The sequence below is a fragment of the Schistocerca americana genome, chromosome X (genome assembly GCF_021461395.2).
Source record: "Schistocerca americana isolate TAMUIC-IGC-003095 chromosome X, iqSchAmer2.1, whole genome shotgun sequence".
Classification (NCBI taxonomy): Eukaryota; Metazoa; Arthropoda; class Insecta; order Orthoptera; family Acrididae; genus Schistocerca; species Schistocerca americana.
Genome location: NC_060130.1, coordinates 153,407,827 through 153,984,542, shown reverse-complemented (window position 1 = coordinate 153,984,542; position 576,716 = coordinate 153,407,827). Strand labels below are relative to the sequence as shown.

The 576,716-nt window shown below is 40.7% G+C and overlaps 1 protein-coding gene and 1 pseudogene across 1 annotated transcript; both read left to right on the top strand.

Annotated features, from left to right (window-relative positions):
• The first annotated feature begins 99,214 nt into the window (after nucleotides 1–99,214).
• On the top strand, nucleotides 99,215–99,393 carry LOC124557460 (annotated as a pseudogene).
• An 89,402-nt stretch (nucleotides 99,394–188,795) lies between these two features.
• LOC124555875 (Down syndrome cell adhesion molecule-like protein Dscam2) lies at nucleotides 188,796–426,802 on the top strand. Its single transcript, XM_047129937.1, has 15 exons — nucleotides 188,796–188,935; nucleotides 199,833–199,957; nucleotides 216,679–217,107; nucleotides 217,217–217,455; nucleotides 245,600–245,837; nucleotides 265,482–265,628; nucleotides 276,309–276,464; nucleotides 302,961–303,100; nucleotides 304,222–304,490; nucleotides 310,359–310,510; nucleotides 343,381–343,479; nucleotides 361,614–361,799; nucleotides 404,486–404,662; nucleotides 415,498–415,778; nucleotides 426,605–426,802. Exons 1-15 carry the CDS (start codon nucleotides 188,796–188,798, stop codon nucleotides 426,716–426,718), a joined length of 2,892 nt encoding a protein of 963 aa, XP_046985893.1. The 3' UTR covers nucleotides 426,719–426,802.
• The last annotated feature ends 149,914 nt before the right edge of the window (nucleotides 426,803–576,716 follow it).

The window sequence follows — 576,716 nt, the reverse complement described above, 5'->3', positions numbered from 1 at the left end:
GGAAACGTGATGGTACGGATTTCTCCTCCTTACACGAGGCATCACAACAACGTTTCCTCGACAACGCCGGTCAACTACTGTTTGTGTATGAGAAATCGGTTGGAAACGTTCCTCATGTCAGCACGCTGTATGTGTCCCCACCGGCGCCAACTTTGTGTGAATGCTCTGAAAAGCTAATCATTTGCATATCACAGCATCTTCTTCCTGTCGGTTAAATTTCGCGTCTGTAGCACGTCATCTTCGTGGTGTAGCAATTTTAATGGCCAGTAGTGTAATATACATGAGTCGTGAAATAAGTGAATGTCGAGCCCAGGATTGGGTCATCACTTTCATTGTATTCTCCATCTGGAGGACAAATAAGGAATTTAATTACAGAATATGGATACAAAAGACCGATAAGTCGTACAGTGAACTATCACTGTATGAAGAAATACCTGTACTGATGTCACTACCGCAGTTTTTTTACTTTTCTCCATTTGGTTGTTGGTGGCCGAGGCAATGTTTCTTGGGCACTAGAAGGTCCAGCTAAAGGGCCTCGCTAACGGAAGGTCCAGGCAAAGCATCAGAGGCTGCTAAAGGTGCAGGCTGAACAGTATGTTGTTGCTGTTCTTCAACTGAAAAGGTTGTAATTGAATGATTAACGTTATTGTAGAGAAATAGTAAATAGTAAAGTTGCACAATGCTGCAAAATATTATACGAATTAATACGCTCTATCGCCTCAGCTGCTTCAGACGGAGGTACTGCAAGGGACTCGGCCAGATTGTCTTCGTAATCCATATGAAAATTGACGCCGATGTTGGAAAACAACCCTTCACATTGCTGGCACAGTTTCGTGCAGAGCAGTCCTGCCCGCCTACGCAAACACAGACCTTGTCAACCTGTCTCGCGGTTGCAAGATATAAACTGAAGAATCGTCTCTGGAGCCGTGGGTTTCAGTGTGGTAACGGAAACCAAGCCATTGTTTTGTAAAATTCCACCCCCACTTCTTGGGTACAAGTTCTTTCCGATCCACTGCTGCACTTGATGGAAAACTCTGATGGTATGTTTTTGAGCTGCAGCTTCAGTGGGAGGCATAGAACCCGTGTTTGCTGACCCCTTGTAGGGTGATTTCACTGTGCATACGTTAGCTTGTTGAGTGCTGTAGTTGGGTGGTTACCACCGTAGTGGGCAATCATAAATACCCCTCGAGCAGTAGGTATTTCCTTTGAAAGGGCTGAAGAATCAATGACTTTAGTTATGTATGATTTGAGATACAGATTTTTGGAGATGATTTTCGGTAATTTAACCTTGCTTTGGTTTAATAACACGGCCGTAGAGTCACTACATCATAATGTGAGGAGAAAGAGTATGTGGTTGGCAACACTGTTCTCTCCTACACTTTTCGGATGGCAAAGGTTCTGAAGCACTGTACCTCTCCTTAGCTTGAGGAACTACACATTAGGAGAAGTTTGGAGACCAACCATTATGACCAGGAGGTCAACATCTTCCCACGCAAGTGTGACACTCTTCTGAGTCAAATCTAGAGATTCTGCCGCCTACACTATCAGTGTGTGCATGTCATCAGCTGCCTACTTGGAGGCGATTCCACTTTCATTGCGTTTTATCATCAGCATGGTCATTAGTCTATCCTTGCTTTTCGCATTCGATAAATAATTTGCTTGCGAAACTGTTGGTATCGTGGTGCTGCTAAATTTTATCTCCACGGACTGCTTTTTGGGCGACTTCCTCAAGCGCTCTGTGGATTTGGCAGTCTTCTGTCTGTCCAAGTACCCATTGAACACTGTGACTGCACTTTGATTGTACCTACTTTGTGCATAATGGATATATGAGTCGCAGATTTGTTCGTAGGTGCGTCCGTTCGACCCTGCGAATCTGTGCAACGAACCATCCCCACCCCCCATCAATCACATACTTGGAACCAGTGAAATGGGGGTGGAAGCTGAGTAAAACTTGTTCGCCTCCATTACCACATTCACACCCTCGGCTTCTGAGACACTTCTTCTGGTTACATTTTGCAACTGCAAGGCAGAGTGCCACTGTCTGTGTGGGTGTAGGCGAGCAGGACTGTTCTGCACAAAACTGTGTCAACAAAGGGCGAGTCGACGACAATTTTGATATGGAAGACGGAAACGACCTGGACAGGCCCATTACAGTACCACTGACTGAAGCAGCTCAGATGACGGAAGGTATTAATTCATGTAAAATTTTGCTGCGTTGTGCATCTTTACTAATTACTATTTTTCTCTCGTATCATTAACCATTCAATTACAACTTGGAGGATTTGGTGTTAGATTAATGTTGTACAACTTCACTCATGTTGGAACCTTCCAGTACATTACATCTAACGAAGTGGATTTGACATCTGATGATTAGGATTTTTGACTAACATTTCGCCAAACCCTGCACTAGTCTATCGTTGGGTAACCCCAATAAGGTGGACGTAACAAAGAGTGCTGAAATACTTGTTGTTACAAAAAGTCTGTGGAACGGTGGAGGCATTCCTTTCCCAATGCTAATTTGCCATAGTGAAATACAACTTCACATAACGTGGCTGGTGTTCTGTTTCAGACTCCAATATTGGCGGAGACATATCGACTGACCTAGAGGCGTTGAACAAGGTTTTAGGTCCAGAATTTCTAGTTGTTGACAAGAAACTGGAAATAGATATTGCGTAAATAATACTGAAATGGATTAGAGGATTGCACAGACCCAAACCTCTTTCAGAAATGGGTGTGGTGTCGTTAGGAAGGGTTACTTGAAAATGTCAGACGACCAGATTGCCCAAGCAGCGCTGCTGGAATTTGTTTCGTCATGATGACCGGGGTGGGGTAATCTGATGCGACGTGGTGGAGTGTAGGTAAAGCATTGGTGTTAATGAAATGGGTCATTTGGTAATCAAAATATTTCAGTAAGTGTTAATACATGATTATGAAAAGGATTGCATTTTCTTTATCCAGTTCTTGCGTAACTTATCCTTAGGGTCAGCTGAGTTATACGAGGGTCATTCGGAAAGTAAAGAACGTTTTGTTTTGACACGTGACCCCGTCCCTCTCTACCACCACCGACCACTGATCTTGGTATTCATCCGCTTCAGTTTAGCGGCAGCTATGACCCAATACGGTTGCTTACTGCTTAGCTGTGCGACTTTAAAATGTGTGACAAAATCGACGATCCCGACGAGTGTTAGATGCGCAGTTATATCCACTTTTTAAACACGCAAAAAGTCCGACTCATCGAAATTTGTAGACAGATAAACGGGGTTTACGTTAATGTGATGAACGAAGCGTCAGCTCGGAAGTGATGTGTCATGTTTAACGGCGGGCGGAAGAATGACCACGACAAAGATCGCCCGGACCGGTCCTCAGTGGTGACTGACGGACACAAAGTAAGAACTGAAACAAAAGTCCAGGAAGATAGGCGTTTCACAATTAGTAAACTGCACCCGTTCTTTTCATACGTTTCAAGAACTATGTTGTACGAGACTGGTTGTACATATCTGGAGTGTAAAAAAGTATGTGCTAAATGGGTTCCTCGAATTTTGTCAGAGGAATACGAAACGAAACGAATGGCACCTGAATTGTCATTTACAGGCACTATGAAAGGGATGGTGATGAAAGTTTCAATCGCACTGTCACTGGTGATGGGACTTGGATATCACATTTCACACCAGAAACAAAGCGCCAATCAGAGGAATGGCATCATTCTCAATCCCCAACGAAACCGAAAAAAAAAGCAAAAGGAATTTTGAACGCTGGGATTCTTATGACTACGGAGTTTTGGGATCGTAGGAGTGCCATGCTTATCGACTACATGCCTAGAGGTGAGACCATAAATGCAGTGGCCTATTTTGAGACGCTTTAAGGATTTGTTTGCGCCCTTAAAAACAAGCTGTGCTGAACGCTAACCAGTGGAGTCGTCCTCTTCACGCTAATGCACGTCTGCATGTATCGGGAGTGACACAGGACTCGCTTCAGCGGTTTCAGTGGGACATGTTTCAGCATCCGCCATACAGTCTGGACTTAGCCCCAAGTGATTATCACTTCTTCCCCAAACTGAAAGATTTTTTGAGTGGACGACACTACGGAACTGATGATGAACTTAAGGAAGCTGTTAATTACTACTTCAACAACATGACGGCAACTGAGTATGCAGAGGGTATACAAAAGCTGGTAAAACGATACGACAAGTGCCTACATTCGAACGGTGACTACATAGAAAACTAGCTGAGGTATCAGATTGTATGAAAAATACAGTTTCGTTGAATTATATCAAATAAAAATTTCTGTAGAAAAAAACGTTCTTTACTTTCCGAATGTCCCTCGTACATCCCCAACTGCTTACGGAGCGAGAAGTTTGGGAGCGGGTACAACTGGTGCATGTCTTCATCATGTCCTACCTGTGGCAAGCTGATTTTTGTCTGTTAAGGATCCCCTTCATATTCCTGCATCAGTTGTTGCGTGAGACAAGACATACTTCGCCATTGAAGATGACGCTGATGTCGTCTGCATATTCCAGAATTCCTTGTTTATGTCCGAGTAACGTTATGTCGTCGATGTTAAATTGGAGGCTTCGCAGAAGTGGCTTAGTGGCCAACGCATATAACGTCGCCGATAGAAGGCATCCTTGTCTTAGAATTCGATGGGAGGATATGAGAGATGTGTGAAACTGACTGAATCTGAGTCTTGACTGAGAATGTAACATGCATCCCATTACAGTCTGAACGAATTTGAGCTCAAAGTCGTGGATCAGTAAGCACTGTCTCAGAGAAGAATACACAATGCGATAATACCCATTTTTAAACTAAAAATACGAAGAGCAATGAAGCGTTCGAATGGTGCGCTATAGATAACACGTCTCTGTATAGTGGAAAAATCTCCCAGTTATCTACCCTGTAACGCACTAGCTTGGTACTCACCCAGTATTTGGAGGGTGACTATAAGCATTCGTGCATTATGTTCACGGTATGCAGCTTGGAGTCAGCGTTAATGCACAGGATGGGTCGATAATTCTGTAACACTCTCGGTTTCACTTGCTTGGCTGTAAGAACGGTTACTCCCTAGGTGGAAATCTCCGGTAATGGTATATCATTTAAAGCATCATTAAAGATCAACAGGAGGTGTGGTACAGTAAGTGCTAAAACCTGTTATAATGGCTCATGGGCTGTAAACAGGCAGCCCTGTACGATGCTACAGAAAGTGACAGGCGGAGTGATCTGGGAAACGAAGTGGAGTACTTCACAATGTACTACATCTGGCTGCATCTGCGTGTGAGCGTATACCATATCGAGATGGCTAACCGTGGTAGCTGTGAGTCACAGCCTATGACATAGGAAGAAGCCAACTGTAAGAGGTTCCATTGGCGCCACAGAACCTCAACTGTCTGCTCGTAATTTCGGCGCAGTAATTAAAGTTAGTATTTTGACCCCGTTGTTCGACCACGCAATTCAAATCGCCCACTATAATCGTATGTGTTCCAAAATTTGTAACAAGTTAGGTTGACTGTACTTTAAAGGATTTATTTTTCTCGCCCGAGATTGGCAGTACAACTTGTACATCTAAGAGTTATGCCTGTACCGGATGGGAGGAAACCTGTATGTGTGCATGCCATACCTCGCCTGAGCAGGACGGCTGTACCGGCTTCCGGTCCATTGTTAATAACTGAGTCTCGTCCCTGATGCTTGTAACATCTGGAGAGCACATTTCCTGCGGAAAGGTGACATCGATGTCCATATTTCAAATTTTTTGGTGGTACTACTCGATCATGATATTATGGCACTTGGCCTCCCATGGCCTTTATCGGAAACATGCGGCGACGTTACAGTAATCAAGTACAATGGTGATGAAGTGCCCTCGTGAAGTGTCACGATGAAAACTCACCATAAGCTGACCAACGCCCTCGCTTCCAGGTGTGATAATACTGTGGTCGACTAATGGAAGATATCTTGTATACGTTTATAGCAGATGAACGGTATGACTGCGTATTCCTAATTGCCTACTAAGAAGGCATGTCTTCTGACCAGAGAACATTTGGGACATACTGCAAGTCCAGGTGACAAATTTTTTTTCCGTTTGTGGTTTACCTAGCGAATGAATTTTCACAGCTGCATTTGCCTTTGTATCGGTTTTAACTGACATCGGAAGGTATTCAGTTTGTTGTTTACTTGATTCCCTACTTTTTGTGGTATTCTTTCCCGTTGTTTAGAAGCAACCTCTTTTCGTGAAGCGGGGGCTCGTTTAGCTCTCTACTGTCTCTGATGTCAATGCGGTTGAGAGAAAGACGTACCTTTGTACCGATTGTCTTCGTTTTTCAGCTTCCGTGGTTGTCGGAAATTTATTATCAATCGGTGATCCAGTGGCGTAATGTCTTCCTCGCGAAAGGAGTTTTCTTCCGTTCTTTGCTGAGATCCTCTAAGCTGTGATTGTGGTTGCATTTGGGACGAAGGTTGTGGTGTCAGTGGTTCTTTCGTCTCTGCATTAAGTGGTTCGACTGTGGGCATCACGATTTGTCCCAAAATTTTCTTCGTTGGGGTTTCTATGTGTTTGGTCTGTGGTCTGCTCTTCTAATGTGTTGTCAGCCGAGTGTACTAGCTGGACTGAACTGCCAGTCGCGGCAGTATTTTTTGGTTCCGTTGTCGTTTTTTGGGCGTATTCCATGCTTCTGCCTGTTGGTAATTGAAAGGATCTCCGAATGCAAGAACACTGCGATCGTAAGTGACCAGCCTGTCCACATACTTCACACGTTTGAGGCTGCTGACCTTCGCATATGGTCAGGGTCCGAAAACCTTTCATATGAATGCAAGACGAGGCCCTTTCTTTTCTAAATCAATGCGCACCGCTGGAACACCGTTACAAACATTTAAGTGGGTATTCTTGTCCATTTCTCTTCTTTTATTTGGAGAACTCTGTCATACGCTGGCAATACGGACTGAATGTGTTCGTATCGAGTTTCATAAAGAACATTATGAACCCTATCGATGCATAATCCCATTCCAACAAGTGATATTAATACCTTGATGATTTTGACTGAGCGGTCACAAATTCATCCTCTTATTTACTCTTGTCCTTGAGTCGTTGGCATGTAAGTTTTGAGTTGACTTTAACAAAAACTGCGTTCTGAAGTAAATGTAATATAAATCCATTTATATCTTCTGAAGGTAAACATAGTTTCACAATAAGCCAGTCATTAATTTCGGCTATCCGTAGTTTGGCGCAATTATATGGTAAGATAAATCAGACCGTATTGTTCCAAAGTTCTCACATGTTCTCTAGACAGCATGCTTCGCAGTCGCTTACAGTTGCTGCCATCGAACGATTTAGCTGCAATACTCTCCTGCGGTGTGTTCACCACGACCGACCGACACGGTGCAGCTAGCACACAAAGACAGTACGTCCTTGCTTGACGACCGCTACAGACAGATTGGCGTCCTGATGGCGTTTCATGGAGACGCTATCGAACCTAGTTATAGTGAGAAAAGTATCACACAATCATGACTGTGAATAAACTGGCCATGCAAACTGTCTTTTTATTTTTTTAATGACCTTGCGATAGGATTTTACTTCTTTACATATTGAATGACTCTTGAATTGGCCTTACATGTGAAACATGTCTTTGTTAACATCTCTCTCTCACTCTCGGTGGTTTCATATTTCGCTTTGTGCATACTGTGATGCGACCTCAGTAGTCATTTGACATCGTGAGAGAAGCAGAATGCGGCGCTCCGCGGAACTTACGGGCTTCGAAAGTGGTCAGGTGATTGGGTGTCACTTGTGTCATGCGTCTGTACGCGAGACTTCCATACTCCTAAACAGCCCTAGGTCCACTATTTCCGATGTAATAGTGAAATAGAAACGTGAAGGGACGCGTACAGCACAATATCGTACAGGCCGACCTCGTCTGTTGACGGACAGAGACCGCCGACGGTTGAAGAGGGTCATAATGTGTAACAAGCAGACATCTATCCAGACCATCTCACAGGAATTCCAAATTGCATCAGGATCTAATGCAAGTGTTATGACACTTAGGCGGGAGGTAAGAAAACTTGGATTTCACAGTAGAGCAGTTTGTTTCATGCATGACAGCATCGACGAATATAAGGCGCTAATGGCGTCCTATGGTATGGCCATCCATGCTGGATTCACCGTGACTGGTATTGGGTCACAGTGCTGCTCCTGTCATTTCACCATATGCTACACATTTTCGACTGGCAACTGGTCTGGTGATCTGGCAGGCCAGGGAAAAAGGCTGACATCCTGCGACACCAGGAAGGCACTTGTTCGTGCAGCAACATGTGGTCATGCATTGTCTTTCTGAAAATTCCGTCTGGGGTGTTATGCAGAAAGTATACGGCTACAGGTCGTAGGATATCATTCACGTAGGTTACACTAAACACAATGTCCTGGACACGCACCAACTGCAATTTGTATTGTACCCAGTAGCATCCCACACCATAATGTCTTAAGTTGGCTCTTTATGTTTTGTGCAAATGCAGTCAATGTGATGCCGCTCCCCCTGTCTGCGGCGAACCAAAATATGGCCATCATTTTCAAACAAACAGAAACTGAATTCGTCCGAAAACACTATCTGATGCCAGTCGTGTCCTCAGTGATGTCGTTCCATAAACCACTGCCGTCTAGCATGTTTCTGCACATGCGTCAAAGTTACGTGGAGAAGTAGACGAACGCTCACGTAATACATGCTATAATAAATGGCGATGGACTGTTACCCCTGATAGTGTACGATGTGTTCCACTGTTGTGTCAGAGCCGAAGAGGAGGCAGATCTGTCCTGCTACGCCATTCGGGTGAGGTGTCGATCTTCTCGGAGGGTGGTCTGGGTGGTGCAGCCTGACCCATCTCCTATGTCATAGGCTGTGACTCACAGCTACCACGGTTAGCCATCTCGATATGGTATACGCTCACACGCAGATGCAGCCGGATGTAGTGCATTGTGAAGTACTCCACTTCGTTTCCCAGATCACTCCGCCTGTCACTTTCTGTAGCATCATACAGGGCTGCCTGTTTACAGCTCATGAGCCATTATAACAGGTTTTAGCACTTACTGTACCACACCTCCTGTTGATCTCTAATGATGCTTTAAATGATATACCATTACCGGAGATTTCCACCTAGGGAGTAACCGTTCTTACAGCCAAGCAAGTGAAACCGAGAGTGTTACAGAATTATCGACCCATCCTGTGCATTAGCGCTTTCATGAACCATTCTGCACATACTCGTTGCACTACCGGAACAATTCCCCCTACACGAGCATCAGTTTCCCGGATGGATGCATAACATTCTCCCAGCCAATAATGCGCACACTAACTTGACGGTACGGTTCGCGCATACGTCTGCGAGACAACCTGCACGTCTGCTCAAGTCATACTGATCCATTACCTTCAGTTTATAGCCCCAACGAGAGCCGCAGACACATTTTACCGGCAGGTGGTACTGCGCCGCGATAGTGACGTTGACCTTGAACCCGCGGGCCGACATCGTTGAAATGCTAATCATTTCTGCAGAACATACTAATGTACACGTCCTGTGAATATGAGCGTCCTATCTCCAGTCGTTCAAGGTGTTCTGTTTTTTATGAACATGAGTGTATTTCTAATTGCGAATACCGTAGCAATGTCTGGTCGTTCATACATACATGCATGTCTCAGGGAAATGACACAGTACGCAGTAAAATACAGACACTGAAGAATAGGGTGTGGGTACATTTGCTACTAGTCGATATTCATTACATCTTCTCGATTTGTTGAAATTGATGGCGAACTGATACGTCTGTCTGGCGAAGCAAGATGTGAAGTCGATTAGCGAAAGGATGGAGGTGGGGATGGAGGGCGGCAGCTGCCTTCACCTGCACCTTGATTTTAGCTCATGCCTGAGAAATGAGGCAATCTCCAGATGGTTGTCGTTACTGAACGTAAAGATGCTGGATTCATGCGTCATGAATGGCTGGTTGACTGATCGGGGGTTAAGGGAATAAACACCGATATCAGCAGTATTCTATCATGGAGTGCTTGTTGCTGTAATTGCATCGTGATCACGGTGAACATGTGAACCATCTCAGAGTGGTTGGGTCTGTTGATCGTCAAGAAATCCAGTAAGATTGCATTAACAGTACTGGCTGGCTGTTCGGGAGTTAAGGGACTACACATCGAGGTTATCAGTATTCTATCATAGAGTTATTGTTTCTTTAATGGCATCGTGGTCACAGCGAACATGTGAACGTCCTCAAAGTGGTTGCGTCTGTTTATCGTCAGAAATCCAGTAAGATTTCACTAACAGTACTATTGCAGAATATTTCCTCTAAATGGCTGTCAGGTAATCCTGCGAGTGGGGAAAATACATTATATTGAATTGAAGTTTTTTCTAAGGGGGTTATAAACTTCTATGGGCAAGTTTTATGATCTGCAGAAGTAATGTAACCTTGAATAACTGCGAAGCGACGTAGCAGCACTTTCTAATACGTGATTGGGCTAATAACATTTAGGGACAAATCTTCTTCATTGGAGTTCCGATGAGAAAACGCTACACTCTCGACTGAAAGAAATCAAATGTCAAGAAAAAACCGCCCACTTTCGCTATGATTCCACTCAATTAATACCAATCGAAGGCTAAAAATTATTATAAAACAAGGAGAAAATATTAGGGTTGAACATGTGGTTGGTCAAGAATGGGTGAGGAATTAGGCCATTCTCTTTCTCAAGGAACCATCCGAGCATTGCCTTGAGGGATTTAAGGAAACCACGGAAAAAATTACATATGGATGCGTGTACGGGGATTTTAGGCACCGTTTCTGCCTAAAGCAGATCCAGTACCGTAACGTCTGCGGTGCCAACTCGATAAAACGATTATAGATGCTACAAAGTGATGTTTAAAGTCTACATTGTACAATACATGGTGGCGGTATCAGGCCTGACTGTGCTAGTAGAGACTTGTGAGGCCCGTCTTACGTTTGGTTAGTACAGTAACGGAATTCGGAAACGTTTTGCACAATGGCATCACCTGACGAGGATTCGCAAGAGCAGTAGCGCCACCTGATTGCACGAGCAAGAGACAAGCACACGATGGTATCCCTGCCGAGCCCTAGTGCCCTGTACTCTTCGAGCACCCTCGTGATACGGTGGTGCGATATTTTGACCGAATCACTGCCAGAAGAGGTCTACAGGCGTAGTCGAAACACCAGTCGTCCCAACCAACGTAGGATCTCCTCATTATGCATTGTACAACCGGCAGCGCCATCATTCGTGCGCTTGTATTGGGAGACATGTGCTGTATCCTTACAGAAGCTCACGCCATTCTGCACCAGTGGACAATGACGAAACGAGCCAAGATATGCTATTAACTGACAATTTATGGGGCATTTCTCTTATTGCTTGACCTCTGAGTACTGATGTCACGTAATTTTCACCACGGATAGTAACTGTCAAGGACCCAATGGCATACAGGTACGTCAGTCATGCCCTATGTCATCACATCTCAACAAACCAATGCCCCAAGACAAAGCTTATCATATACATACTTTTTATGGACTGCACTGCCGTAACATCCGTTTGAGTGATTGCATGCATAAGGAGCAGCCACATGAAACCCGAATGGACAGTGGAATGGTTCCATTCAAAAGTAACCGCAGAATTAAGAACTTGTATATTCTATGAAACAACTGCCCAGTAACTCTGAGTTATCTGACATGGGAGGAACATATAAGCTACGCAGAGTATTTTATGTGGACTTTTGCCTTACACTTTACAAATGTTCATCGAGCAGCTGAGTGCGGTGTCGTCCCTGCTGGTAAGCGAGATATCTATCCTCACTCAAGTGGTGGCAGGCAGACTGGGTAGTTCACCTAGTTGGGGTTTGCCGTTCTAATCCTATAACACAATGGCCCACCGGCCATATGAGGTCTTGGTGAGGTGGGTAACGTTGTCGAATGGTTTTCACTTGATGAAGATAAATTCAAACATCGCGAATGACTTGACGACGGAAAATTTTGAAGATCAGTAATATGTCGCATCAAAGCAATCGTAAAAATGACTCTAAACACAATGGGACTTAACATCTGAGGTCCTCGGTCCCCTAGACTTAGAACCAGCCGGCCGGAGTGGCGGTTCTAGCCGCTACACTCTGGAACCGAGCGACCGCTCTGGTCGCAGGTTCGAATCCTGCCACGGGCATGGATGTGTGTGATGTCCTTAGGTTAGTTAGGTTTAATTAGTTCTAAGTTCTACGCGACTGATGACCTCAGAAGTTAAGTCGCATAGTGCTCAGAGCCATTTGAACCATTTGAACTTAGAACTACTTAAACCTAACTAACCTAAGGACATCACACACCTCCATGCCCTAGGCAGGATTCGAACCTGCGACCGTAGAAGCAGCGCGGTTCCGGACTGAAGCGCTACAACCGCTAGGCCACAGCGGCCAAAGCAATCGTAAACTTCCTTCTTGTGTGGAGCATCTTTAAAAGCTTCAGTTTGTCCTCTTCTGTACATACAGAAACACCTGTTTTCCTATCTCTCTCTCTCTCTCTCTCTCTCTCTCTCTCTCTCTCTCTGTCTGTCTCTCTCTCTGCCGGGCGGAGTGGCTGTGCGGCTCTAAGCGCTACAGTCTGGAGCCGCGAGACCGCTACGGTCGCAGGTTCGAATCCTGCCTCAGGCATGGATGTGTGTGATGTCCTTAGGTTAGTTAGGTTTAAGTAGTTCTAAGTTCTAGGGGACTGATGACCTCAGAAGTTGAGTCCCATAGTGCTCAGAGCCATTTGAACCATTTTCTCTCTCTCTCTCTCCCTTTTTCTCTCTCTCTCTCTCTGTCTCTTCCCCCCCCCCCTCTCTATTTTCTTTTTTCAAAAGTAATGCGAGGTCTGTTCAAAAAATTCCTGAACTTTTTCCACAAAATTTTCCTACTCTTCCCTTTTACTCATTGTGCATAGTCTCCGTAGAAATACTCTCGCAGGGGCCAGGTACGGAGAGTACGCAGCATGAGGCAGCACAGTGATTTCAGTTATTGTGCAATGGTCACGCACCGAAAGGGCTGACTCTGCGGATGCGTTATCGTGATGCAAGAGTCATGAATTGTGTCGTCATATTTCAGGCCGTTTCCTTCTCATATTTTCCCGCAGGCGTCGCAACACGTCCCGATAGTACCACTGATTAATAGTTTGTCTTTGTGGCACGAATTCAGGATGAACTACTCCTTCAAAGTCAAAGAAAACTGTCAGCATGGCCTTGACGCTTGACCTGACCTGACGAGCTATTTTTGGTCTTGGAGAACCTTTCCCTACCCACTGTGAGGACTTAACCTTGGTCTCAATATCATAACCGTAGACCCAAGTTTCATCACCAGTTATGATTCTCCTAAGGATCATCTCAATCTCGTTTGCGCGATCCAAAACCTCTTCAGAGATTGCGAGGCGAAGGTCTTACTGGTCTCGACTCATGAGCCGTGGGACGAACTTGGCGCGAACTTGATGCGTCCCAAGATGCTGTGTCAGGATCTCATGACATGATCCAGCTGAAATGTTACATTATTCTGCAATTTTTCTGACAGCCAGTCTTCAATTGCACAGTTTCATTAACGTTTCTGACATGAGCGTCGTCCGTAGACGTCGAAGCTCGTCCTGAACCAGGGATATACTTAACTTCCGTCCTTCTATTTTCAAGCCGTGGAAAGCATTCGTAACACCGAGTACGGTTTAAGCACTCATCACCATAGGTGCATCAAATGGTTCAAATGGCTCTGAGCACTACGGGACTTAACTTCTGAGGTCATCAGTCCCCTAGAACATAGAACTACTTAAACCTAACTAACCTAAGGACATCACACACATCCGTGCCCGAGGCAGGATTCGAACCTGCGACCGTAGCGGTCGCGCGGTACCAGACTGTAGCGCCTAGAACCGCTCGGCCACTCCGGCCAGCTAGGTGCATCATTTGGTGTGTCTCTGTAAAGGGTTTCTTGAGTTTCACGCAAAATTTAACGCAGGCGCGTTGCGCCTTTAAATCTTCCATCTAGAAATTCGCAAACTTTGCGACACAACGTTCTACTCAATACAGCACTGAACGATAGCTAACAGGCATATAACAATGGAACTTCCGGCACTTACACATTAAAAACCGGCGTGTGCAGGGATGCCAACCACATTTCGCTCCAACACACCATTGGCACGAAATTACATATGTTCCAGAATTTTTTGAACAGACCTCGTGTGTATTTCACTGATGATCAAAGAGTTAAAACTTTATACCTTCTCATACAGCGAATCTCTTCCGCCATCGTACTCCCCTCTCCACCAGTTCATTAGATTTCATCCAGACACGTAAAACCGACGGCAGATGGTTTCTATCAATCCACAGGAATCATATACCTTTTCTTAGAGAAACTATGGCCTGCATCGAAGACTGCGATTTAATTGCAGTCCATAGTTCTCAATCCCTGATACCTGATCACACAGAAAACTGCTGTAAGGGGACGAAGAATACAAGAGGTATTGTCACCAGTCCTCGACTCCAAGAAATCGTTAGTATTGGCTGGTATCGAGAAAGGCACTCTGGTGGATGATGATCCGATGGCTGCCTGCTTGAAAAATTTGTAGGGAGGGCCATATGGCTGGCTTACTAAAAGCAGGCCTCACACGAAAAAGCAGTCATCACAGTATCCCCCATACTTTGGTGTTCTTCTTGTGAAAGAAATACTTTGAAATGCTCCAAACTGCTGGAAAGTTGCATCATTTCAGAAGTCAGTATGGAATCAGCGTTGATCTCGACGATACACACGGCAGACACATTAGCGCAGTGGTTACGATGGTGACTAATATTCCTTTTGGGTGGACTACAAATCCTTTTTCCCTTTAGCCATGTTGATTTCAGTTCCTCCGTCAGGCACCAGGTGAGGCAGTGCAGCGGTAATCCACTGGACTTGCATTCGGTTGGGTGACGGTCGAAATTGCTGTCCAGCAAACGACGTTGACGTCTCCAGTGATTTCACTAAATCCCTTAATGCAAATACCGGGATGATTCCTTTGGAAGGACACGTCCCATTTCGTCCCCCATCATTTCCCAACGAGAGCTCTAGTAACGTCATCATCAATGAGGCATTAAACCCTAATCTTTCTTCCTACCTTCCTTAATCAAGCCGAAACTGTCTCTCTGCCACATCTTTCACCAAATGAGCTAATATCTCGACGCAAATGAGCACATCGTTGATAAGGTGATAAACCTTCTCTACAGTATCTGGCGACAGCTATTCAAACAACAGTGAACAATTATTCTTCAAATGGAAAAATGTAACGCCCCAACACGTCAGTTATTCATAATTTTTTTTTTTTTTTTTTTTTTGTCAAATGTGAAGTAACGTGATTTATCGTTTCCTGTGCGGTTTTGAATGAAGTGTGCTTTGATCAAAACAATATATAATTCTTTTAACTATCATGATCACTGCAATGCGATAGAGCAAAGACAGTTGTAAAGTTTAGGACACGTACGTCTTCCTATCACTGACCTTGAAGCTCGGAGTGTGTGTGCTGCCTGCAGACTGGGGTCTCAGTTAGTGGACGCTTCGTTAGCAGCAGGTTCGGATTTGAGCCACGGGGCGGATTGCTCTCACGTGCTTAAACAGGGTGCGAGATTCTCGAAAGCGTGACACTCGTGCATTGCAGTTAACAGAGAACAAAACTCTGAAAGCAGTTTATACCACAGCACAATATTAATGACTTGACGCAACCTTCGGATATGAGGCACTTCTCAAGTGTATTAAACTACTCCTGTTTCGTTATCATTATTACCTGGGATAGGTTCCTGACTCAAAGTTTCCTGTTTCCATGACTGAGTATTATAATACGCAGCAGAACATAAAATATATTTTTTTTCAAATACAGTTTCTTTCAAAAAGTGACGAATTCATCTAAATTAAAGGGGACTCAGTTTGCATAGGTCTCAAGCCTACTATTCTGTTATCCGAAAGTTATTAATTTAATTTGAATACTGGCATTAAACAACTTAAATATTCAAAGAAATTTGCTTTTGCTTCTACAGCTTGCTTCCGTAAGAGCGTGCAGAAATGTAATAGGGCATAGAGAATGCTCCACTGAACAATCTGAGGAAGGGGAACCTGGGGTCGTAAAAGCCAGCTTAAGGAGATATGGAAGCAAACTTGCCTACCGCTTTTTCTAGCACTACTGTTTTCCAGCTTATTTACAACTAAAAAGCGTCGTACTGTGCTGTTTATTTAAATGTACATTCTTCATTTCCTGCAATGAAACAAGGAAGACGAGCCTAATTACTCGGAGGTCATGATTCAGGTTTTGTTTAATTTACTTGTCCATAATGTGGCTCTGTTGTATATGAATCAACGACAGACCTATTCATTACGCAGTGATACCCACAGACATACAGTACGACACGATGGAGCAGTACCGGTACAGTTTCGGAGAACTCATTGGCCTGCACCTTATACAGGGTGTTACAAAAAGGTACGGCCAAACTTTCAGGAAACATTCCTCACACACAAAGAAAGAAAATATGTTATGTGGACATGTGTCCGGAAACGCTTACTTTCCATGTTAGAGCTCATTTTGTTATTTCTCTTCAAATCACGTTAATCATGGAATGGAAACACACAGCAACAGAACGTACCAACGTGACTTCAAACACTTTGTTACAGGAAATGTTCAAAATGTCCTCCATTAGCGAGGATACATGCATCCACTCTCCGTCCCATGGAATCCCTGATGCGCTGATGCAGCCCTGGAGAATGGCGTATTGTATCACAGCCGTCCACAATACGAGCACGAAGAGTCTCTACATTTGGTACCGGGGTTGCGTAGACAAGAGCTTTCAAATGGCCCCATAAACGAAAGTCAAGAGGGTTGAGGTCAGGAGAGCGTGGAGGCCATAGAATTGGTCCACCTCTACCAATCCATCGGTCACCGAATCTGTTGTTGAGAAGCGTACGAACACTTCGACTGAAATGTGCAGGAGCTCCATCGTGCATGAACCACACGTTGTGTCGTACTTGTAACGGCACATGTTGTAGCAGCACAGGTAGAGTATCCCGTATGAAATCATGATAACGTGCTCCATTGAGCGTAGGTGGAAGAACATGGGGACCAATCAAGACATCACCAACAATGCCTGCCCAAACGTTCACAGAAAATCTGTGTTGATGACGTGATTGCACAATTGCGTGCGGATTCTCGTCGGCCCACACATGTTGATTGTGAAAATTTACAATTTGATCACGTTGGAATGAAGCCTCATCCGTAAAGAGAACATTTGCACTGAAATGAGGATTGACACATTGTTGAATGAACCATTCGCAGAAGTGTACCCGTGGAGGCCAATCAGCTGCTGATAGTGCCTGCACACGCTGTACATGGTACGGAAACAACTGGTTCTCCCGTAGCACTCTCCATACAGTGACGTGGCCAACGTTACCTTGTACAGCAGCAACTTCTCTGACGCTGACATTAGGGTTATCGTTAACTGCACGAAGAATTGCCTCGGCCATTGCAGGTGTCCTCGTCGTTCTAGGTCTTCCCCAGTCGCGAGTCATAGGCTGGAATGTTCCGTGCTCCCTAAGACGCCGATCAATTGCTTCGAACGTCTTCCTGTCGGGACACCTTCGTTCTGGAAATCTGTCTCGATACAAACGTACTGCGCCATGGCTATTGCCCCGTGCTAATCCATACATCAAATGGGCATCTGCCAACTCCGCATTTGTAAACATTGCAATGACTGCAAAACCACGTTCGTAATGAACACTAACCTGTTGATGCTACGTACTGTTGTGCTTGATGCTAGTACTGTAGAGCAATGAGTCGCATGTCAACACAAGCACCGAAGTCAACATTACCTTCCTTCAATTGGGCCAACTGGCAGTGAATCGAGGAAGTACAGTACATATTGACGAAACTAAAATGAGCTCTAACATGGAAATTAAGCGCTTCCGGACACATGTCCACATAACATCTTTTATTTATTTGTGTGTGAGGAATGTTTCCTGAAAGTTTGGCTGTACCTTTTTGTGACACCCTGTATATGGGGAAGTACGTTGCAATGCTCCCGCTGCTGAAAGGCTGTACAGAGATCGATTCCAAGAGGCGTCATCCGTCACGACGAGTGTTTTGTTTCTCTCGATCGACGAATGCAATAGACTGGTTCATTGGGAAGAAGAAACGAGGGACCTGGGCACATGAGGACCACTCGCACACCCGATTCTGTAGAGGAGGTGCTGGAAAGTGTTGCAGCGAACCTCACCACAAGAACTCGTCGTATTGCACGTGAAATGGGCACTGCACATACGAGCATATGGCGAGTACTCCACGAAAAACAATTACACCCATATCACTCGCAACGAGTCCATGCCTGATTGACTTTGCGCCAAGAGTCGCGTTGTGCCAGTGGTTGCTCCTAAAATGGCTTGATCGGCCAGAGTTCCTTCAAATCGTGGTGTTTACTGACGAGGCCTCATTTGTTCGTGATGATATGTCGAACAGCAGGAACAGCCATGTGTGGAATGAGGAAAATCCCCACGCTGTAATAGAATCACACCATCAACTACGTTTTGTTGTGACTATCTGGGCCGACACTGTAGACGACAATATCGCTGGACTATATCTTCTACTTGATCTTCTGAATGGTCACCTGTATTTGACGCTCGTGCAAAGTGTTCTACCTGAGTTGTAGGAGAACGTACCCTTGGCTGTTCGTTAGAGGGTGTGGATACAACGTGACGATGCACCGCCTCACTTTAGTATTGATGTCCGCAACCATCTCAGTGCTGTATTTCCTGCTCGCGGATTGGAACGGGAGGTCCTGTTCCTTGGCCTGCAAGGTCAGATGACCTGAATCCCCTTGACTATTTCCTATGGGAATATCTAGAGTCTTTCGTGTATGAGAGCCCAGTCGATACGGAGATGGAATTAGTTGTCAGAATGGTTCAAATGCCTCTGAGCACTATGGGACTTAACATCTGTGGTCATCAGTCCCCTAGAACTTAGAACTACTTAAACCTAACTAACCTAAGGACATCACACACACCCATACCCGAGGCAGGATTCGAACCTGCGACCGCAGAAGTCGCGCGGTTCCGGACTGAGCGCCTAGAACCGCGAGACCACCGCGGCCGGCAGTTGTCAGAATTGTAGCCGCCTGTACTTTGATTCGAAACACAACAGGTGTATTTGTCAGGGTGCGTCAGAATCTTGTGCGCCAATGTTATGTTTGCACTGAGGTTGATGGCACTCTATTTCAGCACATTTTGTACGATACAGAAAAAATGGTACGTTCATTGTCTCAGTGATGGTATTTACAGTTAACTGTAACTAATGTAAATAAAAAAGTGCACAGCAATGTGATTTTATTCCTATTATCTCCTTAAGCTTGCTTCTCCTACTCCAGGTTCCCTACCTCGAATGGTTCAGTGGAGCGTACTCTATATCCTGTTAAACTTTTGCACGCTCTTACGGAAGCACTCTGTATATCATTGTGTGTTAATCACTTGGTGTGCAATATTTCAGCGTCAGTTCATCAGTTGAGTTTCAGTGATGTTAAGGTTTTATTTCTCTTTTCTCCTTAACTCATCTAAAAACAAACTTGTGATTGTGTTGGTGTACTGTATTGTAGTGAATTGTATTAGTGTATTGCAACGTCTATGTACTGTGGTATTGTCCGCAGCTCGTGGTGGTGCGGTAGCGTTCTCGCTTCCCGCGCCCGGGTTCCCGGGTTCGATTCCCGGCGGGGTCAGGGATTTTCTCTGCCTCGTGATGACTGGGTGTTGTGTGATGTCCTTAGGTTAGTTAGGTTTAAGTAGTTCTAAGTTCTAGGGGACTGATGACCATAGATGTTAAGTCCCATAGTGCTCAGAGCAATTTGAACCATTTGTACTGTGGTATTCAAGGTAATTTCAGTGTTAGTACAATCACAGATAGTTTTCTCGTATTGAAATTGTTCTGTCAAAATTATCGAGTAGAGTTATTCAGTGAACTCAGTAAATGCAAGGAACATTTGCATCAGCATGCGTAATACAAAATTATGTACTGTAATTGTACTTGCAATTGTAGATAACGTACGCCGCTGATGTACTGAACTGGTTTTACGTGAAGTTTGCCCAACTGTACTGGCGATCGTATTATTCCAAAATTACTCAAGTTCATTACAAGCATCTGCGTAATATTTATTTCTGTGAAAGGTCAGTACCGAATTCTTTTTTCATTTATAATTTCTTGTAAAAAATACTCTTGTAGTTCAGTGAATTGTCATTGCCATCATCGGCAGTCAGAGATAGACATTTCCCCATTGCTGTTCGGCAGTGTTCTCAACCGATATCCTTGCTGTCCGAGAGTTTAAGGTACGTGATTACACACTCAAAAGGTTCCTCTGTTATGCCAGTCCTGCCTGGATATCTGCCCCCCCCCGAAATTCTATCAGTCCCTCCAGATCCTTGAGCGTCATGCACTCCGCCTCGCCTTCCGTATCCGCCTCCCGTCCCCCACACGGATCCTCTATGATCTCATTCCTTTCCCCATCTGCTCCTATTCCTCGAACATATCCGCATCCTCTACACCTCCCGCCGTCTTGAACCCCCTCACCCCCTGGTTGCTCCTCTCCTCTCCCGTCGCCGCCCCCTGCCACGTCTTCACCGTTGTGTCCCCCCTACCCTCCATCTCTACACCCTCCATCTCCTTTCCCAAGGTGGCTTCCGTCACCTCCCCCTCCCGGATGATGCCCTCTCTCCCTCCATTTATCCTTCCTATCAACTCTGATCCTCCATCCCCCTCCTTTCCTCTGTCCTTTCCCTGGGCTCCCTCTCCCCCCCCCCCCTTCTGTCCTGTTTTTCTCCCCACTAAACCTCTCCCTACCTCTCTTCTCCCCCCCAGTCCTTTTGTATTCCCCTCCTCTGCCTACCCCACTCCCTGTCGCGTCTGCCCCCCACCCCTCTTATGGGTCCTCATCCTCCTTCAGCTCCTTTCCCGGCTCCCCCCTTCGCTTTTACTCTCCTTTCCCCCCCTTTTTCGTTTTCCCATCTTCTGTCCAGTTTCCCCCCACCTGCTCTCGACTGTGGTGTCACATTTGCCAACTTTTTAGTGCAGTGTTCCAGTGACTATTCAGTGTTGTTTGTCTTTCTCGTGTTGCGAACAGAAACCATGCTGTCGCTCGGTGTGAATTTTATTTCCTTTGCGAACAGAATCCAGACTGTCGCCGTGTTTTTTAATTGTCTATTGTTTTCCCTGTCTACTTTGTATGTATTTTTATTAGCGTCATCATCCCTGTGTTTTTGTTTTAAGTTCCAAGATTTCTTTTCGCCTTGTTACTCTCTAAGTCTCCGATTTTATCGCCTGTTTTTTTTATTATTTGTTCTCTTGCTCTTTGTCACAAAATCTGTCGGCTGAAGAGCGGCGTACTAAGCTCCTGCCAGCCCGCCCCCTTCGGGGGGAATTGAAATTCAATAAATGAAAAAAAAAAAAAAAAAAAAAAAAAAACCTCAAAAGGTTTAACGGATCGTAGTACAGGGACTAGAATAGACCTTAGCTCCATGTAATTTTCTGAAAGTTAAAATTTTGCTTCCCCACACCCCGTTTAGTTCCATCTGATAAGCAAAAGAGGCTGAGAAAAATTCCACCTCAGTCTAACAAATTATAGGTGACAGCAAACGCCTTGAAGTTGAAACATAGCATCCACAACACGTATTTTTACAGTCTGCAGCAACAATCTTTAAAACAAATTCTTTTCCAGTTCCGTCTTTTGTGAGAATGTTATTGTAGTACTGAATGAGTTTGACACCTCTTTCTTCAACATCATGCACAACAACCATCTCCTCAAGTTTTTGAATTGCGCCTTTGTAACGGGAGTCATCTTTCTGTGTTATAAGGTCGTTGTGGAGAAAACCGGTACTGACAGAAAACCTCGAGGAGAGAGTTTTCGTAACAGGTGTTACGAAAGACGAAAAGTTGAAGAAGAAAGATCATTTTTGTGTATTATGCACTTTTCAACCTCACTTTTTTCTTCTTCCTCTTCTTCACCTTTTCCTAATTGCAAGATAGATTGAACTATATTTGCCTTTACCTCTGTTGGGACATTGTCAACGAACAAAGCTAAAGCGACAGTTTCAGGAGCTAAGTATCAGAATTTTTTTTTGTAGCCTTACTGATTACTGAATCAGTATCCTCATAATTTGTCAGTTGACTCATGAATAGAAAATGTTGACAGAAACCGGTCTCGAACATACATGCATAAAAAAACTACATATTCTTGTTTAATGAGTTCTTCTCTATATCAGATAAGTGAAACTGATCTTGAAATAAGTATAACTTTAATACATATTATGGTCTTCGCCATCCACTTAGAATGTGTTACAGGTCCTGGGACGCCCCTTTGGCGATAAAGTGTTGAAAATTTCTTATTATCTTCATTTTTCATCTGTCCCAAAGCAAAACGAGCTATGTCAAAGAGATCATCCAAGTTTTCCACAAAAACATTTCTTTTTTTCTTTTCCTACGCTTCACTTCATCTTGCAGACTGAGTAACTTTTCAATGCAGCGGTCCGTTGTTCTAAAAAAATTAGTGCTTTTTGCCAAAGATATGGAGCCTTCCTGAAACGCTAGTACTGCACTTTACTGCGTTCTGAGATTTACAACTCTTATATTGAAGAAGAAAACACTTAAAACTTGCTTCACTGAAGGTAGATTAGCTTCAATAATTTGATTGGAAATAGAACCACCGAGAGACACATTGAGGTCTCTTCTTACTATCCGAAATGAAGAACACGAAGAACTTCATGCCAAGTTCGTCTTGGAAGAAGTCAATTTTCAGCACCAGTGCAAACAGTTCTGAAACAATAATTTAAAAATCAATGTTGTTGTCTTCTCCATTATATTGCTCAAAAAGCTTCTTCTTGCACTTCAGATTTTGTGAAACAAGATAAATATATTACAAAAATATGGTGACTTTTCCATGCAAAGCAACTGACCAGAGTGACCACAATCCCCGAATGGATGCTATTTCGCCAGATATTGTGTGAATGGGAAATCACATGATCTAAACAACTCATAAAACCTTAGTTACGAAGAACTGAAGATAAATTTTGCTAATACTGTAGCAGTTAACTCTGACAATATTTGATACGAAATACTTCTCTCTTACCTTACATCACCCATGAAGCATACACCAATAATAACGCACCCATGCAACTATCACCACAAAACTCATTGACAATGCCGCAGTGGTCTCTATGGTTTAAGTGTTTGCCCCTAGGGTGCACCACACTCCAAATCAATAAAAGGAAGAGGCCACTTTTACCCCAAACTGGCTATCAAAGCCGTCTGTACTTAAATGGTTAATGTTTAACTTTTACTAAAATTATTATATGCGATTTCAGTCTTTCTCGGCGTATTCCACTGATAAATTCTTCTCGGGTTATCAGCCGAGTGGTGGCGTCGTCTTGTCGCAACGTTTCAATGAGTTTCGTACCCATCATCTTCTGGCCACCACTCGGCTGATAACCCGAGAAGAATTCATCAGCAAAATTATTATATTTATTATCTATTACAATATAACGGTGAAAGTCTTAAAACAGGGTTATTAAAAGTAAGTACTTTTAACAGTGAGACTTTATGTAATAATAATGAGAAATTGCTTAACAATATTCACACAGCAAAATTTAGAAAGTTCATGGTCAATGATGGTCGTCTTTTAGTTGTCCGATTGAGCAAAAATTTTGCATATATCGGTTTTTTTATTGATTAGAACAAAACAGGGCAGTGGGAGCTAAATTTTTAGGCAGCTGAAAAGGAAACATTTGTGCTGGTCCATTCGTAATACGGTGCATAAGTAACATGTCAATCTGACACGCGGCAGCAACCTGAAAGAGCACGCTATGAAAACGTTAATAATTCACTGTGGTACGTAGGAACACAAAAGTCCTCCAGTATCTGGAAATAGGAGGGACGATAGAGGCCATAATCAGTTTGAGATTCAATTGGCTGAGTATCGCTTGTGATGTCTGCAGCAGTGTGTGTGGAGAACCGAGCCTCTTCCAATCTTTCCTTCAATGCCCTGCGGGTTTGCCCCTTGGGAATTTCCACTATTTCGCTTGTTAGGAGAGCGACGTGCCGCATTTGTATACACAGGGGCAATAACTTCCTGCAGCAGGTGGGAGACATGGACGGACATCACGAATACAAGATGAGTGAGTGTGCAGGCCATTGTCGCTTGAATAACTCTTCAGGTGCTCACCCAAGGGGACGTAGCCTGAAGTCTGCTCCCTCTTTGCAAACTTAGCTTGTTTCTCAGATGAAGAGCGCAATTAATTCGTTGTAGATATTTTGTCATAACTGAGTTTTACACTTACTTCGACTTACGCCCTCGATCAATTGTACAACAAAATGCAACAAGCACAGCATCTTGTTCCTCCTTCACTCCTTTGTCACACACGGCGGAGTCCTTACTAGAAGGTGGGTATCAGCTTTCGTCGGCAAAGCATGGTTTCAAATCTTCTCGTTGACCTGTCGTGGATTCACGTCCCACATCTATCTCTTACGGGTACGGCAAGGGGGGCGGAAGGGGCAAGGCGCGGGGGGGTGGGGGTGGGGGCGGCGGGACTCAGGAGATTGGAGATTCGGAAACAGCCGATTATCTAGAAGTGTCTCAATGCAAGCAGGCCTAAATGCTATGGTACAAAGGCTCTACTCTACCTTGTAAATCCACCATAAGAGTAATCATCCCTGTGTCAGCTTGGTGTGCGGACATTTGCCACGCCGGACATTTGCCACGATTTTACCTGCTCCGCAGGGTTGGGTCCCTTGTCTCCCCTTCCTCCTGCTCCTCCTCCTCACTCGCCGCCCGACCCGCAGTAAAGGTACTTACTGAGCTTTTCCACTGGTATTCTTAACATAGGACCAGAATCTCTATGGATTTTTCGCCACATTTCTAGAGAGAGTTTCGTTGTGGAAACAATTATATGCATCTCGCATTGAAATCCGCACCAAATTTCGAGCCACAGTAAAACTTTGCCAATTTTGGAGATTTTGCGCTCGTCTAAATTATACGTGCCTTTTTCGGTGCTCCTGCGGCAGCTTTCTTGGTTCAAATGGCTCTGAGCACTATGGGACTTAACATCTGAGGTCATCAGTCCTCTAGAACTTAGAACTACTTAAACCTAACTAACCTAAGGACATCACACATATCCATGCCCGAGGCAGAATTCGAACCTGCGACCGTAGCGGTCGCGCCGTTCCAGACTGAAGCGCCTAGAGCCGCTCGGCCACACCGGCCGGCTTACAGCTTTCTGTCGTGTTTTGTGTACCATGGGGGATCAGTTCCGTCTGATATTAATTAATTTGGTATGAATCTCGCGAGTGCTGTTGATACTATTTCTTTGAACTTAAGCCACATATGGTCTTCACTTACATAGTTTGGAAGGATTGGAGACTGTCTCTTAGAAAGACGTCAACCGAACTTTTAGTTACTTTTATAAATATATATGTTTCGCGTTCAGCTTTGGTGAATTTGTTTGTTACGGAATTGAGCCTCGCTACGACTGTGTGTTCACTAATTCCTGTACCCGTCGTGATGCTCAGGATTATTTGTGGCTAACAGGTCAAGTGCGTTTTCGTAAGCATTTACAATTTGAATGGCCTCGTGAACTAATTGTTCAAAATAATTTTATAAAAAGCATTTAGAACAATTATGGAAGTTGTTTTATATCTACAGTAGGGTCTGAAAATGTATTTTTGTCAACATAAGGAAGGTAGATTGAAGTCATTACCAACTATAATTGTATGAGTAGGGTACCTATTTGCGATGAGACTCGAGTTTTCTTTGAAATATTCAGCAACTGTTTCATCTGAGACCGGGGATCGGTAAAAGGAGCCAGTTATTAATTTATTCCGGTTGTCGAACATAACCTCTGTCAATGTCGCTTGTGAGCTGGAACACACACTACATTATTTTTCCTTCAGTTGTGCTTCTTGTTTCTGTTGTAGGGGAGATCATTACAATTACGGCTTTTCCCTCCAAAACTTAGGATGCTTTCTCTGTGACCCTGTAAATATCTGAGCTAAACAATGTAGAACAACAACGTACGTTACAAGCATAGCATTCTGTATTACTTCATTTCCTTATTTCTAACATTTTAAAATTGTACGTCGACTTTAGATGACATGTCAAACATAGACGTTCTTATCTCTGTTTATGAACGTACTTTCAATCATGTTTTTAACACTGTCCCGCTACACTTTATTAACTAATGTTTCACCGGAAGGGTATCGTATTTTAGAGAGTAAATTAATATGGAATATGTCGTTCTTCTTTTCATTCATTCACATGCCCATTTCTTCTTTCCTCATTGTCTTTTGGGCATGCAGTTGTAGTAATTAAAGTAGGCACAAATGCAGCGATCAAAAAGAAATTATTAGCGTACATTCGCATTCTCTTTACGGTGTTCCTTTATTGTTGCTCCCATGGCGATGGTCTGTTTCTATCGCAATCAGTAAGCGTGAAAGGAAGCTACCGTACAGACAGAGGGATCTATATTTATACTTGGCAGAACTAATAACATACTGACATAATCGTCGGAATTGCTTTCGTTTCCCAAAAGATATAAATATTTCGATTTCGGAAAAGAAGCTCTGTATTTCGTCAAGATGTCGAAGAAGAAGGTCCCTTACGTACTGGTTGTATCGAGCAAGATGTGGAGACGGCGGTTTGAAAGCGGACAGAAGAAGTACGAGGAAGGACGTCCCTTACCTGAGGTATCGCTACTCAAGCTACCTGGCGAAGGGGCAAGTGTGGCAAATGTCCGGCGTGGCAAATGTCCAGCATTCGTCAGCTTGAGCGAAACAACAGATCTCTCTTCTAGTCCAGACACACATTTACACTTACAGAAACCTGTCTCAGACTCAGAGGAATAAGTATTGTATTTACAAATATAATTGCAGTATTTCAAGCAACTTGTGACGGTGGATTGATAAATTTTATAAGAAGTGCGATAAACAAAATGTTTACTAAAGTTTTATTGCTTAACATAATCACCAACGTGTTGATCCCGTTAGGCGGAGTGCGATGGTACTGCCTTCTTTTCCTGAAAATGAAATTTGTTCCCACCTCAAGACAGATAACCTCTTCACCTTATAACAGTTTATTCTCTCCAAATCATATTCTTATGTCAGGAAGACAGAAAAGTCACTTCGGGATAATCTGAAGAACTGGGTCTGCAAGGAACTTTTTTGGGGCGTTTCTTAAGTATTTTTGCATCGTATTAGCTGATATGTGATTGTCGGAAGCGTCATGGTGATGATCGCTATTTTTTACCATAATCTTCGTCACATCTGCTTAAGTTATGTAATCAGTCGCACTGCCTAATAATAACCATTTACTGTTTTATACATGGTTTTTTGGTTCAATTTCACTGTATCGATAAGACTTTTGTCAGTAGAAAGTACCGGTATATTCACATTCCGTTGGAAATCATATAATAGCATCGGAAACTTCAACGTCATATAACGGTGTCGGAAACAGCAACGTTTACAAACATGTTTTTGAAATATATTTCCTTGAGCGCTTTGGGCATTCTGTCAACAAACATAGTGTCCCTCGCATACCAATAAATATCATCATCATCATCATTATCATTATAAACATGTAGCGATCACAGGTCTTGAGGCCCACGCACAGCCGTAACAAGTTGTCTCGTTGCGGTCTAGACTTCCTTTCCTCCTTGAGTAAGATGATATGCCCACCTTAATTAGGTACATTCTATTCTCAATCACCTTGCCACGGGCTCTTGGTCAATCAACAAGACGTGTTCTGCCTGGGATTCCCACCAGCACAGCTCTGGGAATCATATCTTGAGACATCCACGACGCACGACCAGCTCACTGGATCCTGTTGCCTTTCTCGATGCTCATAATCCCTGTCCGCCCATCATATCATACACTTCATTGTTCTTCCGTTGTCACCATTTGGGTGCGTCCTTAAAAGGCCTCAGCATCGTACTCATCACTCTTCTTTCGAAGATGTCAAGTTCATTTCTGTGCGCCTTATTTGCGCTCCATGGTACCGAACCATAGTTTACAACTGCATGAATGATGGTATTCCTTATCATTGCGGTGTACGGCCAAGCTTTGGGTTGCTGAAGATACAGTCTTATTCACGCTTGAATTTTCTCAAGACAATGAATCTGTCTCCAAAAGACTGCCACAATTATCTTAAAAACGGCTAAAGTATATACATATTATACTGACATCATCCCGTTCGCTGGTCACTGTGTAAGCTGCTTCGTTAATTTCGGGAAATTTCCTAGTCACTTACGAACTCAAACAGCTTGTAATACCAACATTTTGGTGTGCAGACTTCATCCGCATATGGGCCTTCTTCAGTTGACACCTTAGCCTTCTGTAGCTGCTCTTAAAGTTATTGCTTTTCCTTACGAGTGTCGATTTCGTGAAACCCTGTTCCTTTCCATATCTTCCACGAATATGGTACATGTAGCGTCCCACCTCACTCGATTCTGGTACTCACAAGGGAACCTCCCAATCGCACCCCCCTCAGATTTAATTATAATTTGGCACAGTGGATAGGCCTTGAAGAACTGAACACAGATCAATCGAGAAAACAGGAAGAAGTTGTGTGAAACTATGAAAAAATAAGCAAAATATACAAAGTGAGTAGTCCATGGGCATCATAGGCATCATCAAGGATATTGCGGGCACACCAGCGCCCTGGTCCCGTGGTTAGCGTGAGCAGCTGCGGAATAAGAGGTCCTTGGTTCAAGTCTTCCCTCCAGTAAAAAGTTTAAATTTTTATTATCCGGCAATTATCAGAGTTCAGGCACTCACACATAATTAATTTCGCTCTCCAAAATTCCAGGACATGTTCAGATTTGCTTGGACATACGCAGGATTTGACGGTCTACACACGGAAAAATTTGAAAACGTTAAAAACATATGTTTTGACAGAGCACAGAGAAAACTGTGTGACTGTGAAACTGTTGCATTCATTTGTTGCAGTTTATGTGACACACTCTTATGTTTTCATCACTTTTTTGGGAGTGATTATCACATCCACAAGATGGCAAGGTAGAAGAATCTTTTTACCCATTCGCCAAGTGTGCAAGTTAGGTGGGTCGACAACATATTCCTGTCATGTGACGCACATGCCGTCACCAGTGTCGTATAGAATATATCAGACCTGTTTTCCTGGATCAAATGTTTTCGGTTCCCATTGGAGAGGCACGTCCTTTCGTCTACTAATCGCACGGTTTTGCGGTGCGGTCGCAAAACACAGATACTAAACTTATTACAGTGAACAGAGACGTCAATGAACGAACGGACAGATCATAACTTGCAAAAATAAAGTAAGTAAACTGTTCGCTCGAGGGTAGACTTGAACCAAGGACCTCTCGCTCCGTAGCTGCTCACGCTAACCACGGGACCACGGCGCCCCTGTGCCCGCATCATCCTTAATGTTGCTTATGTTGCCCATGGACTACTCAGTTTGTATATTTTGCTCATTTTTTCATAGTTCCACACAACTTCTTCCTGTTTTCTCGACTGACCTGTGTTCAGTTTTTCAAGGCCTATCCACTGTGCCAAATTATAACTAAACCTGAGAGGGGTGCGATGAGGAGGTTCCCTTGTCAGGGAACATCACATTCCAGTGGCAGTTTTCGCTTTGACAGCGGCTGATAAACTCTTCGAAACAGTGATTTTCCTTGTCCGTGACTATTGCTACATGAAATACACGGATTCAGTACCAGACTCGTAGTGAGAGTCGTCAGCCGGCCGCTGAGTCAGTCACCCCATCCCACACACAGCTCGGCGTGCCTGCACACTCCTCACTTAAGCCGGGAGGACGACAGATATCCTTTGGCTCTCCAGCCGCCAGATCAGCCGGACTGCACAGGCCAGCCGGAACCTCAGATGCGGCCGCCGGGCTTCCGGCGGACTGTTGAGGCCTGCCGGAACGTGTTGGGTACCTTAACCCGCAGAAAATGGCAACAGTTATGTATGTACAGTGCTACATTTGTTGTTGGTGGCCACGTTCAATGTGGTGTCGCCTGCCCGGCAGGTGGTACCGCAGCGTGGAGGGCCGAAGCCAGCCGGTTTCCTTGGAGGGCGGCAGCCGCATCCGGCAGGTGGGCGGCAGCCTGTACGTGGGCGGCGCGCTGCTGCGAGACTCGGGCCGCTACGTCTGCGTAGTCAACAACTCGGTGGGTGCCGAGCGCGCCTCCACCTCGCTGCTCGTCACCAGTGAGTACCGCCAGTCGGCCATTTAACACTTTCGGGTTCACTCCCAGCATGGTCGCCAATTCAAGGGTAACTGTGGTCTGTTTTCAATTAGCTGCTCAACCAAAAGAATCCGGATTACATGTGATTAAGAGGGGTAGGACGTCAAACGGGCCGACTTGAAGCAGGAGAGGCACCACACGACATTTTAATTCCCACTGTCTATAATTTTACAAATAAATTCATAAAACTTTGAAAGCATGATCAGGAAGGATTCAGGATTCATACTCATAGTAGTGGAAGCTCAAAATCGTAACAAAATACATTGTTTTACATGTGAAATTTCATCTTTTTTCACTTACTACTGGCTGCATTTGTTGCTAAAGGTACACTTTTCTTCCTAAGTAAGAGAGATTCTTCGATTACTTTTGCACAGCATAAAAACTATAGTTACAAGTGTATGAAACTCTAGAGCTTATTTGATTTATGAAAAAATGAATGAACTGTTACATTTTAAACTACTTGTTTAGAAAAAACTCAAATATTATAGTTAATTATCTCAATTTTTACCACAGTTTTTAACAGATTTGGAAAATCCTAGAGTTTCATACACCTGTAAGCACTGCTTGTATGCTGTGCAAAATTCATCGAAGAATTTCTCTTACTTATGAAAAAAAGTGTACCTACAGAAACAAATGCACCCAGTAGTAATTGAAAAAATGATGAAATTTCACATAAAAAAAAGGTATTTTGCTACTTTTTTGAACTTCCACTGCTATGAGTGTCAGTCCTCAATCCTTCCTGGTCATGCTGACAAAGTTTCATGAATTTAGTGTGTACCTACAGAAACAAATGCACCCAGTAGTAATTGAAAAAATGATGAAATTTCACATGTAAAAAAAGGTATTTTGCTACTTTTTTGAACTTCCACTCCTATGAGTGTCAGTCCTCAATCCTTCCTGGTCATGCTGACAAAGTATTATGAATTTATTTGTAAAAGTATAGACAGTAGAAATTAAAATGTCCTGTGGTGCCTCTCCTGCTCCAAGTCTGTCCGTTTGACGTTCTACCCCCCTTAATATGTCTGTTCATCCAGCAAGCCCTAGAAAAAACGTGTCTGATTATAAGTTACATGTCGACAATAACTAACCCTCATAAACGCAACGCAAAACAGATCCATTTTTGTCAGACAGCATTATTTATTCTGTACTGCAATGGGAATAAATGGAAATACGGAGGTGCAAAGGTTATGAAACTGTGAGTGTAACTGAATCGTCTAATAGACGATACTCTGTACAACTAATATGTTTATGCAGTTTCTGTAAGCTGAAACAACTCTGAAAGTCACTCTCAACACAAAAGAGAGAAGTTTCTTCTGAGCTTTCGGTGAAACATGATTTGCACTGTGTGTTGTCAGTGAAGCTGCATTACCTGGCTGTCTGTTGTACGAATACTTGCCCAGAAATGCATAAAAATCACGTAATATAATACTCGTAGTGTAGTAATATGTGCCAGATATTTATGATGGCTGATGCTGTTACACAGGTGATTCAATAATTATGTGGTTTGCTGCAGATCGTTAGTTTACATAATCGCGCGGTTGGAAAAAAAAAACAAGGAAGATTTGAAAAGCAACTGGCACGTCGACATCACATATTAATAAATTACTGTAACAGAAAACTACTGCTTTTATACACTTTGCAGACCTGTAAACCTTCTCAACGACATCAAAATTCAAATATTATACAGTAGAGATAGGGAATATAAGAAAAATAATTATATCAAAAAACTTCAATGACTTGCTACTGAGTCAGAGAGTGTTTTAGAATGCAGTATGATCATGGATGACAATACCATGTATGTACACTGATGTGGAGAACTTGTGAAACGTCCCCTTAGAAAAATTTATGAATTACTGTGCTGATAAACCTCTTACGTTATTTGATTTTCAAACAGCTGAGCAAAACTGAACGTACTCAGACATTTCTCTCTTTACTTATTCTGATCATCACTAAACTGACACACAACATTTTCAGCGCAACGCAATCTGACTTTCAAAAATCCCTAAAAAAGAATGGCCCTGACTAACAATAACCTATACTTTTCATAAATCACTTACCTCACAAAAATATTCATAACTCGAACTACTGCAATACAGACTGCGCCAATACTGCCAGCTAAATAAAAGATTCTAACTACTCAAGTCACTAACTACTGATAGGCATAGTTAGCAAATGAAAGATTTTGATAAAGAACAAACGACGTATTTACCTTTTTATATATATATATATATATATATATATATATATATATATATATATATATATATATATATATACTGATAGACACACGTCCAGATCATCCGCTCTCAAAACTCTGCCATCTCTCTCCCCGCATCCACCACTGCTGGCGGCTCACCTCCAAATGGTTCAAATGGCTGTGAGCACTATGGGACTCAACATCTTAGGTCATAGGTCCCCTAGAACTTAGAACTACTTAAACCTAACTAACCTAAGGACATCACACACACCCATGCCCGAGGCAGGATTCGAACCAGCGACCGTAGCAGTCCCGCGATTCCGGACTGCAGCGCCAGAACCGCTAGACCACCGCGGCCGGCGGCTCACCTCCAACTGCGCAACGCTACGCGCTGTTAACAGACAACTGCCCAACACTACAATATCAAATTCCAACAATGCAAACCAGCCACAGACTGCACACAGCACCGTCAGTGATTTTCATATAGAGCGCTACGTGGCGTTACCAACATAAAAACCTAAACAGCCTACTTACAAACTTAAGGACGACAGTAACTTTCGCATGATGTGTTACTGCCATGTGATATAGCTCGAAGAAGCGTGGACCCTACATAGAAACAACTGCTACAGTAAAGTACGGAAGGTAACTGAAAGGAATACACAATGAGACGAACAAAACTGACACTTTTATTCAAAGACAATACTACACTAAAGTCACCTCGATTTATGAACGTTCCCTGGGAATTACAAAAGGTGCGACATAGCTCTTAATAGCATTCTCTGCAACGTACTCCCACCCTGGCCACAAGGCTGGTAAGGAGTTTTTGTAGTGCGTTCCATACCTCCGCCAGCGCGGCTGACATTTCTGGACGGTCGATGCTGCATGTGAACGTGCTTCAGTGGTTCTTCCTACTGCATCCTACACGCCCTCGCTGTGATTTAAGCTGGGGGGAAGGGTGGGCCAGTTCATTCGCCGAATACCCTCTCGTTCCAAAGCTCCTCCACTGTGCTGTTTGATGCGGTCGCCCACTGTCATGAAGTCAGGACCGAACGCACTCCCGAATAGACGCACAGAGGGAAGGAGTACAGTGTCACATAACGTTGACCAGTGAGTGAACCGTGTTCAAAGATTTTGAGATCAGTACACTCGTGCAACATTTTGCCTGCCCATACTGTAACACCTAGACCACCACAACGATCATGCTTAACAATGTTGGACGTACCCTCATATGACGAAGAGGAGAAAACGTAACGCACCCACGAACACTGTCGAAAATTATCGTTTTGATGGTCCATATATTATGATACGGGAAGGTATAATGTTGCATGGGTGTGATAACCTCAGAATCTTTGAAAACGCTACACACACCAGTCATTGTTATTGTCACACTGTCCTATTTTCCAATGTGCATCTTTTAACGGGTGCAATCGTCCAGTGACTTCATTTTTATGGATGACAATTCGTTACCGCATCAAACAGTCCAGAAGGAGGAGCTCCTGGAATGAGAGGATTTTCGGTGAAAGTGCTGGCCTGGCCGTTCCTCGACTTAAATCCATTGAACGTGTACGAATGCGTGGCGGACACGTACCGCAGTACATCCACACTCACCAACGATCATCCAGCAGCTGCCAATCTCACTGGTGGAGAAATGGAACGCCCTGTCACAAGAAATCCTTTTTTTTTTTTCTTTTCTTATCAGTCTTCTGACTGGTTTGATGCGGACCGCCACCAATCCTTCTCCTACGACAACCTCTTCATCTCAGAGTAGCACTTGTAACCTACATTCTCAGTTATTTGTTATATGTATCCCAGTCTCTGTCTTCTTCTACTTTTTTACTCTCTACAGTTCCCTCCAGTGCCTTGGAAGTTATTCCATGATGTCTTAATATATGTCATGTCATCCTGTACCTTCTTCTTGTCAGTGTTTTCCAAATACTCCGTTCCTCGCCTATTCTGCGGAGAACCTCCACATTGCATACCTTTTCAGCCCACCTACTTTTCAACTTTCTTTCGTACCACCACATCTCAAATACTTCGATTCTTTTTTGTTGTGGTTTTCCCACAGTCTTTGTTTCACTACCGTACAATGCTGTGCTTCAACCGTACATGCTCAGAAATTTCTTCTTCGGATTAAGACCTATGCTTAATACTAGTAGGTTCCTCTTGGCCATTTTTGCCAGTGCTAGTCTGCTTTTCATGTTCTGCCCGCTCCGTCTGTCATAGGTTATTTTGTTGCCTAGGTAGCATAATTCCTTAAATGTATCTTCTTCGTGGTCACCAATCCTGCTGTTACGTTTCTCTCTGTTCTCATTTCTGCTACTTCTCATTAATTTCGTCTTTCTGCGGTTTACTCCTAATCAGTGTTATGTACTCATTAGATTGTTCATTCCATTCTACAGGTCCAGTAATTCTTCACTTTCAATGAGGATAGCAATGCCATCATTCCGCAGAATCGGTAAGGAAAGGAGTATTTGGGATCTGACAAGAAGGGACAGGATGACAGGACATCTGTTAAGACATCACGGAATAACTTTAGTAGTACCAGAGGAAGCTGTAGAGGACAGAAAATGTAGGACAAGTCCTCCTCTCATAGGGGCCTTCAATGTACTCTTCTCACCTATCCGCTCTGTCTTCTGAACTTAACAGTGGAATTCCCACTGGACTTTTAATGTTACCACCCTTGCTTTTCATTTCAGTAAATGCTGTTTTGATTTTCTATATGCTGAGTGAGTCCTTCCAACAATATTTGTTTTTCGAGTTCTTCACAGTTTTCGTGCAATCATTTCGCCTTAGCTTTCCTACTCTTCCAATTTATTTCATTCCTAAGTGACTCGTATTACTGTATTCCTGAGTTTCCCTGAACATTTTTGTACTTCCTTCTTTCATCGTTCAACTGAAGTATTTCTTCTGTCATCCATGGTTTCTTTTCAGTTACCTTCTTTGTACCTATGTTTTTCTTTCCAACATCTGTGATTGCTCTTTTCAGACATGTCGATTCCGCTTCAACTGAACTACCTATTGAACTATTAATTATCGCAGTATCTGTAGCCTCAGAGAACTTCAAGCGTATCTCTTCATTCCTTACTACTTCAGTATCCCACTTCTTTATGCACTGATTCTTCCTTATTAGTCTCTTAAATTTCAGGCTAGCGTCGTCATAAGTATTGTCATCTGAGTCTATAATTGCTCCTGGGTACGCCTTACAATCCAGTATCTGATTTCGGAGTCTCTGCGTGACCATGATGTAATCCAAGTGAAATCTTCCCGTATATCACGGCCTTCGCCAAGTATACCTCGTCCTCTTGTGATTCTTGGAAAGAGTATTCGCTGTTACTAGCTGAAATTTATTGCAGATCCCAATTATTCTTTCTCCTTTCTCATTCTTAGTGCCAAGCCTATATTCTACAGTAATACTTTCGTCCCTTCCTTCCCCCATAACCACATTCCAATTATCCACGACTATTAGATTGTCATCTACCTTTAGGAACTGAATTACCCGTTCAATATCCTTATACACTTTCTCGATCTCTTCATCTTCTGATTGCGACGTCGGCATGTATATCTGGACTAACGTTATCAGTGTTGGTTGCTGTCGATTCTGACGAGAATAAGTCTATCACTGTACGGCGCACAGCAACTCACTCTCTGCCCTACTTCCCTATTCATAACGAATCCTACTCCCGTTATATCATTTTCTACTGCTGTTGATATTACCATACTCATCTGACCAGAAATCCTTGTCTTCTCTCCATTTCACTTCAATGAACCCCACTAAATCTAGACGGGGCCTTAGTATTACCCTTTTCAGACTTTCTAGCTTCCTTAGAACGTTCAGACTTCTGACGCTCCACCGCCCGGCTCGTAGAATGTTATTCTTACGTTGATTATTCAGTTTTATTATATCATGATCACCTTGCCCTTGGCTCTCCCCTCCCGAAGATTCGAATGAGGGACTAGTTCGGAATCATTTGCCAATGGAGAGCTTATCATGATACTTTTTCAAGTAGGGACCACTTGTCCTTTGGACATGAATGCAGTGGTTTCCATTGCCTTCTGCATTCTAATTCCGTCGATCACATCTGGCTCTTCCGCCTTTTAGGGGCAGTTCCTCACCCCAAGAGCAAGAACCTCTTTCCGCTCCTCCGCCCTCTTTGACAAGGCCGTTGGCAGAACGAGAGTGACTTCTTGGGCCGGAAGTCTTCGGCATCGATGCGGTAAGCATGGGAGCACGTTGAAGGGCATGCATTGCCGCCCCCGGTGATCACACACCTTATGAAGGACCCGCCCTTTGTAATATCGAGGGCCATTATGACTTCAGTGTGATTATTATCTTTGTATAAAAGTATCAATTATTTTCGTATTTCTTTGAAATTTGTGGTAACAGTGATAACGGCCAGTGTGCAATGCAGTTGTTGACGTGACGCATTCTATCTGTGCCTCCGGTTTAATTTTATCTGATAATGTTTTTTGTCAAAACGCGGCATAAGAAATACATTGCGAGCTAGACAAATTCCGTGTGTAAGTGATGATAATAATCTGCGAGCCCTATAAGGATCTCCTGCCTGACGTAGTGAACTAATAAACACTTCCTTTGTGATTATTTCTGCGTATCAGTCTCTTCCTTTGAAGTACTGCAACACATACTAGATGGACACTGTAAGATGGAATTTCATTATGAGCCCCGTGTTGACAGATAATATATTCAGTTCAACATTTTGTTAAGCTCAGTCTGGAAGTTAATTAAGTGGTGATGAATGTGTCACAATCCTCTTGCAGATACGTCACAAAACTGGGAAGACCTCAGTCGTTATACTATTTCGCTTGAATTTATGGCTTAACTTCAAGACACCGACAACAGCTTAATGAAATTTTCGGTCTGCTCAGTGCCATTCTTCTGAGAAAACAGGACATGTAATACTCTCACGGATCCCTCGATTTTTTCTCTCCCCGCTTGATACTTGTTGCAGGTGAATAATAGATGACTTGTACTCCTACCGCCTCTTTACTCCAGTCGCGGAACAAAGTTTCCAGATAAAAGTATCAGTGGGATGGACTACTCCTATAAACAAATCTCGACATGGTTTACAGTGTAACACTGTGCTTGGATCAGTCATCAGTCACCTTCTCAGTTCGCTAAAGCATTGGTGCACTGGAGGAGAGGCCAATTGCATTCCGAAGCAAATAGACTACTGGCCAGATGACTTTCAATTTTTACAGACAGAGGATAAGACGAAACACCTGCAGGGGGAAAGCAGGCATAAAGGTAGACATGATATTTTATGTAATTGTACTCTTGTACTCCCAACCACAAATTGTATTACAGGTTCGTCTCTTATGACGAGACGATCGTAACACTCCTGAAGAGAGCACTGGAGCTAGAGAGACAGACGTGAGCGAAAACTATGTTACGTGTGCCCACAGCGGGATTGTATGCCGCCTGGTGATGTTAGCCATACCAATCAACTTTTCAAAATCAAACAGTCATTGTGCACTCAGTGCCATCTTATATACGTTCAGTTTGTTCAGTAAATAAGTCTTGAATTTTTCTTAACGAAGGTATCGTATCACCATGTTCAACATCCACAGTATACGATAACGCACGAGTAAAAGCGACGACAGTTTGTGCCACGTAGATGCCAGCGATCCTGATTTATCATTTTCTGAGCAGACGGTGTTTCGTGGAAGTACTAACACCACTGATCTCTTGTTAGTGGATATTAATGCCACTCAGTCTCTTAAAATATCGTAAGTTATACTTAATAATGAATTAAATTCACACACACCCTGTTCTCAAGGACGCAGATTATCTATTTACACTCGAAGACAAATAAAAACGACGAACCATGAAGGAGTAATTCGAATGGGATAGAAATCGGTAGATGTGATGTATATGTATAGACAAAAAAATGATTACAGTTCCACAACAATTTGATGATTTATTCAACAGGAGGAATTTCAGAAATTGAGCAACTCAGTAACGCGTTAGTCCATGTCTGGCCCTTGTACACGCAGTTATTCGGCTTAACATTGATTGATGCAATTGTTGAATGTCCTCCTGAGGGATATCGTGCCAAATTCTGTACAATTGATGACTTAGACCGTCAAACTCCCGAGATGGTTGAAGGGCCCTGTCTATAATGCTTCCAAGGTTCTCAATTGGGAATAGATCCTGCGACTTTGCTGACCAAGGTAGAGTCTGCCAAGCAGCAAGACAAGCAATAGATTCTCTCGCCATATTCGGACTACCGCTGTTCTGTAAGGGTGCCGCGGATGACACTCAAAGGGGTTCTGCTGTGAAAAGAAGTGGCACCCCGGAACCAACACTGCAGACTGTAGGGTCATATGGTGGGCGAGCGTCACGCTGGTACGCCACCACAGGCTGGGGCTCTCCAGACATATCATCGGGGCTCAGTTCCATGCGGTACTCATCACTGAAGACAATTGCACTACAATCTATGGGATTCCAGGCTGGAGACGTGTCTGGAGATGCCCCGGACGGCGTTGTGATGCCAACCTGACTGTCGCTTCCCGTAAGGCCCGAGAACCAGGAGTGACGATCTGGTGTCCCATTTACTTGAATAGCAGGACCCTTTCGGTTGTCATCCACAACATCCTTACAACACATCGGTACCCCGACGGTATTCTACACCTCATTGTGTTGCCCCGGCCATCCTGGGCTTACATTTGAGCAAGATAATGCCCGCCCACATACGGCGAGAGCTTCTACTGCTTGTCTTCGTGCTTGTCAAAATCTGCTTTGGTTAGCAAGGATCTCTCCCCAAGTAAGAACTTTTGGAGCATTATGGACAGCACCCTCCAATCAGCTTGGGACTCTGACGGTCCAACGCTCTAATTGGACAGAATTTGGCAAAATATCTCTCTGGAGGACATGAAACAACACTATTAACCAATACCAAGCCGAATAACTGGGTCCATAAGATTCAGAGGTGGAGTGACGCGCTATGGAGTTGCTAATTTTCTGAAACTCTTTCTCTTGAGTAAACTATCCAATTTTTCTGAAATTGTAGCCATATGGTTGTCTGTATATATACATCACCTCTACCAATTTCCGTCCCATCGGATAATTCCCTCGTGGTGCGTCATTTTTTTTTCTTTTTTTTTTTTGTTATCTTAGAGTGTATTTATTCCGTGATAATTACAAGAGATACAACAAAAATGGTTCAAAAGGCTCTGAGCACTATGAGGCTTAACTTCTGAGGTCATCAGTCCCCTAGAACTTAGAACTACTTAAACCTAACTAACCTAAGGACATCACACACACCCGTGCCCGAGGCAGGACTCGAACCTGCGACCGCAGCGGTCGCGTGGTTCCAGACTGTAGCGCCTAGAATCGCTCGACCACCCCGGCCAGCAGAGATACCACAAATTAAAAAAAAAAAAAAAAGACATCGATGTTCCTAACATGCAGGTGATCATCGCCTCATTCATTGACTGACGGCTAACCCTAAACATCCATACATGTAGTATAATTCGCGCGGTCAAATGGAAAGGTCTGACATAAATCATAGGAATCAGTCAGACCTCTAGGTCCCTAAGAGTTTCTGTCCGGTATGATTCGTCCGTTCACATACAAACTCAGATTTATTAGAAGATGCCTAAAGCCATGCTCACACAGGAAATAAAAGCGCTGGTGGGCGAGGGAACAGTCGAGTTTTGTGACCTCTCAACGTGGGATTTCACGTTTCACAGCATTCGGAAGCGTGAAAGACTGAATAAGACAAATAGGATTTTTACCTCTTGGAGAGAAACATAGCCAATGAGAGGCAAGATTGCGTTCTAGTCGTATATCACTAGCAGTAGCTTGGAGTCCACATAGTGGATTTGGTCGTTTGCAGTTGAAGCCTATGTTTGGTGGATTTTATATCATAACTTAATTCTTATGAGTATATTCTGTTTCCAAGCACAGAGAGCATCTCTCGAAAACGTGACGTTTTTGGTACGATTTGTTGCAATAAAATAACAGGAAAAGTTATACTGGCGATTAAAAATGCATCGTATTTGGTCTTCTTTCGTATTATAACTTTCTCCTTACGGAAGTATGCCAATTCAAAGCACCAGAGCATTCAGTATTTTTGGGAAACAGTTCGTCCTTATTACAATATGTTATAATAAATAACTAGTTAATAATATATCAGCAGTTAAAGCCTTCAGGATGTCGTCACATTGAAGACAAATACATTCGACGCCCAAGTACACTGTTGTGTAAAGGATGGAGGTGCACTTTTGTAAAGTCGATTGTATCTGGTTTGTGTCCTACTATCCCCGATCTTTTTTTTAAGTCACCTTCACATTTTCGAAAAGATTATGACTTTTCTTACTAATTTGATAGAAATATGTAATGTAATGTAATGTTCGATGTTATGTATATATATAAGGGCTCCCTCCAACATCTCTCACGCTCTCGTAGGAGGGAGTCTGTTCGTTTTTGTGAACGTGCGAGGAAAAGTTGACTAAATTGCAAGATTGCTTTCTACGTCAGTGCTTGATTCAATAGCAGTTCAGTAATTTAACGCCAATATTGCAGCATATGAATGATTTTTTAGGCTTCAACTACAAGAGAGTTTCCACTCGTTGTAATAGGAGATTCTACACTGTCTTATTCGAACTACCTTGCATTTCACAGGTTCTAAAAATTCGGAAGCAGCAGCCTGGAGTGAGGGACCTTAGGATTATCCTAAAAGTGAGAATAAGAAAAATTATTCCATTTTCTGTATAAGAATATTGTAAATTTGTATCGCACTATTTGTAATATAAGTTTTAAAAGATCATGTCGTACCAAACTGGACATGGAACTTCCGTTATTGCCTCGTATCATGTTCACGGATATTGAACTTTTCATTTGTGCATACTACACACAGAACAATATAACTAGCATTTGCGCAATGGAGAAAATGTGCTTTTTAATAGCGCTGACGTAGAAATTTTACACGTGTCAATGTTCGTAAAGACGCTGTGTGAGTTGCGAGACAGGTACAACCGAAAACTGCCGCTGGGAAACGTAGCAGTCGCAAGATCATGGTGAGAAGCATGATGCATGCGCGCATCACGACAGAAACCATGTCTGGTGTGTTTCTCGTTGGAAAAAGCGTCCCAAATGAGGATGGCTTAAGGAGGTACGTTTCGCGCACGAGAGAGGGCGCTTTAAAAAAAACTACTGTTCGACCGATTCTTTAGTCCTGCTAGTTGGTGTGGGACGCTTACCACACTCAATTAACGGAAAAGGCAGGAAATATTTAAAAACGGGCTGCAATATTCCTCTCGATTTTCTTTAATCAGTGTGAGAGTGTAACAGAAATACTTAACAAAATGCAGTGTGCGGCGTCATAAGAAAAAGATTGTTCACCGTGGCTGGATTTACTCCATCAGTTCCGAGAGTGTACGCTCCTTTTAACCATGACACATATTATTTGTTCCAACACACATCTCGCGAGGCAACAACGACGATAAAATTATGAAAATTCACGTTCATGCAGAAGGCTAAGGATACGATTTCTTCACACAAGGACCTTGGGATGTTGAACCCCAATCATTCTTACTTTTGAGTGCGTTCTTTGACCTTCTGCAGAGGAATGGATCACTTTGAGATGAGACGGACGCCTGTATATGTTTCAGCGCCGTTGTCGGCGTACATGGTTCCACAGCAGCAGACTGTGGACGTGGGGCGGTCTGCACAGCTAAACTGCTCCACCGAGGGCTACCCCCAGCTGGCCGTCTCCTGGCTCAAGGATGGACAGCCACTGCACACCTCCAGCAGGGTCAAGCTCGTCTCGGCGCAGGTAAGTGCTCACGTGTCACCGCACCGCGCCACTTCAAACTGTTAAAGGCTTGACAAATGCACCACTTGTTGTCAAGAGGTTAGGCACGCGTCATTGGTCCACAGCTACTAATGCTGCCTTCATCTAATGGGGTGACTGCGTTTCGTTGTCAACTTCAAATTAATTTAGCAAAAAATTTCTGGATGAATCAAACTGGCACCATACTCTGGGTGTGTTGGGCGTCCAAATATATTTCGTCATAACTCCAATGCTGGGTATGACATAAAAAAAATAAAAAGAAACAATACTTTTGAGATGGAAGGTATATTGTGGTGGAAGGAGTTGGAGGCTTTATTGGTCTGGTTTCTGGAGCTGGAAGTAGTGCAGAACTGCTGTTGTCTATTGCTTTTCCCCATTCTGTATGCATCACAGCTGGCATATGTCAACACTGTTTTGCTCAGGCAGCAATTGTAGTTGCTCAAGGATCCCACATGCATGCAATGCTGGTAGTGCGAGCTGCTGCGCTCTGATGGCTTGTTGCCATCCTCTAACCATCTGGCATGGGTGTTATAATATGTAGTGACTTCCTTCATATTGCACTTAACCACACCTCACCTCTTTGCAATTACACAAGTCTCGCTGGATTTTATCTCCTTGCTCCCCACTTTCTGGTATTTGGCCAATGACGATTTTTTCTGCTAACTGACTCGAATGTATCGCCTGTGTTCCCAGATGTACATTGCTACTGGCCTCTCGGTTTCGGCAATGTATAGGTCTCCACACTTACATTCGCTTTGTACCCGAGCCTGTGTGTGGATCATGTTTCTTGTCTCTCACTCTCTCTCACTCTCTCTCTCTCTCTCTCTCTCTCTCTCTCTCTCTCTCTCTATTCAGTTAGTCTATTCCGACTCTAGATGACCCCATTATGAACCAAACCACACCAGTAGTAGGTAGTGGGCGTAGCGGTCGCAGGTTCGAGTCCTGTCTCGGGCATGGATGTGTGTGATGTCCTTAGGTTAGTTAGGTTTAATTAGTTCTAAGTTCTAGGCGACTGATGACCTCAGAAGTTAAGTCGCATAGTGCTCAGAGCCATTTGAACCCTCCCCCCCCCCCCCCCCCCCACACACACACACCTAACCTACTATCGGAAATTTCCTATTCTGGCGGAAATTTTGTATTTCGAATTTCGGGAAGAATTTCGATTCTTTGTGTGGATTTCTTTGTCCCAGGGCTGTCCTGACGTTCCACCCGCCCCCCCCACCCCCCCCTCAACCCAGGAATTTAGTGGGGTGTGGTCAAAATGGAGGTATCCTTTCCAGCACTCAAACCCCGGTCCTCCTGGATGGAAAGCCCAAGTGCACCCTCCTAAAAAGTTATACTACCAGAGGCACTTCGAACTGGGTGGAAATTAAAAGTAGGGGTGCACTTTCTTGGACTCAAACCCTGGGCCTTCTGGACTGAAAGCCCTCCCAAAACATGGAAACTGGCCAGATGCAGGAGAGGTAGGTTGGGTTATTGTACTTATTTTCGTTGGCAAGCTGAAGATCGGTCCTAATTACGTAATTAATCATAAAGATCGGTCCTAATGACGCAAGTATATGCATAGCGCCATACAAAGACTACCTAAAATCGCAATACAGCTGAAAAATTGACCATTCCATACAATTGATGGTCCTGTTGCGAAAAAGTATCACAATACCACTTGCAACTAGTAACAGACACATTCAAACTCTACCATTCACCTACAAGCTGGCGAGAAAACGGCTGGAGTGTAAGGATTATTTTTATTCTTTTTGGCAGGAAGTATGTTCAATTGATGAGATGCCGATGTTGGATAGAGAGGAGCTCAATAAGAGTATTACCTGTAAGCATACAGCTGCGGACAGTATCTATCCTTGTTTGACATCAGAGTTTGCTACAGACGCCTGCTCGACGGTCACCCTGTAGCACAGGTAATTGAGGCCAATACACACTACCACAACTGATGGAAAATGCTTCACTGTTCTAATTACACATTCACATTGTCATGAAGAAAAAACCAGCACTCATGATGAATGGGTCACAGTGCACCTCATGTACTGGGGAAAATCGTTGTCCCAAAAGGCTGCAGAAGCAATAGTAGTTGAACGTGCATTCTCCTCGAAGTACACTCACAAACTGGCCAAATTCGAGGCCGTCTTACCTCCCCTCATCCCTCGCCTCCCTCCTCGTTATTTAGAAACCGTCTTCAGAGTAAAGTAAAAGCAAGAATTTAAACTCTGAAGAAAAAAAAGTCTATGTTAAGGAATTTCTTTCAGCTTGACGGACAAATTACATGACCTGAGAGCGTCTGTTGTGTTCAAATCAGTGTGTGTAAATAATCTGTCATGCACGTGTGTATTACAACCATTCCAGACACATAACATTACAGAGTACAATCTTTCATGCCATAGGCTCACATGTTGGAAAAAACACGATCATTTTACGTTGAACAACAACATTCTACAATTCAAGAAGATGTTGCTTTTTTGTACACTATGGAAAGTCCTGTTTTACCAATGTGAACCTACACTGAAAAGCCAAAGAAACTGTACACCTGTCTTATATTGTGTAGGGGCCCCACGAGCATGCAGAAGTGCTGCAACACAACGTGGCATGGACTTGATCAATGTCTGAAATAGTGCTGGAGGGATCTCACACCATGAATTCTGCAGGATTGTCCAGAAATCCGTAAGAGTACGAGGGGGTGAAGATCTCTTCTGAACAGCACGTTGCAAGGCATGCCAGATATGCTCAATAATGTTCACGTCTGGTGACTTTGGTGGCCAGCAGATGTGTTTACACTCAAAAGAGTGTTTCTGGAGCCACTCTGTAGCTATTCTGGACATGTGGGGTGTCGCATTGTCCTGCTGGAATTGCCCAAGTCCGTCGGAATGAATAGTATATATGAATGGATGCAGCTGATCAGACAGGATGTTTACGTACGTGTTACGTGTCAGAGTCGTATCTACACGTATCAGGGGTCCTTTATCACTCCAACTCTACATGCCTCACACCATAACAGAGCCTCCACCAGCTTGAACAGTCCATGGATTCATGAGGTTATTTCCATCCACTCGATACAACTTGAAACGAGATTCGTCCAACCAGGCAACATGTTTCCAGTCATCAACAGTCCAGTATTGGTGTGGACAGGCCCGGGTGAGGTGTAAAGCTTTGTATCATACAGTCATCAAGGGTATACAAGTAGGCCTTCAGCTCCGAAAACCCATATTGATGATGTCTCATTTAATGATTTGCACACTGACACTTGTTGATGGCCCAGCACTGAAATCTGCAGCAAGTTGTGAAGGGTTGCACGTCCGTCACATTGAATGGTTCTCTTCAGTCGTCGTTGGTCCCATTCTTGTAGGATCTTTTTCTGGCCGCAGTGATGTCAGAGATATGGTGTCTTACCAGATTCCTGATTTCATGGTAGACTCATTAAATGGTCGTATGGGAAAATCCCCACTTCATCACTACTTCAGAGATGCTGATTCCCATCGCTCGTGTGCCGACTATAACACCAAGTTCAGACTCACTTAAATCTTGATAACCTGCCGTTGTACCAGCAGTAAACGATCTAACAACTGCGCAGGCACTTGTTGTCTTATATAGGCTTTCCCACCACAGTTCCACATTCTGCCTGTTTACTTATCTTTGTATTTGAATTCATATGCCTATACCAGTTTCTTTGGCGCTTCAGTGTATATGACATCTGAGTTTATGAAACGAATCTTGAGAGCCTGTCTTGTAATAGAACTTCCATTAAGATTTGATCACATCTCTCTGTCTTCTGTTACATCGAAACCAGTTACCACCTATGTCCTTATGTTTGACGTTTTTGCTCCATAACTCCCCTTTAGCAACATGTCTGTAAAGTTTCTAATCATACAGCAGATTCTTGGGTTCTAGTTTTGTAAGCAATTTGATTATCACAAGCTTTTTCACAAAATCTAGTCACACCTCAGGAAAAAAAAGACTCTCATTTCCAGCTCCCACAACGAGCAATAATTCGAGTGGTGTCTAGTTTATAATTAGAGACTATGAAGTATGAAATAACGCAGGTAACATCTGTTTTTTAAACGCGCAATCGTGACATTAATAATAAAAACAGTCATGATTCCACAAGAATAGGTAAAGCCAGATTCTATTAGTTTTATGAACAAAATCGGTGTAGTTTTGAGAGAACTGTCTGCATCCATACTTTAACCAGTTATACCACTCATTGTAATAGAACCTCCTATAAGATTTTACCGCATCCCTCTCTTCCAAATACAGAAAAAACACATCGTGTCTGCATGCTGACATCGAGCATATTACATGTATCACGTATTAGTCAAGGAAAATGCAACACCTCTGTATTTTATTTCTACGACCTGTGTGTTGTGGGAGCTGCATAGTTTACACCATGCAGCGTTCAGTTTTCTGTGAGAGCCAAATGATCGAAACGTTAATATCGGTCTAGCACCTGACACAGACCTTGAAGCCATGCTAGAAAAAAAATTGTGTCAAAACTGTAGTCGTACACTGCTTGGCTGTGTTACAGCCAAAGAAAACAATGTATTAAATTGCTTATGAAGGAACAATACAGGAAATCTCTTTTTTTGATTGATAGTCTGTTGGATATGGTGTTCCTGCAGTATAGTCGATAAGAGTTCACACAGATCATTGCAAGTGACTTCAAGCGCTGGCCACGTGTTCCCGTGAAGTTATACATTATGTATGCAATATGCTCAATGTCAACACGCAGATGTTATTTCTTTTTTGATATATCATATGGGAGAGATGCGGTAAAATCTTACAGGAAGTTCTATTACAAGGAGTGGTATAACTAGTTAAAGTTTCGATGCAGATAGTTCTCTCAAACCGATACCTATTCTGCTCGTAAAACTAATAGAAATCGATTGTATCTGTTCTCATGGAGTCATGCCTTTTTTTCATTATTATCATCACACTTATATTTTTAAAAAACAGGTGTTACCTGCTTTATTTCATACTTCATAACCTCTAGTTACAGACACCACTTGAATTATAGCTCGTTGTGGAACCTAGAAATGCCAGTGGTTTTTTTTTACGCATGGTGTGACTAGACTATGTGAAACAGGCTGTGATGACCAAATTGCTTACAAAAGTAGGACGTGAGAATCTGGTGAATGATCAGAAACTTCACAGGCGTTTCAGTGGATGGGACAAAAATGTCAAATATAAGGACACATACGGTAATTGATTTAAATTCTCGCTTTTTCTTTACTCCAATGATGGTTTCAAAATGACGAGGATATTCTGAAGTGATCAGTAGTTTTCGCAGCAAAATAGTAGAAGTTTTTTCCCCCAATTTTACACAGGCTGGACGCGTACAGGTCGAATTGTATCTTGCAGTCAAACTTAAAAACTATACCGATTTTTCTCATAAAACTAAAAGAAAATGGGCTGTGTCTGTTTTCGTGGAAAGAGAACATTTGTTACTGTCGCGATTCTGTTCTCCTTTCTAATAGGTGCTCGATTGTAAGAGGTGCATTGACGTTAAATGCAGTTGTTCTCCATTGCAGAGTGGCAGTGTGGTCGACAGTCCAATGTGTGTGTGGCCTCCCGAAACAGTTGCAGTTGTGGAGCAGTGCTACTAAATTTCCCTTTCGTGTTGGTGATGGACTGTGACTCAATTTCGAGGTGTAAATAGAAAAGTGATGCATTTTCCATCAAATAAAAATGGCTCTGAGCACTATGGGACTCAACATCTGAGCTCATCAGTCCCCTAGAACTTAGAACTACTTAAACCTAACTAAGCTAAGGACATCACACACATCCATCCCGAGGCAGGATTCGAGCCTGCGACCGTAGAGGTCGCGCGGTTCCAGACTGAAGCGCCTAGAACCGCTCGGCCACACCGGCCGGCCGCATTTTCCATCAGTTGTGGTAGTGTGTATTGGTCTCCATTGTCTGGGCTGACGTCAAACAGAGATGGATACTGCCCTTTGCTGTATGCTTACATGTAATGCACTTATTAAACTCCACTCTGTCTAACACCAGCATCTTGTCAGTTGAACATACTTACTGCCAAAAAGAATAAAAAAGAATAAATTTAGTACCTTTCATCCCAGCCTTTCCTTGCCAGCTTGTAGGTGACGGATTGAGTTTGAGTGTGTCTGTCATTAATTTTGAGTGGTATTGCGAAATTTTTTCCCAGCGGGATAACACCAGTTGTATGGCACCCTCAATTTTTTAGCTGTATTGCGATTTTAGGCGTTCCTTATGTGGTGCCTTGAATATAGTTGCGCTACTAGGACAGATCTTTGTGATTAATAAGGTAATTAGAACCGATTTCCAGCTTCCCAACGAAAATAAAGTACACTAACCATCCTCCCTCTCCTGCATCTGGCCAGTTTCCAAGTGTTGGGACAGCACTTGGGTTTTCTCTCCAGAAGGACCAGGGTTCAAGCTCCAGAAAGGGCACCACCATTTTTAATTTTTCGCCAGTTCCATGTATCTCTGGTGGTATAATTTTGTTATGGGGTGCACTGGGGCTTTCCATCCAGGAGGACCAGGGTTTGAGTGCTGGAAAGGCTACCTCCATTTTGACCACCCCTACCAAATTCCCAGGTTGGGGGTGGGGTGGGACGTCAACACAGCCCTGGACCAAAGAAATTCCCACCAAAATTCGAAATTCCCACAAAATTCGAAATTCCAGCCAAAATTAAAAATTCCCACTAAAATTCGAAATTCCTGCCAAAATTCGAAATTCCCACCAATAGGGTAGGTGGGAGGAGGGAGCGAAGGTTGGGGAGGGGCTGGGACATACGTGCAGGCTGAGAAAACACATGATGTCATCTTGGGGTGGGAGTAATTATTTGATCAATTTAATTAATTTGTGTATCAATTTGATATCAAAACTTCGCCAGCACCATCATTACCCTACTACTCTAGCCAGTTTCTTCTGTCCTGCACTTTGTCCCGCATACTTTCCAGGTTGGACCTCATTACTTGTTTGAAACCATCGATCCATGTCATCCTTTGTTGTCTTCGTCTCCTTGTGCATTCGATCTTCCCCAGTATTAAGGTATTCTTCAGTGGATCATGATTTCTCATTATGTGCCCACAGTAGTTCAGTTTTCTGAAAGTACCAGACCTTCCAAGCAGCAATCTGGTTTTGTCTGCTCTAATACTGACCTAGTCATTTTCTCTGCGGTCCATGGACTGTAAGAAATTTTGGTTCAACATCAGAATTGAATTATGTTTATTCTATGCCGTTCAGTATTTCCTATTTCTTATGGTTCAGGTCTCACATCTGTACTTTACAAATGGAAAGACCATAGCAGTTGCTGTAAGGATCTGTGTTGTTAATGTCTCTACTCCTTAAAACTGGCTGCTGTTTGTGCATGTCGCGCCTAAATGTGGCCATGGCTCTCCTTATCAGTTTGGCATTATAGCCATTGGCCAGCCTTTTTTTAAGCTGAAGTGTTATGTCGTGAGTCTCTCTTAAGTATACCGTCATGCCCATTTGAAAAGTCATAACGGAATCTAAGTGGACCCTCAACGAATCAGTGTACCTTGCGGTGTGTGGCGGAGGTTACTTTGTGTACCACTATCACTTCCCCTCTTTCCTGTTCCAGTCTTGGGTAGTTCGCGGGAAGCTCGGTTGCCGGTAAACCTCCGTGTAATTTTATCTTCATAATCTTTTCGCGAGATATACGAAGGAGAAAGCAATATAGTTGTTGATTCTTATTTGAACGTACGCCCTTGGAACTGTAACGTGAAAGCACACCGTGTTACAGAACACGTCTCTTACAACTTCTGCTACTAGAGATCACTGAACATCTGTGACTCTTTCGTGATTACGAAATGAACCAGTAACGAAATGCGCAGGTCTTCTTTGGATCTTCTCTATTTTCTCTATCAGTCCTACCTGGTATGGATCCCACACTGACGAGAAATATGCAAGTACTGGCCGAACGAGTGTTTTGTATGCTACTTTCTACGTTGTTGGACTAGATTTCCTGAGGATTCTTCCAATGAGTCTCAGTTAATTTTATGTGGTTGTTCCATTTCAAACAGCTGTACACGCGTACTCCTAGATATTTTACGGAAGTAACAGCCACCAGTGATTGTACCGCAATTGTGTTATAGTGTAAGGGAAAGTCTTTCTATCTGTGTATATGCAATACGTTACATTTGTTTATGTTGATAGTCAATTGCCACGCCCTGCACCTAGCATCGATCCTCTGCAGGTGTTCCTGCATTTGGCTACAATTTTGTACATTCACGATTTCTCTGTATACGAGAGCATCATCGGCTGCAAGCCTCGTGGAACTTGCAACATTATTTTTTTTTAATCTCATTTTGTTCGTTTATCTGCTCGGACATTGCAAGACACCCGCTTCAGTTCGTCGTTGACCCATTAACTCAGTTTTTTTATTACAGAGCGCAGCTAACCCCCTCACCGAACACGTTGAGTTACCGTGCCGGTATCAACTGAGCTACCCAAGCACGACTCACGCCCCGTCCTCACAGCTTTAATTCCGCCAGTACCTCGTCTCCTACCTTCCAAACTTCACAGAAGCTCTCCTGCGATACTTGCAGAACTAGCACACCTGGAAGAAAGGATATTGCGGAGACATGGCTTAGCCACAGCCTGGGGGAGCCATGTCTCCGCAATATCCTTTCTTCCAGGTGTGCTAGTTCTGCAAGTATCGCAGGAGAGCTTCTGTGAAGTTTGGAAGGTAGGAGACGATGTACTGGCGGAATTAAAGCTGTGAGGATGGGGCGCGAGTCGTGCTTGGGTAGCTCAGTTGGTAGACCACTAGCCCGCGAAAGGCAAATGTCCCGAGTTCGAGTCTCGATCCGGCACACAGTTTTACTCTGCCAGGAAGTTTCATATCAGCGCATACTCCGCTGTAGAGTGAAAATTTCATTCCATGTTGTACTCTGTTTGCTACAAACTCTTCAATCCAGTCACACAGTTGGGTTGACATTCCGTACGCTCATATTTTGTTACAAAGCGGATGTGCGGAACTGTATCGAATGTCTTTCAGAAGTCAAGGAACACGGCATTTACTCGGGCGCCTGTACCTACTGCTTTGTGGGTCTAGGGGACGAACAGAACGAACTGGGATTCACATGAACGTTGCTGTCGGAGCCCATGTTGGTTCCAACAGAGGAGATTTTCGGCCTCCTGAAATTTCATAATACGCAAGCATGTTCCAAAGTTCTACAACTTACCGACGTCACAGATACAGGACTCTGGTTTTGTGCGTCTGTTCGGCGATCCTTCTGGAAAACGGGAATGACCTGTGATTTTTTTTCTAATCTTCAGGAAGAATTAAATCCTCCAAAGGCCTGGGTAAACTGCTGCTGGGACAGGGGCAAGTTCTTTAGCATGCTCTGTATAGTATCGTATAGTATCATATCCAGTGGCCTTCCGTCCATTCCGTGGTCACTTCCTTCGATACGAACCATTTTGTCGTTCATGCAGCGATTTAAGAGAGGCAATACGGTGTGATCTTCTTCTGTGAAACAGTTTCGACCTTTGCTGTATCGTCCTCCGTTTCACTGTCACAGAGTATCTGAACAGTTGGCTTCGATCCGTATACTGATTTGACATAACACCAAAACTTCTTAGGATTTTCTGTCACGTAAGTAGATAGAGTTTGGCTTCTTGATAAAGGAGGGCCAGATTGAAGATGCGGGCTAAGTAGAGAGTAGCCATTCGCTAACAGATTGGAAATTTAAAGCTCTCAGAGCGCGAGCGGAAGGACGCCACGTGTTCCTGGATCTACACTGGTGCAGACGACCAGGAGAAAGTTTGAGGAGCACGTCTGGATCGTGAAGAACAACGCGCATCTAATGCCTCGCATTCCATACCGTAGGAAGTCCTGCACAAACGTTCGTGAGAATCTATATTCCAACGCTGAGCTTTTCACATGGCGTTTTTGTAGATGTACGTGTGGCTGAGTCGCTTTTTTCTGATTTACCCCTAGTTCAACTGTTTCTACAAATTTCAATGTATCTAACGTTAAGAAGTAAATAGTTTGCTTTAAGTTCTTTTTCGCGTTGTAGAAAACTTAGTTAGGTACTCACAGAATATAAAAGGAGCCGTTTACTGAAGAAGATGCAAGACAGATAAGAACGTCTGAATAGTGTTAGCCACAAAAATATTACGGGAAGCTCCTGACGTGATCCGTTAGGGTAGGAGGAAGACAATCTCGCTATCTGTAGCAACACTGGAACGTTATTTCTGACACAAATGAAGCACATTTGCTTATAAACAGTAGCAGATGAATTCCAGTGCAGTACGTTTCTCGCCCTCGGAACACTGCACAACGAGCCTACAGGTTTCAGGTGTGCACTGGTATGCAGACGAACTTCCAACATCCTCTGTGGGGGATCCTGACGCCGGTGAGTCGTGGACATGTGGTTATGACCCTAAAAGAAAGCAGCAGTTGTCGCAGTGAAGGACAGCGCCCTGTAAATGCCTGAGCGTCTTGTGTGTAAGTAGTAACAGTATCAGTGCCAACAAAATAGTGCTTAAGCTATTTGACTACATTTCTAGAGTTGTCCATGGTGGTCCTGTTCTACCTGCCCAGACTGGCATGGAAAAGCTGTACTGAGGCTCTGTCAGGAAAGTGAGGGAGAACTGGAGCGCAAACTGCTCGAGAGCCGGAAAAACAGCTCGCTTCATCACGACAACGCGCCAGCGTACGCCTTGCCCACTGTTAAGGAATTTCCTGTTAAGGAATAGAACAGCCGCTGGCCTTTCTACACCTAGTCCCTCGCAATATCTCTCTCTTCCCTGCAATGAAATCTCAGTTCACAAGGCTAGTCGAATAGATTCTAACACACTGCACCGAGAGTACTTCAAAATACTTTCAAGAATTTAAAAATCGGTGAAATCAAATAATGTTCGGTAATATTGCTTTGAAAACAGATATTACCACCTTTTAGCTCTGTCCATAATTATACGATACAAATACATTTATTTTGTGTGTAGCTTCGATGACCTTTCCCGCGTTTACATTAATTACTTTATTTCAGTTTATATAACATTTGCCCTGCATGCTCAGTTTCTGCTGAAGCACTTTTAGTGAACCGTTGCCGAAGATAACAAATTTAATTTCTTTTCGTGAGCGAAAATCGATATAGTATTATCTTCCCTTGTGACATGGATCCGTACAGCTGTACACGGTAAAACAAGGGAAAGCCTAGAATTAGCTTTGATCTAGCAGTGGATGTCGAATCGCTAATTATGGTGGAGATGTCCTGTGATTCTCTGGCATAGTTTCTTACAGATACGCAAACCGCAGAGGAAAATTGCGGCGTAATTGTTTAGTGAGATATCTTTTGCTCGCTGCGCCAATGCTATCGATTCATTCCAACCAGAGAGACCGGCGTCTGGCACGCGAAGCTATTTATCTTGGTAAGTAGTCGGTGTATAACGTGTGTTTATTTACCCTATAATTTTTGGCGTTCATCACCTTACACAGGAAGTGATATATGAGCACAGGTTTCAAATTTCAGCTCGTTATTTCTTCTTGGAAATGAGGACAAACAGTCTTCTAATCGTATTCTGAACGTGAAACGCCGCTGACAAATCAAAAGCACGGCTGTATCAACAGCTATACATCGTATCCTATCTATATCTTCCGAAGGGTGATCCATGTCCTCAGACAGCTCAGCTGAGTCGAAAGACAGGGACTAAATTCTAGCGCCCGTCTGCTGCAAAGTTACCGCAAGCATTTCCAGCGATAGTTAACTGTTTGCAAGCAAACTAACTGAGACAAGGAACGTAGTTCGGAAACAGCTAATTTTTAACATTATTTTTGAAGGTACCGGAACTTCAAAAGATCTAGAAGAAAGTGAAATCATAACCCTAGACGACATTTTGAGTACTTTTTATGACTGGAGCATTGTTTCAACAGCAAAGGCTTAACAGTCGCTAGTTAAGCACTGGAGCAGAACACTCATCTTTTCAGGAGGGACCGTATGACCTGGTCAAAGTCTCCTCGTATCTGTCTGAAAATGTCTGAAGCCACTGAAATGGAAGGCACGAGATTTTCCAAAGCCTCCAGAGGCTTGCGGTACACCCACTTCTTTACGTGGCCCCTCAGAAAGTAGTCCACTGGTACCGAGTCAACAAGTCTACCTCTGGTCGTGCGGTAGCGTTGTCGCATCCCACGCCCGGGTTCCCGGGTTCAATTCCCGGCGGGGTCAGGGATTTTCTCTGCCTCGTGATGACTGGGTGTTGTGTGACGTCCTTCGGTTAGTTAGGTTTAAGTAGTTCTAAGTTCTAGGGGACTGATGACCATAGATGTTAAGTCCCATAGTGCTCAGAGCCATCTGAACCAAGTCTACCTCTCACGATCCATCTCGCACTATATTTTGTATCCTAGTACTCTTGTATCTGAAGCAAAGCAATGTTGAGCAAAACACTATTGTTCTTACTGGGTTATGCAGCTGCTCAACGTTATGTAAATACTAGAAACATAGTTACACCGCAACTGTGCGGTACCACAACCCATTATTTTTTTGTCAAGACCGTTTCAACCTTATGCCATTCTCCAGTGCTACATGGAAAATCACAATGTGTCATAATAAAACATTGCAACGCTGCTATGAATACGTAACAGTCAATTGTACCTTGCATCTCTGAGCTCGAATGCTCAGAAAAAAAAAAAATGGTTCAAATGGCTCTGAGCACTATGGGACTTAACTGCTGAGGTCATCAGTCCCCTAGAACTTAGAACTACTTAAACCTAGCTAACCTAAGGACATCACACACATCCATGCCCGAGGCAGGATTCGAACCTGCGACGGTAGCGGTCGCGCGGTTCCAGACTGTAGCGCCTAGAACCGCTCGGCCACCCCGGCCGGCGAGCTCGAATGCTGCTACATGGTCAACAGCTTCACGCCTTAAGCTACAATACAGGATCTTTTTCTATATGTGCTGGTATTTCATGATGAAATCATGTTGCTAAAATTTATGTGAGATATTAACAATGTACATATCTAATGTGAAAGGGGTGAGGCCAAAACAAGTCATGGTGCTATGGTGAAACCATGGTTTAATCGTTTACGGAGTAACTAACGATAGCAGGAGCAACGTCATGCTGGAATTATAGGCTTACATGTGTATGAAATATGACATTCTCTGTCAATTGTGGACACACATTACGGAAAATAATGAACAATTTGTCTACGATCAGTCTCTCTGGAGGTGAGCACAAACTAATTGAACTGTTCTGTAGAATTCCTGTCGTAATGTTCACACCAAACTCTTGCTAGCAGACTGTTCGGTGAACGAATCCCTACCCATCCTAACGTTTGCGCAACAGTAAATTAAACAAATTTATGTTTGAAAAAAAAATTGTGGTTGCAGATGATGTAGTTGTTCTACGTGCTAGTTGTGTAATTAGTTCTCATGTAGCACGTTCTGAACCATCTTTCACGCTCAGAAGACGTTCGCGTATTCTGTACAGAGCCTCCTTCAACCCACTAGAGAACTTCCTGATCTAAATGTGAAGCACTTCCTGTTCGTCTCCGGGTAATCGATGGATTGACAAGGGAAGATTTCCTCGTAATCGCCTGTCGGTTACGCCGATGTTGGATGACACAGACCAATCCCATCCAGAACATCTCTTCATAAATACCACTGGACTCACGTGAACAGCTTAGTGCGATACCACAGACAAGTGCACACTTCTGCCATTTTATGACGAGTAAACCGCTTGGAAATGACCACAGAATAGTTTTACCAGGTCCTAAGGTGATCTGTTTAGTACTTGAAATGTAAACAGGAAACGGCCATTGCAGTCGGTATAGAGTCCTGGGAATTAACTGCATTTCTGTGACCCACATGTTGACATGTCATCTTTCAGATGTTGCTAACTTCGAAGATGTACGTGCCATAGAAAAGTAGTTAAAATATTTCCGTACCTAACACTATTTATTTGTAGGCACTGCCTTAATGGAGTTTCGAAGAGCCGGAGCAAGGCTAAGTGAGAAGTCGAATTTTTGGTCCGATCTCCACGGAGTGCCGAGAAAACCAAAACGGCACTTGATTTCCTTCATCAGGTTCCGCGTAGCAACCAAAATCTTTAATGTACACTGCCGCGTAGAACTAGAAATCCGACTGAAAATGTTACCTCTGTCCATACTCAGTCATGCAGCCATCACAGTGCAAAGCTGATGTGAAATTACAGCCTAGAAGAGCCACATAAGTAAAACCGAATTTGAACAGGGAGTACAATGTTTCTTAACAGAGTCACTGCTTGACCTTAAATATTTACTGTACGTGTTCTCTGTTTGAAGATTTTTTTACACAGGCTGTAGTAGGATCTTATCGTATGCCTGCGAACTGCTAGCACCAATGTATTACCTACCGGAAATTCTACTAAAAGAACACTACAAAGACGTAAATTTGACAGTGAACAATAATTGTGTAGTAAATAATCTCGTGAGTTTTGAAAGTGAATTGCAACACTTGAAAACCGTACTAATTCGTTTTCTGCTGCTTTCTGTATAGTTTCACAGTGTCCAGACATATCTTAACTTAAACCCTTTTGTCCAGAGTGGCGAGTTACCAGTATTTCAGTACATTGTACTAAGCCAGAATCATTTTCCCTCTTTTCTATTCATTTAGCAGATGGTCGGCAGTAAGACAGGCTGGCGGTATCCCTCTGTATGAGTCTGAAGGTCTCTAATTTTGTCATTGAAGTCATTAGACGATATGTATGTTTCACGAAGTAGCACGTTCCTTGCCTCATTCGGGAACGTGAGCTCCCAGAACTTTTAAGTATCTCAGATATGCACAACGTCTTCCTTGTAAGATTCCCAATTGTAATTTGTGGAAAATTTCTGTGACATTCTCACGCTATGAAACAAACCCATGACGAATAGTGTACCTCTTGTTGGAGTCTAATCGGTTTTTGCTGTTAACTCTATTTGGTAAAGGTTCCAAACTGATGAACGGTGCTAAGCAGTTTGCTCGAAAGACGTTTTTGTAAGTGATCTAACTCATGGCCCAGAAATTATAACCGTGTGCTAAACATCCTGTTGGCTCACCTTTGGTAAGAAATACAGATGCAGATTCCAGGAGTCCTTGGCGGACATAATAAATTTTCACTGTACAGTCACTCTACAGTCACTGCCTAGGGGATTGTTTGCAAGTGAATTTTCACTCTGCAGCAGAGTGTGCGCTGATTTAAAACTTTCTGGCACATCAAGACTTGTATGTTGGACCGGCACTCAAACCTAGCACCTTTCCCGTTCGTGGGCAAGTGCTATGCAGACTGAGCTATCCAACAACTACTGATGATTCACCTTCACAGCCCAATTTCCGTAAAAACTTTCTCGCCCATCTAACAAGCCTCTCAGATTCGAATCCCAGTCCACCAGGCAGTTACAATCTGCCAGAAAATTTCCGGCCTTGGTAGGTTTCCATTGGTATGTGGCACCAGCTGTCTCGTCCGCCTCCTTAGCTGTGTGGTCTGTAGGTCTGACTGCCATGCAGTGAACCTGGGTTCGATTTCTCGCCGGGTCGTAGATTTTCTCCGGACAGGGATTGGGTGTTGTGTTGTCCTCATCATCATCGACACGCAGCTAGCACAATGCGGCATCAACTGAAAAGACTTGCAACGTCCGAACTTCCCCATGTGGTGAATCACTGCCTCTGTGCCATACGATCATTTCAAAAAAATGGTTCAAATGGCTCTGAGCACTATGCGACTTAACTTCTGAGCTCATCAGTCGCCTAGAACTTAGAACTAATTAAACCTAACTAACCTAAGGACATCACACACATCCAAGCCCGAGGCAAGATTCGAACCTGCGACCGGAGCGGTCGCTCCGCTCCAGACTGTAGCGCCTAGAACCGCACGGCCACTCCGGCCAGCTACGATCATTTCCTTTCACCAGATATATCTATCTGCACACGTCATGTAGTTACCATAAATCATGGGTCGATGGTTTGTGGGTGCAGAGCTGTCTCCCAATAGGTTAGAGATGTTTTCCATTGGCTTCAGATCAGATGATATGAACTTGAGTTCACTACCATGCTGCTCAAACCACTGTAGTGCGGTTCTGGGTTTGTGCTGGAAGATACCATTGCCATCAGGGAGCCACCATACTTGAAGGGGTGCAGACAGTCTGCAGTGGTATTTAAGTAACCCACAGCTGTGATGATGCCTTCGATTACTACCACATGGAAGCCGAGGTGATATTTCCTCATAACGCAATAGTTCCTCAGCCAGAATGTGTCCGTGGTCGAGTGAATGTTTCGAGAAGCCGTTTGCCTGTATAATTGCGTATATGGACACGACCGTCCACATGGTGTACTAAGATATGTGATTCACCCGGCAAGATGACATTTTTCAATTGATCCACACACCAATCTCGATCATATCGTTCCTAATAATCCTATAATTTACGATGTAGTTGGGTCAACGTGGGAACATGACACACAGGGGACGTCGTCCACCAAGATCCATGTTAAGCAATGTCCGCTGAGTGGTGTGCTCCGAAACACTTTTTCCTGCACCATCATTTTACTCTGTCATCAAATTTGCCACAGACTACAGCCTATCTTCCTTTACGGAGGGGATGTACCTCGGACCCCCACGTTACGTCATTAGACGTGAACGTCAAATATCTTCTCACCTACTCATGGTTTCACCACGCTTCATTCACTTTCCATAGACGCTTACGACAGTAGAATACGAACTACTGACCAATTTTGCTGTTTCCGTGATGCTCGTTCCCAGGTACCACACCAAAACAAGCCTCCTTTGCCAGAGCCACTTATGTCGATGGGCTTATCCCATTTGTGACCCACATCGTCTCTCGAATGACTCCTGATTTGTTACTACTCTGCTTGAATACCTTCTTTAATGCATCACATAGCCGCAGTGCCACGAAGCGGCATTAAATCTCCCAGTGCGCAGTGGTGATGATTGTATGTATTGTATTGTATGTTAACCGGGGACGGAGAGGCTCCGTCCCCGCCGCAGCCGCAATGGTCTACAACCCCACGACGACTACCGCAGTCCACTTCACCCCTCCGCCGGCCCCACACCGAACACAGGGCTATTGTGCGGTTCGGCCCCCGGTGGACCCCCCAGGGAACGTCTCACACCAGACGAGTGTAACCCCTATGTTTGCGTGGTAGAGTAATGGTGGTGTACGCGTACGTGGAGAACTTGTTTGCGCAGCAATCGCCGACATAGTGTAATTGAGGCGGAATAAGGGAAACCAGCCCGCATTCGCCGAGGCAGATGGAAAACCGCCTAAAAACCATCCACAGACTGGCCGGTGCACCGGACCTCGACACAGATCCGCCGGGCGGATTCGTGCCGGGGAAGTGATCGTGATACTTTGGCTGATCAGAATTAGTCTCCATTAAGATTCCTTCAATAAGTCTGATTTTGATATTTGCCTTCCATTCAGGTAGATTCATGGGATCGTTGCACCTTACATAATTCTGTACTGAAACTGATAGCCGATCATCTAATGATATCGGGTACTTTTTTTTTTTTTTTTTTTTTTTTTTTGTAGTTGCGCATATTTCATTAAATTTACTTATGTTCAGGGCAGCTGACAATTTTCACATCCGGCTCTGATAATTTTTTTCGGTTTACACGCCTTTACGGACATGATGAGTTCTAGAAAATTCAAATCTTTCAATATATAAAACTGTGTCTGTCTATGTAAAATTTTGATACTTCTTTTGAAGATGGTACATTGCTATACCTATACTACTGTAAATGTGTCCTGTTGTTTTCAGACTCTCCGAATAGAACACGTGGAGAGGTCAGACCGAGGGATGTACCAGTGCGTGGTGTCCAACAACGAGGAGACGGCGCAGGGCACTGCGGAGATCAGGCTGGGAGGTGAGCCCTTCCAGGCAGCACCGACTGCTCTGTACTACCCCTGCGAGCTCTTGTCTCACTGGTATCCTTGCAAACACCGCCAGTCTATAACCGGTATTCTGTAATATGGCAATGTCTTTTATTATAAAAACTGGTTCAAAGCTGCAGTATCCTACTGAATTAAATTTTTCATATGGGCCGGTTTGGTGTAGCAGACATGAAAGAGTGACGTTTGGAAAAGCAGAGGAGAGGTACTGGAACATTAAAGCTTTGATCGAAGGAAAGAAGGACGGCAGAGTGTCAATGTCCCTTCCACAGTACAGTCCTTGGAAGTGGAAGAGTACCTCGGATTCAACAATGAGGAAGGAAATTCGCCGTAGCTCTGTGTAAGGATCCATCACAGCATACGCCACGTTTTACTGAAAGACACTACCGGAAATCTAATTTACGACTGCCAAAATCGTTTTTATTCTATTTTAGGCATTCGAGTCACAAACTTGGCAACTTTTCAACTTAATTTTATCCATATTTGTCGTGTTTCTTCCGTGACTGTATTACTTTCGTAAAATAAATAAACCGACCCCCACAAACTGATTAGCAGTGATAGCCAATTTACAACCACCAAACATCAGACGCAAAGCTGTAATAGAAAAGGAATGGAAGAAAATATCAAAGCAATGCAGTCTCCCAACTCATAATCATTTACAGATTATGAAGTCGAGGACGCCTCATTGGAAAGCTATCCGAAGGTTAGATGTTCTCGAGGAAGAAAGAGGTTGGCACTGCCGAAAAAAACACCACGCAAAATGGATCCCTTATTGCTGACGTGACCAAACAAGTTCATCTGGAAGAGGTTAAACAGAATAAAAACTGGAACGGGTCGCTATAAAAGCTTAATGATAAAGTGGTATCTTGCAAATGATCCTTTCTGTGAGTGCAGGTTTAGGGCTTTTTCAGTTCAGATGTTCGGTTTGCAGCGGGTATACTGTAATTTCCTTTTCTCATTCAATATCTGGTTTATTACGACTCGTGTCTTTTTTGTGGTGTGTTATTCTGATGTATTTTTACTTCCTGATGTATTATTGTCTTTGCCATGTTGAACGAATATACAAGGTGAGTCACCTAACGTTACCGCTGGATATATTTCATAAACCACATGAAATACTGACGAACCGATTCCACAGACCGAACGTGAGGAAAGGGGCTAGTGTAATTGTTTAATACAAACCATACAAAAATGCACGGAAGTATGTTTTTAAAACAAACCTACGTTTTTTTAAATGGAACCACGTTAGTTTTGTTAGCACATCTGAACATATAAACAAATACGTAATCAGTGCCGTTTGTTGCATTGTAAAATGTTAATTACATCCGGAGATATTGTAACCTATAGTTGACGCTTGAAACCTCCGACGTTCAGTTGCGTGTTGTAGCAAACACGGGCCACGGTCGGCGAGCACCATCTGCAGGGACATGTTTACGATGACGACCGTGTTTACGAGTGTGGCTGTAGTGTACTGTTGTGGTTTGGTCTAGCTGTCGCAGTGTCCACATGTAGCGCTTGCTGCTATTGTTATTCTGCATTCGTCTCCGCACGCAGACCAACTATAGTACACCGTGTTACCAGACGTCTGTGATAGCGTAGTGTTGTAGGAACTGTGACCGTGGTGTATTCGAACTCTGAAAAGGCGGAGATGATACTCGTCTATGGCGAGTGTCCACGAAATGCAGCTGAAGCCTGCAGGGTGTATGCAGAACGGTACCCGGATAGAGAGCATCCAACGTGCCGCACATTGCAAAACATCTACCGCCAACTGTATGCAACAGGTATGGTCGTAGCACGCAAACGGGTCCGTAACAGGCCCGTCACACGAGAAGCGGGTGCAGTTGGTGTGTTAGCTGCTGTTGCCATGAACCCACACATGAGTACACGGGACATTGCGAGAGCCGGTGGACTGAGTCAAAGTAGCGTCATGCGCATACTGCATCGTCACCGCTTTCACCCGTTTCATGTGTCGCTACATCAGCAATTACATGGTGATGACTTTAATCATCGAGTGCAATTCTGTCAATGGGCATTAACAGAGAATGCGTTGCAGTTCTACCTGTTTACCGATGAAGCGGGTTTCACAAACCACGGGGCAGTGAATCTACGGAACATGCATTACTGGTCCGTGGACAATCCTTGCTGGCTCAGACAGGTAGAGCGACAGCGACCGTGGACTGCAAATGTATGGTGCGGAATCATTGGCGACCACCTCATTGGTCCTCACTTCATTGCAGGGGCCCAAACAGCTGCAACATACATCGCGTTTCTACAGAATGATCTGCCAACTTTGCTCGAAAATGTCCCACTGGAAACGCGTCGACGTATGTGGTATCAGCATGATGGTGCACCTGCAGATTCCGCAATTAACACTAGGCTGACCCTTGACAGGATGTTCGACGGGCGTTTCATAGGACGTGGAGGATGCATAAATTGGCCAGCGTTCTCCTGATCTTACACCTCTGGACTTCTTTCTGTGGGGTACGTGAAAGGAGAATGTGTACCGTGATGTGCCTACAACCCCAGAGGATATGAAACAACGTATTGTGGCAGCCTGCGGCGACATTACACCAGATGTACTGCGGCGTGTACGACATTCATTACGCCAGAGATTGCAATTGTGTGCAGCAAATGATGGCCACCACATTGAACATCTATTGGCCTGACATGTCGGGACACACTCTATTCCACTCCGTAATTGAAAACGGAAACCACGTGTGTATGTGTACCTCACCCCTCATGGGCCGGCCGCGGTGGCCGTGCGGTTCTGGCGCTGCAGTCCGGAACCGCGAGGCTGCTACGGTCGCAGGTTCGAATCCTGCCTCGGGCATGGGTGTGTGTGATGTCCTTAGGTTAGTTAGGTTTAAGAAGTTCTAAGTTCTAGGGGACTTATGACCTAAGATGTTGAGTCCCATAGTGCTCAGAGCCATTTGAACCATTTCACCCCTCATGGTAATGTACATGTGCGTCAGTGAAAAAGACCAATAAAAAGGTGTTAGCATGTGGACGTAATGTGCTGTTCCAGTCTCTTCTGTACCTAAGGTCTATCACCATTCCCTTTGGAACCCTACGTAATTCGGTGCTCTCCGATACACACGATCGAACAGCGGAGGAGTGGTACTCAAGCGTCAACTTTAGGTTACAATATCTCCGGATGTAATTAACATTTTACAATGCAACAAACGGCACTGATTACGTATTTGTTTATATGTTCAGATGTGCTAACAAAACCAACGGGGTTCCGTTTAAAAAAACGTAGATTTGTGTTAAAAAACATACTTCCGTGCATTTTTTTATGATTCGTATTAACCAATTACACTAGCCCCTCTCCTCACGTTCGGTCTGTGGAATCGATTCGTCAGTATTTGATGTGGTTTACGAAATATATCCAGCGGTAATGTTAGGTGACTCACCCTGTATATAGGGTGATAGGGGTGTTAGTGCAAATATCTCTATTAATGACTAAGGACAGTGTACTGAACAACAATACATCAATATTTACTTCATTTTCAGACTAATAACTATAGCTATTACGAAGTAGTATGTTTTAAGGTCGGTTAGTGATATGACCAGACGAAACTACAATCGTCCGTTGTAACTGCAGTTTCTTTGATTGGTGTGGTAGATGGTGGAGTATGACTACAACATATGTCATATTAGTTCACTTTACTACAAGAATGATAGAGATTTGCTTAACTTTGTACAATCCATTGCCACACGAATGTGCCAAATATTTACGACTATCTGTCAATATTAAATCATCACTTCATGGAATCTTTTACTAACTATTCTCTTGAATTATAAAGATAACAAAATTCTGAAAAATGGTTGTTCATTCTAAGATACAAGTAACACATGTGGCTAAATAGGCAATGTAGTGTGCTAGACCAGAGGTCATGAACTGGGCTGATATTTCCTTTCCCGGGAGAACTGCGGAGCTGGGAGAAAGGTATGGCTTCTCCAGTACCTCGCATTCGTCGTTACAGTATGCAGCGAGACATCGCTATCTTCCGTGGTATCAATGCGGAGTGTCGACTTTGTTACGGTACGACGACCATTGGACGATACCACAGTCAGGCCTCCAAACATGGGTGGCACAAAAAAGCCATTAGCGCTTATCTTTCCCTGGGTAGCAAGTCAGTCTTGAAGTGTAGACGCAAGCAGAAAGTCTATACTGACAGGCGTAGTCCGTGGTGCACTTACAATCATGAAGAAAACATCAGGCAGTAAATCATGTGATGTGTTTGTAGAAAAACCGTCACACACAGAGAGAAAACAACTGATATACTTATGTGTGTACATATTAAGGTACCAATTTCAGCACTGTCTCTACGTATACCCCTAAGACCATGTATATACACTGAAGAGCCAAAGAAACTGATACACCTGCCTAATACCGCGTAGGGCCCCTGCGAGCAAGCAGAAGTGCCGCAACACGGAGTGGTATGGACTCGACTAATGCCTGAAGTAGTGCTGCAGGGAATTGACACGATGAATCTTGCAGGGCTATCCATAAATCCGCAAGAGTACGACGGGGTGGAGATCTCCTCTGAACAGCACGTTGCAAGGCATCCCAAATATCCTCAATAATTTTAATGTCTGGGGATTTTGGACGTGTGGGTTGTTGCATTGTCCTGCAGGAATTGCCCTAGTCCGTTGGAATGCACAATGGACATGAATGGATGCAGGTGATCAGACAGGATGCTTACGTACGTGTCACCTGTCAGAGTCGTACCCAGACGTATCAGGGGTCCCATATCACTCCAACTGCACGCGCCCCACACCATTACAGAGCCTCCACTATCTTGAACAGTCCCCTGCTGACATGCTGACATGCAGGGTCTATAGATTCATGAGGTTGTCTCCGTACCCGTACACGTCCATCCGCTCGATACAGTTTGAAACGAGACTCGTCCGACCAGACAACATGTTTGCAGTCGGCAACAGTCCAATGTCGGTGTTGACGGGCCCAGGCGAGGAGTAAAGCTTTGTGTCGAGCTGTCATCAAGGGCACACGAGTGGGCCTTGGTCTCCGAAAGCCCATATCGACGATGTTTCGTTGAATGGTTCATACGCTTGTTAATGGCCCAGCATTTAAATGTGCAGAAATTTGCGGAAGGGTTGCACTTCTGTCACGTTGCACGATTCTCTCCAGTTGTCATTGGTCCCGTTCTTGCAGGATCTTTTTCCGGCAGCAGCGATGTCGGAGATTTGCTGTTTTACCGGATTCCTAATATTCACGGTACACCTATGGAATGGTAGTACGGGAAAATTCCCACTTCATCGCAACCTCGGAGATGCTGTGGCCCATCGCTATAACACCACGATCAACCTCACTTAAATCTTGATAACCTGCCATTTTAGCAGCAGTGGCCGATTTAACAACTGCGTCAGACACTTGTCTTCTATAGGCGTTGCTGACCGCAGCGCCGTATTCTGCCTGTTTACACATCTCTGTATTTGAATACGCATGCCTATACCAGTTCTTTGGCGCTTCAGTGTATATTGGAACTGTGCTACTTCCCTCGTTATGTAAAAGCTTGGAGAACATGACTCATAATTACTTACTTGTCTGTTTATGACTGAGTGGTTAATACAAGTGCCTTACCTACTGATTCACTTTCTATCCTGTACGACGGGAACCAATTTGTAACTTTTGCTGTAAACAATAATAACTTAGTTCACTTGGAAGGAGTTTGGTAGATATGAGTACGCGCCCCGACGGAGGCCGCAGAGCGCGAGCAGTGAGTATAGCGTTTGCCCGCAGACTCGTCGCCGGTGCTGGTGTCTGCGTTCAGCAGTGCGACGCTGCAGCCGGGAGACACTTGGTCAGCCCAGTGCGAGGCCGCCGGCTCCCCGCTGCCGTCCGTGTCGTGGCTGCTGGACGGACAGTCGCTGCATTCCTCCGCCGTGCCAGGGGAGCGCAGGGTGGAGGTGGGCCGCTAGTAGTAACAGTATACTGACTACTTCCAGTGGTCCGGAATGGTGTCGCCAGCCTCTACACAACATGCCACGTGCTCATGCAATCGATAGTTCGATGTGCACAATAAAGGTAGTCACTGACGTAAATCACTTCCGGCCCTTGCCAATCAACTCACCGAAACAGCAATCACAGTTTTAATCAAATATGGTTGTAGTACTTTTATTCATCCGTGGAACATGTTTGTAATGGTACTGGGCATGTCATCTGCCTCACTAAATGGCTCCCATTTTTCAGGCTGTTTGTCTGAAGGATTCCAGGGGCAACAAAAAAATTTTTCGGTATTTCATACAATTATTGACTGACGCAATATACCTATGAAGATTCCAGCACGCTTCCTTTACATTTGTGACGTCACACGACCGAGTCATTGATGTAGAGGCATCATCACTCTGATCTGTTTCATCTTCATCAGTGACAAGCGACATCCCTTCCCCTCCCTCCTGTTTCCAACCAGTCATAGCGGAGTATTAAAAATAAAACAGCCAATAGAAAGTTCAAGATGGCGGGAATAGCCCAATTGTGCTAGTGGGAAATTTAAAACACCCTCGCCAGCCGGGGTGACCGAGCGGTTATAGGCGCTGCAGTCTGGAACTGCGTGACCGCTACGGTCGCAGGTTCGAATCCTGCCTCGGGCGTGGATGTGTGTGATGCCCTCAGGTTAGTTAGGTTTAAGTAGTTCTAAGTTCTAGGGGACTGATGACCTCAGAAGTTAAGTCCCATTGTGCTCAGAGCAATTTGAACCATTTAAAACACCCTCCCCTTCCCTCCCCCAATAATCAGCTAAAAACAAATCCAAGAGACAACTAGCTCTATCGTGCTTTATGCTCCACCACTTCCTGCTCTTCTTCTGTCAGTTACAGCCAAGGATTAAAATGATGTGTTAAAATGGTGTCAAGTTACATCATTTCCTTAAGATTTACACAAAATTGCTTACACATATGTCTCTCTGGTAACCATTATGTACGTAAAATTGTATACACATGCATCCAGGGTGGTTACAACTAAAGTGCAGCTAATCGCGGACGTCCAGTGTGCGCTGTAATTGTTGTCCCGCAGCAAAACTTGGTAGATATGCTAATATGTTAATGCTGAACAGATTTACACTGAATTCTGCACGTGCTAGTGCTCGCGCAGTGTCACGAGAATTGTCCATCCCATGGTTACGTGTACGGGAAGTTTTAGTGGTACCAGCACAAGATCCAGACGGTACAGCTACTGAAAGCTCTGATCCACCACAAAGTTCCGAATCTGCGCTTCAGTACCTGGCACGGATCGAAGATTATGACATGTAACTGGACAATATTCAGTGGAGTGAAGAGGCACATTTTACTCTACAGGGTGCAGTGAATGCACGGAACTGCCGAATCTGGGGTTCTGTGCAAACGCGTGTTGTGCACGAAGAACCATTGCTCTCGCCATATGTGACGGTGTGGTGTGCATTCACAGGCACCTTTATTCTCGGTCTGTTCTTCTTTCAAGAGAATATACCCACAGGGCCCGGTCGGGTGACATAACCTCTGCACGTTACCAATACCTCCCTGTCCACCACCATGTAATTCGTGCTTTGTAAGTGCGCAACTGTGTGGAAACCACTGTTTTCTTTGCAAGGTGCGGCCACACCTCATCAGATTAAGATCAGATTAATGCAACCTTTCACAAACATGTCACCTCCAGAGGCTTTCCAGATGCATTACCTGCACGAATACATGATTTGAATCCATGTGATTTTAGACTCTGGGGATATCAAAAGAACACGTTTACCAGGAACCAGGGACACATTCGGTCTCCACCTAATCTGAAGGCCACTATAAGAGTACAAGGACATGTTGCTCAGATTCCACCGCAAGTGCTGCGAGTAACTGTGATCATGTAGTTTTACAGATACAGCATCTCATCGACGTCTCCGGTGCTCAAATTGAGCAAACTGTTTACGCGGTGGTTACTAATAAAATCGATATTATGCCTTTCTCACTTTTTTGACCTTTTCTGTCCACATCTCGTTCCCAATCCATTACGTATGGAAATATTTCTACACGCTCTTCTTCCACTCACGGCACCAGATTTGCACCTGGAGCCAAAATTGGAACTTTTTTCCAGTTCAAATCGGTTACATATTAAGGCACAGAATGCCTACAAGTTTCGCTACACTTTCATTTTAACCAGCCGGTACCTCTAACGTTATATTAAAATGGTTTGTATAAAAAGACGTAAGTTCAAAATGTGCACTTTTACAGAAAGCTGCGTAAGGTTTTTGCCTTTGAATTGATCTATATTCCATAGATCAAATCCTGTACTCGTTACACACGTCACCTCTCTCATACGAAGTGATCATTTCCTCTCTTTCTCTCTCTCTCTCTCTCTCTCTCTCTCTCACACACACACACACACACACACACACACACACACACACACACACACACATCTGCGTCAATATACACACATTAAAAATAGATTTGCATCACCCCGGTTCCCAGAACTTCTGAAGAGAGACGTTGCTGTGAATACTGTATCACAGACACTGTCCCTTTGACTGTACAGATGTGTCATTAAACCCGCCCAAAGATGTAAACAACCATGCATGAGCAGCGCCTATTAGACGCAGGGGGTCCGACAGCCGATCAGATTCGGTCATTCCACCAGGAAGGAGGTACACGGTTCGTTTTGTCTGTAGTTCAACCATACCCTGACGGTCAATACCGCGGTTCGATAGCATCCGCATTGTTACTTTGTACCAGGAAGTGCTCTCAAGAAGGGAGGTGTCCAGGTGTCTCGGAGTGAATCAAAGCGACGTTGTTCGGACATGGAGGAGATACAGAGAGACAGGAGCTGTCGATGACATGCCTTGCTCAGGCCGCCCAAGGGTGACAGTTACCTACGGATTATGGCTCGGAGAAACTCTGGCAGCAACGCCACCATGTAGAATAATGCTTTTCGTGCAGCCACAGGACGTCGCATTACGACTCAAACTGTGCGCAATTGGCTGCATGATGCACAACTTCAATTCCGACGTTCATGGCGAGGTCCTCTTTGCAACCAGGACACCGTGCAGCATGGTACAGATGGGCCCAACAACATGCCGAATGGACCGCTCAGGATTGGCATTATGTTCTCTTCGCCGATGAGTATCGCATATGTCTTCAACCGGACAATCGTCGGAGACGTGTTTGGATGCAACCTGATCTGGCTGAACGCCTTAGACACACTGTCCAGTGAGTGCAGCAAGGTGGAGGTTTCCTGCTGTTTTGGGGTGGCATTATGTGCGCCCGACGTACACTGCTGGTGGTCATGGAAGGCGCCGTAACGGCTGTACGATACGTGAATGCCATCCTCTGACCGATAGTGCAACCATGTCGGCAGAGTATTGGCGAGTCATTCGTCTTCATGGACGACAATTCGCGCCCCCATCGTACACATCTTGTGAATGACTTCCTTCAGGATAACGACATCGCTCGACTAGAGTGGCCAGCATGTTCTCCAGACATGAACCCTATCGACACGCCTGGGATAGGTTGAAAATCGAACACGCCTGGGATAGGTTTAAAAGGGCTGTTTATGGACGACGTGACCCACAACCACTCTGAGGGATCTACGCCGAATCGCAGTTGATGAGTGGGACAATCTGGACCAACAGTGCCTTGATGAACTTGTGAATAGTATGCCACGACGAATACAGGCATGCATCAATGCAGAGGACGTGCTGCTGGGTATTAGAGTTACCGGTGTGTATAGCAATCTGGACCACCACCTCTGAAGGTCTCGCTTTATGGTGGTACAACATGCAATGTGTGGTCTTCATGAGCAATAAAAAGGGAGGAAATCATACTTATGTTGATCTCTTTTCCAATTTTCTGTACAGGCCCAGGAACTCTCGGAACCGAGGTGATCCAAAACTTTTTGATGTGTGTACTACAGATGGAATGAAAAGAAAAACTGTATACCAATTTTGATTTGGACTTTTTCATTAGTCAATACGTGAATAATCCTAATAGTAAATGCAACATAATTAGCGTTTTCCATCTCCAACCATAAATGTTTCAAATGTTTAACGTCAAACCCATTAACGCATATGTAAAGTAATCAGACGTTTGAAGCTGTTATATACATGGGAGCTCGATTCTTTCAGGAAGTGGGTTGGTAGAGGGTGGGTTGGTGGGTTGGGGCAGAGAGGGGGGGGTGTGGTGTCACTGGTGGTATTAAAAATTTAAAAAAAGCAACAGAAGTAACATGATTCATATATTAGGCATATACATACTTACAGGTATAATGCGACAACGATGAGGTAGATGTTAAGCTGTGGCCTTATAATAAGAACCGTGGTGGCATTCACCTGAAGTAATTTAGTGAGAGCACGGAAACTATAAACCAGATGTCAAGATGACGACAGAAACATCTATCCTCCTGAATATATACCCAGTCTGTTCAAAACTACGCTACCTCATTCACTTTACCCCTAGTGCACAGTGCTGTTACACAAAGATGTTTTTTAATGAAAAAGATTATTGCTACGCTGTTCATTCATTTTCACTCCCAGTCACTGTGCCACTCAAACAACGCACCTTTCGGTCGTACCTCTGACTCACACAGGCTGAACCAGCCGAGTAACGGATCGCCCCCCCCCCCCCCCCCCCCACTGCGTTCCGGAAATTATCGCTCAACAGAACACACATTTGTAGAAGCAAAGCTCCAACTTCTCACCTAGTAGATATTTTTCAGTTATCCAGTGTGGTGTTTTCCCACATAGTGTGAGTAGAATTTTGTTGTTTTCCATGTTTTCGTGTCTGACTGACGTCATTCCGCCCACAAAGAAAACGGAGAAAAACTTTGGCTGAAGCCGCCGCATAATGCTCCCACATGAACACCTGAGAATGTTGTCTTTTTTACGGATGCAATTTATTATTTCCCGCCTGAGATTCTTGGGATTGTTGCCGGTGCGGACCGACCAAGCAACCTGCCTACGCCGAGGCTCACACAAATCTTCTGCAGAATGTCCAGTACACTAATTAGCGGAAGCATGCGTCTAAGTATGTAGACATGAAACTACATAAGATGTGTGTCAGCGGCTCGATTCACGCAAAACATTAACATTCACATGATATTGGGTTACGGATGTCGATTAACAAAACGGCCTAATTACTGCACAGATTTCCGTCAATCGAGGTAAAAGAAACACAACACGGAAAGTGTCAGTGCAGCCACAGGGTGACACCTTTCAATTGCACACACTACACTATTCTACACTACACTACAAACACACACACATACACACACACACACACACACACACACAGTGTAACGCTAGACACACTACCAGGTGACACCAGGACTGACGATTTTGTGTACTGCTACTTCCAAATTCCTAGCTTGAAAATTGAGTCAGCATTCCTCTTTGGGCTTAGAAAAAGGATAAAAATACACCTAAGGTAACAGGTATTTTATAACTGTGCTGTTAAATAAGTTCGTTTTATAAATCTCTTTAATATTCTCGGTCAGTTTAATGTACGGGTTTATTCTTTTCAGAAAATCGTATTTTGAATTTCATGTTTATTCTTCAATTTGTTCCATGGCAGTCAAATGAAAATGAGACAGATGGAAAAAAGTAAGTAAACTGTTTATTATTTGTAAACTCATCGCCGTAGCTGTTAATACATTTGTTCCACTCTGAGACAAGATGGTGAATGCTTTATGGAGAAATGTTTGCAACTGCCTACGGAACCACGATTGCACCCAGATATGTACCTCTTCATCCAAAGCAAATCGGCGGCCACGAATGTCTTTTCTTCAGGACTTCAAACCGCATGGGGAGAGATCGGGGCTGCATCTAGGATGTGTAACCCGAAGGAAACTACTGCAACATAGTCGAAACAACCTTGGCAACATGTGGTCGGGCGTTATCCTGCAACAGAATGATGCTGTCCGTCAATATTCCTGAGCTTTTAGACTTGATGGCGCAATTCAAATTTTACAAAGTGTCTACGTACTTCTGTGCTTTAATTGCGACGCTGTGTTCCAGAAAGTGAATGTGCAGCGGGTCCTTACAGTCAAAGAAAACGGTCATCATGAGTTTTCTGCTGCTGGTGTGCACGGGTTTGGAATATTTCAGTGGGGGTCATCCATGTACTTCCACGGTTGGCTCTGACGAAACTCTCCGGCTTAAAATGATGACACAATGTTTCATCACCCGCAACAATATGGGGCAGGATCAACGTGATACCGTTCCAGGTGCTTCACTTATGTCAACATTGTTTTCATCTTCTTTTCCTCCCTCAGGCTGTGCGGAACCCACCTCGTGTATATTTTCAGGAACTTAAGAAACACTTTAATGGTGGCGTGAGCTGTACCGTGACTGACGCACAACATGAACCGAATGCCTTCCACCGTTTGCCATCGTTCACTTCTTATGGCAGCATCAACCGCAGGCGGCAATGACCGAAGGGGTAATGACACGATGAGCCTCTCGTGGCAGACTTCTGTCTTTCAGTGACACTCGAAATTCCACGTAAACACTCGCGCACGTGACATCATGTTCGCCATACACGGCGGACATTCTGGCACGAATTTCATTTCCTGGCACTCCTTCCGCAGTCAAAAACCGCACTGCTACTCGCTGTTTCTCTTTCCTGGCCTCCATAGAGAAGACGGACGCACACACGACTCACTGATCTCAAGCGTCGAGCACTGACAGTCAAATGGCACATCGATAAACGTTCGCGCTGTTCCTTTCTGACTGCCAATAGAGGGCACTTCTACGGTTACACTTACTTGCCTCACCAACGTCTGTGCCATGTTTCGTTATATAGTCTGTATATGTGTAACTTAAAATACACTGCCTGTTAAACAGTGGCTGGATTCTTAGGCATAACATACTGACGACATTCCACTTCCGTGTAATCTGTTTGTGTTCATATTACTTCAATTAAGAATCAAAACACATTCCAAACACTTTTCTGTTAGTTACGCAGATGCGGCCTGTAATCCTGTCGAGAATCTTATCCCTCTGTTAGCTAACCACGAAAAATGTTTACTATAATTTCACATGACAAAGTTCGCACGTGTTTAAAACGAAGTGCCGTGATGCAAAGTTTTGTGACGGGGCTCGAACCCACCACGTAATCAGATTGTTAACTAAGTAAAATTAAATGTTATAATTATATCGAATTTTCTCACCAACAGCGAAATGTTTGATCTGAAATGAGGATACACATACCGAATTTCTTGCTCAACAGTAGTGAGATGTGTGCGCCCTTGACTAGAAATAACGGCACCTGTCGTTATTGTTGACAGCACATGAAGAGACATTAAAAATGAAAATTAGTTGTAACTAGTAGTTCGATGTGCTTATGGTAGGGCTACAAGTGTATCAATGGAATTTTTGTTCTAGATTAGGATTCGAGCCCACATACGTGCCTTTCATGGAGACCTAGAGGTGCTTGCAATCTTGAGGAAAACAACGAAATGATCGAACTAAATCGTTCTGTGTCGGTCAGATACGACAAAAGAGGAGATCCGAATTCGAATCCCAGTCCAGCACCAAATTTTTCACGTCTCAAGATTAAATAACATAAGAGCTCTGTGACCTTCGTGTTCTGTAAACGTAAAGTCGCAAGCTTGAGTTCACTCAATTCCCTAGTTTCTTTAAATCACATATCGGATATCGGCTAAAGTTATCAGTCTGATGTGCCTTAAACATAATTCGTTTCATTTTCGAATCCACCTGCAATAGCAAGAAGTTCCAGAAATATTTCCAGCAAACAGATCGTGGTTGCGTCAAGATCAGAACAGTTTACGCTCTAAGATTCCTCGCCCCACAGCACCTCTCGGCTACCCGCCATAACCGCCGCCTGCCGCCAACGTCAGACTCCTCCGACCAGGTAAATGTGGCGCGGCGCTATGAGCGTATTTATCAACGGTCGTTTACTTACTTGAAGTTCTTTTATTTATCTCGCAGTTACGATCTGGATTTTTCATGCCTGAAACTTATGAACGTTATTCAAGTGTGATGAAATATAGTCGCAAGAGGAAAATGGTCTAACAATTCTGACATATTATTCGCTTCGGGTTTAGTAAAGGGGTGAAAGAAACAGAGGCAGATGTGAACAATTGCGTTGTGTGTGGGACGAGTGCTTTTGGGCAAAACATGCCAGAAAAAATATTTTTTGCATCAGGAATCATTGTTATGGCATGAATGATTTCGCACATTCGCGAGGCCTCGATTACGGTCATATGTGATGGGGTGCGAACATTTAAGTGTCATACATTTTCATTCAATAGGCAAGGTTCAGGGGTCGAGAGCTGTAGTACTGCTTGCTCTAATTCAAAACAACAAAAATCAAATGGGTAACAATTAATGCGTTTTTGTTTGATCATTAACAGTCGGCTCGTTGAGAATTCAAACAGAATATTCCTACTGGTGACTAGTTATGATGTCTTCATACAGGGTGTCCAGAAAAGGACTCTCTGACTCCCTGATTTCAAAATTAAATATCTCGAAAACGAAGATCGATAGAGGAATGCAGTAAAAGGTATGTTTATTGTGCAATCTGTAAGAAGTTTATACAGCGGTTTGAAATAATAGTTACAAAAGCTGCTAACAGATGGCGCTGTAATCGCCATACGTAATGCCTAGTATAAATAGTGATCCGAAGCCCAGAGCGATCAGTTGCACTATTGAAACGTGAAAGGAGGTTAGCGTACCGAAGGAAGAGATTAAAACCATGTACTCCATTGAACAACGCGTTTTTCTGGTGCTAGAGTACCACAGGTTAGAAGAGAGTCCTGCGGCAACAAGGCGAAGTTTTCAAGCACGATTTAATGTTCCAAAAGGACCCGATGCGAAAACCATTCGTACGCTCTTCGCAAAATTTCAACGAACAGGCAGCGTAACTGATGATATAGTGGCGCATGTTGGCCGCAATCAAACCGCAGTTACGCCTGAAAATATCGCCATAGTTTCTGGGATTATTCAGCGAAATCCAATGTCATCCGTCCGTAGAATTGCATCTGAGACTGGTTTGAAGCGTTCCAGCACGCAGAAAATACTGAGAAAGGGCCTACACATGTTTCCATTCAAAATTCAAACGCACCAGGCCATACCTGTACGAGCTGTGCAACAAAGGGTTGCCTTTGCTAATCAGATGCTCACAATGATTGATAGTGAAGGATTTGATGTTGGCTGCATCTGGTTTACAGATGAAGCACACTTCCACCTGAATGGATACGTGAATAAGCAGAACTGGCGATTTTGGGGTTCCGAAAAGGCATATTGGTGTGAAGCGAAACCCCTGTATTCTCCTAAAGTTACTATGTGGGCTGCAGTATGCAGCAGAGGCATTATTGGCCCTTTTTTCATTCGAGAAACGGTCACTAGTGCACGTTACGTTGCAATTTTGGAACAATTTGTCGCCACACAGCAAGCGTTAGAGGATCGACCAGGTACTGAATGGTTTATGCAAGATGGTGCCCGACCACATCGGACCGAACGAGTGTTTCGCTTTCTTGATGAATACTTCGGGAATCGAGTAATTGCTTTGGAATATCCCAAATTTACTGGTGCAGGCATGGATTGGCCTCCATATTCGCCGGATGTGACTCCCTGTGACCTTTTTTTTGTGGGGCACAGTGAAAGACATGGTCTACCCGAAGCATTCCGCCACGCTGGACGAGCTTGAATCGGCGATCTCTGTGGCATGTGAATCCATTTCGGTTGAGACACTACGAAATGTGATGGCGAATTTCATTCTTCGTTTGCGCCACCTCTGTAGTGCCAATGGTGAACATTTTGGAAACATTGTGATGTGTTTGTTTGCAAAGATTGTTTTCATACGATTATTTAACTTATGTATGCTGATATGAGCTGTACAGCGTACAGCACCATCTATTAGCAGCTTTTGTAACTATTATTTCAAACTGCTGTATAAACTACTTACAGCTTTCACAATAAACATACCATTTACTGCATTCCTCTATCGATCTTTGTTTTCGAGATATTTACTTTTGAAATCACGGAGTCCTTTTCTGGACACCCTGTATCAACTTCATAAGAAGAATTATTGGCTGAGCTCTAATAAAAAGACATACACTCGGGTACAGGGCTGTGTGAACATAATATTTTGCCTGTGGTGGCTCAGAAAGAGTGTAGTACATTACGAAAATCTCCTCCGTGGAGAGCATACCGCAGCTGGTATTTTTTTGCCAACAACTAAGAAACGTACCGGTCGCAGTGTAAGAATAACTATCTACAAAACTTCATCAAGTGTCGACACTACACGATAACACATTCTGCCAATTTCACTACCAAACTACCAAGGAATTTGAAAAGTCATCCATCACACATTTATTCTTCAGATCGTATTTCCTAAAATGCTTACATTTGAAGCCCCTCATCAAAAAACAGTCCAGGAAATTCCTCTCTACACGAAAATGCACTTCTAACCTCTTCTGACGACATCTTTTACTGAGATCCAGTATGTTTCTACAGGCGTGAAGTCGGCACCTACCATTGTCCGACTGTTTTGGATAACGCGAGATAACATACGGTCGATTAATTTCTCTCTGACGTTTACTGTTGAGTTCAATAAAACAAGAACAAAGCTATTTAAACATGCACTGTCCTAATTCAAATTAAGTTCAGATTACCATGATATCCTTCCGACGAAAGTCTATTTTAATAAAATATAAAGAATCTGAATCAGGAGCGTGCTTAAATCAGCACCAAATAGTATTATATTACTCATTCTTGACTTCGAAATGGTCTGCGTTTACTTGCTGTCCTGTGTCACAAGGAAGTAGTGTGGAAATGCGGCATTTCGTAAGTGAATTAAGTAAAATTTCCTTATTGATCTCCGATCCGACTACTTGTCGCTCTGCCACGAAATGGCTAAAAATGTATCATTCAGCGACGCTGGACTCAGGGACCAAAGGTGCCCGCATTTCACAAGCGACGACGTTACCTCACTGCTAACGAAATACTGCAACGTGGCGCTGTCCATTATTGCTGCTGTCCTGGCAAGGATAGATAAGCTCGCAACGTAAAAGACGAAATTAATTGCAATTTCCACATCGAACGACTTCCCTGGACTCAAATCCACCTTAAGTTCAAAAATGGTTCAAATGGCTCTGAGCACTATGGGACTTAACTTCTGAGGTCATCAGTGCCCTAGAACTTAGAACTACTTAAACCTAACTAACCTAAGAACATCACACACATCAATGCCCGAGTCAGGATTCGAACCTGCGACCGTAGCGGTCCCGTGGCTCCATACTGTAGCGCCTAGAACCGCACGGTCACTCCGGCCATCCCACTTTAAGTGAAAATCACTCAGATTATTTAATGGAAATCATAAGAATATATCAAGTATAGCTAATTCTATGACATCCGGGAAGTAACTAGTCGGTCACAGGGTTGCCAAAGATATCCTACGTTTTTGTCAAGATTAAGTTGTACTTATAGCACAAAATACCAATCTTCATCCTTCACGCAAATGTATACATAGGTACTGGAGTACCTCAAAAAAACCTGTCACTAATTTAAAATCATTGCAGTTATGATACTGAAGAGTCGATTTACGTTCAAATGGTTCAAATGGCTCTGAGCACTATGGGACTTAACTTCTGAGGTCACCAGTCCCCTAGAACTTAGAACTACTGGAACCTAACCAACCTAAGGACACCACACACATCCATGCCCAAGGCAGGATTCGAACCTACGACCTTAGCGGTCGCGCGGTTCCAGTCTGTAGCGCCTAGAACCGCTCTTCCACTCCGGCCGGCCTCGACTTACGTCCAAGAGGCGGTAGGCAGATGGAGCACTTGGTATATATCTTCGTTCGTCTACAGAAGGGTGCCAAAATAGGTTTTCCATCGGATTGGTGGACATGATTCATCACATATGCGTTGGAAGCCCTCTGCAGACTGCGGTATGGAGAGGTTTTCTGTTAATAATCGCAGGTAGATAGCTCTCTAAGTCACACACAGAACGCGCTATTATATACGAGTCGAATGCAGGTTATACTACACCACTGATACACCGTGACAGAACAATGGAAAAAATGGTTAAATGTATGATAAATGATCTGCCACAACATCTCCCTCTCTCTAGAATGCATCATCTTTCTACCATTAAATCACACCTCGTTACAACCCCGCTCAACTAATTGCTTCATCTACTTTCTATCTTCGTTTAAGGCAGATCCACGTCAATTTAGAGGCAGATGGTTCTTTTTTTCCAGGAAAGCATCAAAGACAGCAGTCAAATTTTATGAATCCCTATTGGCTCAATAGATATACAGCAGAATGTTGTTAAAAACTGTGCAGCAACTGTTCTTTGATTTATTTGTTAGCTGACACCACATTGTTGTGACTGGTAGGTGTACAGAGAAGTACATTGTAAATACTGTTTGTTAGAGTTTCAAACATGTAAACAGTCTTGCACAGGGTCAACCACGCAAGCCAATCTGTAGTTGTATATTGCAGGCCCCAAGCTGGTAATACAATGCTCTTAGGCTAAGGACACTTTATAAAAATCTATACGGCAGCCGGTGATAACTTTGGGGTCACACTTTGGCTTGCGATCCAGCATATTTATAAATTTATTACTCTACATATGGTGGGCATCCACGTTCAACAATTTACTCCATTCGTCTTATCGCTCTCCACGAAAAAGTTACTGTTTGCCTGGTTCCTAGTACTTCCATGCCAACTCTTTCATGTGTTCCTCATACCGTTACAGCCGGCCGGAGTGGCCGAGCGCTTCTAGGCGCTTCAGTCTGGAACCGCGCGACCGCTACGGTCGCAGGTTCCAATCCTGCCTCAGGCATGGATGTGTGTGATGTCCTTATGTTAGTTAGGTTTAAGTAGTTTTAAGTTCTAGGGGACTGATGACCTCAGATGTTAAGTCCCATAGTGCTCAGAGCCATTTGAACCATTTTCAGCCATACCGTCACATCCTCATCGCTATGTACAAGAATTTTCCTGCTCCAAGCACACACTTTATTCAACATGTAAACGCCACAACAGACATTCGGATTTAGGTTATGACATGTTCGGTATGCCTGTCATCATTGGCGATGGTGTGGCGCGACGAATGGCGAAATTCTGTATGACCGTTTGAAGTGTCGGAACATCGATGCTGTCGATGACATCCTGAGAGGCTGTTTTCAGCTGAGGAATGGTTTTGGGGTTATTGCTGTACACGTTGTCTTTAATATAGCCCTACACAAAGGAGTCGCATATGTTCAGAACAGAAGAATATGGCAGCCAACTGAGGTCCATGCCAGTGGTCTCTGGGTAACACAGAGCCAGAATGTGGTTCCCAAAGTGCTCCTCCAGGACATCAAACACTCTACTGCTTCGATGGGGTCGAGCACCGTCTTGTGTGAAACACATCTTGTCGAAATCAGGGTCACTTAGCCTAATGGGGATGAAATCATCTTCCAAAATCTTCACATTCCATTCGGTAGTCACTGTGCTATCAAGGAATATTCCACCAATTATTCCGTAACTGGACATTGCACACCACACATACGCCCACTGAGGAATTCTCAGTCCCCCAAATGCGCCAGTTTTGCTTATTGACGAACCTATCCAAATGAAAGTGGGCTTCACCGCTAAACCAAACCACACAGCGCATACCAGTTCCCATCATTACCCCGTGGCCATCCATGCAATTTGAACATCTTAACGCAAACCGTTGAGAAAGTACGACGATTTTATTTCATATAGTTCAATAATTGTCACTGTGTAAATAGGACAATGCACCTTGTTCAGATGGTTCAAATGGCTCTGAGCACTATGGGACTTAACAGCTCAGGTCATCAGTCCCCTAGAACTTAGAACTACTTAAACCTAACTCACCTAAGGACATCACACACATCGAAGCCCGAGGCAGGATTCGAACCTGCCATCGTAGCGGCCACGCGGTTCCAGTCTGAAGCGCCTAGAACCGCTCGGCCACAGCGGCCGGCAATGCACCTTGTATTTGTCGCTAAATCACACTATATTAATCAAAGAAGAACCGCTGACTCTATAACACTTAAACATGCTGGCAAAAGTTTTGCAATTCTGACTTCCACTAGGACATAACCCCTGACCTACTGTCAATCGGAATAACATTCATTGAAGCATCGTGACAGAGTCCCCGTTAACTAATGAGGAGGTGCTGGTTTGGTGTGACCTAACGCACCACTTAGCGCACAAGGTTCAAATGGCTCTGAGCACTATGGGACTTAACGACTGTGGTCATCAGTCCCCTAGAACTTAGAACTACTGGAACCTAACCAACCTAAGGACACCACACACATCCATGCCCGAGGCAGGATTCAAACCTGCGACCGTAGCAGTCGCGCGGTTCCGGACTGCGCGCCTAGAACCGCGAGACCACCGCGGCCGGCTAGCGCACAAGGAATGCTCTGCAAAGGAAAATTAAATCCTAAGCCAGTTAACCCAGGGCCTGCCATGTGCGGAGATCCCGGCCACGCCGGGTGTTAGACATCAGAAGATTATCAGCTGTCGATGTACCTTAAATATGTCAGTGCGTAAAGGGAGAAAATTCTACTTTTGGACAAACAACAGTCTATTCCGTGTACAAAGTAATTTGTTACACGAATTACCATACACATTTGGGTTCAAGATGCGGAAATTGTAACCTTAGGAAAATCCTATACAAATTAGAAAGATCTTGTAGAAAAATGAACATAAAGAAAATTTTGATTAAGGTCCCTAGCAACTTAGTACCAAAAACCTACTAACAGTAATCCAGCTGTGATAATACAAACAAAACTATTGTAGGTGGGGAATAATTTCCATCTGCCGTATCACCTCCTTAAATTTAAATCTCAAGATCACATGTGAAGTAAGTTGCTGAGATGGGCGCGATAGAATGCGAATAATTACTCCAGTGTAATGCAGACCTGAAGTGAAAGCACGCTAGTGACTTCGACATTTAACGCTGAGCAATGCGACATTTATCTTTCGAAGAATGCAGCAATAATCTCGGCAGCGTTTGGCTGTTTCGTGTGTCACCTCTTGTACCTGTTGACCTGGAAAAGATATGCTGGCCTCTGACTGAATTTAACAGTCTAAAGTACTCCCATGTTTCCACGAAGCAGAAAACTGCATGTGTCCCCACCTAAGAGATTCGCCAAGGTTGGACGACGTGCGCAATGTTGCCCCTAAAAATTCTCGCAAGAACGTTGACTATAGCAGCTCTTCTCGTGTCCTCCACTACAGAGATATACAAGAAATCTCGCACAGATTCGGCTGACACAGAGCGTTGTGGATCAACAAAGTGTTCACAGAAAAAATCTCACTCGGCATCACCAGAAAGCATTAAGTGCTCTGTGCAACACACGACACCTCCAGGGAGGGAGTGGCCTGAATTACAGCCAATAATTGACTATGTTGTTGCTGATTTCCCTCACTGTACCGCAGCTTCGCTTCTTTCCACGACTGGTATTTGCCAATAGGTGTGCTTGTTACTGTCCATCGTCGCTTACTCGACCAATACGAACCTCCAAAACAAACACCTGCGTATGCTTCTTCCTGACCAACCAGCGTTCGAGTTCCCTATATGATGGTATCACGTGATTTTACTGTTTACGGAAGATCAGTGAAGCTGCATTTTGTGCTTTGGTGTCGAGCAAATCCAAAGGCCGCGTCAATTGTCCACCGATTGGCCTCCCTGCTGCGAGGGTCGCTCTGTTATGACTCACTAAGTGTATTTCCCCGTCGCACTCCTGCATTGCCAACTGGCAAACCTCCTTCACTTCAGTTCCACTTTACTACCAAAATATTACGTATCTATCTGCATGGTAATGAGGTAGGAATGGTTAGTACCGTGTACATGCAAGCCACGTATGTTCTTATTACACTTCGTACTACGCAGATTACCTAATTGCGTTAAAAGTATGTCTTGTGACGTATCAAACGAATTGGCTTAAGGAGTAGAATCGATATAATGACGAAATTAACATGTTATGTGGTAAATATTACCGTGAGACTTCACAATTTGAAACCATGCCATCAGTAACATAGGCATGAGAGAGCGCTCACCCAGTAGCAGCTGTTCATGTGAGTGAATCAGATCACACTTCTTTGCAATTTTCAGTTTCGAGGTTTTCCAAAAAACTATTCGAAATGAAGGGCTGATATTCAGTTTTCTTCTAGTTCTGTAGCCAGTTCAAAATGAGGGCCTATAAAAAGTTCCCTGATCTGTGAACTGATAAACATAAGGGTTTTCCCTTTTTAGAAATTGCGCGTGGAGAACTGTTGACGTGATTGAACGCAGAGCTATTTCTACACAAAAGTTTTACGAAATACCATACTTCGGAGCCCTCAGGTTTATATATAATGCCGGAAGCAATATTAATGATTCATGAACAACGTTAACCATTCCAGGAGTTAATTACTGTCACTTTGGCTGACGTTTTTTGGGTGGGCATGTCTGAGGTCCTCTGATGAACTCTCGCCAGATAATACGCAGTGAGTGAAATCGGATCACGTATAACGTAAAGACGCTTCGACTGTCAAAATTTTACCAGTGAATTATCGAAGTTCTGGATTTACTGCACTCAAGGATGGTTATCACGTTCAAATTAATTTCAGAATCGAGAGCTGGATGAAACCCGAAGTAGGAAATTCCGAAATATTTAACGAGCCACGGAACGTATACCGAAATGACGAGTTACGCAACATAAGAGGCGGGAGTTTTCGTTGCAGTCGACAAAAACATTGTGTCTTTAGAGGTCGAAATATGAATCTGACTGCGAAGTTATCTGGGCGCGAGTAACCGATCGAGGTGTATTTCAATTAATCATCGGGTGTTTTTCCCGGCCATCCGGTTCCCCTATAGCAGTTGTAAAATCAGTCAAATAATGTCTATGCCCAGTAGCGTGGAAGTTCTCCAATCACACAATATTAGTTTCACGCAGCTTTAATGTACCAAGTATAACCGGAACGGCTATGGTTTATTTGTAGCTGGTACGGACAGACAGTATTCGAAAATACTTCTGAACGCTTTCTCCGAAAACTGTCTTAAGCAACTAGTTTGACAACGCACATCCAGTGGAAGTATTTTAGACCTCGTAGCTACACACAGGGCTGACCAAATCGACAATGACATACTGTCACGATAGTTACTAAAGTTAATAAATTCATCAAGAAGCCGAGGAGAGTTTTGTACTGGAAATAGCAGATAACCAGTTGCTAGCATCCTACACAGACAGTGCATGGACATGATTTAGTTTCAGTATGAAACACATAGAGGAATTATGAGAGAAATTTAAATTGATTGTAAATCGCGTTCTGAAGAAGTGAATGTCGATTAAGCGGTTTAAGACCTGAAAATAGTCATTGTCGTTTAATAACAAAATTTAGAAAATGCATAGAAAACAGACGTTGTTGCAATCTCGCTTCAAACAAGAATCCAAAAGCCTCTAAAGGCAGAAGTTACTAGAAGTTCGTGCGTCCACAAACAGATCTACGCGCAAAGCATACAACTTCCACCGTCATACGTTATCGAAATTTAGCGAAAGGTCTTGCCGAGAATCCTAAAAAAAACTTGGTGCCACGTAAAATGGCTAAGCTGGTCTCAAGGTTCTATTCAGTCACTCCTATACCAGTCTAAAGTGGCAGCTGAGGACAGCAAAAGGAAAGCTGAAGTCTTAAACTTCGAGTACAGACAGAGCACCGTTTGACCGCCGCACTAACACCCATATGGGGGCGTTCCTGGAGTTGAACAGCAGGTGAAAGAGATGAATACCATTAGGTCACCTGATCCAAGATGAAATCCCATTTCAGTTTTACAGAAAGTGCTCCTTGACATAGACTTCTTAGTTAGCTTCCATTTATTGCGAGTCTCTCGCCCAGCGCAAGGTCCCAACCGACTGAAAAAAGCGCTTTTGACCCCCCCATATAATTACGCAAAATTTCTGGTTCGAATATATTAGATTTCCTTTAGTAAGAAAAGCTTCTGTCTACAAATCAGCACGGATTGAGAAAGCATTGCTCGTGAAAAGACAGCTTCCAGTTTTCTCGCACGATACCTCGAGAACCCTGGCGAATAGATTTCTGGAAAGCATTTCACACGGTGCCCCACTGCAGACTGTTAACGAAGATACGAATGTCTGGAATGGATTCCAGTTGGGATCCACACCAGGACAGATGTGAGGAAGCCATTGAAGTAAGACGTTTTAAACAATAGAACCCAGTATCGTAGACTTCTTAAGTAATAGAACCCAGTATCCAAGACTTCTTAAGTAATAGAAACCAGTACTTTGTCCTCGAGGGCGACGTTCATCCGAAACAAGGATATAGTGAGGAGTGCCCCAGAGAAGTGTGATAGGACCGGTGTTATTCTTTGTGTACATAAATGATCTGTAAGACATAGTGAGCAACAGCCTGCGATTGTTTGCTGATGATGCTGTGGTGTACGGGAAGGTTTCGTCGTTGAGTGACTGTAGGAGGACGAAAGCTGACTTACACAAAATTCAAATTCCTTTCATGAATGGCGGCTTGCTCCAAGTGCAGAAAAACGTAAGTTAATGTAGATAAATAGTAAAACCAATCCCATAATGTTCGAACACAGCATCATTAGTGTACAGCCTGACACGGTCACGTGGTTAAATATATAGGCGTAATGTTGCAAAGCGACATGAAATGGAACGAACATGTATGGACGGTAATGAGGAAGGCGAATAATCGACTTCAGTTAATTCTGGAGAAGTGTAGATCATCTATGATGGAGATCGCGTACAGAACATTTGTGCGACACATTCTAGAGTGCTAGACGAGTGCTTGGGATCCCCATCAGGACAGATGTGAGGAAGCCATTGAAGCAATTTAGAGATGTGCTGCTATATACAGTGTGTTACCGTTATGTTCGATCAACACAGGAGATTATAGAGGTGCTTTGGGAACGCAAATGGGAATCCATGGATGTAAGAAGACGTTCTTTTTGTCAAAAACAGTTGAGAAACTTGAGGGAACTGGCATTTGTGACAGACTGCACAATGATTCTACTGCAACCTACGTATGTTTTGTTAAGTATTGAGGTCAGCAGATTCGCAATGCTTTTCAACCAGCAAGCATAAGAAGTCAAGAGTAGTCAGAAGAAACGGCCAACTATACTAGGATGGCATTCCTGCCGTATGTTGTTGCTGTGTCCTTCAACACTGACAGGCTCTGTAAGAAACACCCAACAAAATGTGTCCTTTGTCCTTCAGCGCGAGTGCAAAGATGCTGGCTTCCGTAGAAGACAACTTAGGTCTAAGAAGACCAGGAATATACGAGATCCCGTGTCAGTGTGAAACATCATATATTGGCCAGATGTGTTGCACTGTCAAAGACAGATGCGATGGACACGTGTGACTTACAGTAGTAGGTCAGCCAGAAAAATCTGCTGTTGCTGGACACTGTTTTGATGAAGGACAAGGCATGAACCAAAGGGAGATCAAAATCCTCTCGTGCTCCTGTACGCACTGGGACGCCACCTTTAAAGAAGTAGTGGAAGTTCTCACATTTAACGACTTAATTAACAAAGGGACGTCCTTTCATCTCAGCAAAATATGGAAATCAACAACGGCGGCACTAAGAAATCGTCGGGCGCAGACGAAAAAATTCAGCGAAATAACGTCAATAGAGAACCAAAACCAGAACACCTAAGTACGGCCCACCACTTCGCCCGCACGCATTCGCTGGGGCCCGTGGCTTGGGGAATTGGAAATTTGTGTTAAGTTCCCATGGGACCAAACTGGTAAGGTCATCGGTCCCTAGGCTTAGACACTACGTAATCTAATTTAAACTAACTTAAGCTAAGGATAACAGACACCAGACACACCCATGCCCGAGGGAAGACTGGAACCTCCGACGGGGGTAGCTGCGCGAACCGTGGCAAGGCGCGTAACACCGCACGGCTACCCCGCGCGGCCCGTGGTTTGGGACCGAACTTCACTGCGCCGCACATGCGTTCGTTGCTTCCTTCTCTGACTGGGGTCTTGGATGTCAGCGTCCTCTGTGATGACGTATAGATCCACATCTTGACGCCAGTGATTTCCTAGTAAATTGGTGTCTAAATTGGCAAGCTGCAAATCCTAGCTACAGTCGCACATGAAGATAACGAGCAACTGCCTCGTGGAAATACTGTGCGGTTTGAACAATATGATCCGACGCTACACCTGACAACCTATCAAGCAATTACTGTGTTGTTCTAGTTTAAAATGTTCAAATGTGTGTGAATTCCTAAGGGAACAAACTGCTGAGGTCATCAGTCCATAGACTTACACTCTACCTTAAACTAAGTTACGCTAAACTAAAGAAAACACACACACACCCATGCCCGAGGGAGGACTCGAAGCTCCGGCGGGAGGGGACGCGCAATTCGTGACATTGCGCCTCTAACCGCGCGGCCATTCCGCGCGGCCATTCCGCGCGGCTGTTCTAGTTACAGGGGATTCTCGTCCTTCATAATTATTTAGTAAATAATGTAAAAAAAATGGTTATGAATTACTGCATAACACAGTCTACAGTCAGAGTCTACAAAGCAAGTACAGAACTCAGACAGTGATATAATTCCCAGCTCTTAAAGATGTGATGTAACGTGAATGTGACATAGGAAAGGAATGTCTGTCATGAGGTAAACTCCGGCTTATATGCTTTGCCAGGCGACAGCCACTGCCCAACAAATGGAACAGATGGATGGTAAATGATCATACAATGTAGGTTTTCACGCCCGGTATTGTCTTCACTTTAAACTTTCGGGCTGATAGGCCGTGGTCGATGTATAAAATTCTCCCCTGACGTTTCGTCTCCTACTGCGGGAGACATCCTCCCAGGTAAAGTGGCTAACTGCAAAGAGAACTCGATTAAGCGCTGATTATATGGGCTGTGCAGAAGGCGCACTGTCCATCACGTGGCGTGGCCTATGAGACTGTCTCTGGTGATGCCAACATTCTCGACTCAAAGTAATCGATCGTCACGTTTCCGGTGCAACGCTGACATCCAAATTTTATCCAGTTTAACACCTTCCTCTTTCCTGTTAAAATTATTACGGAGTTTATCAATCTCGATAGCCTCTCTATACATGTGTGCATAATAATGCAAGCTTTCAGATATGGTACTCGTCTCGCTGAATTTTATTTAATGATTACCTTCCTCGTAAACAAGTTCTGCTACGTCCGATTTATCCGTGTGACCCAGGCGGCAATTCCTCCTGTATTCAGCCAGAGGGGTGTTCACACTTCTCTTTGTGATACCGATATAAACCTGTCCACAACTACAAGGAATTTTATATACCCCTGGTGTAGCCAAAGGATGTCGTGCATCTTTTGCCGATCTTTAATGCTCTTTTATTTTCCTGGTGGGTCTAGAATGGTTTCCACCCTATACTTGCTTAACACTTTCCCAATGCGATCTGTGACCTTACTAATGAACGGAAGGAAAATCTTGCCGTTTGGCGGCTGTTGTTCGTCGTTGCTCCTGATTCTCCGCCTAGAGCGAAGTGCTCAGTCTATCTCCTTACCAGAATACTCATTCTTCACGAACATAGGCCGTAGATATCCAATCTCATCTTTTAAATAAACAGGTTCACAAATTTGGTACGCCCTGTCTGCCAAGGTTTTATTACACCTCTTTTTGGTCTAGGGCGGTGGTTTGAATCTTTATGCAGATAACGATCAGTATGTGTGGCCTTTCTATACACCTTACGGCCCAACGTTCCGTTCTGTCATTTAATCACAGACACATCCAGAAAATCCGTCTCCATAGTAAATTGTATTTTCGTGTTAATGCTGTTTAGACGCATCAGGAAGACGTCCAGCTCCTCTGTGTGCGTACGACGAAAGTGTCATCGACATAGCGATACCACATGGCTGGTCTCTTACTGGTAGTCTCCAACGGCCGTTGTTCAAACGTCTCCAGAAACAAGTTACCCACTGCAGGACTAAGAGGAATGCCCGTAGCCACCCCGTCAATCTGTTCATAAAAGTCACTATTGTATTGAAAGTAGGTTGTGGTGAGGCAGTGTCGGAATAATGCCACAATATCGGTAGGAAAAATATCCGCTATGCATGAGATAACTTCGTTTACCGGAATCGTGGTAAATAACGACATAGTATCAAAACTGACGAGGATATCATCCGGGGCCACGCTCATTTCCTTTAACTTGTCAATGAAAGGAGCCGAATTTTTAATACGACTGTCAGTCCTACCAACATAAGGTTGCAGTAATGAGGCCTTACATATACGTAAGATACTAGCTGTTTCCATCCTAATTACAGGCACAAAGAAAGGCACTGAGGGATATAAACGCAGATAAAAACATTATTGTTCTTACTGCAGATAAGAGTAATGTCACCGTCACACTGAAGAGTGAGGACTATCATGGGAAGATCAATAATATTTGGGTCCCTTCCGATTACAAAAAACTTCAGAAGGATTGACTGGTGAAAGCGTCTTCATTCTCCTATAGAAAGACCACACACACTGATCGTTATCTGCATAAAGATCCAAACCACCGCCCTAGACCAAAAGGAGGTGTAATAAAAACGTTGGCAGACAGGGCGTACCAAATTTGTGAACCTGTTTATTTAAAAGATGAGATTGAACATCTACGGCCGACGTTCGTAAAGAATGACTATTCTAGAAAGGAGATAGATGAAGCACTTCGGTCTAGGCAGAGAATCAGGGGCAACGACGAACAACAGCCGCCCAACGGCAAGATTTTCCTTCCGTTCATTTGTAAGGTCACAGACTGCATTGGGAAAGTGTTAAGCAAGTATAGGGTGGAAACCATTTTAGACCCACCAGGAAAATAAAAGAACATTTAACATCGGCAAAAGATGCACGACATCCTTTGGCTACACCAGGGGTATATAAAATTCCTTGTAGTTGTGGACAGGTTTATACCGATACCACAAAGAGAAGTGTGAACACAACTCTGGTTGAAAACAGGAGGAATTGTCGCCTGGGTCACACGGATAAATCGGCCGTAGCAGAACTTGTTTCGAGGAACCTAATCATGAAATAAAATTCGGCGAGACGAGCACCATATCTGAAAGCTTGCATTATTATGCGTGCATGTATAGAGAGGCTATCGAGACTGATAAACACCGTAATAATTTGAATAAAATTTGGATGTCAGCGTTGGACCAGAAACGTGACGATCGATTACTTTCAGTCGAGAATGTTGGCATTACCAGAGACAGTCTAATAGTCGACGCCACGTGATGGACAGTGGTGCCCTCTGCACGGCCTATACGAATCAGCGCGCTTCCTCGAGTTCTCTTTACAGTTCGCAACTTTATCTGATAGGACGTCTCCCGTAGTCGGAGTCGAAACGTCAGGGGAGAATTTTATACATCGATACGACCTATCAACTGGGAAGTTGTAAGTGAAGATGAATGGTAAACGTTTCCAATATCAAAGGAGTCAGATCAGGTCATGAAAATCTCCAGAGTCCGACTGCGACGCTATACTTCCCCAGGCCCTGCCTCATTAGAACAGTGAACTGTATTTACTAATACCGACTTTCTTTTTTTCAGATATTCCAAAACGGATTTCACTGATAAATAACTACCATTCGTAGGTGATGCGTCGTGTTGCACTACTGAAACTCGAAGCCTGGCCACTCTGTGAACGCAGGTGACGGTGCAGGCTGGCGGCGTTTCGGTGACGGGGCGGCTGTCGCTGTCAGGACTGCGGACGACGGACGCGGGGGTGTACGAGTGCGTGGCCAGCAACGCGGTGGGGGAGGCGCGCCACGCAGCCCCTCTGCACGTGCTGGGCCCGCCCCACGTGCGGCCCATGCACGACGCGAGGCTGGTCGCCAGGGAGGACGCCACCTTCCACTGCCGCGTCACCGGCTACCCCATCAGCGAGGTCCACTGGGAGAGGGAAGGTAAGCTGTCTGCTAGTCACAGCTGACCCTATGGAGCGAGCGAAGAATGACTGCTTATATGCCTCTGTGCACTCTTTAATTACACGTCTGAGCTTGACCCTTAACATAGACAAATGTAATGTATTGTGAATACATAGAAAGAAGGATCCTTTATTGTATGATTATATGATAGATGAACAAACACTGGCAGCAGTTACTTCTGTAAAATATCTGGGAGTATGCGTGTGGAACGATTTGAAGTGGAATGATCATATAAAATTAATTGTTGGTTAGGCGGGTACCAGGTTGAGATTCATTGGGAGAGTCCTTAGAAAATGTAGTCCATCAACAAAGGAGGTGGCTTACAAAACACTCGTTCGATCTATACTTGAGTATTGCTCGTCAGTGTGGGATCCGTACCAGGTCGGGTTGACAGAGGAGATAGAGAAGATCCAAAGAAGAGCGGCGCGTTTCGTCATATGGTTATTTGGTAAGCGTGATAGCGTTGCGGAGATGTTTAGCAAACTCAAGTGGCAGACTCTGCATGAGAGGCACTCTGCACCGCGGTGTGGGTTGCTGTCCAGGTTTCGAGAGGCTGCGTTTCTGGATGAGGTATCGAATATATTGCTTCCCCCTACTTATACCTCCCGAGGAGATCACGAATGTAAAATTAGAGAGGAGGCTTTCCCGCAGTCGTTCATCCCGCGAACCATATGCGACTGGAACATTAAAGGAAGGTAATGACAGTGGCACATAAAGTGCCCTCCGCCACACACCGTTGGGTGGCTTGCAGAGTATAAATGTAGATGTAGATGTCTCTGCAGTCCCTACATGACGGATGCATAGGGGTCGATAGTGTATTACTGACTCATTTAACACTAGTTTTCGAAACTTTGTAAGAAGCCCTCGGTGCAATAGTCCAAGTATATCTTCAAGCGCGTGACAGTTTAGATATTTAAAGCAATTCCGTGATCCTCTCCTGTGCGTCATACAAACTTGTGATCATTCGCGCTGCCCTTCTTTATGTTGTTCTTGTTGTGGTGGTGGTGGTCTTCAGTCTGAAGACTGGTTGGAAGCAGCTCTCCACGTGAATCTGTACTGTGCTAGCCTCTTCGTCTCTGCATTACTAGCACGTCCAACGTCCATTTCAACTTACTTATTGTACCTGAGCCTTCGTCTTCCTCTTCAATTTTCACCCCCACACTCCCATTACCAAACTGACAATTCATTCAGGCTTCAAGACCCGACCTATTAACCGACCCCTTCATTTTTCAAGTTGTGCCACAAATTTCTCTTTCCCTAGTACCACCTCATTACCAGTACAACTTCATTAGCTATTTGAGCTATTCATCTAATCTTCAGTATTCTTCTGTAGGACCACGATTCGAAAGCTTCTATTCTCTTCTTATCTGAAATGCTTATCGCCTCCATTCAAGGTCCGTGCAAGGCAGTACTCAATCCAGATCCCTTCAGAAAAGAATCCCTAACACTTAAATCCATACATAAAAGTGGAAGAAACTGGTACACCTGCCTAATATGGTATAGGGCCCCGCGAGTACCCAGTAGTGCCGGAACATGACGTGGCATGGACTCGACTGATGTCTGAAGTAGTGCTGGAGAGAACTGACACCATGAATCCTGCAGGGCTGGCCATAAATCCGTAACAGTGCGAGGGGGTGGAGCACACCACGTGGCAAGGCATCCCAGATATGCTAAATAATGTTAATGTCTGGGGAGACTGGTGACCAGCGGAAGTGTTTGTACTCAGAAGAGTGTTTCTCGAGTCACTCTATAGCAATTCTGGACGTGTGGCCTGTCGCAGTGTCCTGCTGGAATGCCCAAGTCCGTCGGAATGCACAACGGACATGAATGGATGCAGGTGATCAGACAGGATGCTCACATACGTATGTGTCACCTGTCAGAGTCGTATCTAGACGTATCAGGAGTCCCATATCACTCCAATTGCAAGCGCCCCACACCATTACAGAGCCTTCACCAGCTTGAACAGTCCCTTCTGACATGCAGGGTCCATGGATTCATGAGGTTGTCTCGATACCTGTACATGTCCATCCGATCGACACAATTTGAAACGAGACTCATCTGACCAGGCAACATGTTTCTGGTCATCAACAGTCCATTGTCGGTGTTGACGGGCCCAGAGGAGACGTAAAGCATTGTCTCATGCTGTCATCAAGGGTACATGAGTGGGCCTTCGGCTCCGAATGCGTTATCGATGATGTTTCGTTGAATGTTTCGCACCCTGACACTTGTTGGTGGCCCAGCACTGAAATCTGCAGCATTTTGCGGAATGTTGCCACTTCTGCATGTTGAACGATTCTCTTCAGTCGTTGGTCCTGTTCTTTCAGGGTCTTACTCCGGCCGCAGCGATGTCGGAAATTTGGTATTTTACCAGATTCCCGATATTCACGGCACACTCGTGACGTGGTCATACGGGAGAATCCCCACTTCATCTCTACCTCGACGATGCTGTGTTCCATCGTTCGTGCACAAACTATGATACCACGTTCAAATTCACTTAAATCTTTATAACCTGCGATTTTTGCAGCAGTAACCGATCTAACTGTTCTCTGCTGTATTGGAAATGGCTATGTCAAAGCTGAGCTGGGAAGGTAAGGGAATTAGAATTAATGGAAGAAGGCTTACCAACTTGAGATTTGCTGATGATATTGCCTTACTGGCCAAAGACTTCGCAGAGCTCCAAAACCTAGTTACAGATCTGGCATCGGAATGTCAGCTGGTTGGCTTGAACATGAACCTTTCCAAACCAAAAGTAATATCCAACAAATGGGTCCCAGCTGGAGATGTGAAAGTCAAGGACAGTCTACTAGAAGAGGTCAGTGAATATGTCTACCTTGGCCAGATTACAAATATGATGGGAGACATAAGGCCAGAAATCTATCGACGCATCAAGCTTGGCTGCCAAGCATTTGGGAAGAATTCAAAAGTATTCAGATCAAAAATGCCAGTAAATCTGAAGAAAGCAGTATTTGATCAATGCATTCTTCCTGTGATGACGTATGGCTGCGAGACATGGACACTGAACTCATTCACAAAAGGGAAACTTAGGACAGCACAGAGAGCCATGGAGAGATCAATGCTGGGCTATACAAGAAAGGACAGGAAAAGGGCAGATGACATTCGGTCTGTGACGAAGGTTAATGACATCTTAGAGAGAGTAGGTTCCTTGAAATGGCAGTGGGCTGGCCACGTTGCAAGAAGAAAAGACAACAGATGGACGAAGCTAGTACTGGAGTGGAGTCCGAGAGAGCACCGGAGGCCTAGAGGAAGACCACCAGACAGATGGGACAAAGACATCAAGAAGATCGCTGGTAACACCTGGCAGAGAACTGCCCAAGACCGTCCCACTTGGAGAAGACTTCTGAAAGCCTACCCGAATCCACGACTCGAAGAGGCCACATCATCTAATGATTGAATTGGCTGATTATGATGATGATGAAAGTGATGAACCGATCTAACAACTGCACCAGACACTTGTTGTCTTACACAGGCGTTGCCGACAGCAGCGCGGTATTCTGCCTGTTTACGTATCTCTTTATCTGAATACGCATGCATATACCAGTTTTCTTTGGCGCTTGAGCGTATATTCGCTGTTAACAAATTTCTCTTCTTCAGAAACGCTTTTCTTGCCAGTGGAAGTTTACAATTTGTATGCTCTCTCCTTCGGCCATTTTCAGTTATTTTACTGCCCAAACAGCGAAACTTATCTAGTACTTTTAGTGTCTCCTTTTCTATATTAGTATTAATTCATTTAGTGTTGCCTGGTTTAATTCGACTACATTCCATTATCCTCGTTTTCCTTTTGTTGATGTACATCTTATATCCTTCTTTCAAGACACTGTCCATTCCGTTAAATTGCATTTCGAAGTCCTTTGCTTAGTCTAACAGAATGACAGTGTCATTGGCAAGTAGCAAAGTTTTTATTGCTTCTCCCTGAATTTTAACTGTCTTTCCAAATTTCTCCTTAGTTTGCTCAATGTACTGACTGAAGAACGTTGGGAACAGGCTACAACACTTTCTCAACCACTGCTTCCTTTTCATTACCTTCGACTCTTATAACTACAGTTTCTTTCTATGCAATTTGTAGACCACTTTCACTCCCTGTATCGTATCTCTGCTACCTTCAGAATTTCAGGCAGTGTATTCCGGATAACACTCTCGAACGCTTTCTCTAAATCAACAAACGCTACACACATAGATTTGCCTTTCTTCAGCATATCTTCTAAGATATTTTCTCGTCAGTATAGCCTTGCGTTTCCCTACATTTCTTTAAAATCTAAACTGATCTCCCCCATGAATGGCTTCTACCAATTTTTCCATTCTTCTGTAAATAGTTTGTCGCTATTTTGTAGCAATAGCTTACTAAAATTGATGATTCGGTAATATTCACACCTGGCATCAACTGCCTTCCTCGAAACTGGAATTATTAAAGTCTTCTTGAAGTCTGTAGGAATATCTCCTGTCTCATACATATTGCATACGAGGTGGAATAGTCTGGTCGTCGGTGGCTCTGCCAAGGATCTCAATAATTCTGAGAGAATTTCGCCTACTCAAGGGGACTTGTTTCAACATAGTCTTTCAGCGTTCTGTCGAATGCTTCTCACATTATCATATCTACTATCTCATCTTCATCAATTTCCTCTTCTCGTCCTATAATATTGCATTCAAGTTCGTCTCCTCTGTATAGACTTCTATATATCTATATCTATATATATATATATATATATATATATATATATATATATATATATATATATATATATGGCTGCACGTTCAGAGAGCGTGAATAGTTACAATTGAAAGAAAACAGCCCTCGGTCACTATTTTTAACTAATTAATCGGGTTTCAACACTGCTAAGAGTGTCTTACTCAGAATTTAAATCAAAGCATGGTCTATAGCATGGTCACAGAATTATGACTAAAAACGTATGATACAGAGTTAAGTACGGAATCATTGTGAAGGACTGGCAGTACTTATATGTCATTTATAAAATAATAAATATGCCAAAAGGGCATTCGTCATAAAGATATTTAAGATAAAGAAAGCTGTGATGGCGAGCCCCTAAGGGCTGCTCGTTACTTGCGTGGTGCAGGCTGCTGTTTTCTTTCAATTGTAATTTCTATGTATTCCTTCCATTTTTCAGCCTTCCCTTGCTCGTGTAGAACTTGCTTGCCACGTGGGCTCTTAATATCCATACAGATCCTTTTCTTTGCTCCAAAGGTATCTCTAATTTTCCTTTTGGCGGCATCTATCTTCATCCATATCTACATCTGCATGACTACTTTGCAATTCGTACTTAAGGGTCTGGCAGAGGGTTCATCGAATCCCATTCACACTGTTTCTCTACCGTTCCAATCTCAAATAACGTGCGGGGAAAACGAACACTCAAATCCCTCCTAGCGACTCTTATTTCTCTCATTTTTCTACGGTGATCATTTCTCCCTATGTAGGTAGGACGTCAACAAAATATTTTCGCATTCCGAGAAGAAAGCTGGTCATTGAAATATCACGAGAGAGTCCTGCTGCAACAAAAACGCCTTTGTTTTAATGGTTGCCACCCCAATTCACGTATCATGATCCTGGCACTCTTTCCTCCATTTTGGGATAATGCAAAACGAGCTTCCCTACTCTGAACTTTTTCGATGCCCTCCGTCAATCCTGTCTGGCAAGGGTCCAATAGTGCACACCGATACTGTTATAGAGTATGCTCAAGCTGACGGTAGGCAGTCTCTTTAGTGGATTTGTAGCATCTGCTAAGTGTTCCACCAATAAAATGAAGACTTTGATTCGCCTTCCCCACAACATTATCTATGTGATCGTTCCTCTTTAAGTTGTTCAAAAAGTTATCCCTAGGAATTTAGTTGAATTGACAGCAGTTAGATTTTATTTATTTATCGTGTAACCAAAATTTAACGGATTCCTTTTAGCACTCATGTGGATAACCTCACAATTTTAATTATAGAGGGTCAACTGTCACTTTTCGCACCATACAAATGTCGTATCTAAGTCATTTTGCAATTTGTTTTGGTCTTCTGATGATTTTACTATACGATAAATGACAGAATCATTTGCAAAAAGTCTAAGATGGGTACTCACTTTATCTATTAAATCATTTAAATAGATTAGGAACAGCAGACAGCCGATAACACTTGTTTAAGTCGATGAGTTTCAGTCAGTTACAACGAACTTTGACTGTTGTGACAGGAAATCACGCTTGTCATCGCACACCTGAGACGATACCCCACAGGCACTCAATTTGATCAGAAGCAATTTCTGATTAACGGTACCAAAAGGATCCTGGAAATGTATAAGTATAGAATCAATCCGAGATCCCCTATCGATTACTTTATGAGAATAAAGAGCTAGCTGTGTTGCACAAGAACGATATTTTCTGAATCTTTGTTGACTATGTGTCAACAGATGATTACCTCCGAGGTAATTCATAATGTCTGAACACGGCGCATGTTCCAACTATGGTCAGTGATGAGGGTCTGTAATTCAGCGAATTACTCATCTTCCCTTTCTTGTGTATTGCTGTGGGATTTCTGTCTTAATGAATGAATCTTACACTGAGTAAGTGGTTGTGTATGATTGTTAAATATGAAGCTAATATATTGGCATACTCTGAAAGGAAGCTAATAGGTACACAATAGTAGTAGCGCAAACTTCATATCAGCCCACCCAGCATTGTTGCCTTATCTATTCAATATGGAATGGTGATATCACACCACTCTGTATGGTTGCAAAATTTATAATCCCCCCTAAACGTATTGATCCACTAAGTGGTTTATGATCCCTTGGGGTTAATCCATCCTTTTGAGAAACCCCACACCCTTCCACCTCCCCATCTACATCCCTCCACCACCCACCCCTCTTCACTCCCACTCACCAATACAAGTACAGCTTTGATACCAAAATGTTGACTAATTAATTAGATCGCTAAATTAATTACCCCCCCTCTGGGAAATCCACCACCCTCATCTCACATCCCCCAGTCCTCCTCCCGTCCTCCAACTGGAAACTGGTTGGAAAAGGACTCAGTCTGTGCCAGAGAGGAAGAATCTCATGATACGAAATTGAAGTCAGTGTCAATTATGTGGCAAAGGAATTACTCTTTATTTATAAAATTCAGTTTTCAGGGGTTCTTTATTTGGTTGGAAAAGCTCACATTCAGCAACTAAATGTCATAATTACATAATTACACCGCTTCAGGCTGGAGATGTTGTCTTGTTACAAAATATTTTCGTATGGGTGCTAACTTGACATGCAGGGATCGACTGAGCTAGTGCACAATGCCACCACCAGAGGATGTCCTGCCCCCAACCCACCCCTGGGCCAGCCGGAGTGGCCGTGCGGTTCTAGGCGCTACAGTCTGGAACCCAGCGACCACTATGGTTGCACGTTCGAATTCTGCCTCGGAGATGGATATGTGTGATGTCCTTAGGTTAGTTAGGTTTAATTAGTTCTACGTTCTAGGTGACTGATGACCTCAGAAGTTAAGTCGCATAGTACTCAGAGCCATTTGATAGCCCCACCCCTGGCTCCCTCTCTCCCCACCCCTCCCAGAAAAATTTGTAGGAAAGAGACACTCTGTGGTGGAAAGAAGGATCTCACGACATAAAATTCAAACCAATGTCCATAATATACGTGTTGATGCATATTCTTTACTTATTCAGTTTGCAGGAGTCATAGCTCCCCTACTTGGGGACAGATCAGGTTTGCAAATTCCCCCCCCCCCCCTACTCCATCCGCACTTCCCATGATGTGATAACTGTAAGTACTTAAGAATGGGATGAAGTGTTGTATACAAGCCCTATTGGGGGATCTCCTACAAATGTGTCTGTCGTCTGGACAATACAACGTAGGTCAAAAATTGCCCAAGGTCCTAATTACAGATCACAATATTGAATACCGCCGACCACGGACTGCATGTTGGCATCCTTTGATCCAGTGGCCCCAAACAAAGCATCAAGTCTCGGCATTCCCTTGATCGGGAAATTCCAGGCTCATTTCCTGTCTCTTCCTGTCTCTTTCTCTTTCAAGAGCCTCCTTCCTGTGTGTGTGTGACCCATAATCTACATACACGAAGAAGGATGTTTCCAGCTTTCTTCAGATTACCGTACTCCCATTGGCTAATTCTGAAGACAAAGGGAGAGCTGATGCAATTTCGATATCGAAAAGAGAGCTAAATGATCCTTCGTTATAATAAAACGTATTTTCAACATTTGATTACTACACGCAAAAATTATGCAAATCAGTTAATGAATTTTCGGCCACAACTACAACATAGCGTTAAATATATCTGAGATCTTCTATGCACTAATATTTGAGAACGCAAGCTCCCTCCTCCACAGCAAAGTTCGCACTAAACATATCAGGCGAAAAAAACCCTACCGATCCCATAAAGTCTTGAAAGCGAAGAACGAGTTGTCCGCCGATGGCCGGGAGCAAGGGTTGCACCATCCGCCACCGGCAGGACACCGCATTGACTCGCGAGCGCCGGTAAGGAGATACCCGTACACGTATCAAATGTGCCAATAGGTGCGCGCCCATCACCCCGCATCCTCATACCCGCCATACCAAACGCTCAGAGGTCAGGGAGAGACTGTCACCTAGCAGTCAACCGATCAATTTACATCGGTGGAATAATCGTCCAGCGCAAACACCTAGCATTTTGAATCTTCTCACACAACAGACACCTCCGCTTCTGTCACCACTCACGTAGCACACTGGTAACTTCCCCAGACCCTGGTGCCACGGGCAAGAGCAAACAGGTCGACGCATCCTTTGTACCTAAACTCCTAACATAGGCTGAGCAAATCCCTGACTTCTGATTGCTGACTCCACGTGACTACTCCTGAGGCGGTACACTGTGAGTCAAACAGCAGCGGCTCGGATGTATCCAGTAGTTCTAACCAGTTCCACCCTGACATAGACCCCACCCCCCACCCCAGAATAAAAAATCCACATTACCCAATCCGAGACAGCGATTTTGTTGATTATTCGTCTCGAATTTCTCATGCAAAACGTAGATTTCTCCATTTTATACAAGTTATTTACGAAGACAAAAGAAATCGGGGCATACACGCGTTTTCACGCCGCTAAAGTATTGTTAATTGTTATGAGAATCCTGTAACAGTATGGCATAGGATATATTTCCTTTAAGTATTCTCTCATCAAGTGAAAAAAATCTGTTCTAATCAGCTTAATATCTGATACATCAAGCATCACAGAACTAGAATATTAAACTCATTTTTGGCTCCTGACGGAGTGCCGAGGTCTACCTCTGTCACAGGATACCTCCTCACTTTCAAACTCCCTTATACTAACCAAATGCTTCATCACATACGAAGTCTCTTTAAGACAACAGCACAGAGAAGTTGTAAATATCAGGTTTGTGTGATGTATTACTTCATAAATTCGGTAACACATCTGATTTTATTTCCATGGTTGTCTCTACCTGTGTAGGTGGGAGATCTAAATTCCGTTAAAAGATATCGCTGCAACAAAAACACTCTAACCCACTAGTCATATCTGTGGTACCCTAGCCGTCACTTCCAGGTGGCACACTGATACCAAATTGATAGGCTAATTAATTAAATTGATCATGAGAGTCAATTTGCATGGCGAATAATTTTTTTCAGCAGTCGGATTACACTCGCCGAGTAGCTCAAATGGGAATCCCTGGAGGGAAGACGATGTCCATTTCGAGGAACACTATTTAGAACCTACATTTGAAGATGACTGCAGTAGGATTCTACCGCCTGCAACGTACGTTTCTCATAAGAACCGCACTATTAAAAACATGATCATGATAACTATATTACTGATGATAACCATGTTGAAAACTATACCTGCTTTACCTATCGAGATATGGTATTCCTTCCCAATGAAGTGGTCTTTCACATAAATATCGCACCATTGAATATGTGTAATAACAGACCGAAAGTGCCGGTGCACGATGCCAGCTCTCTAAGTTCGTAATAAAATCACCCTTCTCACCGAATTTAGAAAGTGATTCAGCTAAGGAAGGTGGTATTAAGTTGATATCCGTAACTTCCTCATACTGCTGCTCGATATTTCTCATGCTAACAAACAGTATTGGCAATGCATTCTATCTCGATGCCATGTAGACAGTGTAACAGATGTTCTGCGATATGTACACGAGGCTATAGGCAAGGGACGATGATGGTTGATTGAGAATGATCACATACAGTAGATGGTTCGCTATGTGCGAAATCACTTAAAAAAATGCAACACTACATTGAAATCATAAGAAATGTACAAAATCCTATGAACAATACACCGGCACTTCAGATCTATTAGTGTTACGCTTTCTAGTAGACATTCAGTCAGCGATTAGGAATGAAGTCTCACCATTCTACCACACACCAACATTGGATCTTACAGAGACATCTTTTAATAATTACAGCCACTGGTGAATAATATTCATGGCACTCTTCCATCTCAAAACGAGTCACCTATCTGCTAAGGACCCCATACAGCAAAAGTCCAGCATGGTTTTAGACAGTCTCTGTTCTTTAGTCTCCCCCTTTCCCTGCAGCTTTGTCCATGTGACTGTTCAATTTAAATCGGGACTGGAAGTCAGAGAGTGCTATATTACCACCTTCTGCATCCCTTGGAGAAACAGGTTAGCTGAGTTAATGCGACAGGACTGTGTATTGACCACTCAGTGGACATGGGAACATGTTTTTGTAGCTCCGCCAACCGTGTACAATGTGTATGGGCAGCGCCAAACGAAGCTTTCTCCTGCAACCTGAGGTAGTAGAAAAGACAGTACAAGCAGTTACAGTAGTGTCCCTTATTTGGGAAATTAGGAAGACTTCACATCATACAGGAAATGGGAGAGGACAAGGATTTTGGTACTGCACTGCAGCTCAGAACACTGAGACACCTGCTACCCCATTGCTGTGGAGGATGACATTAAAAGCAGAGGTCATCACCTTCAGACAGCTGTTTGGAAACCCTCCACAATGCTGCAAACTCTTCCAGTTTTTCTATGTGGCGATGTTCTCCACACTTTTGTCAGCAAGAAACATCATCTCTGTCTTTCATTCCAACCATCATGTGTTTTGTGTGACCAGCAAAGTTTACACCATGCGATACCCAGCATTCTGTGAGAACCAATGGATCGATACATGTTAATGGCAGTTTAGCTCATGTCACAGGCCTCGAACTCATGGTGGAAAAAAAAGTATGGTGGTGTACTAAGCTGCAATCATACATTGCTTGGATGTATTACAGCGGAAAAACAATGCATCAAAAAATGGTTCAAATGGCTCTGAGCACTATGGGACTTAACTTCTGAGGTCATCAGTCCCCTAGAACTTATAACTACTTAAACCGAACTAACCTAAGGACATCACATACATCCATGCCCGAGGCAGGATTCGAACCTGCGACCGTAGCGGTCGCTGGGTTCCAGACTGTAGCGCCTAGAACCGCTCGGCCACCCCGGCCAGCACAATGCTTCAAACTGCTTATGAAAGAACAGCACAGGAACCCTTTCTTGTGCTTGATAGACTTTGCGATACGATCCTCCAACAGTATGGGTAACAAAACTTTGCACTGGTCTGTGCAATCAACTTCTACTACTGGCCACCTGCTCCAATGGACCAATCCCTGTAACTGTAATAGGATCGCCACATATGCTCGATGTCAGCATGCAGGCGGTATTTGTTTTCGATGTACTGGAAGACAAGGATGCAGTAATATCTTTTCGAGATCTCTATTGGGTGACGTTAGTGAAGTTTTACACTTCATAGTTTTTGTCTGTTGGATGGTACAGAATAAGGAGGAGAGAGAGAATGTTTGGGTGTCAGACATGAATGGACCCTGAGTGACACAGATCTCCTTTGGATTGCAGTACCTGAATGCAGTTTGGAAATGCGCCACAATGGAGTAGCAAAACCCTTGTCCTTCTTCCGCTTCCTGTATGATGTGAAGTCTTCCTTATTTGTCCGGTAAGAAACAACATCTTAACTACTTGTACTGTCTTTTCTATTACCTTGTGTTGCAGGAGAAAGCTTCGTTTGAGGTTGGCTGTACACATTGTACACAGATGGCGGAGCTATGACAATATGTTCCCATTTCCACCTAGTGGTCAATACATGGTCCTGCTGCATTACCTCAGCTCACCGTGGAGGGATGCAGAAGAGGGCTATTAGTGCTCTCTGACTTCTCCTCTGTCCCAATTTAAATTGAACAATCACATGGAGGAAGCGGCACGGAGGATGGGACAGAGACTTAGGAACAGTTACAAGATGCACAGGAACTGTCTAAACTCACGCTGGAGTTCTGCTGTATGGGGTGTTTAGCAGATAGGTTCAGAAAGGGTGACCCACTTTAAGATATGAGACTACCACAAATATGATTCACCCATGGCTGCAACTACTAAAAGACATATCTATAGGATCCAACGTAAATGTGTGGTAGAATGAAGAGAATTGATTCCAAATTGCTGATAGAATGTCAGAACGTATGTTGCCGATGCTAGACTCCTTCTGCAGTCAGCTTCAAATATTGGTTCTCAATATTGTTCCATGAAAAGAACATCATCTTCCTTCCAAGGATTCCCATTTGAGCTACCTGGTGAATGTAATCCGATCGCTGAAAAAAAATTAATAGCCATGGAAAGGGACTTTCATGATCAATTTAATTAATTAGCCTATCAATTTGATACCAATGACATGCCATCTGGCTGATGGAAGCGATGGCTAGGGTACCACAGATATGATTAGTAAGTTAGAGCGGCTGCGGCGAAATCTGTTAACGAGATTTCGGTCACCCACCTACATAGGAAGAGACGAATATGGTAATAAAATCAGATGTATTACCGAAATTATTAAGTGATGCATACTATAAACCTGATGTTTACATCTTCTCTGTGCTGTTACATTAAGAGACTTCGTATGTGGTGAAGCATTTGGTTACTTTAAGGGAGTCTGCAAGTGAGGAGGCATCCTGTTACAGAGGTAGATCCCAGCACTCCATCACAAGCCAAAAGTGAGTTCAGTATTCTAATCCCGTGATGCTAGTCATAACAGATATTAAGCTGATTAGAACAGACTTTTTTACCTGATGAGAAAATAGTTAGAGGAAATATAGCGTATGCCATACTGTTATAGGATTTTCACAATGAGTAACAACACTTTAGTGATGTGAAAACGCGTGTGGGCCCGATTTGTTCTGTCCTCGAAAATAACTTGCATAAAAGGGAGGAATCTACGAACATTTTTCGTAAGAAATTTGAGGTGTATGGTGAACAACATTGTTGTCTCGGATAGGGTAAATCGGATTCTTTAGTTTGGGGTGGGGGTTTATGTCGAGGTGGAATTAGCTAGAACTGCTGAAAACATCCACGTTGCTGCTGCTGTTTGACTGTCAATGTGACGTGGCAGGAGTGGTCACCAGGAGTCGGCAACTGGAAGTCACGGATTAGCTCTGCCTGTGAGAGGCGGTTAGGTGCAAAGAATGTGCCGACCTGAGTGCTCTTGCCCGCAGCTGTGGGGCTATGAAACTGACCAGTGTGCTGGATGAGCGGCAAAAGAGGCCAACATGTGTGTTGCGTGAGAAGATTCAAAATGATAGACGTTTGCACTGGACGATTATTCCACCTATGTAAATTAATCGGTTGACTGCTTGGTGACAGCCTCTCTCAGACCTCTGACCGTTTTGTACAGTGGGCATGTTGATCCTGGGACATAGCCCCAGGAAATTATATGGCTCTCTCCTCACTGGCACTCACAAGACAGTGCGATGTCGCTGCCAGTGGCAGATGTCGCGATTATAGCTCCCAGCAATTGGCGGAAGGTGCACTCTTCGCAGTCGCGACTTAATGTGATCAGTTGGATTCGCTTCACCTGATAAGTAACGTTGCGGTGGAGGAGGGTGCTTGTGCTCTCAAACGGTAGGGCATACAATACCTCGGACATATTTAACGCTACGATCTATTTGTGGCGGAAATTTAAATACTTGATTTTCATAATTTTTGTGCGTGATACTCAGATGCTTAAAACATGTCTTATTACGAAGAACGGTCATCAGAAGGTGGAGGTGAGTGTTTTAAGTGATCTATTTGACTCCTGTAAATTGTTAAACAATTAATTTGATAAGGTTATGCAAATAGACAATTTCACTTTATTTTTGATATCGAAATTGTATCAGCCCTCCCTTTGTCTCCATCTTTAGCCAATAGGAACACAGTATTCTTAGGAGAGATGAAAATCTACATCTGCCTGTTAGGAAACTATGGTTCACGCACACACAAAGAGGAAGTAGGCTCTTAAGAGAGACAGAGACAGGAAGCGAGTCTGGAATTTCCTGATCAACAGAATGCCGCCACTTCATGCTTTGTTTGGGAATTTTTTTGAAAATTTGTGGTAATGTCATATGGGACCAATCTGCTGAGATCATTGGTCCCCAATTTTACACGCTACTTAATCTAACTTAAACTAACTTACGCTAAGGACGACACACGCATCCATGCCCGAGGGAGGACTCGAACCTCCGACGTGGGGAGCCGCTCGGATCGTGACAAGACGCCTGAGACTGCACGGCTACCTCGCGCGGCCTTTGTTTGGGGCCACGAGATCAAAGGATGTCGACATCCGGTCCGTGGTCGGCGGTGTTTAGTACTGTGATATGTAATTAGGACCTTGGGCGGTTTTTGACCTACATAGCATTGTCTGGACGGCAGACATGTGTGGGAGATCCCCCAACGGCGGCTACTATGCCACACTTTATTCCATTCTTCAGTGCTTATGGTTATTACGGCCAGCGAAGTGGGGATGGGGGGTGTAGACGTCAGCTCTGCCCGAACAGGGGGAACTATGTCTCCTGCAAACTGATTAAATAAAGAATATGCATCGCCGGCCGAAGTGGCCGTGCGGTTAAAGGCGCTGCAGTCTGGAACCGCAAACCGCTACGGTCGCAGGTTCGAATCCTGCCTCGGGCATGGATGTTTGTGATGTCCTTAGGTTAGTTAGGTTTAACTAGTTCTAAGTTCTAGGGGACTAATGACCTCAGCAGTTGAGTCCCATAGTGCTTAGAGCCATTTGAACCATTTGAAAAGAATATGCATCAATATATACACTCCTGGAAATTGAAATAAGAACACCGTGAATTCATTGTCCCAGGAAGGGGAAACTTTATTGACACATTCCTGGGGTCAGATACATCACATGATCACACTGACAGAACCACAGGCACATAGACACAGGCAACAGAGCACAGTGTCGGCACTAGTACAGTGTATATCCACCTTTTGCAGCAATGCAGGCTGCTATTCTCCCATGGAGACGATCGTAGAGATGCTGGATGTAGTCCTGTGGAACGGCTTGCCATGCCATTTCCACCTGGCGCCTCAGTTGGACCAGCGTTCGTGCTGGACGTGCAGACCGCGTGAGACGACGCTTCATCCAGTCCCAAACATGCTCAATGGGGGACAGATCCGGAGATCTTGCTGGCCAGGGTAGTTGACTTACACCTTCTAGAGCACGTTGGGTGGCACGGGATACATGCGGACGTGCATTGTCCTGTTGGAACAGCAAGTTCCCTTGCCGGTCTAGGAATGGTAGAACGATGGGTTCGATGACGGTTTGGATGTACCGTGCACTATTCAGTGTCCCCTCGACGATCACCAGTGGTGTACGGCCAGTGTAGGAGATCGCTCCCCACACCATGATGCCGGGTGTTGGCCCTGTGTGCCTCGGTCGTATGCAGTCCTGATTGTGGCGCTCACCTGCACGGCGCCAAACACGCATACGACCATCATTGGCACCAAGGCAGAAGCGACTCTCATCGCTGAAGACGACACGTCTCCATTCGTCCCTCCATTCACGCCTGTCGCGACACCACCGGATGCGGGCTGCACGATGTTGGGGCGTGAGCGGAAGACGGCCTAACGGTTTGCGGGACCGTAGCCCAACTTCATGGAGACGGTTGCGAATGGCCCTCGCCGATACCCCAGGAGCAACAGTGTCCCTAATTTGCTGGGAAGTGGCGGTGCGGTCCCCTACGGCACTGCGTAGGATCCTACGGTCTTGGCGTGCATCCATGCGTCGCTGCGGTCCGGTCCCAGGTCGACGGGCACGTGCACCTTCCGCCGACCACTGGCGACAACATCGATGTACTGTGGAGACCTCACGCCCCACGTGTTGAGCAATTCGGCGGTACGGCCACCCGGCTTCCCGCATGCCCACTATACGCCCTCGCTCAAAGTCCGTCAGCTGCACATACGGTTCACGTCCACGCTGTCGCGGCATGCTACCAGTGTTAAAGACTGCGATGGAGCTCCGTATGCCACGGCAAACTGGCTGACACTGACGGCGGCGGTGCACAAATGCTGCGCAGCTAGCGCCATTCGACGGCCAACACCGCGGTTCCTGGTATGTCCGCTGTGCCGTGCGTGTGATCATTGCTTGTACAGCCCTCTCGCAGTGTCCGGAGCAAGTATGGTGGGTCTGACACACCGGTGTCAATGTGTTCTTTTTTCCATTTTCAGGAGTGTATATTACTGACATTGATTTGAATGTAGTGTCTGTTGTGACTTGGCAAGACAGCCAAGTCACAATGAGAGGAAGCCGAAAGGCACGCGTGAAGCTCACGCAGATTGGCGTGAGGTCTGGAACAGTTAAAGGAATTAATAGTAGCAAATAATGTACGTAGTTGATGTAATACTTAACTTTAATCCACAACTGTAGAACATCTCTCTTGACGGTACATGTTATAACCACAATATAAAATAATATCAAATGCTATGGCGCCTTGCTAGGTCGTAGCAAATGACGTAGCTGAATGCTATGCTAACTATCGTCTCGGCAAATGAGAGGGTAGTTGTCAGTGATCCATCTCTGGCTAAGTCGGCTGTACAACTGGGGCGAGTGCCAGGACGTCTCTCTAGACCTGCCGTGTGGTGGCGCTCGGTCTGCAATCACTGACAGTGGCGACACGCGGGTCCGACGTATACTAACGGACCGCGGCCGATTTAAAGGCCACCACTTAGCAAGTGTGGTGTCTGGCGGTGACACCACATTCCTCCCCCGCAAATCGGCGTACGGTTGTGTTATAAGGCTTCCGCCCGCCGTGGGGAGGACTCCATGTTGACGTATGCGACGAGGTGGGGAGCCTAACAACAGGCGAGGCTGTGCCACCCGCACCCGGCCATTCGGTCCGAGGGGAGCTAGAAAACGCCTGAAAACCTAGTCCAGGGTGCACGCCAACATGCGGTGTACGCGCCCTTAAAGAGACAGGAGGGGCCGACGATTCGACCTCCATCGGGGCGGGGCAGCCGACGGGCGAAGACGACATCTGGTCTGGAGCCGGCAAGAGGTCCATGTCGGAGGACAGCTGGTCACGGGAAGCGATCGGCGGCGCGTGACTCAGGGAGGCGCCCGGCGGTTGCAGCGACGCGTCCACTGCGGGCGTCGCCGGCGGGAGAACAGGCGACGGCGGCGGCGCGTCGCCATGGGGCAAAGTGGAAGGCAGCGTCGGTAACACCTGGGGATGAGGCGAGCCAGTAGATGGGTCCCCAGGGCGCTGACCGGACGGCACCGTCGCTGAAAGCAGACGGGGAGCGGCAGAACCCGTGCGACGACAGAGGCGCAGCTGATTGAGATGCCGACGCACCTCACCAGAGGCCCCCAAAACCAGATACATAGCGCGGCCGAGGCAGCGAAGAATGCGCCCTGAGAGCCAACGCTGTGAACCTCGATAGTTGCGATAGTATACAACGTCGCCTGGAGCAAAAGCAAGCGTCTGCCGCTGCACAGGAACCTCATGCGGCGGATGCAGCAAAGACATCAAGGTTCGATAAGGACGACCGTGGAGCAATTCAGCCGGTGAGCGACCATCTCGGGGCTGAGAGCGATACGAGGACAAGAAGAGCAATAACGCGTCCTCCCGAGAATGCGACTCTTTGAACTTCAACATCTGTGACTTGAAAGTCCGGACCAATCGTTCAGCAGCACCGTTTGACTGAGGCGAAAACGGCGCGGATGTCAGATGTTGAATACCATTGGCCTTGCAGAATGACTGAAATTCTGCGGACATGAATTGTGGGCCATTATCGGAAACAATAGTCTGTGGAAGACCTTCTATGCAAAAGATAGCAGATAACTCCTGGATGGTGGCAGATGACGTCGTGGAAGACATCCGGACAACAAAAGGAAAATTACTGAGTGAATCTACCACAACCAACCATCGAGCATTCCAGAATGGACCAGCAAAATCGATGTGCAAGCGTTGCCAAGGGGAAGTGGCTTTCGGCCATGCAAAGAATTTCCGCGGTGGTGCGGATTGTTGTTCGGCACACGCCATGCAAGAAGAGCACATATTCGTAATCGCAGCATCGATTCCGAACCAAGTACAGTGCTGACGAGCAAGTTGTTTCGTTCGCACTATACCCCAATGTCCTTGGTGGAGAAGCCGTAAGACAGAAGACTGTAATGAACGTGGGATCACGACCCTGGACTGATCATTATCAGAACGCAACAGCAAAACACCACGTCGAACAAAAAGTCTCTCCTTGTGAGCAAAATATCGGCGAACCAACGGATCCTCGATCCGTGGCTTTGACAAGGGCCATTGAGTAGTAACAAAACGCAAAACGGTAGCAAGGACAGGGTCAGCAGCTGTGGCTGTAGCTACACGACGAAAATCAATCGGAAACGATTCGACTACATCATCGGTTTCCGAATCAATGAACAGGCAAGCAAGTTCGGAGGAATCGAATGCTCTATCCTCAGCAACAGGCAAACAGGACAACGCATCAGCGTTTCCGTGCTTAGCAGTGGATCGATACAAGATATCGTAGCGGTACTGCGAGAGGAAAATAGACCAGCGAATGAATTTCTGCGCTGTACGTTTAGGTACAGGCTTGTTCGGATGAAAAAGCGATGTCAGAGGTATGTGGTCTGTGATGATGGTAAAGTGACGATCATACAAGAAATCATGAAACTTAGTAACACCAAATACGAGAGCCAAAGCTTCTTTCTCGATCAGTGAAGAATTTCTTTGCGCAGACGAGAGCAATTTGGACGCAAAGGCAATAGGGCGATCATGCGATCCATCTTTGTGCGCAAGCACAGCACCGATCCCGAAATCCGATGCATCTACCATCAACAAAAGGGGTTTCTGGGGATCGAATGGCGTAAGGCAAGTATTTGAAAGCAACGCCGATTTCAACTGGCGAAAGGCGTGTTCGCATTCCGTCGTCCAGACGAACGGAACACCTTTACGGCGTACGCGATGAAGCGGAGCTGAAATGGAAGAGGCGCTGCGGACATATTTGTTGTAATAATTAATTTTTCCCAACACACTCTGTAGCTGCTTCAAATTCTGCGGCGATGGCAAGTCTTGTATGGCACGGAGGTGCTCTGGACTGGGAGGTATGCCTTGTGCATTGATTACATGTCCCAAATATGGTAAGTCACGAGCAAAAAACACACAGTTGTCCTTCCGCAAGCGAAGACCATTTTGTCGCAAGACCTGAAATAATGTTCTGAGATTGTCTAAATGTTCTTCTTCCGTCTTTCCGGAGATCACAATATCGTCCAGATAGTTTGCTGCAGTAGGGACCGAGGCACAAACAGTTTGCAGATATTGCTGAAACACTGCAGGGGCGGATGCACACCCGAATGGCAGTCTTTTGAATCGATACAAACCAAGATGCGTGTTAACCACCAAGACGCGCTGGGATTCTTCGTCCACTGGTATTTGCAAGTACGCATCTGCTAGGTCCAACTTCGAAAAAAATTTACCCGAGCACAGTTTGTCAAAAAGATCTTCCGGGCGGGGTAAAGGAAAAGTTGCAATCACTAGTTGTGGATTCACTGTTGTCTTGATGTCCATACAAAGTCTCAATTTTCCGGAAGGTTTTGGTAAAATTACTAAGGGTGATGCCCAGAGAGAAGCCTGCACACGTTCAATCACACTTCGTGATTCCAAATCGTTTAATGTTCTTGCGACCTCATCACGCAATGTGTGGGGAACATTGCGCGCTCTGAAAAATTTCGGTTGCGCGTTTACTTTCAGTTCCAAATGTGCTTTATAGTTCTTAGCGCAACCTAGGCCCGATGCAAAAATGTCTGCAAATTCTTCACATAGACAAGAAACACTGGCTGAAGGCACAGTCTGGTTCACTGATGGGACCTGATTTACTATAGACAAGTTAAACAACTGAAATAAATCTAAACCAAACAAGTTCACTGCAGAAGAAGAACGAAGTACATAAAATGACACAAGTTTTGTTTGTCCCTTGTATGTTGCAAGAAGGCTGCACTGTCCTAACACAGGGATATTCTGACCGGAATAACTATTTAACTTAACATTTGCGGCACGCAACGGAGGTGTGCCCAGTTGTTTGTACGTGTCGTTATTGATCAATGAAACTGCAGCTCTGGTATCGAGCTGGAATGGTATCACTTTGCCTTGAATATCCAAGTCCTCAAAAAGTTTATTGTCCCACTGACGACAAGAGCGACTGTCTCGCGCAACGTGAACTGACACTGGTACAGAAGCACCTGCGACTTGACGGGATTTCTGTCGATGTCTACGCACACTTTTTGTGGGACGAACACAGTCACTGGTAGAGAGAGTGGCACTGGGCGGAGTGGAATGAACTACATGATTGTCCATGGGCGAAGGTTCACGAGCCCGAGTATTCTCGGTTCGATTCTGGCGCGAAGCAAAGGGCCTGGAATGGTTGTGAGTGTCCGATTGGAGCTTTTTCTGGCAAACACTTTGAACATGTCCTTTTCTATTACAGAAAAAGCAAATAGCTTGGCGTGACGGGCAATTCTCACGCGAATGTCTCGTTGCACACCGCGGGCATGACTTTAGCACTGCATTTGCCTGCTTACGCGGCACACGTGGCTGCGCGGACGGGCGCGAGGGCTGTTTACTGTTCCATGCAGCTCGCCCGACGGGCCGGTGAATGTGACACACAGCTGGCGAAGTTTCAAATGATTCCTGAGCAGAGTCAAGTGTGTCCTGCCTATCCAATATGTCCATCACTTGTTGAAACGAGGGATTCACTAGTTTCAAAATCTGTTCCCTTATACGAACATCAGAAACGTTCTGTGCAATTGCATCACGTACCATGGTATCGGAATAAGGAAGTCCACATTCACACTCAAAAGCACAATCCCTAGTAGGCCTTGCAATGTTGCAACCCACTCCCTATTAGTTTGACCGGCCGTACATTTTGTACGAAAGAACGTATACCTTTTTGCAACTACATTGACTGATTCTTTGAAATATGCATCTAATGCAGACAAAATTTCGTCATAGGACAGAGTTTCTACATCACGTCGGGGAAATAATTTCACTATCACTCGGTATGTCTGGACGCCTACGCACGCCAATAAGTGAGGCTGCCGCTCGTTTCCTTGAATTCTGTAGGCGGCGAGATGGAACCCAAATTGGCGTGACCACTCCGTTCAGCTTTCCAGTGCCGCATCAAACGGATGAAAAGGTGGTGCAACAGCATGTTGTGGCTGCGGTAGCGGTGAAGCGGCGGCTGCCGCGTCGTTTTGCATGGCACGTTGACCCTGGACGAGCTGTCCAAGGGCATCCAATAAGGCCTGCGTCTGCTGATTCTGCAAGCGATAAAATTCGGACTGTACATCTGGAGAAAGTGGCGAAGCCATGACACAAGTAAATTAGGGCAATACGAACGCTAAATCCTCTTTTGAGACTCGTCGCCAAAAATGTTGTGACTTGGCAAGACAGCCAAGTCACAATGAGAGGAAGCCGAAAGGCACGCGTGAAGCTCACGCAGATTGGCGTGAGGTCTGGAACAGTTAAAGGAATTAATAGTAGCAAATAAAGTACGTAGTTGATGTAATACTTAACTTTAATCCACAATTGTAGAACATCTCTCTTGACGGTACATGTTATAACCACAATATAAAATAATATCAAATGCTATGGCGCCTTGCTAGGTCGTAGCAAATGACGTAGCTGAAGGCTATGCTAACTATCGTCTCGGCAAATGAGAGCGTAGTTGTCAGTGATCCATCTCTGGCTAAGTCGGCTGTACAACTGGGGCGAGTGCCAGGACGTCTCTCTAGACCTGCCGTGTGGTAGCGCTCGGTCTGCAATCACTGACAGTGGCGACACGCGGGTCCGACGTATACTAACGGACCGCGGCCGATTTAAAGGCTACCACCTAGCAAATGTGGTGTCTGGTGGTGACACCACAGTGTCATGCGATGCTTCCTCTCCAGCACGGAGTGTCTTTTTCCCACCAATTTTTTCTACGGGGTGGGGAGGGAGAGTGCATTGGGTGGGGAGGAGGTGGGACATCCTATGGTGGCAGCACTGTACACTAGCTCAGTCGATCCATGCATATCAAGGTCCCACACACATGAAAATATTTTGCTGAAAGACAACACCTCCAGTCTGAAGCGGTGTAAATACGTAATTAGGACATTTAGTTGCAGAATGTGAGCTTTTCCCGCTATATAAAGAGATTCAACCCCTGAAAATTGAGTTTTATAAATAAAGAGTAAATCCTTTGCCACATAATTGACGCTGACTTTAATTTTGTATCATGAGATTCTTCCTCTCTGGCACAGACTAAGTCCTTTTCCCAACAGTTTCCAGTTGCGGGAGAGGAGTTGGACTGGAGGATGTGAGATGAGGGCTGGTGGATTTCCGAGAGGGGTATAGTTAATTTACCGATTTAATTAAGTAGTCAGTCAATTTGGTATCAAAAGTGTGCTTGTATTGGCGAGTGGGAGTGAAGAGGGGTGGGTGGTGGATGGGGGTAGAGGGAGAGTTGGAAGGGTGTTGTGTTTCTCAGAAGGATGGATTATCCCCAGGGGATCTTAAACCACTTATCAGAACAATAGGTTTAGGATGGATTATAAATTTGGTAACCATGCCGACTGGGGTGATACCACCATTCCATCTCGAATAAATTTGGCAACAATGCAGAGTGGGGTGACACCGCCATTCAATCTTGAATAAATTTGGCAACTATCCAGAGTGGGGTGATATGATGTTTCCCCTACTACTTACAGTCTGGATCGTCGGGCTTGTCTTAATTTATTTTGGTTCCTTTGCTACATGTGGACATTTATTTCTAAGTTATATTGGCAAAACCGTAGTTAGTAACTCGGCTTTAGTGCCACTGTCATTGACAACACTACCATTGCGATCGAGCAGTGAAGGAGCTGGTGTACTTTACGCAAGACCAGAACTTCTTTCGATTTTCTAAGAAATCTGAGTCAGAGTTTCATTGTAGGAACTATTAAAACCATTTTTATTTCAGTCATTCATATTGCTAGAGCCTTGCATTTCTCGTCTAGCCACTCCTGCTTTGCTAGATTATACCTCCTGTCAATCTCGTTTATTACACATCTATATTCTGTTTACCTGCTTCACTCGCGCATTTTTCTATTTCTTCCTTTTGTCATATACATTCAATGTCTGTGTGTTATGCAAGGATTTATACTGGTCCATGTCTTTCTCCGTACTTGATCATCTGTTGCCATCACCATTTTATCTCTTAAGCTTCCCATTCATTTCTGTTGAGTTCCAAAACTCAATTTCAGTCAATCACTGTGTATTGCTCCATTTGAAACTCTCACAAATTCTCGTTCTTTTAGTTCCAACCATTCATTTTTTTAGTTTTAATCTGCAATTCACAGCCAGTAAATTGTATTCTGCCCTGTAAAAGTTGTGCAATCTAAAATAAAATCTTACTTCGAAGTCACTGTCTTGCTAGTATGGAATCGCTGCCATCTTCCGGTATTTCAGAGTCTCTGCCACTTATACAACTTTCTTTCAGGATTTTTAAACCACACATTAGTAATGATTGAATTGTGCTTGGTGCAAAATTCTACCAGGTAGCTTCCCTTTTCGTCTTCTTCCCTATTCCATGTTCTCTTATTTCTCCTTCTCTACCTTTTCCTACTACCTGATTCCAGTTCCCTCGTCACAATTAAATTTTCATCTCACGTGACTATTTGAATAATTTCATGTATGTATATGTACTGATTTGACAAAAGTCATGAGATATCTCCTCATATAGCGTCGGTCCTATCTACCTTTGTCTGGCATAATGCAGCAACTTGACATGGGATGGACTCGAAAAGTTGATGGATGTCTTCTGCAGAAATATTGAGCCACGCTGCCTCTATAGCTGTCTATAATAATTGTGTTGCTGGTGCAAGATTTTGTGCACAAACTGACCTCTCGATTATGTCCCGTGCATGTTAAATGGGATTCATGTTGGGAGATCTGAATGGCCAAACCATTCACTCGAACTATCCAGAATGTTTTTCAAACCACTCACGAACAACTGTGGCCCTGGGCGGACAAATTGTTCACTCGAATTGTCCAGAATGTTCTTCAAACCAATCATGAACAACTGTGGCCCACTGGCATGGCGCATTGTCATCCATAAAAATTCCATCGTTGCTTGGGGACATGAAGTCCATGAATGACTGCAAATGATCTTCAAATAGCCGAACATCCAGAGAACCCAGTCCATTTCATGCAAGCACAGACTTCACCATTATGGTGCCACCACTAACTTACACAGTGCCTTGTTGACAACTTGGGCTCATGCCTTCATAGGGTCTGCGCCACACTCGAACCCTACGTCAGCTCTTACCAACTGAAATCGTGTCTCATTTTACCATTCCACGGTTTTCCAGTCGTCCAGTGTCCAGTCGATATGGTCACGAGCCCAGGCGAGGCGCTGCAGGCGATATGCTGTTACCAAAATCACTTGCATCTGTAGTCTGCCGCCACAGCCCATTAACGTCAAATTTCATCTCACTGTCTTAACAGATATGTTCGTCATAAATCCCACATTCATTTCTGCGTTTATTTCACGCCGTGTTGCTTGTCTGTTAGCACTGACAACTCTACACAAACGCCGCTGCTATCGCTTGTTAAATAAGGACTGGGGGCACTGCATTTTTTTTCCTATAGCTAGATATCATACACTACTAGCCGCATATACAGCAAGAACACTTACAAATGTTTCCTTAATTTTTTATGAATTTTTGAAATTTGAAAATTTCCGTTTTTTTTAAGTTTGGAGTTACTTATCTCAGGTGGATCTGAATATAAAAATATGATTTTTGCAAAGTTTGTACACCTATATGATAGCAACGTACTGTAAAAATTCCAACATTGATATCTCACTGTGAACAAAGATATGAGTTATTGAAAATGAGGAAATAATTCACATTACTCTACAACTAAATTATGGCTGTTGCCTATTTAAATGGTTCATTGTTTCATTGAAATAAAATATAATTGTGACATATTTAGTTAACACTATCACCCAATATTCATTTAGTTTATTTATTTTTAATAATGCAATATTAAACAATAAGAGATTTCGCTTTTGTTCTATGGCAATAAAAATGCCCATTTACGTTTAGGTTTATTGTCAATAAAGAAGTACATTATTGCTGGGTGTGACATTGTAGAAGTACATTATTGCTGGGTGTGACATTGTTGTAATCAGCCTGTTCTGAAACCGCTATTAGAGTGGATGTACATACTTCATCAAGAGTGTAGAATGTGTTATGTGCTTTGTTCTGTGTGTAATTTGTAATTAATTTTGAGAGATTAATAGGAATGCAGTATCATGGATGAGCAGGCAGTATCATGGATGAACAGTGCTCTGTTGGACAGATAGCAAGTGAAGTGTTTCACAAAACAGTTTATGGTTCAGGTTCAAAAAACTTGAAATATGTCACTGACTTTGATGAAGTTAGACAAACTTTGTTTAAATTCGAGTAAGTTCTTCTGTAACATTAGTGTGTGAGTATCATGAGAATAAATATGTTCTGAAGAACAGCCACATTTTTGGAAGAAAGTGCTGTGATGCACTTAAAGTTCATAAAAAGCCAATTACTAAAGGTTTGAGGGAAATAAAACTTGAACATTTGTCTTTGTTATGTGAGAGCGAAACAGCTTCCCAAGTGAAACGTAATGTGGTTCCTGGAAATTCCCTGTGCCCAAATAGTTACTCAAAAATATTTTATGTGTGATCCAGAACCACAGTAATGTAACCTTGTTAATGACATTTATATTCCTAATGAGGAAGCTGTTAGCATATTGGATTTTGCTTGTTCTAAGTTAGACACATCTCCTGCTTTGAAAATAATAAAATTATGTAGCAGAAAAAGAAAAACAGCTACTGAAAATAAGATACAATATATTTCAGACAAAATTAGAAAAGACTTGGAATCATTCTTTAATAATACAGGTACCAACATTATTTCTAAAGAAGAAGAAATTAAAAATTAAATGTTCAGTGACATCTAAAGAGGAAAGAGTTATAATTTTAAGTTTGCTCCCAGACTCATGGTCAAGAGAAAAAGTAGTTCATGAATTCAACGTTTCTCCTCGTTTGGTTTAACTAACCCGAAAATTAGTGAAAGAGCAAGGTATTCTTCCAGTTTTATGAAAGAAGAAAGGAGTAGGTATAAATGAAGAAACAATTAAAAAGATCCAGCAGTTTTTTGAAGATGGTGAAAACAGTAGAATGTGCCCAGGTTCCAAAGATAGCAAAAGAGTTGATATAACTGGAGTTAAAGTAACAAAGCAGAAAAAACTAGTGCTGTCAAATTTAAATGAATTTTTATGTTGTTGTTGTTGTTGTGGTCCTCAGTCCTGAGACTGGTTTGATGCAGCTTTCCATGCTACTCTATCCTGTGCAGGCTTCTTCATCTCCCCATACCTACTGCAACCTACATCCTTCTGAATATGTTTAGTGTATTCACCTCTTGGTATCCCTCTACGATTTTTACCCTCCACGCTGTCCTCCAATACCAAATTGGTGATCCCTTCATGTCTCAGAATATGTCCTACCAACCGATCCCTTCTTCTAGTCAAGTTGTGCCACAAATTTCTCTTCTCCCCAATTACATTCAATACTTTCTCAATAGTTATGTGATCTACCTATCTAATCTCCAGCATTCTTCTGTAGCACCACATTTCGAAAGCTTCTATCCTCTTTTTGTGTAAACTATTTATCGTCCACGTTTCACTTCCATACATGGCTACACTCTATACAAATATTTTCAGAAAAGACTTCCTGACATTTAAATCTATACTCGATGCTAACAAATTTCTCAACTTTTTATGTAGCTTTCAAAAATTCTCATCTTGAACGCAAAATTGGAAGGTCAAAATTTTATGACCTCAGCCCTAACTGGTGTATTTTGGCTGGATCCTCAGGGACACACTCTGTATGTGTTTGTTTATATCATCAAAATGTCAAACTGATGATTACAGGTGCAAAACTCAGTGATCTTAACTACAAAGATTTAATGGTCTGTGAGACTAACAGTTATGACTAAATGATGAGTTAGTGTAATAAATACCCTGGTAAGGAAACCGTTATTAAATTGTTTCACGAATATGATGAGGAAATGCCGGACAGTATTACCTTCAAACAGTGGGTCACAACTCACAGGGCAGAAATGATAACAGTGGTTAAATCTCAGGAAGAGTACTTGGATCTGTAATTGATAACTTACAAACACTCAAAAGTCTCCACTATGTTTCTAAAATCCAAAGTTTCTGATGGCAAAAAAACACAACTTCATGAAACTGAATGAATAGTGCTAGTTGATTTTGCAGAAAATTTTACATTTGTGATTCAGGATACAACACAAGGGTGCCACTGGGTCAATGACCAGACAACAGTGCATCCATTTATTCTCCACTTTAAAAATGAAAAAGATGAAGTATGCAGTTCTTCAATTTGCATTCTAAGAGACTACTTGCAGCACAACACTTTGGCTGTACAACAAAACGTGAAGTAAGTAAATCCAGCCTACAAAGACCAACCATAGAACAAATTCTCACAGTACAGGACATGTATGTCTTTTGCAAGGATAATATTGCAGGCATTGTCTGTTTTCTGATCAAGAAAGAAGGAGTGGTCCTGCGTATGAAAACAACACTTCAGACTAGATTTGAAAACTGTATAGCAATAAAAGGAACAAGGCATTTCAAATGGTTCAAATGGCTCTGAGTACTATGGGACTTAACAGTGGAGGTCATCAGTCCCCTAGAACTTAGAACTACTTAAACCTAACTAACCTAAGGACATCATACACATCCATGCCCGAGGCTGGATTCGAACCTGAGACCGTGGCGGTCGCGCCGTTCCAGACTGAAACTCCTAAAACCGCTCGGCCACTCCGTCCAGCCAAGTCATTTCCACAAATTCCTTGGCATTGCAGAAAACTTAGTTCGATGCTATGTAACAAAACCGAAATTTGTGAGGATCATTGTGTCAGTAAAATTACGTCTCTGTCCATAACGTTTAATGACATAGTGGCATGTTAGTATGATGGATAGTGGGGGCTTGCAGAGGTTGAAAGAATAAATTTGGAAAACAGTGATGTTTTTGTGCATTTTTACCACCCAGCTGGCCCAAGAACATCATTCAACTAATATACTAGTGACAAAGTTTGGATACCAATGAAAAATGTTTTAAGGAAACATTCAGTGCTTGAACTTACCACAGCAACTGAGAGGTCTTATTCTACATCACGGAAGCTGTCTGAAGAAATAAGTGTTCTTAACATTCACCACCAAGTTTAGGAACAGCCGTATCTCGAATGATGTCAATTGGAAATATTTATTTTAAGTAGGTCAAAACAATATAAATGTTAATTTGAGCAATGTTTCCACTTTTTGTGTATATTTCAGTACCTTACTTCAATAATAATTGATTATATCCCGTCAATACCACACATGAATAGGCAAGGGCCATAAGATCAGTTGTAGAGTAATGTGAATTATCTCCTCATTTTCAGAAGTTCATATCTTTGTTCACAGTTAGATATCAATGTTGAAATTTTTACAGTACGTTGCTATCATATAGGTGTACGAACTCTGCAACAATCATATTTTTATATTGAGCCCGGCCTGAGATAATTAACCCCAATCTTAACAAAAACTGAAAACTTTCAAATTTCAAAAATTCTTAAAAAATTAAGGAAAAATTGCAAGTGTTCTTCCTCTATATGAAGCTAGTAGTGTATGCTATCTAACTATAGGAAAAAATAGATTCTCATAAATCCCTCCTTGTTTGTTATTTTTATGCCTAAAATGTGGATTTTTGAAAATTTGGATACCAAACTTTGGAGGTCATTTTGACTGGTTATTTTTTAATTTAGGGTATTTTGTGTAATAGACAATGTTGTAGAGGACACTTTTCTAAAAACAATCATGTCAATTGCGATGTTGTAACTTAACCCAGTGCAGAGATATTCATATTTTTGCTAACGTCTCTAAACTGAAACATCGTCGCGCGCTTACAAACGAAAATGGCCGCCATTCAGTAAAGATGAAAGGTAATTTTTTTAAAAAAAACTGTTTTGAACGTATGAATTACACGGTAATCACATATAAAAAATTATAATATTTAAAAATGGTTCAGCAACCAACTTAACTTGTATTGGACCACTTCATTTGGATAGACCCATTTAGAAATGCAATTTGCAGTACCTAAATGCATTTTGTTGTTATTATGCGGTAGGTATTTATTTATAACTGGAAATATCTGACAGCTGATCCTCAGTATTTGCTAAGTTAAGGTCATGTATTTTAACCGCACTGTGACCGTTAGGTACTGAAACAATCAGTTAAGTGGTATCACAATACTCAATTCCATCTCTAAACTACCATTAATTTTATCATAGTCAAGAGAAACATAAATCCAACACTCACCCACCACAGTGGTACAAGTTAACATAACTGAAAACCACAGATAATGAACAGATAGAAATAATATACGACAAGATAAAATAATTTATTTAGGTAATTAAAAGAGACAAAAATTTAAAATGTAATGAGAAACTGGAATTCGGTAGCAGGGATAGCAAGAGGATATAGGAGAACATGGGCTCAGGGGAAAGAATGAAAGGCGCTGGCAGGATTTTGCGCAGACCATAAATTTAATTATCGCCTACACTTTGCTTAAGAATCATAAAGGAGGAATCCATGTGTAGAATAGAATTTTCGAAACCCGATTTTAAATTGTAAGACATTCCAGGTACAGATGCTGACTGATGATAATTTATTGGTTATGAACTGCAGTTTACAGCTAAAGAGATTGCAAAAGGTAGCAAATTAAGGATGTGGAACTTGAATAACTTAAGACCCAAAGTTTGGCAATAATCCTAAAGGGATCATTAGATAATGACTGACTGAAACAGAAGAGGGGATGGGTATCTTTGAGAGAAGAAGTAGTGAAGACAGCAGGGAATGTGAATGGTAAAAAGGTACAGTAGAAATCCGTTGATAACCCATGAAATACTGAAGCAAATTGACAACAGGGCAAACATATAAATGTGCAGCAAATCAAGTAGGCCTTAGCGTTTACAAATGTCTAAAAAATGATATTGCCAGAAGGTTCAAAATCGCAAATCAGAAATGCCTTGGAGGAAAATTCGAGGCTGTTTCAAGAGCTGAGGGGTGGGGGGAGGGGCTATACAAACTAACATGAGCAAAATGTTAGATTCCTGTGAAATGACTGAATACCTATGGTAATACTAATCCTACCACTTAGTTTAGTAGATAGACTGAAGAAAGGCAAATCTGTGTATAGTATTTGTAGATTTAGAGAAAACTTTTGACAGTCTTGACTCAACTACACCCCTTTGATGCTCTGGAGGAATCAGGGATAAAACACGGTGACTCAAGATTATTTACAACTTGTACGGAACCTACTTCAAAGACTTGGAAGGGATGCAGTAGTTGAGAACGCAGAAGTAGAGATGATATAAATTGCAGACTAGCAACAGCAAGAAAGCGTTTCTGAAAAGGAAAAAATTGTTGACATCGAATATAAATTTAACTGCTGGAAAGCATGTTAGGAAGGTATTTGGGTGGAGTTCTGCTTTGTATATAAGTGAAACGTGGATGATAAACAGTTCTGTCCAGAAGACAATGCATACTTTCGATATGCGGTGCTAAAGAAGAATGCTTAAGCTCAGAAATGTAGATCGTATAACTAATGCAGAGGTACTGAATAAATCTGAGGAGAAAAGCAAACAATGGCATAACTTGCCTAATGGAACGTATTTGTTGACAGGACACATTCCGAGGCATCATGGAATCGAGTAAGCGGATTCGAATGGATGTAGGATGGAGTAGTTATGTAGAGATGAAAAGCCTTACACAGGATAGACTAGTGTGGAGAGCTGCATCGACACAGTCTTCAGGTTGAAGACCGCTACAAACAAGCAGTGAGACGAATTGTATTTCTTCTTAATGCAACCCAGCGGAAACTAGCAATACCTTTGACTAGCTAGGTCAGCTGCGTATTTATTTCCAGAATATTTGTTTAATATAGCCTCTAGCACATACCACTTGTGATGTATTTGTGTATACATCTCTATTACTCAGAGCAAACAGCCTTTTATCAGAAAAAATTGCAACTTGAATGCAGTGTTCTTACGGCGACTGTTAGCAAATGATAAGGTTGAATTACTGTTTGGCCACCCTGAAATTTGTGGTATTTTCCGCAAGACATGTATTTCTTCATGACTCAGCAACCAATGACTGGTCATGTATTACGAATAACTTTCGAATGCACTTGCAGTTCTCAAACTTAATAGAAGTCATCGATAGCAAATATATCGTAAAGCAGTTCTGCATATGCTGCCACATGTTTTTTGTGCAGGGGGCACTTTTACACTGACTTCCGGTATCATATGATCATTCTCAGGTCTATCAAAGGATGTAGTTACGTAATATGAAACTATTTCGAATTACAGTTTGTGTCGGGGGAAACATGTTGACTAAAAAAATGAATACGACAGTTTGGCAACCAAATATCGAGTCGACCACTGTATCATAACACCTAAAGTGGTAACTCTGCAGCTGATTATTATGAATAGTTCTTCATAAGTATTTGCACGGCGGGGATCAGTGAGAATGCTCCTCTTGTATGATATACTGTCATCCAGAGCTTATGGATACTAAAGACGATACACAGAACATTATACTTGGTAGCCTACTTTATACCAATGTGTTTTTCACAAAGATGCGATCAGGAATGTACAATTTTTTACTGCAGGAAATTGCCCTATCAGAGGCTATATATCCTGCATGTAAAGACTATTTCAGCGATGCCGGAAAGAGCAAATGGCAAGCTGGCGTTATTACATGTAATTACAAAGTATTCTAAACGTTGCAAGCAAACAAAATGTCTTAAAGCAAAACGAAATAATTAACACCAAGTTTCCAAGTTTGTTTACGTGGCTCTTATCCACAACCAACCCAGAAATATCCGTTTTGTAAACCACAAATACCTTTTTCTTGCTGTAATGTATTTATTTGCTCCAGATGCGTTTCGCCTTTTATTTTCAAGCCCCTTCAGTAGAATGTAGAATGATACGGTTTTGTTTTGATATGCGGTATTTTTAGATTACATAAAAATCCACGTGTTATTTTTTACGTGAATAAGTGATTACTTACAGTTATTCAACGTTTTTGCCGACATCTGCGTTTCCTCTCTTCTGGTCATATGCTGGAGATCGCACTGTAACTTTACTCTACGAAACATAAGCACATTTTCACTTCGCGAACATTTTTCTTCACAATTTTCTTGGCCTTCGCACTAATTGCTGTGGAGCACTATTATTCTTCTGCCATTATCTCTAGATATTTTACCGAAAACTGTGATTTAAAGTCGTAGCTACGGTGTTTTAACTTTCTGTCTCTTCCTCTTTGGTTTGTTTATGAAGTACAATGAAGCGCCAAAGAAGCTGGTATAGGCTTGCGTATTCAAATACAGAGATATGTAAACAGGCAGAATACACTGCGGTCGGCAACGCCTAGACAGGGTGATTCACGAAGGTATGCAAATATTTTAATATGTTGTTCTACAAGTGAAACCAAGGAAAATAGTTCATATAAAAATAGGTCCGCAAATGTTTAGTTAATAAACGATTTTGCCTGAAATTTAGCAACTTCGCTATTATGAAGCCATCGCAAAACTATACGAGGTTAAAGTAAAGCACAATTTCCATTTATTTTGTTGTTACTGGTCTGTTGAAGCTAATAAAACATGTCCCAGGCGTGTATCTGCAGTAGTTTTCCAAGACATCCAGAGAAGCAAAAATTATTATACAAGTAAATTTGTTTACTTTCTATTTAGAATGTGAAAACGTTTATGTCATTGTTGGCAACTGTCAGTGAATTGTTTCAGTCGTTTCCTTACCTTGAAACGAGTTACTTTTCTTTATTGTTCAGTGTCATAACATAATAACAACAGTGTATTTAAGTAAAACCACATATTAACTGTTGTAGTCTGTAGAGTATATATGAAACAGGGGTGCCTTTCAAATTTACGACAGAGGAATACGCCGATATGGTGTTTATTTATGGCAAATGTGATGGTAATGCAACGGCTGCAGTTAACCGCATATCGTGTACATTATCCAACTCGGACAATTACGAATGCACGAACCATTAGCGGAGTATTTCGAATGTTACGGGAGACAGGTTCTCTGCCTAGCATTCATAATCAGTACGAGCACTCGATACGTGAAGACGATGATGATGATATTATGGATGCTCTTCTACGTAGCCCTGGTACCAGTACACGACGCATCTCTCAACGATTAGGCATTTCACAATCTAAGGTATGGCGTACACTGAAGTACAATAATCTGTATCCTTACCATAAACAGAAAGTGCATCATTTACATCCGGGAGATTCTGCCCTTCGCTTGGAGTTGTGGAACTGGTTAAATACTGTGATTCTTGAGTTTCTCCCGGCGTATTTGATAATCAAAATATCCACGGGTGTGCTGCCGGTCTATAGTGTCCAACGGGCACAATATTTCGGCGATCATACATGTCACCATCATCAGGTGAACTGACGCACTGAGCTCCTGTGAACGTGCCGGCACGGAGATCCGTACGCTATGGCTGCTCAGAGGGAACTGGGTTCGGTCGCGGCGGCTGCCGATTTAAATACCCTCCGCCCGCGGCGCGCTCCCTCCGCCGTCCGCGCCTCGCGCCACGGTCACAGCTCGACTTCCGCCAGAATCAGCCGAGGAAATACGTCGTGAAACTTGTCGTGCGTTGACGAATCCAAGCCGATGAAGTCAAATATCAGCAGTAAAGAGAGGACGGCCATTCGTGATCTGAGGGAGCGCTCTGAAATTGTTGTCTTACCAGCTGACAAAGGAAATGCTACAGTTGTTGTCTCCCATAAGGACTACACTGATAAGATGCAGAGCCTGCTAAATGACGATTCCTACCGGAAGATCAGCGTTGACCCTACAAAGAAGGTGGAGAACAAGACGAGGGCGCTTCTCAAGGACGCAGATTTACCGGAGGGTGACGCTAAGAAATTGTTACCCCAAGGTCCGGTACCGCCTAGACTATATGGACTCCCGAAGGTTCACAAAGAGGGGGTACCATTACGCCCCATTGTCAGCAACATCAGGGCACCTACATATTTGTTGGCCAAATACCTGACGGGAATATTAAGTCCTTATGTGGGTAAGTGCCCTCATCACATCCGTAATTCCGTGGATTTTGTTAAACGCCTTGATAGCTTCAGGTTGGATGAATCAGATATCATGGTGAGTTTTGACGTCGTTTCCTTGTTTACGAGGGTACACCTGCGAGAGTCACTAGAATTGATTAGTCAGAAGTTTGACGAGAAGACCACTGAACATTTTAGGCATGTCTTGACTTCCACGTATTTTCTTTTTAATGGAGAATACTACGAACAAACGGAGGGAGTCGCCATGGGTAGCCCACTCTCACCGGTGGTAGCGAATTTGTACATGGAGAACTTCGAGGAGGAAGCCCTGTCGTCATCCGTATGGAAACCTACTTGCTTTTTCCGTTACGTGGACGACACGTTCGTCATCTGGCCACATGGTATGGATAAACTCCTTGACTTCCTTACACATCTAAACTCCATACACCCCAACATCAAATTCACTATGGAGACTGAAACGGGGGGTAAATTAACTTTCCTTGACGTCTTGGTCAAGAGAAGGGCTGACGGCACCCTAGGTCATGGGGTGTATCGGAAGACAACGCACACTGATCTGTATTTGCACACAGACAGCTGCCACCACCCTTCACAGAGGAATGGGGTACTTAAAACTCTAGTACATAGGGCGCGCACTATCTCTGACGCAGAGAGTCTACCCCAGGAATTGGAACATCTGAGAACTGTATTTCGAAAAAATGGGTACTCAGAGTGGCAGATTCAACGTGCTCTCCGCCCAACCACTGCAGCACAACCTGTTGAGATGGATGAAGTCACGAGGGAGGAGGTAGGCACTGCATTTATTCCATACACAGGCGCACTCTCGGGGAAAATCGCCCGCATTCTGAAGAAACACCGGGTCGGAACTGTGTTTTGTCCTCCAAATAAAACTCGTGCACTGGTGGGGAGTGCCAAAGATGACCTCGGTTTGAGGAAGGCCGGCGTGTACCAGATTCCGTGTCAATGTGGCAAGTCGTATATTGGTCAGACGATGCGTACCGTCGAGGATCGATGCCGTGAACACCAGAGGCACACTCGACTGATGTATCCGAGCAAGTCGGCGGTCGCTGAACATTGTTTGTCGGAAAATCACGCCATGCAGTATGACCGCACGAGGATTCTGGTACAGACGTCGAGATACTGGGACAGCGTTGTTAGAGAGGCCATCGAAATTCGCACCAATGACGACCTCATAAACCGTGACTGTGGCTATAATCTCAGCAAGGCTTGGGAACCAGCGATTGGGTTAATCAAGAGTAAATCGAGCAAACGTATAGTTGTGACGACCACGGCGGACAGAGCCATCACACCGACGTCATCTCAGACGCCGTCGCAATCTGTTCCACCGCGCGACCGTGGCGCGAGGCGCGGACGGCGGAGGCAGCGCGCCGCGGGCGGAGGGTATTTAAACCGGCAGCCGCCGCGACCGAACCCAGTTCCCTCTGAGCAGCCATAGCGTACGGATCTCCGTGCCGGCACGTTCACAGGAGCTCAGTCCGTCAGTTCACCTGATGATGGCGACATGTATGATCGCCGAAATATTGTGCCCGTTGGGCACTATAGACCGGCAGCACACCCGTGGATATTTTGGTTAAATACTAATCGTCAGTTTCACAAACACATTTTATTTACTGATGAGGCACAGTTTACTCGAGATGGTATAAACAATTTACATAACGAGCACATATGGTCTGAAACAAATCCACATGCAACAGTGTAACGCAATTTCCAGCAGAGATTTAGCATAACTGTGTGATGAGGTAAATCAACAAACACTTTATTGGACCATTTATGTTCCCAGTACGTATAACTGGCGAGATGTACGTACAATTCCTTCAAGAAGAAATGCCCCCCTTGCTCGAAGATGTTCCACTTGTTACGCGATTGCAAATGTATTTTCAGCATGACGGCACGCCTCAACATTTCACCAACGCCGTTGCTACACATTTAAATGAACATTTTCCCCAGAAATGGATTGGTCGTGGTGCTACAGGTCTGTGGCCAACCAGATCGCTCGCTTTAACACCAATGAATTTTTGTGTATGGGGATGGATGAAAGACATAGTTTATGAGTACAATGCAATGCAATAGACGAAATTAAGAACAACCCTATGAAACTGAAACGAGCAACAAAATCTGTTCACACTCATGCTGCTAAATGCCCTGAACTCGGTGGAGACGTTTTTGATCTTTTATTGTGAATGTATTGTGTACCTGTATGTACACTGTACAACTTCCTTGACACTGGGCTTGGTTTTTTCCGGTTTAATGTGAATTCACGTGTGCTATGCTATTAATAAAAGTAGATTATCTGACAGAGTCATACAGTTAATGTCATACAGGTAACGTCATTACCAACATATACCAAAATTAAATTCTCTGTAACTTCTGTTGAAAACTTTTTCCAATTTTCTGGAATTTAAAAGACAAACAGGGCCAAGTAGTTAATAAATTAAAAATTTTGCGAAATTACGTCTTTGCTTCTCTGGATGTTCTGGAAAACTACTGCACTCACACGTCTGGGACATGTTTTATTAGATTCACCAGATCAATAACAACAAAATATGAAATTCGTGCTTTACTTTAACCTCATATTAGCGAAGTTGCTAAATTTCAGGCAAAATCTTTTATTAGTCGTAAGTCCGTAACTAAACATTTGCAAACCTATGTTTATATGAACTGTTTTCTTTAGTTTTACATGTAGAATAACATATTAAAATGTTTGAATATCCTCGTGAATCACCCTGTATAAGATGACAAGTGTCTGGCGCAGTTGTTAGATCCGTTACTGCTGCTTGTATTCTACCCCCTTCTCCCGACTTCCATCTATTGTCCACATTAAAGTCTTTTATGAAGATTTGAGAGGAGAGACGATTACAATAAACTTTGTGATTTACTTACCTTGTCATGTTGAGTTGGCTCCAGTTCTTCTTGTCTAGGGGTCTAATTCTCGAAGCTGAAAAATGTCGTGTCAGGTCCTCACGGTTGATTCGAACTAAATAAATCTGAATATTGTTGTTGCAGCAATTTTTTACGTAAATATATTTTCTTACATTTTAGTATATCATACAGTATTTTGATTTTTCACATTAACAAAGCCGAAATTACATTGTTCGCACAAAAATACAAAAATACGTCCGATCACATCAGAGGCATAATCACGACTTTCACACACTGCGAAAGTAACAATATTCCAAAGCATTTACAATTTTTCTTAACAAATCAATTCCTACGTTACACTATTAATTTCGATTATTAATTCATAAATATAATAAACAGCACAGGACTGCGAAATTAGTGATAGAAATTTTAAGTGTGCCAATAATTCGTAATTTCAGATGTTTCTAAAAATGATTTTAGCTGTACATTCGGAACTAATACTTATCGATTATAACATCAAGACTAAAATGTTTTATAAAGTAACTCCTTTTCATAAATTTTAGCTTGAAATATAACATACCGTCTATGTAAAAGTTTTCAGAAAAGCAACTGAGATAATATTGACTTGTCCAAAATTCGAAAAATTATACTTGTATCGACAACTATTGTCGAGGAAAAGTAATGCTACAGGAGGATGTTCCGTTAGATGCTACAATGGCGCGTTACCAAGATTGAAGTTTGTTTGAGCGTAATGTCACCGTACTGACTGTACCGTCAATATCAGGAATCGGGTAAAACATCAAATCTCCGACATCGCTGCGGCCGGATCAAGATTGTGCAAGAACGGGACTAACGACGACTGTAGCGAATCATTGAACGTGACAGAAGTGCAACCCTTCCGCAGATTGCTGCAGATTTCAATGCTGGGCCGTCAACAAGTATCATCGTGTGAACCATTCAACGAAACATCATCGATATTGGCTTTCGGAACCGAAGGCCCACTCGTATGCCCTTGATGACTGCACGACACAAAGTTTTACGCCTCGCCTAGGCCTGTCAACACAGACATTGGTCTGTTGATGACTGGAAACATGTTGCCTGGTCGAATGAGTCTCGTTTCAAATTGTATCGAGCGGATGTACGTGTGCGAGTATGGAGACAACTCATGAATCCAAGGGCCCTGCATGTCAGCTTGAGACTGTTAGAGCTGGTGGAGGCTCTGTAATGGTATGGGGCATGTGCAGTTGGAGTGATATGGGACCCCTGATACGCCTAGATACGACTCTGACAGTTGACAAATATGTAAGCATCCTGTCTGATCACCTGCATCCATTCATATCCACTGTGTATTCCGACTGACTTGGGAAATTCCAGCAGAGCAATGCGATACCCCACACGTTCACAATTGCTACAGAGTGGCTCCAGGAACACTCTTCTGAGTTTAAACACTTCCGCTGGCCACCAAACTCCCCAGACATGAACATTATTGAGCATATCTTGAGTGTATTGCAACGTGCTGTTCAGAAGAGATCTTCACTCCTCGTACTGTTACGGCTTTATGGAGAGCGCTGCAGGATTCATGGTGACACTTCCCTCCAGCACTATTTTAGACATTTATCGAATCCATGCCATGTCATACTGCAGCACTTCTGCGTGCTCCCGGGGGCCCTACACGACATTAGGCAGATGCACCAGTTTCTTTGGCTCTTCAGTGTATATGTAAGAATTAGGAGAAAGGTGTTGAATGGTATCATTATGATAGTAATGATCTGTTGGAGCTTTATTCTATTATTTTATCTATTAATATCAACAGTGAGTTTACTCTTACATCGACCCATCCACAAAACATTTAAACCCAAACTCAGATCATCTGAACAGTAAGACTTTCATGAATGTGTGATAGTTGTTACATTCCACTCACTAGAACTGACTAATTAGAAAGACAAACACACACTCACACACACACACACACACACACACACACACACACACACACACACATATATATATATATATATATATATATATATATATATATATATATATATATATATATACAGGGTCGTCCATTGATCGTGACCGGGCCAAATATCTCACGAATTAAGCGTCAAACAAAAAACTGCAAGGAACGAAACTTGTCTAGCTTGAAGGGGGAAACCAGATGGCGCTATGGTTGGCCCGCTAGATGGCGCTGCCATAGGTCAAACGGATATCAACTGCGTTTTTTTTTAAAATAGGAACCCCCATTTTTTATTACATATTCGTGTGTTACGTGAAGAAATATGAATATTTTAGTTGGTCAAATTTTTCGCTTTGTGGTAGATGGCCCTGTAATACTCACAAACGTATGGCTCACAATTTTAGACGAACAGTTGGTAACAGGTAGGTTTTTTAAATTGACATACAGAACGTAGGTACGCTTCAACGTTTTATTTCGGTTGTTCCAATGTCATACATGTACCTTTGTGAAATCATCATTTCCGAGAACGCATGCTGTTACAGCGTGATTACCTGTAAGTACCACATTAATGCAATAAATGCTCAAAATGATGTCTGTCAGCCTCAATGCATTTGGCAATACGTGTAACGACATTCCTCTCAACAGCGAGTAGTTCGCCTTCCGTAATGTCCGCACATGCATTGACAATGCGCTGACGCATGTTTCAGGCGTTGTCGGTGGATCACGATAGGAAATATCCTTCAACTTTCCCCACAGAAAGAAACCCCGGGACGTCAGATCCGGTGAACGTGCGGGCCATGGTGTGGTGCTTCGACAACCAATCCACCTGTCATGAAATATGCTATTCAATATCGCTTCAACCGCACGCAAGCTATGTGCCGGACATCCATCATGTTCGAAGTACATCGCCATTCTGTCATGCAGTGAAACATCTTGTAGTAACATTGGTAGAACATTACATAGGAAATCAGCATACATTGCACCATTTAGATTGCCATCGATAAAATGGGGGCCAATTATCCTTCCTCCCATAATACCGCACCATACATTAACCCGCCAAGGTCGCTGATCTTCCACTTGTCACAGCCATCTTGGATTTTCCGTTGCCCAATAGTGCATATTATGCTGGTTTACGTTACCGCGGTTGGTGACTGACGCATCGACGCTTAATAGAACGCGTGCAAAAAATATGTCATCGTCCCGTAATTTCTCTTGTGCCCAGTGGAAAAACTGTACACGACGTTCAAAGTCGTCGCCACGCAATTCCTGGTGCATAGATATATGGTACGGGTGCAATCGATGTTGATGTAGCATTCTCAACACCGACGTTTTTGAGATTCCCGATTCTCGCGCAATTTTGTCTGCTACTGATGTGCGGACTAACCGCGACAGCAGCTAAAACACCTATTAGGGCATCATCATTTGTTGCAGGTCGTGGTTGACGTTTCACATGTGGCTGAACACTCCCTGTTTGCTTAAATAACGTAACTATCCGGCGAACGGTCCGGACACTTGGATGATGTCGTCCAGGATACCGAGGAGCATACATAGCACACGCCCGTTGGGCATTTTGATCACAATAGCCATACATCAACACGATATCGACCTTTTCCGCATTTGGTAAACGGTCCATTTTAACACGGGTAATGTATTACGAAGCAAATACCGTCCGCACTGGCGGAATGTTACGTGATACCACGTACTTATACGTTTGTGATTATTACTGCACCATCTATCACAAAGCGAAAAAAGTGGTCCAACTAAAACATTCATATTTCTTTACGTACTACACGAATATGTAATAAAAATGGGGGTCACTATTTTAAAAAACGCAGTTGATATCCGTTTGACCTATGGCAGCGCCATCTAGGGTCCAACCGTAGCGCCGTCTGGTTTCCCCATTCAAGCTAGACGAGCTTCGTTCTTTGTAGTTTTTTCGTTTGATATTTATTTCCTGAGATATTTGGCCCGGTCACTATCAATGGAACAAACGTTAGTTTTCAGCATATACTTCGTTAGGTTGACAACATGTAGATAAAAAAACAGATAGGAAGAGACAATGATAACACACTGTAGTTACGACTTCAGATCACAGTTTTCAATAAAATATCTACAGATTCTGACAGAAGAGAAATAGTGCAACACAGCAATTAGCGCAAAGAATATGAAACTTTTGAATAAAAAAGCTAGTAAGGTGAAAATGTGCTCAGGTTTCGTAAGTGAAGTTATAGTGCGACCAGAGGAGAGGAAATGTGGGTATCAGCCAAAAATTCTAATAACTGTAAGTAATCACTTATTTATGTAAAAAATAAGACGTCAACTGTGTTAAAATTAACAAATGTGGCATATAAAAACAGAACTGTTTTATAATCTACGTATATTGCATACAAAAACAAAACTTTATCATTCCAGGTTTGACTGAAGATGCCTTATAGTAAGAGGCGAAACGCTTCTGGAACAAATAAAATACGTTAAAACAAGAAAAATGGGTTTGTTATTCACAAAATGAAATGATTAGTACTAGTAGATACTTAGCAGTCACATCTTATGAAATACCGGTACCAACAAATTAATTTCTGTTTAAGCTCGATTGGTGGTCTGTATACAGTATTTTAAATATTAATGTTTTCCATACCACTATACTTCTCATTTCACACGTTATTAAATGCTATTTAAAAAAGCACATCCATCCACTGTTAAAAAAAAAAAAAAAAAAAAAACTATAGTTACTTCCACATTTCGACAGATAAAAAGGCATAGCATATTTATCATGTATCGAAATACGCGACTCTTTACGAGTTACCATTTGCAAGAACCGTTTACGAAATTTGGGACTGATACAACCACATGGTTTACCACGAACAGGGTATAGTGTTGGTCCCGCTGATGTCATTCAATACCTCGCGAACGATGATAATTGTCGTTCTGCTTTCAGCTTTAAAAACAATTTCGATAGCTTGGCTGCATTTCATATCCAATGATGTATTACATAAAATGAACTATGAACAAAGCCTACACAATGCGATTTTACCTCTGCACACCCAATAAAATTTCGTCTAGTGGTTTATTTAAAAGAGATGCAGCAATTAAACACAACGAATAACGGAAAGAAATCCAGCCCTTTATCGAGAAAATGTATCAGGCTGTAAAATGCGAAACGATCACATTTTTTAACCAAATAATTTCCTTGATATTAGGTGATAAGTGTTTCATTGCTGCTGTCGCTTCGGCACAAATTCGTGTGGCTGGGGGGTTCTGTACCTGACGTCACGCTGAGCGTGCTCTGTGATTGGCGGCAAGGACCTGTAGCGCGGCTTGCGGCAGCGGTCGCGATTCGACATGGGCAAACCGCGACGCAGAGCTGACCATGCCACGTCGCTGAGAGCATTTTATGGCAACCGCGCCAGTGGGGGGCGTACTGCCATGCGGCAGCCCTAGTGGGAACCGGGCCTCACACTCCAGCCGACAGGGAAATAACGGGCAGGATCGAAGTCTTGCCGCAGGAACGAAGGCGAACGGCGGCGGCTGCACGTCCCACCATCTGAGCATAAACTTCAATAGGCTGCACACAAAAGTAAATTGACTATTCAAAAATGAGAAAAAATAAACATTAATAAACTTCTGTAACAACCTTAACAAAGACTTACAACCCGTTCGTCTGGCAACCAATTTAACATGAAAATTATCAATGAAATCGCTCCACACTGGGAGCCAATACTTAAGTGAAATCAATTATTAAATGAAATCAAACACAAAAGTTTATGACATTAAGGTGTTGATAGGCGAATGGAACGGATTGCTCGATGATTGAAACATGAAAGAAATGTATTTATTTCAGTACTGTTTATACGGCGCAAAACAAAATTGCAAATCTCAGACCGAGCGAGGTGGCGCAGTGGCTAGCACACTGGACTCGCATTCGGGAGGACGACGGTTCAATCCCGCGTCCGGCCATCCTGATTTAGAATTTCCGTGATTTCTCTAAATCGCTCCAGGCAACTGCCGGGATGGTTCCTTTGAAAGGGCACGGCCGACTTCCTTCCCTTATCCGATGAGACCGATGACCTCGCTGTTTGTTCTCCTCCCTCAAACAACCGAACCGAACCGAACCGAACAAATCTCAGGGCCGATTTGACCGGGCATGGACACGACTCAGTTATTAAAGGGGAGGAATGGGGATGAGACGTCTCACCATTGTTCGTGATCATTCGTCGTGTAGTGCTATAGGTGGCAGGCGCTGCGTCGGTACGGTGCGTCGCCTCGGAGCTGTGCGGCGGGAGTCGGCTGCCCTTACCAGCAACGGCAGCTTTGTGGTGAGGTCCAGGTACGATCTCCGCGTTGTCTGCCCGTTTTCGGTTGCGTGTCCGAAGCTGTGATATCACGGTGTCGGCAGACGGACGTTGGCAATGGCTGGAAGACCACCCACGCTGCCGGCCGAAGTGGCCGAGCGGTTCTAGGCGCTACAGTCTGGAGCCGCGGGACCACTACGGTCGCAGGTTCGAATCTACCTCGGGCAGGGATGTGTGTGATGTCCTTAGGTTAGTTAGGTTTAAGTAGTTCTAAGTTCTAGGGGACTGATGACCTCAGAAGTTAAGTCCCATAGTGCTCAGAGCCATTTGAATCACCCATGCCCACTTCCTTCTGTGCTGGCTCACCGACTCACTAATCCATTTCCCAGCTCAACTTTTCCTTTAAATTGTCTCCTCTCCCAGCGTTGTCATTCGCGGACTCAATTTGCAATGCATCTCAAGGGCAGATCGTCATTTCATGGCCACTCCTCTCCCAGTGCAGGTTGGAAATGCTTTATCTCGCGTGGGCTAGTGTGTGTCTCGGGAACTGGAATCTTTCTCACGATTCACATTCTTATGATGTTTTTCTGCATTCCGAAGCTGATGTGAGAGTAGCTACACAACACTTCTTTGTAACCGCTATCTCTGCGTGAGGCCTGGAGAGACTCATGTTTGGGTTTCGTCTACGAGTTTGCTGCCGTGCGTAGTTGACAAGGAATGTTTTGTATCCCGCCTGGAAGGCGGCGCATGGGTCTGCTCCTGTAAACTGAAGGGTAGGCGGAACGTAGGAAGCGAGTAGAAGCAGGTGAAGTAAAATTCTCGGTAGCGCTTTCAACGTAAAAGTACCGGGTAATCAAAAAGTCAGTATAAATTTGAAAACTGAATAAATCGCGGAATAATGTAGATAGAGAGGTACAAATTGACACACATGCTTGAAATGACATGGGGTTTTATTAGAACCAAAAAAACACAAAAGTGCAAAAAATGTCTGACAGATGGCGCTTCATCTGAGCAAAATAGCAATAATTAGCATAACAAAGTAAGACAAAGTAAAGATGATGTTCTTTACAGGAGATGCTCAATTTGTCCACCATCACTCCTCAACAATAGTCGTAGTCGAGGAATAATGTTGTGAACAGCACTGTAAAGCATGGCCGGAGTTATGGTGAGGCATTGGCGTTGGATGTTGTCTTTCAGCATCCCTAGAGACGTCGGTTGATCACGATACACTTGCGACTTCAGGTAACCCCAAAGCCAATAATCGCACGGACTGCGGTCTGGGGACCTGGGAGGCCAACCATGACGAAAGTGGCGGCTGAGCACACGACCATCGCCAAACGACGCGTTTAGCAATACTTTGTTTTTTTCTTTTGGTTCTAATAAAACCCCATGTCATTCCAAGCATGTGTGTCAATTTTTACCTCTCTATCTACATTATGCTGTGATTTATTAAGTTTTCAAATTTATACTCACTTTTTAATCACCTGGTACATTTAATAGGGAATATTAGTCAATGACATACAGGTAACTTTAGGTAAAGATAAGCAAGTAGGTGCGAAGCCGGATGTATCAAGGCTAACACAGGCAAAATATGTAGCGGCTCGCCCACTATGAAGATGAAACAATGTTGGTTGGTCGTCCGCTCCTGAACAAATGGGCTGAATCCTGAGCGGCGCTCGTAGAGCTCCACAGGACCGGCTAAAGGGCGCTGTCGTCGGTGTCGGTGTCGTAGTGCCACCCTAAGAACCTGTACCTACGCCGTGGTTCAAAATGGTTCAAATGGCTCTGACCACTATGGGACTTAACACCTGAGGTCATCAGTCCCCTAGAACATAGAACTACTTAAACCCAATTAACCTAAGGACATCACACACATCCATGCCCGAGACAGGATTCGAACCTGCGACCGTAGCGGTCGCACGGTTCCAGACTGAAGCGCCTATATCCGCTCGGCCACACCCTACGCCGTGGCATCGTAGCTATCGATACCACAGAATGTTCTTACTGTTGAGAAAAGCATCTTCTTAAGACTGACTTCTTTCACACGCCTCCCTGCACGAATTCTCCGAGCTTTGTGTACGCTCCTCCCTGTGCCCATGGGGTGCTGGAACTGTCGGCACGTTCCTACTTACCGAGCGAGGTGGCGCAGTGGTTAAACACTGGACTCGCATTCGGGAGGACGACGGTTCAATCCCGCGTCCGGCCATCCTGATTTAGGTTTCCCGTGATTTCCCTAAATCGCTCCTGACAAATGCCGGGATGGTTCCTTTCAAAGGGCACGGCCGACTTCCTTCCCCGTCCTTCCCTACTCCGATGAGAACGATGACCTCGCTGTCTGGTCTCCTTCCCCAAAACAACCCAAGCCAACCATTCCTACTTTCTAAGGCAGGTAAAACGACTGCTGTTAGACCACAAGAACTCACATGCTTTCGCCTAGCGAGGTGGCGCAGTGGTTAGACACTGGATTCGCATTCGGGAGGCCATCGCTCCAGGTAAATGTCGGGATGGTTCCTTTGAAAGGGCACGGCCGACTTCCTTCCCCGTCCTTCCCCAATCCGATGAGACCGATGACCTCGCTGTCTGGTCTCCTTCCCCAAAGAACCCAACCCAACCCTCACATGCTTTCATGGGTACATTCTTGACGTTCCGTGCTAATGGCTGCAGGAGTCCACCAGTTCTTGGTGTTTCTCATTGTCATCCAGGCTCTTCTGAACGTGTCCCTCCCTAAGTGAGGCAAGGGCGTCTGCCCAATTACCCGCTGTGTGTATGCAAAATGGCTGCGCTGTTCTCGAGCGCTCGCCGCGGAGGATCCAGCTCCATCCTCTCCCTCAGACCCTGACGCTGCGAGTGGGCGAAAGTGGCTGCGGATGGAGGTATCACAATACATGGCCTGGAACAACAACTGTATAACGGCGATTCCGAACAAATTACTGAATGACTTTGTGAAACTTTGGCACCAGACTCAATGAAGAAGAAGACCATTTCCTGAACAAATGCTTTACTGTTGCGGAACTCCACAGAGCCCTGTTATTTAGGAAAAGTAGTGCCCCAGGGACTGACAATATACATTACCTCACGCTTTCATGCTTTATTCGTGAACGCAGAAAGGGAGAAACCATGTTTGTAGTTTTTTTTTTTTTTTGGGACAAAAGATCTGATATCACTGAATGAAAGACATCACGAATAGCGTCGGTAGGAAAACTTGGTATTCCACCCAATGAAGCAACCTCGTAAAGGCCAATACAGCTCTTATGCTGAGTACAGGGAACGCTGGAAAGGATGTTGAAACGAAGACTTGAGTGGCGGCATGAGCACCAGAACCTCTTCCCCAAAACAAATTTCCGTTTTTGGAGAGGGCAAGAGAAGAAGGGAATGCTAATAAAATTTGTAACCGGTATCGAGATCAGACTCAGCCACAATGGATGCATCATTTCTGGTTTTACTCACATAAACAACGCATGTAATAATGTTACCTTATCGATGCTGGTTGCCACAACGTGCAGGCAGAATATTCCCCGTAGCTTTGTGATCAAACATGCCCACTTACTTTCCTCACACTGGTGCAAAGTCGTTGGTGCATGTGAATGTGCCGCAGTAGGCCTCCCCAATGTATTCCACACGTGCTCGATGGGATTCTAGCCAGAGAAATGAGCAGGCAAGTCCATTTGCTCAATTCCTCCTCATTCCAAGAGCTGCTCCACCTGCTCTGTTCGATGCAGTGGCACATTCGCATGCAAAAAGATGAAGCTGGAGCCATATGCGCCCCTGAAAGCACGCACGTGGGGAAGGAGTACAGCGCAACAATTACTTTGAAAGGTGAGAGTACCACACCGTTCCCTCCTACAGAACACCCAACGTTTAATCTTCCCACAACTTTGTACCCAGCTCAGTTTCTTCAGCTTTTTAGTGAAACTGCAGCACTCTGTTTTAATGAATGTCGCCGTCGTTTTTATCATGTTTTGAATGCCTATTTTTCCTTTTTATTTTGACCTGTTAGACTTTTTACTTCTGTTTCAAATTTAAAACTAAGAAAACAACATTGTATTTTTGTAAATATCATCATGCCATCATCCCTCCATATACTTTAAATTATTTTTCAGATTTGCATCCATGAAACTTGTTGCAATGTCTTTATTTACATTTTGTGAAAGAATGTGGCTGGAGAGCAGGATATTGTACCGCCGGCAGTCCACCCACCGCCCACATGGTTCGAGGGAGATGAAATGACAACAAAGAAAAATAATGGGATTAGTCGCTAGTATGGTTTATATTTGTGCTAAGGTGTTGACACTTTGGTTCAGTGAAACAAACCACGCCCAACCTCCCCCCCCCCCCCCCCCCACAATGACAGAGTGCATCTACAAGGAGGAAGATTAAGGTTTAACGTCACTTCGGCAACGAGGTCATTAGAGGCGGAACGCAAGTTCGGATTGGGGGAACTATGGAGAAGGAAATGGGCCGCGTCCTTTTCGAGTGCACCAGCCTGGCATTTGCCACAAGCGATTTAGGCAAACCACGAATTATCGAACAGGGGACTGATGACCTCAGAAGTTAAGTCCCATAGTGCTCAGAGCCATTTTTTTGGGTATCTGTCACGGGCAGCAATTTTAGGGGGCGCCAAATTCATATCCTTGAAGAAATAAAACCTTGTTTCACAAAGCGCCTAGCATCCGGCGCATGTTTATCTATTGATTATTTATACGATTTTCATACGCATCCCTGTTGGTTTTTGAACATATGAAACACATTTTAAGTTGATTTCTGAACGAATCATAAGTTGATTTTTGAATGCGTGCATAATGCACATAATTTCTCTGCCAGGGGAATCCCAGTCGCATCTAGAAATAAAACACCTTTCCGTAGACAAAAGGAGACGGTCCTATACAATTAGAGCCGAATAAACCCCAACGAGTGAATGCCAATCGCTGTTTGTTTATATGGTTGATTGAGTGTGCGAATGATCAGCGTTGTTATAATTACTATCGAAATCAGTAGATTCAGACTACCAGAATGGAAATAAACGGCTAACAGGTAAGAAACACTACATATTATCTTTTCTGTGTAGCCAACAAAATGAAATTTTGGCAGAAAATTTTTGCCACATTGTTACACTACTAAGGGCCAGTTGTACAGTCCCCGGTTAGCAGCCGCTTAAGTTCAATTCTGAGAATAGCGCGGAAAACGAGTTGCACGAAAGCGTAATAACGACTAACTGGAGAATAAACGTGCGATAAATAATCCGGTGATTCTGGCAGATTTAGTGAAGTTAACCGGATAATAAGTTTTGACAATGGTAGGAATAGTTACAAAATTAATTATGGACAAGATTGTCTGTTAGAACGAGGAAGGAGAAGAAACGGGGACATCACACAAATTATATGGAAGAATATGACGATTCCAAATTTATATAAAAATTTCGTAATAATACTTTTCTTTCTCACGTTTGAGTAACTGGAGCGTATGAACGAGATGTGAAACTATTTCCTAACATAAAACTTTTTAGAATGAGATTTTCACTCTACAGCGGAGTGTGCGCTGATATGAAACTTCCTGACAGATTAAAACTGTGTGCCGGACAAAGACTCGAACTCGGGACCTTCGCCTTTCGCGGGAAAGTGCTCGACAAAGCGGTAATGGGGGAACTATGGGGAAGGAAATGGGCCGCGTGATAGAGTACTTGCCCCCGAGAGGCAAAGGTCCCGACTTCGAATCTCGGTCCGGCACACTGTTTTACTCTGCCAGGACTTTTCATAAAATTTTTTACTTGTAGTAGACCTAATAGCCATTTGATATTGGTACTTCGTGCATTATATTCTGTCATGTTTTTACGTAAATGAAGTAGATAAAAATGACCATTTGTACCAAAACATTGTCGCTTATTTGGCGTGTGTTACAATTGCTGCAATATTAGAAAGGCCTATTTCGTTTCATCTAGCAGACAGTGACAAAATTGAAGCCATCAAATAGAGAAACCACAGCTTTTTCAGTGTTAGACATCGACATTTTGATTTTTCACGTAGTAAAACGTTTGACGAACTTTGATGAGGTAATAGATTCTTCCGCAGAAAGGAAAGCACACCGTGTAAAGTTGTAGCAAGATGAGACAGAAAAAAAAAAAAATGTTGGTACCTAAGGATTGGAGAAATGTGTAGTGTCTTGCTTGTCTCTTGTCTTTAGTGGATTTATGTTTCCTATATCTACTTCTATGTCACACAAAAGAGAAAGTTATTAGCTAATAGGCAACAAAGAGTGCAAATTTTATGAAGAGTTCTTACTCTCCCCGTTACAAGTGATACGGTGAGTTTTTAAAGGGGGGGGGGGGGGGGGGGGGTAGGATGTCAGAACGACCGACTAGGAGCGGGAGAGGCACCACAGGATATTTTAATTTCCACAGCCCTGAATATAGGTTTTATGAAGTCCATTACAAAGTATACGAGTTTGAATTCCACAGAGCGAAGTGGCGTGCGATAGAAGAATGCTGTGTGCAGAGGCGTGGCACTGCACTTTGGCACACTTAGGACCAAATAACACTTATTACATTTCCTCGAACAAACATGTTTTACATGTCGAACTCTTCAGTAAAATGTGTTCTACAAAGTAAACATCTTTTTGAAAAATCGATTTTTTGAAAAAATTTTTGACGTCATATCTCAAACACTCGAGGGGGGAGCCACTACCAATACTGGTACGCATGCAACATCATGCGCTACGTAATATGTTCCAAAATCTAGCGTATAAAAACGGGATTCTTCTGGGCTCATACCTCGGATTCTATTGCTGATATAAAGGTAGGGTTAAGTGTTTTGGGTAGTCCTTGTGATAGGGACCACTTGTGCACCCAACAGAAGGATCGTCTTAGTGTCGCCATCCTGCAGTGGAGGTTCAAAGTATGAATATTACACAGGTCTTCCTGCTTAGGCAAATGGGGCAAATCGCTTGCTTCTTTTTGAGTTTGATGTGATCTACGGTGCACCTTAAGGGGCTTATGGAGGCACCTTTACTTCATAGGCAGTTTCTTAGAAAACCCTGCAAAAATATTTTTTTTACCATTTTCGTATAAAAACGGAGCCGTGGATTTCAAGACGTCTACGCACTCTAAATAACTGAAACTGTGGAGACGTATTGCTAAGATCCCGATCTTGGACAACCGTGAAAATTTTCAATGTAACTGTTTCCGAAGCACACAGGTTAAAAGTTACCCTATCTGTGCACGTAAAATCTGGCGTGGGGCGAAAACATAGTTCATAAAGTGACGTAGCACAGAGAAATATGCTGTAAAGTATCGCCGTCATCAACAGAAGTGCTCTGGGAACGCTGTGTTGTAATACTGAAGCACGCGCAAAATTTTTTACGCATAAAATTCGGTATGAAGTGAAAAATTCGTTTTGCGTTAGTTCATTTTCACGTAAGTAAACGATTAAATTTTTCCCGTCAGTAACGTTCTTTTCATATGAGTGACATGCTCTGCTATGGCAGAGAAACAAATGTAACCACCGAAAAAATGCTCCTATTGGAGCAAAAAAGAAAAAAAAGGAGAGGCTAGTATGCTTCTGTTTAAAAGACTGTGGCTGAAAAGTGGAGTACCACCTGCCTCATTCTACCTTCCTTAGCGCCTTAAAAAAAGAAAAAAAAAAAAAAATGGTTCAAATGGCTCTGAGCACTATGGGACTTAACTGCTCAGGTCATCAGTCCCATAGAACTTAGAACTACTTAAACCTAACTAACCTAAGAACATCACACACATCCATGCCCGAGGCATCGTAGCGGTCGCGCGGTTCCAGACTGTAGCGCCTAGAACCGCTCGAACACACCGGCCGGCCGCCTTTAAAAACTTTCCCAAAAGATTTGACGTGTGAACATATTCACCCTGTTTATGCTGAGAGAGAAGGAGATGGTAGCAGTTGGAAACAGACGTGAAAGTAATGAATACCAGAAGACAGTAAACAGTGGTTGTGGTATAGAAGGACGAATGGCAGTCTGAGAGAAAGAGGGGGACGCAATGACAGTGGAATATACTTGACAGTCATAGAACAGTGCTAGGAAAAGTCAGAAGGAGATAGTGCCAGTGGAAGAGAAATAAAGAGATAGAGAATGTAGAAGTGGGTGAGAACCAGTGAAAATGAGAGACAGAGTCTATGACGATGAGAAAGAGAAAAGAGAGGTAGTGACAGTGACTCGAGACAGCAGCAGTGGGAAGGGATGAATGAGATAGTTGAAGTAAGAGAGAAGCAAGAGGGAGGCACTGACAGTGAGAGAAGACAGTAGTAGTAAGACAGAATGAAAGAGATTGTTGCTGTGAGACAGGAAACTGTGACAGTTAGAGAGACATAAAGAGATTATGGCAACGAATTGGGCTGAATGAGTGAGTGGGGATGGGCAAGTGACAATGGAAGAGTATGAGCGGCTTTCAGTGATGGAGTAGTGGGCGTGAAGGAATTACAGTTAAGTAAGCTTGTGGGATTGAAAAGTGAATTGCATGTTAAAAAACGCAAATATCTCATGCCTAAATTTTTTGAATAATTTTTAAAGGAGCTGAGGAAGGTAGAATGAGAAAGCTGGTATCTCATTTTGCAGTCAGTCTTTTAAACAGGAGCTTATTAGCAGGAGCATATTCTCTTTTATGTGCTCTGATAGGTGCATTTTTCCGCTGGTTGTGAAACATGGTCGTTTTGGTGGTCCAAGTGTCATGGTGCGGAGACCAATAACCATGCTAGGACGTACTGACCTCCAAATCTTTGAATGCGGTGCGCTCTACTAACCAAAATTATTTTGACTCTGTACTCCTTCCCCATGTGCGTCTTTCGGCACTGACATCATTTTTATGGATGAGAATGCGTGACCGTACCGAACAGTGCAGGTAGAGAAGCTCTCGGAACGAGAGGACATTTGGCGAATGGACTGACCTGCCCAGTCCCAAAACGTAAATCACATCGAGCGGTATGGAATGCGCTGGAGAGACGTATTGCAGCGCGTCCACGTTCAACAACGACCATTCACCTGTCAACGGCGCCGGTACAGGAATGGAACTCCCTCCACAACTCCTTACCAGCCTTGTGGGCGGCATGGGCTCACGTTGAGGAGCATGCATTGCTGTCTGTGGTGATCACACAGCCGATTCAGAACCATGTGCGCCATTTTGTAATGCCCAGGGGTTCGTCATAAATCCTAGTGACTTCATCATAATTATTATTGTCTTTGAATAAAATTGTCATTTCTTTTCGTTTCATTGTGTATTTCTCTCAACTACCTTCCGTACTATATTGTATCAGTTCTTTCTATCTCTGGTCCAAGTTTCATCGAGATATGTTGCTTGGCAGAGACAATGCACGCGAAAGCAACTTTCGTCCTTACCTTTTTCACACCATTGTGCATAACTGTATCGAATTATGCAATTCATAGCGAAGTGTCTTTGTTTTTTTTCAACTAAAGATAACCATTCCGCCCCTGTAATTAATGATTTTCTTTTTCCTGTTACTTCTGTATCAGGTATTAGTAAATGCAGTAAAACGAGATAATACGTACAATACTTGTCTTTTTTTTTCAGGTAAGGTTCTGCCGGAAAATCATCGTCAGCAAGTATTTCCAAATGGAACTCTCGTTATCAAGGATGTACGGAAACATGCGGATGAAGGAGGCTACGTGTGTGTCGCTACTAACCCGCAAGGCCAGACTTCGAGGAGCAAAATGAATGTTCAGATAATGGGTAAGAGAATTTAGTTTATAAGTATGTGTAAGGCATATGCGATGGATTGTCATATTTTCATTATAAATATAAATGCTGGATTTCTTTAAAACATGACGCAGCATTATAGTCTACTTCTTCAAGAATATGCTCGGGCTACAAATATAAAAATCGTCAAAGAATTGGCGAATAATACTTTTTCGTCACAGATTATCTCGTTATTTACGCAACATGCTAAATAAGTACTGGTTGAGACATTTGACCCACAGAACAAAAAGCTGTATGCAGAGCTGGATTCACTCGTAAGCCAGGTAGGCCCTTGCCTAGGACGCTGAGAGGAAAGGGGCCGCTAATATTTTTGGTAGAAGGTAAAAAGAAAGTATGTAATTTGAAAACATGAAAGACAAGCCAGCAGTCAACAGCGTTTGGTTCACTGTTGAGTCCTGTTGGATGACGCTTATTGATGTCACTGGCCGTTAAGTGCTGTAGGCCTCTAGTTGAGTTGCGCATCATTTAGTGTACAGAGTGATTGCAGACTCCCATTACCCCCTATTGCGTGTACACATATTCATAGGTGGTCGTATTGCATTAACGTGTGGGTTCATGGCACAGGACAACTTAGAGGTAGTGTCCGTGTGTACACCATCATTTTCGTAGCAGAGTATGATTCTCCTTCATGCACGATGTAAAATTCCCCTCAACATTGTTGGCTCCGTGGCAGTAAATGTACGAAGAACAGCATCCATAGCCGGCCGCGGTGGACGAGCGGTTCTAGGCGCTTCAGTCCGGAACCGTGCGACTGCTAGGGTCGCAGGTTCTAATCTTGCCTTGGGCATGGATGTGTGTGATGTCCTTAGGTTAGTTAGGTTTAAGTAGTTCTAAGTTCAAGGGACTAATGACCTCAGATGTTAAGTCCCATAGTGCTCAGAGCCATCTGAACCATTTGAACAGCATCCATAAGTTTGTTAAATGTCTAGTAACGTGAGGTGGCTGCCTTGTGTTTGATGAAGTCCCATAGTTCATTGTCGCAAGATGACAGCTCAATAATTCGTAGTGGCCACCCCATAGGTGCAGGCAAATGAACAGAACCACGTCCAGTCCATTTATTAGGAAATACCTCATTGAGATATTCTCTTAACAGCAATAGTATAACGGGCTGGTGCTCTATCCTGCTGGAACTATACACGACACACCAGTCTCACATCTTTCTGACGTGGAATAAACCAATCACAACATCGTGAGATACGCAATGTGATTCACAGTACTGTCAAAGACATATTGACCTACCAAGTGGATGGGAGATATTGCAGCCTAGATCATGACATGTGGTGGGTTGTGTCAAGCTCTTATAAAAACTTTTTTTTTAAATCCAGAAATAAATACTTCTCGCTTTTGCACTCGACATGTTTCACACTCGTCTGATGACGTTTTTGCATGCTTTAACATCAAATCATTCTTGATATTATAAGGTGACAACGGTCTTTCACCTTACATGAGTCCATTTAACGTGACTTTAATCACTTTTGCGAGCACTTTAGGTCAATAAAAACGACTGACAGCGGCGCAATCGCATTGTAGAGAAGTTGTTGTTGTTTTTTTGGAGTAATACTCTAAATTAAGGTGTAGGAAATCTATGTGGAAACGCATCGACACGCTGGCTAGCTAATACAGCGAGAATCACGCGATTTTGTAATTATAAGATTTTGCGGAGATGCAGTATGCGAGACAGAGCTCGGTTACCTCCCTAGCTGGCCGGCGAAGGCCACGGCCTAACGTCATAAATGGTGAACTGGGGAAGTTCTGTAATCCGTTTAGAGAGGCCACAGTGGCCTCCAGCCTCTGAGCGAAGTGCGGCTGCAGGTGTTCAAGTGTTTACCAAAACAGAGTAGTGGATAGCTGGACGGGCTTTCCTGTGCGTGCTCTCGCCCATGGGGCAGGCCAGGAGTTCCGAATAACAAAAACTCTCAGTGCAGGACTCTGTGTTCACTACGACTGGGAATCTTGCCGGGAAAATCTCGCGTGGTCTCTTAGGAGAAAAATTCCAGTAAACGTGTTACTGCCCACAGCTGTGGTTCTTCCCAGCCGGCGTGGGCGGAGTTTAGTTGTGAAATTTTGTAGAAAGGGAAGATTTGTGGAAAAGAGTTCTATTCCCAGGCCGGAGATTGCTCGGCACTGGCAAACTGGATATTTTGAGAGCTTCTAGTGATGTGATTCGCTCGGTAAAAGTTGAGGTGGGAAAACAGAGATGAAGAGCGATCTTGCTCGACTCTCTGTAGAGGTCTTCCGTTCTGGACTCTCGTACTGAGAGGACGTTAGCCAAGTCGTCTCCCGTCTTGGTCTTTCGCTCTGAGAGGACGTTAGCCGCGCCAGCTCTTTGCTGCCGGGAAGATTGTTGCAAATAGAGAAGTTTACGGACAGCGGGCTGTTGTCCGAGTATTGTAGGAGTGTTCTTTCCGAGACGCCACACGTTAACCGCACAGCCGCGCCGTCGCCGTCGGAGACCGCCGCTGCAGCAGGAACATTACGGTGAGATCGCTCCCGCTTCGGCCTGTGTTAGGAGTGACGTTGAATAGTTGGATGACATGCAATTGCTGTTTCCACAGAGGTTTCACGATACTTTGGGGTGTAGTGGTTCTTCGCATTTTACATTTTGTGTCGGTCAGTCGGTCAGCCAAGTTATAAGAGATCGCGTTTTGGACCGATTTCAACACAGTTCACTGCCAATGCCAGTTAGGAGGATAATTTGTAAATTGTTCATTGTGTTTTATTCGTCATTAATCTGAAGGTTATAATAAAATTATTGTGATTCAGTAGAGCCTTTACTTTCAGTAGTTGATCCTGAATTCACCCATTTGCTTAAATTTATTTTTGTGTATGTGCTTGATGTCATTGAACACCCTAAGTGTTCGTGATCGTTCATGTTTGGAAATAAAAATAAGTGTGATTTATCGTCAACACTACCACTGTAGATTAACTAGGGATGACAGGGCCACATTTAAATACTGGCGTTATCCATTTTAGCGTACAGTTCCACTCCCAATTTCTCTGTAAGTTGTTTGTCAGGGGCGAACACAAGCAAAAATCGGACAAGCAACGGGTGGGGAGTTACAATATGTTTATGGACTTCTCTAGCAAACATTCGACAGACGCTGTAGCCTCCAGGTTTCCAGTCGTATTAGTGGTCGTCCTGAACGGGGCTTATCTTTTATGTAAACAGCTGCAAAGAGCTTTTCCTACCACCGTAAAATTGTTGGTCTTGCTGGGGAAAGTTTCTGGCTCAAATGGTTCAAATGGCTCTGAGCACTATGGGACTCAACTGCTGAGGTCATTAGTCCCCTAGAACTTAGAACTAGTTAAACCTAACTAACCTAAGGACTTCACAAACATCCATGCCCGAGGCAGGATTCGAACCTGCGACCGTAGCGGTCTTGCGGTTCCAGACTGCAGCGCCTTTAACCGCACGGCCACTTCGGCCGGCAAAGTTTCTGAAACTTTACAGTGAAATCATGCTGAACATATCTCATTGATTTTCCATGATGGTGTAGTTCGTGAGATTGCGTGCTATTACGAACCCCGCTACGGTCGCAGGATCGAATCCTGCCTCGGGCATGGATGTGTGTGATATCCTTAGGTTAGTTAGGTTTAAGTAGTTCTACGTTCTAGGGGACTGATGACCATAGTGCTCAGAGCCATTTGAACCATATTACGATCCGTTCCTTCATGGTCCAAGTGGAATCATCAATCATGATTTAGATGTATATCACCAGCTGGAACAATAAGAAACGGCAATTCTTTAACATCTTTGTAATACATAGGGTGTATTGGGACTCTGTGATTGCTCTGTGCAAGTAGACATTGCTTAAAAAATAAATAAATAAACAAAAGTGCGTCCAGCACGATGAGGGGCGTGAAGTAACTAAATGCTGTACAAAATAGAAAACGAACTATAGAATAAGAAAGAAAAATGTCGGTCAAGCAAAGAAAATTGGTGAATATTTTTCTGAGCGTGAAAATGCGAATTTGAACCGCTGGATGGGTAATGGTAATATTAACAGCCAAAGTGCAGTGCCAGTGAAATACGTGGCGACAGTCGCTGTTGTGATGCAAACACACGCGCATGGCGGCTGTTGTAAGCGGTAGGCAGGGCTTTAGCTGGAATAAAATATTTATGGAAACTCACGTTTATCGTAATGGTTTCCATATAGTTTCATAATCAGGAAACTAGTGCTGCTCTGGTAGAGTTGTAGACTGTAGTTATGGGAAAACAGATGTTTTCTTACTCTTGGCGAATTTCATGATCGTTGATTGCAAGAAAATTTATATAGACACGGCTTGGGGTAGATATTTCTGGGAACCCACTTGTTCCCAATCAACTGAAGCACTGGCAGTAGGCACAAGGCACACGGATATAAACGGACTTTTGGGAGTAGACGCCTTCCTTTATCAGCAACACACACACACACACACACTTTCTAGTGCGTGTATAGCCATTGTTTCACAACAAGGAACCATAAGCAATATAGGTCTTTGAGAGCTACTAAATTACTCTCATTGTTTCCAAAAGAAAATATCCCGCTGTGCTTAACATGAAAACTGCAAATAGATTGCTTGATTATTATTACGCATTGATTCTTAGAAACGAAACTGAGCTCGTATTGATACATTACCGAGTACAATAGGTGAAATATTAACTATAGTAACAAACAATAAAAATTTGAGTTACAATTGTTTACATTTCAGATTTTGTTCCTATATATCGGATAGATTATGTTTGACGCTTTCCGCTTATGTAAAGACTACAAACCATTTTTCAACATGCGAAGAGAAACGTTCTCTTTACTTTCGACACATCATTTACACTGTTCAGATGGGGCACAATGCCGATACTATATTTCTTTGGTTAACATCTTTCTTTCAGTTCAATTCCGATTTCAGTTATTTTGGAAAATTTCTAAAATTGAGGACATTTGCTGTCCTCAATTAGTTTTAAGATATTGAGGACGAAGCATGAAAACTGAAGATTGTCACCAGACAATGAGGACGGCTGGTCGCCTTAGTTTAATGATCAAAAGTATAACTGGAAATTTGCATTGTTGTGCCGTTGGATGTCGGTGTTAGTGGTAGGGGGTGGGGGGAATCGGGGGGTCCGATGGAAGTAAAAAAGAGTGGGCGTCATTCTTTCCATTCTCGCCTAGTGCGACAAAACAACTAGCAACGGCCTTGGGTGTTGTACCGTACTAAAAGAATATCAGTGATGCATACGGTGATGACAATAATAATTATACAACAATAAGTTATAATAATATGTAAACTCAATATTCTGTGCCCTTTGTGACGTAGGCCTACATACTGTAGGGACAGGGGCATCGCGCTTTCTGTCAAAGATTATAAAACTTGATTGTAGTACTATCATTTACTGCTTAACCTCGTTTTGGCAATGATGTTTCTGGGCCATGTTGTCTGAATGATACGTTTGTTAGAGTACTTCCCGGTTTTCATTATTAGGCTTTCCGCATACGAAGGCAACTCGTTGCGGACGTAAGTTGGTGATGTGTCCGCAGCGAATCACTTCATGTGTAGTTAAATAGGGCTCCGCAGACGTTGTGACTGCATAGTGACTGACCAGTACTGCAGTTAGACTGTGCCAGTAAATATTTGTCATGTATTGTTGTTTTACTGACATGTTCTACATCCTGAAGGACCTCCTCACCACGGATCAATTGGAATGAAAGTAAATCCAATCTAATCTAATCTAACATCGCATGCAGCGCGTTGCCAACCAGTTACCAGTGACTCAGTGCCCACGTTGCTAAGCGACCTGATTTGCGTAATGTCCTCTAACACAACTCAGTATTGGTTTACTCTGAACACGAATGAGCAGGTAGCGAACATTAGGTTTGTATAGGAAGCGAAGTTACATCGCATTTATGCAACTAAAATCTCCCAGGCAGAATTTGGCAGAAAAAGAATGGTATGAAGTGGGAAAAGAATTTCGTATGAAGTGTACTGTGCATCTGGTGTTTAAAATAAAACTACGGGTACGTAGATGGAAGAAAATGTACAGGAAATTGTAATTCATACCCATGGTACTCTCTTGTGTGCCTAGCAGCCTTTTGTCATTCCTTAAAATTACATTGTCATGTGGAAACGAACAGTGGAAAGCCAAAAATCTCCGATATATGTAAATAGAGAGGTGATCATATATGAATAATTTAACGAGCACAAAGCATATTTCCGTGTGTATAAATTTCAAGATACTCGAGTTTTCAAAATAAAAGTAACGAGGTGTTATGGCGGAAGAAGTAAACTGCGCCAAATCACTGTAGCACTGTTTGGTCATTTTATAAAAAGCTATGAATTTACGAATGTGTTTGTTCGGCCCCTTGGCTGCTAGATAAGTTACTGCCTGCAGTTTATACTTCTTTGGATATACGGATAAGTCCAGAATTTTCCTCGATTTCTTATTTGTGTGTGACAATAACAGAGTACCGCATCTGTCTCTGAGCTTCAATATGTGTTCGGCATGCCGAGTGTAATCAGAGGATGCTCGGGTGCGACAAAGGATACTACCTCTCCTTCACGCAGTTTCTCATTTCTGAGCTTCCCCGTGTGCGAATCTACTTGTCAGCTAGACGGCAAGCAGACCTGCATCACCTACCCGTTGCGTTCCTTTTCAGTATCTCCGTGTGAGGACAGAATATGTTACGAATGATTCAAGTTATTTTTGTATGATGATGTATTTAGAACAAGTAGGACAAGAATAACGCCTGACACAACAATAACAGAATAAACTTATGCGACACAGGTGCGGTATCGAATTTCTAACAAACCAAGTGTAGTCGGTAAAAACACTCTTAACATACCGGTTTCATGTTTCCGTTTAATAGTGTAATATCACTATTCCACAGCAAAAATCACGTAACATGTATTAATTGCTAGAAAAATACTGAAAATTTACGATGTAATTCCTAATCAGTTAATTAGCCTAATTCAGTCATCGCGTTGTTTAGTTGCCACAGAGGAGAAGAACCTACAGGGACGTGGAACAAGTGCAGTTTACAAACTGCTATAATGATACAAGTGTCCTGCTAATCCCAGAGATGTTCATGTAATCTGCTGCTGGCCCACGTATTGTTATGCAGTGAAAGCAACAACAATATGGATCCGTTTTGGACGAAAGTAATTTCCGTCGCTTTGTAAGCAGAACAAAGTATTGGTATCATATATACTGGTACCGTAAATCTTAAGTAGAGTGTTAAATAAATTTATAAGTAAATTACAATAAACAGTCCATTTCAGCAGAATGTACACGCGCCTCAACACCACTTTGGACTATTCTTTCTCTGTCAGAGCCACTTCAGTAATTTATTCACATAGCATTTTCCATAAATCCCATAGAAACAGCTACAGCACGTAACGTTTAGTAACAACAAATTGTGACTAGTGGTGTAACGTCACTGTATTTCCACTTAGACTGCTTAGCTGCTGTTTTTATGAACTACCTCATGCTAAGTGTGCCATTTATGTAACTTTATAGAGGACTGAATCAGTTGTCGATGTACTGAAAAAGTTAAAGCTGCTGAATATGAAACTGAAATTTACACAGAGTTCAAATTTTGTGATCAATTGAAGAAACGGCCAATAGAATTGCTACTACTGCGACTTAGTTTTGGAGATCTGGGGACTCTCAATATCCTCCCTGATGTCTGTCATTAGGCTGTGAAAACACCTTTTGTTCATGTGACAGAAGAAAGACAGAAATATTCGTATTTCATTTTTATTAGTGTCATACATCAAGTAGATACAGTCTCCTATGCAGTCAATACGGAATATTATCAGTGTGACATACATATCTATTCAAATGCAGCACAGAGCAAATTGCTGGTATGTAGAAGTTTACATTAATGGAAGTGAGGCATGACCATTTACCCACACTGCTGAACACAGAAATGTTTCAGATTTCAGTCATACATGAAAATATGTAATCAAATTGAAACCTATCGATTCTTAATCTGTCAAACTTTACTGTTCGGTTCTCTTTATTTATTTATTTTTTAATATAGATGTAAATCACTAATTCCTGCCATCCTCTTTCACTTATTACAAAAATAGAAATCCTTTTATAGAATAAAAGAATTCTGTACACGTTGATTCCTAGGCAGTTTATTCCCACAACATATATTATACTGATCATGCCAGATCGAATTAACAAATAGTCTCATAATACATAAATAGTAATAAATATGGAGCAAGTTTTGAAGTCAGGGCAGCCACAACCTGAATATTTCATTTTTCAAAATAATGATAATGTTCTGTGCTTGGTTACATATGCACAATGATGATGGTTCAGTCCCTAATTGCTTTCTCACTGTTGTCTTAACATAACACAGTCTTTGATAACTTGTTTAGCATCCCTGTGTGACACGCTATACAATGTTCGCATGGTATTTCACCATTGTGATTAATACAGTCAGTGCTCTCGTGGGTACACTGCTCAGCTAATTCGTCCACTCTCCATTCTGACTATTCATAGCTCACCCTTTCGTCACAACTGGTAAATTGTGCATTTTTATCAGCTACAGTAAAATGATTGGTAAAGTTAAAAATACCAAAGAGAAACATTACAAATGTAAACAGGCAAGATTTTATAACAGATCATTTGATTTAGCAAACCAATTATATCCTTGTTTTTTGCAAATATGCAGAGCACTAATTTTTGATATTGCAACTCCATGTTCTAAAAGCTTCTCCCGATTCCAAGAGGCCTGTCATTTATAAAATATTTAACTAAAGTAAAAAAGGATTGAATTATTCCCTTAAATTCCAGAATATTGGAAATCAAAGAAACTTGTGACCTTCAATACTATTATAGCAGATTTCAGAAGCATGAAAGAGTATGAAAATGGATTTTGCTGTGTACATATGTAATTAACAACTCTTCAACCATGGAAACTTAAGCTAAAGTAATTACTTTCTTCAAATCAGGAACAATGGCCTGCAACACTTGCTAGGTACTTGGCTCTTCTTCAGTTCTGATACACGTATTTTTGCATAGTAATGAATTTCTGTCAAATTATGATATTATTAACTTTCAGTGAAAACAATGGCTCCATAATGTTCAGAGTTGTAGAAATCATATCTTTAATAATAATAATAATAATAACATGAAATCCTTTAGTGAATGGAACATTTGACAAATATGTATACACTCTTGGTGAAGTCATAATTCTATAATTATGATAACAAGATAATGCAGGGTGACTGTCAGCTAAAATGGTACACAGATGAGCTAGCTCTCACTAGGGAGGAGATGCTCAGACTGTTCAGAATATATAAAAAATCTTGTAAATAAGGACCTGAGAATGATAATACTTCTTATAGAGCTTATCTAAAATGTAAAAAAAACTACAAAGACAAAACTGTCCTTGGCCAAAAAACATGCATGTGAACATTACATTGAAAGTGCTACCAACAAATGTAAAGCAGCATGGGACATCATCAACCAATATAATTAACAAACCAACACACAAGATGCAATGCTGGTCCCAGAAGAAGTAAATAATTACTTCCTAACTTCAGTGAGTGGGCTGAAAAACAAAATCAAGCAAACTGGCAGTTGTGCACTAGATCAACGTGGTGCTGTGCCCCATAGGAGGTACACTTTCCACTGGAATGTTGTCACCCCAGAGGATATTGTAAAAGCTGTGGCAAGGTTCACCAACTCCAAAAGTAACGACTGTCATTGGTTCTCTATGTAATGAAAAAAATAATACACTTCATCTGTCAATCTCTTTCTTTTATTTTTAATATGTGTTTAGAATCTGGAGTTTTCCCAGATAAACTCAAAACTGCTAAAGTGATACCAGTCTTTAAAAAGGGAGATAAGCATCAGCCCCAAAACTATCGATCAGTTTCTATTGTCCCAATTTTCTCTAAATGTTTTGAATATCTAATGTACAACCAACTAAATAACTATTTTGAAAAGCATGATCTCCTTTCCGACAGACAGTTTACGTATCAACATGGTAAAAATACCACTACTGCTGTCACTGAAGCTGTTAACCAGGTGTTAACTGCATTTGAAAAAAGGATCTAGTATCAGTTGTACTTTGTGATCTTAGAAAAGCCTTTGACTGCATACCATTTAACACCCTACTTGCAAAACTGGAATTTTATGGCATACACAAAACATCTTTAGATGTAATTGAATCATACTTAAGTAACAGGAGACAGTTTGTATCAATTAAAAATAGATGCTCCTCACTGAAGGAAGTTCGGACTGGAGTGCCTCACTGCTCGGTCCTAGGTCCTTTTCTGTTCATCATTGCAATTAATGACTTACCTTATCATGTAGGAGCAAATTCAATTGTGTGTTATGCAGATGACACAACACTGCTCAATACACACCATGACACAACAGAACTGCATCAGGCAACACAGGAAAAACTAGAACTAATAATGAATTGGTTTTCTTCTGATGAACTCCTATGTAATCCTGATAAAACACAAGAACTAATTCTGGGTTTAACTGCAGCTGTTGAAAGCAAATCAGTAAAATTGTTAGGATTCCACATTGATTCAAAATTAACGTGGGAGGAACATATTAGCCATATCTGCAACAGAATAGGAAGAGTGTGTTATCTCATCTGGAGACTGACAGATGTAGTCACTGATGATGATTTAAAGGTGGTATATTTTGGCCTTTTTCAATCACACATTTCCTTTGGCATATTGTTATGGGGACATTCTTGCTTTGTCAGTTAAATTCTGAAAATTCAAAAAAAAAGTAATCAGAACAATGAGCAAAGTTAAGCCTAAGGAACACTGCCGCCCCCTCTTTATCAAGCACATGATATTAACTGTTGTGAATTTATACATTTACACAGCACTGCCCTATGTCAAAAGCAATGTAAATGAGTTCAAGACCAGAGAGAACATACATCTCCACAACACCAGAGGCAAACAGGACTTCAACATACCAAGACACAGACTCACAAAGACTACAAACTCACACAAAATAATGAGTTTAAAACTCTTCAATAAACTTCCAGTATCTGCTCAGTCACTGACCAGTAATATTTTCAAACATAAGATTTATGACTAGTTACTCAAACACCCATTTTATAAGATAACAATATTTTGAAATAATCATTGACATTAATATATAAGAATATTCCTAAAAGAAGTGGAATTAAATTGTAAAAACTTTACTGTAAAGTTATTGTTAATTGTATATTTAATGTTCAGACCTATCCCGCTGTAAGTGGTCAATGGTGAATAAACTGAGTATTGAATACTGAATTAAATAGTTACATTAAACATACTACACTACTGGCCATTAAAATTGCTACACCAAGAAGAAATGCAGATTATGAACAGGTATTCACTGGACGAATATATCATACTAGAACTGACATGTGATTACATTTTCACACAATTTGAGTGCATAGATCCTGAGAAATCAGTACCCAGAACAACCACCTCTGGGCGTAATAACGGCCTTGATATGCCTGGGCATTGAGTCAAACAGAGCTTGGATGGCGTGTACATGTACAGCTGCCCATGCAGCTTCAACACGATACCACAGTTCATCAAGTGTAGTGACTGGCGTATTGTGACGAGCCAGTTTCTTGGCCACCATTGACCAGACATTTTCAATTGGTGAGAGATCTGAAGAATGTGCTGGCCAGGGCAGCAGTTGAACATTATCTGTATCCAGAAAGGCCTGTACAGGACCTGCAACATTTGGTCATGCATTATCCTGCAGAAATGTAGGGTTTCGCAGGGATCGAACGAAGGGTAGAGCCACGGGTCGTAACACATCTGAAATGTAACGTCCACTGTTCAAAGTGCCGTCAGTGTCAACAAGAGGTGACTGAGATGTGTAATCAGTGGCACCCCATACCATCATGCTGGGTGATACAACAGTATGGCGACGATGTATACACGCTTCCAATGTGCGTTCACCGTGATGTCACCAAACACGGATGCAACCATCATGATCCTCTACACAGAACCTGGATTCATCTGAAAAAATGATGTTTTGCCATTCGTGCACCCAGGTTTGTCATTGAGTACACCATTGCAGACGCTCCTGTCTGTGATGCAGCGTCAAGGGTAATCGCAGCCACGGTCTCCGAGCTGATAGTCCATATTGTTGCAAACGTTGTCGAACTGTTCGTACAGATGGTTGTTGTCTTGCAAATGTCTCTATCTGTTGACTCAGGGATCGAGACATGGCTGCACTATCCGTTACAGCCATGTGGATAAGATGCCTGTCATCTCGACTGCTAGTGATACGAGGCCATTGGAATCTAGCACGGCGTTCCGTATTACCCTCCTGAACCCACCGATTCCATATTCTGCTAACAGTCATTGGATCTCAACCAACACGAGCAGCAATGTCACGATATGATAAACCGCAATCGTGATAGGCTGCAATCCAACCTTTATCAAAGTCGGAAACATGATGGTACGCATTTCCCCTTCTTACACGGGGCATCACTACAACATTTCACCAGGCAACACCAATCAGCTGATGTTTGTGTATGAGAAATCAGGTGGAAACTTTCCTCATGTCAGTACGTTGTAGGTGTCACCACCAGCGGCAACCTTGTGTATATGCTCTGAAAAGCTAATCATTTGCATATCACAGCATCTTATACCTGTCGGTTAAATTTCGTGTCTGTAGCACATCATCTTCGTGGTGTAGCAGTTTTAATGGCCAGTAGTGTACATTTTCATCTAACATGTCAACTTTCCTAAAGAAGCAAGTACTTTACTGTATTTGTGCTCCTAGGTTGATATTCTACAATGTGGTGGCCAACAAGGTTTGCTCAGGTAGCAATTTACATTGGCTGATACTGCCATCATAGCGACATTTAGAATATGTGAACCTCTAGGCTGAACCTGACCCAGAGAATATCATTTTATAGCAATTTTCTAATTTGTGTGTATAATGCAGCATTTAAGGTTTATTACCATACTTAATTGCATAAAATTTTACTATATAACTTAAGACTTAATGAACTGACAAGAGTAAATCAACTGAAAAGAATTAAAACCGTTAAGGTACCAGTACTCAAAGCCTTTATTAAAATTGCAATGAAATAAAGTGGAGGAGGTTCATGTTGATGTTAAATTCAATATTTTAATAATTATCATTTGGCTTTAACGAAAGTACGTGATGATGATGGCATGAAGGTGCTAAGACATGTTTGGGTACTGAAAAGAACAGTTGCTTTCATAATAGGCATTCCTGAGTTTCCATAATACAGTATTTCAATTTCAAAAAGTAACATATTGAAACTGTAAACACACAAATTTGTTACACAAATTCAAGGTAAAAAAAATGTATAAACAGGCTCAATTAAAATACAGTTTGTTCCCAAGTAATCAGTCTGAAAATGAAAGTTTTTAATAAACATATTGTCTAAATGGTTGGCACCAACACTTCATAGTAATGAAGCAGCTTACATCATCTTCATACGTTCATTGTCCTAAAATATCATTTACAGTGCTGAGGGAAATGAAAACATTGAGCGTGTCTTCGAACATGGAAGCTTCAAGCCATTTTTTTTATTTAGTTCATTTTTGAAAATGATCTTCTCCCAATGTTGTTTGTCATCACAAGTAACAGGTACATTCTTAGAGCAACCTCTATGTTAGGAAAATAATCTTTGACATTTTATACGTTCAGGCTTGAAAGAAATGAGGTATAGGAGAAATTGGTTTCCTGTGGTATTGAGCCCATGTCAAACTGCCAAAATACCATTAACTATTCTGTTAAAAATGACAGTGGCTTTGCAAACTGAAGGGCCATGCCTTGGTCTGGATGTCATGGGGAATTTGACACTAAGTAGTGTGACATTTGAGAGGTAAATGTTGACTTGATTAATATGGTGCATCCACTCAAAAATTCTGCTGAATAAGTCCATATTATGTCTGTGTCTTTTAGATTTATGAAAGGGCCAGCACCACAGTATTAAAACAGAGATATTTTTGCAGTTTGACTTTTTGTTGTGTGAGCCCCTCTGGGATGCTGTAGGCTGCAACCTAACCTAGATAGCCTGTGCATAACAGTGGCCGTTACTGCTGTACTTAGCCAACTGGCAACATATTGTTTCATGCATATAAAGTGTCAACAGTGTGGTTTTAAACATGGTTACTGCAAATGTCTTAGCAATTATTGACTTCTCATGTCACTTCTGCTTTTGTAGACATAGGAATGCTAAACACAGTCTTGTCTACTAGCTAAGGTGTGCAGCAACCAGAAAAACTGTTAATTCTTTTTGACATCATGCAACTACCCTCACCCACCTTTCTAAGTGTCAGCTTAAGAGAATTCCTGTAATTAAAAGATTACAGGTTCATCATGAGGAACACAACTTTTGCTGTGTATTTGGAAAGTGATGCATATACTTAAGGAAAAAATATAATTTTGTTTCTAGATTCAGTTCCGGATTAGAAATACCAGTAGTAATTTGACAAATATTTTTTCTCTGTATGTCTCATTCCTCTTGGACATTTGGCTGACTAAAAGTCAGCTGGATATTATCATGAATTTTTATCATCATGTATTTAACTCTACTTGCATTTAGTTCTGTGTTGTGTGATATTACTCATAATTGATTTAAAAGCAAATAGTAAAGACAGTGCATGAAATAGGTGCATGTTTGATAATAGTGGAGGTGGTAGTAATAGATCACCTGTAAAGTATCTAGGTACCAGTGCAGTGTTTGCATAAATGAAGTAAACATGTAGCATATATGTATAAAGAAAAATGCTTCTTCGACAGTACTATTTAATTATGAGTTTATCACTCTTGTGTGCTACCTTGGTGTGAGTGGAACTATTATCTTACTTTATAGGCAAATCAAAATTGGCCAATATTTTAACTTGGTTTCAAAAGCTGAAAGCATTTCATTGCTATTTATATTGTGTGGGGGCTTGTTGTAGAAAATGCTACCTGCAGTTATTTGGTCCTTATCCATCTGAGTCAGGTATTCACATCTTAAGTGATTACCATTTCACTTTGGGACAGCTGATTTCTTGAGATCTGATTTTCTCTCTGTATGATTGACGTAAGGATTTTTCCATTGAAACTAATTGATTTTATCATTTCAAATTCTAATTGTTATTGTATATGTTCACAAAGACACTGCCCCAGATGCTAAGATTGTATACAGGGTGTTCCCATAAGAGTGTGTAAATATGTAAGAGGACATAGAGAATGCTCCACTGAACAATTTGCGGTAGGGAACGTAGGGTCGGAGAAGCCAGCTTAAGTAGGTATGGAAGTAAACTTGTCTACCACTTTGTCTACAATTACTGTCTTCCAGCTTATTTAAAACTAACATTCATAAAGTATTGTATTTACACTGTCCCATGACAGAATGTGCTATGAGTCAATGACAGAACTATTCATTACTCAGTGCTATTCAGAGATGTACAGTACAATGTGATGGAGCAGTACTGGTACGGCATTTCCTGGTTGCTGGTTTGAAAGGGACATCCTATTCCATGGCCTGCGAGTTCACCTGACCCGAATCCCCGTGATTATTTCCTGTGGAGATATCTAAAGGAATTTGTGTATGAGACCCCAATTTATATGGTGACAGAATTAGTTGCTAGAATTGTACCTGCCTATGATGTGGTTCAAAACACACCAGGATATTTGTCAGGGCATGTCAGAATCTTGTTTGCTGATGCCATTCTTGCACTGAGCTTGATGGCCATCAGTTCCAGCAAATTTTGTAAGAAACAGTACAAATGGTATGTTCATTATGTCAGTGATAGTATTTGCAGTTAACTAATGTAAATAAAAAAGTAAACAGTAATGTGATTTTATTCCTATTATTTCCTTAAGCTGACTTCTCCAACCTCATGTTCCCTACCTCAAATTGCTCAATGGAGTGTCTCTATGTCCTGTTAAATTTTTGCATGCTCTTATGGAAACACTCTGTAGGCCTATATGTGTCCACAGTACATTTTGAATAATGTGTCTTCATGTGTGTGAATTTTAGCTCATTACAAAAGCTGTGTTTTACTTATGACTACTGTACACAGTAAACCACACATTAATTGTGAAAAATGATACTGTGGTTGTTTGTAGGTGTAGCAAATCCTTATTGCCTCCTTGTTAAGAGAAACTGCATTTCATAAAAGAGCCATAATAGATAAGTAAATATTTTTGATTATCAAATTTTTGTAGATTGAGTCTTATACCACTAGTAACAAAATAAACACTAATACTTGTGCTTCCAGAGGCACCAGAGATTGATCCAATTGTAATCAAACGTGACTTGCAACTGGGCATGCGGATGCGTCTCGTCTGTGTAGTAAGTAAAGGGGACTTCCCAATACGGATTCAGTGGCTGAAAGATGGAAGTCCCATACCAGAGGATCAAGACATTGCTGAGAAGATCCTAGATGAGTACTCGAGTACACTGAGTTTCAGCAGTCTGGCTGTTAAACACAATGGAAATTATACCTGCCATGCTTCAAATGCTGCTGCATCCAGGAACTACTCTGTGGAAATAATTGTAAATGGTATGTTTTTACTTGCAGCAATTTAAGGAAGTGTTCACCAGTATTTCACATAATCTAATGATACTTGATGCTGATTCTTATTCAGTACAAAGAACTACCACTCTGTATGTGCATTCAGTATAATACCTGTGGTGTTAAGTTCTTACTACTGCATGTTACTTCAACCCCATATTTACATCAACCGGATCTGGTGCAATGGCGTCTTTCCACCACAATGGCGGGAAAGCAGCATCATTCTGGTGCTCAAACCTGATAAAAACCTGCTTGATTTGGATAGCTATTGGCCCATCAGCCTCACCAGCATTCTTTGTAAGCTGCTGTAATGTATAGTGTGTCGGCGATTGGGTTGGGTCATAGAGTCACGTGGCCTACTCGCTCCATTTCAGGGAGGCTTCTACCAGGGTCGCTTTACCACTGATAATCTTGTGTCCCTCAAGTCTGCCATCCGAATAACCTTTTCCAGATGCCAACACCAGGTTGCCGTCTTTGTTGATTTACGAAAAGCGTATGACATGACCTGGCAACATCATATCCTGGCCACATTATATGAGTGGGGTCTCAGAGGCCCACTCCCGATTTTTATCCAAAATTTCCTGTCACTTCATACTTTCCATGCCCAAGTTGGTGCCCCCCCATAGTTCCCTCCATATCCAGGAGAATGGGGTCCTGCAGGGCTCTGCATTGAGCAGCATCTGTAGGACCATCTGTCTTACCTTCTCTGTATGCTGATGACTTCTGCATTTCGTACTGGTGTTGCTGAGTGGCACCTACAGGGAGCCATCCACAAGGTGCAGTCATAGGCTCTAGCCCATGGTTTCCAGTTTTTGGCCGCAAAGTCATGTGTCGGCATTGTACCGTTCATCCAGAAGCAGAACTTTACCATAATGATGATCCACTCACTGTAGTGGAGACATATCGATTCTTAGGACTGGTTTTCGATGCCCGATTGACTTGGCTTCCTCACCTTTGTCAGCTTAAGTGGAAGTACTGGCAGCACCTCAATGCCCTCCGCTGCCTGAGCAACACCAACTGGGGTGCAGATCGCTCTACTCTGCTGCAGCTCTACAGAGCCCTTGTTCAATCCCGCCTTGACTATGGGAGTCCGGTTTATGGTTCGATGGCACCCTCAGCATTGTGTTTACTCGACCCAGTACACCACTGTGGTGTTTGCCTAGCAGAAGGAGCTTTTAGGACAAGTCCTGTGACCAGTGTCTAGGTGCAGGCCGTAATACCTCTATTGCAGGTTAGGTGTTCTCAACTGCTGGCCAGTTCGTAGTTCTCTTGTGCATCCGTATTACCATCTCGTTTTCCCACCCACAGTGGTTCATCTGCTACATCAGTTGCCCAGGTCAGGGTTTCCAATTGCAGTTTGTGTCCAATCCTTTCTTTCCAAACTGGAGTACTTCCCCTTTACCACCTATACTTGAGGTCCATTCTCGTACACCTCCATGGTGTGCACCTAAGCCGCGGCATCACCTGGACCATTCACATGGCCCTAAGGATTCAGTTAACACTGTGGCTCTCCATTGCCACTTCCTCTCGATTCTTGACATTTACCGAGGCCATGAAGTGGTTTACACTGACAGCTCGTTGGCTGATGATCATGTCGGCTTTGCGAATGTCCATTGAGGACATGTTGAACAGCATTCCTTGTCCAATGGCTGCAGTGTTTTCACTGCTGAGCTGGTGGCTATATCTCGTACTCTCAAGCACACCCATTCATGCCCTGGGGAGTCGTTTCTTCTGTGTACTGACTCCTTGAGCAGCCTAAAAGCTATTGACCAGTGCTAACCTCGTCATCCTTTGGTAGCGACCATCCAGGAGTCCATCTATGCCCTGGAACGGTCCAGTTGTTCAGTGGTGTTTGTCTTGACCCCAGGTCACGTTGGAATCCCAGGCAACGAACTTGCTGACAGGCTGGCCAAACAGGCTACACGGAAACTGCTTACGGAGATTGACTTCTCTGCAACAGACCTGTATTCAGTACTACACTGCAAGGTTTTGCAGCTTTGAGAGACGGAATGGCATAACCTCAATACGCACAACAAACTGTGTGCCATTAAGGAGACTATGAATGTGTGGAAGACCTCCATGCGGGCTTCTCGCAGGGACTCTGTGGTTCTCTGTCAGCTCTGCATTGGCCATGCTCGAGTGACACATGACTACCTCCTGTGCCGTGATGTCCCACCTCAGTGTCGGTGTGGCACCTGGGTGACAATGGCCCATATCTTGGTGAGCTGTCCTCCTTTGGCTGCCCTGCAATGGACTCTTCAGTTACCGGACTCATTGCCATTAATTTAGCTGACAATGCCTCATTGGATAATTTATTTTTACATTTTATGCATGATGGTAGGTTTTATCATTCTATATAGGGTGTTACAAAAAGGTACGGCCAAACTTTCAGGAAACATTCCTCACACACAAAGAAAGAAAATATGTTATGTGGACATGTGTCCGGAAACGCTTACTTTCCATGTTAGAGCTCATTTTATTACTTCTCTTCAAATAACATTAATCATAGAATGGAAACTCACAGCAACAGAAAGTACCAGCGTGACTTCAAACACTTTGTTACAGGAAATGTTCAAAATGTCCTCCGTTAGCGAGGATACATGCATCCACCCTCCGTCGCATGGAATTCCTGATGAGCTGATGCAGCCCTGGAGAATGGCGTATTGTATCACAGCCATCCACAATACGAGCACCAAGAGTCTCTACATTTGGTACCGGGGTTGCATAGACAAGAGCTTTCAAATGCCCCCATAAATGAAAGTCAAGAGGGTTGAGGTCAAGAGAGTGTGGAGGCCAGGGAATTGGTCCGCCTCTACCAATCCATCGGTCACCGAATCTGTTGTTGAGAAGCGTACGAACACTTCAACTGAAATGTGCAGGAGCTCCATCGTGCACGAATCACATGTTGTGTCGTACTTGTAAGGGCACATGTTCTAGCAGTACAGGTAGAGTATCCCGTATGAAATCGTGATAACATGCTCCATTGAGCGTAGGTGGACGAAACTAAAATGAGCTCTAACATGGAAATTAAGCGTTTCCAGGCACGTGTCCTCATAACATCTTTTCATTATTTGTGTGTGAGGAATGTTTCCTGAAAGTTTGGCCATACCGTTTTGTAACACCCTGTATAAGTTTTCGCGCATGTCCTTTTTCCCTTTGTGTTCTCCACTCTAATGTTTTTAGGCTGGATATTTTAATGTGTTGCAGAGTGGCTGGCTTTTCCTTCTTATTCTCATGGTTGGTCATCCACAGTCATCTGCTCTCTTGTTTTTATCCCTTCTACCTGTTTCTTGCTTCTCTCTGTGGTTTTCTTTTCCTGTTTTGTCCATACTAGTGTTGGTTGCCCTTCTGTCATTCTTCTGTTTCTTCCATTCTCCTGTTATTGTGCTGTATGTCTTCTTTCTTTCCCTTGTGTAATTATTTTACTGGGAACAAGGGGTAGATGCCCATCCCCCTCAGGCATCAGGACTCCTGGCAATGGCCATCCTGCCAGGTGGCCTTTGCTGCAGCTGGGTGGCGCCCGTGGGGAGGGGCCCTGGTTGGAGTGGGTGGCATCAGGGCAGATGACATGCAATGAAGTGTAGTCCATCATCTCTTGCTTGTGGTGAAACACCAGCAGTCTCTAAGCGTTCATGAGCTCAATTCAACGCACAGAAGTATGACCCCAAATCGTTCCCCACCCTGGCCACACCATGGGAGGAATGTCAGGATAAGGATGGCAGTGGACCCTGTTCATCCTGGTTCCTTGTGTGTTTAAGAGCTGATGGGGAATCTTTCATGATGATGAAGCCACAGTTTTTTGTTGAGCGTTTAGAGGACAAGTTTGGGGAGGTGGAGGGATTGTCCAAAATGAGATGTGGGTCAGTCTTCATCAAAACAGCATTGTCTGCCCAGTCACTGACGTTACTCCCTCGTGACAAGCTGGGGGACGTTTCTGTAACCATGACACCCCATAAGAGCTTAAATATGGTGCAGGGTATCATATTTCACAGGGACCTTCTTTTGCAGTCTGACGATGAGCTGCATGCCAATTTAGAGCGGTGAGGTGTACATTTTGTTCAACATGTCCACTGAGGTCTGAGGGATAATCAGGTTGCCACCGGTGCCTTCACCTTGCCCTTCAAGGGTGATACATTGCCTGAGAAGTTCAAGGTGATAGCCTACCGCTGTGATGTAAAGCCCTATATCCCTCCCCTGATGCGGTGCTGTAAGTGCTGGAAGTTCAGCCATATGTCTTCCCACTGTACTTCCAGCGTCACATGTCGAGATTGCAGATGCCCATCACATCCCAATACTCCATGTGCCCTGCCTCCCATCATGTGTCAACTGCAGAGAGCACCATTTGCCTTGCTAGCCAGGCTGCAGGATTCTCCAGAAAGAAAGGAAAATCATGGAGTACAGGACCCTGGACTGACTTATCTACATCTACATCTACGTGATTACTCTGCTATTCATAATAAAGTGCCTGGCAGAGGGTTCAATGAACCACTTTCAAGCTGTCTCTTTACCATTCCACTCTCAAACGGCACACAGGAAAAACGAGCACTTAAATTTTTCTGTGTGAGCCCTGATTTCTCATATTTTGTTGTGATGATCATTTCTCTTATGTAGGTTTTGCAATTGTAGGAGAAAACTAGTGATTGAAATTTCATGAGAAGATCCCATTGCAATGAAAAATGCCTTTGTGTTAATGATCGCCACTCTAATGAGGCTAAGAGAAAATTTGAACGCCTGCATCCTGTACATATGACATCGCCTTATGCCGCTATGACAGTTCTGGCACCATCAGCTCCACCAACCCCAGTCACCTCTCAAAGCTGGAAGACTTCACCTGCCCCCTTTATGCTGGGGGGAGCAACACCCCCCCCCCCTCCCCACCAACCATTGGGGACATCTGTCCCCACTTCTAAGCCGGAGAAGAATAAATCTTCTTTTGCCTCTCTCACTAAGAAGGGGTCCCTTGGGTCACTCCCTTCCCAAGTTTCTGCTAGTGCGAAAGTTGACACCCGCCAGTGGCTGAAGAGCTCAAAAGCAGCTGGTCGTAGGACTTCATGCTAGTCATCAGTCCTGAAGACTGAGCCGGTGAAGTCCTCCCAGCCGGGGAAACCCAAAGAGCAGCGAGAGAAATCCAAAAAGAAGACCTTTAAGACCAAGGAAATTGCGGTGGCACCCACACCACCGCTAACTACAAGCTCCACGTCTGAGGATGAGGTGGAGATTCTGGCGTCTACTGAGGACCTAGATCTCACCAGAACCTCAGACACAATGGATATAAACTGCTCAGGCAATAAGTCAGAGGCAGCAGGTAACTCTGTGGCGTAAACTGCCTCATTGAATGTTCCATGCTTTCCCAGACTCACGATGACGTTATCCTCCAGTGGAATTGCGGCGGTTTTTTCTACCATCTGGCTGAACTACGGCAACTCTTAAGCTTTGCACCTGCTATCTGCATTGCCCTTCAGGAAAGCTGGCTCCCAGCAATGCAGACCCCTGCCCTCCATGGCTATAGGGGATATTACAAGAACAATAGCGACATTAATCAAGTGTCAGGTGGAGTTTGCGTTTATGTCCTCAGCTCAGTCTGTAGTGACACTGTGTCCCTTCAAAACCCTCTTGAAGCTGTGGCTGTCAGAATAAGGACGACACAGGAAATAACTGTCTGCAGTGTATATCTTCCTCCAGATGGTGCAGTACCCCTGAATGTATTAGCTGCACTGATTGATCAACTCCCTAAACCTTTCCTACTTTTTGGAGATTTTAACGCCCATAAGCACTTGTGGGGTGCCACTGTGCTTACTGGTCGAGGCAGAGATGTCAAAACTTTACTGCCTCAGTTTAACCTCTGCCTCTTAAATACCGGGGCCACCACACGTTTCAGTGTGGCTCATGGTAGTTACTCAGCCACTGATTTATCAATTTGCATCCCAGGACTTCTCCCATCTATCCACTGGAGAACACATGACGATCTGTGTGGTAGTGACCTCTTCCCCATCTTCCTGTCACTGCCCCGGCATCAGGTCCATGGACGCCTGCACAGATGGGCTTTGAACAAGGCAAGCTGGGAAACTTTTACCTCTGCTGTCACCGTTGAATCTCCCCCACATGGTAACATCGATGTTATAGTTGAGCAGGTGACTACAACAATTGTTTCTGTGGCAGAAACAGCAATCCCTCGCTCTTTAGGGTGCCCCCCGGTGTAAGGCAGTCCATTGGAGGTCGCCACAAGTTGCTGAAGCAATTAAGGAGCGTCGCCGAGCTCTACAGCGGCATAAGTGGCACCCTTCCCTGGAGCACCTCATAGCATTTAAATGTCTCCATGCCCACGTTCGCCACCTTATCAAACGACGGAAGTAGGAGTGTTGAGAGGAATACGTCTCGACCATTGGGTTCCATACGTACCTTCCCAAGTCTGGGCAAAGATCAAACGTCTTTTCGGGTACCAGACCTCAACAGCTGTTCCCTGTGTTACCATAAATGGCGTGTTATCTACCGACACAAACGCGATTGCTGAGCCTTTTGCTGAGCACTTTACTCGAGCCTCTGCATTGGAGAATTACCCCCCAGCCTTTTGCACTCTGAAACGGCGGCTGGAAGGGAAAGTCCTCTGATTCACTACACGCCACAGTGAATCCTATAATGCCCCATTTACAGAGTGGGAGCACCTCAGTGCCCTTGCACATTGCCCCGACACAGCTCCTGGGCCTGATCGGATCCACAGCCAGATGATTAAACATCTCTCATCTGACTACAAGTGACATATCCTCGTGATCTTCAACCAGATCTGGTGCGATGGCGTCTTTCCATTGTAATGGCAGGAGAGCACCATCAATCTGGTGCTCATACCTGGTAAAAATCCGCTTAATGTGGATAGCTATTGACCCATCAGCCTCGCCAACGTTGTTTGTAAGCTGCTGTAATGTATGGTGTGTCGGCAGTTGGAATGGGTCCTGGAGTCACGTGGCTTGCCGGTTCCATCTCAGGGTGGCTTCCGCCAAGGTCGCTCTACCACTGATAATCTTGTGTCCATCGAGTCTGCCATCCTAACAGCCTTCTCCAGACGGCAACATCTGATTGCCGTCTTTTTTTACTTACGTAAAGCATACGACACGACTTGGCAACATCATATCCTTGCCACATTGTATGAGTGGGGTCTCCGGGGCCTGCTCTCGAATTTTATCCAAAACTTCCTGTCGCTCCATACTTTCCATGTCCAAGTTGGTGCCTCCCATACTTCCCTCCACATCCAGGAGAATGGGGTCCCACAGGGCCCTGTATTGAATGTATTAGTATTTTTAGTGGCCATTAAAGGTCTAGCAGCAACTGTAGGGCCGTCGGTCTCACCCTCTCTGTATGCAGATGACTTCTGCATTTCGTACTGCTGCTCTAGTACTGGTGTTGCTGAGCGCCGCCTACAAGGCACAGTCATGGGCTCTAGCCCATGGCTTTCAGTTTTCCGCCATGAAGACGTATGTCATGCATTTCTGTCGGCGTCGGACTGTTCACCTGGAACCAGAACTTTACCTTTATGACGATCCACTCATTGCAGTGGAGACATATCGATTCTTAGGTCTGCTTTTTGACGCTCATTTGACTTGGCTTCCTCATCTTCGTCAGCTTAAACGGAGGTGTTGGCAGCACCTCAGTGCCCTCTACTGCCTGAGTAACACCAACTGGTGTGCAGATCATTCCACGCTTCTGCAGCTCTACAGAGCCCTTGTTCAATCCCGAATTGACTATGAGAGTGTGATTTAAGGTTCGGCGGCACCCTCATCATTGCAGTTGCTCGACCCATTGCACCATTGCGGAGTTCGACTAGCGACAGGAGCTTTTAAGATGAGTCCGGTGACAAACATACTGGTGGAGGCTGGAGTCCCTCCATTGATGATCAGACGTGCACAACTGCTCGCCAGCTACATAGCACACAGTCATATCTCTCTTGAACATCCCAGTTACCTTCTTCTTTTCCCGACCACTGTGGTTCAGCTCCTGCATAGGCAGCCCAGGTCAGGGCTAATGATTTCTGTTTATGTGCGATCGCTTCTGTGAGAATTGGAGTCCTTCCCTTCACCACCTCTCCATGAAGTCCATTCACGTACACTTCCGCGGTGTAGCTGTAGGTAGAAGCTTCGCCTGGACCTTTTGCATGGCCCTAAGGACTCCGTTAACCCTGCGGCTCTCTGCTGTCACTTCCTCTCGATTCTTGAAGTGTTCCAGGGCTCTGAAGTGGTTTACACGATGGCTCGATGGCTGATGGTACTGTTGGCTTCGCCTTTGTCCACAGAGACCATATCGAACAGCATTCCTTGCCTGATGGCTGCAGTGTATTCACTGTAGAGCTCGTGGCTGTATCTCGTGCACTTCAGTATATCAGTTCATGCCCCGAGGAATCGTTTCTTCTGTGTACTGACACCTTGAGCAGTCTACAAGCTATCAACCAGTGCTACCCTCGCCATCCTTTGGTGGCGCCCGTCCAGGAGTCCATCTATGCCCTCGACCTGTCCCGTCGTTCGGCGGTGTTTATGTGGACCCCAGGACAAGTCGGCATTCCAGGCAACGAACTTGCCAACAGGCTGGCCAAACAGGCTACACGGAAACTGTTTCTGGAGATGGGCATCTCTGAACCTGACCTGTGCTCTGTGTCCTGCTGCAGGGTTTTTCGTCTTTGGGAGATGGAATGACATAACAGTTTGCACAACAAACTGCATGTCACTAAGGAGACTACGAATGTGTGGAAGTCTTCCATGCAGGCCTCTCACAGGGAATCAGTTGTCCTCTGCTGGCTCTGCATGGGCCACACGTGGCTGACCCACGATTACCTCTTGCACCATGAAGATCTGCCTCAGTGTCGGTGCAGTGCTCGATTGACAATGGCCCATATTCTAGTACACTGTCCCACTTTGACTGCCCAACGACAAAATCTTGGGTTACCAGTCTCGTTGCCACTCATTTTATCTGATAATGCCTCATTGGCTGATTTAGTTTTATGTTTTATTTGTGAGAGTGGGTTTTATCCTTGGATCTAAGTTTTAGCACATGTCCTTTGTCCCTCTGCGTCCTGCACCCTAGTGCATTTACGATGGAGGTTTTAATGTGTTCCAAAGTGGCTGGCTTTTCCTTTTTATTCTTGGGTCTGCCAGCCACTATAACCTGCTTTCTTGTTTTACTCTCTTCTGTTTCTAGCGTCTGTTGTTTTCATGTCCTATTTTGTCCCTTTTAGTGTTTGTTGCCTTTCCTTCATTCTTGTGGTTTTTCCTTTCTTTCTATTTTGTGTTATATGTCTCATCTGGTTTATTCTCACACTTGTGGCATTGTTTTATTAGGAACAAGGGACCAATGACTTCATAGTTTGGTCCCTTCCCCCCCCCCCCCCCTCCACTCTTTTAAACCAACCAACCAACACAATCCATATTCTCCTACTGTTTTTCCTTCTCTTCGATTTCCTACTATCATATTTCAGTCCCTCATCAGAATTAAATTGTTGTTTTTCTTAAACATAAGAATAATATTGTTTATATCATCATTAGAGGCACATATTTGTGGGGAAAATTTTTGCCTAATTTCGTTATTTTTTGTAGCTATTTTGGTACATTTTTTCTGTTTATATATCTTTTATCAATAGTTTTGCAAAATTTTATTTCCACTTTTCAGCAATAAAACCTAAAAAAAGTCATTGATAGTATATTTTCAGTGAAACATCTTTTATTTTTATGTAAATCCAAAAAATGTAACATTATATAGCTGATGAAAACATATATCTAAGCATGAATGTCTGGAAAATATTTGTCCTACCACTTAAATAAGTAGGGCCTAGTCTATATAAATAATCTGCAATTCAATCTGAGAAGGATAGGAATCGCATGACTTCCATAGTACTGGGAGCCAGAGCTGTTCTCCTGTCAGATATTTTACTACAATTTGTTGAAAATTACTTCTCACTATCAACATTACTGACTGTGATCCACAAAGCCTTCACTGCAGCTCCCACAAAATGCCCCATACTCTAATTTCAGGGCAAGAATGGAAGTCATATCAACAACTTTACCTTCTCTACAAGAACTAGCAACTAAATCCCTACCGAGCGAGGTGGCGCAGTGGTTAGACACTGCACTCGCATTCGGGAGGACGACGGTTCAATCCCGCGTCCGGCCATCCTGATTTAGGTTTTCCGTGATTTCCCTAAATCACTCCAGGCCAATGCCGGGATGGTTCCTCTGAAAGGGCACGGCCGACTTCCTTCCCCATCCTTCCCTAATCCGATGAGACCGATGACCACGCTGTCTGGTCTCCTTCCCCAAACCAACCAACCAGCCAACTAAATCCCTAAACACTGTGTATGGTTCAAGATATTATAATGTTCAAAGTTCTTGTAGAATGGGAATTTGCTTCATTACCTGAGAGATTTCAACACTGTGTAAATAATCTTTCATTATATTACTTGGATCAACAAATTTACTTCTGGAAGAAACTACAATCATTCATGTGAAACATCCCATCAAGTGGTTCAGTTTTATCGTGCTTGCTGTACACAGAGAATGGAACAGTGATGTTAAATGTACTTGCATTTGCTTCAGCAATTTATGAAGTTTATCTGAGGTTGTCATAGAAAATAATAATAATAATAATAATAATGCACCCTCTAGTAATTTGAAGCTCTTTGAAAAGTCACTAAGTTTAGATTGTAGAACATGAACTGATAGTATCCAGGAGCTCTCTAATGTCAGCAGAAAATTGCAACATTTCGAGCAATGCTCGACAAGAAAAATGGTTAGGCACTGAATTTCTTTTACAGCATTACAAGCAAGTCAAGGCTTTAAAATAGTTCACAGCAACACTCTCATCTTTAAGTTCTATGAACTCAACAACTGCACTGAGACATTCTCCAAGGTACTCAAGACTTTCAAACCACAAGTTTTACCTAGTGATGACAGGAATTAGCTTTTGTGAGTTCACCTTCATATTTCTGATATAAGAATTGTATGTAAGTATATATGTATGCATGCTTTGTCTTTTGGGCATTAAGGAAAATGTGATTTACCTGCATACCACAAAAGTTCAAATCACCGTGTCCAACAACCCACACACTACCCATCAAATTTAATTTATGAGACCGGCTCTGCTTGTGTACTAACACTTCTGAAACTAAAACCCTAATTTCATTTATACTGTTTCCCATATAATGGGGTGGATCTGAAGTTATAGAAACTACAGTTAAACTACACTCACAATATTTGCAATAACTTTCAGTCCCTCAACAAACAACTTCTGAACTATACCATTGCTACAGTTAAGAACTTGTGGCGCCGATAAACTCGTCACCAGAAATATCGATATATAAACAAACCATCTTTGCATTGTATTTCATCTCTGACTTCTTTGCTTCTCACCATGTTAAAGATGAGTTTCGTATGTGTTGTTCTGCCATGATGTGCAATAAAATATAGTTCTCAACATGTTGGTGTATTCTCTGGAAAAACCACCCTGAATCCACCACAGTGGTGACCCTGAGTTTCTTCGTTATTCGTTTTTGCTTTCTGACAGTGCCCGCGATGAATGCGCCGGTTATTTTCGTGTGTTTTACCACAACAGTGATCAAACAATGACTTTGGCTCCACACCTAACACCTGATTTTGTGACAAATATGCACCATGTCGCTGGCGATGTACACTCGCCAGGATTGGAACACGATGTTTCTCCTTCGACGGCTCCCCTGGAGTCGCTCGATATTTTCAAGCCTGTAACAACAAGTGATGTTAGGAACATGCATGACTCTGGTTACCAAATGCTTTTGTTCCCACCACCTCATGTGCCTACCTCGACCAACCATGCCAATTAATTAAGTGTTTCCCTCTGCCGCCTGATATCGACCTCGAAACGCTCCGGGCATTCGCAACACCTTTGGCCGACATCATCGTGATTGCTCTGTACAGGTCTGTCTCCTCCCAACACACATGGCCTGTACGACGACCGGCTCACTTCCACGATTTCCACGCCAACTGGCCAACCCTCACAGCTCGACGACTTCCAACACCACTACCGGAGGACTCCGTCGAGATTACTATCATTCGTTTACCTTGCACAACTCCACCTGATGCCATAGTTACTCCTCCTCCAGTCTCTCAACAGCTCAACAGTACTCCGTATGGGGGGGGGGGGCTGGCTATGTGGCGCTGATAAACTCATCACCAGAAATATCAATACATAAACAAACCATCTTTGCATTGTATTTTACCTCTGACTTCTTTGCTTGCCATCATGTTAAAGATGAGTTCCGTATGTATTGTTCTGCCATGATGCGCAATAAAATACAGTTCTCAACATGTTGGTGTATTGTCTGGAGAAAACCACCCTGAATCCAAACCAAACTTTTATCAGAACCATGAACATACACTCCCCTTTTCTGTCAGTCATTTCATCATGAAGAATTAAAACTCTCTCATCTTTCACAGCTTCTTTTAACTGCTCCTCTTTGATTATTCAAGATACAGTACCTTCTCACAGTCTTACAGCTGAGGGCAAGTTGCCAGCACCTTAAAAATGTCAGTAGACCTGGTATTAGAGTACTATTTAATACAATTTAAGGAATTACATTATTAATTTATTTACCTTTGAAATGAGTGAGGGATCCATCACGCATTACCTAAGCCTAAATATCACTGAAAGAGAAAAATAGTGTAACCAAACAGTTATTACTTCTCAATCGGGTACTGAAATTGATTTGGAAATGCTCCTGCAGTTGTTTGATAGTCATTTGTGCCTCATGTATTGTGCTGGCAATTGCATTTGTGTTTAATGGTTTTAGTTCACTAGTCTTCATATTTTGTGCTGCTTCATATCATAACACACTACTGGCCATTAAAATTGCTACACCACGAAGAAATGCAGATGATAAACAGGTATTCATTGGACAAATATATTATACTAGCACTGACATGTGATTACATTTTCACACAATTTGGGTGCATAGATCCTGAGAAATCAGTACCCAGAACAGCCACCTCTGGCCGTAATAACGGCCTTGATACGCCTGGGCATTGAGTCAAACAGAGCTTGGATGACATATACAGGTACAGCTGCCCATGCAACTTCAACAAGATACCACAGTTCATCAAGAGTAGTGACTGGCGTATTGTGACGAGCCAGTTGCTCGGCCACCATTGACCACATGTTTTCAGTTGGTGAGAGATCTGGAGAATGTGCTGGCCAGGACAGCAGTCAAACATTTTCTGTATCCAGAAAGGCTCGTACAGTACCTGCAACATGCAGTCGTGCATTATCCTGCTGAAATGTAGGGTTTCGCAGGGATCGAAGGGTAGAACCGCGGGTCGTAACACATCTGAAACTTAACATCCACTGTTCAAAGTGCCATCAATGTGAACAAGAGGTGACCGAGACGTGTAACCAATGGCACCCCATACTATCACACCGGGTGATATGCCGGTATGGGGTGACAAATACATGGTTCCAATGTGCGTTCACCGCGATGCCACTAAACATGGATGCGACCATCATGATGCTGTAAACGGAACCTGGATTCATCCAAAAAAATGGCGTTTTACCATTCGTGCACCCAGGTTCATCGTTGAGGACACCATCGCAGGCGCTCCTTTCTGTGATGCAGCATCAAGGGTAACCACAACCATGGTCTCCGAGCTGATAGTCCATGCTGCTGCAAGCGTCATCGAACTGTTCATGCAGATGGTTGTTGTCTTGCAAATGTCCCCATCTGTTGACTCAGGGATTGAGACGCAGCTGCAAGATTCATTACAGCCATGTGGATAAGATGCCTGTCATCTTGACTGCTAGTGATACGAGGCCGTTGGGATCCAGCACGGCATTCCGTATTACCCTCCTGATCCCACCGATTCCATATTCTGCTAACAGTCATTGGATCTTGACCAACGCGAGCAGCACTGTCGCGATACGTTAAACCGCAATCACGATAGGCTACAATCCGACCTTTATCAAAGTCGGAAATGTGATGGTATGCATATCTCCTCCTTACACGAGGCATCACAATAACGTTTCTGCAGGCAACGCCAGTCAACTGCTGTTTGTGTATGAGAATTTGATTGCAAACTTTCCTCATGTCAGCTCATTGTAGGAGTCGCCACCGTCGCCAGCCTTGTGTGAATGCTCTGAAAAGCTAGTCATTTGCATATCACAGCATCTTCTTCCTGTCCGTTAAATTTTGCAGCTGTAGCACATCATCTTCATGGTGTAGCAATTTTAATGGCCAGTAGTGTAATAATTAATGTACTGTGTATGTATGTGAAGCATATTCAATTCGATTCCAGTTCCCATGTAAATGTAGTAAGTGATACTATGAGAAAATATGGGTATTGGTCGACTGCAGGGCTTCTGATTGCTGACATACCAACTGTACAGTGATCACACGTCAGCACAACTGATTTGCAATCATGTAAATAGAGGGTTGCCAACTTTGATAGATGATCCCAAGACTGTAAACATAAAATCCTGTAAATGCTGTAAACATAAAATCCTGACACGTGAAAGTTTGATTGGGATGAGTAGGTCACTCTATTTATATTACTCTACATTTAAAATTCTTGCTACGTAACAGTTGGCAGGAGAGAAAACTTCAAATTTTGCTGATTCACAAGGTTTTAGTCTTATTCCTGCTAAGCAAGTAAGAATAGTATTTTGGGGCGGAATGGTGGGTTCTAAGTAAGCATGAAGAAATTATCTTCCCTCCCAACTACATTTTGTTACATACAGCCACATGTGTATATTTTCAGTACCACTATGGAAATTGCTGCTCCAAAGTCCTGCAATCAAACCAGCACTAGTGTAAGTTAGACTCATATTTCTTCTGGTCCAAAAGTGTGTAACATTACACACACCTGGTACATATTTGTTCATCCATTCTCTCAGATTTGGATGATCAGCTTTTTCCAGTGGAATATTAGCCTCCATGAAAGCTTGAGTTCTTGATATAATGAATTCTTCTTCAATGGTTTTTGCTCATTTTGCCACTGCACAGACATCTATGAGAGTAACTTGTTTTTGACACCTGTCGTTGTTAGCACTTTCTCCTTGTTCTTCTTATGGGAAGAACTGTTATTAATATGTTTTAGGACTTTGCCCTATCTCTGTTACTCAATTTCCACATTGAATTATTTGCCCGTAAATATCTTTATAGTTTCGTCAAACACCTAAAATCCTTCTGATGAAAGTTCTTTTTCTCAAGCAAAAACCCTCTCTACCATATTAATAAATGGCAGCATAAAGACAAATCACAAAATATGACAATTTCCAACATGCAATACACAGCCATTTCAAATAATGCACCAGAAATGGTAGAATGTCCTACTTCCCAGTGCAGGAAATGAATACTCAATATGATATATCACTATACAGCGTACCAAAGTGGTGTAAAATAGTCATCAATATAAAGATTTCATCGCCATAACTCAAATTGAATTTCTGCATTAACTTCAAATGGTGTGATTCCACACTATTTCATTGATTATTTCAAAATTTTGCTGAAAGATAAATAGCTTTGCATTTTGAGCAAAATTTTGTAAATATTCACAATTTCATATTTTGTGAAAAACAGTTGCCTCTAATCATCAAAAATTCTTCATCATTTCTTATTCATTATGAGACCTACCCCGTTAGTATCCCTGTCTCATTTGCGTTGATAACACTGTACTGACATGATCAGAAGCCCTCTTCTTCTTCCCACCCATTTTATTATTCCCGTTATATCTAACCCCAACCTATCCATTTCTGTTTTTAAATGCTCTGCCCTACCAGACTGGGTGAGGGATCTAACATTCCTTTGTCTGACATGTTGAATACCAGTTTCATTTCTCCTAAAGACAACATCCAACATCTTCCTGTGTAGTCCACGTCCAGAAATGTGACTGGGAGACTATTTTCCTTCTCTAATATTTTCTCAAATGGAATGCCATCGTCATTGAGCTATGCAGTGCCACTTCATGTTCTCAGCAACTATGATCACTCTAGTCTTCCATACTTTCAGCCCTTACGAGTCTAGATCAGTCAATCATACAGACTGGTCCCCTGCAACTACTGAATAGGCTGCTTCTCCTGTTCAGGAACCATATGTTTGTCTGGCCCCTGCACAGGTACCCCCCTAATGTGATTGCACTTACTGTACAGCAATCTGTATAATAGAGGCATGAAAGCAGCCTTACCTTGATTTGTACATGGAATGAAAGTATAAGCTTTATGAAACCCAAAAAAATAGCTCTGCTCTGAGAAAAAACAAAACAATAACCAAAATAAAGACAGCTTGTATGAAAGTGTATATCCTTCCACATCTGTGAAATCAATATTTGCTGCTGGGTAACTTCAATACCATTTTGATACACCATGTGCACTGCACTATGCATGACTGGTCGAGATGCTGCTGAGACCTGTCCCACTGATTAATAGCAGCCCTCTTCTAGTCATACAGTGGAGCTCTGTAAACCAGGATAGGCAGTAATCTGTGGCATATTTGTTGACAGAGCACAATCTGGTGCAGGCCCAAGTGTTTTGGAGCACACAGTTCAGTACACATTGTTGGATGTTATTTATAAAGATCTGTTGTACAACTTATGTGATCAAGATCGGCCTTTATAAATATAGTATCATAATATAATCAGACTGATTTATGGACTTAATATCTTCAGTTGACATTGCTGGGCTTCGGGCTCTGCAGCACATGATCCCTATTGTGCTCCCATGTTGACATAGTACCAGTGTCAATCCTCATTTGCACTGGGCTTAATAGACAAGTTATTTCAAAGAGTATTTCCTAAACACACGCGCAGAGTACAAATAGCCTTATAAAAAAGCAGATCAAAAGCCCAAACACAATAAAAACATCATAAGGTCCATCCCTCAGACATTTGCTTTTGCCACCTGCAAGAAGTTTCAGTATTAAAAACAGGACATGTACAACAGGTAAAAAAAGACAAGCTGTGTGGGAAAAAAGTACCAGTTGGGCAAAGTTAAAATCTGTAAGCAATTAAAAACTTGAGTACTTTCTGTGAAATACTTTTCCAGGTCAGTAACTCCAAAATTGAGAAGTTAGAGACAAAATGCCTAAATAACTACATCATGATAGTTCTGCACGGCCCAAGAATGCTGTATTATGAAATTTTTTTATTCCAGAGGTCATTTCACATATCTCAGTGTTTGGATGCTACTATTTTGACTGGACATCACTTTGGCAACTTATGTACTCCTAATACATACCCAGTATCCAACTGGGAAAAGAGGACTTACAGTTTGATGTGGAATCTGAACCATGTATCATTCCTGATGTTCCTTCACAGCATCGAGAGGTGAAAGCTAGATTTAAGCAAACTGAAAATTTCCATGGTTTGAATGAGATCTAATCCCACAACCTCTCAGTTTCGAGGCACATGCTTTACCACTAAACCACCAGGACTGACAAAGGCTGTTCAGTGCAGCAGCATGATGGATACTACAGTTACAAGAAGAGATCAACCAAATTTATGTTAAAGTTATCTTCCCACAGCTACACCAGGTGATAATGTGCAGTGTTTGTTAAACACATGTGATCTGTTATCAATATTTGTAGAATACTTGAAGTCAGATGTATGTAAGCACTATTTGCCTAAAGAAGAGGATGAGTATAACAGAGCAATTGATAACTTTTGGGTGGTGAGTTCATGGTACCGAGAAACTACCATCAATGGTGGTGAGGGAATATGGTATAGTTGTAGGTAAACAACCAGAATTCTCTCATATACAGATTTATTCACACTTAGCGTCTACACAGATACAAGTCCGGAGGCTAACTGCCGTTAGCATCCAACATGCTCTCCATAGCCCTCTCCTCAAAGATAGCACACTTACGCACAGAACAAATATCGATTTTTATGGTGCTCTACGCCACATAGCCCCCCCCCCCCCCCCCCCCCCCCGCACAGTATGGAGTACGTCCCTGTGAATGGGGGGCAGTGAGAAGTTAGGAAGGTAACGCACAGTTCTTCTGCGTCAGGCGGAAGTGGTCGACTGGTAGGAGACCAGGGGGTGAAGCCCGGTACGTCGACGGTGAAGTTAGCAAGCGACGACACCGGCTGAAGACGACGTCCCGTCCTGGAGTGAAGGTGTAGCACTTCGTCAGCCGGCAGGCGGAGAATCACCTTGCCAGAAGGCCTAACAAAGGCACACAAATTGCCACACACAACACTTCTGCTCAATTTAAAGCGGTGCACCACACGAGATTCTGCACTTCCTCCCTCAATATTGTCACACGCGAGTACCACACACACTGTATCGCCATCTACGACAACAGATAATTTACGTATGTCATCAGGGTGCACATGTGTTGTGAATTCTTGGATGACACCTGTACAAGCAATGGTAGGGAGGCAGGGAGGTGTGGGAAAGCCATGGCAGGGGGAAGCATCTGCTAAGAGGGGGGTGGCAGGTGCACTAGACTGCGCAGGAGACAACCTCAGGCGATCAGCTGACAGACGAGGGAGCATGACCGAAGGCAATGAGGAGCCAGCGTGGGTTGAACGGCGTGACAAAGAGCTGTCACACGAAGATGGTAACACAATGGTAGAAGCCGAGTGGTTGGCAGTTCGACTGCGAGGGCTGTGAGGAGTGAAGCCCCGAAAAGATTGGCCACTTGAATTAGATGAACACGGAGAAGGAGCAGTGCTCGGCAGAGAAACACGCTGTGGAAAATCAATACCCAAGTGCATGGTGTGGGAAGATGGATGGCCGCTCGAAGCAGGAGTGGCAGAAATAGGGGCAGAATCAGGGAGGTTCACCTGAGGCTGAGTCTTTTATGAGGAGATCCATGTTATTCTCAGAGCATTTGACGACCTTGTAAGGACCTGTGTAGGGCGACTGAAGCGGGGCTTTGACTGAGGCATCTCTGAGAAACACGTACTCACAAGAGTCTAGCGTGCGCGGTACGTACACGCGCGGAGGTGTATGAGCAGCCGGAGGTGGCGGCTGAATTTTGCTGCAGTGCAAGTGCACCCACTCGAGAAGTGAAGGGAGTTCAGAGGGCCATGGAAGTGGGGTCGGAGTGACTAATTCTCCAGGCAAAACCAGAGGTTGGCCATATACAAACTCGGCTACGGACCCCTTGAGGTCTTCCTTGAAAGTCGCACAAAGGCCAAGAAGCACGAAGGGCAGTGCCTCTGTCCATAGTGAGTCATGGCAACGCAGGGCAGACTTCAGGGTGCGATGCCATCGCTCGACAAGCCCATTGCTTTGGGGGTGGTATGCAGAAGTATGAATTTTGACAATACCACACATTTTACATAAGTCAGAGAAAACTGAAGACTTGAATTGTCGCCCTGGTCAGTGGTGAAGTAAACAGGTGAGCCAAATCTAGAGACCCACGAATCTAAGAATGCTCGACTTACTGTCTCAGAGGTAATGTTCGGAATAGGCACAGCCTCAGCCCACCGAGTCATCCTGTCAGTAGCTGTAAACAAGTAACGGAAACCCTCGGAGGGGGACAAAGGGCCTAAGAGGTCGACATGAACATGGCGAAACCGGCCTGGAGGTTGGGCAAAACAGCCAAGGGGTGGAGAAGTGTGCCTGGAAACTTTGTTCTGTTGACACACCATTCATGCCCTTGCCCAAGACTGACAGTCACGGCGCATGTTTCGCCAGACAAACCGTTCAGCTACCAGACGGGTGGAGGCTTTGACACCGGGGTGTGCTAATGTGTGTAGTTTGTCAAAGACCTGGCGTTGAAGGGGCTTAGGAATGAATGGCCGCAACGTACCAGTCGATTCATCACACCACACTAAGTCAGATATGCCAGGGAAAGTAGAGCGTACCGGTTGGGGAGAGGAGCTGTGGTCTGAAATTAACTGCATGGCATCGGGGTCTGCCGATTGCAACCGAGGTAGGTCCATTAAGTCAATTAAGGTTGTGACAGCACCAACACGTGAGAGAAAATCAGCAACCACATTCTCCGCTCCTCGGATGTAGCGAATGTCATTTGTAAATTGCAAGATGTAATCGATGTGACGAAAGCGTCGTGGGGGCGGATCAGCCGCAGGATTTTTTATGGCAGGAACCAACGGCTTGTGATCAGTGAGCACATAGAAATCTCGTCCCTCAACAGCAGTTCTGAAGTGTCTTATGGCCTCGTAAACTGCAAGTAGTTCTCTGTCGAATGCTGAGTATGTCTTCTGCGCGTTGTTTAGCTTTTTTGAGAAAGACTGCAGGGGGGTCATAACATCATTGTATGTCTGACTCAGTACTGCGCCGATAGCGTTGTCACTAGTGTCAGTAGTGATAAACATTGTGGCGTCCGCCCGTGGGTAAGCAATAGTGACAGCGGAGGCCAACAGCTGTTTGAGTTCATTAAATGCCTTGTCCATGTCTGGTGTCCATGGTACGTGGCGGGTGCCAGAAGTTTGTGGGCCAGCGAGAGCATCTGTGAGAGGAGCCTGCACCACAGAAGCGGCTGACAAGTTTTTCCGGTAATAATTAACTGTTCCGATGAACCTGCATAATTCCCTGTAGGTCTGAGGGCGTAGCATCTCGAGAACAGGCTTGATCTTGTCCTGTGGTGGTGTTAGACCGTCCAATGACACAACATAACTTAGGAATGTGACGGATGACTGGTGCAATTGAGTCTTTTTATTGTTCAGTTCAATACCAGTGGCTGCTAAAATATCTGTCATGACTTGAACACGCTCCTCACTCTGTTCTAAAGTAGAAGCAAAAACCAATATGTCGTCCATATATACGAAACAAAAGTCTAGATGGGATAAAGTTTGATTGATGAAACGCTGCCACGTTTGGGGTGCATTTTTCAACCCAAACGGCATAAATTTGTATTGGAACAGCCCAAAGGGAGTGGTTATGGCAGTCTTTTCAATGTCCTCTGGAGCTATAGGAATCTGATGAAATGCGTGCTTACAGTCCAAAACAGAGAAGTACTTTGCACCTGCGAGCGCATGATTGAAGTCTGCGATGTGTGGGACCGGATATTTATCAATGATGGTGCGGGCATTTAAACGCCTATAGTCTCCGACCATACGCCAAGTACCATCTTTCTTTTGGTCAAACAGGACAGGACTAGCCCAGCAACCGGAAGAAGGTTCAATTATTCCCTTTTGTAACAGATCGTCCAATTGTTCTTTTGCAATTTTCATAAATTCCGGCTTGAGGTGGCGTGGACGTTGCGATATGGGCGGCCCATTGGTTAGATGTAACCGATGAACTGTGCCGTTAGTGACTACTGCAATACGTGGTGCGGCACGATAGTCAGATGTCCGTGAAGTGGAGCAGTCAGAGGCGGACGGGCCAAGCTGTGGCGTTGAGGGCACGGAAGTACATGTGTGCCACCCGCTCGTAGGCTGCGTAAAGGCCGCACACGTGTTAACATGGGCGAGGTTGGTACACTGGTTCTTGGTAGCGGGCCGTGCCGCTATGAGCGCTGTAGGCACGAGTGGGCGTGGCCGGACTACAGATGGCCGTAGTTCATTGCCACAAGCTTGGCAAGTTAATTTTCCATTCGGAACGCAAGGAGCATGAGCACTCGGGCATACCCTATCATTACAAAAGGGGGTTCTGACACAGTTTACAGAGTTCCTGAGTGCCGTGAGGCGTTGTTGTGTGGAGGCCAACTCGTGGTGTATGTCGCGGAGATGCAGCAGCATTTCCATACGTTCCATCAGCAACTTAGAAGACTTGGCGCACTCCACTAGCCACTTGTTTGTCCAAGATTGCAGCTCCAAGGATAGGTTTACACACTTCTTAGCACAGCACACATGTTTGGTGTTAGCCGAACTGTCACTCGGCGAAGCGAAAGGAATATGTTTGTTAAGGGAGGGGTAAAACACAGTATTTTGCACAAAATCTAGTGACAACTGATAATGCTTGAGGAAATCAATTCCGAGAATTGGTTCTTCAATTGTTGACACTAGAAACGTCCACTCCAGCTTGCACTCGGGCGAACGTTTCACTGTATACAAAGTGGAACCCGAACACTGTAGGGTAGACAAGTTCACTGCACGAAGTACTGTTTTGTGTGGTTGCTTTTTATTGGTTGCTAGGCGAACCGGCAGCAAAGAGACGTCTGCGCCAGTGTCTACCAGAAAACATACACCTGATCGTAAATCGTGAACATAGACTCGACCACACTTACTGTTATTGTCCAAAACGGAGTGCAACGTGGGATGGTGCCTGTTATTTACATCGCAGGAGGTGGCACCGTAGCCTACCTGCGGTTGGAGTTTGGGTAAGAACACGGTGATGGCATTTGCGAGCTTGCTCCCCGAATCTCGCGTGGAAGAAACAGTAAGGTTGGGCGGGCCTGTGCCCTTGTGGATCGTTGCTAGGTGACAGAGTATGTGCCCCAGAGTCTTCCACAGAGGCCGATGCACTGTTGTTGCGAGGAGTTGAAGGTGCAGGCAGGGCGGCTAGTTTAAAAAACTTGTTATCAGCAGCACCAGACAAGGGCGTGGCGTCAGAAAACGTCTTAGTGCAGTCACGTCCAGAATGCAGTGCACGGAGCTCACGTTGCCTGGCGGAGTATGCTCTGTCGGCGGCGCGAAAACGTTCATTTACTGGCCTATTTTCATACGCAGAGATTGCAGTCTGGACAGGCAAAAGCAGCAGCTTTCCAGTCCAGATTTCTGCGAGTGTGTCATCAGGCATAACTTGCTCATCGACGAGAAGATGGATGCACCACCACAGCTGGGGACGGAGACCTGTCGCCGAGACGCTCTTCGTAGATGAGCTGTCGCACATTTTCTCTCCTGGTTTTAGAGACGCGCTCCAGTATCGTTTGTTTCGCCACAGCATACTTCCCTGCTAGGGGGGGTGCTTTGACCAGATCATAAATTAAATCAACGCGGTCGTGAAGATGGTTCATGAGGCAGGCGAAGCGTGCGTTGTCGTCCAAAGCACAGACATTGAATGTTTGCTCAACCAGGTTAAACCAGAACTCCGGGTGACCGGGTTTGAAGTCTGGTAATTTCGGCAGATTCGGCACTGCAGTCACTGCAGAGGTGCGCCTATTACTTTGGACGGAAGTAGAGCATGCAGAAGATTGCGAGTCCGGATTATTGGCGTCCCATAATGAGGGAATCGCGAAATTCACTTGACGCCGGGGGGGGGGGGGGGGGGCTGAGAAGCGACAGACGCTCGCACGGTGTGAGGATCGTAGTCAAAATGTGCATTCTCATTGACGTGGTAGCTCGGAGAGAAGCCACAAGTGCTTAAGTACGCCGGTGAATGTCCGTTATGCACACAGTATTCACTCGACCGTGAGTGGTGGGGCTGGTTTTAGATGTCAGAGTAATTACTATCCAGCACAGAATTATTGACCTGATTAGAAGCAACACAAGGATCCCACACACGTCCACTAGGATGCACACTCGGTGTGATATTTGCTGTTTGGCGAGCATTGAACACCTGTTGACTAGCCAGCGCAGAAGGATACACACGTGGCGGGAACTGATTCGAGTTTGAATTTACTACTGGATTTTCCAAAGTAGCAAAACCTCGCTCGACGCCACAAACTGTATTGAATTGTGTGTTCGACACAGGAGTAGAAATGTTCCGACCAACACTTTGTGGAGAACACGTGGGAAGGTCCAGGCTAACAAACCCAGAGTCCACGACTGTTGGCGGTTGGAAGAAACTGGCAGCACTCGATGAATTCCACTGCATGTTCTGGCTGAAGGATTCTGAAGATTCTTGCGGCATGTCCACTACGACGGCAGGAGTGCTGGAGAGATGTTGCTGGAATCTGGGCGGCGGTGAATGCTGAAAGGCCATTGTCTGGAGCTGAACAAAGGCCCTCGCGATCGCGGAGAAACCCGACGCGGTAGGCGCATAAATAACTTTCAGGCGGTAACTCGGACGCGTATTGCACAAAAACGGGGTCACCAGTGAGGGAATATGGTGTAGTTGTAGGTAAACAACTAGAATTCTCTCATATACAGATTTATTCACACTTAGCGTCTACACAGATACAAGTCCGGAGGCTAACTGCCGTTAGCGTCCAACATGCTCTCCAAAGCCCTCTCCTCAAAGATAGCACACTTACGCACAGAACAAATATCGATTTTTATGGCGCTCTACGCCACAGTGGTGTGTCTGTGCACGTCAAAACAAATCTCAATGTGAGGAAAGTAGACCTAAGGAATTACACAAATGGAATATTGGTTATGTCAGCTGACATGTCTTAAGTTAACGGAACTGTTGTGGAGTGCCTTTGATACATGCAACAACTGCTTATTCACAGGAGTGTCCCCAAACATTTTGAATCTGGCACAGACAGCATTAGTTTACAAAAACAGAGACCTCTGTTAAGTATTTACATCTACAAGTTGTAGGCCAATCTCAACTATTACAGTCCTAGCCAAGGTAATGAAATGTGGTATGAAAAATCAGATTTTGTATTACTTTGAGGAAAACCATGCTTTTCAAAAAAGCTACTGCTGCTTTGGATTTATTAAGAAAAATAAAGCTGTTATTTGAGAAGAGAGTCTGTGGCATCCACACGGTGTAACCTCAGTAAAGTGTTTGATTGCACCACCCCACAAAACATTATTTAAACAGTAAATATACAGAGGTGTGGGAGGCACTTACTAGCTACCTATCAGTGTTACTTATAAAACTGACAGAAGATGGCATCAGCTGAACGAATAACATCCCAGAAGCAGAAGCTATAACACAGCATGCTAAGAGTTTCTGTGATAGGCCCTCTCCTTTTCATATATTTGTAAATGATCTAATACAAGATGGTCATGCAGTATAATTTGCTAGTGATACTACTCTTATTTCAAAGGGAAATAATTCTACCCAGATAGTCCTCCAATCAGATGTGCTATTTTTAATGGTGGAATCAGATGTGCTATTTGGAATGGGCAAGGAGTAGTTCATCTCAAATCAAATGAAAATATACAAATAAAAAACTCAGTATATTGTTTGCAACCTCAGAAAACATGTGCCTGGGCCATGTAAAAACTGAAAATACTGGATTTTGTGATAGACTAGAAACTTTCGTGGAACAGATACAGTATGTATGTAAGAAACTGTCATGTGCAATATACCTCTTGAGGAGATAGAAAAGAGTAATTACAGTCGAGTATCTAGTAATTATATATTATTCTCTATTCCAGAGACATATTAGCAATGGAATGTAGCTGTTGAGGTCATTCATCAACCTACAAGGACATTCTCTAACTGCAAAAGAAAGTGGTAAGAATTATACACCAAGTAGTAAGCAGGAGCACCACATGCCATTATTCATTAAATTGGGAATAATGACTGTTTACAGCGACTGTGTATTATTGTTCCTCATCCATGTTAAGGAAAATGTAGGTACAGTCAGCAATAGGAGTGAGATATACACTCAAAACAAAGAGACCTAGCTGTTAACTGTTGGAAAAAAAAAGATATCTTCTCTAAGATTACTATGAGAATGTTCAGTTCACTACCTTTGGAAATGCAGATCTTACCACTGGATAAGTTAAAGAAAAAATTGCAGAAGACTAAAGCAATGGCTGCCATACTCAACACAGGAATTTTTGACTCTAATGACAATGAATGGATCTACCGAACTTTCTCTAAACTCAATAAATTTGTAAATGAAATGCATGTTGATCAAAAATGTATGCTATACTAAAATGTTTCATATGTTACATTAGTTGTAACACCATATATTATTTGTATTTACATAAATCAATATTGTAAATTTGATGCAACCTGTCCAGGATGGCTGGTGAATGACACAGACATTGTAATAAATGGATCATTGAGACTGGTCCATGGATCAATGGAAATGTCATGTTGTCTGATGAACCACATTCCTTGTTGCACCAGATTAATGCTCATGTCTGAATACATCATCATCCAGGTGAATGGCTGCTCAAAGAAAGCACTATGCCATGGATTCATTCTGGTGGGGCTGGAATAACTCTGCAGGACATTCACCTGGGCTTCTGTGAAACCAGTGGTAGTAACCAAAGGCACCACAGCAAATGTAGACGACATAAACATTACTGCAGATAACCAGCATCTCTTAGTGCTAGATGTCTCCCCCCAGTGGCAATGACAAGTACCAATGGGATAACTGTCTGTGTCACAACACCGGAGTCATGATACAGTGTTTTGAGGAGCATAATAATGTTGATGTCTTAGCTGCCAAATTCTCCTGTTCTGAACTTAATGCACTGAAGAGCCAAAGAAACTGGTACTCATGCCTAATATCATGTAGAGCCCCCAAAAGCATGCAGAAGTGCCACAACTCAACTTGGCATGGACTCAACTAATATCTGAAGTAGTGCTGGAGGAAATTGACATAATGAATCCTACAGGGTTATCCATAAAACTCTGAGAGTACGAGCATGTTGCAAGGCATCCCAGACATACTCAATAGTGTTTATGTCTAGGGACTTTGTTGGCCAGTGGAAGTGTTTAAATCTCAGAGGAGTGTTCCTGGAGCCACTCTGTAGCAATTCTAGATGTGTGGCGTGTCACATTGTCCTGCTGGAATTGCCCAAGTCTGTTGGAATGCACAATGGGCATGAATGGATGCAGGTGATCAGACAGGATGCTTAATATGAGTCACCTGTCAGAGTCATAAGAGTCATATCCAGATGCACACACCCCACACCATTACAGAGCCTCCACCAGCTTGAACAGTCCCTGCTGACATGCGGGGTCTTTAGATTCATGAGATTGTCTCAGTACTCATACACATCCATGCACTCAATACAATTTGAAATGAGACTCGTCTGACCAGGCAACATGTTCCCAGTCATCAACAGTCCAATGTCTGCATTGATGGGCGCAGGTGAGGCATAAAGCTTTGTGTCATGCAGTCATCAAGGGTGTATGAGTGAGCCCTTGGCTCTGAAAGCCCATATCAATGATGTTTCATTGAATGATTCACATGCTAACACTTGTTGATGGCCAAGCATTGGAAATTGCAGCAGTTTACAGAAGGGTTGCACCTCTGTCACATTGCACGCTTCTCTTCAGTCATCATTGGTCCTGTTCTTGTAGGATCTTTTTCTGGCTGCAGCAATGTCAGAGATTTGAAGTTTTACCAGATTCCTGATATTCATGGCACACTTGTGAAAGAGTCATACAGGAAAATCCCCACTTCATCACTGCCTCAGAGATGCTGTGTCCCATTGCTCATGCACCAACTATAACACCACATTCAAACTCACTTAAATCTTGATAATCTGCCATTGTAGCAGCAGTAACCAATCTAACAACTGTGCCAGACACTTGTTGTCTTATTTAGGCATTGCCGACCACAGTGTTGTATTCTGCCTGTTTACATATCTCTGTATTGGAATACACATGCCTAAACCAGTTTCTTTGGGACTTCAGTGTAGAACAGGTCAGAGATACTTGTGGTTGCTGTCTCTGCAGTATCAAACCACAAGCCCGAAGTTCATGGGAAATGCATGACCCTTGTGTAGACATCTGTTGCCAAATACCTCCAGAAACCTACCAAAGACTTCTCAGATCGTACTGTGCAGAATTGCTGCTGTATTGAATTCCAGTTTTGGACCAACACAATATTTAGCCGGTCTTCATAATGTTTTGTCTCATCAGTGTGTCATAACTAATAACAAACATTCAAGACAGGCATACTTGTTGACATTTTACCTATTGCATGGACTACTGAAAGCAGTGATAGTCTTTTTATTGAGTGCAAGTTATTCTATATGCTTTGTTTGACAGAAAACTCTCTCATGGTGCTTAAGTTTGATTGAAAACTACATGGAAGATCTACCAATGGTTAGATGAATAAACAGGAAATGAACCGAGAACCATATCCACAATATGCAGTGAGACCATGAATACTGTACACATTGGAGCCTTCTGCAGATTGAACGAGAAAATGTAGCACTTGTCAGGGCTACTTTGTATCATTTCAGATCATAGATCATAATTTACCAACATTCCAGTGTGCAGATCATGTTATGTTTTTAGCTTCCCTTTCTTTGCCTTCCCCATTAGGTATAGCTGTATTCACTTTTTTGTTAGTAGAACATTTCACACAAGAATGTAAGCAGTTGGGTGAATGTGTAAGTGTTGATGTATGAAAATGTTTCTATATGAGTGTTTCTTCACATAAGACATGTTCTTACATGGTATTTGTTGAAATACATTTTTGTTTCCTTGATGTTTAAAATCAGATAAGTATATTTATATTGAGGATTATAATCTTACATTTATTGACTCTGCTGCACCAAAAAGAAAAATACATAATCCAGGCCAGATTTCTACTGTTCAGTGGAAATTTTGTGATATGCTGGTGTTTTGCTTTTCAGACTTCATCCTAAGAAGCAATGTAGAAATGCAACCACATATGTACAGGTGATAGATAGGTGGCACTTAGTAACATGTAACAGGGCATATATTAACATCTATTTTCAAGTTTTCAAACTGTGGTACCACAGTGCAAGTAGTGCGCACACACACACACACACACACACACACGCACACGCACACGCACACGCACACACACACACATACATACACACACACACACACACGCACACGCACGCACACACGCACTCACGCACTCTCTCTCTCTCTGTGTCTCCCTCTCTCTCTCTCTCTCTCTCTCTCTCTACTGTTTTGGACTGATAAGTGTGGATTACTGAATATTTAGAAAATGAAGTTTCTTCATATAATGATAGCTAGGTAAAATAAAAATTTAAGACTTAAGGTTATCCATCAAACTAATAATTGGAAAATTGAATGATTCATAACATCTTATTTATTGTGCTGTACAAAATGTTATCACATATCAAATTCTTCTGCAGTACCACCTACATGGAGAGTGGAACCCCACGATATGGAGGTAATAGCTGGACAACGTGTCACGCTGGCCTGTGCTGCGGAGGGGTCTCCAGCACCACATATTCACTGGATGAAGGACACGGGTTCCCTGCCTCCTCAGTATCAGGAACTGGATAACACAAGGATGAACTACAAGTGTGTAAGGCACTCCACAGTGTCCCAAAATTAACAGACAAAGCTTATGGCAATAATCTTGCTTGTTGTTACAGCATCTGTGCTTAAATCAAACAATGGAAAATCCAGGATGGAATGTAACAATATTAGAGAAGGAAAGTTGCTACTCACCATATATCGGAGATGCTGAGTCACGATAGGCACAACAAAAAGATTCACACAATTATAGCTTTTGGCCATTAATGCCTTTGTCAACAATTGACACACATACACACACGAACACACACATTCATACAAATGCAACATGCACACACATCTGCAGTCTCAGAAGACTGAAACTACACTGCAAGCAGCAGCACCAGTGCATGATTGGAGCAGCAACTGGGTGGGGGTAAGGAGGAGACTGGGGCGGGGAGAGGGAGGAATAGTATAGTGGGAATGGCGGACAGTGAAGTGCTGCAGTTTAGACAGAGGGCAGGAGAGAAGATTGGGGGGGAGGGGGGGGGGGAGGAAGTAGCGGAAAGGAGAGACCTAAAAAGAAATTGAAAGACTGGGTATGGCGGTGAAATGACAGCTGTGTAGTACTGGAATTGGAACAGAGAGGGGGCTGGATGGGTGAGGACAGTGACTAATGTAGGTTGAGGCCAGGAGGGTTACGGGAAAGTAGGATGTATAAAGTTCCCACCTGTGCAATCCAGAAAAGCTGGTGTTGGTGGGAAGGATTCATATGGCACAGGCTATGAAGCAGTCATTGAAATGAGGGATGTCATGTTTGGCAGCGTGTTCAGCAACAGGGTGGTCCACTTGTTTCTTGGCCACAGTTTGTCATTGGCCATTCATGTGGACAGACAGCTTGTTGGTTGTCATGCCTACATGGAATGCAGCACAGTAGTTGCAGCTTAGCTTGTAAATCACATGACTGATTTCACAGGTAGCCCTACCTTTGATGGGATAGGTGATGTTAGTGACTGGACTGGAGTAGTTGGTGGTAGGAGGATGTATGGGACAGGTCTTGCATCTAGGTCTATTACAGGGATATGAGTCATGAGGTAGGGGGTTGGGAGCAGGGGTTGTGTAAGGATTGATGAGTATATTGTGTAGATTGGTGGATGGCAGAATACCCCTCAATCAGTAATATCAAAGCTGTGAAGTCATTTTTGGTCAACTTCGTCTCCTGGCTGACAGTTAAATGTTAATGTGTCAAAAATACAGATAATTAAGAAAGATGCTTGTCAGTACTGATAATGTATATTATATCTATTTTGCCATCTGTGTTTGCACTCAGATGGGTGGTTTAGCTAACAGGTAATGTCATGATGCATTTATTGTGCTGTAAGAAATTCTAACAATGTGAGATGAGATCTCCTTAGATATAAAATTACCCAACAGAACAGTGCTTAGTATAAATTTTGAAATTCCATGTCAGTTCATGAAGAGTCTGTAAACTCAACCATTGACTACTAACTGAATATAGTTTCCTGAAATCTATCACCATATGATCTTGTTCAAATGTATCTGCATGTATAAGACAGACAAGCAGAACACTTTTCTTTTTTGTATTCTTGAAACCAGCCATGATAAAACTATTCCCCATAGTATGCAGAAGGTATGTGACAAACGGATTACCTTCAGACTTTTTTCAAAAAGAATGCAATAATCTTGATCCAAAATAAGGCAAGTATTGGCAGGTGTGAATATTACTGAACTATTTGTTTCATAATTCATGGTTGTAAAACAGTAACATTCATTGTTTACAGGAGAGCAGAAAGACTGCTAGGTGTCAACATTGGGCATGATCAGTTTGGGTCCCAGAAAAATGCACAATATCAAACTGACCCTATAATTTATGGTAGAAGGAAGAATGAAGCAGGGCAAACCTGTGTTTACAAAATTTGTAGGAAAGATTTTTACAATGTCTAGTAGGCTACATACTTTGAAATGCTCAAGGTAGCAGGGATAAAATACAGAAAGTGAAATGTTATTTACCCCTGTTAAGATCAAGTCTCAGACGATCTGGGACTCGATCTTTAAAGAGGCAGTGGAGATATGTGTGCAGAACAATTTAGTAAACACGGATAGCGGTTTTCAGCTCAGTGCAGCATGGAATCCCACAATTGGCAAAATACGTCAGGAACGCTCCGATCTGAAGGCAGCGGCATCCGCAGACAGATTGGATAGCCACCGGGTCTCAACGCCGGGCCACGCTGTAGCCCCCCCACCACCACCGATGTGGTACCCCCTTCCGGAGGAACATTATTGGCCGGCCTAAAGAAGCAAATGACGGCCAAACAGCTATATAGATATGTAGAATACAGCATCCCAACACTTTGCCAGAAGATGATGGGTACAAAACTCATCGTAACGTTGTGACAAGATGATGCCTCCACTCAGCTGATAACCGAAAAAGAATTCATCAGTGGAATATGCCTTCTTGCTAAGGTGTTGGGATAAGGAAGTGATGCCGCAGTTTGTGAACTTGTGGCATCCTGTCAACACGGTGAGGACAAAACTCATATTACAACGGGCTGGTCCAGCCTTGGTATGGGAACACATATGTGTTACCAGAATGGAACTCAACAAGAACGCCAAGATTTTGCTCACTCACCACCTGTACCTAGCTTCCACTCTCCCAGCACACACCTGTGGGTGGCTGGCCAGCAACACATATGCCAGCAGTGAGCTCTACAAGGAGAAAGCCACCAACAAACAGTGTGAGAAGTTCCTCAGACTGCCAGGCGGATATCAACAGGAGGAGAAACCCAGCAATATTAAGACCGTCATCAACCTGACAAAGAGAGCACTGGATGAGCCAACAATCTGTGTGCTGTCAAAAGGCCTGAAGTTTGCTCCAATTCCAAGAACATTACCAAAACGTGACATCATCAGCAATGTCAAGCAAGCCATACGTGGACTCTCTCTGAGAGCAGCCAAGGAAATGAGGAGGGAGACCAGCAGGGTACTTGAGAAAGCAAGAATGCCGAAGAACAACATTATGGCAGAAGAGCACAAGGCACTGTTGAACCTTCACGATGACAAGGATATAGTGCTCTCAGCAGCAGACAAATGGAATGTGACAGTCCTCCTGAAGTCAGAAGATTACTGGTAGAAGATCGACACCTCACTACAAGATCCAACATTCAAAGAAGTGGGGAAAGACACGAATACTTCTGTTATGTGCAAGACCATCAATCTTCTCAACAGCTCAGGACTTGACAGAAACACCATCAGGAAGCTTTATCCTCAGGCACCGGCTCCATCGCAACTATATGGCCTCCCGAAGATCCATAAGGAGAATATCCCACTACGTCCTATGTTGAACACCATAGATTCTCCAATGTATGGTGTAGCCAGGCACCTAGCATGGTTGTTAAAACCACTCATGGGTTGCTGCCCTCACCATGTCAAGAACTCGACCGAATTTGTTAAGACACTCCAAGGGTTATGCCAGGATGAGTATGATCTACTAGTCAGCTTTGATGTCACTTCACTTTTCACCTGAGTGCCACTGGATGATTCTTTAGCTCTACTTGAAGATCACTTTGATGAGGACACACTCAGACTTTTTTGTCTTGTGTTAACCACAACATACTTCAAATGTGGTGCGAAATTCTATGAGCAAACAGATGGTGTTGCCATGGGTTCCCCCCTGGCCCCAGGTATTGCCAACTTGTACATGGAGCACTTTGAAGATGTGACACTGAACACTGCCCACCATAAACCAAAGGTGTTCTACAGATACGTAGACGACACTTTTGTAGTGTGGCCCCATGGCAAGGAAAAACTCCAGGAGTTCCTACGCCATCTCAGTGGCATACATGGCAGCATCAAATTCACCATGGAGGTAGAAGAGAATGGCTGGTTTCCCTTCTTGGATATTTTGATAAAGTAAAATCCAGACGGTATGTTGGAACACTTGGTCTACAGGTAGAAGATGCACATGGACTTATATCTCAATGCTCGGAGCTGCCACCACCCAGCACAATGTAACTCGGTACAAAACACCTTAGTACAAAGAGCCAGGTCAATCTGTGACAGTGAGAGTTTCCCACGTGAGTTAGCACATCTGTGGGAAACCTTCCAAAAGAACAGGTACACTGAGACACAAATAAGATGCGCCTTGCGGGCAAACAGGAGGCGGGAGGAGAAACCAGAAGAAGACGAAGCAAAACATGTGGCCTTTCTGCCATTTGCTGGATCACCAACAGCCAAGCTGGCAAGAATATTAAAGAAGCATGAAATAACGACCATCTTTCGTGCACCACAGAAAGTAAAAGATACACTTGGCTCAACCAATGACCAGCTGGGGTTGCAGACACTGGGCATTTACGGTATTGATTGCAAATGTGGGATGGAATATATCGGGCAGACACAACGATGTATCTCCTAGTGCTGTACTGAACACATCAGGAACATATGACTAGGACAGACAAACAAGTCCACAGTAGCAGAAAATAGCATTATTGAGGGACACACCTTCAAATTCGAAAAAAATGTTGAAGCTGTGCAGCTGGGACAGGATCTTCAAAGAGGCAGTGGAGATATGTCTGCACAACAATTTAGTAAACAGGGATAGTGCTTTTCAGCTCAGTGCAGTGTGGAATCCCACAATTGACAAAATACATCAGGAACGTTCCAATCTGAAGGCAGCGGTGTCTGCACACAGGTTGGATAGCCACCCAGTCTTGACGCCAGGCAATGCCGCGGCCCCCCACCACCACCGACGTGGTACTCCCCTTCCAGAAGAATGTGACTGGCTGGCCTACAGAAGTGGACAATGGCAGAACACAGCATCCCGACACTTTGCCAGAAGATGATGGGTACACAACTCCTCGAAATGTTGTGACAAGACGATGCCACCACTCGGCTGTTAACCCGAGAAGAACTCATCAAGTGCAAATTGCGTTTCACATGATCAATGTTTTTGGAATCCATGCTGGTTTGCATGGAGTTGGTCATTCTATTCAAGAGACCTCATTATGGTTGAGCTTAGAATATGTTCCATGATTCTACAACAAATGGGTGTCAAGTATATTGGACAGCTTGCGTGTGGGTCACTTCTGCTACCCTTCTTTTAGATGTATATAACCTGTGTTTTATTCCACCTACTGGGCATGGTTTTTTGTTAGAGGGCTCTGTGATAGATTATGGCTGAAAGAGAGGATAACTCAGATGCTAATTTGCAATAGAATCTGATAATGATTCCATTGGGCCCTGGAGCTTTTTTGTTTCAACAGCTCCAGCTGTTGATGAACACCACTAATGCTAAAATCTATTTCAATCATCTTTGCAGTGCCATGAGAATCACACTGTGGCAATACTCCAGCATTTTATTTTATATAGGAGCATCTGAACACAGAGTTCACCATTTCTGCGTCTCATTTACTACCCTTAGTTTTATTTCCCATCTTGCCCATAAGCATATGGACATTAACTGTTGCTCCAGTAACAGCTTTTACATAAGACCAGAATTTCTTTTCGGTTTTATGAGAAATCTCTCAGTAATATTTTGCTACAGTAGTAGTTGAAGGCTTCACACAGAGCCCTCTTGACAGCCAAGCACATTTCATTCATCATCTGTCTCTATTTAGCCCTATACTTTGTTTTACACATGTTATGCACTAGACTCTGTTTCTTTAGAAATTTATTTATGGTGACTGTATACTGTGGAGTATGCTTCCCATCATGAACTGTTTGGCCAGGTACATATGTGTCAACTGATTGCTCAAATATTCTTTTAAATGTGAGCTGCATTTCTTCTACATATGTAGATGTTTTGTGTGTGTGTGTGTGTGTGTGTGTGTGTGTGTGTGTGTGTGTGTGTGTCTGTGTGGCCAAAAGCATATTTGTTTAGCAATCTTTTTGTTGTGACTGTCTGCAAATCAACATTTCCACTATATGGTGAGTGGTAACCTAACCTTTCTACACTACTGGCCATTAAAATTGCTACAACACGAAGATGACGTGCTACGTACGTGGAATTTAACTGACAGGAAGAAGATGCTGTGATATCAAAATGATTAGCTTTTCAGAGCATTCACACAAGGTTGACGCCGGTGGCGACAACTACAATGTGCTGACATGAGGAAAGTTTACAACCGATTTGTCATACACAAACAGCAGTTGACCGGTGTTGCCTGGTGAAACATTGTTGTGATGCCTCATGTAAGGAGGAGAAATGTGTGCCATCATGTTTCCAACGTTTATAAAGGTCGGCTTGTAGCCTATCGCAATTGCGGTTTATCGTATCATGACATTGCTGCTCGCATTGGTCGAGATACAATGACTGTTAGCAGAGTATGGAATCGGTGGGTTCAAGAGGGTAATATGGAATGCTGTGCTGGATCCCAATGGCCTCGAATCACTAGCAGTCAAGATGACAGGCATCTTATCCACATGGCTGTAATGGATTGTGCGGCCACGTCTCGATCCCTGAGTCAACAGACGGGGACGGTTGCAAGACAATGACCATCTGCATGAACAGTTCTACAATGTTTGCAGCATCATGGACTATCAGCTCAGAGACCATAGCTGCGGTTACCGTTGATGCTGCATCACAGACAGGAGTGCCTGCGATGGCGTACTCATCGACGAACCTGGGTGCACGAATGGCAAAACATCATTTTTTCAGATGAATCGAGGTTCTGTTTACAGCATCATGATGGTCGCATCTGTGTTTGGCAACATCGTGGTGAAAGAACATTGGAAGCGTGTATTCGTCATCGCCATACTGGCGTATCACCCAGTGTGATGGTATGGCGTGCCATTGGTTACAAGTCTCAGTCACCTATTGTTCGCATTGACGGCACTTTGAACAGTGGACGTTATATATCAGATGTGTTATGACCCATAGCTCTACCCTTCATTTGATCCCTTGCGAAACCCTACATTTCAGCAGGATAATGCACGACCATATGTTGCAGGTCCTGTACGGGCCTTTCTGGATATAGAAAATGTTTGACTGCTGCCCTGGCCAGCACATTCTCCAGATCTCTCACCAACTGAAAACATCTGGTCAATGGTGGCCGAGCAACTGGCTCATCACAATACGCCAGTCACTACTCTTGATGAACTGTGGTATCATGTTGAAGCTGCATGGGCAGCTGTACGTGTACACGCCATATAAGCTCTGTTTGACTCAATGCCCAGGTGTATCAAGGCCATTATTATGGCCAGAAGTGGTTGTTCTGGGTACTGATTTCTCAGAATCTATGCACCCAAATTGCTTGAAAATGTAATCACATGTCAGTTCTAGTATGATATATTTGTCCAATGAATACCCATTTATCATTTGTATTTCTTCTTAGTGTAGCAATTTTAATGGCCAGTAGTGTATAATACTGTCATTAGTCCATCCTGGATTTTCCATTGTCACATTTAGCTTTAATTTCTATCTCTGTTGGTATACGTTTCTTGCCTACTGTGACAAATACACCACCACTATTTCCTATTAGCCTATTATTTCAATACAAACTTAGATTTTCCCCAGAAAATTCACTGCTATCATTTTGGGTTTTAACCAGCTTTCTGTACCTTATATTATGTGAGATCCACTGCTTTTTAGGAGTACTTCAAATTCAGGGAATTCATTGCGAGTGCTTTGTCTTGGATCACAAACTGACATTTCTTGACCTCCCACAGCTGTCATTGTGTACAGGAAGGACAGTTGCCTAATCTTTTCTTTTTTTTTTTTTTTTTAAAAAAAAACAATTTGCCTGCAACCCATACACAGGGTAACAGCATATGGTGTGTAGTGCACACATGACCCAAGTATGGGGCCCTACAGTTCTCAAACCTATGTCATAATATATCACAGCCTAGCTTGTCACACAACAGTCTTTGGTTCAAGCCTTCCACTCCATGGAGAACCAGACAGCCAAGATAAGTTCTGGTGACACTGCTGCCAAGTATGAGCTTCATTAAAACTCAGTGACTGAGGTTGGTCTTCTCAGCCTTCTTCCAGGTCTCACACTGCCATTTCATTATTTGCCATAAGTTTGAATTGCTGGTGATTAATAGACTCTTACCATGTTGTATTTTCCTCCTCTTGACATGGGACATAGTAGGTTCTTCAACAAGTGAACTGAGTCTCACTGGTTGAGTTTTGGTTGCAGTGGAAGGCAATACTTTTAACTATTTGGTTATGGTGATTGGAGTAACACCATGAGTTCTTCCTGGTCCCAGTCTCCTCTGTACAGCAAAATGGAGGAATAGTGATTGATCTAGTACTTTCTGTAGAGAAGAGAAGATCTACAGCAGAGGAGAGTGACTGAGGTACCTTTGGTATCATTGGTACAAGATTCTCAGTAGCCTTCCCAACACACTCATTTGCAGCAGCTTCCAAATGCTTGACAGTAGTTGGGGAAATTTCCAGATTCTTACAAGCTTCAACTAACTCATCTAGTGCAGCTGCATTGTGGCTGGTGCACTGTTTTGCAGAACATTAAACAAATAACTTTAAAGATAAAAGTTACTTATTTTCTGAAACATTTTTAGTTATAATTGCTGACAAAATTCAAAATAATGTTAATTTATGATAAATGCAGACAATATATACTCATGTTGGAAAGGGAAAAACAAATGTAACATGAAATGTTAGTTATAATATGTGCTACAGTAACCATAAATCATCATCATTCATTTCCCATGAAAGATGTTATGTACAACACACATAACTTCAGAAAATTCTGAAAAGTATATGTTTATTCACATAGATATACACTGAAACTTTGGGTAAACATTGTTTTAAACAGGGATTGTTGTGCAAAAATTGTATAAGCACAGGCAACTGATGCTAGCAAGGAATACATTTTTCGCAAATTCAACGCAATGAAAATACACAACATAGCACAGTTTGTCCATGAGTTTTGATACAATCAGTATAAAAAACATTTTTAAAATTTACATGTAGTTTTTGTACTTTGGTTTTGAAAGCTGATTTATCTGACAGTCATGATTTTAGTTGGATATAAGGAAAGTGCTGGAAGTCAGATTATTTACATAAATATAAGTGAATAAATGTGCAAATTGCATAAAATTTTCATGTAGCTGGTGTTCTGACACCTTTTAAATTAGCATGCCAAAGATGAACACTGCAGCATTAGCCTATGTCACAGAACAATATAAAATATGGAGTACAATTTCGTGCTTGGGATAACGAACAATGATTACCATGCTACTAAGCACAACATAGTCAATGAGTACTTCACAAGTTTCTCCATCTGAATTTCTCCTCAGTGTCCTCCCACTCCATTATCAGCTTTTCTGCATTGCATAAGTGGGAATTATCCATACAACATATTCTTCAGTCCCACTATCCCTGTGACCGTAAGTTTTACAATTCTGCATTTTGTGGCTTACACTTTTCACTGCCTCTTTTCCCACTCACTTTATTCATACCCCCCACCCACCTATCCTTTCCTCTCATCAGCTTATCAGCTTATAGTTTATTAGCTCTTAGTACTTTCACCCTGATCTCCTTGTCTCCTTATTTTACTTTAGTTAGTTGGTCTATGAAACTATGATCCATCATTCACATTGTTCTTTCACTCTTCTTGTTGAGCCAGATGTAACTACTTTCTCCAGCCATGACTGTGGGTTCTTTGATTACTCTGGGCTCATCAGACTAGAACATTTGAAATATTAGGTCACTTTATTACATAAATTACTTAACTTTGACACAATTCTTTACCACAGGATTGCTTGATAATTTACAACTGTCACTGACTAGGAAAGCACTTTATGCACCAATTAACAAAATGTTCTCTTCCAGTACAAAATGCAAGATTTAAAAAAGTACATTTCATCAGAACCTTCAATTATCATTGTCTTAAATGATGATGTTGAATGCTGTAGCTGTGATTTCGAACTGGGGCAAAGTCCTTCTAAGCTCAGCTCTATACTGACCTCAGTGTGAGGGTACTGATATGCTGAGAGGGAGGCATGGTCTTCTAGAATGCCTGCCATTGGTTGTGGCAGATTGCAGTGAGCCCTCTCTAATGCCTGTGATATTGATTCGTGATGCCAACTGTGGTGTGGCACCATGATATCTGGACAAACCACAGTTGTCTCGTTTCCAATTCCATACACAATATGCTACTACCATGCCTATATGGTGGTGACCTCTTCTTGGTGTCATATTCCTGTGACCTCTTTCTGGCATCATATTCCCATAGCCTTTCCTGGCTCTCCCTCGATCTCCTCCCCCCTGACTCAGTCTGACACAAACATTCAGATTGTGCAAGGACCATGTGTGTGTGTGTGTGAGAGAGAGAGAGAGAGAGAGAGAGAGAAGAGAGAGAGAGAGAGAGAGAGAGAGAGAGAGAGAGATATGAGAGGAGGGGGGGGGGAGATAGGCGAAGGGATGTGTGTGTGCACAGGCACTAGCATGTGCACTTCCCTCCTTTATGCATTCCATTGCTTTCATTCCAAATAGAATTTTTCATTATTGTATTTTATTTGATATATAGTTTTCTACTGAAGTGAGAGATACAATCTCAGATGTTTGATATTACTTTAAAGACTCTATAATCATGATTATGACTTCATACCCCGACGTGGACTAACAAGAGCTTGATTTATCCTGATCTGACAGCTACTACATATAGTCTCTAAAGAAAGTTAGGAAATGAGGCCCTTAATTTATCAACTATAGTGTAATAGTAAAATATTATCTCATATTGTTCAAACTCATTTTATCATACATTTGTGTCAAAGACCTCAAGCTCATTTTGGTTACAGTTAAAATCTGTTTCACTCACTTGGTGAAACCCAAATGCCTACTATTATTCTGGCTCCATAGAATACAGGCTAAATATACTGACATAAAATTTCATGTTATGTCTTACATGTTGGATTCGTGAGACGTTTTCATTCCCAAAACTTTGTTACAATGAAAATAAACATATTTGATGTTTTACAGGATTCTTCAGAATGGAAGCCTTCTGATCCATAGTGTTCAACCAGATGACAGAGGATATTACTTGTGCCAGGCATCAAATGGAATTGACTCAGGTCTCAGTAAAGTGGCACATCTTTCTGTTCATGGTAAGGGTGTTCCATTGGTCTTCAAGTAGATAACAAATGACCATTCTTTTATTCAGTCATTATGAAGTTAGCATAGGGTATTCTTATGGTTTTGAAGTGGGGGATAGTATTAAGTTGTATCTTGCTTATGACTTAAAAAGTTCTGTCCATGAAAGGGTGGTAAAAGTAAGTTTGGTCTGTCTTAGAATAAAAATTTTCTCTAAAGCAGTTTGTAGTCCACCAAAGCTGGTGGCTGTATTGCAGGACTAGGACATTTTGATGGAGCTCTACCATGTGCCCCCGCCCCATCTCTACCACTCCCACTCTCACTCTCATGGTTGGGAAGCGAAGCAATCTTACATGTAATATAGCTGTGTGTAATCTTTTTCACAGTTTACAAGTGGTTCATTGCATTCTTGCCACTTCTAAAGATAGCTTGTTTCTTTTCCTGATTAAAATTCATTTTTCTTTCTGCACAGTCAGTAATAATAATAAATGTCAGTTATGAAGAGGAAACATATCTCATCTTTCATGTTTATTGTGAAGTAGAGTAACTGCAATATTGTTCCAGCTTTTTGGGATTGTCTTCCTCCACAAACAATAGGTAAAAAGTTTTGAAAATTCCATTTGTTTTACTTTACCCCTAGCTTTGGGCACTTCTCAGGAACCATTAATGTTCCCAAGCCTGTTTCCTTTTTTATTCTTCGAATGATGTTATACACTACACCTTGCATTGCTACTGGTAAGTTATTGTATTCATTAATAGCTACCAGTGTTTTTTTACTTATCTCTTCATCAGTAGAAACAGTTAAATGAATCCTGGTAAGACTGTACAATGAATGTTGTCTCTGCTCTTAGTTAGTAAGATTTAGTGTTTGCTTTATATTGGGTTATGTTTTATTTTTCTTCATCCTCTTTTTTTTATTTTCAGTTGTTTCTCTTACTAAATGTTCAATTTGGAAACATTTATAAATAGTTTTGTTTAATTATGTATCATTTGGTTAAAACTCTCTCCTTCTCTTTAATACATGCATTGTTTTTAAGCTTTTCTTTTCTTCTGCTTTATTATTTACATAAGTACCTCTGTTATATAAATTATATATGTCTGTAAGGTCTTCACCTCAGTATACCTTCATCTTCAGGTGGACCTCTCTCATCTTGAGGTTTTAGTGACCTGCCTTTCCATTTTAACATTCCCTGAAATATCACTCTCTCCATCCCGATGAAGAACCTGTTAGCTCCGAAAGCTACATGGTGTGTCCCTTTTACTTTTACCTGTGTCTTTCGGCAGAACTATAAGTCTTGACTCCTGAAGATAAGTTCTGGTTAGAGATTCTGTATCACAATTTATTAGTTTTCTCAATTGCACATGCCATTGATTCAGTCAACCTTCATTTTCTAGGATTCTAGACTTTTTTTGTGATTAAATTTGGTGAACCATCGACAAATAAACTCTCATGATTTACATTTTTGAATTCCTGTTTGAGGAGTATGTTTGTGAAGAACTTGTGCAAGAATGGCCACAACAAGGAAAAAGGATAGAACTGTACTAAACATGGGAGTGGTTGGGGAACAGCTGAAAACAATTGATGTTTCAAGTACCGGGGCAATATAATATAGGATAATGGAACCATTGACCAAGAGATATGTGCACAGGCAAGGTAATCTGGTAGCATTATAAGTAGTCTGAGAGGAATGAAATGGAGTAAAGTATCTCATGAAATTAAGGTGGTGTTTTACCAAACATAATACTATGTACCAGTTTTATTGTACATTGCACAGAAGGAAAGGGAAAAATTAAGGTGTGAAAAAGTGAGATAATGTATTTGAGAAGCTCTATAAGTTTAACAAAGCTAGAGAAGTTAAGGAATGAAAGGACCGGGGGGACAAAATCATTTTACAAACTTATCAAACCACAAACTGATTCCATTAGAACTAATGTGAGCACTACACTTACCCAGAACTGTTAATATGGTTTACAGTAACAACCCTAACAGATGTTTATTGCCTACTATATACACAGACAGTAACAGAGGATTCAAACCCAGTTTTCTCACTTATCGCAGTTGCCTTACCATTTGACTATGAAGTCTCTCACGATGGAGTCCTTGCATAAAAAGTTCTCGGTTTACTTGCCACATCAAATTTAGATAAAATCCCAAGCTTTCAATGACTACTTCCATCATCTTCGTTGGGGGTAAAACAGACTCTCGTGGACTGGTGAGGCTTCCACTTTTATAAGCAGTGGAAGGCTTCTCATTGGCTGGATGATGTCATGGTGAAAACGGGAAGTACGGAGGTGGCAGCCTCTATGTCCATAGATTTTGTTTGCCTTACAATTTGGCTATCGACACACAGCTCACAGCCAGACCCAAACTTCCACATGTCACCAACCATGCGTCTATGGCCTGTACTTGTACATCCATTATGTATATTCCCATCCAGGTCAGAAATTTTCCTGAAAGTCACTTGTCTGGTTTAGACACATAAATACGATAGTGCAGTGCCTGTGTTATTCTGATTATGATGCAAAGTTCCTTTGGACATGCATAAAAATAAAACAAAGTAAAATAAAATTAAAAAGTAATAAAAAAAAGGCTGTAGCATTTTTGACTGGTAATCAAAATGTCCTCATTTCCAAGTTTTGAACCTCACCAATGCTTAAATTTTGAATAAAAAGCAGCAATAATGGCAGCCAATGGTTTTTGGCATAAGAAGTCACCCTTGTTCTGACAATGGTCTTGTCAAAGAGAGCGGAGGAGTGGACAGGGATTCAGGGTATTCTTTTGCCCTTGGGATGGGAAATTGCCCTGAAAAGGTGGAAGAATTAGCAATCATCAATGGCAGGAGGATGCAAAAAGGCAACAGACACCACTGCATTAAAGACACATAATGTATATCCACAGAACATGTGGCCAGAAACTCAAAAAAGTTTCATGATGATCTCTCCCCTGGCTCCCATTAGCCACCATTTGGATCTCTGGGAAGGGACTATCAAGGAGGAGGTGATAATGAGAAAAAGATTGAATAACCAATGAAAGGACAACATTCTACAAGTCGCGGAGTGGAATGTAAGGAGTTTGAACATGGTGGGGAAGATAGAAAATCTGAAAAGGGAAATGCAGAGGCTCACTCTAGACATAGTGGGAATCAATGAAGTGAAGTGGAAAGAAGACAAGGATTTCTGATCAGACGAGAACAGGGTAATATCAACAGCAGCAGCAAATGCTGTAACAAAATTAGGATTCATTATGAATAGGAAGGTAGGGCAGAGAGTGAGTTACTATTAACAGTTCAGTGATGGGTTGTTCTCATCAGAACTGACAGCAAGCCAACACTGAGAACAATAGTTTAGGTATGTCAGACAGGTCCATATTGCAAGAGTCATCAGTTGTCTCAGTATGAGAAGAGGACAGATCTGCAGAGTCAAGGCAGCACTTCTTGGGATACTTAGGGGCACACTGTTCACATGCCCTGATCTTGACCTCTGGTACTGTTGAAGCCGGCAGCTCCAGTTGCATCACCATTGCTACACCATCTGTGGACTCCTCCACTTCAATTACCATGACCTTTGTTGTATGGTCATTTTCATGATCTATCACCTGCAACATGTGAGGAGTGAGGGGAGTTGGAGCCATCTCAGCGTCATTATAGCCCGATGGCTCCTCCTGCAGTGTTGGTCAGAATAAATGCTACGACCTTGGTGTCACCTCCTCATGGAGCACCAACATGTATGTCAGTAGTAGTGATGTGGGGTGACCTGTGGCAATAGGTCTTCAGTGGGTAGTTGCACAAGTCTTCTCCTCATGCACTCGGATCAAAGATGTCATTCACCACAGCATCCAGAGCATGTCTGTAGTTGGCCATCATAGATGACAATAGCTTTAAAACCTGTAGGTATACAGGTATCATTACAACACTAAACAATATCTTTATTAACATAATTACAAAATTTCTATAAGGTAAATTGTCCGTCTTAATACATCATAATTGTGAGAAGTAACAATTGGCACTACTGCACCAGTGGTCCATCGTCATTGTGAGAGGCGCTGTATGAGACACACCTAATGTAGATGCTCATGCCATCTAGCAGTTGCAATGATGCAACCTGATTCTAAAAGTGGGTGGGTTACAAATCTCAGTAACATACTGCCACCTTATGGCAGAAATGGCAAACAACCTAAGTTACACATTTAGTGAACTATATTAAGAAATAATTAAATGTACTGTGTTATGTTTATTTTGTTAAAAAGCTTATAATGTTAAAACAATTGTAAAATTATTTATTGTGTATTATAAACAGTCATAGCTTTAGAAATAAGTAATAATGGTTAAAGGAACACCCGCATATTAATCTGAGTGACAGTATCCCACCCTTTTTGAGGAGCAATAGCTCTTGAACAGAGATTGTCTAAGTAGTCAGTAGTAGTGTGAGTACAGTGCATGTGAATGGTGTTTGTGTGGTGAAAATCAAGCACTGGAAAAATAAGCCTTGGATGACTGGTGAATGATGCTTCTATTTTATAGAAAGTACAGCTAACACTGTGTTATGGAAGAAGAGGTTTGCTGTGACTTATTGTGGGGTAAAAATCCAGTTGTATTGTGGATCAAGTTGTTCTGTGAGCTGAAGGAGGCATATTGCTGGCTATACATACAGCTGAAGATCCTGTAGCCCTCAGACCCACAAATAGTAAGCTGCCACTTCACATTTCAGTAGTATTTGTTAAAGGTATTAGGACATAACTCATCATCCAGTGAAAAGGAACAGTTTTATTTGGTCTGTGTTACAATATGTAACAGTGCTTGTTTGTCTGTGCTACAACATAAAGTTGACTTTGAGTAGGGAAGCCATATTAGCAAAAGTGTAAAAGCCATGACATAATTGGAACTGCAAGTTGAGTAATAATATACTGGCTTTTCATAAAACAGGTGCTTATCTCATGTGTTTATTTATCCATTTAAAAATAATGTTCTTATACTTTCAAAGTTTTAAACCAAAGAATTTTACAGTGATAAAACCTGGTATTTATTTGAATAGAAAATCATTTGCCAACTTACAATGAGATTTTATATGTAAATTATAAACCAGCCAAATTCCATAATGGATGTTGTGTGTCACTGTCACTATTGAGCAGGTAAAGTGAAACTTGTACTTCTTTTCTTCAGAAAACTGTGGTGACTTGTGTATTTTGCAAATGACCCGATTATTGATGAGACATTAAACCCTAATACTTATTTTGTAACAGAAAGTAAATTCACTTGAAAAACTACTAAACTTACAGCTGAGTGGCCAATACCACCTTCAGAAAATGAAATCTCATTACTGCCAAAAGATGCAATAAATATGTATGTGTCCAGCCTTTTAAATTCTCTAATTTGTTTGTTGACCAGCTTTTGAAAAATAAAATCATAAAAATTTTGAAAACTTCAGGGAAAACCAAACAATAGAAAATACAGGATGAACTGTAACATTATTATGAAAAAAATAGTTGCTACTCACCATATAGCAGAGATGCTGAGCCACAGGCACAACAAAAAGACTGTCACAAAGAAAGCTTACAGCCAACAAGGCCTTTGTCAAAAACAGCCAACAGACAGGCACCCCTGTGAATGCGACTCCCCCCCCCCCCCCCGCCCCCCCCCTTCGCCACCCACCCACCACAAGAACCACAGACTCTGACAGCTGAAGCCAGACCAGGTTCAGGTGCCAGAGACTGTAGTCATGTGTATGTGTGTGTGTGTGTGTGTGTGTGTGTGTGTGTGTGTGTGTGTGTGTGTGTGTGTGTGTTGTCTATTTTTGACAAAGGCCTTGGCCAAAAGCTTACTTTATGACAGTCTTTCTGTTGTACATATCTGCAACTCAGCAAAACTTCTGGGATTACATGATGTCAACATAATCCCAGCAACTAGCTGCACTTGGAACAAAATATGATGTGCCTGTAAATACCCACAATATGAAGATCCTGAGGTGATTCAAAAGCTGGCTAGGGTGTAAATTTTAGGTAAAAATATTATAAAGCGATTAGTTACGGTTTCCTTACAAAGGGGTTCTGTGCCTCAAGACAGCACTGACTGAATGCTTTTTGTGTAATTATGTCTTGCTATCTTAAAAGTGACAGTGATGTTTGTGATATCTGCATAAAAATGCTGAAAATAGGTACCCTGTGCATTGACTACAAGTGCTGGTACCACAGTAAACATGGAGAAATAAACCTGAAATATACTAAAAATGAACATCAATGGACAAGCTGTCAGTGCTTGGTAAGTGCAGAGAAAAACAAAATCTAACTGAGTAGATAAAAAAGCTACTCACCAAGCAGTGGCAGGGGAAAATATATATATAGGATATGGAAATTTGCAAGCTTTTGGAGCCAGTGGCTCCTTCTTCTGGCAGAAGGGTTGAAGGGGAAAGAAGAGGGATGAAGGAAAAAGACTGGTGAGGTTTAGGGATTGGGAAGAGTTATGAAAGTCACACAGAACTCTGGGTAAGGCAAGACTTATTGGATATGATGAGAAAGAAAGACTGATTTTTGGTGCCCACACTGGACAAGGTTTGAAATCTAGAAGGTAGCTAAACATTCCCAACATAGAAATAATCCTAGACTGAAACTCCCACCAAGTCTGATCAGGTGCAGGCAGAGTATACGTGATCCAAACCTGCTTTATAAAGTTATTACTCTACCTGTTTTTAAGGAAAAATACAATCAGAAGAAGAAAACTTTTAAAACTTAAATTGATTATATAAGGAAGCAGATTAACAATAAATCAAAAGAGCAGTCTGGTAATATAAGTAAGGCATCCTGGGAGTTAATTGACATATACTATAAAGGTCCCAAAATGAACATGAACCATTCAGCACAAGACTTGATGCTAACATTGTGAAAAACCGAGATAATATATGTAACATTTTCAATAACTATTTCACTGCTTCTACTGACCAGTCAGCTCATATTATAGATATTATAGATGCACAGATTGAGATGCTCACTGAAAGTACAGAGTATGAATACACATAGGTGAATGAGCAAGAAGTATGCAATGTAATGCACCTGCTAAATAAAAAGTTCATGTGGATGGGATAGCATATCAAGTGAAATTACTAAGGTGTACTTAAAAGAATCTCAGAGCCACTTAATAGCCCAGCCAACAAAGAAAATAAAGGTCAAATATGGGAAATAATTGGATAGCTACAAATTTTTATGAAGTGGTAGGAGGGAGTGTCATTAACAACATTCTACAAATCCCCACTAGTAGGATGTGAGCGTGGTGATGGGGAGGTGTTTAAAGGTCATGTTTTGACATTTTTTTCTGAAATAATTTTAAAGCTGCTGCTTCTCATTCTCGATACATTACATTTCCTACAGAAAATGTCGTGTTCATTTTTTTCTCTAGAATAAATAGTTAACACATTGCAGTGGATAAAAAAAATGATTATTAAAAATAGTGTTTCAATGGTATAAAACTAATTATTACTGTTAAATCAAGTATGCTAAGAACAAATATTAAAGGTGTATACCACATCTGAGCATAGTAGAGCCATTTAGGGATAAATTGTGTTCTGTGGGGATGACTGGGTGGATGGAGTGGGGGTGAGGGGTAGAAGTGTGAGGGAAGGTAGGTCACCAGATTGTAGTCATGATTATTCGTAGGTCTGCATACTAAAGAGCATCTGTCTATCACACTACGTCACAAGTAGCAATTACAGGGTGTTTCACAAAGTTATACTGACACTCTGCCTTATGAACCACTGCCAGTGCTGTGCACAGACATGGCCAGGGGATGCATATTTTCCACAAAGTGTGTTAACACTACATGGAATGCAGATATCAGTTACTAATAATACTAACACGAGAAACTCATATGGACAGAATCTACTTAAATCTCTGCACACTGTTCTACACTGCTGGAGGGGAAATTGTCATTCTGTATAGCATCTGTAGCATTCTTTTGGGAAAGGCAACTTCCATCACCACAAGCATTGCTCACTTTTCATTTTGCATACAGATTATACCTTCCAAGCATGTCCTGTCCAGTTACTTTTTGTGAGGAGAAAAAATAACTCCACTCAGCTTGTGTCTATATAGTAGAGTTATTTTCAATTTGTTAAGTGAGTGGCCTACTTATTTGCAGTTATGTGAGCGATTATGAAAAATTTTCAACAGCTGGAGCAGTCAACTGTTTGCCACTTAGAACAGCCTGCCAGAGTGTATCATGCTGTTAAAATCTATTTGACAATGCTCATTTCATTGATTCCACTGTCAAAGGCTGAATACTTTACATAGCATGAGGGGTATCAAATGCATAAATCAGCCTCAGCTCTCCCAGTGCCTGAAGAGTTCCAGAGGCTAAAATAGGATCCCTTTACAACAGATGTAGGTCACCTAAGTGTTACGAAACTTTGTATTTCAACATAGATCATGCAATGTATTACAGCAGATTACCATTCTAGACTTGTACATGATCAGTCCCATTCCATTAGACATATTCATTCTCACCTCCGAATATATACTGTGGATGTATGGTAAGAGGCTTCACTCTGCCCCTTATGACTTCCAGCAATTTCTGAATGGAATGCAGCCTGCCACTAATACAATTAATGGTGAGAGAAGTGCAGTAACTTTCTGATCATTCATTAATTCACCAACAAGTGGCTATAACACAATTACACAGCTTTATAACATTCTGTCAATGATAGACAGCAGCAAGAATCTACATTTTTCAATCAAATCCCTTTCCCACCAACACTACAAAGGTCACAACAATGCCCTTAACAATGTTACACTTTTCAGACATTCTTTAGAGAAACATGTTTTACATAAGAGCTCACATAAAAACTACAAGTAAGTCCCCATACAAGAGAGAAGTACAGAAAATTATGGGGAGGTATGGTTTGTCTGCAAAATGAAAAACACTACTTTCAATAATCTCTGATTTTTCAGTCCCCTGCAATGCAGAAACTATTAGTCATAGAGAAAAAATAATAGAACCTGTTTTTGTAGGAAATTTAATGCAGTTTAATTTTGTACCATGTAAAATTTTTGTCAGAAGCTGCAGTTTTTGAGTTAGTCAAGAAAATATAAAAAAAAACATCAACCGCCCCCCCCCCCCCCCCCCCAGCCCTGAATTCACATCCCACCAGTGCAGATTTTTAGTACATTGTTCATGATCCTCTCTCCTATCACTATACAGAAATTTGTGGCTACAAGATTTTTCCCCCTGTTTTTTCCTTTGTTGACTGGACTCTACCAACCTGATTAATTACAGCATTAGAGAAAACATGTACTAGTGTACGAAAAGGAAAGTAAGGAAAATGACTCTAACTTTAGACCAATATTGCTACTTCCCATATATAGTAAAGTATTTGAAAGTAGTGGCTTTTTCACAAAACACAAACTGCTATAGATTCTCATTGTGAGTTCAGAAAAGGGCTAAGCACAGTGACAGCAGTTACACAATTCTTTCCTGAAGTGTACTCTCTATTGGATCAGAGGATACAGACTGCAGATACATTTTATACCTGACAAAAGCATTTGACACAGTAAACCATAGGTTTTCTTTCTCTCTCTCTCTCTCTCTCTCTCTCTCTCTCTCTCTCTCTCTCTCTCTCTCTTTCTTTCTCTCTCTCCCTCTCTCTCTCTCTCTCTTTCTCTATCTATCTCTCTCTCTCTCTCTCACTCTCTTTTTTTTTTTTTTAAAAGCTTGAGTCATTTTGTAGAGGAGATCCACACATGCTTCTTATAGTAACATATATGTTATGTGAATCATAAACAATACATCAATACATTAAACTGACATACAAATTAGATGGAAGATCATAAACTTCCAATCCACCAGTGAAACAGTAGTACAGTGTTTACCTCTGGGCTGAGTTCTTGGTCCCTTTCTCTTCCTGTTGTATATGAATGACTTGACTCATACCCTTAACTCTCATTTAAAAACTGTGTAGATGATACCTCAGTCTTATTCTATGGTAGAACATATTAGGAGCTAGATTCTTTTGCTACTAGTGGGGTAACAGAATTAACAAAATATTTCAACTATCTGGGCCTCCATGTGATGCCAGCAAATCTCATGTACTAGCATTCAAAAAATGTAGGTCTCACCACACAAATGTAAATAATCTACATAACATCTTGGTGACGCAGATTGGCAGCTGTAAATTTCTAGGTGTATACTTTGATGAAAATCTGTGGTGGACAGATCATGTTAGCTTCATATCAGGGAAAAGTCAGCAGTGGCATATATATACTTAGCCAGCTTGCAAATATAGTTTCTGGTCAAACATTAAAAGTAGTTTACTGTTGTTCTTGTTGTGGTCTTCAGTCCAGAGACTGGTTTGATGCAGCTCTCCATGCTACACTATCCTGTGCAAGCTTCTTCATCTCCCAGTACCTACTGCAACCTACATCCTTCTGAATCTGTTTAGTGTATTCATCTCGTGGTCTCCCTCTACGATTTTTACCCTCCGCACTGCCCTCCAATACTAAATTGGTGATATCTTGATGCCTCAGAATATGTCCTACCAACCGATTCCTTCTTCTAGTCAAGTTGTGCCACAAATTTCTCTCCTCTCCAATTCTATTCAATACCTCCTCATTAGTTATGTTATCTACCCATCTAACCTTCAGCATTCTTCTGTAGCACCACATTTCAAAAGCTTCTAGTCTCTTTTTGTCTAAACTATTTATCGTCAACGTTTCACTTCCATACACTCCATACAAATACTTTCAGAAATGACTCTTATAACTGCCATCTGGTTTCTGTACAAATTGAAAATAGCCTTTCGTTCCCTGTATTTTACCCCTGCCACCTTCAGAATTTGAAACAGAGTAGTTTACTATGGAACAGTTTACTCCCATATTAAGTATGGAGTTGAATTATGGGGTTTTGCAGCTTATGTCCACTTAAAAATAATAATTCAGTTACAAAAACAAGCAGTAAGACTTACTCAAGGGATAGGCTGTTGAAAATCCTGTCATAAAATGTTTGTACAGCACAGATACTTAACAATATATTCTTTATGACTATATCATTTACATTTACTTGTTTATGTGTCAGCCAAGAGAATTTACCAACTGCAGTACTGTAAATGAGTGCAACACCAGAACTGAATATAACCACTTTTAGAAAAGAACAAAATTTTAAAACAGAGGATTGATTTTAACACAAAATTAAAATCTTTTCTGAAGAAAAATGTGAATGTTTATTCAGTGAATTCCAAGACACTACTTGTGATATGAACCAGCAGCATATCAGCTGTAAAGTAATAAACGTATAAAACAGATTTATGATCCAATAATAAGTATTGTGGTGTACAACATATTTTGTAAATATAATTATTGTTAATATTATTATTTGTGATGCTTACAAAAACCATCTTTGAGTTGACTCCAGGCAAAGAAAATGGAAATGAATGAATGAATGAATAAATAAATAAATGAATCATTCTAACCACAGTCTCAGTGTTCAGCATCTAGAAATGGATAAGATAAATTTACATTATTAAGTAGAAACAAATTATTACCTAGCTTTGGGAACTATTAGTTCCTTCCGCAGAGAGAAATGAGGGGTAAGTTCTAAAACGTTCTGAAGAAGCAGTAGTAGATCACATGGGCCCCAGGTTGATTAAGGGCCACCTGTCCTTTGAGGATGAGAGGAGAGTGTAATGTATGAGGTGTGAGCAAAAAGTAATAGAAATTTTTTAGTTACATGGGCTTTATACATCTGAGTTTAAAAACAATCTTGTTGTTACACATGCTCTTGATGTATGCTTGCATTTTCAGATGTTTTGAATATCTAGTGTAATGTTGACAGTTGCAAAGGTTATATGTGGTTTCAGTGCTCGGTGAATCTTTACCTTCAAAAAAGACATATCAAAGGAAATCCATTATATTTTGCTTGATAAATTGAAAAATAGTGCAGCACTGCATTCAAAATATCGACTGTGGTTTTTGGAAAACCTGCTATGAGTATGACAAAAGTTTACAAGTGGTATAAATGTATCAAAGAGGGCCAAAAAGAGGTTGAAGATGTTGACTGCCCAAGACACCCTAGCACATCAATTACTGATGACAGTGTGGAACAAGTAAAGAAAATGAATCTGGAAAATTGCCAGATCATCATCAGAGAGGTTTCTGATGATGTCAGTGTATCATTTGGCTCATGCCACACATTCTTTTCAGACTTTTGAGCATGAAATATGTATCAGCAAAGATTGTTCCATAATTGCTGAGTTTTGACCAAAAGTGACTTCACTTGGTCATTGCACAGAAATTGTTGAATGAAACTGACAAAGCTCCAAAAACTGTAAAAAGGTTATAACAGCTGAAAAAACATGGGTATACAGGCATGATGTTGAAACCAAAGCCAAATTGTTCCAATGGAAACTGCTTGAAGAACCAACACCAAAAAAAATCACAAAGTTTAATCATATGTGACAGTTCTTCTCATTGTTTTCTTCAATTACAATGAGATAGTGCATCATGAGTTCCTGCCTTATGATAATAGAGTCAATAAGGAATATTACTTGGAAGTTATGTTCCATTTGCGTGAAGCAATTTGAAGAAAACAACCAGAATTGTGGCAAAACCACTCATAGAAATTATATCACAATAATCCCACTCACCTGTATGCTTATTCATGATTGTTTGGTGAAAAACAAAACTGCCATGTTGCCTCATCCACTATACTCACCATACATGGCCCTTTGCAACTTCATTCTGGTGCCAAGGCTGAAGAGGTCCATGAAAGACATCTTATTACCAATACTGAAGAGATAAAAGCAGAATTGCTGAAGGAGCTGAGCATCATAATGAGAAGTGAATTCCAGAAGTGCTTCCAAAATTGGAAAAAGTGCTGGTACAAGTCAAGTATATTATATCTGAGGCCATTACTTAGAAAGGGACAAAATTGATGTTGATGAATAAATAAAGATTCTTTAAGAAAAATAAAAATTCCCATTGCTTTGTGTTCACACCTCATATCTTTCCTTGTCCTACTGCAGCTTTCAGCCTGTGGACATGCTGTTGGGGGCATCAGAGACAGTTTCTGGTAATTTGTGGGAGGTGACTTTGCCTAGCCCAGAGATGAGGGGTCAGCCTTTCTGTAATCCACCTAAGTGCTTAGTTGTTGGAGCCTACTGTGATGACTTTTAGTTTAGTGAGTTTCCTAAGAAGGCAGGAAATAAACTTGCAAAAAGTCCTGACAGGAAGCAGCATTTTCCAGAGGAGGGCTATTGCAGTAACAGGCACTATTCAATGGAAATGCCTCCAAAGCTGAAGATGACTGGCTGAGGTGTTTGAATTGCAGAAGCAATTTTGTGAAGCTTTTGGGAGCTCATGAAATTGACAAGGCTCATGACATCCCTTTAGGTTGCAGCAGGGAAGTGGTGTGCCTTCTGGAATGTAGGTGGTGTGTTATGGGGTTTAACATTTTTGAACTCTTTAGTTAGTGATAACAAATTCCAATATGAAAACCCACAGGAAATCAAAAGTGTCTTCTTATGTGTGGGTGTGGAGTTCTGATCTGTCAGTTTTTTGTTTTTTATGGAAGTGTTTTCATGTTTTCTGTATGCAGAGCCCCCCTATCTGGTCTTAGGTAGTAGGAGATTGTTTCTAATTGCAGATATGGACTTGACTGGCACTAATTGAAACCATCACTTGCTTCTGTGGAAACTCAAAGTGTGGTGCTTGTATGTAACACTCTACCTGTTGGCTTTGGACTCTTTTCCTACTTTTTGTGTGGAGATTATCCATGTAATTATTTGAAACCAGCTGGAGGCAGTGTATTGAGGGCGATGTATGTTTCCAGTCCTGTGGTTGTATACTGGAAACTTTCTGAATGCAGCTACATAGCTACAGGGCATTAATTACTGGATTTAGAGTAATGACAAGGTGAACCCTGTCTCAAGGGTCAAAAAAGGGCTGGCAACCCTTATTTAGACTGATATTTATAGTGTAGAAATGCATAAAATTAAGCCAGGTCTGTTGATTAATATTCCCTAGTAAGTTTTCAGAGCAATCACATAGTTTATATTGAGCATCGCACATCACTTAAGAGTGTGACTTGATCTGTCCACAACCATGTGGAGGACATTGTGTGATGCCATGACCTCTCCGAGGAGGAGATGAAGGAATGTTCCAAGAAAAAGATTCATATCCAAATACTGAACATGGCTGTTAGCTGCATGACAAGTAGCAATGTGCTTTGCAGATAGGCCTCTAATCTCATGGAATGACACATAGATTACTGTTGTCCTATTATAAATATATGTGTGGTCATGTCAATACTAAACTAGCAATATGGGATAAACAATAGCTAGGTAATAGAATTGAATAAGCAGCAGCTTTGCAAAATTAATGACCTTCCACAAATAGGTTGGGTAGAAAGTAAGAACCCATTTGAAAATATTAATATTTCCCAAAATAAATGCTCTATTTTATTGAAACAAGATTTATTACAATCCTTAGAATTACAAAAATAGTTTTTATGTTTCAAATTTTACTTACACAACAGCATCTTCTACCACCTCCAGTTGTTTGGGAGTGCTTTCAACTGACTTCAAAAGGAACTCTAATGGTACACTGGTGAGAACACACCAGATGCAAGTTCCAAAATCATCCTGCAGACATTATTTTGTCCAATTAACTTCCTCTTTGCCCATCCCTACAAGGAGAAGTCACATAGTATAATATCTGGGCTCAGTGCTGGCCACTCATGAGGACTGCATTGACCCAACCAACATCATAGGAAATGATAGTCAAACCATAATTACACGCATTGTCAATTAAATATGGTGGGGTACCATCCTGGATGAACAAGAGCCCATTGATATTTTCATACATGGACACATTTGGCCCAGCCATGATTTACCAGAATAGCAAGGTACCAAAATGAGATTGTCGAAGGAACAGACCAGTAAGTTGCTTTGGAGTCATATCACTCAAGACTGTTACATTGAGGTGTGTCGCATTGTAACAGTGGTGGCATATGGAGAATCCCTAGCCCAGTAATGGGAATTAAAGTGGTTTACAAATCCTTCACATGCAATAAAATTTCATCACTTCAAATCATATCTGAAAATCATTTGGAAGAAGCCTCTGGACTAGAATTCTCCTTACTCTGGCAATGGCAACAGTCTTCTGCAGAGAGTCCCTTGCCTGCCACCATCTCTGTACCAATATCACAGAATGTTGCAATTCATGAAGTTCCTACATATTTAGAGTAGGAAATTATCCCCCCCCCCTTCTGTCTCCCTTTCCCCCATAGTATTGCTATGTTAAATTTAGCCTGAGTAAACAGAAATAGTTTATAGTAGCTAAATAATAGGTAACCATTATTAAAGCAGCTTTGAACAGCTACAGCTTTTTGTGAATGTATGCAGTCATTTGCAAGATTACCAACAGCCATTCTTCTTGCACATCATACATGAATGGAACAAGACTTTATGTTGATTTCACTCTTCCTAAAAATTTACATATTCTCAGATGATTCACACAATGCTGAGTGAACTTTTTTCCTTGGTAAATTTAATGCAAGCATAGAAGCAATCTCAACGGAAATTATTATTTGCAGTACAAATCTCTATGGCTACTAACAATGAATTGTGACCAATGTATTGTTCTACATACATGACAACTATTTTAGCAAAAAGTAATAAACAATTTTACTGTATGTGTCAAGTTACTATGAGTTACATTTTACATACAGATTGTTACGGAAAATCTAGGATCATTTTTCATTGGTGTCAGTGTTTCTCCCACTTCCACTGAAGTGAAGTGAGATGTGATAAATAGTAAATAGTGGATTTTCTTTATGTGATTTACAGGACTTTGATCAAAGTGGTGGAAGAGGAGAGGAAAAATCTCAATACAAAGAGACTGGCAATGCTTCAGGTTATAGGTGAGATCACCAAGGCAAAGGGAAACTTGACCAGAGTCAGTATAATTGCTCTTGTGAATCTTTCTGTATTCTTGAGCCTTACTACTCCATTTTCTTCCAACCATTTCCTCTCTCCTGATTTTAGTTCTGAGAGAGAGCAGTTCCATGACTTCTGACACTTCATGAATATATTTTTCTTTGCCCATATTGTTAATGATTACAAGAGTTTTATTAGAGTTGTCACAGTAAAACAAATACTTTATAGAAAAACTTGATTGTTTCTGAAAGTTTCAAAACATCAGTTATAACAAGGGATATTTTATCATCATTTCTGGCTTTTTGAAGATGATGTTTCAGTTGCTTCTGTAAAGCACAATTGTGTAATAATAATAAAAAGTTTTCCAGGGAGGGAATAGAGAAATAAACCAATGTTCAATCTGCTTGTGGCTACTTCTCAATAATGTGACAATATTAAATGCAAATTTTTGTAAATACTGTATGGGCACTGACCACCACTCACAGCACAGAAGAAGAGAAACATAAAAATATGATACTTATTATGCAGCTATTGACTTGTTTATGTATACACATACAACTCAAAAACTATGTACTCCAGACAGAAACTGATTAATGACTTTCAACATAGCACTGGTGTCATCATGTTCTTTTACCCTTTCTGAGGAGTATTACAATTTTTACATGAGCAATTTTAACCTTCATCATATTGCTTGTTTCTTGCCACTGATATGTCAGGTTGAATAAGTATTGCCTGTAGTGAGATTTATCCATGAAAAATATTACCTAAAGAGAGAGGATACAACACCTCCAAACATTTGACAGTCTAATGTTTTCTTAACTTTCAGTTCCTCCGAGATTCTCCACACACACTACAAATGTTACAGTACCAAAGGGAAGCACTGCTATACTTAACTGCACAGTGGCTGCTGACAAACCAATATCCGTTACCTGGTACCAAAATAATCATGAACTTAAGCCTAAGCAACACCCAAAAATAAATATTAAAAAAGAGAATACAAGCAAAGGAGTAACATCAACACTCATGTTTAAACATGTTCGCAGAGAAGATACTTCATCCTTTATTTGTGTTGCCTCAAACAAATATGGAAAGGACCAATTAGAAATGAAACTTATTGTCCAGGAAACTCCAGAACCACCTACTAATGTTCGTGTAAATAACTTCACAAGCCGATCAGTCTCTCTCAGTTGGGAGCAGCCATATAATGGAAACAGTGCCATTGGAGCTTACATAGTGCAGTATAAGAACACAACAGGTAAGCATTGATACTGTTTCCTAATGAAATGTTTCACTTATTTGTACTTGTTTAAAAACATTAACTTATAACACTGCGTAATTCTAGCAGTGTGTACATCTGTTAGCAGTTCCTTGGCACCAGAATGTTGTCCAGGTTGTAGTTAGAGGAGATCAGCTGAATGTTACCCTCAAAGATCTGAAACCTGCAAATGGTTACCAGTTCCAAATTAGAGCAGAAAATTCTGTTGGTGTATCCAACGCAAGTGAAACAGTAACTTTGACTACGCTGGAAGAAATACCAGAAGCACCACCGAGGGACATCGAGATTAAAGTGAAAGATTCCAAAACACTTCTAGTGACCTGGAAGGTAAGTACTAAATTTAAAAAGTCTTTATTCATTTAAAATGAGAGCCAAAAATTAACAACAGTATTTTTAACAGAAGAAAATCTTACTTATGAATTAGCAAAACAGGAAAAACTGGAGTGAGCTCACAGTCACACTGTTATAACTTCAAGTTGAACAAATATATTTCAAGAAAGATGCAATACATGAAAGTCACAGATCAGGTAAACAGAGTAAGACATGTGTACACTTTAATAGTCAAATCATAACTGAGTCCAAGTCTAGCGGCCGCTGGCTGGCTGGCCGCTTAGGTGGTGCTGCTGCTGCATGGCTGGCAGACAGCGCCGCATATAGAGGACGCACGTAACTGCACGGCGGCACTTTGAAAGATCAGCGAGTCACAACACTTTTCCTTCCTTTGAAGTTTTTGCACAGGTCTTGATGGAGGTGGCCTGTAGATTGCTAACGTCCATAGGTGTTGTTTGATTGGCTGTAAAGTCTCGAGGACGAGGCTTTCCATACGGATGGAAGTGTCCCTGATGATAACGGGTTGAGATGACAGGAGACATTTGGGGTCAAATCTGCTGGGTCCCCGTGCACCAATCTGCCCGTTGTGGCAAGTCTGGTTGTTATAGCAGGAGACATGGGCGGTGTGTCCGCGTCTGTAGGAGAAGGAGGCGAGTTGAGTTGCTCCGACAGATGATGGTCATCTGGTTCCTGCATGGGCACGTCTCCTGGTGGCGTCAGTTCTTGTGCTGGCACCGATATGATGGTGAGAGGACTGTGTTGTGAGTAATGAGAGATTCCAGTACCCTGAGCGTCAGGTAGAGCTTAAGGTGGTGTAGCGGCATACGGAACAGGCGTTGCCGGCAAACGAGGCCAAAGCTGGTCCAAATGACCCACTGCAATACCCGTGTCCATCTGGATTTCATACAGGCGTTGGCCACGGTGTCGTAAGATGCAGCCAGGACTCCATTTTGGTTGCCTGCCATATCCCCGTACCCATACAAGGTCGTCGGCGGTGAACCGGCCAAGTGAAGGCACCAGAGGCCGTGAGGTGGAAGGACGCAGAAGATGAAGTAGCGTGCGGGTCTGTCGGCCATGTGAGAGCTCAGCCGGGCTGTGGTCGCCCATGGGCGTGAAACGGTAAGAAGCCAGAAATTGGAGAAGCACATCATCAGCAGCAGAAGAAGTCAGGAGTTTCCTCATCTGAGCCTTAAACTTGCAGACCAGTCCGTTCAGCCTCACCGTTTGACTGTGGATGGAACGGAGGGGCTGTGATATGCATGACACAGTGACGGGCACAAAAATCCGCAAAATCGGAAGAGGCAAATTGCGGACCATTATCAGTTACAAGAGTAGAGGGGAGGCCTTCCAAAGAGAAAATACAAGCTAGAGCAATGGTGGTTGCCGCGGTGGTAGGCGACGTGCAATGGACAATGAAAGGAACGTTAGAGTAGGTGTCAATAACGAGAAGCCAATAAGTACCTAGAAAAGGTCCCATGAAATCAGCATGAATACTCTCCCATGGCTTCTCAGGCAAAGGCCACAGTGACAAAGATGGCTTCAGGGCAGCAGCCTGTGATGCACAAGGGCTGTAGGCAGCTATCATGTGTGCGATTTCAGAGTCAATGCCGGGCCAGTACACATGGCGGCGCACCAGAGATTTTGTGCAAGAGACACCCCAGTGCCCTTGGTGAAGGAGGCACAAGACTGAAGCACACAAAGATGCAGGTACCACAACACACGGCAAAGCATTTTCAGTGGAAAGGAGGATAACACTATTCCTAGCCGTGAGGCAGTAACGCAAAGCGTAGTAGTTCCACAACGGATCAGAAGTCTTAGCGGACGGATGACCTGGCAAACCCTTCTGAATACAGCGTAAAACCCGGGAGAGGGTAGGATCAGAACGCGTAGCAGCCGCCAACTGGTTACCGGTGATAGGGAACCCGTCCACAACCCGCTGCTCGGCAACATCCAGGTGGAAACACAAACGTTTGTCCCTATTGAATGCCAGATCAGGACCCATGGGAAGGAAAGACAGTGCATCAGCATTCACATGTTGAGCCGTCAGCCGGAAATGAATCTCATATTGAAATGAAACAAGTAAAGAGCCCAGTGCTGGAGGCAGTGTTCAGCCTTGTCGGGAAGTGACGTTGATGGATGAAACAAGGAAACAAGTGGTTTGTGATCCATAACAAAATGAAATTTGGATCCATAGAGAAAAACACCAAACTTGTGAAGAGCATAAATAATGGCCAAAGCTTCTTTTTCAATTTGAGAATACTTCTGTTGGGCATCCTTGAGCGTTTTGGAGGCATAAGCAATGGGTTATTCAGAACTGTCAGAAAAATGGTGCGCAAGGACTGCACTGGTCCCATATTGAGAGGCGTCCATGGCAAGAACAAGATGTTGGCCATGTCAATAAGTAGCCAGGCACGGGGCCTGTTTCAGCATAATCTTCAATTTCTGGAAAGCCGCTTCGCATGACACGGACCAGTGAAAAGGCACGTTTTTATGCAACAGGCGATACAATGGCTGAGCCACCAAAGCAACAGACAGTAAAAACTTGATAGTATGCTATTTTCCCCAAGAATGGCTGCAGTTCCTTAACAGATGTAGGGTGAGGAAGGGCATCAATCGCAGCGACAGTTTGCTGAAGCGGACGAATACCATCCCAAGAGAGTTGAAACCCCAAATAGTGATAGATGCCTGAAAAAAATTTGATTTCTGAAGATTACACTTAAGACCGGCAGTCTGTAAGACATGAAAAAGTGTGCAGAGTTTGAAGATGTTCGTCAGTGGTGGAGCCAGTGACAACAATGTCATCCTGGTAATTTATACACCCAGGGACAGTGAGCAATAATTGCTCCAAGAATTGTTGAAAGAGAGCAGGGGCGCTGGCAACCGCGAATGGCAATCGTTGGTATTGATAGAGTCCGAAAGGCGTGTTAAGGACCAGAAACTGCCGGGAAGCAGCATCGAGAGGAAGTTGATTATAAGCTTCTGACAGGTCAATTTTAGAAAAGTACTGGCCCTCAGCAAGTTTAGTGAACAATTCTTCAGGTCAAGGCATAGGGTAAGTGTTGATAAGGCATTGAGCATTTACAGTTGCTTTGAAATCGCCACAGAGACAAATATCGCCATTTGGCTTAGCAACGACAACGACAGGAGAGGATCACTCACTGGAAGTGACAGGAAGCAAGACCCCTGAAGCAGTGAGATGATCCAGCTCCCATTTGACCTGGTCATGAAGGGCCACAGTAATGGGCCGAGCCCGAAAAAACTTAGGCCAAGCAGTGGGTGTGAGCATGATATGAGCTTCAAAGTCGTTTGCAGGGCCGAACCCAAGAGAAAAAAAGGGACTAAAATGTCGTCGACAAGGAATCCAATTGAGCATAAGGAATAGCATCAGACAGGATATTGACAGAGTCATCTATGGAGAACCCAAAAATGCAAAAGGCATCGAAACCAAAAAGATTCTCCACGTTACTATGGTCAACCACAAATATGGGAACAGTGTGAACTACAGATTTGTAAGATACCTCAGCATCAAATTGTCCCAAGAGAGAAATCTTCTGTTTATTGTAAGTCCGTAATTGCCTAGGGACAGGTGAGAGGATTGGAGAACCCAACTGAAGATACGTCTGAGAATTGATGATAGTGGCAGCAGAACCAGTATCCACCTGCATGCAAACATCTCGACCAAGTATTTGGACAGTGAGGAATAACTTCCCTGAAAGGGAAGAAGTACAATTGACAGACAACACAGAATCAGAATCAGCATCATGTTCATGAACATCACGTATGCGGTCGGATTTGCAAACGGATGACACATGACCCTTTTTTTTTTTGCATTTGTGGCACACGGCCCAACGTTGTGGACAGTCTTCTCGAGAATGTTTCACAAAACACAGCAGACATGAAGGAAGTTACCGTGGGTTTTGCTGCAGTTTCTTAGATGTTTGTTTACAGGTATGCCAAGGCTGTGCTTGGGAGTGTGCTGTTGCCACGTCGGCCGGCGGGGACACGCCACACACTTCATCAACATCGCACAGAGGTTGTATTTCCCCGACGTTGCCCCATGCCTGTATTTGCGCTCCAGCAGCGCAAGAAACTTCAAAAGACTGAGCGATGGATAGGACTTCATCTAGAGTCAGATTTGCCAACTGAAGGGCATGTTGCCTAACTTCTTTGTCGGGAGCCAATTGGATAATAGCATCCCGTACCATGGAATCGGCGTAGGATTCTTTGTGAACTTCAGTAACAAATTGACACTTTCTACTGAGGCTGTGAAGTTCAGCAGCCCAAGTGCAATAGGATTGGTTTGGTTGTTTTTGACAATGATAAAAGGCAACACGAGAGGCTACCACATGCGTTTGCTTTTGAAAATAGATGGACAGAAATGAGCACATTTCAGCAAAGGACAAAGACGCAGGATCTTTCAAAGGAGCCAATTGCAACAACAACCAATACATTTCCATGAAAGAAACAGAGACTTACATGTTTGTTTGCCTGTGACATGAAATGCCAAGAAGTGCTGTCGAAGACATTTTTCGTAACCAGACCAGTCTTCCGCCGTCTCATCATAAGGAGGAAAAGGAGGCATTTGATGCCATGACGAAATCACGAATCGCATTTGTGAGAAGCCTTTGCTGTTCTGTGAGACCTTGCAATAGTTGCTCTAAAGTAGCCATGGAAACATGTGGGTCAACGATGGAAAAGAAAAATCACTACCTTGTCGCCAATTGTTGTAACTTTAAGTTGAACAAATATATTTCAAGGAAGACGAATTACATAAAAGTCACAGATCAGGTAAACAGAGTAAGATGCGTGTACACTTTAACAGTCAAATCATAACTGAGTCTGAGTCTAGCGGCTGCTGGCTGGCTGGCCGCTTAGGTGGCGCTGCTGCTGCATGGCTGGCAGACAGCACCGCATATAGAGGACGCTTGTAACTGCGCGGCGGCACTTTGAAAGATCAGTGAGTCACAACACACACAGATTCAAAATGCAGTGAAATCTCAAACAAAAGAAATTAATTTCTTCATCTGTAGGAAAGGAGAAATTAAATAGATAGTAAATAATTTAGGAGTGAAGTTAGCATATCACCAAATAGTAGTGTCATTGAGTCACCAACAGGCACATAAACAGACCTGAAAACTTTGCTAGCTTTTTGATGAATCCTTTTTCAAGCTAGAGTCCACCAGGACTTTTCATCACCATATTTGAATAGGTAATAAAATGTACATGTGCTGAATAAATGAATGAATCACAACAAATTCTCTACAGGAGATAGTCTAGATACAGGAAATGGTATACGCTGTGGTGACTAGTCATGGTATAGCAATATGCACATATGCAGTTGATGATAGTATCATGTATACAAGGTAGAAAAGGACAGTGCATTGACAAAGTTGCCATTCATAAGAAAAGGTTTCTGATGTGATTATGGCTGCATGACTGGAATTAATAGACACTGAACATGGAATGGTAGTTGGAGCCAGATGCATGGGGCATCCCATTTCAGAAATCCTTATGGAATTCAATATTCCAATGTTTACAGGGTCAAGAGTGTGCTGAGAATCACCATGGACATGCATAGAGTTGTCAGTGCTAACAGACAAGAAATCCTGGGGGGGGGGGGGGGAAGGGGGGGGGGGAAGAAAATGAAAAAGGCCCCACAGTGTGGGACACATGACGAGCATTAGGACAGCACAGCAAAATTTTGTGTTAATGGGCTATGGCAGCAGATGCCTTTTCTAACAGAATCACATCACTTGGAACACCTTTCCTGGGCCCATGACCTTGTTGGTAGGACCCTAGATGACTGGAAAACCATGATCTGGTTGAATGAGTCCCAGTTTCAATTGGTAAGAGATGGTGGTAAGATTTGAGTGTGACACAGATCCCACAAAGCCACACACAAAGTTGTCAACAAGGTACTGTGCAAGTTAGTGGTGGCTCCATAACGGTGTGGGCTGTGCTTACATGGAATGGACTGAACAACCAGTCACTGGAAAAGGTTACGTTCAACTACTTGGAGACCATTTGTAGCCATTTATGGCCTTCATGTTCCCATACAGTGACTGGTTTGAAGAACATTCTGGACAAATTGACGGAATGATTTGGCCACCCTGATTGCCCAACATTAATCTCATGGAACAGTTACGGGACGTAATCGAAAGGTCATTTCATGCACTAAATCCTGCACCAGCAACACGTACATAATTATGAATGTCTTTAGGGGCAGCATCTCAATATTTCTGCAGGGGATTTCCAATTACTTGTTGAGACCATGCCACATCAAGTTGTTGCATTATGCCAGGCAAAAGGAGGTCAAACATGGTGTTATGAGGTATCCCATGACTTTTTTCACTTTAGTGTAGTTTAACAGCAGACTCACAGTTAGATTTAAATCAAGGGTTATTCCTATTCTGAATTTTTAGTAATTATTAGATTAAAGATGAGAGTTGAACTTTAAAGTAGAAACAAAAATGGAAACTAAATATGAAAAAAAGTGGAGTGAAATGGAACAAATTAATGAAAATCATAAGAAATGAGACACATACTAACAGAGATGTTGAAAGATAAAAATAAAATAAAAAGAAGATATAGTGAAAATTGTGGAAGAGAGTGCAGCAAAGTTGGGACAAGAGGATGATGTGATGCTAACTGTGCAGGAAAACCATATAGAGATCCCTTTATGCCATATCTGGAGTGTAGATCATTTTTGTGTAGGGATGGTATTCAGATGCCTTGGGTCATGAAACAAGTACCCAGCTCCCTACCATAATTTTCAGTAAACAGATATAAGTCTTTCCATAAATAGTTTAAATCCTTCCCAACATTCAGTATCAGTTAGTGTGTGCTGATGCACAGGTCTGGAATAAAACAGCTGCAGCCATTAAATATAACCCCAATAACACCCCAGTAACACTAAAAAATTCAAAAAATACGTGGAACAATATTCTGTTACACAGCCCTTTGATAAATTTTTTGATTATGTGCACTCCTGGTACTGGTAATTCTTTTTAGCTAATAACCTTTCTAAAATGAGTCTCCAGTTCCACAGAACATTGTGTGTGTATGTGTGTGTGTGTGTGTGTGTGTGTGTGTGTGTGTGTGTGTATGTGTGTGTTGTTAGTATTTTTTGTTGCCATTTTGAATCAAACAATTCTTTTTCTGAATGAACTTCCAACGTACTGGAATAATTGTAAGTCAGCAATTTCTGTTAATAAGTACAACAAAAACCCAACTGAAGTTGCAAATTTCACTTTTTTATTCAAATTTCACTTTTTTATTCAAATTTCACTTTTTTTATTCACAGGATGACTAGTTTTGCACTGGGATACATTTTGAAATCATCATAGCAGACAGTCAAAATGGTATTTCCAAAAATGCAGAAACCCTGTCAAAAATGTGTACATGTTATTAGGTGCAAACGAGCAGTTACAGCACATACAGGTAACCTGTCCCTGGCCATTTGCACTTAATAATATGTATACATTTTTGACATGGTTTCTGCATTTTTGAAATATCATTTTGACTGTCTGTTATGATAATTTGAGGACAAGTCTCAGCACAAAACTAGTCATCGAGTGAATAATAATATGAGATTTGCAACTTAAGCTGGTTTTTTGTCCTACTGTGTTCTTTTTCCTTTTTCCCCAAACACTTTTTTCCAAGCAGCTCACATTCACTTTTACATTATCTTTCATTGATCCCTCAATAATTTAATGTGAAGGAATGTTGAATTACTGAAGAGGAACAGTGAGGCAGTTATTACAAACGATATTAAGTTGAAACACAAAGTAACTAAGTAACTGCAGAACAGACGTAATAATAACTACTGTAAAGAGAAATTGAAATGGGTTGAAGCTACAGGAAATCCAAGCAAAAGTCGTTGCAACATAATAATATTTCATAAGAATGTAATAAGGCTGTCGGATGAAAGTAATTGCTGATTTCTATCTAATAATTGCACAAAATACATCCTGATATGCATTGTACATGACAGCTTCATTAGGATACTAGATAATTTTAATGGAAATACATATAACACTAATAACATAGCTCTTGTGTTGTAATGGCACATTGATGTAGTTGTTATAATTTAAATGAGAATCAGCCTTTACATAATTGTCCATGAATCCAGCAATGAACGACTTTATATTCACTGTCTAATCAAATTAAGACCAAAGTACAAATTTTCTTTATCAGAATAATTTACTGGATGTCAGTGAAGTATAAGCAGAAGCTCTAATCACAAAGACTTTGCAATAGATTTGTTGTATTAAATGTTCTCAGTGCACACAGAGTAATACCTTTGTTTCCATGATGATATATAATACGAGATACACTCCTATGTAGTCTCTCAGTATCATGTGCCCACTTTAGCAGAATACTTGATATTCATTTTTGGCCACTCTAAAACACCATGTTATGAACTTCTAGATGTTTATTGGCATCATCAAACAAATATGGATAACTGCAATTGTATCTTCATTTATGAAAATAGGTCTTGATGATATCATGAGTTTGGTTGCCAGCTACTTCTACCTGAAAATTAAACAATGAAAAATCCGGCATGTAACAACAACAATATTGTGAAAAGGATAGCTTGCTACTCACCATAGAGAGGATACATTGAGTTGCAGACGGGCAGAACAAAAAGACTGCTATAGATTTGAGATTTTGCCCAAAAGACCTTCTTCTGAAGTAGAAGATACTTGCACATGTGCACCTGCACACACACACACACACACACACACACACACACACACACACACACACACACACATACAAGCACCTTTGGCCCCTGAAGCTAGACTTCACACAGCAACGGCACCTGCTGGGAGAAGCAGTCTGTGGGTGGTGAGGGTAAGGAGTAGGCTGCAGCAAGATTGGTGGGGGGGGGGGGGGGGGAGGGAGGGGTGGAAAATGAGAGAAGTAGAGGAGGGGAAAAAGACTAGTGGCTGCATTGGTGTGAAAGAAGGCTGTATAGAGCTGGAATGGGAGCAGGGAAGGAGATAAGTTGGTGAAGGAGAGGAACAAGTGAAATTTAGACCAGGGGGGTTATGGGAACATAGAAAATATTGCAGGGAGAATTCCCATCTGAGCAATTCAGGAAAGCTGGTGTTGGTAGGAAGGATCCAAATGGAGTAGGCTGTGAAGCAGTCATTAAAGCAAATCACACTGTGTTGGGCAACATGGGGAGGGGAGGGGGGAGGGCTAGTTGAGGAATTCCACTCCTTCTCCTGGTCCATAGAATGGAAACATTTTCTCACCATCATCCCTACCGATCAGACTCAAGCCAAAGTCAATGTTGAATCCTGCCTGACTCAGTTTACTCCTCCATCCAACCGTGATCCACCCCACTGCTCCCAAATCACCACCTGTTAACATTCCAGAATTTGCTAACCTCAAATTTTGCCTCACCATCATTCCCCATATCCCTCAATATAGAAACTAACTTTTCATCCACAGAAATAATCATAATCCACCACCTAAAAACTGTTCCCAGCCTTATAATTCTACTTGCCAAGAAAGTCTCCACCGCTGTGGTTTAGAGCCACAGTGATTACCCACTGGAGGCACTCTGCCAGCTGTCAGATTCATTCAGCTACAAATCCTGCCACAGGGTCCCATTCCAGAAACCCAACAAGATCTCCAGTCTCTCCTCAAGACATTAGGCCCACTGGAGAACCTCTCTTGTGAGTCTTTCTCTCTTATCACCCATACCACTCCCCACACGCCTACCTTCTACATGCTTCTTAAAGTCCATAAACCCAAACCCCCAGGATGCCTCATTGTGACTGGATACTCCACTCAATATAACAGACACCAACCATTTCCTCCATCAACTGTCCACAGTTCATGTTCCTTTACCACATGGTGCCCTGCTTGTCATTATCGATGCCACCTCCCTCTACACCAAGGTTTCCCGAACTGTGTTCCACAAAACGTTGGTGTTCCACAGGAAGTAAGTGCTTTATGAAAAACTATGAACAACACGGTATAATGACAATATTATCAAAAGGCTAGATTGCTACTCACCATATAGTCGAGATGTTGAGTCGTGTATTTCCATTGTTTTATTAAAAACATGGTTTTCTCTCATTTTTAAAAATTTTATTAATCTTCAAAGTAAAAACAAAAAGGTGTTCCATAAAAGTGCCAGGATTCTCAAAGTTTTCCTTCAGAGGAAGAGTATGGGAACCCCTGCTCTACACTAACATCCCTGATACCCATGACCTTACTGCTATTGAACACTACCTTTCCCAACATGCAAACCTAAAACCTCCTTTCTGGTCACCATGAACTACTATATCCTCACCAACAATTATTTTGCCTTCAAACTTATCAGCTACAAACAAAACAATGGTACAGCAAAGAGCACCTGTGTAGCACCATCATATACCAACCTATTCATGGGCCATTAAAGGAATTCTTCCTAACCACCTGGAATCCCAAACCCATCACCTGTTCAGATTCATTGATGACATCTTCATGACTGAGCGAGGTGGCACAGTGGTTAGCACATGAGACTTACATTTGGGGGGGGATGTGTGTTTCAACCCACATCTGGCCATCCTGATGCAGGTTTTCTATGATTTCCCTAAATTGATTCAGGCAAATGTCAGGATGGTTCCTTTGAAAGGGCACAGCTGACTTCCTTCCCCATCCTTCCCTAAACTGATTGAACTGATGATCTCATTGTTTGGTTCCCTTCCCCAAATCAACCAAACAACTAACATGTTCATGGTCTAGACTGAGGGCGAGGACATGCTATTCACATTCCTCCAGAACCTCTACATCTTCTCCCCCATTTGCTTCATATGGTCTTCGTCAACCCAACAACTCACCTTCCTCTATTTTGACCCCCTCAAAGATGACTGCATCGGTACCTCTGTTCACACCAGCAACACCTCCACTTTGAAAGCTGCCACCCATTTCATGCCAAGAAGTCCCCACCATACAGCCTAGCCACTTGTGGCTGTCTCATCTCTAGTGGTGATCAGTCCCTCTCCGAATATACCAAGGGTCTCGCTGTGGTTTTCACAGATCGAAATTACCTTCCCAACCTTCTACAGAAACAGATATGCCATGCCTTGTCTCTCCGGACACCAACCACCTCCCACATTTCCACCATCTGGCTACAAAAGGGCACTCCCTTCATGACTCGTACCACTCAGGACTGGAGCAACTGAATTGCATTCTCCTCCATGGTTTCAACTACCTTCTGTCATGCCCTGAAATGACGATCATCTTACTCACTACCCTTCCCATCCCTGCCACAAGAGTATTCCACCGCCCACTGAACCTACACAACATCTTTGTCCATTTCTACTCCACCCCTGCTCCCTTGCCTCGTGGTTCACACCCCTGCAATAGATGTAGATTCAATTACCTGTCTCATGTATCCTCCCATCACCAACACCTACTCCCATCTGATCACAGGTACTTTCTATCCCATCAGAGGCAGGGCTGGAAGTAGTCAAGCTGCAACAACTGTGCTGCTTTCTATGTGGAAAAGACAACCAACAAGCTGTCTGTCTGCATGAATGGCCACAGATAAACTGTAGCCAAGAGATAGCTGGACCACCCAACTGCTAAACATGCCACCCAACACAACATGCTTCACTTCAGTGACTGCTTTAGAGCCTGCTTCCCTGGATCCATCCTGCTGACACCAGCTTTTCTCAATTTTGCTGGTGGAAACTCTTCCTGCAGTATATCCTACATTTCCAAAACATCCCTGGCCACAACTTTTACTATCCCATACCCTTCACCCAAGTATCACCTTTCCTGCTCCCACTCCGGCACTACACACCCTTCTGTTCCGTCAATGTACCCACTAATCTTTTTCCCTCTTCTACTTCTCTCGCCTGCCCCTAACCTCCACACTACAACTAACAGCCCTATTCTGTCCTCACAATTTATTTTTTTATTTATTTATGCATTTATTTTACCTGGCAAGATTAGGGCATACTCAGATTGAACATTAAGTTTCTACAGAACATTAAGGACATATAACGTGTTATACAGTATTAATGTTAAAGAAAAGTAAATAGAGATTACAACGGTAGTACAATGATAATTATAACAATCAAAAAATAATTATAACAATCAAGAATAATAATAATAATAATAATAATAACAATTACTATGTATATGAAAGTAAACATATTTTTCTTTCATGAATGTCAGTCCTATTGGTAGTTGGGAATTTTCTCATTATGTTCTTGCAGCTTGTGAGTTATTCTCATCGAGCAGAGACATAAGATGATAGAATTGGGTGAAAGAGATATAGAAGAGGTAGATAGGTTAGAGGAAGAGAAATAGAATGGTAAAGTTCGAAGCTATGATGGAGAGGAGAAAGAAAGAGATGAGAGGGGCACAACAATGGTGGCTATACCGTCCCTAATACGTAAGTTTTGAGTTCCCTCTTGATTTTTGAGTGGTTCTGGATAAGACGCAGATCACAGGAGAGCGCGTTCCATGGTCATATGGCTGAGATGGAGAATGACACGGAGAAAGATTTTGTGTTATATAAAGGTACAGCCAAGATGCTAGACGTATCCGATCTGGTATTGCGGTTGTGGAATGATGATAGGTGGTTAATGTGAGAAGATAAGTATTGGGGGCACCAGTGGCTAAGAAATCGACAAAGTAAGCACATCGTGTGGAGATCGCGTGCCTTATGTGGGCATATCCAACCTAGCTGGAAGTATGAAGGACTGATATGATCATACAACCGTATATTGCACACATATCTAATGCAAGCATTCATCACTAGCTCGAGGCATCTCGAATTTTCACTATTTGTGCTGTGTTTAACTACATCACAGTAGCAAAGATTAGGCAAGACTAGTGTTTGGATTAATTTTTGTTTAACATGGGTTGGAAATATTTTTCTAAATTTTTGAATTGCATGTAGGGAGGAGAGCGATTTCTGGCAAGCTGTGACCGTTTGTTCTTCCCAGTTTAGGTGCTCATTCAAGATTATTCCAAGGTCTTTTACTGGTTTTTGGTATGGTAGTTGGGTACCATTGAGGAGCATTTGAGGGACTGTTTCATGAAAGTACCAGCTGATTGACTTTGGATGAGACATAAGTATGACCTGGGATTTCTTGGGGTTTAGTTTCAGACCTAGGTTCTGCACCCATCGAGAAACAGAGCAAAGATATGCGTTCATACTTGCTACTGCATCAGCAATGTTCTTGGGGCTTGCACTTATGTACAGTTGGATGCCGTCGGCATATAGATGGTAGTTGCAGGAGTGAATCACTGAAGAAATATCATTAATGTACAGTGAGAAGAGTAATGGACCAAGGACGGAGCCTTGGGGAACTCCAGAGTGCACGTTTTTCCATGATGACTTTTCCGACCCTCAAATGACATTTGTTTTTGAGGTAGCTGTCGAACCAGTGTATTGTGCTGTTTGTGAAATTCAGCTGTTTCATTTTAATTAGTAATATATCAAAGTCAACTGTATCAAAAGCCTTGCTAAAGTCAAGCAGTGTTAGGATGGTAGCTTCACGTCTGTCCATAGCATGTTTAATGTCATCAGTTACTTTGATTAATGCAGTTGATGTACTATGGTGCTTTCGAAAGCCTGACTGATATTTGTCATGGATGTTATGAGTTTTGAGATAATCTGTCAGCTGTTCATGGACGATGTATTCTAGGGCTTTAGATATTGCAGGTAGTATGCTGATTGGCCTGTAGTCACCTGGCGACTTAAGGTTGTCATTCTTGGGTATAAGTTGAATTAAACTTTGCTTCCACTCAGTAGGATATGTACTACTGACAAGAGACAGGTTGAAGATGTCTGTGATAACTGGAATAATAGTGTCTACAACATTCTTAATCATGCCAATACTCACTCCATCATTTCCTACTGCCTCGGAAGAGATTCTCATAATTGCCTTGTGTACTGTGCCGGTAGTGACATGTTTTAGGAAAAACTTGTCTCTCGAGAGATTGATATCTTGGGGCTGGTAATTTGTCGCTGCGTGGCAGTTTACAGCTGTTGAGAAGAAATCGTTTAATTCTTCTGCAGATGCTTGATAAACAGCTTCAGATCTTCACTTCCCTATACCGAAACTGCGCAGCTTTTTCCACAGTGCAGCAGGTTTTGATGTGCCGCATACGACAGAGCGGGCATGTCTGATTTTGGCATTCCTCACACTTTGCTTGGTTCTGTTTTGGAGTTTCCTATAAGCTTCGTACGCCTCGGGAGTTGGGTTACGCTTGAAGGCCCTATGTGCAGCATCATGTTTATTCATTAACTGGCATAATGGAGTGGTGAGCCACAGAGCGGGAGCTCTCTTTACCTTGACAGTACGTTGAGGAGCATGTTTATCATACAGTGCAATAATTTTGTGACATAATGTCCCTGCATGCACCCACAATCAACACTACACCTTTCCCCACCCTTATCCTGCTATCCCTGCCACTCCCTGCTCCAGATTACTCCTTACCCCCACACGCAAAGATTGCTTCTCTCATCAGGTGCAGTTACTGTACACAGTCCAGCCTCAGCAGCCAGAGACAGTGGTCATGTGTGCATGAGTTGTGCTTATATAAGTATGTCTGTGTTCCCTACTTTAGAAAGCTCAAGTACATAGCAGTCTTTTTGTTATGCTGTCTGAGACTCAGTGTCTTCTCGAAATGGGGTGCAGCAGTATATTCTTTTCATAATATTCCCCCTAGAAATTATCAGATTATTCTGATTCACATTTACTACCACATAATTTTTATAATGGCAGATATTATGAAATGACTTGTTGTGACCATTGACCACTCAGACAGCATATTTGAGCTTTGACTGACTGAACTCTTTGGTTTAACTTCACTTTCATTTCTGTGCACTGGCTAGTTCACATATTGTGTCTTGTGTATTCGATATTTGTGGATAAAATTGAGTTCAATAAGTTAATTTGTGTTGGTGCTACTATTCCCTCATCTGATGCAAGGGAACAGAAGTTACCACATACTCATAGAGAGGCTATAGGTCAACTTTTGTCATTGTCTGTGTCCAATCTTTTTTATGGAGAATTTTGAAGAATATGCTTTAAACACTGCTCCTCAACACACATCCCATTTTTATCAGTGTATTAATGGCCATGTGGCAAAAAACAGTGCAGCAATTTGTTGATCATATGGAAAGCATGCATATTAACTTATAGTTTTCTACAGAAATGGAGAAAAAAGGCAGCTACCTTTTTAAACATTCTAGTTGAGTGAGAATTAATTGGTCAGTGTATCCTAAATCAGCCCTTTCAGAGCGGTATCCCAATGAGCACAGTCCTCATCACTCTATACAAAGAGCTAAAATCATATTGAAGAAGAATTGTATAAGTGCTGAAATAAATCATCTGACTTCTGTAATCAGACAAAATGTTGATCAAGACATAAAATCAAGTCAGCTGTCTCCAGAAAACAAAAATCCAAATCCAGTCGATCAACAAAACGAGATCAGCACACTATATTCCTTATGATCTGTAGAACAATATCAGATAAAATTAGAAATGGGAATAAAATGGTATTTCACCTGCCTAAGAAAATCAGAGAACACATGTCTCCTGTGAAAGATACCCATGGCCTCAGTACAAGGTGTTTACAATGTCCCATGCAAATGTGGCAATAGCTATGTGAGACTGTCCATATTGTCCATCAGAAGTACATACAGTACAGAAATCTAGAAACATCTGCTATATCTGATCGCAGCATCATGAATAAGCACAAGATCTTATTTAAGGACAGACATTTTCTAGCCTGCATTTCAAGCTACCCTGCTCAAAGAGGCTTTGGAAATTGTGTGTGTCAAAAACTGGTTATGCACTCAGCACAGGGTGGAAGTGAGAACTTCCTTCCAACACACTGCATAGGAATGCATCCCTGCTGAAATGGAAAATTTTTCTCCCAATCATAACAAAATAGTCACAGATTACATCAGCAGGATGCTAAGAAGAGACAGCATTGATACAGTGTATAAACAAATAAGAAAGTTGTGTGAGTATTTGAACACCACAAATTACCTGCACCAGCTACTTGCCACAGCAGGAGTATAGAAAAGTCCTTGCACATGTGATTATGTGTGCATAGGAGCTACTATAAGAAGCTATAACACTCAGCTTAAAGAATTGTTGTCTGGGCAATACTGATAAATTGTCAATAGCAGATCATGCACTGGTAGGAGGCAACCACCAATTTTATTTCTCTGATAGTGTAGTTTTGTCAAGATCCAATCCTTATTATGCTAAGCTAACTATGCTAGGATGTACAGAAGCAAGGCCATAGAAACAACTTAAAACAACTTAAACAAGTGCCTTAGCGCTAAATAAAATAAATGCACCAACTTTTCTGCACTACAAGCTCCATAATACATGTCAGTGCAACTCTACAATCTTACGCAGCAGTCTAAAGATGTTATCACATGACCTTTATGTGGATACGTGTAAACATTTTGGCTTGGTGTGCTTATTTATGTTTGATACTACTATCTGAATCTTTATAGCTTCTGATGATGTCTTCAGCATTAGGAGAGTAAACATTTGGCACAGAAAAATGACCTAGATGATGGCATAGTGCCCATAAACAAAAATCATCAAGAATGTATGAGAGTTGATTGAAAAGTAATGCCTCCAATAACTCTTCAACAGTTGGCAGCATTAGCATGTGGCAGGTACTGGCTTGTTCCGTAGCCTCTTCTATACAGCTCCAGTTGGCGGGAGGCCTTAGCATTGAACGGTTCTGTTGTTACAGCGTAAAGTAGGGAACCCTGCACAGATGGTCAGTCAGTGCAATCTAAGCAACGTGCAGTCATTGAATTCTTGACAGCAGAAGTTGTCACCCCAAAGGATATTCATCAGAGAATGAAAGCAGTTTCTGGTGATTGTGTTGATGTGAGAACTGTGCATCATTGGGTGAGTAAGTTTCAAGATGTTGAGGTGGGAATATCTGACCTGCGTGACAAACAAAGAGTTGGACGTCCTGTGACAGGAACCACCAATAAAAGTTTCACAAGGAAAATGTTGACAGATTGACTCAGGATGATTGTTGTATCACTCAAAGAGAAATAGCAAGCACAATCAGCATTTCACAAGAATGTGTGGGTCACATTATTGCTTTACTCGGCTATCAGAAGATCTGTGCATGATGGGTACCCCAGATGGTGACTCCTGAAATAAAAGTGCACAGACTTGAAATTTGTGAGGAACTCCTCTCATATTACAAGAATGAAGGTGATGCCTTTCTCCATTCAATTGTGAAAAGAGACAAAAAAAAGGTACACCATTATGACCAGGAGAGGAGACATCAGTCAATGGAATATCGACGCAAAGACTCACCCCAGAAAAATAAATTCAAGACGCAGCCCTCAGCTGGAAAAATCATGGCCACAGTGTTCTGGGACACAGATGGTGTTATCCATGTTGATCTCCTTGATCATGGAACAACAATAAATTCAGAGCATTACATCACAATGCTGTAAGCTCTGAAATGATGGCTAACAAGGGTCCAAAAGGAAAAGGGAAATGTTTTCCTGCAGCATGACAATGCCAAACCACACACTTCATGTGCCACCACAGCACAACTTCATAGATTGAATCTCACCAAGCTCCATACAGTCCAGATTTAGCACCATCTGACATCCATCTGTTCCTGATAATAAAAGATGATCTGCGAGGCCATCATTATGCTTCTGATGAAGACTTTGAGAGAACTGTGAGACTGTGGTTGTGGAAACAGTGTGTTGACTTCTTCTTTGATGGCTTCAGAAAACTTGTTCATCGTTGGTAGGAATGTATCCAATTGGCTGGTGATTATGTGGAAAAGTGAATACTGGTAATTAAAGATCACATTCTAAGGATTATTTCTGCATCTGATTTATTAAAATATTCCCATCCAAACCCAATTAATGAAGGTGGAGACATTACTTTTCATTCAACCCTTGCAAATACAAACATTGATAGCCTGTATTGTAGTGTCAATTGCATTCCTGATGCACACAATGATCAATATTGTTGAAAGCACAGATATTATTGGGTAATTTATGTAACAAGTGCACTGAGAACATTTGGTAGCACATGTACACAAGTTCCTCACACACACCTAGAAACAGTCCTAATTAAATACTGTAAGAATAGCATTAATTTTTATTTTGTGTTTGATAGTAACAGCCATCATTTCTAATTATTTATACATACTTTTTATATGGTGTCTCCATAAAATTTCCACCAAGAGGGTATGGTTGGAGGAGATAATAGCCGACAATCTGTTTCTTGATTCTACATACTACCATGAAGTAAAAACAAAATCTACACTGTGACAAATTTTCTGTCTGGTGGTGCTAATCAACCAAAAAAGTATGTAGAGTAGGTCTGCACAACGAGCAGTAGGAAACAGTTTACCATACATACATGGTGGATTAGAACTATCAGTCACTTTTAAATTCACTTTCTCAACACTCAAGTTGTCCTTCCTCAGAGAGGCATCACAACAGATTAACCACGAATAAAATAAAATAATGACTGTATTTTGAAATTACACAAGGTTTATCTGGAAAGTAATGTCACTAATTGTATTCTGAAGCTCCTGCTGACTGGAACATGTTCTTGTCCTTTGGAGCTGTTAGGTTCCCACAGTTACCAATATAGTTTCTTCTGAGCTCCTGGAGAGTCAGGAAGTGTCATTACATGAACCTCTGTTTGGTGAGGGTGTTCGAGCTGCTTTGCAGCATCCACTTGAACAACAGAATGCAATCAAATTATGCATCAAACTTAGTAAGTATGCTATCAGAATGTTTCAAATGATTCAGCAACATTTTGGAATGAACGTTTGTTAAAATGGCAGATATTTTTGTGGAATAAGATATTTTTGAATAAAGACTGGGATGATGATGAGGTCAAATCTCACTGTGGATAACCTTCAGCATTGAAAGACAAAGACAGTGTGGCTTGTGCATATAAACTTTTGAATACCGACAGTAGAATGGCTGATAGTTCAGTCTCTTCATGTATCCAAAACCATTGTCCATGAGACAGTAATTGAACAATTGCAGATGAAGAAAACATGTTCAAAACAGGTCCCAATAATTTTGAGTGCATTGGCTTCTTGATGAGGAATTATCTGGTCAAATATGATGTGGCAGTCCTGTCCCAGCCTCCTCCATTCCCCCTCTCCCTGTACAGTCTCTATCTCACTTCAGCAGATTTTATTTTGTTTCCCCAGTTCAAGACACATACTCTGTTTTGAGACCATGGACAATGTGAGAGCTGCTGTTACACATGCACTAAAAGACATTCCATCCCAGGCCTGCCAGGAATGCCTTCAATGGTTGGGTACCTTGCTGGTAAAAACATGATGCAGGATGGGTTCTATATTGAAGAAATTTTATGAATTCTACTAATCTGATCAATAAATTAGTTTTTATTGACTTAGGAAATTACCTTCCAGACAAACCTTCTAGTATCATGCACTAAAAAGAAAGAAATCTATGTACATCAGAGAATAAGTCAAAATCAAGCTTTCAAGTTATGGTTAAGTGATATGTTAGATTGTAAACTGTGTGATTAGAAAGGGCAAAGGCAGGGATTGTGCACAGAAAATTGGCAGATGACACAGAGTAATGAGAACCATTTTTCTTCTTCTGTTAGTAGAAAAGACCAGAGATAAAAGTAACATTATGGTAACATTTTTGAAGTGTATTTGTGTAAGTTTCTACTGTGCCTACTTAACAAATTCAGCTGGTATACAACACAGCTTCAGTGTGATGTAGTTATCATCAGTAACCTGAAGAAGTGTCCACTATGTAGAATCTGGCCGGTGAATCTGGAATTATTCCTCTTTTTCATATTAATTTTGCATGTAATATTTGTAAATCAGCAACCATAAAAACGTGGATCTCCCACAGTATTCACATATTCAGTTAAGCAGTTTTCATTGTACGAGGCCATCAGAAAACAATAACTATCATCATCAAAGAGGATACAGTCTTAGTAAACAACTTTGATAAAGATTTTAGACATGAAGAGTGAGACTCAAAAGTTGAGTAAATATCATCTTTGACAGTGGAGTTGCAACATATTGCAAATATTTAAGCTAAACAGTAAACAAATGTTAATAGAACATATCTAAAACATTAAGACTAAATACTAGAGGGGAAAAAATAATAGTCTGTGCATAAGACTAAACACTAGAGGGGAAAAAAGAAAATAATAGTATGTGCACAAGGATGGGGTGCAAAGGAAGATGGCAGTATGATTAAAAAGGAAATAATGCTACACCTGCATTGAAATTTATAACAGTTATAAGGACTATATTTATGTTAATATGAAGAATTGCACTCAACATAAGAATAGATGTACGTGTGTTAAAACAACAGAATATACAGCAGTTTAAATTAAATTGACAATTGTGATAAAATAATACAAAATACGTGCTCTAGTGTATGGGATAATAACTTGAAAATTGTGCAGAAACAGAGTAAAAGACATATTTGATAATTGTAACATAGTTGGAAGTACACAAACTAACCTGTAATTCAGTAAGTATGAAATACCACACCTAGACTGAACTACTAGTCAGTAACTTTGAAGAAACAGATAATATCCAAAGATTTAATTTCCTTTATTTCTGGACTACCTTTATTCACTGTGTGTCAGAGATGGATTCTATATTCCTTTATACACAAACATAAGTATTTTCTCCCATGACCTAACCTCCACAGTTAATGCCACTGAAGTACATTTGTGCAGTGTCACTCATCTCTGAGATATCCGGTTTAAATCCTGGTAGTGGAAGAAATTTTATCTGCCAGTATTCAGCCACAAAGGTGACTGGGGAGAGGAGGAGGGGGGGGGGGGATGAGATGGTAGCACAAAGTTTCTGATCACCATGCCTTTTGCCAATGCTGTGCATTAAATTCCAAATTTGTATGCACTGCCTCAGTGATTCTGACCATGTGACAGTATTGATGATGATCTGTCTATTTGATGAGAATGTTCAACTTGACTGTCACCTTGGTGCTAGAGTAGACTATGCCCCAACACTTGGTATCATCTTCTCCTTTCTATTTTCTAAGCACAGTCAACCACATAAACATGGCACTACACTCCACACATATTTATCACAGTCACTTACATAAGCATGAATAGCATTGAGCAGTTTAGCAATACATTTTTGTTAATAGAGTGCGCAGATTAAGTTCTTACGATTTGCTTATGTTTTGTTGTTGTTTTTGTTAAAGTATACGTTGGCTCATTTCATGTCCTGGAAAGTTCTCTGTTTTGATGTGGTCTGTGGAATTAATTAATTAATTAAAACACTTATGACACAACAGTCACACTTTACAAAAGAAATGTACCACAGGGGTGTGAATAAAGAAACCCTTTATGATTTACTATTCTGCAGTCCTAGGGGATATCTCAACCAACGACACTATATGTCATTTACATTTTTCCTAACTGGCACACTAAGAGAGAATTTCATTTATGTATTTATTTTACAAGGGTTGGAGTTTTAACAGTGGCAACTATTTATGTACAGCTCGTACAAAATAAATATGTGTTTCAAGGTTTTATTGACCTTCAGAGAAGTCACCAGTATTGTGTATAACTCATTTCCAGCGATGTGGAAGTCATAGGATAGCAGTGTGGCCTATTGCCTGGCGAATTTGTAGCAGTTCTGAAGAAAATGCTGTGAAGTGTTTCCTTCACTTTAGAAATCAAGTTGAACTTACAAGTGCTTAAATCAGGGCAGTGCAGTTGGTGGTATAGCACTTAGCAGCACCATCAGTCAGACAAATCAGTAAGAGCTTGCACTGTATGTGCTTGAGCATTGTCCTGCAAGATGATGGTCAGGTCCTGCAGAAAGTGTCATCACTTCTGTCTCTATGCTGTTCATTTTTGGAACACAACCTATGACCAGCTTAGGGACAGAAGTGATGACACTTTCTGCAGAACCTGACCATCATTTTGCAGGACAGTGCTCAAGCACATATTTTGCAAGCTGTTGCTGATTTGTTTGACTGATGGGGCTGCTAATTGCTATACCACCTACTGCACTACCCTGACTTAAGCCCTTAAAGTTCATGTGATTTCTAAACTGAAGGAAACACTTCATGGCATTCGCTTCAGAACTGCTAAAAAATCTTTGGGCAATAGACCGTGATGCTCGAACTGTCAACACAAGGTGGTGGTGGTTAGTGTTTAACGTCCCGTCGTCAACGAGGTCATTAGAGACGGAGCTCATCCTCGGGTTAGGGAAGGATTGGGAAGGAAATTGGCCGTGCCCTTTCAAAGGAACCATCTCGGCATTTGCCTGAAGTGATTTAGGGAAATCACGGAAAACCTAAATCAGGATGGCTGGAGACGGGATTGAACCGTCATCCTCCCGAATGCGAGTCCAGTGTGCTAACCACTGCGCCACCTCACTCAGTGTCAACACAACTGACACTGCTAAGAGTATCCTACAACTTCCACATCACTAGCAACGGGTTATACACAGTGCTGGTGACTACTTTGAAGGTCAGTAAAACTTTGAAGCATGTATCCATTTTGTATGAGCTGTAAATAAATAGTTGTCACTATTAAAGTTCCAACCCTCGTATTTATTTACATGTCAAGTTCCATAGGACCAAATTGAGGATCAAATCTCCAAGGTCATGGAATGTGTCAGTACATTAAATTACAACATAAAAGTAATAACAGATAAAAATAAAATGTTTGAGCCTGAAAAAAGTCAATCCATAAGTTTAAGTAAACGCAATCAACAAGACAACAGGAATCAGCTTAATATTTCAAGGAACTCCTCGACAGAATAGAGTGAGCGACACAGGAGGAAACTATTCAGTTTTGATGTAAAAGCACATGGATTACTGATAAGATTTTTCAATTTGAGTGGTAGCTCATTGAAAATGGATGCAGAAGTATATTGCACACCTTTCTGCACAAGAGTTAAGAGGGTCCAATCCAAATGCAGGTTTGATTTCTGACGAGTATTAACTGAGTGAAAAGCTGCTTATTCTTGGGAATCAGCTAATACTGTTAACAAGAAATTACAGTAAGGAATATATATATTGAGAGGCCAATGTCAAAATACCCAGACTCGTGAACAGGGGTCGACAAGAGGTTCGTGAACTTACACCACTTATCGCCCGAGCCACCCGTTTATGAGCCAAAAATGTCCTTTTAGAGTGGGAAGAGTTACCCCAAAATATAATACCCTACAACATAAGCAAATGAAATAAACAAAGTAGACTAATTTTCATGTCAAATGATCACTCACTTCAGATACCATTCAAATAGTAAAAATGGCAGCATTAAGTCTTTGAACAAGATCCTGAACATGGACTTTCCACGACAGTTTACTATCTTATCTGAACACCTAGAAATTTGAACTGTTCAGTTTCGTTAATCATATGCCCATTTTGTGAAATTAAAACATTGGGTTTTGTTGAATTGTGTGTTAGAAACTGTAAAAACTGAGTCTTACTGTGATTTAGCATTAGTTTATTTTCTACGAGCCATAAACTTAGATCATCAACTACACTATTTGAAATTGAGCCAATGTTGCGTACAACATCCTTTACTACCAAGCTAGTGTCATCAGCAAACAGAAATATTTTAGTGTTACCCATAATACTAGAGGGCAACACTGATGGGCACCCCCCCCCCCCCCCCCCCCCCCGCCACTTGACTTTACCCCACTCACATCCCACATTACAGCGACTCTCAACACTGTGAATAATGACCTTTTGCTGTCTGTTACTAAAGTAAGAGGTGAACCAATACTTCAGACAATTGTGCACTATACAGCATAATGTACGAAGAATATGTGGTCACATATAGATGACAGCATGTTGCTGAAAAGAATCATGCTAAACAATTTAGTTTAATAAAAGTGACTGAATCAAAAGGCACATGTGATTTTGAAGATATTGTCAGATTTTCTTGAGGGGAAGTTTAACTTATTATGACACTGTTGCTATTTATTAGGTCCAGTTCTATCACTTTCACATTTTTCAACTGGTTCGTCTTTCTTGGCCATCTCCTTTATTTTTCTGTTTCATATGTTCCCTGTTTTCACTCACTTCTGGGAGCTATAATTTTGGTATTTTACCCTCTGCCCACTACCTTCCCCCCCCTTCCTCATCCTTGTTTTCCCTCTTGCCTTACTACCTCCCTCACATCCTGCATTCTCAGTTTCCACAGGCTGGGCCACAGCTCCCACCTTCATGTTGGAGAATCAAAGGTTTATGTCTCTGTAAAGCTTTCTCACCATACTGATGATCTACATCTACATCTATATGATTACTCTGCAATTCACATTTAAGTGCTTGGCAGAGGGTTCATCGAACCACAATCATACTATCTCTCTACCATTCTACTCCCGAATAGCGCGCGGGAAAAATGAACACTTAAGCCTTTCTGTTCGAGCTCTGATTTCTCTTATTTTATTTTGATGATCATTCCTACCTATGTAGGTTGGGCTCAACAAAATATTTTCGCATTTGGAACAGAAAGTTGGTGACTGAAATTTCCTAAATAGATCTCGCCGTGACGAAAAACGTCTTTGCTTTAATGACTTCCATTCCAACTCGCATATCAAAATGGTTCAAATGGCTCTGAGCACTATGGGACTTAACAGCTGTGGTCATCAGTCCCCTAGAACTTAGAACTACTTAAACCTAACTAACCTAAGGACATCACACACATCCATGCCCGAGGCAGGATTCGAACCTGCGACCGTAGCAGTCGTCGCATATCATATCTGCCACACTCTCTCCCCTCTTACGTGATAATACAAAACGAGCTGCCCTTTTTTGCACCCTTTCGATGTCCTCCGTTAATGCCACCTGGTAAGTATCCCACAATGCGCAGCAATATTCTAACAGAGGACGAACGAGTGTAGTGTAAGCTGTCTCTTTAGTGGACTTGTTGCATCTTCTAAGTGTCCTGCCAACGGACTTGCCTTCCCCACAATATTATCTATGTGGTCTTTCCAACTGAAGTTGTTCGTAATTTTAACACCCAGGTACTTAGTTGAATTGACAGCCTTAAGAATTGTCTATTTATCAAGTAATTGAATTCCAGCGGATTTCTTTTGTAACTCATGTGGATCACCTCACACTTTTCGTTATTTAGCGTCAACTGCCACCTGCCACACCATACAGCAATCTTTTCTAAATCGCTTTGCAACTGATACTGGTCTTTGGATGACCTTACTAGACGGTAAATTACAGCATCATCTGTGAACAACCTAAGAGAACTGCTCAGATTGTCACCCAGGTCATTTATATAGATCAGGAACAGCAGAGGTCCCAGGACGCTTCCCTGGGGAACACCTGATATCACCTCAGTTTTACTCGATGATTTGCTGTCTATTACTATGAAATACGACCTTCCTGACAGGAAATCACAAATCCAGTCACACAACTGAGACGATACCCCATAGGCCCGCAGCTTGATTAGAAGTCGCTTGTGAGGAACGGTGTCGAAAGCTTTCTGGAAATCTAGAAATATGGAATCAACTTGAGATCCCCTGTCGATAGCAGCCATCACTTCATGCGAATAAAGAGCTAGCTGCGTTGCACAAGAATGATGTTTTCTGAAACCATGCTGATTACATATCAATAGATCGTTCCCTTCAATGTGATTCGTAATGTTTGAATGCAGTATATGCTCCAAAACCCTACTGCAAACCAACGTCAATGATATAGGTCTATAGTTCGATGGATTACTCCTACTACCCTTCTTAAACACTGGTGCTACCTGCGCAATTTTCCAATCTGTAGGTACAGATCTATCGGTGAGCGAGCAGTTGTATATGATTGCCAAGTAGGGAGCCATTGTATCAGCGTAATCCGAAAGGAACCCAATCGGTATACAGTCTGGACCTGAAGACTTGCCCGTATCAAGCGATTTGAGTTGCTCCACAACCCCTAAGGTATCTACTTCTAAGAAACTCATGCTAGCAGCTGTTTGTGTTTCAAATTCTGGAATATTCCATTCGTCTTCCCTGGTGAAGGAATTTGGGAAAACTGCATTCGATAACTCCGCTTTAGCAGCACAGTCGTCAGTAACAGTACCATCAGCACTGCGCAGCAAAGGTATTGACTGTGTCTTGCTGCTTGTGTACTTTACATATGACCAGAATTTCTTTGGATTTTCTACAAAATTTTGAGACAATGTTTTGTTGTGGAACCTATTAAGGGCATCTTGCATTGATGGGCATGCCAAATTTCGCGCGTCTGTAAATTTTAGCCAATCTTCGGGATTTCGCGTTCTTCTGAATTTCGCATGCTTTTTCCGTTGCCTCTGAAGCAGCGTTCGGACCTATTTTGTGTACCATGGAGGATCAGTTCCATCTCTTACCAATTTATGAGGTATGAATCTCTCAATTGCTGTTGCTACTATGTCTTTGAATTTGAGCCACATCTCGTCTACATTGGCATAGTCAGTTCGGAAAGAATGGAGATTGTCTCTTAGGAAGACTTCTAGTGACACTTTATCTGCTTTTTTAAATAAAATTATTTTCCGTTTGTTTCTGGTGGATTTGGAAGAAACGGCATTGAGCCTAGCTACAACGACCTTGTGATCACTAATCCCTGTATCAGTCATGATGCTCTCTATTAGGTCTGGATTGTTTGTGGCTAAGAGGTCAAGTGTGTTTTTGCAACCATTTACAATTTGCGTGGGTTCGTGGACTAACTGCTCGAAATAATTTTCGGGGAAAGCATTTAGGACAATCTCGGGAGATGTTTCCTGCCTACCACCAGTTTTGAACAAGTTATTTTTGCCAACATATCGAGGGAAGGCTGAAGTCCCCACCAACTATAACCGTATGAGTGGGGTATTTGTTTGTTACGAGACTCAAATTTTCTCTGAACTCTTTCAGCAAGTATATCATCAGAGTCTGGGGGTCTGTAGAAGGAGCCAATTATTAACTTAGTTCAGCTGTTAAGTATAACCTCCACCTATACCAATTCACATGGAGTATCTACTTCGACTTCACTACAAGATAAACCACTACTGACAGACACAAACACTCCACCACCAATTCTTCCTAATCTATCTTTCCTGAACACCGTCTGAGACTTCATAAAAATTTCTGCAGAACTTATTTCAGGCATTAGCCAGCTTTCTGTACCTATAACGATTTCAGCTTCTGTGCTTTCTATTAGCACTTGAAGCTCAGGGACTTTCCCAGCACAACTACTACAATTTACAACTACAATTCCAACTGTTCCTTGATCCAAGAATGTCCTGTATTTGCCATGCACCCTTTGAGACTGCAGCCCACCCCATACTTTCCCGAGGCCTTCTAACCTAAAAAACCACCCAGTCCATGCCACACAGCCTCCGCTACCCGTGTAGCCGCCAGCTGAGTGTAGTGAAGTCCTGACCTATTCAGCGGAACCCGAAACCCCACCACCCTATGGCCCAAGTCAAGGAATCTGCAGCCAACATGGTCGCAAAACTGTCTGAGCCGTTGATTCAGTTGTATTGTAATGCATTCTATATTTTGTGTGTGTCCCCTATTTCACATTTTAATCAAAATGGGTTGCTGATGTATTAGCACAACTGTTAAGTTGTATTTATTTTGTGGTTTGTTAAGTGTTTACATCAGTCTGGTATATGTACAAATATTTTTGAAATTTTTGAATTATACCAAACATTGTTTTCTGTAATGTTATTTTATACATGAATATGTTCACAGTCTGATAAATTACATTTATCATTTTAAATAAACAAACAAACCAACAAATCACCTAGTTTATTACATGATTTTAAAGGACGATTATTTAATTTTTCCATGATCCATTACTACTCACAATAAGACAACATATCACATTCAATAGACATAGAACAGAGATAAAAAAACATGCCATAGCAGCATTGTCTAGAAGCTATTCAATCAACAGTTCTTGAAACAGACTGTCATAGATGATGATCTCAATTATATCAGTATTCTTTGTTTAAGTTCTGTTCACTGAATGTAACACTGCAAAAAATATAGTTTGTTTGCACTTGAATTTTTTGTTTACAAATGTAATACCATACATGAATTTAGGCATTACTTATATTTGAAACATATATAAAGATGCTGTGTGAAAATGTATAGAGAAACTGAGTAACTGTTTTTTTAATTACAGCCACCTGATGAAAGCCTACAAAATGGAGAAATATTGGGATATTATATTGGGTATAAGATCAGCAATTCATCAGAGCCATTCCATTACAAAACTTTTGAAGTAACCCCTGGAATGGAACTGCAAAATACATTGAATGAATTGCAGAAATTTACAGAGTACAGTGTCTTAGTTCAAGCATACAACAGAGCTGGTGCTGGCCCACACAGTAAAGAAGTCACTGCTACAACAGAGGAAGATGGTAATATAATGCTAGGTGTTATTTTCATACAATAAGTGACCATACTTAGAGGTTTTGATAACAGAATGAAGAACTTGCCATGTATCTTCAAAAAAGTGAAATGCGTTTGTTCTTTTGAAAAAGAAATAAGCTATTCAGATCATTAACTAAACCACAGGAACTATTTGTTTTTTTAAATAATGAACTTCTACTTTGTCTTTTTTTCATTTCTTTCATCTCTCTAGACATTTACGCATTATTAACAAAAAGTATTTGTAAGATATTTCATTCTAATCAGTACAACACAAAGCATAACCCTTGTGAGTGGCTAAGCTGAGTCTGTGGTTGTAACTTTCCAAAGTTTTGTATATGGAGAAGACATTATAACCAGTCACACTTGGTTAAATATAACATATGTAAGATAACAGTAACTGTCTTCAAGAATTGCTTAATCAGTATTGTTCTTGTCAGATTAAAGTACATCTACTGCTTGGTTTCATAGTAACAGCACCATCAGCTGAAAAACAATGCATGACAACACCACTGTGTGTGTGTTTGTGTGTGTTTCAAATACTGAGAATGTCAACACGAAACCAAATTGCAGACCTTATATCACCCACACATGACAACGTCATCAGATTTCTGTTGTGTTAGCAGGTTCTTTGCATCTACATTGCCAGTGATCCATTGCTTTCCAGCCTTTTATAACAACGTAAACAGTTTTCTGTTTTGTTAGCAGATCCTTTGCATCTACAGTTCTCACAGTCCATCATTTCCTTAACATTGCTGTATTTTCTATTGTCTAGCACACTAAGGCTGCTTTTATGAGCCACTCCTTCATTCTTAGCATATGTCTATCCAGTTTCTTTTCCTTATTATTGTTACATTCAGTAACTATCTCTGCTCTCCCACTCTTCTCAGTACCACCTCATTTGTTATGCTGTTCCTCTAACTTATTCTTTCTATCCTCTGCCACATCCATATCTCAAAAGCCCGCAGCTTTGCTCTGTCTTTCTTTCTTGTTCGCATTTCAGCACCATACAGGGGATGCTCTGTACAAAATGCTTTATCAGTCATTTCCTCAAATGTTCATTAGTGGTACTACAAAAAAGTCTCTTATTACAGAAAACCTATTTTGCCATTACTTTATGTTTTTAATTTCCGTGCTACACTTCCAGTCACTTTCCATTCTGTTTGCTAGGTATTTAAAACTTTGCAAAAGTGCTAATAATTCTCCTTTCAGCTCTACATATATCCTTTTCTTCCTCCTAGTGCCATCACTTTCATTTTCTTCATATTGATTTTGATTTTGTAGGTATTTACTTTAGCTTCAATGACATCCACTGTTTCTTGCAGCTATTTCTCAGTTGTTTGGTAAAAGGCCCATGTCACCTGTGTAAGACAGGCACCATATTTTTCTTCCTGTAGTTGATATCCCTGTGTCATCTGGTGGGCAGTGTTCAGTCATACACTCTAAATACAGACTGAAAAAAGTAGGAGACAGATAGTGGCCTTGTTAGACCTTTTCCTAGTTCAGTGCAGTTTGCACTTCCTTCTGTCACTTTGATGTTTACAGTTTGTATATAATGAATTTATGTATTGTCTCATTCTCCAGTTCTCATTATAGTTGCAAGCTTATTCCAAGCCACATTGTCAAATGACTTTTCTAGCTCTATAAAATACATATGTAAATCTCTTTCATTCCTGATAAACCTTTTAGCCAAAGAGTCCTATTGCATACCTTGTGTCTGTATTCCTTCTCAAACCACACTACTTCTCAGCCAAATTTTCGTCCTTTTATCTTCTCCAATGTTTTATTTGTGATTATTAACATAAATTTGAGTATGTTTGAAGTCAGACTATTTGTCCAGTGTTCACATTACTTTTCTTCATTCCTTTTTTATTTGATACTGGAATCATTACCACTGTCAAAAATCCTCCTGTCATATATTTGTTACATAATCTGAGTATTTTTCGTATTCCTTCTTGGTGCTTATACTTCAGCGAAACTTATTTTTCATTGCAGTTATTCCACATGTGTCTTTTCGTATGGTTTGTCCTTTTTTTCTCATTAATTTTATCTGTTTATTTATTATTTATTTAACTTGATCTCATTAGACCCATCAGACAATCTCCTATATCAGACCACGGTTTATCACATACAGTATGTCATATTTACCTAATATATAACAATTTTAATATGACAAATACTGCTGAAATGATTTGAGTGTCTGTAGTGACAATGTGAATAAATAATACTGACTTTTAACTAATAAAGTTAAAACTGGCAGTGCTTCTTCTAGTGCTGCTGCTGCCATGAATGATGGTGATGATGATGATGATGATAGATGATAGATGATGATGATAATAATAATAATAATAATGACGATGATGATGACTATAACAACAATAATGATAGTGGCATATATAAAAAGAATTTATTGGGGTGTAAAATAGATGTTTTCTGATATAGCAGGTTTTGAGGGAAGGAAATTTAATCCTTTCCAGTCCAGTTTTTCTGATCACTGCATTCTCCTCAACTGTTACTTATTTTATGCAGGTAAGGATGTAAGGCATTATAGGTTATAATGCTGCAGTTTAAAAAATAAAGTGCAATACAAGGTCACTTGACAACTTTATTTTCTCTTAGACTAGTTTAGAAACTATGTTGGTGTTTGTTTATAATTTTTTGTGTATGGTGCTTCTTAAAGCATTCTTCAGGTTGTAGTCAAGGCTTCCTCTTGCATGTTTCACAGTAGAAAATTGTTTCTCTGTTCCCTCATTTCTCCTTGCATTTGCTGCAAAACATGCAAACCTCTGCTGATTTGGTTTTCATTTTGCATTATAACATGAATCTTCTCATTTAGTCTTTCCTTGGTGTCAGATGATGTTGGTCTTCTTCTTTCCTTTGAATTTGTATCTCTCACCTGACTGACTAGCTATCTGGTTAGATTTCTTCCATGGGAAAGGTGAGTCTGCAGTTGTTCTGCACATTCATTGTTGTCTATTGACTAAAGAATACAGCAGTTCACTGCGGCAACTTCAATCAGCCAGAAGGAGAATTTTTACCATCCCTTATATGATGACCTTTGTATTCCAAAATGACAGTTGGTTTTAGGAACTGCACAGGCTCTTTCTTCCTGTAACCAGTTGGGTAGTAAGGACCAAAGAATGCACTCAACATGGTCACTAACCTCTTGTCATGGAATGGAAGACACAATTTCCATCTCACTTTTATAGGCATGTAACTCATGTTAAGCAAGTTTCATCTTCCTCAAACAGAATCCTTCTGACAGATGAAATTTCATTTGTGCAGTTCCTGAGCAAGTTGGGGGCTTGTGCAGATACTGTCAGTAAAGATGTGATATGAACGACTACTTGGGTTGCTAAATGTAAATGAGAACAAATTAGACTTTTTGTAGTGGTCTTTACACACTATTGAATGTGAGAGAAGCATAACCATTTTCTGGAGCACACAGACAGAAAATTCATAAATCACACTTCATAGGCCTCTTTGGATTGTAGCACTTGAATTGAATTCTTCCTTTGAATCCTACTTTGCTCTCATCTATTGCTGCCTTTTTTTTTGGTATGTAAAGTTCTTTGGGTTTACCATCAGTGTACTCATTAACATTCTTCACTGTGCTCCCTCTTATACATTAACACAATTGAGCTGTGACAGGAGGAACTAAATGCAGCATTCAAAATATTTAGGGGAAAAGAAGACAAGAAATGGAGACAAGAAGAAAACAACATCATTAAAATTGTGTTCATTTTATTCAGTATTCTATAAAATATTCAACTAATTCTGTCTTTACATTCAAGGCCATGTTGAATATTACAGCAAGGTAAATGGTTTGTCATATTTACCTAATATATAACAATTTTAATATGACAAATACTGCTGAAATGATTTGAGTGTCTGTAGTGACAATGTGAATAAATAATACTGACTTTTAACTAATAAAGTTAAAACTGGCAGTGCTTCTTCTAGTGCTGCTGCTGCCATGAATGATTCATTTCTTCTAATGAAATATCTCTCCATGAATACCGCAATGAGTGTTTCGTAAGTGGAGTGACTCCTTGTATCTTTTCTGTAATATAAATATTTGTAACACTCACAATTTCACTGATATCATCAGTGAAGAGGAGTTGGAAATATTCAAGTTCAGATTTTGGTTGAAAACCATGAGAAATGGTGAAACCTCACTGCATGAAAGAAAAGGAAACTTCATGAGATCACTCACCACTGCCATCATGATAAAACTTCCAAGCTACTTGCCAAACTGACAATAGCATTATCACTTACATGTTTTCTACCACCCATTATCATTCTAGAAATGTGTGAATACAATATTCTTTGGGTAGTCAGATCATACCAAGTGCTGCCATGTGCCTACTGAATTCCAACAATGGAAGATATAGAAATCACAATAATGGAAAGGCATCACATATCAGTCAACATCAGAGCCATAGCAGAAAATCGTAGTGTCAGACATAGTCTGATAGTGGATCAGAAAGGGCTAAGGAGACTGCACCAGCCAAGAATACTGGGAAATAAGGAAGGTCAGTGTGGAAATCCAGATGTACAGGGATAATGACTGCATAAATGGTAATCATCATTGTTGCTTTAGTAGATATTCCATTCACTGTCTTCTGAAGCTGAAGATGACATTCAGTCCTCTAAGAAATGTGGGAGGTCATTCAAGAGATGGATACTTACTGAAAAGGACTTTGAGAAAGCAGCTGAATGATGGAGTGCAACAGAAAGGATTTTACTCTGAAGGAGAGATATGAGGGGCAGTGTACATTTATAAGACAGTAGAGAAGACAGAGGGTATGGAAATCTCTGCTCTTGACTGCATACAGCCATGGTATCTGTGCATATGGCAGTAAAACGTGATCAAAGAGTCAAACATCACAAATGTAATGAAAAGAGGCAACCATCATCCCCATAATTCAAAGATTCAAGTTCCAGAGTTCTCAGTTTGTGACCTTTGTCATATAGCACTTTCCAATAGTCTTCTCATCCTTGAAGGCCTTTCTTTTGATCTTTGTATACTATGTTTTCTGTTTTACTGGGAATTTCCTTACTAGAACTTCTTGGTCTATTTTGATAGTGTTGGAAGGTGTCATTTATAATCAATCACCCTACTAGAAAATTCATCTTTGGTGTTGCTGCAATGGGCACTTTGTATGTATGTTTGTTTGCTTAATTTGGGTTTGTCATTGATCATGTACATTCATTCTAAGTAAAAATAAAGTTTATTCTTCAGTTCCAAACCATAACTACATTTTAATTTAGTGCTCAAATAACAACAGGTTGTGGGTCCAGCTACCCACTCTGCCAGTATAACATAAAAACAACAGCTTATTTGAAACAAACAAAAATGTGTGTGTCTCCATAATAACAAGAAAGTTCATTTCAACACATAAATATAGAATGCTGACATAATAAATTCTGGCACTGCTAACATGTTTCCATTAATCAAAAAACTAAAAAGAAGATAAAACTACAACAAATGGCAATTTGCAATGAAAACTTATTTGCAACAGGAACAATTGTGGCAGTGTGTAGTGGGAGAGATCAAAGATGAGATAAGATATGTACCTCAAAGGCTAAAATGAAATTATCAGTTCACTCCACTGTTTATGTGCATCTACAAAACACCCCCAACTACAAAAGAAGTATGGGAAAGACTAAAACAAATTTATGAGGACTCAGGACTTTACTGAAGAATGGGACTGTTGAGAAAATTTTTAACAACAAGGCTGGAGAACTGTTTGACTGTGGAAGAATAAATGTCAATAATAATTTCACTATCAAACAAATTAAATGATCTTAACTTCTAAGTGCAAGATGAGTGGGTAGTATGTATTTAGTTATATGGGCTGCCTAAAGAGTAAAATCCAGTGATAATGATTTTAGAGAACTCCAAAATGTTGATAATGGAAATTCCAATAAAAACAGATTTGTACTGGAAGTAAAGGATGGTGAAACTGGCAGTTCATGTTTTGATGATGCAGCCCTTCAAGAAAATAAAAAGGGCAACTGCAATAAACCCACATTACAGCACCAGAGGTCAGAGGTGTTGCAACTGCAACAAATATGGACACACAGTGAAGAACTGTCACAGTAAAAACAAAGCAAGTGAAAAATCTGCCATGAGAGAAACAAGTTATGAGACATTCTTAAAAACATCAGCATCAGCTAAAGCTATATGCAAAGAATGGTGATATGTGGATTCTGGTGCTTCTGGTGATTTCAGTTTCACAGTGTCAGAGCCCAATTCACAAATGGTTGTGACTAATAATGAAAACTTATCCATTAAAGGGACAGGCTGAACACACACACTGAAGCACTAGCAGGCAGAGAGACAACAGATGTTAGAGTGATAGATGATCTCTATGTGCCTCAGTTTAGTACAAATTTTCTTTCTGTAAGCACAACAGGGCTACCCTATCGTTTTTGATTATAGGGTCTGTTGCATTTATGATGCAGAGAAGAAATTAATAGCTACAGCATCATCAATCAATGAAATGTATAGACTGGAGCAACCAAGTGATCACAGTTTTGAAACAAAGTGTGTATCCTTGTCTAATGATGCAAAATTATAGTATAACATATTAGGACACCTGCACTCACATGCAACAGAATAATTACAAAAAGGTTTGGCTAATGGCATTAGATACAAAGGAGGCATTGACATCCTCTGAACTGCATGCCTAGAAGGTAAGCAAACCAGATTTTCCTTCCCACATTACACTTCTAGAGATAAAGGATTCTAGAGTTGGTTCATTCAGATTTGGGTGGTCCAATGCAATCCACATCAACTTGTAGAGCTAAATATTTCCTAACTCTAATTGATAATCTTTTGAGAATTTTTTTGTATAAGTACCAAGTATTGAGATTATTCACAATTAAAAAGACTTTAGAGAATCATACAGGTGAAAGACTTTGTGTCTTGTGAACTGATAATGCAAATGAATATGTAAGTGAAAGGGTGACAAAATTCTTAAGGGATGAAGGAGTTAGACATCCAACCGTGGTTCCCTACACTCCAGAACAAAATAGTGTAGCAGAGAGATATAATGGAGTGATCATGGAGGAGGCAAGATGTGTGCTGTTCGATGTAAAATTATCTATGAAATTTGGGGAAGTAGCAACCTCCACCACAGTTTGTCTTATTAACAGATTCCTGATAAATGCTTTTAACAACATAATTCCAGAGAAAGTTTTCTTGGGGAAGAAACCTGACCTTCAACATCTGAGATTATTTGTCAGTAAGGCGTATGTTCATTTACCAAGAGTCAGTAGGCACAAATGGTACAAGAAATGTGTTCAGTGTGTACTTGTCAGATACTGCAAAGACAGCAAGGCATACTGATTGTTCCATCCTGTTCATCAAAGAATTATAAAAGCAAGATGTGTAATCTTTAAAGAAAAAACAATTCATAAGATTAATGACAAGCCACGAACATCTGATCTTTTCTGGAACCAAACCAGGTATTCATTCCATCGACAAGGGTAAGGAGGAAAGCACTGAGGTGCAAGACGATTTGAGGGATGCCACACTGGATAACAGAATTTCAGAAGAATTAGCCTCAGTCAAAATAAAAGAACATTCTGAAACATCTCAACAAGTGTTCAGAAGATATTCCAAATACCAGGGTCAAAGAAAATGGATGATTGCATGTCCTATCATACAAAGATTCAGAAGAGTCAGAACCATCAACACTGGAAGAAGGACTGCAATCTAGTGAGTTGCAGAAATGGCTTCAAGCAAATCATGAGGAATTAAAGTCTCACCCAGAAAATCAAACTTGGGAATCAGCAGTCTTGACTCGAGGCAAAAAACAATTGACACCAAGTGTTTCTTTAACCCTTTGTTTCCTGACATAAGAAAAAATTTACTTTTTAACATTTTCTTTGCAGAATTTATGCTATTGTGGCCTCAAATGACGGTAGGATTTTTTGTAAAATTTTATTTTATTTTTCACAACTTTTTTCTCTCCTGGTACTTAGAAGTACCGTCAGACTCCATGTACAGAATCACAACATGCGCAGAAAAATTCTCCAATTTTTATAACTTGTACGTTATTCCACATAAATATTAAATATTTTTACATTAGAAAATTAATTAACCAAAATATGATATTTCTGAATTTTTTTTTAAATTTCGCATAAATTTACTCTAGAGCAACTTCACAATACATAGTAACTTAGCTACACATTTTTGACAGTATATCCATATCACATATTTGGTGTTAGTGATACCTCATGAAATTGTAGGAAACAGTTCTTTTTCTCATTGCAGCACAAATACACTTTACATGTACTACATTGTGAATGTGGTCTCGACTGAATTTTATTTTTTGCACACATTTCGCATCGTCCTCTTTTACAACTGAACACTAAAAAATGGTTTCCTCAGTTGCCAAGACGTACATCCTTCAGAACAGAAAAGTTATCCTTCCTTCTCTTTGGGAGAGTTATTTCATCTTTACCAGAGTTTCTCTTTTTGAGATTTGCCACTTGCTGTTCATTCATTAGCCCTAGTGCCACAGCACACCTGAATTCCAGCAGTGGCAGTGCCCCATGTAGATAACTGAAAATGATGTAAGGATTGACAAAAGCAATTTCTATTGCTCCCCAGAAGAAACAGTGCCACCATTTCTTTGATCGCTTGTCAAGACCATAAGTTGCATGTAATCTGTCTGCATGATCCACACCACCCATGTTTTTATTGTAATCACATACAATAACTGGACATGGTATAGTCATACTAGTTCCATCTTTCTGTTTTCTTGTCACTACGCTCTGTTCAATGCCATGGAAGTTTGACGCAAAATATACTACTTTATTTTCCTTCCACTGAAATACTGTTAGGTCTAAAGATGACTCTGTGATTTGATTTAGACATTTTTCTTTAGCTAAATTCCCTGGCAAACCTTTCCTGTTTGTTCTAATTGTTCCACAGGCAAATGTATTTACCGATTTCTGTGTGAGAAAAAGTGGACAGAACAACTAGTGAGAGGTAACGCATTGTTGCTACAATAGAGTGTTCGCACAACCTGACGGTACTAATAAGTCCGCTTTATATTTTCCACTTTATCTCATTCACTTGTAACATAATGCTTCAAACTATTATAAAAAAAACAAAGAAGATAAGTACATACAATGGAAAACTCAACGGAAGTTTCAATAAATTGCGCACAAATTCATGCAACACCATGGAAACAAGCACATACAATCTTCTGTTTTCACAGCAGTGCGCGAAAAACAATTTCAAGCTCTGACCGCCAGAGAGTTCTATGTATTGCACAATAACATCTATGAAACAGTAGAGCAGAGTTACTGTTACATACCGACAGGCTCTCAGATCACGAAACTGCACCACGAGAAAATAATTAGAGTCAAAACTTACTGATACTTTTAAGAACCGCCAGGCAACAAAGGGTTAAGTTAAAAAGAGGCTTAAAAGGGCTAATAATTCACCATAAAGCTCATCTGTTAATTAACAGCTATGCACAAGTCAGAGGTTTCGACTATGAAGAAACATACACACCAATAATATGAGACAATTAACTCAGATATTTATTTAGTCTAGTTCCTAAATATCCCTTGCACATTGATCATTGTGATATAGTGAAAGCTTCTTTAGAAGGCAAGTTGAAAGAAGAAATTTATGTGAAAATTCCCATGGTTGGCTACATGACAAAAACATTCAAAAGTGAAAGCATTAAAAGACTTAAGAAAACAGTCTACAGATTGATATAGGGAAGTTGCTGTTGGAACATCAAAATGGATTAAGCTGTCCTATGTTTAAATTTCAGCTGGCCTCTGTGTTTAATACAGTAATTAAGGAAGTGATATATTCATTGTAGCAGTTTACATAGATCATGATTTTATGCAACAATCTGCAACAAAAAATTGCATTTGAAGAGAAGCTGAAGGGACAATTCAAACTAATGGACCTTGGAGATTTATCCAACTGTGTAGGAATCTGACTAACAAGAGACCACAAGTGTGGACTTCTATCACTGGACCACACTCGTTATATAAATAAGATTTTACAAATATATAACCTGGAGGACTGACAACTGGTTTACACACTGTTAGATAGTAACCAAGTACTAGCTCATGAAATGAGTGCAAAGAAAGAATAAGAAACAAATTCCATGAAGAATATCCTACACAGAGAAGCCATAGGTATCCTAATGTATGCACAACTAGGTGCTAGATCAGATCTAGCACATACAACTGGAGCGGTAAGTCTGCTTAATAATAAACTAGGATTAACCCCACTAGAAAACTGTAAAAAGAATCCTGTGAAATCTAAAGGGAACTAAAGATTTTAAACCACAATTTTCAATAGATTCTTCTTCTTCATGTGCCGTCTCCTCTAAGAAGGTTGGCTGTCATCATGGCAATTTCTGATCTTGATTTGGCTGATCTAAGGAGTTCTGACGTTGAACAGTTGTACCAATTTTTTAAATTGTCAATCCAGGATGTCCGTCTTCTACCCCTCGTTCTCTTCCCACAAATTTTCCCTTCTAGTATTATTTGCAATATTTTGTAATTTACTCCCCTAATAACATGGCCTAAATATTGTAGCTTCCTTACTTTAATAATTTTAATTAATTCTTTTTCCTTTCCCATTCTTCTTAGGACATCTTGATTAGTAATCCTCGACACCCAACTAATTCTAAGTATTCTTCTATATGCCCACATTTCAAAAGCTTCTAAACTGTTCATGTCCTTCTTTTTCAATGTCCACACTTCCATTCCGTATAATAATTTTGAGAATACATAGCATCTTAGCAACCTCATTTTTGTGTTTAAACAAACGTCTCTCGAACAGAATGCATTTTTCATCTTATTAAAGATACTTCTGGCCTGTCCTATTCTCGATTTAATTTCTTCTGAGCTTTCAATCTCCTCATTTACAATTGTTCCGAGATATTTAAATTTACGTACTTGATCGACTCTTTCCCTATTGATTGTAAGATTTTCTTGTTGGTGTGTTTTAGATATCACCATGAACTTAGTCTTGCTTACGTTAAGAGTCAAGCCAAATTCTTCACTTTTTTCTGTGACTTTATCAAGAAGTAATTGTAGATCTTTGAGGTTTCCAGCTAGTAGTGCAGTGTCATCAGCAAACCTAACATTGTTAATGTTTAGCCCATTCACTTTAATGCCAGCTATTTCATCTGATAGAGCTGCCTGGATTATGTCTTCTGAATACATATTAAACAATAAGGGTGAGAGAATGCAACCTTGTCTCACACCCCTCTTTATTTCTATATCATTCGATAACTCATAGATGAGGACCATGAAATAACAGGATACACTGATGCAGACAGGCCTGGGGCACTGGGAATAGAAAATTGAGCTTCTGTTTTTTTTATTTATGTCACAGGGTGCAGCAAATTCATAAAACAGCAAAGAACAACCAACAGTAGCCCTCTCAATGACAAAAGCAGAGCACCTCTGACTGTCAGGAAGTACATTGGCCGCAACAGCTACAATGAGAAATATCCCCTCCCCTCTCCTAGAAGAGGGTCTGATAAATTTTTTGCAGCAACATAGGTGATCTGTTGAAGACAAGTGGAAACAAAGATCACATTAAACACACTGTCAGCAGGCATCATTTGATCAGGGAAGTAACTGACTCAGGAGAAATCACAGTGGGACAAATTTCAATAAATGGAATTCTTTCAGACATGATGACAAAGTCACTATCAAGAACCAGATGTCATCAATTAACCCAATTAAATATTACATTACATATTCATTTGTCTGGGTTGATAGGAGAATCCTCAAGGGGGCCACTGAAACTCCTTTCTCTTTTGGAGGCTAGGATCAGTGTCCAGTGATACAACATTGAAAGGATACAAGCACAATGAGAAGCTCAGACAGGCAGGTACTAAGGATGTTAAAATATCACAAGATTCTTAGAAAAGTACAGTAAAAAGTAATGTTAGTATACTGCATCAGAATATCAGGTGATTACTATGTAGTAATATCACTTGTACTATGAAGATGAAGTTCTGAGAGATCACTTCTAGTGTGTGTTTTGGAAGTTGTCACTTAGAATTAATGCCTCTTCTAGAAAACATCTTCAGTGTTGTTGGCATGGACGCATTTTTTATATATGTTCTTTTGCTTAATTCGTGTTTTGTCACTGATTGTGTTACATTCATCCTGTGTAAGAGCAAAATTTATTATTCAGTATAAACCAAAGCACATTTTCATTTAGAGCTCAAATAACAACAAATGCCATGTTGTCAGTTTTCTCTGTTGTTGGTACAGAAAATCATATCTTCCCTTCCTCTCCAAGTCTTCAGTTGTGTCAGACTCTTCTTTTAGCCATTTTTCATAGCTTCTTCTGTTTTTGATACAATTCATGTTCAACCTCTTGTACATCTTTCATTCAGTTTCATTGTTCTTGTTTTTGAATTCTCTTTTCTCTTCCATCTGCCAAATCATTTCCCCTTTTTTTCCATATCACATATCCCATACTTTCCTGCCCAGATTTTGTGATTCAATCTTTAATATACTTCAGCCTCATGGACATTATTAGGTGGTTCTTTATCTCACAATGTGTTAACAAGCTCAATTGATAGCATTTACCTGTACACATTATCTCATTTTCTTTGGATCTTACTTCTTCACTATTGCAGCCTTCTCCAATTTTTACATTTTTATTTATATTCCTTCCATAAGGAAATTGCACTTGCTATTAATATCTGCATCTAGTAGTGTGTGACACTTCTTGAGTCCATTCTTATACGTTTCTTCCATCAGTATAACATCAATTTGGTTTCTATATTTATCCCCTGGTGACTTCAAACTGTTGATCCTCATCTTGTGTTTGCAACTATTAGCTGTCTTTCCATGCAGAAATCAATAGGCTGCCAGTTAATGCCATTCCTCCTTCCAAGACTCTGACTGCCTACTGTTGTTCCCTCCTATCATTCCCCCACAACAGCATTCCAATTGCCCATTACTATTTTGCAGCATGTTTCATTGTTATTCATGATTTTCTCTATTGTGTTTTATGTCTCCTCGACAAGCTGGTCTTCATGTTCTGAAGTTAGCATATACAACTCGATAATCAATATAGATTTTTGTAGTCCTTCCAGTCTTACACCGATAACACTCACTTGCATAGTGTACATTTACCATGCACTTAACCATTTACTTCATCATGAACACTCTTGTTCCCTTCCTTAAAATTGTCAGATTTTGCAGCAACAAAGGTGATCTGCCGAAGACAAGTGAATACAAAGATCATGTTAAACACATTGACAGCAGGCATCATTTCATCAGGGAAGTAACTGACTCAGGAGAAATCACAGTGGAGGATATTTCAACAAATTGAATTATTTCAGACATGATAACAAAGTCACTATCAAGCACCAGATGTCATCAATTATCCCAATTAAATATTACATTACATATTCATTTGTCTGGGTTGATAGGAGAATCCTCAAGGGGGCCACTGAAACTCCTTTCTCTTTTGGAGGCTAGGATCAGTGTCCAGTGATACAACATTGAAAGGATACAAACACAATGAGAAGCTCAGACAGGATGTTAAAATATCACAAGATTCTTAGAAAAGTACAGTAAAAAGTAATGTTAGTATACTGCATCAGAATATCAGGTGGTTAAAAAACAAAGTAGATGAACTACTTGTTTGTTTGGAAGATTTAGAAACAGAGAATGTAATAGATGTACTATACTTGTCTGAACATCATATACTCACAGATATGGAAGAGGTAAACGTAGGTGTATATAAGCTGAGACAATGTGGAAAAAGAAGTAGTTGCCAACTGTGTTAAAAGCTACCACAGTGTGAAACATGTAGGAACTAAAAAATTTTGAGTAGAGCAACATATAGAAGAATGGGCATGTGAGCTGAAACTATATAAATACAATTTTATAATTGTAACTGTATACGGGGAGGGGGGAGGGGTGTCCATTGATCGTGACTGGGCCAAATATCTCATGAAATAAGCATCAAACGAAAAAACTACAAAGAACGAAACTAGTCTAGCTTGCAGGGGGAAACCAGATGGTGCTATGGTTGGCACTGCCATAGGTCAAATGGATATCAACTGTGTTTTTATAAAATAGGAACCCCCATTTTTTATTACATATTTGTGCAGTATGTAAAGAAATATGAATGTTATAGTTGGATCACTTTTTTTGTTTTGTGACAGATGGCGCTGTGATAGTCACAAACATATGGCTCACAATTTTAGATGAACAGTTGGTAACAGGTAGGTTTTTTAAATTAAAATACAGAACGTAGGTACATTTGAACGTTTCATTTTGGTTGTTCCAATGTGATACATGTACCTTTGTGAACTTACCATTTCTGAGAACACATGCTGTTACAGCGTAAATTACTTGTAAATATCACATTAATGCAATAAATGCTCAAAACGATGTCCGTCAACCTCAATGCATTTAGCAATATGTGTAACGACATTCCTCTCAACAGCGAGTAGTTCACCTTCTGTAATGTTCACACACGCATTGACAGTGTGCTGACACATATTGTCAGGCATTTTTGGTGGATCACGATAGCAAATATACTTCAACTTTACCCACAGAAAGAAATCCGGGGACGTGAAATCCGGTGAACGTGCGGGCCATGGTATGGTGCTTCGATGACCAATCCACCTGTCATGAAATATGCTATTGAATACCACTTCAACTGCACATGAGCTATGTGCCAGACATCCATCATGTTGGAAATACTTCGTCATTCTGTCATGCAGTGAAACATCTTGTAGTAACATTAGTAGAACATTACATAGGAAATCAGCATACATTGCACCATCTAGATTGCCATCAGTAAAATGGGGGCCAATTATCCTTCCTCCCATAATGCCGCACTATACATTAACCCACCAAGGAAACTGATGTTCCACTTGTCACAGCCATTGTGGATTTTCCGTTACCGAATACTGCATATTATGCCGGTTTACATTACCGCTGTTGGTGAGTGACACTTTGTCACTAAATAGAAAGAATGCAAAACATCTGTCATCGTCCTGTAATCCCTCTGTGCCCAGTAGCAGAACTGTACATGATGTTCAAAGTCGCCGCCATATAATTCCTGGTCCATAGAAATATGGTACGGGTGCAATCGATGTTGATGTAGCAACCTCAACACCAACGTTTTTGAGATTCCCAATTCTCACGCAATTTGTCTGCTATTGATGGGCAGATTAGCCACAACAGCAGCTAAAACATCTACTTGGCATCACCATTTGTTGCAGGTCATGGTCGATGTTTCACATGTGACTGAACACTTCCTTAAATAGCGTAACTATCTGGCGAAGGGTCCGGACACTTGGATGATGTCATCGAGGATACCGAGAAGCATACATAGCACACCCCCATTGGGCATTTTGATCCCAACAGCCATACATCAACACAATGTTGACCTTTTCTGTAATTGGTAAATGGTCCATTTTAACATAGGTAATGTATCACGAAGCAAATACCGTCCGCTCAGGCCAAATGCTATGTGATACCATGTACTTATACGTTTGTGACTTACATAATTGGTAAATGGTCCATTTTAACACAGGTAATGTATCACGAAGCAAATACCGTCCACACTGGTGGAATGCTATGTGATACCACGTACTTATACCTTGTGACTATTACAGCGCCATCTATCACAAAGCGTAAAAAGTGGTCCAAGTAAAACATTCATATTTATTTACATACTACACGAATATGTAACAAAAAATGGGGGTTCCTATTTAAAAAAACGCAGTTGATATCCGTTTGATCTATGGAAGCCCATCTAGCGGGCCAACCATAATGCCATCTGGTTTCCCCGTTTGAGCTAGACGAGTTTCGTTTTTTGTAGTTTTTTCATTTGATGCTTATTTTGTGAGATATTTGGCCCAGTCACTATCAATGGACCACCCTGTATAGCTCCCCATTGGGAAATTTTCAACACTTTCTGAAAAACTTGGTTTTATTGTTGTGCTATCTGTCAGACAGAGAGAAGCAAATTAATATTTATGGGGCTTTCAATGTCGATTTCCTGAAAGAGTATGATAGGAAGAATGGTCTTGAAGTACTACTTGGTTCTTTCAATTTGACATCAGTTATTGAATTTCCTACTTGGGTTGTACAGGAAAGCAGCACACTAATACATAATATTTTCATAGACTAAGATAAATTTAATCAAATAAACATTTATCCTGTTAAGAATGGCCTTTCTAATCAGGATGCACAGCTAGTTACATTATATGACAAACCTCCATACAGTAATGCAAAACAGTCCTCCAAAATGATATGTCCAATTAACAATTTAATGACTACAAATTTTAGGGAAAGCTGGCAGCAGTTAGACTGGGATGAGGTGCACCGGGAAACTGATGCTAATTAAAAATATAACATGTTCCATGATATGTTTGTGAGTATTTTTGAAAACAGGTTATCCTAAGAAAAATTGAAATACACCCATAAGAAATCATGTAAAATACCATGTGTTACTAAAGGAATAAAAATATCTTGTAACTAGAAAAGGGAAATGTATCTAATAGCAAGAAAGAGTAATGACCCAAAATAAAAACTGTTGTACTACATTAAGCAAAGTTATTGCAAAGTCCTGAAGTAAGTGTATCATGTCTGAGGTTAGCAACTCTGATAACAAAATTAAAACAATTTGAATATTGTTGAAAGGGAAACAGGGCAACTAACAGCACAGGAAGACTAGATTACCATCAAACTGAATGAAAAGTTTATTAACAATAAGTCAGAGGTTGAAAATATTTTTAATAATCATTTTTTAAATGTTGTGGAGAAAATAGGATCCAGATGTTCATTAGAAAAGGCAAAGCTATGTATGGAAGAGACAATATCTAGGCAGTTTGATAAAATTGAAATTCTACCCACCTCTCTTTCTGATGTTTGGAAAATAATAAACTCCCTGAAAAGTAGTTGCTAACATGGAATTGATGGCATCTCCTGCAAAGTACTGAAAGCTTGTTCCCAACTGGTAACTAAGATTCTCAGCCACATATGTAATAGCCCACTGAAACTGGACATTTTTCTGATACACTGAAATATGCTATTGTTAAACCATTGCATAAAAAGGGGATAGGTCTGATGTCAACAACTACTGCCCAATCTCACCTTTGACAGCTTTGTCCAAAATTCTTGAAAGAGGAATGTATTCAAGAGTAGCTTTACATATTTGTAAAAGTAAAGTACTAACAAAATGCAAGTTTAGTTTTCAGAAAAGCTTTTCAGTAGAAAATACTATATATGATTTCTCTAATCAAATATTATATGCACTGAATAACTGAACATCACCAACTGGGATTTTCTGTCATCTCTCAAAGGCTTTTGATTGTGTAAAGATGGAGTTCTTCTAGATGAGCTTAAGTATTGTGGTATGAGTAGGACACTGTGCAAATAGTTTAATTCGTATTTAACTGGAAGAGGACAGAAGGTTGAAATGAACAGTTCACATAACATGCAAAAATCGGCAGATTCCTCAAACTGAGGAAATGCAAAGAATAGGGTCTCTTAATGTTCAGTTTTGGGTCTTTTATTGGTTTTAATATATATTAATGACTTACCAGTCTATATTCACAAAGATGCAAAGCTAGTTCTTTTTCCTGATGATACAAGCATGGGACTCACACCCAACAAACAAGCTGGGGAAATTGTAAATAATACCTTTAAGAAAATTATTAAGTGGTTCTCTGCAAATGGACTCTCTTTAATATCAGATAATTGGAATGCCATGTAAGAATATCAGCAATGTAGGAAAAGACAGAGTGCTACTTACCATTAAGAAGACACATTAAGTTGCAAACAGGCACCATTAAAAGACACTTACATAAAGCTTTCAGCCTCAGTCAGAGAGATACACGCACTGTTTGTACACATAAGCAAGCACACCTCACACACACATGACCACCAACTCCGGCAGCTCAGGCCAGAAAGCAATCCATCTTTTCCTACATTGTGGGACTCTCCTTAAATTTTGATTAAACACTGCATATACAGTTTTGTACAATAAATGGCACAACACCATTGATAAATATAGAGTTTGAACGGACATCTGCAGCTAAGGAAAAATATTTCAAATATTTGGACTTGTGCATTGATGAGAGATTGAATTGGAAGAAAGACATAACATTTGAGTTCAGCTACTTATGCTGTTAGGGTTATTGCAAATTTTGGCAATGTAGTAAATTAGCTTACTATGACTATTTTCATTCCTGACTTTTGTATGAAATCATATTTTGGGGTAATTCATCATTAAGGGTAAAATTATTCACTGCCCAAAAGCATGTAATCAGAATAATAGCTGGAGCCCAGCGAATGAGGCTGATCTTCACCACTTTGAGTTAAATCTAACTTTGGCACAGAAGGGGTTGAATTATACTGCCACGAAAGTCTTTGATCACCTACAAAATAGCATCAAAAGTCTAAAAGCCAGCCAGCTAAAACTTAAAAACAAATCATAATCATGTCTGAATGACAACTCCTTGTACTTGGTAGATGAATGTTTAGCTATAAAATAGCAATCTTAAAAAAACCTCTTAAATTACAGCATGTAAAGAAACCTTTTGTTAAACTGACATGTTACACATCATTATGAAAAGTCATATTCATGAACTATGGAAAAATGATTAATATAATCTGCCTGCAATTCTCCACAGCCATACTATCTTATTTCAAAAACTCCTGCAAAGTTAGTGTTACTCCTTTCCATCTCCATTTTAAGGTTTCCTACACTTCCTGAATTTTAGCTGTGTTGTCACATTCGAGGTTCCGATATTCTGATATTTGGACCATGCCTGCAGTGAAGGTAACAACACTTCGACATATTTTATGATGTCCTCTGCTAGCATGTACTGGGGTGTCATTGAATAATTTAAATTCTTGCATTGTCAGTGATCTGCAGTGATGGATTCGCCACTATCCAAGATGTATCCTGTTTGGGCAGAGCTTTTCCTTTCTCTGGAGTGAGTGTGATAAACTGCTTCATTTGGTGGTTTTATACTGATTGTTTCACATGCAGGCTTGTCTATGTGTTGGTCCAAGTAAATTGCCAATAACTCGGATGCTAGCTATAGATATTTCCCTATTCGTGTGCTGTTGAAAAAATCTATTGTACCACATAGGTGCTGGATTCTTTCCCTAAGTAATAGATGTATTGGAAGTTTGTAGAAGTTATTTGCTTTTCTTGTTCTAAAGTGTGATGGCAGCAAAAGAAATTTTAGTATGATGTCATCTCATCAGAAAGATGAGATCCTCAAACAGTTTCTCCTTTGTATTCCTCTGCTACTTCTACGTACACATATGAATATAAACTTCCTGCCCCTACAGATCACTAATATATGAGTGTGTGCATAGGTTTTGACATTCAGTGTACATTCAAATAAAATCCTGTTGGGTATTAAACCAAATCATAATGTTAAAAACAACAATGAGACAAAATTGAAATTTTGACTATCTTTACAGTGTTCCTCTTCAGGATGACAAAGCTGCTGAATTTATTGATACTGATACTGGAGTACGCACTTTTAAGTGCATGAGACTATGTTTTGTACAGCTAATTTATTATTTTTTTAAAAATCTGAATTTTGTCTGGGCTTCTGTTTCAGTGCCAGGAGCACCACCTAGTGATTTTCAGTGCACAGCATTGTCCTCACAGAGAATTTTAGTGCTGTGGTCTAGTCCTCCAGAATCTGCTATCAATGGAATACTGAAGGGTTACAAAGTACTCTACCGCTCACTGGCAGACTTTGAAGGTAAAAAAAAAAGTTGTTTTATAAACTAGAGCTATTCTTTCTATAATTTTTACCCTCCTTTCAATGTGTATGCTAATTCCAACAGTATTGTGTAGTAATTAAACAACATAAAATATAATGCTTCTAAAGAACAAGATTCTTGGATTTCGTTCTGCTCATGAGTATATGAGTACTATTCTGAGGATTTTCTTTTTCTCTTATTTCTTCATTTTCCAATTTAGGTTGATAAAGAAATTTCCCCATGTGCTCTTTTACCCCCAATTACCCTATCCTTCTGCAAATCTGTTACCATCTCTAGTTTGTACCAGTTCTGTAGACCTGTCCATTTGTGACATAATAAACTGTGAAATTCTTGTAATTGTGTTTTTCGATGTGTTCCAAGTCACAACAAGTGCAAATGAGCAAATGCAGGAATATTTTCTTCTAGGAACTGTAGATAATGATGACCAAAGTTAAAGGAAAAGAATGATGGCAGACATGAGCAACTGTAACAGAGGTTAGGATATGATGGCAGTGTGTACGGTAAAAGCAGACTCCCTCATGCATGATTGATAACTGAATATTTTTGTTACTTGTCTTCTCAAAAATTTTCAGAAAGGCAGTGAATGATAAAGTGGTTGCTTATTTCTTGTAGCACAGGTTCTCGACTGATTCACAGTTTAGTTTTAGAAGTTTGTCTTCAGTCATTCTAGAATGAAGTAATGGATTGTAGCTTTGTCACATCTCTCTCTTGTTCTCTGTTTTGCCAGAGGGAGGAAATAAAGTTTTCTAGAGCTACTGAATGTGTTGCTTTCTTTTTGATATTTTTCCATGTATCAAGCCAAGTAGTAAGTAAATGTTTCACTCCAAAGAGGATCTCAGCTATTGCATCAGTTGATATTGCTAAAACATGGTAATTTCATCAGTGGTGGAAGGCTCAGTCAGACATTGTCCCAGAAAAACATGATTACATATTTTTTAACTAGTGGTCATTTTCTTCAATATCCTAATAATGATGTAATGTGGGGGGGAAAAAAAAGAATAGAGTGCAGATCTAAGACTTACAGTGTTGGATCATCATTTCATGTAGTCCTGACATAACTTCTTCCAATTAGTCTCTTCCTAGTCTACTGAATAATAGTACAGAGTTATTAGCTCTTTGTGGACCAAAAGTTAAAAGGGAATAATGCATTCATAAATTTGGAATGAATTGATCAAACTTTTATTTGTTGCTACAAATTTATTTTTGTTTCATATTGACCAACTGTGGCCACGTTCAAGCTTCAATTAATTTTCTTTTTTTGTTGTTACAAGTTCTTCCAGTATTCCCCCCCCCCCCACCCCCCCTCCCTGCATATAACTTTCTTTCTTCAATCCATAACGATCTTGTGTTCTCTGCCTTAGAATATGGCTGTTTCATATCTTTTCCTAGTGAAATTTATTAATTTTATTTATGATTCTTGAATATTATTTCCTTTGGGAATTTTCTTGGCCAATTTAATCCAGATGATACATGTAGTGAAGCAGTAACTGGAGTAAGTTATCTTGTGGTCAAATGTATACTTATCACTAAGTAATCAAATTTGCATTAGGCAACCTTTTAGCAGTGGCCATTCATATGTACTGAAAATAGCTGGTTGATCATCAGGCCCACATAAAAGCCATAAAATAATTGAAAACATATTGATATTTGACTAAAATCATTTTTGGTATTAAGCCACATCATTATGAAACACTACAAAAAATGGCAATTTATGAAAAGGATAGGTAGTGGAAATGAGTAGCAATTTATCTTTTTCACAATGTTGTCATTATTCCATCTTGGATTTTCCATTGTTTAAAATACTGATGTTTTGATCATACTTGCAATGGTCCTCTTCAGGATGAAATATTGATATTTCAGCTGTTTTTAGTGTTTCATAATGGTTTGGCCTTCCTCTCCTCTTCTGGGTCACTGCAAAGATGTTCAAAATGTTGGTATTTTCTTTGTTTTTAGTTTTTCGTAACAAGGTGGCCTAATACACAAAACGATTTTTTTTTTTTTTTTTTTTTTTTTTTCCAAATTGAAACTGACCATGGAAGTCTATTGACTTATATAGTTGATAATGGTAATTAATTAGGCACCTTTCCGTTGTAGCACTGCATTTAATAAGATGAAATATACTAGAGCAGGACATGTTGGGTGTATGCATGTGACAAGTATTTCATATCAAAGGGCTCAAAGAAGGAGCTGAACATGAATTGTCCAGAGTATTTCATAGGTTGAGTGGACAGGAGGCTGCTACTTTGGGAGAGGTAGGAAGGGTTTTGGGAGGATATTGTTCATTTCAACACATGTTGAGAGACAGTTAAGGCCTTAGTGGATGGACTTTTTGGTGTAGAAGGTATGGTAGTTGTTGTTAGCACTAACTAATTTAATGTTCTGCCTTGTTTTCATTTTATTTTAATAGACTTTACAACTTGCATCAGACTATGGAAAAATGTGGTCAAGACAGAACATTATTTTAATTAGTGATACTGTGATTGTGGATTTGTGTAATGATTTTATGTTGTTTATTGAAAAAGCTATAGCCAGATATACTTTTGGTTATTATTTCTTGAGTCATAGTATGGAATAAGATGTTAATTCTAAGTAAGTTCCATTGGTGTTTTTCTGGAGGGCCCATTATCAGAACATAGCCCAAGTTCATAAGTATACAGTATCCCTTTTCCTGTGCCATTCTTTCTTTCATTGAGCTCTTTTATGATGAATTTGGTTTGAAGGTATTTAAAAGAAAAGAGGTCAATAAATTTGTCATTTGCTGTGTTTTGTGGTGAACTTCTCCCCATTGTCCCTTTTGTGGACTGCCCCTAAGTGTTTTTATGTATCTGATCTTTCTAACTGGTTTGTGGCCAGCTAGCAACTTCCGTTCGCTAGTTTTGAATTCGTCATTTGCATATTTTTGTAAGGCTGGAAAACTCGTATTGCCGAGAGTGTTATTTAACCTGAGCTCTGTATCTGTGTGTGTTCTGTATCTGTTTTCTGTAGTGCTTTAATGATTCTAAGAAAATATGTATTTTCTTTTTCTGTATTGCTGCCCAAAGAATTTGTTGTATAAATTATTATATAATTATGTACTCAAATTTCTGTATATGCTATAAGATTATCAGATTGTATTTGGAAAAAACTGACACGTTCTATGTCCTTGTGAATCCAACACAGTTGGACCTATGGAACACAAAATAAATCAGAGCAAATCAATCTCATATTGCTAACTTAGCTACCTTACGTGGAACCTAGAAAGAAACTGTCAAAGACTGTTTCATTGGAAGCATCTTCATTTTCTTAAAGTGTCACTGTCAGAAGTAAGTTAAAGTCAAACATTAATGACACCAGTTCTTTGTGGATGTTGTTTTATGATAGAAAATTGATGCTGAAATCTCCATGAATAGTGGTACTGCTGTTCTTCATAGAGAATTTTATTGGGCAGATTCTTCTTTTGCAGAGATATTTAAAAAGTATGATATCAGATCCAGGATGCATGGTATGTCTGTGGTGCTACACATCCTCCATTTAAATTTGCCATATAATGTTCCTTGCAGAAGTGTCCATTGTGTTGCATTGATTCTTGAAGACAAAGAGAGAGCTGTTTTTTATTTTGATTACCATTAAATCCCCCCCAATGAACCATGGACCTTGCCGTTGGTGGGGATGCTTCCGTGCCTCAGTGATACAGATAGCCGTACCGTAGGTGCAACCACAACGGAGGGGTATCTGTTGAGAGGCCAGACAAACGTGTGGTTCCTGAAGAGGGGCAGCAGCCTTTTCAGTAGTTGCAGGGGCAACAGTCTGGATGATTGACTGATCTGGCCTTGTAACACTAACCAAAACAGCCTTGCTCTGCTGGTACTGCGAATGGTTGAAAGCAAGGGGAAACTACAGCCATAATTTTTCCCAAGGGCATGCAGCTTTACTGTATGGTTAATGATGATGGCGTCCGCTTGGGTAAAATATTCTGGAGGTAAAATAGTCCCCCATTCAGATCTCCGGGCGGGGACTACTCAGGAGGACGTCGTTATCAGGAGAAAGAAAACTGGCGTTCTATGGATCACAGCGTGGAATGTCAGATCCCTTAATCGGGCAGGTAAGTTAGAAAATTTAAAAAGGGAAATGGACAGGTTAAAGTTAGATATAGTGGGAATTAGTGAAGCTACTACAAACAGCATAGTGAACGCATTATTGTGGCCAAGATAGACACAAAGCCCACGCCTACTACAGTAGCACAAGTTTATATGCCAACTAGCTCTGCAGATGACGAAGAAATTAAAGAAATCTATGACGAAATAAAAGAAATTATTCAGATAGTGAAGGGAGATGAAAATTTAATAGTCATGGCTGACTGGAATTCGGTAGTAGGAAAAGGGAGAGAAGGAAACGTAGTAGGTGAATATGGATTGGGAGTAAGAAATGAAAGAGGAAGCCGCCTGGTAGAATTTTGCACAGAGCACAACTTAATCATAGCTAACACTTGGATCAAGAATCATAAAAGAAGGTTTTATACATGGAAGAATCCTGGAGATACTGACAGATTTCAGATAGATTATATAATGGTAAGACAGAGATTTAGGAACCAGGTTTTAAATTGTAAGACATTTCCAGGGGCAGATGTGGAGTCTGACCACAATCTATTGGTTATGAACTGTAGATTAAAACTGAAGAAACTGCAAAAAGGTGGGATTTAAGGAGGTGGGATCTGGATATACTGACTAAACCAGAGGTTGTACAGAGTTTCAGGGAGAGCGTAAGGGAACAAATGGCAGGAATGGGGGAAAGAAATACAGTAGAAGAAGAATGGGTGGCTTTGAGGGATGAAGTAGTGAAGGCAGCAAAGGATCAAGTAGTTAAAAATTGAGGGCTAGTAGAAATCCTTGGGTAACAGAAGAAATAATGAATTTAATTTATGAATGGAGAAAATATAAAAATGCAGTAAATGAAGCAGGCAAAAAGGAATACAAACGTCTCAAAAATGAGATCGACAGGAAGTGCAAAATGGCTTAGCAGGGATGGCTAGAGGATAAATGTAAGGATGTAGAGGCTTATCTCACTAGGGGTAAGATAGATACTGCCTACAGGAAAATTAAAGAGACCTTTGGAGAAAAGAGAACCACTTGTATGAATATTAAGAGCTCAGATGGAAACCCAGTTCTAAGCAAAGAAGGGAAAGCAGAAAGGTGGAAGGAATATATAGAGGGTCTATACAAGGGCGATGTACTTGAGGACAATATTATGGAAATGGAAGAGGATGTAGGTGAAGATGAAATGGGAGATATGATACTGCGTGAAGACAGAGCACTGAAAGACCTGAGTCGAAACAAGGCCCCGGGAGTAGACAACATTCCATTAGAACTACTGACGGCCATGGGAGAGCCAGTCCTGACAAAACTCTACCATCTGGTGAGCAAGATGTATGAGACAGGTGAAATACCCTCAGACTTCAAGAAGAATATAATAATTCCAATCCCAAAGAAAGCAGGTGTTGACAGATGGGAAAATTACCGAACTATCAATTTAATAAGTCACGGCTGCAAAATACTAATGCGAATTCTTTACAGACAAATGGAAAAACTAGTAGAAGCTGACCTAGGGGAAGATCAGTTTGGATTCCGTAGAAATATTGGAACACGTGAGGCAATACTGACCCTACGACTTATCTTAGAAGCTAGATTAAGGAAAGGCAAACCTACGTTTCTAGCATTTGTAGACTTAGAGAAAGCTTTTGACAATGTTGACTGGAATGCTCTCTTTCAAATTCTGAAGGTGGCATGGTAAAATATAGGGAGCGAAAGGCTACTTACAATTTGTATAGAAACCAAATGGCAGTTATAAGAGTTGAGGGGCATGAAAGGGAAGCAGTGGTTGGGAAGGGAGTGAGACAGGGTTGTAGCCTCTCCCTGATGTTATTCAATATGTATATTGAGCAAGCAGTGAAGGAAACAAAAGAAAAATTTGGAGTAGGTATTAAAATCCATGGAGAAGAAATAAAAACTTTGAGGTTCGCCAATGACATTGTAATTCTGTCAGAGACAGCAAAGGACTTGGAAGAGCAGTTGAATGGAATGGATAATGTCTTGAGAGGAGGATATAAGATGAACATCAACAAAAGCAAAACGAGGATAATGGAATGTAGTCAAATTAAGTCAGGTGATGCTGAGGCTATTAGAGTAGGAAATGAAACACTTAAAGTAGTAAAAGAGTTTTGCTATTTGGGGAACAAAATAACTAATGATGGTTGAAGTAGAGAGGATATAAAATGGACTGGCAATGGCAAGGAAAGCATTTCTGAAGAAGAGAAATTTGTTAACATCGAGTATAGATTTAAGTGTCAGGAAGTCGTTTCTGAAAGTATTTGTATGGAGTGTAGCCATGTATGGAAGTGAAACGTGGATGATAAATAGTTTAGACAAGAAGAGAATAGAAGCTTCGAAAATGTGGTGCTACAGAAGAATGCTGAAGATTGGATGGGTAGATCACGTAACTAATGAGGAGGTGTTGAAGAGGATTGGGGAGAAGAGAAGTTTGTGGCACAGCTTGACTAGAAGAAGGGATTGGTTGGTAGAACATGTTCTGAGGCATCAAGGGATCACCAATTTAGTACTGGAGGGCAGCATGGAGGGTAAAAATCGTAGAGGGAGACCAAGAGATGAATACACCAAGCGGATTCAAATGGATGTAGGTTGTAGTAGGTACTGGGAGATGAAGAAGCTCGCACAGGATAGAGTAGCATGGAGAGCTGCATCAAACCAGTCTCAGGACTGAAGACCACAACAACAACAACAACAACAACATACCATTAAATTATGGTGACATAATAATTACAGGCCATAGTCTCAATATTTGATGTCATGTGAAAGATACATTGAGAATTTTTTGAACTGTATGAAATATTTGATGGCTCAGTTGGTTGTAATAATTATTTTGGGTGGATCTGTGCAAATTGTTTGTCCCTGCAACACTGGAATGCATTTGTCAATCTTCTCTAGAAAAATGGTAGGGTTTACACTCATATGCACAACACATCACAAATGAAACAGCACATTTATTTTAACATACATGCAGAACACCTTTTACAATACATCATTACAAGAAGACAACAATGGGGTCTCAACAATCTACACACTGATACCACTGCTAGTCCTTAACCCCATTAACCTCTAATGAGTTTTCCTTATCAGGTAGTCAATTGGCTTTGTCAGACAGTCAGCATATTCTTCTCACTTGCAGTATATTCCAAACCTACATTGTTGGGTTCCATCTCCTCTTGTATGAAGAAAATGTTTGAATTGATATGCTTGGTTCTTTCTGAAGCATCACAATTTTTGGCAAGATTTCTTTGCATCTGTATTATCAATGAAAATCTTTGTACGATGGGACATAAAACAATCTTGACCAATCTCAGTGAGAAAATTGTTCATACACTTTGTTTCTCTTACGGATTCACCCAGTGCAAAGAAACTCTTCTTCAGTGATGCAACACTTTGTTGTTTTCTGCTACTCCAGCTTATAGCCACACTTCCAAAATCTTTCAAGCAACCACTGAAGGATTTTTAGTGATCTGGATCAACTCTCCAGTCTGCATTGGTATACAATCTTGTGGTAAGCAAGTGCATCATTTTCTGTACCTTGCAAATAATGTAGTGGGCATTTGATGTCACGCCAGTGCTCCTCACTTGGATTGCTGCTGAACTTGCTCAAATAAGTCACTGGATATGTTACAAATAAGCCACAGGATATGCTACATCTGGTCTTGCACTAGTTGCCAAGTATAGAAGACTTCCAGTTGTGATTCTGTATATTGATCCATCCTGTTCCTCAGGCTTATCTTCATCTGTCACATTTAGTAGCTTTACATTCATGATGAGAGGTGTTTTCACAGGTTTGCAGTTTTCCATTTGGAATTCTTTTAAGCTTTCTTTTGTATACTCTGTTTGGTCTAAAATCAATGTTCCATCTTCTCTCATGTCTCAAACTTACTGGACATCATGGTACCTTAAGAGCTCTTACCTCAGATTCAGTGCTTTCCTTTATTTCACTTTTCTTGCTGTACATCATTTCATCATCCACATATGTAGTTACTATGAGTACATACTCAAGGTCATAGTAAATACGTGAGTCAGTTACGTACTGCAGCATCCCTTGTTGGCACAGGAACTTGTTGAGTATATCATTCCATCTGCTGAAAGACTGATTCAATCCATAGATGTACTTTTCAGACCTGCAGATCCATTTTTCATTGTTCAGTTTCTTGTGATCTGATATTCCACTGAATTTTCTTGATAGTTTGCCAGTGACATCAGTGAAACCTATAGGTAATCTCACATAAACTTCATGTGTGGTGAAAATGTCCAGGTTTGGTTTTGCAGTTTTGCATTAGGTTTTCCAGGTCTTCTGACACTAATTTGTTTTTATCATCAACTGACATGGCTTCCTCTACACTTCATGGATCTTTTTCCTCTTGTTGTCTCCTTTTCAACTGCTCACACCTTCTTCTTTTCGTTATGACTTGTGTATCAGCTGTTTCATTGGTTTGACTTGTCACTCAGAATGTGTTCTGTAGATTTCATTTATTGTAGGTGCACTTAGTTTACTATTATTATCATGTGTTATAGAGTAATCATTCTCAGCTCTCTCATCCTCCCATTCAGTCACCTTTTCTACATCAATATGTTTGGAGCTCACACATGTTCCTAAATCTTCATTTTGTTTAATGTCAGATGCTTTTCCTGTTTCCACAACATCTACATTATGTGATGCTCCTTCATCATTTGCAGTGGTTATGGTCCTTGGATCAATTACTTTTGCAACACCTTTGTTCAATTTTATGGGAAAGACATTTTCATGAAATACAACATCTCTGGTAATTGTTATACTTCCTGTTTCTGGATTTTCCACAGCCTGTAGGCTTTCATGAGTTCTTAATATCCAGCTATTACAAGAATTTGCCCTTTTGGTTCAAATTTGCCGTAGTAGGTTTTTCATTTTTGCCCATGCACAACATCTGAATAATTTCAGATGATTGATATTTGGTGCTTGTCCATATCATTCTTTGAAGGGACATCCTTTGACATTTTCTGTTGTCAGACATCTATTTTATAAGAATTGGTCGTTGCTATTGCTTTTCTCCAGCAATTTTGTGACATTTCACTCTCAAAAAGCGTGCATCACACAGTATATGAAAAGTTCTGATTAAACAATGCTGCTTCACCATAGTGTTGAGGTGTGCCAAGAATGGTCAGCTGCCTCCGAATTCATTCATTTTGCAGATTTGCTTCTAATTCTTGACTCATACCTTTGCCTCTGTTGTCCATTGTATGAATGTAGAATTCCTGTTTTTTTCTGTTGGAAATTTTCTGCATACACTATGTATTCTTTGAATGACTGAAATACTTCACTTTTGACTTTTAGCAAACATGTTACTGCATATCATGAACAATCATCAACTAATATGAAAACATATTTCACTCTACTGTGAGATTGTGGGCCAGAGACACTCGTTATGTTGCTGTGTATCAAACATAGAGGTTCCTGTTGCTGAGGATCAGTGATCATGGGCCCATAACCTGGAACCTGCACATAAAAACAGCAAACCATTGTGAAGTTAATGGCAGAGCATATCCCCCACTGTACCATTTATTAAGGCTCTTTCACGTTCCATTCACATACTCAGTCTTGGAACAATGATCGTTTACATGCCTCGGTGTTTGCTGTAATTAATCTAATCTTACCCTCATGATCCCAATGTGAGCAATACATAGGGGGCTGTACTACATTCCTAGAGTCATCAATGAAACCCAGTTTTTGAAACTTTGCAAGTTGGCTTTCCCAGTATAGATTATGTCTACCCTGAAGAGTCTGCCAGTTCTGTTTCTTCAGCATCTCTGTGACACTCTCCCATTGATCACACAAACCTGTCAGCTTTTGTGCTCCCCTTCTCTGTGTATGTTCAGTGTCACCTGTTAGTACTATGTGGTATGGGTCCCACACACTTGAACAATATTTTAGAATGGGTCACATGAGTGATTTGTAAGTAAACTCCTTTTTACACTTATTGAATTTCCGGAGTATTCTATGAATAAACCAAAGTCTGTCACCTACTTTACCCACGACTGAGCCTATGGTATCATTCCATTTCATGTCCCTACAAATAGTTACACCAGGTATTTGTATGAGGTGTCTGATTCTAATTGTAGTTCATTGCTGTTATGGGCATAAGATACTATTTATTTTTATTTTGTGAAGTGCATAATTTTTTGTGCTAAACATCAGCTTTCATAGGCAAAGCATGTACCTTCAGCTCATATTGACCTATGCAGAGTCATTAATCGATGTGCATCGTTGTAAGCAGGAACCACAAGCTTCATTCTGTTTTGTGTGCTTATGCAAACTGATGTATCAGGCTTGTGCATAACCTCATTTGTCAGTGTATACTTTTGGTAAATTAAAGACCAGTAACATAAGTTTCACATTGAAGGACTGTCAGCTATCACTTTAAAATTCTTAAATCTTAATAAGTAACAGCATATGAAAATACCCATTCTTCTTTTAAAGTATGGCCTGATAGAGCATAATATCTGTAACTAGTTTTTTTACAAATCTGGACTTATTAACCTTAACTGTGAAATATTCCAGTAATTTTTAACATTTTGTTGAAATTTTATTTCCAGACTTCTCACATCCTGTGGAACAAATAACAAGAGACAATAAATTGGAATTAACTAATCTTGATCGATTCTGTAACTACAGTATAGAAGTTTGTGCGTTTACCAGCAAAGGTGATGGTGTTAAAAGCCGGCCAATATTTTGTAGGACGTTGGAGGATGGTATGGCATATGTTAGTTTTCACCACAGTTATACATTCACCAAGATATTTCTTTTTAATTTTTATAAACAATTCCTGATGCAAGTAAAACAATTTCCTGTATCAGTCATTTTTTATAACACGAAGCATTTCAGTGGTTCACACCATCATCATCATCATTATCATCATCAGTGGAATATTACGCAGTTATATTCCTGATAGTACTCACTGATGAAACCTCATGTTCAGTGAAGGATGCATTCAGCACCTAGCAATGTGCAACATCTGTTTTAAATTTTCATTTAGCTAAAAAGAAGAAACATAACCTGTTGTCCACTTCATCTGCTGCTGCAAAAACATGTCTATGCTTCTCACTAATACTAGGGATATAACTGCATAATCTTATAGTTATGGTGTTGACCATTCAGTGCTTAATGATATAATAAATAAATGATTGACATAAAAAACTGTTTTATTTGTGTTCAAATATTAGCTATGGACCTCATGATGCTATGCTATTATTAGACAGCAGTTCTTGCTGTAAATGGTAGATAACAAAGTGAAGCTTTCAAACCTGGTAGAGACTGAGCAAATGTCTGTCTGTTGTATGACAAGTGATCAGAATATTGTCAAGTTCACTTACATAATATAGAATTTCAGTAATATTCTGTTCAACAAGCTACTGTAATATGATGGGGGCACTAGCCACATCAGAAGGCAACCTATTATTTTTGATGAAGATAGAATGGTGTTTGCAAGACTAATACCTTCAGCAAATCTTCATCAAGAGCCAACTGTAAATATGCCTCTGCAACATTGATTTTGGAGAACAGTTTACCTCCTTAATGTTTGGAAAAGATTTAATCTGTAACAAGGCAAAGGTTATGAATCAATGTCCACTTGAGCACTCATGGTTTCCTTAGAGTCTCCACACAACTGTTGAGAGCTCCCAGGTTTCCTGACCACTACTAACAGTGAAGCCCACTGACTGTTGAAGTGGGTGGCAAGAACTTGTTGGTGTTCTAGTTCATTTAGTTCCATCTTAATCCCATCCTTAACAGTCAACAGACTTGAATGGGTGTTATAAAGTCTAGGATTTGCTTCCCACTTTAAGACAATGTATATATGATAGTTAACTACTTTGTCCAATCCAGGCCCAGGCAGTGGTCCAAATGAAGTGTATCAATGGCAGCACAGGGTAATGACAAGCTGAAGGAAAGCACTGCATGGAGTAATGAAAATTCAAAAGTGGGGTATGCATTGAGGCCAAATATGCTCTCACCTGAAGGATCTGCCACAACCAATGATGTCATTGTCTGTGATACATGATCATATGTTACCATCAGTTACACACAATGTAAAAGTGGCACCTGATGTTGATAATGTGTCCAAAACTTTGAGTGTGCTTCATTGAGTGCTCACACACACACACACACACACACACACACACACACACACTCACACACACACACACACACACACACACACACACACACACACACACAAGTATTAAGACTGGTTCATAACTGAGACCAGTGTCTTGGTATCAGAAAGAAAGATCACTAGACTGTCTTACACTGTTGCCAGTAATTATGAAATTTTAGGCGTTGGCTGGGGTGGTCTAGTGCCTGCTGTCCTACAGCATACTTTTGCATTGTGGCCTCTACATAAACATTTATAGCACTTGTCCTCAAAATGCAGACATTCCAGAGAAAACCAGTTTGAGAAAATTGGAAACAAAGAGAATTGCTGCAAACAATACCTGGTACGAGCCTGGAATTGCAGAGAAAATGAAGAGATGGCTACTGGTGAAGAGAACTTGTTTACCACTTCAGAATATGTGACTGAAATCTGCTGCACTGTATCACATAGCTCTTGGCCACCTGTGAAATATCAAGACTACCTGAAGTTGGTGACAAGTCTGTTTGCTGAAATATCATGTAGTAATTAAAACATGAGGCAACCAGTCATCTAAGAATTCCACAAGTTATAAATATGCTGGGAAACCAGATCACATATCTGCCAAAATGTTTGTTGTAACACTTGTATTATTTGAAATGCATGCTCAACTCGCAACACTTCAGCCCGGGAGAAGACAGTCCTCCTTATCTGGGGCTAAACAAATCACTATATCATGATGTAAGCTTATTCCTGTATGGTTCACCACACTCACATGTGAATTTACAATTCTGACACAACATCTGCACATCCACAGTCCAAGATGCATAACTTACAGCAGCTGACTTGTGATGATGTAAGAATCCTAGCTTTTCTGCTACCACCTGTAATTTATTGGAAAGTGCTCAGATAATAAAGTGAATATATCAGATAACAGTAACACCAAAGAATCAGACAGTGAAACTAACTTTGGAACCAGTTATTGTAGCTGAGGGTTCCTAGAAAGCAAAAAGTTCCCTCAGCAATCTGATATAGAGCAGTACCTCAGAGAGAACCACCATGATGGATCCTCAACAAAGAAAACTACATGCTGTACACCCAACTGGCTGTTTTGAACACAAAGACATTGTCCTGAAGTGGGTGGATCACATTACATGTACGATCAGCAATGCTGTTGATGCATCTGTCACAAAGTCCTCAGGCTAGCTTTAGAGGCAGCATGTATTGTGATGAAACAATGAGTGTCACTCCACAATTAGGCTCAGGTATGTGGCTTTGAAACAGTTCAATTGCAAACCATCTGCTGATGAGAGAATAATCAGACAAGCAATGTCAAATGCTGTTTTAATTTATTTCTCATTGTCAGTCAGCTTTTAAAAAAAATTTAAAATATTTATTCTAACAGTCTCAGTTGCAATTTGTCACACATGATAACTAGTTTCAATCACCTAAACATCATCTTCAGATCTGATTAATCACCAGTTGTGAAAAGTTAGATTTTTTTAAAATAAATGAACAGTCAACAAACAACTGGGAGAATATCAGGGTGGTTTTTGGAAAGGAAAGATACTGTGCAGAACAGACTTTTAGCTTAAAGTCAATAATTCACCATAGAATGTTAACCAGCAAACCAATAATAGTGTCATTTATTGATTTCAAGAATGCATTTGATTGTATAGACAGAGAAACACTAGAGAATTTGGCATTAAATCAAAATTAGAAAATATAATTTGTGAAACACTAACATGTACAATATCTGAAGTCAAATTTATGGTAAAAGTATCTCAGCCATTTGAAATAAAAACTGGTGTTAGACTAGGTGATGGTTTATCACCTTTACTGTTTAATTGTGTTCTAGAAAAAATTGTAAGGATCTGGAATTCGAAGCCAAAAAATCACAAAATTGAAGCAATCACTCTGGGAAGGAAAACAAATGCTTGACTTTTGCAGATGATTTTGCAATACTTTCAGAAAACCTGACAGAAGCAATTATTCAAATAAACCTTCTGGAAAAAATAGCGAACAGAACTGGTCTCAAAATTTCAGCTGAAAACGCAAAATTCATGACAAATATAAAATAATGCACCAAAATTCATGGAAACACAAATAGGTAAAATAGAGTGAGTAAATAAATTTAAATATCTTCGAGAAACTATACAAAATAATGGACTAGAAAAATCTGCAATAGATGTAAGAATCAACAAAATGGAAAGAGCATATGGTCTTGACCAAAAATATTTACAACAAGAAATGTATATCTAGAAAAACAAAACTAAAACACTACACCACAGTGGTACAACGAGAATGTTTATATTGATCTGAATGCCTAATAATGAACTATAAGATGGACAAACTCAAGGTACTGGAAAGATGGATTATTAGAAAAACAATGGGCACAATAAAAAATGCAGATGGTTGGAAAATAAGAAGTAATGAGGAGATCTACAAAAATATAGAGAAAATATCTAAAGTAGTGGCCAAATGAAGATTAACCTTTTATGGGCACTTCTACTGAATGGATGGAAATAGACTAACAAAACAAATACTCCTATTATCTGGAAAAAGAAATCGACAGTAGTATGGATTACAGAAGTACGGAAAGATGTAGAAAGAAACGACATCAAAGAATCAGAAATAGCAGAAAGAAACCATTTTAAAAATAAAATACTAAATTTGGAAGGCTTTAAAAGCAGAAGAAATAAAAAATTTGGAACAAAATGGACAGAAGAAAGGAAGAGACTTCATGGGGAGAAAATGAGGGAATACTGGAAAAATAGGAAACAATAACAAAGGAAGAAGAGGAACTGAAGTTGTCGACATGATCCTAGATGGTCAATATGATTGTTGTTAAAAAAATAGCAGATTTGTAACATGAGTCAGTGGGTCCATCATTTTATTTTACAGCTAATGACTGTGTTGTTTTATAAAAAAATTGGCTTTTGACAACTCATGATTAATCACATCTAAAGATGATCATTATGTTATTAAAACTAGATATCTTGCATGACAGACTGCAACAGAGACTGTTAGAATAAATATTTTAAAAACTGTAGAGTGGTAATATCTGTCATAACACATTACCAGAACTTTTAAAAATTCCTTATACTAAATTTTAGTTGCTAACATGAACTGAATTTTACTCAAAAAAATTTGAATTTTCACATTTTTGGCACTATTTCAGTGCTTGAAACTGTCTGGAGTACAGCCTTGATTTTTTGCATTTTATGAGCAGTGCTCTGTCACTGTTTCCATATATTTTTGAGACAAGGACTGAATCACAGATCATAGGTGAGTGAAACATGACTTAACCCTTTAACTGCTCTGGACATGTTAATTCACATTCCTTTGTACCCGTCCCTGTGTGCTCTGAACGTGTTTACACACACCACCAGTCCTTCTACCTGGTATTCTGAATGTGTTTACATGTAGACACGTTCAGAGTACCAGGTAGAGGGACTGGTGGCACAGGTAAACACATCCAGAGCACACAGGGACAGGTACAAAGGCACGTGCTGCACACATTAATATGTCCAGAGCATTTAAAGGGTTAATATTTGAAGACTAACACAACTTACATTTTATTCATAACATTCTTTCCAAAGACATAAAGACTAAATGCAAATAAATACAAGATTTTCAAGGTACAAGTAACCATTGTGATACTGCAAAATACTGATAAATTGCCCCAAACATAAATTATTTGTGCACCATGAACATAAATTAAGGATGACATTTAGAGTGCTGTGAGTCACAGCAGACTTTTATCTTTCTTTTTTTGTCTTTTTTTAAGTAAAACTGAGCTGAAAATAGGAATGAGTGTGACCTAATATTGGTATATTTTGATGAGTGCCATATTTAATTAATTTTTGAAATGGAGGAGAGGAAAACTGATAGTGAACTGGCAGTTGCAATTGTGACTTTAGAATGTTCTCGTACTGGTAGACTGAAAACTGCACTAACAAAAAATTTTTGGTCTAATGGTTGAAGTGGAATCTTTATTGCTTTGTCAGTGTGATTTCTAAATGCAACCAACAGTGGTTCAGAATTCTCATGTAGAAAGAGAAGGGATATAACTATGCGGAATGGAAGATAAGAGTGACACATAATAACTGCAACATTTTGCTTTCCCTCATTTTTATTCTTCAGTGAGACTAATGCAAGATTTTCCTTGAGTAGCATTCATCTTTCCACAAGTGGTGTATTCTTGAAGAGAACCATATAACAGAGATAACACTGAACAATACAGACTGATCATTGGAATTGTTGTGTTTAACCCTCCTTCAGGCATGCCAAAAAAGAGAAGAGATTAGGTACATGGACTATGGGAGTAGTCTAATTTCAGAAATAAATTTAAATTTTTGTTTTAGTTTTTTTTCCTACCTCCCCGACAGGAATCTAGTATGTCTGAGACATACCTTATCCTGTCTGGAGCGGGATGAAATTTTATGTGATTTCTTGTAGCAAGTAATCCAAGTTAGGGAAACTGTAAATTCTTTTACTCCTATATCATTAGCTACCAGTATATCTAAGGCATTGTAATGAAATGTGCTATTACTGACACTAAACAACTTTTGTCTGGCTTCAGAAAAAAGCTCAAAAATAGATGCCTTTAAGATTGATGTTATTTCTGCTCAACTCTTATGTCTTACTGCAGTTCCATTTTTCCACCTATATTTCACATTCACAATGGACAAATTGAATTTTTTTAACAATCGTAATGTGTGGATATTTTACCATCTATGTTCATCCAGTACGGTACTGCTTTTCCCTTGTCTGACAAGGTGCTTTTAGGTTTGACTTACATTTCAAAGACTGTTACTAATCAAATGTGACACTGTCTCTCACACATTCTTCATAAGAATAAGGACCTTGAGGTTCTTCAGCAGTGGTGGATTCAAGTCAGCAATATGGAGTGCTTTAGTCTTTTATAACCACATATCTGCAGTATTTAAACATTTGGCTAAAAGTTAAACCACAATTTCATACCTCACATAATATGCACTCATGAATACTGTAGATATCTTCAGTTGGTGCTCTGTATAGCAAGTAGCAAAACATTCAAACAATTCCCCATCATCTTTGTGGCAAAATTAAATATGTAAGCGGTGGTCAAAATGTTCCTATTTGAGGACGTTGCTGCAGCATATACACTGATCAGACAGAACATTATGACCACCTGTCTAATAGTCAGTATGTCCACCTTTGACACAGCTAACATTGGTGACACATCATGGTGTGAAAACAATGAGGCCTTGGTAGGTCACTGGAGGGAGTTGGGACCACATCTGCTCACACATCACCTATTTCCCATAAATTACTGGAAGGTGGGCGATGAGCTCTGGCATCACATCCCAGATGTGTTTGATGGTGTTCAGATCTGGTGAGCTGGGGGGAAGGGGGGGGCACACATCAATTGGATCTCGCTTCTGTGTTCCTCGAACTACTCCATCACATTCCTGGCCTTGTGACATGGTGCATTACCTTGCTGAAAAATGCAGTTGCTGTCGGGAAACATGAGCATCGTGAATGGGTTTACATGGTCTACAACCAGTGTATCATACACCTTGGTCATCAAATTGCCTTGCATGAGCTCCACTGGACCAATGGATGCCCACATGACTGTTCCACAGAGCGTAATGGAGCCACCGCCAGCTTGTCTCCATCCTGCAGTTCAGGTGTCAAAGAGTTGTTCCCCTGGAAGGTGATGGATTCACATCCTCCAATCAACATGATGAAGCAGGTATCAAAATTCATCAGACCATGCAATGCTCTGACATTGCACCAGTGACCTGTGCCAATGGTCATGTGCCCATTTCAGTTGTAGTTGCTGGTGTTGTGGTGTAGTTGCTCAAGTTGTGGTGGTACATGCATGGCTCATTGTCTGCAGAGGCCCATTGTTAGGAGTTTTCAGTGCATGGTGTGTCCAGAAACACTTGTACTCTAGCCAGCATTGAAGTCTGATGTTACTTCCACCACAGTTCTCTGGATGACCTGTTTTGTCAGTCTACCCAGTCTAGGACGCCCAACATCTCTAATAAGAGGTGGTTGCCCAACCCCACGATGTCTGGATGTGGTTTCACCTTGGTTTTGCTACATGTTGAAGACACTCACCACAGCACTCATCAAACACTCAACAAGTCTTGCATTTTCCAAAATGTCATCTGGAGCATCTGTGTTAACACAATCTGCCCTTGGTCAAACTCAGACAGATTGCACACCTTCCCTTTTCTACACATGGACAGCATGCTAACTGATATTACATGCACTGTGCTTATGTCTGAGTAGCAGTCATTCTTCACCAGGTGACATTGTTATCTCCTGGACATGTTTATACTGATACTAGGTCAGTGGTCATAATGTTCTGGCTGATGAGAGTCTGTAACATAGTTCTCCACTGCAAGTGTATAAGCATCAACATGTAGGCAAGGGATTAGTGTGGCACTCATGTCTTTCCATCATGTGTGCGTGGTAAATATGAAAATGTAAACTATGATGACATTGTTACCAAATGCGTCTGAACAGGTCTGCAGTGCTGTTATTCTTTTCTCGGCTGCTGAAGGAGAAACACTGTTAGACATTCATTGAGGAATGAAGAATGTGTATATGACAGCATACCTGTCAGAAACCACCATTGTGAAATGATGTGCAAAGTTCCATGCTGGTCACAGTTTGACACAAGATGCTGGTCGATGTGGGAGGCCACCCTCATCCATTACGCACTACAACAATGATTATATTGTTGTTGATGCAATTAGGGTAGCTGGCACACTTACCTCTACATCTCTGTACATACTTTGCAAGCCACTCTATGGTGTGTGGTGGAAGTTACCCTATACCACTACTAGTCATTTCCTTTTATATTCCACTCACAAAAAGAATATGGGAAAAACAGCTGTCTGTATACCTCCATATGAGCCCTAATATCTCTAATTTTATCTTCATCATCCTTATGTGAAATGTACATTGGCATCAATAGAATTGTAATCATACATGCTGTAGCAAAAGGTCTCAACATCAGTCTCAATAGTGTGCAACACACTTACCAGCAGGAGATAGGCTGCTGTAAGGTCTGCACCCAGTGGATACCTCAGGCATTGAATGCCTAACAAAAAGCAAACCAGGTGGCTGTTTGCCTGACACGCCTGATGCATTTCAATGTTGAAGGCAACACATTCCTTCAGCATGTTGTTGCAGGTAATGAAAATTGGTCCCACCACTGGTAACTGCAATCGAAAGGCTTGACAGTGCAGTGGTTTCATCCATCATCCCCTTGTCCCAAGAAGTTCAAGAGCCAGCCATCTGCTGGAAAGGTGGTGCTCACTCTGGTCATTGATTGCCAGGTCGCACTGCTTATTGATTTCAAGGAACCTGGTTTCTCCATCACTGGAGAATGGTACTGCACAATGCTGGAGAAATTATGGTGTGCAAGTAAGGTGAAATGTCCAGGAAAACTGTGTCAGTGTGGTGCTGCTTTATGATGATGCTTGTCCCAAACCACAGCCAACTCAAATGTGAGAGCACCCACTCTATAGTCTTGAACTCTCACCATGTGATTATTGTGCATTTCATACCTTAAAAAGGCCTTGAGCTGTTGACAATTCATGCTGGACAAGAATGTGCAGCAGGCAGTTACAGTCTTCTCCACATAGTAGGACATGGTGTTTTACAACCTGGTGCTTTGGTGGGAAGATTGCCTCAGTGATCATGGCAATTTTGCCTGATTTGCATGCTGACTCTGAACTGTACAGCTGTTGAATGGAAACTTTTTGATCACCTCGTATACTGACTGATTTTTGGGCCATGAATTTTACTCATAATGATGTGTTTCTAAACATTTACCAGGCTGACATGGCAGCTAGTTGCAGCATTAGAGCTGCGCTGAATGGGGCAAGCAGAGAAAGGGAAAAGACTGTGCAGGTGAGTTGGGGAGACAGAAGGTGTTCATGATACTGGAATGGGAAGAGGGAAGAGGATGGAGGCATGTGGGTGAGCAAGGGGCTAGCAAAGGTTGAGGTCAGGAGGTTTACTCGAATGAATGATATTTTGCAGGAAAAGTTCCAAACAGGGCAATTCTGAAAAGCTAAATGGTGATTGTAAGACGTCAGGTGATACAGGCTGTGAGTCACTGAAATCAAGTGCTCCACATCGATTGGCATGCTCAGTACCTGTGTGGTTCAGACAGGTGTTGGTCAGTTTTTCCATGGCTATTCAAGCAGGTAGAGAGCTTTTTAGTGGGCAAGCCCCAAAGAAGTGTGATAAGACCACTATTATTTGCCATATACCTAAATGATTTGGTGGGTGGGTGGGTGGTTTGGAAGGTAGGAGATGAAGTACTGGCAGAATTAAAGCTGTGAGGACAGGACGTGAGTCGTGATTGGGTAGCTCAGTTGGTAGAGCACTTGCCCGTGAAAGGCAAAGTTCCCAAGTTCAAGTCTCGGTCCGGCACACAGTTTTAATCTGCCAGGAAGTTTCAATCTGTGGTTGTTTGCTGAGAATGCTGAAGTGTACGGGAAGGTGTCAAAGGTGAGCAACTGTAGGATGATACAAGATGACTTTGACAAAATTTCTAGTTTATGCAGTGAATAGCAGCTAGCTTTAAATGTAGAAAAATCCAAGTTATTGTGGCTGCTTAACAAAGACACATCACTAAAATATTTTGGCATACTGTTGCATTGTGATATGAAATGTAATGAACATGTGAGAATTGTTGTAGGGAAGGCGAATGGTCGACTTCGGTTTATTGAGATAATTTTAGGAAAATGTTACTCATCTGTAAAGGAGACCACATATAGGATGCTAGTGTGACCTATCTGTTCTTGAGTACTGTTTGGGTGTTTAGAATCCACACTAGGTCAGATTAAAGGAAGAGATTGCGGGCTGCTAGATTTGTTACTGGTAGGTTTAAGCAACACACAAGTGTTATGGAACTCAAATGGAAATCGCTGGAGGAAAGGCAATGTTCTTTCAGAAGAACACTATTGAGAAAATTTAGACAAGTGCCATTTGAAGCTGTCTGCAGAACAATACTACTGCTGCCAACATACATTTCATGTAAGGGCCATGAAGATAAGATATGAGAATTTAGGGCTCATATGGGGGCACATAGACAGTTGTTTTTCCCTTGCTCTATCTGCAATTGGAACAGAAAAAGAAATGACTAGTAATGGTACTGGGTAACCTCTGCCACATGCCATAAGGTGGCTCTTGGAATATGTATGTAGATGTAGACATGGAATACCATACAGTGTTTGCAGCTAAGTTGGCAGAATACATGACTGCTTTTACAGGTGGTCCTATCCTGCTATCCTTTTCCATCCCTGTGCCATGTCCCTTCCTTAACCTCACTACCCACCCCAATTGAAAGTGCTACTCACTGTATTGAGGCCTCAGTGCCAGGAGACAATGGTAACTATGAATGTGTTTGTGTTTTCTTGAACCGAAGAAGGACTTTGTCCAGTAGCTTAGTCTACTTTTAAATATGCCTGATGTTGCCATCCAGGTGAACAGCTGTTTGAAACATGCACGGCATTGAGCATGTATGCTTGTGTGGGCTGTATTATGCTATTGGGGAAATCACCTGGCCTTACATGGGACTTCTGGTAGTAATCAAAGACAACATGACAGGCATGGACTATGTGAATGTTATTCTGGATCACCTACATTCTTTTGTGTTTAACAGAGGAGGCCTATTATAGAAGGATAATTCTCCATGTTACAACACTAGAATCATCAATGGTCTGTGGATCATGATAATGAACTGGCATTGATGTCTAGGCCACCAAATTTGCCCAATATGATCCCAATTGAACACATCTGGGACACAACTGGGTACCATCTCCATACACAAACTACACAGGAATTGCTGCTGCTGTCATTGTCATCTTTGTTTCTCTTTCATCCAATATCTACATTCATACTCTGCAAACCACCATGAAGTGCACAGCAGAGGGTTCATCACATTATACCAGTTACTAGAGTTTCTTCCCATTCCATTCAAGTATTTAGTGCAGGAAGAATGATTGCCTGAATGCCTCTGTGCTCATTCTCATGATCCCTCTATGTGGCAAGCAACAATCTATCATAATTAATATTACAGTTTCGTATTAAATACTTTTGGGTCAGAGGAGACCCTGTACCAAAAATAGAAACGTTGACTTGTAGACAGGTACACACAAAACAAAGAAACTTGCTGCCTATCGATGACTCAGCACTCCTGATTTTCGGTGAGTGATCTCCTTTAATCCAAAAGTATTTTCATTGTATGTGAACTTTTCCACAACAAGTTTCATATTAAATATGTTTTAGTGTATGCAGCAAATAGGTGATAGTATTCTGTGCTAAGTTACATAAATCTTTTATATGAAGTATTAGATAAAAACAGTAACTGAGTAATGTGAGAGGAAGAGCAGTGTCTTTTGCAGAGTAGCTGTAGTTTTGCTGGTGTATATTTAAAAAAAATAACCTAGAATTGGTTTTCTACTTCTTCTGTCATTGATTAGACCTTGCTTGACCTGTTGCAGCTACATTTGGCTCTTCCCTCTCGTTGCTGGTCATCCAGTGCATCTTTTACTTTGCAGAATGTATTGCAAAAATGTTGCGGTAATCTTGACTTCTGCACTCACAACAGATGGGATATCCATTTTTGTCTGTTTCCTAAAACCCTTTCTACATACCTCATTAGCCTGATAATAAGACACCACTGCATATAAGTTGCACACATAAATTTTTAAGAAAAATTAAAAAGTATTTTGTACAAAAATAAGCAGCACACTGAGAAGAGGAACATTACTAGAAATTTACATAGGTACGCACTGTAAATTTTTCACTGTATGAGGATCAAAGAAATGTAACTCCATTTTAGCTCCTTTACAGGAGAGATGAAAAAAGGTATTTTAAGATGTAAATTTCATGTTTCAGTGACGTAATACAAACATCATTGAAAAATTTCTACACTACTCAAAAATACGGTTAAAAACCTACTAGATGGTAATATACCTATAAAAATAATCCTTACTGATTTACTGTTAGTAATTGCTTAATATAGTGCTAAGGAGATACGTCATTATGATTCTAAGTGAATCAATCTACATAGAGATTTCACACTCTGGAGATACCCACTCAGTTTGCCAAAATATAATATAAAATGTTAATTTACTCATTAAAAATGGATCAGTTGCAGTTCAAATAACAGCGTATTAGTGGATTTTTGTACTAGCAACACCAGTAAATGTTCACTTTCTAGCTAACTTCATCACATCTGTTGCCACCACAGTCTGAATATCCAGCTTTCTCTTTTTGTAGACTCTTGTAAAATGTGTGATACTGTTCCTTGATAATGCCAGTGCAGCACAGATCCAGAAGGTCTTTTACCTTCTATTCCTGAAGTTTTAGTGCTCCACAGTATTTTGGTCCCAACTGGATGATTGTATATTAATTTCAGGATTTTCTGGAAACTGTTAAACTTTTCAATTGTTGTTGATGGAAATGTGTGAAAAAGATATTAAAGTTGTGTCACTTTAAGCCATTGTACTTGATTTTCTTCACTCTCAATTTTAGTATTTTTCAACATTTCCTTCTGCATAGCACTAGAATCCAGGAGGTCCTCCTGCTCCATTTGAGTGTCTTCATATAGTCTTCATTTTGCAGCAGTCTGAAAATGATATATAGGGTCATAGTTATTAACATTTCCTGCAGCTCTTTCTATACATTCATGGACTGAATCATACTCCATTAAAGAATGGCCAAGCTCAAAGAAGCATTGCTGTATCATAGCAATGTTCAGTGTTTGTACAGCATGAAGGATCATGGTGCTCATGTTGACATTTCAATTCTGTCCTCTGCAGGTGTTGGAGAACAAAACAACTGGACAACCACCTTGCACTCTCCTTGAAACATATATGATGCTTCTTCAATTAGTCCTCATTTAGTCATACCTTCATACCCCATGTCATTTTTAGCTTTTCTGGTAACAGTATTGCACACTATGAGTTTGTATACAGCCAGTCTTCTTTCATAAAGAGAACAGTGAAAAATGCCAACAGAGAGCTGCCTCTGAACCACACAAAATATGAAAGGCAAAATGAAACAATGGAAAATCCAGGATGGCATAAAGACAATATTATGAAAGGAATAGATTGCTAATCACCATATAATGGAGATGTTGACTCACAGATAGGCACGACAAAAAGAGTGTCAAACAAGTAAGCTTTCAGCCAAAAATGCCTTCTTCCAAATTAGATATCTCTCTCTCTCTCTCTCACTTTCTCTCTCTCTCTCTCTCTCTCTCTCTCTCTCTCTCACACACACACACACACACACACACACACACACACACACACACACAAACAAACAAACAAACATAACTTACACACACACAAACGTAACTTCCACACACACTCATGACCACTGTCTCTGGTTGGCATCTCCACACGATGGAGGTATACTTCCTCCTGATTGGCTGCATGTTACATTGGTGGATGCAGCAAAAGGTTCATGGCAGGAGTGACTTCTCTTGGTGATTTACACACCCGCTGTACTTTGGTCTGGTGTACACAAAGCCCCTCTGCATGTCATGCTGTGGATGGTTGATCCAGAAAGTTGTGTATTCACAGGGGCTCAGCTGGCAACCAACCTGATGGCAGTGTGTTGCCATGTGGGGTCGATGCTTTGTCACATGCCAGTGAACAACAGAACAGGAGTGTTTTGAGTACAAAAGTTAATATAGAATTACTTACTTTATAAGTTATTAAACATAAATCTCAAAAACACTTCACTGATACAAAAGATGTCTAATGCAGGGGATATTTACAGTCAGATGGTGGTGCTTGATTCTGAAATCTTGGCATTAAAAAGAAATAAATCATAAATTAAACAATGGAAAGCCCAAGACAGAATAACAACAATATGGAAAGAATAGATTGCTGTTTACCACAAATAGCTGGTGTTGAGTCTCAGATATGTGGGCACAATGAAAAATAATGTTAGAAATATTTTCAGCTTTCAGAGAAGGTCTTTCTTCAGAGCTAGAACTCCCACACATTCACACAACAACAGCCTTCAAACACACATGACCATTGTCCCAAGGCACTAGGAGGACCACAAGTTGCTCATTTTCAGTCATCCACTATCCAGTGATGCTGCTTTTTACACTAACTTGAGTGAGACTCACCACTGGCTACAGAGATGCGTAGCTCCTGAGTAACTTACTAGTATCTCAATATTCATTGCTCAACCTTTGCAACCCATTCCTTTAAACTACCTATGTACAGTCATCGGTAGACCGATTCCTCCTTCTGATTTCATGCAATTTTTTATAACAACACTCTGCTATGCTCGATGACTCATGTCCATCAGCAGCTGTGATTATTCCTTCGCATTTTCAAGTCACAATCACATCACCAACAGCCAACTTGCAGAGCTTTAGAAGACTTGAAACATCCCTGATGGTTTTGTTAGGTGACATACAATGACTAGTCCTTGTCTGAACTCACTGAGCTGACTTGATCAACCCATTCTGCTATTACTGCTTCTCTACTGACAACAGAATATTCCCCACCTCCTTTCATACTGGCAGGTCTGCATCTTGTGACATAGTGGGCAGTTCTGCATTATATAAGGTGTCCACATACTTTTGATAGGTAATGAACACTGAGAATTTTTTTTTCTGCATCTCTGCAAACTACTGTCTGGTGCATGGCAGAGGTTATTCAGCATTGTACCACATATTAGGGTTTCTTTCCATTATAGTTGGGTATGGAGTATGTGAGCAGTTAGTGCTTAAATGCCTCTGTAAGTTCTTTAATTAGTCTACTCTTATATCTGCAGTGCCTACAGAAGTGATATGTAAGGGTCTGATGCACATTTCTCACATATTAGTGATACTTGAAACTCTGTGAGTAGGTCTTTGAGGGATAATTGGCATCTATATTCAAGCATCTGACAGTTCAGGTCTTTCATCATTTCTGTGATGCTCTCCTAAGAGACAGACAAACTTGTGACCATTAGTGCTGCTTGTCTTTAAATACATTAAAAATTCTGAGATAATACTGTTTGATATTAGCCTTACACACCTGAGCACTATTCTAAAGTGAGATGCACATGTGTAATATAAGCAATCTCCACTGTAGAGTGACTGTATTTTCTCGGTATCTACCAATGAACCAATGACAATGAAATTAAATTGTACTTTGCAACAAAAACTGCACACATGTAGTTTATTGTAAGCAGTCAAAGAAGATATAAAAGAAGCTATAGGGAGTGGTATAATATGTGCTGGAAAACAGAACCTAAAATTATGAAGCAAATATAAACGACTGTAAAAAATCAAAAAACAGTTACTTTATAAACTATATTACGAAAAGGATAGAGTGCTAATCACCATAAAGATTATTTGTTGTGTTGCAGACAGCCAGAACTAAAATACTGTTATCCATTGAGCTTTTGCCAAAGCCTTCTTCAGAAAGGAAACACACACACTTTCACAAAAGCAAGTGCTCCTCAAGCACACATGGCCACTGTCTCTGGCTACTCTGACCAGAATGCAACTGCATTGAATGGAAGCAGCATTCTGGAGTGGGGTGGGAAATGAGGTGGATACACCAGGGCATTGGTGGAGGGCGGGGGGAAAGAAATCAGCACTGCATGGTGGAGTGAGCAGGGACTAGATGGTGGAAAGACAAGGCTGCTCTGTGTGACATGAGGAGGCAGTGAGGGATGGAGAGGGTGGGGAAATAGAGAGCAGAAAATAGGAGGAGCAGAGAAGGGGAAAAGACTGGTGGGTGCTTTGACAGAGAGTGACACACAATGAGAGTGAGGGGACATGACTTGGAAGGAGGTAATAGGACATTGTGGGCAGAAATTATTGGGTGGATTGTGTGGGGAGAGCAGGCTACCTTAGGTTGAGGCCCAGATTATTTCAGGAGCAGGAAATATGATGTAAGGATAACTCTCATCTGTACAGTTCAGAAAAGGTTCTGGTGGAGGGGAGGATCTAGATAGCCTGGGCTGTGATTCAGCCATCATAATCAAGCATGCTGTGTTCAGCTGATGTTGTACCACAGGGTGGTCCACTTTGCTCTTGAGAACAGTTTGGCAGTGACTATTCATCCTGATAGACAGCTGGTTGGTATTCATATCAACATAAAAAATATGCATTGACTGCAGCAGAGACTGTATGTGATATGACTGCTTTCACCAGAGTCCTGGCCTCTGATGGGGTCAGAATTCATGGGGCTTGGAGCGACAGAGTCACAGAGGACCCATGCCAGTTTGAGCCTGTGCAAGGAGGCCACCGTTGTTTTCCCATTGAGCAAGATGTCGAAGGAATGAGCCTGCACTTCCTCTATCCACAGTGTGTGATGGCACATGAGCATAGTGTTCAAAGTGTGATGCCACTGCACTACAAACCCATTACTCTGTGGGTGGTATGCCATTGTACAATTGCAGGAAATTCCACAGAGGTGGCAGAGTGCATCAAATAGAGAGGATTTGAATTGTCTCCCTTGGTCTATGGTAATTGTTTCCAGGCAACCAAAGTGAGATATCCATGCACTGATGAAAGCTCAAGCAGTGGGTTCCACTGTGATGTCTTTCAGAGGCATAGTTTCAAACCAGCATGAGATACAATCAGTTATTGACAGTAGGTATTTGTAGCCTACCGAATTTGGGAGGGGGCCAATGAGATTGAGTTGCACAAGCAGAAATCGTGCACATGGTATGTCAAAGCAATTGAGAGGAAGCTGTGTTGGTGACAGACCTTGCTAAGTTGGCACACCAAACAAGCCCGTGACCATTCACATTTGATGTTCAACCAAGCAAATCATTCAGTTACAAGCTGTACCATTGGTTGATCCCCCATTTGTCAAACACTAGGTTGTAAAGATGGCTGAAGATTGGGTGACACATGTGGACATGGGGATGAGAGGTCAGATTCTGTTTTGTAAGACTTCACAGAGGATGCAGGCGTGAGTGTCAGGAATCACTTGCCAGTTGATTCAAACATTAGAGGCACCACTATGGAATAAGGCAGGTTTAGGCTATATTTTTCAATGAAAATAAACATGAAGGGGCCAAAACATGTGTTACTAGCAGTCTTAGAAACATTGTTCCAATGCGTAGGTATTTGAAGGTAGGCCTTTCTACAGTCAAAAACACTGAAGCCAATTGCACCTACAAGGGAATGTGTAAGGTCTTGAATGTTAGGGAGAGTTAACTGTCATGTATAGTTTGAGCATTGAGAGCTTGTGATTACCACCAAGTCTAATAGAGCAGTCCTTTTTTGGTCCTAGTTTGATAGGGGAGACCAAGGAGTTGTCAGAGGGGCAAACTATACTTGATTGCAGCAGTTCCCTGACTGCCACTTTCACTGCCCATAGAAGAGCCAGGGCAACATGGCATACTTTGTGGCAGATGGGTGAGCCAGAGGTCATGAGAATGCAGTGCATTATACTGTTGTGGGTGTCTCATTACTGAGCATTTACTTGCAAGGTAGAGAGGGTGGGACACTCAGGCAATGCACTGGTTACCATGCAGAAAGTGTCATACTAATCTGAGTGTGATTGTGGTGTGGCCAAAAGCACCAGTGGTATCATTGCCTGAGATCGAGGCAATGTTGCAGGGCCATGGTTGGAGTCATAGACATAGAGGTCATGTCAGCTATAAATGGGAGCCTCTCATACAGCTCATGCAAGTGCAGCAGATACGCCATGAATATGTTGGAACAGGCTTGCATTTTCAGTGTGGAGCATGAACATCTCAGAAGCCTTATGTGCTTCCAGGTACTGCTGGTATGTTGATATGATAGCATACACAGTCACCATGAACTCTTAACATGACTGAGTATGTGTCATTATTGTGGCTAGGAAATAAGGAGGAATGTCAGTGGTGTGTGCACTATGAGGTGGCATCAGACCAGAAAGCCACAAGATGAGACAATGGGTTTTGTGGTGAAAAGTGCAGTGTGCTCCAATGTCAGTGAATGACGAAAATATTGGAGGAAGTGAATCCCCACCACAGGTTTGCTGATGTCCATAGCCACTGCAAATCCATGCTGCACTGTAAAACACGATGTGCTGTTCTGTACATGGAGATCTGAAAATTGTTGGTGCCGTGGAGCTGTGACTCTGTTGTGTCAGGGAGCACTGGAAAGATGTCCTTCAGTACTGTGCTGACATTGCATCCTGTATCAACATGACTTGACATACAGCACGAGCAGAATGGCAGTTATACGTGGCAGCACCAAACTGAGCAGGATACCAGCAAAACTTAAGGTGACGGTGGCAGGCAGTGTGGTGTTATTAACTGAGAGAGTAGTGCTGCATGCAGGTCATAGGATGGCACCTGGGTTGGAGATGGCAACATCACCATCGTGGCTCAGGTTGGGGCTGTTCGGTAAGAGAGAGCTAACATTGTGCAGGGATATTGTGTCCTTGCAATTAATGTGCTGCCTGTGTTGCAGTACAGCGAACATCCTATCGATGATGCACAGCTTCTTGGCAGGCAGTTCTGCTTCACATACAATCATAGCAAATTGCAGCTGAGGTAGAAGTTTAACAGTCCAAAGTGTCCATAATGCAGTGTCAGGGAACTGCAGCAATCAAGTATAGTTTGCCCAGTAATGTTCACAGCTGGCACTACAGCTGAGACAGTGTTTTATTGGTGAGTTGTTCATCATAGACTGCTTGTGGAAATTGTTATTCAGGGATGCAAGATAAGTGCTGAAGCAAGGCAGATTTGACCATTGCATATTTGATGTCAGTATGCTTAGCGTGTGGCTAATCAACACCACAAACTTAGAGTTGTTGCCCAAAATTCCTAGTGATCAAAATACACATTCAACTTTTGCAGACCAAAGGGCCAATTGTACTGGTTGAAACAGTGGTAGCTTGGGATGGGGAACAGTCTCTCAAAGTGACATACAGGTCAAATGTGGGCAAAACAAGCTGCAAAGCAATACAACAGAGGAGGTGTTATGAAGTACTCACAGCATGGTTACAGGCCCCATAATGGCATCTGAGTAGTGCACAGACTGCTGCTTTACATTATTCATGGTGGTTGCATTGTCAAATAGCAGTTACAGTACAGATGGCGTGGATGTCGCAGTTGTCATGGGATTAGTCGTAATGAGTGCGAACCAAGCACCAGAATCTGAAACTAAACTACATGGATCTGAATCTTGCACAAATTCCAGTAATAGCTCAATCAGTGGTGGCCATTGTTGTAGCATGCCAGGGTAATTAACATTGTGTAAGTATGATACATGGTTTAGATTTCAGCACTGTTTGTCAGTTAAGGCATTGGAAACACTGGAGATACACGTCACTTGATGGAATCCTTGAGGCACAGTCATGTGAGACAGTTGGTATAATAAATAGGCACAGTGCAAGATGTCTGCACTTTTAGTGCATAGCAACTTGGAACAGAATGAAAAGTTTTCTTGCTGAGGTTGTCATGCTAATTGTGGGTCACAATGTGGTGGATTTCCCTAACTGGTATACTGGGATGTACCATTAATGTAGCTGACATGACGTAGTGTGACACACGTCTACACCTACATCCACATTGATACTCTGCAAATCACATTTAAGTAACTGGGTTTATCAAACCACACTCACAATAGTTCACTATTATTCCAGTCTCGAACAGCATGCAGAAAAAAAAAAGTCTACCATGCAAGCTCTGATTTCCCTTATTTTACTGCGATAATCATTTCTCCCTTTGTAGGTCAGTGTCTACAAAATATTGCACACACAACCACATTATACAAGGATTATACCAGATTATAAACCAAACTATCTTGCTAACACTGCTCAAAAATACTTCACACCACCATGGAAACCGTCTGGTGAGTGGTGTTGCTAATGTTAATGACCCTACACATGCAGGCAGATGTGTAATTTGATTTTCAAGACAATCAGTATAATCTGCTGTCAGAGTAATAATACACACTAAAGCTAGAGACTTCCAGTTCTCAGAAAATAGCTTCTTAGTTAAAGTAGTGTGAGAGCACACAATAAAGGAAAAACGTGGATTTATGATTCATAGTAGGGTTTTGTGGATATTGTCACATATAATAACATTAATAGCTTTCAGGAGCTGTTCCAGGATTGCAAATATTTATAAACTGAAGGTTCTATCATTAGATAATAATTGCAAAATTGAAGAAAACTTCAGATGATTAGCTGTTGGTGCAGACTAGCAGCTGACCAGTCATGTGGATTTAATTCTACTGAATAGGTGAGCAGACCTAACATTGTTTATTAAAGTTTCACTGGACCAACACAATTAAATCAGCTGCAAGCTTCAAATATCTGTTTGTCATACTATGGAATATTAACAATGAGGAAAAGATAGATTGCTTATTACTGTAAAGATGACACATTAAGTTGCTGACAGGCAGAATCAAAAGACACTTACACATAATCTGTTGGCCACAGCCTTTATCAAAAAAAGAAAGAGAAACACATACCAGTTGGTGGTCATGTGTGCATGAGATGTACTCGCTTTTGTGAATGAGTGGTGTGTGTTTCTCTTCCTTTTTTTGATGAGGGCTGTGGCCGAAAGCTTATGTGTAAGCATCTTTTAATTGTGCCTGTCTGCATCTTAATTTGGCATCTTTGCTGTAAGTAGCAGTCTGTCTTTTCCTACATTGTAAGTATCTATGCATATTATTTCAGAATGAGTTAGGGTGAAACATGGGTATTGCTCATTAGTGTAGAAGCATAACCAGGAGGACTTACTAGAGGAGATAGGAATGGGTTGAAAAACTGCTATGCAGTTCATCAGAAGTTTATTTTCCTACAGTGATAGCACCACCAAAATGTTAAATAACATAATGTGGCAAACACTACAGGAAAAATGTTGTATCTGACATAAAAGTTTTTTTCTAACATTTTCCAAAATAAACCAAGAATCAAATAATTGATTGCCATACATATCTGGAAAAATTAGAACTTGTGCTGAGACATACCAATCATTTTTCCTTTTCACATACCACCTAAGGAGGGAACACTTCATAAACAGCTTGATACTGGTACACTATCACCCCTCTGCAACACACTGTATGATAGCATGTGGGTTTGCCTGTGGATCTAGATGTAGATTGATGGTCAGACGCTGAGACTAAATTCAGTGGGTAATAATAAGGAGCAAATGGAGATGAAATAAATGCAAATCTAGAAAGAAGGTAAGGAGAAAGAATAAGGGGTTGAGGTAAACAATATACACTATGTGATCAAAAGTATCCGGACCCCCCAAAAACATACGTTTTTAATATTAGGTGAATTGTGCTGCCACCTACCACCAGGTAATCCTCAGTAGTCATTTGCCATTGTGAGACAGCAGAATGGGGCGCTCCGCGGAACTCACGGACTTCGAATGTGGTCAGGTGATTGGGTGTCACTTGTGTCATACACCTGTATGCAAGATTTCCACGCTTCTAAACATCCCTAGGTCCACTGTTCCTCATGTGATAGTGATGTGGAAATGTGAAGGGACACATAAAACACATAAGTGTACAGGCTGACCTCATCTGTTGGCTGACAGAGACCGCCAACAGCTGAAGAGGGTCGTAAAGTGTAATAGGCAGACATCTATCCAGAACATCACACAGGAATTCCAAACTGCATCAGGAGCCACTGCAAGTCCTATGACAGTTAGGTGGGAGGTGAGAAAACTTGGATTTCATGGTCAAGCAGTTGCTCATAAGTCACACATTGTGCCAGTAAATGTCAAACAATGCCTTGCTGGTGTAAGCAGCATAAACATTGGATGATTGAACAATGGAAAAACATTGTGTGGAGTGACAGATCATGGTACACAATGTGGTGATCTGATGGCAGAGTGTGGTATGGCGAATGCCCAGTGAACATCATCTGCCAGTGTGTGTAGTGCCAACAGTAAAATTTGGAGGCAGTGGTGTTATGGTGTGGTTGTGTTTTTCATAGAGGGGGCTTGCACCACTTGTTGTTTTGCATGGGACTATCACAACACAGGCCTGCAATGATGTTTTAAGCACCTTCTTGCTTCCCACTGTTGAAGAGCAATTCGGGGATGGCGATTGCATCTTTCAACATAATCAAGCACCTGTTCATAATGCATGGCCTGTGGGAGAGGTATTAGATGACAATAACATCCCTGTAATGGACTGGCCTGCACAGAGTTCTGACCTGAATCCTATAGAACACCTTTGGGTTGTTTTGGAATGCCGACTTTGTACCAGACCTCACCAACAGAGATCAATACCTCTCCTTAGTGCAGTGGGCTGCCATTCCCCAAGAAACCTTCCAGCACATGATTGAATGTATGCCTGCAAGAATGGAAGAATGAAACTGTGTCATTTTCAGCCATGTGTTCGGATACTTTTGATCACATAGTGTAAATAGGGAATAATGGAAATTGAGTTAGACTTTCTAGAAATACAGTTAGAGACACTGAAAACAATAATGGCAGAAACATGTAGTGAAATGAAAGACTCAGGAATGTGAAAGAGGCAGGAGAAACCTTGTTGGACCATTAAGACTAGGTGGATGCTCCATTGGAACACCTGTGTTTTCCACATCTTGAGATGGGAAATAAAATTATCAAAAATGCAAATAGCATTTGCAAAAAAAGGTTTAAATGCTTTCCTCTCTCATTGAGTGTTATAAATAGTGAATTAGCTAAATATTATAAATGGATCACTGCTTCTTAAACATAGCAAGAAGTTGGAATTTACTATGGAAGTCATTGTCAGAGTCAGATGTAGAAGTAACTTCAGCAGTCTCCTGGGGGGACCCTTGCTGTTTATGTTGTGTATCAATGACCTTGCAAACAATATTAAAAGTAACCTCAAACGTTTTGTAGATGAGACAGTTATTTGTGATGAAGAAATGTCTGACAGAAGCTGCTTAAATATTCTATCAGATCTTGATAAGATTTGAAAGTGGTGGAAAGATTGGCATCTTGCTTTAAATTTTCAGAAATGTAAAATTGTGCACTTCACAAAATGAAAAAAAAAAAAAAAAAAAAACATAGTATCCTGTCACTGTTGGAATTGGCTAACTCATACAAATACCTGGGTGTAACACTTTGTACAGATAAGTTCAGTTGTAGTTAAAGGTGGTGGTAGACTTCGGTTTGTTGGTAGAACACCCTGGAAGTGCAGTTAGTCTACATAGGAGATTGTTTACAAATCACTCATGTGACCAGTTCTAGAATATTGCTCAAGTGTGTGGGACCCATGCCAAATAGGACTAAAAGGGATATTGAACATATACAGAGAAGGGCAGCACAGATGGTCACAGGTTTGTTTGATCTGTGGGAGAGTGTCACAGAGATACTGAAGGAACTGAACTGGAAGACTCTTGAAGATAGAACAAATTATCCTAAGAAAGTCTTTTAACAAGGTTTCAAGAACCAGCATTAAACAATGACTGTAGGAATATACTGCAAGCCCCTACATATCGCTGACATAGGAACCATGAGGATAAGATCAGAATAATTACTGCTCAGTCAGAGGCATTCAAACAATCATTCTTCCCATACTCTACATCCGAATGGAAAGGGAAGAAATCCAATAACTTGTACAATGAAATTAAGTTGTGTGTTGTTGACAACAAGTTTGTGTGTGTGTGTGTGTGTGTGTGTGTGTGTGTGTGTGTGTGTGTGTGTGTGTGTGTGTTTCTGTTTCTGTGTGTAAGAGAAATCACACACATTGACCTCATCCTCTTTTTTCCTTAGGGATACACCATAAATGTTTACATGAATCTTTGAAAACCAGTGGATTTAGATAAGTTTGAAATGGTGAAAATGCCAACAGTTGCTTCAAAAAGATTTATTAATCACAACTAGTATCATGACATTATAGTCACATCTTCAAGTAACAAACTGTTGACCCAGAGAAATAACAAAAATTATAATTATCTTAGAACAGGAACTACCAAATTAATGTAATGTCAGTTAGGTCCACCCAGTTAGCCATGCGGTCTAACGCACTGCTTTCCGGGCAGGAAGGAATGCCGGTCCCCGGCACGAATCTGCCTGGCAGATTAGTGTCAAAGTCCGGTGTGCCAGCCAGTCTGTGGATGGTTTTTAAGGTAGGCTTCCATCTGCCTCAGTGAATGTGTGCTGGTTCCCTGAATTCCGCTTCAGTTACACTATGTTGACGATTGCTGTGCAAACAATTTCTCCATGTACATGTACACTATATGTACACTATAATTACTCTACCACACAAACATTGGGGCTACACTCGACTGGTGTGAGACATTTTGGAGGGGGGGGGGGGGGGTGTCTACTGGGGGCCGATCCACACAATAACCCTGGGTTCAGTGTGGGGTGGCAGTGGGGTGAGTGGACTGCTGTAGCCTGTTGTGGGATTGTAAACCACTGAGGGCTACAGTGGGGATGAAGCCTCTCCCCCATTTCTACGTGCCCAGTTCCATACAATACAATGTCAGTTAGCAAGTGAGGTATATGGATCTTTCAATACGTAATGCCCTTAAAATCTCCATAAGGGTAAATGAGGGAAGTTCACTAACTTCCTTCACTACCAGGTGATTTGTAAGTTTGAAATCATTCTCCTTATACTTATTTTGTGTAAATAATTTGTCAGGATCCTTTCACTGTCATGTTGATGATCTCTGTAGATGTATTTGTATTGTTATGAAACAATACAGAAAATAAATAAACAAAAATAATCTGTCTTTGAAAATATAAAATAGAATGGATAATTTTAAAAATACACTTTCCATGTGGTGGTAGGAAAAAACACTTATAAAAGATATTGAAATGCACAAGTTTTCAGGGCTAGCGGCTCCTTCTGGCCAGAGGGTTGAAGGAAAAGGAAGAGGGATGAAAGAAGTAGTTAGCAACATTTAGGAAATCGAGAGAGTTACAGTTGGGCTCACAATGTCATGTCAAGGGAGACTTACTGGAAGGGATGAGAAGGAAATAGTGATTGTTGGTGCCTGCACCAGATAAGATTTGAAAACTTGGGAATTTAGAGGTGGAAGGTAGGATCATAAGCAAGGCACAGATTACTGAAAAATCATTGGGCAAGAGTCAATAAGAGTGGAAAGCTAAGTACATTGTATATGGTAGACAGGTGAGGGAGATGAGGAAAATTAGATTGGTTGGAAAATAAGAGATATAGAAAAATAAAAAGGATTGAAGGAAAGGAATAGTTACTGAAAAAATGCTGAGTCCATAGAAATTAATCTAAATTTATGCCAGGTTAGTGATGAAGAACAAATACATGTTGTAATGCCAGTTCCCACCTATGGAGTTCTGAGAAACTGCTGTCAGGAGAGAGAATCCAGATAGTATGTGAGGTAAAACAGGTATCAAGGTCATGACTGTTATGTTTTAAAGTGTGTTCCACAACAGAGTTTTGTACCATTATACACCCTCTGTCCGTACCCATTCATCTTACCTGACAACTTCATGGTAGTCGTACCAGTATGTAAGGACAGTGTTTACATAATAGCTGGTACGCAACATGTGTCAATTCACAGGTGACTCTCCCTTTGATAGTATTCATTTGCCAGTTATAGGGCTGCTACAGATGGTGGTAGGAGGTTGTATTTGGCAAGTCTTGTATCAGGGATATCACATGGGTAGGGGCCAGTCAGCCTAGTTGAAAATCAAGTTTCCCAGGTCATCACATCCAATACTGGTACCACTGATCCCTCTTAGAAAACAATATAGGATTTCACTTCTTGTCAGTCAGTACTATCCTGATCTTGAATGTGTTCATCAGCTGCCTTGACAAGGCTATGACTGCCTAAAACCATGCCCTGAAATGAGATCCATTCTGTTGACATTTTGCCCACCACACCTAGAATAGGTTACACAATGTTTTGCAGTAACCTGTGTCTTGCTTATTACCCTACATCCCACGTTGAAGTACTCAAGTTTTCAAATCTTGTCTGGTGCAACCACCAACAATCAATCTTTCCTTCTGATCCTGTCCAGTAAGTCCTCCCAGCAGTTCTGAGCAACTTTTCTGTGACTCTCTCCATTTTCTAAACCTTGCCAGTCTTTCCCTTCATCTCTCCTCCTTTCCCTTCAACCTTTCAACCAATATGTAAAATACATTTTACAAATGTGGCAGTACTGACCATCCTTGTCAAATATGTTACAGTACCCAGCGAACCTGCAGACATAAAGGCTCTTATAATGGATTCAAGAACAATTCTAGTCTCTTGGAGACCTCCAAACTACCCAAATGGTAGAATCCAGAAGTACAAAGTGTATGTGAGATCACTGGATGGAATAGGTTTGGTTAGTATGGTGCAATTTGATTTCACTAAAGTCTAAACATTTTTGCTGACGTAGCTTATACTATGAAGACAAGAAATTGACTATCAAACCTGCTCACATCAATAACATAATGAAGTCAGTTTTGTGGCTTTCTGAGTGATGCTCAAAATTTTTCATATTTAAATTCTGTATTTCTATTTGCTGCTACATTTGTAATTGCATTGTTATTTAATGCAAAGTTGAATTCTCTCTATGATTACTTACAGATTTCGTTCTAGAACAACTTTTTTAACCAGTGGAAATTTTGCATCAGCATTTAACACTTGTAACACATTTTGTATTTGTTTTACAAGAGTCAGTCAGAAGGTAATGCCTCCTACTTTTCTGTTTTTATTTTACAAGAAAAGTATATACCATATACATAGGATGACAGCTACAACATTCGGGTTTCATTTTTCACTTTTGAATATAATCACCATTTTTGCCAGTTTTTATCCAACTTGAAACAAGAGAATGTATATCTGAGTGGTCAAAATTGTGGCACTGGTTCCTGACCTAAAAGGTCATCATATTTCTCATAAAAATTTGCAATGTCCCCATTACTCTAAATAGCTCATGCTCAATTATTCCTTGTTGCATGAAAGGAATGTAGTAAATGGGCATGAAACTGAAATAACCACCATTCATTAAATCTGTATCCATAATAACAAATATCACCCACTTATTCTTGAAATGTCAAGGCAAAAGCAACATCTTAATTACAAATATTTCCTTCTTATCATTTACATCCTTTGACTTTAAGGTCATTAACTGTACAGCAAGAATTGAAATAAATTGATATATTATGAAAAAAAGAAAAGAGAGGCAAAAAGCTGCTGTAGGATTTAGAAAGAATCATTGTGATTTTAATTTGGAAATGTGGGAGCTGAAATTCTGCGGCAGGATTTGAACAGTATCCCCCTTATTACAATTTTATTGTTGTGTGCATCACTCATTACAAAGCACTTTAATTGTATTGCTATATTTATGGTATCAAGAGGAAACTTAGTTTCTCTCCTTTCTATCTAGTTCTCTGAGTACCATTTGTCTTATGAATATGATATCTATCTGTTTATTGATTAATATGTAATCTTACACTCTAGGACAAGGACAGCTTTGACATCCCTGCTGAGCAGACCTTTTACACTATCACTCATTTAGAGTTGCATCATCGTTATGAATTCTGGGTGTCAGCATTTACAGCAGTTGGAGAAAGTGCTGGGTCCAGACATATCGTGCAGGCTCCAGCAAGTCATGTACCTGCACAAATAGCATCTTTCACACAACAGGTGATAGCTGTACTTCATGAAGACTTGCACCTCTCTTGTAACTATGTTGGAGAACCGGCACCACTTCGCCACTGGAGAAAGAAGTAAGTATTTGTTTTTGTGAGTAACATATGTTTCAGAATGTATTGAATCATTTGACAAACAAAAGAAATGAGAATACTTGTAATAATGGATGTCTGCAGACACTTATCCAAGAGAGGGCAAGATTCTAAAACTATCAGTTTAGATATAACTCATTTGGTAAGTTTCATACATTTTGTGCCTCACAAACTAAATATAAATGGAAGTACACAATACTCACAGTATCTCAAATATTTGACAGTTACCCATTCAGTACTTGTTCAAAGATTGATTACTCTGATACAAAAAAATAAGCATCTCTCATTGGTCTGTGCAAAGTACACATTGTTATATTATTGGTGGGAATATAAAAGTCTAATTTAACCATCTGAAATTGCATTCTCATGTAATTAAATCAAGGGCATCCAACGAGTTTACTGAGAAAAGTGGTGCAGTGGTAATCCATTTCATGGTTGTTCAAACCCCAACCACCTATCCAGAGTTGGGTTTTCTGTAGGTTCTTTAAATCGACTGATGTGAATGATGGGACATTTCCTTTGAAAAGACATGGCCAATTTAACTCCCCATGCTTCCGCAACTGGAATTCGTACTCTATCTCTAATGAAATTGTCACTGACAAGATGATAAGCCCTGATATTTCTCCCAGCAAGTTAGGAAATAAAGCTAGAAAATATTTATAAGTATTATTCATATACCAATATGTTTGACTGATACTGAACATTAAACATCTGAAATAGACATAAAAATCAGATTCATTCAGAAAAACCTTTTGGAAATAAAAAAAAATAGATAAAAAATTAGTAACAAACGCCACAGATTAATAGTCATTAAAGTGAAGAAAGAGAATAAATGTTAAAAAAAATGTTTGTTTAACTATGATGTCAAGAAAAACACTTTTATTGGTTATGAAATTTAATATCTGATGTTGATTAATTAAATGAATCATTTTAATGGCTTTTAATTTTTAATGCTGGAGCATATCACAAAAATTTGGACAAAATATGTTTTGGCAGCTATTTGCAAGGGTAACCCAAGGTGTAAATTTGACAACATGCACGTGCAACTCCTTCCAAACCAGCCATGAAATTATCTTTTAAAGCAGACTCTTAACAGCTGTGACTGAACCAGTACTGTCAAATCTTACCAGCTTGGCAAAGTATTGTGCATCCTTGGAAACTGGACTGCAGAAATCATAGCTCAGTAGCTGCATGTTGCTTTATGTTGATAGATGAAGCATAAATGAATGTACCAAAAATAAATAAACTGACCATTTTCTTCAGAATCTTATACAAAGTTATCTGGGCAAGCTTTGGTTGTTGTCTTTGTCCTCAGACAAAAGTTAAGATACTTGATGACAGTGTTGTACACCATATGAAGGGGCTGCCCTTGTGGGAATTTGGGAAAGATGTCAGGCAGGTATACTGTAACCATATTTTACTTTGTGCTGGCTGACACAATGATAATGGCTTTGTAAGGAAGGGACAGAGGACAGGTGGGGACTTAACCTTTCATTAACATGGTGCAGTCTATTTGACCTCGTGCTTTTGTCAATAATTGCAATTTACCCAGTTCCCTACCCATTATTACGTCCGTCAGTTGGTTAGCTTTGAGTTTAGTTGTGAGTGGACCGGCAATGCATGTGGTGTTATTCCAGAGCTTCTATAATGTGAGTGACATCCTTTTGAAAAATCGCTCACCATCATTTTGACTGTACTACGTTGTTTGTGTAATTTTTTCTGCAATTTCTTTCCTTACATATTCTCGATATTTTCCATTTCACAGCTTTTGAAATATGGCAGAACCTAGTATTTCTACAGGTAAAGGATCTGATGCAAGTAGCAGACAATGTGTGAACACTTCAGACTGAAACATTGAGGAAGCTGTGAGCAGATGGTTGGACAAATCAGACAATAGTGACTGTGACGATAATCCTGAAGAACCTGAACCCATTGTGAGTGAGCATGACACTCTGTCAGAACAAAGTACAACAGAAAATTACTCTGATGAAAGTAGTGATCGATGTTCTGAGCAACAGAGAAGCAATTACTTCTATGGCAAGAATCAGTACAAATGGGCTAAAGTGCCTCTGATCCGAGCTGTTAGAACCCCTCGCCATAACATCATCATGAAATTTCCATCCACCATGTTGACTACAGGAGATCCAAAAGACCCATTTTCATTATGACATCTCTATTTTGATGACAAAGTTCTCAATCACATCCTACTATGGACAAATGCTAAAATAGATTGCATCAGGCGGAAGTAATATGACAAAAGCGAAGCTGAACTTCAGTACCTGGATTTTGATGAACTTTTGACTTTGTTAGGACTTCTGATATGTTCTGTCTTTAAATACAATGACGAAAATGTAAATTATATATTTTCAACTGATGGTTCATGTCGGGAAATTTTCAGATGTGTCATGTCTAGGAACCATTTCCTAATGCTGCTGAACTGCTTATGGTTTGATGAATTTTGAACTAGAAAAGAGTGTCTCAAAGTTGACAAAATGGCAGCAGCCTCTTTTCTCTGTAGAAAAATTGTAAAAAATTCCCAAAAATATTTCAATATAGGCACATGCGCTACTGTAAATGAGCAACTAGTTTCCTTCCATGGTAAATGCTCATTTATGGACTACATGCCAAAGAAGTCTAGTAAATATTGTTTAAAAATAATGTTCTTGTGCGAAGCAAGAACCAGTTACTTTTATAATGCATATATGTACACTGAAAAAGGCTCTGATGGTGATACTTTCCCAAACAATGATAAGAAACTGATGGTACCAATGCAGTCTCTGTTGCGATTTTGTAAACCAGTCTATGGCAGTAATCCCAACATTACTGCTGACAATTTTTTCAGCTCAATACAGGCTATAGTCAGTTAAGGAAAAGACAATTGACTTTTTTTACAACTCTGAAAAAGAATAAGACAGAGATTCCACAAGCCTTACAACCAAATAAGCATAGACTAGTTGGTTTGTCTTTGTACGGTTTTACGCAAGGTACCACTCTGTTGTCGCATATGCCAAAGACAAACAAAGCAGTTCTTCTTGTCTCTTCCATGCATCATAGCCCCACTGAGGATTTGACTTCTCAGAAACCAGAAATGATATCATACTAAAATGCCACTAAAGGAGGTGTCCATGAACTGGACAAAAAGTGCCCCATAAACTCCTGCTCCTGCTGTCGAAGAACTCATCGTTGACCGATGTATTTGTTCTACTGTTTATTGGACATCAGCACAGTAATTGCATTTGTTCTTCAGAAGAGTGGATCAGATGAAGCTCCTGTCAACAGAGGTATCTTCTTGAAATAGCTGGCCTGTAGTCTTGTGATGAAATACATGCAAAAACAAGCTCAGAACCCACAACTTCCACAGGAGTTACAACTAATGACCCACCGGATTTTAGGCCCAATGCTCCAACAGAAGAAGTAGTGGAAGCAGAATTATGTTCTAGGAATAGGAAAATGTACAGAATCTGCCCAACAGTAAGAAAAGGAAGATTTTGATGTTTGCTACATCTGCAAGAGACCAATATGCATGCAGTACTGTTCCCAGGCCTGAAAGCAGTGTTGTGAAAAATTGTGATTTGGAGGGCTCTGATTTTTCATGAGGTATTTTTTCAGCTTAAAAATGTTACATTTTTTGTTCCCTTAGTTCTTCGAGAAGAAATACAAAATCTATTGAAGCATTAATTTCGTTATTAGCTAATGAAAAACATATAAATGTATCATTTACAAGATGTGCAGTAAACATACCTGAATGCCAGTTTACCAATAATTATTTAATGTTAATGTTTTGTATTTTCATGTTTATTTGCATTGTATTAAAGGCTCTGTCATATGCAATACAGAGAATTTGAAAGGGATTCAAATTGTTAGCATTACATCCACCTATAATTAAGAGGTCAGATTGACTGCACCATGTTTGCCACTACATTAGTTAAAGGTTAATCTTGACAATGTTACCAACTGTGATGACTGCAAAACAGTGCCAAAATCTCTGCCACATGTAGGGAATGGCATGATCACCCATGGAAAGACCGGCAATCAAGCAAAGTCAAGTTTTTTAATATTTACTAAACTCACAATGTTTTATGTTGCATTCACCAATGATGAATTTGCATATTTGACAGCTATTTTTGGAAAGTAATAAGAATTTTGTAATGAATAAAAGGTTGAGTTGAGTTGATTTGGGGGAGGAGACCAAACTGCGAGGTCATTGGTCTTATCGGATTAGGGATGGATGGGGAAGGAAGCCGGCCGTGCCCTTTCAAAGGAACCATCCCACCATTTGCCTGAAGCGATTTAGGGAAATCACGGAAAACCTAAATCAGGATGGTCAGATGCAGGATTGAACCATCGTCCTCCCGAGAATAAAAGGTCTGTATCCCAGAAACCGGAGGGGAAAGTACACCCTCTTTTTCCCTTGCAGATGCTCATGGTTGTATTATAGTTTATTAACTGACTTTTAGAATAAAACTTTTGTTCTCAAGAATGCCCTGATGTATTTCTGGACTTTCTGAATGATTATACTAATTATATTCTGCTAGTATGAAGAAATTCTTCACTGAGTGTGTATGTTATTAGTTTTAAATTCTTTGCAATTGTCCATAGTCAACACCACATATTGATTTCTTTAGTAGAAGAATTAATAAATTAATGCATAAAAGATCCAAGTGGTAGAGTGTGAGAGCAAAACTTGACTACCTAATTTGTCAGTTGTTTCAATGTTTGACTGTTTAACATAAGATTTATTATTTTGGTGGAGTACTGAAATCCCTTTATTTTACAGATCACATTTCTAGTTTTAAGTTATCATGTATACTTGTTCCTCAAGTACCTTTTTGCGGTTTTCACTGTTAATAGGTATGTGTAGAGTTCTTCTTCCATGTTTTTGTTCACATTTATACTTGTAGGGATCCAGATCATGTCAAATCCATCTATTCTTTGGAAAGAGCTACGTCAACTACAGAAATAAATGTGAACTCTTGTAGAAACAAAGAGTGATTAATTTATAAAACAACGGAAAATCCAGGATGGAATGTAACAATATTCCCATTCCAGCAATATATATCCCTCTATTCCAATAACACAGCCAGTCTTTTTACTTTTCTCCTTTCCCCCTACCCCCGCCCCCATCCTACCACTCCCCCACATACCGTCTAACCTCTCGACTGCACCTAACTGCCCTACCCTCTCTCCACCTTGTCCCTGCATGCTCCCCAGCAGCACGTCATCATCTCCCACTTCTACCCTGCTATCCCTCCCCCTCCCTGCCCCAGCCTCCTCCTAACCCCCACCCAGTTGCCTCTCCCATCATGCATTGCTGTTGCTGCTTATGGTGTGACTTCTACTGCCAGAGGCTATGGTCGTGTGTGGGTGAGTTGCATTTGTGTGAGAGTGTGTGTATGTGTGTCTATTGTCTATTTGTGACAAAGGCTTTGTTGGCTGAAATCGTATTTTGTGACAGTCTTTTTGTTGTGCCTATCTGTGACTTTCATAATGATTAATTTATAATAGTCAGCTACGTATTGGACCTCTCTTGCATGTGTTTTACCTGTTTCACTGCAATTTTTGTTAGTTTCTGTTACTGTAAGTTGTTCTTATGTCTCAATAAGTTTTTGACAAAATGAGCTTGTAATGAGGTGCTTCACAGACCATGAACTTCAAACAGAAAGAAGAACTTCAGGAACATGATGTGGCTATAGAATTACCATTCCAAACCTATTACAATCACCCAGTGTTATATTTTTTTAACTGCAAATTTGACACAATAGTTTATATTACCATGTAAGACAAAGTATATGACTTTGCATCAGTTGTAAGAACATTACCACTAACAATAAAATGTAACTCTCTGCCAATCAGTGAAAAACCAGTGCAAGGCAGCAATGTGAAAATTAATGATGAATGGCAGCTTTACATCAGCCCAGTAAGAGCTTCACATGCTGGAAACTACACATGCTCTGTGGAAAACAAATTTGGGAAAGATGAGATAACATATTATGTGAAAGTTCAAGGTAAATTAAAAAACCATATTTTTATGTGTGTAGAAACTTAACACATTATTTTAAAATATCTTGGAGAATAGTAATTTCTTTTCTGTTTGCTTGAATAATGGTGTATCTTGGTCTCTTTTTTCACGCACATCAGGAAACAGAAATAAAGGAAGTAAGTATTTTTCTTTTCCCATGAACCTGCAGTTTTTAATACTTTTGCTATTGACTATCAATTGTACAGCTTATCTGGCATCATTACTTATAAGTAATATCTCGTCTAAAATCTTCAGGGCTCACCGGTACTATTAACTTAAGTGTAAAATGATCATTTGTTAGGCATTTGCACTGGCAACACAGTGGTTCTTAAGTTTCTCTTGGCATATTAGTTGGTACAGTCCACAGGAGTACTGTTAGTTTATAGTGTCAATTGAACCTCAGTTTCTGGTTTTCAAATGACTAGGGCACGCCAGATTCTGTGCCATTGGGGCAAGACATATGTTGAACAAACAGTGTGCATCATTGTTGCTGGTATTCTTGACAGTGATTTTCACACTTGGCTGATGTATCTTGACAAGTCTGTAGTCACAAAACACTGTTTGTCTGGGACTCACATAACTACAGCACCAGAATTTTAGCACAAATGTTGAAATACTAATACAGCATCGTTACAGACACACACCAGGGGAGTTTCGCCAACTGGAACTGCAGCTGTAGTTCCACCAAGGCTCGATATCCAGCAGTGGGTCTAATTAAGAAGTCATCCAGCAAACATAACTAGCTGGTAGCCAGGGAAGATGAAGTGCCTACATCCATGTTTCTATAGCCACACTGGGTGTCAGTAACAACAGCTGCCAACACAGTCACCTTGTTGGCCTCCAATGTGAGCCTTTGGATGTTGATTGCATAGGGAGTGGCCAGTGAGGGCTGAGTATGTAATGTAAGATGGCCATGCACACCCAAGTCAGTCTGTCAGCTTACCTAATTATAGCAGCATGTCTTTTCATCAAAATAGTGTGCAGCACAATGGATCAGCAGTAAATCTGTGGACTTTTCGATCAGATAGCAATGTTAGTTCCAACACATGATGTTCGCCTTTTTTGGGCACTCTAAATGAAATTTACGGACATTGCACAGCAGATGAGAACTAATGCAACTGGATAAAGTTATTTGTGAGGTTGTCAGGGTGATGTGAATGTCCAAAAACTCACTAGTGACCTTTTCTCCCAGCAAGATCAACTCCTAAACAGTTATGCATACTGTTTTCTGGATAATGAACATTCAGTAATCTTTTTTTTTTAATGATCTTCATAAGACACTGAATACAGTAAAGAACATTTACAGTCTCACAGTTTTGATTGCAAGAATGATGGAGAAAAAGGTATTATGTAGCACAGCTTTATCATAGAGAAAGACAAGGCACACATTTAGGAGGAAAGAACTCCACAGTTGGTTAAATTTTGTTACTGGAAAGTGAAGTTACCCTAGGAAGAAGTGATTTACAAATCCACATCTACAGATTAAGGTTTAGGTCTCTTAGATTCCTTAAATTGAAGGCTGAAATTCCTATTGAGAAAAGACTGAGAGAAAATTCATGTCCTGAGTTTGTGTCCCACCCCTAATAACATCTTTATCGGTGGATCATTGTACCCTAATCTTTCTTCCTACCACCATTTTGAAACAGAAATAGTTATTGGATATTATAGATATAAGCAATTGCTCACTACAATTATAATATACCACAAATAGTTCAACTTTTTACCTATTCCTTAAACCTATGCTATTTGACTGTGTCAATGTCCATACAAAAACTTGAATGTAAACTGTTAATGTTTTAGGATGTTTGCTTGCTAGAAGATGGTCATTTGGCTGAAATCAGTCTGAGAATAGAAAGATTACCCTAACTGGTTTTAGGGGCAAAATGTCATTCATTGTGTGTATCAAGACTTCATAAAGACTGAAAATGGTCATTTGGCTGACATCAGAATGAGAATAGAAAGATTATCCTAATTGGCTTTTGGGGCAAAATGTCATTCATTATGTGTATCAAGGACTGTTGGCCTAATAAGCCAGCTACTGCTGACCTTTTGTGTTGGCAGACTGCTTCACAGTTTCAATCACCTCTCATGTTTTGCTCTTGATAGGAAATGGCTTTCTAGTTAGTATGCTAATTTCTCAGAAACGTATATTTTTCCTGCACTCATTATGATGTTTTTTCACTATTAACTTGCTGTTTTATCTGCCCACACTTGAAGCTGTCTTTGTAGACTCCAGGTGTGTGCAGCGTGCCAATAGCATCCTTTGTGTAGCTTGTCACATTTCTGATTTTGTTGCTGTTTCTGTTGGTTATATAACCCTTTGAACACACATTCCAGGTGCTAAATGGCAACCTGAAAAAATATGTCATTCTTAGCAGACGCCCTTGATATGGAATTATTTGTATATTCAGCTTCATGAACAGAGAAATGATTGTTAGCTAATATGAGAATACAGGCTTTCTGATTGAATTTTAACTGCTGTCATTTTTCTGGTTTATCAACTGAATACAAAACATAAAGGTACAAGAAGCATAAGATATGCAGTGATAGCCCTGGGACTTGAAGGTCGACTATTACCATTTCTGCTGTCACCATCTACATCTATGTATATACACTACAAACCACAGTGAAATGCATGCCAGAGGGTACTTAACATTGTACCACGTGTTAGAATAGCATCCCAATCCAACTGTATATGGATCATGGAAAGAATCACTGCTTAAATGCCACTGTGTGCTAAGTAATTGCTCTAATTTCATCTTTGTAGTCCTTAAGAGAATTATATGTAGGGAACTATAAAATTCTCTCAGTTCTTCATTAATAACAGCTATAATTTGCATAATTGCACTGTGAAATGGTGTGACCATTGAGTGCACTAAAACAATATTATGTGTCTCAGCCACAGTATTTTTTGCTTTCACGTTGTGGCTTTCACCATTTTCAAAAGCTACAAAAATACATAAATGGCTATCAGTGAAGGAACATTATGATAAAACCAAAGGATGAACATTACACAGTGAAATAAAGCAGTCATCAGAAATACATAATATCATTCATGTGTAATAAACCAAATAGATCTGTCCAGTTTGAATACAACCTTAAGCAAGCAAGTTCAAAGTGATTTTTATACTACAATGATAGTGTGAAGTGAAGAAAGCTGCAAGGTTGCATTGCAGTCACAGCAATTTTGAAACTCCATAATTTTTTATGTAGAAAAATAATGTACAATTAATGAAAATACTAACCTTTAACAGACAATAATTTTCTTTGGTTCAGCTATTACATAATAGAGCTAATTTTACGTTACATAAAACAATGTAGGAATTCAGTGCATATGATCAGAACTATGTGATGCTATTTTATAATTACATGTGACATAATGGACAATTATTACAAAACTATGAACTGTGAATGATATACAAACCAGTATCTAAAAGGAAGGTATCTGAGACTAAAAATATTGCTAAGAATATATGAGTAAATGTAAAACAAATTATGGTGTTATATGCAAGTCAGAAAGCATACATTTATTTGAAAAATGTGTAAAAATATAATAGGAACACGTGCAGTAAAACCTAATCAGCAACGTAAGGTAAAACAATGACGAAACAACAGAAAGTTCAAGTACAGAGACACAAAACTCTAGTAAATGTAAATATGTATTTCTGCTCACAATTTCTAATGAAACTAAGCTTGTATACCAAAATACTGAATTTTATAAAATTTCATTTCTTACATAATTAAAAAATCCTTGAACGTTTATTCATGATTAAAGACCAGAAAGATTATGTTTATTAAAAATTAAAAATATATTCAATAAAAATAAGCAATAAAAAACAAAGGAATGGTGGCCAGAATTTGCATGGATTTCTTGCAACAGACATTTCCCGGTAGAGTAATTTCCCATTTTGGTGATATTGTCTAGCCACCTTGCTCACCTGAACTTTCATGTGCAGACTTTTTCCTTTGGGGCTACCTGAAGCAAGAAGTGTTCCAAAAACATTGTGCCACCATTCTTGAGTTGAAGGATCACATCAGAACTACCGTTGGCAATGTCCCAAAGAATATGTTATGCTGAGTTATGGAAAGCTTCCAACACTGATGAATGTGTTGTGCAGAGGGGGCATCATTTGACAGGAGTCATATTCAGAAAGTAACCCACACAATGGACAATGACTTACACATTAGTAAATGGCATACCTTTAACTATTAATGGACATTAGAGGTAATAAATTAATTACAGTTACTGCCTATTGGTATGTTTTTAATATCCTACTATGAACACCACCACACCCTGTATATTGAGAACAATAAGGGACCAAAGACTGAACCCTGTGGGACACTGTTCTTGATACCTCCCCAGTTAGAGGACTCCACTGGTTTTTGCAGACAACCTGTACTGTTAATTTCAACCTTCTGCATTCCTCCAGTTAAGTATGAATTAAACCATTTGTGCACTGTCCCGCTCATACCCCAATACAGGTACTTAAGCTTATCTAGAAGAATTTCATGATTCACACAGTCAAAAGCCTATGAGAGATCACAAAATATCCCAATGGTTGATGTTTGGTTATTCAGTGCATTTAATATTTGATCAGTGAAAGCATATATAGCATTTTCTGTTGAAAAGCCTTTCTGAAAACAAAATTGACATTTTGTTAGTACTTCATTTTTACAAATATGTGATGCTACTCTTGAATACATTACTTTTTCAAGAATTTTGAATAAAGCTGTCAGAAGTGAGATTGGGCAGTAGTTGTTAGTATCAGATCTATCCCCTTTTAACAAAAACATATTTCAGTCTCTCTGGAAAATTGCCCTTTCAGTGAGCTTCTGAATATATGGCTGAGAATCCTACTTATTTGTTGGGAACAAGCTTTTAGTACTCTGTTGGAAATGCCATCAATTCCATGTTTGCTTTTACTTTTGAGTGAATTTATTATTTTCCTAATTTCAGTAGGAGAGGTGGGTTGAATTTCGATTTTATCAAATACTGCCTTGTATTATCTAATGAATAGCTGGATCCTATTTTCTCTACAACACTTAAAAATGATTATTAAAAATGTTTTCTACTTCTGACTTCTTGTTAACAGACTTTTCATTGTGTTTGATAGAAATGCAGTCTTCCTGTGCTCTCCGTTGCCCTGTTTCCCTTTTAACAATATTCCAAATTGTTTTAATTGTACTATCAGATGTGCTAATCTCAGACATAATGCACATACTTCTGGACTTTTTAATAACTTTTCTTAATACAGTGCAGTAGTTTTTATAGTGTTTCACTGTTTCAGGATCATTACTCCTCCTAGCTATAAGATACATTTCCATTTTCTGTTTACAAGATATTTTTATCCCTTTAGTAAGCCATGGCTTTTTACAATTATATTTCACTGTTTTCTTGGGGAAACTGTTTTCAAATATACTCACAAAGGTATCATGAAATAGGTTAAGTCTTAAATTAGCATCATGTTCCCTACACACCTCATCCCAGTCTACCTGTTGCAAGCTTTCCCTAAAATTTTGAATTATTAAATCATTAATTGAATGCATTACTGTATGGAGCTATATCATATACCAGAACTAGCTTTGCATCATGATCAGTTAGACCATTCTTAACAGGAAAAGTTTTTATCTGGTTAAATTTATCTTGGTCTATGAAAACATTATCTATCAGTGTGCTGCTTTCCTGTACCACCCGAGTAGGAAAATCAATAACTGATGTCAAATTGAAAGAACAAGGTAATACTTCAAGGTCAAGCTTCCTATCGGACACTTTCAGAAAATCTTCATTGAAATCCCCACAAACAATAATTTACCTTCCTCTGTCTGACAGATAGCACAACAAAAACTCCAAGTTTTTCAAAAATAGTTGAAAATTTCTCAGTGGGGTCTGTACACGGCTACAGTTATAAAAGCGTCATTATTTAGTTTAAGCTCACATGCACATACTTCTGTATGTTGCTCAATGCAAATTTTTTTAATTTCCAAATTTTTCACACTATGACAGATTTTAACATACAACTCCTCCTCTCTCCATAGTGTCTCTTGTTACATGTGCTGAAAGCTTATATCCACCTACATTTACCATTTTCATACCTCTTACTATATGATGTTCATACAGGAATAGTATATCGATTCCTCCCTCAGTTTCTAAATCTTCTACACAAACAAGAAGCTCATCTACTTTGTTTTTCAATCACCTGATATTCTGATGCAATATCCTAACATTATTTTTCACTGTGCTTTTATGTGAATCTTGTGACATACTAACATTATTTTTCACTGTAATGTTATGAGAATCTTGTGATATTTTCACATCTCTAGTCCCTGCTGTCTGAATTTCTCATTAAGCTTAATTTCAATCAATGTATGATGGTTGGTCACTGATCTTAACCTAAAAAAGTACGCCCTGAGCCGCTATCATCCCAGCCAGTTTACACTTCCCTTTCCTATTGAGATGCAGGCCATGTCTTGTGAAGTCCCAGCTACCAATACCATCAACAGCTACCAAACCTATGCCTGACAAAGTAGCTGCCCAAATTGGCTGATCTATACAATGAAGGCTTTCACAACCGGATGGTACTGTTGTTGATAATTCTTCTGGGTTATATGGCCATGGTGCATGGAATTCTTCTATTCCTTACATGAAACTTCCAGAAGTCTAACTGATTTCGAGACATTCTATTCTCCCCCTAGAGTCTTCTAATCATACAATGAAGGCTTTCACGACCGGATGGTACTGTTGTTGATAATTCTTCTGGGTTATAAGGCCGTGGTCCATGGAATTCTTCTATTCCTTACGTGAAACTTCCAGAAGTCTAACTGATTTTGATACATTCTCCCCACAGAGTCTTCTAATATAAGAATGAAGGCTTTCACGACCAGATGGTACTGTTGTTGATAATTCTTCTGGATTAGACTTCTGAAAGTTTCACGTAAGGAATAGAAGAATTCCATGGACTACGGCCATACAACCTGGAAGAATTATCAACAACAGTACCATCCGGTTGTGAAAGCCTTCATTGTATGATTAGAAGACTCTACGGGGATAATGTCTCGAAATCAGTTAGACTTCTGGAAGTTTAATGTAAGGAATAGGAGAATTCCATGGACCACGGCCATATAACCCGGAAGAATTATCAACATCAGCTGATATAGCTCCACATTGATCCTCCTGATAGAGCTCTTCAATTGGGGCCGATCATACTGCATGAAAGCAGGGAACCAAGCCAACATTTGTATGGTTTGTTGCAGATGCCATTTTTACCAGGTCGCAATATTGTAGCACTGATCCCTATCAATACTGTTTCCCACTCCACCCACAACCACAACATGATTCTGCTTTGTAAAACCCTTGCACAATGATCCTACATCCTCTATCACTTGGCTAAGACATGCATTGGGCTTGAAAATACTTATGACCTGGTACCTGTCATGTAATTTTTCCTGCAAGATGTGGCCCACATCTCTTCCATGGCTACTAACTAACAAAAGAACTTTCCTCCCACTTTCTAATTTTTTGCAACAGTTAGTTTCCTAGTGAAAGTCTGTTGAGTGCTAACTACACTTACATCTACTTGAGTCTCTTCCTTAGTTGACTGAGGTATCAAGGTAAATCTCTTGTTTGTGCCAATGATGAAACTGTCAAATACTGTTCTCTTTCTGTGGCCCCTGTTCCTTGCTACCACTTCCCCCCTTAACCTCATCAGTTCCTCCCTAGCACTATGCAGTTCAGCCTGAAGAGCTCTAATCTTCTGCTATTTTCCTTTCCCTTGAACATAATCTGCAATACCATGGAAGAGACCCCTTTACTTCCCCCAATTCCCATGCCACTACATTCACCCCAATGTAACCATCTGCCACAACAACTGCACAGAACCTCAGAACTGACTTTCCTACAGTAGCTCAAACACTTCTTGCTCATGGTTGTTTACAATATTTTTACAAAATTTATCTGGGCAATAACAGTAATATTCTATTAACTACAGGTCACAAGAGTCACTAAAGTTATACGGAAGACTAATATATGTGTATATTATTAATATAGTAATGTAATGCAGTTAAACTAACGTCAAAAATCAAAACTTGTATACCCGAAAAATTAGGTCTAAGATCGTGTATGCATGATATATACTTTATGCATTTTGAAGGGAAATAAAAGATAGAACTTAAAACCTTCAATTCCTTGAGTAGCTACAGCACTACTAAACATATGTGTAATGGAAACAACCTAAATTCTTCATTTAATACTTAAAGAAATGTCTTAAATTTGTATGTAAACCAACGTCTAAAGTACGCGGGTAATGGCCCTTAGGTTATGTTTATGTTTTTTTCGAGAAATACTTTGAAACAAGTCATACCTTCAATAGATAATATAAAACAGACTCTAATTAACTTCTTTGTGGTGTAATGTTAATGTAATTGACAGATGAACAAATGGAAAATGTCTGTTAATGCTTAGTATTTCATTAATTATGCATTACTTTTCTATTTCAAAAATTATGTTGTATCACAATTGCCATGACTGCAATGGAACCTAGCAGCTTTCTTCCCTTTACACCATCACTGTACTGTAAAATCAATTTGATTGTCTAACATAATTTCCTTGATGTGGGCATAGGAGATGGGAGGATGATGAGAAGAATAAGCACTCAAAACAAATAATTAATATTGAATCTTTGTACAGACTGACTTTCCTAGCTGAGGTGCTTCCCTGAAAAGTCCTGTCACTTTTCCATCTAGTAACTGAAACCCTTGTCTCTATATAGGATCAACAGAGCCTTGCAGCTATCTAATTCTAGCCCAGCAACATCAGCCTAACACTCTGGCTGCCTCTGTCCCCACCTGTCTTCACTGAAGCTGTTTGTTTCTCTCTGTTACTGCCTGCTATGAATCTCCACTGGACCCTCAGTCCTAGAATTTTGTTCACATTTCCCTATAGACCCCACCAGTCCCTGACATGACTTTGCATCTGAGGCATCATTGGCTATATCACTTTTAGTGGGAGAGTTAGGATGCTTTTTGCTATAAGTCCACCAAGTCCATCCTAGGCCTTCCATTGAGTTCATATGGTGTATTGTTGCCTCCACCACAAAATTCGCTCTCTTTTTCTCTCACAGCTTAGTTCACACTCTTGCAATTATTGCCTTTGGTTCATTAATTTTATCATCTAATTTACTTTAACTGTCTAAGATTGTTGCCTCATTAATTCTGCCCTTATCTCTAAATGCCTCTTGTGTCACTCTCCTGACCTCTATAGCCAGCCCAGGTGCATGTCTTTTTCACAGTAGGCTGCACAAGCCAGCGCCAGTTGCCCAACACGTGCAGTCCTTGTGGCTTTTCATGCCGCACTCAAAGTTCCATCCATATTCTTACTAATTCTTAAGATTGTTCACAAGACATGTCTTTTTGGCTATGGACGTGACAATGTGCACAGTTATGCATTTTTCAACATTTAAAATTGGTTTCCAATCTCTACATACTTTCAAATCTTAACAAGATCTGATTGGATAACTCTGCAAATTTTTCCACACTGCACTTTATTACAGATAACTGCAGCAATTTCAAACTGTTAGGGTTACTATTAAAACTGTTTGCCAGATCATTACTATACAACATGAACAACAAGGGTACAATATAGTAAGAAATGCTTGAAATTACTACTGTTTATTATGATGACACGTTGTATCTCCTACCAAGAAATCATCAGTCCATTCACAAATTTTTTTCAGTAGCTCATATAATCTCACTTTTCTAAGTCATTAAATACCACATCCACATGAGTGTCTTGACCCATGGCTTTCAGGATGTCATGTGAGAAAAGTGAGACTTGAGTATCACTTGTAATTCATGCTGGCTGGCATGGATGTCATTCTGTTCAAGACACTTCATTTGTCTGATGTCACAATGTATTCTGGGATTTATCAACACATGGGATTAGAAGGCAGTCTTGTGGATCACTTCTGCTATTCTTGTTGTTGACTGATGTGACCTATGTTTGCTTTCTATCACTGGGCACAGATTTTTGTTCAAAGAAAATATTGTATATTATAGTTAAAATGAAAGCTAACTGACCTGAAAATTCTGTACAGGATTGGTTTCAGTCATAAACTGGGGCTTGTTTAATTTCAGAATTTTTTTAGCTAATTTGAAGCCACTAATATTAATATCTACATCATTCATATTTTCAATGGCATGAGAAGTAAACTGGGCCAGTAATACATAACTTATTTAATAAAGGAACACTGGAAAATGGAGTTCAGCATTTATACTTTTGCTTTGCTACTCTCAACTGTAGTTCCCATGTCAATCTGTGAGTGTCTGGACACCAACTGTGGCGCGACAGACAAGCTGGAGAGATGACCAGAGATTCTTTAGATTTCATGAGATATCTTTTGATAAGATTCTGCTAGTATAGTTATAAAAGCTTCACATATTTCCTTTTGAAGAACCAAAAGTGTTTCATCTAGCACTTCTCTTCCTGTAACTCTATTCTTTTTTTTATGCTTACTGTGCTGTAATCCCTGTTTCTTTACAGTGACTGTATACCACAGTATGTCTCCCATGTCATGAACTGTTCTGCTACATCCATATCGGTGCAGTGCGTCATCAGCTACTCTTATAAATTTGAGATTAATTCCTTTACATGCCCCTACCCTGAGGAAAATATTTTGACTTCTTCTTTAAGTTATGACTTGTATCTGGCCTACGGAACAAGTAATTCTTCCTACTTTTTTTGCTGCCCTTTGTACTTTATAAATCATTGTTGCTACAGCTGCCTCTTGGTCACTGATGCCAGTTTCAATATAGACATTTTGGAGAGATCAGATTTATTTTTGTTGCCTTTAGGCGTAAAATATTTTGGACATGAATGGGTTTCTGCCCGTCAATCTAGATAGTTTTCGCAGAATGCATTTAGTGGCATTCTGGAGGATATCTAGCCACAACCACCACTTACAGTACTGAAATTACACCAATCAATTATTGGATGATTAAAATTATCAATGATGACAGTATCATTGGGGAACACAAATACTAGCAAACTGAATTTTATTTCTAAAATTTACAGTAACATATTGGGTGAGTCTGCTGGTTTATAGAAAGATCCAGTTACAAATTTTTACTCACCCTTGATACTAAGTCTTGCCCATACAATATCACATGCAGCACCTGTTTCTACCCTTGTGAATCTCAGGTTTTTCTCTAATGCAACAAATACACCACCTCCATTTCCCATTAGAATGCCCTTTCCGTATACACTTAGATTTACCCCAGATATCTAACTGCTGTCATTTTAGCCAGCTTTCTGTATCTCCTATTATAAGCGCTGCTGCTTTCTAGAGCACTTCAAACCTGCGCACTTCATTGAGAATGCTTCAGCAGTTAAATACTAAGATTTTCGTACTATTGCCTGTTGTGAGCATTACATTGGATCTTACACAGAAATCTCTGGGCCTTTTACAGCTATCTTTACCTGGAGTGATGAAAGAGTCAACTAACCTAAAAAGCCCTTGTGTGCACCCCACACACAATCAGCTACATGGGTAGCAACCACTCATGTGTAGCTCACCCCTGAACATTCACTGACACTACAGTTTTCAACCCTACAGTTTTCAGAGCAGCATCACAAGTCTAGGAAGTGGCAGAGTAGTTTGTCATAGAACTTCTAAAGTCTCTGCTTCAAACTTTCCACTCTGCTCAGATCCAGGGACCCCTAATAAATTCTGGGGAAAATGCTGTGGATAATGAGCTGCTTTGAAATTCTCTGAGCGAGGCTTGTCTTCTCAATCTTCTCTGTCAGTTGCAGGAATGTTTAAAGTATTACTTCAAACAGTGGAAAATCCAGCTTGGAATACAAACAATATAAGGAAAAGATAGATTACTGCTCACTATGAAGATGACATATTGAGTTGCAGACAGGAACAACAAAAAGACACTTACACATTAGCTTTTGGCGGAAGCCTTCATCAGAAAAGGTAAAACACACACACACGCACACACATATTCATTCATTCACATGAGGAAGCACAACTCATCCATTCCTGATCACCATCTTCGTCAGCTCAGAACAAAATGCAGCTGTCATGTAGAATGGAAGCAGCAGTCTGGAGAGGGTGGGGAAGGGGAAGGAATAGCAGGGTTTGGGGGGGGGGGGGGGAGGGGGGAGAAGAGCACTACGTGGTGGAGTGTGGAGGGACTAGACCACCAACAAGAGCAGCATCTTGAGGCTGCGGGACAGGGACTGGGGGAGGGGAAAACAGGGAGCAAAAAAGGAGAGGAGCAGGGAAGGGGAAAGACAGATGGGTGCACTGGCAGAGGGTAGCACACATAGAAGGTGAGAGGCAAGAATAGAGAGGAGGTGATGAGACAGGAGGTGAAAACTGTTGGGTGGTAGGTGTGGGGACAGTAGGTTACTGTAGGTTGAGGCTGGGATAATTTTGAGAGCAGAGAATTTGCTGTAAGTATAACTCCCATCCGTGTTTTCAGAAAAGCTGATGGTGGAGCAGAAGATGCAGATGGCTCAGGTAGCGAAGTAGCCACTGAAATCAAACATGTTGTGTTCACACCTTCTTTGTGTGCCACCCTCTGGAAACTGTTGGGCAGAGGAAATGGGGACAGCAGGTTACCATAGGTTGATGCTTGGATAATTTCAGGAGTGTAGAATGTGTTGTAAGGATGACTCCCACCTGTGCAGTTCAGAAAAGCTGATGATGGAGGAGAGGCTCTAGATGGCTCGGGCAGTGAAGCAGCAATTGAAATTAAACATTTATGTTCACATCCTCTTTATGTGTCACCCTTGCCAATGAAACACCCCCCCCCCCCAAATCCCCCCTCCGCCCTCATTCATATTCCCTCGTGCTCTTCAGTTTTGCTATCCATTCCTCCTCCCCCCTCCCCATGGCCTCCTGACACTGTGCCTGTTGGCAGTCTAGTCCCTTCACACTTCACCAGACAGTGCTCTTCTTTCCCCCCACCTGTACCCTGTTATCACTTCCCCTTCCACATTGTTGCTTCCATTCTACATGTCAGTTGCATTCCTGTCCAAGCTGCTAGAGATGGTGGTCATGTCTGTGTGAGGTGTCCTTGCTTATGTGAATGAATGTGTGTGTCTTTCATTTCTAAAATAGGCTTTGGCTGAAAGCTAATGCATAAGTGTCTTCTTGTTGTGCCTCTCTGCAACTCAGTATGTCATCTTTATGGTGATTAGCAATCTAACTTTTCCTTATAGTGTTGAAGCATTACTTCAGAACCCAGATGATGGGCATCATTTATTCCAATGGAGAGTACAGACTGCAGTTGGTTGCATCCTGGTCCCTCAATGATGCTGGAACAGTCACTCCAACATATTCAATTTGGCTTCCATTCATACACAGCTAGTGCAAAAGGTGATCCTTCTGATCCCTTGCTTCAGTTTCCATAGGGCATATCATTAGTCACTGTAAATTCTGATAGTTAACAGTCCTGTACACTTTTGTGATTTCCTTTCTGCAGTACATGACACAGCAGGCTTCCCAATAGGTGAAGTGTGTTTCATTGGCTCATTTTAAGTTTCTGTGGCAGGCAGTACCTTGAACTTGTTGGTTAGAGAGATGAATGTAACATCCTGGTCCCTGCCTCCTCTGTACAGTCCCCTAGACCTGTCACCAATGCATCACTCACAGTCAAATGGAAAAGCACTGATAGATGTTCCACATGCTGCAGAGGAAACAGCATCCATTGAAGAGGGAAGTATTTGAAGTACCTTTGGTATCTCTGATGCATGATCCTGGGCAACTCGCCCAACACCTCTATTTGAAGCAGCAGCCACTTCATCGAGAGTAGTTGGAGGAATTTCGAGCTGCTTATGAAAAGGAACCAGCTCATCCGATGCCCAACAACAGCACTCAGAGTGAGGCTGCATTTTTACTAGTGCAGTTTGTATCTGAACACTAAATAAATAACTTTAAATTAGCCTCACTGGCATTATTTCAATTTCAGGATCTGTTGCACTAAAAGGATAGCAAATTCCTTTCAAGACCTGAGGCAAAGAACACCCAATGATATGGTTTGTGTAAATAACAAGAGAAAAATGAGGCATCAAATTTACGCATATCTTAAAGATAACTGTATGCTGTACTTTTGTTGAGGTTACATTCAGTAACAGAGTTGTGTAACAATTGGTAACAATGTCGATAACAGTGCAAATGTATGACAAATATTTTCAGTATGCACTACTGTTGAAGGGGAAACTAAATGTGACATTTCATGGCTACAATAAGCACAAAACACTGCAGCAGCTGAATTCGTACTGTAATCATAAAACTTCAAGCACTGACTGAGAGGAATCAGGAAACGAGCAGAAAAAGTGGAAATATTGTAGTAATCATGTAATTAAATAGACTGGTATAAGGTGAACTGATGTTTTGAAAATGCATTACTGACAAATTTTCTGAGTGCAAAACTATAGTTTTCAATATGCTATGAAATATGTTACACACAACACTCATAAATGTCTGAAAATTCTCAAAAATGTATCTTTTTGCAACAAGGATACTGTTGCCAAATGTTTATAAGAATAGTTTACAATTGACAATGTAATATGGATATATAGACACACACAACACACATGCCTTGACACAGTCCGTGAAAGATTATCGGAAAAGACACAAACAATAACAATAACAATTGTTTCCAGATTTGAGAAATTCCAGAATCTATCTGGCACATGTGATCTCACATAAAGGAAAATCTAGAAACTGCTTTGTATATGGAAAGCCAAAGATTGGTTCATATACGTAAAAAAAGTGTGTGGAGTCCACAGATTTTTACAAAAATGAATTTGTGACACCTTCTACACTAGCATGCCAAAGATGAAAACCATGGTGTCTTTTTACAACCCTCAAAATAGTGAAAATCTTGGAGCACCAACAAAGCACAACCCCTACTTGGAGTGGCTAATAATGAAATTCCACTGCTTGAGACAAAGGTACACAATTTACTTGCCAGATGCTCTGATGCTCTGTTAGGAGAGAAGGGCACAGTCCAGAAATTTTAAAATATGGCTTCCTGCAGGATCTCGACTCTTTGCCAGAAAAAGTTTCTTACTAAACTTCTGAAATGTAACTTCAATGTGATACTATCATGCCCATGATAACAAAAGATGATTTTACCAGTCCATTTCACCTTCGATGTCCCTGCAGAATGTTAGCACTCATGACTTGAGGGCCATCATGTACTTTACGCAGAAGTCCCATTTCAGTCATACAGTGATAGCCACCTATGGCGTGATGCTGCTATGCTGAACACAACATGACAGCCTGATTTATTGGGTGACAAAATCTGGCAAATGCCTGTTGAGGTGATTTGTGGAAACATTATATGCAACATTTGTTTCAACCCTTATTTTCTGACAAACAATATGATTAGGAACCATTACATCTAGGACGCTACATAACACAAGATATTGCAGCCACTGTGGCCAAGTGGTTCTAGGCACTTCATCTAGAACTGTGCTGCTGTTACGGTCGCAGGTTCGAACCCTGCCTTGGGCATGGATGTGTGTGATGTCCTTAGGTTAGTTAGGTTTAAGTAGTTCTAAGTCTAGGGGACTGGTGACCTCAGATGTTAAGTCCTATAGTGCTTAGAGCCCTTTGAATCAGTTTTGAACATAACCCCAGATACTGCCACTCCTTCAAGCAAACCCACCTATCTCATGTCGAAACAGCAATTCCTGGACAAATGTGGGGAGAAATGTGTAAGTAAAATTGTAGAAAGGACCCACCTGCGTGTGTAAGTCCATTTTTTTCCTACATACAGTGGAGATGTTGCTCCTTAGATATGTGGGATATGATCGATCATCAACCTGTTTCCTTACAGTCCTCAAGCAAACATTGTTGATGATTTGTGGACTTGTATACAAATCATGTAGAGTGTTTGTCCCAGGTTTTTCTATTTTAACATCACTACATTGACAGGCTCTGATTGCAGTGCCTAAACTTGCAGTCAGATATCATGTACAGTGCTGTGTGCTATTCTGTATGTTATGTGGTACGAAGTTCAGTTCAGTTGTAGGAATCTTTCTCAGTTTACCAATTAGTTTCTTTTCCAGACATAATGTAAGCTTAGTTTTTCAAACTCTGTTTGGTTTATCAAATGTTAGTGGTATATTAATTTATTTTACTGACCATCCCATCATGGTTTCCAATTACCCCAAGTACAAAAAACAAAAAAATCAACTCTTTCTACAATTTCATTGTTAATCTTGAAAAGGCACTCAGAAATCTCAACTGAAGTCAGCAAGAGCTCTCATGCTGTGTATGAGGTCAGCACAACAGACTTCAAATTTGAGGGAAGAACCAAGTTTTATGGCTGCCCAGGCATGACAACCATAATTTGGATATGGAGTAGGACGTGACCAAGTTGTGACTAAAATCTGGTGGCAGGAAAACTTTTAGTTACACATAAGTGTCAGGTAGTATAAAACAGTTACTTAGCTTTATTGACAGTGAAGAGTGTACTATAGATACAGTTCCAGTTAGTGTCCAAAGAATATTCCTCATTTGTGGCCTAAGTCATTATACAATACTGGATCACACAGCGAGCTAGCTAACCAGACAACTAACGACAGCACTGACGACTGCAACGAGCTGTCTGCAAGACTGCTGACTTGGGGCCAGTGCTTCTGTGTATCGTGTAGCCAGAGGCTGCTGTAGGCCCCAGCTCAGCAGTGGCGCGATGTCTTCGGTCGGCGGCAATGCCATGCGCCGCTGGATGTTGCGATGGGAAACTGTGGCAAGCAATGCAATGGCAGGGCACGCACGCTATTCAGTTGGGTCCACGGATACAACATTCCTCCCCCCTTGAAAGGCTACCAAGACGTCAGATGCTGCCAGAGCCTGATGACAGAGGGGGGAATGTGGCTACTGTGAGGCGATGGGGAGCCAACGGAGCAAGGCTGGGTGGAGTCGACTCCCACGTCCCGGCATTCGCCCTGCACTGAAGCCGGAACCAGCCGAAATGAACCCAAGGATGCAACGCACAGCAGCCACGATGGACCCAACACTTAACGGCCCCAGACGCTTGAGGATGACGACGAAGCCTCGGGCGGTGGGAAGATGACCCAGGAGAAGAGGCAGAGATAGAGTCCTGGCTAGGAAGAGCCAGAGGGCGGGCTGGACCAGCCTGGACAACCGCGTTGACTTCCATCGGGGAAGGCTCCTGCGGCGTCAATGGCTGCGAGGTGGGGTCGGTGAGGGATGCCCATCATTCAGGAACCGGGGCGAGTCCACCTGTGGGTCTGCAACTGGGAAGCCTGCGGCAGTGTCACTAGCACGGCAAAGCCGCAGCTGATTGTGGTGGCAGTGCTGCAAGCTGATGGGGATGGTAACAAGAAACATGTGGGAAACCAACTGCCGGATGAAGGTACGCTGCCCCCACTAGCGGCAGCCATCAAACAACCTGCAATACACAGGAGTGTTAGGCGCAAAGCAATTATGCGGCCACAGTGGCGTTGGCGCATGCAGTGGCAGGTGCAGCAGGGTGAGCAAAGTTCTGTGGCAACGGCCATGAAACAACTCTGCCGGCGACAGGCCGTCGCGAGGCTGTGAACGATAAGGTGAAAGGAATGCGAGCAAAGCTTGGTCTCTCGTGTGGGTGGCGTGAAGTTTGCTTACCTGTTGTTTAAAAGTACGGACAAACTACTCAGCCTCGCCATTGGACTGAGGGTGGAAAGGATCACTTGTGAGATGAGCAATCCCATTGGCAATGCAAAACTGTTCAAAGTCGAATGAAACAAAAGAGGGACCATTGTCTGTTACAATCAGTTCAGGTAAACCTTCAAGGCAAAAGATGGACAAAAGGGCGTGGGTGGTGCTCGGAGTAGTGATATTGTTTATTGCAATGACAAAAGAAAACTAAAAGCCAGAGAGTACCCCAGAATGGACCCGCAAAGTTGAGGTGTACAAGCTGCCAAGGTGCAGAAGGTGTGGGCCATGGAGCAAACGTCTGGGGCGGGGCCGACTGGTGTTCGATGCACGAACTGCACTGAGCGGTTAAATGTTCAATATCTTTGTCTATGCATGCAAGTTGCTTAGTGCGTACCATTCCCCAGTGGCCCTGATGTAGCGCCGTCAAAACTTCATGCCGCAAAGACTGTGGAGTAACTACTCGAGTCTGTCCAGACTGAGAACGAAGCAGCAAAACACCATGTTGCACTGAGAGGTCGTGGCGTTGAGCAAAATAATGGCACATGATTGGATTTGCAATGTCCTTTGGCAAACGGGGCCTGGCGGTGCGCACCAAATGCAAATGTTCTCCCAAGTCCAAGTCCAAAGCTGTGGCCTGTGCAATCTTCCGGAAATCTACATCTACATCTACATCTACATTGATACTCCGCAAGCCACCCAACGGTGTGTGGCGGAGGGCACCTTACGTGCCACTGTCATTACCTCCCTTTCCTGTTCCAGTCGCGTATGGTTCGCGGGAAGAACGACTGTCTGAAAGCCTCCGTGCGCGCTCTAATATCTCTAATTTTACATTCGTGATCTCCTCGGGAAGTATAAGTAGGGGGAAGCAATATATTCGATACCTCATCCAGAAACGCATCCTCTCGAAACCTGGCGAGCAGGCTACACCGCGATGCAGAGCGCCTCTCTTGCAGAGTCTGCCACTTGAGTTTATTAAACATCTCTGTAACGCTATCACGGTTACCAAATAACCCAGTGACGAAACGCGCCGCTCTTCTTTGGATCTTCTCTATCTCCTCCGTCAACCCGACCTGGTACGGATCCCACACTGATGAGCAATACTCAAGTATAGGTCGAACGAGTGTTTTGTAAGCCACCTCCTTTGTTGATGGACTACATTTTCTAAGCACTCTCCCAATGAATCTCAACCTGGTACCCGCCTTACCAACAATTAGTTTTATATGATCATTCCACTTCAAATCGTTCCGTACGCATACTCCCAGATATTTTACTGAAGTAACTGCTACCAGTGTTTGTTCCGCTATCATATAATCATACAATAAAGGATCCTTCTTTCTATGTATTCGCAATACATTACATTTGTCTATGTTAAGGGTCAGTTGCCACTCCCTGCACCAAGTGCCTATCCGCTGCAGATCTTCCTGTATTTCGCTACAATTTTCTAATGCAGCAACTTCTCTGTATACTACAGCATCATCCGCGAAAAGCCGCATGGAACTTCCGACACTATCTACTAAGTCATTTATATATATTGTGAAAAGCAATGGTCCCATAACACTCCCCTGTGGCACGCCAGAGGTTACTTTAACGTCTGTAGACGTCTCTCCATTGATAACAACATGCTGTGTTCTGTTTGCCAAAAACTCCTCAATCCAGCCACACAGCTGGTCTGATATTCCGTAGGCTCTTACTTTGCTTATCAGGCGACAGTGCGGAACTGTATCGAACGCCTTCCGGAAGTCAAGAAAAATAGCATCTACCTGGGAGCCTGTATCTAATATTTTCTGGGTCTCATGAACAAATAAGGCGAGTTGGGTCTCACACGATCGCTGTTTCCGGAATCCATGTTGATTCCTACATAGTAGATTCTGGGTTTCCAGAAATGACATGATACGCGAGCAAAAAACATGTTCTAAAATTCTACAAGAGATCGACGTAAGAGATATAGGTCTATAGTTTTGCGCATCTGCTCGACGACCCTTCTTGAAGACTGGGACTATCTGTGCTCTTTTCCAATCATTTGGAACCCTCCGTTCCTCTAGAGACTTGCGGTACACGGCTGTTAGAAGGGGGGCAAGTTCTTTCGCGTACTCTGTGTAGAATCGAATTGGTATCCCGTCAGGTCCAGTGGACTTTCCTCTATTGAGTGATTCCAGTTGCTTTTCTATTCCTTGGACACTTATTTCGATGTCAGCCATTTTTTCGTTTGTGCGAGGATTTAGAGAAGGAACTGCAGTGCGGTCTTCCTCTGTGAAACAGCTTTGGAAAAAGGTGTTTAGTATTTCAGCTTTACGCGTGTCATCCTCTGTTTCAATGCCATCATCATCCCGTAGTGTCTGGATATGCTGTTTCGAGCCACTTACTGATTTAACGTAAGACCAGAACTTCCTAGGATTTTCTGTCAAGTCGGTACATAGAATTTTACTTTCGAATTCAATGAACGCTTCACGCATAGCCCTCCTTACGCTAACTTTGACATCGTTTAGCTTCTGTTTGTCTGAGAGGTTTTGGCTGCGTTTAAACTTGGAGTGAAGCTCTCTTTGCTTTCGCAGTAGTTTCCTAACTTTGTTGTTGTACCACGGTGGGTTTTTCCCGTCCCTCACAGTTTTACTCGGCACGTACCTGTCTAAAACGCATTTTACGATTGCCTTGAACTTTTTCCATAAACACTCAACATTGTCAGCGTCGGAACAGAAATTTTCGTTTTGATCTGTTAGGTAGTCTGAAATCTGCCTTCTATTACTCTTGCTAAACAGATAAACCTTCCTCCCTTTTTTTATATTCCTATTAACTTCCATATTCAGGGATGCTGCAACGGCCTTATGATCACTGATTCCCTGTTCTGTACATACAGATTCGAAAAGTTCGGGTCTGTTTGTTATCAGTAGGTCCAATATGTTATCTCCACGAGTCGGTTCTCTGTTTAATTGCTCGAGGTAATTTTCGGATAGTGCACTCAGTATAATGTCACTCGATGCTCTGTCCCTACCACCCGTGCTAAACATCTGAGTGTCCCAGTCTATATCTGGTAAATTGAAATCTCCACCTAAGACTATAACATGCTGAGAAAATTTATGTGAAATGTATTCCAAATTTTCTCTCAGTTGTTCTGCCACTAATGCTGCTGAGTCGGGAGGTCGGTAAAAGGAGCCAATTATTAACCTAGTTCGGTTGTTTAGTGTAACCTCCACCCATAATAATTCACAGGAACTATCCACTTCTACTTCACTACAGGATAAACTACTACTAACAGCGATGAACACTCCACCACCGGTTGCATGCAATCTATCCTTTCTAAACACCGTCTGTACCTTTGTAAAAATTTCGGCAGAATCTATCTCTGGCTTAAGCCAGCTTTCTGTACCTATAACGATTTCAGCTTCGGTGCCTTCTATCAGCGCTTGAAGTTCCGGTACTTTACCAACGCAGCTTCGACAGTTGACAATTACGATACCGATTGCTGCTCGGTCCCCGCATGTCCTGACTTTGCCCCGCACCCGTTGAGGCTGTTGCCCTTTCTGTACTTGCCCAAGGCCATCTAACCTAAAAAACCGCCCAGCCCACGCCACACAACCCCTGCTACCCGTGTAGCCGCTTGTTGCGTGTAGTGGACTCCTGACCTATCCAGCGGAACCCGAAACCCCACCACCCTATGGCGCAAGTCAAGGAATCTGCAGCCCACACGGTCGCAGAACCGTCTCAGCCTCTGATTCAGACCCTCCACTCGGCTCTGTACCAAAGGTCCGCAGTCAGTCCTGTCGACGATGCTGCAGATGGTGAGCTCTGCTTTCATCCCGCTAGCGAGACTGGCAGTCTTCACCAAATCAGATAGCCGCCGGAAGCCAGAGAGGATTTCCTCCGATCCATAGCGACACACATCATTGGTGCCGACATGAGCGACCACCCGCAGATGGGTGCACCCTGTACCCTTCATGGCATCCGGAAGGACCCTTTCCACATCTGGAATGACTCCCCCCGGTATGCACACGGAGTGCACATTGGTTTTCTTCCCCTCTCTTGCTGCCATTTCCCTAAGGGGCCCCATTACGCGCCTGACGTTGGAGCTCCCAACTACCAGTAAGCCCACCCTCTGCGACTGCCCGGATCTTGCAGACTGAGGGGCAACCTCTGGAACAGGACAAGCAGCCATGTCAGGCCGAAGATCAGTATCAGCCTGAGACAGAGCCTGAAACCGGTTCGTCAGACAAACTGGAGAGGCTTTCCGTTCAGCCCTCTGGAATGTCTTTCGCCCCCTGCCACACCTTGAAACGACCTCCCACTCTACCACAGGTGAGGGATCAGCCTCAATGCGGGCAGTATCCCGGGCAACCACAGTCGTAGTCCGATCAGGGGATGCGTGGGACGAGCTGGCCGTCCCCGACAAACCCCCATCCCGACCCCCACAGTGATGCCCATTGGCAACAGCCTCAAGCTGTGTGACCGAAGCCAACACTGCCTGAAGCTGGGAGCGAAGGGATGCCAACTCAGCCTGCATCCGAACACAGCAGTTGCAGTTCCTATCCATGCTAAAAACTGTTTTGCTAAGAACGTCTGAACTAATCTACAGAGAGCGCAAACAAATCGACAAAATTTAAACGGTTATTAAAATACAAGATTGCCTAGTAAATGCAGTAATGCTGCTACTTGCGCACTGCTGACACTGCTCGGCGGCGGAAGGAGACTAAGCGAAATTACACTATTCAGATACTAAAACACGATGCTACACTCTCAAATACTATAATACGCCCGAAATTTATGAACTAAACAATGCAAGTACCAAAAACACGCAAAGAAATTAAGAATTAAACTATGTAACAAATGAGTGAGCTAGGAGTATACGACTTGCTGCTCAGCTGCTTATCCAACGGCGGCAGGGAGGACACTGACTGCGACCAACCGACACTGGCCGTTCAAAACAAAACAGTAGACAAACGACTACGCGACTTTACACTATTCAGGTACTAAAACGCGATGCTACAACTCTCAAATACTATAATACGCTCGAAATTTATGAATTAAACAATGCAAGTACCAAAAACACGCAAAGAAATTAAGAATTAAACTATGTAACAAATGAGTGAGCTAGGAGTATACGACTTGCTGCTCAGCTGCTTATCCAACGGCGGCAGGGAGGACACTGACTGCGACCAACCGACACTGGCCGTTCAAAACAAAACAGTAGACAAACGACTACGCGAATTTACACTATTCAGGTACTAAAACGCGATGCTACAACTCTCAAATACTATAACACGCTCGAAATTTATGAATTAAACAATGCAAGTACCAAAAACACGCAAAGAAATTAAGAATTAAACTATGTAACAAATGAGTGAGCTAGGAGTATACGACTTGCTGCTCAGCTGCTTATCCAACGGCGGCAGGGCGGAGGAAAATGAGTGATCATGTCACTGTCATGGGAATCGATGTGTCAACATGCAATATTTGACTCATCAAAAGCATTGTCATGGGCTATTGGCAAACAAGACAACAGATCCGCATTGTAATGGCGAAAAGTAGGGCGATAGACAATTTCATATTGATAATTTGGCAATAACAAAGCCGCTGGAGCTTCTGAGTCGTTCAGGGAGGGGGGGGGGGGACTGGCTTGGCTGGATGGAACAATGACTGTAGACTGTATGGTCCGTCACCAGTAAAATTTTTCGGCCATAGAAAAAGTCGTGGAACTTTGTGACCCCATATATGATTGCGAAGGCTTCTTTTTCAATTTTCGAATAGTTTTGTTGTGCAATAGTAAGCAATTTAGAAGCAAAAGCTATTGGTCGATCAGCAGATCCAACACGATGCAACAACACAGCACCTATACCTTAGGATGAAGCGTCCACAGCAAACACAACTGGTTGAGTGGGATCAAAATGGACTAGGCAACGAGCACTCAAGAGGGCATTTTTCAGTTTCTGAAATGTCGCTTGGCATTCGCTCGACTACACAAACGGAACATTGTGCCGGTGTAATTGGTGCAACGGCACAGCTATTTGTGTAGCATTGGGGATGAACTGATGATAATAGGTAATCTTGCCTAACACAGATTGCAATTCGGACAAGTTTTTAGGTGAAGGAAGGTTGGCAATGGCACAAAGGTGTGACTGCAATGGATGGACACCTTGTGCGTTGATTACATGTCCCAAATATTCTATTCCTGTACAAAATACACACATTTGTCTTTGTTCACTTTGAGGCCTGCCTCTGACAACACTGAAAATAGGCGACGCAAATTCTGCAAGTGTTCATCTTTAGTACAACCGGCAACTATGATGTCGTCCAGATAATTGGAGCAAAGAGGGACCTTGGCAATCAGTTGTGACAAGTAATGCTGAAAAATAGCAGGAGCTGATGAGCTGCCAAAGGGGAGGTGTAAATACTTAAAAAGACCCAAGTGCGTGTTGATCACAAAGATGTCTTGGGATGCTTCATCTAAAGGAATTTGCAAATACGCGTCCCGCAAGACAATCTTGAAATGCCTAATTTGTCCATCAAGTCCTCCGGGTGAGGGAGAGGATAGCTACCCACAATTGTTTGTTGATTCACTGTACTCTTGAAGTCCACACACAGATGCAAGGAACCATTGGGCTTCGTCAGCACAACTAATGGGGAGGCCCACTGACTAGCACTAACGGGCGCAATCACCCCCTCATTTTGCAAGGAACAGAGTTCGGCTGCAACTTGATCACGCAATGCGTGAGGCACTAATCGTGCTTTGCAAAAATGTGGCTGGGTGCTTGCCTTGAGCATGACATGTGCAACATAGTCACGGATGCAGCCCAAGCCACTGCTAAACAATTCTTGGAACTCGTCACGGAGGGGGACAACAGCATCAGTAGTAGGACAATCACTAATTGCTAACACATTGTTTTGGATGCTGAGTCCGAACAAATCGAAGCAGTCCAGTCCAAAAATGTTTTTGCATGAGTGTGCGGCTGCAACACGCAACTGAATTGTCTTGGTCACATTATGGTATTGTGCTGGAAAACTACATGTGCCAAGAACTGAAATACGCTCACCGCTATATGCTGTAAGCGGAGAAGAGGGCTTTCCTAGCAGTTCATACACATGGCTATTAATCAGTGAAATTTCACATGATGCGAAGCCAGGAGCAAGTCAAAGTACAATTTGTGAGCCCGTCGGTGCACAGAGGGTGGCAATGCACTACCACTATTAACGACATTGACACTACGGAACAAGTCACTAGCTAAAACACTCTTTTCAACACTGTCGACGATAGACCCAATAACATGGACTGAATGTGCATGTCCAGAAGCACAAGGAGAAAATGTATTCAGTTTATGCTGTTGGCACACGGATTGTACATGTCCAGTCTTCCCACACACGTAGCAAGAATAGTTACGCAATGGACAATTTTCGCATTTGTGACGCATATTACACTGCGGGCATGATTTCAAAGGCACCCGCGAGGAAGCAAATTGTTTGTTTTGATGCAAAGGCTGTTGGTGGGAATGCAAGCTACTGCCACCATGCCATTTGTGTACCCACGTTGTGCACGGCAACTTTTCCCTACGACGGTCGGAATGTCGTACACTAGTGTTGTTCGACACACGACAAATGGATGGCAAGTCAAAACTGTTTTGAGCATTTTCACATGCATCTCTACTTTCCAAGATAGTGACAACTTGGATGAGAGAGGGATCAGGGATCCGCTATATCTACTCCCTAGCATGTACGTCCTGCACATTCTGAGTGATGGTGTCGTGAATCATAGTGTCTGCAAAAAGTTTACCACAGTCACACATAAATCGACAATCACAAGTTAATCCTTTAAAGTCAGTAATACACTCTTTGTAGGTTTTACCCGGCTGTCTAGGATAGCGAAAGAAAGTATTGTGACAAAGCCTGTATGCACTGTCCGTATTGCAAAAGTTCTGGGCGGGAGGCCGGAAACAACTTTTCTAGGAGTCGGTATACTTTAACACCCGCGGAGGCCAATAGAAAAGCAAGTTTTAGCTGACCGGGGTGCTGGTGAGCCGTCATGTGTGCCTCGAATAGAGCTAGATATTCATTCCCTGTTTCTTCATCCTGATTGAGGGCTCTGAATGGCGGCGTGCAGGTTGGTCAGTCTGTGGGGCCGACTGCTGCAGGCGTCGCTGATTGCTGCTGCGCTGTTATTAGTTGCTGCACGCCGGACAAAAGTTGAGTCATCTGCTGCATCTGCAAAAGCAAAATCTGTTCAAGAGTGACTGTGGAGGTAGTAGATGCTTGCGCCGGATTGGGAGGAGCCTGGTGTGGATACGTGGGAGTAGCCATGTTAGTACAATGCAACTGTTCACAGCAAGATACCAATAAACAAAACAAAGGTGCGAAGTGCTCCACACTGAAATCCGGAAATGTGCACAAGAAATTCAGTTAGTTTTGGTTAGGCGCAAGCAAGAAGCAATTAGCAAACGGTTCACAAACGATAGCAAACGTTGAGGCAAGCGGGATTGACAACAGCGGCGGGAGGCAGAGTCCACCCGCTGCTCAGCAAAATCAAAATCCTCGTCACCACTTTTATGGCTGCCCGGGAATGGCAACCATAATTTGGATATGGAATAGGTTGTGACTAAAATCTGGTTGCGGGAAAACGATTAGTGACAAATAAGTGCCAGTTAGTATAAAACAGTTACTTAGCTTTATTGACAGTGAAGAGTGTACCGTAGATACAGTTCCAATTAATGTCCAGAGAATATTCCTTATTCATGGCCTAAGTCATTATACAATACTGGATCACACAGCGAGCTAGCTAACCAGACAACGAATGATGGCACTGATGACTGCAACGATCTGTCTGCAAAACTGCTGACTTGAGGCCAGCACTCCTGTTATATCGTGTAGCCAGAGGGCGCTGTAGGCCCCAGCTCAGCAATGATGCAACGTCTTTGGTTGGCGGCAACGCCATGCACTGCCGGCGGTCGCAATGGGAAACTGTGGTAAGCGATGCGACGGCAGGGCGCGCATGCTATTCGGTAGGGTTCGCAGATACAACACCAAGTGATTGCAAAACAATTTACATATCTTGAGTAACAGCACTCTCTATTGATCAAGTAGGAGATGCTTGAGCAACCACCTTATAGACCTGATCTCTCCCCATGTGATTTCACCCCTTCAGTTCCTTAAGAACAGCCTCAAAGGGTTGATTCCTGCCTGACAAGGATGTGCAGCAGGCAGGTATGGAATTCTTCATGTGGCATTCCACTTTGTTTTACCAAGCGGGTAGATTCAACCAGGTGTATCTGTGTGATGATTTTCGTAGTGCTGATGGAAATTTTGCCTGATTGGCATATCAATTATGGACTGTACAGACTTCAGACAGAAACCTTTTGATCACCCCTTACATGTCAAATTTATGCTGTAAGTTTGTTTTTGTCTGAAAAGTGTTGGAGTTATAATAATAGTGTAAAAAATCCAACCAGAATTCTGATATCAACAATTTTATAAATTCTGAATTATGACACAATTTAAATATTTCATATTTCAGAAACAAAATAATCCAGCAAGTTTAATAAGATATAAAATGCATTCAGCATACACCATCACCTAAACTTTCTGATGAGCTATAAATTCAAAGAAGGTAGTTGCTTTTTGTAAATAAGCGAATTTTTAAGTTATTTATTTCATTAAATTACATTTCATTAATATACTGGAACTGCTAATGTGGCTTTTTAGATTTCATTTTGAAGTTCTGGTCATTATCAAAGTATATTGAATACTGTTCATATTTAAATTGCTTTGCAGTACACTGTATTAGTTTTGAACATTTGGATATGGCAAATGTGGTCGTAACCATGGTTTGCTAAAACCACTTCTTTTCTTTGCTAACAATAAAAATATAAACAAATATTATAATATTGTGGAAGTATAGATATCAATGAGGATATTAAAATTAAAAATTATATATGCTGTCATCTGAGTATAAAAAATGCTAGTAAACAACCCAATCCACAGTAACGGGCAGTGCATAGTGTGATACCTGACCAGTTTCCTCATTGAAACGATCAGTGCCCAGCCTAAAGTATTATAATCTATAAAATTTTGTTTTGATATGTTGGTATTTATTTGTTTGTGTCAAAATCATCCAACTTCAGCATGTAAGGTACATAAAAATACATATACAACACTTGGTAAAGATAAATGATCACATTGGTTTATTGGCACAATGCTAGGTAAATGCAAACAGTCTACTAAGGAAATGGCTTACAAATCACTCATGGGAATGGTAGAAAATAGGACTAAAGGGGATAAAGGACATATATAGAGAACGGAAATACAAATGGTCACAGGTTTCATAAACCAATGGGAGAGTGCCACAGAGATTCTGAAAAAACTAAACTTGCCGACACTTGAAGATAGATGAAATACTATCGAGAGAAAGCCTACTTCCAAAGTTTCAAGAAAGCCTACTTCCAAAGTTTCAAGAAGAAGCTTAAATGATTACTCTATGGATATGATATAATTCCCTATGTATCACTCTTGTAGCGGTCATGTGCACAACATTAGATTCATTAAAGTTCTCAAAGGGGCATTTAAACAGTCATTGAGTCATTGGTCCCATGCTCCATACATGAATGGAACAAGAAGACCTAATAACTGGTGCAATGGGACATACCCTCTGCTATGCTCCTCACAGTGTTTGCAGAATGTGGGTGTAGATGTAGAAATAGCGCCTATAGAGTAAGTGCTAATTTAAAATTTGAAGACAGTAATTCGTTTTGCAGGATGTAGTCTTCACTGGTATAGTTTGTTGAACTCCAGTCACAGTCACTTATAAAGTAATACTACTATGGACTTTGAAGAATACATTAAATGAATGTTGACACAAAAGATGAAGGTGTTTGTGTAAGCAACTTTAGCTCATTGTTTGGCAATCACTATGTCTTAAGAGCTTGCAGACATCAAGTCAACAATGGAAATTCTTGCAGGACATAGTCTACATTGGCATAAGTGCTCCATAGTTTATTGAACTCCACAGTCACAAAGTGTGATTATGTGGAATAACCTCATTTCTGTAAATTTTTTTTGACCTTGCAACCCCTGTTCTTAGCTTGTTCAGTTTTCCACAAGGGCCATTATTCATAAAAACCAGCAGATAAATTTTCCAAAGGTGTAATCCAATGTTGTTCAGACTTCATATTCCTCATAGATAATTGATAACACATCTTTTGGCAAGGATTGTCTGTTGACCTTATGAAACTTTCCCTGGATGTCAGTTTTGAAGGAGTAGGATGGTGACTGTATAATGGGTGTTTATCAGAGGTGGATACTGTATACCTTTGTCTGCCTGCAGCTACTTCACATTAATGTCTGCAGTGAGTTCTAACTAAATGGCAGAGTTTATCTGATGGTGTAGGTTCAGACATCTGATAACGAGCCTAAATGACTCATTAAGAATGATATCCTCTTGTTTAGCATATTCAGGATTGTACCTTTAGTACCCCACCAGTGGACATCACAATGGAGTCAAATGAGTTGGTCTGAGTGGTGCTGTGGAATAGTGCAGAAGCCTACCATGGGGTTGCACATAGTGCCTAGTATGGGCAGACCCACTGGTAGAGGTAGGTGACAGTAAGCCAAGCTGGCTAGAGCTGACACCGAGTTCAGCTACTGCAGATCCTACCTTGTGTATCATGTTGAGTGTTGTTACTGAGAGCTCAGTCAACAGCTGCCCACACTTGGTGTGTGCTGAGCTATTCCTGTGCCCATCTCTATGAGGGTTAAGACTTTCTGCTTCCCATAGACTGACTCACATGGTGAGTTGTTGTTTCCTGTCATGAGGTTTTGTTCCAAGCTGTCATTGGCCCGTGAAGTACCCATGATGAAAGTGTAGTGCAGCAGTGTTGCCACACCAGTACAGACCCTAAAATACCCAATAGGACTAACATATTTACCTGCTGTGGGACGAAACGTACAGCTTTAATCTTAACTGCTTTTGCTGCTGCACCCCATGATGTTCCCATAATTTTGTGCAGTTTATTGTTTCTTGCAGATACTTTTTGTTTTACATTCAAACACTGCTGCCTGAAAGTCAATGTACAGTCAATAGCGATGCCACTATATGTGTGTGAGAAACTGTGTTCCAGCTGCAGTGCTCTCTAAGCACTCAGAGATTTCAGAGGACATGTCTGTTACTCAGATGGAATGTTCACACTTATGCCTTGGTTGGATTTGGCTTTCATAGGTTCTTACATTGGCATTTATCTAACTTCTCCAACACAGTGTTTAGATTTGTTTCCGCCTGTTTAAAGGTGTCACAGTGAGAAGAGAGGATGAGATTATCAACATAGATGAAAGTTCATTTGTTCTTATGCTGGGATTGATCATTGATATAAATATTAAAATAACAGATAAGCCAAAACATTGCCCTATGGTAATCCATTGACTGTGCAGACCTTTAAATTGTATGGTAAAACTTCTATTTTGAAACAGATCTTGAATCATTCATGTAAGGTGGTAATCTTTAGCTATTTCATGCACATTTTGCAGGAGCATTTGATGGTTGTTTGTGTTATAAGGTACTGTCAGATCAATAAATGCTACCCCAGTGACCTTTCCTGTCTCAAAGTCATTTTCAATATGCTGGATTAGATTTGATACCTGTGGTTTACAGTCATTACCCAGACTAAATCCAGCATGCTGTGGGATTAAGAAGGGTTCAGTTGCATCTAGGAGTCCATTATGGGTCATTATTTCAAAAATCTTGCAGATATGATGTAGAAGAGACATTAATCTGTAACTACTTGTTTCTTCAACATGCTTGCCAAGTTTCAGAATGGCAACTACACAAAACTTCCGTAACTGAGACAAATGTTGAAGACACATAGGAGCTATAATATGTTTTTTAACCAACATGTTTTATTTGTTTGACTCTTGTGTCATCTAAGCCAGCAGCTTTACCACTTTTATCACCTGATATTGACCTCTTCAGTTCTTCTTGGGCAAATGATTGAGAAAGATCACTCAGTTCCTCTTCCAGAGATCTACATATATTAGTTGAAGACTTATGCATATGACTGTCTCATTTACCATTTTTAAGCAATGTAATAGCTATCTGATCCGCAGAAATGTTAGTGTGTACAGATTTCTTAGCCGGACCATTATTTAATCTCTTCAGCAGTCCCTATGTTTTTTTACTGCTTCTGGGTATCTCCAGTTCTTCCATTAGTTCTATTCACTTCTCTAACTTGACCTTAGTGATTAAGTTTGTTAAGGTGTTAGTCACCTATAATTGTTTCCTTGAAAGGTTTAAGATACTCCAAGCACAAGGCAACAGCTTAAGAAATCCCTATATATAACGGATTTTGCAAACTGAAGAATACTCATGTATGAGTATCTCTGTATTATTTCAACAAGTTAATCATGGGACTCAGGTGTAGGGTCTAGTTCAATTATCTTCTGATCCAATATGACTTTCAGTTTCTCCTAATTAGTCATTCTGAAGTTAAACCTTAGGTGGAATGGTGCTACCTGTGGTCTGTTTCCAATATACATGGACATATTATTGCCTGATGTTGGGTATTTGGGATGGGAGTGCATATGAACTTATCATATTGTTCAGCAATGTTATCATCAACAAATTAAAGGTCAGGATTGTAGTCGCACCTCTGTCCGCTTGCAAATTTAACAATGCAGGCCGTTTGTTGCCACGAATTAATGTTAATTAATAGGTGTCTGCCCAATGGCGAACATGTTCATTGTTTTCATTGTCATCATTATAATCCCATACAGTACTATGACTGTTGAAATTTTCATTTAAGGACCTATCTTTTCCTGTACGAAAATGCTCGGGCTCATCAAAACCGAATATGTTACCTGGAGATTTTTATAAAGAGGAAATATCACAAAGTTCAACAGTGGTGATCTGTAAGTTGTTTCCTTCTCTGACATCAGTGAGTATAATCTTAACATCCAGTTGTGCAGATACTGAACTCCTGTATTGTCAATGGGAGCTCTCAGCAATCAGAGACAAACCAATGATCCCGGGGCATAGTTAACAGTTTCCTCTGTGTGTTTCTTGGATACACGTGACATCACATTTCTGATCAAGGCATAGCTGCTTCAACAAACCTGCTTTGCTTGGAGGTGAGCCTTCTGTTGTGATTTTGACCCTGACAAAGGCTGAAGTTTAACTGGAAGATTATCTTTCATTACAGTGGATGTTTTTGTATTGAAAGAGTCAGTTGGTAATTTTACAGAATTTTGACCATTGCACAGAGGATGCCCAGTTGCAAGTAAATATTGCAACCTTCTGGGAAATTCTATTTGTGCCCTCATCTATGGTGGTTATAAACTGTTGTAGTATTGTTGTAATTGATTTTCAGGCCTGCATTCAATCTTGATCCGTCAAACCCTTACATTCAGTTTTCACATTTATCTGCAATAGGAGCAGTCTTCAGCAAGATGAAGGTTCAGGAATATTCCATAACAACAGTTTGTCTTTTCAATTCCTCACTTCAGGGATCCAAAAACTACTTCTGGGGTTGCTGAGAATTTTTTTGGTGACATAGACTCTCTCTGACCAATTCCTTTTTCAATTCTGAATTTTGTACTATTTTATCCACATCCTCAACTGAGGATGACACGGCACTCGGATGGTCCCGATGGGCCACTTGTGGCCCGAAGGTGGTGTGCTCTTGATAAAGTGTGTTGGAAGTGACAGTGATCATATCTGCATTTTTTAGCATGCTAATGTAGGTTGAATCAGTATCCTTTTTCTTGAACGGTGTTGGTACAGATTTTGTTGAACTTGAGTTTAAGGCTTTCTCATACTCTCTGCATCTCCAGAAAAACTGTTAATACTTGGTCTTTGTGCTAAATCTGACAAAAAAAAGTGACCGTAACATACAGGAAAGCCCAGGAAAGGACCACTCTCTGAAAGGCTGTGAATGCAATCAAGATGTCAAGAGGTGGATTGCACACTGTGTGCAATAATGGAAATAATCAATTACCCGCTATCAAGCTATTAGCTTACAGGAAATGCATGTGTAATATGAAAAAATCTCAATTGTGAGACATTCACAAGCTACATGAATAATGAATAAACTATTTTTAATGAAATTAAAGATACAGTTGCCATAATACACTCATGCTGCATAATTACAATCTCTAATTTTTGTTGTAAGGATCTTTACATGCGAAGCTGTCAGTAAGCATGACATGTTTTTCTCAGTTCCACCCACACCAAGTGATGTACGAGTTACTTCCAGAAGCATTTCAAGCATTCTGCTTCATTGGAACATTTCTTTGGAAATTAATGACATTATTCAAGGTAAGTAAAATCACACAGTTTTATTAAAATGTATCTAAACTAGAAGTACTTATAACTAGTTTTTGCAGTAAAGATTTCTCTCTGACACACAACTAAGAAACTTAAATCAGACTAAAAAAATGTTACATATTGCATTAGTTATGATAAGCATTACGATGCTCTTTACTTATGAAAACTAAGACTATTAATTATCTATAGTATTTATTAATCTTGTTCACTGGGGTTGTGGTATATTGATAGCATACATTAGAAGATGTGTTGTAACTACTTGCAGAATAAACAACACTTATTACAGTGCTGAGGACCTATAGCAAAAAATGTCTAAACAAAGTGGTAAATGAATACAAAGGGAGAGTGGTGGTGTGAGGTGTCAGAAGTTGCACCAAACTGGACCATACTTACAAATGTTGCTGCAGTTAAATTCAAATATCTGATGAAAGAAGTATTTATTCCTATAATTTACAAATAATGAGACAGGTTTTTACATGGTGACCTACAGGAAGCAGACTTTTTTTGACTAGTACACTATTGTCAGTGGTGGGATAGAGATGGCATGTATGTCATTCATGTTGAGACTGTACACCATTCCATTAGCAATAGAACAGTGAACTGTAGAATGTTGCATGTTCACATACAATTCCTTTGTCATAAATGCTTGTGCTCTTGAGCCAACATGGCAGATATTTCATCTTCACTTTAATTACACAGCTCACAACCACAATATGATACCATGATGGGCTACAGCTTTCAGACCAATAGGCAACATTCTTAAACAGAAGCTGGAATGTCCTGGTAAAGAAGTAGGGACTTAAAAGCATTGCCATTGTGACAGAGGCAATCATCAGATGGCTTAGGTGATCCACCATCAACATGCACACTGTGTACAGATGAACCATGAGTCTGTGAGAAACATGTCACATTAGGATATATACACTGAGATGACAGAAGTTGTGGGATACCTCCTAATGTTGTGTCAGACTCCTTTTGCCCAGTGTAGTGCAGCAACTCAATGTGCCATGGACTCAGTAAGTTGTTGGAAGCCTCCTGCAGAAATATTGAGCCATGCTGCCTCTATAGCTGACCATTATTGTAAAAGTGTTGCCCGTGCAGGATTTTGTACAGAAACTGACCTCTTTATTATGTTTACAAAATGATGGAGCACAGCAATCAGTCATCCTTTTCTTTCAGCCCCCCCCCCCCCCCTCCCGCCTTTGCAAGTTCGGAGATAAGAATAGGCCCGCAGTATTCCTGCCTCTTGTAAGGTGCGACTAAAAGGTGTCTCACACATTTTGGCTTTTATGTGATGGTCCCCTCTCGAGTTTGACCTCCATCTTTCAAAATTCTTCCGAAGAGTGAGCCCACTGGGGAAGGGTGCCTTACATGGTGCATTGTGTTCATCATGCATTGAGACCTTTAGCCAGCTTTCTCATTATCGCATTGCAGTCCCGCTCGTTCTCCATCCCTTGGGTGAGGATACATTCCTGTGTGTGATATCCACCATGCACTGTGCAGTGTTGCTTTCTGCGGAGACGACGACCATGGACTTCCTTGCACCTAATATCCAGCACGGTAGCCAGTCCATTGTGGTGGGGCCACCATGTACACTGGTGGCTGTAGCCCCCTGACAACACAGGGATCGCCCTGCTGATGCCTGTGCGATTAACTCCCCACATATGCCAAAAAGTAGATGCCTATCACCGTGGGGCATCAGGACTCCTGGCAGTGGCCATCCTGCCAGGTGGCTCTTGCTGAGACTGGGTGGCACCCGTGGGAAGGGCACTTGGTTGGAGTGGGTGGCATCAGGGCGGATGACCTACAATGAAGCGTGGTACATCATTTCTTGCTGGTGGCCAGCCACCAGCAGTCTCTAAACATTCTCAGGCTCAATTCAACGCTCAGAAATATGATCCCAAATCATTCCCTTCCCTGGCCACACCGTGGGAGGAGTGAAAGGCTCAGGATGGCATCGACACTTATTCACCCTGTCTCCTAGTTTGTATGAGAGCTGATGGGGAGTCTTGCATGTCAACGAAGCCTCAGTTCTTTGTAGAGCATTTAGAGGACAAGTTTGGGGAGGTGGAGGGCTTGTCCAAAATGCGCTCTAGGTCAGTATTGATAAAAATGACGTCCTCTGCCCAGTCACAAAGGTTACTTGCTTGTGACAATTGGGAGATGTTTCAGTCACCATCACACCCCATAAGAGTTTAAATATGGTCCAGGGTGTTATTTTCCATAAGGACCTTCATTTGCAGTCTGATGAAGAGCTGCGCCCCAATTTAGAGTGTCGAGGTGTTCATTTTGTCTGGCACATTAATCGGGGTCCGAAGGATACTCACATTGCTACCAGTGCCTTCATCTTGGACTTCGAGGGTGATACATACCGGAGAAGGTCAAGGTGATGGTCTGCCACTGTGATGTCAATCCCTATATCCCTCCCCCGACATGGTGCTTTAAGTGTAAGTTTGGCCATATGTCTTCCCACTGTACTTCCAGCCTCACATGTTGAGATTGCAGACACCCATCACATCCCAATACTCCACGTGCCCCGCCTGCCATCTGTGTCAGCTGCGGAGAGCATCATTCACCTCGCTCGCCAGACTGCGGGATCTTACAGAAAGAGCAGAAAATCATGGAATATAAGACCCTGGACTGACTGACCTATACTGCGGCTATGAGGAAATACAAATGACTCAACACTGTGTGAATGACTTCCTCATATGCCGCCGCTACGACAACCATGGAAGCCCCATCAGTTCAGCGAATTCCAGTCAGCTCCCTGAGCTGTGTGACTCCACATGCCCCCTCAACCATGGGGGACACTACCCACCCCATTGCTCCTGCGCCACCTACCTTGGGAGCAAACCCCCCCCCCCCTCCCCTCCACCCACGTCCCATCGGGGATGTCTGTCCCCGCTTCTAAGCTGGAGAAGCATCCAACTTCTTCAGCTGCTCTTGCTCACAAGGGGTCCTTTGGGCCACTCCCTTCCCAGGATTCCACAAGTGGGAAGAATGACACCCAACAGTGGCATAAGTGCCCACAAGCAGTTGGTCGTAGGGCTTCGCAATCCTCCTCCTTCCTGGAGACTGAATCAGTGAAGCCCTCCTGGCCAGTGAAACCTGAGAAGCAGTGAGAAAAGTCCAAGAAGAAGACCTCTAAGACCAAGGAACTTGTGATGGCACCCACCCCACCACAACCTACAAGCTCTGCATCTGAGGACAAGGTAGCGATTCTGGCGTCCGTTGAGGACCTAGATTGTGGCAGACCCTCAGACACGATGGATGTCACTTGCACAGGTACTCAATCAGTGGCAGCAGGTGACCCAGCAGCGTAATCTGCGTCCTTGGTCCCTTCACACCTTTCTTGGCCATGAACAATGTCATCCTCCAGTGGAGCTGCAGCGGTTTTTTCCACCATCTTGCTGACCTCCGACTACTTCACTCTTTCCTCTGCATTGCTCTTCAGGAAACTTTGTTTCCGGCGATGCAAACCCCTGCCCTCCATGGCTATCGGGGTTACTATAAAAACTGGGCAGCATATGATAGAGTGTCTGGTGGCGTCTGCATCTATGTCCTTCACTCTCTTTACGGTGAGTGTGTCCCTCTACAAACACCCTTAGAGGCTGTCGCTGTTTGGGTGTGGACGCCTCAGGCTGTTACTGTCTGCAGTCTTTATCCTCCACTGGATGGTGATGCCCCACAGCATGTCTTGGCTGCACTGATAGCGCAACTGCCGCCACCTTTTCTGTTACTGGGTGACTTCAACACCCATAACCCTCTGTGGGGTAGATCAGTGGCAACAGGCCAAGGCAGCATCATTGAACAAGTGTTGGCACAGCTCAATTCTCTTTTAAATAATGGTGCCTTCACATATTTCAGTGTGGCGCATGACACAAACTCAGCCATCGACCTTTCGATCTGCAGCCCTAGCCTATTACCATCTGTCCAATGGAGTATGCATGCCAACTTGTGCGGTAGTGACCACTTTCTGATCTTTCTGTCACTGCCACAGCATCGCACTTCTGGGTGCCCCTGTCAATGGGCCATGAATAAGGCTGACTGGGACTTGTTCACCTCCATTGCCACTATTGGACCTCTTTGCACTGACACCATTGATGTGGTGGTTCACTCGGTCACCACAGGCATCGTTACTGCCGCAGAATCTTCCATTCCCTGTTCTTCTGTGTCCCCTCAGTGGCAGACTGTGCCTTGGTGGTCACCTGAGATTGCTGAGGCAATTAAAGACCGCAGGCGGGACCTCCAGCGTCACAAACAGCATCCCTCATTGGAACACCTCATTGCCTTTAAACGGCTCCGTGTGCGAGCCCACCGCTTCATTCGCCAATGCAAGCAGGAGTGCTGGAAATGGTACGTCTCCACCATTGGCCTCTGTACCTCTCCATTGCAGGTTTGGGCAAAGATTAAGCGTCTCTATTGCTTTTGGACCCCATCAGTGTACCTGCGCTTTCACTGAATGGAGCGATCTGTACTGACTCTGACACAATTGCAAACCACTTAACAGAGCATTTTGCTCAGAGTTCTGCTTCTGCAAATTACCCGCTGGCCTTCCGCTCCCTGAAAGAGCAGTTGAAATGTCGGAGCTTCTCATTTCACATGCGCCACCCTGAATCGTACAATGCTCGATTCAGTGAGTGGGAATTCCAAAGTGCCCTAGCTGCTTGCCCTGATATGGATCCCTGGCCAGATCGCATCCACTGTCAGATGCTCAAACACCTTTCGGTGGACCACCAGCGATGCCTCCTAGACCTTTTCAACCATATCTGGGTTGAGGGTGAGTTCCCGTCACAGTGGTGGGAAAGCATTATAATCCCTGTGTTGAAACATGGCAAGAACCTCCTGGAGGTAGACAGCTACTATCCCATTAGCCTCAACAACGTTCTTTGCAAGTTGCTCGAACACACAGTGAGCTGGAGGTTGAGTTGGATACTTGAGTCTCGGGGCCTTCTGGCTCCCTCTCAGGGTGGGTTCTGTAAGGGCTGCTGTGCTGTTGATAATCTGCTGTGCCTGGAGTCTGCCATCCATATGGCCTTTGCCCACCGTCAGCATCTGGTCGCCGTCTTTTTGACATGCGGAAGGCGTACGATATGACATGGCGACATCACATCCTCTCCACGCTTCATGGTTGGGGCTGGAGTCTGCCATCCATATGGCCTTTGCCCACCGTCAGCATCTGGTCACCGTCTTTTTGACATGTGGAATGCGTACGATATGACATGGTGACATCACATCCTCTCCACGCTTCATGGTTGGGGGTCTTCACGGTCCACTCCCGATTTTCATACAAAATTTTCTGTCACTTCGTTCCTTCTGCATGCAAGTTGTGGCCTCCCATAGTTCCTCCCAAGTCCAGGAGAATGTTGTCCCACTAGGCTCTGTCTTGAGTGTCTGCCTCTTTTTAGTTGCTGTCAATGGGCTCGCTGCAGCTGTGGGAACGTCTGTATCAGCTTCTTTGTATGCTGATGCCTTTTGCCTGTACTATGGCTCCACTGGCATTGCAGTTGCTGAACAGTAGCTACAGGGCACTATCCGCAAGGCCCAGTCTTGGGCCGTATCATGCGGCTTCCAGTTTATGGCCGCCAAGACTTGCGTCATGCATTTTTGCCAGCGTCGCACAGTTCTCCCTGAGCCATGGCTTTATCTTGATGGCATACCTCTTGCTGTGGAGGAGATGCTTCGGTTTTTGGGTTTGCATTTCGATGCCTGGTTGATTTGGCTCCTTCATATTCAGAAGCTTAAACAAACACGCTGGTGGCATCGTAACGCTCTATGTTGCTTGAGTCACACCAGCTGGGGTGCCACTCGGTCTACCCTTCTATGGCAGTACCAGGTGTTAATTCAGTCCTGTCTTGATTGTGGTAGCCTGGCTTACAGTTTGGCATCACCTTCTATGTTGCGGTTGCTCTTTCACAGCAGGATTCGATTCTCCACTCTAGCTTTCCGGACAGCCCTGTCAGCAGCATCCTTGAGGAGGCTGGAGTCCCTCCATTGCGGATGCGGCACCATCAAATGCTTGCCACTCATGCTGCACAAGTTTGCAGCTTGCCTGGACATCCCAATTAGTGTCTGCAGTTCCCCAACTCGGTCGTCCATCTTCCGGAATGGCGGTCCCGGCCAGGGTGTACGATCACGGTTTGCATCAGGGCACTTCTCTCTGGGCTTGAGGTTTCCCCTCTTCCGCCTCTTTTCTGGGCTCCACTACATCTACCCCTGTGGTGTGTGCCCCACCCATGCCTTCGGCTCGATCTGGCACAGGGCCCGAAGGACTCAGCCCCTCCTGTGGCCCTCCGCCATGACCTTCTTTCAATAATTGTCGTGTTTCAAGGATCTGACGCGGTCTATACCAACGGTTCAGTCGTTGCTGGTCGCATCGGTTATGCTCTTACTCTGGGGGATCACTATGAACAATGCTCATTGCCGGCTGACTGCAGTGTTTTCACTACAGAGCTGGTCGCTATCTCTCCCGCCAGAGAGCATATCTGCTCCTGCTCAGATGAGTCCTTCGTTATCTGTAGTGACTCCCTGAGCAGTTTATGAGCTATCGACCAGTCTTTTCCTCACTCTCATCTGGTGATGGCTATCCACGAGTCCATCCATACTCTTGCGGCCTCTTTGTGGTCTTTGTGTGGACCCTAGGTCATGTCGGCATCCTGGGAAATGAACATGTTGACATGCTGTCCAAACAGGCTGTCGGTGCACCAGCCTTGGAGATTGTCCTTTTGGAGATTGACCTCAGGTCAGTTTTGTGGCAGAAGGTACTTGGCACCTGGGGTGAAGAATGGCGCACCCTGCCTTCATCCAACAAACTTCGGGCCACCAAGGAGACTACCTGTGCATGGCACTCCTCCTTGCGGGTCTCTCGCAAGGACTCTGTTGTCATCTGCCAGCTGCTTATTGGCCACACCTGGATGATGCACCATTATTTATTGTGCCGTGAGGATCCACCTTTTTGTTGCTGCGGGTCAGCTTTGGCGGTCTTCCACATCTTGTTGGACTGCCTGCTTTTAACTCCACTCAGGCAGACATTTGCGCTTCCTGATACGCTTCCTGCACTTTTATCAGATGACGTTGCAATGGTAGACTTAGTTTTGAGTTTTATTCATGCAGGGGGTTTTTATCACTTGATTTAAGTGTTTGTCCTTTTTTGTGTCGAGTCTGACCTTTGACCTACGATTTTCAACTGGGCCTTGTAGCGCATTTCTTGGTAGTTGCCTTTACCTTTTTTGTTTCTGTGGTCAGCCAACCGCTGTCACACTCTGTGTGATTTTAATTCCTTGTGGCTGGTTTCTGTCTGTGTCTTTCTTGTCCTGTGTCATCTCTTCTCATCTCCATTGTTTGTTCTCATTCTTTGTGCGTGTTTAAAGTTCATGAAGAAAGGGGGAGTGGCCCTAGTAGTCTGGTCCCTTCAATCTCACAAATCAACCAATCAACCAACCTGCCAGGCCTTATTAAAGAAAATCTAGATTCTGGCTAGTGCCTAGGCATTGGCATTGCACTATTTCATATTTTCAACACATGTTCTAGGACATCAGTCCCCTGTTTTCAGGCTTCTGTCACAGTTCATTCAGTCTTGAATGAACTGTGACAGAAGGCCAAACAACAGGGGACTGATGTACTAGGAGACATATTGGAATTATGAAATAGAGCATTGATAATGCCTAGCCACTAGCCAAAATCTAGATTTCCTTTAATAAAGCCTGAAAGGAAAGGACAACTGATTGCTGTGCTCCATCATTTTGAAAGTCAAATCACATTCATTGAGTGCATTCCACAATCCTAATGGAAAGTAACTTAAACTTGATTATATCCCATAAATGTTCAGTGGGATTCATGTTGGGCAGTCTAGGTGGCCAAGAAATGTGCATGAACTGTCCAAAATGTTTTTCAAACCAAACATGAACAATCGTGACCCAGTGACATAGCACATTGTCAACCAAAAGATTTTGTTATTGTTTGGGAACATGAAGTCCATGAATGGCTGAAGATGGTCTCCAAGTAACTGAACATAACCACTTCCAGTCAATGATCAGTTCAGTTGGACCGGAGGATCCAGTCCATTCCATGTAAATACAGCCCACACCATTATGAAGACACCACCAGCTTGCACCGTGCCTTGTTGACAGCTTGGGTCCATGGCTTCACCCCACTTGAACCCTACCATCAGCTCTTACCAGTTGAAATTGCTGAAATTGGGACTCATCTGACCAGGCCACAGTTTTCCAATTGTCTAGGGTACAACCAATATGGAGACGATCTCAAGATAGGCACTGCAGGGGATGTCATGCTGTTAGCAAAGGTATTCGCATCAATTGTCTGCTGTCATAGCCTCTTAACACCAAATTTCACTGCGCTGTCCTAGAAGATACATTCATCACACTTCCCTCATCAATTTCTGTGCTTATTTCATGCAGATTTGCTTGTCTGTTAGCATATGCATCTTTACATAAACACATTGGCCCCTATGTTGTCTGTGGTGAGAGGTAATGCCTGAAATTTGGTGTCCACAGCACACTCTTGACACTGTGGATCATGGAAAACTGAATTTCATAATGATTTTAAAGATAGAATGTCCCATGTATCTAACACCAACTACCACTTCACGTTCAAAGTCTGTTAATTTCTGTCATGCAGCCATAATCATGTCAGATACCTGTTCACATAAATCACCTGAGTACGAATGACAGCTTTTTCAATGCAATGGCCTTTTACACTTCATGTGTGCGATACTAGTCAAAGAGGATTTTACAACTTTGGAATGAAATAGAAATTTTTTGAGATAGCTTACAGAATTGGTAGATCTGCCATTCTGCAGCAAACAACTTCAAGTTTGATTCACATGGTGCATCAGTATCCCATTTTGCAACTAGGAGTGCCAGCTTAGTGCACAGTTAAAAGGTTGCTTTCACTGGAGCAGGGCATGCTTGCTCTGTGTCTTAATTTCATAAAATGAACTCTTCAACAACTGTTGTAAATTTTGCACTGAATATGCTAAATAATCTCCAGGTAGGTGTATAATTTTTTCTTGGCACAAGAACTTTATTGACATGGGTTGTTCACTGTGACATGTAGGGTCAGAGCTGTGAAGGGCCAATTGTGTGGCCAACTCAGTCACAGCCACTTCACATCACTGGATTTCTTTCTAGGGGGTTTCATTGAAGACTGTGTGTATGTACCTCCAAAACCAAATAGTTTAGCTAACCTAAAAAATCGAATCTACAGTGCTGTTGCACAAGTTACACCCAGTTTGCTGCAATGGGTATGGGAAGAAATTGACTACTGGTGGGATGTTTGGTGCATCACAAGTGGTGTAGTCACATCAGACCAAAATGACATTTGACATTTTTATGTGAAATTTGAGATTTTTTGCTCCAAAGTGACACACCTACCAATTCTGTAAGTTATCTCAATGACACATGTAGGTGTTGGAAACATGCAGCAGTCCTCAGCAGTAAGGCCGAAGTCTTTTCAAAGTGTAACAGAAAGAAAAAGGTTCTGCTGCTAGGTAGTTCACATGGTAGAGGTGTGGACCAGCAGTTGCAGGAAGTGTTGGGGAGTGAATACCAGGTCGCCAGCATTGTGAAGCCTAGTGCAGGATTGGCTCAGGTGACTGACAGCATAGCAGCATAGGGGAGTTACGTAGGAATTTTATGGAGGAGGATCAGGTAGTTATAGTGGGTGAATCAGGGAATAGTCTTGATATGGATGGGGAATATGATGTAGGTGGTGACCTGGTAAGGATAGTTACCCAAGTTGGTGACACTAATGTGCATTTCATGCAACTATTTCAGCATCATGATTGGTCTCATCTTAATGTGACTGTTAGGCATGTTAACATGGGGCTGGAGAAGGCACTGATGGTAGAGGACACGGGTCACATTGCAGTGGTGCCAGTTGAGTCTATCAGTAGATCAGATTTCACTTGGAATGGCCTGCACCTCAGTAGGTATGGGAAGGGGAGGATGGCAAAGCTTATAGGAGAAAATGTTGTGCGTGGTGGTGGGATCACTCACGGAAAAATTCCTGTAGTAGTTGGTGTCAGAGCTGCACCGTTTTTTAGATTGGAGTCAGTTGATAGGTTTACCTGCTTAAAGGCAGTCCCTCTAACTAAGGAATCACCTTCAGAGGATTAGAAATAAAGTTAGTGAACTGCTTATAGATGTTGACTCTGAAATTATTGGTATATTGGAGCACCACTTAAATAATTTGACAATTCAGAGGCTTTCTTTACCAGAATACTGATTAGTTGTCTATTTTTCAAGGAGGTCCTTGTGGAGTGGGGGAATGGTCATGTATGTAAAGGACAGTATTCTGTTTGAGTCCATAGATGTATCATGGCACTGCACTGAACAGATATTTGAATGTTGGCAGTTGAATTTAGTGAACCTAAACTTCTAATTGTTGTTGTTTATAGGTCCCCTAACTCTGACTTCAGAGCATGTCTGCTCAGGCTAGAGAGGGTTCTTGATTCACTTTATAGGAAGTACCAGAAATTAGTTACATTTTGTATATGACTGTGCAAGAAAAAGGATGATGGTAGATCTCATAAATTCATATGATCTGATGCAGACTATGTCCTTTCCAACTAGGGTGCAGTGGGGAACAGTAGCACAGCCATAGACAATATTTTTATTCATTCTTCATTAGTAGATTGGCATTCTGTTAGTAAAAGGGTGAATGGCCTTTCAGACCATGATGCACAAATTTTAACACTAAAAGGCATTTGTACTCAAACAAATGCCACATATAATTACAAACTATGTAGGAAAGCTAATCCATTGGCAATAGAGAGTTTTTAAAACTCGTCAAGGAACAAGAGTGGCAGGATGTTTATAGTGCCGATAACATAGGTGTCAAATATAATGATTTCCTTAACACATTTATCATGCTCTTTGAGAGATTCTTTCCATTAGAAAGTTCTAAATAGGATACTAGCAGTAAAATGCAGCATGGGTGGCTGACTAGTGGGTAAGGATATCATGTAGAACAAAGAAGGAATTACATCAGAATGTTAAAAGTAGTCACAACCAAGCTATAGTAGCACTTTACAAACAGTATTATGAGGTGCTTAAAATGTTATTAGGAAGGCAAAGAGTATGTGGTACACAAATATAATAGTTAATTCACAGGATAAAATTAAAACCATATGGTCAGTGGTGAAGGAAGTGTCTGGTCAGCAGCACAACCCCGACAATATAAAGTCAGTGCGTAGCAAAAATATTTCTGTTACTGATAAATCAGATATATGTACAGTATTTAACAATCATTTTCTGAGCATAGCTGGTGAATTAAACAAAAATTTAGTTTCTGCAGGGAATCATATAACTCTCTTGGCAAATGCCTTTCCGAGATTGATGTCTCAAATCCTCCTCTGTGATACGGATAACGGGGGATTGAGTCAATAATTAAGTCACTGAAGACTAAGGACTCTCATGGATATGATGGAGTGCCGAGCAGAATGTTAAAGTACTGTGCTGCACATGTTAGCTCTGTATTTAGCCATATTTGTAATTTTTCTTTCAGGAACTGTCAGTTTCCTGAAAGATTAAAGTACTCAGCAGTAAAACTGCTTTACAAAAAGGGAGAAAGCGATAATGTAGACTATTTTAGAACTATTTCTATGCCATCAGTGTTTGCTCAAGTTATAGAAAAGGCTGTGTATGTCGGGTTAATTGATCATTTTATATCACATGATTTGCTATCAAATGTGCAGTTTGGCTTTAGAAGTCATTTAACAACTGGAAACGCTATATTTTCTTTTCTCTGTGAGGTACTGGATGGGTTAAAGAAAACGTTTTGAATGCTAGGCATATTTTTTGATTGTGTCAATCACAAAATATTGGTCCAGAAGTTGGATCGCTATAGAATGCGGGGAGTAGCTCACAATTGGTGCATTTTCTTACTTTAACAACAGACAGCAAATGGTCATTATTTATAGTGTTGAGAATGGCTGTGATGTGGGGTCTGAGTGGGGTATGGTCAAATGGGGGGTGCCCCAGGGATCAGTGTTCCTGTTCCTTATTTATGTAAATTATATGCCGTCTAGTATTACAGGTAACTCCAAAATATTTATGTTTGCTGATGAGACTAGCTTGGTAGTAAAGGATGTTGTGTGCAGCATTAGCTCAGTGTAAAATAGTGCAGTTAATGACATAGGTTCATGGCTTGTAGAAAATAAACTATTGCTAAATCAGAGTAAGACTCATTTTTTACAGTTTCTAACACACAATTCAACAAAACCCGATGTTTGAATTTCACAGAATGGGTTTATGATTAGTGAAACTGAAGAGTTCAGATTTCTAGGTGTTCAGATAGACAGTAAACTGTCATGGAAAATCCATGTTTAGGATCTTGTTCAAAGACTTAATGTTGCCGTTTTTACTATTCGAATGGTATCTGAAGTAAGTGATTGTTAACACAAAAATTAGTATACTTTGCTTATTTTCATTTGCTTATGTCATATCAAATTATAGTTTGGGGTAACTCTTCCCATTCTAAAAGGATACTTTTGGCTCATAAATGGGTGGTTCAGGCAATAAGTGGTGTAAATTCGTGAACTTCTTATCGACCCCTGTTCACTACTCTGGGTATTTTGACATTTGCCCCTCAATACATATATTCTTTATTGTTATTTCTTGTTAACAATATTAGCTTATTCCAAACAATAAGCAGCTTTCACTCGGTTAATACTCGGCAGAAATCCAACCTGCATTTTGATCGGACTTCCTTAACTCTTGTGCAGAAAGGTGTGCAGTATACTGCTGTATCCATTTTCAATAAGCTACCACAAGAATTCAAAAATATTGGCAGTAATCCATGCACTTTCAAATCTAAACTGAAGAGTTTTCTCGTGGGTCACTCCTTCTATTCTGTCTAGGAGTTCCTGGAAAAATTAAGATGATGTTATATTGTTGATTGCGCTTATTTAAACTTATGGCTTGACTTTTTTTGGGTTAATAAAAATTTTATTTTTGTCTGTTATTACTTTTATGTTGTAATTTGATGTTCTGACACATTTCATAACCTTGGAGATTTGCTCTTCAATTTGGTCCTACAGAACTTGATGTGTGAATAAATAAATAAATTTGTAAAGTCCTTTTTGATTCACACTGTATGTGCATATCACTATCCCATGGCTTTTGTCACATCACTTTGATTCTATACATATAAAATACTGGTGGTTCGGTAAATTAAAGATAGAGATGTTGTAAGCTGCATGTCATATATACTGATAGTCCAATGTAAGCATTGCATTTGGTTTTCTAGTGCACTAGTGGTGGCAGTTGCTGTGCAAAGGCAGAAGGTTAATTATGTGGTAAAAGACAATTCTTGCTAGTGTGTGAACTTGTGTGCTGTGTAATAGTGCAGACAACATATTCAGTGCAAACATTAAGCTGATTGGTCCATGTTATAAATTGGTATTTGTATACATCTGTTGTGACACGTTCACTGAACTGAGAACATTCTGATTATGCACAAAAATGAGCATTCAGTAGACTAGTGTGGTTTGACTGTGAAAGTGATTAATATTTATCTATGAGAACAGCTTTGAACAGTGTTGCTCAGCAAAGAACAAATTCCAGAAAAGATTGATCTTTACCAGGACTGTGTTACGTTAGTTGGTATAATAGCACCCATTCATTCCCTCCATGTCAAACTTTCTATTGTACTAAAACATTTCATTATATCTACAAATACCAGTGCCCTATACTGTTATTCCACCTGGGCTGTTCACAGTGTGTATTTATTTATATAGAGTAGCCTAGGGAAACAGAGTTCCGCATTACTGAACAGAAGATACACACATGAAGACTGCAAATGTGAAATGTTCCAAGGGCCAAATCCCACATTAGTCAAGATAGTGAGAAAACAATCCATCCCTTTTCCTAAATAACTTATTTGTTTCCCAAAAATTGAGATGATATTCTGATACCACAGAATTATGCTGCTCACCTCATCACTGCAAAAAGTAAAGAGGCAAATTAGAAAACAAATAATTTATTAAGAGCAATCTAGATGCCATACCATGGAACTGTCTGGTTCTAAGTGCCAATAAGAAACTTTTTATTCCAAGTGCCATTAACACTAAGGCACTACATTTTATTTGTGGTAATACAAGTACAGGAATATAGCAGTTATGTCTTAACAAGTAGAACTGTAGTCAGTAAAAGCCATTATCATATCTGTTAATTCTTTTACAAGAGGAAAACAAAATTAAATTCAAGAAGAAAAATTTTTCAGTATTGTCTTTTACTTCTTACACATCTCCAGTCTCAGGATCAAATGTTGCAAAGTTTTTATGTAGAACTGTCCGTACTGTTGAGGAAGAAATTACTTTGTCTCTTTACTTCTCTACTTTTTTACTGTTTCTGAAAATCACATTCTCTCTTTCCACTACAAATATGTTTTATTGATACAAAAAAAAGATTACATGTACTCTGATTAGCACAAAAACTGCACATCAACTAAGTGGATAAGAACTTGATACATGATGCTTGGAAGTCCAAACATAAGCACCGTTTGGCAAAAAGACCATGCACCATCTAGTAACAAATGTTTTACGTGTTCTCTCCCTGAGTTGACACTTGGAATAAGTCTAGGAATATGCAACAGAGAACCAAGAACACAACAACACTGAAAACACATTTTATGAAAAAATAGCACTGGAACATGTGACACTTCCGCTCTTCATATGGCAAAAGAGCAGACTGTTCAGAAATTTGAAATATATGAAAAATTGAAAATTGTAAGGAAGTGGATTAATACAATGGAGCAGCGAGAGAAGCTTGAAGAAATAAGGAAATTTTGTGCAATGATGATAACAGTATCAGCTATGTGTATTAGTTTTTATTTATTTGTGACGTGTTTTGGTGGTACACTCCACCATATTCAAGTCCTTAGATACAGCAAATATATCATTTATCATTATTGCTCATAAATATAACATATATTGTCCCAATGTCCACCAGAAGATGGATATTTAGTAATAAGAAGATTAGATGAAATTTAGATGAGGAGAAGTACTAAGTGAAGTTCAATTGTTTAAAATAAAATGAATAATGTGTATCTAGTGTTTATTGATCTCAAGGGCTTTCAAAAGTACTTTTATCCTTTATTTGTTCAGTGGAGAATATATAACTATATCTGGCAGCTACAGCCTTCACTCAATAGTTGCTCGTCAAATGTGGAGTCATATTTTTGGAATCTGCAGCCATACCCAAGTTCAATCAATATACCTATGCTTCATAAACTATAAAACAGCAAAGATCAGACATCATTACTAGATAACAGTGGGGTCTATGCAGTTTCTCATTTCTGCGGTGATAATTATTGTATTAGCTTCCCATGCATAGCTGTAACTGATGGTTTGGCTAAACTGGAGCATAGCTGAGATGACAAATTATACAATAAAGGTAATGAGAAAAACTATCTGCTCTTTAAATCTGGTAATATACTGACATGCAGCGTCTAAATCTTATAAATATTCTGTATTTGTATCTAATGTTGAAGTGTTTTACATGTAAGAGGCAGTAAAATGAAACCGAGAAAGATGGAAATAAGTATGTAAACAGTCTATTATTTCAAAAGTAATCATCATAACTGTTAATGCATTTATGCCACTGTGAGACAAATTATCAGTGCCTTCATGGAAAAATGTTTGTGGTTGCTGACATAAACAAGATTGTACTCGGATGTGCATCTTTTTGTCTGAAGCAAATTGATAACCATGAATGTCTTTCTTCATGCCTCCAAAAATATGGAAATCACATGGGAAGCGATTGGGACAGTGTGGAGGATGTGTAACTGCTTCCTAGTGAAATTTCACAGCATAGTGAAAACAATCTTAGCAACAGATGGGCAGGCACTATCCCACAACAGAATGATTCTGTCCATCAATGTCCTGAGCATTTGAAATAGATGGTATGCTTTAAGGTTTGCAAAGTGTCCATGTACTGCTGTGTATTAATTGTGGCACTATGTTTCAGAAACTCAACAAGCAGTGGGCTCTTGCAGTCAAAGAAAAAGGTTATCATGACTTTCTTGAAACTGGCATTCTTGTTGTTTCAACTACACTGCGTCAGTTCACTTCCTCTAGGAAACCCTTGCATATCCTTCATACTGTCCCAATCTCACCCATGTGATACCCATATTTTTCAGCCCTGAAGAAAGACATTTGTAGGCATCCATTTGCTTTGAGTGAAGAGGTGGATGCCTATGTACAGTCAAGGTTCCTTGGCAACTGTAAAAATTTTTCCATGAAGGCATTTACCATCTTTTATTTATTTATTATCTGCTGGTAACATATAATTTTAAATGCATTACATTGTTAAAAATGTATAAACTTCTTACAATTGCAAATTACAAATATTTTACAATATTCTACAGTTACTAAACTTGTTTCTAATACAGTATTGTTTCTTATATTATTATTCATGTTAAATCCAAATCATATGGGCAATTTTTGTTAAGCCACTGCTATAGTCACTTTATGAAAGCATCCCTGTCAACATATTAGCTTCATTTGGTAATGAATTATGAAAGACAACTCCTTCATCATAGGGGCTTTTTGCTGTGAAAGTTAATCTTCTTTTAACCATATGAAAGTCTTTCTTGTGCCTTGTATCATGGTAGTGAATTTCATAATCATGGTAATGAATTTCATTTTCCTCTTGGTGACCATAGTATCATCTTTCACTAGTGTAATGGTGTCCAGCATATACATGGCATTGTTGTTGTTGTGGTCTTTAATCCAAAGACTGGTTTGATGCAGCTCTTCATGCTACTTACTCTATCCTGCGCTAGCTTCATCATCTCCGAATAACTACTACAACTTAAAGTCTTCTAAATCTGTTTATTGTATTCATCTATTGGTCTCCCTCTATGATTTGAAGCCTCCCCCCCTCGCCCCCTTCATTCCATGTACATTTCCCTCCAGTACTAAATCAGTGATTCTTGATGTCTCAGAATGTATCCTATCAACTGATTCCTTCTTGTAGTCAAGTTGTGACACCAATTTCTTTTCTCCCCATTCAGTGTCTCCTCATCAGTTACATGGCGTAAGCTGTTCAAATATTGAATCTACTCAATAAAACCAGGAAAACTCATGCAAAAGCCTACTTTTGCTGTGATCTTCAAGGCCCTCTTCTGCAATATGAAAACCCTTTTTGTATTGGTGTGGCAAGTGCCACCCCACAGTACTATTCCATAAGACAAGAAATGGTATACTATTCTGAAATATTCAGTGCTTAGGTTTTCAGAGTTAAGGTATGGTAATAGTCTCTTAAACACCTATAGATTGGATTTTTTTTTCAGACTGGTCAACCTGCTGCTTTTGTGAAAATTAGTCATCTATGTATAAACCCAAAAATTTGCATTCCAAACAGATTTTTGACCGATCTTCATCAATCAACATATTTTACCTATTGGGACCACTCGTTTTAAAGTAAATAATGTTTATTTTTTCTGTGTCTACTTTTAAGTAGTCTCTTTCAAAGTGGGCTCCGGCTCTTTCAGTGAAGTTTTGAACCTCTTCTATTGGGCTCAGCTCACTGGTTGCACAACAGCCACCAGGTGTGTCATCAGCATACGTACTGATCAAGTGCTTGTTATCTATAGAACTTGGAGAAATCTTTTGCATAACACATAAGTAGGAATGGACCTAAAGTAGAGCCCTGAGGAACACCAAAATGTTTATCTCATATTCTTGACTATCTCCTTTCCAATATTTAACCATTATCCTATATAATTTCTGTACACTATTGTCTACCTTTTAAAAATGTTTCCGGTAATTGTGTGAGTTCTCCAGTGACACCACCATCGCTATTTTTGATAAGAGCATGTCTTGATTTACTCTATCAAAAGCTTTTGAGAGCTACAAGACCATGTCCCACAGTGGATTAAATATATTAATTACTTATGGCAATTACTTTTGAAATAATAAACAGTTTAATTACTTTTTTCCATTTGATTCATTTCATCTGATTGCTCCTTCTTTTATGAATGCTCTTAACATTTTGAAATGCTATATATTCATTTAAACATGTGTAGACAGTCTTAAAAATGTATTTACCTACATGCCTAAAAGTACCATTACCAAATGTATGTGAATTTTTCCTCTGTAGGGTTTTCCTTACATTTCAAAAGGGAATTTGGAGAATGGGAAAAAATAGTATTAACAGCAGACGATCTGAGTTATTTATTGAGTAATCTCCAATGTGGAACCAGATATTATTTGTATCTGCAGACCTTCAACCAACTGGGGCAAAGTTCACCTACACCCACAATCATGACACGCACTCAAGGCTCAGGTAAACTGTCATGCTGTGCTATTTATGTTTATTCTTTTAAAGTCATCATTTGAAACATTTCTCATTTTCTAAGGAGTGGAATATATAAATACATTGACAATACTTCCCTTGTGTTTATATCCTTGAGTATGATACTAAAAGCAGTGGCTGCTGCTGAGGCATTCCGCTGACAGTGCAAATAATAATAATAATAATAATAATAATAATAATAGTATGGTAGCATTGAAAATATTACAGAATTTTGGTAGTGATTCATATAATTCATAAGATATTGTATCAAACAAAATGTATAGGGAAACAGGAATAAACACTTATTACAATAGCATCCTTCTTACGCACAGTAAGAGTTTGATATGTTCCTGGAGAACATGATAGCAAAGCTTTGTATAACAGAGAGATAGATAGATAGAGAGAGAGAGAGAGAGAGAGAGGGGGGGGGGGGGGGCTGCTTTAGCCATCTTTTTTGCATGTCTGCATGAGATATAAAACATAACACTTATGCTGAAAATCTCTCTAGCACACACAAATGGATGCGTGTGCACAGCACACTTTTTTACTGCTCACAGAGTATGTGCAGTCTCTTTTATGTGGCAGTCGTAAGTGGGAGGTGTTTTGATGTATGGTTGCTTATGGATACCACTGGAGATTGGGCCTGAACCACCGCATTAATGACACTGCCAACCTCAGCTAATTATTGTGCTTTAGCCATTACCGAATGATTTATATGCTCCACTTTGCTCTGAGTTGTGCTTGCTGGTTGTTCCCATTTCTTATTTTGAAATGAGTGCAGAGGGCAATCTTGCTCTGTCAGAGAGTTTGAATATGACTCTCACAACACAAGACAGAATCAATTATCAATATGTCCATTATTACATTGGTTCTGCCTTGCCAGGAGCACAGAACATGGATGTAGGCTGCCAACTCTGTGAGAGGGAGACGAGGCTTGTGACCCCACTTTGCTCTTCTCCCCTTTACATCCATCACTCCTTGTTTGTTTTGTGTTCACGGCCGACTGCCAGAAAAGTGTCTGCTACAACTTATAGTCTGAATTTTGGATATGAAATTTAATAAAATTACGAACATTTTAAACTAAAAGCATTGTCCTCACCAAAAGCAGCAACTCCATGACTTTGGGAAGATGGTTTCAAAATAATTAGCAAGAATGGTATTGGAAACCCATTCATCACTTCTTCATGTTAGCAAATAAATCTGTCACTCTAAAACTGAAATCTTCAATTTTACACATGAATGACTTTTCACAGGATACCATCCCTAATGCACTCAGTTGTTCTTCTTTCATGGTGTTTCATAGGAATGTTTTAATTGTCTTGAGCATTGAAAAGCACCGCTCAGCTTCTGATGTCAAGATAGGCATTGTGATTAGCAGTTTCAAAACTAGTCTCATCAAGTGTGGCGCAAAGTTTGTTCTCTAGAATCAGTGTAAGAAATGGAACTGCACCAGAAACTGCTCACAACTCAGGCCTAGCATAAAAGACTTGAAGCTCACCCTTCAACTTTCTTTTTTCCAGGTATGTATCTGTGTCTGTAATTTCAGGGTATTTGCCTGCAAAATTTGTGTTGTATTTTTCAAACTGATTTACATCAAATGAGTTGGCTGCATTGAGGTATCCAGTGAACTTAAAATGAAAATGTAATTTTATTTCAGAAAGGATGGCATCGCACACTTCCAAAGTATCTCTTTTTTTATGCCCATCAAGAATCTGTGGCTTCTTGGCAGGCATCGTTTTGTCATTTTCAAAACTAATGTCGTTAAGGATGGAGTCAATGTCATCTCTGATGTTTTGCATTATTGCTTGAAAGTTCTGGATGTCTTGTTTTGCTTTGGTCAGTTCGGTTATCTTCTTCTGAAGCTCATTAAAAAGTATGTCTGCATGAGCGTTATCTTATAGAAAAATGATAGCCAGAAAATGAATTCATTATCTTGCAGTCTTCATTTGTATGAACCAGCTTTTTCAGTAGCAGAAGATAGTTTTATGCTCTCACTTGCTTCAGTGCCTTCCATAACAGTAATAAGATTTTCCCTGTTTTACTACTTGCAAATGGTAATTCCATCTCGTGACACACACACGGGGCAAGCTTATTTGAATAATGTATGCAACACTTTTGGATGCCTGTGGTGGGTTAGAAATGAAAGAAGAAATACCTGAAAGATGTGCAAAAAAGATGTGGGCTTTGCGATTAACAGAAGCTGACATAGACATAATAAGGTTGAACTGATGTGCATTTGGGTATTTGTCTTAAATTAATTTCTGAATTCCATTTGACTTTCCACTCATAATGTTTGCACTGAGCTATTAGTTTTCATTGATCATCACCTATTAATGGTTCCCTTTCTTTCAGACTACTCTCAGTTATAGTATGAGCATTCTGACTTTCTGGATTAACAATGTTCAAAAACCTTTCAACGGCTATTCCCTCAAAAACATAACGCAAAACAATAACCATTTCAAATTCACAAGACACATCTGCAGTTTCATCCACAATTATTGCAAACTAGTTGGCATGTTTTATTTCCTTACAAACCTCATCATGGTACACTTGTAAAATGCACTGCAGTAGTTAATTCAGAACAGTCTTGGAAATGCCTTTGAACACTGATGCGTGACTGAGACAAACTGGAGGTCTTTATCCAATTCTGTGCTGAACTGAATTAGCTCACAAAAACCCCCATTATTTTAAGAGGCATCAGATTCGTCGTGGGCCCTAGAGAGCTAGTTCCAAAGCACCACAGAACCACCCTCCTTGTGGATCCGGGGGGTACAATAGGTCCGAGGTATTCCTGCCTGTCATATGAGGTGATTAAAAGGAGTTTCACACATTTTGGCCTTTATGCGATAGTCCCCTGTAGGGTTTGACCTCCATTCTTCAAGAATTGGGGAAGGGCACTGCAGAAGGTGCATCATGTCCATCGTGCATTGAGATCTTTAGTCCACTTTCTCGTTGTCGCATTGCAGTCCTGCCCATTCTCCATCTCTTGGGCAAGGACACCTTCCTAGGTGTGTTTTCCACCATGCACTATGCAGTGTTGATTTCTGCATCAAACATGACCATGGACATCTTTGCACCTGATATCCAGCATGGTAGCCAGTCCGTTGTAGTGGGGCCACCATGAACCCTTTTGGTTGTAGCTCCCTGACCACACATGGATCGCTGTGCTGATGCCTGTGCCATTAACTCCCTACATATGCCAAGGAGTAGGTGCCTATCCCCCAGGGGCATCGGGACTCCTGGCAATGGTCATCCTGCCAGGTGGCCTTTGCTGCGGCTGGGTGGCGCCTGTGGGGAGGACCTCTGGTCGGAGTGGGTGGCATCAGGGTGGATGACACACGATAAAGTGTAGTCCATCATCTCTTGCTGGTGGTAAAACACCAGCGGTCTCTAAGCAATCATGAGCTCAATTCAATGCACAAAAGTATGACCCCAAATTGTTCCCCTTCCTGGCCACACCATGGGAGGAACGTCAGGCTAAGGATGGCAGCGGATCTTATTTGCCCCGGTACCTTGTATGTTGCTGAGCACTTCGCTCGAGCCTCTGTGTCGGAGAATTACCCCCCAGCCTTTCACACACTCAAACAGCTGCTGGAAGGAAACGTCCTCTCCTTCACTACACGCTGCAGTGAATCCTATAATGCCTCATTTACAGTGTGGGAGCTCCTCAGTGCCCTTGCATCCACAGCCAGATGATGTTGCCGTCTGGAGAAGGCTGTTCGGATGGCAGACTCGATGGACACAAGATTATCAGTGGTAGAGCAACCCTGGCGGAAGCTGCCCTGAGATGGAACCGGCAAGCCACGTGACTCCAGGACCCGACCCAACTGCCGACATACTATACGTTCCAGCACCATCATTCAGGTGCTCAAACCCGGTAAAAACCCGCTTGAAGTGGATAGCTATCGGCCCATCAGCCTCACCAATGTTCTTTGTAAGCTGCTGGAACGTATAGTATGTCGGCAGTTCACGTGGCTTGCCGGTTCCATCTCAGGGCAGCTTCCGCCAGGGTTGCTCTACCACTGATAATCTTGTGTCCATCGAGTCTGCCATCCGAACAGCCTTCTCCAGACGGCAACATCTGATTGCCGTCTTTTTCGACTTACGTACAGCATACGACATGACTTGGCAACAGCATATGCTTGCCACATTGTATGAGTGGCGTCTCCGGGGACCACTCCCAATTTTTATCCAAAACTTCCTGTTGCTACGTACTTTCCGAGTCCAAGTTGGTGACTCCCATAGTTCCATCCATATCCAGGAGAATGGAGTCCCGCAGGTCTCTGTATTTAGTGTATCTCTATTTTTAGTGGCCATTAACGATCTAGCAGCAGCTGTTGGGCCCTCCGCCTCAGCTTCTCTGTATGCAGATGACTCCTGCATTTCATACTGCTGCTCCAGTACTGTTGTTGCTGAGCGGCATCTCCAGCGAGCCATCCACAAGGCGCAGTCACGGGCTCTAGCCCACGGCTTCCAGTTTTCAGCCACAAAGTCGTGTGTCATGCACTTCTGTCAGCATCATACCATTCATCCAGAACCCACACTTTACCTTAATGGCGATCCACTCACTGTAGTGGAGACATATCAATTCCTAGGACTGGTTTTCGACACTCAATTGACTTGTCTCCCTCATCTTCGTCAGCTTAATCAGAATTGCTGGCAGCACCTCAATGCCCCCTGTTGCTTGAGCAACACCAATTGGGGTGCAGATCGTTGCACGCTGCTGCAGCTCTACAGATCCCTTGTCCAATCCTGAATTGACTGTGGGAGTGTGGTTTATGGTTCAGCAGCGCCTTCAGCATTGCATTTACTCGACCATGTGCACCACTGTGAGGTTCGATTAGCGACAGGAGCTTTTAGGATGAGTCCAGTGATGAGCGTACTGGTGGATGCTGGTGGCCCTCCACTACAGATCAGACATACGCAACTTCTCACCAGTTATGCAGCACACATTCATAGTTCCCCTGAGCATCCGAATAATTGTCTCCTTTTCCTACCCACAGCTGTCTACCTTCCGCATCAGTGGCCTGGATCAGTGCTCACAATTGTGGTTCGCGTGCAGTCCCTTCTCTCTGAACTGGAGTCATTCCCTTGACCACCTCTAGTTGCAGTCCGTTCACGTATGCCCCCATGGTGTACACCTCTGGCGCAGCTATATCTGGACCTTATGCATGGCTCTAAGGACTCCGTTAACCCCACCACTCTCCACTGTCACTTTCTCTCGATTCTTGACGTGTTCTGGGGGCTCTGAATTGGTTTACACTGACGGCTCAATGGTTGATGATCACTTAGGATTCGCATATGTTCATGGAGGGCATATTATGCAGCACTCCTTGCCAAATGGCTGCAGTGTTTTCACTGCAGAGCTGGCAGCCATATCTCGTGCTCTTGAGTACAATTGCTCATGCTCTGGCGAGTCACTTCTCCTCTGTACTGACTCACTGAGAAACCTACAAGCTATCGACCAGTGTTACCCTTGCCACCCTGGTAGCGTCCATTAAGGAGTCCATCTATGCCCTTGGTGTTTTTGTGGACCCCAGGACATGTCAGAATCCCTGGCAACGAACTTGCCGACATGCTGGCCAAACAGGAGACACGGAAACCATGCAGGCCTCTCGCAGGGAATCAGTTGTCCTCTGCCGGTGCCGCATTGGCCATATGTGGCTAATGCATGGTTACCTACTCCGTCGTGAGGACCCACCTCAGTGTCACTGTGGCTCCCAAATGACAGTCGTCTACCTCTTGCTGGACTGCCCACTTTTAGCCACTCTGTGGCAGACTTTTAACTTTCCCAGCACCCTGCCTTCAGTGTTGGGTGAAAATGCCTCCACAGCAGCTTTAGTTGTACGTTTTATCTGTGAGAGTGGGTTTTATACTTCTATGTAGGTTTTAGTGCATGTCCTTTGCCCCTCTGTTTCCTCCATCCTAGTGCTTTTAGGGTGGAGGTTTTAATGTGTTGCAGAGTTGCTGTCTTTCCCTTTTTGTTCTCATGGTTGGCCAGTCACTGTAATCTGCTTTCATTTTTATTCTCTTCTATTTTCAGTGTCTCTCTGTTGTTTTCTTGTCCTATTTTGTTCCTTTTAGTGTTTGTTGCCTTCCCTTCATTCTTGTGGCTTTTCCTTTCTTTCTGTTTTGTGTTATATGTTTCATCTGTTTTATTCTCACACTTGTGGCATTATTTTATTAGGAACAAGGGACCAATGACCTCGTAGTTTGGTCCCTTCTCCCACCTTTAAACCAACCAACCACCACAGAACCATATACCATTTACAATTAAATTCAATGTATATCTCTTCTTTTCTACTCATTTGTCACAGCTGTCAATTGTTTGTCGATATTGCAAATCTAATTTCTGCTGAATGTTGGTTTTGCCTAGAAATGAAAGACTAAGCACAATATTCATGTAAGGCCTTGGCATTTCATATACTTTCATTTTAGACCATATATGCCCAATATCAGTTATACCGGTCTTATGCCAATGAACATCTCCCCCAAATAACACACAAGGAAAACAAAGTGTTGCTTTCTTCACAGCCACAAACCCACTTGTTCTTTTGTAAAATTTCTGGATTGAATTTATGGCATTGATTTTTTTGTTTGCTGCTGCAGATTCAGATACGAGAGTGGCCTACATAGTGTTTTTATCTGAATTTTTTCATTGTGAGTCCTGTCATTAAATGGCATTTTCAATAATTCATTTATTTCGTCCATGTTTGTTAATTTCACAGTCAGCTGAATTTTCTCTTACAGATAACACCATGCACATAGCTATATATGGTCAATTACCTGACCTCACAATAACTACAATGTATTTGTACAGAACTGCATTACACAAATGAGTATAAACGTAAATACGACAGTGTTATTTGGAAAACAGATGCTCAACAGGTTGTGAATATGTTAGTTTTTTTGTTCTGTAGAAATACAACCATTATTGTGAAATATACCAATACTGAAATAATGCCTGTTAGTTTCAAAATCTAAAGGCATAATTATATTCAAATTATATATAGCTATTTATATGATATTTAAGTGTATTATTTCTGTATTCAATTTAATTAAGCATTAATTTGTGTTTAGGAATGCATTAGCATTAACTTGCAGAATGATTGTGTACTGGCTTACAAGAAATTTGTGCCCTGATGTATTCTAATGTGACTGCTAGATGGCAGATTGTGCTTCTATAGATTCTGCACTTAACTGATTTCTGACAGAAGGAACATAAAGCTCTGAGTCAGACCAGCTGTGGTTCCATCTCCACCATAAGAAGTGTGTAGAAACCGATGGCCAAGCCTTTCACACAGTGTTTATGAGGGCATATGGTGCCAATCTGCTGTATGCTCCAAGCTTCAGAAGACTACCTCGAGAGCACACGTGGCAAAACACACCTATTCAAATCAGAAAATAAAAACTCCGAAACAATGTTTTATGCACAATTCATATAGATTTCTCTGTTTTTCATGCAAATGGTGCCACAGCACAGTGGCACCACCTCAAAATCTGGCCCAACTAAAAGTTACAGAAGCAGTGTAATAAAGTGGAAGGGCTGAGTTATAATTTAATCAGTGTGCTGTAATGGCCACACTTTGTTACATTGAAATCAGTTGTATCACATCCACATCACTGTGAGCATTACTGATTGTAAGTTTTGGCATTTGCAATTTATTCAAGTCCATCCTAAAGTCATGTCTATTTGCTCTAAAAATGATTTTTAAAGTGAAAATTTATGTAATATAGACAAAGAAAATCTGCTCACCAAGCTTGACTAAAATTTGATGAATTGGTACAACAAAAAATTTATGCTGGCAAAATGCATTACTCTAATGCAAAGCATCCAGTGCAAGACACTAGTCATGCCTTGGTGCTTATTTTGCCACAATGGTTGCCATGATTCTCCCTCTTAATATAACTTCCTCAAAATCTTGGCAATGAGAAATCATTCCATGGCATGCACTTGGTTCCCACTGTGCTCATAGCCTTGATGTATTCCAATTTTTTCGGTGTTCATATTAATTCTTTTATCATCTATTTCCATTTTTCTTTCTATTTATTTGGTTATTTTGTCTTCCTTCCCCATCTGCATTTTACCATGTGCTTACTCCTCTCTTTCAGGCTTGTGTATGACATGTTTCTATTGATCTCTGACTGGTATTCTACCCTCTGAGCCACTTTCAAGTTCTTTGGTTTTTTAAATTGTATCTAATATGAGTAATGAATTTACTATTTTTCCTATCCAGTTCTTGTATGGATGGAAGTATTTTACACATGATTACTGTAATTATCATGAGAAATTGGTGATGATATGTGTGAGCCTTACTTCAGTCTCTAACTTTATATCAAAATTAGGCACAAAGTTCACTTCGCTTTTATCAGTACCTGTGTAAACAGTGTGTCAGTTTTCAGCACCTTTCACGTTTTGGCATTTAAACTTTTACCTCATGAATAAGAAATACCTGGGATCAGTTAATTTAATAACAGAATGCATACCGTGACTGTGATACAGACTGATATGACTGCCTGCAGCAAGAATGCCTACATGAAGATTCTGCCCCATGATGTGAATGAGAGCTTACTGTAGCATATAACTTTTGAGGTACATGTTTATTTAAATAAAGGAGGCAAAAATTTACTTGAGAGATGAAGTTATAATGGGAGAAGCAAATCCAGATTAAAGACTGTGCACTATTTTTGATTCCTTTGTTTGTAAAATGGGAATAAGAGCATAAAATTACTCAGGGTTAACATATTGGTGAAAATGTCTCTGTGACACTATATGAGGAAGAATGAAGACTGATGCTGTGACTGGTTATGACAAAAACTTTTACTCTGCGTGTGATCAGTCACAGACATCATATTTCTTACACTTTAAAGCAAGCATACACAAAAACATAAGCTTGGACTATATTAATTGTTACATCATTGCAGTCCAAATTTATTGAACTCAATAAATGCACAGTGACAATAGCATAGGACTAGTCTCTGCTAGGAGAATAAACAAAATTAGACCATCCACTTGGGAGCACACAATAACTAGCAAACAAGTCAGCTGCTTGAAAACTAAGTCCAAATCGCAATCCAAAGCAGAAGTCCAAAATAACAGCATGTAAAAGTCCAAGATCGATGAATAAAGGCAGGCAAGATTGAAGGCATATAAGCATGACTGGGGCAGCCTGTTGTAGATTGCAGCATCATTAAGACTGGTAGTGACTCAATTGTGTCTGCACTTGCATTTTTCACAGAAGAGATATAGCAGACAACAGATCTAGTGGTATCCACACAGCAGACAGAATTGGGCAATTTTTTTCTGAATAACAAATACAGATAAAAATTAATATTCATTTTTCATAAATAACAAATAAAAATATTTATTCAGGTGAGTCTTAATTTGCTTGACTGAAAGTACTTGTTTGTTATTTGTGAATAAAAGGTAATTTTCAAATCCATGAATATTAATTGCTCTAGTTCTCTGTCATTTATAACACAGATGAACTTGATGCTTCTTTTATGTTACTTTTCAGAACAATTTGTTTTTCAAATATTTCATCAGACAGTTTATTTGGCTTTGGATGATTTCCCATTGTGCCACATCAAGAAACATATTATACAGATGTTGAAGAAGGCAATGGCATGTTATATTTTCTAAAAAATCTCCTTCATTTCAGGATAACAATTTAAGACGTTAAGATCACTATCTTCTCTTGAAAACTCATCAACACTGCTCTAGTTTTTGTAAAGAACTTTGTTATGGTTTCTTGTCAGTTTCACCTACAAAATCTAATTCAGAATAAAAAATGTACATTTTGTTTTCCTGTCACAACTTCATTTTCAGACTCGACACACAATTTCTGCGACATTTTTGTGACTACTGTATACCTGTGATTTGTTGTTAAGTCTCCCTTGATCATAGAAAGCAATGCAGATGGACCATGCACATGCTGGTAAGGCAGTACTGCATTAGCTGCATGTTCTTCCCTTAGTGCATAAAGGCAAAACAATCTTCAAATTGTCTCTCAACACTTTCTCAGTAGGAAGTTGCCAATGTGCTGCAATATTCAAGGGACTATCTTCCAATTTTTGCATCATTTTTAGCACAGCTGTCAAGCATGGAACTAAAAGTCCATAATACTTTTCTCTCACCTTTTTGTATATCCAGTACTTCAGCAATAGCTGTCAAACAAGTTACAAACTCTTTCATGTATTTGAACTCAGTGTCTCTTATGAAATTTTTCAAACCTATGTAACTGGATCGCTTATTTTATATCAAATAATTTTGTTTCACTGCATTCTAAAAAGTATTCTGCCATTCAACACCAGGCCTAATCAGAGTTAGTCCTACTTTCAGTTATTTTAAATAACTTTGGAGATCCAGCAGCATTCTATAAAGCATTATATTTGTGTATAGTTTTGTGACACACTCCAGATAATGCTATGTATTCTCCATTTTCATCAGGGTTCTGATAAAAGTGATTAGCTTTCGCTTGAGGTGCACAAATTTAGTGTATGTTCAGTGCTTCAAAAGTGTGCTGGGTATTGGATATTGTGACCTGTGATAATTACAGTGTCACTGAAGGGACATTTCTCTAACACTTACAATGAATGTCAGTTGAGTATTTCTGAAACAGAAAGCTCACTGTTCCTCAGGAACAAACACTGGTTATATATGAATCAGTGTTGATTGAGAAATAAACATAGAAAATATGTTTGCAATCTCTTGTTATTCATTATTAAGCAATTATTAATGAATAACAAGTAATTAGTCATATGCAAAGAGATCACAATGCCCCTTTATCTGTAAATAATTTATTTACAAATAAAAGTTTTTTAATTATTTATGTATTCAAATAATGTCTGTATACAGGCAGTGTGATGTCGACCTTCACAAGTGCCCAAGAGTGATGATGCTTCTGGTGAGATGTGAGACAGCAGTGGCTGTGTAGAGGCTGTGAGTGGTCTTGGCCAGGACTTGTAACAGGCTAGCAGAGGTGGCTGCAGGACTGCTGATGATAAAGGTGACAGCTGCTGAAGCCCAAGAGTCAGCAGTGGATTCAGCATGCAAGTCCTGGTCATTTGGGGCCTGAGCTAATTTTGATCGTGTCTCCAAGTCCTATTCTGACTCAGCAGTGAAGAGGTGCTCCTCATGAATTTGTGAGATAATCTTTTCCTGCTAACCTGGGTCTTTTTAACCAAAGGTTTGGGTCAAGACTGGAGCTTCTCTACATATCCACCTGCTGTGTTGCTCAGCAGGCAGGTGGGATGCTGTTCTGAAGACATGCAGCAAGGTGTGTGGCTGTCAACCCTGAGTGTAGGCGTGTTGGCAGGCTAATGGCATCATTCTGGCAACTCCCTAATGGCTTTGGTGAAGAAACTGAGGAATGTAGGGGTAGAGCAGTGGCAGCATGACCATTCCATGACCTTTTTCTGCAAGTGGTGGCAGACAGTGAAGAATGCCAGCAACGTTGGATCAGTCATAATGCGCAGTTGTTCTGACCCCCGTTTAACATACAGCATTGTGGAGACTGAAGTGGATAATTCGCTGTAAAAGTGGGGACCCATGATGCAATGACCAAGAAATCTTGCACCAATTGAATGAATTTTTTGTCAAATTGAAAGCAAGTGGCTCCTTGATAGTCAAAATCGGGATTAACTCCAATGGCACCCTAGATAACATTTTAGCATTAACATGTTGGCTGGTACATGATTTGGTAATGGTACTGATTTAACAGTAATGTACATCACTGCAGTCTTTGAACTGTTATCTCAGGGAGCATGGCTTTTAGGCCAAAAGTGGAATTCAAGGTTAATGGTTGTGTAAGTAAGATGAATTTTGCACCATAAAGATAAACATGGAACTTTTCATTGCTAAAAAGGATGCTAGGGCTTCTATTTCAATGTAAGATTACATTTTAAACCTGTCTGCTGAACAATGGTGAAAAAAGTTCACAGGTTCTGAATGTGTTATTGAATGTTTGCTCCTAAAGCTCTGTCACCAGTGTAGATGGTGCAAAAAAGGATCCAGAAGAACTACCTGCTCAAGAAATGATGAAATATTGCCTGAACCCAGGTAATTCCTAATGGCAATTGACTGTATTTGTATAAATGAAAAGGCATGTTAATCACAAATAAACTTGTGACTCATCATCAAGGGCAATTGCTGATAAGCATCTGATAAGTCTAAGTGAGAAAAGCAGGTATAAGCTTTCAGTCTGGCAAACAAGTCCTCTGACTGTTGCAATGGATAGGAGTCCACAACTAACTGTAAGTTCACTGAATGAAATCATCTAAGAGGCCTAGTCTGCCATTACTTTTGTGAATTATGACTAGTGGTGTGGCCCGTGGACTAGCAGCTACTTGTTCAATAACATCTAACTCCTTCAGTCGGTCTAGTTCACCCTTTGCTTCCTCCTTAAACAAGTGTGGCACTGGGCAAACTACCATAAAATAAATAAAGCATGGCCAAGCTGAGGGGAACAATTGTATATGCGCTTCAAATGAATGTACACTATGTGATCAAAAGTATCCGAACACTCGTCAGAAACATACGTTTGTCATATTAAGTGCATTGTGCTGCCACCTACTGCCATATATTCCATATCAGCGACCTCAGTAGTCATTAAACATTGTGAGGGAGCAGAATGGGACACTCTGCGGAACTCACGGACTTTGAACATGGTCAGGTGATTGGGTGTCACTTGTGTCATATGTCTGTATGCAAGATTTCCACACTCCTAAAGATCCCTAGGTCCATTGTTTTTGAAGTGGTAGTGAAGTGGAAACGTGAAGGGACACATACAACACAAAAGCCTACAGGGAGACCTCGTCTGTTGACTGATAGAGACCGCCAACAGTTCGTAATGTGTAATAGGCAGACTTCTATCCAGACTATCACACAGGAATTCCAAACTGCATCAGGATCCACTGCAAGTGCTATGACAGTTAGGCAGGAGGTGAGAAAACTTGGATTTCATGGTCAAGCAGTTGCTCATAAGTCACACATTGTGCCAGTAAATGTCAAACAATGCCTTGCTGGTGTAAGCAGCATAAACATTGGATGATTGAACAATGGAAAAACATTGTGTGGAGTGACAGATCATGGTACACAATGTGGTGATCTGATGGCAGAGTGTGGTATGGCGAATGCCCAGTGAACATCATCTGCCAGTGTGTGTAGTGCCAACAGTAAAATTTGGAGGCAGTGGTGTTATGGTGTGGTTGTGTTTCTCATGGAGGGGGCTTGCACCCCTTGTTGTTTTGCATGGGACAATCACAGCACAGACCTACATTGATGTTTCAAGCACCTTCTTGCTTCCCACCATTGAAGAGCAATTTGGGGATAGAGATTGCATTTTTCAACACGATCGAGAACCTGTTCATAATGCACGGCCTTTACTGGCATGGTTACATCGATACCTCTCCTCAGTGCAACATTCCGTGAAGAATGGGCTACCATTCCCCAAGCAACCTTCCAGCACCAGATTGAACATACGCCTGTGAGAGTGGAAGCTGTCATCAAGGCTAAGGGTGGGCCAACACCGTATTGAATTCCAGCATTACCGATGGAGGGCGCCATGAACTTGTAAGTCATTTTCAGCCAGATGTCCAGATCCTTTTGATCACATAGTGTACCTTGCCTAAGCCAGATGCAAATAACCCAAAAAATTCTCTGATTAAGTCATCCTGAGCTTTGAAAGTGTCTGATATCAGACTAACATTATCCTGCATTGAAAAACCAACTATGGTAAAGATATCCAGGCCAGAAATATTTTGTGCACTGGGAGATGCTATTATCAGCAACGTTTTGTGCTACATAACTTTCCTGTGCTGACTGCACATGGAGAATAAATCTTTGAGGAAGACCTGGTTCATTGGTATGTTCAGTGAGTTGGGTCACATTTGTGCTTACCTGGATCGTCACAGGCATTGAACCTACCAAGAGTTCAGCCAAAAATGCATAAAAAGTTCTCAGTTTACTTGCCACATCAAATTTGGATAAAATCCTGAGGTTTCGATGACTACCTCCATCATTTTCGTCAGGGGTAAAACTGACTTTCGTGGACCAGTGAGGCTTCAGCTTTTATAAGCAGTGGACGGCTTCTCATTGGCTGTTGATCATTTGAATGGTACACACCAGAACATAAGGTTTACAGTGGAGGTGGAGAAAGATTGGAAGCTACCCTTCTTAGATGTGCTAGTCGAGTGAAAATCAGATGGATGTCTCAGACATTCTGTGTATAGAAAACCGATGCATACAGAGTTATATCTAAATGCATGTAGTTTTCACCACCCAGCTCAGAAGAGAGCTATGCTAAATATGCTGTTCAAACAGATCAAGAGGACCAACACATTGCGTGGCTACCACTCTATGGGGAGGATGTAGCACGCAGCTTTCGTCAGCTGGAGAAGCTGCACTTGAAACAGTCACAGCTGCTGAGTAATTTGGCTTTTCTACAACATTGTCGTGACAAGGAGGTTGTACCAAATTTTGCAGTTGTCAAACATCACATCTGAGCTGCTGCAGTGAATAGAATTTTGTAGACAACAAGTCATACGATCGTCAGGGAGAGGATACACCATACGAGGTATAAACTGGATGCCTACGCTTGCTTCTTATATAGTTGCCATCTGTTTTTGTCTGCAGTTTTGTCACCTTGTGACTGAGAATGGGTAGATATGACCTTGGCAGCACATCATCGAGCTAATTTAAGCAAGACTACAGCAAAACAGGCTGATAAATTTGTGTGCCTTAACTGGGGAAAAGGAATTTCTGGGTCCAGCGACACACATCGCACTGTTATCAACTTCTCTGACAAAGAAATTGGTGACACCACCATGTCAGTTCTCAGTAAGGGACTGAACTTTTCTCCAGCTCCACAAAAGCTACCAGTGGCCGAGATTACCAGTGGAGTAGAACAAGCGGTTCGGCACCTTTCTGAAGAGGCAGCAGATGAGGCAAGGCTTGCCACTAGTCGGATTTTAGAAACAGCCAAGCCTCCTAAGTCCAATGTAAGCAGAGTGGAGAAACTGGCATTGAAATTGTTGGGGAAGGATGAAGAGTTAGTTGTGCTACCATCCGACATAGGGAATGCCACAGTTATCCTCAATGCTACCGATTATCATAAGAAAGTGGCCCTATTATTGGAAGATACTATGTACCAGATTCTTAAACGGGATCCCACAGCAGCACTTAGCATGAAGACAGGGGAGGTACTGAAGAACTCTGACCTCCCAGAAGAACTAGTCAAGAATCTATGACCAAGAGCACCAAGGCCACCCAGGTTATACGGTCTACCCAACGTCCATAAGGATGGGGTCCCATTGAGACCTATTGTTAGTGCTATTGGGTCTCCTACATATCCATTGACAAAATACTTAACCAAATTATTAGCACTTATATTCGGCCACTGTAGCCATCATAACTCAAAAATGTTTGTTGACATCATAAAGCAGATGAGAATAGGTCCAAATGACATCATGATCAGCCTAGATGTGGTCTCTTTGTTTACAGAGGTACCAGTGGAAGATACATTAAAACTGTTGGCTGCTCATTTCTATCCTGAAACACTGAAGTTATTTCGACACACTTTGATGACCATCTATATTTTGTACAGTGGAAAATATTGTGAAATGACTGATGGAACAGCCATTGGTTCACCACTGTCACCAGCCATAGTTAACATTTTCATGGAGGATTTCAAAGAACGAGGATTGAACAGTGCTCCCTTACGTTCATCCTTCTTCTTCAGGTATGCTAAAGATACATTTTTAATCTGGCCATGTGGCAATGAGGCACTGCAGAAGTTTGTTGATCATTTGAATGGTATACACCAGAACATAATATTTACAGTGGAGGCGGAGAAGGATGGGAAGTTACCCTTCTTAGATGTGCTGGTGGAGAAAAAATCAGATGGATGTCTCGGACATTCTGTGTACAGAAAACTGACACATACAGATTTATATCTAAATGCGCATAGTTTTCACCACCTAGCTTAGAAGAGAGCTATGCTGAATACCTTGGTACACAGAGCAAGGACTATTTCAGACAAGGATCATCTTGGCTCTGAGATTAACCATCTGACGATGGTATTCAGAAAAAAATGGATATTCTGAACGTGATATCAGATCTACTCTGGTGAAGAAACCTAGGATGGATGCTGTTCAAACAGATCAAGAGGGCCAACACATTGTGCAGCTACCATTTTGCGGTGCAACGACCAGCAAGATCGGTAGAGTCTTGAGCCGGCAGTTAATCAGACCAGTCGTCTGGCCATCCAGGAAGATTAAGGAACTGTTGTCAACTGTGAAAGATAATCTCGGCCTGAGAGTGCCAGGAATTTACAACATTCCTTGCGAGTGTGGCAAAAATTACGTGGGCCAGTCTATAAGAACTGTTGCCGATCACTGTGTGGAACATCAGCGTCAGCTGAAATACAGGTATCTACAAAAATCAGTGGTGAATGAGCATAGTTTGTTAATGAAACAAGAATACTTGCTCACGTTTCAAACTATTGGGACTCTGTCATCAGGGAAGCAGTTGAAATTATACTATGTGAAAATAATTTCAACAGAGACTCCGGATATGCACTCAGCAATGCATACAAGCGCACAGTTGATACAGAAAGAGTGCAGAGGTAGACTTCTTACATTCCTTGCAGTTCTTCACCTGTTGCAATGGATGGTACTGCAATCAACACTGGATAAAGGGCGCAAACAAAATCTATGGACATAGAGATTGCCACCTCCGTACGCGCTGTTTTCACCGTGACGTCATCCAGCCAATGAGAAGCCGTCCACTGCTTATAAAAGTGGAAGCCTCACCGGTCCACAACAGTCAGTTTTACCCCTGATGAAGATGATGGAGGTAGTCATTGAAAGCTCGAGATTTTATCCACATTTGACGCAGCAAGTAAACCGAGAACTTTTTATGAAAGGACTCCATCGTGAAAGTCTTCATAGCCATATCAGCCACAAATGTTTGTGATGCCCTTGTTAGTTTCAATGAATGAACTTTATCCATTGACCTCTTTCTAGCTCCACATTTTCACATGGTGTGCAGATATAATTTCCTATGGCTTCTTTGCCCTTTCAGAGGGTGCACGTGACTGTCATTTGGAGCACTGTTTGAAATACATGGCACTGCACGTAGCAGGTGTGTGCTGGGTGCAGAGATCACTGAATGAGAATCATCACACGCAATGAATGTTTTTCAACTAACCTGATGAGTGTCCATGCTGGTGTCTCCTGATGAAGGTAGATCAGATGAAGGAACTGTGGATTGCAGTGGCAGCAGCGAGGTACGAGCCACGATGAGCTCGTCGAAAGTGTGATCAATGCATTGTTTCAACTCATTGTTTTGCCAATGGAGTTGCACCGCTGTGTCATACTCTGACAGTAGATTATTGACCCAGGTCACAATTTTGTCTGCGAGGGTGAAGCACTTGCAAGCCAAATCACATGTTGCGATGAACACGGAACAACGAGCACAAGTGCCTGAGCACGGTATCTGAGTGTCAGAAGGGTGGAGTAGCACTGAACCTTGGACTATGTTCGGGGAGAGTTTGTAATCCATACCAAGAATTGGTTCATCAACGTTGGTGATGTAAAAAGTCCGTGGGAAACATAGAGAAGGAGATAGATGCACCATAACTGACAGTTTGTAATGTTGATTCGTTGACAGCACGTAGAAGTGGCTTTGTTGGTGAAAAAATGGGAGGAGCCAATGATGTAGGTATGATGGACATGTCAGTACCTGTGTCGACTAGGAAAACAACCTGCAACGAAATATTGGTCACGTATAAACGACCACCAGAGGACAAGTGGACAGAGTGCAATGTGTGAGGACGCCTGTGAAGTTCCCCGCAGTACTCGGCGTCTTTTAGATCCTGCAGTCGGCATTTGGGTGCTGGCAGTGTAATCTGCACTTCTTGGCCTCATCCCCAAAAATCTTGTGGTACCTACATTATGGATGAGCTGGATGTGGCGGTGGTGGTGGTTGTGACAGCGGAGGAGGTTTGTCCTCGTTGATCTGTTCCAGAATGTAAACTGGGGCATATGGTGCGGAAAGAGGAGTAATCGAATGAGTACTACTTGGTGGTTTAGATGGCATGGAGGCAGAATGAGCCCTACCTCTGCCCGCAGACGGCCAGTAAACAGGTGGCGTAGTGCCTACCAGCGATGAGAGGTGTGCTGGTTTTTTTTGTTGCAGTAGTGCATACAGCTGATCTGCGATGTGAAGGCGAGAGCTGATAGACTCAAAGGAGTGCAGTAGCAGGTATATCTGGAGGTTGGTAGGTAACTTGGCAGACCATACCACCCACAGGGTAATGTCTGTCATCGTCTGTTCACTCACAAGTAGACGAAGGTGGTGCCAGAGGTGTGATGGAGTGGGGTCCTCCAGGTGTTCCTCGTACAGGATCTTGATTATTAATTCCTGTGGCGAGCAGGTGAGTCAGTCCAATATTGTCTTCTTGGTGAACTCGTATTTTGGCAGCTTCAGTGGCGAAAGGAGGAGGTCACAAATTAAATCTTGAGTGGTCGTGGAGGTGCGTGACGAGACATAGAAATTTAGAGTTGTCGTCGGTCACCTGATGTGACTCAAAAAGGTGCTTCACAAGCATGAACCATGAAATGGGGTTGTCCTTGTATAAAGGAGGTTGCTTCGGCAGATGACCAGGGGGTGGGGACAAGGGTGGCTTTGGTGTATCTTGGAAGGCCTGCTGTCCAATGGTAGGATAGGCTGTCCTGTAACCCGGCACTACTGGTGTGGGCATGTTACTAGCAAACATGTCCTGAACAACAGCTGGTTGCCATGTCCCTGACGAGTCATGGAAGCACGATGCAGCAGAGTCTAAGGCGCTGCTGTCATGGACTGAGCGGCTGGTCCCGGCGGAGGTTCGAGTCCTCCCTCAGGCATGGGTGTGTGTGTTTGTCCTTAGGATAATTTAGGTTAAGTAGTATGTAAGCTTAGGGACTGATGACCTTAGCAGTTAAGTCCCATAAGATATCAGGCACATATTTTTGATGCAGCATACATGGTCCGTACCGTGGCAATGAACGGGTGAACGGCGCATGAGGTAGGGCTGTATACTGGACCAGAGGTGAAAGGCATAATACTAAAATTGTTCACTTCGGGAATGAAAAGGAAGGCTGGCATGGCAGGTGCAGACAGTACTGTGGAAGGAGCGAGCGGCTGTATGGTGGGAATCGGGGCCCCCCATGAGTGAGGGGCGGGTAGGGGGGGGGGGGGGGGTAGTTTGGTACTTGGTGTAGCAACAGCAAGAGTTTTCTGTGCACATCAGAGACGCACCCCATGTGGTAGGACAATAAATCACTGGTGAAACCTGCTGGTGGTCACATTATCGTGGTAGAACGTTCCTGGATGGCGAAGTGCCGTCGGGTGTGCTTGAACCCACGTGGTCAAGAAACTGGGCGACAGATCTGGTGGTTGAGCCTGGCGAATTTGATGTATAAAAATGTCTGTTATTAAATTGTGAGGAAGGCAAAACTGGCATAGCTTGATAGAAGTTGACCATGTGTGCATTTTGCAAGAATGGCGGCATTGCACATGGAACTATTATAACCAAAATTGCGGAGCATAGAGTGCAAATTTGGGTCCCTTTGAACACTACACAATCAATCATTACACAATTCTGGAAATCGTCCACTTTACCTTTCACATGTTGACGTGCAAAGTCCGGCGACACAGAACCTGAGACAATTGTTTGAGGTAACCGCATAACACTCGGCCATTGTAGAGCTGCAAAGTTTGAGGTTAACTTCACTGGAGATCACGAATCACTGTCCGTTAATGGTGAAACAACCATCGGCAGCAGATTGGAGTGGCCTTGTAGTAGTAACTGAGCCTTCAAATCCTCGTATAAAACATTGAGTAAGGCAGCCTGTTGATTCCACACAGCTGGCACGGAAGTCACGGAAGACATAGAAAATTCGGGGCCAACAGTATGGGAAACGGCAATATGAATAACTGTATACGCAACAAACTGTTCCCATAAATGTCTATACATACATATATTTCAGCACAAAGAAAGATACACGTGTACACTGTACAAGGTACAAAGGCTGACTGGAACATTAATATGGTGGCTTGTCAGAGCAGTTAGAGTTCAAAGATCATGCTTTACATGGTCGATGTGACTTATTGACACCACAAGTGTATCTACCAACTCTGCGCCTGTTGCTGAATCTACATCTACATCTACATACATACTCCGCAATCCTCCATACGGTGTGTGGCGGAGGGTACCTCAAACCACAACTAGCATCTTCTCTCCCTGTTCCACTCCCAAACAGAACGAGGAAAAAATGACTGCCTATATGCCTCTGTATGAGCCCTAATCTCTCTTATCTTATCTTTGTGGTCTTTCCACGAAATGTAAGTTGGCAGCAGTAAAATTGTACTGCAGTCAGCCTCAAATGCTGGTTCTCTAAATTTCCTCAGTAGCGATTCATGAAAAGAACGCCTCCTTTCCTCTAGAGACTCCCACCCGAGTTCCTGAAACATTTCTGTAACACTCACGTGATGATCAAACCCACCAGTAACAAATCTAGCAGCCCGCCTCTGAATTGCTTCTATGTCCTCTCTCAATCTGACCTGATAGGGATCCCAAACGCTCGAACAGTACTCAATAATAGGTCGTATTAGTGTTTTATAAGCAGTCTCCTTTACAGATGAACCACATCTTCCCAAAATTCTACCAATGAACTGAAGACGACTATCCACCTTCCCCACAACTGCCATTACATGCTTGTCCAGCTTCATATCGCTCTGCAATGTTACGACCAAATATTTAATCGACATGACTGTGTCAAGCGCTACACTACTAATGGAGTATTCAAACATTACAGGATTCTTTTTCCTATTCATCTGCATTAATTTACATTTATCTGTATTTAGAGTTAGCTGCCATTCTTTACACCAATCACAAATCCTGTCCAAGTCATCTTGTATCCTCCTACAGTCACTCAACAACGACACCTTCCTGAACACCACAGCATCATCAGCAAACAGTCGCACATTGCTATCCACCCTATCCAAAAGATCGTTTATGTAGATAGAAAACAACAGCAGACCTACCACACTTCCCTGGGGCACTCCAGATGATACCCTCACCTCCGATGAACATTCACCATCAAGGACAACATACTGGATTCTATTACTTAAGAAGTAATCTGCTGCAACTGAGGTTGCAAGCTATGGAATAGTTTTGCAACCATGAGCTCACTGCATGTCCAGAAGTTCTCTTCACCAATATTATATTGGGACAGGCATAAATTATTGAACTCAATAAATGCACAAATACAGAGCACTCGAATATTCCCACTTGGAGAGTGAATGAAATTACATTTTTTGCTCAAGCACAAACAATAATAAGCAAGTGCATCAACACCTGCCAAAAGTAGTCTAAATCACAGTATAAAGCAAAGTCTAAAATCACAAGGTGTGGTGACATCTGGGATTGATGGCTGAAGGTAGATGGAGTTGGTGGCTTATAGGTTGACTGGAACTACCTGTCAAAGGCTGCCAAAGCACAAATATTGGTGGCAGATTGTTGATATCTGGTTTGCAGTGGGAGGCATGGAACCACTTGCAGCACCACACTCTTGGCATTGATAGTGCATGCAGCACCACTGTGCTGAGTTGACTATGGGCATTCCAGAGTAATCAGTGGATGTGCTGGATACAGCATTAATAACAAGTAAAAAGTCATACAATTAAAAAGACACCGAAAATGTGATAATGGGGAGACAGTCTCAGGTCCATTAGAGCCAGAGAGGTTTAATGCTTGCAACTGGCTGCTTTTCAAAATCTGGGACTATTCAGTTATTAAAAATAGATGAGAAGTTAAAAACATATATATAAGTAGTCTGATATATGTACATCCTAGATTGATTTTTCCACCCATCTTTCATGCCATGAAAGAAGATTTCTGAAACCATCCTCATGAAATTCTTCTGCTTCTCCCATTTTTGTCCAAAAGGCTCAAAATGTTTAAATGTGATTGTGTTGGTTGTGATGGTAGCAGTGCACAGACAGCAGACCAAGACAGAAAATATCTGCTTCAGTGCTCTACATTCATTATTATTTTTTCTTTTCTTTTCTTTCTCCTTTCTTCCTATTTTAAAATGATGTCTCTTTGTCTCAAAGACAAAAATCATGATAGCTACAGGTAAAATTTTTATATAAATGCTGTTAACCACTGTATTGACTGTCTTAATGTGAGAGAAGACCAGTAGTTACATCTTCAGCACCTGTCTGACATAGTTTATTACTCTCCTTCACCTCAGTTACTACCTCGAACAATTTTATGTCCCTATCTTTAAAAGTTTTTAATATTCCACAAAAGATGAATCATGGTAGAGTAAAATTTGTCTCCTACTTTTGCATTCACATGCTTAGGAATATCGTCAATCAAGATGCTAGGCATGAAACTCTCCTTCTTATCTTGGACGCAATACATATTTAAACTGAAGTTTTGCAGCATTATGTACTCTACAAATTTTGGCATTGACATGACCATACAACTAAATATTTTTTTATATCATCAAAACCTATCAATTTTTGAAAAATATATGTAACTGGATAGATAAAAAAATCTACTCACCAAGTGACGGTTGGTGTACACGCATGTAAAAGATATTAGAGCTTGCTATCTTTTGGAGCCAGTGGCTCCTTCTTCTGCCAGAAGGATTGAAGTAGAAGGAAGAATGGGAAGGAAATGGACTGGTGAGGTTTAGGACAAGGGGTAGAGTTCAGAAAAGTCGTCCAGAACCCTGGGTCAGGGGAGACTTACTGGATAGGATGGAAGGAAAGACTGATAGTTGGGGACTGAATTGGATGTGATTTTAACACCTGAGAGTTTAAAGGTGGAACATGTGGCATATATTTATATTTTGTTAGTTTATTGAAGTCCTGATGTTACTAGAGGACAGATAGAGGGCATCTTGTGCTCCATTCACTGTATACATATGAGGATAATGGAACCTTGCCTATCCACGGGGTGTTTATGTCTCATGTAATTTCTGTTTGAAAATCTTAGAACTGTCTCAGTGTTTCTCTACTTACACAATTTCCTTATGAAGAAAATTAGTAAAACACATCTATTTAAAATGGCAGTTAAAACATACTTTATAAGTGATGCATACTACAAAATTAAAGATTTATTTTTGTTTGGCCATATGAGTAGCACTGACACCTTCCCGCAGTGCAGGCTCCATTACCCATGTTTCATGCTTATATGAAAGGAGACATGAAACATGCAGACATACTGGCAGCATTCAGAGACAAACGAATATCTTCCAACTAGTGACAATTATTTTTTGAGCTCAAAAACAACTTTGGTTGTACATGCCCATCTCAGAACCATAGAAGACAAAAAAGGAGTTAAGAGTGACTGCAGGTTAAGCCCAATTGATGGATGGAAGACAGCTAAAAACAATTTTTTTCTCTTGGAGAAAGTGCCATAAATAACGCCATAAAGACAATTGAAGTCCTGAACAAAAGATTAAATGTCCTTCACCATATTTCTATGATGGATATAAAGTAAAAGGCTGTTGACAGCCTGGGTGTTGTTAGCTAAAATGGCTGATAACTTAGATGGCACACATAAATTAGAACAAAAGTGGTTAAAAAAAGGGGCATTCAGTCAGGAAATGGTGAACCATCAAAGGTTGAGGACAGTGAGCACAAAGTGGTGGGGGATCACCACTTAACAGGTGGCGATGGCTGAAAAGACAGTGCCCAATACACAACCTAGCTGAAATGATCTCCTTGTGGCAAGGGCCGAAGGAGGTCGGCCAAGCTGCTGGGAAAGTTTTAATTCCTTGGAGCTTGTTCCCATCAAGGAAAGACCAGTGGTGGTGTTAAAAGTGACACCACCTGCTGACAGGCAGCAAAACAGAGATCATCAGAGGGAATGGAAGAACTAGTGGGTTGAGGTAGGAGGATTGCAGCCTTGGCAGCAGCGTCAGTGACATCGTTTCCTGTCAGGCCAATGTGACCAGGGATCCACATAAACATCACAGTGCCTCTATCAAGAATGAGCAAGTGAAAGCTTTTCTGGATCTGTTGCACTAAGGGATGGTTGGTGTATAGCACACACAGGCTCTGAAGGGCACTGAGAGAGTCAGTGCAAATGACACAGCTCAAAAGTCTGTGTCGCCAGATGTACTGCATGGCCTGATAGGGGGGAAAGCTCAACTGTAAATGTCCCGGAAGCCAGTACTGAAAATCATCGATGCCATTGATGAAGGCACACCCGACACCAAGGTCAGTCCAAGAGCCATCAGCATACACAATTGTACTATCGTGAAGTTCCATGGAAAGGTCAAGAAACTTACATCAATATAGTAAGTCAGGAGTAGTGTGCTTAGGAAGCGAATGAAGTCCAAGGTGAAAACAGGCCACTGCATGAAGCCAAGGTGGTGAAGGATTCACACCCATTGGGAAAATGGCAGGTAGCATGAAGTTAAGCTGCCAGAGTAGTAGCTGAAAGTGAACTCGAGGAAGTAACAGAGAAGAGGGATGTGCCCCATCCTGGCAGTCAAATGAGTCATCGAAGAAGGAGACATAGGATGAATGACCAGGCACAGAAGGCAAATGGAATGTACATCTGCTGAGGAGAACATCATGTTGGTATCACAGCGGTAGTTCAGCAGCTCCTGCATACAGACTCTCAACCAGGCTAGTGTAAAAGGCACCAGTGCTCAACAGATACCACAATAATGGATTGTAGTGTGAATGCATAAGATGGATGGATGTGGAGGTGCATAAATGAAGTAGCCGTAGTCTAGTTTTGAATGGACAAGGGACTGGTACAGACAGAGGAGGATGATCTGATCAACTCCCCAGGATGTACCACTGAGGACGTGTATGACATCGAGGGAACACGTACGGTGAGTGACCAGGGAAGACAAGTGGGAGGACCAAGAAAGTTTCCTATTGAGCATGAGCCCCAGGAATTTCATAGTTTCAATGAACAGAAGAGCAACAGTGGAAATGTGAAAGCCATTGTCGATGCTCCACGAATAAAGATGATTGAGACATCACTGAAGATGCCCTTCAGGGTGACAAGCCTATGGAGAACTGTAATAGATCACAAAATCATCAACAAAAAGGGAGCCAGTGATGCCCGATGGGAGACAGGGCGGAATAAGGTTAATGGTGATAGCAAAGAAGATGACCCTCAGGATGGAGCCCTGAGGCACACCGTTTTCCTGGATAAAGGTGTCTGATAAGACAAAACCCACATGTACCTTGAAAACTCTGTCTTTTAAAAATTCTTGAAGGAAATGGAGCATGCAGCCTCGTAAGTACTACATGTAAAGAGTATGGAGGATACCAGTCCTCCAGCAGGTGTCGTAGACTTTCTCCAAATAGAAAACCACAACCACAGTCTGGAATTTCTGCAGAAAACTATAAATAAGTTTGTTCTTACCGGGCTTAGGATTGGGTATGACCATGGCTTCACACCAACGTCTGGGAAATATGCCATTTGTTGGGATGCCTTTGTACATATGAAGGAAAAAGTGCTTGCCCACAAGAGAAAGGTTCTGAAACATCTGAATTTGTACATCGTTCAGCCCTGGGGCAGAGGATCAGGATGAAGTAAGAACATTATCTTGTTCCCTCACTGTAAGAACGGCATTGTAGCGCAAACAATTCTGAGAAGAGAAGAGTATCACTCGAGTGTCCTTCACTCATTTTCCATGGACAAAGACGGGGAGACAGTGGGTGGAGCTCAAAATCTCCACAAAATAGCAGCCCTAGGTGCTGGAGATAGCAATAAGGTCCACTATGACATCATCTGCTACAGTCAGGCCGAAAATGGGAGAATGGACATTGGACCCAGAGAATTGTCGATGGTTGGTCCACACAATGGAAGAGGGAGTAGAACTGTTAAAAGAACTAGTAAATGAAATCCAGCTAGCTTTTTGCTATCCTGAAGAATGTGACTATGCTAGGTGCACAACTGTTTATAATAAATGCAGTTTGCCATCTTTGGATGACAGTTAAAAATGCAGGGAGCACTTTTCCATGCATGAACCGCATTGCAGCATGCCTCAGTCCACCAAGGGACTAGAACACGGCGCGGTATGAAGAAGTGCAGGGAATGGAATGTCCTGTGATGGTAAGGATAATGTTGGTAAGGTATTCCATCTGGTCATCACAATTGGGGAAAGGTCATTCATTAAAGGTCACAATGGAGAAGTAAAGGCACTAGTTGACCTTAGAAAGCAGCCATTTGAGTTTGCACATAGGTGGAGTAGGAGTCAGCAAATGGATAGCTCACAGGAAATGGTCAAGTACGTGACAGAGAGAATGGACCACTCAAGGTGATGGGCAATCTGGGCAGTGCAGAATGAGTGGTCCAAATGTGAATCAGTGTGCATGGAGTCTGAAAGGAACGTGGGTGCTCCAGTGTTAAGGTAGATGAGTTTGAATTGATTGCGAAGGTCAGCCAAGAAGGCACCTCTCGGACAAATTCTGGAAGAGCCCCAAAAGGGATGGTGTGCATTAAAGTCACCGAGCAAATGATTCCAAGAGCAGCCATAATTCCTCCGTGTTGAATCTAAGGCTGCAAATGTTCCATTGGAGGAGAGTCATGATGAGGAAAGGGGAGGCGGGAATAACTGAAGGGGTGTCACCTTGATGTGTGCTGAGTGCCAGTCTTCAAAGACTCTCTGCTACAGGATGCAGAGGCTGGAGGATCTTGCTCCTTGAGATGTACAGAGGCATCAGCATTATCCTTTGGTTAGTCTTCAGAGTACAGGGCATAAAAATGGTTGACAGTGCACACTGGCAACACGGAGGTCAGCCAGGTGAGGGTATGATGCAGTGATACTGTTGAAGAGGATTTCCAAGTCGGTGAATAAGTGCCTTTGTTTGATTTCTTGGAGCCTTTGTGGTTGTCAGATGATGATTCAGATGTTTGTTGGCTGGAGGGACGCAAAAGTCTTCATGGGGGTATTCCTTCTGCCCTTTCTAGCCTGCTGATTGTGTAGCAGGTTGTTTCACCATGTGGGGTGAAAATTTAGTTGCTTTTTGCGCAGCCAGAGGAGGAGGAGATGGACATGCTACAATGACAATGACCAATTTTACAACTGCAGTGCTGAATTTGAGACCACATTTCTGCGTGGCCATGTCCTTCACAGAGCAAGGCCTAGCAAGAATGGTACTGCAAGCGGCAGATGCTAAAAAGCAGGCTTTCTGATTACCCAACAACTTGAAAGCAACAGGGTAAGGAACTTTCTCCTTCATCTGAGTCTCCTGGATGGCCAGCTCATCAAAATATATGGGACAATCTTGGGAGGAGGCTGCACAGCCGCTACTGCAATTCATACAGCAGGGAGGAGGAGGTGGACAATCGCCCTAGTGAGCATTCCTACCACAAGCTACACATTTGATAGGGTGTTGACAGGACATTCAAGTATGGTTGTAACAATGACACTGGTAGCAGCACATCAAGTTTGAATGGTATGGTTGGACTGTAATAACTTCATAGACTGCTTTCATCTTGGATGGAAGCACTACTCTATCAAACGTGAAAAAAAGAGAACGTGTGGGCACAATGATATACTACCTTTCTCATCACCTTATGGATTGCAGTGAGAGAAGTAAGTTTGGATTTCTGACTCAATCAGACCATCAAGCAGCCTAGTGTAAATAATGCCATGCAAGGAATACAGTGTTCGATGGGCCTCGGCAAGAACATGATAGCCATGAAGGAGCAAAGTAGCAAGCAGTTGTTGTGCTTGAGAATCACAAATAGTCTCCAAAGGCAAAGTGCCATTGTGTAAACAAGAATGGGATTTCACAGGGCCGGCAATGACATCAACACCTTTCTACATAATAAATGGATTAACCATAGCAAAGATCTGACCATCTTCAGTACACGAAACTACGAGGAACCAAGGTGCAGCTGGGAGGGTCTTTAATTTGTTAGCCTCATTCCGCTTATATTTACTAGACCTAGAATGAGAAGATGATGTTTTGCTCATTGTGAGAGAATCCACCATGATTGCCAGCATCTCTGATGGCATGTTCCATCCAAGAGGGGGCCCACTCAGAGCGGGTCTCACCTGTCTTAGGTGACTGTTCATACCTCAGGTCTCACCTCCCAAACACCTGACAGAGGGACCAATTGGCAATTTGGGAAGGCAATCGCTCCTCCCTGGGCCTGGCCTGTACCAGGGGAACATGCGAACCTAACCTGTTGACCTGTGGCTGGTAATCACTCATTACCCAGTCACCTGTTACATGTAAGACACTTGGTCCAGCCTTCAGGAGTTCATGGGGAGGAAGGAGAAAAAAAGAAACCTCAAACACCAGATCGGAGGATGAGAAACAAAGAAAGAAAAGAAGAAAAAAAAACAGTCAAGGGACTGTTCTATTGTCATTCTACTGAAAATGCAGAACGCATTCCCAAAAACATCCCAGCTATGTTCCCAAAGGGAGGAGGAAAGCAGTAGCAAGAGGATAGACATGCAGCATAGAAAGGAGAAGATTCTGCAAAGGCTAGGGCCTTGTGTCAGGCATGCATGAACTCACCAAAGATGGTGAGCCCCCTCGGTGTAGTGTCAATTTTGTCCACTACAGGCAGCACCAGCAAAAAGGCTCTTCCTATTGTGACCCAGCAGTAGATAACACTTAGAGTATGGGTTAACTGTGGAAGGGGCAGATACAACGCCCTGTCACATTAAAATTCTTGATCATATTGTAATTATTTTTACAAGAAAATCATGAATTCAAGATCCTTAGTGCATAATATTAATGCCTTTTCATTCTCCTGATCTCAGCATCTGTATAGTAGCAAATTTATGGTCTTGGAGTCAGTTTTCTGGGCATACAGAAGAGAGTGCAAGAGGCATAACAGTATGTTTATGTTCCTGGAGTCATCAGTGCGTATTCCTAGTGTGTGCAGTGGTAGTGTAGAGAGATGTGAAGAAACAGTGCAAAACTTATATTGTAAGTTACTTTGTGCAAACCATATAGGAACAAAAGAACATTGTACAATATGGATCGACCACATGAGTCAGTGCAGTTGCTAAGACACTGACTTCATATTTGGGAGGACTGAAATTGCTCTGTCTGGCCACCCTGATTATGTTTTTATAAATCATTTCAAGCAAATGCTGGTATAGATCATAGTTCTCACAGGAAGGCCACAGCAGACTGCCCATCCTAGCCTCATAAAAGTAGCCTTATACAGGGTGAGTCACTAAATATTGCCACCAAAAATAACTCTGAAAGTATGATAGGAGCTGAAGAAAAGTTTGTGGCACAAAAATTGCATGGCACAACAAGGTCCATAATATGACGTCGGTTTTTTGTTGCTAGGTGGGGTTGCTTCAGAGATATGAAGGTCAACTTTGCTTTTTCAAATGCCCTGCTATGGTTGGGTATTTATTTTCTGATAGTGGCTATCAAAATGTATCCAGTGATGTGTAACAGTAAGGTCTTTGAAGGTCTATGAAGGTCACAAAGGTGGCACAAATGTCCATTTACAGAAGTTGTTCAAAGTGTTGACCATTGGTATCAATGCAGTGCTTCAATCTTCTTATCATGGATTGAGTGGTATTCCTTATCACATCAGCACTTATTGAAGCATGTGCTCTGACAATTCTCTCTCGCATATCTTCAGGTGTAGTTGGAACGTCTTTATAAACAATGTCTTTTACAAATCCCAACAAGAAAAAATCCAGATGTGGCCATGACACATCTCCTCTGTGTCCAATCCAATGTTTTCGGAATTGTCTCTGCAACTCATTTCTATCCATCAATGAAAAATGTGCCAGACACCCATTGTGCTGATACCACATTCTGTCCCTTGTTCCTGAAGGTATTTCATCCAATAACAGACCTAATGTTTCTTGCAGGATGTGGTGTACTTCCTACTATTAAGATTTCCTTCGATGAAATAGGGGCCTATAATTCTGTCCTCCAGAATCCCACACCATACATTCACCAACCACTGTTTCTGGTGTGCAACTTGCTGCAGCCAACATGGATTTTCAGTTGCCCGATAGTGCATGTTATGCAAATTAACCAGTTCCACAGTTCGTGAATGTAGCCTCATCAGTAAATAAAATCAAGTTAATAAATGTGTCATCCCTCTGAAACTGAAGTTGAGCCCATTGGCAGAATTCAGTGTGATGCATACAATCCATACCCGTTAATTCTTGGTGGAGACTGATATGGTAAGGATGATATTTATGGTGATGCAGAACACGAACAACACTACTCTGGCTCATGCCAGATTCCCTTGCAATTTGACGTGAACTAACACAAGGATCTCGAACCACAGTGGTAAGAGTACCAATTTCCATTTCTTCGTTAGTAACTTTCCTTTGCCAGATATGTTTCTGATGCGTTAAACATCCAGTTGTCCTCAATTTATCATACACACATTTAAATGTGTGACATGTAGGGTGAGTATGTTGAGGATATCTTTCAATGTATATGTCTCTAGCTCTCACTGAATTTCGTTGGCATTTTCCATAAATGAGAAGCATATCAACATATTCTTTGAAGAAATACATCATTCACATTCACTTGATTCGACAATACTAGTCTTACCGTTCCAATTAGTGTTGTATTGTGAAACTGTCGAATGATGATTACGTGTCAATGGCACATTAGATGGATACGCTGTATTTGGCAAATATTTACTATTTACATGTAATATGAGAGAGAATTGTCAGAGTATGTGCTTTGATAAGTGCCAAAGTGATAAGAAATGTCTCTCAATCCATGATAAGAAGATTGCAGCACTGCATTAATGCCAATGGTCATCACTTCGAACGCCTTCTGTAAATGGACGTTCATGGCACCTTCTTGACCTTTGTGACCTTCAAAGACTTTACTGTTACACATCATTGGATTCATTTCAATGGCCGCTAATAGAAAATAAGTACCAATCTATAGCATGGCATTTAAAAAAACAAAGTTGACCTTCATATCTCTGACACGACTCCACACAGCAACAAAAACCCAATGTCATAATATTCCCCCCCCCCCCCCCCCCCACTCCCACCCCCCCCCCACCCCCCACCGTTGTCTCATGTAACATTTGTCCCACAAACTTTTCAGATACTATCATACTTTCAGAGTTATTCTAGGTGGCAATAGGTAGTGACTCAGCCTGTATATTCAATGTGTTTGTGTGTCTCAACTATCTATTTTCATTGTTTTGTGTTGATAAATCCTGTATCATTATCAGATGATCTCTGGATTAGTAAATGAATAAATAAATTTCAGCTCCAGTGGCTCCAAGCAGTGCAGACTTGATAAAAGTGAACTCTACTTCGATATCTCTGAACTTGACTTCTTGGAATGATGGTGGATGTCCAATAACATCACTTGTTGTAGAGTATAAACAAAAGAAAGCAATAGCATGGACACTTGTTTCGAATAATATCAAAGTAGAAAAAGCGGAATTCTTAGTACTTGATCTGGATCCAGAAACCTGGTATACATTACGCATTACAGCTCATAATAGTGCTGGATCAACTGCAGAGGAATACAACTTCGTAACACTTACATATGGAGGAGGTATGTAGACATTAAGCTCTTGCATACATGTTAGCTATATAGTAAGTGATCACATGAATTATAAATGGATGTGGCAGCAGTGTGTATTTAGATGTAATCAGCAGCATTAAAACATGCATTATTTGTTGAAAAACAAAGACTAAATTTACATTATGCTACTGCTACATTCACTTGTCACAAATTTTGCGTGAGAGTCATAAAATTTAGCAGTCAAGACCAAACCTGCAGGAGGAAACACACACACGTGTTATATGTGAACATAGCATGAAAATATAGATATTGAATGCAAAGTTTTCCAACATAGAAATTCCATCTTTAATAGCCAAAATAAATTTTACTAAATTTGAAGTTCTTTCCCACTGGACTGTTCATGCTGAACATAAAGAAATTGACCAATTTACTTCAGATTTTTATGTGGTACTTTAATAAATGTTTGGATATAAAAGGCAATGTCCTGAGTGACTGACTCACTCATCATCACCCAGCCCAAACCACTAAGGAAACAAACCTGAAATTTGGAGAGGGTGTTAATCTTATACTGTAGGCATAATTTAAGAAGAGATTTTTCAAAATTCCTTCCCTAAGTAGGCAAGTAGGAGATGAATATATGTTACCATTAAGGCAATTTTGAAGCAAGACCTACAAAAACTGGTATTTGGTTTCTTGGTCAGAAATAAGGAAATGCATGTTCATTTTGGGAGCTTTTACCTGTATGGGGGTGAAACAGTTGGTGAAAGTTTTATTTTATTTTTTAAAATAAATCATTATTAAAGAACAACTAAAGTATTTTAAAGCTACATTTATGAAAACTGGTGTTATAAATAAAAAAATACATATTTCAGGGTTTTTGAAAATTAATCCATAAGGGGGTGGAATAGGGCCTGACTGATCCACTGACTCATCATCATCCAATTCAAAACACTAAGAACAGAAACTTGAAATTTGGAGAAGTTGATCTTATACTGTAAGCATTGTTTACAAAGGGTCTCTCTCTAGACCTGCCATGTGGCAGTGCTCGGTCTGCAATGACTGATAGTGGCGACACGCAGGTTCAACGTATACTAACGGACCGTGGCCGATTTAAAGGCTACCACCTAGCAAGTGTGGTGTCTGGCGGTGATACCACAGAATTTTTTTGAAAATAAATCATTATTAAATAACTACTAAAACATTTTAAAGCTACATCTATGAAAATAGGTATTTTTTCAGTGTTTTTGGAAATTGAGCCCCATAGGGGAGTGAAATAGGGAATGAAAAGTTGTATGAAATTATTTCATTATGGAAGAATTTTCAGAGCTAAATAAATAAAAATTTGGTTAGAAATAAAAAAAATATGTGTTTCAATGTTTCTGGAAAGTTAACCCCTATGGAAGTGGGATAGGGGATTAAAGTTTTTAAGAAAATATTTCTTTACGTTAAAAAAAATTTTAAGCTAAATCTATAAAAATTGGTATTTCAATTCTCAGTTAGATACAAAGAAATATGTGTCAACAGATAAGAGTTTCTATGGAAGTATCACCACAAGAATGCAAAAGGCATGCTTAACAAAAACCTTGGACTCCAGCCACGAGAATCACTTTTTGGTCAGAAATATATTCAGGATAGATCATGCTTATATGGCCTTAATTACTGAGAAAAGCTTAGAAGGAGCTGCGATTTGCGAACAACATAGAAATATGAATGAAGAAAAACAAAACACTCTGTGGAGACCATACAATCTACACAAGTGAAGCAGTGGGCACTAAGCTAGTAATATACAATGGGAAAACTTTGTTAGCAAAAATTTCAGCAAGCTTGTGACTAATTTACTTCAAATTTTTAAACAATATTCTAATAAACATCCAGACAGACAGAGACTGTATATTTTTTAAATGAAAATGTATGGGTTTTCTGTTAAAACTGGCTGTAGTTTCAATGATAGTATTTCGCACAGTTTCACTCTTGATGGATGATTCATATACCATAGCAGTATACTAATCATGAGCTGATAATCCATAAATACAACTTTTGTGCTTTCTATTAAAGCTGGCTGCAAGGATGAAAACAAAACAGCACATTCTTGTGTATACAATTTTTGCATAGAATGATATGTAAGGAGAAAATATTTGCAGAAACAGTTGGTCTAATAATTTAAATGCCCTGCAGTCATAAGTAAAACTGAATGAGAGAAAGAAAATGAACCCACATGTTTTCACAGCACAGCACAGGACAGCACAGCACAGCACAATATTTTTTCTTTAACAGTGTGGCTCAAAAGAACTAAGTTCCTACAAGGACCTACACTCTTTCTTTCTGGCAGGAGAAGGAAGAACAGTATAAAAAAGCAAACAAAATTACAAGAACTGAAAGGTGAGAGGCAAGCCATCACCATATCAATGGCAGACAAGTCATAGTCTGTGCATCCATTTCCTACAGCTTGGTGACTATAATGCTTGGCAGCACTACTCTGCGCTACTATAGTGAGCATCCAAAATATCAAATAGAAGCCACCAAAATAACCTATTTTAAATGTAACATATTTTAAAAGTCAACAAGCAATATAAGAATGAATTAATAACATCATGCAGAATTAACTGGAAAGCCATAGTTTTCAGAAATATTGATATTGCCTTTCTGTCAGTATTGATCAAGTATACCTAATGTTGCTTATTTCCTACACTTAAGTCTGTAGCTATGGCAATGGTCATGAGCATATTTTTTTGCCTTCAGCAATGTATATATAAAGGTGATGTGATAATGAGTGGTCAAACATTTGTATCAATTGTTTTTGGAATATAGAAAACTATATTGTCTTATTGGCTTTTCCACAAACATTTCAAGGTTTTGATTTTTGTGGAGACAATTCTGCTAGGGAAACTAAAATATTATGTCATTAAGTCAACTATTTGTGTGTATGCAGCCTCCCCTAAAAACAGGATGCAATAGTCTCATAAAAAATCTGCACTATAGATCTGAAAAGGAACTCAGGTGTCTTGATACAAATGCTAACTCATGTTACATTATTTAATTTCCTGAAAAATCACAATGTGTGGTAAATATAGCTAAAGGTGGCATAGAATTTGTTATAGAAAAATGTATAACATTGTATAAAAAGTAGACAACTGAGGTCTTTAAGGATAAAGACCTCTTTGTATCATTATATGTGCCTCACAATAAAAATCTAGTACAATGAATAGCTAATTACAGTAAAAAATGACAATATATTCCATGTGGATATTACTTTCTTAAATATCAAAGAATGTAAAGTTCAAGGTGGAATAACAACAATATGGAAAGTATAGATTGTTACTCACCATACAGGGGAGATGTTGAGTCATGGATAGGCACTCTGAAAATAACACTAGAAACATTTAAGCTTTCAGATGAATTCGTTCCTCAGAAGTTGAATTCTCACGCATATACACAACAATATCTCATGTACATGGCCCCAGGTACCAAGGACAGACTGTAGTACCTAGAGCCATGAGGGGTGTGTGTGTGTGTGTGTGTGTGTGTGTGTGTGTGTGTGTGTGTGTGTGTGTGTCTGCACGCTTCTGAGAATAACTTAAATATTTCTAGTAGTATTTTCACTGTATAATTATAACAATTCAGAAAGGACAGATTGCTATTCACTAATATAAGAGACGTTGATTTGCAGACAGGTACAAAGATCCATATTTAAGAATAAGGAATCCCTTTCAACAGTTTGATAAGTAACTCTGATGTCCCGTATGGATGCATGAAACTCTGAGGGTTCTTCTTGCTTGGATGTTAGCACTACTTTTACTGATCTGCTTGTTACTGTTCTTGCCAGTGAGTGTGCACGTGCTATCTGTTACTGTGTAATGTGTTTGAGTGTACATAAACCTACTTCATTGGTGCAATCCTGTTTGTTTGCCAAGAATTTACCCTCTCTTCTCCTCTAGGTTTGGGTTGTGCAACAAATTATGAGGCACTAGTCTCATCAACCAATGGGTCATCCCACTTGTTGTCATCAAAGAAACCAATGAGGAATTTATGCCTCTGTGGCAATTTCAAAGTCATACAGCTTATTTGGTCTCCCCCCTAGTGTGTCATGTATGCCACTAGGTCTATAGCATAGGAATATCTGGTTAATCTCCATACACTGTTCCACAAACTGCAGGAATGCAACCTTCAGTCTAAGCTTTTCCAATACAAGGTGTTGGAAATCTTGGGCTTATTCTAAGCAAGAAGCTACGCATATGACCCATCAGTATTTAGTATGCTTTGACAAATTGAGTGTGCCTAAGACACTGAAATAACTTCAGTTGTTTTTCAGGAAATAATAATTCTCAGTTACGAATGATGTGGAAATTTTTCATCCCTCTCGCCCTCCTTCAAACAACTACAGAAGTAAAGCACCCTGTCTAAATTGGACTGTATATATAAAATTAAAGCAGCAGCTTTTCCAGCATCATAGTTAGTGGAGATTATGTCTGACAGGCCACTGATATGGTAGTCCATTCGTCCTAGCATGGAGTCTTTCCAACAGGTTGCTGTCCCAATTACATAGTCAGTTATGTTTGAAGTGGGCACAAGATCATTGTGACTGGCTGCTGAATCAATGGAAAGGTATTGCCTGGTTTGATGAATCAGGTTTTGTCTTGTACAGCATGCCATCATTAACATGAACAGTTACTTGAAGCATGCATCATACAGCAGATGCAAGCTGATAATTACAGTATTATATCTTGGGAGACATTCAACTGGGCTTAAATGGGGCCTGTCATTGTAATCAAAGGCACCATGGCAATTGTGAACCACATGAACATTACTGTAGACCACCTGTGTCCCTTCATATTTGATGTCCTCCATGATGACAGTTCCTTCTTCCAGCAGAATAGCTGTCCATGTCACAAGGTGAAATTGTGCTACAGTGGTTTGAGGAGCATCATAGTGAACTCACAGTGCTGTCTTGGCCAGAAAATTCACCTGATCGAAACTCAATGGCACACATCTTGGATGCTATTGGGTGCCAGCTTCAAGCCTACAAACAAATGGCCCATAATTTACAGGGATTACATGTCCCATGTGCAGACATCTCGTGACACATAGTTCTGGAAACATACCAATGTCTTTTTGAATCCATGCCACACGGAATTGCAGCTCTATTACATTACAAAGGTGGACAAATGTGGTATTAAACAGGAGTCATAATGTTTTGGCATATCAGTGTAGATAGGGACATCAAAAGTGCGGCCCTTGGCTGAGGATGATATGCAAAAAATCAAGTAGTAACTCTTAATAATATTTTGGAAACCTGCCTACACCATGAAACCATGGTACAGGTTCCACAGTGAATTTACAGATCTATTCCACATAATCATTGTTGGTGGATGTGATGTCCATCTGTCCCTTATGTTGTAAAAATGCGTTTACTGCACCAGAGACCACTATCCAGGCACTGACAAAAATTTTGGACATTGAAGGTCTACCTCAAACTATTTTTGCAGACATTGGTGCTCAGTTCTCATCACCACTGTTCAAACAGTTCTATAAACATAGTGATATTCAGTATTTTTACACAGTCACCATTTCATCTTTAGTCAAATGGAGAGTTGTACAGGTGTTTTAGACCTATAAACATCGAGGGTGGGACAGAAAGTTGTACTTGTTATGTCTGTACAACAGAAATGGGCATGCTGTTTTATAATGAAGCAGAAAGAAATTGCCAGTGTGGCTGATGACAGGAGGTGATAGTGCAGCACAGTAGCTGCCATCACAAATTATAATGTCTAAACCTGTAGACTTGTAAATACTTAATGTATTTGAAATCTTTAAATACATCAAGCTCAAAATAGCTCTTACATTCAATATGCTGTTCTCCAAATTGATTGATCAGTTACTCTACTGCATATTACATGCATTAGTATTTGCAACAATCAATTTAATAAATCCATTTGTAATACATGGTGTTAACTACCATGAAAATTTCCGGTTATTGACTTACATTATTTTAATTTTTTATGTCCAGAGATGAAAATTTTTCAACCCAAAATAGGAACTGTGGCCAATGCTTCTTCACTTCTCTTCCTTAATTCATCAACTGGAACAGTTACAACAAATCCATATCCAGATATTCACCACAATCACATCTGTCATCATATTCATTTGTTAGGCCCCACTTGCTCAGGTTTGCCTTCACAGGTGCTACACCCGTCCTGACATGATTGAGGCTCCTCTTAATCTTCCATCTCAAGTTCTCACCAGTTGGTATCCTCTGTAGTGGAGGATAGTCATTTGGGGGCTCAGTGAGTTCTCTGCTCAAGAATCTCTTGTGGAATTTCAGCCTTCCAGGCCCACAGGAAGCTCCAGACAAGGCATGGTGTAGTATTCATTGAAGATATGCTTAGACATTGGAGCAGGGGGGTCCTAATTTGGAATAATATGAGGGTTGGAACTTTAATAGCTTGTACAAAATAGATACATGTTTCATAGTTTTACTGACCTTCAAAGAAGTCACCAGCATTGTGTATAACCCATTGCTAGCGATGTGGAAATTGTGGGATACTCGTAGCAGTGCTAGTTGTGTTGACAGTTTGAGTGGCGTGATCCATTGCCCAATGAACCTGTAGCCGTTCTGAATCAAATGCCGTGAAGTGTTTCCTTCAGTTTAGTAACTGAGTTGAACTTACGAGGGCTTAAGTCAGGGGAGAGCAGTAGATGGTATAGCACTTAGCAGCCCCATCAGTCAAACAAATCAGTAACAGTTTGCACTGTATGTGCTTGAGCATTGTCCTGCAAACTGATGGTCAGGTCCTGCAGAAAGTGTCATCACTTCTGTCTCTAAGCTGGTCGTAGGTTGTGTTCTAATAATGAAACTCACAAATAAAGTTATTACACTAACTTTTTATCGCCCTGTTATCTCCTAATGGTGAACATTTTACAGCTGTTTTTTTTTCCCTAACAATTTGGTCAATTAACATAGGGTCATATCCATTATTAATAGCTATGGATTTTACTACAGATATTTCTTTTCCTAAACAGTCCTGTTCTAAAGGTCTGTTTACAGCATGATGGACTGCAGATTGAAATAAGACAATTTTCGTAAAAATACTTTTTCTGATAGTATTATCCGAGCAGATTCTTGTTATCCACAAACTCGCAAAATTGCCTTTGTTCACTCTGCAGTCCATTGTGCCATGAACACACCTGTAGAACAGGATTGTTTAGAAAAAGAAATATATTTAGTAAAATCCATAGCTATTAACAATGGATAAGACCCTATGTTGATTGACCACATTGTTAGGAAAGAAACAGCTGTAAAATGTTCACCCTTAGGAGATAACAGGGCAATAAAGAGTGAGGGTAATAACTTTATTTCTATTCCATTTTTGGGGAATGTATCATACAAGATAAGGAGACTTCTACAGAAGCAATATGGTTACAGAGTTGCCTTTCCATAAACAATAGCTTAAAACAAATAGTGCTCCATACTATTGGGGCACGGGAAGAACTTGGCAGTAAATCCAGAGTTTACAAAATTACTTGTAACGACTGCCCCAACTATTATGTTGAACAGATGGGTGGAACCATTAAAGTAAGATATAAATAACACATGCTAGGTAAAAATGGGGAAAACATGTACAATTTCACTTTTGCTGGACATCTAATGCTTGTACAGCATACACCCCATAAACTGGATGATGTAGAATTGCTTCATGAAGTGAGTAAGGGTTAAACCTGGACTTGTTCAAGGAATTAGAAATTTTCAAACATCTATCTCAAAAAGATGGATTTATTCTTAACAAACAGGTGCAGCTTGGAAACAAAAATTTTCTGGATTGTTTCAAACCCCTTCTTGCGCTAAAGAAATATAGTCTGGCTGACTAGAAGCTAGTTTTCTTGTCTGTTGATGCTGGTGAAATGCTCCTTTCCTAGCTTGTTGGGATTTGATGTATTTTTTATGATTGCTGTTCACAGTTTTCCACATGTATGTGTGGTTTAATTGATCTGTTAGGTTTTTATTCATGACAACCAATGGTTTCAATTTACTACAATATTATATTTGTTTCTGCTAATATGTATCCTAGTCTTTAATTTACATGAGATTCTCGCACATAACACTAGTGCCCTCTCTCGTTGGATATGTTCCTTAGTGCAAGCTTCACCTGCTTGACATTAGGACATAGCAAATTGGTGTTCGTATTTTTTATTGTACATAGGTGTTTTAATTGGTTATGATATGTTTTATTTATTAAAACAGAGGGTTTGAATTACCACAACTTTTAAAATTTTTATGTGCGTGTGTATGTATCCCGGGTTTTAATGTACGTGAATATCTCACACATACCACAAGTGCCCTCTCTTGGTGAACCTGTCTGCCCTAGTGCTTCCACACCCTCTTCACAGGCTAAGTACTGATAGTATGCCATGTTCGCATTGACCGTCTCTTCATAATTATGCTGCACAAATGAAGGTGATATTTTAATTTTAACTACTGATGATACCTTTTGCATGATTGTTTTATGCATCTCCATTGCTGGATGTGATTTTAGTAAGTGACTAAAAGTTTTTGTGCTCATAATACTTTGGTAATTTTCATGGACACTTAAAGCTATAAGTGTTTGTTTTTGTTCTATCTCAGTTATGTTGCTAAGTTTTTTGCTAATGAAGGAGTCTTCCTGTTCAGGTGTATTTTTGATTCTGATGAAGGTATACTTAGATATACCGAAACTGTGGTCAAGGATTTCAACAAATCTTTATTCTGCAACTGTTTTGCTGTTATCATTTACTGTGAAACTAAGTATATTTTAATTTATTATTTAAGTTTTCCATCTTGTATGCCAAGTGAAGTGATTTTGCCAAGGTGGGCTCTCACTAATTTTGAGGGTATGTTATCTAGTCCAGGGGCCCTGTTTTGACTTTAGTCTTTCATAGCTCTACCAGATTCTTCCTGCAGCATTGCTGTGTCCCCCTTCTCATCAAGTCAAATTCCTCTTCCCTTCCAATATTGTGTTACAGTTCATTTCCCCTTTGAATATTCTTTCCACCCCTAGATTCCTCATCCTTACTCAGTACTAACTTGCCATCTGAGCTGATGATATTCTTACAGACACTTCTGTTTTCTACATACGACTATGTTATTTTACTATAAGGGGCATTCAAATTAAACTAGGTCACTAGTGTAAAGAAACATTAACAATTTTATTAACTTAAAAATGTAGTTATACACAGTACACATACTCAAAAAGAGTCACCAAAACTGTTGGCACATTTATCCCATTGTGACACTAAACAGTCAATTCCATCCTCGAATAAGCTAGTAGGCTGCTGTCAGATCCAGGCCTGGGCCCAGTCACACACTTCATCGTCCATTGTGAATCAATATCTGTGAATAGCTTGTTTTAGAGGTCCATGGTGATTCTGCAGTTGTCCAAGACTAAATCATTCACTTCCGCAACCATTTCCGGTGTGGTGACATGATGAACCCGTCCAGGATCAGCATCGTCTTCCAGTGACTCGCACCCCTCAAGGAATCATTTGTGCCATTCCACTACAGTTGAATGACTCAGACTGTACTCACCATACACAGCCTTCATCCGTCAATACATTTGATGGCCTCCAACTCCCTCCGCCACCAAAAATCGAATCACTCCTCATTGTTCCTGCTTATTTGCCTGCATGTTCGGTAGCAGACTATAACTTGTGTGACCACCTTCTCGTCAGTGTGAAACCACACTGGCGCCATGTAAAATCAAATGGTGGGCACACATCAGTCTCTGTACCAATAGATGGCACCACCATACCCGCAGTTATATGGTGCCACATTACGTGTAAGGCAAAGGTAGATACACTGACCAGGTTTCATTTGAATGAACCTCATATATATGGCATATATCTTTTCCACAGTTATTCATGGCTCTGCAGCCTTGCATTTTTCCCCTAGCCATGCCTGCTTTGCCATTTTGCATTTCCTGTCAGTCTCATTTTCTACATGTCCTTATTGCCTCTTGACTGCTTAGCTTGTTACGTTTTGTATTTTCTCTTTTTGTCAATTGCATTCAATGATGAGATAAAAAAATTATTCGCATAGTTAAGGAACAGACATATATTGGTTTTAGTACAGTATACCTATTAGAAATAGCCTGCAGTGATTGTTTCTGGCTATTTATGTATAATATGGATTGTTCCACATTTCTGAAGGCTCTCTTTCAGGATGGATTTTGCTGAACACAATGTGTGACAAAATAAATGAATGTATGAATGGAGAAGACAATTTTATTGTGATGGGGACTGTAATTTGATAGTAAGAAAAGGGAGAGAAAGAAAAAAATTGTAGGAATGCAAGAACTAGGGGAAAGGAATGAAGAAAAAGCAATATGGTTGAATTTTGTACATAGAATAATTTAATCATTGCTATCACTTGGATTAAGAATTATGAGTGAATATCATATATGCAGAAGAGTAATGGAGACATCAAAAGTTTTCAGAGAGATTATGTAATGGTAAGAGAGAGAGAGATACTGAGAGAGAGAGAGAGAGAGAGAGAGAGAGAGAGAGAGAGAGAGAGAGAGAGAGAGAGAGAGATTTCAAAACCAAATTTTAAACTGCAGAATATATCCAGGGGCAGATGTAGACTCTGATTTTACTTATGATTTGCTGGTTAAAACTGAAAAATTGTAGTCCGGCCGCTGTGGCTGAGTGGTTCTAGGTGCTTCAGCCCAGAACCACATTGCTGTTATGGTTGTAGGTTCAAATCCTGCCTCGGGCATGGTTGTGTGTGATGTCCTTAGGTTGGTTAGGTTTAAGTAGTTCTAAGTCTAGGGTCTGATGACCTCAGATCTCAAGTCCCATAGTGCTTAGAGCCATTTGAACCATTTTGTGAAAAACTGTAGAAAGGCAAGAAATTAAGGAGATGGATAAACTGAAAGAAACAGGGATTGTTAAGAGTTTCAAATGGTGTATTAGGAAATCATTGACTGAAACAGTGGAAATGAACCATTATGATGGCAGGTTAACATTAATGGCTACTTCTGTATTAGAGCTAATATTTCTGTTTACACAGTTTTAGTTTAGCCATGTTTCTAACTTGTGCAGAGTCTCCAGAAATAAGGTATTTTTACAGATCCAGTTTATATATTTTCTTAATTGTTGTCAAATTTACTTTCAGCCACAATTTCACCCGATACAGCAGAGCATTCAGTATCTGAGGACAAAACGTTTTATAGTGATCTTTTGATAATAGGACCAACAGCATCAGCAGTTATTGTTCTTATAGCAGCTGCCACTGGTCTTTTCATGTATCTCAGGAAAAATCAAGAGATGTTCTCATCAAACCCATTTGGAGGTACTGTTACCAAACAGCTACATATAAATGTCAATTAATAATACCTGAGATGAAACTAATCATGCCAACAGCACTTCAGAATGTTTGGTATTTTGACTCCATGCCTGTGTACATTTATGATATTATATTCCTTCTACTATGGAACAAAGACAGCTCATTAACATTAAACAGTCTTTTCTTAATTATAAAATCAAGCATCATGTGGACCTACAAATCATTGATTGCAGAACAACTTTTTACAAGAAAAATGTTCTAAATGTTGGAATATGAGTGTAAAATAATTCATCAAATTAAATTTAAAAAAGCGAAAATGTCAAGTATTGTATGTGTAAATTGAAAATATTTCTATTGATGCAAAATTTTTACATAGCGAATAACATTCTTGGATTATTATATTCTTATCTTATAAATAAAAAGAAACTTACATATTTATAGTTATATCTTGTCTTTCATGTGTTTAAATAGATGAAATCTGAAATGCTGTTGTCTTTATTCATGTTTCTGAACAAAATAATATCCTATTGTGTTCATCATATCAGACATTATTTTCATCTTAATGATATGGAAGGAAAAATTCTTTGATAAATCTAATAAATTATAAGACAGACTTGCTGGCTGTTGGTTACCTTCATGCACTAAAAGGTTATGTACTGATGGTGGAAACCTAAACATCTAAAAGTGATGACATTATCATAGCTTTCGGAACTATTAGTACCTCCATCGAGGAGGAGAGAGGCATAGGTACAGGGTACCCTCTGCCACACACCATACAGTGGCTTGCAGATTATCTATGTAAATTTAGATTGGGAAGGCTAAAAAGGAAACACAAGTCACTGAGATCCTAGGTTGTGAAGGGCCCACCCATCAGAGGTAGGTATTTCTCATTCTTCGACAGTGTTGTCACTTTGACTGTTACATGTGTATGTCGCTAACACTAAGCATTTTGCCTTCTGAAGATAATAACTGGCTAGCAATTCTCTCTTGTAATCATTATTTTCTTCTAATATTTATTTTTAAAGTAATTTTGTATTCTTAATTTCATTTAACGATCTAATGCCTGCTACATTATTTGTGTTGTTGCTGGGATTTCCATGTAAGTGCTTGTCAGGAGTAAATACAGAAACAACAATATTGCCTAAGTAATTTGTACAAACTAGTATCTGGGCTGTTAACTGTTAAAAGTATCATTGAAAGATAGCAGGTGTAGAAGCACTGCAAAATGGCGAATGCAAAAATTTGAATAACCCTTGATGGTTCCTGATAGCAAGAATGCACTGGGACTGTTCATCAAGAGGTAACTGCACAAGTAAGCATCTCGCAGATCAGTCTTTGAATAAAAGTGACCATCACCCATTTTGTCCATTAATTCTTCAGGACATGGCAAAGAAAAGGATTCACTCACAGTTTGTGGGTTCACTGTTGACTTAAAGTCCGTAGTTTTCCTGATGGCTTCCTTATGATGACCAATGGCGATGCTCATTGGCTGGCTGCAATGGATGCAACCGCTACACTTTCATGCCAAGCTGATAGTTCTTGAGCAACTTGGTTCCAAATGGTGTGGAGAACATGGTGAGTGGGAACAAAGCAAGGCTGAGCATTGTCTTTCATATGGATATGGGCCTCAGAATTGTTAGCCCTCCCTAAAGCATCTTGAAATAAGACATTAAATTTCTCACAAAGTTCAGTTACTGGAGTGGCAGTCACAAAAAAGTTAACAAATGAAACATGTCTTGTACTTTAAAGCCAAACAAGTCAAATGAATCCATTCCAAAAGTATATTCACAGTCATATGGACACAAAACTATAAATGAAACTGTTTTTGTGACATTGTGAAAAGTAGTGGGGAGGCTGCACACACCTAATACCAGAATGTCATTTTCATTGTTGGCAAACAACATAGACTGAGACTGACATAATTTTGGCTTGCCTAGCAGTTCATATGCCTTTTTATTGAGGAAAGTAACTGTAGCACCAGTGTACAATTGCAAGCAAATTTTGTGTTTGGCAATTTGCAATGTGACAAAAAGTTTGAGGTGATTTTGAATGGAAGAAGCATTTGAATTTTTCTGTGGTTCACTAGAATCTGACTGGGCTACTGGAGAATCACAACAAGGCTTTGAAGAAACTGTATTGACTGAATACAGTGAGTGTTTTTGCACTTCATTTCTTTGCAAGAAAACTACCTGTATGAGTACATGTTTTCCACAGTGGAAGCACTTAGTGTCATGGAATTGGCATGTATGTGCTTGTTGCACTGACTGAGACTTAGTGTGCTGCGGCTGGCTGTTAATGGGCGCACACTGTTTACAAGTGTTCTGCACACCAAAAATTGGTGTGGAATCAAAACTAGCCACTGCAATGTAACATGAGTCCTGATGTTCAATCAAATCAAGCAGTTGTTTGGGGGTGGGGGTGGGGTAGTTTAAAATCTGAACGTAAATGTGAGAGTCAGACACATTTTGTGTGACAGCATCTCTAATCATTTCATTTCTAAAGTACTGACCACACTCACACTTAAACTTACAGTGGGAGGTTAAGCCTTGCAGTTCTGCTACCCACTGCTTATAGGTCTGATATGGTTGTCAACAGAGGTGCAAAAATTTATACCTCACCACAGCCACATCAACCTGAGAATTATCGTAGTTGTGTAGCACAGTTATTAGATCTTTATAGGCTACACTTTAAATGTGCATGGTGGGGAATAGTAAGACCATAAGTGAACACACCAACCATAGCCAGAAAGTAAGAAGGTTTCAATGTACCTTCCACCAGATGCGCTGCAAAATGCACATTGAGCTCAGTGTGACACTCAGTCCAGTCCTCCATGTTTCTGTAAAATGCTCAAGCACAAATTTTAGCTCTTGGAGTTGTTGTGGATGAGCTGTAGTTGGGGAGGTTGGTGCTGCTGCTGCTTGATTTGACAGGATCAGGGTCATTATTTATATTAATTGTTGCCTTTTCTGGGCCTGAAACTGGAAAACTTGAGTTAAAGGGGGTTCTTGGATTGTGTTTTGTAAATTGCTAGCCATCATTGCACAATAACAAGAACAAAGAATGTGAAAGAAATTAGCTAAAAGAACAAGGTTAGCAGTGCGAGTGTGTGCAACCTGTAGAACAAGATAGTTGCAATAAGTGCAGCAGCAAAAGCAAGCACAAATACACACAAAAACAAATAGTAAATCAATGTAAGCAGTGAGAGCAAGCAAAAAGCAAAAGTGACACCTAAACGAGCAAAAATTTTGAATCCTGTTGTGTTGACAATCCACTCAGTTGGAGGTCACAGAAGTTCAAGTAATGACAACTGATTAGCAGGCCTCATTAACTGAAAGTAGGTGACCCCAAGACTGAACAAAGACTGCCCACTATCTGGCCTGTCTACATCTTTTCAACTCTTCTGATGGGGTACTGCAGTCTCTACCTGCAAAGGCCCTCCCTGCCATAGGATGTAGATTGGCAGCAGATCACATGGTTTAAGCTGGCAACCTCTGCAAGTGACCTGGCCAGTGGTGGAGTTGATAGTGAAGTACTTCACAGTGTTTGTAGACCAATAATAACTCAGACTTTTTTTGTTCTTTCATTTGCTGAACTCAGTGATTTAAGGATAACATTGCAATTGCAATTGATTTTTGGCAATGAAGTACGACTGTGTAAACCACCTAATATGTTCAGTTGTAAACTATTTTCCTATAACATCCCGAACTTTACTGACTGCCATGAGTGGCACTAAATTAGAATAATGCAGCTATAATGAATGACATAATTATTCGGCAAAACTGGATTGCAGAAGTCTCATGCAATGTTAGTAAATCTGCGTTGTGCAAAGGCCTCTACAAATAATCTTACATTCTTACATCCCCTTCCCATTTATATTATCACAATAATGTTTTCTGCTAATTATACAGTACTAGAGACTAAAGTGAGACTTACTCCACATCCTTGATGATTTTTTCCCACCGTGAGAACAAAGAAAGAGTGAATGTAAATAAGATAGAAAATGAGTGGGAGCTAAATGTCTACATCCATTCTATCTGTCTATTTTGTAAACTCTCCATGCTCATGAGACGAGTAACATAATGACAAGTCACTATGCTAATCTGTAATATTTGTTTGTGTGGGTACCTAAGTTATTAGTAGTACATTAATGATTTTTATGTTATATTGGTCTCTGCACTACTGATAAATGTAATTTTGTGCTACCAGGCTCATTTTGCCTTACTTTAGCAAGGTGTCTTCAGTCATGTGAGATAATTTATATGTGTTCACTTAAATACAGTACTTCAACTTTATGTATTGTGCTATATTGTTTATAAGCTACAAACACTATATAAATCAATATGTATGCTTATTACTTACAGTATGAGTTGTTGTCTTTCACATGTGTCTTGCTGTTCTTCTGGTGAAGCTATTCTTACACTTTCAACGCTAAGAAATCTTATCAGCACAGACAAATCAGTAAAATGCCAGGACCAAAACTGTGTGTACAGCTTATCCACAATAACTGGATGATTTTTCTGGTGCTGCCAGAAACAGAGGACATTTGCACTAGTTGAAAGATATCCATTTGTCTCTGAGTGCTGCCAAATTTAAGCTGCCCCTAGACACGAAGAATTACTATACACACTGAAAGGCAATAAACACATGTAATAATGTCAGCACTGCTGCAAACAGCTGACACTGGCTTCTTCTCACTGTTCCTCTGCCCGCGGCACTTGTAGTCTGGGAGCAAGGTACACTTCCTGCCATTCCTGACAGCCACCACATGAACTGTCAACTTAACATGGACAAGTTGTGGCTTATAAACACAATAGCATGATATGTAAATCAAAAGTGCTGGATTTAAGTGAGAATCTATATCTGTTTCCACCCTGCGGGTTTGGGGGTAAGAATAGGCCCAAGGTATTCCTGCCTGTCGTAAGAGGTGACTAAAAGAAGTCTCACATGTTTCGGCCTTTCTGTGTTGACCACTGTAGGGTTTGACCTCCATTCTTCTAAATTTTTCTGAAGAGCAAGCCAATTGGGGAAGGGTGCCTTACATGGTGCACCATGTCCATAGTACGTTAAGATCTTTAGCCCCCTTTCTCATTGTGACATTGCAGTCCCGTTCATTCTCCATCTCTTGTGTGAGGATACCTTCCTGGGTGTGGCTTCCTCCCATGCGCTATGCCATCTTGCTTTCTGCGCTGACGACGACCATGGACTTCTCTGCACCTGATATCCAGCATGGTAGCCAGCCCATTTTGGTGGGGCTGCCATGTACCCTGTTGGTTGTAGCCCCCTAACACAGGGATCGCTCTGCTGATGCCTGCGTTGTTAACTCCCCACATATGCCAAGGAGTAGATGCCTGTCTACCTGGGGCATCGAGACTCCCAGCAATGGCCATCCTGCCAAGTGGCTCTTGCTGCGGCTGGGTGGCGCCCGTAGGGAGGGCCCTTGTTTGGAGTGGATGGCATCAGGGCGGATGACACACAGTGCTGCATGACACATCTTCTCTTGCTGGTGGCCAGCTGCCGGCAGTCTCTAAGCAATTGAGATCTAACCTCAATGCAAGAAAATATGACATAAGATCATTCCCCTCTCTGGCCACACCATGGGAGGAACACAGGGCTAAGGATGACAGTGAAGCTTATTCCCCCCAGTACCTCATCTGCACGTGAGTTGATGGGGAATCATTCACGTCCACAAAGCCTAAGTTTTTTGTGGAGCATTTAGAGGACAAGTTTGGGTGATGGAGGGCTTGTCCAAAATGCACTTTGGGTCAGTCTTCATCAAAACAGCATCCTCTGCCCAGTAATGGGTGCTCATCACCTGTGACAAGCTGGGGGATGTTTCTGTTTCCATCACACCCCATAAGAGCTTGAATACGGTTCAGGGTCTTATATTCCACAGGGACCTTCTTTTGGAGTCTGACGTTGAACTGTGCACCAACCTAGAATGACGAGGTATTCACTTCATCTGGCGCGTCAGTCGGGGTTCAAGGGATAATCAGGTTGCCATCAGTGCCTTCATCTTCGCCTTCGATGGTGACGCATTACCGGAAAAGGTTAAGGTGATGGTTTACTGCTGTGATGTGAAGCCATGAATCCCCCCCCCCCCCCCCCCGATGCGGTGTTTTAAATACTGGAAGTTTGGCCATATGCCCTCCCGGTGTACTTCCAACATCACGTGTGGAGATTATGGACATCCTTTGCATCCCAATACTCCATGTTCCCCGCCTCTCATCTGTGTTAACTGCGGAGAGCACCATTCCCCTTGCTCACCAGACTGTAGGATTCTACAGGAAGAACAGAAGATAATGGAATATAAGACCTTGGACTGCCTGACCTACACTGAGACTAAGCAAAAATATGAGAGGCTCCATCCTGTGCATATGACATCTACCTATGCCACTGCTGTGACAACGGTTCTACCATCTCCCATTTCATTGTGTACAGTTGGCTCTCTGAGCCGTCAGACTCCACCTGCCGCCTTGATGTAGGAGGGCACTTCCCTCCCTGTTGCTTGTGCACTACTTACTTCAGGAGCAACACCTCCCCCCCCATTCCCCCCGCCCCCCCCCCCCAACCATCAGGGACACCAGTCCCCAATTCTCAGCCAGAGAAGCGTACGTCTTCTTCGGCTCCTCTCACCAGGAAGGGGTCCCTTGGGTCACTCCCTTCCCAGGTTCTGACTAGTGGAAAAGTGGACGCCTGCCGGTGGCTGAAGCAACAACAGGTAGCCGGTCGTAGGGCTTCACGGTCCTCCTCAGTCCCTGAGACTGACCCAGTGAAGCCCTCCCAGCCGGAACCACTGAAAGAACAGTGGGAGAAACCAAAAATGAAGAAAGCACCGAAGAATCCCGACCTTGTGGTGGTGCCCATACCACCACTCCTTACAAGCTCTGCATCTGAGGATAAGGTGGAGATTCTGGCGTCCGCTGAGGATCTAGATCTCACCAGACCCTTAGACACAAGGATGTCACTCACACAGTTCCTCAATCGGTGGCAGCAGGTGACCCTGAGGTGTAACCTGCCTCATTGAGCACTTCATGGCTTTAGAGCCTAATAATAGTATCATCCTCCAGTGGAATTGCGGCAGTTTTTTCCACCACCTTGCTGAGCTCTGCCAACTTATCAGCCTTCACCCTTTCTTCTGCATTGCTCTCTAGAAAACTTGGTTTCGGCAATGTGATCCCCCACCCTCTGTGGCTATCGGGGTTATTATAAGAAAGAGGCAGCTTATGAGAGGGTATCTGGTGGAGTCTGCGTCTACGTCCTTAACTCTCGTTACAGCCTGTGTGTCCCTCTTCAAACACCTTTAGAGGCTGTCACTGTTTGGGTGAGGATGCCTCGGGCTGTTACTGTCTGCAGCCTCTATCTCCCACTGGATGGTGTTGTCCCACAGCACGTATTGGTTGCACTGATAGCCCAACTGCCACCATCTTTTCTGTTACTGGGCGACTTCAATGCCCATAACCCTTTTTGGGGTGGATTGGTGGTAACTAGCCGAGGCACTGTCATTGAGCAAGTGTTGGCACAGCTTGACCTTTCTCTCTTAAATAATGGCGCCTCCACACGTTACAGTGTGGCACATGGCACATACTCAGCCATCAACCTTTTGGTCTGCAGCCCTGGACTTCTACCATTCGTCCACTGGCATGTGCATGACGACTTGTGCGGTAGTGACCACTTTATGATCTTTCTGTCACTGCCGCAACATCACTCTTCTAGGTACCTCCCCAGAAGGGCTTTGAATGAGCCTGATAGGGACTTGTTCACCTCCATTGCCACTATTGAGCCTCTTTGTCATAATGCCACTGATGTGGTGGTTCACACAGTCACCACCGGCATCATTTTTGCAGCAGAATCTGCAATTACCTGTTCTTATGGGTTCTCATGGCAGAGGATTGTGCCTTGGTGGTCACCAGAGATCGCTGAGGTGATTCGCGATCGCAGGCAAGCCCTCCAACGTCACAAGCGGCACCCGTCAGTGGAACACATCATTGCCTTTAAGCAACTCCGTGCCTGAGCTCGGTGCCTTATTCGCCGGCAGAAGCAGAAGTCCTGGGAAAGGTATGTCTCCACCATTGGCATCCATACCTCTCCATTGCAGGTTTGGGCCAAGATTAGGTGTCTGTATGGCTATAGGACCCCCGTCAGTGTACCTGGTCTTTCCCTGAATCGAGCAGTCTGTACTGACTCTGACACGATTGACACTGATGTTCTCTTAGCAGAGAATTATGCTCAGAGTTCCACTTTCAGAAATTACCCACTGGCGTCTCACTCCCTGCAAGGGCAGTTGGAACATTGGAGCCTTTTATTCCATGTGAGCCACCCCAAATCATACAATGCTTCATTCAGTGAATGGGAATTCCAAAGTGCCCTAGCCGCTTGTCCTGATACGCCTCCCGGGCCGGATTGCATCCACTATCAGATGCTGAAACACCTCTCGGTGAACTGCCAGCGACCCCTCCTCGACCTTTTCAACCGTATCTGGGTTTGAGGGTGAGTTCCTATCGCAATGGCGGGAGAGCATCATCATCCCCATGTTGAAATCTGGCAAGAACCCACTGGAGGTGGACAGCTACCACCCCATTAGCCTCGCCAACATTCTGTGCAAGTTGCTTAAATGCATGGTGAGCCGGAGGTTGAGTTGGCTACTTGAGTCTCGGGGCCATCTGGCTCCGTCCAACGGTGGGTTCCGTAAGGGCCGCTCTGCCACCGATAATCTGGACTGCCTGGAGTCTGCCATCTGTATGGCATTTGCCTTCCATCGGCATCTGGTTGCCATCTTTTTTGACATGCGGAACGCATATGATACAACATGGGGACATCATATCCTCACCTCGCTTCATGGGTGGGGTCTTAGGGGCCTGCTCCCGGTTGACTTGGCTCCTTCATATTCAGCAGCTTAAACAAACATGCTGGTGGCATCTTAACGCTCTATGTTCCTTGAGTCACACCAGCTGGGGTGCCGATCGGTCTACCCTTTTACGACTCTCCCACCTCTTTCATAGGCCCATCTGCATCTACCCCCATGGTGTGTGCCCCGTCCATGCCTTCAGCTGGATTTGGCACATGGCCTGAAAGACTCAGTCCTTCCTGAGGCTCTCTGCTGACGCTCTCTTTCCATCCTTGCCATGTTTCCTGGCTCTCCAGTAGTCTATACCAACGGTTCAATGGTTCCTGGTTGAGTTAAGTATGCTTTTATTCTTAGGGAACAATCTGAACAATGCACATTGCTGGATGACTGCAGTGTTTTCAGTGCAGTGCTCATCACCATCTCTCACGCCCTAGAGTATATCCGCTCCTGCTCAGGTGATTCCTTTGTTATCTGTAGTGACTCCCTGAGCGGTTTATGAGCTATCAACCAGTGTTTTCCTCACTCTCATCTGGTGATGGCTATCCAGGAGTCCCTCAATACTCTTGCCTATTGTGGCCGCTCCATGGTCTTTGTGTGGACCCTGGGTCATGGTGGTATCCCGGGTAATGAATGGGTTGACACGCTGCCCAAACAGGCTGTCGATGCACTGGCCCTGGCGATTGGCCTTTGGGAGTGTAATCTCCAGTTAGTTTTGTGGCAGAAGTTCATTGGTACCTGGAGTGATGAATGGTGCACCCCGCCTTCACACAACAAACTTTGGGACATCAAGGAGACTACCAGTGTGCTGTGCTCCTCCTTGCAGGCCTCTCACAAGAACTCTGTTGTACTCTGCCAGCTAAGTATTGGGCACGCGTGGCTGACCCAAAGCTATTTATTGCACCGCAAGGACCCACCTCTCTGTTGTTGTGGTTCAATGTTGACAGTGGTCCACATTTTGTTGGACTGTCCGCTTTTAACTGCGCTCAGGCAGACGTTTGCACTGACTGATATGCTCCCTGCACTTGATAAGGATTACACTGCAATGGCAGGCTGAGTTTTGAGTTTTATTCGAGCAGGGGGCTTTTTTCAACAATCTGAGGGCTTGTCTCTTTTGTGCATTGTGTCTTGCCTTTGGCCTGCTGTTTTACATTGGGATTTTTAGTGTGTCTCTTGGTGGTTGGCTTTTCCGTTTTTTGTTTCCTTGGTCGGCCAACCACTGTAACACTCTGTGTGCTTTTAATTCCTTTTTTCTGGTCTTTTTCTGTGTCTTTCATGTTCTGTGTCATCCCTTGTCATCTCTGTTGCTTGTTTTCCTTCCTTGTGGGTGTTTCATGATCATGGAAAAAAGGACTGATGGCCTTTGTAGTCTGGTCACTTCAACCCCCCACAAACTAACCAACCTTCAGTTTCAGGCCACTGGAGATGCCTCAATAAAGCAAACTGGATCACATGTATCTAATTGAAAACTACATTTATCAACTGTGCACTGACAAACATAACCTAAAAATGATTAATATAATATAATAAACAACAGAAAATCTGGAGGTGAATAACAACAATACGAATCTGATAGATTGCTACTCACCCTCATAGAGGCATTGAATGGCAGACAGACACATTTTAAATGTGCCTCTCAGCCCCTCGATGCCTCCTATATGTGCTGGGAAGCAGTCTATCCTAATTCATTTTGTTGTATATAAATATGGCGATATTTTCTCATTGGCAGTCTATAAATGTACAGTCCAACCTGTCATAAGGTCTTGTATGAAATTTTATGATGGTTAACCATAAAACATAAATCATAGCAATATGTCAAAATTAAAGAAAAATGGAAACTGGAAAACAAACATATTAACAACAATTAATATTATTTTTATTGTAATCATCATAATCAGAGTATAACTGGGCAATCCTTTACATATCAGTGAGAAAAATATGTCTATGATGTGTTGTTTTTAGGAACAGATTAATGACAATTATATTTCATGTCTTCCAGATAAACCATTGAAGAAGGATTTAATGTCAGAAGCAGATAAGAGGACTGTTGCACCCATTTATGACAGTGATGATGGACTGGTCGCACTAAGTACAACACCACAGGAGTCTGTGTACCTGCCTACACCACTGCAAGTTTCACATTCTCATAGAAAAGGCATAAGCCCCTATGCAACATTTCGAGTTCCTTTAGAAGGATCAATGAAAAATGCTGAAAATATTGAGTCACGTGTGTCATCTGGATCTGTTCAGTACACTGGAAATGTTAAGATCTCAGAAAAGGTAAGTATATTTTTGGACAATAGGAAATGTATGCGTTCTTTGTGAGTTTTTGTTGTTTGTTAAGGCATTATTTATTGAAGTAGCTATAATGTTTCTGTCTGAAAATTACTTAATGGTGCTGTAATGACAAGACCTCTTGTCCTCTCAATTGGTAGATCCCTCACATCCCAGGGTCAGAGAAACTTGCTCCTGTTACTGCCAAATGAATGGCTATCTCAACATTAGAATATGGAACAGGGAAATGCTAAGGATGGTACCTGTGTGGGAGTCTAATTGGAAAAGGAGGGGGGGGGGAGGGGGGGGGGGTATATCAGTTCACTTGACCAATGTATATTACAATGTACAAGACATTTTTATAAAAATAGTGATTAGTTCAACATTAAAAACATATATTCTTAATAGTTTCAAATGTAATGCATTAACCATTTCTGTGACACTGAAACAGTATATCTTCCCATAGAAATCCTTCGTATTTGGTCTCGCTGAATGCACATATGCACATCAGTCACTGAAATCACACACACGTGTGTGTGTGTGTGTGTGTGTGTGTGTGTGTGTGTGTGTGTGTGCGTGTGTGTGTGTGTGTCCAGAGCACTATAAATGCAGAAGGCAGATACCAGACTTGGATTTATTGGAAGAGTCCAAAGAAAGTGTAATTCATGCTAAAAGAAGTCTCTTACACAATACTTTTTTGATGATTTCCGGAGTAATGTGTAACCTGAGTTTCTTCTGGTGTATACAGTGTTCAAATAACTTACAGGAATGCAGCCAGGTGACATTGTCAAAATATCAGTGGTTGTTGATGTCACCAAGCTTCTCGAGTATTGTTCGTCAGTCTGGGACCCTTACTAAGCTGGATTAACAGAGGCAATAGAAAGATTTAAAGCAGAGCCTTGCAGTTCATCATGGATTCATTTAGTCATCATGAGAGTATCACAAAAATTGTCAACAAACTGCTGTGGGTGACATTTCAAGAAATGTGCTGTTTGTCATAATGAGCGTTACTGACATGATTCCAAGAGCCCATATTCAGAAACAGTGCATGAAACATATTACTTCTCCAAGATCCTCTAATTATCATAATGACAAAATTACAGAGTTTGGGCTCATGTGAAGGAATTCCAGCAGTCTTTCTTCCTGTGTAATAGTAAGGGGAAATAAATAAATATAGCACAACAAATATTCTCTGGTACAAACACTATCACTGCTTTTTGAGTACAGATGTAGATGTAGATGGTTTTTGGGTCGGCAGTTCAGGTCCTGGTGATGAAGATTTTTTCACTGACTGTATCTGTACTCCATAAGTCACTTTATGGTGTATGGTGGAGGTAGCACTATTATTTCCTACTTTCTTCTTCCATTTGAGAATGGTGCATAGGAGGAATGATCGTTGGTAAACCCCCATACAAGTTCTAATTTCACTGATTATCTCATTGTGGTCATTTTGTGGGACATATGTGGAAAGAAGTAATATGTTGGCTGACTCCTATTGAAACATCATCTCTCAGACTCTCAACAGCAGACCTCTTCATGATTCACAATATCTCTCTTACAGCATTCTCCTCTGCAGTTTTCTGAGCATAATGCTCTTGTACTAAATGATGCCATAATGGAACATACTTCCCTTGTTTGAATCTTCCCTGTCTTTTTGTTAGTCCACCATGGTAAGGATCGCAGACTGATGTGCAGTACTAAAGAACTGGTCAAATGAATATTTTGTAAGCAACTTCTTTAATAGATGAATTACTTTTGGTTGATATTCTCCCAGTGAATCTCTATACGGTATCTGATTTCCTGTAATTAGTTTTATGTGGTCATAACAGGTTGTTATGGATAGGTATTTTACAGATGGTACTGTTTCCATCTATTTATATGCAATACATTACTTTTGTTTATACACAAGGTCAACTGCCTGTCTCTGCACCAGTCATTGATCCTGTACAGGTCTTCCTGCATTTCACTACAGACTTCTGGTATTAAAGCCAGTGGTTCCTGACATTGCTGAGACCATTACCCATTAACATTATCAGAAGTCATGCAATATCCTAAACAAAGCCTGTACAGTATCCAGGAAATTGTACTTTGGCTCAAATTTCATTACCTGAAAATATTCCTTTATCCTCTGAAACTGATCTTAGAAGCCCAACACAGTTTTACAAATCTGAAAAAATAGTTGGTATTAAAATCTATTACTGATGGAAAGTGATTGCTGCTACTGGATGACTACCACAAGCTGTAAATACAAGAGTAAAACTGACCTTGGTAAAGTAAATAAATTTTGAAAATGAGACTTTTAATGTGAATGGAACTGAACATTAACAAACAGTTTGCGTAAGCAATTTTTTCTCGTGACAGTGAGACGTGACCATTCAACATATGGAGAGATACATGTTAAAAATTACTGGGAGAGACAGGATGGCAAATCAATGGATCAGGGAACAAATTAGCATGCGGAACATAATTATGACAGTGATAAAAGAAAAATAGAGGTTAGCTGGACAATTCTCATGAAGGTGGAAAGCAGAATTCCAAAGAAAACTATTTTCAGGATTCCAAGAAATAAGAAAAGGCTGAGAAGATACACTCATGGAAGGTAGGTAGATGACATGAGAAGATATGCAGGTGCAACACCAATTCGTATTGCTGAAGCTGATAGTGCATGCAAACATCTAGAGGAAGCTCTTGTCCAGCAGTGGATATCAGATGGCTGATGATGATGGTTATGATGATGACAATGATGATGATGGTGATGAAATGTTATGTGTTAGAGTGTAGTGAAGTTTTGATGATAGAGACTACTTTTAACAAATTAATTTAGAATGGTCACTAAATCTTCCCCACTTGGGGTATAGTTATGTCCAGGTTGGGAACTTCAAAACTTTTGTGCCATTAGATGAGTTATTATTCCAAATTGGGATCTCCCTGCCCCCAGTGTCAAACAGAATGGAATTGCTCATTACACAAAGTTCTACAAAGGCCTGCCCTCTCCTTTCTGGGAGGAAATGAAAGATGAGCAAAACAAGACTTTATAAGAATGAACAGTGAGAGGCGAGTCATCAGAACAACGGTGGCCCCCATGCAGGCTGTGGTCTGTGCCTCCCTGCTGTAGGCAGTAGTATGTTCCATGAACAGTCTTACAGAGCTTCCAACACTCCCTCACAACTGTCCATTTTGCCCTGTTAAAAATTACATGTTGACTTCCATCTGCTGCAAAGTCCTAACACAAGTCATAAATCTGGAGCAATCCATGATAAGGTTGTATTTTGTTCACTAAATGACAATGGAGAATTGTGTCGAGTATCTTGTGGAAATAAAGATGCATGCTGTTGTCTATGGCATTCTCAGGCCAGCTACTAACAGAGCAAAATGAATTTCACATTATCCCTGTTTGCTCAATCAGTGTTGATTTTTGTAGAAGAGACATAAAAGATCATAATGCATGAACATAATTCTACAATATATTGGTGTCAGTGGTACAGGCCTATAGTTTTGAGCATCTTAAAAATGCGAGTGACCTGTGATCTCTCCCATCACCTGGCATCATCCATTGCTACAGCTGTATACAATAAACTGCTACTATGAGAACAATTTCTTTTGCATAATGCAGAATCTTGCAGGTAGCTCATATGGTCCAGGTCATCTCCAACTGTTCAGCAATTTTAGTCAGTTTAATTTTCTATGATCACTTATCTCAATATCCGCTATCTTGACATTTTTGTGATGGTTCATAGAAAAAAAAACCAATATGACAGTCTTCCTTCGTGAGCCAATTTTGGAACAATGATTTCAGTATTTATGTCCTCTTTCTGTCAACTTCAATTTTCATGCCATTATAGTCGCTGAGAGGCTCAATAGTTGATTTTGACCTGCTTAGTAATTTTAAATAAGATTGTAAATCCTTAGGAATTTTACACTGATTTTTCAGCAATATTTTACTTTAGAATTCATCACACGCTACTCACATTACTCTTCTCACTCTCTTTTTGACTTTCTTCAGGTTTCATTCATAAGCAAGTCTATGAATTCATGTAAATTGGTGATGAAGCTCTCTTTGCTTTTGCACCACCTTTCCGATAGGAGTTTTAAACCACTGCATGTGTTTTCCATCTATCACAAACTTGCCCAGCATATACAGGTCGAAGGTTTAATGTACAATACTTATTAATTTTAGCCATTTGCGACATGACTGTTGTAGTCTGCAGAGGAAAAGTGCCCAATAGGTGGAAATAAAGTCATTCTGATTTCAGTAGGCATTGGGATGTCCAAGCCAACAATTACATTTGACACAATTACTTTGCAACTGCAAGACCAGTACAGTAAATTCTGAAAGGTGGTTCTTCACATCTGGAAAGGAAGTGATGGGTCAGTGAACTGTGTCCTATTCAAAGTCATGTTAAATGGATTTCATCAATTCTAACTGCCCAGAAGGAGATGGGCCATAGCTCACAGTCTCTTTTATTGATTGCAACTTCTTATCCGTCACGTCCAGCCACTCTTCCTCCCAAAGATGCATGATAAACCTACGCAGTAATGACAGTGCAGCATGCCGAGGGATAGGACAGTCTGTTATGTTGGGAAGGGTACATACCTCCTTGGTTGTGGTACTGGCTAACTCGTTCCAATGCATACCCATGTTTCCTGGTACCCAGCAGAATGATACCTCCTTTCTTTGTCCCTGTAAGTGCAGGATGGCATCATGGATGTTCTGAACAGTTCTATCTGCTGGGAACATATACTGGGTGGTCTTCAGAGCACTAAGTGAATCAGAGCAGATGAGAAATTTAGATCCATGATCACGTTTCATCTGGTCCACAGCTTGAAGAATCGCATAGAGCTCAGCATCAAAGGTAATAAAATCACTAGGCAGACAAACCTGAAGACAGGCACGAAAAATGACAGAACAACTGATAGCATCCTACTGTTTAAACCATCTGCATATACACTGAAGAGCCAAAGAAACTGGTACACTTGCCTAACATCATGTAGGGACCCGCGGGCACACCAAAGTGCCACAACACAATCTGGCATGGGCATGACTAATGTCTGAAGTAGTGCTGGAGGGTATTGACAATATGAATCCTTCACGGCTGTCCATAAATCCATAAGAGTATGAGTGGGTGGATATCTCTTCTGGACAGAATGTCGCAAGGCACCCCAGATATGCTCAATGATGTTCATGTCTGGGGAGTTTGGTTGTCAGCAAAAATGTTTAAACTTAGGAGAAGAGTGTTCCTGGAGCCACTCTATAGGAATTCTGGACATGTGGGGTGTCACATTGTCCTGCTGGAATTATCAAGTCCATCGGAATGCACAATGGACATGAATGGATTCAGGTGATCAGATAGGATGCTTATGTGCATACCACCTGCCAGAGTCATATCTAGAAGTATCAGGGGTTCCATATTACTCCAATTGCACATGCCCCACACCATTACAGAGCTTCCACCATCTTGAACAGTCCCCTGCTGACATCCAGGGTCCAGGGATTCATGAGGTTGTCTCCATATCAGTACATGTCCATCTGCCCAATACAATTTGAAACAAGACTCATCTGACTAGTCATCAACAGTCCAATGTCAGTGTTGATGGGCCCAATTGAGGTGTAAAGGTTTGTCTCATGCAGTCATCAAGGGTGCACAAGTGGACCTTCAGCTCCAAAGGCCCATACCAATGATTTTTCAGTGAATGGTTTGCACACTGATGGCCCAGCATTGAAATTTGCAGGAGGGTTGCACTTTTATCATATTGAACAATTCTCTTCAGTCATCATTGGTCCTGTTCTTGCAGGATCTTTTTCTGGCCTCAGAGATGATGGAGATTTGATGTTTTACCAGATTCTTGATATTCACAGTACACTTATGAAATGGTCGTATGGGAAAATCCCCACTTCATCGCTACCTCAGAGATGCTGTGTTCCATCGCTCATGCACCGATTACAACACCACATTCAAACTCACTTAAATCTTGATAACGTGCCATTTTAGCAACAGTAACTTATCTAACAGCTGTGCCAGATACCTGTTGTCTTATAAAGGTGTTGCCAACCCCAGCATCGTATTCTGCTTGTTTACATATCTCTGTATTTGAATATGCATCCCTATACCAGTTTCTCTGTTGCTTCAGTGTATATTATGCTAGAGTCCTGGTACTCAGTTAAAATGTTAATAAATCTATTCTTAATAACATAATCAGAAGTGAACAATTTGTTGTTTGTCAAATCTGAAATTGTTCTAGGCTTCAGTAACAACCAGGGCGGTACTTTGCACCAAACCTCCCTCTGTATGTCTGTCGGAAACATTCCTAGATCCAATAAATGCTGTTTTATCTACATACCCAAAGGTTTCATCCCTCATGGACAAGTGCTACAGAGTTGTCCTAGGTTTTGTGAATATTAATAGTTGCAAGGAAAGCAGTGATGTTGGAAACAATCACAGAGTTTGAGCACCTGTTTAGTGACAAGAAACAGCCACCAAGCAGCTAATGGCAGCTCACCTTCCTCTGCAGACAAGCTCAGTATGGGCTTATCCTATCAGCTCCTGTGACCAATCTGATGCCCTCATGGTGTATGGAGTCCAGCATCTTTAAATATGTTGGTCGTGCTGAGCCATAGGCTGTTCAACCATACTGAAGAAGAGATCACATGAAAAGCAGGATCTATCTGCACTCCGGTTCTTCCCATTCAAGCACTTCATGATATCCATCACGTTAAGGGCTCTTATTTTAAGCTTCTTCAGAAGTGACAGCCAAGCAAATTTGCTATCAAATAAGATACCTAAACACCACACCATCTCCTTAAAATGTAAAACAGTGTCCCACAACCTTAGTTCTGGGAGTGTAAAAAGGGAATGATCATGATTAAAATCAATACATGCTGCTTTTTATGGAGATAAATTAAAACCCGTTCAAGCAGACCATTCTTCTAGTCTCCTAACTGTAAACTGTAACTGACAAGAGGAAGATGTGGGATTAGAAATGGAACAGAATATGGAAAAATCCCCCAAAAACAATGAGCACTACACAGGACTTCTCACTGCAGACAATATGCCACTGATTGCAGTTGCAAACAGTTATGCTTAAAACACTCCCCCGTGGTATACCATGAACTTGAGAAAAATCTGTCAGAAAGTGTATTCCATATTCTATACTGAAAATAGTGTTCAACAATAAAAGACCACAGAAAATGGGGAGGTGGCCATGAAACCCCATTGAAGCAGCTGACAAAGTATATTGCATCTCCATGTAATGTTGTATGACTTTTCAATGTCAGAAAAGATGGATATTACATGCTGCTTTCCTAGGAATGCTTCATGCATAGCTGCTTCCTGTAGGGTGAGGATGTCAAAAGTGGGAACAATAACTTTCAAATCCACACTGTAAATGACTGAGGAGATTTCTAGATTCCAGAGTCCAGACTAGTCAGGAGTTGATCATCTGCTCTAATGTCTTTCGTACACAGCTGGCTAGAGTGACACTCTGATAGCTGCTTGGGAGTCTGTGGTCATTCCCTGGATTAAGAATGGGGATTATTATTGACTCCCTCCAGGGGACAAGATATTCCCTATCTCTCCATATCTTATTGAAGTAAGTAAGAAAGATTTCTTTGGATTTAGGATTAAGGTGGCGCAGCATTACATAAGTAATTAACTGCGGCCCTGGGTTGGTCTTGCGAGCTGTGGTTAATGCTGTGTCCAATTCCCACATGGAGAACGGAAGGTTATACGCGTCTGTATTGTTTGAGGCAAAAGGAAGACATCTCCTCTCTTGAATTTCATGATAGGTGTGCAGACCTGCAACCAGACTCATGGGTGATGTGTCACTGGAAAAGTTCCATGCCATTGTCTGAGCAATATCTGCAAGTGCGACTTTCAGGACTCCTTTGTCCTATATGGGAGCTAATGGACATGACATCCTTTTCCCAGATATCTTCCTTGTAGATTCCCATACTGCAGTGGTGGAAGCTGACCGATTAATGAACTTCAGAAACTTGTGGCATGATTACTTCTTGCTCTCCTTCTCTGTTCATCTGGCTTTTGCTCTTGCTAACCAAAAGGCTTGAAGGTCCTCTGCTGTTGGATTATACTTGAATCTGCACAGTGCTGTCCACCAGTCCTGTATAGCACAATAACAGTGCTCTTTCCACCAAGGAAAAGGGGAAAAGGTTGCCTTTTGCGATGGCCTGATGATTTAGATATACATGCATCAGCGGCAGAGTGGAACACATTGGTAACGTGACCTACCGAGTCGTGGACACTGTCCCTGTGTTCAAGCACAGCAAACTGGCTATAGAGCATCCAGTTTTCCTCGCATAGTATCAACTTGGGTGGTTTTCCCTCATGCTTCATTCTTTGTTAAAGGTAGACATTAATAGGAAAGTGGTCACTGGAGTGGAGGTTGTCTGCCGCCTCCCATTTGACATAGTCTGCGAGAGCAGGACAGCAAGTTGTTGAATCAATCTTCAACTTTTGTAGTCCTGTCTTTCTCAGTTATGTGTAATATTATGATATACTGTTAAGTTTTACTTGTTGACCATCTAACTACAACTGAATGAAACACAATTTTTGTGCCGTATGCATTTCGCTTTTATTCTCTGCAAGGCATCTTCAGTGGCCTGGATTGTGTACATATTTTTACGATTTGGTTTACATTTTGGGACAATGTGTGTGTGTGTGTGTGTGTGTGTGTGTGTGTGTGTGTGTGTGTGTGTGTGTGTGTGTGTATGGGAGGCAGGGAGGGAGGGAGGGAGGCAACCAGAAAGCAGGTGGGAGAGAGAGAGAGAGGGGGAGGGGGGGGGGAGGGAAGGTAGTACTTGTTTTAATGTGGCTGGAGGTGCAAGAGGGATGATTTTGATCTTGTCACTTCTGTTATTAAATGCAGTAGGAAGTCTGTACTGATGTTTGTTTGCTAATTTATCACATGTTTGTTTTCAGCAATGGATTTCTGATGTGGAAGTTTTCTTGCATTTGTATAAGGTATTTGTCATGGTTGTTTATTCTCATTTTATCTTTTTCCTTGTTTCTGCATACAAATAGCAAGGAACAGAAGGTATGACATACATGCAGTACACAGACGCAGCCAAAACACAAAAACACAGATAAAAAACAAACACAATGTTTCCCGAATACAAGATAACTCACAAGCTGCAAACTCACAAACACATTTGACACACACACACACACACACACACACACACAAAATGACAACATCACACAGAAAAGAAGCAGATGATACACTATGACTTACACACATAAATAAACACACAGAATGGCAAACATACTAAAGAAACAGGGCTTCCAAATAGCATATAAAACTGTGCATACCCTCCAGTCAAACTTAAGCCATCCAACAACCAAGAGGGTAAACTCCAGGGATCAGGAATATATAAACTTGAATGTCAAAGTTGTGATACAATATCCATAAGCACGACATACAGGAATTTTAAAACAAGATACAGAGAACACATCAGCAGTGGCAGCTGCTGTGTAAGAGCACGAGAGTATATGAACACCCTAACTTTTGTCACCTTGCAGATTTATTGGCTATTTTTCTTTGAATGCAGTTAAACATAATGTAGATGTGGTAATCTGAAATACATGGCACTAAATCTACTACACTGTGCTACATGTTGCTCCTTGGTACCGAGGTTACAAGCACATCTTCAGTTGTGCACATTTTAGGGAGCTTCTGCGCATGTGCAACTGGTGTGACGTAATTGCCAAATACATACGGATTTGATAAACAATGTGCATGGTTCACTGTGTGCACTGCTAGCCCTTACCACTCAACTTCAAGTTTACATCAGTGCCAACAGGTGGTAGTACACTGCAGCATACTTTTATCTATGTTTTTCTTGAATAAATCCTGCTAGGCAGTAGCACACTCCACAGTTATGTGAATGCATTCTCTATATAGTAAAATTAGATCAGATGTCAGTGTATATTGTAGTTACACCGATGAAAAAACCTATTTTTTTGGGATTGTGAGTGAGATATAATAAATTAAGTTTTGGGTTTTATCCTAAAGTAAGTCATCTGAGGCACTGAAAACCATAAAGCACATCATTATTGATTCTGAGACATGCTTCTGGCATCTGTTGATCTTATGGTGGGTCAGGTTTATCTGTACTGTAGGCCCACATTGCAGATATATCTGAACATTCACGAAAAGGTGTCTCACTGGTTTCTTTGATATTAACTTAAATATAGGGGGTTGAAGATGGTGTGGATTTGGCCCTTATGGCCCTCAGTGCCTCATTTGCATTCTAATGAAGTGAACTCATTGGTAGATAGTACTAGTTGAATTTAATCATTTCTGCAAACAGCAGTTTGTGTTTGGCGTTGGTTGTCTACTGTGCAGGAATTAACTTTCCTGCAGAGTGTCAACATGAGCTCTACCAAACCCGTATTAAGTGCTAACAGAAAAGAAAATTACCAGGAAAAGTTAGCCACAAAAAAATAGGGCATTCGAAACCAGATCCCTTGTCTGAGGAAGAGACGAAATCAAATAAGTGTGACTACAAGTGTGACAATGAGTTGTCCTAAACAGCAAGACAAGTATGACAAAACAATCACACCAGCAAATATGAAAAACCTTGATGTGATGGAATTATTCCTGCCCTGAGGAGTGAGTAGTGGGAGCATGTAAAATCAGGTTGATTAAATATGTACAATAATTAAATATGTACCTTATCAGTTGTGTACCTGCAGTTACAGTGTTTCCAAGAGATTTGTGTTGCTTTTCTGAAGAGCAATAATTTAACCTGAATTTTCATTTTACAGGAAGATAATATGGCAGCCAAATTAACGCATCATTTATTTTATTTTTTTCAGCCTGACTGTTGTACAGAATTGACATATTCAAAAATCCAAGACAATTCACAGTGTAGTAATGAAGGACCTGAGTGGATACCACTTCATAATTTGTACCAGGCTCATAGATACTAATGGCCAACCTTCTCAGTATCATGGAGCATTATGCATTATTGCCACTAAAGGAAATTTGTTATACAATTTATTAAGTGCCTTTTCATGAATAATATTTTTAATGAGTTGTGTATTGTAATTAAGACATTGTATAATAGTGTTTTCCCATCTCAGGTACAATGAATATCTATGTAAACTGTGTTGTATATAATGTATTTGTATTTGACAATAATGTTTGTAACAAATCGTGACTAAAACCTCTTGAGAGAATTGTCTTCTTTTTTGATTGATGTGTGTTTACTGTTCTTTTATATTTATTTTTTCTGTATGGTTCTGAATCCAAAACTTTGCCTTGTACCAAAATAGTAAGGAAGAGAGAATGGTTTCAGAACGACTTTGACACAGAGTATTTGGGAGAAAGAAAGAACTTTTTAAGCACACATTTTTATACTTCTACATGACATATGATACAGTGTCAGTAACATTCAAAGCAGCACAGAAAGCTAATATTTCAGAAATTATACATAGACTGTTTGATAAATCTGATAAAAAAGCAAGGAAAAAAATGTTTGTTTTTTAAACAACTTGCCTTACTCCTTGACATAGTCTCCTCTGAGAGAAATTCGCTTGGTCCAGTGATCCTCCAGCTTTTTCATTGCATTCGAGAAATAGTTTCTGTTATACTCTGCAAAATACTTGTTGACTGCAACTAGCACTTCCTTATTTAATGAAAATTTCTTCCCAGAAAGCCAACGTTTCAAGTTAGGGAACAGGAAGAAGTCGTGTGGGGCTAAGCCTGGTGAACAGGGTTGGTGTGGAACCAGTTCAAAGCAGATCCATCCTGGTGAAAGAGTACCTTTTTTCAATCCAACCTTGGTCTTTTTTTCAGCCAACCAAGTTTCAGATGAGCAAACAATGAAGCATAATAGAGTCCAGTTGTGGTTCTGTTATTTTCCAAGTTATCTATTAGAGTTATTCCCTGGGGATCCCAAAACACAGTGGCGATCACATAACTAGCTGACAAAATAATCTTTGCTTCTTCAGTGCTCTTTTTCCACCTTTGTCTGTTGTTTTGACTGCCATTTTCGCTCTGACATGTAATAATGGATTGAGGTTTCATCAACTGCCACAAATCAGCACAGTCTCATGGATTGTGATTGAACATCATCAGACATTGTGTTGAAATGTTGTGCTGGATGTGCTTTTGGTTGACTGTGAGCAATTGTGGCACCCAGTTTGTACACGGCTTCTTCTCAGCCAATTCTCCTTGCAGGATATTATGCAGTCACCGATTGGAGATGCCTACAGTCTCAGAAATCTCACAAATTTTTATTCTGTTCTTACATTAATGTATCATGGATTTTAATAGCGATTTCCTTCGTGGTGACTGGACCTAGATGACCTGAGCATATTTCGATTTCAGTGCTTGTTGACCACATTTAAATTCATTAATCCAAAAGTAAATGGTCTTCAATGATGGTGCAGAGTCTGTGTGAACTTTGTCTAGTTCTGTTTGGATTTGTGCAGCAGTCCAACTCTTCAATTGAAAATATTTAACAGAAACACAAAACTTGTTTTCCTCCATTTTCAGTTGCATTCAACAAACTGACCTATTGAGACAGCTGTCAACAATGAACTGTACACTGTACATTGTTGAAATTCTTTGTATGATCCTTGCAATACTCAAGCTTACCAAGCATGAAGGAGCAACAAAAATTTCAACTCTTTCATGGAAATTTACAAGACTTCTCAGACCAACCTCATAATGGCAAAAGGTCCACCCATAGATTTCATGGGCCCCTACTCAAATTTTTGTGAGGGCCCCCAAGCCTTCTCAGCCAATAGGAGTCAACAATCACAAATACTGAATCTTTAGTATGTTGTTTCACACATCCCTGCTCAGTGCACTGTCAGTAATTTATTTATTGATTGAATGTACAATATTTGAAGAGATACAAATATTAGTACAAATAATAACAATAATAATAATTAGCTGCTAAAAGAACCAAACCTAACATTTAGTGCAAAACCTTTGCAGCATATATCTTTATCTTGATTTTAAAAATCTGATTGAAACTGTCAGTATGTCAGCTGAACAGTTTCGGACAATGATAGTGCAGCTTATGAAGTTATCCACTACATTGTTGAAGCTCATTTTAGAAACAAGTTTATTTTCTGTGATAACAGTGTAACAATGTTACATTCTTCTGTGGACTAAAGTTGACCTTAAATGACTTTCATAAATACTAATTTACTGAATCCTCTTTCACCTGAAGCAATAGTTATTTTTAGGATAATGAAAATCCTGAGTGCAATGCAAAGTACAGGAAACATACATTGTAACTTTAAATTATAAATTTACAACTTCAATTTATAAATTTATAACTTCAACTTATAAATTTTACAAGAAGAAATGGAAGCTCTTTGCTTTTTGCTGGCTTTGTCATATCTGGAAAAGTAACTGCACTCACTTCAGTCTTAGACAGATCTAGAGTAGAATTGCAAATAAATGGGAAAAAACCAATTTTTCCTTTCTTCTAAGGTTTTTTTAATCTATTGACCCCACAAAAAGATTCATTCTATGCTGTCCAAAATAAATAGTGCGCTATCTTTTCATGTTTCTCTTGACAGCTTCCAAAATAAATTGTATGCAGTCTTAAAAATGGATCACATTTAGCCACTAACTCAATTAACCCCAAGAGGTTAACAGTATCTAGCTCTCTTAACTGGTGGCTACTTCCCCTAACTGGGGATAATTCATGGGGCTACTAAGGTAATAACACCTAAAATTATGTTTAACAACTTACATAAAAATTTCTTTCCTACTGTGATAGTTTCTGGAATGTGGAGTGCACACTGCGACATTCAGGATTTGTTCATAACATCTCCATGTTAAATAACAATTTTTATGCAACAAACTATTCTTGTGGTCAAGTAGAATAGAGTTAGCTCTTTCGAAGTTACTTTCATGTAGTCAAATCCATCATCTAGTTTCAATAACATAGATCTAATAGGCTGTATGGGATCACTCTGAAATAAAAGCATGGTCAAGAGCAGAGTTTTTTCTAGCTGTCAGTTCAGACTAACCAATCTCTTTTTACTTAAGATTTGTTGTTAGGGCATTTGGAGTAGAAATGATGCTTGACAAAATTTCTCCTTTGTTTGTCTACAAACCATTGAAATGTTTGAAGGTCAACATTTGAAACACCCTTTCTTACAGTTATGTCTCTGTCACTGTTCTTAAACGAATATGACAATTGCCCAGGGTCATGTGGACTACAGTGATAGTCACTACATCCATCAGACTCCAACTTTTGTATGCTTATCTCTCCTTCATCAGATGGCAAAATACACTTGACACAGCATTATCTTTCAGCAAAAAGTAGCTACCTATCATTTTTTCTGTAGCTCTTTCACAAATTTTTCTTTCCATTTACGTTTTTCTGATCACTTCTGGGCACCAGACTTATGTGCATAACCTGACACTATTCTGAAAATAAATAATTAAAATACCTACAAAAATATTTTTACACAAACAAGAAAAGCTTTAAACAACAGTGAAAAAGTAGTAATATTAAGTTTTGTAACGTACCTCAGATTAAAAACAATATAAAGGAAATAGCTAGGCAGATACATAGATACTGCTAATACCTGCCCAAGCAAAGAAGCATAATTTTCATGGAAATGACAACTTCCACACTACCAACACTCCTAACGGTAATTTAATAAATGAAAATAAGAACAGTACTTTAATTTGAAACATACCACATGCAAAACACCAGTACACTGACAATGAGTCAAGTGTGATGACAGAGTGTTGCTGTCAATGCCTATTATCAATGGAATAAATGCTATTGTCGTTGCCATATGGGCTTTAGAAAGTCACTCAATACATATTTAAATATATTTAATCTCTCAAATAGGTATAACCATTAGTCACTGGCAAATGTGCCAATGCTGGATGTGAGAACTCGTCATTTTATTTTGGCAATATTGATGTTCAGTCACCCATGCAATTGGTTATCAATATGTGTTGTAAAATTGATTTTGATCAGTAGAAGGCTTTAGCTTGTCCAGCTTCTGATGAGTCATGTCTGTGGGCAGTATGGGGCACAAAGGGGAAATCTTTATGGTGGCTTCACTGTGAGGAATGTTGCACAAGAAATATCTCCAGGAGTGCTGACAACATTTGAAGCTCACGCTACATTCTGATCACTTGTTGAAAGGAAATGATGGATGGAAGTAATGAGGTTTATGAAAGTAAATTAAAGTGACATTAATGTGCACATGTGGTATTTATTTGTAGCTATGAAAGTGATATGAAGGTAAATTAAGGCCACTGCTCAAGTTCAAACAATAAGTGAAGTACTGCAGTGCCACTAAGGTTTAGCTTGATCAGCAGTGACAAGTGCAGGAGCAAGTATTACAAAAACTGAATTCTGTCAATGAAAGCAGTATTAGGTGTCATTGCCCCAAGAAAAGCCTGACAACCTATAAAAATCTCTTTGTTGTGTCAGTATATTAACTGTTATTTTAAATTTATAATCTAACAAAAGCATTGCTATTAACATTGGCCATTCATGCTTATACAATAGTCCAGTACAGATAGTTCAGCAAAATTTCAATCTTCAAGGAATCACAATGGAATAAAGAACAAACATACATATAGAGATATAACTTTTTGCACAGGTCACCCAAAAGCGCGGGCCCCCTGACATCTGACAAGGTTTACTAACCCTATAGATGGCCTTGATGGCCCTCACAAGTATTACACAAATGTTTGATATTAAGCACTTGTGTTTTAAAGTCATTCTCATTTAATTTTCAGTCTCAGTCACAAATTTTTAATTACATTATGTGCTTCAATCGCTCTAGATCATCTTCAGATTTAAAACAAAGTAAAACTAGGTATGTAGTGACTAATATTTTACAAGGAAGCAAGGAGGGGAAGTGGTAGAGTGGTCTTGCTAGAAATTATAGAAGTTAGATTGCCTACAAATTCTCATTAAAATGTTAAAGTGTAAACAGTGGATGTGTAAACTGCAAATGGAACGAAACAGTAAAATTATAAAATGGAGCAAGGGGGATTGAGAGCAGGGAGTGGAGGCAGGGTGGAGAGGTGAGAGGAGAGTGGGCACCAATGCAGGAATGTATAGGTTTAATGTGAGAGAGAGTATTTTACTAAAACTGCAAAAAATAAATTACTGGTATGTAAAAATTTTCCATAAAAAGTGTAGTGCAATGGATGTAAAAAGGATACTGTGAAAAGGATAAAACAGAAATTAAATTTATGGTAAAATGGATGTATAAATAATAGAAGACATAAAAGGCATAATAATATAGAAGTGGAATTACATAGAGTACCAAGAACTGAATTAAGCGCCATTAAATAATGATTTTTTAACACAGTGATAGCATAACAACATGAAAAATATACAACAATAAATTATAAAAGTGAAACTATATGCAGCATAAAGTTATGGGGAACAGTATGTGACAGTTATAGTTAACTGCATTTGCTTCTGCTTGGTGGTGTCAAGCAATGTGCAGTTTTACAGTGTTTACAGAAGCCAGTCTGCATGCCAGCCTGCTGCAAGGAGAGTGTGTGAGCCAATGTGATGCCACTGTCTCTTGTCAGAGTGATGCTGCTGGTCATATGTGCACTGTGTAGAGGTGGACAATTGGAAGAGGCCTTCAATGTTTCTACAAAAATTCATGGTTAAGAATATCGTTATGTTGATTCAATGTACTGCCAGGCTCTGAAAGAGTGTGTAAAAATCTCAATTTCTAAAAATCTCAATTTCTAAATATCTCCATTTCTGACAGCAATGAGGAGATGTCCCATAGCTTCATTGTGCAACACTTCAAATTGATATCAATGATATCAACAGCACACTTTGATGTGAGAAAATGTTCACTAAATACTGTTTTATTATTGTGAACTAAAGTGTGCTTTTTGAAGTGTATCTCGAACCTACTGTCTGTCTGACCTACATAAACTTTTGCACATTTTCCACACTTTTATACACAGTTCCTCCCATGAATTTCAAGGCTTTTTTTATACACACAGTTCCTCAGGCTGAAGCAAATATTGCCATTAGTCTTACATACTACATGTAAATTAGTAGTGTGAAACTGTCTAGCAATAATTTATGGAAACTTGTCCTTTATAACCAATAGGTATGTACATGATTTTCCTGTTTAGCTGTGAGCATACTGCCAGTGATTCTACTCTATTGTTTTTCAATTATCTGTAGTAACTTAGTTACTGTTGACACTGGACAACTGTTGCTTACTGCAACTTGTTTTATAATAGCAATTTCTTTGTTCCTCTCATGCTAGTTTCATGCAGTTTTAGTAACTGTACACAATTACACTTTTTATAATTTTTAACAAGACCCATCTACCATTGCCTCTCCTTCCTTCCTTTTCCCTCTCCCATGCTATTCTCCCCTGCCACCAACAGATACTTATCGAAAACACTGACCACAGCTGCAAAACACAGTAATGTGATATGAGGTTTTTAGCAAACAAGATGAGTTGCTGACACAGCTACTTAGATAAATTCAGCTCGTATGTACAACATATTTTTTTTACTTATTGCAAGATATTAGTTAGTAAATATTTAGTTTTTCTTTGTGTTATATCTGAAGATAATCCAGAGTGATTGAAAAATATTCTGTAGTTAGAAAAGTGCAACTGAAAATAAAAAATAATGATAGTTATTTCAAATAGCAATACAATTGCTGATTCCCTTAGAATGAATATGTCAGCTGTACTGACTTATGTTCTAGATGAAAATTAATTGCAGAACAAGAAGAATATTTTGTGATAATCATGTAGGTTTAGTAGGAATGTAAAATTCATTCAGTTATGGGATATATTAAGAAATATTATTTGAAATAGACAACCAGTTACATTGTAAGTCAACCTGCCTGTTCCTGTTGTGACATCTACACTTATGTGCCACATGGCTACTCTACAAATCCCACTTAAGTACCTGCAGAGTGTTCATCAAACCACCTTCACAATTATTCTCTTATTCCAATCTCTCTCCTACTTCTCAATAATAAAAAACATGCTGCCCTTCTTTGTAATTTCTTGATGTACTCCATTAATCCTATCTCGTAAGGATCCCACACTGCACAGCAGTACTCCCAAAGAGGACAGACAAGTATAATGTAGGCAGTCTCTTTAGTAGATCAGTTGCATCTTCTAAGTGTTCTGCCAATAAAACATAGTCTTTCATTCTCCTTCCCCACAACATTTTTAATGTGTTCTTTCCAGTTTTAAGTTGTTCATAATTGTGATTCTTAGGTATTTAGTCGAATTTAAAGCCTTTAGGTTTGATTGAGTTCTTGTGTAACCAAATTTTAATGGATTCCTTTTAGCACTCACTCGAATGACCTCAAACTTCTCATTACTTTGGGTCAGTTGCCAATTTTCACACCATACAAATTGTTGTTGTTGTTGTGGTCTTCAGTCCTGAGACTGGTTTGATGCAGCTCTCCATGCTACTCTATCCTGTGCAAGCTTCTTCATCTCCCAGTACCTACTGCAACCTACATCCTTCTGAATCTGCTTAGTGTATTCATCTCTTGGTCTCCCTCTACGATTTTTACCCTCCACGCTGCCCTCCAATACTAAATTGGTGATCCCTTGATGCCTCAGAACATGTCCTACCAACCGATCAGTTCTTCTGGTCAAGTTGTGCCACAAACTTCTCTTCTCCCCAATCCTATTCAATACTTCCTCATTAGTTATTTGATCTACCCATCTAATCTTCAGCATTCTTCTGTAGCGCCACATTTCGAAAGCTTCTATTCTCTTCTTGTCCAAACTATTTATCGTCCATGTTTCACTTCCATACATGGCTACACTCCATACAAATCTTTTCAGAAATGACTTCCTGACACTTAAATCTATACTCGATGTGAACAAATTTCTCTTCTTCAGAAACGCTTTCCTTGCCATTGCCAGTCCATTTTATATCCTCTCTACTTCGACCATCATCAGTTATTTTGCTCCCCAAATAGCAAAACTCCTTTACTACTTTAAGTGTCTCATTTCCTAACCTAATTCCCTCAGCATCACCCGACTTAATTCGACTACATTCCATTATCCTCATTTTGCTTTTGTTGATGTTCATCTTATATCCTCCTTTCAAGACACTGTCCATTCCATTCAACTGCTCTTCGAAGTCCTTTGCTGTCTCTGTCAGAATTACAATGTCATCGGCGAAATGTAGGTTTGCCTTTCCAAACCATACAAATATCTTATCTAAATCATTTTGCAACTGATTTTGATCTCCTGATGACTTAACTAGATGATAAATGACAGAATCAGCTGCAAACAGCCTAAGATGGCTGCTGACATTGTCTCCCAAATCATTCACATAGGTAGGGAACAAGAGATGGCCTATAACAAAACCCTGGTAAATGCCAGAAATCACTTTTGTTTTACTGTGTGACTTTACATCAGTTGCTACTAACTGTGACCTCTCTGACAGGAAATCATGAATCCAGTTACATAACTGAGACAAAATCCCATTTTATTTATTTACAAGTAAAGTTCCGTAGTACCAAATTGAGGAGCAAATCTCCAAGGCCATGGAATGTGTCAGAACATGAAATTACAACATAAAAGTAAAAACAGATAAAAATAAAATATTTATGAACACAGAAAAAGTCAAGTCATTAGTTTAAGTACACGCAACCAACTATGTAACATAAGAATCAGTACGCAATTTGATTACAAGCCACTTGTGAGGCACGATGTCAAAAGCCTTCTGGAAATCTAGAAATATGGAATCCATTTGGCATCCTTTGTTGATATCACTCAACACTTCATGTGAGTAAAGAGATAGTTGTGTTTCACAAGAATTATGATTTCTAAATCCATGTTGACTATGTGTCATTAGACCATTGCCTTCGAGATAATTCACGATGTTCAAACACAATATATATTCCAGAATCATGCTACATGTTGATATTAACGATACGGACCTGTAATTTAGTGGATTACTCCCATTGCCTATCTTGAATATTGGTATATCCTGTGCAACTTTCCAGTCTTTGGGTACAGATCTTTCATTGAGCTAGTGGTTGTATATGATTGTTAAGTATGGAGAACTGCATCAGCATACTCTGAAAGAAACCAGACTGATACACAATCTGGAGCAGAAGACTTGCTTTTATTAAGTGAGTTAAGTTACTTCACTATTCTGAGGATATCTACAAGATCTGTTGAAAAAATCCTGGAACATCTGTAATTTCACACCAATAGTGTGTTGGAGCAAAGTGCAGTTGGCATCCCTGTGCACGCCTTTGTTTCACGTGTAACAGCTGGAAGATTCATGTGTGTCGGTTAGTTATCGTTTAGTGTTGTATTGAGTAGAATGTTGTGTCACACAGTTTGTGAATTTCAAGATGGCACCATTACAGGAGCAATGCATCTGCATCAAATTTTGCATGAAACTCAAGAAAACCTTCACAGAGGCACACAAAATGATGTAGGAAGCCTACAGTGATGAGTGCTTAAGCTGCACTTGGTGTTATAAATGGCTCACACAGTTTAAAAGTGGCTGGATGAAAGTTAAAGATGACCCTCATTAAGGACACCCTTCAATGTCTACCGATCACGCTCATGTCAGGAATATCAGTGAGATTGTGTGTGCCAATTACAGACTGACTGTCCAAGAGATTGCAGAAGAATGTAACATTTCAGTTGGATCATGTCATGAAATCCTGACTCAGCATATTGTAATGCATCATGTTGCTGCCAAGTTCACCGCATGATTCATGAGTCAAGATCAGAAATTCCTCCATCTCACAATCTGTGTAGATCTTTTCAATTGCACAAATGAGAACAAGATGTTCTTTAAGAGAATCATAACTGGTGATAAGAGGTGGATCTATGGTTATGATGTTGAGACCAAGATTCAGTCTTCAGAATTGATCAGGAGAGGTTCTCCAAGATCAAAACAGCTTGTCAGATCAGGTCACATATGAAAGCCATGCCAATAGTTTTAATTTACTTTCAAGTATTAGTTCATCATGAATTCATGCCACAGGGATGAACTGTTAATCAATGGTACTATCAGGATGTGTTGTGGTGCCTGCAAGAAAATGTGAGAAGGGAACAGCCTGAAATGTGGCAAGATAATTCGTGGCTCTTGCATCACGATAATGCTCCCCCACATTCATCTATGTTGGTGCATGGCTTTTGCACAAGAAACAAAATCACTGTGCTGCCTCATCCTCTGTACTCTCCAGGCCTGGCACCTGCTGACTTTTTTTTATTTCCAAAGTTAAAAACTCCATTGAAAGGACAAAGATTTGCAATGATAGACGAGATAAAAGAAAATTCTCAGACCCAATTTTGGAATATTTACTTCATCTTCTTTGACAAAGGAATTTTGGAAGGATGTCTTTTTAACTCTGCTTTAGCAGAACTATCATTAATGGTATTTCTGTTGCTATTGCACAGAGAATGTGTTGATTTTGTCTTGCCACTAGCATATTTTACATACAACCAGAATCTCTTTGAATTTTCTGCCAGGTTTTGAGACAAAGTTCCATTGTGAAAACTGTTGCAATCATCTTGAATTGAAGTCTGCGCTAAATTTTTAGTTTCAGTAAAAGATCACCACAGTTGGTGATTTTGCAGTGCAGTGCACTGGATTGTCTCTCAGAAAGGCATCAAGTAAATTTTTATCTCCTTCTTTCAACTGATATATTTTTCGTTGATTTTTGGCAGATTTAGGAGCTACAGTATTCAGTTTTCCTATGACAACCTTGTGTTCACTTTGGCCTGTACCCGTTTTGAAGCTCAACATTAGTTTAGGATCGTTTATTGCTAAGAGGTCAAGTGTGTTTTCAAAATTGTTTACTATTCCAGTGGGCTCGCAAACTAATTGCTTGAAATAATTTTCCAAGGAGGCATTTAGCCTCCACCACCATTTTGGATGATTATTTATGCATATCTCCCAATTTGAACATGTATTTTTGCCAACATATTGAGGGTAAACTGAAGTCACCACCGACTATAATTGTATGAGTCGGGTATGTGTTTGAAATCAGATTCAAGTTTTTTTTAACCTTTCAGCAATTGTTTCATCTGAGTTGGGAGACTGGTAAAAGGATCCAATTATTATTTTATTCTAGTTGCCAAGAATGACCTCTGGCCATACAAAGTCACAGAAAGTACCTACTTCAGTTTCACTACAAGATAAACTACAAACATGCCACTGCCAACTGTATTTACCCTATCATTTCTGAACACTGTTAGTTCATTCACAAAAATTTCTGCTGAACTTATCTCTGGCTTTAGCCAGCTTTCAGTGCCTAGAATAATTTGAGCATCAGTGCTTTCTTTTAGCCCTTGTAGCTCTAGTAATTTTCCAACATAGCCACGACAATTTACAACTGTTATACCAGTGGTACTTAGATCTATTTTCTTCCTGTGTTTGACCTGCACCCTTTGAGAATGAAGCCATTTTTGTGTTGCCCCAAGGTCCTCCAACATAAAAAGCCATCCAATCCATGCAGCACAGCCCCCAAAAGAAACTGGTATAGGCATGCATGTTCAAATACAGAGACATGTAAACAGCCATAATACGGTACTGCTGTCAACAACACCTATATAAGACAACAAGTGTCTGGAACAGTTGTTAGATCAGTTACTGCTGCTACAATGGCAGGTTATCAAGCATTAAGTGAGTCTGAATGAGGTGTTATAGTCAAGGTAAGGATGGTAATTATAGTTTGTGAAGGCCTCAGTGAGAAACTTGGTGTATTTTGATAGGCACTGCTCATCAGTACAGATGTGACCACCATGAATGACTACACTGTATGGAATGAACTTCTTGGTATGGAATGGGTGGCAGCTGTCAAAGTGAAGATGTTGCAGGTGGTTGGTAGGTTTGATATAGACTGACATATTGATGTAGATATCTTTGAGGTGGAGATTAACATTGATTAAGGTGGCATGTTGGGTTGAGGACAACTGGCTGAAGCAAATGGGGGAGAAGGTATTGACGTTCTAGAGGAATGTGGATAGGGTATCCTCTCCCTCTGCCCAGATTACAAAGATGTCATCAATGAATGTGAACCAGGTGAGGGGTTTGGAATTCTGGGTGGTTAGGAAGGATTTCTCTAGATGGCACATGAATAGATTGGCATAGTGTGGTGACATGTTGGTGCCAATTGCTGTGCCCTGGATTTGTTTGAAGGTGATGCCTTCAAAGGAGAAGTAATTGTGGGTGAAGATGTGGTTTCTCATGGTGCCCAGGAATGAGGTTGTAGTTTTGGAATTCGTAGGGAATTGGGGAAGGTAGTGTTCAATAGCAGCTAGGCCATGGCCATTAGGAATGTTACTGTAAAGGAGGTGGCATAAGTATGATGAGGAGAGCACCATGTGGTAAAGGAACAGGAACTGTGGAGAGCCGGTGGAGGAAATGGTTGGTATCTTTTATATATGTTATAAAATTGGAGGAAATGGTTGGTGTCTCTTATGTGGAAGAGTAAGAAGTGGATGATAGGCTTAATGTGTTGGTTTATGACAGCAGAGGTTCTGAAATTTCCTGGAAGATTAAAGCTGTCTCTTGGACTGAGACTCAAACTCAGGACCCTTGCATTTTGCGAGCAAGTGCTCTACTGACTGAGCTACCCAAGCATGAATCACGATTCATCCTCACAGCTCTTCTTCAAAGAGTACCTTGTGTCCTACCTTCCAAACCTTAGTTGTGCTTGGATAGCTCAGTCAGTAGAGCACTTGCCTGTGAAAGACAAAATTCCCGAGTTGGAGTCTCAGTCTGGCACCCAGTTTTAATCTGCAAGGAAGTTTCATATTATCACATACTCCACTGCAGAGTGAATAGTTTGTCATGGAATCAGAGATTCTCTCAGTGGGGGCATAGTTAATGGCCACAATGTAACATCCTGGGTTTAGGCTTATGTATTTTAGGAAACATGTAGAAGTTGGGAGTGCAGGGAGTTGTAGGTTTGAGGAGACAGCTAGACTCTGGGAACAGGTTCAGGGGTAGGGATATGGATTTGAGGAGAGACTGGAGATCATGCTGGATTTCTGAAATGGGGACACTGTGGCAGGATTTGTAGGTGGATGGATTTGACAGATAATGGAGTCCTGCCACATAATCCTTGTGGTTCAAAACAACAGTGGTGGAGCCTTCGTCAACAGGTAGGACAATAAGTTTGGAATGAGATTTTAGGTGGTAGATTGTACACTACTGGCCATTAAAATTGCTACACCAAGAAGAAATGCAGATGATAAATGGTATTCATTGGACAAATATATTATACTAGAACTGACATGTGATTACATTTTCATTCAATTTGGGTGCATAGATCCTGAGAAATCAGTACCCAAAACAACCACCTCTGGCCATAATAACGGTCTTGATACCCCTGGGCATTGAGTCAAACAGAGCTTGGCTAGCGTGTACAGGTACAGCTGCCCACGCAGCTTCAACACGATACCACAGTTCATCAAGAGTAGTGACTGGTGTATTGTGATGAGCCAGTTGCTCGGCAACCAGTGACCAGACGTTTTCAATTGGTGAGAGATCTGGAGAATGTGCTGGCCAGGGCAGCAGTCAAACATTTTCTGTATCCAGAAAGGCCTGTACAGGACCTGCAACATGCGGCTGTACATTATCCTGCTGAAATGTAGGGTTTCGCAGGGATCGAATGAAGGGTAGAGCAAAGGGCCGTAACGCATCTGAAATGTAACGTCCACTGTTCAAAGTGCCGGCAATGAGAACAAGAGGTACCAAGTCGTGTAACCAATGGCACCCCATACCATCACACTGGGTGATACACCAGTATGGCGATGACAAATACATGCTTCCAATGTGTGTTCACCGCAATGTCGCCAAACATGGATGGAACCATCCTGATGTTGTAAACAGAACCTGGATGCATCCAAAAAAATGACGTTTTGCCATTCGTGCATCCAGGTTTGTCGTTGAGTACACCATCGCAGGTGATGCAGCTTCAAGGGTAACCACAGCCATGGTCTCCGAGCTGATAGTCCATGCTGCTGCAAACGTCATCGAACTGTTCATGTAGATGGTTGTTGTCTTGCAAACGTCCCAATCTGTTGACTCAGGGATTGAGACATGGCTGCACAGTCTGCTACAGCCATGCGTATAAGATGCCTGTCATCTCAACTGCTAGTGATACGAGCACGGTGTTCCGTATTACCCTCCTGAACCCACCAATTCCATATCCTGCTAACAGTCATTGGATCTCGCCCAACGCGAGCAGCAGTGTCGCAATACGATAAACTGCAATCGCGATAGGCTACAATCCAACCTTTATCAAAGTCAGAAACATGATGGCACGCATTTCTCCTCCTTAGACGAAGCATCACAACAACGTTTCACCAGGCAACACCAGTTAACTGCTGTTTGTGTATGAGAAATCAGTTGAAAACGTTCCTCATGTCAGCACGTTGTAGCTGTCGCTACCGGCGCCAACGTTGTGTGAATGCTCTGAAAAGCTAATCATTTGCATATCACACCATCTTCTTCCTGTTGGCTAAATTTCACGACTGTAGCACATCATCTTCATGGTGTAGCAATTTTAATGGCCAGTTGTGTAGTTCTTTGTGCACATGTAAGGTTAGCTTGCATATTGAGGTATTTGAGGCTTGTTTTGAGCTTAAGAAATTCTGGAAAGTTAACAGGGGTGATTTGGGGGCAGTGGGGTCGGGTCACAGTTGGAAGGAGGAGTGAACTGAGTCAGGCAGGGTTCAACATTGGTCTTAGGTTGAGTCTGATTGGTAGGGTTTTTGGCAAAAAAGTTATTCCACAGTAGGAGCTGGGAGAAAGAGAGAAGATCTTTAGCAAGTCCATCATGATTGACTTTCAGAGTGGGGCAAAAAGTAAGGCCATTGGAAAAGAGTGATACTTCTGTCAATGAAAGGTTTATAGCTGTGCTTCAGGTCTGTTTAGGTTCTGGATTCAATATGGTTGTGGGAAGAAGTTTTTGAGTGTGGGGTAAATGTAGTTGGTCTGCGAGGCAGGGTTTGTCAGCTATGAGGGATTACCTAGCAGAAGGTCTCCACCAGTTGTCAGACTCATCCACCAACAAACCCCACCACAGGATCTCTAGTCTCTCCTCAAAGCCTTAGGCTCATCCCAGAACCTCTACTGCAGAGTCTCTCTCTCCTCAACCTTATCACTCCCAAACTCCTACATTCTACATGCTTCCTGAAGTACATTAATTTAACCACCCAGGATGCCCCATTGTGGCCAGTTACTGTGCCCCCACAGAGAGAATCTCTGATCTCACAGACCAACACCTTCAGCCTATCACTCACAGCCTACCATCCTACACAAGGAACACCAACCATTTCCTTCACTGACCCTCCACAGTTCCTCTACCACATGGTGCCTTGATCTTCACTATTTATATCACTTAACTTTAACTAACATCCCTAATGCCAGCTGCTATTGAACACTAATTTTTACAATGCCCTACAACCTCCTTCCTGGTCACCATGAGCAATTACACCCTCACCCACAATTACTTCTCCTTTAAAGGCATCACTGCAAACAAATCGGGGGTACAGAAATTGGCACCCAGATGGTACCACCCTATGCTGATCTATTCATGTGTCATCTAGAGCAATCCTTCCTAACCATCCAGAAAGCCAATCCCCTCACCTCGTTCACATTCACTGATGACATCTTCGTAATCTGGAATGAGGGAGAGGAAAAGCTACCCGCATTCCTACAGAACCTCAACACCTCCCCCATTTGCTTCACCCAGTCCTCCTCATGATGGAGGTTGATCTCCACCTCAAAGATAACTACATTAATACCTCCATTCATATCAAACATACCAACTACCAGCAATACCTCCACTTTGACTGCTGCCTCCCATTCCACACCAAGAAGTCCCTTCCAGACAGCCAAGCTACCCATGGCCATTGCATCTGTCATGATGAGCAGTCTGTTTCAAAATATGCCAAGGTTCTCACTAAGGTCTTCACAGGCCCTTCTTACCTTGTATGATCTCCTGTGCCTTATCTCTCCAGTCCCCCACCACCTCTCAAAGTTCCATAATCCGGCCACAGAGGAGCATACCCCTCATGACTCATTAGCTCCCAGGACTGGGGCAACTGAATTACATTTTCCACAAGGGTTTCAACTATCTCTCGTTGTGCCCTGAAATGAGGAATGTCCTGCCCACCATCCTCCCCACCTCTCCTACAGTGGTATTCTGCCTCCCACCAAACCTACAGAATATCCTTGTACATCCATATGCAACCTTGCTCCCAAACCCTTGTCTCATGGCTCATACTCATGTAATAGACCCAGATGCAAAACCTGCCCCATACATCCTCTCACCACCTCCTACTCCAGTCCTGTCACAAGCATCACCTATCCGATCAAAAGCAGGGCTACCTGTGAAACCAGTCATTTGATCTATAATCTAACCTGCAATCACTGTGCTTCATTCTACATGGTAATGACAAGAAACAATCTGTCTGTCCACATGAGTGTCCACATGTGGCCAAGAAAGAGCTGCACTACTCAGTTGCTGAGCTTGCAGCCAACACAACAGTCTTCATTTTAATTACTGCTTCACAGCCTGCACCACCTGGATCCTTCCTGCCAACACCAGATTTTTTGAATTGCACAAGTGGGAACTGTCCCTGCAATATATCCTATATTCCCATAACTCTCCTGGCCTTAACCTTTGTTAGACCTTGTCCTTCATCCACCTATTTCGTTCCCTGTTCCTACTCCACAGCTTTGTATTCTACATGTACATCCAGAGTCTGTTTTATTCCCTCCTTTCATGCCCCCCCCCCCCCCCCCTTCTGTCGTCTAACCTCCAAGCTTCACCTAACTGCCCTGCCATCTCTCCACCACATCCTTCTATGCTCTCACAGATAGCACTTTACTGTCTTCCACCTGTACCCTGCTCTCCCTCCCCTTCCTGACCCAGTTACCTCCACCACTCAGATTGTTTCTCCATCATGCACAGTTGCTTGTAGTCTGGCACTGGCAGCCAAAGACAGTGTCAATGTTCGTGTGAATGTGTGTGTGTGTGTGTGTGTGTGTGTGTGTGTGTGTGTGTGTGTGTGTGTGTGTGTACGTATGTTTTCTATTTCAGAAGAAGGTCTCCTGGCTGAAAGCTTACTTGTTTAGTAATCTTTTTGTTCTGCCTTTCTGCAACTCAGTATCTCCACTATATGGTGAGTAGCAAATTATCCTTTTCGTAATATTGTGTACATATGTAAATAAAAAATTTACAAAATTGCACCTACAAATCTCTCCAAGATATTACTCAACAGTCTAGAACCACGAGTTGATACAAAGATAGGTGAATACCAAGCACGTTTCAGAAAAGGAAGATCCTGTATTGAACAAATTTGAAACCTGCAAACACTCCTGATGATCAGACAGATAAACAACACTGTAGTCACATTTGTGGACTTTAAGAAGGTCTACAACTCCATGGACAGGCAGACTCTGTAGGATACTCTAGAAGAATATGGAATAGACAGAAAAACTAGGGCACACGTACAACAGACTCTCACAGGTACAACATCCAAAATCCAAGTTTTGGGAGAAAATTCAGAACCATTCAAGATATATGCAAGTATCAGACAAGAAAATGGGCTCTCACTTCTTTTATTTAACATGATCTTGGACAAAATTATCAGCCGACGGTGTGGCCGTGTGGTTCTAAGCGCGTCAGTTTGGAACCGCGTGACCGCTACAGTCGCAGGTTCAAATCCTGCCTCGGGCATGGATGTGTGTGATGTCCTTAGGTTAGTTAGGTTTAAGTAGTTCTGAGTTCTAGGGGACTGATGACCTCAGTAGTTAAGTCCCATAGTGCTCAGAGCCATTTGAACCATTTGAACAAAATTATCAAACAGTGGGAAGAAAAAGTAAAATAGATTCAGTTAGGAAGAACACATGCAAACAGGACAATCATAAAATGTGCGGCAATAATCAGCAACAACAGATAAGAAGTGCAAGAAGCACTGGAATGCTTACATGAAGTCTCTGTCAAAACAGGTCCACAGATGTCATATGAGAAAACACAATATATGGATAAAAAGGAACTGCAACACAAAAGCCATGCACACAAAATCACAAAATAAGGAAGGTAAACAGATTTGAAAAATTCAGGTATGGAGGGAAACCTATACAAATAGGTGGAGCAAACAAGGCACCCAACATAGAACAAACAGAAAAACTTCAAAAAAGCATCCAAACCTACACAGACGCACTACACTAACAGAAACGCATAAAGACAGGCCAAACTCAGTCACTGCAATACAGTTATACTACCAAAACAGCTCTAAGGAAGGAAACAGGAAGGCAGTCAAAGAATGTAGAGATTTTGGGAAGAGCAAAAGAAGAAGAAAATAACAAAAAATTGAATAATCATGTAACATTTAAGTTCAAGCACTTTCTTAAGGTGAAAAATGTTTAATAATAAATGGAAAGCACAATGTTGTCTATGTTCTGCAGGATTAATTTATTTGTTAATGAATTTTTGGTTTTCAAGACTGTGAACTGGCTACAGCCAACTTATTTATTTATTAAAACAAAATTCAAATCAAAACATGGTATTTCAAACTCAGTGGACCTTGTAAATAAGATAAAAGATCTGTTCATTTCACACAGTGCTAAATTAGTATTATTTGATACATGCCCCCCCCCCCCTTTTTTTTTTTTTTTTTTTTTTTTTTTTAAGCATAGCTGCAGGACGGTTTCAAAATGGCGTCTGTTGGGGATATACATTACCAGCAACACGCAATCATTGAATTTCTCACTGCAGAGAAAGAAACTGTGTGGGATATACACAAATGCTTGTGCAAAGTCTATGGAACATCTGCTGTCAACAGAAGTACAGTTAGTCAATGGGCATGGAGGGTGAAGTCATCAGAAGGTGTTTCGGCAGAGCTCCACAATTTTCAGTGGTTGGAGAGACCATCCGCAACTGTCACACCTGACTTACCTGATCTAGCTCCCTCAGACTTCCACTTGTTTGGGCCATTAAAGGATGCCATTCATGGAAGACATTTTGAGGACAATGAGGAGGTGATTTACACAGTGAAGCACTGGCTCCACTACCAGGACAAGAATTGGTACCAATAGGCCATACACAGCCTTGTTTTACGCTGGAGGAAGGCCATAGAATGGGATGGATAAGTGAAAAAAATAGGGTGTGTGGATAAAACACCATTTTCTGAGTGTGTAGTTCTCATTATGTTCAATAAAGCGCTGTTGAAGAAGAAAATGTGGTGCATTACTTTCTGGGCAACACTCATATCAGTGTCGATATGCTGTCATAGTTAAAGTACAAGTCTAATGTTAATACTGTGGAATTGAATAATTTGTGACTGGCCACTTAGATATGCTTAGTACAAAACTACTTACAACCCCAAGAGATGCTGTATAAACAATTAGGTGTTTTAGCTGTGAGGTCCCCATTTTCTCCTCATTTCACTGAAATACCCATGAACAATATGGACAACATTTTATGAATAAGGAACCTTTGAGTGCAAACATTAAATACTGCTTCAGATACGTAGATGTACTGTGTATAGGGCAGGCACTACAAAACAACTAAACACATTTTTTCATAACATACATTGTTGTTGTTGTTGTTGTGGTCTTCAGTCCTGAGACTGGTTTGATGCAGCTCTCCATGCTACTCTATCCTGTGCAAGCTTTTTCATCTCCCAGTACTTACTGCAACCTACATCCTTCTGAATCTGCTTAGTGTATTCATCTCTTGGTCTCCCTCTACGATTTTTACCCTCCACGCTGCCCTCCAATACTAAATTGGTGATCCCTTGATGCCTCAGAACATGTCCTACCAACCGATCAGTTCTTCTGGTCAAGTTGTGCCACAAACTTCTCTTCTCCCCAATCCTATTCAATACTTCCTCATTAGTTATTTGATCTACCCATCTAATCTTCAGCATTCTTCTGTAGCACCACATTTCGAAAGCTTCTATTCTCTTCTTGTCCAAACTATTTATCGTCCATGTTTCACTTCCATACATGGCTACACTCCATACAAATCTTTTCAGAAATGACTTCCTGACACTTAAATCTATACTCGATGTGAACAAATTTCTCTTCTTCAGAAATGCTTTCCTTGCCATTGCCAGTCCATTTTATATCCTCTCTACTTCGACCATCATCAGTTATTTTGCTCCCCAAATAGCAAAACTCCTTTACTACTTTAAGTGTCTCATTTCCTAATCTAATTCCCTCAGCATCACCCGACTTAATTCGACTACATTCCATTATCCTTGTTTTGCTTTTGTTGATGTTCATCTTATATCCTCCTTTCAAGACACTGTCCATTCCATTCAACTGCTCTTCCAAGTCCTTTGTTGTCTCTGACAGAATTACAATGTCATCGGCGAACCTCAAAGTTTTTATTTCTTCTCCATGAATTTTAATACCTACTCCAAATTTTTCTCTTGTTTCCTTTACTGCTTGCTCAATATACAGATTGAATAACATCGGGGAGAGGCTACAACCCTGTCTTACTCCCTTCCCAACAACTGCTTCCCTTTCATGTCCCTCGACTCTTATAACTGCCATCTGGTTTCTGTACAAATTGTAAATAGCCTTTCGCTCCCTGTATTTTACCCCTGCCACCTTCAGAATCTGAAAGAGAGTATTCCAGTCAACATTGTCAAAAGCTTTCTCTAAGTCTACAAATGCTAGAAACGTAGGTTTCCCTTTCCTTAATCTTTCTTCTAAGATAAGTCGTAAGGTCAGTACTGCCTCACGTGTTCCAGTATTTCTGCGGAATCCAAACTGATCTTCCCCGAGGTCGGCTTCTACTCGTTTTTCCATTCGTCTGTAAAGAATCCACGTTAATATTTTGCAGGTGTAACTTATTAAACTGACTGTTCAGTAATTTTCACATCTGTCAACACCTGCTTTCTTTGGGATTGGAATTATTATATTCTTGTTGAAGTCTGAGGGTATTTCGCCTGTTTCATACATCTTGCTCACCAGATGGTAGAGTTTTGTCAGGACTTGCTCTCCCAAGGCTGTCAGTAGTTCCAATGGAATGTTGTCTACTCCGGGGGCCTTGTGTCGACTCAGGTCTTTCAGTGCTCTGTCAAACTCTTCACGCAGTATCGTATCTCCCATTTCATCTTCATCTACATCCTCTTCCATTTCCATAATATACTCCTCAAGTACATCGCCCTTGTATAGACCCTCTATATACTCCTTCCACCTTTCTGCTTTCCCTTCTTTGCTTAGAACCGGGTTTCCATCTGAACTCTTGATGTTCATACAAGTGGTTCTCTTATCCCCAAAGGTCTCTTTAATTTTCCTGTAGGCAGTATCTATCTTACCCCTAGTAAGATAAGCCTCTACATCCTTACATTTGTCCTCTAGCCATCCCTGCTTAGCCATTTTGCACTTCCTGTCGACGGAACCGTGCAACTGCTACGGTCGCAGGTTCGAATCCTGCCACGGGCATGGATGTGTGTGATGTCCTTAGGTTAGTTAGGTTTAAGTAGTTCTAAGTTCTAGGGGACTAATGACCACAGCAGTTGAGTCCCATAGTGCTCAGAGCCATTTTTGAACTTCCTGTCGATCTCATTTTTGAGACGTTTGTATTCCTTTTTGCCTGCTTCATTTACTGCATTTTTATATTTTCACCTTTCATCAATTGAATTCAATATTTCTTCTGTTACCCAAGGATTTCTACTAGCCCTCGTCTTTTTACCTGCTTGATCCTCTGCTGCCTTCACTACTTCATCCCTCAAAGCTACCCATTCTTCTTCTACTGTATTTCTTTCCCCCATTCCTGTCAATTGTTCCCTTATGCTCTCCCTGAAACTCTGTACAACCTCTGGTTCTTTCAGTTTATCCAGGTCCCATCTCCTTAAGTTCCCACCATTTTGCAGTTTCTTCAGTTTTAATCTACAGGTCATAACCAATAGATTGTGGTCAGAGTCCACATCTGCCCCTGGAAATGTCTTACAATTTAAAACCTGGTTCCTAAATGTCTGTCTTACCATTATATAATCTATCTGATAACTTTTAGTATCTCCAGGGATCTTCCATGTATACAACCTTCTTTCATGATTCTTAAACCAAGTGTTAGCTATGATTAAGTTATGCTCTGTGCAAAATTCTACCAGACGTCTTCGTCTTTCATTTCTCTCCCCCAATCCATATTCACCCACTACGTTTCCTTCTCTCCCTTTTCCTACTCTCGAATTCCAGTCACCCATGACTATTAAATTTTCGTCACCCTTCACTATCTGAATAATTTCTTTTATCTCATCATACATTTCTTCAATTTCTTCGTCATCTGCAGAGCTAGTTGGCATATAAACTTGTACTTCTGTTCTTGATCTATGTAAATGATATTAAATACTGTACTATAAATTCCAAAATTGTTCTGTATGCTGATGACACGTCCATTGTATGTAAAAAGGAATCATGTAATGAACTAGAGGCCGAGTGCAATAATGTGACAAAAGAAATCGTTCAATTTTTTAATGAAAGCCACTTAAATGTAAGCACCAGTAAAACATGTTTGATGGAGTTTAACAAAAGTAGTTTGAATAATGAAATTAAATTATACATGGGCAACGAATTGGTAAAGAAAGAGTCTAGTCTAAAATTCCTTGGCGCAACAATCCAAAGCAATGTAAAATGGGACACACATATTGACTCTCTAGCAACTAAGTTGTCAAAAAAAATATTTGCAATCAGTACTATTAGCAAGTTCTGTAGAGACACTGTAGTCCTAAAGACTGCATACCATGCTCTTTTCTCCTCTCACTTGAACTATTGTATTGAAATTTGGGGGGAAACAACCAAAGCTAATCTAGATAAGCTACTCATTCTTCAAAAAAGGGGTGTGAGAATAATCTGTGGAGCAAAATATAGGTAATCTTGTCGCAACTTGTTTCCAAAAACAGAGGTGTTAACTGTTATAAACACATACATTCTAAAAGCCATATTGCTTGTGAAAAGACTGCACCCAAACACTTATTCAGATTTCCACCAGTACAATACTAGAAATAAAGGAAGATTTTATATTGGCAACCACAGAACAGCACTTTACGAAAAGGGGCCTCAGTATGCAGGTATAAAATTAGCTAATGCACTGCCTAGAGCAGTCATCGCTCTTCCTACAATTAAACTGAAACATCAGCTTAAGAAATTTTTACTAAAACACCCTTTCCACACATTAGAAGAGTACCATACTAATATGAAGAACAACAAATGCTTTGTGAAATTATGTGAACAGAAATAAGTAAACACCTTATTGTAATTTTGTTGTAAATCAATGACGTATTCAGAAGAATGTGTCTCGTGTATTGTACAAATAACTTTAATCATTACTGTTTCTTTGTATATGTGCAGTGTACCATTCGATGTTGAATAAAGCTATTATTATTATTATTATTATTATTACTACTGTAGTAGGTGTGGGCTTCGTATCTACACTCCTGGAAATGGAAAAAAGAACACATTGACACCGGTGTGTCAGACCCACCATACTTGCTCCGGACACTGCGAGAGGGCTGTACAAGCAATGATCACACGCACGGCACAGCGGACACACCAGGAACCGCGGTGTTGGCCGTCGAATGGCGCTAGCTGCGCAGCATTTGTGCACCGCCGCCGTCAGTGTCAGCCAGTTTGCCGTGGCATACGGAGCTCCATCGCAGTCTTTAACACTGATAGCATGCCGCGACAGCGTGGACGTGAACCGTATGTGCAGTTGACGGACTTTGAGCGAGGGCGTATAGTGGGCATGCGGGAGGCCGGGTGGACGTACCGCCGAATTGCTCAACACGTGGGGCGTGAGGTCTCCACAGTACATCATTGTTGTCGCCAGTGGTCGGCGGAAGGTGCACGTGCCCGTCGACCTGGGACCGGACCGCAGCGACGCACGGATGCACGCCAAGACCGTAGGATCCTACGCAGTGCCGTAGGGGACCGCACCGCCACTTCCCAGCAAATTAGGGACACTGTTGCTCCTGGGGTATCGGCGAGGACCATTCGCAACCGTCTCCATGAAGCTGGGCTACGGTCCCGCACACCGTTAGGCCGTCTTCCGCTCACGCCCCAACATCGTGCAGCCCGCCTCCAGTGGTGTCGCGACAGGCGTGAATGGAGGGACGAATGGAGACGTGTCGTCTTCAGCGATGAGAGTCGCTTCTGCCTTGGTGCCAATGATGGTCGTATGCGTGTTTGGCGCCGTGCAGGTGAGCGCCACAATCAGGACTGCATACGACCGAGGCACACAGGGCCAACACCCGGCATCATGGTGTGGGGAGCGATCTCCTACACTGGCCGTACACCACTGGTGATCGTCGAGGGGACACTGAATAGTGCACGGTACATCCAAACCGTCATCGAACCCATCGTTCTACCATTCCTAGACCGGCAAGGGAACTCGCTGTTCCAACAGGACAATGCACGTCCGCATGTATCCCGTGCCACCCAACGTGCTCTAGAAGGTGTAAGTCAACTACCCTGGCCAGCACGATCTCCGGATCTGTCCCCCATTGAGCATGTTTGGGACTGGATGAAGCGTCGTCTCACGCGGTCTGCACGTCCAGCACGAACGCTGGTCCAACTGAGGCGCCAGGTGGAAATGGCATGGCAATCCGTTCCACAGGACTACATCCAGCATCTCTACGATCGTCTCCATGGGAGAATAGCAGCCTGCATTGCTGCGAAAGGTGGATATACACTGTACTAGTGCCGACATTGTGCATGCTCTGTTGCCTGTGTCTATGTGCCTGTGGTTCTGTCAGTGTGATCATGTGATGTATCTGACCCCAGGAATGCGTCAATAAAGTTTCCCCTTCCTGGGACAATGAATTCACGGTGTTCTTATTTCAGTTTCCAGGAGTGTATCTTGGCCACAATAATGCGTTCACTATGCTGTTTGTAGTAGCTTACCCGCATTCCTATTTTCCTATTCATTATTAAACCTACCCCTGCATTACCCCTGTTTGATTTAGTGTTTATAACCCTGTAGTCACCTGACCAGAAGTCTTGTTCCTCCTGCCACCGATCTTCACTAATTCCCATTATATCTAACTTTAACCTATCCATTTCCCTTTTTACATTTTCTAACCTACCTGCCCGATTAAGTGATCTGACATTCCACGCATACATAGCCAACATAAAAGTATTCTGTTCATAATGGAGATTGGCAACAAATCCGTAAACTTCCTAGATCTAAAAATTAACATTAATACACAAGCATATTGTTTCAAAATTTATAGAACAGCTGCAGCTACAGACAGTAGTACCTTCTTGCTCATAACACCCGGTAAAACACAAATGTGTAGCTTTACACTCAGTAGTGCACCATCACATGGCTGCTCCCACGTCCAAAGAATATTTCAAAGCAGACTCAAACATAATAAAATTTACTGTCTCAAACAGCAGCTACAGATAGTTCCTGATTGACCACACCTTGCATAGGAAACAAAAACTGAAAATTATACTCCTCCTCTGTGCTTCCTTCACAGTTCCTTCCAGTGTCTACAGGGAGTGGTGTACAATTCCATACCCAAGATAGTGTAGTGTCACGGAATAGTAAAGAGTTGGAAACGTGAAATATTGTCAGAGTTTTGTTGCCTGTGCCGAGAGCCAGAGGCAGTAGGTTAGGCAACAGCTAAGAGGATTGCACATGTATGGAATGTGTCGTCGCGCAGGGGCAATGGCCTGGTTACACACAACAGGCGAGACAGAATTGATTAACACGCGGGTTTGTGTTAGACGGAGACTCTCGTAGAGTGCAAGACAGAGGTATAGCGTCAGCTGTACTGCATTTCACAACTTCGCGTAAGTCTGCCGCAACAACACATAACTCTGTCGCAAGAACACCTAAGGGGCGAGTACGACATATGAATCAGCATTGTAAGTGGAACGAATGCGGTCATTACAAACGAGCATGACGTCAGGACGTCGCTCGTGCTTCCTTTAAATACGCCAGCTTTGATAGCAACAAGGCACTCGCACTCGCACTCGCAGTTAGACTTGCAGTTAGATGTGTACTGGGTCGCTGCGTAGCGCTCAGCTCAGTGATGGACATGTTAATCTTTATTAAGGAGATGTTGCAGTAAGGGCGGCCCGTCCAGCAGCAGACGTGATCCTCTCTGCTGCCACTGTCAATCATCATCCCAGGATTAGCAGACATCGCGGCAGACTCACTCGCCGCCAATGCTGACATCAGTGAGCGGTCGTCGAGATCGTGCGGGGTGTAGGCCCTGTGCATCCGCCGTCACAACCGGGTGAGCCGACGACGCTGGGGGACAGCAGCCCGTTCCGCCCATCCACCACGGACGAGCCACCAGGAGGAGCAGGGAAGAAGACGGGGTGGGATAGAGTACACTCCGCACTACGAGAACACTTCTGGTGCCGACAGCGCCGGGAACTCCAACCCAGAGTCATCCACGCGCAGCAGCTTGCTGTCCGTAGCCGAGCCGCCGCCTAGCCGTGCGCCGCCAGCCACGCGCGGCTGAAGTAAGGACATTCCTCCGCTACGTCACAGCACGCGGCGCTGCGCTAGCAAGACTCCGCGGCCCGGATCTGGTGTCATCGCTACGAGTCAGCGAGGACTCAGGGAAGGTCGTTGATATCGCCAAGCCACATTGTACTTGGCAGGAATAAAGTTGTTATGAATGAATAATGTTTCTTTGGCGTTTCTGACGCTTCTACAGCCATTTCCTAGCATCCTGACAACTGCAGAGGTCGCCGCTCGGCCATCCAGCCCACCGTAGGCGACCGGGACCACCGGGGTGCCTACAGATTTGGTGTCAGGAGTGGTCGCGCCCACTGGCTACAGATTTGGTGTCAGAAGTGTTCGAACCGCCCACCGCCTAAAGATTTGGTGTCAGTAGTCCTCGCGCCCACCGCCTACAGATTTGGTGTTGTGGTAAGTGCACGAGGCGATTTTTATTATTAAATATGGATGCACGTTCTTTGTTGGGAGTGCACTTTGTGAGACCTGCGGAAACAGCAAATTTACCTGAGTTTAAGGGAAACAGTTAGGAAACGTACTTGGTACCAGTCAGATGTACTGTGTGTAATTTAATGGGGCATGGGGAGCCACGCACGTAGTTTGTACCAGTAGAATGTTCAATCTGTAAACGGTTTGGCCACGCAGCGCACAATTGTAGAGAGTGTCGCTGAGCAATAACAAGGCGGAAGGATTAATTTTGTTTAATTGTGCATTGTGAGTCTTGTTTGTCTTCTTGTGTGTGACAAAGGAGTTGAGTAGCTAGTGTAGTTATTGTTCTGAGGAGTAAATTCAGTATAGAGTAAGTTGTTGGCAATTTGCACAAGTCATGCCGGAAACAAGATCCGTTAGTACTGAAGTGAGTATAGCTGCTCTGACGGAGCAAGTCTCAAAATTGTTAGAAGAGAATGCGCAGCATAAGTTACGTCATGTAGAATTAATGACGCAAATGGAGACCTTGCGTTCGGCGCAAGAGTCGCAAACGGGTTCAAGTAAGTACAAGTCAGTAGCAATGTCCAACCTTGCAATATATCCTTCAGTAGCTAACCTGATCACGCCTTTCTCGGGTAAAACAACAGAGGATGTCACGGCGTTCATTAACGATGTTTTGGCAACAGCTGCAATGAGCAATTGGTCGGACCTAACTACGTTACGTATGGCAAATTTGCGACTTACAGGGGAAGCCAAGACGTTCGTGATTTACCATGAGACGCTTAGTAAGGCGAGCACGTTTGAAGAATTGGCAGATGGTTACGACAAAGATATCGTAAGCAGAATAGTGCAAGGTTTTTAGGGAGAAGTTAGCTAATTTGACACAGAAGATCAATGAGACAGTGGAGTCTTTTTCGGATAGGATACGGAAAATTAATTCACAGACCTATGAATTATCGGGTAATCCTGATGCGGATCGTGTGTTACTACAAGAGGCAGAAAATAGAGCCCTCGATGTACTCCGTAGGGGAATTCCTGCAGAATTTTCTCGTAGGGTTAGGATGGAGAATCCTGGGGAGCCGGCCGGAGTGGCCGAGCGGTTAAAGGCGCTACAGTCCGGAACCGCACGACCACTACGGTCGCAGGTTCGAATCCTGCCTCGGGCATGGATGTGTGTGATGTCCTTAGGTTAGTTAGGTTTAAGTAGTTCTAAGTTCTAGGGGACTTATGACCACAGCAGTTGAGTCCCATAGTGCTCAGAGCCATTTGAACCAATCCTGGGGATTTAGCTGCAGCACTGCGTATTGCAACACATCTGCAGGAGATAGACATTGCAACAAGGGTTCGCAATGATAAACGCATCTTTGCGTCGGAAAGGAATTGTTACCGTTGTGGGAGGAAAGGTCACGTGAAGGCTCAATGCAGACAGCCGCAGTGCAGTGCTTGAAAACGCTACGGTCACAAGGCGAATAAGTGTCGTAGTAAGCAGAATGGTAACGGGAATAAACACGAAAAAGCGTTAAACGGGAACGGGAGTGTTTCGTCCGTCGGAAGACATTCCCGGTGAGCAGAAGTACGGTGAAAACTAGTACAGAGACGGATTGTTGCTTGATGGGTGTTGTAAGGAATAACATATGTAAGTTTTTGATTGATACAGGGGCACATGTATCTGTTGCTAGTCTAGACCTCGTGGGTAGGAGAAGACTAGGTACTCCTAGGTATAGATTACGTGGAGTAGGGAATAATGAGTTACAGTCATTGGGTACAACACAGCTCGTTTTTGAGATTGGAACTGTAAAGTTCAGAGAGCAAATGGAAGTGTTGCCAGCTGTGGGACAAGGGTATTCTGTGTTTCTCGGACTGGACTTCCTCGATAAACACCATGCCAAAATTAACCTTTCACAGCGTACAGTTGAACTTAGTGGAAACTTGTTTTCAATGGGTACAACAGCTGTAAATGTTTCTACGTCGCGAGATGCATCCGTTGCTAAGATGTCACCAATTGAACCGCGTACAAGGGCATTAAAAATGATTACGCATGTCAAAGTGCCTTCGGGTACAGGGTAGTTAGTTTGGTGGTCAGTAGGTACCGATGTACCACAGCAGAGACTATGTGTGGTGGAGCCACTGCAGAGCAATGAAGCATTGGATGAAATGCATTGTTTTATTAGGAGGAGCGTTGCGCGCGTAACGGATATAAATGGGGAACTGATAATTCCGGTCAGTGTAGACAATTTTGGGGCAGATGAAGTGGATCTCCCAAAGGGTTTAGTGGTAGCGAGTTTGGAAATACTCGACGATGAGGATATAGGTGAATCCCAAGGTGATTATAACGTCAAGCAAACCGTCAAGGCATCTGTACTACGTGATAAGATTCGTCATTTGGAGAATGGTGATCGGAAAGATATGGAAGCTTTGTTATTAGAGAATTTAGATTTGTTTAATTCAGAAGGTCCATTACCAGCAACTACTATTACACAGCACCGTATACCGACTGGCGATAGTCCGCCAGTTTATAGAAAACCATACAGGATAGCGAAACACCTACAACCACTAGTGGAAGAATTTATTAATCAACAGATAAAGGACGGTATTATAGAGAACAGTGAAAGCCCCTGGTCTGCCTACATAGTAGTAGTTCCTAAGAAGTCATTGGACGGTACTAAAAAGTATAGGTTTTGCTGTGGCTATCGTTTTTTGAACGCAAGAACTGTAACAGATGCGTATCCAATACCGAACATCACGGAAACATTGGATAACCTAGGTCGGTGTAAGATCTAAAGAGTGGGTACCATCAGATAGAAGTAAGTCCCGAGGATAGACCGAAGACGGCCTTTACAACAAGCCTTGGTCACTTTCAGTATCGCAGAATGCCATTTGGGTTGAAAAACGTTCCTGCTACTTTCCAGCGTCTGTTAGATGGTGTGCTTCAGGGACTGAAACCGAAGATTGCTATGGTATACCTCGATGATATTGTTACTTTTTCGCGTAATATAGAAGAGCATGTGGAGCGACTGAACGAAGTATTTAGTAGGCTAAGAGCGGCAAATCTTACGCTTAATGTCGAGAAATGTCAGTTTGCTCAGACGCAAGTGACTTATCTTGGGAATATTATCAGTCAGGATGGGGTAAGAACGGATCCTCGTCTAAGTTCGGCTGTGCGTGACTTTCCAGTACCACAGACCACTAAACAAGTTCAGCAATATGTCGGTTTATGTAATTACTACAGACGATATGTAAAGGGGTTCGCGGAAGTTGCATATCCATTAACGAGATTATTAAAGAAAGGTGTTAAGTTTGAATGGACAGCACAGTGTCAGGAGGCATTCGAGAAGCTCAAACAGATACTAACATCAGACCCAGTGTTGATACTTCCTGATTTCGAACAAGAGTTCATACTATCTTGTGATGCTAGTAATATTGCTGTAGGTTGTATTCTTTCTCAGAGGGTTAATGGTCAGGAACATCCAGTGGCTTATGCTTCCAGGCAACTGAATAAGGCAGAGAAGAATTATTCAACTACAGAGAAAGAAATGTTAGCAGTGATTTACGGTATCTCGTATTTTCGCTGTTATTTATATGGGCGTAAATTCAAGGTGATTGCAGATCACGCAGCATTGAAGTGGTTGTTGGGGTTAAAAGGTCTTTCGAGTCGTTTAACGAGATGGACACTGAAACTAAGTGAATTTGACTACGAGGTAATTCACAAACCAGGAGTAAAACATGCGAATGCAGATGCGCTTAGTAGGAAAATAGCAGCTGTACAAGTTGTGGGCATAAGTGAGAAGGAGTGGATAAAGGCGCAAGCCACTGACAGAGAGTGTCAATTGTTCCGAACGCAACCGCAGTTTGAAATGCAGGATGGGTTGCTTTGCAGGAAGACGAAGTGCGGACTACGCGTCGTAGTACCGGAGTCGCTGAGGTAAGAAGTGTTGAAACAAGCACATGACCATGTATTGTCGGGTCATGGTGGTAAGGGAACGACTGATAGACGGGTAGCTGAAAGGTTTTGGTGGAAGACACGTCGCAATGATGTAGAGCAGTATGTGCAAAATTGTATACCGTGTGCGCAAAGAGCAGATTTAAGTCATCAGAAAATTCAGTTACAGAGACTACCTGAAGCGGACCGTCCGTTCGCATTCATAGGATTAGACGTAATCGGAGCATTTAACAAGAGCCAAGCGGGTAATCGATACGTATTAACAATATTAGATCATTTTTCCCGATACCTGGTAATGGTAGCTATTCCAGATCAAAAGGCAAGCACTGTTGCGCAAACCTTAATAAATAACTGGTTGCTGAAGTATGGTTTGCCTGATACTATAATTACAGATCAGGGTAGTAACTTTATGTCAGAGCTGATGAAGCAGTTATGCCGTTTATTGAAAGTTAAGAAATTGCGGACAAGCCCATTTCATCCTCAGTCGAATGGACGAACAGAACGGGTTCATAGGACGTTAGTTAATATGATTAGTCATTACGTAAATTCAGAACACACGGATTGGGACGTGTATTTAAATCTGTTGACAAGCGCATATAACGCGAAAGTTCATACAGGAACGGGGCTCCCTCCGTATGAGGTAATTTATGGTCGGAAAATGCCATCACCATTCGATGTGCTCAAACCTCAGGTAGATTCACAGGATGAGTCAGTGAAGAATTTCGCCAAGAAATTGAGAGAGATTTGGCAAAGGGTACGGCGTGCTAATACTAAAGCTTTGGAGAAACAAGAGAGTATTGGGCAAAGAACAGGTAAACTGCCGCAATACAGAATTGGTCAATGGGTATTGTTGGCTAATCCTTATGTTCCGAAGGGTAAAACGAAGAAGTTTTTGACGAAATATTTCTGGACCGTATCAGGTAAATGAAATAGTGTCGCCAGTGTACGTAAAGTTGCAGTTACCAACCAAGTCGTCAGTAGTTAATGTGAGTAGGATTAAGCCGTTTAAGGGCGCAGTGGATGCGTTACCGCAGATTCCTCCAGCAGTAACAAAGGGTGTGAGGGTACCGAAGCTAAAAGAATAGTAGAGGAACGTTCCTTACGCACTTAGGTCTAGGGATAAGTAGATTAAGTGTCCTCGGGGAGGAACATGTCGTATTTATTGTTGTTAGGTAATAGGGTATGTGTAGTTTTTACTTGTCATTTGTGTGTTGTAGACGTGGTAAGGAAGGGAGCGATTGACATGGCTTCCTTTCCCTTCAGGTGCCGTGCCAGGATGTGACCCGGGAAACTTTTCGTCAGTCTGGTACTGCTACACTGTTGCAGAGGAATTGGGAAGTAGGTGCAAGTGCAAACTCGGGAAGTGTTGTTAGTGTCAAGACGTAGGAGTGCTCATGTGGTAATGTCTACGGAATATTTGACAGACTGTTTCAGGGGAAGTGTTTTTATATCTCCAGCAAAGGTGGTGGCAACCGACAATCATTTGTGTGAGATGCAGTTGTTCTTGGGGAATATGGGAACCTTAGAATGCGAAAAGAAGGTGTTACTTCCGAGACCGAAATTTCAGAATGTTGGGGAACATTGGATTTACTCCGTGTTCGAACTAGAGACCGTAGTTGCCACTTGTTAAAGAAATCGTAGATTGACAGATATATCAAAGCTTGAATTGCGGGGCAGTGGGTTATTGATTAATGGCACTAGATGTGAAATAGTGGGGAAGCATTTTCACCTACCAGCTACTTTCATGGGTACAACAATGATTAACGTGACACAGCCTATCTTGTATTATCCAGAGGAACCGCCACACATATTGCCTCGCCAGAACCTAACGTTTATTAACGATTCCTTGGATCCCACATTGCTACAATCTTTGGATAGCCTGATTATCTCAGAAAAAGAGCTGATTTCAGTTAATCAACTACTGCAGCACGTGCAGCAATATCGGGAGAAACGTAAGCAAAACACAATTATATTTGGTGTGTCAACGACTAACATAATCTTAGTTCTAGTGTTTATTTGTGCAACTTACTTTTGTATACGGAAAAAGATGTCTCGTTCTGAAATAACAACCGTACATCAAATGCCTATGGGATGGATCGGGAATGGTGGAACGTAATATAAATAGATAACCAATGACAAGATTGGAATCAGTATAAAGTGTAAATAGATTATTAGCGGATAAGAGAAGTTTGACAGTGTTGAAGGAATAGTTGTAAGATACCTGTAGAGCATAAGGAAGTATGGCGTGCACAACCAGTAAGTCCAGAATCGTAAAATTCGGGACGAATTTTCTTAATGGAGGGGGATGTGTAGTGTCACGGAATAGTAACGAGTTGGAAACGTGTAATATTGTCAAAGTTTCGTTGCCTGTGCCGAGAGCCAGAGGCAGTAGGTTAGGCAAGAGCTAAGAGGATTGCATATGTATGGAATGTGTCGTCGCGCAGGGGCAATGGCCTGGTTACGCACAACAGGCGAGACAGAATTGCCTAGCACGCGAGTTTGTGTTAGACGGAGACTCTCGTAGAGTGCAAGACAGAGGTATAGCGTCAGCTGTACTGCATTTCACAACTTCGCGTAAGTCTGCCGCAACAACACGTAACTCCGTCGCAAGAACACCTAAGGGGCGAGTACGACATATGAATCAGCATTGTAAGTGGAACGAATGCGGTCATTACAAACGAGCATGACGTCAGGACGTCGCTCGTGCTTCCTTTAAATACGCCAGCTTTGATAGCAACAAGGCACTCGCACTCGCACTCGCAGTTAGATGTGTACTGGGTCGCTGCGTAGCGCTCAGCTCAGTGATGGACATGTTAATCTTTATTAAGGAGATGTTGCAGTAAGGGCGGCCCGTCCAGCAGCAGACGTGATCCTCTCTGCTGCCACTGTCAATCATCATCCCAGGATTAGCAGACATCGCGGCAGGCTCACTCGCCGCCAATGCTGACATCAGTGAGCGGTCGTCGAGATCGTGCGGGGTGTAGGCCCTGTGCATCCGCCGTCACAACCGGGTGAGCCGACGACGCTGGGGGACAGCAGCCCGTTCCACCCATCCACCACGGACGAACCACCAGGAGGAGCAGGGAAGAAGACGGGGTGGGATAGAGTACACTCCGCACTACGAGAACACTTCTGGTGCCGACAGCGCCGGGAACTCCAACCCAGAGTCATCCACGCGCAGCAGCTTGCTGTCCGTAGCCGAGCCGCCGCCTAGCCGTGCGCCGCCAGCCACGCGCGGCTGAAGTAAGGACATTTCTCCGCTACGTCACAGCACGCGGCGCTGCGCTAGCAAGACTGCGCGGCCCGGATCTGGTGTCATCGCTACGAGTCAGCGAGGACTCAGGGAAGGTAGTTGATATCACCAAGCCACATTGTACTTGGCAGGAATAAAGTTGTTATGAATGAATAATGTTTCTTTGGCGTTTCTGACGCTTCTACAGCCATTTCCTAGCATCCTGATAACTGGAGAGGTCACCGCTGGGCCATCCAGTCAACCGTAGGCGACTGGGACCACCGGGGTGCCTACAGATTTGGCGTCAGGAGTGGTCGCGCCCACTGGCTACAATAGGTATCACAGAGTGTAGCAAACACACTGAAATTCTGCAACTATAGGATTTCCTATTATGTCAGGAACACAGTAGATCAGTATATTTTTAGTAGCAAACATAAGACCCAGTTACTAGCCAACAGTAGGGTAAACAAATTACTTACCCATGTTGTGGTAAGTTTTACACTGGCGGTCAGGCAAAGGCGTAGCAGGTAGGTTGGCTAAACATGAACACACCTGGAGGATGCAGAATTGTTTCACACTTGCTCAGTATGTACTGAGTCAGGGTCACAGCTATCAGCCACAGTCCAATACCCTCAACTTCGGAAGCAAAGGACAAAAACTCAACCTATTGGAAGCACTGGAAGTCAACAAACATCTAGCCCCTAGTCCTGATTTCATATTAGATGACAAAACATAGCTCAAAACCTCCCCTGTTCTAAGATTCACTTAATACTTACTGTTTTCCCATGCTTCCCACATTGTCTGTTCCTTGCTATTCCTTCATTTTCCTGTATTTATTAATTTTATTATGGCTGCCTATGTACTCCTATATCCTATTGTTACAATTGACAATTTTATCCTTTACTGTGTTTCTGTATCATTTTATGTGTATAATACCTTTTCATACTGGTCATTAATACTTTATCAAAGAAGTCATTTTATTTTATTTGAAGTTAATTTAATTTAAATTATTATATAGGTACTGTTTTTCAAGTGCAGTGTTTTTCATGTTTGCTCTCCTTGTATTTATTTAATGTTCAACTATTAACTTTTTAATCGCATTACCATTGCACTGTCAAAGATGACATTTACTTTGCGTTCATACCTCACTCTAGATGATTAAAATCTTTTCCGATGTTGTTCACAAATCTTGTAGCTTTTTTGATGAAACCAAATGAGGAGGCAGAGTGGTTAATACACTGGACTTTATTCAGCAGAACAATGGTTCAAATCTCTGTCCAGCCATCCAATTCAGGTTTTTCATTGTTTCCCTAAACTACTCTAGGCAAATGGCAGGATGGTTCCCTTGAAAGGCTATGGCCAATTTCCTTGAAACTACCTGAGCTCGTGCACTGTCTCTAACAACTTCGTTATTGATAGTTTGTTAAACACTAATCTTCCTTCTTTCCTCCCTCCCTTCCTTCCTTGCTTTCTTTCTGTGATGATGATAGTCAGTTACAATCTGATGATGGCCTTGTAAGCTGAAAAACAGTTAACTAGATAAATTAATCCTGTAGAACAGACATAGAACTGTACTTTTCACTTATGATTGTACTGTTCTACAAAAAAGTGATGGAAGAGTCAGCGTATAAAAATTCTCCCTCATTTATCAGCACTGATGAGTTACCCAACAGAAAGGAAAAAGGAAGATAGAAGGATAAGCATTATTTGATACACAGGTTAGGATTAGTTTCAATTGTGCTACAACGTAAATGCACCCTGTCAACACTAGGCAGAGAAGAAAATAACAGTGGCCTATGGTTATAGGATAGGGTGCAAGTGTTAGAGTAGACTGGCAGTGGTGCAACAGAAAAGAGCTACTTGACTCCCAGGAGAAGTTCCATACGATTACCGCAACTACTTTAGTCGCTTGGAGAGAAATCGGTATGGAGCCTGTACTATTCTAAAGCGACGCAACTTTTATGTTGCATCATCAGTGTTAGGATATGTGCTTTACAGAAAACTGGCAGTGGTGCATCGGAAACAAGCTACTTGAATCCCAAGGAGAAGTTCCACATGGTTACTGCTGCTGTGTTAGTTGTTTGGAGAAAAGTCAGCTAGGAGCCTGTAGTATTACATCACGACGCCAGTTCTATGTTGCATCTTCAATGTTAGCGTTCGAGCATTACAGTGAACTGACAATGGTGCATCGGGAATAAGCTACTTGACTCCAAGGAGAAGTTCCATACAGTTACCAGATCCACGTTAGTCGCTTGGGGAGAAGTCGGCATCCCCTGTAGTATTTAGTCACTATACAATGTCTATGTTGCATCATCAATATTAGGCTGCGAGCGTTACAGTAACCTGGCAGTGGTGCACGGGAAACACGCTATTCGACTTCCAGGAGAAGTTCCATACGGTTACCGCAGCAGTGTTAGTCGCTTGGAGAACAGTCCTCATAGAGACTGTAGTGTTCAATCGCGACGCAATTTCCATTTTGCATCGTCAATGTTAGAGATGGAGCGGTACAGTAAATTGGCAGTGGTGCAACAGAAAGAAGCTAGTTGACTCCCAGGAGAAGTTATATATGGTTATCCCAGCCCCGTTACTCGAATGTAGAGAAGTCGGCATTTTGCATGTAGTATCCATTCTCGACGAAATTCCAATGCTGCATCGTCAATGTTAGGGTGCGAGCGTTGCAGTATATTTGCAGTGGTGCATCAGAAACAGGATACTTGACTCCCAGGATAAGTTCCATACGGTTACCGCAGACGCGTTAGTCGCTTTTAAGAGAAGTTGACATGGAACCTGTAGTAATCAATCACGACACAATTTCTATGTTGCATCATCATTGTGGAGGTGCGAGCGTTACAGTAAACTGGCAGCGGTGCACATGAAAAAAGCTACTTGACTACCATTAGTAGTTCCATACGGTTGTCGAAGAACGTTTGTCGCTTGGGGGAGAAGTCGGCATGGAACCTACTGTATTCAATCACGATGCTATTCCTATGTTGTATCGTCAATGTTAGGGTGCGAAATGGCAGTGGTGCAGCACAGGCAACCTACTTGCCTGTCAGGAGAAGTTCCATACAGTTACGTCACCCACGTTCGTCACTTGCAGAGAAGTCAACATGGAGCCTGTAGTACTCGATCACGACGCCATTTCTATGTTGCATCGTCGGTGTTAGGGTTCGAGCGTTACAGTAAACTGCCAGTGGTGCATCGCAAACAAACTACTTGGGTGACCACAGCCTCGTTTGTCACTTGGAGAGAAGTGGGCATGGAGCCTGTAGTATTCAGTTTACAGTAAATTGGCAGTGGTGTATCGGAAACAAGCTACTTGTCTCCCAGGAGAAGTTCCATATGGTTACCACAGCCGCGTTTCTTGCTTGGAGGGAAGTTGGCATGGAGCCTCTAGTATTCAATCGCGACGTAATTTCTATGTCTCATCGTCAATGATAGGTTGCGAGCGTTACAGTAAACTGGCAGTGGTGCATCAGAAACAGGCTACACAAATACCAGGAGAAGTTCCATACGGTTACCACAGCCAAGTTAGTCACTTGGAGAATACTTGACTTGAAGCTTCTAGTATTCAAGTGCGACGCAATTTCTATGTTTCATCGTCAATGTTAGGGTGCAAGCATTACAGTAAATCGGCAGTGGTGCATCGGAAGCAAGCTACTTGTCTCCCACGAGAAGTTTCATGCAGTTACTGCAGACGCGTAGGTTTCATGGAGAGAAGTCGGTATGGAGCCTGCAGTAATCAGTCGTGAAACAATTTCTATGTTGCATCGTCAATGTTAGGGTGCGAGCGTTACGGTAAACTGACAGTGGTGCATCGGAAGCAACCTACTTGACACCCAGGACAAGTTCCATATGCTTACCGCAGCCGCGTTATTCGCTTAGAGAAAAGTCGGCATGGAGCCGACGCAATATCAATGTTGCATCTTCAATGGTAGGATGTGAGCGTTGCAGCAAACAGGCTGTGGTGCAACGGAAACAAGCAACTAGACTGACGGGAGAATTACCACAAGGATACTGCAGCTGAGTTAGTCACGTGGATAGAAGTCAGCATGGAGCCTGTATTATTCAATCACAAAAATTATCATAATGAAAAAGTAGGAATAATGCAAATGTTGACAAATAAATTTAGTGATTTTGTCGTCAACAATCCAAAAGGAATTCCATACTTAATTGCAATTTCGAATAATCTTCCTCATGCATTTTGGAATAGCGAAAAACATGATAAAGGATTAGTCAATTGGGGTTTAAATAATGTTCCAATGCCTGAGATGCATCTGCCAGGATTTAATTATTGTGGACCATTTACTAAACTTGAAGAATGACTAGCAAGAGGAGATAAAGGTATAAATCCATTAGATGATGCTTGTAAACAACATGACATTGCTTATCATGATCATAAAGATTTAGAAAAAAGACATGAAGCAACTAACTTAAGATCTTTATCAGCATGCAAGTGATTCTTCTTTAGGTGAAAAAGTTGCAGCAGCAGCAGTTAGAGGAATAATGCACAGAAAACGAAAATTAGGAATGGGTTTAGGTGTGGATGACAATGGATGGGGAGTATAAAAATATTAATCTTTATTAAATTTTTTAATCTGTATAAATTAACAGCAACAATTAAATGCAATTGAACCATTTTAACAGATGTTCAAAAAAGAAAAAAAGAAAAGGAAGTTGGTGGAAATTTACTTGTTACATTAGCTATTCCTGTTCTAAAAAAGTTATTGAATATCTAACAAAAAAGAAAGATGGTGAAGGACTAACACAACATGAAGGTACATTTCTTCCAGTTTTATTAGCTTCATTACCATATTTAGCAACAATCGGTTCACTAGCTGGAGGGTCTGCAGCAATCGCAAATGCAGTAATAAACAAGAAAAAAGTGGATAAGGAATTGGAAGAATAGAAAAGACAGTTTGGAAATGGAAAAGAAAGCTGCTGGCGCTGGACTAAAGAAAGCAAAAACATTTCCAAAAAGTAATTCATAAATATCCTAATGCATTAAGTAATTGCGATATAGAAAACTTGCTAAACAATTGAAAATTATACATGATTGTATACATGAATGATGAATTACTAAATCTTTCAAGAGACTATGAATGTGAAATAATTAATTTAGATACATGTTGGAACTCATTGGATTTGTTGTTATAAAGCGAAAAATTTAAAAGTTGTTTTTCGTTCATTTGGTGGTAATATACCAAAACAGCTAGTAAACTATTTAGGAGAACATGAACTATACTACAAAACAGAAAGAATTTAAAATTTTTATGAAGTAATTTGTGGTCATTTGTGCCTATTTGTTTTAAAATTGTTATGTGAGAATTATAAGTTTAATGAAATTTTGGATTTAATAAATGGACATATTTGGAAATAAAATAGGTCAAACTGTAAGGCTTAGCAGAACTGCATTCAATCTAGAAAATATCATTAAGCAATTTCTATCGTTAATAAATCCAAAGATATCCACTGCAATGAAACAATTTCGGAAAGAATTTAATTCTATTTTTAAAATAAGTAAAGGTTATATTAATTTTAAAAATAGAAGACTTGTTAATGATAATGGTCCAATTGATGCGAAAGACGTACATTCACAAACATTATTTTGATAATGGACTATTAAATTTTGGTACAAAACCAGAATATACAAGCATTTTAACACAATTTAATAACTATGTTACCAATACGCAGTTTAATGAAAAAATGAATCAGATTAATCAAAATAACGACTTAACTATTAAGAATTTCATGAAAGCAGAAGAAGCTTTTTCAGATTATTTCACAAAAAAAAAGAAAAAGAAAAAGCTTTTCAGATTATTTCTCAAAAACAGATTTAACTCCATACTGAGAACAGTTAAATAACCTTAAAGGTAAAGTATATGTTAAACAAATAATTGAATTTACTTTTACAACAGGAGGCGAGCAAAAAATGTAAAATTTTGAATATGATTTTATACTTAAAAGGATTATTATTGTTTGTAAAAATATAAATAGAGATTTAAACTTTGATGATTTTGATATAACAGTAAGTGTAGCTGATAAGCTGTGGTGTCACCACCAGAAACCACACTTGCTAGGAGGTAGCCTTTAAATTGGTCGCAGTCCATTAGTATACGTCAGGCCCGCGTCTCACCACTATCAGTGATTGCAGACCGACTGCCGCCACACGGCAGGTCTAGTCTGGAGAGACTCCCTAGCCCTCGCCCCAGTTGTACAGCCGACTTTGCTAGCGATGGTTCACTGTCTACATATGCTCTCATTTGCAGAGACGACAGTTTAGCATAGCCTTCAGCTACGTCATTTGCTATGACCTAGCAAGGGGCCATATTCAGTTACTATATGTCTTCTGAACAGATAATATTGTGAATCATGTACCGTTAAGAGCGACGTTCCTCATTAATAGATTAAAGTTAAGTATCAAACTAATTATGTCCGCTTTCTGAACTCTCATTCCTTGTCGTGTTCCAGACCTCACGTCAGTATAGTTCATCCCTCCCCACGCAAGCCTGTGTGAGCTAAAACACATGCATTTCGGCCTCCAGTTGTAGCACAGTCTTGGCTCTTCTGCCAACACAACATAAGCTATACCAAATAAATAATCAATCCATAAAGGTACACAAATCAAATTTTCTAACTGTAAGATTGAAAGATTCTGTAAAAATAGTTCCAGCTGATGTGAATATAATTGTATTTGGTGAAATAATTTAAAAGATTATTAAAATTTTGTTCTATATAAATGAACAACCTCACTTCACATGATTATTGCATTTATTGCTTGAAGTGTAAAAAATTTACTGATACACATAATCCACACAGAGTAACAACAAAAAATGGAAGACAAAGAACTGAAGATCTCTGTACAATTTGTAAAAAGAAGAAAAGTAAATTTATCAAAAAAAATTGTAGGATATGTCAACCTTTTTATTTGTGAAGAAATCAATAATGAGCTGCTTAAGCCAATGGGAATTTTTTTTTAAAAAAGCCATGTAGTCTCTCTTGGTATAGATGATTTATGGCAAGCTGATTTAGTTGAAATGGATTCGGGAAATTTAAGAGGAATTTCAAAAATTAACAATGGACATAAATATTTATTAACAATAATTGATGTTTTTTTTCAAAATATGCATTTGCTGTTCCTATTAAAGATAAAACAGCTAAAAATAAAGTTGATGCTTTTCAAAAAATTTTCGTAGTTAGACGCCGAAATAATTTACAAACAGGTAATGGTAAAGAATTCTATAACAAAGATTTTCGAGAATTGATGAACAAATCCAGCATTAATCATTATTCAACTTTTTCAGAAGTAAAAGCATCTTTTGTTGAAGGATTTAACAGAACACGTAAAGAAAAATGTGGAAGAAATTTGCTCTTCAAGGAAGTTACAAATGGATCGATCTAATTTCGAAATTAATGGCGAATACAATAATACAGTTCATCGAACTATAAAAATGAAACTAATAGAAGTTAATGAAAAGAACTGTAAGATAGACGTCATTGAGGCTAACATTAAGGCTAAATTTAGAAAAGGAGATTAGAATTAGTAAACTTAAAAATCTTTTTGAAAAAGGTTATACAGCTAATTGGTCAACAGAAATATTCGAAATTGAAGTTGTTAATCATTCTAATCCAATAATGTATAAATTGAAAGATATCGAAGGTAATTTTTATGAACAAGAGCTATAGGAAACGAAATATCCAGCTGTATACTTAGTTGAAAAAGTTTTGAGAAGGAAAGGAGATAAAGTTTATGTTAAATGGTTAGGTTTCGATAATTCACACAACAGTTGGGCAAATAAAGATAAAGTAATAGTCAGTTGACCACAAATCTATTAAAAAAATTTTCTATATAAATGTACCAAATAGTTCCAATGAAGAAGGTGACACTTTCATTCTTTCTATCTGCATGTAATTGTGATGATGATGAAGAAGATATAATTTCTACATTCCTAAATCAATTAACTGATGAAAGTGTGAATTATTTATATGATCTCAATGTACAGGGCTATTACAAATGATTGAAGTGATTTCATAAATTCACTGTAGCTCCATTCATTGACATATGGTCACAACACACTACAGATACGTAGAAAAACTCATAAAGTTTTGTTCGGCTGAAGCCGCACTTCAGGTTTCTGCTGCCAGAGCGCTCGAGAGCGCAGTGAGACAAAATGGCGACAGGAGCCGAGATAGCGTATGTCGTGCTTGAAATGCACTCACATCAGTCAGTCATAACAGTGCAACGACATTTCAGGACGAAGTTCAACAAAGATCCACCAACTGCTAACTCCATTCGGCGATGGTATGCGCAGTTTAAAGCTTCTGGATGCCTCTGTAAAAGGAAATCAACGGGTCGGCCTGCAGTGAGCGAAGAAATGGTTGAACGCGTGCGGGCAAGTTTCGCGCGTAGCTCGCGGAAGTAGACGAATAAAGCAAGCAGGGAGCTAAACGTACCACAGCCGACGGTTTGGAAAATCCTACGGAAAAGGCTAAAGCAGAAGCCTTACCGTTTACAATTGCTACAAGCCCTGACACCCGATGACAAAGTCAAACGCTTTGAATTTTCGCCGCGGTTGCAACAGCTCATGGAAGAGGATGCGTTCAGTGCGAAACTTGTTTTCAGTGATGAAGCAACATTTTTTCTTAATGGTGAAGTGAACAGACACAGTGTGCGAATCTGGGCGGTAGAGAATCCTCACGCATTCGTGCAGCAAATTCGCAATTCACCAAAAGTTAACGTGTTTTGTGCAATCTCACGGTTTAAAGTTTACGGTCCCTTTTTCTTCTGCGAAAAAAACGTTACAGGACACGTGTATCTGGACATGCTGGAAAATTGGCTCATGCCACAACTGGAGACCGACAGCGCCGACTTCATCTTTCAACAGGATGGTACTCCACCGCACTTCCATCATGATGTTCGGCATTTCTTAAACAGGAGTTTGGAAAACCGATGGATCGGTCGTGGTGGAGATCATGATCACCAATTCATGTCATGGCCTCCACGCTCTCCCGACTTAACCCCATGCGATTTCCATCTGTGGGGTTATGTGAAAGATTCAGTGTTTAAACCTCCTCTACCAAGAAACGTGCCAGAACTGCGAGCTCGCATCAACGATGCTTTCGAACTCATTGTTGGGGACATGCTGCGCCGAGTGTGGGAGGAACTTGATTATCAGCTTGATGTCTGCCGAATCACTAAAAGGGCACATATCGAACAGTTGTGAATGCCTAAAAAAAAGTTTTTGTATGTGTGTGCAAAGCATTGTGAAAATATCTCAAATAATAAAGTTATTGTAGAGCTGTGAAATCGCTTCAATCATTTGTAATAACCCTGTAGATGGAATTCGTATTGTTTATGAATACTTTTAAAAACAGCACCGACTTAGATTAATTTAATTTGATGAAGAAGATTCATTACAACATTAATCAATTCTTCTTGTGTATAGTTATCCCAAGTGTTAAAATAATTTCGATAGCAAACCATTCTCAAATTTTCTTTCATTCGTTGATATAAATTTATTGAATTTGGCTCATAATCAATTTTTAAAATTTGTGCACTGGTTTGGTGCATATTGCTGTTTGTATCCATTTGTCTTTGTACTTTTTTAATTGTGCTCAGATGACATAGTATTCATAATTAAAATTATATAATCTTAAAACAACAAAACCTGGTCTTATATATTCATTGTTTGTTTGAGGAACAACATGTGGTAATAGAGTATCTACTTATCTGTTTCTTTTGTTTATCACGCCAAAAGCCATATTAACTGTTTCCCTCAAATTTTCGATTTGTTTTTTATCCAATTCATCTATTTGATGTAAATATTTTATTTGGTATTTATAAGCATCAATCATCTTATAATCACCATGTTCGTGAATTGCTGGTAAAACTTCATGTGTAACCCATTTTCTGAATGCTTTTGCTTCTTCTTTTTTTGATTTTAATATTAGGCAATATAATCCTGATTCATTTATAAATGTAATTTTTATATCAATATTTCATATGCCTTGTTTTATGGCATCAGTAAAATCTTTAAATCTTTGTTCATCTTCATCATCCACATGTTTTTTAATAGCATCCCAAGATTTTTTATAGCCTCATATTTCAGCAACATCTTTAGGTTTAAACTACGGATTATTGTTTTCATCAATAATTACTAAAATATTATGGTTGTTATAAGCGAGCTTCTTCCAAAGGTGAACTAAGTCTTTGCTCACAAAGACGATCAATAAGTACCTCCATTTATATAGAATTAAAATGCATTAGTAAATTAAAACTCTACAGTATGCACAGTTAAAATTTCATTATAAATATTTTTCCTCTCCTCATATACTTCATCAACAATATTCTTGGACTCTTGGATTGTTACATAATTTCTCAACGAAGTAAGATAGAATGTTGAAGTGTATATTACATATTTCTCTTCTTTCATCTACTCTCTGTACACCAAATATTAAGCATTTTCTCTGTTAATTTGTAATCAGTACATTTATACTTTCTAGCATAAAATATTTTATCGTCTTTAGGTCTTCCGCTATTATAGCTTGATTAATCTTTTTGAAAGATGATTCTCAGATAATACGCCACCAACTTTAAAACAATTTTTCTTGGCGTACTGCTCAGATGTGGCAATGCATATAATTTGTTCTTTCTTCATCTCCATGACATCAGATATTACTTCTTTTACTTGTAGACATTCTTTTTCCTTTTCTTTTAATTCTGTTGCTTGTTGTTCGATACTTTTTTGAGACTGGATGGCTTTATATTCTTTTACATAGTCAGCATAACCACGAAATATTCGTTCAAGAGTAATATAGTAATCTTTAATTTGATTAGCTACTTTAGTTCTCAAACTCATTACAAGTTTTTAAAGTTTCTAACTGACAGTAAAATCCATGTTTTTTGCACTAAATTATGAAGAGCAAATATTTTTGATTCATTTTGAATGTGTTCATAGTCCAGCTTTATTGGATCATCATTTTTATTTCTTTGCATTTGAGATTATAATTTTTCAAAGACTTAAGAAAATCTCCTTTTATCCGTTTAGTATTTTCAGGGTAGATGCTCGGCAACCCTGCAATACCATAATGAACAAAGTATAAAATGTTGTTTGTTATCAAAACATCTTGTTTACTAAAAAAAGGAATCCAAATGTCGTTGAACCAACTTCCTAAATTTAATTCATACTTCCTTTCTTGAAGAAATTTCAAAATATTAGCATAGATGATTCTGAACTAGCGACAACTGCCATTTATATAGAATGAAAATACATTAGTAAATTAAAATTTATCTTTACCTCTTAAGGTGAACAAATCATTCACCTTTAAATTTTACTATCAGCAGGCATCATGCTATGTTAATTATTCAGACATCTGCAATTCCTTTAGAAGTGTGTCATTGAAGATAATAATTTCCTTTTCGTGAAATGTGTATTGTACTAAAAACTCATTAATGAAATAAAAAACACACAGTAGAAATACTAGTGATAGAAGGAAAATTAAGAGTGTGAATACTTTATCTATACAGTTATCAAACCCACAACAACATGAAAGAGGATTTATTTATTAAGGAATAATTTTAATTATTAATGAAAATTTTATTTCAATAAATTGAAGCACACACAAAGTGTAAAATATGCGAGACAGAGAAGAAATTGATAAATTTTATTCACACAAATACTCAAAGGATAAGCTTTCATATATGTGTAAAGAATGTCATAAAATGTTTAAATACATGCATATAGCAACAAAAAAGAATGTTTTGAACAGTTTTTATCTATTTACAAGAGTCCTTTGGCAATATTTAAGGACATGAAAGATTTTCTTTCTTTCTACAAACAACAACAACAGCAGTTAAAATTTTTTAAAAATTGCATTTGGTGTCAAGAAATTAAAGATCTTGGCTGTTTTTACTCAAGTCTTACATCTAGGGATAAACTTGCAAGTAGATGTAAGATTTGTCAACAAGAATATAAACAAAAAAGAAAAGTAGTGTGTGAGTGTGGAAAGGAAATAGTTAAAAGCGATCTCAAAAAACATTTACAGACAAATAGACACATTAAAAATGAAAATTCTCATTTTTATATGCTAATGTTTTTTATTCCTTAATAAATGGAACCCTCTCTGAGAGATTTTACCATCCCTTAATTTCGTGATTATTGCAGAAGGACTAATAATTTATGAGAATATAATGCACTTAGAAAGGATGAGCTTGTCAACATAATTATTTCAAATAATTTGTCTCTTCCCAGAAGAACTCTTGTAAAATTGAAAGTAAGTGAACTTAAAGCTAGAGCTAAAAATTGTGCTATTAAAGGACACAGTACATTAACGAAATCAGCGTTAATTAATGCCATTGTATTACAAGAGTTGAAAATTTCATCCAAATGTATTTGAAAAAACTAGATTAAAACCAAAGAGTGACCAATTATAAAAGTACAATGATTTTGTAGGCTCTGGCTCACTAGCTCAATTTTATAAAAAAACTTAACATAGGTTTTTTATATTAACATATGTTAACATACCTTTTTTATGTTTATTTTATGTTTATGTTAACTTATGTCAATATACGTTTTAATCTTTATTTTTATGTTTATGTTATACTTTAGCTTAACACCCAAAATTAGTTTAAAGTTTGTTTAACATTTGGTTGTTTTACTATCATTTCGAATTTAATTGATCTTTGTTCTGAGATTAATTAATTTATCTTAGTGTAAAGTTTAATTAATTTATCTTAGTGTAAAGTTTAATTAATATATTTTTGTTCCAAGTTTAATTAATTTATTCAGAAGATAAAGCAAATTTTGTTTTAGGACTACCTAAACTATAGTAAAATAAACAAAAATTTTGTAGCACTAAAGCAGTGCTACATAAAAATATTGTAAAATATATAAAACTTTAAAACCTTCTTCTGTAAATTCATCCATCATTGTGTGCTTTTACAACTTCCTTATATGGAAAATCGTCTTTACAATATTTATCACTATCTTCTTCTTCGCTTTCTTCGTTAGAATCCAAATTGTTTCTTCCAAATAACATTTGTTAATTGCTTTAAGAACCTTGTTTATATATTTTTGCATACTTCGTTTATTTAAATCTTTTAATTCTACAAAAGCATTTTTTTGTTTGTCGTAAACTGTATTTTTTACACAACCATTTTTAAGTAAAACTAAATATAAACTTTCTATTTGGTATTCTTCATCCAACAAACTATTTAATATTTCTCTTGTATCTTGGTAATGCATTTCATTCTTAAAAAATAAAAGTATAATTATAGAATTTCTGTCTTCTTCCATTTACTATTATAGATTTTAAATAAGTTGGAGAATGATTGATTTTAAAATTAAAAAGTATAAACCAGATTCATTAATGACTATAGTGTTTTTGCATTGCAATTTAAAACATCCAAATTGCATTGGTTTAAATTTTCTAATAATTTTTTATCATCTGTAACTACATTCTTTCTAATTTTATATGTTTATATAACTAAGGGAATTAATTATTGCTAAAGATGTATTTGTTTACATAACTAAGAAAACACATTGAATTGTTTACAAATATAGTTCTTTTTTCATTATAAGTTAGAACTGGCAGTTTACCAGGTTTAGATAAATATAGATTAAACAACAAACGCAAGTATTTCTTTACTCTTCGTTGGTGTTGTTTTAATTTTATGTAGTTTAACTTTAATCTTGTAATTTAGGTCGATATTTTTGTTTTCATTTTTAATTTTTTCTTCCAACCAATAACAATCTGGTATATTTCTGTATTTAATTTATTCTTGTTGTATACAATTATCTTTTTGTTTTACATAACTAAAGAAACAGATGTATTTGTTTATATAACTAAGTAAATTAATTACTTATTTATATAATTAAGAAAACAGATGTATTTGTTTACATAATTAAGGAAACAGATGAATTTATTTACAAATATAGTGCTTTTTTCATTGCATTTTAAAAATATTTAAATTCAACAGGTTTAAGTATTCTAACAATTTTTATCATCTTCATCAATATGTTTAAAAGCTTTATGTGTTTGATTATACTCTAAAATCTCAACAACAAATTTCTTAAAATTTTCATTTAAATATCTTCACAATGGATTTGTTCATTTTCTGTTAGACAACTGGGATTTATACCACAACAAAAACCTAGATTTGGGTAATCTATTTTAGTTTTTTTATTTTCTGACCTTAATTTTCTACAATTTCTACAAATTGATTGTATCTTTCTACGATTTCTTGCAAAACAATCTAAACGTTTTTTAATATTACATAAATTGCATATTTTTAAACTGTTGTTGTCCATAAAATTTTGTACATTTTGTTCTTTGTTGTCCATGCAATTATGTTCATTTTGTTCTTTGTTGTCCATACAATTTTGTACATTTTGTTCTTTGTTGTCCATACTATTTTGTTCATTTTGTTGTTTTCTGTCCTGCATTTCTTCCATGCTGCATATTAGACATATTAATAGATTATCTCCTAATACGATAATTATTTAAACATTTTTTACAAATTGATCGAGGTTTACATAATTTTTTTCCATGTTCTGTTATACTTTTTACTGTTTCACATTTAGTATGTTTTTTTTACATCAATTGTACTGTTCAATGGTTTAACGTTATTAATTTTATTGTTTGAATAATATCTATTGAGTTGATCATTATTTATCAAATCGATCTTGGTTTATCTAACTTTGTTCCATATTCTGTAATGCCTTAACCAAACAGCATTTAGCACATTTCTTTTGCTCTATGTTCCCCATTTAATGCATATAAAAATAATAGTACTGTTCACTTTTTGTTGTCAATTCAATTTTTAAAATAATTTACATTTTTTTACTAATACTTTCTAATCTATCTACTTACCTCAACAATGTAAGCTTTTTAATATAATTTACCTTTGTTGACTAATTCATTTTAATTAATTGTTACTTTTAAATGTGGTAAAACTATAAACAAATCTTCCTTCAAAACACATTTACAAACAAAAACTCATATTAATCTTGTGGGTGCCTATAGAAGTTTTTGACAAAATTCAAAAATACGACAATTTTTAGGGCTATGAGAAAGTGATCTTATGAACTTATTCTTTAATATAATTTTAAAAACCACGTTTTTTACAGAAGTTAAAAATACTACAACTTTTGAGGCTAAGAAATAGTTATAAAATTGATTTTCTAAAAAATTGTTTTGAAAATAATTTTAAAAAACATGTTTTTCACAGAAGTAAAAAATAGGAGAATTTTTGGGACTAAGAAAATTATGTAAAAAATGCATTTTTAATTGTTTTTTAAAAATAATAGTTAATTACGTAATTTATTTAATTACATTACATTCACCTATGGGAATTGTATGTAAAATAAATAATTTTTTGTTATAATTTTTACTATATTATATTATATTATTATTAGGTAAAAATAATATAGTAGGTTCTGGGGGAATAGGACAATTTTATAAAAAATAGGAAAATCGTGAGTGATGCAGTCATGAGAGATTTTTTTTTTTTATAAAATTGTCCTAGTGTCCCAGAACCTACAAAATGATTCTACTTATAAATTACTACTACTAATTTGATGATGATATAATTGAAAAGACTCATCCACCGAGAGTGGAAAAAATAGTAAGGTTAGATCAAATTTACTCATTTAGGAGTAAAATATTGCATAAAGAAATGGAAGCTGAGCCATCTGAAAAGCTTTTATTTGAGATTAAAGAAATTAGATCTACATTTAATGAAAAATTTAAAGGGTGGTCTCTTGACTATAAAGTTGTCTTTAATGATGCTAACATTGATAAACTCGATACTGTTAATGAGAAAACCGATTTTATATATATATATATATATATATATATATATATATATACATAACAACACGGATGCGCACAGATATAAGATAGATAGAAAAGTGTGCATATTATGCCAAAGTCCAGAACATGAAAGTGAAGAAAATAATGAAGAATCTTTCAACAATCACCAGCAAGTTTGTGATACAGGTTACAAGTGTGCAGGATGTAAAAAGATTTGTTTAAGATCTAAAGACCATAAATGTTTCTTTGAACTTTGTAGAAATTGTAAACAAGTAGTGGAAATTGGAAATCATAAATGTTATATGCAACCTGTACTGGAAAAGGTGGTATCTGTGAAAGAAAATTTGGTGTTGAATTTATAGTGAGAGGTTGCCCAAATTGTAATACAGTAGGTTGTTATGTTAATGGAGAACTCAAAGATGTTTATATTTACCAGTGTTTAGGGTGTAATAAAATAGTTGATGGTAAACAAATTAAATGTTGTAAGAAAGGATTACCAAAGAAAGTGAATTGTACCTATACTGAAAGATTCATGTGGTTTGATTATGAAGCAACTCAAGAAAATTGAACAGACATTCCAAATCTTATAGTTATCCGCAATTTTGAAGGTGATACTGTCTATAAATTTAAGACAAATGATGAATTCTGTAAGTGGATGATATCTGAAAGGAGCAGTTATCACACATTCATAGTTCACTATGCAAAAGGTTACAATTCTCAATTCATTTTGAAGTACTGTGTTGAAAATACAATAAGGCCATATACCGTCTATATAGGAACTAAACTGATTTTGTTTGAGATCAAACAGTTGAGCATAAAAATTATAGATAGCATTAATTTTGTACAAGGTCCAATTAGTAGTTTACCAAAAACTATTGATTTCAAAGAACAGAAGAAAGGTTACTTCCCACATTTATTCAATACGCCAGAAAATGAAAATTATGTAGGACCTGCTCCTGATACTGAATATTACTATGTTGACAATATGAAGCCGAAAGATAGAGAAACATTTCTTAAATGGCACAGCTCCAGAGTACTGTAATTCTGATATAGATATATTAAGAAGAGGTTGGTTGGAATTAAGAAAACAATTTCTGGAAATTGCTAACATTGATCCATTCTGTTGTTTAACTACTGCTGGCGTTTGTATGGTAATTTACAGATCTAAATAGTGACTCAAAAATGCAATTGCAGTATTGTATAATGAACAGAAAGAGAATTATAGTAAACAATCGATAGCTTGGTTGGATAGTTTATATAACACCAACATTCAACATGCTCTTAATGGTGGAGAAGTATGAGTTGCACGAGCAAAAGTAGATGGATTTGATAAAGAAACTAATACTGTTTATCAATACCAAGGTTGTTATAGGCATGGATGTAAAGATGTTTCAAAAGTGAAACTATTAACAACAAAAATAAGAAAACGATGAATGATCTTTATGAAATGCTGGATACAATTTAGTGGAGATGTGGGAGTGTGATTGCCTGAACTCAGCAGAGTATAAAACACTTAAGAAATTAAAGCAGTTACCAGTAGTTATTGAACCATTGAATCCAAAAGATGCTTTTTATGGTGGCCGAACAAATGCAAAAAATTAATAGCTAAGGCAGATGGTATTAGCTCAAAAATAAAATATATTGATGTATGTAGTCTTTATTCTACTGTACAATATTATGATTATTATCCTGAGCAACATGAAAGATAAAATATATAGACCAAGATATTATTCTAAAAATTGGAGTGGTTTAATAAAATTTAAAGTATTGGCTCCTAGAGGATTGTATCATCCTGTTTCAGTATGATAGAAGAGTTGTTCTAGAAAATTATGATACGGTACCTTATAGATATTAAAAATTATATAATTTATCTGTGACTTCTAATGTAAATAAAAAATTCGCGCCACATTCCTATCACAAATAGAATAAATTGAAGAATAAATTAGATACTTGCATTTTGTTGTATTCTATCTTGTCTAACTTTTTGTTTATAGAGTGATAAATTTAAAAATAATGATTAGGCTTTAATGGAATTTTGTCATTTTGTAGGTAAGTTATTAATTGGCAAATTAGAATTCACTATTTGCTTTACAGTTATAGAAAAGAGAGAACCCAAATTTTCTATTTCCTCCCACATTTCTATATCAGTTTCCTCATAGTTATCAGAGTACTTTTCATATTCTTCTCCATAAATTCTCTTTAATGCTCTAACGTGTGTAGTATGATCCTGACTTCTTAAGTGTTCTATAATTAATGATGGTTTAAAATATGCTTTGCAAGCATTACACTCAACTTCTTTCTCTCTTGGATTATTATTTCATTCGACAAAGATGTCAAATTGAAATTCATCACACACATTAGTCATATTTATAAAGATTAAAGATTATCAAAATTTTGTTCTATATAAATGGACACTCTACTGAAGAGGCTCTATAGTGCAAGCAATTCTAATCTGTTTAAACAGATTAGTGAGCTTGATGTAAATGAGTGTCATTACATTACTGATTGTGAACGTTTAAAAACTACGTAGATATAGTGATAAAATTTCTCTTTACCTCAATAAAAAATTTAAAATTATTTAGCCAGATAGATTCAATAAAATAATACATAACTGAGACTTTCATTTTTTTTAAAGATGGTGAAATTAAACTATAATATAAAGGAATGAAAAGAACTGAAAGTAATAATAACGAATTTCATGATCTGGAGTTTTTGTGTAGCTGTGGAATTTTAGTTGAAAATTTTTAGTTTTTATGGCTTGCATCCATTTATTAAAAAAAATTAGTAAGTAAGTGACTTTTGTGTGCAGCCTAGCTGTTTATAAGAAAATAACTAATTATAAGAAAAGGAAGAACATCATTAAATCATCTGCAACTGCACTCAGCGTACCCACTTACTACTTGCATCGCCAATGTTAGTGAGCCGGCGGTGGTGCATCAGAAACAAACTACTTGACTCCCACGATATGTACGTCTTGGTTACCACAGCGGCGTTAGTTGCCTGAAGAAAAGTCGGCATGGAGCCTGTAGTATTCAATGGCGACACAATTTTAATGATGCATCGTCAATCCTAGGGTGCGAGCGTTGCAGTAAACTGACAGTGGTGCAATGGAAGCAAGCAACTAGACTAACAGGAGAAGTCGGCATGGAGTCTGTAGTATTCAATCGCGACGTAATTTCTATGTTGCATCGTCAATGCTCGGGTGAGAGCGTTGCAGTTGACTGGCAGTAGTGCATCGGAAAAAAGCTACGTGGCTCCCACAGAAAGTTCCATACGGTTACCGTAACCATTTTAGTGGCTTGGAGAGAAGTATTAATGGAGCATGTAGTATTGAATCGCGAAGAAATTTCCATTTTTTCTCGTCAATGAGAGGGTGCAAGGGTTACAGTAAACTGGCAGTGGTGCATCGGAAACAAACTTCATGACACTCAGGAGAAGTCCCTTACAGTTACCGCAGCCACGTGAGTCACTTGGAGAGAAGTCGGCATGTAGCCTGTACTATTCAATCGAGACGCAAATTCTATATTACATCGTCAATGTCAGAGAGCTGGAGCCACAGTAAACTGGCAGTGGTTTAAAGGACAACTTGACTCCCAGAAGTAGTTATATACGGTTACCGCAGCCGACTTAGTCCCATGGAGAGAAACAGGCATTTAGAATGTAGTATTCAAATGCGAAGAAATTTCTATGTTGCGTCCTCAATATGAGGGTGTGAGGGTTGCAGTAAATGTGCAATGATGCATCGGAAACATCCTACTTAACTCCCAGGAGTATTTCCACACAGTTACCGCTGCTGCGTTAGTCGCTTGGAGAGAAGTCGGCATGGAGCCTGTAGTATTCAGTCGCGACGCATTTTCTATGATCCACCATCAATGTTAGGGCTTTGGCAATACAGAAATCTATCAGTGGTACATGAGAAACAAGATGCTTGACTCCCAGGAGAAGCTCCATATGGTCACCGCAGCCGCGTTAGTCGCTTGGAGAGAAGTCATCATGGAGCTTGTAGTATACAATCGCGAAGAAGTTTCTATGTTGCATAGTCAATTCTAGGGTGCGAGCGTCACAGTAAACTGGCAGTGGTGCAACGAACAAAACCTGCTGGACTGCAAGGAGTAGTTATATATACTTACTGCACCCGAGTTGGTCCCTAGGGAAGAAACAGGCATTTAGAATGTAGTATTCAAACGCGAAGAAAATTCTATGTTGTGTCCTCAATGTGAGGGTGCGAGGGTTGCAGTAAACTAGCAGTGCTGCATTGGAAGCAAGCTACTTCAATCCCAGGAGTATTTCCATATCGTAACCGAAGCCGTGTAGGTCGCTTTAAGAGAAGTCGGCATGGAACCTGTAGTTTCCAATTGCGAAGAAATTGCTATGTTTAATCGTCAATGTTCGTGTTCAGAAGTTACAGTAAACTGGCAGTGGTGCATTGGAAACAAGCTACTAGTCTCCCAGGAGATGTTCCATACGGTAACAACAGACGTGTTGATCACGTAGAGAGAAGTTGACATGGAGCCTGTAGTATTCAGCCGTCACGCAATTTGTATGTTCCATCGTCAATGAGAGGGAGCAAGGGTTACACAAAAACTGGAAATGGTGCATCGGAAAAAGCTACAGGACTCCAATGATAAGTTCCGTATGGTTACCGCAGCCATGTTAGTCGCTTGGAGAGAATTCGGCATGGAACGTGTAGTATTCAATCGTGACGAAATTGCTATGTTTTATCGTCAATGAGAGAGTGCATGTGTTACAGTAAACTGGAAGTGGTGCATCAGAAACAAACTTCTTGAATCCCAGGAAAAGTTCCATACTGCTTCCCCATCCGCGTTACTCACTTTGAGAGAAGTCACCATGGAGCCTGTAGTATTCATGCGACAATATTTCTATGTTGCATCGTCAATGTTAGGGTGCGAGAGTTACAGTAAAATGGCAGTGGTTCATCGGAAACAAGCTACTTGACGCCCAGGAGAAGATCCATAAGGTTACCGCACCCATGTTAGTTGCTTGTAGAGAAGTCAGCATGGAGCCTGTAGTATTCAGTCGCAATCCAAATTCTATGTCGTATCGTGAATGTTATGGTGCGAGAGATACAGTAAACTGGCAGTTGTGTAACGGAAACAAGCTTCATAGTTGCTTATGGTTACTGGAGCCGAGCTAGTCACTTAGATAGAAGTCGGCATGGAGCCTGTAGTATTAAATTCCGATAAAATTTCTATGTTGCATCGTCAATGTTAAGGTGTGATGGTTACAGTAAACTGGCACTGTTGCAACGGAAAGTATTTAAATGACACCCAGGTGAAGTTACATACGGTTACCGCAGCAGAGTGAGTCCCTTGGAGAAAAGTCGGTATTTAGCATGTAGTATTCAATCGTGAAGAATTGTCAATGTTGCATCGTGAATACGAGGGGGCAAGAGTTCCAGCAAACTATCAGTGGTGAATAGGAAACAAGCTACTTGACTCCAAGGAGAAATTCAGTACAGTTACCGCAGCGGCGTTATTCGCTTGGAGAGTAGTAGTCCATGAGTGAGTAATATTGAATCGTGACGCAATTTCTATGTTATATTTTCAATCTTAGGGTGTGAGCATTACAGTAAACTGGCAGTGGTGCATCGGAAACAAGTTACTTAACTCCCAGGAGAAGTTCCATGCAGTTACTGCAGCCGCATTAGTCGCTTGGAGGGAAGTCGTCATGGAGGCCGTTTTAATCAATTTCGGCGCAATGTAGCATCGCCAATGTTTGGGTGCGTGCGTTACAGTAAACTGGCGGTGTTTCATCGGAAACCAGCTACTTGACGCCCAGGCGGAGTTCCATAAGGTTACTGCACCCGAGTTAACAACTTGGAGAGAAGTCAGCATGGAGCCTGTAGCATTCAATCGTGACAAAATTGCTATGTTGCAACGTCAATGTTTGGGGGCGAGCTTTGCTGTAAACTGGCAGTGGTTCATCGCAATGTAGCTACTTGATGTCCAGGAGAAGTTCCAGAAGGTAACCGCAGCTGCATTAGTCGCCTTGAGCGAAGTCGGCATGGAGCCGCTAGTACTCAATTGCGACCCAATTTGTATGTTACATCGTCAGTGTTAGGGCGCGACAGTTACAGTAAACTGGCTGTGGTGCATCAGAATCAAACTTCTTGTCTCCCAGGAGAAGTTCCATATGGCTCCCGCATCTGCGTTAGTCACTTCCAGAGAAGTCGGCATGGAGCCTGTAGTACTAAATTCCGACAAAATTTTTATGTTGCATCGTCAATGTTAGGGGGTGATGGTTACAGTAAACTGGCACTGCTGCAACGGAAATAATTTAATTGACTTCCAGGTGAAGTTACATACGGTTACCGCAGCAGAGGGAGTCCCTTGGAGAAAAGTCGGCATTTAGCATGTAGTATTCAATCGTAAAGAAATGTCAATGTTATGTCGTGAAGAGGAGGGGGCAAGGGTTGCAGCAAACTAGCAGTGGTGAATAGGAAACAAGCTACTTGACACCCAGGAGAAGTTCAGTACAGTTACCGCAGCAGCGTTATTCGCTTGGATAGTAGTCGGTATGGACCGTGTAATATTGAATCGTGACACAATTTCTATGTTATATTGTAAATCTTAGGGTGCGAGAATTGCGGTAAAGTGGCAGTGGTGCATCGGAAAAAAGCTACATGACTGTCAGGAGAAGTTCCATATGGTTATCGCATCTGTGTTAGTTCCTTGGACAGAATTCGGCATTGATGTGTAGTATTCAATGGCGACAAAATTTCTATGTTTTATCGTCAATGAGAAGGTGCGAGGTTTACAGTTAACTCGCGGTGGTGCATCGGAAACAAGTTACTTTACTCCCTGGAGAAGTTCCATACAGATACCGGAACCGCCTTAGTCGCTTGGAGAGAAGTCGGCATGGAGCCTGTTGTAATCAAATGCGTTGCAATTGCTATGTTCCAACGTCAGTGTTAGGAATCGAGAGTTACAGTAAACTGTCAGTGGTTCATCGGAAACAAGCTACTTGACGCCCAGGAGAAGTTCTATAAGGTTACAGCACCCAAGTTAATCGCTTGGAGAGAAGTCGCCATGGAACCTGTAATATTCAATTGCGACCAAATTCTGTTATGCATCGAGAATGTAAGGATGCGAGAGTTACAGTAACCTGGAAGTGGTGTAACGGAAACAAAGTTGTTCTTTGACTCAATTTATGTCTTGCATCGTCAGTGTGAGGGCGTGACGGTTACAGTATACTGGCTGTGGTGCATCGGAAACAAGCTACTTGACTCTCAGCAGAAGTTCCATACGATTACCGCAGCCACGTAAGATGCTCGGAGAGAAATCGGAATGCAGTCTGTAGTATTCACTCACAACGCAACTCCTATCTTGTATCGTCAATGTTAGGGTGCGTTCGTTACAGTAAACTGACAATGGTGCATTGGAAAAAACCTAAGTGACTGCCAGGAGAAGTTCCATATGGTTACCACGTCTGTGTTAGTCACCTGGAGAGAATTCGTCATTGAGCGTGTAGTATTCAATGGCAACGAAATTTCGATGTTTTATCGTCAATGCGACGGTGCGTGGGATATAGTAAACTTTCTGTGGTGCATTGGAAACTTACTTTCTGACTCCCAGGAGAAGTTCCATATGGATACCACAGCCGCCAAATTTGCTTGGAGAGTAGTTGGCATGGAGCCTGTAGTATTCAATCGCGACGCAATTTCTATGTTGCATCGACAATGACAGGATGCGAGGGATACAGTAAACAGATACAACAGAAACAAGCTGCTTGGCGCCCAGGAGAAGTTCCATAAGGTTACCGCAGCTACGTTAGTCACTTCGAGAGAAGTCGGCATGGAGCCTGTAGTACTCAATCGCGACATAATTTATTCGTTGCATCGTCAGTGTGAATGTGTGAGGGTTACAGTAATCTGGCAGTGGTGCATTGGAAACGATCTTCTTGACTCCCAGGCTAAGTTCCAAGCAGTGACCGCATCCGTGTGACTTCTTTGGAAGGAAATCGTCATGGAGCCTACAGTATTCTATCGGGACGCAATTCTATAAACAATCGTCAATGTTAGGCCTCGAGGGTTACAGCAAACTCGCAGTGGTGCAATGGAAACAAGCTACTTGACTCCCATGAGAAGTTCCATACAATTACTGCATCCGAATTAAACGCTTGAAGAGAAGTCGGCATGGAGCCCGTAGTATTGAATCGCTATGCAATTTCTATGTTGCATCGTCAGTGTGAGGGTGTGAGGGTTACAGTTAACTGGCAGTGGTGCATCGGAAACAAACTACTTAAATCCCAGGAGCAGTTTCATACGGTTACTGCAGCAGCATTAGTCGCTTGGAGAGAAGTCACCATGGAGCCTGTAGTATTCAATTGCGGCCCAACTGCTAAGTTACATGGTCAATGTAAGGGTTTGTGCGTTACAGTAAACTAGCAGTGGTGAATCGGAAACATGTTACTTGACTCCCAGGAGAAGCTCCATGCAGTTATCACAGCCGCTTAAGTTCCTTGGAGAGAAGTCGGCATTGACCCTGTAATATTCAATCGCAACCTAATTTTTATGTTGCATCATCAATGCTAGTGTGCGAGCATTACAGTTAACTGGGCGTGATGCATCTGGAACAAGCTACATGACTCCCAGGAGAAGTTCCAAAAGGTTACCGCTGCCACATTAGTCCCTTGGAGACTGGTCAGCATGGAGTCTGTAATATTCAATCGCAACATAATTCCTCTGTTCCATCGTCATTGTTAGCGTTTGAGCGATACAGTAAACTAGCAATGGTGCATTGGAAACAAGCTACTTGGCTCCCAGAAGAAGCTGCATACAGCTACCACAGCTGCATTAGTCACTTTAAGAGAAGTCAGCATGGAGCCTGTAGTGTTCAATCAAAAAGCAATTTTTATGTTGCATCGTCAATAGTGGTGTGTGAGTGTTACAGTAACCTGGCAATGGTGCATGTAAACAAGCTACTTGACTAGCAGGAGAAGTTCCATACAGTTACCACCGCTGCATTTGTCACTAGGAGAGAAGTCGGCATGGAGCCTGTAGTATTCAAACATGACGAAATTTCTATGTTGCAATGTCAATGTTAGGGTTTGAGCATTGCAGTAAACTTGCATTGGTGCATTAGAAACAAGCTACTTGACTCCTAGGAGAGTATATACATTTCGCCAGCTCTAGTACACTATCTCAATTTTAAAATAAAATCTGTATTTTATACACATACAACTGATTTTTAAAAATTGAGTATATTTCAACTAATTAAACTGATTTTATAACATTAACGAAATACATAATTTATAAAAGAAAACAACTAATTACAATAACCAACTGATATCTAAACTCATTATTTTTTAAAACACGATTTTTAAAATAATAACATGTATTAGTTAACAACAGTAATTTATTTTTAAAAATTTGAAACTGTGAATGTAAGTAAATTGATTAAGATGTTTTACTTAACAAATTTTAAAAATCGAATTGTGAGCATAAGTAAATTACTTAAAATATATTCGATAACAAAATACATTATTTAAAAAATCTCATTGTGAAGGTATTTAAATTATTAAAATGTATCACTTAAAAAAAGTAAATTATTGTAAAATATCACATTGTGATCATAAGTAAATAAATGAATTAAATTAATTAACAAAGTACATTATTTTATAAAAACCACATTGTGAACATAAGTAAGATAATTAAAACGTATTAGTAACAATAGTAAAATATAGTAAAAATTTAACATTGTGAATGTGAGTGAATTAATTGATATGCATTAGTTAATAAAAGTAAATTAGATTAAAAAATGACAATGTGAATGTAATGAGATAAATTAAAAAGATTTTAGTTAACATAGTACATTATTTTAAACATTTTACATTGTGAACTCTATATCATACATTTCATTATTTCTATTTTTAAGTTTCCTCATTCCTTTATATTTCAGTTTCATTTCTTTAGTTATTTAAAAATCAAAATCATCACTTAATTTAGAAAAACAATTTGATAAAATAACTTTAAAATTATTATTGAGCTCTAGACAAAGTTGTTCTCCATATCTGGTATTTAAATAATCACAGTTCGTAATATTATATAAAACATTTATCTCTAGCTCGTTTACATTTTTAATTTCTTTACAGAGACCTATATTATTGAGCTTCTTCATTAAAGAAGTTTCCATTTATATAGAAAAAATTCTATTAGTTTTACAAAACTAAATTTGTAGTTTGTATTCAAGATATTTTTAAAAAAATTTATTTTGAACTTATAGCTAAACAATTCATCGACAATTTGTTTTAATTTAGTAAAAAACGTTTATTATAAATGGAGAAGCTCAACGAAATGCAACTAAACTAAAAGAAACTTATGAAATAATTGTGTAATCTGAAAAAGATATTGATTGTCCCATTTGTTTAAGTAATGAAAATAATAATCAGGTTTTTAAAACTAGCTGCAGATACATTTTTCATAAAGACGGTACCTTCTGTAAGGCATCTTGGCAGCGTTCAATGCAGTTGCCTGTGGAGCAGCAGCAGCGCGAGTTAGCCGCTGCGCGGCGCTCGCTCCCTTTTATAGACACGCGATAGCGCGTGACCTTGATTCGGACTTAGAATATTTCACAGTTCTCGTCAAACAATCTACAAAACTATTGAAGACGTTGAAATGACAACATCTGCCGCCGACAAGAAAAGGAATACTATGAACTCTGTCGCTGCACTCTCTCTACTTGATGGACCTGCTGTCTTTTTTGGATGCAGACTCAACTTGCCTTACAGAAGGTACCGTCGACGTTCCCATCAAACAATCTACAAAACTATTGAAGACGTTGAAATCACAACATCTGCCGCCGACAAGAAAAAGAATACTATGAAATCTGTCGCTGCACACTCTCTACTTGATGGACCCGTTGTCTTTTGTGGATGCAGACTGAACTTTAGTATTGATCTGAACGATACATTCTCGCATGGGAATAGATGGTTAACAGTCGCTATTGTTCTCGTCAAACAATCTACAAAACTATTGAAGACGTTGAAATGACAACATCTGCCGCCGACAAGAAAAAGAATACTATGAAATCTGTCGCTGCACACTCTCTACTTGATGGACCCGCTGTCTTTTGTGGATGCAGACTGAACTTTAGTATTGATCTGAACGATACATTCTCGCATGGGAATGGATGGTTAACAGTCGCTATTGTACGAGGTGGTACGGTACAGAAGGTACCGTCGACGTTCTCGTCAAACAATCTACAAAACTATTGAAGACGTTGAGATGACAACATCTGCCGCCGACAAGAAAAAGAATACTATGAAATCTGTCGCTTCACACTCTCTACTTGATGGACCCGATGTCTTTTGTGGATGCAGACTGAACTTTAGTATTGATCTGAACGATACATTCTCGCATGGGAATGGATGGTTAACAGTCGTATTGTACAAGGTGGTATGGGCGTACCCAATGTATCAGGACTGGAAAGTTTCGTCGATCGTGATGTCATAGCCTATCAAACATATCACGTGACTGAATTTGCAAATAAAGACTTTGACCTTTGACCCCGCCGATAAGGCGGCGCTACGTCATCTTGGCAAGGCGCCGGCCGCGGACTTAGCGCACAGCGGACGGGAGCACCTAGTACGGCTAGTGCTCCCATCCGGGACAACGCGCGGCTGGCACTGTGAAATATTCTAAGTCCGAATCGAGGTCACGCGCTACCGCGCGTCTATAAAAGCGAGCGAGTGCCGCGCAGCGGCTCACTCGTGCTGCTGCTGCTGCACAGGCAACTGCATTGAACGCTGCCAAGATGCCTTACAGAAGGTACCGTCGACGTTCTCGTCAAACAATCTACAAAACTATTGAAGACGTTGAAATGACAACATCTGCCGCCGACAAGAAAAAGAATACTATGAAATCTGTCGCTGCACACTCTCTACTTGATGGACCCGCTGTCTTTTGTGGATGCAGACTGAACTTTAGTATTGATCTGAACGATACATTCTCGCATGGGAATGGATGGTTAACAGTCGCTATTGTAATGGTTAAAGGAAAAAGATAATTGTCAATTTTGTACAACTTTTGTTAAAAATAAAGTACCAGAAAAATTTGCAATACTTGATATTTATGCTCTATTTGATGCTCAAGATGATGCAGCATTTTATGGTGAACGAGCATGCTATTATGATTCTGATTAATTAATATTGCCAAAAATTCAAAAATTATAAAAATTAACTTTTTCACAATGTAATAAATTTTTTATATATAAATGGAGGAAGTTCAACAAGAATCTTTTGTGAAATCTAAATTTTGTAAATACTGTAATACAGAGAAATCAATAGTAAATTATACTTTACAGGAATATACAACAGGTGGTTATAGAAATATATGTAGGACATGTATAAATAAACATCATATAAAACATTACAATTATAATTGAATTCCTTGTGTATATTGAAAAAGTGTTACTAAATATTATTTCAAGGACCGTTTACGACAAAATCCAATTGAAGAACATGAAAAAATATTATTATCAATGAATATTGAAGAAACATTTACATCTAGAATGAATAACGAAGAAGTTGTAACTGAAGAAACATCTTTATCTACAAGGAAATGTAAAAGTTATTATTAAATTAAAGATTTAAATAGTTTATATATTAACCCTTGACATAAAGATAAAGATAATAACAAATTTAAGAAGTGTACTTTAGAATATATTAAGAACAAGAAAGCCTTAAATATATGATTTATTATTTATTCAAAATAATCCCATGTGATTAATTAAATAAATTATTACCACTAATTGATTGTTAAACAAAATAACTAACTAATTCTTTTAAAAAACCAACTGTTTAAAAAGTAATTGATTGTTGAACTAAATAGTAAACTAATTCTTTTAAAAACAAATTCTTTAATAACTAATTGATTGTTAAACTAGTTGAATGTTAAACTAAATAATAAACTAATTATCTTTTCGATTAATTATCTATTACATCATTAAATTACTAAATAATTACCATATTCTTAAAAAAATTATTAAACTGTAATGAATTTCTTTTAATAGATAAAAGAGCTAAATGAAATCAAACATTGCTTATCAACTACAACAATTTACTGTTGCTAGTCCTAGTGACTTTTGTAAACTAATTAATTTGTGATGGTTTTCAAAATTATGTATAGCTGATTTACTTACAATTACTAGTAGAAATAGTTCAATTATTGTTTGAAATTATAGACATGAAGTATGTAATAACAATACAAATTTCCTTAGAAATTGTACATCTGTAGTAAGTGATAATTTTTGGAAACAGTTACCAAATATTGTTAGAAATTATACAATTGAAGTAGGCGAAAATTATACAATAATACAGAATTATACATCTGTAGTAAGTGATAATTATGGAAACAGTTACCAAATATTGTTAGAAATTATACTCCTGAAGAAAGTGAAAATCATACAAATATTGTTATTAATTACACATATGAAGTATGTGTTAATTTTTGGGAATAGTTACCAAATACTGTTAGAAGTTATACACCTGAAGTAAGTAAAAATCATACAAATATTGTTTGAAGTTATACACCTGAAATAAGTGCAAATCTTTTTAAAAAGTTACCATATTTTAATATTGATGTTGTTTCCCTAACTAAAGAAGATAAACCATTAAAAATAGTTCTATTTTCTACAAATGTATTTGTAAAACCGAAACCAAGAGACAGAATAAAATTAAAGATTACTTAATTGAAAAAGCATTTGAAAACAGATTACAAACTATAAATTTTGAAAATAGTTTAGATATACTTGATCCTAATCAGTTCTTAACTGCATTAAAACAAAAATTATTTAAATTGTTAATGACTATTTTAAAGTACGTTATAGTATAAAGATAATTTTGATTTATATTGTGAATATAAACTAAAAAAATGAAATTAATGACAAAGTTCAAGAATTTCCACAGCAAACACGAAACTGTACTATTTCGACAAAAAAGGCTTTAGTAAAAAATTTAAACAAGATAAAAGAGATATTTTAGAAAAAATATCTCATTTTCAACAACAAGGATCAGAATGGTCGTTAAATAGAATTGTTAGTTTGCAACTAGAAATTAATAAATATATTCCACTAAAAGGATGATCTTAATTTGATTTACCTCAAAAAATAAACAACAAAAAAGCTTGTATACAGGTAAAAAATAATGATGAAAAATGTTTTCTATGGTCTTTAAAAGCAGTTTTGTTTCCTGTAGATAAGATGATGAAAGAATGACAAAATATAAAAATGTTGGGCTTGATCTTGATAAAAACTTGAAAATATTGTATTTCCTGTATTAGTTGATCGTATTATAGAAAATATAATAAATGTTAATTCATTTGACGACGAAAAATATTAAGTGTATCCTTTAAAAGTTACAAAATGTAAACAGGACAAACATGTAATTTTACTTTATTTCAAGGAGGACAATAATTCACACCATTGTTACATAAAAAAATTATCTTCACATGTATCAAGTCAAATCAATATAAATGAAAAAGTGAAGTTTATTTGTGATTTATGTTTACTACATTTCAATGGTAAAGAAAAATTAAATAATCATACACCAAATTGTTTAACGAAAAAGAAATTAATAGTTGAAATGCCAATTGAAGGAGAATGTGAATATTTTTAAAATGATCAATACACACAAAGAGTTCCCTTTGTTATTTATGCTTATTTTGAAAGTTTACTTTTAAATTTGGACAATTGTGAACAAAATCCAGAAAAACCATATACAATGAAATATCAAAAACTTGAACCTAGTGAATTTTGTTTCTACATAAAGTACATATATGAAAATAATAATGATCCTGTTGCTTATAGAGGACCAAATTGTCATAAAAAATTTATTGAATGTATAACAAAAGAAGTTGCAAAAATTGGAAAATTTTTTTCTGAAATTGAAGAAGTGAAAACAGGTACATTTGAAAAAAAAATTCTATATGTGGTACATTGTGTAGATATCATTATACAAAAAGGTAATAAAAAAGTTCCTCATCACGATCAGCTAACTGGAAAACATATTGTTCCATTGTGCAATAATAGTAATTTAAAACTACAACAACCAGATTTTGTAAATATTTTTTAAATAATTTATCTGATTATGATTCACATCTTTTTGTAAAAGGACTTGGATATGATAATTAAGAAGTAGAACTAATTCCAAACACTGAAAATAAATACATTAGTTATGGTGAATATGCCAAAAATTTAAAAATCATATTTGTAAATACTTTTAGATTTATGGCTTCTTCACTTGATAAACTTTCAACAAATTTAAAGAAAATCAATAAAACATATTAAAAAGTATTTTTCTCCACAATTATTTAATTTAGTAATTAGAAAAGTTGTTTATCCAAATGATTATACGGATTCTTGTGAAAAATTTGAAGAAACGCAATTACCACAAAAGAAAAATTTTACAATAAATTAAGCGATTGTCGTATAACTGATGAAGATTATAAACATGCAAAATGAGTTTGGGGAAAATTCAATATGAAAAATCTTGGTGAATATCATGATTTGTATCTTAAAACTGATTTACTATTGATAACTGTTGTTTTTGAAAATTATAGAAAAAGAAACATATAATCTAGATCCTTCTGGGTATTTTACAGTACCATGTTCATACCGAGCAAGGTGGCGCAGTGGTTAGACACTGGACTCGCTTTCGGGAGGACGACGGTTCAATCACGCGTCCGGTCATCCTGATTTAGGTTTTCCGTGATTTCCTTAAATCACTCCAGGCAAATGCCGGGATGGTTGCTCTGAAAGGGCACGGCCGACTTCCTTCCACATCCTTCCCTAAACCGATGAGACCGATGACCACGCATTCTGGTCTCCTTGCCCAAAACAACCAACCAACCTTGTTCATCTTGTGATTTTAAGGAACCATTTGCACTCGAGCACAGACGATAATTAATTTACTTAATTTAGCTTATATGTATCGATTTTTAAGACAAGATAAAGCAGTACAAAGTAATTAACACCACTCTCTTGTCACAGCCAGTAGGCATCTACGCTCTTATGTCATTTGTTGTCCTAGAAAGACATAATATTTTGTGCGGCTCCACAGGTAGCCATATTGAAGAGCAGAATTAATAAGTCGCTCTCATTTGTGAATTATCTGCAATTATTTACCTATAATTTTACATGTCATTCATGTCATTCATATAGTAATGTATATGTTATAATGAATATATGTTTTATTTAATCGTATGCTTTTCTCTGTTTAAGTAGTTTTAGTCACCCCATTGTCATGATTGAAGCTGAGGTCAGATATCAGACTTTGTCTACAAAAAATATATAATGAGCCCGGGCTACGTTCCGTACATCTTCAGACATGCGAAGCTCGATAAATCCATGGCGTAAATTTTAATCCCTCAATCAATTATCCAACCAAACAAATAACAATTATTATTATTATTACATGTTATTATTATTATATTATTATTATTTTATTTAATTTTTCTATTTGTTAAACTGGCGACTTTGTGCCTGGATTCATTATTGTATCTGTACTACAACTAAATGTTCTTTCTCATGTACATCCTGACTGGCAACAACCTATGTGACGAGAATATTGAAGAAAACCAATAAAATCTGGAGACAATTTGGACTGGAAATGCAATCTTCTCGTCATGACGACATGTACGGTAAGACGCAGCACTCACGCATCCACAATTTATTCCAAGCACATTTTCATTAAAAATTATTTTTATCAGCATTAAATTCAATATTCAGTTTCCATTCCGTAATTTTTTCCAAGTTCCGCAAAATCTCATTATTCAGACAATTACATTCAGATCCAACAATATGCAAGTTACATTGCACAATATGGCCGACATTGTACAAGATTCAAGAGACATGGCTAGTCACCATTAACACCTATGCTACTTTCTATCTTTTAAGTCATATCTCAATCATTTAAACATACATATAGGCAGTACATTTTCACACTACGCATTTAAACAATTTTTTTCTTGCACACGATATGGTAAAAACTCGACACCAGTACACTATGGAACAACAACCAAGTAACGCAAACATGGATACACAGACACATCCAGACACAGAAATTGATACAGACACACAAACACATCAAAATAACCCGCTACACACACACACAAACGCCGAAAGGAGCAATTCAGATCTAAACCTGAGAGATCACATCACGTCTAATGGTGCGGTGGGGACAAGCTCATTTTGCAATCAAAATTTTGCCCCTATACTGAATTCAATTTTGTAAGCCATATCCAATATTAAGCAATATAATGACGAAAAATTCACACAATTAATGACAGACAATGCAGCTTTCAGAAATGAGATAAAATCAGACTTCGTCACACTGACTCAAAAGGTACATGAAATTAATACACGTCTTTCCAAACAGGTCGACAATCTTACGGAAAAATTAGAAAATGTAGAGTTACGACAAAGCGACAATGCCAATCACATCCATGAATTGACAAAAACCTGTGAAACTATTAATTGCAAATTAGAATCAAACATGCATGCATGTGACGAAATTAATTTAAAGCTGACTACAGTAGAAACAAACGTAGCTGACATTCACAAACAGATTCACACAACAATACAGAGAGAGGCTGAACCCCATTTCTCTCGCATTAATTCTCAATTTAAAGAATGGACAGCACACAAAGATCAAATTTTTGAAGAATGTATACAAAACAAATTGCCACGTATTGTGCACGATTCTGTAGTGGAATAGATGAACAGCAATAGACAAGTAATCGATGAAGATATGCAAACAAAGACAACTCAATGCTAAGCACAACAGAATAGTACACCCACTACACATTTTAATGCACACAGAAGAAAATATAGATTCGGAAATGAACACGTACACACACGAATTTCAACACTCAAATACACAATACACTGACACACATAGCACCAGATACCCATCACCTGAAATACAATACAATATCATTTTGATGAAGAACCATGTACATACAGGGACGAATTCAATGATTACACGGAAAGAAACAGACAAACACGTAACAAGGAAGAAGAAAGTCTATTCAAGCACCATAAATTCCAATCCTTTATACCAGGCAAAAACGCTGTTCACCCTGTCATCTTCTTAAAAGCTTTTAGGAACGCATTCCCACGTTCATCGAGTGACCACAAACGCATTGCACATGTTGTGGATTACATTCAAGGGGACGCTGCTGTTGGGCTTACCATGAAAGCGACAGATGTGTAACATACGAGCAGTTTGAACGCGCCTTCTTGAGTAAGTTTAGGTCACCCACTGTGCAGGATCGAATCCGCAAACAAGTCATTCAACCCGAATACTTCAATCCTAAAAACGGCAATTTGCGCCGATATTTCGAGAAGTACCTACACATGATACACTTCCTTAATGAACCAGTGAAACCAAAAGATGTGATCCGATCACTGAAAGTAAGACTTCCTTTTAATATTAAAGAGAAAATACTGTACTTACCGGATGACGATCCTGAATATAAGTTAGATGCTGTTGATTTACTGCATGAAGAACAAGAACCAACACACAACTCACACAGTAGGAATCAACATGTCTACATTGCCACATTACCAAACATGCAGCAAAATTCACAACAACACACAGTAAACATGCAAAACAATCACCAAAACTCACAGCTGCACAAAAACAACATCTGTAACTATACACAGGGAGATAACCCATACAAAAAACGAAGAAATGACAATTTTAATTCAAGAAGGAATAACGGAAACAACAACAGACACAAAGACAAACAGAAACACTGGCAAAGAAACAACAACACAGATTACACAAGAAATGGAACACCTATACGGCACACACTGATACCCTGAACACTTTACTATGCAGATTCACACAAGCTGGTACCACTGCCAATCTTTGTAAATCTAGATTTGCTTGTTCTGAGACCAAATACCTAGGACATATCATCAACACACAAGGCATTAAACCTGACCCTTCAAAATTAGATGCTATCAGACTTTTCCCCAGTCCCACTACAAAGAAACAGTTAAAATCATTTCTCGGTCTATGCTCATTTTTCAGACGATTCATACCTAAACAGTTACTCCATAGCAGATACTTATTACACTTATTAAAGAAGAATCAGATATGGATTTGGAACCAAGACTGTGAAAATGACTTTACTAAAATCAAAGAAGCCTTAGTAAATTCTAAGATGCTGGAACATCCAGACTTCAATTTGAACTTTTGTATTGCTTGTGATGCATCAGACATTAATTTGGAATGTTGCTTATTTCAACTTGTTAAAACAGAAACTTCAGAACATATTAAGATCATTGGTTTTTCCAGTCGGACTTTAATGGAATGTGAAATAACTTGCTCCAGCACAGAATTGGAAACATTATCTTTTATATGGGCATTTAAAAGGTTTAATTATTATCTGTATGGAAGACACACCACTATATACATTGACCATCAAGCACTTACCTTCCTTTTGTCATGTAAACTCATTCATCCTAGACTTACACGATGGGCACTTGCATTACAGAATTACTCTTTTGAAATCAAGCACATCAAGGGAAAAGACAACACAATAGCTGACACACTTTCAAGACTACCACAAGGATTACGCCATAACAATACAGACTTTGAGAACACACACGATTACAGAATACTACTCATGCGAGACAAAAAGTTTACACAATACTACAAAGACCTATGCAAGAACATGGCAACACTACAAGATTTAGATCCACACTGGTACAAAATGAGACAAATCATACTACAACAACACAGCAACACTTTACAAGACAGATACATGTTACACAACAACATACTTTTCTACAAAAGACACACAAATGCTATTAACTGGTGCATTTGCATACCACAAGATTCTGTACACAAACTCATTTCACACACTCATGCAGTTTGGGGACACTACAGAACAAAGAAGTGTCTTAACAAGTTACATACATATTGCTATTTTCCAAACATGAGAAGAAAAATACATGATGTTATCAGCAAATGTCCCGTATGTCAAAAATCCAAGCCACAAAATCAATCCACCAAAACAGATTTGCACTCTTATCTTACCCACTGGACCTGGAGAGATACTTTGTACAGATGTTAGCGGACCTCATCGAACTAGCATCGGTGGTTGTAAATACATTCTAGCATTTTATGACATATTTTCTAAGCATATCAAACTTTTTGCCATTAAGTCACCCACTGCAAACACCATCATCAGAAGATTCACAATTGATTACATGACATACTGTGGAAAACCTAAAGGCATTTATCGGATAACGCCATGCATTATGCAGGATTCACCTTGAGAAAATTTCTGAAGGACAATAACAGTAAGACCATCTTTATTTCAGAGTTTCATGCATCAGCCAACCCTTGTGAGAGAATTTTTAGAGAATTAAATAGATTCATGAGAACTTATACCTCAACACAGCACACAAACTGGATACATTACCTAACACTTTTTGAGGAAATACACAACAATTTAAATATATACAACACACCCTATACTCCCAGAGAAATCATATTTGACACAAAGGAAACTAATGATTGGAGCAACCCACTACCAAAATCTTCTGACACCAAACCTTCACACGAGGAAAAGGTAAGGGAAGTACTCATTGCAATTACTGAACAAGCTGACATTAGAAATGATAACTACGGTGCTAATCTTAAATGAAGGCAAAACTTTACAATAGGCGTGCAAGTTTTACTTAAGACCCACTACAAATCGCCATCACCTCTAAAACGTAATGTTAAGTGGCGTCCATTATATGAAGGTCCTTACACAATTATTGATATGTCACACCCTGGAGCATATCTGTTACAAAACCCCAAGAATAAGAGAATTTTAGGTTTGTAGCCTCACAAAGATTTGAAAACTTTTATTCCTCAGCAGAGTATGCTGATACAGCAACAAGGTAAGTCACATCTGGTACTTCAAGCTGGAAAAAGAAGAAGATATAAGCTATAATCTTAAGTATCTACATTTTACAGCACCAGCAGTAACAGCAGCAGCAAGAAGATAAGACACAGGAAGAACTAACAATTTTCATGCAAAGCACAGCTACTGATTATATTTATTAATACCCTGCAGACAAGCTGACAGACTAAATGACCAGAGACAATTTCTGCCCTGAACCTGATATATTAATTAGCATGATACACATTTGATTTGCTATTCACACTCACTCCACAGTCCACATAAACACAACGTGCACAAAAACACTCTACAGGAAATGACAAATGAAATTAATTGAGCAAGGCTATATACTTTATTTTATTTGTAAATTATACTTTGTGCACGTGCTAATTTGGAATTGATTGTGGATGTGACGTGTCGTGTCTTATTGTAATCATGACTTTTCAGGACAGATCATTTCCAAGATGTTTTCTAACCTACTATGAAAGTTTATGTTGCAGGAAACATTTAATATCGAAGAACACTTATTGTGTAGTACTGATGTAAAGGAAAATATACTTAAAAGGAAAACTTTACAAAAAAAAGTGGACCTATAAGATAATTTTTTCTATGTCTGACCCATATGTATTTGTAAATATCTAGTTTAATGCAACTGAAAAATGTAAAATATGTATATGTATTACCAAACAATGTAATGTCAATCTATAGGTTCATGTTTCACAAAAAGAAAATTTATCTATGTAAATATGTAGCAGAATATTGTACTCAATGTGAAATGATATTTGTTATGTTTTGTGCTCTCTGTTGTGAATGAACATTTTGTTTTGCAATAAACAATCTATGAACAAGTTGTGTGCAAATTTTGAAAAAACGGTTCACTGCGCTCATGATGGGACACTATAGGTGACGTGAGTCGCAAAACCATGGCACACTTTTCGACGAAATGACGAAACAATATCCAGGAGACGGCATACGCCTTTTGGAAGACGAAATATGGAGGTTATTGAGTAGATGTAACACGGACTGGTCAGTATGGAACCACTGATACCATGTATTCCTACCAAGACAAACCAAATTTTAACTATGTCACACTTCATTGCGGGATTATTGATCTACTACTTTTTTCTTCAAGAACTTTCATCTCATTGTAAACAAAACGTGTGACACGTGATATTTATTTTAAAGTGCAAAGACTTTAGCACAGTATAAACCATTTCTAACAAGTGACATTCTACACAGAATACGTTCACATATCTCTGAATACGCACAAAAAACTTTAATTAATTTTATTTATTGAATGAACGTGTGTAATAACATTTTGAATCGAAAGAGAACAATGGGCTATATACCTAACAATTTTTTACAAAGTGACTAAGAACAAGTGAATATGAATTGTGAAATGAATGTTACAGTCTATGTATATATGTTATCAACAATGTTCAACTGCAGTGAGGATCTGTAGCCAAGTGGTAGTGCACTGGACACTGAAACTGAAGGTCCCATGTTCAATTCCACATTGGATCAAGTATTTTTATTTTTCCCTTTCACTTGAATCTATATATTATTTATTTATTTGTATAGATTTATGACATTTTATGTATGTTGAATCTGTGAAACATCATACGTAATAACTTATGATTCATGACATGACAAATAAAGAAAATACGTCAACAAATTACACAGCTGCAGTTAGAACACCTTTGCCTTCGCAATTTGGGGGGCAGTTTAAGGAACCATTTGCACTCGAGCACATACGATAATTAATTTACTTAACTTAGCTTATATGTATCGATTTTTTAAGACAAGAGAAAGCAAAACAAAGCAATTAACACCACTCTCTTGTCGCAGCCAGTAGGCATCTACGCTCTTATGTTATATGTTGTCTTAGAAGGACATAATATTTTGTTCGGCTCCACATGTAGCCATATTGATATTTATTTGCAGAAAAGAGGTGCAGAATTAATAAGTCGCTCTCATTTGCGAATTATCTGCAATTTTTTACCTATAACATTGCGTGTCATTCATATAGTAATGCATATGTTGTAATGAATATATGTTTTATTTAATCATATGCTTTTCTCTGTTTTAGTAGTTTTAGTTGCCCCATTGTCATGATTGAAGCTGAGGTGAGATATCAGACTTTGTCTACAAAAAATATACAGGGTATTACAAAGAGGTATGGCCAAACTTTCAGGAAACATTCCTCACACACAAATAAAGAAAAAATGTTATGTGGACATGTGTCCAGAAACGCTTAATTTCCATGATAGAGCTCATTTTAGTTTCGTCAGTATGTACTGTAATCCCTCGATTCACCGCCAGTTGGCCCAGTTGAAGAAAGGTAATGCTGACTTCAGTGCTTGTGTTGACATGCGACTCATTGCTCTACAGTACTAGCATCAAGCACATCAGTACGTAGCATCAACAGGCTGGTGTTCATCAAGAACGTGGTTTTGCTGTCAGTGCAATGTTTACAAATGCAGAGTTGGCAGATGCCCATCTGATGTACGGATTAGCACACGGCAATAGCCGTGGCGCGGTACATTTCTATCGAGACAGTTTTCCAGAACGAAGGTGTCCCGGCAGGAAGACGTTCGAAGCAATTGATCGGCGTCTTAGGGAGCACGGAACATTCCAACCTATGACTCGCGACTGGGGAAGATCTAGAATGACGAGGACACCTGCAATTCATGAGGCAATTCTTCGTGCAGTTGACGATAACTCTAATGTCAGCATCAGAGAAGTTGCTGCTGTACAAGGTAACGTTGACCACGTCACTGTATGGAGAGTGCTACGGGAGAACCAGTTGTTTCCGTACCATGTACAGCGCGTGCAGGCATTATCACCAGCTGATTGGCCTCCACGGGTACACTTCTGCGAATGGTTCATCCAACAATGTGTCAATCCTCATTTCAGTGCAAATGTTCTGTTTACGGATGAGACTTCATTCCAACGTGATCAAATTGTAAATTTTCACAATCAACATGTGTGGGCTGACGAGAATCCGCACGCAATTGTGCAATCATGTCGTCAACACAGATTTTCTCTGAACGTTTGGGAAGGCATTGTTGGTGATGTCTTGATTGGGCCCCATGTTCTTCCACCTACACTCTATGGAGCACGTTATCCTGATTTCATACGGGATACTCTACCTGTGCTGCTAGAACATGTGGCTCTACAAGTACGACACAACATGTGGTTCATTCCCGATGGAGCTCTTGCACATTTCAGTCGAAGTGTTCGTACGCTTCTCAACAACAGATTCGGTGACCGATGGATTGGTAGAGGCGGACCAATTCCATGGCCTCCACGCTCTCTTGACCTCAACGCTCTTGACTTTCATTTATGGGGGCATTCGAGAGCTCTTGTCTACACAACCTCAGTACCAAATGTAGAGACTCTTTGTGCTCGCATTGGGCATCAGGGATTCCATGTGACGGAGGGTGCATGTATGTATCCTCGCTAACGGAGGACACTTTGAACCTGTAACAAAGTGTTTGGAGTCACGCTGGTACGTTCTGCTGCTGTGTGTTTCCATTCCAGGATTAATGTGATTTGAAGAAAAGTAATGAAATGAGCTCTAACATGGAAAGTAAGCGTTTCCGACACATGTCCACATAACATATTTTTTTTCTTTGTGTGTGAGGAACGTTTCCTGAATGTTTGCCTGTACACTTCTGTAACATCCTGTATAATGAGCCCTGGCTACATTTCGTACATCTTCGGATGTGCGAAGCTTGATAAATTCGTGGTGTAAGTTTTAATCTCTCAATCAATTATCCAACCAAACAAACAACAATTATTATTATTATTACATATTATTATTATTATTATTTTATTTTATTTTTTGTTTGTTAAAGGATCAATGATAAAAATTATTGAACAAAAAGTTGTATTATTATATGATTATGATATGCTTTTCATTGTTGAGAATGAATAAGAGGAAGTCTCTCACCATGTTGTAAAAGATATGCTAAACCAATTAAAAAACATTTAAAAGACTTTAATAATAAAGAAATATAAAATTATATTACATATATAGATGCAAATAACTTATGTAGTTATGCTATGAACCAATATTATCATATGGTGGAATTCAATTGGATGAACCAAAAAATTTTAATTGTACAAAAATAAATGAACTTTCAAACAATTGTGAAAACAGTTATATATTTGAAGTAGATTTAGAGTATCCAGAGAATTACATGATTTACATAAAAATTTAGCATTAGCTACTGAATCAAAACTTGTTCCAGGTACAAATGAAAGTAAATAAATAACTACTTTAGTTAAAAAACATAATTATGTAGTAAATTATAGCAATCTTAAATAATAATTATCTCTAGGAATGCTACTTACAAAAATACATAAAGTTTTAAACTTTAAACAGTCTAATTGGCTAAAGAAATATATAGATCTGAACACACAGTTAAGAACTAAAGCTAAAAATAATTTTGAAAAAGATTTCTATAAATTAATGAATAATTCTGTATTTGGCAAAACAACAAAGAATATAAGAAATAGACAAGATATAAAGTTAGTTTCAAGTAATAAAGTATGTGTTAATCATGCAGATACACGAAACTTTAAATGTAGAATTATATTTAATGAAAACCTTAATGCTATTCAAATTCATAAAATTAAATTACATTTGATAGAACTAATTATGTTGTATTAAGTATACTTGATTTTTCGAAAAAATTGATGTATGATTTTTCACTATAGAGTGATGAATCCTAAATATGGAGAAAATATTGAATAATGTTATCAAGATACAGGTAGTTCTATTCACAATATTAAAATTGGAGATCTCTATGAAGATATAAAATCAATAATTGATTACTTAGATACAAATGATTATCCAACTGATAAAATATAAAATATTCCACAAGTAAACAAAAAAGGTGTTAGTAAAACTAAACTTGAATGTAATGGAAAAGAAATTGAAGAATTTTGCTCTTTAAGAGCAAAAATGTATGCTTATAAATTTGGTGACAATATAGAAAAAACTTAAAGGGATTAAGAAAAGTGTTGTTAAAAACAAAATTAGTGTAGAAGATTACAAAGATTGGTTGTTTAACAATATAGAACAATTTACAAAAATTAATTTAGTTAAACGTGAAAAACAAGAAATATAAACAATTCAGGTAAACAAAAAAGCACTAAGTCCTTATAATAATATAAGATATGATTTGGATAAATAAAATAGATACATTACCATATGGTCATTATAAGATATTTTATATGTAATATTAATAAAATTATTTCTATACAAAATTTATAAAAATTTTTATATATAGAATTTTGCTGTATAATTGGAAACTTCTTACAATAATCAAATAAAACACAAAGATTTTTGTATACAAAACTACAAACATTGAATAAAATAATCTATGAAATAATTAAAATTAAATATCAAATGATGAAAATGAAAGATGTGGGTATTAAAGTGAAAGATGATAGAATTAAATTCAAAGATGAAGTAATTAAATCAGATGCTCAAATTCAAAAATTAATGAAAATATTTGATACTTATTTCAAGACTAATTGATTGTTAAACTAAATATTTAATAATTAATGAAAAACTTATTGTTTAAAACTAATTGATTTACAAACTAAGTACTAAACAAATTCTTTTTTAAAATTAATTTTTAAAAAAATTAATTGTTTAAAAACTGTTTGATTGTTTAACTAAGTAGTAAACTGGTTATTTATAAAATTACTGTATCTTTATTTATCCAAATGTTATGTGAATTACAAAAACCAAAACATTTTTCATTAACTTTAATACCTTTCTTCCATAAACCTTTTTCAACAAAGTAAATATCTGGGTATTTTGTTTTATGTTGTTCTTCTTCAAAAAAATTTCCTTCTATATCATTTAATTTATATGTAATTGGATTAGAATTAGTAACATCTGCAGTTTCAAAAATTTCTGTTGAACTATTAGCTGTGTATACTTTTTCAAAAGTCCTCTAAGTTTATTAACTCTAACTTTATCACATTTTTTAAATGAAGCATTTTCATTGGATATAATGATACTTATTTTTGAATTTTTTTCACAAACTTCTATTGTTTTCAAATTTATTGTAGAATGTTTTGTTTTATTGTGTTCATCAATTAGATTTTTAACTGAATTTAAGCATTTATAATTTCCTTGTAAAGCAAACTTTTTCCACATTTTTTCTTTAAGTGGTCTGTTAAATCGTTCAAGAACAGAAGCTTTTAAGTCTGAAAAAGTTGAATAATGGTTAATGTTATATTTCTTCATTAATTCATGATATTGCTTGTTACAGAATTCTTTACTATTATCCGTTTGTAAATTATTTGTCTTTCTAACTATTAAATTTTTTTGAAAAGTATCAAATATATTTATAGGTTTTTTGCCTTTAATAGGAACAGCAAATGCTAATTTTGAAAAACATGTATTGTTGAAAATGAATATTTATAGACCGTGTTTATTTTGGAAATTTCTTTTGAAATTACGAGAATCCATTTCAACTAGATTATCTTGCCATTAATCATCTATACCAAGTGAAACAACATTTCTTCTTTTAAAATTCTTTCTAATTGGTTTATGTAATTTATTAATTATATGTTCATGAATATTATTTAAACCTTCAACATTTACAATTTTTAATGAATTTCCTTTTTTTAGATTTACAAATTCTACAAATCCGTTCAATTCTTTGTCTTCAATTTTTTGTTTTTACTCTATGTGGATTATGTATTCCTGTAACCTTTTTGCAATAAATATGATGTCTTTAAGAACTAAATGTGAATTGTGATTATTCATTTATATAGATAAAAAATTAATTAAATTTAAAATTATTTCACCAGATACAATTGTATTATTGATTGGCAACTCTATGGAGTGCTGTGTGCACAACGACCATATATGTTAAATTAAAAGGAAAGTGAGCATTGGCCATAATACTGATGTTTTATTGATAGCAGAATCATGTTTTGATCACATAGAAATCATCTTCAGTGCTGTTCAAGTTAAACTCAGACACTGGAATCAAGTTACCAATAACAAAAACTGAGAAGCGATCACAATAACAGTGTCTTCAGGTTGCGAGGGTTACAGTAAAATGGTAGTTGTGCATCGGAAATAAATTTCTGACTCCCAGGAGAAGTTCCAAAAGGTAATCTCAGCCACGTTAGTCGCTTGGAGAGAAGTCGTCATGGAACCGGTAGTATACAATTGCGATGCAGTTTCTATGTTGGATCGTCAATGTTAGGGTATGAGCGTTACTGTAAACTGGCAGAGTTGAATCGGAAACAAGCAACGTGTCTCCCACAAGAAGTTCCATTCGGTAACCGCAGAGGCATTAGTTGCTTGGAGAGAAGTTGGCATGGAGCCTATAGTATTCAATCACGATGCAATTTCTATGTTGCATCACCAATCTTTGGGTTCGAGCGTTACAGTAAACTGGCAGTTGTGCATCGGAAACAAGCTACTCGACTTGCACGAGAGGTTACTCACAGTTACCACAGCGGCATTAGTCACTCTGAGAGTAATTGGCGTGGAACCTGTAATATTCAATCGCCACGCCATTTCTATGTTGTACCATCAATGTTAGGGTTCGTGCGATGCAGTAAGCTAGAAGTGGGCCATCAGAAACTAACTACTTGAGTCCCAGGAGAACCTACATACGATTTTGTGCATCCGTGTTAGTCGCTTCGAGAGAAGTCGGTATGGAACCAGTAGTATTCAATCGCGACGTAATTTCTATGTTGCATTGTCAATGGTAGTGTGCGAGTGTTGCAGTATAGTGGCATTCATGCCTGGAAACAAGCTACCTCACTCCCAGTAGAACTTAGATACGGTTACCTAAGGAGTGTTTGTGGCTAAGAGAGAAGTCGGCATGGAGCCTGTAGTATTCAATCGCGAAGCAGTTTCTATGTTGCATCACCAATCTTTGGGTTCGAGCGTTACAGTACAATGGCAGTTGTGCATCGGAAACAAGCTACTCGACTCGCACGAGAGGTTTCACATAGTTACAGGAGCGGTATTATTCGCTCTGAGAGTAATCGGCGTGGAGCCTGCAATATTCAATCGCGACGCCATTTCTATGTTGCACCGTCAATTTTAGGGTTCGTGCGATACAGTAAGCTAGAATTGGGGCATCAGAAACGAGCTACTTGACTCTCAGGAGAACCTCCATACCATTTAGCGCATCCGCGTTAGTCGCTTCGAGAGACGGCGCCATGGTACCAGTAGTATTCAATCGCGACGTAATTTCTATGTTGCATCGTCAATGGTAGTCTCCGAGTGTACAGTAACTGGCATTGGTGCATCGGAAACAAGCCACCAGACTACGAGGAGAAGTAGGAGATGTGGGGACCAAGCAGCAATCGGTATTGTAATTGCAAACTGTCGAAGCTGCGTTGGTAAAGTACCGAAACTTCAAGCGCTGATAAAAAGCACCGGAGCCGAAATCGTTATAGGTATGGAGAGCTGTCTGAAGAGAGAAAAATTCTGACGAAATTTTTACAAACGCACAGACGGTGTTTAGAAAGGATAGATTGCATGCAACTGATGGTGGCCTGTTTGTCACTGTTGGTAGTAGCTTATCCTGTAGTGAAGCAGAAGTGGATAGTTCCTGTAAATTATTATGGGTGGGGGCTACACTCAACAACCGAGCTAGGTTAATAATTGGCTCCTTTTACCGACCTCCCGAGCCAGCAGCATTAGTGGCAGAACAACTGAGAGAAAATATGGAATACATTTCACAAAAATTTTCTCAGCATGTTATAGTCTTAGATGGAGATTTCAATTTACCAGATATAGACTGGGACACTCGGATGTATAGGACGGGTGGTAGGGACAGAGCATCGAGTGACATTATACTGAGTGCACTATCAGAAAATTACCTCTAGCAATTACACAGAGAACCGACTCATGGAGATAACATCCTGGACCTACTGATGACAAACAGACCTGAACTTTTTGACTCCGTAAGTGCAGAACGGGGAATCAGTGATCATAAGGCCATTGCAGCATCCCTGAGTGTGGAAGTAAATAGGAATATAAAAAAAGGGAGGAAGGTTTATCTGTTTAGCAAGAACAATAGAAGGCAGATTTCAGACTACCTAACAGATCAAAACGAAAATTTCTGTTCCGACACTGACAATGTTGTGTGTTTATGGAAAAAGTTCAAGGCAATTGTAAAATGCGTTTTAGACAGGTATGTGCAGAGTAAAACTGTGAGGGACGGGAAAAACCCACCATAGTTCAACAACACAGTTAGGAAACTACTGCGAATGCAAAGAGAGCTTCACTGCAAGTTTAAACGCAGTCAAAACCTCTCAGACAAACAGAAGCTGAACGATGTCAAAGTTAGCGTAAGGAGGGCTATGTGTGAAGCGTTCAGTGAATTCGAAAGTAAAATTCTATGTACGGACTTGATAGAAAATCCTTGGATATTCTGGTCTTACATTAAATCAGTAAGTGGCTCGAAACAGCATATCCAGACACTCTGGGATGATGATGGCATTGAAAGAGAGGATGACACGGGTAAAGCTGAAATACTAAACACCTTTTTCCAAAGCTGTTTCACAGAGGAAGACTTCACTGCAGTTCCTTCTCTAAATCCTCGCACAAACGAAAAAATGGCTGACATCGAAATAAGTGTCCAAGGAACAGAAAAGCAAATGAAATCACTCAACAGAGGAAAGTCCAATGGACCTGATGGGATACCAATTCGATTCTACACAGAGTACTCGAAAGATCTTGCCCCCCTTCTAACAGCCATGTACCACAAGTCTCTAGAAGAACGGAAGGTTCCAAATGATTGGAAAAGAACACAGGTAATCCCAGTCTTCAAGAAGGGTCATCGAGCAGATGAGCAAAACTATAGACCTATATGTCTGACATCGATCTGTTGTAGAATTTTAGAACATGTTTTTTGCTTGTGTATCGTCATTTCTGGAAACCCAGAATCTACTCTGTAGGAATCAACATGAATGCGGGAAACAGGGATCGTGTGACACCCAACTCGCTTTATTTGTTCATGAGACCCAGAAAATATTAGATACAGGCTCCCAGGTAGATGCCATTTCCCTTGACTTCTGAAAATTTGTACTAATCTAAAAAATAATGTTGAAAAATGGTTTCTATGGTATATAAAAGCAGTTTTGTTTCCTGTAGATAAAGATGCTGGAAGAATAACAAAATATAAAAATTTTGGCATTGATCTTCATAAAAAACTTGATTTCCTGTGTTAATTGATCATATTCCAAAACAGGAAATATAAATAATATATATATTTATGTTAATTCATTTGATGATGGAAAATATTAAGTGCATCCATTAAAAATTACAAAATGTAAAAAGAAAAACAATGTAAATTAACTATATCAAGAAAGATAATAATTCACACTTTTGTTACATAAAAAATTTACCTAGACATGTATCAAGCCGAATCAATATACATGAAAGAGTAAAATTTATTTGTGATTTACGTTTACTACATTTCAATGGCAAAGAAAAATTAGATAATCATACACCAAATTGTTTAACTAGAAAAATTAAAAGCTGAAACGCCAACAAAATGGTGAATATGAATGTTTTAAAAATGATCAATATACACAAAAAGTTCGATTTTGTATTTATGCTCCTTTTGAAAGTTTACTTTTAAATTTGGACAATTGTGTACCAAATCCAGAAAAACCATATACAATGAATTATCAAAAACATGAATGAAGTGAGTTTTGTTACTACATAAAACACATATATGGCAATTATAAAGGTCAGGTTGTTTATAGAACACAGATCATTATAAAAAGTTTATTGAATAAATAAAACAAGAGTTGAAGAAATTGGAAAAACGTATTCTGAAATTGAGTATATGAAACCACTTACATCTGAAGAAAAAAAACACATAATAATTCTAAATTTTGTACATTGTGTAAATACCATTATAGAAAAGTATTAAAAAAGTTCTCATCATAATCATCTACCTGGAAAATAATTTGCTCCATTATGCAATATTTGTAATCTAAAACCTCAACAACCTGATTTTGTACCTATTAACATACATAAATTATGTGATTCTGATTCAATTTTTTTTTTGTATAAGAAGCTGGTTATGATAATAAAGAAATGAAAATAAATTCATTAGTTCTGGTGAACATAAAAATATTTGAAAATGGGATTTGTTAATACATTTAGATTAATGGCTTCTTCACATTATAAGTTTTTAACAAATTTAAATGAAATCAATTAAAAAAATTAAAAATTATTTTTCTCCAGAATTATTTAATTTAGTAGCTCGAAATGGTATTTATCCGTATGATTATATGGATTCTTGTGAAAAATTTCAAGAAACACAATTACAAACAGAAGAAAAATTTTACAATATATTAAGCGATTGTAATAAAACTGATAAGGATTATTAACATGCAAAATCAGTTTGGTAAAAATTAAAAAATTTGGTGAATATCAGGATTTTTATCTTAAAAATGATGTACTATATGCTAACTAATGTTTTTGAAAATTATAGAAAAACATGTATACACACATATGATCTAGATCCTTCTTGTATTTTACAACACCAGGTTTATCTTGGGATGCAATGATAAAAAATACTGGACAAATCTTGAATTATTATGTGATTATGATATGCATTTAATGGTTGAGCATGAATAAGAGGAGGAATTTCACAATGTACGTAAACCCAAATAAAACTTTTTTAAAAGATTTTAATAATAAAGAAATATCAAATTATATAACATATCTAGATGCGAATAACTTACCCAGTTATGCTATGAACCAAGATTTACCATATGGTGGATTTGAATGGGATGAACCAAAAAATTTTAATTCAACAAAAATAAATGATATTTCAAACAATTGTGAAAACGGTTATATATTAGAAGTAGATTTAGAATATACAAAGAATTACGAAATTTTACTAAAGATTCACTATTAGCTCCTGAATCAAAATTTATTCCAGTTACAAATAAACGTAAATTAATAACTACTTTAGTTAAAAAACATAATTATGTTGGACATTATAAAAATCTTAAACATTTAATATCTCTACGAATACAACCCACAAAAACACAAAAAGAATTTTAATTTAAACATTCTAATTAGCTAAGGAAATGCATAGATCTGGACACACAGTTAATAATTAAAGCTGGAAATATTTCGAAAAAGATTTCTATAAATTAATGAATAATTCTGTATTTGGTAAAACGATGAAGAATATAAGAAATAGACAAGATATAAAATTAGTTTCACATAATAAAGTATGTGATAAACTTCTAGCTAAACCAAATTTTTAATGTTAAAAAAAATTTAGTGAAAATCTTGCTACTATTTGTATGTATAAAACTAAAATTACATTCGATAAACCTAATTATGTTGGATTAAGTATATTCGATTTATCTAAAAAACTAAAGGATGATTTTCAATGTGGCGTGTGTAACCTAAATATGGAGAAAAAATTGAATTATGTTATCAAGATACAGTTAGTTATATTTACAATATTAAAACTGAAGATTACTAGGAAGATATAAAAACAATAATTCATTACTTAGATACAAGTGATTATCCAACAGATAATATACATAATAATCACAAGTAAACAAAAAATTGTTGGTAAAATGAAAGATGAATGTAATGGAAACTAATCGAAGAATTTTGCGCTTTAAGAGCAAAAATGTATGCTTATTAAGTTGGTGACAAAATAGAAAAAAAATTTAAAAGAATTAAGAAATGTGTTGTTAAAGCAATATAAGATTAGAAGATTACAATAATTATATGTTTAACAATATAGAACAATACAGAAAAATAAATTTAATTAAAGGTGAAAAACATGGAGTATATAAAATTCAGGTAAACAAAAAAGCACTAAGTCCTCATGACAATTGAAGATATGCATGGGAAAAGAAAATAGATATATTTCCATATGGTCAGTATATGTTATTAAAAATGTAATGAAACCTTTATATGTAATATTAATAAAATTTATTCCATATAAATTTAATAAAATTTGTTAAATCTATAATTTTTATATCTAACTGGAAACCATTTACAAAGATCAAATAAAATACAAAGATTATTCTATACAAAAACTACAAACATTGATTAAAATAAACACTGAAATAATTTAAATAAATTATAAAGGAATAAAAATGAAAGATGAAAGTATTAAAGCAAAAGCTGAAAGAATTAAAGTAAAAGGTGAAATAATTATATCAGAAGATGTTTAAATTAGAAATTTGATGGTAATATTTCATAACTATTTAAAAACTAAACCATTGTTAAACTAAAGAGTAAATTATTTCATTTAAAAAGTAATTGTTTATAAACTAATTTATTGTCGAAATAAATAGTAAATTAATTCTAATAAATATTTAATGGTTTGAAAAAATTATTGTTTAAAAACTTATTGATTGTTAAACTAGTTCTTTATAAAAAGATTTTTCTTTATGATCCAACTGCTATGTGAATTATAAAAACCTAACCATCTAACATAAACTTTATTACCTTTCTTCTTTAAAACTTTCTCAACTAAGTAAAAATTTGGTTATTTTGTTTCCTGTAGTTCTCGTTCATAAGAATTTCCATTTATATCATTTAATTTAATGTAATTGAATTAGAATAAATAACATATTCAGTCTCAAATATTTCTATTGACCCATTACCAGTATATCCTTTTTCAAAAAGACTTTTAAGTTTACTAAGTCTAACTTTATCAAGTTTTTTAAATTTATCATTTTCATTAGATATGATCCTATCTATTTTTAAAATTTTTCATTAACTTTTAGTGGTTTAATTTTTCTTGTAGATTGTTTTGTGTTACTGTACTCATTTATTATAATTTTAACTAATTTTAACAATTATAATTTCCTTGCAAAGCAAACTTTTTCCATATATTTTCTTTAACTTTTCTGTTAAATCGTTCAACAACAGAAGATTTTAATTCTGAATAAGTAGAATAATGATTACTGTTATTTCTTTAGTATTTCTTTAAAATCTTTGTAGCAGAATTCTTTAAAATTATCTGTTTGTAAATTATTTGGCTTACTAACTATTAAAATGTTTTGAAAAGCATCAACTATATTTGCAGTTTTTTATCTTTGATAGGAACAGCAAATGTAAATTTTGAAAAAACATCAATTATTGAAAATAAATATTTATAACCCTTATTTATTCTTAAAATTCCTTATAAATTCCCACAATCCAATTCAACTAGATCAGCTTCCCATGAATCATCTTTACCAAGTGAAAGAACATTTTTAGATTTACAAAGTGTACAAATAACCTCAATTCTTTGTCTTCCATTTTCAGTTGTTACTCTATGTGGATTATGTGCCTCTGTAAATTTTTTACACTTTAAATAAAAAATATGATCATCTTTTAGCACTAAATGTGAATTGTGATTATTCATTCATATAGAAAAATAAACTTTTAATTTAATTTAATTCATCAGATAGTTTTATATTTACATCTACAGGAACAGTTTTAACATCTTTCAATGAACAGTCATAAAATTTGATTGTGTACCATTATTGATAGATAGTAATTTTTTATTTGATATAGCTTATCTGCCACACTTATTATTATATTAAAATCTTCGAAGTTTGATTTTCTATTTACACTTTTACCAACAACAATAATCTTTTTAAGTATGAAATGCTTGTGTATATAGCTTTTGAAACATATTCTTTTTCTATGATATTTTTAATAACTACAGCTTTTTCATCAATTGGATCACTTAAATTTGCACGTCTTCTATATTAAAACCAATATATCCTCCTGTTATTTTAAAAATAGTATTAATTTCGTTATGTAATTGTTTAATTGCATTAGTAATCCCTGGATCTATTGAGGACTGAAGTTGTTTAATAAAAATTTCAATTTTTTTGTACATTGAATGTAGGTGTATTAAGTACTTGCTCTGTTTGATTAGTTAGATGTATCTCATTTCAAAAAATGTAGATTTATATAATCTAATATATCATTAAAATTATAATTCTCACATAGTAATTTTAAAACAAATAAACATAAATGAACACATGTTACTTCATCCAAATTTTTTTCTTTCTGTATTAATATACAGTTCATTTTAATTGATTTGGTATATTACTATCAAATGAATCAAAAACAATAATTTTATATTTATTGTTACAAATCCAGAGAGTACCACGATTATCAAATGTATCTAAATTTAATGACCACTATCAGTCTTTAATGGTTTGCTTACTAATTCATCAATTATGTATACACCACAAAAGTTTTTAATTTTTAACTGTATAGTTGGTCTTTCTACATCAAAATCATTTAATGGATTAGGATATTTTTCAATTACTTTTTGGAATTTTGTTGTTTTCGTTATTCCATTACCAACATTTTTCCATTTCTAAGTTATATCTTTTTTGTTGTTCTATTTCTTTATCATTTTTCTTTTTGTATAATACAGCACTTGCAATTACTGCAGATCCTCCAGCTAATGTATGAATAGTTCCTAAATATGGTAATGCAGATAAAAAATGGTAAAAATCCACCTTCATGTTGTGTTAATCCTTACCATCTTCATTTTTTGTTAAACACTCTATAATTTTTTTCACAACAGGACCAGCTAACGGACAAGTAAATTTACACCCATGTTTTTTATCTTTGCTATGTCTTTGTGGTTCAGTTAAAAATGGTATAATTGCATTTATTTGTTGATTATTTAACTTAAATTTAATTAACTTTGGATTAGTTTTACCACTAGCTACTAAAGTATAATTAATTGTAAAGTTATTCATATATATATATATATATACATATATATATATATATAAAGATTTTTTATATAATTTGAAAATGTATAAGAGTTTTTTATGTGGCATTAAAATTTTATAAAGATTTTTATGTATTTAAAAATTTACATAGTTTTAAAATTTTATAAAGAATTTTTTATATAGTTAAAAATTTTACTAAATTTTATACATTGTTCAAAATTTGTATAGTTTATAATTTTAAAAATATTTTTACGTAGTTTGAAATGTATAAAAAAATTTATATAGTTAAAAGTTATATAGTTTTAAAATTTATAAAAAAATTTATAATCCCAACCATTTTCATCAACATTAATTCCCATAGGTAATTTTCTTTTTCCACACTTTATTCCTCTAACAGTTGTCGTTGCATCTTTTTCACCAAATGATGCATCATTTGCATGCATTATTTCGTTTGAAGCTAACTGAAGTTCTTTATCAGCTATATGTCTCTTCTGTAAAGCTTTATAGTCTCTGTAAGCAATATCATGTTTTTTTCAAGCTTCATCTAATGAATTAATAACTTTATCACCTTCAGGTAATCTTTCTTCTAATTTTTTACCTACCCAAAAAATTTACTTTATATCCATATTTTCCATATTTATCACTTTTCCATATTTATCAGTTTTCCAAAATGTATGTGGAACATTATTTAAAAATCTAATTAAATATGGAATTCCTTTTGCATTATCAATTATAAAATCATTGAATTTATATGTTAAGATTTGTGCACTACTAACTTTTTCATTATGATGATTTAAATTTCCAGCTTTTTCTTCACAATGAATTACTGCTAATCTATCAATTAACTGTCTAACATCATTCAACCAAACATATTCAGTTGCTTTATCTGTATATTTTTTAAGTAAACCTTCACCTATTTTTGTGTTTCTTAGGCAAACTACTATCTTAATCATCTATAGCTGTTCTTCTTAAGTTTGGAAAATAATCATCAATTCATTTTCTTAAATACCAAATTTTTTACCCGGACTTCATCTTACTTTATTTGGATTATTAGCAGCTTATAGCATTCCTGAATTTAATAATATATTTGTGCAATTTGATATATCTTCACCATTAAACTTTTCATTTAAATTTTCTAAAGTAATCTGTTTTTCAGTAAAAAGTCTCATTAATACATCTGTATCTTCATATGTCTTTTTACCAATTGTTAATTTATCATCATCATTGAATTCTACAGGTAAATTACCAACATATTTAAAGATAACAACAGGTTTTAAACCAAATACTTCATCAACACTATGATTAATATACTTTGACTTTCTTTCACTAAAATTTATTTTTTTAGTTTAATTTATCTATTTGCTTTTATTTATCTTTTTACCTTCATTCTCTTCTTGATATATATTCAGTACATCCTTAATTTTTGTTTCACTTAATGTCTAAACATATTTTCTGGGAATATCATCAGATCAATCGGTTAATTTTTTAATTGGTGATAAATCTCCAAAATTTTCCAAATGAATGCATTGTTTTACTTATTTAATAGCATCAATAACAAGCTGATTTTCGTTTTTATATTTCTCATATTCTGTTCTTGGTTGATTTTTCCAAAGCTGAAATTATTCTCTTAGTACTTCAAATTTCTTTCCATTTTGTTTGGCATGTTTAACGACTTTTTCATAATATTTGGCAAACATTATTGATGAAGAAAAAACCATAATTAGGCTTATATTTAATGCAAAAGTTAATGTTAAAGTTACTGTTAATGTTAATGTTAAAGTTAATGTCTAATGTTTAATGCTTTCATTAAATGTTTATGTTGTTAGGAAATGTTGTATTTTATTTCTAAACTTTCCTTCATTTGGTAGACATATCTATTGTAAAAAAACCAAATTCATCACTCCAACATGTACTACACAATTTTTTAAAAATACCAAACATGAAATCTCCACCAAAAAACCCATGGCAAATATGATTTACAATTGTATCATCTTGTCTAAAAATATATATAAAATTTAAATTGTCTTTATCTGTTTTGGTAGTTTTGAATAAGATTGAGCTAAGTAAAGGCAATCTATACCTTTGTGTGTACCTCTAGTAAAATAATTTCTAACAATATCTTGATTTTCTAGAATAAAGTCATCTAATACAACAACTGAATTTTCTTCATGTTCATCTAATGGTAAAATTTTGTTCGATATTTCCAACAAAACTAATAATTTTTTCATTAATTTTATCTTCAATTTTTGTATATTGTCTTATAAATTCTTCATATTTTTGATATTATAAACTTTTTGATAAAAACATCCAAATGTTTAATTTTATTCCAATTTAACAATTCTGTTTCCTAAACTATAATTATCGATCAGTAATGTTGTTTTTCCACAACCACTTTGTCCAATTATTGTACATCTTATAGAATTTGGTAGAAGTTTAGCATGTTTGATTTTTAACTCAATTTCTGAAATTCTTACTTTAGGCTCCCAATCTGTTTTGTGCTTTTATTATAATTTTTTCATTTATTATTAATTTTTTCCGTAGTAGATGAGTAGATTATTTCATTTTAGTGACAAATTTTCTATACTTAGAAAACGATTAACAGTTCCAAACATGACAATTATACGAGTGATTCATTAGTTGGTTTTTATTCACCTTTTTTAACACCAAATATTACAACAAAAAATTATAAACTTTATTGTGATGGAGAAACAATAAAAATTCCTATAGCACAATATAGTTTGAAAAATTTTGAAAAGTTTAAACATTTTAAAAACCCAATATACACATTAAAGCAGGTGAAATTTTTTAAAAGAATTATTATTGAAAGTTATAAAAAATTGTACATGGATATAGCAGATAGTATTGGAAGTTTACTTGGTTTTAGTAATCAAGTTATTCAAGCTAATGTAAAAGCTGTAGCTAAACATGTTCCTAAAATAATTCCTTTTGAATTAATGCATATAAATTTCAATCTTTCTGATAGAATATATGTAAAACCTAATGATCATTTTCATGAAGAAACTAATACAATTGCTTCACTTTAAAATAATGCTGAGTTTGGTGGATCAATTATGTATGAACGAAATTATCCTGTAAATGTTCCTATCGTTAATACAATTCAGGATTTAGAAGTTGCTATAACTGATGAAAATGATAATTTAATTGACTTTTATGGTGTTACTGTTAACAGTTATTTTGCAAATATTTTAAAAAAAATTTCCTTGATAAATAAGTAATTGCTAAAACAAACATGAATAAAATTGAAAGTTATCAGTTGTGTTCATTTCCTGTTAATGAGAAAACTAAAAAAAAAATTTAATGTTCCTAACAAAGATACAGAAATTGAAATAAATATTGGTGATGGTTGGCTTCGTCCAAATCATGCACAATTGCTCATGAATTTTAGTATTATTGGAAATGATGGTACAGATTATCCAACTTATGGTGGAAAATAAAATAAAAAATTAATTGATAATTATGTAACTAAATTGTTTGACTTTGTAACAATAGAACAGGAAATTACATATTAACTAGAAATGAACATCCTTTTATTTGATTAACAGTTTTACTACATCTAACTTCATCTGTTACTAACAAAATAAGTTTAGAAAGACATATTCTTAATATAGGAAAAATAAATAGTAAAAAAAAGAAGAACTTTATCCCTTATAAATGCTAGGTGGATATTATTAAGATTTTAAAGAAACTATGCTTGAAGGAAACTTAACGGCAGTTTTTACACATAGCTCATCTTCTGGAGATGCAATTCTACATCGGTTTGATAAAAATTAGGCTGATGTTCATATAAAAGATACACTTGCGTAAAGAAGGAAAAATAGTTACAAAATCGATGGAAATTCATGTACCTGTTGTTAAATGTGAACCAAATTACGTACTTGAACAAAGTGAAAGTATTTTAAATAGATCCTATAATTCCTATTTCTTTTCATGAACTTCAAACAGAAGAAGTTATTGGATTATCTGGTAAAAATAGTTGTGAACTAGATATTACAAATTACTGTAACTCTTAGACTATGATATGCCACATTTTGTTTTTGTTGTATTTCAAATAAATCGTAAATATTATTGATTACCTGGTTGATCATTATTTGACCATTTCCAAGTACAGAATATACAGAGCTATTACAAATGATTGAAGCGATTTCATAAATTCACTGTAGCTCCATTCATTGACATATGGTCACGAGACACTACAGATACATAGAAAAACTCATAAAGTTTTGTTCGACTGAAGCCGCACTTCAGGTTTCTGTCGCCAGAGTGCTCGAGAGCGCAGTGAGACAAAATGGCAACAGGACCCGAGAAAGCATATGTCGTGCTTGAAATGCACTCACATCAGTCAGTCATAACAGTGCAACGACACTTCAGGACGAAGTTCAACAAAGATCCACCAACTGCTAACTCCATTCGGCGATGGTATGCGCAGTTTAAAGCTTCTGGATGCCTCTGTAAGGGGAAATCAACGGGTCGGCCTGCAGTGAGCGAAGAAACGGTTGAATGCGTGCGGGCAAGTTTCACGCGTAGCCTGCGGAAGTCGACGAATAAAGCAAGCAGGGAGCTAAAAGTACCACAGTCAACGGTTTGGAAAATCTTACGGAAAAGGCTAAAGCAGTAGCCTTATCGTTTACAATTGCTACAAGCCCTGACACCCGATGACAATGTCAAACGCTTTGAATTTTCGGCGCGGTTGCAACAGCTCATGGAAGAGGATGCGTTTAGTGCAAAACTTGCTTTCACTGATGAAGCAACATTTTTTTCTTAATGGTGAAGTGAACAGACACAATGTGCGAATCTGGGCGGTAGAGAATCCTCACACATTCGTGCAGCAAATTCGCAATTCACCAAAAAGTAACGTGTTTTGTGCAATCTCACGGTTTAAAGTTTACGGCCCCCTTTTCTTCTGCGATAAAAAGTTACAGGAGACGTGTATCTGGACATGCTGGAAAATTGGCTCATGCCGCAACTGGAGACCGACAGCGCAGACTTCGTCTTTCAACAGGATGGTGCTCCACCGCACTTCCATCATGATGTTCGGCATTTCTTAAACAGGGGATTGTAAAACCGATGGATCGGTCGTGGTGGAGATCATGATCAGCAATTCATGTCATGGCCTCCACGCTCTCCCGACTTAACCCCATGCGATTTCTTTCTGTGGGGTTATGTGAAAGATTCAGTGTTTAAACCTCCTCTACCAAGAAACGTGCCAGAACTGCGAGCTCGCATCAACGATGCTTTCGAACTCATTGTTGGGGACATGCTGCGCCGAGTGTGGGAGGAACTTGATTAACGGTTTGATGTCTGCCGAATCACTAAAGGGGCACATATCGAACATTTGTGAATGCCTAAAAAAACGTTTTGAGTTTTTGTATGTGTGTGCAAAGCATAGTGAAAACATCTCAAATAATAAAGTTATTGTAGAGCTGTGAAATCGCTCCAATCATTTGTAATAACCCTGTATATTTAAAAATTAGTAAAAATGAAGTTTTTCCTCACGAAATGTGGAATATTAATGTACCTAATAATTTTTTGAACCATATGATGCATTTCTTGATTTTAAAAGAATTACTTTACTATCAGATATTAATTTTAATCCAATTAGTTTTATAACTAATTATCCAATTTAAGTAATCAATATGATACGTAGAAAGCACATTATAAATACATGAAAAACAAAAATGAAACTTTGTGCAACCTTTTATGATAAAATTCCAAATGATACACTTGCTTATGTAATTATGTATTGTAAAAAGACTCTTACATATGACGCTACAACACAGAATACTTACTGGAAACTTTTAATTATTTTCCTCTATAGAAATGAATGAAGAACACAAAAATTTATAAATGTGTTAAATTCATCCTTATACATTCTGAAACATTATAGGAAAGACAGAAAAAATAAAAATTGGAAGTTTTAATGTAATTTGCTTTTGGAACTAATACACTTTATTTGTTTACTTACATACACAATTTAATATTTTCAAAATAATGTACTTTTGTTTTAACTAATACATCTTATTATCTTGCAATCACGTTGTGAATTTTTATAATTCACCTGTGTCAATTAACACATATTAATTATTTATGTACATTCTCAATGTGATTAATTTTCTTTTGTTAACTAAAACATTTTCATTATCTGCTTACCTTCACTATGTGATTTTTTTAAATAATGTGCTTTTCTAACTAATACATTTTAATTAATTTACTTACATTCACAGTGCGATTTTTAATATAATGTACTTTGTAAACTAATACACTTTACTTAATTTCTTTATGTACACATTATAAATTTTTTTAAAGAACATACTTTTGTAAAATAATACATAACAATCTGACCATTGTAAAATAACAATCAATACATGTTATTATTTTACAAATCGTTTTGTAAATGAAATAATGAAGTAAGAAATCAGTTGGTTATTGTAGTTAACTGTTTTATTGTAAAATTTAGGTACTTAGTTAACGTTATAAAAACAGTTTAATTATTTAAAATATACTCAATTTTTAAAAATCAGTTGTATTAAATATAAAATACAGATTTTATTTTAAAATTGCGATAGTACACTAGAACTGGCAAAATGTATCTACTCAGGACAAGTTACACACTGTTACTGCAGCCCCATTACTTGCTTGGAGAGAAGTCGGTATGGAGCCTGTAGTATTCAATCGCTACGCAATTTCTGTGGTGCATCGTCAATGTGAGGGTGTGAGCATTACAGCACACTGGCAGTGGTGCATCGGAAACAAACTACTTGACTCCCAGGAGAAGTTCCATACAGGTACCGCAGCCACGATAGTCGTTTTGCGAGAAGTCAGCATGGAGCTTGTAGTATTCAATCGCTACTCAATTTCTATATTGCATCATTAATTTAAGGAAGCTAGCGTTACAGTAAACTGGCAGTGGTGCAACGGAAACAAGCAACTTCACTCACAGGAGAAATTCCACATGGTTACCGCAGCCGTGTTAGTCGCGTAGAGAGAGGTTGGCGTAATGCCTGTAGTATTCAACAGCGATGGAGATTCAATTTTGCATCGTCAATTTTAGGGTGCGAGTGTTACAGCAGCCTGGCAGGGCAGCCACTTGACTCCCAGGAGAAGCTGCATACAGTAACCGCAGCCACGTTACTCACCTGGTGAGCAGTCAGCATGGAGCCTGTAGTATACATTCGCGACGCAATTTCTATGTTGCATCGTCAGTGCGAGGGTGCAAGCGTTACACTAAAATGGTGGTGGTGCATCGGGAACGAGCTACTTGACTCCCAGGAGAAGTTCCGTACGATTACCGCAGCCGCGTTAGTGTCTTGGAGAGAAATGGGCATGGAACCTAGTATTAAATCGTAACGAAATTTCTATGTTGTTCGTCTATGTTAGTGTATGAGTGTAACAGTAAACTGACAGTGGGGCATCGAAACAAGCTATTTGACTCCCAGGAGAAGTTCAATAGGGTTACCGCAGCCACGTTAGTTGCTTGGAGAGAAGTCAGCATTGAGCCTGTAGTATTCAACCGCGACGGAAATTCTGTTTTGCATCGTCAATCTTAGGGGGAGGGGTAAACTGCAGTGGTCCATCGGAAATAAGCTACTAGGGGACCAGAAGAAGTTCCATATGGTTCCTGCAGCTGCGTTAGTCACTTGGATAGAAGATGGCATGGAGCCTGTAGTATTCAATCACGACGAAATTTCTATGTTGCGTCATCAATGATAATGTGCGAGCGTTACGGTAAACTGGGAGTGGTGCATCAGAAACCAGGTACTTGACTCACAGGAGGAGTTAAATACTGTTACCGCAGTTGTGTTAGCTGCTTGGCAGGTAGTCTGCATGGAGCCTGTAGTATTCAATAGCGACGCAATTAATGTGTTGTGTCGTCAATGATAGGGTTCGAGGGTTACCATAAACTGGTAGTGGTGGGTCAGAAACAAGCTCCTTCACTCCCAGAAGAAGTTGCATATGCTGACAGCACCCGCATTAGTCGATTGGAGAAGTTCCATACAGTTAACTCAGCCACTTAGTCCAGAGAAGAGAAGTCGGCATGGAGCCCGTAACATTCAATTGCAACGAATCTTCTATGTTGCATCGTGAATGTTGGGGATTGAGTGTCAGAGTAAGCTGGCAGTGGTGAATCGTAATGAGCTCCTTAACTCACACGCATGGGGCCTGTGGTATTCAATCTCGACGAAATTTCTATGTTGCACCATCAATGTCAGGGCTCGAGCGTTACACTAGACTGGCAGTGATGGATCAGAAACAAGCTACATGTCTCGCAGGAGAAGTTTCATACGGTTACTGCAGCCGCGTTACTCGCTTGGAGGGAAGTCATTATGGATCTTGTAGTGTTTAATCGCGTCGCAATTTTTATGTTGCATCGTCAATGTTATTGTGTGAGAGTTACAGTAAACTGGTATTGGTGAATCGGAAACAAGCTACTTGATTCCCAGGAGAATATCCACACGGTTAAAACAGCCAAGTTAATCGCTTGGGGAGAAGGCGGCATGAGTCCTGTACTATTCAATCGCGACAAAATTTCTATGTTGCATCATCAATGTTATGGTTCGAGCATTAGATTAAACTCGCTGTGGTGCATCGGAAACAAGCTGCTTAACTCCCAGAAGAAGTTTTAGGCGGTATATCCAGCCGCATTTGTCGCTTGCAGAGGAGTCGGCATGGAGCCTGCATTATTCAATCGCGACGCTATTTGTACGTTGCATCATCAATGTTAGGGATCGAGCGTTACATTAAACTGGCACTGGTGCATCGGCAACAAGCTACTTGACCCCCAGGAGAAGTTCCATATGGTTACCGCATCGCTCGGAGAGAAGTTGGCATGGAGCCTGTACTATTTAATCGCAACGCTATTTCTATTTGCATCGTCAATGTTGGGGATCGAGCGTCAGAGTGAACCAGCAGTGGTGAGTCGGAAATGAGCTCCTCGACTTACAGGAGAAGTTCCATAAGGTTACCGCAGGCACCTTAGTCGTTTGCAGAGGCGTCAGCATGTAGCTTGTGGTATTCAATTGCGACGCAATTTCTATGTTGCATTGTCAATGTGAGTGTGCGAGCGTTACAGTAAACTGGCATTGGTGCATCGGAAACACGATACTTGACTCCCAGGAGAAGTTCCACACGGTTAACGCAGCCGCGTTAGTCGTTTGCAGAGGAGTCAGCATGTAGCCTGTAGTATTCAATCGCGATGCACTAATCGAGCCACACAGCTCACTTGGTGTTGCTATTCTGGGATGATTTCGATCTGCAAGTCCTCAGTATCTGTAAGAGTTAACTATATCCTTTTAGTTTCACCCCGACAATCACTGGTATTTCCCCTTTTGTTACATTTAGTGATAGTTTTCGGTTGGGTGTGGAAGGGAGGTTGTGGGATGACTGGTGGTAGGGAATGTGAGGAGAGTATTTTTTCTTCTATACTGTTATTTCATTTCCTCTCGCACCATGTAGGCAGCAGTAGAAATAACCCATTCCTCAGCCAGTAGAAATTAATGCTAACTTAGATGCTAAAACAAAAAGGAAAAAACAAGGACACACATGTACACTACTGGCCATTAAAATTGCTACACCAAGAAGAAATGTAGATGATTAACGGTTATTCATTGGACAGATATATTATACTAGAACTGACATATGATTACATTTTCATGCAATTTGGGTGCATAGATCCTGAGAAATCAGTACCCAGAACAACCACCTCTAGCCGTAATAACGGCCTTGATATGCCTGGGCATTGAGTCAAACGGAGCTTGGATGGTGTGTACAGGTACAGCTGCGAAAACAGTTTCAACACAATACCACAGTTCATCAAGAGTAGTGACTGGAGTATTGTGACGAGCCACTTGCTCGGCCACCATTAACCAGACGTTTTCAATTGGCGAGACATCTGGAGAATGTGCTGGCCAGGGCAGCAGTCGAACATTTTCTGTATCCATAAATTCCTGCACAGGACCTGCAACATGCGGTCGTGCATTATCCTGCTGAAATGTAGGGTTTCGCAGGGATCGAATGAAGGGTAGAGCAAAGGGTCGTAACACATCTGAAATATAGCGTCCACTGTTCAAAGTGCCGGCAATGCGAACAAGAGGTGACCGAGACGTGTAACCAATGGCACCCCATACCATCATGCCGGGTGATACGCCAGTATGGCGATGACGAATACACGCTTCCAATATGCGTTCACCGCGACGTCGCCAAACACGGATGCTGTAAACAGAATCTGGATTCATCCGAAAAAATGAGGTTTTGCCATTGGTGCACCCAAGTTCGTCGTTGAGCACTCCATCGCAGGCGCTCCTGTCTGTGATGCAGCGTCAAAGCTAACCGCAGCCATGGTCTCCGAGCTGATAGTCCATGCTGTTGCAAACGTCGTTGAACTGTTCGTGCAGATGGTTGTTGTCTTGCAAACGTCCCCATCTGTTAACTCAGGGATCGAGACGTGGCTGCACGATCCATTACAGCCATGCGGATAAGATGCCTGTAATCTCGACTGCTAGTGATACGAGCACAGCGTTCCATATTACCCTCCTGAACCCACCAATTCCATATCCTCCTAACAGTCACTGGATCTCGACCAACGCGAGCAGCAATGTCGCAATACGATAACCTGCAATCGCGATAGGCTACAATCCGACCTTTATCAATGTCGGAAACATAATGGTACGCATTTCTCCTTACACGAGGCATCACAACAACGTTTCACCAGGCAACGCCGGTCAATTGCTGTTTGTGTATGAGAAATCGGTTGGAAACTTTCCTCGTGTAAGCACGTTGTAGGTGTCGCCACTGGCGCCAACCTTGTGTTAATGCTCTGAAAAGCTAATCAGTTGCATATCACAGCATCGTCTTCCTGTCGGCTAAATTTCGCGTCTGTAGCACGTCATCTTTGTGGTGTAGCCATTTTTAGTGGTCAGTAGTGTACTATGAATCGAAAATTATTTGATAAGGTGACTTGAATGGCATAAATATAAATAATACGAAGAAGTGTAGGTGTTGTAGGGAGCGAGGAGGAGCAGGGAGCCCTGGAGAGGTGGTACATAAAGTAGAATGGGTTCAGAGTTGGTAGGATGGGTATATGCTGGGATGGAGTTCATGGTTCAGGAAAGGGATACAGTTTAAATTTCTTTGGGAGAGGACTTAGAGGATGTGCAGGTGAAGAGTTGTGGTATGTGTAGGTATAGGTGCAGCAATATACTAAGATTGGAAAGCACAGGGGAAACAATAGGAGTGTTGGAGATGAGTATACAGGTGGCATAGGCTATTCAGAGGTGTTCACTGTGAGTGAGGAGAGGTGGGAATTTGATGAATTGGTAAAGGATTATTGTGGGGGAAGGTAAGTGGATGCAGAAAAGAGACAGAGAGCATGGCGTTTGAGGATCTATAGGGACTAATAGAACTTAGGAGTGACTGAGATCTATGCAACATTTGCATGGCAAGAGATGGGGCAAATCAGAAATTTGTAGGAAGGACAGTGGAGGGGTGTAGTCCCCACATTCAGCCAGTTAGTAGTTTAAGAACTTTCAGTAGATTGTGGGATTTCTGTTGAGTGGTTAATAGATGTTTTCTACATTATTTGTTAGTCGAAGGTTAATCCAAGGTATTTGAGTGTGTAGTTAGTTGTGTGGGATGGTCGTAAATGGTGAGGTAGAAGTCATGGAGACAGAAAGTGTGGGTGGAGCATCCTATAATTATTGCCTGGGGTTTGGAGGGTTTAATCTTAAGGAGCCATTGATTACACTAGGAGGTCGACTGATGGACGTGGATTTGGAGGCGTTATTGGTATTTGGAGAGCATAGGATAGAGGGTGAGGAAAGTGGTGTCATCAGCACACTGAAGGAGGTGGATGGGAAGACATAGGTTGGGCATATTGGCAGTGTATAAGAGATAAAGGAGAGGGGAGATAAAGGTATCTTGGGGCACTCCTGCAATTGGGTGGAATGTACAGGAACTGATGTTGTTAACAGTGACATAGAATTGACGATTGGAGAGGAAGGATACAATAAGGTAGACATAGCTGATGGCATGAGCATAAGTCCTGAGTTTGACAAGGAGATCAGAATCCCATACATGGTCATATGCTTTCTCTAGATCAAGGGAGACAAAGATGGTGGATTTATGGTTGTTGAGCTGTTGGGGTAGGCGATGGGTGAGATTCAAGAGCTGATCATCAGCAGATGAGGAGAGACTGAAGCCACAATATAGGAAGCAGATGGTGTTGGTGCAGATGGTGGTGAATGCATTGGGAGATGATAGATTCAAAAACCTTGCTAAACACTGAGGTGAAGCAGATGGGGCAGTATGAGGAGGTATCAGTGGTGGGTTTGTTTGGTTTCAGGAAAAGTAGGATTCTGGAGGTTTTCCAGAGGTCATGATAGTAGGCTGTGGAGAGGATAGTGGTATACAGGGTTGGAAGGGTGACAAGAAAGAAGATATGGCGTTCTTTGAAGTGGTGATAGGTAACCTGGTCATGACCATTTGATTTGTAGCATTTTCTGTGAAGTACTTGTCTTACATCCTGTACTGTGACTGGGGTGTTTAATTTTGTTTCCGAGTATGTTGTTTAATTACCAGAAACTGGGAGCCAAAAGTGGGACTATAGTACCTGTGCATTCATGGACAATAGTGGACTGGGAGTAGTCAAAGTGCGGATCATCAGGGATGGAGAAGATGTCAGAGGTATAGGTTGCAAGGTATATGAGTTTGGTCAAGTTGTTAGGTAAAGGAAGGTTATTTTGAAGGGTCAGATAGTGAGGGATGTGATGGGTGCCACTATGTTGGAGGAATGTTTTCCAGTACTTGGAAGAGGTAACTGGTAGTGTAGCACTGAGGCTGGTACATGTCTGGTGACAGTCCTGGCGTTTTTTGGCATTTATAAATTTCTAATGTGTCACTGTATTTGCTGGTGGGATGTGAGTGTATCCCAGTCATGAGTCCGGAGGAAGGAGCTATAAAGCGATGGGATTCATAGAGAATGAGTACAGCTTCTGGGTGGCAGAGTGCGTCCTTAGCAGGGATTTGGACAGAGGTAGCATCTGCCAAGGTCTGTTGCATTAAGGTTATGGCATGGGAGATGTCATCAGGTTGCTGGAAGGTTAGGGGGTGGCTTCTAATCTGGGTATCTATGGATTCTCGGTAGTCTTTCCAGTTGGAATGGGAGTAGTTGTGGAAAACTTTTGGACAGAGATCAGGATGGGGTGCATAGGGATGGCATAATGAGTAGAATATGGTAAGGAGGACACACAGGTGTTCACTTCCAATTGAATATAGGACTTCTGCTGTGAAGCATCCAAGGAGGTAGGGTGATGCTAGGATGATATCAGCGATGGTGTTACTTCAGGATGGATGTGCTGTGGTATGTGGACAATGTCACCATGGAGGGATTCGGTAAATTGATGCCACTGCCAAAGTTGTGCAGGGGATCTACTATGGATGTTCAGGTCAGCAGTGATAATATAGGTGGGAGAGACACAGTTGACATGGGTGAGGAAATCATAGGGAATGGGATTATTGGGTCAGATGTAGATGGTAGCACAGATAACAGTGAGTGTTTTGAAGAAGAGGTTAATAGTAAGGAGTTAGGTGTTACTCTTGAGTAAGGGTTGTGGCCAAGTGGGAATGTTCATGTGGTGGCCCTTTGCTACACCACCTCTGGCCAGGGGGAGAGGGGTTACAAGTGTTGCAGAGGATATAGGGACAGGTACATGTGGTGTGATGTGGTGTTGTTGGAGGAATGTTTCATTAAGGATGAAGGTTTAATTGTTGTATTGGGACAGGGTATTTATAAAAAGGAACTTGTTTGTGGGTGGGGAGCAGATGTGGCTGTGTAGGATGCTTACTGCTGTCGCACCATAGTGAGAGGCTAGTAAGCAGGTTGTAAGAGTTATGGGTAGAGAGGTTTGTATTATGGTGTTGAGGTGGGTGAAAACGAAGTGGATCTGGTTTTAGGAGTACATAGCTTGGGTGTTCAGGTAGAAAACTGAATGGACAACAAGGGAGATTTGTTGAAGGGTCTGAGGTCGTTACAAGGGGTGGATATTTTGCTGAATGATGGTAAGGAAGAAGATGATGGCCTCAGAAGTGGAAGGTGGAACGAGGGAGTTGTTGGGATAGATGGGATGATCAGTAGAATGGACAGGCACAATCAATTCAGGTTTGACAGGTGGAGGTTTGGCACTGCCACTGGTAGAGTAAGTGGGATGAGCATCATTACAGGTTTTACAGGTGGGGGAGAACGTAGGCTGGGACACTGTTTAAGGAAGTGGGAGAATTCTTCCAATCAGCAGTAAGGTGATCATTATACTGGAGGTATTTTCAGCATTGTTACGATTTGGGAGGGGGGAGGGTTACTTGGAAGGTTCAAACTTCTGACAGGAGTTGTAGGTGAGGTCTTCCTCTGTGAGGAGCAATCGATGCTGGGAGCATGCTTTGTGGATAATCGCGTGAGGAATGTGAGACCTGAGTCATTGTAAATATGGTGAGTGGTGTGGATCTCTATGGAAGGAAAGGAATTGAGTTCTGCAACCATCACCTATGCTGTGATCTTGAGGCCAAGCTTCATGGTCATGATAGTGAGGGTAGGTGGATGGGGATGAGGCTGGTGTTGTTTTGAAAGGTAACACAGGGGAGTTTGAGGAGAAGGTCTGTGTGGAAGTTGGGATTGGTGGATTTGATGAGGACCAAGTCTTTGCAGGAAATGATTTGAGTGACAGGAATGTGGGGTGGGAGGGGGGGGACACTACCAGATTTCGAGGGCGAGGGATTTGGCGATTAGGAATTGAGTGTCAGGGTGGACAGCCAGAGGAGACAGTGTGGGGGAGGGATCAGTGTCCATGGATCGGTGGGTTCTGGACTGATCTGAGGTTTTTTAGTGGAAGTGCTGGCTGTGGTGTCTGCATTGAGTCGTTTCTGCGAATTTTTGTGACAATGGGATGGGGTGAGATTGAGGAATTGGAGAGCATGGAATATGGCGCTGGGAAGGTCGTTCCAGTGGGCTGGAGTCAGTGTGGCTGCTGGTGGATGGTATTGTAGCGTCTCATGTAACGATGGTGGCATGATGAGATGTAGTTTGTGGCAGGGGCAGTGGTGAGTGTAGAGAAGGTTGGGAGTGGAGGATAGGCAAATGAAAAAATGAAAAAATGGAGGGTAAGGAAGGTGTTGCAGGGAGGGGAGGGCAGGGTAGGCTGCCAATGATGACTGCAGATGGGGAAGAAACTGGGGGTAAGGGGGTGGACATAAGGTGGTGTACCAGAAGAAGCGCTCCATGTACTGATGGTGGGAGCAGAGGGGGGTGGTATAAATAATGGAGATGAGTGAAGTGTCCAATGTGGGAACCAGGGGACACAAGGTCGATGATAATGACCAGAAGTGGAGTGTTGCTGAGGAAAAGGGGGCATGACGATAGTGACATCTCGTGTCATGTGATGACAGCAAATGAGGATGGAGGTGGTGGTGGCGGCGGTAACGCTAAAGACGAAGATGGCAGCATTAGCCAATCAGGTTCATGTCGTATGAATTACGTACACGATGACGAACTTACTAGTAAACAGAACGTAGAATATCTTTATGATAAAGAAGAAACAAGATATCGTTGGTTTCTATGGAGATGATGGACGCTATTCCAAAGATTTAGCAGCAGGGCGATTACCAAAGAGACGACGGTGAATACCGAAAGGTGGTGTCCAGCAGACGACGTTCTGTGGATGTATGAAGTAGTTGGTTATTATGGAGATGGTAGAAGCTGATCTCAGGCAGTTTCATTGAGGCAGTCACACATATAGGTAAATGAAGCTTATTAGAGAGGGCTCCATAGATGCAGTTCCAATACAAAGATAAGTGATATTCATTAATATATGCATTTATGCATACTAAATAGTCGTTGGTCGTCATATGGTAGCAAATAATAGCAAAAGTGGTATGAGAGGTTAGCAATATTAAAGAAAAAATACGTGCCAATATTTCTAAAACATATAATATGACAATTAGAGAAAAAATAAGTAATGTCAAAAGTTAATTAAGTAAGACAATTCCACGATGAACAACTATAAATTAAAAGTACAGTGATGTGACTGATCTGACATGCCAATTATTTATACAATGTAATAACATTAACATACATAAACATGTAAGAAAATAATACGAAATTAAAGAAAAATGACATAAGCTACTAGTTTTAAATAAGACACCATGAGGCACAATTTTCAAAAATAATCGATTTTGTTTGTTAATTAAAATCCATAAGAATAAAAGATAAATAAGAAAAATAAACTGGATATTTAAAACACATTGAAAAAGGGTGCTGATGTGTCTTGAAATGGAGCACTGTACTTTAGCTATAAAGCTAAGGAAAAGCGTGGGAAAAGCGGTTTTTGGAAGAGGAAATGGGTGGTGGGCTGAAAGGTGTGGGTATAAACATAGGGACCATTGGATGGTACCTGTAGAAATTATGGCAACTGTTGGGGAGGATAGTGGGAGGACCGGGAAGGAGAAAGAGTGTGGTGTCTGGGTGGGGCCCAGAAAGTGAAGGAGAATATGGATGGAGAAAGGTGAAGAGGGGAGAGGAAGTTCCGATATGGTGTGGGATAGGTGAGGAAGAATTATAGGTGATAGAATGGATAAATCTCGGTGAGGATTTCATTGACTGTGAGAAGGAGTCGGTTGAAATTCCTTAGGGATAGTGTGTAGAGTGTGTGTGCATCTATAGGGATGGTGGAATGTGTTGGTAATAGGGTGGCTACATGACATAAGTGGTGATCGGAGGGCAAGTGATGGGGTTGTTGGAATCTAGTTTGTGAATAGCATAGGATATGCTGAGGTATTCACTGTCGATGAGGTAGGGTGAGAAGTTGATGAGATGCTTGAGGATCCAAGTAGGGGAAGGTAAACGTATGCAGAAAGCAAGACAAAGTGTGGCACTCAAGAATTTGGAGGGAGTGTTGGAACTTGACTGGAGTGGATGTCCAGGCAACATAGGCATAAGAGTGGGTGGGACAAGTCAACGTTTTGTGGTTGTGATGGTCACGCTTCTGCTGAGCATCTAAGATCATCAGTCTCTTACTGAGTGTCCAGAATGGAATCTGTTTCCCCAATCTCCCTCCTTCTAGAGTTAATCTTACGAGCAAGCGTGAGAGCAAATTCAAAACGTTTGATAACGTGTATTTGAGGCACGACTAGGGTAGCAGCCTGGTATTCACCTAGTATTCGAAACCACATAAAAACTACATCCAGATTGGCTGGGTCACCAACCCTCATCGTTAATCCATGAGGCGCATTCGATCCGGGTTATGCTCGCCTCCCTGAATCCCAGAAGTAGTGTGCTAGAGGCAATACATGAGAATGCAGGATGTCTGTGACGCATCGTTGTGCCTTCCAAGTTCCCTCAGTCACTACCAGCCACGACTTGAATTTATACCCAGTGGCTCCCCCACCATGACACTTCTTACAATACCTCTGCGCTTGTATAAAACATAGGAAGAATATGAGGCTAGCCAGGTGGGTGGTGGGTAAGCTGTTTGGTCAATTCATTCATATGAGGTGAGTTAAATAAGTAACGAGAATTTTATGATTTCGCATTGTGTATTAGTCTGATTCGCGCAATTTTTTCGTTGTTGTGTTTGTTAACATCACCGAACAGCGCCTGTACAGTGTTAACCATATTGGGTATTTACACAATTGCCAGCAGTCCAAAAGGCTACAATTGTTTTGATAGTATTGAAGAATATTTATTTTGCATCAAAATGGATCAGAGAGTTTCTCTCAGTTTTTACCATAGGAACGGAAAAAGTGCAGCAAAAGTTTAGAAACGTTGAATATTGCTTTTGGTGAGTCATCTATGAATAAAACGAGGTTTCATGAGTGGTATAAGCGTTTCGAAAAAACCTGTAAAGACACTGAAGACGACGAGCGCCCTTTGCTCCGCAGCATATCATCAGCCAATGACACCATGGAAACCTGGTTGAATGACATTTTATTGTATTGTATTGTATGGAACTGGGGACCTAGAAACGACGGAAAGGCTTCGTCTCCGCCGTAGCCCTCAGTGGTTCACAATCTCACAACAGGGTACAGCAGTCCACCCACCTCACCGCCGTACCACACCGATCCCAGGTTTATTGTGCGGTTCGGCCCCCAGGCGATTTGTTATGAAGGCAGTCAACAAAGATCTACCACAAAAATCTGTCCTGTCCCCACCATTGTTCGAGCTGTATATAAGTGACATGTTCGAAACTGTATCCAGGAAGTTCTGCGACGCAAATGATACTGCCGTTGCATTTCAATGCAAGAACATAGAGGATGAGAAAATGCGCTCACACAAGACCTGAGAGTACTTGGAGAGTGTTTCATAACACTAGAAAACTGAAGTGACAGTTTCTCACCTCAACAACCACTTAATAAACTAGCCCCCAAAGGTCGCCTTCTGTAACAAAAGAGTCTGGAACAATCCTCACCCTACGTATTTCGGAATCACATTAAATCGTTCACTGTCATTCAGGACTCACCTCACGTCATTTGCAGAAAAGTTTAAAGACCAGGAATAACTTTACCCAGAAACTACCTGCGGCTTCCTGTGGGTGTCAAGCTGATACTCTCTGTACAGCGGTCTTGTATCTTGTGTATTCTGTGGTTGAATATTGCGCACCAGTATGGCCTAAGCGTGTGATGTTAGTAAGGTGATGTTCATTTGAACGAAGCCATTACAACTACTGTACTGGACGAAAATACATTCGTCGGTGCAATGGTGGGTTTTAAATTTGCTCTGAGAGGAGACCGAGTGGATACCATAACACATAAAATAATAGTTTATTTTAATACCGCGTAGATAAGAACAATTACTTAACACATTTCTACAGGAATGACATGAGTACTTACAGCTGTCTCTGAAAATTGCTGTATCACTTAATAGAGATAAAATACAAATCTCTCACTCACAGTACATTTAAAAATAACTTTCAGGCTGAATGCAGGCTAATACATTGATCACACAGCTGGCCTACTAGAACACTATGCTGTAGTCTTAGTCGACGATCGCAGACTGGGCTAAGCAGTACTGTGCTCTGCCGTAAGTAGAAAATCAATTGCGGAAGCGAAGCGAAACATTTCTGGGCGTGGCTACGCTGATGTCGCTTATTAGTCGATGTGGTTTGTAGCGGCTATCTTTTTTTTGTGATTGCGTTGCGAGGTACCAACTTTCTTTTTGCGCCTCGCTCTTCGGACGCCACAAGAATCAAACGAACACCTTGAGATCAATTCCTCTATCTTGGCTGTCTGCTCTCAGTAACATTGCTCCATCATATCTGAGACAAGAATCAGTAAGAAAACATTAATTACTTAGAATTTTCCCAAAGGCTCTCCGTCCAGCAAATTCTGCTCAGTCCACCCAGCGTGCGTCTCAAGTTCTAGGCGCTTCAGTCCTGCTACTGTCGCAGGTCTGAATCCTGCCTCGGGGATGGATGTGTGTGATGTCCTTAGGTTAGTTAGGTTTAAGTAGTTCTAAGTTCTAAGGGACTGATGACCTCAGATGTAAAGTCCCATAGTGCTCATAGCCATTTGAATCATTTTTACGCCTCAAGTAAAGGAAACCATTCTGGACAGGTCGTGAGGTCTAACCACTCAAGATTGGAGATGTTTGGAAAGACACATCGAAAAACAACACCGGCATACGTTCTCATGGCCTCGAAGCCCTCATACATACGTGTATCTGGCTTACAACTACATAGCAGAACGTGGTGTCAGCTGAACGGAATCTGATGTGGACACAGAAGACTAAATCCTTCACGTACAAATGTGGACTCTCAGACTCACCATTGAAACTATGCTCATTCTCGTTACTTTAATCATCAACCGCCTCTCCACAATTTCATCATTCGTTTTACAACATTTTTTCAGCAGGCTCGGATTCCTGACACTTCTTAATGTTGTTTGTCTGTGCCGTCCTTTATTACTTTAGTAGTTCTACAATATGGTCCAAGCAGCTGGTGTCACAGTTGGTATAACATACGGCATCATATGCAAGAACTCAATAACCGTCGCAGACTTCGGTGTTGTGACAATTTGTCGCAAGAACAGTTGGTGTGATGAATGGCAGCTAGCTCTAAATGTGAAAAATTGTAAGTTAATGCGGGTTTGCTTGACACAGTCAAGTCGTTTAAATATCTGGGCGTAACGTTGCAAAGCGATATGAAGTGGAACAAGAGGTCAGAACTGTGGCCGGCCGCTTTGGTCGAGCGGTTCTAGGCGCTTCACTCCGGAACCACGCGGCTGCTACGTCGCAGGTTCGAATCCTTCCTCGGGCATGGATATGTGTGATGTCCTTAGGTTAGTTAGATTTTACTAGTTCTAAGTATAGGGGCCTGATGATATCACAAGTTATGTCCCATAGTGCTTAGAACCATTTTGCAATGCTCCCATATGCAGCGGAGAACTAATCTCGTCTTACCAGCGCAACTGAGTGGTCAGTAACGTGCTAAAAATATTGCACAAGCAATACTGCCATCCATGCAGAGTGCAGTGCATGGTCGTAATAATTGCAACTACTGCCATATTTTTTTATATAGAAGGATTGAATGATCAGGAGAGGTTTGGTCAACTAGTCTTAAATGGTGTAAAAATGAAAGAAACCAATAAAGACTTTAATTCATTATATTCGCAAAGTAGATCATTTAAAGACTGACAAACTTTACATAAACCTTAATTATTCCGCACTGTCTATACTCAATAAACACGTCTCTGGCCACAACAAAGATACGAATATTACTCTCAATTTATGTATACACAAATCTGGCAAAATACCTCCAGTGCGCAAGCAAGCAACAGCTACGTGCAACAAAAAAGAAAATTACCAAAAATCCACAATTAATACCAAAGTCTCCCCCGGAGCTGCAAGTACAATCACGGCAGGCTGCAACCTCTCATGTCGCGCGACATCTCTCCACCGCAGGTTGCATCCGTCCACTTCCGATTCCTCTAAACAACTGTTCACTTGCTAACACTCACGATAATGATATCTCAGACTCAAGAGTTTGTGTATGCATACCACACCAGGGTAATTGGTCAACTTCGCAAAGAAGTCTTTAAAGTCAAACTTTCATAACCTCCACACTAACGTATATGAATTTTGTGGGGTGATTCTCACCTAACATGTTGGCAAGGAACAAACGCATAATTCTTATGTAACAAAATTGAGAATAATAGCATCAGGTGTTTTACAAAAGTGGTGGAATACATAAACATAAGAATAAGACTACATAACTTACGTACATAGTAGAAAAGTGCTGAACTGTACAATGTAGTCCAGAAGGAATAATATACAAGTATCACATTGTCTACGTAAACACTCATTTATAGCTCTCCAACAGGATAAAAAAAAGTCTTGCGCTTGTGTGAAAGCACTCATATCTGCTTGATATTGGCAGTAGTTCATTTGAAATAATAAGAAAATGTTATTTACAGTTCTTCAGAAGAGTAAAAATCATCTGGCAATAGAAAACCAGGTTAAGAAACATATATTTTAGGTGCAGCAGACTCAGGGACAACTCACACTATGTCCACAGACAACCACACCGAAATGTTAATATATTTAATTGATGACACGCAAGTTTGAGGTTTAACTAGACTCAGGGACACATTACATACATTATGTCCACTGACAACCACACCAAATCGTTAATATATTCATTTGACGACATACAAGTTTTCGATGTAAGCAGGCTCAGCACCTAGTTACGTACATACATACATACATACAGACATAGAATATCACCAGAATGTTTTAGTGTGTCACTCCTTTTCATATTCAGATACTGTACAGAATCAGTAGTAATAATATAAGGCACAAGATATATCAAAGGATACAAGTATACCAAAGGATTTATAAAGATCATAAAAGCATTGACATTGCATCCCTTCGAGAAAACAGGTACTCATAATTGATGTAGAAGATCAAAAGTCTCATATATGAGACAATAACAGAAAAGATCATAGTGAATAAATAAATAATAGTAAATAATACACACTTGACTATAGAAGTCAACATTATGCGAATAGGCACCTAAGCTCAATGCTCGGTAAATGACTCAAAATATGTACAACCAGAGATAATTACTTACGTGTTTCAAGTTTCTTGAAGTTCAGTTATAAATATGAAATTTAGGCCACCCATATGGTGGCAAACTTGTTCTATATAAATTAATTTTCTCATCTTACAGTACGTAGCGTACCTTAAAGTACATGTTTTGACCCAGAACATGCAAAATAAGTGACATACAACACCACTGAATGACATACAGATTTCTCCAATGACATTAATGGTGACATATTTAAAAAATGTTACAATTAATTGCAGATCCCAGAGTTGATGTATACACATTTCTAATTACATGTGATTTAAATTTTCACACAGTAGAAAATTAGCACTGCTCAAATATAAAATCACACACACAGTAAAATTACGGGTAAACAATCGATATATGAAGTTGATATAATTCAGTTTCTGTGGTAGGTACTTAAGAAAAATATATATGTGAGTATACGTGCAATTCCTTGTTATACATTATAAAGGACTTGAACTCCAGTCAACGTAAGTTAGTAAAGAATATCATCTCTTATGACCACATATTGACTTTAGTCCTCATAACTTATTACACACTCAGTTACTGAGTAATTGGTGTGTGATTATCGCAAGTACTCCCTTATTATTACAACATAATTATTCCATTTTGTTTTTAAATCACAGAAATGGTTACCTGATGATCACCGAGTAGAAAATAGTAGGGAGCATCACTAAGTCAATATCTTCAGATGTTAGATGTCAACTTGTCTGTGTGTGGGTTCAGAATTGTGTGGAGTGAGAATAGAATGGCGTCATTATCTTATGGAGTCAGAATCGTATGGCCATACATACTGAATCACAACAGCAAAATGAGTACAACATTCGAAAGACATATCTTATAAAGCAGCTAATAGTGACATAATTTACACTAAGATACAACACGAAAGGTTTATCCCAATTGTTCAGTAGCAGCTGAAAGAAATGGTTTATTAACCGAAAATGAAGTATTATCCCACTGTTCATTAAAATTCCCTATTAAGCAGACTGACAACACGAGATACATTAACAGATATACAGATTGTATTGTACTGTATGTTAACTGGGGACCTAGAAACGACAGAGAGACTCCGTCCCCGCTGCTTCCGCAGTGGTCCACAACCCCACAACGAAAACTGCAGTCCACTTCACCCCTCCGCCGCCCTACACCGAACCCAGGGTTATTGTGCGGTTCGGCCCCCTGTGGACGTCCCCCTCCCACCCCCTTCGCATCAAACGTCTCACACCAGACCAGCGTAACCCCTATGTTTGGGTGGTAGAGTGATGGTGGTGTAGCGTACGTGGAGAATTTGTTTGCACAGCAAGCGCCGACATAGTGTAGCTGAGGTGGAATAAGAGACACCAGGCCGCATTCGCCGAGGCAGATGAAAAACCGCCTAAAAACCATCCACAGACTGGCTGGATTACCGGAGCTCGACACAAGTCCGCTGGGCGGGTTCGTGCCGGGGGCCAGACGTTTCTTCCCACTCCGGAAAACCGTGCGCTAGACCGCTCGGATAACCGGGCGGGTGATATACAGATTAGTTGGAGGGTATGAAACAAACCTAAAGCAAGAAAATGCACTGCAACAGCTGGGACACCTATGCTCGCCACTGCATATGACTACCACAGTACAGCAAACCCCAGAGGTTGCTATTCTTTGTTCACTTTGATGTTCGATACATGATGTAGACCTTGTGATTTATCTGTGCATGTGGCTTCATGTTCCACAGTATTTGTATGTACGATTCGCCCTACACGAGAAGGACTTTCATACACCAAGAAAAACTTGCTACTCAAAGAGTTTCCCTTAAGGGATAAACGATGCAATTTGGGCAACACCTTCTGACCTACCTTTAAACTCTGGATTCTGTAACTTCTTCCTTTTCTCTGCGGCTTTCTTGATGTTTCCCAATGCTAAAATAATTGTTTCACGGTGTCTTAAACGTCATTGTGCAGGGAAGGCTACTAACTGTTTTATACGATCTGGTGGTGGTTTATTCTTTAATACAAGGAATGGAGCTAAAGTTGTAGAGTCATCCGGTAGTTCGTTAATGATATTTTGAAAATTAAATAGGTGTACATCCCAGTTTCTGTGTTGACGATAGCAATACAGTCTGCAAAGCTTACATAATTCTTTCATAACGCGTTCTGAAGGGTTACAAGGTGGCATAAAACGTAATATAAATATTGGTTTAATTCTTCTGCGTCTTAGATTTTTAGCCATGTATTAGAACGAAATTGTGGGCCATTATCAGAAACTACTTTGGCAACATGCCCTACTTCTTTTAGAAAATTACATGCCCTATTTCTTTCAGAAAATTTTTTACGTGTGCCACAGACACAGATTTTGGAGTAGCTTTCCGTAAAGGTGTGAATGAAACAAATTTAGAGGTAAGTTCAACAGCTAAAAACACAAATGAATGACAATGTTTATATCTCGTAACATGACCGAAAATATCAACAAAAGCTATCTCTTTTAGTTTCACAGGAATGATCGGAAGTAGTGGTGTTCTGTGCGTAACGGTAGGTGGTTTTGACTTTAGGCACAGTTTGCATTTAGACAAGACAGTACGAATTCACTTTTCCATATTTTTAAAGCAACGTTTATCCTGTAATTGAACGGTGAGAAAATGTTTGTAATCGAAGCCATCGCTTTTCTGAACTTATGAGTTTCCTGTCATACCGCAACTGATTCATTGTGTCCTGCAAACATATCACGTTCACTTGAGAACTGATTAGCATTTCCAAAATTAGTGCCTTTATTGTGGTTTCCAACGTGATAATTATTGAATCTTCTGGCATCGTTATCACAATCAATCTTTTCTGCCATATTGGCAAGCTGTTTCTCTATCTTTCTTACGTCACGGTTATTTTGCTGATTAATCGTCATCTGCCCTTCTTTAAAACGCTACAGAGACTGAAATTTCACGGTATCAGCGAACGAAACCGGCGGAATATCGTCTGACGTTTTATGTGAATAATTGTTCGTTTGCGTCACTCTTTGGGATAATTCTTCGACACGTTTTGCAACAGTCATCAACTTCAATGTTGGTCTGTAATGTAATAACCCGAACTTGTGTGCTAATTTCTCTATTTGAAATTCTTGTTCTGACATCTGTTGTCTCTACTCAACAATATCGACAGACTGCACATAATCAAGATTGGACTCAAGTTTATTAATATCAGACTTGAGTTCCTCACGTACCGGAGTTTTCAACCGTTCTGAGATTTCCTCGAATTTGCGATTTAAATTACCAGTATTCTCATCCCTAAGCAATTTGAAGTTCTCTTCCTATTTACTACTAGATTCTTTCATCTCGACACAAAATTCGTCGTTCAATTTTTCAATCTCATTATTAAATACTCTAATTTCATTATTGGGTTTTCTAAACTATTCATCTTTGGATTTTCTAATCTCATCAAGTCGAGCTACTGTTAATTGTGTAACATTATTATTGATAGAGAGGAAGACAAAACTATTTTGCTCTGTAAGTAGAATACAATACCTGAATCTCTCATAACAAAACAGGATTGTGTTATGGTATTTTGAACGCCTGAATTGCGTGTAGTTCCTTGCAGTTCGTAGCGCGTAAGTGTCAAATAACAGCCTGCACTCTGATTATTCAGAATGTTGTTCGAAAGTTCCCTGACTGCACTATACTGAGAAGAATTTTCTGCAGCATGTGTCAAATTTTACGGCACTTCATTTTGAAGATACCTCTATAGTCTTGGCCATTCCTGCCTGTGCTGTAGTTTTCATTACCGTTGTAGCAAACAAGAAAATGATAAAATTGCAAAACAACTATCTTACTTAAAACTGTTAACATCAATGTTACAAAATAAAGTATGAACTAGAAAATTGCTCAAATAGAAAGTTTTGAATTAATTCCGATGCTATGCAATAACTACGGAGCAAGTAATATTGAATTACGTTTTGCAAATGTAGTAGCAAGACGAAGTATCTCTAACTGCGAAATCGTCTAACGAAACGACATCCTGGCAGACAGGTCGACAGGTGAAACTAGTTCGTGATTTTTTTTTTTTACTGATGTATATTCATATTTATGGTTTGTTCTGCTGATAGATACACCGAAATATATGACGTTGCATCTCTGACAATAACAGCATTCTGATTGAGAACAAAAAGAAAAAGAAATTAATTACTCTTCCTACAAATCATGAAGAAATCAATTCTCAGGTATGTGACTGACAACTCCTAACAATTGTTCTGCAATGCTCCTGTATGTAACGGCCAACTTACCTAGTCTTGTCACTGCAACTATGTGATCAGCAACATGCTAAAATATTGCAAAAGCAATATTGCGATCCATGCAGAGTGCAATGCACGGTAATAATAACTGCAACAACTACTGCCATATTTTTTTTATGTAGAGTGATAGAATGGTCAGGACGTGTTTGGTCAACTATCCTTTAACGGTGTAAAATAAATGAATGAAACCAGCAGAGACTCTAATTTACTATATTCGCAAAATAGATTATTTAAACACCGACAAAATTTACACCGACCTCAATTATTTCACAATGTCTATACTCAACAAACACGTCTCTGGCCACAACAAAAATACGATATGCTGTCAATATATGCATATACAAATCTGACAAAATCCCTCTGCGCGCAAGCAAGCGACAACTACATGCAACAAAAAGGCAAAGTACCAATAATCCCCCATTAATACCAAAGTCTCCCACGGCGCTACTAGTGCGATCACGGCAGGCTGCGACCCCGCAATAATAACTCAGACACAGGGTTTGTGTATGCACACTACAGCAGAATCATTGGTCAACTTGGAAAACTTCCGATTTCTCTCAACAACTTTTCCCTCGCTATTACTAGCGATAATAATATCTCAGAATAAGAGTATGTGGATGCACACCACAGCAGAACCATTGATCAACTTCGCAAAGAAGTACTGTATTAACGTCCAACATTTAACTTTATGTCAGTTAGTGCAGGTCTACACTTCATTAGTGCCTGAAGGATAACTCTGTTTCTCCAAATAAGACCTTTGCAAAGTTGGAATAACTGAAGAGATGAGTAAGGTTCAAAGAGTACCAGTGCATTGTGTTTCGATTTCAGCAGTCGAAGTGTTACTCAAATATTTAACAACCTGCCATGGGAGATGCCTCAATAAAATTGTGCTTTGGGGAGATTATTGGCTGTTATATTTTTGAGAGTCCAATATAATGGCCTGAGGCTTGGTCTGGCTCTGCTTTCTCCGGTCCGGCTCGGGAACAGTCGGTACGGTGCGACATTTCATTTACTACTGTGATGTGGCATTTTCGTTGGCTGAACTCTCTCAGTTTGGGAGAATCATGGTATCAATGAGTTTTAGAACAAAGGGGACACCATTACAAAGTACCGTTATCCAAGATGACGGCGATGACGTTATCCAAGATGGCGGCTATGACGTCATCCAAGTCGGCGTGGGTGACGTCAATCAAGATGGTAGGAAGTTTGATTTTTGGTGGGAAGAACGTCAATTTTGCTTCCTCCACTAACCTAACCCCATTGCCCCAGAAAAACGGTGGGATCTTCAAATTCCAAGAGGATAGTGCACCACACCCTGGTTATCTCTACTAAGCAAAGAAAATTGTGGAAGATAGCTCACTTGGCCTACCTCCACTAACCTAAGTCCTCTGACCGCCACTTCCTCCTACCAACTGGCGCCAAGTTTGAATTTTTTAGGTAAACAAAGGTCACTTGGCATTCCGCTACCAACCTAAGAAAATTGTGGAAGGACAGGTGACTTGTACTAACCTAAGCCATCCGACCGCCACCTCCTCCTACAAACTGGTGCCAAGTTGAATTCCAACAAGATGATGCATCACCCCCCAGTTATCTCTACTAAGCATAGAAAATCGCGGGAAAATAGCTCACTTGGGCTACCTCCACTAACCTGGGTCACCCGACCGCCATCTCTTCTTACAAACTGGCATAAAGTTTGAGTTTTGATGGTAAACAAAGGTCACTTGTGACTTTGCTGCTAAGGTAAGAAAACGGCGATATAGAAAGGACACTTGCACTAACCTCACTCACCCTACACTACCTCCTCCTAAGGATTCATGGGGAAAGGACTTTGACATAAGTCTTTATTTAAACATTTCCATGTGTGGTGTGTTTACTACTGGGTCCAGAGCCCAACTGACTTAGTATACACCACCACCAGATGGGCACTCTCATGACGTCAGGTGATGACGCAAGTACTGTAATCCAAGATGGAGGCACCCAGTGTATTCGCTGAGAGCTCCAGACTCCAACTGACTTAGTACACATCACCACCAGCAGACGGCGCTGTCGTGACGTCGTGTGATGACGCAAGTACTGTTATTCGAGATGACGGCACACAACGTGTTCACCACGAAGCCTAGTACTCAGTACCACAGGAAAGAGTGCTGACGTCTGTTTCGTGACGTAATCCAAGATGGTGGGGAGAATGGCGGGAAAGCCGGCCGAAGTGGCCGTGCGGTTAAAGGCGCTGCAGTCTGGAACCGCAAGACCGCTACGGTCGCAGGTTCGAATCCTGCCTAGGGCATGGATGTTTGTGATGTCCTTAGGTTAGTTAGGTTTAACTAGTTCTAAGTTCTAGGGGACTAATGACCTCAGCAGTTGAGTCCCATAGTGCTCAGAGCCATTTGAACCATTTGAACCAATGGCGGGAAAACAACTCTGGACACAAGTCTTTATTTTGCAGGCACTTTCTCCACCACGAGATATAGACACAAAATGACATAGTGCGCAGCACTGTCACCAGATTGTGCTGCCTTCCCTCATGTGACGTAACCCAGGATGGTGGTCTGGAGGGGAAAATGGTGCGAAAATAACTCAGCCTGCTCTGTGTTGCTGTATAGAGTAAGGAAGGACTGCATTCTATTTATTTTGAAACAATTTATTTATGTATGGAGTATATTAATCGCACTGACACCAAACACACGCTCTGACATGCTTGGGGTCACATCACACAACCTACAGACACTAAAAGACTCTTCAAACATGCTTGCTAATCACCAGCTGTCGAAATCATGCACCAGTCTTTATTTAAACAATTTGAGACACTACCGCCATCTCGCGTGTTCGTCACAAGGTCCAGACCCCAACTGAGCTAGTACACAGTACCGGCACCAGAGGGCACTATCATCCCTCTCATCTGTTCGACCGCTTTCTCTCTCTATCGGCTTTCTAACGGGACACCTCTGACTCGCGAATACTAACGTCACAGATCGTGCATTCCACCACTCGTGAAGTGTGTGTGTGTGACGCGCATGTCCACATCACAGATCGTTCAATAGAAATCTTCCGGCGATTCAGATGGAACACGTGGGCGACCACGCCCCTGGCCCCGACCCCACCCCGGCTGCGGTCACCACAGCATCCCTCTGGTGGCAATGGGCCAGCTGTCAAACCACACACAGATATCTGTTGGGGCATGCACGCACGAGGCGGCGGCGGCATCCCCATCATACTTGACACACCTGAGAAATTCCTCTCCAAATACGTGATCATCTAGAGGCCGTTGATGCCGCGATCGTACGGGAGCAAAGATTTATTTTCAAAGTGCAGAGGCTCCAAGGTGGCCCGTGCACACGTGCATGCATGCAAAAACACCCTTAATCATAAGAGCATTCTCCTTGTTTCGAAATAGATCACTGTCTAAGCACAGCCGGGGGTCATCGTCGCAAGCAACTCTAACATTCTTAACCTTATACTGGTGTCACATGACTATTGAAACATTCCCGTCTCTTCTATACCTCTTTTGTTATTGATAACCTTCCCTTTTACAATAAACTATAATACTTTTCCTTAGGATTTCTATCTCTTGCTTAATAATAACAATTGAAATCTTCCCTTTGAAATTTATTCTCTTTCTCTATCTTCACATACAAATTTAATTGCTGCTTATTAATAGCGATTTTCTGATTATTTCGACGAAACATAGAATGTGTCGTCGTCGTGGCCCTCAGTCGTTATCTTCAATTACCCAAAACTATTCCTTACCTTTTTTACTGTTACTGGATCGCCATCTGACTGCTACATCGAACTGCGACATGAATATACTTACTCTGTTTCACTATACTCTATTAGCTGCTGGTGGGCTTTCATAGTAAGTGGCTGTATTTATTACCAAAGCTGACGTTATTCTTTAATAGCAAAGCTGACGTTATTCTTTAATTAATTTGACTGAAGTTACATAATTCATAGTTAAACTTTTTTTTGACAACAATAAAATTTTGCAAAGTTTTACGTTGATGGTTTTTGGGATGGATTATAATTAGAAATGCAATATTGCTGGCAAAAGGTAACTACATTCTGAATGAAATGATTTTACAAACGTTCAAATGGGACTTACTTTTTACAATAATCTTACAACTAGCAATGCGCAAACATACCTTCACTAGTCTTGAGTTTCTCAAAAAAATTAATTCAATAATATTAGTTCCTCTTACTATAATAGTTAGCTGATGTCTCTGTACATCCGTTTATAATCTCTTGTAAATCATAGCTGGTGGCTGGCAGGCACACCGCTCCTCTCAACCTCTCGCTTCAGACCTGCTACCGACTCGCTTCACTTCTCGCTTACTACAGACATCCTACGAACGCTATAGTGCGGTCTCTCCTGCCAACAATTCTTTCTGGTGCAGACAATCCCTGCTACCATTACAAAATGTATCAATGCGCGGTCTTTCCCGCTCTTTTCTTAAAATGTATCCGTACGCGGTTTCTCCAGCCCTTTTTAAAATTATATCAACAATACTTTGGTGCAGACATTCCCTGCTACCACAATTATTTCCAACATGACAAATATTAATTATTCTTACTTAATCCTATTAATAAAATATAAACATCTTTAATAAATTGTGGTTTGACAATAGACAATAGAAATATACACGTCTTACATTACGTAAAAATAAGAACCGAGTCGACCTCACGGAAATTTTATAGTGTCCCAGAGATAGTTAACGCTCGCTTTCTTGATGTCTCAGATTGGCCGGCCGCTGTGGTCTAGTGGTTCTAGGCGCTCAGTCCGGAGCCGCGCGACTGCTACGGTCGCAGGTTCGAATCCTGCCTCGGGCATGGATGTGTGTGATGTCCTTAGGTTAGTTAGGTTTAAGTAGTTCTAAGTTCTAGGGGACTGATGACCATAGATGTTAAGTCCCATAGTGCTCAGAGCCATTTGAACCATTTTTTTTGTCTCAGATTGTATGCACAAAAATTCTTGCCCTAACAGAACCTGTTTACGAAAATAGTGCAGAATAACGTCGAATGTAGTCTCCCTCGCAGACCTAATGAGGTACCCCCTCCATCACATGTTACCCGTCCTGTTTTCAACACACAGAAACGTTGCCTCATCTAAGTAGAGGCTCCTATATCCCAGCACAAAGGATGTGAAAGAATCGAACATTATGATTGGCTCTTATCGAATTTACCCGCCGAATTACTGATGCTACCCATATCCAAGCACCGTCCGCGTTTTTTCCTTCTGCAGACGAGACTTTCAGCTGTAAAATTATTTTGCACAGATCGCTAAAGTGCATTGACAGTTAAACCCGTGAACTTGTCTACAGATCATCAAATACATACCACACTCACAACGATATTGTAAGCCAGGAACTTATTAAGGGCTTATTTCAATAGTGGTACAAGTCCATTACCTCCACTTTTCTGCTTATAATGCTTCTGAAATTAATGATCCAAACAAACAGAAAGAAAGGTTCATCTCTAGCAAGAAGCCATATACTTGAATATTTCTGGTATCTCAACTGCAGATTTTCCAGCGCTCATTTAACTTTAGGACTATGTATCTCAATATGAACAAAAATGGACTTGTACCTCTACTGAAATGTGCGCTTCATATCGACCAGTGTAACTACAATTAAATATTACGATTGCTGCTACAGTCTGACACCGATCGTTGTCCAGTTAATGTCCCCTCTCGATGGCTGTGCATCTGGACCCAATCCCACTCTCTATGGCGCATGTAATTTTCCACATAAAAAATCTATCGCCGTTACCGATGTGCTGAATCTATACATCCCTCACGATAGGACACACAGTCATCCTCTCTAGTCATGCCACAATATAAACCACACTAACTTTACAATGCAATATATACACTTTCTACACAACATAAGCCACAGTAACTTTACAGTGCAATATATACACATTTTACACAAACAGTGCAGTTATCTTTTATATCTGCACAGCACCCGAAAAAATTATCGTATGCCTACACTCACACCGACTTTATATCACGATGCCGCGCAGTCCTAGGGAAGCACCGTCCAGCTTTTCTCTCTTTCTACAGACGTGACATTCAACGGCAATAAACTATTTTACACTGATCGTCATATTGCGCAGACAACTAAACCTTGCAAAGTGCCATACATATCGTCAAATACGGAAAGACACCTACTCAATGACACTGTCCTCCCACTGGGGTTAGGAGCTTGAATATTAGAGCATGAAACCTATTTCCAGCTCTGCAATATATCAGCGTGTACCGTGTCGATGTAGTAAACACAGAATTCATATCCTATGCCATACAAAACCACTCCCTTTACATCAAAACGCCTTCAGTGAACCGCAGTCACTCTTAGAACTGATGTGCAATACAAACTCGCTTCCCCCTTGGTACAAACGCGCTCTGTTTCTGGTCCGGACTTGCCTGCTTGCTTGCCTTTCTACACCCATATCCAGACTCTGGGATTACACGAACACAAGTATTTCCGCATCGTTTTCTACAATATTATACCATTTTCGCGGTACTTCTCGATATCAAGTACTAGGCGGCATAATTACCAAGATATGGACTGGAAATTATTTATCTACAAACTCCAAACTTAAGCGAGGTGCAACATGCTGTAAACCACTGACTAACTAGAAACAAATAAAGCAAACTGATATTTCCACTCTCGAATACCGAAGTAGCTTATGTAACATATTCCAAATCACCCCTATAATTCACAAGCCAACTAAGCTGTTTCCAGTGTCTGGAGAACAGGCAAACGTGTCTTCCACACACCACAATCGATCTTCTCTCAACTAAATAAAGGCACCAAAAGTACAGAAGCACTCAACTGAACAATTTACATGGGAGGGAATAACGGTCCAGTGCAAACGCACAATCTTCTCAAATTTCCACTTGATCACTAAATCTGCCCAACACATACTAAGTATTAGTTCGCTATTCGGTCATCTAGAGGACGGCAAAGTTAACTCAGATACTTTATTACATTCCAACAGGCCTCTGCATTCGGACAGCTGCTGCCGTTAACGGGAAACGTGAATTATTCCTACCAGAGGCCATGCATACACGGAATTATTCCAGAAAACCGGTCACATATATGTTTATCATAATACTTACAGTTAAATGTTACGATCGCGGTCCCAATTGAGCGGCATTCGACAATGACCGAAGTATCGGAAATACACCCTGATGTTGACAGTGGCTCTGGAACTAGAAATATCACTAGCTTTCTTATGACTTGACATACTCTCCCCTTCGCTATCACAGTACTCCAAGTCAAACCCACACCATCCTTAGACTGGACACAGTCATTTCCGTTCCACAAACACATACTTTATAAACCTGATGATCAAAAGCGAACATATCACGCACCCACCACTACTACTAAATGTAATACTTCGTCAATAACTGGTTGCCTACCATAAGAAATAATACTGACAGAAAATCAACCACAAGTGGGCATGTCTCTTATCGTTTTCTTGCATGTGCTACCACTGAGCCTCAGAAAGAGAAACTTAATCGGTGAGATGTTAAAGAAAACCCCGATCACAGCAACTACCAAATGTTACTGTCACAATCGATCTTGGTTCTATAGGTGCACACAAGTATCCAGGATAAAAGCTATACCTGCTTTAAGAATCTGGGTACGACATTAGCTCTGAATGAGGTGGATTTTTCCGGACAAATACCGTGACGTTGATCGTAGGAGTGCGTATTACCAGACCACGATGCAACCTCGGGATAAAATTACCACATTTTGAAAGTGACTCGACTAAGGAACGTAGTATGTAACCGGTATTTGCGGCTCCCCCACACCGCCCCAACTAGATAATTATATAGTATTTCTAAGGCATTCTGTCTCGGTACCATGTCAGAGGTAACGAGATATATCCACTGAGCTATAGGCGATGACTGAGTGAGAAGGAGCACAAACAGTAGTAGTAGATGATGTGCTGATTGAGGTCATATGAAATTTACACTAGCTTTTTAAGATCTCTAGTCTTACGCTATGCGCTAGAAATGATGACCATCATTTGGAATTGGGTCTTTCCATTCAAGCACATACCTGCATTGGATCACACCCACAAGTGAATCATATTTCTGACACTCTCATACCTCGAAAGGAGTCACCTTACTCGAACCTGTCTGCTACAGTAAAATTACAACCCGGTTTTAGTCACCCCCTACTCATCCTGCAGCGCCCATTTTTACAGCTTCGCCCACGTGATCGCTCCATTTTAAGTCGGAACTGTGCGGACCTGGAAGAAAGACACATTCACCTCTTTCTACATCCCGTATAGAAACAGGACGACCTGAGTTAGCGCAACAGGAACAGATTTTTACCATTCGATGGAAATGCGCACATTGTGGTACGACCCCCGACTACATACAAGTACTACAGATCCGCGTCCATTGAAATCAATCACCCCAACATGCTATCATCGTTATTCTCTACCTCCAACATAGAAAAATTACGAACTATAGAAGTTCCACTAACTTCATCTGATACAGAAATCAGATAGGAACCAATGCCGCCGCAATGACACAAAGCTGCGGTGGGCCTCCAGTGCGGAGAAAGAGATTTCGCAGTGCTCACCCTAGAATAGTGAAGCGTGCAGCCTTCAAAGCGTTCCTAACGGTATACCCACTCCCTCACCGAATTCAAACCTCAAACTCCTAATGCTACTGTCGCCTATTAAATACACAGACACCGCAGAGGCCACTTTAAACTTCGATCATCCTTCCCCCCATAAAGCTGCACTATACATTAACCCGCCAAGGTCGCTGATGTTCCACTTGTCGAGCCTTCGTGGATTTTCCGTTGCTCAATAGTGCATATTATGCCGGTTTACGTTACCGCTGTTGGTGAATGACGCTTCGTCGCTAAATAGAACGCTTGCAAAAAATCTGTCATCGTCCCGTAATTTCTCTTGTACCCAGTGGCAGAACTGCACACAACATTCAAAGTCGTCGCCATGCAATTCCTAGTGCATAGAAATTTGGTATGGGTGCAATCGATGTTGATGTAGCATTCTCAGCACCGACGTTTTTGAGATTCCGATTGTCGCGCAATTTGTCTGCTACTGATGTGCGGATTAGCCGCGACAGGAGCTAAAACACCTACTTGTTCATCATCATTATTTGTTGCAGGTGGTGGTTGACGTTTCACATGTGCCTGAACACTTTCTGTTTCCTAAAATAACGTACCTATCCGGCGAAAGGTCCGGACACTTGGATGATGTCGTCCAGGATACCGAGCAGTATACATACCACACGCCCATTGGGCATTTTGATAACCTTTTCCGCAATTGGTAAACAGTCCATTTTAACACGGGTAATATATCACGAAGCAAACACCGTCCGCACTGGCGGAATGATACGTGATACCACGTACTTATACTTTTGTGACTATTACAGCGCCATCAATCACAAAGCAGAAACAGTGGTCCATCTAAAACATTCATATTTATTTACGTACTACACAAATATGTAATTAAAAATGGGGGTTTCTATTTTAAAAAAACGCAGTTGATATCCATTTGATCTATGGCGGCGCCATCTAGCGTTCCAACCATAGCGCCATCTGGTTTCCCCCTTCAAGCTAGACGAGTTTCGTTCTTTGTAGTTTTTTCGTTTGATGCTTATTTCGTGAGATATTTGGTCCGGTCACTATCAATAGCCGGCCGGAGTGGCCGTGCGGTTCTAGGCGCTACAGTCTGGAACTGCGTAACCGCTACGGTCGCTGGTTCGAATCCTGCCTCGGGCATGGATGTGAGTGATGTCCTTAGGTTAGTAAGGTTTAAGTAGTTCTAAGTTCTAGGGGACTGATGACCACAGCAGTTGAGTCCCATAGTGCTCAGAGCCATTTGAACCGCTATCAATAGACCACCCCGTATATTGCATAGTAAAGTTAGTGTGGTCTACACTACTGGCCATTAAAGTTGCTACACCACGAAGATGACGTGCCACGGACGCGAAATTTAACCGACAGGAAGAAGATGCTGTGATATGCAAATGATTAGCTTTTCAGAGCATTCACACAAGGTTGGCACCGGTGGCGACACCTGCAACGTGCTGACATGAGTTAAGTTTCCAACCGATTTCTCATACACAAACAGCAATTGACCGGCGTTGCCTGGTGAAACGTTGTTGTGATGCCTCGTGTAAGATGGAGAAATGCGTACCATCACGTTTCCGACTTTGATAAAGGTCGGATTGTACCCTATCGCGATTGCAATTTATCGTATCGCGACATTGCTGCTCGCGTTGGTCGAGATCAAATGACTGTTAGTAGAATATGGAATCGGTGGGTTCAGGAGGGTAATACGGAACGCCGTGCTGGATCCCAACGGCCTCGTATCACTAGCAGTCGAGATGACAGGCATCTTATCCGCATGGCTGTAACGGATCGTGAAGCCACGACTCGATCGCTGCGTCAACAGATGGGGACGTTTGCAAGACAACAACCATCTGCACGAACAGTTCGACGACGTTTTCAGCAGCATGGACTGTCAGCTCGGAGACCATGGTTGCAGTTACCCTTGACGCTGCATCACAGACAGGAGCGCCTGCGATGGTGTACTCAACGACAAACCTGGGTGCACCAATGGCAAAACGTCATTTTTTCGGATGAATCTCGGTTCTGCTTACAGCATCATGATGGTCGCATCCGTGTTTGGCGACATCGCGGTGAACGCACAAAGGAAGCGTTATTCGTCATCGCCATACTGGCGTATCACCCGGCATGATGGTATGGGGTGCCAATGGTTACACGTCTCGGTCACCTCTTGTTCGCATTGACGGCACTTTGAACAGTGGACGTTACATTTCAGATGTGTTACGACCCTTTGCTCTACCCTTCATTCGATCCCTGCGAAACCCTACATTGCAGCAGGATAATGCACGACCGCATGTTGCAGGTCCTGTACGGGAATTTATGGATACAGAAAATGTTCTTCTGGTGCCCTGGCCAGCACATTCTCCAGATCTCTCGCCAATTGAAAACGTCTGGTTAATGGTGGCCGAGCAACTGGCTCGTCACAATACTCCAGTCACTACTCTTGATGAACTGTGGTATTGTGTTGAAACTCGTTGGGCAGCTGTACCTGTACACACCATCCAAGCTCCGTTTGACTCAATGCCCAGGCATATCAAGGCCGTTATTACGGCCAGAGGTGGTTGTTCTGGGTACTGATTTCTCAGGATCTATGCACCCAAATTGCGTGAAAAAGTAATCACATGTCAGTTCTAGTATAATATATTTGTCCAATGAATACCCATTTATCATCTGCATTTCTTCTTGGTGTAGCAATTTTAATGGCCAGTAGTGTATGTTGTGGCGTGACTAGAGATGATGACTGTGTGTCCTATCGTGATGGATGTATAGATTCAGCACATCGGTAATGGCAACAGATTATTTATGTGGAAAATTAGGTGCGCTATAGATAGTGAGATTGGTTCCAGACGCACAGCCATCGAGAGGAGGCATTAACTGTACAACGATCGGTGTGAGAATGTAGCAGCAATCGTAATATTTAATTGTAGTGCTACTCGTAGATATGAAGGGCTTGTCGCCAGTTAGTACGAGGAAGTGGTGGTCAGGTGACAGGTTAGTGAAGGTAGGCCAAGTGAGCTATCTTCCACAATTTTCTTTGCTTAGTAGAGATAACAGGGATGTGGTGCATTATCCTCTTGGAATTTGAATTTCCCGCCATTTTTCTGGCGGAGTGGCTAGGTTACTGGACGAAGCAAAATTGATCTACTTCCTGCCAAAATTCATACTTCCCGCGTCTTGATTGACATCACACACGCCGACTTGGATGACGTCATAGCCGCCATCTTGGATAACGTCATCGCCGTCATCTTGGATAACGGTACTTTGGAATGGTGCCCCCTTTGTTCTAATACTCATTGATGCCATGATTCTCCCAAACTGAGAGAGTTTAGCCAACGAAAACGCCACATCACAGAAGTAAATGAAATATCGCACTGTACCGACTATTCCCGAGACGGACCGAGCAAAGCAGAGCCACACCAAGCCTCAGGCCATTATATTGGACTCTCAAAAATATAACAGCCAATAATCTCCCCAAAGCACAATTTTATTGAGGCATCTCCCATGGCAGGTTGTTAAATATTTGAGTAACACTTCGACTGCTGAAATCGAAACACAATGCACTGGTACTCTTTGAACCTTACTCATCTCTTCAGTTATTTCAACTTTGCAAAGGTCTTATTTGGAGAAACAGAGTTATCCTTCAGGCACTTATGAAGTGTAGACCTGCACTAACTGACATAAAGTTAAATGTTGGACGTTAATACAGTACTTCTTTGCGAAGTTGATCAATGGTTCTGCTGTGGTGTGCATTCACATACTCTTATTCTGAGATATTATTATCGCTAGTAATAGCGAGGGAAAAGTTGTTGAGAGAAATCGGAAGTTTTCCAAGTTGACCAATGATTCTGCTGTAGTGTGCATACACAAACCCTGTGTCTGAGTTATTATTGCGGGGTCGCAGCCTGCCATGATCGCACTAGTAGCGCCGTGGGAGACTTTGGTATTAATGGGGGATTATTGGTACTTTTCCTTTTTGTTGCATGTAGTTGTCGCTTGCTTGCGCGCTAGAGGGATTTTGTCAGATTTTTATATGCATATATTGACAGTACAACGTATCTTTGTTGTGGCCAGAGACGTGATTGTTGAGTATAGACATTGTGGAATAATTGAGGTCTGTGTATATTTTGTCGGTGTTTAAATAATCTATTTTGCGAATATAGTAAATTAAAGTCTCTGCTGGTTTCATTCATTTATTTTACACCGTTAAAGGATAGTTGATCAAACACATCCTGACCATTCTATCACTCTATATTAAAAAAATATATATATGGCAGTACTTGTTGCAATTATTATTACCGTGCATTGCACTCTGCATGGATCGCAATATTGCTTTTGCAATATTTTTAGAATGCTGCTGCTCACATAGTTGCAGTGACAAGACGAGGTAAGTTGGCCGTTACGTACAGGAAAATTGCAGAACAGTTGTTAGGAGTTGTCAGTCACATACTTGAGAATTGATTTCTTTATAATTTGTAGGAAGAGTAATTAATTTCTTTTTCTTCTTGTTCTCAATCAGAATACTGACACTGTCAGAGATGCAACGTCAAATATTTCGGTGCGTCTATCAGCAGAACAAATAATAATTATAAATATACGGAAGTTAAAAAAAAATCGCGAACTAGCTTCACCTGTCGACCTGTCTGCCAGGATATCGTTTCGTTAGACGATTTCGCAGTTAGAGATGCTTCGTCTTGCTACTGTATTTCCAAATTTAATGCAATATTACTTGCTCAGTAGTTATTGCATACATTTTTTATTTCTTGTACGCTGCTTCGAATTAAATCAAAACTTTTTATTTGAGCAATTGTCTAGTTCATAATTTATTTTATAACAGTGAAGTTAACAGTTTTATGTAAGATAGTTGTTTTCAAATTTTATTATTCTCCTGATTGCTACAACGGTAATGAAAGCTACAGCACAGGCAGGAATGGCCAAAGCTATAGAGGTATCTTCAAAATGAGGTGTCGTAAAATTTGAGAGATATTCCAGGAAAATTCTTCTCATTTTAATCCAGGCAGTGAACTTTCGAACAATATTCTGAATAATCAGAGTGCAGGCTGTTATTTGACAGTCATGCACGACGGACTGCAAGGAACTAAACGCAATTCAGGCAATCAAAATACCATAACACAACCCGATTTTTTTATGAGAGATTCGGGTATTGCTTCTACTGCCAGAGCAAAATAATATTGTCTTCTCCTCTTTCAATAATAATGTTACACATTTAATACTAGCTCGACTTGATGAGATGAGAAAATCCAAAGATGAATGGTTTAGAAAACCCAATAATGAAATTAGAGAATTTAATAGTGAGGTTGAAAAATTGAACGACGAACTTTGTGTCGAGATGAAAGAATCTAGTAGCAAATAGGAAGAGAACTTCAAATTGCTTAGGGGTGAGAATACTGGTAATTTAAATCGCAAATTCGAGGAAATTTCAGAACGGTTGAAAACTCCGGTACGCGAGGAATTCAAGCCTGATATTAATAATCTTGAGTCCAGACTTGATTATGCACCGTCTGTCGAAATTGTTGAGTTGAGACAACAGATCTCAGAACAAGAATTGCAAATAGAGGAATTAGCACAAACGTTCGGGTCATTATGTTACAGACCAACACTGAAGTTTCAAAGACGCAAAATCAGTTGATGACTGTTGCAAAATGTGTCCAAGAATTATCCCAAAGAGTGACGCAAACGAACAATTATTCAGATAAAACGTCAGACGATATTCCGCCGGTTTCGTTCGCTGATACCGAAAAATTTCAGTCTTTCTAACGTTTCGAAGAAGGGCAGATGACGATTAATCAGCAAAATAAACGTGTCGTAAGAAAGATACAGAAACAGCTTGCCAATATAGAAAAAAGACTGGTTGTGATAACGACACCAGTACGTACAATAATTTTCACGTTGGAAACCACAATGAAGGCGCTAATTTTGGAAATGCTAATCAGTTCTCAAGTGAACGTGATATGTTTCCAGGCTACAATGCCTCAGTTTGGCATGAGAGAAAACTAATCAGTTCAGAAAAACGATGGTTTACATTATAAACATATTCTCGCAGTCCAATTACAGGATAAACGTCGCTTCAACAATTTGGAAAAGCGAATTCGTACTGTCTTGGCTAAGTGCCAACTGTGTCTAAAAGCCAAACCACATATAGTTATGCACAGAACACCACTATTTCCGATCACTCTTGTGAAACTAAGAGAATTAGATGTTGTTGATATTTTCGGTCATGTTAAGAGATCTAAACATGGTCATTCATTTGTTTCTGTAGCTGTCGAGTTAACCTCTACATTTGTTTCATTCACACCTTTACGGAAAACTACTGCAAAATCTGTATCTATGGCATCCATAAAGAATTTTATGAAAGAAGTGTGGCATGTAATTTTCTGAAAGAAGTAGGGCATGCTGACCAAGTAGTTTCTGATAATGGCCCACAACTTCGTTCTAATACACGGATAAAAACTTTGAGACGTAGAAGAATTAAATCAATATCCATATTACGTTTCATTCCATCTTGTAACCCTTCAGAACGCATTATGAAAGAATTAGGTAAACTTTGCAGCCTGCAGTGCTATCGTCATCACAGAAACTGGGATTTACAGCTATCTAATTGTCAAAATATCATTAACGAACTACCGGATGATTCTACAACTTTATCTCCACTCCTTGTATTAAAGAATAAACCACCACCAGATCGTATAAAACAGTTAGTAGCCTTCCCTGCACAATGACGTTTAATACACCGTGAAACAATTAATTTAGCATTGGGGAGCATCAAGAAAGACGCAGAGAAAAGAAAGAAGTTACAGAATCCACAGTTTACAGGTCGGTCAGAAGGTGTTGCTCAAATTGCATCGTTGGTCTCATAAAGGAAACTCTTTAAGTAGTAAGTTTTTCTTGGTGTATGAAGGTCCTTTTCGCGTAGGGCGAATCGTACATACAAGTACTGTGGAACATGAAGCCACATGCACACATAAATCACGAGGTCTACATCATGTATCGAACATCAAAGTGTACAAAGAATAGGAACCTCAGGGGTTTGCTGTACTGTAGTCATATGCAGTGGCGAACATATGTGCCAGCTGTTACAGTGCATTTTCTTACTTTAGCCTCTAGCAATGTTTCATGCTCTTCCAACTGATCTGTATATCACTCGCCTGGTTAGCCGAGCGGTATAGCGCACGGCTTTCCAGAGTGGGAAGAAGCGCCTGTTCCCCAGCACGAACCGGCCCGGCGGACTTGTGTCGAGGTCCAGTAAACCGGCCAGTCTGTAGATGGTTTTTAGGCGGTTTTCCATGTGCCTTGGCGAATGTGGCCTGGTGCCCCTTATTCCGCGTCAGCTACACTATGTCGACGCTTGCTGAGCAAACATACTCTCCACGTACGCTACACCACCATCACTCTACCACCCAAACATGGACTGCTGTGAGACGTTCCCTGTGGGGCGGGGGTAAGGGGGAGGGGGGTGTCCACTGGGGCCCGAACTGCACAATAACCCTGGGTTCGGCGTGTGGCGGGGGAGGGGTGAAGTGGACTCCAGTTGTCGTCGTGGGGTTGTGGACCATTGCGGCAGCAGCGGAGCCTCTCTGTCGTTTCTAGGTCCCTGTTTAACACACAATACAATACAATCTGTATATCTGTTAATGTATCTCGTGTTGTCAGTCTGCTTAATTGGGAATTTTAATGAACAGTGACGATCTATGATTTGTGTTGTGTGAAGGATAATACGAGGGCAGTTCAATAAGGAATGCAACACATTTTTTTCTGAAACAGGGGTTGTTTTATTCAGCATTGAAATACACCAGGTTATTCCCCAATCTTTTAGCTACGCAACACTATTTTTCAACGTAATCTCCATTCAATGCTACGGCCTTACGCCACCTTGAAATGAGGGCCTGTATGCCTGCACGGTACCATTCCACTGGTCGATGTCGGAGCCAACGTCGTACGGCATCAATAACTTCTTCATCATCCGCGTAGTGCCTCCCACGGATTGCGTCCTTCATTGGGCCAAACATATGGAAATCCGACGGTGCGAGATCGGGGCTGTAGGGTGCATGAGGAAGAACAGTCCACTGAAGTTTTGTGAGCTCCTCTCGGGTGCGAAGACTTGTGTGAGGTCTTGCGTTGTCATGAAGAAGGAGAAGTTCATTCAGATTTTTGCGCCTACGAACACGCTGAAGTCGTTTCTTCAATTTCTGAAGAGTAGCACAATACACTTCAGAGTTGATCGTTTGACCATGGGGAAGGACATCGAACAGAATAACCCCTTCAGCGTCCCAGAAGACTGTAACCATGACTTTACTGGCTGAGGGTATGGCTTTAAACTTTTTCTTGGTAGGGGAGTGGGTGTGGCACCACTCCATTGATTGCCGTTTTGTTTCAGGTTCGAAGTGATGAACCCATGTTTCATCGCCTGTAACAATCTTTGACAAGAAATTGTCACCCTCAGCCACATGACGAGCAAGCAATTCCGCACAGATGGTTCTCCTTTGCTCTTTATGGTGTTCGGTTAGACAACGAGGGACCCAGTGGGAACAAACCTTTGAATATCCCAACTGGTGAACAATTGTGACAGCACTACAAACAGAGATGTCAAGTTGAGCACTGAGTTGTTTGATGGTGATCCGTCGATCATCTCGAACGAGTGTGTTCGCACGCTCCGCCATTGCAGGAGTCACAGCTGTGCACGGCCGGCCCGCACGCGGGAGATCAGACAGTCTTGCTTGACCTTGCGGCGATGATGACACACGCTTTGCCCAACGACTCACCGTGCTTTTGTCCACTGCCAGATCACCGTAGACATTCTGCAAGCGCCTATGAATATCTGAGATGCCCTGGTTTTCCGCCAAAAGAAACTCGATCACTGCCCGTTGTTTGCAACGCACATCCGTTACAGACGCCATTTTAACAGCTCCGTACAGCGCCGCCACCTGTCGGAAGTCAATGAAACTATACGAGTCGAAGCGGGAATGTTTGAAAATATTCCACAAGAAATATCCGGTTTTTTCAACCAAAATTGGCCGAGAAAAAAAATGTGTTGCATTACTTATTGAACTGCCCTCGTACTTTGAATATGCTGCCCGTAGTCTGACGAGCTGATAATACGGTGGAAACAGACAATTTTTTGCATCTATGTTTGCACTATGGCAATAGGGAATGGTAAGCCATCTGTGATTAATTTGTATTCAGTTGGTATTATTCGTAGATTATGGGTGCAGTATCTATTTGATATATAGTCTGCTATCTCATTTCGTGATTCTGGAACTTCCTTTTCAGATCTTCCTATAACAGAGTAGACTTGGTTTTGAGGTTATATGGTAATCATTTTTTCTTCAAGAAAACAGCTTGCACATATAATGAAGTTTCTTGTGTCTTGTGGTAACCTGTGATGTACATTTTGCTTTACCTTTAGCAGACAGGAGAGTGCGTTATTTTTTAGGGAAGTGCTTGAAATGACTTTTTCTGAAGGTACATGTTTTGTGAAGTAGGACATGAATTCTAGAAGTATAACTGCTGACTTTATTTTGAATGAGAAACTATGTAAGAGTCGTTCTGAATTGAGAAAGGTGTTTCTGATGGGCAGCAGTTCAACTACCAACATTTCTGACTGATGCTTGTTCCGCTATTTAGGAAGTATTTTGAAGAGTGATAATTTCATAGTTGTATGCATTCACAAAATGAACCTAAGGAATATTGTGCGATATACACTCCTGGAAATTGAAATAAGAACACCGTGAATTCATTGTCCCAGGAAGGGGAAACTTTATTGACACATTCCTGGGGTCAGATACATCGCATGATCACACTGACAGAACCACAGGCACATAGACACAGGCAACAGAGCATGCACAATGTCGGCACTAGTACAGTGTATATCCACCTTTCGCAGCAATGCAGGCTGCTATTCTCCCATGGAGACGATCGTAGAGATGCTGGATGTAGTCCTGTGGAACGGCTTGCCATGCCATTTCCACCTGGCGCCTCAGTTGGACCAGCGTTCGTGCTGGACGTGCAGACCGCGTGAGACGACGCTTCATCCAGTCCCAAACATGCGCAATGGGGGACAGATCCGCAGGGTAGTTGACTTACACCTTCTAGAGCACGTTGGGTGGCACGGGATACATGCGGACGTGCATTGTCCTGTTGGAACAGCAAGTTCCCTTGCCGGTCTAGGAATGGTAGAACGATGGGTTCGATGACGGTTTGGATGTACCGTGCACTATTCAGTGTCCCCTCGACGATCACCAGTGGTGTACGGCCAGTGTAGGAGATCGCTCCCCACATCATGATGGCGGGCGTTGGCCCTGTGTGCCTCGGTCGTATGCAGTCCTGATTGTGGCGCTCACCTGCACGGCGCCAAACACGCATACGACCATCATTGGCACCAAGACAGAAGCGACTCTCATCGCTGAAGACGACACGTCTCCATTCGTCCCTCCATTCACGCCTGTCGCGACACCACTGGAGGCGGGCTGCACAATGTTGGGGCGTCAGCGGAATACGGCCTAACGGTGTGCGGGACCGTAGCCCAGCTTCATGGAGACGGTTGCGAATGGTCCTCGCCGATACCCCAGGAGCAACAGTGTCCCTAATTTGCTGGGAAGTGGCGGTGCGGTCCCCTACGGCACTGCGTAGGATCCTACGGTCTTGGCGTGCATCCGTGCGTCGCTGCGGTCCGGTCCCAGGTCGACGGGCACGTGCACCTTCCGCCGACCACTGGCGACAACATCGATGTACTGTGGAGACCTCACCCCCCACGTGTTGAGCAATTCGGCGGTACGTCCACCCGGCCTCCCGCATGCCCACTATACGCCCTCGCTCAAAGTCCGTCAACTGCACATACGGTTCACGTCCACGCTGTCGCGGCATGCTACCAGTGTTAAAGACTGCGATGGAGCTCCGTATGCCACGGCAAACTGGCTGACACTGACGGCGGCGGTGCACAAATGCTGCGCAGCTAGCGCCATTCGACGGCCAACACCGCGGTTCCTGGTGTGTCCGCTGTGCCGTGCGTGTGATCATTGCTTGTACAGCCCTCTCGCAGTGTCCGGAGCAAGTATGGTGGGTCTGACACACCGGTGTCAATGTGTTCTTTTTTCCATTTCCAGGAGTGTAGATGCAGAATATGATGAGGAATTTTGCTTTAGGATTGTCAAGTGAGGTTTATGATGTCATTATGATTTATTACGGTGCAACTGTGGTATATCATGGTGCAGCTATGGTACATTATGTGAAATTGATTGTGATTTGTAGGATATTATGCTGAAGGCTAGTGGAATATGTTGTTCTGAGGAAGACACGATTTAGTGAGTAAGCATTTTTTTGCAGCTATTTATAGATCAAGGCAAGGTAAGGAATGTTCACTCTTTATGATCATATAAAATTAATTGTTGGTAAGGCGGGTACCAGGTTGAGATTCATTGGGAGAGTGCTTAGAAAATGTAGTCCATCAACAAAGGAGGTGGCTTACAAAACACTCGTTCGACCTATACTTGAATATTGCTCATCAGTGTGGTATCCGTACCAGATCGGTTTGACGGAGGAGATAGAGAAGATCCAAAGAAGAGCGGCGCGTTTCGTCACAGGGTTATTTGGTAACCGTGATAGCGTTACGGAGATGTTTAATAAACTCAAGTGGCAGACTCTGCAAGAGAGGCGCTCTGCATCGCGGTGTAAATTGCTCGCCAGGTTTCGAGAGGGTGCGTTTCTGGATGAGGTATCGAATATATTGCTTCCCCCTACTTATACCTCCCGAGGAGATCACGAATGTAAAATTAGAGAGATTAGAGCGCGCACGGAGGCTTTCAGACAGTCGTTCTTCCCGCGAACCATACGCGACTGGAACAGGAAAGGGAGGTAATGACAGTGGCACGTAAAGCGCCCTCCGCCACACACCGTTGGGTGGCTTGCGGAGTATAAATGTAGGTGTAGATGTTTATACGAGGCAACTCACTGCTGTACTAGGTACATGGAGGTTCTATTTGTGCACACTTTATTCGAAGGTAGAGTCACAGTGATATTTTCAAAAGGGTTTTTGTTGTCATGAAATAATTTCTGAAAGGACAGTACTATTCAAGTTTTGTTGCTACTGACGAGATGTATTATGACTTTAAGAGCTTTCGATTATGGAAAGAACACGAACTGCAGTTTGAAATACCAAACTGCATAAAACACCAGCCCTTCCAAAGGACAAGTTTTGTTTTCACCTATTTGGACATAAGAGTGCATATGTGGATGTATCTGTCGAGTAATGAAAATGGATAGTTTTACAAAGATTTTTATCTCTAATGCTGAATGATGTATGTCTGATATGAATTCTCTAGCTTTGCGAAGCTGTAAAATGAAATTGTGTCAGTGAAAATTTTGGTTTTCTACTTACTACTGTTTACCTTTGCTATACTTTACTTTTTGTGTGTATCATGATCACAATTCAATTTTTTTCTCTATTGCAGAAGCAATGAAAAGAACACAGAACTGTGTGCATTTGTATGAACTAAACGATATTTTCAGATCGGCGTACGACGTACGTAGCGAGCGAGCTACATTCTAACAATGTAAATGTTACAGTGGTCTGTTACGGAGAACTAGATATTCCAGAAGTACCCAATCGTGTTGAGAACATTAGTCCATCACTGATATATGAATATTTTATGCATTTTGACAATTTTTTCTTTTCAGCTTGTAGTATATTTACGCCTTGGTGCATGTTGATCAGCAACATTTTTATGACTGTTGTAACTAATTGCGTAAAATAAGTTCCTTCAGTACTTTAGTTTCTTCCCATTTAAACAATTTTATTTCAGGCTTTCTCTTATGGTTCTGCTGCAGCAGAGATGCAGTACAGATTCAAGTTAAGTTAAATATTGTAAGATGATGATTTTTATCCTCTTCTCATTAAGCAATACTAAAGCTTAAGAGAAGTTATTTGCTTCATTTTCGGTTAATAACCCATTTCTTTCAGCTACTACTGAACAGTTTGGGATAACGCTTTCTAGTTGCATCTTAGTGTAAATTATGTCACAATTGGTTGCTTTATAAGATACGTCTTTTGAATGTTGTACTTATTTTGCTGTTGTGATTATGTATATATGGCTATACGATTCTGACTCCATAAGATTATGACGCCATTCGATTCTCACTCCACACAATTCTGAACCCACGCACAGACAAGTTGACATTTAACATATAATGATATTGACTTTGTGATGCTCCCTACTATTTTCTATTCAGTGAGCATCATGTAAATAATACTGTGATTTAAAACAAAATGAAATAATTGTGGTGTCATAATAATAAGGGAGTACTTGCGATAACCACACACCCATTACTCAGTAATTGATTGTGGAATAAGTAATGAGGACTAAAGTCAATGTGCAGTCATTAGAGATGATATTCTTTACTAACTTACGTTGACTGGCGTTCAAGTCTTTTATAATGTATAAGCAAGAATTGCATGTATACTCACATATACATTTTTCGTAAGTTCCTACCACAGAAATTGGATTATATCAACTGCATATTTTGATTGTTTACCACTAATTTTACTATGTGTGTGAATGTATATTCGAGCAATGCTAATTTTCTACTGTGTGAAAATTTAAATCACATGTAATTAGAAATGTATATATATCAACTCTGGAATCTGCAATTAATTATAACATTTTTTAAATATGTCACCATTAATGTCCTTGGAGAAATCTGTATGTCATTCGATGGTGTTGTATATCACTTATTTTGCATGTTCTGGGTCAAAACATGTACTTTAAGGTACGCTACGTACCGCAAGATGAGAAAATTAATTTATATAGGACAAGTTTGCCACTATATGGGTGGCCTGAACTTCATATTTATAACTGAACTTCAGGAAACTTGAAACACTTACGTAATTATCTCTGGTCATACGTATTTTGAGTCATTTACTGAGCACTGAGCTTATGTGCCTATTCACATAATATTAACTTCTATAGTCAAGTGTATCTAATTTACTATTTTTTATTTGTTCGCTATGATTCGTTTCTGTTGTTTTCTCATGTATGAGACTTTTGATTTTGTACATCAATTATGAGTACCTGTTTTCTCGACGGGATGCAATGTCAATGCTTTTATGATCTTCACGAATCCTTTGATACTCAACAAGATATGCTTGTGCCTTATCTTATTTCTACTGATTCTGTACAGTATCTGAATATGAAAAGGAGTGACACACTAAAACATTTTGTTGTGATTGTATGTGAGTATGTATGTACGTAACTAGTAGCTGAGCCCGCTTATATCGAAAACTTGTGTGTCGTCAAATGAATATATTAACATTTTGGTGTGGTTGTCAGTGGACATAATGTATGTAATGTCTCCCTGAGTCTACTTACACCTCAAACTTGTGTCATCCAATAAGTACTCGTATATTAACATTTCGGTGTGGTTTTCTGTGGACATAGTGTGAGTTGTGCCTGAGTCTGCTGCACCTAAAACATGCGTTTTTTTACCTGGTTTTCTATTACCAAATGATTTTTACTCTTTTGAAGAACTGTAAATAACATTTTCTTATTTTTTCAAATGAACTACTGCCAATACCAAGCAGATATGAGTGCTTATCTGCGCAGTGATATATATTGATCTATTTCCTCTTTCTTCGCTATATTTGCATTATGTGTAATGTTTGTATTCACACAACTGAAAGACGTTTTTGACACTGTTGGAGAACTATAAATGAATGCTTACATAGACAAATGATACTTGTACATTATTCTTTCTGGACAACATTGAGCACCTCATCAATTTCCTACTATGTACATAAGTTATGTAGTCTTATTATTATGTTTATGTGTTCCACCACCACTTTTGTAAAAGACCTGATGCTATTTTTCTCAATTTTGTTACGTAAGAATTTTGCGTTTCCTCCTTGTCAACATGTTAGGTGAGAATCACCCCACAAAATTCATATACGTTAGTGTGGAGGTTATGAAAGTTTGACTTTAAAGACTTCTTTGCGAAGTTGACCAATTACCCTGGTGTGGTATGCATACACAAACTCTTGAGTCTGATATATCATTATCGTGAGTGTTAGCAAGTGAACAGTTGTTTAGAGGAATCGGAAGTGGACGGATGCAACCTGCGGTGGAGAGATGTCGCGCGACATGAGAGGTTGCAGCCTGCCGTGATCGTACTTGCAGCGCCGGAGGAGACTTTGGTATTAATTGAGGATTTTTGGTAATTCGCTTTTTTATTGCACGTAGCTGTTGCTTGCTTGCGCTCTGGAGGGATTTTATTAGATTTGTGTATACATAAATGGAGAGTAATACTCATACCTTTGTTGTGGCCAGAGACGTGTTTATTGAGTATAGACAGTGCGGAATAATTAAGGTTTATGTAAAGTTTGTCAGTCTTTAAATGATCTATTTTGCTAATATAATGAATTAAAGTCTTTATTGGTTTCTTTCATTTTTTTACACCGTTTAAGGCTGTTTGACCAAACCGCTCCTGATCATTCAATCCCTCTATATAAAAAAATATGGCCGTAGTTGCAATTATTACGACCATGCACTGCACTCTGCATGGATGGCAGTATTGCTTATGCAATATTTTTAGCACGTTGCTGGCCACTCAGTTGCGGTGGCAAGACGAGGTTAGTTCTCCGTTGCATACGGGAGCACTGCAAAATGGCTCTAAGCACTACGGGACTTAACATCTGAGGTCGTCAGTCCCCTAGACTTAGAACTACTTAAACCTAAGTAACCTAAGAACATCACCCACATCACTGCCCGAGGCAGGATTCGAACCTGCAACTGTATCAGCAGCGCAGTTCCGGACTGAAGCGCCTAGAACCGCTCGGTCACAGCGGCCGGCTGGGAGAATTACAGAACAGCTTTTAGGAGTTTGTTGCAACCCCCCCCCCCCCTCTCCCCTCGATCTTAGGGGTTGCAATACGTCAGAATGATCGAGAGGTGTGGCTTAGGAGAGAGGGATGATTCACGTTGAAGTGTGCAGAGAAACACAGACAATGTGTACTGACTTTAGTACATCGAAGGTACACAGCGGGCCATCTGTTGAACTCGGCGACGGCGCGGCGCGGCGCAGCGTGTGCGAATGTCGGAATCTGCATCGTCGGCGTCCGGTTGCCCACCCTTGCGGACGTAGCGTAGGGTGTCCATTCGTCCCGCTTTTCCCGGGACAGTCCCGTTTTTTACCAAAATGTCCCGCTGTCCCGAAAGTTTTTTTGGTGACGCTCAAATGTCCCGTTTTTTTTATGATTCCGCTTGAATAGAGTATTTTACGCTACTGGTTGTTTGTCTTGCCATTAACTGCGCAACTATTTACGCTATTAAGCGTGTGATGACTTTCAGCATACTCCAAACATGTACCGAACAGTCAAAAATCGCAAGTTATTTTAAATGCACGATAGGTTATGAATAACAACGAAGATTCTTCTCTTCTAAATCGATTCAATGAATCCGTCCTTTCGGTCCAGAGATGCTCTACACCACTAATACTTGCTGTTGTGTCACCGCCAGACACCACACTTGCTAGGTGGTAGCCTTTAAATCGACCGCGGTCCGTTGGTATACGTCGGACCCGCGTGTCGCCACTATCAGTGATTGCAGACCGAGCGCCGCCACACGGCAGGTCTAGAGAGACTTCCTAGCACTCGACCCAGTTGTACAACCGACTTTGCTAGCGATGGTTCACTGACAAAATACGCTCTCAGTTGCCGAGACGATAGTTAGCATAGCTTTCAGCTACGTCATTTGCTACGACTTAGCAAGGCGCCATTACCAGTTACTATTGATACTGTAAAACATGTACCGTCAAGAGCGACGTTCACCATAAATGGATTAAAGTTAAGTATTCCACCAGCTACGTCCGTTTTTCTAAAGTCTAATTTCCTTGTCCTGTTCCAGACCTCACGCCAGCCTGCGTGAGCTAAAACGTATGCCTTTCGGCTTCCTCTAGTAACCCACAACACTTGCTCTCTGGCTTTCGTCACCACACTGTTAATGTTTTGCACTGTGTAATCGCTGTTTCATTATGCCAAAACGAAAGTGCAATTTTAACAGCAATATAAAAAGCGAGTTTCCTTTTATCACTGGTAGTGGAGAAACTGTAGAATGTACGTTGTGCAGATCAAAATTTGCTATTGGTCACGGTGGAAGGTTTGACATTGTGAATGCAACAGAACACAGTGAACAATATAGGTGTTGGCTGTCCAGCATTCCTTACAAACTGGCTCAGATTGCCTACCCATCGACTGCCAATTAATTGTAAACAAAATCTACCAGCATTTCCACATATATACAGTAGGGGTTGAATCTCTGAAGTCATTCTGTAAGTTAACTAAAACTGAATACAAAACTGTACTTGGGCACAGCAAGACAAGGTGGCTATCTCTGCTACCAGCATTGGAAAGAATTGTAGAGATATTTCCTGCTTTGAAATCATATTTCATTTCCATTGATAAGTGTCCTGTTATCCTTAAACAATTCTTTGATAACCCTGTGTCTATTGTTCTTCTACATTGTCTTGTTAGCCAGCTAAAATCTTTCCCCACAACAATTAAAAGTATTGAGGAACAAGAAATCACAATAGTGGAAAATTATCAAGAAATAAACAAATTATTGGGCAAATTACAATGTAGAAAATCTGAAAGATTTCTCACATCCTTTGTACATGAGACTAAGAAAGCTGGAAGAAGAGGGTGAAATTACTGTAGAACAATTTCATATTTATGCTGAGATCTTCTATGACTCTTGGCTCTGAGCACTATGGGACTTAACTACTGAGGTCATCAGTCCCCTAGAACTTAGAACTACTTAAACCTAACTAACCTAAGGACATCACACACATCCATGCCCGAGGCAGGATTCGAACCTGCGACAGTAGCGGTCGCGCGGTTCCAGACTGTAGTGCCTAGAACCACTCAGTCACTCCGGCCGGCTATGACTCTTGCATTGAGTATATTAAAGAATGGTGTTCACCATTTCTCACACCTTTTAAAGCATTTGTCTGGGTTAATACTGAAAAGGAGCAGCTACAGTGGAAGGATATTCACGACTGTTGTGTATTTGTTGAAAGTATTGTACCAAATTTTCCTGTTGATGAAGACGAACTGTTCGATGAATTTTCATGCGCACAGAACTTCATAAAAAGTGAAGAAGGAGACAAAGAGAGTTTTAGTGCAACGTGGTGTAAAATATTTGATTATTTCAAAAGTAAAAACATTAACATGAAAAACATGATTGATTTGGTGGAGTTTTGTCTGGCAATTCCTGGGTCAAATGCTGCTGTGGAACGTGTGTTTTCGTTAGTGAATTCTTTGTGGTCAGATGAAAAAAACAGAATGAAAGTTGAAACAGTGAGGGCCTTGCTCATTGTCAAAACATACTTTAATGGTGTATCGTGTACTGACTTTTATGATACAATTTCAAACGAAAATGCACTTCTTGATAAAGTACATATCTGAGTGCACTTTATAAAGGTAAAGTTGTATGTGTATTAAATTTAGTCAATACAATATTTATGGCCCGTTTTTTTCGTCATTGTCCCAGGTTTTTCTCTAATTTATTTTAAATGTCCCCTTTTTCAATTAAAATGGAATGGACACCCTAACGTAGCGATCCTGCTCGCGCCACGGCTATGTTGTCGATGCGTGCGCTAACTGTGCCCGTGGTCCTGAACACGGCTGACTGCTGCCTCAAGCGCGACTTGTTGACCCCATGCACAACGCCGAAGCGAGACAGCCGACCGCAGTCTTTGCAGTGAGCCTTAACAGCTCCGGCCGTCCGCCCAGGGCAGCTCGCAGACAGCTCTGCACCCGGGAAACCGCGAATTCGCGCCGCGGCCCGCCCGTACGACCGGCAGCGGAAGCTGGCAGCCCTTTCGCTCCTCGCGCCGGTGCAGCTCCAAGGTGTGGCCAACCGCTCCACAGCTATGATGTGTCTGTGCAGTGGAGGTCGGAGGTAGTTTCGGCAGGCCGGTTGGTCGCCGATGTCCATCACCAAAATGTCGTCGTGGTTTGTCTGCAACGTAAGCAATCGTCATTCTTTCTGGTTCTAGACGCGGACAAGATATCGATGCGAGAGCCCAAATTGAGACTCCAGGTCGCTTATTTATGTCTTTTCCTTACACCTCTGACGCAGTTTCTCTGGAGGGGACAAGTGGAGTGGCCTTTAATAATTACAACGTCAGCTTTCCTCAGTCCGCTTTGGCCCCTACACACAGGTCCCTAGGCGCTGTATGGGCTCTTTTCAGAACGTCAGTGCCCTGTGCTGCCCTGATTACCTCACAACTGCACACAGAGCCCGCCGGGCCGTGTCTTCTAGCCTGCGAGCGGAGTCGTACACTTTCCTAGCAGAATCATTAGCAAAATATCAACGTTGCCCACGCCTGCCATCCGATGTGCCAGTCGGTCCCTTAACTACTGCTTTCCAGCCACAGCTGCCCGAAATGTACAAGAATTCCCCAAATTCATGGCTGTGCTTATTCGTAGCGCAGCAACTCGTTAGAGAATATTTTGAAACAGTCAGATACTTGAGAATTAATTTCTTTATGATTTGTAAGAAGACTAATTTATTTCTGTTTGTTTTTGTTCTGAATCAGAATAATATTAAAGTCAGAGATGCAACGTCACGTATTTCCATACGTCTTTCAGCAGAACAAACAATAATTACAAATACATACAAGTTTTAAAAAATTACGAATCAGTTTCAGAATCTCTAAAAATTTTATGATTTACCTATGTTTGGATTTATGCTCCAAAATTATTCCATTGTTGTCCATGCAATGTGTCTATTCCAGGTTATATTTTGTTGAACTGTCGAACAGCCTATGGTAAGCAGACCAGTTTGGTGAAAGACGATTACATTAATAATACAAGATTAGTATTTTCCTTTAGTCCCATTCAGCCACAGGAGATGTTTCCAAGGCCCTCTAGTGGAGATACAGATGATAGGCAAAATAATGTGAACATCTGTACTTATTTGGGAATGGTTTATTAATAAGGTGTTGGACCCCCATTTGCCCGTAATACAGCTGCGATTCTTCTTGGAATACTGGCATATAATGATTACATAGTCTCTAGTGGCATGTTAAGCCACTCTTCGATCAGAACCTCTTCTAACTCCTGTAGTGACGAGGGAGGCGGAAATCTGCTCCGGAGTGTGCGCTCCAATAACGCCCCCAAGTCCGGGGACTGTGCTGGCCAGGGAAGACGCTGCAGTTCAGTTTCATGCTCCTCGTACCACGATTGTACTGTCCTGGCTGTGTGAATTGGTGCATTATCATCCTAAAATATGTTATCACGGGGTGCACCTTGTAATCTTACCCTCCCACATATCAACATTAAATTTCTCTTAGGCTCTTCATTATTTTCAAAAGCTTCGAGAGGCGTAAGAACTACAAAAGAAATAACTTTTTACTTACCTCCATTTTCTCTTCGTGTTGTTGGCCCCAATTCTTGTGTCTATGGGTACATTCTTGCGGCTGAAAATTTGATTTTCACATTGTGGACTCCTGACGACTAAATAACTGATGAACATTTGCCTATATTATTCTTGAATTTTATTCTTTGACATATTTTTCAGTATCACACCATCTTAACAATTTCCACTTCTATCACACCACAAATTACATTGTTAGTGACATAATTAAAAACACGCCTGATTCCATAAGAGGCACGCCCACTACTACTTACATTCTGCGGTACTCACAATATTCCAAAGAGCTTACAAACTTTCTTGACAAAGGAAGAATCATCACTAAGATATAACATTATTTTATAAATGAATCCAGAAATAAAGGTAATAATTAGCGTTAGATGGTGCAGTTAATAATATGAATTTTAAGTGTACCAGAAATTTCGGAATTTCAAATATTTCTAAAAGAAAAGTAATTTTAACTGTACATACAGAGTGTAACAATTAATTTATTTTTATACATTTTAGCCTGAAATATAATACATCGTATACAAAATCATATGAAATGCATTCAGTTTAACAGTTGATATAATGTTCACCTATGCAAGAATAGATAGTACACATTGTTATCGCTTATTTTTATAAAAAAGAAAGTACTGATAGAGGAGGGTGTCCCATTACAACCTGACCACCTAAAATGAACACATAATCGTTCGCTGTAACACGGCCTTTGAGAGTAATGATGGCACCAGCAGGATACCATTATATGGCCGCCCTCACCGTCACGCTTCCAATTCCATGCTTAACCTTTAGAGTCAAGCAGTCAGGATTGTAGGCTTCTTTTGGTGTCCTCTAGACGTAAACCCGGCCCGATGTTGGAAATAACGAAAACATCTACTCGTCGGACCATATGACGTGTTTACACTGATCAGTCGTCTAGGATTTATGCTCCTGACACCACTTTTTACGCTTCTTTGCGTTGGTTGTCGTCACTAATGGTTTCAGTATAGCTGTTCGTCCATGAATATTCGCTTTATGGAGTTTTCGGTGGACAGTGTCGATGGATACAGGGTCTCGAAGATGGCTATTGAGCTATGAGTCACTCTAGTCGCCGTAGTTTTGTGTTGTTTTGACACATTTCGTCTTAGCGTACGACAATCTCTGTCGTTTAGTTTTGATTTGCGCCCGCTATTACGTTTACACGATGATGTCTTTCCATGTTTTATGTATGCTCTCATGACTGTTGAAACAATTGCTCTTGAAACATTCAGTAAGTTGGCTGTCTTGGTTACTGATGCTCCAACTAATCGGGGTCCCACATCCTGCCGTCTTTGGAAGTCTGTTAGGTCTTTAATTGCACGTCGACCTCGGCCTCTGAATTCAAATACGAAGTGTGCAATACTCGTAAACAACCTGCACTGGTGCCTAGTCCGTACTGAACACACACAGTCCAGCGCGACCCGTGCCTTACTTGCGTTGTTGGCCATCAAACACAACCATCCTATCACTACCACTGTTCACATTATTTTGCCTATCACCTGTATGTTGTAATGTTCATATTGTTTCTGCTTGACGGGAACCATATGCTGTGGAGCTCTTGAACTTTGGCGCCTGTGACGATGGTGAATACCCAGATATTATATGCAATTTTTCGCTGACCGTGGGTCAGGAAACCAAGGAGACACTGTACGGAGGAGACTTAAACATCACCTACGACTTCCTTGCAGACGACTGCGAGGTGAGTTTTCAGCGAGAGTGCAGCTCGATCAGATGGTCTCTGTGTTGCAGTCGTCAGCTCTGGAACAATGCTGTGAACAAAATACATAATGTAAATCGACCTCTGTCCCGCACCACATAAAAATCACCCTGCAGGTGCTTTTCTGGTGGTGATTCCCACACAGCTTCCCCATGGTAGAGCGGAACTGCCGGAATGTCCAGGTGTCTGAAATGCACTCGTCTTCCTGCTGTGGTGTGAATTACTGCAGTCTTCGGTGTTGCCTCTTGGCTTCTCTGAAGTGACGGTAGCTGTTACCACTGTTTGCTCTTCTTCTTATGGAACCTGTTCGGGCGTGGTTGGTACTGGTTCAGTCTGTTAACTGGTGTTCTAATCTCCTAAAATAATGACTATGTTCTTTGAATTGTTCTTGAATATTTTTGAAATGGACATCATTCTTCTCGTCTGGTGGTTTGAAATTTTTGTCTCTCTTTTTGAGAAATTTTTCTGTCCCTTTATGCTGTTTCTTGTTTTTTTTTTTTTTAATGCCATGCCAATTAAGAATGACAGGAGATTAAAAGATGGTGCTGAAGAAGAATTTGGTGCACCATCGGTAACATTCTGTTTACGTCCTAACGATCAGTGGCTACAGAATCTTCAGTTTTCTGTGCCACTGTCACAACCTTTTCACGTAATAACTCAACTTCGAAGTATTCCACATTATTTTGCACGTTGTTTAATTCTGTATCCATGGTTAATGAATCGTCCAAATTACACTCATGAAGTACTCTTATCCCAGAACTGTGTGGAATGCCTTGTTTGATTTCCATGTTAAGTTCGCAGTTTACAGATACAGATTGAGTCTCTTCTTCCTTATCAATGGTACTTGTTTTCTATAAATTATGTGCACAGGTTGCCCTTGGCGTAACCAAATACTGACACAAAATTCAAACACTTCCCACTAATAATCAGATTCGCAACCTACACGACACAAACATAATGAAACCCTAATGAAACACAGACACATAAAATTTTTCCTCCAAAACTGCAACGAAGTAACCCAGGACTACCATGGACTTTCACCCAAAAAACGTTTTTGTAAAGAAGCACAAATTAGTAAAGCGTAAGCAACTTACCATTATTTTAAATCCTTGAGGTTTTTTAAATTATTAAGGTGTTCATATTTACTTTTCCAGTTAAAATACGATCAATAAAAAATTTGACTGTGCAAATAATAAGACCGATGTATTTCGGAAACTAGACAGGACGCTATAAATCCGATCCTTGGTGACCTACAGAGTAGGGAAGCTCCCCATGTGATCATGCAAACCAAAAAAAGAGCAGTATTGCACAACAGAGACATCTTATTGAAGGAAAACTAATTGCGGTATTCCCATCAAGCATCAAAATGTGGGTGCCACACAACACATGGATATACTAATGAAGTGGCTTATCTATCTACAACAGAAACGTGCTGTTACTGTAACAATTTGGTTTATTACAATGAAATATCAATAAATGAATTATCTACTGAGATATGTATGTGAACATTTAATAGATGGACAAGGGATTGCATTTACAAAATCTAGCCTTGGCATACGGGGGGGGGGGGGGGGGGGGGGGACACAATAAAAGCGTATTCATAAGAATAAATCGCAGATACGGCCAATGACCGAAACAATGGGTAGTGGTTTAAAGAAAGAACATGGAAAAATAAGTACAGACACAACAGTAGAATCGCCAAAGGCCATGATGGAAGCAATTAGCTGGCTGCGAACTTTAAAACAGTGCGATTAAGCCGTAGGGAAAGTTAACGAACCTTGCATCCCCCTCGATTTAGTGGTTGCATCGCTGGTACATTCTTACCACTCCTGTACCATGTAAAAGTGGAAGGTGGCTGCAGTAACGGTTCCAATTTCTGAGTCTAACTCAACTCTTATCTTCAGTTCTAATATGGAGACATTCTTCTGAATGATGCATCAGGAGCAAATCTTTACCCATCGATCTCCCAGCAACAAGTGTGTTTACCCATTGATCGCCTGGCAGCAAGTGTGTTTTCATTAAACTCTCTGAAATCTGACTGTTTGTGCTATCGCAGGAACCTCGTTGGCCAATTACAACAGACCATGCGAGTTCTGGCCAATGATAATTTTGTAAAAAAATTGAACACACTCCAGCTCTCCCAGATAATGTTATGGTTCAACAGTGATAGTCTGGCATGGGGAGGAAATCAGAAAATCTTTCTCACTCCATAACAGGTTTCTAACCCTGGCTTATAAATAGGCTTACATATAGGCATGCATGGAATAGCACGCGTTCTACAGAAACAATTATTGTGAGCCAATCAAAGTGACCATTGCAAGGATTTTAAATGAACAATGACTTAATCACGGAGAAGCGGTGGGTCTAACGCTTCTCCCGTTCTGCTGGCTACACTTGGTTTCAGATGTTATCATTACAAAAGGACTCCTTCAGGCAACAATGAAGTCTTATGGCCGACAGCGTGGCCTCTGAGCTGCCTGCTGGGCTGAGATGGAACGAAGTGAATTCTGCTTTGTCTGTCTGATGTGGAGAACAGCTTTCAGCTCCTAACGTGTTTATAACTCGGTGATGCCTTAACTGAACTTCCATGTTGTGCAAACCAGCTAGAAAGAGCTCTTCAAGGCTGTGGAAGGTAAGAGGTACCTGTCCATAATAACAAAGGAAAGAAGGAGAAGATGCAGTTAGCTGAGCAGTAGTACTGAATATTGGCTGCTGTTATAATTCAGCGTTGAAGGATGGTCTACATCATAAAATATTATGCATGACAGTTTCGGGATAAACTGCTAAATAACAATACCTATAAACAGTTCAACTTGCTGAACTTGTTTGAGGCCGGCCGGGTGGCCGAGCGGTTCTAGGCGCTACAGTCTTGAACCGCGCGACCGCTACGGTCGCAGGTTCGAATCCTGCCTCGGCCATTGGTATGTGTGATGTCCTTAGGTTAGTTAGGTTTAAGTAGTTCTAAGTTCTAGGGTACTGATGACCTCAGAAGTGAAGTCCCATAGTGCTCAGAGCCATTTGAACTTGTTTGAGATTGTAAGTTTCCTTAGTTGTTATCTGATAATGTATCCAGCATTGTAAAACAAAAAGTTGGGCAGAGAAATACGTCTTGGATATGCCTGTAAAACAAACATCACCTTAAACGTAAATACTGACTTTCAAAGGCTGCACTTTGTAATGTAAACAACATACTTCATATATACAGGTATTTACATACTTACAGGTCAGGTTTGACATGGATGGGACATTTAGTAGGCCATGACCTAAACGTAGGAACCATCGCAGCAGCATTTGGTACAAGTAACTTAGGGAAACCACAGAGAGCCTATATTAGGATGTTCTGATGGAGATAAAAGCCTGCATTCTCTTTAATACAAGACCAGTCTCTTCAAAACAGTGCATCTTATTCAGTTTATCCATTGTGTACAATGCTGTTTTGCAAAGAAGTTATATAGTAATGTTAAAAGCTACTGCTAGACTGTGCATTCATGCCTCTACACCAATCGCCGTACTCACTACACACACAATACATTTTAAGTTTTGGGGCTGGTTATGAGCTGGCACAGTTTCAATTATGTCAGATCTTCTTATATAAACATCATGAACCATATGCAAAGTCACCATCCTTGCCTACTGCCCCCCCCCCTCCCCCATTTCTCTAGTTCAGCTGGGTGAGTTATAATTGGTGGGAAGTTCAAAGGGTCATTATCCTGTTGGCAGGGGAGCTGGCCCACTGCGCAAGGTGGTCAGATTTCCAATTGTCTTACTCTAATTTATGGCCCACCTTATCTTAGTTACTACGATTTGTTGCACAAAATAGCTACCAGGTATTCGTACCTACCTTAATTATTCTAATTATGATCCACTATCATGACACAGCTGCCACACACTTATCTAAACAACTAAGATTTATAACCCAAAAATGATGTCAAACTCAAACATGGCTGCCTCTATATACTTATGTCCCATTTGTCTTAATTACCATAATTTATAAATTTATAAATAAATGACTACCTTTGATTTTTTCTCCTCTTCACCAAAATAGCTGTGGCGCTGCAGTCACCTACCCTTGGCACTCATCTGGTTATGGTAGCCATCAGATAGAAGTGTCATTCATGCTCTCTATATCGGTCGATCGACGTGAAGTATCAGCAGCAGCAGAGATCAGCCACCGCTCCTACATACAACAGAAAGAAAAAAATGACTGTCACATTACTATTACCCATTTCCTCCCACTATTATTAGGGTCGATCAAAAAGTTTCGGTTGGAGGGCAGTGTTGCAACGTATATGCAACATAGCGTGACGTCGCTCCGGAAATATAAGCACCTACATGTAGGCATTTATGTCTTTCCGGCATGCGTGCGTTAAATACTGGAACGTGAACTGTGGTGACATTATTACCTTGTTAGTCCGAACAGGACCAATGTACTTTTATTCTTTTTTTGGCTGCCGAAGGACAAAACTCGGTAGACATCCATCGGAGAATAAAGAATGTGTATGGAGCAACATGTCTGTCGAAAACCACCACTTAAGACCCCAGTCGGTCCCTATATCTCAAATGACATAATGCACAAACTCTCTAACCCAAGTGGGAGACACTCAAACATTCACCCTACTGCGCTGTGAGGGTTGTAAAAGGGAGCAAATATTTTTTTTCTAAATAAATTTTACTTACTTTTTTTAAATATGCAGTTATTATAGCTCAGCCAGTTGGGGGCGTGATAGTAATGGAACTACTCTATTTTATCTTAGTGCAAGTACCTTACTGGCTGAGCTACAATTACTGCTTGTCTTTACCTATAATGAATGGTGGTGGTGGTGGTGGTTAGCGTTTAACGTCCCGTCGACAACGAGGTCATTAGAGACGGAGCGCAAGCTCGGGTTAGGGAAGGATTGGGAAGGAAATCGGCCGTGCCCTTTGAAAGGAACCATCTCGGCATTCGCCTGAAACGATTTAGGGAAATCACGGAAAACCTAAATCAGGATGGCCGGAGACGGGATTGAACCGTCGTCCTCCCGAATGCGAGTCCAGTGTGCTAACCACTGCGCCACCTCGCTCGGTTATTATGAATGGTCTACATGTGTACGTCATTCTAGATGCAATAAAAGACAGTTTAGAGACATAGCCATTCGTTTATTTCATTTTATTGGAGCTAAAGTAGTATGGTATACAAATAAATACATCTACATCTACACTCCGCAAGCCACCCAACGGTGTGTGGCGGAGGGCACTTTACGTGCCACTGTCATTACCTCCCTTTCCTGCTCCAGTCGCGTATGGTTCGCGGGAAGAACGACTGCTGGAAAGCCTCCGTGCGCGCTCGAATCTCTCTAACTTTACGCTCGTGATCTCCTCGGGAGGTATAAGTAGGGGGAAGCAATATATTCGATACCTCATCCAGAAACGCACCCTCTCGAAACCTGGACATCAATCTACACCGCGATGCAGAGCGCCTCTCTTGCAGAGTCTGCCACTTGAGTTTGCTAAACATCTCCGTAACGCTATCACGCTTACCAAATAACCCTGTGACGAAACGCGCCGCTCTTCTTTGGATCTTCTCTGTCTCCTCTGTTAATCCGACCTAGTACGGATCCCACACTGATGAGCAATACTCAAGTATAGGTCGAACGAGTGTTTTGTAAGCCACCTCCTGTGTTGATGGACTACATTTCCCAAGGACTCTCCCAATACAAATACACATGTAATCCCTTAGCAATACTGGGTAGTATTGATGAAAACGCATCATGCATATTGCATACTGAGACACAACACTCATCGAAATTACTAGCAGGGACTTCCTCTGAAGGGTTCTGATAGGTAAGTTTTGCAAGCACAAATCCATGTACATACTCCCACAGCCCGAGATGCTCATACACAGCCTACTGGATGACCGAGCCAGCACACATCGATTTTCTAAAACTAGATTCCTGAAAGAGGGCGCACTGTGTGGTATTCACGTTGTTATATATTTTCAATGAACTTGGGTAGTCCCCAGAACATATTATGTGCCAGTCCAGTAAGACGGTAGGCATTGGAGCCTTGAATATTGCAATTATCTTTGCATAGTTCTGACACAATTCATACCATTCACCGTCTGAATGCACTACTTTCGTGCCACTAAATTGTGAATTTTCGAACATTACCATTATGTTGAACTCGTGCTCTGAGGATATGTTTATAACCACACATTTACTACCACTCACATCTAGCTTATACTTTAGAAAGAATAACATCAGTT

What these genes read in the sequence shown, in the direction of transcription:
- LOC124555875 (XM_047129937.1), top strand. Translation starts at nt 188,796, where the DNA reads ATGGAGGTAATAGCTGGACAACGTGTCACGCTGGCCTGTGCTGCGGAG. An exon ending in CACTTCTAGTGACCTGGAAG is followed by an intron (nt 217,456 to 245,599) that starts GTAAGTACTAAA and finishes TTTTAATTACAG; the next exon opens with CCACCTGATGAAAGCCTACA. An exon ending in CTCACTGGCAGACTTTGAAG is followed by an intron (nt 265,629 to 276,308) that starts GTAAAAAAAAAA and finishes TTTTATTTCCAG; the next exon opens with ACTTCTCACATCCTGTGGAA.